Source organism: Lepisosteus oculatus, chromosome 12 (genome assembly GCF_040954835.1).
Source record: "Lepisosteus oculatus isolate fLepOcu1 chromosome 12, fLepOcu1.hap2, whole genome shotgun sequence".
NCBI lineage: Eukaryota > Metazoa > Chordata > Actinopteri > Semionotiformes > Lepisosteidae > Lepisosteus > Lepisosteus oculatus.
Window position 1 is genome coordinate 16,516,699 of NC_090707.1, and position 477,547 is coordinate 16,994,245.

The window sequence follows — 477,547 nt, forward strand, 5'->3', positions numbered from 1 at the left end:
TCATTTCAACCAGGACACTGAACTGGGGTCAAAGGTCACACATAATTCCAGGGGAATGCCATCAAAGCCTTAAATTTTCAAATTCTAACATGTGAACTGTGAAAAGTGTGGAAAAAATCAGTATCAGTATTTTGGTCAAGCAAGACCCTTAAATAGAGATTGTTAGGAGAAAATTTGATTTTTACTAACAAAGTAATGTAATAGTAATATTTTGCTATTTTAACAGATTACCTTGTGAGGCCTTGTGAAACTGCTGTTATCAGAACATATGGACTTCATCTTCAGTCTAACCATCTGTTATCAATGGTGCAGCAGTAATGTTTAAATTCTTCAGTTAACAACCGAAATCTCCAGCCTGAAAAACTAACCATCATCTTAAGCAGGGGTCGGCAAACTTTTTAGAGCAAGGGGCACTCAAAAATATTTACTAACCTTGCTGGCTGGGCCATCTGAATGAAATCCTCTCTTTAGCCAATAAACTCACCAACTGGAATAGGTCGCATTTCTCTGGGCACATTTCCTCCCCGACCTCTTGCGTAAACTACTTAATAAACTCACCGTCCGTGAAGGGTTCACCAGCTGCTGCTAGAAGCTGTGATACTTGATAACTAAAAAGTAACCCTCGAGATTCAAACAGTAGTGAGCTGTGGACCACTCAGAAAAGCTCAGCGGGCCGACTGGCCATAGTTTGGTAAAAGACATACTGTAACACATTAGACAATGCACTTAACACAACATGAACCCATTAACCAATAAGAGACATGCATGTATAACTAAAGTAAAATATACAATCAATTGTCAAAATTAAACACGCTAATAGCCATGGAAATAAAACTTTAGTTCTATTGCACTTGAATCTAGGTAGGCTAAATTGACACTCTGATGGAAGGAGCATAAATTCGCTGTGCAAGAGGTCATCATGACAGCCAGTGATTATATTGGCCTTCCATTAATTTGGCTAGCTACCTTCACTGTCCTGCTCAGTATATTTTTATTCTGATACAGTAACTGTCAGATATTGAAAAAGGACATGTATTTTAAAATACATGTCCTTTTAAATAGATAAAAGTTATGAACCTTCAGGAGATATAAAGTCAAATAACATACTGTATGGTTCAAAGGTCTGTGCTACATAATACATGATAAAGGACAGGTGAGCATTGCTGGTTGAAGTTGCAGAGATTTGCAGATGACTGAACTGATAATTCAGGCTTAGTTTTTTAGTCATTTAGAGCAGGGTACCTTTTTATTACTGTTTATAACGATAATATAATAGAGGATGAAAGGAACATAAATCCAACCAGCAAGCATTGATTTATCTCAGTAATTAACAGTTTTAACAGATATTTTTCAGATACAAATGTATTTTCAGACCTAGAGTCATGATTTTTAAAACACTAGGTACGTGAAGTAGTAATTTTGTTCATTGTTCTATTGTTGTTTTAATGTGATGAATTCTATGTGTGAAATGTGCACTTTGGTCTCCTGTTGTCTCACATGTGGTTTAGCCTCTGAGACCACTGTGGGAAAACTGTGGAGAAAAAAGGTTTCTCACTCGGCAGGCTGCATGGGCTTTTTACTAAGCTACTGGCAGAGACTCCATTTCAAATAATGCAACTGACTTCCAAGCCAGTATCTCCTGAATTAGAAAAGTAATGCAGCATCTACAATAATGATTAACCTTCTGCACAGACCACTTACTGGAACCATGTGAAAAACATGTAGTCAAAACCATATGTAAAACATCATTTTTCTGTGGGTCTTCTGAGTTTCAGGAGACTGTGTGTGACAGGATAATGGACAAATACTATATATCAGCTTGAGAACATAATGTTCATTAAATACCGATAAAATTTTGTCTAGCATTACAGTTTTCCCAAGTATCTATAGCTCATGTTTGTGTTGAAAATGATAGGAAATTTTTATGTATTTGATGAAAACCACTTTTTGTAAGCACTTGTTTTACATTTTGTATAAACTAGTCTATATATGGCTATGTATAAGCCAGTACTGAAATATTAGATTTGCAGCGATGAGTACTTGCTCAGTGCTCCTGATCAGACAGTACATGACCGCACTTCATATGCTTGTCCAGAGGCACACCCGACCCTCTTCAAATATTTATGAATAAGCTATACTGCATTTATTAGATCTCAAGTAGCACTGTCGGATTCTATCCCTCATTCATCAATTGATTTTGTTTCTCGTTACAGCTTGGATATGGTCAGATTTTCTCTGAACATATCATTCAGTGTATTGTGAGAGAACACAATGAAACTAAGGAAAAGCTTCTTGGTTTCTCATAGTGCTTATATCAAATGGCTCAGTGTAGGATGTAAACATAGGCATATACAATGTAATAAAGTTAAACTTTCTGTTTTGGAGGGAAGACATTAAAAACAGGGTAAATAGGTGCACCTTTTTAAAGTTGTAATGTAATGTGCCTGCATTTCATTGAGAATTTGTCGTAATTCATGATATCACCACAGAAGTGGAACTACACTTTTATTTAATACTGATACTGATTTTTGTGTATAATTTTATGGATTTCAATATGCATATACAGGTTAATCACAACCTCCACCAAACTCAAATACTGCAATGCAGTGTTATTTCATGTTCATCAGCACTGTTCTCTGTTGTTTATTTTTGTCCATCCCTAGTGCTGTACTTTCATCATTGTCTTAAGCCCATAAGAAAGCTTACAAACAAGGGGAGGCCATTTGGTAGTTAATTAATGCAAGGATCTCATCCAACTTCTTCATGAAAGACACCAGGCAATGGACTAGCGTTCCATCCAGGGTGTGTTGTGGCCCATGGATGGCTGGGTCAGTCTGTAGCTCAGTCCAGCCCTGTGCTGGATTAAGCACTTATTGAAAATGGATTGATGAAGTCATATAACTGGCATTATATTTAAATCACACAAAGAAAGTCTTTCTCTGACAAAGTTAATAATACATTTAAGTGACAAATAAAACTAGAGCAAAGCTTTAAATATGATTGACATTCCTGCTTGAAATCATTATTTACTTGAATTATAATATTGTGTTTGTGAGAACTGCACATACAGAAGCCACAACCTTTCAAGGGTGATATTTCAATATTGTTAAATTAAGATGTTTATGCATTTTCAGAGATGTCACCAGTATATTTCTTCACAACAACGTGTGCTGATCGCATGTTCTGTAACACAGGAGGATTATTGAAATATTGATCATCAGTAAAACAGCTGCTGTGGCAACTGTTGAAGCACCAACAAGATATAAACCTAACTATGATGCAAAGCTGGTCATTTAATATGCAGAAGTTTTCTTCTGTGAACACCATGTGTACTCCCATAAGACATTAATACCCAGCATAACTGCATGGTGTATTTCTTCCAGTTCTGTGTGGATTTTTTTCCCTTGATTTTTGCAAAGTTATAGGACAGACAATCTGTTAGTTCTTCTCCAGCTGCAATTTATATGTAAAGTAAAAGATAGCTCTAAATGAAAAGCAATGTTTTGAGAACAAGTGTTCTTTTGGTTGAATTTGAAGTCCATAGAATTGATGTATTTAAAAATTCTGGAATGAAGTAATATTTTACTGCACCACTGGAATTTCAGAATTGGCTACTGGAGAGAAGTGATTCTGTTTCTATTTAAACACTTTCTCTGGAGTGGGGCACAAACCATTTTTATCTTTTGACACCTAGTTTAATTACCGGTCCCTCTGAATTGCTAAGGCTAACTGTGTTATGGTTGCCTGCATATTTCCAAAGTGGTTTCTGGAAACCCCAAGAGATGCTGAACTATAGCTGCTGAAGTCTAAGAGCACTCAGCAGGCTGGCTGGAATACCTGTACTCAAACCTTGGGGAATTTAAATGTCAAACATTCCATTTCTAATCTTTTCTAATTGTTGGAGGTAAAATGAATTTTCCCAAAATGTATGAACACGTGCCCTTGTGCGGGAGGCTATGAATTTACTCTGAAGTGGCGCAAAATGATGTAAGCGTAGAATTTCCATTTTATTAATTAGCAAGGATGAGGGATATGCTGGCTGCTTAATGTTTCTTTTCACTCACAGAGAGTGTGTGAGCTTTCTGGGAGATTAATTGTGCTAAGACAGCTCTTTGATCATTTCTACTGCTTTATGTCAAATAATAATAAACATTACAGCAATGGCGATGACAGAACTCGGATAATGTTTCTTTTTCCTTTTATTATTAAATTACTGAGCAGTTCTTCACAAGCTTAATAAATGAAACTGTAAACTATCACATACAGTAATACAGACAGACCCAGTGAAAATCATTTATGTATTTCAAAAACGGCTAAATCCATTCTCCAAGTAGCCCATTTTAGAGGGGCTACAAAAACTTATAAATCATAACAAAGGTATTAATTCATAAAAATATATAGTTTGGCAGTTAAAGGAAATTTATAGAAAATAGATAAACCTGTTTAATGTGTGTCATTGTTACTTAGTGTGATAAATTCTTTATTATTCTAGTGTGTGGAATAACAGTTTGTATCAAGAACCTGGTTTAAGAAACACAGCATTTTGTTAATTCCAGTCATATTCTGTTTGCAGATTTTAAAATATATCTTTAAAAAAAACTAAAAAATGCATTGCGTTTTGTCTTTTCCAACATTTGGTATCCAAATCTCACAGGTCATCTCTAATTTCTTGACGAATCGTTACAACGTCTGAGACTGAAGAATGTGTACTCCTTCACCCAGATTAAAAACATAAAGAACATTTTTAAAGTTGGTCAGTAATGTTCTTGAACATAGTAACTGCAGTGCAGGTATCTTTGCAGCATTAATGGGAATTCTCATTCTGAGAGCATTTAATAGCTTGGGCTCTGGTTTTGGTCAGGGCTCTGGGAGAAGGCTTTCTATTCACTATACTGAAAAATGAGGAAGAAAACCAGAGGCAGCATGTTCCAGGACAATCTAGTTACGCTTGTCTCCTGCCTCTCACAAATGAAGTCAGCCGCCAGTCTATTAACAGGAACAAACCAGCAAGCCACTGGGTTGACGTTTCAGTGCTGAGGGATAGGAAATGAAGAGGATGTTGTCTTGCCAGGGGCACAGGAAAATACAGTCCACAAGCTCGATGAAAAAGATGAATAAAAATGCCATGGGAATATGGTCTAAAATACCCAGAACCATTACAAGTTTTATTCTATTTCAAGTTTGCAATATGCAGTATTACATTCAGTACATCTTGCATTTCATTTCAACAAACTCCATTACCTGTTTAAGAATATATACATGAGAACTGTTACAAACAAAAAGGGACAACTGTATCTGAGAATCTCTTCCAATCAGAAGTCAGGGAGTCAGCTTCAACAAAGTGATTGTGCAGTTTGTTCCAGACTCCCTCCCATACAGACTGTACTTTTACAATACAATTTGTGGTTACTGATTAGTCCAGGAGGGTCTAGCTCATCAGTGCGTGTTTGTTTTTACTTGGCAGCCTATACAGCTTTTATGAGAAAATCTAATAGAATTAGTAGTTTCATGATATGGTGTGATTTTTTATGTACAGTGTCAAATCTGCATCTAGAGTGGAGGATAATACATTTGACCAATTCATGAAAATAACTATGGAGATGTTAGGCAAAGAAAAAACAAAATGTTGTGTTTCTTTTCTTCTCTTTTCAGCCTGGAATAAACCTTGTTTGTCATATATACTGTGTTAGAACAACATATAGAATTTACAGTATATGGTTACTTACTGTATATGATAACTTTTCAATTAGGCAATCCTGCTGTGTCTCTTACTTAGCTGTCTCTCTAGAGCAAATCTCCTTCTTTGAATATACTGTACTGTCAATAATTGCAGGACAAAAAACATAGAGACAAGGGGCATGGCTTACTTCTTACAAGAGAAGTTCTGTGTTCATCCAGAATTAACCTAGGTTTTCCTCCAAGATTTGAAGATTTCAGAGTTAAAACAAAACTTTGAGTCGGGTTGATGTGTGGTGTGTATAATCCTGTAATATCACAAAACTACACAATCAGTTTAGTTACCAAAACTGAATTATTACTACGCCACTATAATGACTGATTGCTGTAGTTCAATTGTTCTTTGTGACATTAAAACAAGGATTAAGAAAGGTCACAAACCAGAGAAGTTGTTGTTTGTGTGTTTTTTTGTAGCTAATTGAATCTGAGGATCTTATCCAGTTGTTCTTTTAGTGTTATATTACTTTTGTCAGAGTAAAAAGATCTTTGTACTTGCTTGGGAAAGCACCTTGCTTGGGTACTTTCTTTGTATTTATTTCAAAACAATGACATTTTTATACTATCATGGTGACAAAGATTTTACACAATGTTCTAAGTGAGATGTTACTAGTGCGTCATGTGGCATCCCTTTATTAAAGTTCTCCAATCTTACGGAAGTATCCTAACATTCTGTTTGTTAATTGCGTCCCTATATTGTTGAGAACAGGTAAAGGAGGTGTCAACAAGAACACCAGTCATTTTCATAGGTCGCTTTTTCAAGCTTCATGTTTCAGATTTTATACTATTTATTTGTTTTAATAGTATTTTTTATACGATTTATTTTACAATCTGTCCTTTTGTCCTTCGACTTAAACTAAAAATTGAAAGCTTTACTCAAAAACATATACTTACATCATGAAATAAAATACACATCTTTAGTATTGAGCTTCAGTTATTTGTCATATCTTTAAATCCATGGGTAGGTCATGGTTTTCCTAGAGCAATATATGTCACTTACAGCAAGCAATTATCATTCCACATGTCCACAGATATATGCACCTGTTATCTCAACGGCTGAAGAGCAGCTCAGCAGAGGTATCAGTCATGAGATAATCTCAAAAGGTCCATACTCATTGCTTTACTAATTGCTTTTAAAGCCACTAAGACATTGTCATGGCCCTACACTTAAGGTGTGTGTAATGCCGATGCCTACTGTAATGTTAGAGAGGATAATCTTCTAATGTGTTGAGATTTTCTCCAGTCATATTATTACTACACTGCTTCCATCGCCACCCCAACTTTGAGCCTTTATATACCCTCTATTTCCACGAAGATGCATCTTCCTGTTTTCAAGTTAAATGAAGAATCGTTTATCAAAGGCCAGGTCACATGTCGGCCTGTATTTGAACAATTTCTCATCCTAGAGCTCGGAGGATTTGAGGTCACAGCTGCTACAGGGCTGGAAATGGCATAAATGTTTTATGAACCTTACCGGGGAGTTGACAAATCCCGACACTGGCGATTGTGACAGATGGGTCCATGTGCTGTGTGGGTCTTCAGATTGTCACAGTATCACAAGTGGTGCCACTTAACCCCCTCATTCAGGGCTGGAACGGTGAAACCTGGAGACACAAGTGGATGAATGTAACCACAATTACTGCCCACAATGCCTCGTATTTAGGCAGCATTAAATATAAAGGTTTGATTATCTTTTATTTAACACGGCACTTCACCAGTTATAACATTAGTGGCATTAATAGAGTTTTTAAGTAGCTGATATTAACACCAGATACAATTAATATTAAAGCTAAAGCTTAAGCTGGGCTTTCTAAGTGTGTGTTTTTCTGGAAACTTGGAGCGCAACCTGTAATTATATAAGCTTTACATTATCTCCTTACTCAAGGACTGGAATGCCTGCCAAAATGGAGAGTAAAGCAGTAACAAGAGCCACAATGACTATGGCTGCACTGATTAATCACCTGGGACAGAAACAACAGGAGTCTGTTGCCCCTTGTAAATGTTTTTACTTCTTTTTTATTTACCAAAGCTAAAAAGCTAGAATTACCTTGTGTAATTTCAGTTTTGTTAAACATTCTTGACTTGTGGTGGCATAATAGAAAACACAGACTCCTCACAGCTCTCGCTCAGTTCTGGGTGTGAGACATCTTCTGTGTGGCGTTTGCATGGTCAGTCTGAAACCACACTGTTCAGTTCAGTTGGCATCTCTGTTCCAGTGGTTCCTTGTGTGCATAGCCTAGTATCCCCTCCAAGGTGTAGCCTTCAGTTTCACACCTAACCTGTACTGGCCTGAGTAGTTATTGAAAACGGGTAGATACAGTGTATTCTTCCATGCCCCTGGAAAATGGGCTCGGCCTACGGAATTAGCTGAATTCTGATTATCAAATGTTTCCGGGAAAGAACAGAAAAATCCAGATGGGGCTGGAGGATTCATAATAGAAGTCTAATTCTTCCACAGGATCAATTGTGCCAGTTGTGTATTCACAGCCAGGTAAAGGGAATAGGAGTGGCTAGATACTTGACACCCACAACTCCAACCAATAATCACAAAGCTCTTCAGCATCACACAGACTGCCTTTTGTAAGACGCAGAGATTGGAGAACAGTGAGAGAAACCTTCCAAGACTGTAAAAAAATATTTCTTTGCTTCTGCTATTTTGTTTTGCACATTGTTCATTTCTTCAGTCCTTGAAGAAAATAAAGTGAAAAGAGAGTCCATAGGCCATAGGACCCTTTTATCTCTCCCTTTTTCAAAATGTAAAGCCTTTCGTCTGAATATTATATCATAAACCAAACAAAGCAGGTATTATTATTCTCATTTGAGATAAAAAATGCAACACAAGCTGCTGTTTTTCAGCCCAGTCTTTGTATGTGGCTTTACCTGTCATATTTACAGAAATGCACTCCTGCTTAATTTCTTCCTTGCCAGCTACCCTGATGTACTGCATTATTCCATTTTTTTCCTATTCAGGAGACACATCTGTTTTCAAAGGAAGTTCAATCTCAGCTATTATGACTATTATGCCCATTCTTTAGACAAAGTGCAGGAGGCTTCTGTAGACCTTCTTATGTCTCGTGACATTTACTAATGTACAGGAAATGAGCAGAGGACTTGCTAAATTGTCACTTTCACTGATGCTATCAGGAATGTAATCCTAAGTGTGCAGAACAGGATATTATTCACACTTCAAGGTACTTTTTTAAAAACTTTAATCTGTAATTTATTTCACTTTTTCTAAATCAAATTTCTAAGAAGAATCATTACATTTTACAACTTGGATCTCCACTTTAAGAGTAATTACTGTACACATATTTTTTTTTTCAGAATTGGTTTCTCATTTAATAAAGTAAACAGGACACAATGGGACCCAGTTGTATTTGGAGAATAGCTATAAGAAAAGATCACTTTATTAGCCATTTACAATTTCTTGTATTAGGAATTTGTCTTTTCACATACCCCAGCTTGCTCTCCATGAAACACACAGACACATACAGACGGGGAGAGAGAGAAGCTTGGGGCCAGAGCGCAGGGTCACCCATTTATATGGCGCCCCTGGAGCAGTTGGGGTTAAGGGCCTTGCTCAGGGGCCCAACAGAGTAGGATTCCACTGCTGGCTGCAGGTTTTGAACCAGCAACCTTCCAGCCACAGATCCTTAGCCACAGTGCCACCTCTCCAGTCCTTGCCAACGCTCCACCCAGCTTATGAAGCTGGAAAACCTGATTGATTGTCATTTCTTCTATCCATCCATTTCTAACCACTCCGTCCAATTCAGGGTCACGGTGGAGCTGGAGCCTATCTCCGCAAGCAACAGGTGCTCAGCAGAGTACAAACTGGCCGGGACACCAGCCCATCGCAGGGCACAGACACAAACGCACTCAGGGCCCAATTTCCCAGAAGCCAGTATGCCTTTGGACTGCCAGAGGAAACCCCATGCGAACATGGAAGGAACATACAAACTCCACACAGACCCTCAAGTCCAGAACTGAACCCAGGGCCCCAGGGCTGCAAGGCAGCACTACTAACCACACCAATAACCACTGTGCCCCCATGCCACCTGCTGTTGTTTCTAGTTTTGAAGACAGTATATTTTGTGCCATTGGAGTGCTTTGAAAATGACCGCATGTTTTATTGCATAGACTACGATCTTGCGCCACCCAAGTTTGAAATTGAATTCCTATGCTCTGGCCCTGCTTCTTTCCAAAAAGAAAGATCGGAATTGTAAATGTTATGACACGTTATTATTCTTGTTAGCAATGGAGGTTGTATGTACGATATTACAAGATGAAACTGATGACCTGGGAGCTATTGAAAAATGTCTTATGTTAGATTTTCATTAAAGGCCGGGTTGACTGCAATTCAAATCAAATCCAAGGGTTAAGCATGCTATGCTGCTGATATATAGTAGATAAATGAGCACTAAACTAAAGGAATAGCAATTTAGTGATTTTTTTAAAACCTCACGTGTAGGCGAGAACTGTTTTCAGAGGCTTGTGTACAAAGTCCATTCCTCTTTGTCTTCCATTTCTTTCACTACATTTATTTATTGTTTTTAACCAGTTTAGTTACTATGACAAAAGTAAAAAAGTAGTCAAATACAAAAAACGGGAGCTCACAAGTTTGTTTCTTCTTTGTCTGAAACATCATGCAATGCCATTGTTACTGGCCGAAATTATTTAACTAAGCAAAGCTTGCTCATCACTTAGAGGTTTTTGGAATACCACATTGAAATAGCACATGCGCATGAGTGGTTTAGCCCTCTTTACCTCTACAGAGCAAGTGCCGTCAAATTTTGGAAATGATTTATCAGCACGCCAAAGGGCTTGTGAGGGAAAGCCTGTGAAACATCTGTAATATTAGGTGTTATTCAGGTCAAGGACAAGAGCTGCACTTTGCCACAACTAGTGATTATTTATCACTCTGTTCATCCAACACACACTTTCGGTTTTCTGAGATACTGAAGCAATGACTGAGACGATCTCATTCACACAACTATGCTTGGCGGCGAGGTGAGATTTATTCCAGACGAGCCCTGTAAGGATACTAAAAACTGAAAAAACTCAAAAGGCGCACCTACTGTATGTTATTGTGAAGTATAAAACTATGAGGAGTAAAATATTTGGTTTACATTGTCTGTGTGGGCATTGCTTGTGAATAGATAACATTGAAATTCGGACAGGTTGAGTACTAAAGAAGAGCATGAGCTTAAAAAATGATCACATGGCTTTCATTGCATTTCGTTGTAATTCATGCTAATTCTATAAAATATCTAATTTCAAATGACAGTTTTTCTACTTTTCCCCTGAACTCAATATTGAGAACTGGAATAAGGCTTTGCTAGATTTATAGATTTTTATGTGTTTTCTAATCTAAATCATGCAATTTAATTAAATTGATCTTTGCATTCAAATTTCAAGAGAGCGGTACAGGGTGACACATGTTGGCAGTTCATAGTAAGGCAGTGCTGGAGAACTGACAGATGTCACAGGGAATACATCCATCATAGGACCTAATTTAATTTGAGAAAAGACAGTAGATCTGACAACATGCAACAGATAACTCTCACCAGTCTTCTTCCACCAGTCTGTGCCCAATGTGTTGTTAATCTGAAACATAAAACAATGTCTGTATGGTATCTTTTAGGTTTCAATGTTTTGCTTCTGTGATTCTTACAGTGCTTTGACCTGCTACATCTGCTCACACTGGGATAGCAAAGAAAAAGATGTCCATTAAAATTGTGCACAAGCTCCTAGCAAGGTGATTTCTTTGAAAAACAGAGGTCTTCGCCTATTCTCAGAAAAAGACTATAATTTGAGAGCACCTTCAGAAAACAAATAAAACATCCTTCACACGCCCGTAGAAATAAAGGGATTAGGTATAAATGAGAACGCTTCAAATATCCTGTAAAGATTAATTCTTTCACAGGGCCCAAAACAGCAACAGCATGAAAAACAACTGATTTTTTTATCAAGTGGAATTTGCATACTAAGCAAAAATATATTTGAAAGCTGGTAGTTTCATTCCGTGCATTAGTTTCTCATTTGTACACTCGGAGAAAAGCAAAACAAGCCTGGGCTGTTTTTGTTTTGTGGCAGACAAATTATCCTAGGCTGAGATTTCTGCAAGGCGTAGATCAGACTGGCACCGTGAAATGGAAACCCATAATATACCACAACAGATTTATAGGGATGCTCCTTAATTTGTTTAATCTTAAGCACTTCAACCACAGAGAAACCCTCCGTGAGTGCACGTTGGTAAGTATCAGCTCAATGGTGTCTTGGGGGAAGGGAAAACAGGCTATAAATTCTCAGTCAAGTCTTAGGAAACTCCAGGCTTAAACCACTCAGAGGGCATCATTCATCTCAGCTGACAGCCAGCCTTAAAGAACAAAGCACTGCAAAGGATACATACATGGTTCAATTAAGGTGCCTTTCTCACAAGACACTCGCTTTTGCCCAGTGGAAGGTAAAAATCCATTCTCTGAAATGCAGCAGGCATCCAGCACCAAACTGTTTCAAGAAATTAATTGTGTGGCAAGTGAATGACAAAGGTCAAAAGGTTAACATTATTCACAAATGACCCAATAAAATAGCTGGGCGACTTGAGTCAGAAGGATTTATTCAATCCCAGCATTACAGGAAGTCAATAGAATACATTAGGGACAATGAAAACCAAAGCTTGTCACAAGATAATTCTTAATTTAAAAGCTAGTTTTATGTGGACGAGTCCTGTGTTAGGGAATTTGAGGCTAAGCAGTGCAATTTGAAAAATCAGCTTCGCGGGATTACTAAATTAAAATTTAAAACTAAAAAAAATGGGAGAACATAGCAGGCAAATTAATTTGGACAAAGGATTTTGCGTTTAACAAGCGGGTATATGAAATTATTAAAATAAAGGTCAAAGAGACATGATCCAAAAAAGAATACATTTGTTTCCTTTTTGAATAAAACTAAATGTATCCTTAATTCAATTGCAAAGCCTTGTGCTTTACTGTTTTTTCTGAGCTTCTGTTAAATTGCAGTTGTGCTGTACAATAGCATGCAAGACGCTCTAACATTATACTGGCAGCTGTGGGTTTATTACTTTATTACACCAGATTTAAATGATGCCATTGTGCTTATTGTTTCTTCAGACAGCTGCAGGGACAGGTGGTCTCCCTTACTGGTTACCTGAGGTGGGCTATAAAGAAACCCGAAATTTAAGAAGCATGATACACATGGAAAATCCTCACATAACATAAGAAAGATTTCAAGTAAAAGGAGGTTATACAGCTCATCTAGTCTTTTTTGTGGTTTGGTACTTAGAAGTTATTTGAGCCAAGTACCTTATCCAGCTGTTTTTTGAAGGAAGCCAGAATAACAACAGGACTGAGTACAGTAGGTTGCCCTATACTCCCACAATCCTTTATGTAGAGATGTTCTCAGTTTAAAATACACAGTTTCTGTTTGTGTCCTCTGGTTGATGTTTCATTTATTCTGAAGACGTCCTATGAGTTTATAAGATACTCTACTTTATATCAATTGCTTTTTCCTTCAGGAAGTCAATTGACACAGAGTTAAAATTTTCTTACATGTGGATTGCACAGTGATTGCACTCTTCATCTCTCAGGCATGGTCTCAGACCAGCGATCAGTGATGTGTCTATGGAAATTATTGTTATTTTCATGAATCACATGCCATACTCTTGCATTGTACAAGCAGATAAGCTGTACAAAAGCATGATTGTATTTGTGACCACCACACTATGTTATATACATTTAAACCATCTCCTTGTTAAATATACCTTATGCAGCGCACATCAAACATAGTTAACAAAGTCATCTGATAATGATCATCTGGTGTACACTGTGTTGCTTGTGGCAGCCAAATTTCATTATCGTGGTGGAAAATTCTCAGAAAGGCTTACACGAAGCTGGTAACACTCAACTTTACCAGACATATTGTAAATAAGCAAGCATGCTTGTGGGTGTCATTTTATAATCACAATGTAATAAGTAAAAAAGACAACTGAAAGAAATCATTACTTAGCAACTACTACTGTGTAATTTCTCAAGACACAAATACATGTGCCGAATGGGCATGTAGCTAACATACCGTATCTGTGGAATTTGGCTCTGCAGGTAAGAACTACTACCAACCAAATTCTTTGCTTTATATTAGAACTCAAACAACTGTACATTATGTATAAGGTAATGACTTAATATTGTAAGACGTTTAAGCAACTGACAGCATGTATCTTGATTTATCAGCATGTAGCTTGATTTTGACATATTTTAGAAGCCAAGAAAAATGCAGCTTTGTCAGTACTGGGATGGGAGACCTTTAAGAAAAACCGGGGTTTTGGCTAGTGATGTTTGTGGAGCAGTAGTGTTGCTCTTCCCTCTGAAGTAAGGTGACCTGGGACACAGTACAGTATGAAGTGTCATCCTTCTGATGAGGTATGAAATTGAAGTCCTAACTTCTAGTTGGTTATTAAAGATCCCTTGGCACATTTATAAAAGTTAGAGGTATTAACACACATGTCCTGTCCAGAATTCTGTCTGTTGTGGGCTTCAGCAATCTATCATCCACAATGATTCCCCTACGATTTGGTGCATAGAGGAGCTATTGATGCACAGTGACTGTCACCCAGGTATTTACTGCCTTTCAATGCTGTAGGTATTTAGTTCTCTCCTATCATGTGTAAATCCCTCTGGGACTCTTCACAATGAATGTGCTTTAAAATGCAAGCAATTTTGAATAATTAATAACCTACCTATGGATCAATAGCAAATGGATTCTTGGTCCCAAGATTACGAATCTCCGTTTAAAAATCTGGGATTTTTACAGAGAAATGTTGTGACAAAGCCGGCTCCAGTGTATAGTCACCACAAACTCTAAACCTCTGGTAACAGATAAACATATAACCAAACCCAAGACTGTCTGTCTGTCAAAAACATGTGCAAAATAACAAATGCATTTATACTTACTTCCTTGAAGGACCCAAAATAAGTACCAAAATAGGTGTCTTTATTGTTCCAGAGGGAAAATATTCACCAGAGCTTGTAGAGACCAACTAATACCTAGTAAATATGATCATGCAATTTAAATTGGGTAAAATTTCACCATAGCTGCAGTGTGAAAAATTTTATATTAATAATTGTGTAAATGAATGGATACTACCTTTTTCTGACAAAATAACATTGTTGAGGAGGAGGTACAGTAAATGAATGAGACAGTTACAATAACAGCAGTTTTCTTAGAAATGCTCATAAAAATACAGTCAGTATTGTTGTAGGTTTATATACTAGGATTCTGCACAGAGGCTGCAATATAAAATACTTGTACATTTTTCAGGAGCATGAACGCTCACTTTTACCGTGTCTGTACAAACTGATAACTGCTCCTGCTTGTATCGCTATTATTTTCTTTCTTCCAGTGTTCTTTACTAACTTCAAAGTTCCGGATCGCCACGGTGATGTTCCATTGCAGAGTTCTTGTGTAGGCATGTCCCCTCACAAAAGAGTTTTACTGTGGCTCTCCAAGTCAGGCCATGATTGGGCGAGACTGGGATTCTCTCGGCCTGCAGGGTGTGTCTGTTCACTGGCGTAGTGCTTTGCTCCTGGAGGGGGATGGGCGATGGTTCTGTGGCCCATGTCTGGCTGTGTTGTTTCTGCGCTTCTGAGGAGAAGTTAGAAATGGAGGCATTTGAGGGCAAAAGCAAGCCTGGGCCACCTCTTAGGGTGACGGCTTCTGTGAGGCAAGGGGGGCGAAGGCAGTGTAACACAGGAAGTGTCTGTATGCATATTATTTACATTGTAGTGTAAATAAGGCTGGAGCAGCCCCACTGTGTGTGGTGCATTGTCCCCTCAGTGCTATGAACACTTAGACAAAGATTTCAGGGCACCAGGGCAGAATACCTGCAGTACTCCGTAAAAGTAGAAATGCTAATCTCCATGACACTATAGTTACGTTAAGACAGGGAATTTTTAAAAAGTGATTTAAATTAAGCATCTAAAGAGAGAGTGACCTTACTCTGCTTCTCACAAAGGAAAAAAAGATCTAAATGCAAATTTGTGGTGGTTTTATGTTAATGAGAGCATAAGAAAGGTTACAAATGATCTTGCTCTGCCTCCTCAGAAATTCTGTTTTTTCCTTTATTAAAGGATTCAAGGAGTCAAGGTGGTTCCAGACTTCCAGACTAACACAATCTGCCGTTTTAAAAAAAAGTCTCTCCTGTTTTTGGTTTTAAATGGCTCGAAATGCAAAAACCACTTGAGTTCCTGGGTCCCTGTGTTGCTGCTGATCTTGTAGACACCCCCTGATTTGACGCAATGCCTTTCAGGAATCTGAATATCTGAATCAAATCCCCATATAACGTTCTGTGTTCCAGAAAAAAAAGATTCAGTTCTCCTAGACTGTGCACATATGATGTTTGTTTCAACCTCGTTTTTGTACGGTTGGTGTGAACTTCAGTCTAAATTTTTCATTCCAGAAAATTTGACTTGGCTGTTATAAAACTGGAACTCGTGAAGGAAAGCAACGTGTGCAGGGGAGGAATTTATCACCACGGTAACTCTCTCGTGTTCTGTGCCTAAAGGTTGTGGTTAAAACTCAGGAGACAGGCCTAAGTATTAAACAGTCCCAAGACTTTCTGATAAAATACTGTATCATGGTCTCTCAGATGTGTCTCACAAATGTGTCTCTCAAGATTTAATGGGTCAAAACAAAAATGTTATTCCAAAATTATAAAAGTTATTGTCAGTCCATGCTGTTCATGTTGGCTGAGAAAGTTCCTGCCAAAGACAAGGGAGATAGTCTTAATTATGCTAATATTAGGGTTCATTGGGTTAGGTTTTTTTGTCTTTGTCAAAATCTGAATCTGAAATTTTAGTAATTCTGATTACGAAGAAGAGGAACATGAAGAAAGTTAATTTTATTGGAGATATATTTTTATCTTGTGTGAGAGATGAAAATGAGAAAATAATACGTTTGCTTATTGGTGAGCCATATATATTTCAGTTAAAACATGTACTGTCCCAAACACGGTGTTGTTGCAAACAGTACTGTTTGCTCATGCATAATACTCGCAAAAAAAAATAAATTTGCCTTGGACTGTAGTTTATACCAGTTGCTGTGAATGGAAATGTGTTTTTTGTGCCTAACCCAGATAAGTGAGTTAAATAATGCAATTTAATGCCAGACCCATTGTATTTGGAAGCTTCAACTGAGAAAAGAAGCTGACAAATGTTGTGATTGGAGTAGGGCAGTTAACCCCTAACTGTCTTAGTTAAATATTGGCCTGTATAATTTTTCAAAGTACTTTCTCACTTCTTTATCCCATCTACTGTAGCATTCCGTGAACAAGTGCAAGCATTAAATAGTAATAGGTTTATTCCATGCTAAAAAAAAGAAGAGAGAAAACACAACATTTCGGCCGTGGAGCCATCTTCAGGTGTCAGCATTTAATAGTTATCATAAACTACAGTAAGCGAGGCATACTGAGGTATGTTTTTGAGGAATTATGTCACACCTTGGGATAGTTAAATAGAATACTGAAAAATCTTTCTTGTCGATTCCTGTAGAGTAGGAAATCCTAGTGAGGCCTACACTTTAGTTCATTGGTTTTTATAGGAAGTGTTTTGCTTTAGTTTGCATATTTTCTATGATACCTTGGTGAAAGAAAGGGTCTTTTTATACTAATTATACTGCCTTGCCAGTGCAAAGATACAATGAAATTTACATTAATTGACATTAAGTGTGGGCAAAGTATGGACTAGTATTTGCATTTTTAAGATGATCTCCCTTGTCTTTGGGAGGAACGTTCTCAGCCAACATGAAAAGCAGGGATTGAGCTGTAGAGGAATCATACAGACAAAATCAAGAGTAGCCATGCTGTTTTTTTTTGTATGTATTTTCATCATTTTCCCATTTTTCTATGCTTATGAATGCGAATAAATTGATATCACATTGCTTGTTCAGAACCTGACAATAACTTTTATAATTTTGGAATAACATTTTTGTTTTGACCCATTCAGTCTTGAGAGACACATTTGTTTACAATATTTCAGAGGCACATTTCCAGACATTCTCAATCATTGTACATATCCTTGTGTCTAGACAAGGTACAGCTTGTGATAAACACTTCTGCAAGGCTGTGGCTTCCTTAATGTTGTCGTGGTTACGTGTGAGATAGCTGAGAATCCTTGGAATCAAGGTGAAGGATTACTCACAAACTCTATGTTAATCTGCAGAAGGAGATGTTAAATTTCTTGAAGCTTAGACTGTTTCATTAAAGAAATGTTGCTTTATGCAAAGTACCAATTTATACCAAAGCACATCTGTCACAGATGTAATGTTACTAAGAATTCATTTTTTTATAGTCATTGGAGTGTATCTCCTGTTTCTCAGATCTATCTATTGAACATAGCTCCTTCTTTCATTTTCACTTTCTCTTCATTCTGAACGTTGAAAGTAATCATTCATAGGCCAATTGTCTAACTTATCTTCAGAAAATATTAATAAAAAAATAGAGAGAACAAAGCATTACGTAGTGTTGGTATTGGTATCAACAGATGAAATCTATTCTTGTTTAAAAAACACAGCTCATGTTCATGTATGTCACTTGTCATTGTGTTGGATGCTGCAAATCAAAGCCCATTTGCACCCTCAGCCTGTTTATCTGAACTTGATATCTGCAGGTGCTTTGCTGGCAACATTCTTTAAGTGGCTGGAAACGGTGATGGTGTAAAAAAAAATTCACTAACAGAGTAGTGAATAGTCATGGATCTCAAATCAAATGCAATATTTCTTGAATGCATTAAAAAAATAAAAGTCATTATTATTAGCACCAGGATCAAATTTGTTTATTATTACTCTTACTATATCTTATCAGTGAGGGAAAGTAATATACAGTAATACAAATATACGGTATTTGACTCATTTTGTTGTAGTTTCTGTTTTTGGTGGCTAATACAATGTTTCTGGCTTGTACCTGGCATCTGTCCATCGGTTTTGGCTCTGTGTGTTTGGGCATCAGGCAGCTACATTGTTTTATGTTTTTGGGGGCAGAAAAGGAATGCAGTTCACTTCGAAGCAGAGTTTTAAACAGCAGTCCAGCAGAATGCCCTGCAGACTCTGTGCTAATCTTGTGTGGAAGACGTTCCCCATTATAGAATCTCAAACAAACTTTCTTTACAAATATAGCAAAACAGTGCAGTTTCCACACGGAGTCTCATGTGTGCTTGCAGCATTTTGACGTTTGCAGGCTGAAGAGGAAACTGAAAGAGGAAGTTGAGGCGTCAACATGAAAAAATTGAAGCAGTGGAAAAAGTTAATTATTTTGCAGAAAAAAATGAATATATTCTGAGAGAGACTTTATGGCTGGCAGTCAAAAAATACTGACATAGTGACGTACAGTAATGTTCTATGCCAGGTTACTCTAATTTAGTGCCTCGTTTTCAAATTTAGAAGTATAAATATAAAAAAATGCAAGGTTTTTCACTCAGATTTCAGAAATCCATGACATTTTACCCTGTAAAATGTACTGTAATTTCCTTGGTTGATACTGTCAGGCCCCATCGAAGCTGAATATTTAGAATATTAAAAATGCAATTATGGGAAGAGTTTAAATTATAACCATTGATCTTGTAATTAACAAAATCACTGCCTATTATACAGTATCAGGCCACACTAAACTAATGAGATGTCCTGTTGCACAATCTCTTTAAAAAAAACATGTCCAATTACCATTTACTAGAAGGAAAGTGAATTCTGGGACGCAAACCTCAATCATCTGACACTGCCAAATCTTCACATACTGTAGATGCACAGAAGCATCTAAATAGGACCAAGCCTGTGCGGTTTTTGTATTTCAGTTTTATTTTTGGAATTCAATTTTTATACAAGTTTTATACATCTTTATTTTTTGTTTTGGAAAGTATATGTATAAGATGTTGGTCATGTTTTGTTTTAGATTAGTTTAAGTAAAAAATCCAGTTACATGCATTAATTGTCTAAAACAAGTGGGTCTTCATTAGAAATTCCCTTCCCAGGAGGTTTTGTTAACCTGACGCCTGCTTCTTGTTAAATACAGGTTTATGAGCAGTATGCAAAATGTGAAAGTGTTTTAATGTTGGCTTTCTTTAATTATCGGTAGGGTAAGAGATTGGTCCAACTCTATAAAAATACCACGGATGTTTCTCAGCTACATTGTATGATTAAAAACAGAACAAGGTTGCCTGGAAGCCAAGCATATACAGTGGCTTCTGTGTTAAAGAATTTGGTCATCACATTGTGAAGATGGCTGCACTATTGTATTAAGATGCTGATTAAAGTGGTGATGGACAGTGAGCAGTAGATGTAGGGATATATGTATTTCTAACAGTGCCCCCACATCCCAGCACAGGAGAGCCAACACCTAAACCACACTAAATCCTTGAAATGCCACTTCAGTGCATTTTAATGTGATTTTGTGATACTGCTTCTTTTGTGAATATTGAGCAAAACTAATTCACAATTCAAATAAGGCAGCTAACTGATTTTTAATGGATTTATTATCTATTTATTATCAGGGTATTCAGTACTAAACAAAATTACATGTAAGATATTTTAGGGACTATCACTTTACAATCTCATTAACTGACAGGGAATTCCTAACTGTGAGAAAGAGTTCATCAAAGAATAAAGTTCCATAGGCTCTGCAGGAATCTTTGCAGCGGATACTAAACAATGCTGAATTAGCTCCGTTTAGTAAGTAATTGGCTCAAAGAAGAGATTGTGACCTCATGTCGAATGGTAACTTCGAAGTCTCTGTAGCCATTTTGAACCAAGGTGGCCCATCACCGGTGTAAATCATCATAATGAAAACAGAAAGGATTCTCCATCACCACAGGCAAACCTTACCATATGTAGCAAAGGAAGGTCCTCATACCTGTGTATGAGAATGCATTGGTAGTTTGGAAAATGAATACCCAAAGATGGCACCATTCAATGGTGACGTCTTGCATATAGCTCTTTCGTCTAGTTGTTTATTTACATGTCTCATTTTATATGCAAAATAATAAGTGTGGGACCATCACCTATGACCGGCAAACACTCCTGGACCTGAAATTTAAAGCCTCAGATCTGAACAGCTTCTATCCCACAGCAGTATGTATCCTCAACAGCTAACTGCAGTGCCTTAATACACATCTGCATGACGCACTTTTTACATAGTCTACCATTTTTTCACGACTACATATTTATTTATTTTTCTCCAACATATTTATTGTTCCTGTCGTCTACATTGCACGGGGTTGTCTTTTGTACTGTGTATGTCCCGAGAGATCAGCGCGATGAATAATTCCAATGAACGTGTGCATATGGCAATAAAGTACTCTACTAAAAGCTGGCTGAGGGTTATCACTGAGCTTTAATATTGATTCAACAATGTGTGATGATGGAATGAGGAAAAACAATAGCAAAACCTAGCATGAATTTATCTCTATGTAGAATTGTGATCCCAGTAAACCAGCACCTTTAAACAAATGGTACTTGATGAATAAGAATGTTTTTCAGTGGGAGCTCCCATACAGTAGTTGCATGCCCTTTCATGTCATAATGAATACAATAGTAGAAGCTGTCGTGTTCGGGCTGTGGTTTGATAAATCACTCCTCCTCTGACTACAAATCATGAACAGCTTTCTGGTTAATGAGTTCACAAAATCCCTCTGTGCCATATTTTAATTAAATTTACATTTAAATTTAAAATTGTTCATGTTTGGTGGGACAACAATTGGAGCAACGTTCTCCTTGTACTCAGAAATAGAAAACTTTAGTATTTTAGTTTAACTGTTAATTGATAAATTACAAAAGGAATTATGTGAGAAACAAGAGCACAGCTGGGGCCCTGGGTTCAAATCCTGACCTGAGGTGCTATCTGTGTGGAGTTTTTATGTTTTTCCCATGCTTCCCCTGGGTGCTCCAGTTTTCCCTCATAGTCCAGAAACATACTGGGAGGTTAATTGGCTTCTGGGGAAATTGGCCCTGGTGTGAGCGTGTGTGTCTGTGTTTGTGCCTGTGTGTGTCCTGTGATGAACTGGCGTCCTGTCCAGGGTGTATCCTGCCTTGTTCCCACTGCTTGCCAGAACAGGCTCTTGCTCCCCTGAAGCAGTGTACTGTATTGGATAAAGCGGTTAGAGAATGGATGAACATTAGAAATGCAATAAATAGGAAAATGTTCAATTTTGTCTCTGCTACATGATATCCTATCTTACTATTCTCTCGTTCCACGTTTATTACCTTTTTATTTTTCCCAGGGCTTTTATCTTCCCTCTTGAACACGGGCTTTGTGAAATATGGGCTCTGAAGCTGCACCATATTTGTTTTTCCGATCCTTGAAAAGAGACATTTCATGCCGCCGTGGAAAACTGGTTCATCTACGTGGTAGAATCAAAAGTTCATTTCCACTCCCTTCCCCCCCAGCCTTCTCATTCAGCTGCAACAGAATGGAAACCCCTGTCTAAAAAAAAAAAAATACTTGCTTCAGTGGTCTATGAATGCGCCTTAGTATTTGTGAGTTCCTTCTCGCCAGACGTACTTATTCACAGCTCAGTGCTCATGTGAATATCAACATAAATCTCAGTTTTTCCTTAAATTACCTCTGCTCTAAAAAATGAAGAGCCACTCTCGCTGCACTTCAGTGACAGGTTGATTCAATCAGATGTTCAAGGCCAACCTTATTATTACATGACATGACCCCTATTCTTAAAGGCCATTGTAAATGGAATCCAGTCCACTACAATTGCACTGCTTTAGAATAGTGTGACTGTGGCTTTAACCACATGTCAAAATTCTAAATTAAATTGTGTTCAATGCTTGTGCTTAATGGAGTCATATGCCTAAACCCATGATAAAATTAGTAACAGAACTGATATGTAGGAACCACTCTTCTGGTTTTACTGAGGAACTCATGTCATTTGACATTTTAATGTGATTTTCCAAGCTGAGAGATGGAATGGTTTTGTTTTCATTTATCAATGAATCTCCTAAATTCTAAAATTAATTTCCAAAAAAGAAAATAAAAGTCATTATTGCACCACTACAGTCGGGAATCCAAAATATACACTAAAGAGTTAAGTTTCTGTAGATAATCCTGGTCAACAATGCAGTTTGGAAATTTAAATGCCCTTTTTCTGAAGGGTTTTGCAGCTGGGCGTGTTACTGAAAGCTTGCTGTTGTGCCAAAGTGTTCTGGACAAACAGCTTAGTCGATGCAATCACTATCTATATAGGGCTATGTTTAAGGGCTGAAAATATGCTTCCTTAGGCTTAGTCATACACAGGCTTACTTAACTGTTGTGCTTTTTATCCAAGCAAAAAAATATTTATAAGAACATAGTTTTTTCTGCTGTGGACAACAAATGCTGGAAGGAAGTGTTTTTCATTTATATTAAAAGTGATGTGAAACATCCAAAGAAACACAACGTTTGATACACGTTTTGATACTCTCATTAGAAAGTTAATTAGCAATGCACTATTTGTATGCTGAGACACAAAACATTTCTAACTATGTGAGGTAGGGTCTTTGAAAAAGCACCATCTCCTAATACAACACAATGGGTCATTTTGGTGTGGTTTGTTTTAATTTTATTTGAAACTTCCAATGATTTGAGATCAGTCAGATGCCATTTTCTTGGCTTCAGAAATACTTTTCCCACAGTCATGTTATAATCAAAGCTGAGCTGACAGAATTTTGAAGCAGCGTCGTAATAATGTGGCCCGGGAGTTGACCTTAACATTTGACAGAGACTGCTAAGAGAAATTACCCAGAACCCCTTGCTAGACTGGACCTGTCTGAAAAGGAACGTCGTTAGGCCGTGAAGCCCTACAGCCTCGCTGTTTATGCAGAATCTTCCCCTGGCCAGGCCCATAAAAGAAAGTTGCTTTTGTAAAGCAAGAAGATCAGATTTATAGGGAAAGGCTCAACAAAGCAGCTGCCAGGCTACTGTGGCTTTCCCCTGTCACAACAGGTTCAGTTCTGGAAAAGCTGCGATTAATGCTGCTTGATTTAAAACCACTGTCCAGAGACAATCTGTTTCAGACAAAACTAACAGCTGCTTAGCCTGTTTTGGAAAAAAAATCCCCCTTACCTATCATTCTAACTCAGGCTTTGCCACATTTCAAACTGTATGAAAGAATGCTTTATTCTCCATCTAAAATGAACTTTCTGGAATTTAATGTGGTCAGTGTTACAAAGCTGCACTGTAGATCTTTGTGTGGTTCAAAGAGGTGACTCAGGCATGAAAGATACTGTGCTCTGACTTTGCCACAGTGTGGCTTAGCAAAACAGGTCTTTGTTTATTTCATTGCAAGTTGCGTTTGGCACTATAAATGTTCCTGCTTGACATGGTAAACTAAATCTTTGCAAAAAAAAAAAAACATATAAAATTAAAGAAATGCTTGGCTTGAATCTTTTTACACGGAGCTACAAATGTAGCACAGGCCTCTTGAAGTGCTGTTACAGTAAATAAAAAGGACACTGCATTTTACCAAGCAAACACTCAAGTTTTTTAATAAACTGCAGCAGGGAATTATATGGCTGAGGGCACTGTAGTACTAACAGGCGATTTTACAAGGTATACCAAGATCTGAAAAATGTGTTCAAAGTTGTAACTTCTGCCAACGAGGTTTAATTATACTGTTTTGATGAGTGTGCTCTGGGAGAAAATAACAGGTTAGTAATTGGGCAGGTTCTTCTTTCACTGTTACACACAAGTCAGCCCAAGCACTGGTCAATCACTAGGAACACGTCCATTGTGATAAAAGACAAGAGAAAGTCAGGTTGTGTAATTACGTAGTTGCTGATTGATACGGTTCTTTAAGTACCTCCCCACTTTCTCTCTTGTTGCATATCACTGCTGAGAGGTCCCATTCAAAACAGGCAAAATGAGGGTGAGCAAATGTATAGGCTCGTTATATGTTTTCAACCTATCAACTGTCAAACATGAGGCAACATCTTTTATATACACATTTCATATGGATATGCTTGTATCAGTAGAACAGTTAATTTTATAATTAAGGTGCTACGTGAAAGCCCGGGTTGCTGCGTGCTGTGTCTTGTTCTCACTACGGACAAGAGCCATTGTTATTTCACAAGCCTGCGATTGGTGTGTCGGGATCCCACCCACTGGTTGAGGGCAAAGTGGAGCAACACAAGTTGAAATGGGGGTCGAAAACATCAGCACCAGTCTTTTAAACTCAGCAGAAGGCATTGTGACATAGAGGGTGGCCGCACCTCATAATGTGTTGCTAAAGATCTGCAAACCCGTTAGGCTTTTTTCTTTTCTTAACGCTTGCCATCTCCAGTCAGGGTCGCCGTTGTCTGATATACTTAAGGACTCGGTTTCCAAACACTCGCGTTTCACTGTGAAAGCCAAAGGAATTTTGTTTTCCCAAATTTAATGGGACACTAAGTTTGAAGCCTATTGAATCTTGTCACTGGCGGCATGTACAAGCCATAAAAAGAGACTTCCAAAATCTGGCCATTAACTACTGGGCTGTCACAGTTAGTTGTGTGCGATTTGTTTTGAACACGTTTAATTTCCACATTTTATTTCTAATATTATTAGACATATGAGGTAATAATTTAGCTAACAGCTGCATATTCCCCCGAGAGTTACCTTTTCAAAGATCCTGATATGGCACTACAATATAACAGAACACATTAGAAACACAACACAGGCTTTCAGCTCTAGTCATACATTATTAGGTTGTAATATATACATTTATAAACCTATATACATTTTGCTTTTTGTAAATGTTGCACACTTGCACACAGAATGCATGCAATACCCTTTTGCCACAGCTGCACACAAGAATGACACCTTTTTTCATATCCTGTGAGAATGTCCAGTGATCAAGCAGTTCTGGTGATGTAGAGTGTACAGTAGCTGTTTTTCCTCCAACTGGGATGACTGTGCGAATGAGTCCTAGAGCCCTCCTTCTCCGTGATTCCTAAGTCACTAGCCTACAGGTGTGACGACTGTTGTAGCCACACCTAATTGCAAGGAAAGCATCTATCCTGCAGGGCTGGGTGGAGACTTAAAATACCTCAGTGTAGTACAAGGCTTCATTCATTTGTAGAGATTGACTCTCAATCAACGGCTGTGGAAAGACGTACTGCCAGACTGCAAGGTTTCACCACTCAAAGCACATCAGCTTTCACAGAAGCTTTTATTTCTTCCTGATCTATGTCTCTTTGATGAGAGCTTCTCTTTCGCTCATTCATTCTCTTTTTTCGGTGTTGGTCAGACTGCGCCCATCAGTACAGGTGTCAATGTGCTGTCTGGATCTTTCGACGCGACGTTGCCCATCCCCCATTTCCACAGCTCCAGTCCCTTCCTTCTACTTCTCAATCGCCACATGGTAAGGTTGCTGTTCAACAAGCTGGACAGAAGCATGCATCAGTGTGAACCATTGTCCAACCACATCACTAATCAGGCAGTCACTGTGGTCTGTGTGCAAAATCAATACTAAAATAGCCCATGCTTGTTTATGAGCCAGTGGTGCACACACTCAGGCATGGATCACATATATTTTATATTTCATTATATGTGGTGTACCCATGTGTGACTTCCAATTAGAAATCACATCTCTGTGAAAGCTTGGGGTCTTTATCCTGTTTGTTGTTGGTCTTGAATCTGGGGTTGTGTTCTTAAAATGTGGGAGTATAAATAAACAAATCTTAATGAACACGTTTCATCCGGGGGCTTTACCATACCGAAGGCGCAATGTCAAATATCAATACAGTGCATTGTAATGCTACTCTGTGTGTTGTGCAAGATGGTAAAATTCATTTGAGGTTATTAATGATCTCTCTCTGCAGGATTGTCTCCATTTATGACAGGAGCTCCCCAGAGGAAGGAGCTCTGAACCAGAAGTGCAACAGAACACACTTAACAATGTTGATGTAAAATGAAAATCTTTATTGCCACCTGAACACAGATGACAAAGTATAATGGATACTGGAATATATATGAGGTAATATTTTAGTTACTATTCAAACAGTTAGACATTTTCCTTATTAGGGCTCATGATGATGAAAAGGTGATAAAAAAGGTTAATTGTTTAATTCCTTTAACTTCTGGGTCCATTTAAATGTCTATTGTAGAAATAAAAATACCAACACTGAGAGTTACTTAGAAATATATATGTATTCAAATAAACTGGGGATTGGTGAGCCAGACCAGTTAAATGACGAGAGTAAAAATAATACTTTAATGCAATATTTTATGATGTACATTACAATGTATTATATGCTGATATTGTGGGAGGACTTTGAGACAGAGGCATTTGTTTAAAGTGTGTAGAAATGTATGGAAATAAATTGCTAAACTGAACTGTTATTGTTCCATTAAGCTATAACTATTTTTTGGTTAAAGTATGTTCTGTCTGGGATGATCCCTAATAAAGGTGAAACTGTTGTACATAACTACTTTGCCTTTTTATACAGTATGTTCAGCAGAACTAGAAGTCTTATGGTCCTGCTTTCTACCATTGTGAGACAGTGGTAGATTAAAATGTATATTCCCATAATTCATAGCGACTAGCTTGCTCTTATAAAACACTAACCCTGAAAGGTGCTCCTTGTAAGAGGGTAATGTAAAATTTGTTGAATGGGCACAGAGCAGACTTGTGGTTATTCTTGCATGCTTAGTAGAATCACAGCTTGCAGAGACACTGTGAACTGTGAGAAGTCCATTGTTCTCTCTTGCATTCTTTGAATTCTGAAGACAAAGGATTTCATGTGCAGAAACAGCAGCTGTTGTGGAGCTGTGACCCCTGCACTGATAAAACAGTTTTTTCTTTTATTATAAACACTTCAACACAGTAAGTGAACAATCTGTAAAGTTCTAAAGGAATGCTATCCAGCTGACACCCTGGTTTCTCTCAAGAAGTGGCTGTAAGAGATCCGCACCTCACTTTGCTAATAGTGTGTTGTTATGTTCTTAAAATGACCATGACTGTGTGAAGAATGTGCGCCATAATGGGATTTTAGAGAACTGTTGGACGGCACCATTGTGGTTTAATGGTTTAGGCTTGTAATCGATAAGACAAGAAAGCTTTTTAAAATTTTATGAAGCTGAACAAGAAGACGGACTTCATGTAGTGGTTAAAGAGCAGACGTTTGACAGCTTTTTGTAGATTAAATGCCATGATTACTGGGTAGCTCTAGATATTTTTGCAGGTAAAAAGCTGAAAGAACAGGTTCCAGATGTGTGAAACAGTGGTGAGTCCTGGAGCAGATCCCAAGAATGTTGCAGAATGTTGTTGCCAAGGCCATAAACAGGCTAGCAATGCAAGTAGGGTATCATAAGAGGCATGTGAGACTTATCTCGTCCTATCATTTTTCTGTTTATCCAGTTACAAGAAAATAATGTGTGGATTTATCAAGGAAAGGATTCGGTGGGAACCTTTGTTAGGTGTTGCTATTATAAATACCAGCTTTTGGAAATCGTCCTTACATTTGCACTGTATTTCTCCAGTGAGACAAAAATAACGAGCATATTTTTTACTCACTGAAGTTTTTCTTCTTTTCCACAAAAGGAATTGCTTCAAGCGCAGCTCTAGGTTTCTGTTTTCTGCTTTAGAGGTGGTTTAGACAGAAGGGTCAAATGAAATCCCTTACAGAAAAAAATGGAGCGTCACCGTCTGTAAAATCCAATACAGTACATGCCTCATGTTCAGACAGCACCAGCCCAGTCTGCTGGAATCATCTTTAGTAGACTCCTCCATCGTGAATTATATATTGCCATTTGAAAAATCTGAATTTCTAGCAACCTCTGTCTGCACACTTTCTGACTTTATAATATGTCTGCTTAACAACTCCTCCACCTAATGCAGAGAAATCGGGGGATTATGAGGAGTATTGCCTGTCTGAATGTCTGGGATTTACGACTCTTTGTTTGCAGGGTATGGATTTTTGATCTGCAAAGAGCTGAGAAATGAAGCTAGTGTTTCACACTCCTTTATATTGGTCTCACAGGTGTGGTGCCTAAGAATGACGATAATAGAACAACTGTCTAAAGAAAGGCCCCAACTCTGTGTCCCCTGACCTCTGCTCAGTGCATTTTTCTCTAAGGTTACTTCTCGCACCATTAAGAAACAGCTATGTGAAGGACACCTGGCCAACCTTAACTTCTCTTGTTACAAATCCAGTAGGCACCTCAGGCATTTTCTGCACAGAGTCAACATGAAAGCCAGTGAACTTCAGTCATGACATTCGTTCAGAATTAATTAGTGTGTAAAAGTCTTGTTGGGACAGTGATGGGAATTCCTGACGCGTGAGTTTCAGGACTGCTGGGGCTAAACTTGCAGCTTACAGGATACTCTTAAAGCCTACAAAGCCCTGCTGACACCCAGAGCTTCAAAAAGTAGTTTAAAGGAAAGACTGGTCACTACTTGGGTGGAAAACCGTCCCTCTGCTGAAGCAAATAAAAAACAAGAGCAAACATTTTCTAACCTTTTTTTTTTGAAGGGACAAAGTGTTTACGTAGCTTTGTGATAATGTCTAGATGAATGATCCATATAACTGCTTGAGCTTCAGCTACTGGCAAGAGAACACTATCATACCACATTTCCCCAGTGAGCTGTGAAGTGAAGGAATGGTAATGAATAATGAAAAGGCATATTTTAATTTAGAACTAAGTCTTTCAACTCCAGCATATCCCATACCAGAGTTCTCAGTCCAAAAAATGAGACCACTATAGGAAATTAATTTTGCATCTCATTGTTAAACCACCTGTATAATTAGCTATTTTTTAATCTAGCTTCTTTTTTAATTAACACCAGTGACCATCTCAATTAATCTCTCTGTTACTTTCTTTTTAGACACAGCAGACAGCTTCTGAAACCTAAGGTTTACAAGGAGACAAGCAAATGAAAAGTGCATGTACTATAACTGCTGAAATCTAAACTTTCAACTGCTATAAATCATAATTATATACCATGTCCTTCTTTTAAATTAGATGTCCTTCAGAAAAGGGAACAACTGTTCCTGAAACAAGCCATGTTGAACATTCATTAAAAACAAAGATAGTTTCAGCCCTATACATGTTATAATAATTTACCATCTTAAGTCATATCTTTGAAAAGGAATTCTTCATTTTCACCTCTACCTTATTGACTCCAACTTTTAACATAAATTCCTACATTGCAACAAATACAATTATTAAATGTTACTGCAGGGCTATTGTCAAATATATTCACAAAACAGCAATTTAATCAAAAATTAAATGCATGCCTTTTTTATTTCTGGCATAATCCAAGAAAAATGGAGCAAGCAATTTGTCTTATTTGAACAGTAAATAGCAGGGAATGTTATTAACTTGATATGTTCATTTTTAAACCATTTTGGAATTGCACAGCTTAAGAGGTGAAATCAATGCTTAATCTGCTGAGTGTGTTCCAAAGTCTTCCCGATTTTATTAAATACAACTTTTATTAGTATGTTTGTTGTGAGGATATATCTGTTTGTGTGATTCCTAGGTCAACGTTGCCCACGTATGAAGACTAAATCATGTTACTTTCTTGTTAGATCTCAATCTTCCTTGTTTGTGCCATGTATTTTGTAAAACACAGAGAGGACATACAAGTTGTAAATTCTTCATCATAACAATGTTTACACCTAAGAGTTTTCAGAAAATCTGAAAGGGCAAGTTAAGTTCTAATCATAAAGGAACACATGCATAAAGCAGACACAGTATATTGCTGGGCTTTCTCCTCAAAGAAGCTACAGAGTACCAGAATCCTCGTGGAAAAACTAACATTTCATTTTTGCTGGCACTCTGAACAATTCTGTTTCGTTTTTTAATTACCTTTGTTTACCTTTCAGAACCTTTGAAGTAAGTGGAGTAAGACGATATTATATAAACATGACCCTAAACATGGTGCAGTATAGATTGAAAGATTGAAAGTTGTCTGCTATCTAGAGAGGTGCTCTGATCCGGTGAGGGGCTCATTAAGAAGTACTGGGTATTTTGAACTAGGGAATTAAGACTGAGACTCCAAAGAGGTTTCAGGAGGCCAGCACTTTAACACAGGAGGAGCAAATGTGATTTGCTTCCTCTTTAGGAATGTAAAGGTCACGATCCCATATTTATCTTGATCCTCCAATCACTCCCTGTGGATTAGCAGGACATAGAATGGCACATTATCATAACCCCAATCAAGGCAATTCAAGCGCCATGATTCCCAGATATTGATTGTCACCAATCTGTATTGCCATACAATATCGCAGATCTGTTGTCCTAGACATTACAAGCCCTTTGCTTCTGTTCACAGTTTATTGTTGAGCAAAGCATAACTCAAGAACTTTTTAAGCACATATTCATCAGCTGAATGCAGTTCACCATTAGCACCTCAGCAGCGAAAGCCAATTTGCATGGTTAAAACTACAGAAACGCTTAATATATCGGGCCAGTTTTGAGCATGAAAAATGTAGAAATGTCTTGTCCGGGGATTTATTTTTCCTTGTTGTTTAGGAAAAGGACCATATATTCATATATATATATATATTAATATTAATGTGTCAATATATATTATACATATAAAAAAATGTGGCTGAAAGGAACATTGAAGCTGAAAAAAAGTGATCAGACATTACAGCACTGTACAGTACATGTGGTTTTGTAATGAAGACACACCCTGTATGGCGCACACATACAGTACTTATTTCATTGCTAACGCACATTAGGTGATGAATGATCCTTCCTGTAGCTTTCACAATCAAATGGTAATTATGAATAAAGACAAAAATGCTTTCTCCAAGGTAATGTTCTTAAGCAAAGGGCAAGCTTTAGCTTGGAAAGCCTGGAAAACTGGCACATTAAAGTCAAATGACTAAGTCTGTGCCTCTACCTAGGATTCACACCCATTTGACATGACATGTAAATCATAAACAGAGGGCTTGATGGGTAGTAGTGATTGAGCTCTCAACAATTGTGAATGCTCTTTTTATTTTAGGGCTATTTGAGGATTAAACCTGAAGCTTAACATTATCTATGGTAACACTATGGTACTGCATTTCATCTTGGATGAAGATTTCTACCAAATTAGTTTATTAATGCTAATAATAATACTTGTTAAAGCTGAATCCCAACTTTGTTGTGGGTGAGAGACTAATGCCTTATAAGAGCTGCGTGGTTTCAATGCTTAATTGAATTAACCTCAGTCACACAGTCATCAGATATGTAATTTCATATTTCACAAAGGTAACTTTGCAGCCTTTTGAAATCTACTGAATCAAAACGTATGGACCATATGCAAAATTGTTAAGTGAGATAGTTTAAATCTCTACCACTAGGGCATTTTTATATCCTTTTACATGTTATGGCATTTCCCAAGTAGACATCAGATTGTAAGGATGCAAGCACTTTGCTTTGAATCTACTCACAAGTAGTGAGCATGAGTTTATTGATTTACGCATGTGTTCATTAATCAAGAAAAGTAATTTCAAATTCAGTAGGGAGAGCTGAAACTTTGACCTACAAAGTCAATGACAACAGAGGAAAAGGGAGTGAGCTCATATGAACACTGTAGCCTCTCTTCCAAAGTGTTGGAGGAGGGGAGAAATGGCGGGGGTTTTAGAATCTTTCACTAATGAAAGCTGGGTTGTTAGCTGTGTTCTTTTGCTTTTTTTTTTCTTCCTGGAGCAATTTGCCTGGCTGCTTCATTTGGAAAGTGAGGGTTAAAAGCCTTTCAAAACTTAAACATCACAATCTCTTTCAGCAGATGATGAAGAAAACGGCTGACTAAGTGTCCAGCCATAAACAAAATGCCAGGCTGATTACTTTAACTATATTCCTAAATGACAGAATATGTGTGTGCAAAGATGAAAAATGGCCAGTTTAACATTTTTATTGGCAATCCATCTGATGTATTCTTTTAACAGAGGGTGATCTTTGCTGTCAAAGCCGATTAATTGTTTGGAAGCCTTCTTGTATGAATTCTCAAAAGCCTGTAATAGCTCATATTAAGCAGTGGAAAGACAGATGCCCATTTCAATGTTTTTCACGTCCGTTTGTGTGACCATCCTGTTAGATTTTGTTTTCATTTAATTTCACACAAAGGCGTTATTTGAGCCCAAAAAAGCCAAATCTGATTTTCTGAATACTTAAAAAACACATGCAAGAGAGCCATGTTACATTAGAAGCATCAAAAGACTCCAGTTGTTTGAGGATGACCACTGGTTACAGGCTATTTCAGATAATGTGATTAAGTTATGTCAGGACTTTTTTAGTTAAGGAGAGAATAGTACAAAGACATTTTTCTGACTCATCTGCAATAAATTCCTGATGAAATGGTTAGTCTGATCCTGCTGTATACTAGAAAGGGCACTAAAGTCAATCTTGGATGTCTGGGTCCTTCACAGACATCAGATTATGTGCAAGATCTGTAGCCCTAGCTAGGCCTCTCCTATTTGCCCTAAATAGTCGGATTGAGGGCAGACATTTCTGTGAGACTTCCACAATGCAGACATTGTTTGCAGTGCCCTTTTGAGAACAAGGCCTAGGTCAATGACAGCTGTAAACAGCCTTCAGTTACATTACCCAAACTTAAGGGAAAGCTTCAATTAGCATTTTATTAAGGGATTAAGGGGATTCAAATTTAGCAGTCCAAACAGAATCCAATTATATCTTCTTCCTTACAGTTAATGTTTACGTAGAAGTAAAGGACAGCAGTTTGTCGGTGAGTGCATATTTTAATAATAGCAGTATAATAATGAATTGCAATAATTTCCCCCATAGTCTCTTTAATAATTTATCAAAACGTTTATATGTTGCAGGGACAATTGTCTGGGACCTTAGCTATGTATTTAATCTTGCAATATTTCTGATCCCATAATTGGAAAAAGGTGTTTATTCATGGTAAGGGGGCCTGGAGTAAATTCGGTCAATTGCAGGATGATATGCAAAGAGGCATACCAACTAACCTAGATGCATTTAATTAGATTTACCAATTACATAGAATTGATTCGATTTAATTAACCATTAATTAATCTGGCTAAATTAATTTTAGACATTGCCTAATGCCCACACAAACACTGGGAGAACATGCAAGCTCCACCCACTGTAAATTGTGCTGCAGCTTGGACTAGAACCCAAGACCAAAGGACTGTAACAGGGATTCTACCCATAATGTTTCTTTCAACGTGATATTTGTGAAGCGCTTCAGGGCTGTAAAATACCGTCCAGATGGTAGAAATCCACCGCAGTACATTGTTGTGCTGTATACTGTACATGAAAAATGTCCATCACAGACACATCCGCGTTGTAAAATTGTGAAAAACAACCATAAGTGAACAAGCGCTGTATCCACTTGTAACCGTTTCCTCCGCTCTGGGGGTAATGTGAGTGTGAATGACACCATGTCATGTCTGTTGAATATTAACATCCAGTTACTGTGGCCCTGCTTATCCTTACACTGTAGCCCTTATCTATCTGCTTGTGAATTCAAGTGTTGTATTGTGTGTTGCACAATTCAGCACTGCATTTTATTAGAAATCTAAACCTTCATAGATATACTGTATACATTATATATTAACAGTTATACTAATCATGACGTTTTGGCATGTGTATTTTTTAATACACAGAACTTTCTTAAGCATTCCTTAACATAAGTTCAGACAATCATCAATGCATGTAAGCAAGAAAGTAAAAACACCTCACACTTTTCGTAACCCAGGTCCAGAATTGAGCTGTACTGCTGCAAGACAGCAATGCTAACCACTGCGCCACTGTGCCGCCTGGCACAGTTATTTAAGGAAAAGGCAATCAAACATCGATTGAGAGCTACTTGAGTTCCCAGTAAATACATTTCTCAAGATGTGTTGAGGATACATCCTTTGGTTTAACTTTGACATGAGCTAATTTAATTCAGTCCTTATTTCTGAGTGAAAATGATGTCTGTATGAACCTCTTATTTGATTTTACAGAATTCCACAGAAGACCTTAGGAGTGTAATAGTATGTTTCCTTTGCAAGGCTTCAAAGCAGATCTTGGAACCCACAAATCTGAATACATTTGGTAGATAGTCGATTGCTAAAAACTGTCTTAGTCTCCAAGCTGCATGGGTCAGACACAAAAGAGACATGAAATGCTGAAATGGAGGCTTAGAGATGGGGAAAGTCGATATCTTGCACCTGAATTATTAAAAATCATCAAATGTGTTCTTTACTTACATGGTACATTGCTACAAGATGAAAAGAAGCAACATCAAAGAACCCAAGAGACAAGGGGTGCAGACAAAATATGAGCCCTTGTGTTCTGTGGTCCAAAACAAGTGTTATTATTTTAGATGCGACGCGCCAGATCATTTTAATAACCCACGCAATTAGTTGACTGCCCATGTCGGTGTGCAATAACAGTGGTTCACATGATTTCAGAAATAGCATTTCAAGCACAGATTCAACCACAAAGACCAAGGAACATTTAAAACAAGTCAGAAATAAAACTGTATCAAAACAGAGATCAGGAGAAGCGGATGAAAACATTTCAAAGACCCTTGATATCTCTTTGAGTGTGGTGAAAGCTGTAATTGCTGCCAAAGGTGTTTCCACTCAATATTGAGTCCACAGGTCTGAATACGTATGCAATCAACATATAGCAGGTTTTTTCTCATTGGTTGTTGCTTAATTTAAAAATACGAGTATTCATCATTTTGTAATGTAATACAGTGGGACACCATAGGAAGGGTCCAATCATTTTTCAAGGTAATATATATATGATATTGATAATATTGAATTTCAGAATAATTTCAGCTGTGTACAGTACTGTATACTTATCATTCTTATCAATTTAAACAGTCTTACGATAATATGTATACTGTGTACAATATATACCCATACAGTACATACAGTACATACTGTATATTAAAGAGAATCATTTATCTGTAGATTGAAGTGATCTTGAATTTGTTGAGACTCATGATCTCTGTCAAATGTCCAGATGAGTAATAGTCTGGCATCTCCGATATGATTCTATAATATGAAAAATGTGGTAGATGTGTTAAATATGCTAAATATCTAAACACTTTGGCTGCTTCCCAAGGTGCATGATAATGTTTTTGATGAGTGCCTATCAACTTCTCAAGTTAAAGAAGAATGAGGAATATTGAAAGGGATTCAGCTCATGTAAGAATTAGTTTTCATATTTGTGTCCTTTACAAACATGAAAGACATGATGTCAAGACACTAGAACAAATATCAGAGCTTCTCCAGTGAGAAAAGAGTCAAAATGTATGTATTCTGAAGTTGCTGGTTCTTGAATGCAATAATTGTTTGATTCAGTATTCCCATTCTTTCAATCTGTAGCCCAGAAATACCTCTTCCCTGCTCGCAAAAGTGTCAAAGGCCTTCTTTATTAATAAAGAATGCTTTATTGTGGAAGCAGTCAGTTAGAGTCATCTTTGAGACTAAAATCTACTTGAGAATAATGGGCTCCCCAGCCCTTCATAGTACTGTAACAAGCCCTTTGTTCTGCAGAAAGGTTTGTTCTGCCTGTGCATCAGACCAAAAAAGGCTTTTCAACAAGTGTGGCATTGCTGTGTGGTGACATGGCATTGTCGAGTAAACGCTATCTACCCCTATTTCTCGGGAACTGTGCGCCTGCAAATATTCATCCAAAACGAAGTAAACAGTTCATACTCAGTGCTGAGGACGGTCTCTCCCAGACTTTGTTACATCTATTCAGGCTGCAATAATAAAGCACTTATAAAGTCCCATGAAGTGTATTGAAATGGATTTGTTCCCATTTCGATATAAATCCTTATATAGTTTTCTCCTTTTTAACCAAATACATATAATCATTCTATTATGGACTCACTTTCAATGCTATCGACACAAATAACGACCCATTGTTCTCAGAGAAAAAAAAGTGTAGTAAAAATTGACAGTGGTTTGCTTTGTACAATCAGACTGTGTGATTTGTAAAATCAAATTGTAGTACAATGTAATAAGGCATGGCTCATCCATTGGGACACCATGATGAAGGAAACTCAAAATTGTGTGAGCATGTTTCCTTTTAGTAAGCTTTTAATAGTGTATTAGAATAGGAATGTCATTAACATAACTTTATTAGCCACATACAATTTTCTTGCATTAGGAATTCATCTTTTCACATATCCCAGCTTGCTCTCCATGAGAGACAGACAGGGAGAGAAGCTTGGGGTCAGAGTGCAGGGTCAGCTATTGTACAGTGCCCCTGGAGCAAGGGTCTTGCTCAGGGGCCCAATGGAGTAGATTTCCTCTGCCAGCCACAGGAATTGAACAAGCAACCTTCCAGCCACTGGCACAGAGCCTTAGCCACAGTGCCACCACTCCACCCCAAATGTGAGAAACAGTACCAAGATATGGACTTTAAAACCATAACTATATAACTGTCTGCAACATGCCTGATATAATGGAGACTCATGTCCAGACAAACCAGTTTTAAACCTCTGGGTGTGAATTGGCCTTGCTGATGCATTGTATAGTGATTAATGTGTAAGATGTCTGTCCCTGAGGGTAAAACCCTGCCTGCTACTTTTTTGTAGCCGTGTTTTCTGTAGGTGAAATTAGCAGCCTTCAAATACCATTATAAACCTAAAAAAAGTGTTTTTTTTCCCATAAGCACTCCAAAATTGCTAGATAAATGTGTATACTGTATATACTCTATGTATTATTATTACTATTACTAGAGACCAAGAGAAAGGAGGGTCTAAAGAGTATTAAACATTTCCTTCACATACTGAAGTCCTGAAACAAAACAGGGAAAAACTAAAGCACGGATATTAACTTATTTTACAAATAGCTGGTATCATTCTATAGTATTGTTTACTATTAATTTTTGTGTGATTCACTACAAAATATGTTTTGCAGCCAGTTGTTGTTTATGATATTTTATTTAATATTGCATTTGACATATTGTATTTGACATTTTAACAGACTGTACTTTTTCTATAAGTCTTATGAACAGGTTTTCCTTTTTCCTTCTTGCTGGTGTAGAACTGAAATACTAATGATACTTCAGTTATTATTCAGTATGAGGTGACTGTAAAGCTACTGAACCTGTTTGATAAACACATTTTCCTCAATTCCACACATCTGTTTGGGAAGAAGCATGGTTTCTGAAAGATATAATATGCAGAGTCACTGTTATATTCCAAATCGATTCTTCAAAACATGTTTTAGATCAAGTTAAAAAGAAAATAGATGCCTGACTGATACTCTTAAATAACTGTAATTAATGGCTGGAGCAAAAACGGTGTCATCACCCAGGCTATGCAATGCTCTAGAGTGCATGCAAATAGCAGAATTTCAGTCTTTCTAAGGTTGTCTGCTGTACACTAGCTTGATATAGAATTGACTGTCATTAATTTACACATCCTATACATAGCAAGGCAACCTGTAAGCCAGCCTTCAAAAGTTACGTTGTGTACTGAAACACTTTGCCCAGTAGGGATGAGATTGAACCTATAGCAGTAAAACTGTCCAAAACATGCTTAAGATAGCAGAGGTTCATGTCAAGACAAAGCAATACAAAACCTTTCAATGTCAGCGATGTGATAGTGGTAGGGAACATTAGTGCACCTGAAACCAGACCTTCTTTGGACAACATGACAGCAGTTTGACATTCAGTTCTAAAAAGAATTTTCAAAAACCACATTCCTTTTATGTACTTTATGCCATTGTCTTGCGGACTTTGTTGGCCACAAAGTGAAATAAGGAGGGTCAGTTCCTGAGCCACTGCTGCAGTGCTACAGTACTTAGATCTTGTTACCATCACTGGAGTTCTCACCTCTGTGTGGTCAGCGCCTTGAAACATTAGGCAAATCCTAGAGGCAAAGGGCATTGTCCTGCAACAGGTGCATTGAGGAGCTTGGTTGTGGACTGTCACTTTGCCTCCCTTGTAGTCTGGATCTCACCCCAACTGGTTTGCATACCAAACGGTGGGCAAGGTGACTATGCTCAGAAGCACCAGGTATTTCTCCCTTTCTGTGGATCATATCCATGGGCTAATTCACAAATTTTGTGTCGCTTATTGATTTACCCTAATGGGATGAAATGAACCATGAGGCGATAGGGTGCAAAGTCAGGAAAACGGAGGTTGAGTGACGGGATTGTGAGATAGATTTGCTGCACCTCAGCCTTTTGGTTTAAAGTGCTCGTATCTGTCCCAGGCCTGGCAGCTTATTATCACAACAGAATAAAGCAGTGGCTCAGTCCGCCCTGCCCAACCCCTTTGTCTGCGTAGATTTGGGAGGTTCATTTGTCCAACTGATTAGGTTCACAGTTGACTTGCTGGCCATCCGCGTTTCAGCTCCAGCTGAGCTCCCTGGGCACAGTCAAACAACAACAGAACAGTTTGCCAGTGGGGCTGGGTTTCTCTTCCTCGCTGTGCACTGAAAAGACACTCAGTCTAAAGAGTGTCAGATAGGTGGGTGACAGACGCTGGTTCATGTGACATAAATGCAGGAATTTTAAGTGCACAAGCGCTGAACTCTTAGGAGCAATGTGTATGTTTTTCATGGCGAAATGAAATAAAACAGAATTTAAGAAAATTAATTTTGTCCGCTTACAGTTAAATCAATTTTTTTCTGATGGATGGAAACAATAATTTTTAAGAAATGTACGTATTTTTATATAATGAACAGCACAGGTGATGCACGAAAGACTGAAAGGTCTTCAACTTTGAAGGAGTCCTTTGGCTGCGTTTAATCAAAAAATGATTTATCTCCTTTCATACTAACATTACATAACATTACTTCAAAAATCAATGTACGTTATGTCATTGACTCTCAGAAGTCACTTAAGGCAGCTGCCTTTTTACATTAAAAAAGTTCAAATATAAGAAAGGAAACTAACGCCATGTGTTTCGTATTTTAAAAGCTGGCATTGGATTAATCAGTAGATACGTGCCATCTATGGTAATAAACTAATATCTGTTTAGATTTCAAAATGATATATTTAATACCAAAATGCACAACAGGACAAAGTGTATCAGAATTTCTGGTTTTCTCAAGAAAGAAAAAGTATTAAAAGCAGCAAAAAGCGGTGTAGCTTTTTCAAACCATGTGGAATTGTTGCATATTATAGCGGTAACAAATTTCCATAATTTTTATTATAATCAATACAATCATTGAACGCTCTTTAAAATAACCGCAAAAAGCACAGTGTCTGATCTAAAGAACAGCTGCTGCTATAAAGAAATTTAATGAGGGTGACACTGTGACCACACAAAGGTGTGCATGGCCTTAGGATACATAGTTCACACAGTGGCATCGATGGTATAACCCTGCATTCAAATCATGCATGGGAATTACTCAAGGTTAAAACGCCTTTGAGCAGGTAAGGTGAAGAGACTCCTGTGCCCAAGGCTGTGTTAGGTAGGTACGGAGTGTAACGGGGCGGGGGTAAGAGAGGAGGGGCGCGGTGCTGTTCGTTAAAAACCTAAGCCCCAAGAGAACAAGGGCAACATTCACTCTCTGGAACTCGAGAGTTTCTGCTCAAGCGCAGGGAACTGGGAACGGAGGATAAGGGAAGAGACATAAGTACACCGGGCAATGGCGTTTTCGGCAACGTCTTTTTTTATTTCCTTTTCGCTTATTTGTCTTCTGAAAAGGACGCACGTTTCAGCTTTCAACCTTGATACAGTCAATGTCTTGAGGAGGAACGGAGAACCCGGTAGCTTGTTTGGCTTTTCCCTCGCCTTGCATAGGCAGTTACACCCTGCTGAGAAAAGAATGTAAGTTTTGTGTTTTGTGTTTCTTTTTTTTTTTAGGTGCATCTGTTAAATGTGTTTCTTTTTTAAATACAAAAAGAGAACACAACTTTCCGTATAATTGTTAAAATACGGCGTTTGTGTGATCAACGTTTTGAGATTTGCTGACTTGGTGAAGTACAGGTTGACACTTGTTCTATATGAGGCGGCAGGTTCTTTAGTACAGAGGGATGTGCAATTCCTCTGTTACTTTACGGGTGGTACTGATTTGTAGAACAGGGTGTTTCAGGTTAATATATATATATATGTATGTATTTAATTATAACGCAGATCCGTAGGTTTTGAGACGCGTACTGTACGTTTATTTTAATAGACGTGGACGATGTAAAAAGGCGATTTGTGTTCAGTTAATGATTGCGTTGATTGATTTCCTGAGGTTAACCTTCCAGTAGTTTGTCAAACCATGCAGGAGTTGTTCTGGTTTATTTTAAACATTAAAGTTGCTCTTAAGAAGCCAATATAATTGTTCAGATTAATTTTACTGAAATTTAAGAGTACTGTATGTAAAACTCCTGAACTAAACTGCAGTGCTTATCGGAAGAGCGCACGCTAAAAGCGGAGGAATTTAAGAACATTTGAATTTCTTGTAAAAAAAAACAACAGAAGAGTGACGATGCTTTGGTATTCGGAGCTGCGGCGGCGGTGGGGGTGCAGGGGGTCCGCTATTGTGTCCGCGTGGCCTTTGACAGGGACTCCGCAGCAAGTTAACAAAGCCGAGAAAACATCGCTTTAAATGTGCTGTTTCACTGCAGAAATCTTTCGCGTATTTATTCACTGCAATTAAATTGAGATGTAAGCGGGTGTTTTTAACCCCACTTAGAGGTGCGGTCGTAAGTTGAGCTACAGACATGCAGAATTAGTGGAGGTCGCAACTGATGAAGTGTTTCTGTAGTAGGAACCCTTGTACCCATCGCCAGAGTTTAATTCCTAATATAACTAAAAACGGACGAGGTTTAAGACAAAATAACTTTCTCGGTGTAGATTTTGTTTTGAAAATGATTAATTGCGCATCATATTTACAATAAACAGATTCTATTTTTTTGGTAGAACTATTATTAGGGTTCCTTCTTGGTCAAGAATGGGGCCTTTTTTGTCTAGATGCTAAACGTCGTGGCACAGAACTTGAGCTTCGACAGGACAAAGGTGCATTGGTTCCTGTTTTGCGACCAGCTCAAAAAAAGTGAGGTTATCACCAAAAAAACAGTTTCAAAGATAACAGACGGCAATACAACTCTGACCTCTGATGCATTTCTTCTCTTATTCCACACTCCTACGGCTGACCATTTTGTTAAGAGAATGGATGAAGATTCATCGTCTTGGTTTTCCACTGCGTTTGAGGAAAGTGGTTTACAGTTAACACCTGCTGGGCCGTTAACATCTGTGTACACAGTGCTATTTGGGCAGGTGTCAGAAATGCCTAGCTGTGTTAATAGTCCGCAGTCTTCGCCGGGCTGCTTAGAGGATGTTAGAGCTGGCACACAAGTGCAATTTAAAGCTATGCATTTAAATGGGCACTTTCACCGTGGCACAGTTGAAGCCGCAGAATCCTTCGACCTTTTTACTTTTTTTATGGCCATGTTTTTTTATGTCCTTGACCCGTGCCTTTATTTATTAGCCCTGTTGTTGCAAGAGCAAGTACATACTGTACAGTATGGCGATCAGCACATCAGGGCATGGCCGCTCCTGTGATGTGTGGTCTGGACATATACCGTTGAAATCTCAGTTTTATGACTTTAAATATTTTGTTCACGTCGCAAAGTCTTAATGCGTGCTCTATACAGGCTCTAGCTTTACAACTGCAGAGCACCTTCATTAGTATGCAACCGCTTAATATAGATTTAAACCAAAACACTTGTTACATTCATAATGTTTTGTCTCCACGATGGTCTCGCCAGCAATGATTTGAATTTCACAAGATAACGTGGAGGGCTACTACACCGCGCCTTTTTTTCAGCCTGCTCGCCCTTTTCAAGATTTTCGCTATGTGGTGTTAACCTTCCTTGTACCTTTCATGTTGTTCTTTTAGAGGAAACTCTTTGACTCGAAATGTAAACGGGGTTGTAGCTGTAACTGAAACACGGCAGTTGTGGTGTAGATGATGAGATATTTCAGGAGTGAAATGTTGCTGTGCAAGACTGGGAGGAGAAGACCCTCCCGGCAGCACAGACTGTAGGCTATAATCTTGCAGACAGCTGGATGGTTCAAAATCTGTTATGAGTAAAAAAATGAATTCTGTAAGACGTTTGTTCAGACGGAGGTCTATATATTACACACGCAACTGGAAGTCTAGACATATTCAAATATGAAACATTTTTTAAAGGGGGAAATTTATAGTGGCATTTGGTGAATATGTTTTTTTCACATCTTGTCTGTTTCATGAAAGAAAATTCTGCCTTTCACCTAACGTGTTGAGCATTTGACTTTAGATCTTTAAAAAAACGAAATGTTTGGTTAAAAGTTTAAATATAATCAGCTGAATAATACGAAATATAAAACGTGTATACGGATACACAGATGGTTAACACAGAAGATAGCACGCCCTGTTTGCATAAGTAGAAAATGACTGAGCAATTACATTATTCTGTTCTTTTTAAAGAAAGGACTAAATTGTTTTACATAAATGCCCAGATTTTTTTTTTGAAGTAACAATGAAAGAGAAAAATGGACATGGCATTTTTCAGTTTTGCAGTCTGGAAGCTGAATGTTGTGCTTAATGATTTACCTACAGTTTTGCAACACTGTAATTTCCATATGTTTATTAAAGAAAAAAATTGCAGATTGATTGAAACCTGGAATGGCTGCTCCTGCCTGTTAACTTGGTTTTCCATAGCAGATTAGCTGTCCTGTCAGAAAATGTGATATATTCTTTGTTCCTTAACAAAAGGGCTTTAGATAAAAAAGGCCTCTGGTGTATTATGTATAAGCTTTCTTGTTCCCCTCCTCATTAGCAGCGAGAACAGCATGCTGTTAATTCCAGTGTTTTGCATAATAAATCTGAGTTGGAATTTTATTGAGTCCCCTATAATGACATTCCGTCCTGAACATTTTTACATATTGTACAGATGGGTGTTGGCTTTGTATAAACTGTGATTCATATCCTTAGACACACCCTAAAGCAAGGCAGCGCAGTGCTGTAATTGGATTGGAAGCCAGCTTTCAAAAAAACATGGCTTGCAGGTCTGTTCTTTGCAGGTTACTCTAAGCAAAGGAGGGGAAGTGCTTGATGCATGCCAAGACCTATCTTGGAGAGAGAGGAAGATTATTAAAGTTACAGGAGCAGAAATTTTGAAACCGGAGGCTGCCAATTCTAACATGCCTAAAGTACCTGCTTAGTACTAGCATTCTGATCTCTGCTAGGATCAAGATTGCCTAATACTATTTCTTATAAAGCATTTCATTTTTGAGTGTTTTTTTTCCTGAGTCATGTTTGGTCAAGCTTGTAAACACCATGCCAACCCTAATCAAAATCTCCTGCTAGGACATTGACCTCAAATGGCTTCCAGCAATTTTAGATATTAAACTCTCCTTTGGCCCGCGAACAAAGTGAAGTCTACATTTGTAGGCTAATTGTTGCTTTGTGCGGTATCTCTGTACCAGCTGAGTGAAAATGTTTGACAAATTGTTACAGATGGTAACTGAAGTCTGAAATATACATGGCAATTTATTTGTGCTTTGCTGAATTCCTTCCAGATATCACATACAGTATCTTATATCATATCAGTTTATTTAACCCAGAAAGGGTTAGATGAGGCAAGCTGTGGTAAATAACCAATGACACAATGTTTTTTTTGCTTTCCTGTTCCAAGCACATTTTCTTGCACTCTGAGAGCTGTATTTTAGCATGTCTTCTGTTATTGTTGCAGTCAATCCACTGTACCTACTAATGTACATTTTTCCCTCTGATCTGTAGACTGAGGAATTATTAGACCAACAAGGTTTAGGGTTTATATACACCCATCTGCGTAATGTTAAATACCTTTGCTTACTGGTTAGGGTCACCACGTGATTTCACGTGATTTGATCATTCTCCCAAACTTTGCATTCTGTAGGCCAAGTTAAAATGATAAATCGTTGCATCCCCTCTGATTTCTAAACGACTTTATCCAGTACAAGGTCGCAGGGGTGCTGGGCACAAATCAAAATGCAGCCTGAAAGGACACCAGTGCATTGCAGGGCACAGAGACACAAACACACACTCACCACACCAGAGCCAATTTCCCCAGTTGCCAATAAGCTTACCAGTATGTCTTTGGACTGTGGGAGGAAACCCATGCAAACACGGGGAGAGCATACACACTCCACACAGGAGGAATTGAACCAAGGGCCCACCCCAGTGCTGTGAGGCACCAAAGTTGAAATATGTGCCTGTCATTTTGGAGCCTAAATACACGTCCCTGTCCTGATAGCACCAACTCACATCTTCGGACGTCACCTCTTGATTTTTAGAAAGGGAACTCCTGAGGCTTTTTAGTTTCTGATCTGCTTAATAGTTAACATATTACATTCAACATTCATTAGTGCTAGCTTCAGGAGGTCCTGCAATGTTTTCATGTAACTAGGCTCCGGATAACTTGACAAATATTAGAACTATGCAATTGACACAATTCACAATATCTTTGTTTAAAAATAAGTGGTTCCTTTTACTGGGTTGTATTGTTTGTGGGATGACTTGAATTTGTGGAGCAAGAGTGAAAGATACAGTATTGGGCAGGTTGAATTGAGAATCATGTAATATGTTTAAGGAACAGAAACCAGACAAATCACAAGTGCTATTGATGTGCTAAGTCTTTGAGAGTGGAATGGCCACGCATTACATTTTTTTTCTTTCCTTTGATTTGAGAAACTATGTCAGGTAGCATTGCCAGAGGGTTGCTTGGATCATGGTTTCTATCACTGCTATAATGTGAAACGTATGGGGAGAATGTCTGTTGTTTCCCAGGTATGCTGTGGAATCTTTTATGTTCACTGCAATGCATCTTAAGAAGGCTAAAGAACTTAAAAGATGGAACCAAGATGTCTAAAACTAAAGCATTAAATCACTGTCTCACAAAGCAGGGATTTTTGCTGGCATGTGAAATTTCCTGGTTATATCAAAGGGATGCAGTACCTCAACATCCTTTTTATGTTTAAAAAATGGCATTGTCTTTCTTTTAGTTCCATATAGCTGCACTACAGCAATTACCAAGTGATAACTTAATGGAGCAGAAAACGTTGAATACCCCTCCTGATTTTTTAACTGCCTTGCGTCTTAAAAGAGACAGTACTGAAATTACCAATGTCATTCTTTGTGGGGTGCAGTCCAAATGACTAATTAAATATTGGGACTGCTGAATCCATTTCTTTTCTCTGGAGTGTCAGAGTGGCTCCAGGTTAACCAGGACACTGGTCAGGTGGTTGGGAAAGATGTAGTGAGGTATTGTTTGGGTGCATGTGATGATGAAGAAGAGGCTGATAATGAAACTCAGGTCTCAGGACAGTTCCAGATTATGTCTCGTGAATTGGTCACAGCATTGTTAGACACTTCCTACAAACCCACAAAATGTTTGTTAGGAGTTTTATATACTTTGTGTGATTAAGAACAAAATAACCTCTACCTTCTAACCTATGCAAGACTTGATGCATTCCAAAAGCCATGTTAAAAAATGAGGTTTTAAAGAGAACCATAAAATACTGTGTTGGAAGTCTAAGGCAGCTTTGTGTTAGATGCCATATGTTCTACAGGTGCGTTTCAACAGAGTTTCCCTTAACTTGAATTCCGATAGTACAGTAGTACAGTGGGCGACACATTCAGCAGAGAGCACACATAGTGTGCTCTGATGTTCACTTACATCAGCTCACAGCAAAGGAAATGTGTTTTTAGCATTTTCCGAAACATCTTACTGAACTGACTGGGGTTTTTTTTTAGATTTGGAGAGCGCTCTGTGAGAGTGAAAATGCAGAAGTAATTCCTGTAATGATAAATGTGAGATCCGTAACTGATAATGCTGATTGTTTTACCAGTCTTGAGGCCCATGGTACTATGTCATTGTGTTTTCTTTGTGTGTCAGAATAGCTGTAGCTCTCATCGCTTCAGTTTCCTTCCTTTCATTGATTCAGTTTCCTGAGCAGAAAGACGGTGAAGACGTCTGCTGAGCCTGCTAGCCTACATGATGTTCTTCTCGCCTTAGATTGTAAACTCTGAACAGGCTACATGATGTTGAATTGTTAAATTATCTGTCGTTACTGTGAATTTATTGTCAAGTAAGTTTGTCTGTGTACTTTAGCTTAGAAACCAAAAATAAAGCTGAAGCCTGAGTGTGAGGGAATCTTCACATGTACCTATTTTTTGGGCAATAAAAGTTGAAACATTATTGAAACATCTAAGCAGTCATGAAATATTGGCAGAACCATATTGGTTTCACAGCTCATCTATTTGTACTAGATTTTAGGTGTGTTAGCATGTGTATAATGGTTGGAAGTGATTAGTCGCAGTGTCAGTCAGTTTCTAATGCATTGGTCCAGGTTTTATCATATATGGAGGAGCGTGTTTTTCAACTGCTCTGAATTTGTAGGTTTCATGTCTAGATGCTCACACAGGTAACTCTAGCCATGACTCTGTGACGTACAGTATTATAGATCCGATGCTATATTCTTATTTTTCTCTTTCTCACATTATGGTCATTTTGGTTTTGCGATCGAAATGATGTCAGAGTGTTAGGAGGCTGTGTTTGTAGACTAGTGTTGTAACAGGCAGCATTCAAGAGGCCATTGATGAAAACATGGTCCAATTTTCCATGTTCACAAGCAGTATGTTTAGATTCATGCCCAGCCAAGAAGAACTGCCACCTTACGTGTGCTGTAGTCATCAAAGACCTTCTCCAGGCGGTGGCCCTTAGTTACCTTTGTGTAGGATCTGACTAACTCTATCACCCAACTATTTGACAGCTGCTGTAATGACAGTCTGACTTTGGCCAGATAGTGACCTAACTACAGTACCTCTGGTAAAAGGTCATCACAGGTATCAATTGTGTGTGGCATCAAAGTGTGCACCTGATGTTTTTACAGCTCAGGACCTTCATACTGTATGTAACCTTTGTGTTTGCATCCAAGACAGTGTGGGTAACGGACAAGTCCTTTGTTTTCTGCAAATTATTCTGCAAGAGCATGGTATAAAGTTTGCTTAACCTGGGGTATAGCAGTCCAAGAGCCATGATACAACCCCAGATACACTGCTTCTATAGTATCACAGTGAGGAAATTCATTTTCCTCAAACCTTTGGATTTGATTTCTTAGTGGAATGGCCTGGTGGCTTACCAACCACAGACCAATAAGAGAGCCTTGGTTTTGTAAGCTGACAAAGTTAAAACAGCTGTAGGTGTTCTCTGGGCTCTGAACACACAGCTGTTGGGAAAAGGACCACATCTGGAAGTACGGTTCACAGCCAACTTCCATAAGGGCTCTAATTCAGTACAAGCTACCCGGTAATTTAAACCATGTAACTTGCGCACATCGGCTAGACTATTGCTGCTCAAGATCTACTGAAAAATATTCCCTGTGAACCTGTAATGGTATTTTCTCCTTGCCAGTTGCAGGCGTTATGATTTTATGAAATTAGCGCAAATTAGTTTACCCGTTGCTGTCATTCACCAGTTGGTTTACATCTGGCGTTTTATTTTTTTGTTTAGCAAGTTGTAATTTTCTAGAGAGCTCTGTAGGCAGTTAGGCAAAGGTGGATGATTTATTGAGAAAATCGCAGATGTCTTAGCTGCGCACAACATCAGAAGATGCTGTTCTTGAACTTCTGTTGACTTGTTAAGGAAACCAGTTTGTCTCACAGCTCAGGAAATGACACTTATGGGTTACCTGATTTGATTAAACATATTAAATGTAGATGAATCATATGAACGATATGAGTGATGTTTATTACATCGTACAAATGACCATCTTTCAATGTATTGGTTTGCTAGTTGTTTTGTTACTGCGGGAAAAAAAAAGATTTTTAAGCAGAGTTTCATACTGGAAAAACAAATGAGATAGCATCTGAATTTGATTAGTCAGATGACATTTCGCTCTGAGCAGTAGAAGCCAGTTTTTATATTAGGAGATGAAATTGTCACTTGAACAAATGGACTCTTCCATAATTTCCAAAAAGATCATATTTTCCCTCATTGTACCAATATAAAGCTTGGCTTCTTGGATTGTTGGGCTACAAGTGCAGTGCATGCCATTTGTGAACTCTTCAGATTTTGCAGAGCAAAGTACACATATGATTCCTGCAAGCCTTTCCTGAGAACTGGACTTTGATATGTGTGGGCATTCTAAGAAAATTAACTTATGAGAGTTGAGGCTAATGTCTTGGAATAAACTGCTTATATAGTAATTGGTGAGTGTACGTCTGAGTTCCTGTTCTTCAGTGAAACATTCCTCTGATCTTATGCTTCCTTATCTAATAATTAGTCAGGTTGAGTCAAGCCTGGAATTTAGAGTTGATTCTCATTGGCTTTATGGGGGAGTCCTTTCTCTGAAATCAGCCCCCTCCCCTAAATACGATTCTATCCAGTACTGCGCTGCATTGTGATCTGTCTGCTGAAAAACCTCCTTCATATAATTGCAAAGAAAATTGCTTTAAAAGATTTATTTCAGAGATTAAAAAATTCTGTGGCTTTAATGCACTATTCATCTCCTATTACCTTGACGTTTAAGATCTTACCCCTTGAAGATTCTGATGAAGGTACCTTCATGAAATATTTTGGATATTTGCAATTACGCGCACACAGAGCCCAGTTATGATGCCTGAATAAAGTTAAACTGTGAAGCAGATCAAGAGCGCCTAGCTTTCAGCTGAAATGGCACATTTAATTTTCTAAATAATGGAAACCCTGTTTTCAAATGTCCTGCAGACTCTTGAATCTGAAAGCTGAACTGTTGCATGTAAACAACAATGTTATCCCTCAGGAACTTGCTAAATTCTGCAGACATCCTTGGAGTAACCCGCGGGGGATGTTGAGATGAAGATAGTCTCTGATATGCACCGTACTACATTTTTTAAGTACACTGTTCATGACTTAACTTTGAAACCGTCTAGTTTTTTTGGGGTCGTGGACACATAATTTAAAAAAAAGAGAAGCTTCAAATCCAAGTGTGATGAAGTATATCTAGGTCTTTTATTTTAGTGACCATACGATTCTTGTTCTTTATATTCCAATTCTTCTTCTTCTTCTTCTTCTTATTATTATTATTATTACTAATACAAAATATTGGTAATGTATTATTTTCTGCCAAGTAATTTTATACTTGTGTTAGCAGTAATTGTAAGATCCAGGAATGAACTCTTAAGAATACGTATATGAATATACTGTACATGTGTATCACTGTAATTTTGGAATACACAGTGAATGCTGTAATCCAGTTATTCTGAAAGGCCGTACACATCGATTTGCATTTTGGTCCGGGATTGTTCTTGTGGCGTTTTATGATTTCTGTCCTCTGAGGAGTCCTCATTTGCTAAATGAAAGGTTCTCTCAGCACGTGCCTGGGGATCAATAGCAGATCTACAGCTGAGCGATGGGTTTCATCATGTATTTGAGCGCAGTTTCTTCGAAGAACTCTCCCGTCTCCACAATGGCTGGGTATTCTCCAACTTCCCTGTGGATCTCTGTCCATTTATCCTCGATCCAGAGGGCTCTTTGCATTATTCAGGCCATTGAAATGCCATTGAATTTTTTAGGCTTTAGGAACAAGGTGTGCTTAGAGTGCTGCATCATTGAAAGTCTTTATTGACGGAGTGGGGGGTAAGAGCAGCTGTGATCTCTGATGGTTTTAGATTTTCTAATCCGATCGAGGCGTGAATTGTCTTGAATCCAAACGGTAGATAATCTTATTTCAGAATTCTAGCTATGAACCTTACAGTGTAAGGTACATGTCTCAGTCATGTCTCATGTTCAGTCATGTCTCATATTTCAATCTGTTTCATATAAAGGATAAAATCCTGTCAACGCCACAGTGCGGTTCTTAGACACTGGCCATGACATGATTCGAGCTCCTATTTTTATTTACTGTACTTGCAATAGTTTTTTTATATGTTATAGCCTAATTTAGGCTTTTCCGTGTGATGGCTGAGTTTGGTGGGTATTGTTTTTTATTTTAACTGCAAAAAAGGCAAGAAAAGTAGTGGGAATTGTACTATTTTTCATCATGTATATACTAGCGCTGTAGTAAATGGAGTTCCCTAACTTTTGTCTGTACATAAAAGAGTATAAAATGGCTACATGTACTTACTGTACAAGACCAAGATGGTTGCAAATGAATATGCATAAAACATTGATTGAGAAACTAGATTTTTAAAGGCTGTGGTACATAAACATGTTCTTTCTCAATTAAACATGGCAATATTATGTTTTACCGAAAAAACCCATTAAAAAACACTCTGCCCACAGTGTTTTCAGTGCAGATTGTTTTTTCAACCACTTTGATAAGGATATCTTATCAAATATATCACGTATTTTTTATTTACCGTTTGCCTCCCTTTAGGGAGTATTTCTTAATTCCTTCAACTAGTTTCTTTGTTTCTGCAACTTCTTTGAGAACAACTTGCAGTAACTTGCATTATTGGAGGCTCCAGCGGGGTTATCTAACTTCATCTAAATAAACCAGTTGTTTTCTACGTCATGAGATTCATCTTAAGAACAACAGGGAATTGTCACCTTTTGTACATACAGTAGGTTTCATTATTGGCCAAATGGTCACTGTAATTATCTATGCTATGCATGTCTTCCAGAGTGAAGCTTTCCATTATATTAAATTGTGTTCAAGTGTTTCTGGTTTGATTTTTTTCCGTTTCGTATTTTGTTCTCTGGAATGTTATTGCAAGCTTTTGGCTCCAATAATAGGAAATGTGAAAGTTGTGTGGCAGCTGTCCAGCAATGCTTTGCTTGTCTGCCACTTACGTATGTTTTATGGAAAGTGTCCACGATATTTTTACCTCTCAATAAATATACCTGCAGTTACCACCTGATCTTTACAGATCTCATAAGCTAAGGTTAAGCCTGGTCAGTCCTGTGGCAACCAGACGCTGGTGGATCAGTAGGTAGCACTGTTCCCTCCTGGAATTCAGCTCCACACTGATGTCTGAGTAGGATAACAGGGAGCACTGTAGGATGTGCAGTCAATCAGATGAGACATTAAACTGACATCGTACCTTGGTTATTGAAGATCCCTTAGCAATCAATGGCTTGGTACAATCTGGCCTGCCTATATTTCCCCATATTTAAATTGGTGAATCCCCACTGATTTCCTGTGCTGTGGGGGTACTAGAACAGAACAGATTTGCTGCTGTGTGCCACCCAGGTGGGTGCTCCACTTCAGTAGTAGGTGATGTGGGTCTGCTCCTTAGGGTCAAGTGCTTGAGTTCATATGGGATGAAAATCGCTCTACAAATGCAAGGGATTATAAATAAAGGACGTGAAAGAAATGGTCTAGAATAACAGGATGCTTTTAAAGGTGGCTGACTTAGTAACGTAGCTGTATTGCTGTGGAGCATGTTGTAGTTTTTTCAAAGAATGCAAACCGCCTTTCAGAGGACGGTGAACCACGAGTTCCACAGTAACATCTAGTACAGTCCAAGTTCACAGCCCATGCTCTGATTTTGCATATTATAATATTCTGAGCACCTTGTGCTTGAAGTGTGCACATTCATCAAACTGGCAGCACTCTGTTAGACCTCTGACTGTGCTTTGCTTTTTTGCAAGAGTCACGCTTGTGTCACGAAGTGTTCTTTCCGGACCCTATGCAGATGACACAATCCGGGGTAGAGTGAGGAAAACGCGGGGAAAAAAGCATGCGGGAGACGGGAATGAAAACAGGGGGCGTGTCCATGGCGCGCTGGTGTTCGGGGAAGGTGTGACCGAGGCAAACAGTCCAAAACTGAGTCCAATGGGGAATCCGAGGGAAGGCAAAAGTCCAGAGCCGGGTGGTCCATCCAAGACAAACAGAATTAAAACTGGAACCGGGTCGGAACCGGCAGGAACAGGAACTTAAAAACTTGACGGGACCAGGCGCTCCAGGTCCCGGACTCACCTGGTACAGGAACCAATGCAGAGCCCGGAACAGAGTGAGCACCTGGCTTTTATAGGACAGGGGGCAGGAACAGGAGGCAGGTGCAGGGAATGAGTACTGAACAAGGAAGGGCTGGAGAGTCCTTAAGAGGAGGGGTTTACGATCTTGACAGCTTCTGGCCTTGCTCATTTTGGCAGAAAGCGGTTCAAAATCAGTCCAGTACAAAAACCGGTATCGGAATGCTGAACCGAAAAGACTCGGTCACTGTATAATACCTGCATGTGATTCTGCAATTTCCCTCACGGGATCAATAAAGTATCTATCTATTTACATGGAGTTGCCTTCTGTGTGGAGCAGCTCTTGCGTTGAGACCTCTGACACTTGATCTGGACAAAAGGTCCACATGGAAACGGCAACATTTAACATGAAGTTTATTTTGCTGGTTGGGGGTGCGAGTAGAGTCATACAAAAGTGGTCTCAGCAATATTCCACCTTCATTTATTTATTTCAGGGTATCATTTAATACTATATAATTGCCTTTGTGTAGGTTGTTAAGTTATTCAACTGTACATCGCTTGCAGGGAGCTGCTGCTGTCTTTCAATGTAGCTCTTGTAGGTGGTCAGTGGTTTGTGTAACACTAGTGGTCATCCTACATGATATGTTTGCTTTATCTTATGTGTTCTTAATCATATTCATATCCTGAGAACACACTAAAGGTTAGAAGCTGTCAAATTGTCTGCAGTGATTACAGCATTAATCAGCATACTACGCCCATGATCTCCACATTGTGTGCATTATTTCCATGACTGCAGTACAAGTACTTCAGTACTGCTTATAAAGAACCCCATACAGTATATAACATGCAGGGGCCTGATCAGTTTTCAACTAATTAGAAGGAAAAAATGTTGGTCTTATTTTCCATTTGTGCCTTTAAGGTTCTTACAATGAGACTGTAATAGAAATTTTCAGCTAATTTCTATCTGGTTTTATAGAATGTACATCTTATGATGTTTTCTTAAATTATTATAACAGAGAAGCTAGAGAAGCTATCTGAAGACATCATTCAGATATCAGAATCAGTTGCTATCACCTGCAAACAAAGAGAAGTAAGATTTAAATCTGCACTGAAAAGTAATACAGAGATCCTACCAGCATTGGTACTCCACACAGTCACACAGATGCATATTAATTAGATTTTCTTAAACATTTAATTTCCTAAAATCTAAGTTATGTTAAATACTTAGAGAATCAGATTTACTGATAATCAACAGACAAAATATCTTAAACACAGAAGAATGTTTTTATTTTATAGAGGTTTGGGAGTTTTATAGCACAAATGGATCTGCAAAGCTTCCATCGTCTATTTTCCCAGCGATTGTCAGCAATTGAAGAGGTGGTTGAGTCCAACAGGCTGCAGGTTGCACTGGAATTTTTGACCTAGGGGACCTATCTTGCATGTCAAAAATTCATTTTCAGCCAAATGCTTAGTCAAACAGCAGCGCAACATTGCAGCAGTGTCTCCTCAGGCTTCTGAAGGGCAGCACGTGGTAACTGTATGCAGGGCCTGCCAAAGGAAAATGCTTGAGTGGCGAAATTCTTCAGTGGGTCAGAATGAATGATATCGCTGAAGCAGCCGAACGTAACCTGAGATAAGGACCTTGTATTCTAAAGAACTCGTGCAGGTCTTGCACAATGGCATCTATTTTTCTTAGGAATGTTTTCGGGGCTGAGTAATTGAACAAAATGCACAACTTTTGTCCTCAGTATTTCAATAAATGTCACTATTGTGAGGCCTGAAAGAGAAAATCCTCCAAACATAACTAAGTAGAAATTAAGTAAGACGTACACAGTCTACGTTTTGGCCGCAAAACCTTAATCGGAGCATTGAAGCTGTTTCAGCTATCAGTGTTCAAAATTCTACACCACGATGGCCCCTCCGACTAGTCAATCCACAGCTCTCCAAGATCAGTATGCCACAAACGTTAAATATAAATTATAACCCCAAGGATGTCTCAAGAGTATGTAACAAAGTAAAACAATAGTAATAAAACAGTCCAATCTTTTACTTTCCATAGTTTCTTTGGGGAAAATGTAGTAACTGAGTTTTTTTCAATGCAGTTTGTCATCTGACCAATAATTTAGTTCTGCAAGACAACTGCCTCCTTTAATAGAAAAACCCATTCATGTTTATGTTTTTGTTTTTCATGTACTGTGTCCACCTATCTATTCTTTTGAGTGCCGCCAGTACCGTCTGCCTAAGTGTATTTTGTACATCATAAATAAATGCCTTTGTCTGCACGTGGCAGGCACAATATATAAATTATTGATACCTCACAGCTTCACAACAGAAGCTGCAAGGTTTTCTTTTTCAGTTGAATGATCTCATATTTTGAAAAACAGAGAGAGGTCATGTTTACTTGCACATGTGTAATGCAACCTAAGTTTATGGTATTGAAAGGTACAGATTGTACTGTGGCATTTTCTCATGTTAAACCTAATGTTCTGGGCCTTCTGTTTTCCAAGAAATTATAGCATCCTCTGTCCTGGTGAGGATATAGTAAACTTATAGTAACCTGGTGAGGATAAGAGTTTTTAGTAAACATAAAGGTTTTCTGAGGATACTCTGTTATTTTACAGAATCAAATGACTTCAATGATATCATATTAAGTAGACATGCAATTTGAATAACTATCATTAAGTGATTCCAAAGAAATTATGTAAGTATACGTATTTAGAAATGACTATAAAAAATGAATATTAAATGCCCTAGCATTTAATTAAGTTCCCAGTAGGCCTGGTACCTATTAAATGTTTTTGTTTGCTTCAGAGGAGCCCATGAAGAAGCCACTGAGAAAACATGACTAGAATGATTCCACTGGCATCCTTAAATGGGCCCTTGTTAATGGGTAGAGCAGGCAAACAGTTTAATTTGCAGTAAAATTCCATTTAGTTTTCGCACAGAGCAAAAGTGTTTCATTCTTTATTCCTCGATAAGGTTATGCAAGGCTTTTGAACTTGCAATGATTCATGTTAAAGTCATCTGACAAGACAGCCCTGTAAATAATACACAGAATACACAATTAATTAAGCTTTCAACAAGTTCATCAATAGCTTCATTTTTAAACTTCATTGTTTAAACTTGTGAGGGTACTTTGTGTACGTTGTATGAATTCTCTGTGCGTATCTGAATACTTTTTCAGTACACACACACATACATTATCTAATAATACTTGGATAATACTTGGAGTTGGATCAAGACAACTCATCTGTATAGCAAATGCTTAATTTGCTTCTCCTTCAAACCACTAGGAAGTTACCCTTGTGTGTTATGTTTTCTTGCTCACAGTTTGAATTTATAACTTAAATAGCTGTTGTCTGGACTTAAAGGGGAACAACAAGCTGTCGCAGTCTTTGTGTCAGCTACAGTATGTGTTTTCAGAAGATCATTTCAGATTTATTTGATCTGGTCCTCCTTGGGTAAGATGTGGATATTTCTGTTTATTTACGATACCCTGCTTTTAAGAATGGCATTTGTTCTTCATAGTATCCAGTACTAAGCAGTATTCTTTCCTCAATTAAATTGACTATTGCTAAATTTAAAAAGGGATAAGGTATTTGTATAAAATGTCACTAGTCTAATATCACACCTCAGGTTTTGTGTTTTAATACCCATATTAAAGAAAGCAGGGAACGATTTTTTCTTGTTCTTAATAGGCATCTACAGTATATTCGATAGGTGGCGCCACCAAATTCCTCACAATTGCTTCAGGTAGCTCTTTTGTGTTGATTAGTAATTTATGAAACAACCCACTATCATACCCAGTCTCTAATTCTTAACAGAGCACATCTGAATTTAATGAGTAATAATATTGCTTTTGCAGCAATGGCTCTTGTGGTTCAATTCCTGGGAGTTTGTATGTTCTCCCCATGTTTGTGTGGCTTTCCTCCCACAGTCCGGAAACATGCTGATAGGTTAATTGGCTTCTGGGAAAACTGGCCCTGAAGTGAGAGTGTGTGTGTTTGTGTTTGTGTCCATACAGAATGTGCTCTGATGTGGACTGGTCCCATCCAGGGCATATCCTGCCTTGAACCTGTTGCTTGCTGGGATAGGCTCTAGCTCTCCCACCTCCCAGTATTGGATAATGCTGTTAGAAAACAGATAGATGGTGGCTTCTCCTGGATTTACCAACAATTAATGCTTGGATTGAATTAATATATGAATTTTATTAAGTAGGTTAAGTACATAAAGCCTTTAAAGTCCGAATTTGTTGAGATACAGAATAACTGAAACTAGAATTAAGTATGTGTATCTACATAGTTTATTCCCTCTTCATAAATCATTACAAACATGTGTATCTTCCTTATTTGAAATGTATATAGTTTGGTAAGAAGTAAAATAATTGTAAAATATTAAGAGAACAGATAAGAATAGACTACATTTTGATGTGTGATGTGTATTAGTAAATGTGTATTATAAAAGGATTGTTGTGTAATGTCATCTGTATTTAAAATGGTTTTATCTGTTCTCTAAAATAAAAACAATGGACGGACAAGTACATTCCTCATACATATGAAGCAAAATATACATCAGACAAATCTCCTGCCTTACTTTAGTTCTCCCTGTTGTCTTTAACAGATTGTTTTTTCCCTGTTATCAGATTGATGTTATGGTTCCTCTGTTTTATTTTTGCAGATTGCTTGTCGGATCTCCTCGGGCCAAAGCTTTGAAAAATCAGAAAGCCAACGTAACAGGAGGCTTGTACAGCTGTGAGATTTCGCCACAGCTGGGCGACTGTAAACGTATTGAGTTTGACAATGAAGGTAAGTGTTTCCTGGGCTTTTTTAGGAGAGTTGAAAAGATATTGCAATAAAGCATGCCTGTAAGATCATAGAATTGAATCAGAGAAGTGGACACCCTATTTGCAGAGATGGTTATTGGCACATAAAGTAGGGCGTGTCTGAAAGAAGAAGTTGCAGTTTATCAGACCACTGCTTGTGATTAGCCCAGACTGTAACAGGCTCCCTGCCTTATTGACTTTTTAATCAATGGAAGGTCCTACAGTTGGAACTGTGACAAAACCATACTTGGTTACAGCTGTTTGACTCCAATATTGTGAGCCTTTCCCCTTACAGTCAATGAATGGCACTGTGTTAAATGAAGGGAAGCTTAAATTGCACTGTTCTTCCCTGGTGCCTCACACGCTGGAGACAATTCCAGTCAGTTTGGGAGATTCGTTTTGTCCTTTGGATACTTATAAAAGTGTTTTGGAAGGTCCCTTCTCTTCTCTTCTCTTGAACCAGCTAAAAACTTTTAACAGTCAGCTACAGAACATTCACCTCTGAACGGTGTCATGCTTTTATAGTCAGCAATTATGTTGTTATTATGTCTGGAATAAACTCTTTGAGTCTCAGAAAGATCCTATTTTCTTATGACACAAAAGAGTCATTCACTTATCGAGATTGTTTTGTCTTCTGTGTTGTATCGATTTTGTTACTGTCTTGTGTTAGAACAGATTGTTATTACAAGCTAGACTTGTATTCAAGCTGTAATAATTTGCTATGAATTGTGAGCGTGCACATTTCACCTGCAAGTCTGCATGCACTAGAGTTTACAGTGAGTCACGTGTGACTTTTTGCTTCTTTTTCTTAAATCTTCTGCGAAACCTGTACCTGTAGCTGATTTATCAAGTGAAAGCAAGGAAAACCAGTGGATGGGGGTGACAGTCCAAAGTCAGGGACCAGGAGGCAAGATTGTGGTGAGTCCTGTCGAGACCCTGTAGGCTCAAAAGATGGTCACACTGTATCATGTTTCACTGTATCAGATGAAATAGGAGGCCCTGGTTGGCGAAGGTAGTTTCATCCTAGTCTACTGTTTAGGCAGCCTTTTTGACACTAAAGCATTTTATCTTAGTGAAGTAATTGTCACTAATATTTTGTCAAATTAAAGCTTGCCTACTATACTGTCTGTACCTATCAATGCGAACTCCAGATTAAAATAGCTATTTTAAGTTACAGTGCCAGATATTCAGTAAAAAAAATAGCTTCGAGCGGAGGGTGAACACTGACGTAATTTGACGGACCTGTATTTCTAGACCTGTGCTCATCGGTATCAGAGGCGAATGTTTGTGGGCTCGGCGCAGGAGTCCCGCGACATTACTGGCCGCTGCTACGTTCTGAGTGAAAACCTCCAAATCAATGAAGGTTCAGAGGAGGACGGGGGCAACTGGAAGTTCTGTGAGGGCCGAACACGAGGCCACGAGAGATTTGGCTCCTGCCAGCAAGGCTTGTCCGCGACCTTCACAAAGGATTATCACTATGTTGTATTTGGTGCACCTGGCGCCTACAACTGGAAGGGTAGGAGCGCCACATTATGTCTTACTGCAGGAATACACTTGTTATGAAAGAAAGGAAAGGAGAATCACACCCAAAATTTACCTGTTTTGAGTTAGTATACCATATCGGAATTTGAAATCATAAAGTGTACAAATCGGAGTATTAATATCAACACAATATCAATCAACCATCACAACCTTTAAAAATGTTGTGCAGCAAGACGACCACTTCATTGTCATTTCATTTTTTTATGTTGGACTTTGCTGACCTCTAGAGGTTGCGAGCAGTATTGTAGTAACCGCACATAATCTTTCAAGGACCGTTTTCATCTTTCCCTTTGTTTTTGTTTTTTTGGCATAGCTAATCAGTTTCAGTGTCATTTCCCTTTTGAAATTGCCTTATCAATTGATACTGAATCTTCAAAGGAATAGTTCACATTTACCTCCTTTTGATTTTCCACACATTTAGGTTTATTTCTAAGGGCTTCTCATCCACTTTTTTTTTCTTGAACTCATGTTTTCTCCAACCGCCATCTTCAACACATGATCCGTCACCTCCATCACTCCAGGGATTGTACGAGTAGAGCAAAAGAACAGTACTCTGGTGGACCTGGGGATATATGAAGATGGCCCATATGAAGTCGGTGATGAAACTCAGTTTGATGCAAACCTTGTGCCTGTACCAGATAACAGTTACTTAGGTGGGTAGTATGAATGAAAAGCAGCGGGTTGACTTCAGGGGGCAGGGTTTTGAAACTGATTGTCAGGCATGTTTGTGCACTGAACCTGGAGATTTACCCAGCATAGTTTGATTTTGACCCATTTCGGGTTTTTGAATGCGTGCGTCGAAGACGTACAACTGTTCTCCCTCCCTTGTGCCTTTTTTAATCTTCAAGGGAAAAAAAAAATGTTATTTTGTGTGTTCAGGTGTGCTTTTTATGACGGCTTTGTCTGCTGCTGATCCTGATCAGTTTGTGTATAAGTCACTTCCTTCACAGGTAAACGTGGGAAAAGCTGTAGATGTGATGGCCAATAGCTACTTAGGTTTGTGACATCTACAGTGACTAAATTGTGCTCTCCAGCCCATTGTCTTTACATCTGGTTTTCAGTGCCACAGCATCGCCATGTGTATAATTTCCATTCGAATGCAGATCTGCATGCCTTTATTTATCATGGGCTATCCATTGGTTTCATTGCCTGACACTTTTTGTGATGTATTCCCATCAATTAAAATAAACAGAGCGGATTATAATTATAATTATAAATTATAAATATTATAAATTATTATTTTTATAATATAATCCCCATCAAGGTGTGTTGCATGCACAATACCTCTGTATGTATGATCTGCACTTTGTGTATGTTTGTTTCCTGTATGTATTCATTGCCTATTAAAGGGAAAAGATTTTGTGCATGAGTCATAGACTGTCTTGAATCCATCCCTCTACATCTGGGGATGTGGGTTGTGGGGGTTGTGAAAATATCATCTGAAAAAAGAGCCTAACTTGTTTAAATTTCAATTAAGGAGGTGGGAGGTGTTAGTTTGTTAGGTGTAGTTTTATTTATGTAGAATAGTTCTTAAGGCCTCATCTTTATATTTCATCACATTAGTGCCACACCCAGGATTGAGTTTGATTTGTTTCTCTTGACGTTTGTAGGATTCTCTTTGGACTCTGGACACAACCTTATCCAAAAGGGTCAACTGACAATTGTGTCTGGCGCACCAAGAGCCAAACACAGTGGAGCTGTTGTCTTGCTGAAGACCGGTGGGACCGAATCTAGGGTCCTGAATAAAGAATTTGTTCTAGAAGGCCCAGGCTTGGCATCGTCCTTTGGCTACGATGTAGCTGTGGTTGACCTTAATTCAGATGGGTATGTTATGTGATTCTGTTTTTATTCTTGGTTGCTACTGAATTGATTGCATTCTGACAAGTATTTCTGTTCCACTGGCACTCTTTTAATTAGGATGTAGCTAAGGCCATGCATAATATAATCTGATTAATACCAAACCTTGAGGGTGATGTCCACTAAGATAAAGATTTGGAATCCATTATTGCAAACCTCATTATGAATTCCTTATTTTGTCAACCTCTTAGTGAAATGTCAGCTGGAGGAGCCAACCTGGATTTTCTGGAAGTTTGAATATGCTCATTGTGCAATGCTTTATTTTTATTTTTTTGTAATGCCTGATGTTCTGTTTTTTTAGCTGGCAAGATATTGTTGTAGGTGCCCCACAGTATTTTGTCAAAGATGGTGAAACTGGTGGAGCAGTGTACGTTTACATCAACAAGAATGGCAAATGGGACCAAATCACACCCATTCAACTCAACGGAACCAAAGATTCCATGTTTGGGCTGGCAGTTGAAAACATCGGAGATATTAACTTGGATGGGTTTCAGGGTGGGTTTTCATCTCCAGTCCTTGTCTTTCAGCATAAACATCACTTCGGTCCTTTCTGACCAGCCTCTGCAAGTGGGGAAATATTGGAAAAAGCCACAGCTTTCATGATAATCTGAATTGCTGGATCTTTTCCCCAGATATTGCTGTTGGTGCGCCTTACGATGACGCAGGTTCAGGGAAGGTTTATATTTACCACGGATCGAAGAGTGGTATCACCACCAAGCCAGCCCAGGTATGTTTTCAAAATGTCTCACTTTGGTAGTGAGGTGGTTCTTGGGTATTTTTCATTCAGTCAGCTGTAGAGAGCTGTTGCTAGGTGACTAATACTTCTGCTACATAATGGTACCTAGGATAGTTTCTCCACTTACACCAAGGGGGTGCCAAGCACATCCCTTTTTAAATACTGTATTAAGCTCAACTGTACACTGAACACACAAAAATGGCATTTTTCTTATATGGCTAAACATGTATCCAAAATAACACCCAGAAACAAAAGCTGAAATTCTCTTAATTGTAAACTCTTAGCAATCTTTTGATCTGAAAGGCGAATTTAATTAGCACACAGCACAAATGACAAATAGTGCTTCACTATTGTTTTAACTTTTGTTGCAGGATTTTAGACTGACTAAATATTTTTTGTTCTCTCATCTCTGATAACGTCTCTTTTTTTCTTCTTTACATTCTTCTCCGTTAAAACTGGCGGTTTGTGTGAACATTTCTAAATATGCACATTTTGTAATATATAGGTTTTCTTTGGTTTTAGGTCCTAGAGGGAAGAGACCATAATATCAAATTATTTGGATATTCCTTGGCTGGGAACATGGATTTAGATAGGAATTCCTATCCTGATATTGCCATTGGCTCTCTCTCAGATTCTGTATTTGTGTACAGGTAATTTGATGCATTTTTTGATAATAACTAATGTACTTTTTTCAAGTGAAAATGAGTTATCAAAGTTTTTCTTAATTTCCCTAAATTTTAGGTCAAAGCCGGTTGTAAACATTGTAAAGGAAATTACTATAACGCCTAAGGACATTGACCTAAAAAAACCTGCGCCGTGTCTTGATGGAAAAGGCTTTTGGTAAGACATTTTAGTACGGTGGAAGTCCTGCAGTCTCTCTTATCTTTGAAAAAAGCTAGTTTATAGACTGTTATTACCACTGAAAATCCTGAGGGTTCCTGATTTATAATCTGTTTCAATAAATAATCAAATTATACAACACTATGGTCAAGTTAATTATGGGTATTCTCTTGCCTTTACGTGAGCATTTTATCCATAGTAATATCCTAATGAATGGCCAGATGTTTTTAGGATGATTAAAACTATCTAGAAGCCTCTTGAGTGTTTATTTCTTTCACACTTTAATTAAGGGCACCAATTAGACTGTGTTTAACAACACTGTTTTCAGTTACAAATGTTTCAAAGTAAAATCTCATGTTGTGTGACCAGGATGATGTCTTAATCTTTTTAAGATGATGTGGTAGACAAGCACAGCAATAAGACATTACAGGCAGGCAGAAGAAAAAGTAAACAATAAAATATAATGACTAAAATGTAATTTTAGAAAGCTTAGACTCGTGCAACTGCAGTATCTTTTGCACAAGCATTTTGTTCAGTGTTGAATCTGAAACTTGTGTTGAGCTATTGTTAAGTAATAAAGACTTGTACTTCTCTCTTTCATATTTTAAATTTTAATAGCTTTGTCATTTTAAACCACTGCATTTACCAATAAAAAGCGAGGGAAAACGTTTTTTTTTGGATCGCGCAGCTTTGAAAATTATATCAAGGGTTTTATCTTCATTTTCATTGGAGAAATTCTGTATTGTTACAAACTCAATCCTTTTTTATTTTCTTTCAGCTTAACAGTTAAAGCCTGTTTTGAATATACAGCAAATCCAAAAGACTACAACCCTCGATTGAGTGAGTATGTTCTTCATTTTATAGGTTAGATTTTGTTGAACCAGCTGCCTGTGGAAACATGACAGTGTTATTTTTTCCCTGACAGCTATGGACTTTACATTTGAGGCGGATTCAGACAGAAGAAAAATTAATCTGCAACCGAGAGTATCATTTTCAGAAAGGAAGGCAACGGATCCTGACAACCAGTATAGTGGAACTCTAGAGCTAAGAGGGCAGAATCAGAAGAAGTGTATTCAAGCAGAAGGAAAGCTGCAGGTACAGCCCATTTTACCCTTTTTTTAGTGACGTCGAGCCACTCCCAGTTGAATGAATTTAACTACTGTATTACTGTTTCCTTTTGCTGACTTGAAGTAAGGTTCTAATATTCCCGCTGGTCATATTTGAATTTTGTGATGAAATCTTCTTTTTTTTCCCAAGGATACAACAGACAAGCTGAGAGGCATTCCAATAGCGGTTTCAGTCGCAATCAAAAATGCCAAACGGAGAAAAAGACAAAGCGCTCTCGCAGAGCTGGTTCCTGTCTTGAGTTCGGAACTGCCAACTCGTTCAGAGGTATGTTGTTCCAGCTATTTACATTTGAGTTGCTTTAGGCAAATGGGATAACCAACCTACTTGTTTGTGATAAAAGACTCCAGGCTGCATTTCATCAAAGTTTGATATACACAATGATGACAGTAAATTAAATCCAGACCTTTCATTCATACTAAGGAAAGGAGAGCAGTACACTAGCATGGTTCCTGTCTGTGTGTAGTTTGCATGCATTTCCACTGGATGGTCTGTTTCCCCTTGCACCCAGTGTAGACGGTGAGGTTAGCAACTCTGTGGAAAATAGAAGCTTTCTTCTAGAAGAGGTGTTGCTGGACTGGAAGGTGGCAGTCTTCTGGTTTAGAAATTCATCTCCCATTTAATTCATTTAACTCATCACCCAGTATCATTGCATTTGCTGCTGTGTTGTAGAAGTTTCTATCAAACAGTGTCCAAGCAGGATGTCAGACAATCTGTTTACCACCGAAGAGCGTTTTCTGACACCACCTTACCCTGCCGTTTTGTCTTTGAGAAAGAACTTGATCTTCACGGGGCTTCTAAGCAAAATTAAAATGGAAACAAATTATGTCAAACAGAAATAATGACATAACTACTGTGTTTCAGGTTAACTTTGTGAAGGAAGGCTGTGGGACGGATAATATCTGCCAGAGTAACTTGGATTTCAAGTATAAATTCTGTTCTAGAGAGCATAATCGCGATGTATTTCACCCACTACCTGTGTAAGTGTTTACCAGATGTATCTTCTTGTAGCGTACAAGTATGTTATGTATATACAGTATATGACATACAGTGTGGTATGGTACACATGCAAGATTTTCTGTTGTATTCACAATGCTAATGATATTCCCTTTAATGTTAGCAAAATACCTCATTTACATGCATTATTTCTTGTGGTGTATAATATGTAATGTTGCACTGTGGTATTTGATGTGTTATGCCTGGGCTGGGTGCAGCTCGCGTCCTCTCTTGTTTCCTGCTCGCTGCCTCACTACCATCTCGTTTCACCTGGGACTCCTGAAGATCGTGTTGCCCAGAAGAGGCTACTTGCAAAAACAACAATCCGTTTCTTTTTTAATTTCCAGGGAGAATGGGGTCCCAGTGATATCTCTCAGTAATCAGGAAGATATTGCTCTGGAGGTAACGGTGACTAACATGCCTTCACGTGACAGAGATGGGGATGATGCCTATGAAGCCAAGCTTGTGGCCCTGCTTCCTGACACGCTGTCCTACTCCGCTGCACGGACTCTGAATGCGCCTTCAGTGAGTGAAGTCTTTAACCCTTGAAGCTCAGTGTAATAACCGACCTGCTGCTGAGCGTGTCTTTTCCAGCAGTGCAAAAACTGCCTTTTTTCTTACAGGACAAGCAAGTGACCTGCACAGCCAATCAAAATGGATCTCGTGCAGACTGTGACTTGGGAAATCCATTCAAAAGCAAATCAGTAGTGAGTTTTAATGGCATTGTTTTTTTTGGGGGGGGCAAGATTATTTATAATAAACCCAATGCACATGTAGTAAACACAAACCTTAAAACTTGAAACTTTATTCCCTTCTATTTCTGTAAGCATTCTCTGCATTTCAGCCCTGATTACTATCTGAGAGCAATACAAGAATAGCATTTTCAGGAAAAGGGGCAACATGAAATATTATTGATGATTGTATTGTACTGTGCAATGCTAAAATTGTACATGGGAGATGTCCATTGTTTGTTAAAATGCAGCTTACGTTAGGGAGAGCATTGTGTATATACTGTCTGTAGTTTAATCTTTCTGTGTTAAATGCTGCAAATATTTTCAGGTCACTTTCTACATAATTCTGAGCACTTCGGGTATTACTTTGGACACCACACAAGTTGAAATTGACCTTCAGCTTGAAACGTAAGTTGTATAATCATCTCCTTTCCTCTGTTTTTTTATTGTAGACTTTTTTTGCTGACTTTAGCCTTTGGACTGACACTGCAAAATACATTTCATACAATTTACCTTAAGTTCTGATTCCCAGAAAGAAATTTCCCATTTCCCAGAAAGATTTTTTTTTGTTCACACCTACACTGGAATGGAATTAATGGAATTTCCTCAATGAATTATGCGATTATGCAGTAATTTATTTTTAAAAAATACAATCAGTGTGGACAGTATTATGTTTCGTAGGAGCAGGTTAAGGTGATGTAGAACACAAGACATACTATATCTATACTAAAATTACATAATTCTGTCCTTTACCCTGCAGGGCAAGTGAACAGAAGAACCTGCCTAAACTAAAAGCAAATGCTAAAGTATTAATAGCATTGCTCCTGTCAGTCTCTGGGTAAGCTCCATTCCCCGCCGATTCTATGAACTTCTTAAAACTATATTGACTTCTAATTCCTCCTTTTAAGTGTTTGTACTCAGGTATGGCTGAGCGCAAACAGCCATACAAACAGGTTTGGTGGTCTAGTGAATTGAATGCAATTCAATCTTGCATTTCCACTGCATTGCATTGGAGTTTAGCAGATTCTGGCTGGCAAGTCTTTGAAGCATAGTGAAATTTAATGGTACAAAAGAACAATACAGGACTATTTAATGACTACAACACATAAGACTTGTTATTCTACTTAATTTTTCATACTCTGTATGATCACAGGACAGTGGGTATGAATTCCATCTCTATCTGTTAAGTTACTATGTTGAATCACTGGTCCAAACCAGTTCACCTGTACAGAATGATTTGCCAGATGGTTCATGAAGTACTTGTTTTAAGAAGACCTATACTTTATCCACTAGTGTGGCACGGCCTTCCCAGGTTTACTTTGGAGGAACTGTGAAAGGAGAGAGTGCCATGAGGAAGGAAGATGATATTGGGAGTTTAGTTGATTATGAATTCAGGGTAAGTATTTAATCTAATTCACACCTTTAGCACGTATCTCTCAACGTATGCCCCATTCTGCCCCTCATTAATTCTGTGGTGACTTTAGCAAGAGCTCAAGGTGATGAAGTCTCAAGTGGCTCTTAGATGTAGAAATTCTAATGCACCCATCTTCGTATACAGTATAGGCGTTCTTGAAGATGCAATGTAAATCACAACAGAATTGCCCTCCATTAGGCTGTTAAATGATTTTAATTAGCTTGAGATTCAATATGAAATGCCGAGGCTGTGGATGGACAGTTCCTTCATGGATTCATGTTCATGTGGCTTGAATTTGTTTCTTGGGTTTTGTGCTGCAGCTACGTAATGGAGCTACAGGCTATAGTCCTATAATACTATAGTAATATCCTGGTTTTCTTCTTATATTCTTATATTTTATTCTTCTTATATTGCATCATCTGAGAAACTGAGACATAACAGCGAATTCCACACCTCAGTACTTATGAATTGGACTGATTCAAATCTGTATTCCCAATGTCCTTATTTTTTAGTTATATAGTTCATATTAATGTACTATGGATACGTGAAGCTCTTCTGCTCTTCCTTTCACTAAAATTAGCGTGATGCTTTTTGTGAATAAGGTGAATCTTTATTTGAACTGAGTAATGTTGTAACCATACTGTCTTGCATGTGAGAAGCAGAAACTGTTTTGTTGTTGCTGTTGTCAGACATCCATGAAACCTTTTTTTTTGTTCTTTAACAGGTGATCAATTTGGGAAAGCCGCTGAAATCATTTGGCAGTGCTTCTCTGAATGTTCAGTGGCCAAAAGAGGCAGCAAATCATAAATGGTTGTTATACTTGATGAAAGTTAGCGCTACTGGTACAAAGAGAATAGACTGCACTCCTCGAGGGGAGGTAAACTCTTTAAATTTGGTAAGTTAAGCTTCGGCCTTCAAATATATGAAATGTATTTTCCAGAAATTAACAACTGTATGTCTGGTTGCAGTATTGCGTAGGTCTTTGACCTTTAATGGCATGCCTCCATGAATTTGTAACCAAAATACTCCTTTTTAATATTTAAATATTACCTTCTGTAGCTTGTGTGTTTTACTAATGCACAGCTACTGATGTCCTGCTACCTGCAATAGATTATCAAGAAGGTCCCATGGCTTTATTCAAACTTTATTGTAGAAAAAATATATATTTTACAACACAGTCCGATACAGCAATAAATGAAGAAGAGAAACATACCAACAGAGAAGATGGTACACTATTGTTACAGGAGATAAGAGACTTATTTTCTTTTGAGAGAGAGATTTCAGCAGGGATGAAAAATTTCAGGAGTCTGCTACAGTACCTTAACATCTGGGGAGACGGAGGCATCTCCCCGATATAGTGCAAATTCGCAATGCAGGACTTGAGACGCACACTCCATCTCTCCAACCCTTACTTTCACTATTAGAATTAACAGTACTGATGTTGCCAAACCAAAAAGTGTGACAGTACAAGTTGACACACTTTCAAGAAATTACTTATAGATTAAATTACTTGTGATTTAGTGTTAATATAGTTAATAAGTTAAAAGGGTCTCTTCTGGTGTTTTTTATATATGGTGTCATACCATTTGACCCATCACAGTCTTTTGTCTATATCCCAAGTACTTGTAGTTACTTACAATTTATTGGAGTGTAGCAAATTACAGTAGGTTGGAGGAGTGTTGCATTTTACCTAAAATCAATGACCAGTTCTTTTATTTTCCAAACATTTAACATCAAAACAAGCTCATCACACCATTGAGTAGAATCATTTAGAATGGGCCCGTAATGATTAGAAGCTGACCAGCTCTGTGTCAACTGCACACTTTATGAGATGTCCATCTCTGTGTGTATCCCTGGCTGTGCTCTGTAGGGGAGACAAGACACAGCCCAGTGGTGATCCAGTGGAAGTGTAACAAATGCCAGATAACTATTTCCACAATATAACTTTTTTTACAGGATTTTTATTCCTTTTTTTTTTCCTTTCAGACACCTTCCAGCAGTTCTAGGAAAAAGCGTGAAACTGAACAAAGACAAACACCAGGGGAGGGAAAATTTTCCCTTTTCATGGACAAAAGAAAATATACCACTCTGGTAAAAGATTTTGTAGTTTTTTTTGTAGATTTTCTTCTTCTTTTCTTCTTGGTGTGTGTGTGGGGGGTGAGTTTTAGGTGGATAATGCCCATAGATCCTATCTGTGGAATAGAAAGATCTCTGATACACGAGCCTTTTTGGTTGCAGAGCTGTGGCAATGGAACACAATGTGTGGAGATCAGGTGCCCACTACAGGGATTGGATAACAACCCAATCATTGTTCTAAGGTCAAGACTCTGGAACAGCACCTTCCTTGAAGTAAGTAATACTACTGTGCGTACAAGGAGTATGCAAATAATACATTTTTGATGCGAAACACCTATTTGTACCCCTTCGACAAGTGATATGACCACAGTTTTAGTTTAATCATTTGACAGTGGTTAACATTAAAGACCCTTATTTTTTGTTCAGGCCAAGAGATTTTAACAATTTTTTTATCGTTTGCATTTGTAACTGGTTACTATCTACAGAAATCACGAGCTGAGTATGATTGTTCAAATTATAGCACTAAAAGATAAACGTGGTCAAACTTCACAATTAATGACTACTTGATCAAATCCTGGTGGCACGGTAGTGCAGCAGTTAGTATCGCTGCCTTGCAGTGCTGGGGCCCTGGGTTCAATTTCAGACCTGGAGTGCTGTCTGTGTGGAGTTTGTATGTTCTCGTGTGTTTGTGTGGGTTTCCTGCAGGTGCTACAGTTTCCTCCCACTGTTAAACGACATGCTGGTAGGTTAATTGACTTCAGGGAAAATTGGCCCTGGGGTGGGTGTGTGTGTCATGGACTAGTGTCCTATCCAGGGTGTACCCAGATTTCTGCCTGTGGCTTGCCAGGTTAGGCTCCAGCTCCCCTGCGACCCAGAATTTGAAGAAGCAGTTAGAAAATAATGGATGATCAAATTCCGTTATCACTTAAATGACTGTTTAATATTGAAAAAATGTAATTTCCCATGTATTCACATACACGTGTCATAAGGTGCCGTGTATAAATTAATCTGCCTGAAATGATAAAATAGATAAAATACCGGTTTGTGGACGCATGCAACATCTTCAGAGACATGCTGCATTTTTTAATGCTGTATTTTTGTCACAGTTGTGTTTAATCCAGACATTCTACAAGTGATGTAAATGTCTTCTTTCTAGGACTATTCAACCCTGAATTACCTTGACATTCTTGTCAAAGCCTCTCTCAGCCTTGACGCCTCTGCAAAGAACATTGTGCTTAAAAATGCAGAAACTCAGGTATGGCCCTCACAACTTTCCTCTTCCTCTTTAACAGTGCCCCCACATTGATTATATACAATACTCAACATAAAAAGACACTTCCACTTCTAACTGCAACACACTCCCAAAGGTATCAGAAAAATAACAATCCTTTTTGTAGCCGGAATGCTTGATCGGACAGGATATAATTCTTAATGCTGTTAAACATTTTCTCAACAGAGTTTCAGGTGTTCTCTGATGTGGCATAAAATGAATTTGCTGTGTCCCTCTTCATCCTAGCCCCTGTCAGATTAGCTCGCCTTTTGATTAAAATAAAGGAGAGTGTGTCGCTGAAGAAGCTTCTTCAGGAGCAGGGAAGCCATTCAAACCTGTTATCTTTTTTGTTGTACACGTATAGGTGAAATTGACAGTCTTCCCGGAAAAGACAGTGGCAAAGTACACAGGAGCACCCTGGTGGATTATCTTGGTTGCCATTCTTGCTGGAATCCTGATGCTGGCTCTACTGGTGTTCCTGCTTTGGAAGGTAACGAAGCTGAAATGAATCCTTATTACAAGAGTCAATCACAGTTGTTTCTGCTGAACAGTAGTTTTAGTGTAGTCTCTGTAAAGCAGCAAAGATTTGATAAAATATGTATCAAGGAACAAGGATAATCCTCTCACATATCGACAGTTTACCCTTCTAGAAAAAAAAGTTACTTAAATGTTTAAATAATTACAACAACAGTCTATTATTTCATCCTGTGTCTAAATGTCTGTAATTATGGCCAACAAAATGACATAACGCCTTGCTTCCTTTTAGTGTGGTTTCTTCAAGAGAGCCAAAAAAGACCATTATGATGCTGCATATCACAAGGCTGAGATCCATGTTCAGCCATCTGACAAAGAAAGACTTACTACTGATGCATAGTGCTCGTCTCTGCACTCAGTATTGGGTAATAAAAGCTCAGCGAATCTCTGTGGGTGTAAAGTAGACAGGGAGCGTGGGGCTTAACAAACACTAACTCACTTTTGCCGAGAGGGAAATCACTTTCTTGGAAGGATTTTTTGTGCAGTTTGGAAATTTACGTCAACCGATGCTTCTCAGAATTAATCTATTTTAAATCTTTTTTATTTTAGTGAACATTTCATTTGAGGGAGGTTACTGAAAGTGACCCTACCAAGAGGGTCAAAATGAGTTCTAAATCTCCACAAGTGACTTTCTCATAAGCATTCACCTATTCTAGCAAATTTTAACATTTAATAAGTGAATGTTTACTGTAAGTAACTCTGCCAAGAGCATCAAAATGAGCTCTAGATCTCCACAAGTGACCTCGTCAATGAATGATCCTAATTTGAAATCAGTCCAGCCAGAATAATTGATTTCTTGTTTTCTCCTTTGCCAACTTAATTACTATTGTTGGGTACATTTCTGCATTGGTAAATTTCCACCTTGCACTGAAAATCTTTCTCCCAAATATTGCAGTTACAGAATTTCTAAGCCTTATACTGTATTAAACACTTCTCTTGCACCAAAAGCACAGCACTGCCCTGGTCTTCATGCAAACGTATTCCAGATTTTTAACGCCTGTTTCTCCCAAGGTTTGTAAAGGTGCCTTTTTTCCAGGTTGCTGCTTTGCCATCCTGCTGGCTTCTTGGATTTTGTTTTGCATAATGCTTTCCATGTTTAATATTAAGCATGATTTCTGTTCTTGTCCACAAACAGACAAAAAACGCCCATTTCCCTTTTATTTCAAGCTTCTCTCCTAAGCGCTAGTAAATTGAGTTATTTTTTAAACAGTGGCTGGTGATTTTTGAAGTCCCTAACATCTCTTCTGCTTCCTCAGTGTGGATTTTTCAAGCGCTCCAAGTACGACGACAGTGTTCCCCGATACCACGCCGTTCGGATACGGAAGGAGGAGCGCCAGTTTAAAGACGGAAAGACCAAACTTGTCAAACTTGAAAAAAAACAGTGGATGACCACTTGGAATGAGAATGAAAGCTATTCCTAAGACTTGTTATCACTTTGGCGGTGTTGTGGAAATCCCAATGGATGCAAAGCTCCTCAATGACATTCCAAAAGACAGAGGTTCTTTATTTTGAATGGGCTTAATGTGATTGTATGGATTTTTTTTTAAAGGGCCATTTACATTCAATTTGCATTCAGCAATTTACCCTTCATTACAGTAACAGCTTAAAATCTGTATAGAACTACCATTAAATCACACACCTTGTCACTTAGACAGAATAAAGCTCCTTAGGTTTTGATTTTGTTTTTTCCTGTTTTAAAACTTTGCTGTAACCATCATGCTATTGTATGCATCTTGTCTGTGTAGGGTGATCATTTGGGTTGAATCCTTTCCTTATCTTTAAAGCAGAAATATCCACACGGGATGCAGTTATGTGTTTAAGATGTCCCTGGACATCCTGCAGTTCTCTATGTTCTATGGGTATATAGGTTTTTCAGCTGTAGCACCAGGTTGAAACTTCCAAGACGATTTGTTTTTTGACCTCACTGTTTTAATCTGTTAAAACAGATCTTCAAGATCTATTTTTATGTATAGGCTGGAACATTTTGTATGTTTTGTATATATTTAAATATTTTTAGCACAATCTGGTATTTATTTTGACATAGACTGTTCTTAAAATACACATAGGCCAAAGATTCCTGTTGCTCATTTTGATGAAAAGTGTTATGCAGAGATCAAATGAACCTAAGGTACCATAATGATGATTTGGGAGAAAGGTGACTGCTGCACTAGAAAATGTAACCTAGGGCTTTCGTTTGTAACCACACTACTGACAATTACATTTTTTTTCACTTTTAATGTACATAGTAAGTCAACTGTCTTTGTCTTAAGTGCCGTTTTCTTCATTTAGTTGCCTTTCCTCTCCAGTGTTCTGCACAGCCTGAAACCAGTCTGTACGTTCTGCACGACCTGAAACCAGTCTTTCAGGATTATTTCAGATTTTCACTTTGTATTACAGTATGTTGCTTCTGCTCACAATCTGCATGGTAAGATTGTAAAGGACCTTCAAAAACAAAATTAATTCAGTGCAGTCATGGCATAATATGCAATATTGGCACCGTATTTTATGCCCCCTTAGCACTCATTCCTCTACTCCAGAACAAAGGAAAATGTATTATTGAATATTCTTGACAAAAATAAATCAATGTGAACTACAATTGGGAAGTTCAGAGAAGCAATTATTTTAACTGTTTGCAAAATAACAATATAAACATGTAGAAAGAATTGGAAACCTATTAATAGGTCATGTAAATAGTTTATAATTGGCTTAAGATGTCTTTAGGAAGCTAAAAAAGCTATAGTGGGGATATAGCTTTGTTGATGTTTTTTCAGTTTGGAAATCTGTATAGTGAACAGGGCTTCACCATACAGTTACTTACACTTCAAAAACCTTTATCTGTCATCAGTGCATTAAAAAAGGCTCATCACTGACTCGTGTCTCAAATTGATCCATCTTTCCCAAACCTGGCTCCAAAAACCCTAACCTGTGGATTTGTTTTGTAATTAAAATAACAGAAATAAAACTTATTTTCATTTTTGACTGTTTTTCTGTCTTTTATTCACCTGAATTGAAAAGCATGTTACAGTATAATGTGTTTGAACATTTCCATTTTGAATTTTGAGGGAGTGCCACCTGCAGCCTTGCCAGTCAGTGTATTGCTTTTGTTGAAAATGTGTAGTTTTGTTTTTGTTGTCATGACCTCAGTCCTCTTCATCTCTCAAATTATACAGTCAAGTTATACAACAGTGAACAAGCAAAGGTTAAATCTAAAAAGTAAGAGAAAAATACTTTTCACCTCTGAAGCCTTTTTTAGGCATGGAGTATACAGTATGTTCTTTTGGAGCCACCACACTCTAATGACTTCTCAATATCTCTCTGTTATTGGACTTAAGTATTGTATGTGCCTTTCTGAAATCGCTGAGAAAGTATAATTTTAAATCTTTTACCCAAATTTAATTGGAAAAATGTTTTTTCAATGACAACCTGAAGACTACACATTTATGTGGCACTACAATTACTGGAGCAGTCTGAGTGAAATACCTTGCTCAAAGGCCCAACAGCAGAATCCCACTTGGGACTTGAACCTATGATATGGATATAAGTATGTTTATTACTTTTGAAATCCTGATATCCAGGTACAGTAGATTACTATTAACATTAATGAACAGTGCCCTCTTTATTCATATTTCCAGAGAAAAGAAAGGAACAAAAAACATGCAACAGAATGATTTATGGATTAAATAGTGCCTTTGCTTACAAAAATCTAAAACTTACTGTGGCAGGCTGGGTCAGAAAAGTGATAATTACAACTTACCTGCCACTAGAGGTCATTTTATGCCTCCTAGTGTTGTAAATAGATATCCTAGGTGAAGATTAATTAGATAGTTGTTATAAGATGGATTCTCTCATGGTTGCCATTTGTAATGTCTGGTATTTAAAGGGCTTCACTGTGTTAGTTTGTGCTCAGGCTGTGGAATATCAAGCCTTGGTATGTTCTGGAGGAAATGTATCCACAATAAAGACACTTTTCACTATAATTCTTTAAATCATCAGTTTTCATGTGCTCAGACGCTGTGAATCACCTTACTTAGTTGGACCTGTCACAGCTATGTTCTGATTACTGTATCTTTGCACAGAAGAAAATCAGATTTGTCATAACTGAAATCTAGAAAATGAGTATTATTTATTCATATTTAAGTATGTCTTAATCTGTAACGACAGTATGTTCTGAGGATTAAAGCCTCTGGACCAATTTAGAGGCCTCTGAAGGTTTTGGTTCCTTTGGGTGTGAAAGGAGGAAGCACATAGAAGACATTTAGGATCAGATCTCTGAAGACTGCAGGCAAAAGCTCATTCACCTCCGCAAATTGGGGAATAGCTATGAATCAACAAAAAGTTTAATCTACTTTCCACTGTAGTGCCCATTACAGTGTAGTTACAATTGCATTATTAAGAATTTTTAAGGAAATTGGTATAATGGCAGCTCTGTCAGAAAGGGGTCACAAGTGTATTTTGGCACCAGCAGTTAAGAGACAAGTGGGTTTTTCTAGGAAACTGAAAATCCAAAACTCAAGCAGGTTTTCCTTAGGAGTTGCCAGTACTTTACACCATCCACTTTTCCATCAATACTAACAAGGCTTTCAGTCCCTACTGGTGAGAAGAGTCCACCGTGCCACTGTTGTGATTAATATGGTGTTGCCTGATGTGCTGTGTTGGGCTTGTGAGAAATGTAGTAATATTTATTTAGACCAAAAGTTGACTTTCTGTGTCATCTGCCCATCAAATGTGACATTTCTGCAGTATTGTTTACATGTTTCTACAGTAGTAGCTGCTTTCTCGTCGCTCACCTATACATACCAGATGTATTTAGCGATTGGGATATCGATGATGATGTATAAACAGTGACTCATCTCAGATACAACTATGCAAATCTTTCACAATCGCTGCTGGATTCACGGCTACTCCATTTGGAAAGAATGTCTGCCCGGGTTTGTATGACACACATTCCATTATTTAATAATGATCGTCCATCCATTTTCTTACTGTTTCCTCCCCTTCAGGGTCGTGGGGGAGCCAGCAAGCAATGGGCTCAAGGCAGGACACTGGGACGCCAGTCCTTCGCAGGGCCCAGACAAACACCAGGGCCAGTTTTAACAGGAGCCAATCAACTTACCAGAAAGTCTTTGGTTTGTGGGAGGAAACCAGAGCACCTGGAGGAAACAGCATGAAAACATAGGGAGAATGTACAATTTCCATTCAGATGGCACCCTAGGGCCCCACCAGTTCATGGCAGCAACGCAGAACACTGCCCCACCATGCCACCATAACAATGAGCAGTGAAATTTACTTGTGCATTTCTCCTGTTTTCTGCTGCTCTACCCAATTTATCCCTGGCTTGTTTTGAAAACACCTTGGTTTTCATGGTTGGTTTGCTGTATTACTTTGTGAGATGTGCTTTGAAATTCAATGTCTAACTGAGGGCACTCACAGAGACGCATACATTCCCATACAAGTTAAACCACTTTTATTACACTTATAAATATTTTGTGACCTTTCAGATGAAGGTTTGGATTCTGGACTGCAAGATTGCTTTAGCAAAGATGTTAAATACCTATGCAAGCTCAGAATTCAAAAAAATATTTGCAGCCAGGTGATTACTTTTCAAGGCTATTTAAGGCTATATGGTTATTCAGTTCATGTTATACAAACGAATATCTGCAGGATTTCTTAAGTGTCCATTAAGAGACTTAATGAAATTTCGAACTGTTATTATTGGCGATTCAAGGACACTGCGTAGGTGAAACTGAATTAGGATTCATGCGATAGAGGGATAAAATTACAATAGTCTGTAAATACTGACAGTGCACTACAATAAATGCGTACTCGTACACGTGACACAGGTGAAAACATAATGGTAGTGATGCAATATAAACACTTCACAAACACTGATCATCAGTTTGATGGCAGGGTACAAACAGCAACTCCTGGATATTATCTTTAAATCGCCGTTGTCACGTGACAATGTCCTTCTCAGCATTCAGGCAAGTGAGCCAAGACTGTGTCGCACACAGCCAATGGGCTTTTGCAGCACACATCAAGCAATCAATAGCAGGACTTTTCTTAAAGGGCATAAGTGCACACCAAATATTACAGTAAAATCAGAGAAAGGGGTGACTTGTGTGGTAGCCTCTTTGCGGGAACAACGACTGCAACGAAATACTAATGAATAGTTTAGGAGTCCTCCAATTTCCAGTTAATTATACTGTTTGCAAAACAATCTGTGTATTTGAGTTGATTGGTAAATGCCGCAACTCCAACGCCGATTTCATATCTTTGCGGAAACCTGTTTTTTTAAAATAACAAGTTCACTTCCTCCGCTCTGTGCTGCGTGACAACGATTGGCCAACGCTTTAGTCACGTTGTTTGAGTCTTTATTGAGCGACATTAACCTACTGAGGAATAGGAACTGGTGTTTGCAAAGACCAACGGGGGTTATTTGTGTGCTGTTTGTGTTAATGCTACCATGTTAGAAAAGTTAACCTTCAAAACGCGTTATTTTACTTTATCATCTGCGCACATAACTGATCACTTTATTTCCAAACTTGGAAGTAGCAGCTCACTGAGGAACATTTAATCTATTTGACAGGACCGATGTCGTTTTAGACTGCTGAGCATTTGTATTCATTCTGCAAAGGCACAAATTAAGAAGAGGATACAAAAAAAAATACACAGGCACAGAAAACCATTCCGAGGTCTTGGTAGCTGCGTGAATGTCGTTTTTCAGCTACCCCAGTTAAACTGAAAAACGGACGAGTTTGTCTTGGTTGTTGTGCATTGATCTTAGCTATGTGATAGTGAGAGCACGGAGTTAAAATCACTCAGGTGAGAAGAACGTATCCATCAACATGAGGCTCCTAACATTTCTTTTGAAAAACGGCTCTCTCGGCAAACAAGTGGATTTCTACTCCAGATTTTCTCCTTCCCCTCTGTCCATGAAACAGTTCTTGGATTTTGGTGAGTGATTTGGACTGTTTTGCTCAATTGGTACGCAAAGATGTGCTTCTTCGCTATTCTGTAGACGAAGTATAATCAAAGCTTAAAAGTAAAAACAGCCATACACAATATGCACCGCAGGGCGATAATGACAGGCAGTCTCCAATTACATAACAGTTCTGTAGGTAGATACTGTAACTTTGTTTTTCATACCTATTCGAAATGGAAAAAGTAAAAGCTGACGGACTGTTCTCCTGTCCTGTCCTAGACGGCTGGTGCTTTTGAAAAACACTGATAACATGTATTTCTCACAGGAGAAAACAAATCTAAACCAAGTTGTCTTTTAGACCTTAGTGATACTTTAAACTCAATCGATGGTTCCCATGTAGAGTAGGCCTAGTTCCATTTTGATATGTTTATACCTCGATGTAGTTGATATTTCCCGAGACCAAACATCCCATGCATAATCAAATACAATAAGAAGAACTGTATCAAATATGTAAAACCTGTTTGTAATTCTTTAGATGGCTTTACATCCTTACAATAATACTCATGGGAAGAAATGTGTTGTACAGAGAAAAATTATTTTGAGCTCCTAGCATATTGTAATTAAGATAAACAATACTGATTAAACGATCTGATAGCAGATATCCTTGGTTTTTCGTAGTAGGTGCCTTAACCTGTACTATTTTGGATGAATCAACTATTGTACAATATCTGTAGCAAAAGGCTAGATGCTTGTTTCATTGCCCCAGTGAACTATTTGTAACCATCTTTTAGTCAGACCTCATAATATTGAGCTCCTTTTAGCAAGATAGAGCTATAGTACAGTATATATTTTTTTTACAGTTGAGCATTCTTGTCTCTTTTCAGGGTCAGAAAATGCATGTGAAAGGACATCTTTTGTGTTTCTGAGGCAAGAACTTCCTGTCAGGTTAGCGAACATCATGAAAGAAATAAACCTGCTGCCTGACAATCTGCTCAAAACTCCGTCTGTTCAATTAGTCCAGAGCTGGTAAGTTAATTCAATAGTTATAATAAATAAGTACTGCTTAATCTGATATCTTTTTAAAGTGTATGTTCCAGCTGCCATAGGCTGCTTTTTACTTGATTTTTTTTCAGTCCAACTTTTCGGCAGTGCTGTTTTCAAAGGAGGCGTTAAACACTAAGTGGTAGAGCACACAGAAAACAAGCCTTAAACGCAGACATGAAAACGCTTTATGTTTTAATTTTGTATCCATTTGTTTTCTAGCCACTTCATTTGATTCAGGGTGGCAGAGGAGCCAGATTCGACCCCGACAAGCGCCAGTCCACCGCTGGCCACACAGACACAAACACGCGCACACTCGCACCAGGGCCAGTTTTTAACAGAAGCCAATTAACCTGCCAAGGAGGAAACCCATGTGAATGTGGGGGAGAGCATGCGAACTCCACACAGACAGCACCTCAGGTCCGGGATTGAACCCAGGGCTCCAGCACCTCAAGGCAGCAATGCTAACCACTGTGTCATTACAATTAACTTGAAAAACTTCAGCACAGCAGCTCCACATCTCATTTTTAGTATGGTGTGCAGTGCTCTTCACATTTTCTTAGAGGGGGCTTCCAGAGTTCTGCACAGTGGCACCAGGAGAGATTTTAGTATTGCCCATGTAGTTAATATGATGGTTCTTTAGATCAGGATGGTGCTTGTCCCAGACTTCATTAAGCTTCCTGAACATTTTGTGTTCCATTTGAACATTTTTGTACTTTGGTAAAAAACTAAATCAATTGAAATGGAAAATTCTCTGTGTCATATTTTGCAGGTATATACAGAGCTTCCAGGAGATCCTTGACTTCAAGGAGAGAAAAGCTGAAGACGACAAAGTCATTTACGAGTGAGGGAAATGGTCTTCGTGTTTACTTTTCCTTGACCTTTGCAAGAGTTGATGGCGACAGCGGCTGAGTGATGTTCTTGCTGGCATTTCAGCTTCACGGACGCCGTAATAAAAATCCGAAATCGCCACAATGATGTCATCCCCACCCTGGCCCAGGGAGTGGTGGAGTACAAGGAGTCCTATGGCATTGATCCTGTGACGAGCCAGAATGTGCAGTACTTCCTCGATCGCTTTTTCATGAGCCGCATATCAATCCGAATGCTTCTCAATCAGCACAGTAAGTACTGTACGTAACGGGGTCAGTGGGGAAGATCAGGTCAAAGGAACTGTGCGTATGCAGAATGACAAAATAGACATTCAGCAATGGCCTTGAAGGTTGTTTACATCAGATGTAGTTGGTTTTCTTTGGGGGAGGGGGTCTGATGTAGCTTTTTTCACCTGTAAATGCATTTCTGACAACATTGTTGGACAGTCGTGTGGTAGAGATGACATGGCGCACGCAAAACACATCAACCTAAGAAAGGGGTTGCTGGAAGACTTTAATTGCATTTATGGGTTTTCCATGTCTCTTACTTGGGTTAACAGTAGTTTTTGTGGTGCTCAGGAAGTCTCTCATGTGATGGATTGCAGGGGCTTTCGGTGGTATCCCTGCTGCTGGAGTTGATGAGCAATGGGGTCAGACTCCTTAAAGTTCAGTATTCTTGCCAGCACGATTCCCAGAGCACATTCACTTTCTGTGTCAGCATTAATTTGGGACATCTGAAAACCTCCGTGCCTTCTATGCATGCAGACCTGCAGACATACTGTATTTCTTTTACTATACATCTTAAATCCATTTATATCTGGGACTCGGTACTAGGGAGTATAAAAGAAGTTACTAAATGTTTTCTGTAGGCTTATTGCAGCTACTTTAATTGATTAGTATTGAATAGTTATTAATTATGGATAAAACATGCTTTGTTTATTCAGCTTGACTATGTCCGATAGGAACGTATAGCCCCCAGGGTGTGAGCATGAATTCAGTACAAAACTGAATTAGAATTAGGCTGTGCTTGTCTGTCTTCAATTTTCTGCTTTTCCTTTCTCAGTGTGACATTGCCTTCAAAATGTGATGTGATTTTCAAGTACAGTGTCTGATCTGTACTGCGCCCCCCGCCCCCACCCCCAGTAAGGGAAGAAATGTTTGAAGTGTATTTAACTCAGGTTTTCCTCAGAAGCAGTCTGTGTCTTCTGTAGAATGGCTGCCATTTAAGCTGAGCCTGGTGCAAACGGAGCCCAGTGTTTGTCCTGCTCCCTATTCATTGTCTTGTGAAGCACATAAGGAAAAGTCATTTCAAAGAAAAGTTGTGGAGATAACAAAAATGGCACTTACAGCTTAATGAGCTTTTGGCTGCCTACCCTGCTGTTGCAGGGTTTTGATTTTAGTGTATTAATGCCTTTCAGTCCGGAAATCACTTTGTGTCCGTTGTTTTCAAGCTTTACTCTTTGGTGGAAAGGTGAAAGTAAACCCAGCTCATCCTAAGCAGATTGGGAGCATTGACCCTCATTGTCGTGTTGAAGAAGTGATCAAGGGTATGTGAACGTCTTATTCCTCTGGTTTTTATTCTTACAGTATAGTCTCCCTGTTGCCCTAGATCAAAGCATTGGCTGTACAGTCTAATGAATTCTTCTGATGTTTTTGCAGCTTTCTGTTTTAGATTATAACTAGAGGTTTATTGTTTTTTTCTTGAATGGGGGTTTAACAATTTACTTTTAAGGACCACATGAATATGACAAAAAGTTTATGAGACTCATTCTCATTGAATTTTGAATGTTGGGACTTTTCTAAAGTGTGTGTTTATCTACCGTTATCCTAATCCAGCACATACTTTGTAGAGCAAAAATGGGATCTGTTAATAAATGAATATGTGCTGACAATTTCTGTGTTGTGTGTGTATAATTAGCTTTCCCGATTTTTGTTGAGTTAAATGGCAGTACAAGGAAGTGTCTTCATAGCCTGGTGTAGAGAAAGAAGCTTCTTTTGTTGTATTTTAAAATATTCTTGGGTTATACCTCATCATAGTTTTGTCTGGTTTGTCACATAATTTTTGACAGTTGTTCATAAGGTAAGATTATACAACCTTTTTAGTAAATTAGTTATGTTAGTGTGCTGCAATAGGTTTAGATTTAGTCATTTTTAAAGATTATTTCCTCCATAAAAGCTGATAGTTTTGAAATGCTGTGTTTTGATCTTTTCATTTAGATGCATATGAAAATGCAAGAAGACTTTGTGACCTCTATTATATGAACTCACCAGAGCTGAAACTGGAAGAATTTAATGGTAAGTGGAAATGTTGTTCTGAGCTTTCTTAAATGTAATTCGCTTTATTTTACTTTTCAAATTCTCTGTTTTGATGTAATCCATTTTATTATATATATTTTGCTGCCTGCTTATAATATTGAGACAATGTTTTTAGAGGTAATTCATTGCAGGTAGGGCTGAAGAGTTCGGTCCAAATACAACATTTTCCTGGGATTTGAAAATTAATTTTGTGACTAATCCAAACCATGAAGACAGACTATGTATAGCATCTGATTTGTTGTGGTTTTACTGTCAGTACATATTGGGCAGTGTTAGTCTAGTAAGTATAACAGAGTGCTGTATGTGTTTAAGCAGCATCATCCAAATCTAGATTGCTTTCCATATGACCTGGTTTCTCTGGCTGTTTACCACATGTGGAATGTTTGCTACTGTTCAGCAGGATAAGAGAAGATTCAGATACATTATTCAGAGTGGTTGTGTGATGTTTCTGTGTGCCTGGAGTATGACTTTTAAGCTACCACTTCACTGCTGTGAATAGGAACAAAATTGCATTTAAAAAATGCACCATCAGCAGCAACAGGGATTTCAACAGCTGACTGATGCACATCTTCTCCAAAGAGCAGAATGCAAATACAAAGGATGCATTAGAGTGTTTCTGTATTCAAAAGTAATTAGAGAAAAAGAATGCTCTGTCCATGTTAGCGTGGTGAATACTGTCATTAGTTGGATGGTCTGTTGGCATCTGTAAATAATTTTTAAAAATGTAAGAAAATCTTTATGGTTTCACTGTTTCTGCAGCTAAAGAAAGAGGAAAGCCAACAACAGTGGTATATGTACCTTCCCACCTCTACCACATGGTATTTGAGCTTTTTAAGGTGTGTTTTGTGCGTTCTACAGTATTTTGGATTTCACAGAACTGTAGCCTGACCTCCAGATTCACCTGAGCACACAATACAGATGCATACTGCTTTTAAATGATCATACTGTGTAACTGATGTATTCTCCCTTTGATCTACTGATGTGATTGAATGTGGAGTAGTTCCATAGTTCCATCACATTTCTGTAGAGACTGACTTCAGTATGTACAAGAAAACTCTGAAAAACAGAACATTAAATTGTGAATAATATAACTTACTGCGTGATTTGCTTTTGTCTGAATTGTCCTATAAAATGTATTTTAAACACTTAAATCTTGAACACATCACAGAAAATCTTATTATTTGGGTTTCCACTTCACAAAAGCTATACAATATTTTTTCCCTGATCACAGGTCCTAGATGATTTTTTTTCTGATGCCTTGAGTTGATTTTGTTGATTTAAACAATTTTAGTCTGATCTCACGATTGTTACACCCATCTTATACAGAGCCCTTGGAGTAACAATACTAAATATTTTAGTCTCTTCAAAACTAGAATTGTAATAAATGAGCTTGTACGCACAGTTCTGTCCAGGTCAGTACTAGATAAATTCAGCAGTGCAGCTGTTGGTTTCTATGCAGAACCTTAACAGTCTTAAACCCATATTGTGGGCATTTCTTTTCAGAATGCCATGAGAGCAACAATGGAATATCATGGGGTCATAGCGGAGTATCCGCCAGTCAAAGTTCAGGTTGCATTGGGTCATGAAGACCTGACAGTGAAGGTAAAGATTTTTTTTTCCTCCTGGGATTTATCTTAGTTTAATACACTTGCAGTGTGATGAACGGGTGTTCATGTTCTTCCTGTGTTTGCCAGATGAGTGACCGCGGTGGAGGCGTTCCTTTAAGGAAGATTGAGAGGCTGTTCAGCTACACATACTCCACTGCCCCACTGCCTCGCATGGAAACCTCTCGGGCAACTCCTCTGGTGAGCTGCCAGTCATTCAGGTGTCCTCTGGTTTGGACCAGACAGGACGTGGTTTATCTGTCCAGTGCTCTTTCCCAGCTTCTTAAAAGGGAGTGTTAATACCGAGTTACAGCAAAGGGTGACGTGTCCTGCGAAAGACGATCACTAGGTGTCAGTATTGCTGAGCGGGAATTAAATAGTCTGACAAAAATTGAAGGTGAATATGCTCTGTGTGAGAAGAAGGAGCACTAAAGGTGGTATTGAAATGTTCAGGAAGGAGTTCAGTTTGAAAGATTCAAGAATTTTCAGTTAATATTTGGAGAGGCATACTTCTAACAAAAGCAAGAATTCTAGTTGTTTAAAGCCATTAAAAGGAGCGAAGTCATATTGCGATTTTAATGTTTAGAGTCCGACATTTCAGGAAGGAAAGACTTGGGAGCAAAAAACAACAAAAAGCCTTTGTTCAATCCTTCCATTAATCATTATCGGAATGTATTTACTTTAACAGTATCTCAATAGTAGTGTACTCAATTTTGATTGGCAACACCGTAAAATGGAAGATAAAGTTGTTTTCCTTTCAAAACTGACACAATTGAGTTCCAAAGATCAGTTATTTCTTTAACAGTTGGAAAGATAAGTGAGCCAGTGTGCTTAGGTAAATGTCTTAAATCTATCTGTGGAAGTGTACTGGTAATTGTTCAGTCCGTTATACACGAAGCATCAAAAGAAACTTATCACCAAATTCACAAAGTATCCAGAAAATGCCCATCTTTTTTATTACACGTGCACTGACATTGTATCGAACAGACATGTCACCGTTAATTTAATTATGCTGATTAACATTTGTCATCAACAGGACTGGTCAGGAAGAGCTCGGCTGTCTGAAAGTCACAGGCTAGTAGAATGTCGGTCACCACTGAAAGCGACACAAGCTGTACATCTGCATTGCATGCTTTGCAGATCTTGACTTGTGGGTTTCTGTCCCATTCCCCTCGTAGCATGTGCCTTCTAACTGTACTGTACGACTTCCCAGCTCTTCCCACACATGTTCACTTGGGAGTCAATTCTGGCAAGCAGAGCATCCACAGCATAACTGCTACACTGTCACCTGGCAAGACAGGCGCCGTTGCACAAGCAGCACGAGGACACGTGTTGTGCTGCTGGAATGTTGTCCTGTCGGAATGAGGCTGCATGGAGGACAGCACTTGATCAGTGTAGTGCCGTGCGATCAGGTTGCAATCAGTGAGGACAAGTGGATTTCTGTATCTGCTTGACACCTCACACTTGGACCTTCACTATTAATTGGCCTGTCGTGCACAGCAAGTAGTGTACCATTCCGCACCTGTGAGCTACCAGGGCTCTACGGAAAACGTGTCTCACTGCTCCACTGCTGACGAGTCCAGCTTCCGACATACCAAATGGCATGAAAGCATCGTTCTCTGGACAAGCGGTGGCCATCGGTTTCTTTTCTCGATTTTTCACCAGGCTGGACGTTGAGCAAGCGCGCCCACCCTGTTACCTGCGCCCGGTCGACTCCTACAAATTAAGTTAACGAATTGCTTGTGCAGTGCTCAAATGAGTACATCGAGGCTGGTTGTGAACGATTGACCGAAAACGTTGCCAAAAACGTTGCTTTGGATTTCTAAAATCCCACGTGTGAAAACGGTGACAAGTTTCTTTTGATGTTCAGTAATGCTTGTTTTCCATTGATCCAATCTTCTGGCACAGAAGAGGTTGAGGAATTCCGTGTTGTGATCTTTCTCTTGGGATGACCCCCTTACTTTGTCTTGTATTGGCAGGCTGGCTACGGCTATGGTCTGCCCATCTCCCGCTTGTATGCGAGATATTTCCAGGGAGACCTGAAACTCTATTCATTGGAGGGCTATGGCACCGATGCTGTAATATATATAAAGGTAAATTATCCGTGATACTAAAATCAATCTTTTGTTATATTTTCTATAAAAGGAGACTTCTCACTTGCTGTCTTGGTTTGTATTCATTCGGAATCTTGTACTGTGGACAACTTATTCTTTCTGCTGAAGACCTGTGCTGCATTAAAAAAAAAAAGAGTACCAAAGCTCAATTTGAAAAAAGGTTTTTTTTCAGTGAGGTTTTCTATTCATGTCTCTACAAATGGTGGCTCCTGGGCCAAAATGAGAAGGACGGGGCACCAGTGGGAGACCAGCATCAAGCAAAATGATTTGTGCAAACCTGCTCCTCCTTGTTGCCTGGGCCTTGTCAGGTTGTGCCAAGAGGCGGGACGAGGAGCTGGCTGTGGAGAGATGGGTATTGCCATCTGTTCAAGATGATTGTGTTTTCTTTTTTTTTTGCCGCAGGCTTTATCGACGGACTCCATAGAAAGGCTCCCTGTCTACAACCGGTCAGCCTGGAGACATTACAAGACCATCCACGAAGCTGACGATTGGTGTGTGCCCAGTAAAGAACCGAAGGACATGACCACTTTCCGCAGCTCTTAGCCGTACGAGTCAGGACTGCAATCGGCTCGACAGACCAGGGTCCAGAAGGTAGGAGGGTGGCTGTAGCGAAGGGGTGAGGTTTTCTGTAGAGTTCAGTATTAAAAGCTAGAGGGAGGAAAATTACATTCTCTTTATATTTTCCACATAAAAATGTATTCCAAACTCCATTCTGTGCATTACTGTTCGTGCAACGATTGTTTCCACCAGTGGGTATTTCTCACAGACGATTGTTATTGAACTAAAAGATAAATACGGGGGGAACTGTCCTAAGTGGTAGCACAATATGTCGGGGTTTTTTGCTTTGTTTTTGAGAGGACATAAGTAAGGCTAAATGTAAGGCTTTCTTGGTGTGCTTTTGAAATTAATAAGTTGGAGATTGTAAACCATATTTTTTTCCTGTAACAAACAGTGTGGTGAGCCATGTTTTAACTAATATACCTCATCTGTTTTGGTATTAACATCACTGATAAGTATTGAATAATAGCAATAGTTTTGATATTAAAGATATAATCCTGAAGCAGTAACCATCTTGTAAAAAAAACAACAACAGATGGCTTCTCTGTGTGATACTTAATATAAAATTTTACAAGCACATTTTGTAAGCCTTGTCAATATGTGTGCCTAAGAGTTTAAATCCGTATTTGCCATTGTATGTACACCCATAGAAACAAAGCTTCAGTTAAAAATAAATGTGACTCTGGGCTGTCAAAATTCAACTGCTCTGGGCATTTGTATAGATAAAATGTTTCATTAAAACTGTTTTCATGGTACAAAAACGTTTTCCATCCCGTTTTGGATTACTGTGTCCTCCAACATTTGTGAGCATGGGTGAAACTGGTTGTAGTCGATCTTTTGAGTGCATAATATTCCACATGTTTTTCATTAGCTAATTCACATTTTGAAGCAGTTTCTGTAACCTTGTGAAATGTGAAAAATGTGGTTCCCTTTTTACCTCATTATTATCCAATAAAAGCATTACCAAAATTCAATGGTGGATTCAGTCTTTTGGTATTATTTCACAAAAAGTACATTTTCATTTTCTAAGTTGTATTCTTATTGCCTACCCTGTATGGAAATAACTTCTAATTGGTACTGTTGTTTTATTCACAACACAAAGGGAGTAGTACCTTTCCCATTAACACTTAAATTTTCTATATTCCAGTTGCTGAGGCAAATAACTAGAAGGAGGACAAAAATACATATTCTGTCTCGCCAGCGGCCTGTCTGACACCTTGTTTAGAAGGTTACAAAGATCTGCAGGATGAAAACTGATTTTCTTTCCCAGTGTAAATCAGCTCTTCATTGTGTAACCAGCAGCCATATTTTCCCTGCTGGGAAACCTCAGTTAAATAGAAACGAAACTCCCATTCCATTACTCCATAAAAGACTTTCGGAAGACGAAGTGACAGGAACGAGAATACAATAATGAAAAGAAGCCGGCTCGAGCCCTTCAACTGCAGCTGTAGCTAAAGTTTCCAAAAACCAAACCATACCATGCTTGACAAGAGAGGTTTATTTGTCCTGTTATCACCAATGATGAGAAAATCCAGGGGCAAAAGGGTGTCGGCCTTGAAATTCAAGTGTAAGAGCTGCATTCTTCAATTTAGTTCATTATTTAATCAAGTACTACACGGATATATACATTTAAAAAAATACAAACATCTGCTTGTGTTCACCTTTGCCAAGTATAGGTCATTTATCAGCAGTACTGAAGGAATATGTCTTTATCCAATAAGTGGAATGCAATAAGTAGACATTTCCTAACCTGCAATAGTATTAACACAAGCTCAGGTACTTGTTTTTCTGTTGAGAATATGGGGGTACCAAATGCAGAATAATGCAACTGAGACAGCAGTACCATTCTAACAACAACCCAGTTGTTAACAGAAAAGAATTGGACCACAAATACCTTCTATTACCACAATATTCGTATCTTTGTGTGACAAGCAAGAAAAAGCAGCACTGACTTGTAAACTTTAATTTTATTTTTTTGCAAAAGTGGTCCCATACGTTTTGGCTATTCTACTCAGTAGAAAAGGTACACTTAAGCGTTGAACCCTATTTCAACAGTAAGAAAATTGATTTTTAAAAAAAATGTACGCAGTTTAACAGCCAAATATGTATAAAAACGCTCGGAATCTTTTATTTTTACATTTAAAACCTTGCCACCCCTTTTTGGAAGCTTAAAAGACAATATAGTGCTTTCGTCTCCTTTAACTGTACAAGTTCCTGTAAGAAAAGATCTGTACATAGCTGTTATCATTGGAAAAATACAATACAAAAATGCTTTTAAAAAGCCGAAGTCATTCCACAGTAACGTCAAGATACACATGCTCATTATGTTCATACCACTCATGTCTGGCATACCTGTGATGAGAATGAGGTATTATTGCTATGTTATTCGTTCTAGTGGTACCAGTAAATGTGACGTACACTTTGGAGGGAAAAAAAAATGGTCCGTTGGCAGTGTTCTCAAATTTGCCTGCCGTTTTATTTGGCGTGTGTATTAACCTCATTCTTGAGGAACTCTTCAAAAGTGACAGAGATACAATTTTTGTGATTGGGCGTGTGTACAAGTACTGTTTTCCAATTGCGACAGTTGCTATACTCGTACAGTAAGAGTGCCTGTTTAGGAAATCCCTTAAGTTCGAGATGTCGGGTTGCAGTGCTGATGATCACTCTTGCTGGCCTTAACAGGTAGTGGAGAGCTTGCACAGGGTACTTGTTTAAAGGCCTCTGGCTAGATTCTGCTGGACAGTGCTACAGTATGTGGTTATGAGGAGCCATTAAGGAATTGAGCAAGTATAGTATTGGAAGGCATTTTTTAAAAATAGGACAGCTGAAGGAACAAGCACTCTGCGCTGGAAGTAGACATGGATTATGAACAAAACCTGATGAGGACCCACAAAAAAAGTGCCAGATGTGCATGAGCAGTGTGACATGTACAGTACCTCATCTGAATAACTAGCTATGAGTGTCCAGGTAAGCTGGGACAGAAGAGTCAAGGGGCTTCGAAATCTCAGCAGGTGGAGTCTGCGTTCACGGGCAGCCTCCCACTGCGCCTGGCCTCCTTCTCCCTCTTCTCTCGCTGTTTCTCCAGCTTCTCCTGGGCCTTTTTCATCTCTTTCAGCTTCTTTTTAATTGTGGCTCGGTCATTTTGACTGGAAACGCCCAAGGCCTCAAAAGAGAAACACCAAACAAACAGGTTTGCGGTCTTTCACTGACATTGGGATTGAAGGCGTCCACCACAGCCCCGTCTTTCAGCCTGTTTTTTAATCAGCACTCCTACCCATCCCACACAAAATCGTGCTCCCAGTTCCATCCGAAATGATGATTAGTGATACACAAGGATCTCGCAAATTTATTGCTAGACTGTAGTGTGACCTACAACTGCAGCAGCGGAAATAGTTCAGAGCAAAACTCCCAGGGGCATTTACTTAATATTTCCAGTAGGTGGCACAGTTACAATAACGTCAGTAGATTGAAAGCATATTCTACTCTTTCACATAGGCGTCAGACAGTAAAATCTCTCTATGCATTTTAGTGATGTTTCCCCTTGAACATTTTGCTTCTAGTATTCAGTTATAATTGAGCATGTGCCAATAATTATTAGGCATGAATAGTCCAGAGAGATCCACGTTTCTCAGAAAAAAAAAACCTCTTACCTTCAGTCTGTCACTGTCTAGGAGGATCAGCTGCTGGCCATCCACAGCTTTGGCAGTGAACTCGTGGGTGTACTGCTCCATGTTCATGCCCATCAGCCAGTGGCAGACCTGTTGGGAGGTCCACTCAGAGATAGCCCTGTTCTGCCACTGGTAATCCTTCCCAACCAATACCGGGTCATCGTCCAGAGTCTGCCAGACAGCACCAGCGACAGCGTTAGACACATGGTCACAGCCCTTTTGGCCAGCAAACACCCCCACCTGAAGCAGTCGGAGGTTTCACTTTCAGATCTTTCTTTTTTTTTCTCCAAAAAATTAATCGCAGTTTGGTACTCAAACTTTATCCCTTTGAATTATTTAAACCCAAATCACAGAGGTACCAAGGTTCTGCTACAATTCCTGAATGGCTTAGCAAACCCAAGAAGAGTGTTTTATTTTTGCCCTGAAAGAACCAATCACCTGAACATTGTGGTGGTGTTACTGTATCTCGCAATCCCATCAACAGCTGTACCTTACATTGTTCATACAGTACATTGCTTGTTATTCTCTGCTATTAAAGGAGAGTATCCTCAGTATTCATTAAGTGAACAAAACATCCTGTCACATAAAAGACTAGCTAAATATTGACCTATTGTCAAAAACATTTTATGTAAAATTTGGGAGTCTGCCAATAAGAGGTTAAAAAGACATATTTAAACTAGCCTATTTTTCTCCTATAGCTGTGATAAATGAAGAGGGTATTCTAAAAAAATGTCATTTCATCCTAAAAATAGCAGAAACCACAGCTGAGGCATGTTAAAATTTGGAAAATCTACAAAGCATTTCTTCACTGAAAACTCCCTACATGCTCAGGTTCAAATTCAGAATCATTGTGGGAATAAAAATGTTGCTTCTCAAATCTTTACTCCCAACAGAGCACGGATTGTACTCAACTGATTGGCGAAAGGAATCTTGTTCAAATGTATCAAGAGGGGTTTAACGTGTAAGGCTTTGCATTTAATAGATACTACCCAAGAATAAAAATTCTAAATATTACTCATGTGAGGCAGTAAAGCAGATAGGAAAAAGGAATACACCAAATGAATATGTATGGTTATGTACATATTCACCACAGTGGATTATTCCTGCAGAAATCGTTACATCTGTTGCAAACACGACCAATAAACAAGTTCTCCGTTTTAGGATTACCATACAGAGCTTAAAATAAATCACCTGCTACACATATGTTGCACGTATTTTTAGATATACTGTATATTTCTCTAATCTTCTTAATCTGTCAGTTTAAGGAGCAATATGCTATGTTATTTTCACATCTGTGCCAAGAAAATTGAAGTTGCAGAAGGACGGAAAAGAGCTGCATTGCGCAGCGAGCTCCTTGGAAGGCACGACTGAACACAGCTGCAGGTATTCGCAGAGCTGGCAAGAAATCCCTGCTGTAGCCCACACCATGTGCGGAAAATGACATCGCTGTCCACACTGAGCAAAAAGCAGGTCAGCTTGCGAGAGGAAAGACATGACAGCATTTCTTCCTACTGAACGGTCACCTCCTCTTGCCTTGCTAGAACACCGTGCCTTAGCGCTGGGCCTTTCCTGAAGGTGAAGGCCTGTTCCCAAGGGTAAGCGCTATGCGTTGGCAAGCCACTATGCGGAGACAGCACTGTTTCCCCATGGTTACCGCATGCACGTACAAACAAGCAGGAATTCCACAGGATTGAGAAACGGCAGGAATGAGGCTATAGGAGCAGCTATACTTCTTTACTTGGGGGGGGTGAGGTTTGGGTAAAATAGCCAAGGCACAATGAAAGCCAAGATCAAGACTCATCGCCTCAACAGAAGAGGGGAAGCAGACACAGTCACTAAACAACAGGACAGCAAAGGATTCTCTCAAAAGTGGGTGGCAGGGTGCAAAATCAGCAAATCGCACCTCTGTGGTCAAGGGCAAGGCTCATGCTTTGCAGATCTCCCAGGGGAAACACCTAGAAGCATGCCAAATCTCACTCTTGCGACCACCCGCAGGAACCTCTTTCATAAGCCTTGCGCCACTTCGTCTCTCTGTAGTTCCCACCCGTGCCTTTTGCCAATTCAACAGTGGCCTCCAGCATGCTGGGGCCGTTTTCCGGTCTCTCGTGACCCTCTGCCCTGCCGCAGGTGTTTCTGGGGGTTCACAGCACGACGCGACACGCACGACCGACGGGCAGCACACACTCCGTTGCCACTCACCTCATTCGAAGAGAAGGTTAAAGTACGTGAGCGCCCTGACAGATTTGGCTCAGCTACTAGCCCTGTCAACTCAGAACTGGGACTGCCAGGGTTTGAATCATCTATGACAGACAAACTCTGGAACAAGTGGAGACAAGGAATGCATTAACCGGACACAGACACTTGGCACAGGCTGTTTCTCTTCACTCTGGGGTGGGAGGGTGGGGGAGGGGGGTGGAGGTGGCAGACAAAATTGACTAGGCAACAGTCAAAGTTGTGTTAATGTCGGTGCATCTTTCACCTGCATGTAAAGGGATGAACAAATGGCGACAATTCACACGGAAAACACACATCAGGGTAACAAAATGTCTGATCACTAGGCAGCCAAGGAAGCCTACAATACAGTTTCCACCTTTAACATTGCGAATAGATCATCTAATTGCCTGTATGTTTTTATTATAACCCTGAATGTGGTTTTTAAAGCTCATCTCTTGTGTACCTCCTTCGGTAGCCCAATCCTCACCCCTTAACTTTTCTGCTCACTGCAAATGTCTACTTACACTGACATTCCTCTCCAATTTACACTTCGATTAAATCACAGCTTTGACTTCCCCCGCCAAAAGACGGCTGATAGGTGGTGGCTATATTTTCCTTCGGGTAAGCAAAAGAATTAAACTGAAAGCCCCTATCGAGCAGCAGGTTGGGAATTTGTGACCAGTGGAAGTTTTCTCTAAGCCAGGTGTTAAGACTTCTATTACCAAACTGGAACACCATCTAGACAGGACAAGAGTTGCAAGACCTCGTTGCGGGGTAAAGATTAAACTGGGGAGCCCAGATATGTGCCTTTCTGACATTTAAAACCAAAAAGAAACCCGTTTTCACGGGCCTCATCATGTTCACTTTCATCAATTACACACACTAGTGGAAAAACAACAATCACAACTAGATTTCCACATCGGCCAGGGGAAAATTACACTTTTCTCCACAAGTCAAAAGCCATTCTCTCTACAGAAGCTATTGAAGGTGAATAAACCCAGCTTCCGCAGATAGCCTGTGAGGTGCAGTAAGTCAAGTTGCAAACAGTGTGTGTCGAATCCACACATTTGTACAAAACCATCTGGCTGAGGCTGGCTAGCTTTTCTAATGGCAATGTGGAGTTTATTATTTATTTCTAAAGAAAACAAGAATGAATGGCATACCACAGCTCAGATATTTTGACATGATAACTAAGCCGATGATGACGTCATTGTGCATCAATTAATGCTTGGTATACCGAATTAAAATCTCTGATACCTTACAGGCCTTAACAGTGGCTTCTTTTACAGAGATGACGCATTGCACAAGAGTTAGCGCCATAAATTTAAATAAGCAAATCAACAGATCTGGAAAAGGACCAAAATGTAATTCTTCGGAATAGGAATTCATTATAGGGAATATAGGTAAATTACATTTGCAGTTCATGGCCAGGGAAATTGTTAGAGCCAGGTGATTTGTAAATAATTACATGTGAAAATTATTAGCATTTAGAAGTAGCATAAACTTGATAAATATTGCACAGGAAAGTGGTTACGAATAAATGAAAACCCAAGAGCTAGGAATATGACACAAAATCAAGTTTATGCCTCATTTTTCTACAGCAGACTAACACAAATAATATTTGGTGGTCTTTCTACAATGTTAGTTGTTAGATAATTAGACATTACTAGACTAATGTGTTTAGTTAGTTGTCTATTAGCTACGGTGCCTTTACGTCTTTAAAGTGTAGAGAGGAGAAAGGAAATTCATACTGTACCAAATCTAATGAACGACTGAATAAGGAAGACCAGGAAAGGTTTGTCTGTTCAAAAAGAGGATTATTAATGTAAAAATTAGTTCAAGAAGAGCTTTTCTCTTTAAAAGCAATTATATTACTGTTTACACTAAAAGTACAGTGTCTGGCACCAGATTATTAAGTAGTTGTAAGAACACTGAGGCACAAAATAGCCTTCATCTAGGCCTCAACACCCATGCATGCCTAGTGGATTAGTGTGATAGTACGACCAGATCTATTTCATATGGATAATACTCTGGATAACAAGCTGTTGAAAACTAAGTCAATGCGCCTTTTCCCTCTGAATAATGACAGGCCTCATACTGCTTCAGAGACAAACTGGGGTTCCCAGCTCATCAGTGTCACAGAACAAACTCTTTGGCATATTAATCTCCTGACATTAACTCCAATGTACTAAATTTAACGCACAGTCTCTTCTTTTTCCAATTTCTTTGGAGAGGCCCAACAAAACGCAAACCACACTACCAAACCTCATCTGTCGTCATGTCAACACTTTGCCTGAAACCACCTACACGAGTAAGAAGGCTGCTTACAACCTTCTGCCACTCACAACAACTTGTGTAATCTGTTCCTGCAAAGGCAGTTACTGCAATTCATTAAAACACTCCCTGTGGAGTAGCTGGTTTCTGATCCTCTACGGATACAATTATCCAAAAGAAAAAGAAAAGATGGCTGTGTAATTAACATCGTTCAAAACAAAATCTAATTTCAGGAACAAAAGGAAGAGGACACCCTTGACATGAAAAATGTAGGTCTAGGTGCAGTACTATTTTTATGTAACAGCAGAGAGAAACAAGTGTGTGAATGCTTTCAACACTCTTGATAATTTGAGCACTTTGTGTACTGGATTTATCTGCAACTGTCCTTTGTACAAACTACATCTTCTTTATAGTGAGAATACATGCTTAACATTTCTGAACACTGTATTAAGCTAGGAGTGCACCAGAAGACAAAGGTCTGGCAAGATTTCTTTATAGTGGCATAACTGTTCCCCTTCCAACTCCTCCTGCATTTCACCTCTCCCCCTTTCAGTTGAGCTCAGTGCCCCCCGAGGCCAGGTGGGGACAAAGTGTCATAAAATCATACATCTCCTCACCTGTAACATGTACTGTTAACATCTACCTGAAGGCCACGGCCTTTTGTGTCTGTGTTTTTCCCCCTTTCTCCGTTTGTCAGACAAACAAAACCAACCATCCCTCCCCTGTTATCAAATCTCCTCCTGGGACCTAGATACAGGGCCTCTCTGACAAAGATGGCTCTCAGGTACCTGACGTTAACAAGCCGAATAAAAAAAATTAACTTGCCGACATCTTATATGGATACAACATCTTCCCTATAAGAAAATTGTGGAAACCCTTTCCTATCCAGTTATGAAGAAGAAATCAAAATTGAAATGAATGATTGAGTAGGACTGCAAACAGGCTCTGAAATGGTGACTGTGGCCTCTTGCCTAACTATGACAGAACATTCCCACACTAAATGAGCATCCATTTTTTGTAGTTTTATATAAAAGTTGTATTTTCTTAAGTTTGCCTTTTTTAAAGCTTTTTTTTTCTGATCATTTTTTCCTTCCTGTTGATGGCAAGCTTGTGTCCCATTTTGGAGGACGCACATCTGCACACCTAAACCTTGCTGTCACCCCAGCAATGGGTCCTGAAGAAACCAAGATGGTGGTTTTTTCCCCCCACATTTCAATTACTGAACCCTCACATGAAGTGATAAACACACTCCAATTCCATTCCTGCCTTAGTAAGGGAGACAAAAAATTATCATGAAAATAATGTGTTTGAAGAGAAAAGCAAAAAAGTACGGGGGGCTTATGTGAAATGAAATTCTTGAATGTCAACTAATCAGAGTTGTGTTGCTGTCCTCTCCTAAAACTCTGCTCCGCTCCTATAATCTCTGGGAGTTGCACCAGCCTTTACCTTATTCCTGCTCTTGTCCTGGCTGTGCTCGGAGGAGCTCTCAGGAGCAGTGTAGTGGAGACTGCTGCTGGACGATGAGGGCTCTCTGTCCCTGTCTCTGTCCCTGTCCTTGTCTCTGTCCCCAAACCAAGAGAAAGGCATGCAGGTGGGGATGGATGACATGGACTCTGAAGGAGACAGGTTTCCAGCAGAGTCTCCCAGTAAATCTCCAGACCCCCTGGGATAAAACAGAAAAACCGAGATACAGTTCTAGAAATGCCCAGCAGCCAGGTGCCTCAAACAGCAAGACTGGTGGCACGAGAATGACGTCTGCAGGCTGGAATTATCCTTCACGGCAAAGACAGCTACCGGCCACTGTTCTGCAACTTTGGAAAAAAAATAAATAACTGGCCTTATTTAAGCTCGAAGGTTTTTAACCTTTTCAGACAGCATGACCACTTTTCAAGTAAACTCTCTCAAGAAGAGACCCCTCGCGGGCTAGAAATATTACAGATCCTTACTATAAGGTAAAAAAGTAAAGTCCACACCAGAGATGCAGCTGCTCATTGGGCCCGAGCCCATCGTGGTTTCTGTAGGCTGAAGCAGACTACAGAGCACATGGCTCCCCCTGGATGGGACACAGGTCCATCACAGGTATTTCCCCCAGCAACACTGGTAAGCACTTGTATCCCCTGGGGGGACTGGAGCAGCTGGGGTAAAGTACCTCACTCCAGGTATAACAGCTATGTCCGAGGCTCGAACCCACAACCTGTCAGTCATGAGTCCAAAGGCTCACCCACTACGCTATACCACCCCCAGTCTTATTGTTTATTGCAAAATATGAGCAACTGGGTTGCATATCAGCAGACCCACTGTTTAAGGGTGTCAGTTTCAAACCACTGTGTGCTGTAAAGGCCAGCAGACTAATTCCAGCCCTACACTGACATGGCTCTGCCAGCTCTGCTCAGGGAATTTTGGTCACAGTCGGCTAGTAACATGACCCATGACCAATCAGCCACTCCCCCAGAAATATTCTGATGCTCCCACCACTCTCAGAATGATCAAATCCAACAACAACAAAAAAAAGGGTAACAGCTAACATAGAGGCTCGTTCCAAAAAAGATTTGCCTTGCCTCTGAGGCTGCTTGGAATTCGTTTTCTCAAAGCAGCTCTTACGAACCCAAGTCACAGTCGGGATTTTGCTAGGCTGCTCCCACAGAAAGGACTAGTCAGGCGACCGCGAGGGTACTGACAGTTAGAGTCCTTACCTGCTGTCCAGGGAGCCTCTCAACGCCTCCTTGTCGTGTTTCTTCCCTTTGCCACCAGACTTCCGAAGGCCGCTGTTGGTACATAAAGAGTGCAGAGTAAGCCACGTCTGGATTAGACCCTGCTGCAGGACAGCGGACAGCAGAGTCGGGCTTTGCAATGAACGAAACCAAGATCAATCCACAAGAAAGTCAGACATGAGAGTGGATGATGAGCATGATTAGAGCCATCATCCGCCAAAAAGGACTGATCAGTGGAATAACGGGGATGATCCACAAAAAACTGGTCCGGGAAGCTAATCAGCCTATACCCTGCCTTCTTTCTAGATCCTCAGACAAATGAGCTACTAACCTATCAAATAGGCTAACGATCCACAAAGCTGGTGTGATTCCAATAGTTTTAAACTGGATGCAATGGATTATACCTGTCTGATAATGTCGGTTTCTTACATGGCCTCTTGTTTCTCTTGTGGCCTTAAACAGAAACATGTACAAGCCACCAGAAATCACCTACCCAAAGTCGGGAAATCTTCTTTTCTGCTTCCCTGATGAGGAATTGTCGTTTGCTTCCGCCTTGTCATCTAGAGAAGAATCGGTTATGTGGAGGAGGCTATTCAATTTCTGTTTTGCCTGCTTATCATTCAGGTGTCGCGAAGACTGACCGCATCACACAGCAAAAGGCCAGAGTCACGAGCGCATTGTTTCTACACACTTCAAGAATTCCTCTCTGACAAACTCAGAAGTTAAAAAGTGGCCTTCTTTTAAAAAACGAGGGCGAAATGAGACCAATAGGTAAAAAACTCTTCCGTAAAATATTTCAAAGGGGGGGGGGGGGGGTCTGCCCTCAGGAAGGCCCATTCTGTGATTTTAAGAGTAAATAAAATTACAGCGAATTATAACAAAAAAAACAGTACAGTGAACGGCCTGTTTTTGGAAAGGGGGCAGGGACAGAGGCCCCAAGCCAGCGCCACTCTCCTGACTGAATGTCTATAAACCGTTTGGAGGACAGGCCTCAGTGTTCCCGCCTCTCCACCTTCAGAACGGAAGGGGAACGGCGCGTCTCGCGCTTACCTTTGGGCTCCTTGCCCTTGCTCTTCCTGACGGCCCGGAGGAAGCCCGTGGGGGAGTGGGCGGTGTTGGCGTCTTTCGACGGGGACAATCCTGGACTACTACCGCTCTCGCTGCTGATTCTGTGGACGGGAGAGGACGGGGCAGGGGGGGCGCTGGACAGCTCCACCTGGCTCTTTGTGCTTCTTGCTGTCTCCGCCTTTTCGCCCTTGGGTCCCTCTCCCGAACACGAGACGGCCAGGGGCAGCGATAAGCTCAGCTCAACGGCCTTCTCTTCATTTCCAGCCCCCCGAGACTCCGGCGGCTGTACCTCGCTGTCGTCACTCTCCTGTGCAGCAACAGAATGACATTCCTGCTGAAACTGGGCCACTGCTAATGGCTTCCACAGCCGACTCAAACCATCTCCAACTGACGCGGTAACAGGCAGGCCAAGGCAAAGACAAGTGGGTCAGAAAAGGCCTCTCGCCTCTGAAAGAAGAAGTAAAAGACAGACCTGCTCCAGACAGGGGGCAGCTCCCAGGGTTTCTCGCAGCTTGTTTCGCGACGGCGGCTGCCGTTTGGCCTTGAGGGCCAGCTGACCCTTCGCCCGGTGGGCGCTGGTGTCCAGCCTCTCCGTCTCGGGAACCACCTCATCCAGGGCTTTGTGGACTGCTGGGACAAACGACATCGCCGGACTGCTATCACATTTCCATCGGTTTGCTTCACGAACTGAAAACCCACATTTTACTGCAGTAATGCGCCAGGAAAAAAGAGGCCAAAGTCATGCCTGTAAAAAGCTGGGAAACATTAGCTGATTATACCGTATAACCAATGTATTCAATATTCTAAGGCAAGCCATGATGAGAATATTTGTGGTAGCGGTTAAAATATAAATGTGTATATTTTATTTCTCATCACATATGTATGTACAGTATGTCTATTATTGGTTCATGGGTTCACGTTGTGTTAAATGTATTATGTTATGTCTTTTACCTGCCTGCAAAGCGAATTTCCTATCTGGGATAATAAAGTAACTTTTGGATTCCCTCATAACATTTGGATAAACTCTTTCCTTGGATCCCGATCACTCACGGTAGAATTTTACAAGTTTCTGCAACAAGGCCGTCATTAACTATATTCTTTTTTGAAAGAAAAATAAATTTAATCTGTATTGAAGGCAAGTCAACGAAAAAAAAATAATCACAGGAGGTGATACAAAACGTGTGTTAAGTTTCATTGCCAGACAGCAGTGTTTCAAGATTTCCTGTGTCCCAGTAGATTCTCTACATCTGTGAGATTCGCATCAAAAGAATTATCTTCTGCCAGATGTCTTTCACATAAATACAGCTAATGGTGTGCGTCCCATCCAGATCCGCACAGTGAGATGAGATGGACTGAAGCATGCCTGTGATTACACGAATGAGGCTGGAGCCGAAGGAGAAGGGTTTGAAATAGGAAATACATTCAGTGTTACTGCAGACTTCCATTTCAATAACTGTTGTGCTTAATATCGACAAATCCCATAAGAACTCAGCTACAATATTGTAAATATTGTGTTCTGTAGGCCGGTATTGCCATACACCATAGCCAGACAAAAGACTAAGAAAATAAAACATTAACCTAGAACAACACTAACTACTAAACTCACTGACACTACATAATCTGTCAAACCTATCAGAGACGTGACGATTTTACTGGTTAATGGCGAGGCGGTGGCACTTGTCCTCTAGCTTACTGCCCGGCTGTCCCCTTTCCCAGTAGCTGTGCTGGCAGAAAATAGCGCCCTCATTGCCCCAGTGTCCTGGGAAAACACGACATGCTCTAAGGTGCCCGGAGAAGGACCCTGGGTTGGTGCGTACGCTGAAGTAACGTGTCCAGTGACTCAGGTGTCCTCAGGGCGTCCCCCGACTCTCTGGTAGAGAGCCCTTCCTCCCTCGGGCCTGCGTCATGGTGCTTGTCCTCGGCGCTCCCTGTGGACCCTCCGTGCGGCTTTTCCTCCCCAGGGACAGAGGAACTGGATGGGGCTGCCGAGTGCTCACCAGGGTGGGCTCTGGCCTCCAGTGCCTCTATCTGAAGAGATTGAGGAACGCCATCACTCTCGGAGTTCAACTGGATTATTCCGGACAGTAGCGCAGGGAGTCTCCGTTTAGCGTCAGGATTAGAAAATTGTGACGCTAATCAAAATGGCACTAATCAGGGAATCTCCTCCTGTTAAAACTAATGAGGAGGTGAGGATAGGGAAAAGGGAATCATCTTCCAATAGGGTATAAAGGAATACAGTTAGGTTTTGTTCCTGAATTTAAGCAAGTATGATATTAAACAAACATGAAATTGTTTGAATTTTAATAACAATTGAAATTGTGCTTGCATAGCATAGAGATACCATAAAAAACATGTAATAAATGTCATTTAAAACAATGACAAACACTGATCAATGATGTTTGCAAATTAAACGTATAAGGAAGGAAATTGTTGCTAAAACAATTATACTGATATTAACTTTATATTCATCTTTCTATTTCTCTTTATCACATCTAATTTATATATCAGTACCCATACTGAGACGCTTCTTTTTTGCCTTCAAGACCAGGTCTCTTACTTGTGCGTCTCCTTCCACTTCTGATTTCAAGGATTGCTACGATATTTGGAGACTGCAAAACTCAAGCTCAGAGCGAGAAAGCCGACGTCCGAACCCAGAAAAGGCCCTTTGAATGCTTGGCGGCATTGTGCCGGTTTTGTTCTGCACAAAAATTCAAATTAACCCACCATCGTTCTGGGGGAAAACTACGGTATGTACCGTAAACGGCATTAGTCGGCGGACTTTTAACGTCCTGCACCTCAATTTATCGACTAGCGCTGCCAGTGTACCCAAGGTTCCTGGGTCTGCCCCGCAAACAGACAAACTGCAAGGGGTTCCCAACTCTCATGTAGGTTATATATTTTTCTTATTGCTTGTTTTACATTCCGAGTGCTTGTCCTGTTCTTTTATATGTAATGATTTCTTGTCCTGTAACAGAGGTTGTTTTGCTTGACTTTTTGCCTGTAGCTCTTTGAGGGGCTGTCCTGCTTTATTGCTCATTTATGGGTGTTGGTCTTGTCCTTTGATATGTACTGTAAGTTGCTGGAGCTCCTGAAGCAACGCAGTTTTATTCTGCCTTAACATAACGTCTAGCGGAGGTTAAATGAACAGATCCCAACAATCCCTTCCACAATGTGGTTTATTATTATTTTGTAATGCTGGATATGTGCAATATTTTCACGTGCTACTTCAACATTGAATGAGGAGACTAACAAGCATATTAGCACTGATGTCAGTTTACCCTGTCCTGCAGTCTCTGCAGCTGTGTCTGGTACTCCTGCTCTTTGTCTTCCAGAGCTCTCTTCAGGTCCTCTTCCTTTTTAACAAAGTCTATCTCCCTGGGGTCCGAGACAGACAAGACACAAAGGAAATTGAGCAAATAATTTCAAACAACAGAAACAGTTCACCACTTTCAACGAGCACACCTAAATTTTCTAAAAAAGACCACCTAAAATGCGGCAAAAAGAGAAACATATATCAAAGATAAACAGTTCTGTCAGTGGTTTTCAGTCGATTCAAATAAGCACAGAGCATGAGGTCAACTGAAATGACAGCTCAAGAACAAAGACCTGCTCAACTGCAGCTGCAGTTTTAATATTCTAGCACAGGTTGTAAGAAGATCACTTTATCGGCCAAATACAATTTCTTGTACTAGGAATTTGTCTTTTCTTATACCCCAACGTGCTCTCCATGAGAGACACAGACAGGGAGAGAAGCTTGGGTTCAGAGCGCAGGGTCAGCCATTTATACGGCACCCCTGGAGCAGTTGGGGTTAAGGGCCTTGCTCAGGGGCCCAACGGAGGAGGATTCCTCTGCCGGCTGCAGGATACGAACCGGCAACCTTCCAGCCACAGGCGCAGATCCTTAGCCACAGAGCCACCACACTGTTAACACGTCTTTGCAGCATAACAAGAAACGGCATGTCCTGATCTTCGATCTGCTTTTTCTAAACATCTATTTCAACAGTCCAATACAGGCTTCAGACATCATTTTTAAAAATGAGGCTGTTTGTAGATAAAAAAAAAAAAGTGAATATGCTATTGCTATTGAAAACCCCCAAGCTCGCACAAGTTTGGGAGATGTTAAATATTGGAATTAAGGGATCATCGGAGAGGAATATTCATTTAAGCTTTAGCCACATTTAAACTTTAAGCACATCTAGACACAACACTAGTCACTCACTTCTGCTGATAGTCCTTGAGCAGTTTCTTGGCCTTGTTGTATTTCTTTTCCAGAGCATCGTACTGGCTCTGGGTTTCCTTCAGGTGCTCATTGACAGTTTTGCAGAGGGTCTGTGCTTCCAGCCAATACGTCTCAATCTTCTTGATTTTCTCCTTATTTTCTTCAATGCTTTGCTGCAGCTGAGCTTGCCTTGCTTCCCACACGGCTCTGTCCTCCTCGGCTGTTCTTAGCTTGAATAGTACATGTGCAAAAATGTAAAAAAAATAACACAGAACTCAAGATGCTCTGCTTCAAGAGCAACCAGGCAGTTGTTCTTCAATGTACAGGTGACAATGCATCATATTATGACAAATCTAATAAAACACAGTTATTTAGAGTGTCACTTTTCTCTACAGTGACGTGCATGTGTTCTTATTTATACAGGTGAGCTAAGAGCCTTGCTCAACTGTACAACAGCAGTCTCTCATCTGGGACCTGAACCCACAACCTTCCAGTTAAGAAATCCAGAGCCCTAACAATGACTCCACACCGCTACCTATAGCCACAAGCAAAACACACACAGCTCTTTGACAAAGGCTGAATATAAACATCTGACAATTTCAGTGACGATCTGAAAGTCTGACGTACCTTCTCCTTTGTCTGCTTGAGCTCAGCTGATGTAACTCCATGCTTTAACTGCAACTGCTCACACAGGCATACAGCAGATAAGGGAATGAGAACAAAAATAAACAGTGCTTTTTAAAAAAGAGTATTTCAAAGTAATGTGCCGCTGATCAGGTAAGTTATGAGATACACGTCCAGGAAATGAGAAAGCATCTCAATGGGAGCCTTTCATTTGTGATGTTTATGCCAGTTATTTGCATAGTCTCTGAAAGGAAAATGAACAAACCTGAATATCTGCTCTTAATCTAAGGACCTTTCAACAATAAAGCACTACAAACAATGCCCATCAAGGGCACATTACATTGCATTACAGTACCAATTATGTGAGGCTGAATCCCAGTAAGTCTGATTAAGACAAGTAGCACATGTAGTGGACTCAAAGATTATTGGCACTCTTAATAAAGCAGAACAAAAAAGGTGTATAAAATAAACAGCACAGATAATGATCTATACTACAGGCTTGTATTCCAATACAAATATTTTAAATTGCAATGTTTTAGAAAGAGCAATACTATTTGTTTCTCAAAAACATAGGTGTTAAAATGATTGGATACTGTGATTTTTTTAAAGAAATCAAATAAAATTCCCGTTTCACTAGAGCATAAAAAACAGAGGTAACACAGACGGGAAAACGTTTGTCATCCATCTCCATGGGGAAAGGCATGGAATTGATTGATCAAAACGGGCAAATGGTTGTTGATCTTCACAAATCACAAATCTCCACATGATGGATACAGAAAGTGCATCTTGTGCCCAGGCTCAGTGAGGAACATGGGCAGGGAGGCAAAAAAGAATCCGAAGGTCACAATTGGAGAACTGCAGTGTCGCACTGAATCTTGGGGTCTTCAAGTCTCCAAATCAACAATTAAAAGGTTCATCTATGCCAACAAGGCTGTATGGAAGGGTTGCCAGAAGAAATCCCTTACTAACAACAAGAGCATCGCAATGGAAGTGCCTGGAGTTTGACAGACGCCACTGGGACTTTGATTGGATCCAGGCACTATGGTCAGATGAGGCCAAAATGGAACTCTTTGGCCACTCACACCATCAGGAAGCTTGGGGTTAGAAGAGGGATGTGTACAAAGAAAAGAACCTCACACCCACTGTGAAATATGGGGGATCGTTGATGTTGTGGGACTATTTTGCTGCCCGTGGCCCTTGTTAAGATCAGTGGGCATCATGAACTCTACTACGTATCAGGGTATTCTGGCCAAAAACCTGGTTGTCTCTGCCAGAAAGATGTGACCAAGTTGCAGGTGAGCCTTCCAGCATGACGATGATCCTAAGCACACCTCAAAATCAACAGGGAAATGGATTGAAACATTGACATTTTGCAATGGCCAACTCAGTCTCTGGACTTTAACCCCATTGAAAACCTGTGGTCTGAACTGAAGAAGGCAGTCAATAAAGGTCATCAAGGATTAGGAACATTTCTGCATAGATGATGGTCCAAGATCCCTCCCAATGTGTTCTCCAATCTTATTAAAACATTACAGGAAAAGGCTTTGTGTTGTTATCCATGCCAGAGGTTACAACAAGTACTAGAAACAGAGGAGCCAATACTTTTGACACCTATGTTTTTGAGAAAAAAAAATACTATTAGCCATTTGAAAACATTTGTTTTGAAATAACTGTTTCAGAATAAAAGCCTGTAGTTTTTCCATTTTGGGAGTCATTCACTATATAGCTCATTCTCTGTGCTGTTTATTTTATACAATCTTTTTTTGTTCATCTTTACCAAGGGTGCCCATAATTCTTGAGCCCCCTGTACACTGAAATCCCTCACTGGGGAAAGAGTCAGCCAGGTGATATTTAAAATACCTCTTTGTATTTCAAACTCAGCTGCGTGGAGTCCATGTTAGAAGGCAAAAACATCTCTTCGCTCTCAGGAAGTTCAAAGACTTCAACTGACTTCCCTGCAAAGCTCGATCCCAGTACCTCCTCCTCCTCTCCCTCCTCCTCGTCGTAATGCTCTTCCTAAACAGTCATTTCAAGTGACAGCAAATGAGCACAAGCCAGGCCACAAAAATAATGACACAGAGCACATTCCGTTGCTGGATAACATGTAGCATTTGTCATGTTTAAACACGCCATTAACATCATCCCAAGAGTTCATTGATGAGCGTACAAAAGCCAATCTTACATTAAATGCACACAGAAACAGCACAGGTCAATGCAAATGTTTATTCAAACATGCCTGACCCGATGAGAAATGAGTACAGATTTATCAGGGATGCCAAACAAGCATGCCTTGTGCACTGAACTTAGCAGTGCCTCTTTAAAGATGCACACTTACTTTTTTCAGGATTTTTTCCATTAGATAGAGGTTTGAGTTTCCAAATCGACAAACCCACATGACCCAGTTTAAAGTTGCAAATCTTGCATTGGATTTTTTATTTTATTTTGAGAAAGCTTCAAGTTTCCAAATTGACAAAGTAATGTGACCCAGTTAAAAAATAACTGCAATATTAAAGAAATTAAGGTCAGATTCACCTGAGCTTAGCAGTTTTTTGCATGTCCCCTGTACAGAATGTACAGTCACACTCTGCATCCCACGCCGTGTATAGTGTACAAACCCCTCAAGGTGGTTCTTTTTACAAGACTCAAAATGAAGGATACTATAGATGGTGCAGCTTTTTTTGTATAACAAAGACACTAATGTACAGTCATTTGTGAATAGCGATGAAAATACATGCACAGCACCATTCTTCACAAAACATATTTAAAATAGAAGCAGTGGTTTGCCTGAAGCTTGCTGATACAAACATTCACACACTCAGTCATCAAGTAAACGGTCGGACATCAGCTTCTGCTGTACTGTAGTGACCAAGACGTCATCCGCATAACAGTTTGTTTTCCCGGATTCTTTGATTTTTATTCCAAGCAGCTAAATTACAGCAACGTCCCAGGAAGTCTAGACTAAATGGAAGTGACTTCACAGCTGCAGGCCAGACAAATGCTGGTTGAGTCCGGCCTGCTGGTGACTCACCTCCTCTGTGGACAGGTCATACTGGTCTTCCAGTCGCTGCTGCTGTTTCTTTTCTTGCTCGAGAGTCTCACTGATGAGCCGCGCCACTTCGCTCTGGGTTCCAGGCTTCTCTCGCCCAATCAGGAAACTGCACGAAACGACAGCGCCGCTCATCACAGGAAGTAGTAAAGGCAACCCGAGGAAAAAAATTGGTTTTTCCAGTCTCTGCTGTCCCCCACATGTACTGTTCCCAGCACGCTCAGTCTTTCAATATTTACCTCAGCACTTTAAACAAAGTTTGCTTCATGCCTGACAGGAAGTGAGGTCAGAAAACCAAATAGCGCTGGCTGGCCAGCCTCTCCTGACTGTGAGCTGTCTCATTTGCCTGAGGTAAATCATTAACACATCTCCCAGGATTTGGCATGACCTTTTCTCTCTTTTAATCTTGATGTGCCAGGTGACCCTTCCCTCATTTGCAAACTCGCTTCTGTGTTTACAAAGACAAAAGCCTCAAGCCTTGCTACCACTGATCCTAAATTTATTTCTGTCTGAATCCGAAGAGTTCTGAATGGTGTGAATTATCGCCCTGCCCTCTTTAATCTGTCAGAATTTCTGTTACGCCCATTTTCCTGAAAAACAAGCACCGAGCAGAGGAGCCAATGTTCAAAAAGCGGACTTACTTGACAGTGCCTTTAGTGTTTTTCAGTACTGTAGCAGCGAACAGCTGTGTGACGCCAACCAGACTAATTCCATCCACCTCCACTATCTGATCATTGACCTGGATCCTAGATGAATGCAAACATTGAAAGAACAAACAGGGTTGTCATGCAAATACAAATCATCCCCACTCAAGAGTGGGAAGAGGACTTGAATAGGATGAGCAGAGGAGAGAGGAACCAGTAAACACTAAACATGAGTGGGGGGAGAAAAAAAAAACACCTGAAATATATCTCAGCCCTTCCTGGTAAGGGCACTGACGACTTAATACACCAAACCAGAACATTTTCAGTGGAAAAAAACTAAGCCAGTGCCTTTAGAGAAATGGGTATTTCTGATCCTATCAGTGCTGAGTTAATTGTAATCCGAGGAAAAAAGGAAGACAGCCAGCGGTGCTTATTTAAGGGAATTATTAAAGGAATGCTCATGGCGGTGGAGGAAGATTAAAAGAATGGGACACATGAACAGTCTGTAAATTTGCAGGCAACATTATCTTTTAAAGAAGATAAGGCACACTGTCCACCAGAACACAGTGGGAGTCTCCAAAAATTAAAGATTAATCTCATGTCTACTGTCATAAGTACAGGAGGGAAAAAATGGGAAAGTTTATTTTTGCTGTGCGTTAACCTTCAACTGAGCAAAGCCACACACTGTGGTTATGGCCACTTTCGGCAATATCTTGGCACTTAAAAGCAAGCACCTCAGCGCAGAAAGTCTCCATGGCTGGAAGGCCTAATTTCCCCCAGAGGTCAGCACCAGAGGTCTTTTCTGTGTAACTGTTCTGTAACTGAGGCCCATATACTGTCAGTGGTTTAGAAATGGTATCACCAGTCCATTAGTCCAGATTCTGACATCAGATAAGACTTGGGGAAATCATATGGAAAAAAACCACAGAGGACAATCTATCCCCAACAATATAAATTCTTTGAAGAATATTCAGTGTTTTGGCTAAGATTTTGAGAGCGAACGGCTCAAATGCACACTGCACCGAAGAAAGTTTTTAAAATGGAGTTTTTAGGTGTCAAATGGAAAACCCAACAGAAAACTTGGCTCAGTCAACTCCCTTGGATGCTGATGCTGTCTGCGGCTTTTTCAAACTATCGCTGGTCAGGTTTCAGTTTTGAGGGGTTCACAAACATGGAGCATCTCTGTCAGTCGAGCAAGTTGCCACTGAGGGACGTCGGTGTTAACACTCTGATGCTTCACTTCGGCCTTGCGTTGCTGAGCAGCGAGAGCAGGAAGCCCAGAAGGTTGCCAAGACAACGCAAAACCGTAGGAAAAGTACTGGCAGCGTTACACTTGACTTGAAACAGAGGCTTTAAGATATTTGACCTTGAAGGAACAAGGAATATGTTTTCTGCTTGAGGAACTTGTGCTCCCTCTATGTATAAGTGTGAAAAATGTACAGCACCAAATATTTCTTACCGTCCGTCTCTTTCTGCTGCCCCATTCTCACTAATGGTCTTCACAAATATACCAAGCTTCTCCAAGCCTTGGTCAGCCCCTACTCCCATTCCAATGATGCTGATTCCCAATCCGTTATCTCCTGTGTTTGGAGAAAAGAGTCACGTGAGCTCGCGCATCCTTGCGCTAGGCGCGAGGTTTCGGAAGGGACGCGCAGAAAGGGAACGTTACCCTTTTCGATCTGCACGGGGAAGACGTCCATCTTCTCCACCCGCTTCTCCAGCTCGTACTCCGCCGACGCCGCCACAGGGTCCACCTCATCGTTGCGCCGGTCGTACTCCTCGTTGGAGTAGGTACTGAAAACCTGCGGCACAATCGCAGACTCAGCGTTCGGCGTCCTACTGCGGACTGTGCCAGCAGCAAGCGTCCCGCAGGTAAACGCATCTGGCCCCCCAGCGAGGAAAGTTCTAGAAAAACACCAGACTAATCCCCTTTGCATCAGTTTACACTGTGATGAGTTTTATAAAGCCTACGCACCACTACCAGAAACGAAAAACTAATCACCACTAGACCACTTAAATGAGTCTTATCACATAATTCAGAGCAAAGACAGGAGTACATGATGATTTCACAAAAAACAATTACGCAAGATCTGCTCTGTACAAAATCATCAAAGTTCCGAGGTCTGGAAATCTTGAGGTTACCCTCAACCCCATGTTGATTTGCACAGTTTTAAACTTCATCTGCTGATATTCACTACAGTCAAACAACACCGACTAAACCCAGGGATCTAACCTGCACTTTCCAGTCCCTGACCCACTGGAACATGTATCCCTGAGCAACGAATGTGCTGCTCGCTAGACTGCCTTTCTCATTTAGAGAGATCATATACCCCGATTCTGCCAGGACAGTCCCATATATAAGGCCTGTCCCAGATGTCCTATTGTTTTTCAAAAGGACTTTTCATCCCCCACTCCCCTAAAGGGGAAACAGCCAGGTGACCTGTTTTCACCCTGGGAAATTATGATCACCCTCTTTAAGAGACACACTGTGCCATTGTGGAAAACTCAGCCTTCGCCTGCTTTGAAATGTTTTGAATTATCGCAACTGCTGCTGCAAGACCTACACCAAAGTAAAGCCTCCCCCAGTTCAATTTGCTCTCCTCCTGCTGAATGGGAGCCAGCTCCAGAAAACCAATGCACTGCTTATCCTGAACTGACTATGGCAGGCCTCCATTAAAACACCCTCCAATGAAAGCCGGCTACAGCTAAGGGGAGATTTTGTGTTACACAGATCGATGCAGCAAAGTTTTCCTCCTGGCTTCCCAAGCAAAAAGGAGCGAAGCAAAGAGTCAGCCTTCCAGTCAACCTACGCTTGGCTCTGCTTTAGTTGGGATTACTTGGAATGTTTCAGGAGCTTAGGAAATGTGTCATACTCCAGAAAGTTGAAATGCTTGACTAATCTGTTTCTAAGCATGGACATCTGTTTGCCAATAATCCTCATCCTAAACATAACAAAAACTCCCCAGGAATTAATGCGGGTTTAAAGGTTGTTTTTTTTTTCTATAACAGCAGAGTCCAGGGCTGGGCCTGGAGGGCCGGTGTGTCTGCAGGTTTTCTTGGTCTTTTTAAAGCAGCAGCACCTACAGAGCTGGGAGACGCTGTCACACTGCTCCAGTGAAGCCAGGCACCAGCTGGTGTGGCTCTTTAAGAGTTTTTTTTATTTATTTTCCAAGTACGTTCTGCCCTTCCTCCTTAGTAAGTCAGGAGTCATACAGGCACGCCGAACATCTTCCGAACGTGCCAGCTTTTCAGCTAGAGCAAGACCTTTCTGTATTTCGAAAGCTCGCGAGAAAGGTTCCAGTTCACTGACGAAAAAACCCAACATGATCGTAGCGGGAGCTATATGGAATTCACACGGTTACGCCTTTAGACTAACGCTTGCCAAAGGATCCAATGAACCTTAAATGCGTGTACAGAATATTTTTTTCAAAAGATGAATTATGAAGTCAAGCCCGCCGAGCTCCTCAAGCGGATTCTGAAAACTGAGAGATTGCACCGAAACTAGACCCCTCTTTGCAGTGCCGCCATAGATAACTTAGCTGGTGGGAACCCAAGATCAGAAATTCACACTCTAGTGCCTCCTTCCCGTCGCTGGAGGTCCACAAGGAAACCCTGTAGGCTCATTTCTGGATTCCACCGATTACAATGCTGTCGCTTTGACTTCCATCCATCCAGTTTCTAGCTGCTTTGTCCAATTCAGGGTTGCGGGGTGAGCTGGAGCCCATCCTGGCAGGCAACAAGCGCAAGCCAGGGCCCACCCTGGACGGGACTCCAGTTCATCGCAGGGGCACACACCGATACGAACGCGGACATGCACCGAGCCCCAACAGGCTCCTGGAATTTTCCCAGGAGCCAATTAACCTACCAGTATATCTTGGTAGGACTGGAGGAGGAAACTGGAGCACCCGGAGGAAACCCACACAAACCGTGGGGGAGAACATGCAGACTCCACACAGACAGCACTGCAGGAATTGACTCCCGGACCCCAGAGCTGTGAGGCAGCAGGTCTAAGCATTGTGTCCATCACTTTGTCGTACAGAAGAAAATTCCCTGTGTGCACTTAACCACGCAGAGCGCACACACCTAGGCTTATTCCCATGTTGCTTGTGGTGCCCCCTGGTGGCCAAACCCAACTGATGGGGATTAGTTCAGCAATTATATAGGCTTACAAATGAAAGAATGCCACTTGATGAGAAGAGATTATTTAGTTGCTAGTGGTTACCTGACAGGGATCTCGTACACTAGACACTATTTTTACTTAATACAGAGCTATTTATAGAGTTCATAGTGTTGGTTTGCTACCTGTAGAATAGCACAAGAGTAATTCTTCAGAATTATGAGCAGTAGACTGAAGGAATTAACTTTACAGTTCCATTTACAATTTTAAACAATAATGACACAGGTTCATTGGATTTTTAGACCCGACTGCTTATTTGAATAGACCCCACTATAACCAGCGGGAACTGCTGAAATCTCCCGTTAAATATCCTTGGTCGCAGCTTCTTCACTTCACTGCACTGACTTTTTCAGGCGTGTAAGCCGAAGGTTGCAAACTAACCCCAAACTTGCACTGATCAGAAATGAATAATTAGCACTGCAGTCAAACTGCACGCCAAAGCACAGTGTGAGCAACCTGTTAAAGCGCCTTGGCTAGAAGACACTTCAGAAATAAAAACATAAATAGGTTCGCTCGTTCTCCAGACGATCCCAGCCTGCATACTGATGTAGCACTTCTAACATAGCTTGAAGTCTCCTGGTTCCTTACAGGCGAAACTCGTGGCTTTCCGAGAGATTCACGGAAATCGGAACTATTTGATTCAAGTGCTGCCCAGATGTCGAAAAATGGCATTTGGACGTTTTGGGGGAAATTAAATCCATCCTTTCGGCTCAGGGCTGCTCATGTGTTTCGTAGCACGACCGTAGGAATGGGCTGGGAGTTTGAAGAAAGGCATGACGTAATCCTGGAAATATTTCCACTCCCGAGAACAGTGAGGCCCGGCTCCTCATGCGAGTCAAGGCTTGATGAATCGGGCACATTTCCACAGGGCGCCGCACAGGCCGACGGCTGCTCTCACACAGAGGCTTCTGCGCTGCTGCCGACAAGCTCGGTTTTAAAAGCTGGAAACGGCTTTACGCATCAACTCTTCAGTCCCCCGAGCGAACACCTCCTGCCACCCTTTTAAAACAGGTTCAGCCTTTGGACCTTTGCACCACCCCAATAAATCCTCAATTAAAATGAATATTCTGAGGCAAATCTGAATTTTGGCTGAGTGTCCAGCCCTCTTTCCCGGCCCGCCTGCGCAGTGGCAGTGCTACTTCCTGGGCAACATCTGAGCGATAAGCGTACATGGAAGGATTTGTGACAACTGCTTTTCACATGTATGATACTGGTTTAATACCCTAAATCAGGCTGAAGCCCCACTGGCAGGACTTACTGACGCAAATTAATCGGGACTATCCGCATGGAAGTGGGCTTTACAAAAGATACTAAAAGATCCTGCATCCGAGGATCAAAAACACATTAGAAATGTTACCGGGCTGGTACAGCGGTAGACACTGCTGCCTCGCAGTGCTGGGCCCCTGGCTTCGATTCTGGATGTGGGGTGCTATCTCTGTGGAGTTTGTATGTTCTCCTGTCTTGTTTTGGGGTTTCCCCCAGGTGCTCTGGTCTCCTCTCACAGTCCAAAGACATACTGGTAGGTTAACTGGGTTCTGGGAAGACTGCCCCCGAGGCGAGTGTGTGTGCATTGCTGTGTGTGCCCCGCGGTGGACTGGGGTCCAGCTCCCCCATGACTCAGAACGGGATGAAGGGATTAGAAAAGGGATAGATAGGCGAGCGAGAGACAGTCACTCAGCCCATGTTTGGCAGCTAAATGAACCAAGGATCTCAGGCAGCCGTTTCGTGAAAGACGCCGTCGAGTAGCAGCTGCAAGCGAAATTACATCTTGATGTCAGTTTAAGGACGGCACGTATCAAACAATATACTGTACACGACAAGCACGACACATGTATCGAGATATCCAATTCAGATCTCATTCACATAGAGCGGCGGAGCGGTGGCTCTGTGGCTAAGGATCTGCGCCTGTGGCTGGAAGGTTGCCGGTTCAAATCCCGCAGAGGAATCCTACTGCGTTGGGCCCCTGAACCCCAACTGCTCCGGGGCGCTGTACAATGGCCGACCCTACGCTCTGACCCCAAGCTTCTCTCTCCCTGTCTGTGTGTCTCATAGAGAGGAAGCTGGGGTATGCGAAAAGATGAATTCCTAATGCAAGAAATTGTATATGGATAATAAAGCAAATATTATTATTATTATTATTATTAAAGCTGGAACGCTGGTCACAGACTCCTAGAATGATGCCTGCAAACTGTAGACCCAGTAAATTCACTGGAACATGTGCAGTAATTGTGCATTATTTATAAAGACACCTCCCCCAACCATACACTCTTGAGGGTTACTTCTCCTACCACATTTGACGTTTTTTGTGATCTTATATCACAAAACAAACTACTATGCACTAACGTTGTTTTAAGACAATATCAAATTTGTCGAGACCTAAACTATACACTGCAAAATCAAAGTATTTCTCCCAACAAGGAGAAGGAGTGTGGGGGATTGGACCTGTTCAAGACAGGAGGCCCTAATTTCGAAGTAAACAACAGCTGAGCTTGACAAGTACTATCTGTTAAACAACAAATACAAATGGAGGTTCAGTGCAAACAAACACATTCAAACGACTTTCCTAGTCCAATTTAGAAGAGACATTTCTTCCCCTCAGATAAAACCAAAAATTGAAAAGCGCTAAATCCCAAACCACAGCTGGAGTCAGAGACTCTTCCTCAGCGAAGTTTCACATTGGTTATGCTTGGCCTCTCCAAACAGTTTTTATCAGACTTCTGGTTGCTATGGAAAACTTCAGCAGTTTTGAACAATGTTCTTTTCTTCATCGAAACTCAATAGCTTAAACCCTTCCGTTCACAAAAGAGCCTCAAAATTCAGGTTCATCTCTTTCTTAACACAGAAGGCTGGGCCATCAAATTGTTCCCATCAAAGAACCTTCTCTAGTTACCAAATTGTAACTTAAAACAGTCAGTTCTCTGTGCAAAAATCCCTTGGGTGCTCAGTTCAGTAATGCAATTTATTCAGTTCCAAGACACACCTACCATAATAAGCAAGTTCTAAATCAATACATAGACCTCTTCATTTAACTGAATAGGAATTACACACTACTTTGAAAGCAGGCTATGCTGTTGTTATTTTCCTGATGTGCTGTAACTTTCTTGTTGCGTGTGCAGTTCTGTAGCAATGTTGCAGGGTCAGCTTTTTGCATTTGTCAAAATTGCCACCTCCTCCCCATTTGCCTACTGGTAGGACGTGGGATTTCAGCGTAGCACTGATACAGAACAGCCACCACGTTCTCTCCCTTTAAGAAAGAGGCCCCTGCAGCTCCTGTTATTGCTGGAGATGATTTAGAAACACACCCAGGTCAAGTGGTCCAAGCAGTTACAACAGAGACCCACACTGAGTGCAGAAATTGCAATATTATACAATCCTTTCAAGGACTGTAAATCAAAGCACACTCTGGGAACTCAGCACTGGCCTGGTACATAGCATCCAGTTTGAAGGAAAGAAGCTGATACAGCCGAGTGACCTTCGGCGGCAAACAGAAGACATTAGAAATGTACAGCATGTCAGAATGTGGCAAGCTAGGAAATACGATTATTTTTATTTTTCAGCCATCAAAAAATACAATCTATGGAGAGTAGTCCCCCCTGTGTGGATAAAAGACTTGTGGGCACAAGTGGAAGCTATGCAGAAAAGCATTTAAAACTGAGAACTAGATACACTTCTTTACACCAAGGGTTGTGGGAGTGTGGAACAAGCTATCCAGCCATGCAGTTGAAGCCGTGTCTTTCGAGAAAAGGCTGGATAAGATCCTTAGCTCAAGAAGCCATTAGCTACTGAAACAGGCCAGATGGGCCAGGTGGCCTCCTTTCATGTGTAACTGTTCTTACTCCCAGAACTCACTCCAGAACAGACGTTTCCAGCTTTTATAACAGAAGAGCAGCATTTGTTCAGCGTGTCTCTCAGGGTGACGACAGGAGTTGTTCTATTTCTTGGGGCCTTGCAATGCGCTTTCTAAAAATAAACACCTACATTCAGACTTGCAGGTATGAGACCAGAGGAATGGGGAAAAAGGTGACACCAGCCAAGCACAGAATACACACCAAGCACTAACAGTGTGGAGATGATAAAAGATAGCAATCGTGCTATGAGCAGGCCTGCTCCAATGTGTACTGAGGATAGGATGAAATCCGGCGTATGGAGTTTCAGGTTCAGCAGGTTCTGCAAAATCAGCCTTTGCTGTTAGTTAGTAACAACCCCGCCAGAATGCTTCTCTCTCCCAGCAGCCAGAACTGTGGGCAAATCCCTAAAAATTACAACCCGGAGAATAAAAATAAAAAACGTTTTCAATCGGAAAACGAAACGGCCTTCCTGGTGCCACGTTCACAATACAAGCCGTTGCAGAGCCACGCTCGTTGTTGTAAAGGGAGAGCTGTGGGAGCCTTCAGAGCGAACCCAGCACCTTTTCTCTTACTGCTCGTCTTACGCCAATCTGTGAGAGGCGACACTTCAAAGCATTCGTCTGAAAAAAGGAGACAGCAGGCGCAAAACAGCAAAACGTGAGGTAAAAAAAAATTCGCAAAGAAACGCTTTCCGAACTAAACCGAGCACTATCTTGGGCTTTCTGCTCGTCTCAAGCACACAGAACGGTTTTACAGACGGAGCCTGTAGCAGACTGCACCACTGATGACAGAATATTTACCAGCTTTGCGACAAGGGAAGTTAGTAAGTCTATCCTCCTGTAAAAAACAGCCGATGTACACAAACAAGATATGAAAAAGTACTCAGTGGTACAAAGGGTTTTGTCCTTCATAGAGAAGGATACAACAATAAAAACTCTTTGCTTTTATATACAGTGCATAAATATTTGGACAGTGACACAATGTTTGTTGTTGTGGCTCAGTACTCCAGCACATTGGATTTGAAATGAAACAACGACTATGAGGTTAAAGTGCCGAATGTCAGTTTTAATTCGAAGGTATTTATGTCTATATTGGCTGAACCATTTAGGAATCACAGCCTTTTTATACATAGTCCCCTCATTTCAGGGGACCAAAAGTAATTGGCTGCACAGTTGTTTCTTGGCCAGCTGTGTGTCGTTGCATTGTTAGTTCATGCACAAGAGAGCTAACAAAAGGTCTAGAGTGGAGTCTAGATGTGGCATCTTTCACCTTAACACAATTTACAGCGGTAACCTTAGGGAAAAACTAAGCTGTAAATTGTACGTTTTGTTAAGGTGAAAGAGGGGTCAGTCGGGGGCACACATCCTTCGATCTGTGTGGTTCCTGATACCTCAGTACAGCGACGGGGGCACTATACTATAAAAAGGCGCAGTAAAACCGAGTTCCTAACTCTCTGTGGTCATTAAAAAATCCCAGGGTGTTTCTTAAAAAAAGCACAGGCCGGCGTCCTGGACAAATTTCCCTCTGGCCTTTACCAATCATGGCCTCCTAATAATCTCCATCTCTGAACTGGCTTCATCACTCTGTTACCACTGCGGGACAAATCCCATAACAGCCTTGATCCTGAAGCTGTTGCGAATCCAGCAAATAATCATCTATGAGTGTATCGGTTCCAATTTGCGTCAATTGCAATTAAGACGCAGAGAAAGCTATAGTTTTTCCCCCACTGATCTGGCATTTTGAGATTCTACGCAATGTCGCTTGGCTTTTTTCGTTGTTTTTGCTCACTGTCGGATGTTCCTTATGATGTCACCATCGAGCAAGCCAAGAGCCAGCCAAACAAATCAAAAGCACTGCCTTTAAAAGCCTGGCTAAGAGATGCGCAACAAAGGAAAAAAAAAAAAGAGAGAGAAAGGACAAATGACTTCTCTCCCCCCCCAAACACATGCAATCCATAACTAAACTGCTCTGGACAGCACAGAACACAAAGGCTCTGAAGCTATCTGATCTAACATGCAAGGAGTGGCACTGAGCCCACAAAGGCGTGTTTTGTGTCAGAACAAGGGAGAAAACTGGACTACATTAAGAATGATATAAAGATCCGTTTTGTGTGCACTTTGAATATCAAACCGAGGTCAGATTTTAGCCTTCCAGTTATCTCTGCTTTAGATAAAAGTGCTTGTTTATTTGAAAAACTTTGGAGCTCGAAATAAAACCTGGACACATGCCGGTTATAGACGTACCCTTGTGATGCACTTTTGAACTGTTTACCACACCTTCCTGAGCAAACACTTTGCTGGCACTCAGCCTAGGAATGAGGTAAAACAAACAATGTGCACATTCATCCCTTAAAACAGCAGGCCTCTTTTTAAAACTGCCTGTATTTTACCTTAAAAGACAGTGATGGGTACAGCAGGTGCTTCCTTGTTGGGGGGTCATAATGATTAACAAATCCCGGCAAACAAAAAAAAGAAATCTTTGCACTGGATTATCAACAGAGATCGACTGCCCTGTCACACAATAAACAATGGTTGGGAACTGTCCTACGCAGGATACGGACCTGCTACAATCTGAGCAACTTTCTTCTAACACTGAATAAACACATCCAAGTACACACACCAAAACAAAAAAACTGAAAGCAAGGTGTGTTGTTATCCTGCCAACTGGGCGTTGGTCAGTATTCATTTTCCGTTTTAAAATCTTGATCTTCTGGGCAGGTTTCTCACGATGTTATACACAAGTGCACCTAAAATCGATTTTCCGTTCCGGAATGCAAACCAACAGCCATATTAATATTACACTACAAGTTAAGCAAAGCCTGATCAAATACCATTCGCAAGCCCGTTACATTGCTGGTAGAAGCTGCATCTGCCTTACTTTTGAGTTTTTCCTGCTGGACACACCTCAATGCCAGAGCCTGTTTTGTTTGGCATGATGTAAATCAACTTTTTTTTTTTGTTCTGCAAGCGTATGACTCACACTTGTCCTGTAGCCTTGCTTGACCTGATGGAACAATAAATAGCAATAACAGGGGGGCATGTTGGCACAGTGGTTAGCATTGCTCTTGCACAGAGATTCGGTTCCGGACCTGGGGTGCTATCTCCCTGGAGTTTGTACATTCTCCCCGGTTTCCCATGTTTCAGATGCATACTAGTAGGTTAATTAGCTTCTGGGGAGAACTCCCAGTGCGAGTGTGAGTGTGTCTGTCTGCCCTGTGATAGACTGCTGAGTGTTTCCCGCCTTGCACCTGAAGCTTGCTGGGATAGGCTCTGGCTCCCCTATAACCCTGTCTTGCATAAAGCGCTTAGAAATCAGACAGTTAATAACAACGGCAAATAATATTTCACTTAAATAGTGTAAGAATACAGCAGCAATGTTTATGTTTTTATAGCAAATTCTAGTTTGGAATTTCCCTCTGGCTTGATCAGATTATTATTATTAGATTACTATCTGAAGAAGTTCGAGCAGGAAGCCTACATTAATTGCACAGGAACGCGAGAAGGTTAATTCTGCACCGCAAAGTAGAAATTAAGGAGAGACAACGTTTCTGCTGTTAAACCTCCTTCAGGTGCGATTCCTTTTTTTTCTCCCCTCATTCTGCATGAAATTGACCTTCATTTGTTCCCTTGCAGTACTCATTATTTCCTCGGACAAAGGAGGCAGCTAATTAGTTGTAAAACAGCAACGGCAAAGAATTCCCAAGGCTCTTCGGAATGAGGTGTACATCTACCCCTCTTCTGTCCGGCTGTCCCGATGAGGTTCGATACTCACAATTTACGACATCGTTTCAGCTTCTGGCATGGCCAGAAGGGCTTGGGCAGGATTCGAACTGGAGCTCCCGGGCAATTCTTACCCTGAACAAAGAGCACAGTCTTGAAAGATTATTTTTCAATACAGAACAAAATACTGTGGCTTTAAAAGTTGGGTCTTCAACATGTCTGACATTCCACATTGGCAAACATTCTTTAAATTCTAGTGGTTTGAATGTTTGTAGAACTATAAGATGCTATCTCGCTTTCTAAAAGCACCCCCACCATCCTCCCCGGATGGTTTTATTCAAAACAAAGGGCAGGCAGGTACACTAGTACTGCTGTGGAGCAGAACACGAGTATCAGGACAATTGAATTCTGTCCCAGTTTCCATGAGAATATTACAAGAAAAAATCAAGTAAAATAAAAAAAAATATATACCACAGGCTTGACAATGAGTCAGTTGGCTACACTTAGCGTGGCTGTGAAGCGATTTCACCCAGGAAGAAAAAAAAAATTAAGGACCGTGCCCCTCCTGACAATGTCTTCCCGTAAAACAACAAAAGAACTGAAAGGGCTTATCCTGCACCAAAGCCCACGACACAGACAAGAGCTGGCAAGACTGCTCCTCACTCAGCTCGGGCCAGGACGCAGGAGAGCGTGTTGTGCTGCCAGCCGCCGCAGAAGAAAACTGTGGCACTGCGGAGCTTCCCAGTGACCCACTAAAACGGAGTGCTGCATTGCCGGGGGAACTCGGCGGAATGTCACCGCCGCGCCTCCTTGCAGCAGTGCCTGCCGCAGCCCCGGGAAACTACGCCCACGCGCACTGGGAGACGAGAACACCTCTTTACACAGAGGGTGGTGGGAGCGTGGAACGAGCTCCCTAGCCAGGCTGTCCAAGCCATTCCCCTGGCCTTATTTGAAGAAGAAAAAGGCTGGATGAGATCTTGAGATCAACGGAAATGGTTGAGTAAAGACCGGGAGCAATTATACATTTTTGATAATTGTTTAGATGGAAGAATTGATTAATGTCATGGTTGTTTGTTTTTTTTTCACTGCCTCTTTTATATTGGTTATTGTATATGGGTTTTGGTTTGTTTTTCAGTTTGTTTTTTTTTTACGTAGGGGTTATTTGCTTGAGTAGGTTTTGCATTCGTGTGTTGTTGTTGCTGAAGAGAAAATAAACAGTAACAAAAGGGACTGATGCCAGATGGACTTTTCTCACTGGCCACCTTTCTTAGGTTCAATCAGGGCTGTGTGTTTTTTAAACAGGAACTAGAACTAGGTAAAAAAAAACACAATGTGATTATGCAGTACACTGGAATTTAGAGGGTAACAGGTAAACAAGTGCATTTACATTTCTAAAACAGGCCCAGAGTCAAGACAAAAGGCAAGGGTTCGGCAAGCAGCAGGAAATAATACTGTTTGGGATCGCTCAAATGAAGTTCAGGGCGTACTGCTGTGTTTAATCACCACCTTCTGTAAATGCTCCTGAGTTTTGTCAGCCAGTCTCCACAGGACGACACTTTTACCTTTCTTTACCAAATGCCCCTTAAGACGCTCACCAAGAAAGAACCTTTCCTACAGCACGTTAGTGGGCGAAAAGCTCCAGTTTCACAGAGACGTAATCCTAGATGAGTGCTGCACGTGACCTGAAGCTAAACAAAAAAAAAAGACGGCCACACTTCCTGCCGAAGTCCCAGCTGGGAGTTTTCCCACAGGGAGTGGACGAGGTGGGTCCTGTTTCGCGTAGGCCTCACTCAGCCAAGGCAAAGAATCATTCCTCTGTGGTGTTCCCTACAGTACATGAGCCTGGGTTTCTAGCTTGAATTAGCTGCTGTACGCCAGGAGAACAAGGGAATTCTGAAAGACGCTGAGCAGAAGATTTCTCAAGACCAGGAATATGCTGTGAAGACTCCTCGCCCCGTGTGTTAAAATCCAAATAGACAGCTCCGTGTCTCTGTCCCTCCATGGAATTTGCAAATAAACTTCATGCTCAACGTTACCTCAACTCTGCTGTCTTGATGGACAAAAAAAAAAACTGATGACCATGAACTAATTAAGTTACACAGATACCTTTTTTAAAAAATGAAATCTGAAGACCATTTTTTCCAAAGTTAAGGTTTGACTGTACACTAGCAGCCAATAGCATGCTGATACAATACAAAGAATGGCATTTTTGGTTTTGCTTTACAGCCCACAGGTGTGGTGTATTACAACACACAGTACTTGGAGATTTCATACCAGCCATGAAAGCAATCTTGAGAAAGAGAACAGCACTATGACAGTACTTGCTACCCATAAACAGAACATTAGTCTTTTCCACATCTTCTGCGTTATTTCAAATAAAATACGTACAGTGTTTTATTCCTAAAAGTAAGAACAGAAAAATAAAACAAATTCAACGGAGGCTTAAGATTGGCTTAAAGGAATAAATGAGCCTCTATTCGCCAGACAGCAATAAACTAAGACAGGACCCCTGTGAGATGTGCTATATTATCACATAGACAGCAGAGCCGTATAGACCCTTAACTCCTGCAGCCTGGGTATAGCTGGACTTGTCGGCCCTGACAGCTGTGGGGCTAATTTAGGTGCCGTGAGCTCTGACTGCACAGGATTCCAGGCTCCACAGTCCCTTTAAAAGTCTAACTCGGGCAAAAAAAAAAAATATTTAGCCAATGACTGACCCCTAGTGCAACAGGCACACGCTTCAAAACTTGGCAACCTGCTTGTCAAAGTAGCAGTGCCTTTAACCGACATCTGTAAAACAGACAAAAAAAAACGAAACACACACGTGAACTGAACCAATTACCAGACACCTCCGGGCAGGGCACTGTTTTTACCATGCTACCTGATTTACTGCCCTCACACCCCTGCCGTACATCACAATTTCCAACAGCTGCAGACGTCGACTTGCGCGTGACAAGGAAGCTCACATCTCCCACATCAGAAGCACAATACAGCTACCCCTCGTTATACAAGGGTAATTATTTCCTTGAAAACCGCTCGTAAAGTGAAAACCTATATGATGGAAATTAAATTCCCATTTCTTGCTGTGTCATAAACTCCGATGGGTTCCAGAACTCAAACATCTTCCCTCCAAACAACTGAACCTCACCATGATACAGCACAGGTCGCAGCCAAGTATGAAACGAATACCATTCCTGGTTAATTATTTTAGTAACATGCTTAAAGACATTAGCTGATGCATAAACAACAGGTAGGAAATCAATAACACCGCTGCCCGTTTATGGCACACCACAATAGATGCGTTACAGTCGTAAGCAAATCATAAACGCTAGTTACTGTTCTGTACTACGTACACAAGCCTTTATTAAAAAGCAGTTAAAATGTAATAAAAAATAAAAAGAAAATTCCTCTAGAAGATGTGGGAAAGGACCAATCGTGGCAAAGCTTTACGAGAGTCCAACTTGCAAGAGCTTGCAAATCTGCTCGTTAAATGGAAAGTAGGAAAATGACTACATCTCGCACCAATGAAAACTCGTATAGTGAGGGATTACTGAACTTGTCATCAACAGCCCAAACTCACAATTTGAAATCAGTTACAGAACCCCACTCCCAAACTAGACAGCTACTTGAAGAGAACATCCTGAATGCCAGCTTTCAGACTGGATGAAGGAGAGATATTTCACAGTCATTTCAAAACCGCTACCAACTTGGACATCAAGTGTCCGTCATACAGCCAGAGACAGCAAGTGCTGTTCAAGCCTGTCCCTTCTCAGGGTTCAAGCCTGTCCCTTCTCTTTGCTTTCACAGGGCTTTTGGAAGTCTTGTCACAGGGCGCTTCTGCACTCATTTGCAACGTTGATCAACAAAATACCCAGTTACTGTTACAGTAACTCATGTACGGCGATTCTTTGCCCATTTTTTGGTATTTGAAAAGGTAAAAGGTTGCTTCTGCGTTTCCCCAAAGACGAAGTTCTGTGAGACTGCTCAGGAGCACAAAAGAGCTCACCGGAACCGCTCTGGAATAGAGTGGACTATTTACAGTAAGTGACCTCGACATCATTCAGGAAGGCCAAGTATACAGTACTATACTTCAAGCACTCCTGGCGATCCATTGTTCCAGCACACACTAATAAAAGAACACGTCGCCAAGTAGGTACTGAATCGCCAAACAGGGACAAAAGCCATCGAAAGAGCAGGCCCGACAAACCTCCACAAATTCAGAGCAAATAAAACCTCGAGAACACGAGTATTAATGGACCTGAGAAGACCTGTGCTGTTCCACAAGAAAGAATCACTACTGTCACAAATTTCCCCAAAACCCCAGTTACCTCTTATTTTCTCAGACTACTAATACAGGCCAGAAGTAATGCGTCAATGTTTTTCAAAATTGTTTTTTTGTGGTTCCAAGACTTACACAAAATAAACAACAACACAATAAGACAATGATTACCTGCATACACATGTTAAATCTAATACATTATGTTTTGGGGTACTGTAGAGTCAAGAAATTATAAACCAATGCATCAATATAAAACTACTCAGTATCAGAGACAAAATGGTTTGCTGGAATCCTCAAATTAAAGAATTAAATTTATTTAGAGTTAACTCTGCAGACTATCTACGATAGGTAGTATATTAAAAACATTTAAAATTAATATGCAAAAAACAACACAGGAAATAAAAAGAGACTAAAAATGTATACAAAGCTTTCATAGGATATGAATCTCATACAATACACAGGCGTCTCTGTCTCAGCAAAAACAGCCGTAGTTAACCGGTTTAAAACAAACAAATGTTGTTTGGCTACATCAAAATTGCAATCATTGAACTAGGAAAGCTGCTGCAACGTCTTGAACAGGTTATGATTCACCCGTCTTAAACCTACAGATCAGATTTCTTCATCTCTACCCAATAAGATAAATACACTGCCAGTGGGTTTACAAAAGAACGACTGGTCTAAACAGACACGAAGGACAATTTTCTCAAACTCGCATGCCAGGACAAAACCAAAATATTTCCATGGACCTCTTCCAGCCTCATCCCTCGCTTCTAGAAAGAAACCAGGGTTTTTCAAAGGACTCCAGTATTGCTTCACAATCACTTGGGAGTTTTTGTAGGTTAGAGTCCTGCGTTCAAGCACAGTCTTGTTTGGGTCTAAGACCTAGAAAAGGCGAAGGCTGAGTGCTTGTCTGCCACAGACCTGCTTGTGTCTGAACAGTGACATGATCACAGCTCTGCTGGTCATTGTGGGGATCCCACCAGCCCGACTCGTGCAAATGACTCACACGGTTCAAGCACGAACCATAAAAACTGTGAGCGGAGCAATCGAGCTTTTTTGGCTCGGTCTGTTATGCCTGGCAGCATCCATCCATTTTCCAACGGCTTCGTTTAATTCAGGGTCGCGGGGGGAGCTGGAGCCTATCCCAGCAAGCAACGGGCACATGGCAGGATACACCCTGGATGGGACACCAGTCCATACCAGTCCATGCGTTTAAGCTATGCCGGTACAGCCGATGTTCATACGGTTTCTGCCACTGACAGGACTACACAGCGTGTGCAGAAATGTCACCCAAGGTACTGAAAACTTTCAACCCGGCATCAATCAAACAGCCTGACTTTACGAGCCACGCAAGGGCACCACGGTACATTATTTCATCTACAGGATTTCCATCAGCCATCTCTCCCAGAAAAGTCCACAGGGCTCCGATGGATGCAAGGGCACCTCACGAATTGCCTGGAATCACATTGCACTTTCCAACCCAAGGTGCACCCCTTGGGTGATGTGCCAGCTGTCACATAACACAGCAAATCGGGAGAAATTGCTTCTCCGGTTGAAATAAGAGAGCAAGCCCAGTGAGGACAGATTGTGCGAACCCACAGTGGAATTGTAAATACGATCCCTGGGGGGTTAACGCCTTCTTACCAATAATGGGATCGTTTAATGATCTCTTCATTTATGGAAAAGCACGGATACGTCTACAGAAATGACCTTTTTTTCCAAACACTTCTCATGGCCAGTGTGCAGCATTGACAGGACTTTCCTCTTGGGCCAGCTGGGCCCAGGGCAGCAGGCATTGCCACTTAGGACCAATGACACAGAGGAACTGATAACTTCACACCTCTCCAGTGCCAGGCAGTGGCCGAGCTAGCTACCTCACCAACGACCCAGAAGAGCGATGGTCATTACACAGGAATGTTCAAACACAGGCATCGGCATCTCACACGGTAAAGAACGAGTAGTTAACATTAACAGGGTGAGATGAAGTCCCACTAGAAATTATGCTGCAAAATGAAGATCTAATGAGTAACAGATCCTTCTGGTCCCCAAAGAAGTTTTTCTTGCAGCACTTTGATAAAAAATATAAAAAGAGATGAACAGACTGTACAGGGCCATTTCTCTAGAAATGAACAAATAAAGTAGATAAATCCAAGACGTTCCTCTATTTCCAAGGTCAGGGCTCTCTTGTGTGCGGTGAGTTGGGAATCCAGATGAATCCTCAGACACCAGACTACAGGTACAGTACGCACACACAACCTCCTTTCATTGCTGTGACCTCATCTGCAGCCCACTTTTCTTGTTTTATTTTTTGCAGATGTCTTACATAACATAAACAAATGTTTCCACAAATATTCCTCATTACTTTTTCCACTGACTCTGCCTGAATAATCTGTTAAAAAAAAAGGCTGTGCTGGACTTACGGCACTCTGGCTCCTTCTGTCAAAGTTAGAAGAACAATTTCAGGGCAGACCAGCCTCTCCATACACCAACAACGTCCACATGACCCCAGGAGATGCTATCATTCATAATTGTACTTAAACCTCAAAATGCAAAAGCGATTTCTTTTTTTTTTTAGGCAAGGTTTTTGCTTCAAATACAAAGCATTCAAAGGGATTTTGCATGTAGAAAATAAAGTCCTGTGCTTAAAAGACCATCAGCATCTTAGACAAGGTCTTGTGGACATCTACACTTCTTTTCATAGCTGTACAGATTTCAAGACGCTCTCATTAAATCAAGCTCCCCTTTAGATTGGATTTAAAAATCTGTTCTGTGTGCAAACCCGGGGGTACATTAAAACCTCCTAATTGACATTTTCGCCTGTTTTTTTTTTTAATAACTCTCAACACACCCTGCCTCAGTGCTCGGCGAAGGCAGAGTTTGGATTTGTGTGAAGGGAGGGTGAAAAGGGTAAGACATAAATACCCGGATCGGCGAAGTCGAGAACTTAATCTTCCTCTTCGGCCCTGCGTCCTCCTCGTCCGACAGACCGGGAATCTCCTCGTACGCCTCTGCCTGGTGCTCTCCGCGCTCACTTTCCTGGTGCTCCTGGTCCGTGTCCCTGTCATCCACAAAGGCCGCGTTTTCGATGCCGTAGATGACCGGGGACACCCGCGCCCCGCCGCCCTCCTCCTGCTCCTCCATTTCGCTCTCCTCTTCCTCGGGGTAATCCTCCGTCCGGCTCGCCTCCCTGTCCTCCTCCGTCTGCCCTCTCGGTCCCTCCCCGCCGCCGCGTTCGGCCCCCCTCGCCTCCGCCTTTCCTCGCTCCTGCCGGGGAGAGGGCCCGGCGGGCGGCCCCTGGCGGCCCTCCTCCTCGGGGGGTTCCTCGAACACCTCGTTGTCGTCGGGGCCCTCGGCGTTCTCGTCGCTCTCCGACGACTCGTTCTGCACCACCACCAGCTCCGCCCTGACCACGCCCGCTCCCGCCTGCTCCGGCGGGGGGCCTCGGCCTGGGGGCCTGCTCCTGGCGGCGCCCTGGGCCCCTTGCTCGTCGCTCTTGGCAACATCCGGCGCCCCATAACTGCCACTGACCAATGACTGAGTTTGCGTCTGATCCCTTGCCGGCAGGCTGGGTGCCTTAGCGGCATCTTCAGATGGCTTACCCCACCCGTCACCCACGGGGGAGGTGGGCTGGGAGAGGTCCGAGTTCGAAGAACTGTGCCGTTTACCCTGACTTCCTGCTTCTTTCACCACAGCTCTGCTGCCGGACTCCTCGCTATCGCTATCCACCATGAAGTTCTCCAGCCTGCGGGAAATGGGGCCGGCGTTCAGGGACAGCCTGGACACGTGCTTGGCGTCTTCGCTGTCGCTCTTCTCCTCCTGCCAGCCTTTCGTCACTGAGGTAGGGCTGTGGTCGGCCTTCACGCTGCTCGCCGTACTCTCCGAAGACCCCGACGACCGCCTCGTGCCTCTCCCTTCGTCCGACGCGCTGCCCAGCGACATCCGCCCCCTTATTTTGGTGGGAGAATGTTTTTCCCCAGAGGTTTGCTCCTGGATGCCCCTCTCAAACAGTTTTCTGGTCACCGAGAACTTTTCGGCCAGCGCTACTTTGTCTATCTCCGCGTCTTCACCCTTGTGGGTCTTGTCTGAGGTCGGGGACTCTGGGCTGGCACCGCCGAAATTAGGTTTATGCACGCCGGCGGCAAAGGCCAGTTTTGGGGGAGTGACCTGAGGCACCTCGCTTTTGGTCGCCGCCTTGCCCTCCGCGACTTCCGGCTGCTGACCGTCCATCTGAAGGAAAATGTTCTTGATTTTGTTCACTCGGTTACCAAAAGGTCTCCCCCTCGTCTCCTCCCGGGTCTCGCTGGAGCCATTCGCGTACGACTTGGGAGCGCTGTCGGCTCTGGCCCCGTCAAAGGAGCATTTGATGGCATGGAAGTCCGACTTGTAAGCGTTTCTGTGAGGAGACGCGCTCCTCAGCGTCCGGTCACCTTTGCTCTCCGTCTTTATCATTTTGAAGAAGGAGATGAGACAAGGAAGTGTTCAAATATTTCTCAGAGTACAGGAAGGTAGATGGAGGGGGATATTCCACTGTGGTTGTTTTCGGGTTTTTTTTAAATCGGTTGCGTTGCCGCTTCATAAACCGCCCTTTCTATTCTTCACTTGCCATCAATCCCAACGAGCTCAACAATGTGCCAACTCCGCTGTTCTTCAGAAATCACAGATTCTGGTCATCTAGGAGAAAATATAGTTAACGATTAAGACCTTAATTAAGATTAAGAGATGGCTGTATGCTGTGCGTCTTGGCACATCCGATACTGAAAACCCGCCTTTAAAAGTTTTATATTCGGACTTGAACAACAAAAAAAAGTTTGCCAAAACAGATTCTCATTTCTCACGGGAGATCGAGTCAAAACGCCGATCCGAGAGAATTTTATCGGAATCGCGTGTCTTTTGATAAACTGTCGTCTTTACAATCTGAAGCAGACAAGATCCCATGTTTGAACCAAGAAGCAGTTCTTGAAACCCTCTTAAGAAGAAATCCACACCTACTTTACCAAGAGACTGGCTACTGCTACAAACTCCCGGCTACACAATTGATCGTGAAGAATTACGAGAGTGACAGATTATCTCACGGTTATACACCAGAAGCCGATCTGGATTCCCAACAGTTGGGAAAACACTTTTTTCGGTTGCAAATAAGACTCTCAATGAACTGCACCCGGCGATCGTTTCAACACTGCAATCAAACAAGTTTAAGAGATCGCCAATCCGCCTTAAGAACTAGATGCATTGACGAAATACTTAAAGTGCTTTACCTCGACTTTTCGTATCTGGGGGGCTCTTGGGGCGCCGGGTAAGTGCTCTTTCTTTCAATTTCCACTTTCAAACTCTTGTCACTCCTCCACCGCCATCATTCCCTCTCCTGCGTTTCTTGTTCTCCCTTCTCTGAGCGCAGACCTGTCGCCCCGCCGCGCGTACACGCTGCTCTCCTGCGCGCCACACCGAGGAAGAGGGCATATCGGGAACGCGCAAAAGCACGCATTCCAGAACTCCACAGCCTCCACCCCTTTTCCCAACTGCGCGGAGGGACAGGCTGGGAACGGCGTGGGAAACCGAATCCGTAGAAAAGCGGGGCGAGTTTATGACATCACGAGATTTCCACCTACCGCACAGCAATGAGTGATACGAACAACGCTGGTGGAAAATGGGCATATTGTGCACAGAAAAAGATGCAAGTTTGCCAACAATGTTCCCAGAATTAACTTTTTTCTGGGTTTTTTTTTATTCACAGATCAGTAACCTGAAGTGTTATTCCAGTCCTTAAATAAGTAAATCTGTATATACCAGCTGAAAGACATTTTTCTTTCACTGGATGCTAATCCATCAGGGAATAAGGTAAACAAAATGGGGAGTGACGTTCCCTCGTATTTAAGGAAACGTGTTTCGCTCATGCAATTGTTAAGCTTACAAAGGATAAGGCAAACCTGCTAACCCCAGCTGGGTGGGTGCCTCTTTTCTCCAAGAATGCACTATATAGACCACTGTATTTTCTCCTGTGCAGCCATACTGATAACCTGACATCGGTAACATTGAAATGCTTGGACTCCCATGAGTGTCTTTGCTCTGCCCCTTAGTAAATAACCTGCCAGAAAGGAACTGATTAACATTCATCAGGTGACTCGGTTGACGCATCTGTCTCTTCGGTTTCACGTTGCTTCTCTTGGCACAGCAGGAGACAGGTGATCATTACAAGGAAGCACAGTAAATTAGTTGTGTTTGTTTTGAAGGCCACGTGCACTACAGTTATTCCAAACTGAAGCTGGGATCTGGTTTAGCTACAGTATGTGGATTTTTAAGGTCCACTTAAGCATTTTGCAGACGTTAAAGGGAAACCGGTTCAAGATTAAAAGATCATTTTACAACCTGCAAGATTAGAAGGTTGCAAACTACAATCGCCAAAGCTCTTTGTTTTTTTATTCCTTTGCTTTCCAGTCCAGTTTCTGGGTTGAAGCATGTTTCCCGGTGTAATCTTTGACTAGCTAATGTTTGTCCATTCAGAGCCTCCTTACACTTCTGCTTGTTTGTGGAAAACGGAAGGGTTTGTAAAAAAAACCTTTTGGTTATCACTAATGGCATTTCTCTATTTTACCACATAATTCAACTGATAATATCATATTTATAATGACAGACAGCAGACTCATCAATACAGCAGGGTACTTGGTAGAAGTGTTTGCATGACATACATTACAGTACCTTGCTCAAAGGTACAAAAGCAGCCTGCCCACTAGGATTTGAATCAAAGATCCTTTGGTTCAGAAATGCAAAGCCCTAACCTCTGCTCTACAGGTATCGTTAAGTAATGCCTTCTTACATACAGTCCTCATATTGTATGGATTAGTAATGCCTTCTTACATAGTCATATTGTATGAACAGGCGTTGTGTCAACTGGGATAATACAACATTACAAATGGTGTGTATCTTTATTATTTGGGCTTTTCATTTTTAAATATCATATGAAACTGATACATTTTATTCAAATGAAAGCTAAAAATATACCACTTAAAATTTCACCATAATTAGATGAACGTTACTTGGGTGTTTCCAGCTTATCCTGGAAAAGCCCTTTATGAAACATCATTTGTCATTTATTAAACATTATTTCAAGTTTGATCTGACACGCCTTGTTGAAGGAAATGATTTATTGTACTGTACTCTGAAACATTAGCCAATCTTTTACTTTAGAGGACACCAAAATGGATTCCCTTAGCACTTCCAAACTGGTTGCTAGCGATTGAACGCCAATGTAGAGAGATGTGATTTATCTCACCAGCTGTCAAGTAGGTCATTAGAAATGTTCTCTGCAACGTTCAGAACAGGATGGGTACTTTGTGCAAACCTGACTTTATTGGTTTTAGGTTCTCAAAAACAGACCAAAATTAGTACAGCAAATGATTTATTACAGCAAGGTAGGTAGTTTTGCACACATGACAGCCTTGACTGAACTGGTTGTTTAAAATAGTGCCCAGAAAGATGTTAAGAGGATCAATTGTTCATGTGTTCATATAGCCTAGATGTTACAACATCCCACTCATTCACATTAAGAATCACATTAAGAAGCAGTATGAGTTTTATACATAAAGAACCATCTGTAAAAATAATCACTTGATCTGTCCTGTGTTCAACCAGCAGTCTCTTCCTTTTCAGAAGAGGAGAATATTTATGCAGTATTATTTTACAACAGCTGTGTCAGATTTAAATGTCATCTGCCATTATCCAGACAATATTGCTGCTGACCAGTGAAACATTATATTGTGGTTTCATGTCATATCTGATAATCCCATTCTCCTTACACTAAATCAGTGTAAACCGAATTACTTTTTTTTCCTGGCAACAGGTTAGCTATGCTTATGTAATCCTTTGTATCTGATAAGCCTGTATCTCAAAAACAGCAGTAGTTGTGGATAATATTTTGTCCTCTTTTGGAGCATGGAGTGTGACAACATTATGCCCTCTTCAAAAAAACACACAAAACTTTTATGCATGGTGATCAATTTTTCTGTATATACGTAAAATATTCTGTATGGCAATCACATCATTAAATAATGCAATTATTAAAATCCCATCAAAACTATGTTTTTATCAGATATAATTATCATATATTCCAATTTTATTTAATTTCTGATTAATTTTACAAAAGAAAGTATATGGCAACGTGTGAGAAATGTGATTTTATAAAGAAAATGATAACCGTGTTAGGAAAAGCAGTAACTTACCAGATTAAATGATTCCTTCCTTAGGGGTGATAATGATCAGAGGTAGAACTTAACTTAGGTTTCATCCTGAATGACAAGAATAGCTCATAACTGCTCTAATACTGTTTTGGTTTCAGATATAGGATGGTTGTTATTTCTCCTAATAGACTTGTGAAAGAATATCTCGTTTGCTTACCGTCCTTGAGATCAGCCCCAGTGTTTCTTAGAGTGAATTTAATGGCGTTTCCCAGGTGGCAGAAGGACCTAGATTTCAAAAATACTACCCAATCAATGAGTTACAGGAGAGAGGAGCTGAATGAGATTTGCACAAAAAAAAATGTTTTGTACTCCTTGTTCATTCATGTCAAGTAAAAATAGAGGGAGACCTCCAGATAGTTTTAAGATGTTTTAATGGATTAGTGGTTTTGGGTTGCAGATGGTGTGTGGAGAATAGTCTGAGCTCAAGTCTCTGGACTTGTTGAAACCTTTGTCACAGAAAGTGACAGTTAGTGTTCATTCTGGCATAGTCTCATTTAAACAGTATGACATCTCACATCAGCCACGAGATGGAAGAGACGTTCGACTGCTTTAGAAGTGCGAGGTGAGTTTTCAAAGTTAACAGTGGTTCAAGCTCATTCCGTACATTTTAACCAGACAATAAAGTTTTGTCATAATGTATGCTGTACTGAAAATACAGATCTGCAAATTGTTTTTGCTTTAAGTATTGGTTACAATTCAAGTTTTGTTGGCTGTTGTTTGGAATGTTCCAGATTGTTATAGAGAGAGAGTTGCAAATACAGCTGCACACTTAAAAATAATTCACACATTGTTGTCTGATGCTGGGTTTTTTTTTTGTCTATTTTCACTGACATCTCTTCATGTTTTCTTTCAGTTTAAATTGTTCTATTCATGTTTACAATTTAAAATAATTAATCTACTGTTATTATTTAGACAGTCTTATATACTCAGCGTACCTTATCATTTTAATATGCTTAATGTTACAACAAGGGCAAAGCCAGATTCTTGGACAGATTTATTTTCATACATATATTTTCTGTTTATATTCCTGTAATGCTAAATAAATAGTTCTTGAGGAGTGTAATGTTAGCTAAACGATTCCTAGTATTATTAGTAGCATTTACTATAATAGTCTGTCTGGGATCTTATTACAGTTTGATGTATGTATTGGTTTTCACACTACCATTTGGTTGAGAAGGGAGTTTAACTTAGCTTTGGAACAAAGGAAGATTTATAATTATAACTAAAAAATAACCAACTGTACAAAAAAAGGTAATGCTAATGTCTGGTGTACGGGAACCTAACATCTGGGCTTGTCAGAAAAGGGAAATGTTTTATTTTTTCAAAAAAGGAGTAACTTCTATCAGGGTTATTATTCAGGTTTATAACCACACTTTTCACTCTGTGTTGTGACTAGAAATAAGAGCTTTACACTGTTTATGACATTTCTGTATTACCGCCAAATTAGAGGGATCTGAAAATTGTGCTGCGCATTTCACGTGCAGGGCTAAAAACAACCTCCCATGCTGGAGGATTTTTGTTAAACTGTCCTCATTATTTCCATCATCCTCTTTGTGTGTGTGTGATAATTACAGGATAATCATACCGCGGTCAAAGTTAAATCATTGCTGCAGCCGGCCCGCTGCACCGACACGCAGGAGTAATGCAGCAAACTGTGTTATTGAGTGGGTGGGAGCGGCTGAGTTCCTCAGGCCTTGTCACGTTCTGTTTCCCTAACCTCCAGCCTCTCCAAATACGACACCCTAGGAGTTATCTGTCTTGTGGAAGGGAGTTTGTTTTGGTGGCAGGCCTGTTCTGGTGGCGGTTTGTTTGTTTGGTCGGTCTCCTGTTGTAACTATTTCATTGGCTCCACCGTGGGTAACTCTACAAACATAATCGCCACCACACCCTACACCCTTTCCCTCCCGGAATACGGTTGCTATTGATTCAGTATGTGAGATGAAATCCCCTTCCTTTTTGTCCGCATCCCAGTGCCCAGTCAATGTGTCCGTTCTTCCAATGTCTTGGACAGTTTTTGGTGCCTGGTAATGTAATACTAAACAGTGTTCAATCCCTGAAGAAGTCATATACTGTATGGGGAAAAGCTAAAATATGTGTTTTGGGTCTTTTCTATGAAAACAGCTTTCTGTGCAGGTTTGTCTGCTCATTCTGAAAGTAGATGGTGGAGAACCAGAGTGAACTTGTACTGTATTTACGTTTACAAACGCAAGACTCAATTGATCCAGTCTCACCTGACTCATTCAGGAACTCATTTCCAGTAGTTGATGCAAATACAGTAAAATCGATGAACTACAATTAGCTTGATCTTAGCTTTTTATGTTCTGAAGCAGATTTAAGCAGTCTTGAGCAGGTGCCAAAAGATGATCAGAGACTGAGTAGTTCTGATTTCTGTGGGGCAGTAATTCCACCACTGAGGAGCCAGTGTGGAGAATGAATGGGCTTGGGAAATCAGAGTGGGAGTGGGTACAGAAAGCCTGGCTGATGAGGAGGAACAGAGAAATTGGCAGGAAGTGTTTTGGGAGATTTGGCACCATTATAATCTCTCCAATTAGAATCAGAGAACCTGAGACTAGGGCTTTGAATTGGATCTGTACAGCATAAGGGAGCCATTGGACGGAGTGGAGTAATGGATTGGTTAATGAAATGTGAGGGAGAGAAACCGTAAGGTGAACCACAGAACTCTGGATGAGCTGGAGGAGACTGATTGTTTTAGCATCAAGACCATCAAGAAAGAGTTACTGTATGGTCATCTATGTTGGCAAGAAGAAGAGTAACGAGTGTGCTAAAGAAGAAATGTGTTTGGAATAGGAGAGGGACGACTCAGGAGTGATGCCCAGGGTCTTTACCACAGGAGAAGGTGAAGAGGTTGGTGGAAGCAGGATGAATATAAAGAGGCTCATAGAGGGAGAAGTAAGGAAAAGGAGGTCAGACTTTCAGGGGTTGAGCTTGAAATGGTGGCAGTTCATCCAGGAGGAGATGGCTTTGGAACAGGCAGAGATGCAGGAGGTGGCCTCAACATTCGAGGGAGGAAAAAAGAGGAAACTTTCAGCATTGTCAGAATACAGTAAATGCGATACATGGGGAGAGATGAGAAGACCTGGGGTGCAGATGTAGAGAGAGAACACTGTTGGACTAAAGACAGGAAGCCTGAGAAACACAATTGGAAGGATAGTAAAGAGCAAGAAAATCAAAAACCTGCATGAACACAAGACAACATGCAAACTCCACCCACACTGGTACCAAAAGCTAGAAACCCAGGACACCACTGCAGTGCCCAGGGTTTGAAGTGACACATGCATGTTCTATAATGATACAGAAACTTGGCTTATATTTTACAAACATATGGTCCATAAGGCCCTTGTTGTGCAGAGATTTAAAATTAATATAGATGATAACTTTGTCCTTTGTGAAAGTAGCCCTTACAACATTTATTTTGATTATGTCCCTGTTGTAAAAAAACATTTTGGATTGATCTGCAAAGTTATATAAAGAAAGAATGTAATATTGACATTACTTTTAAAGAAATAGATGTTACGTTAAATTTCAATCTCATTGGAAATGATCTGAAAATATCTTTTGTAATTAACTTAATTATTATACACACCCGTTATTATATACATACTGTAAAATGAAATGGTCTGGGAAGAGTCCTATGTTTGAACAGTTTAAAATAGATGTAAAGGAATATTTACAGACTATATCGAAATGTAAGAACATGAAAGCTGTGTGGACCTTATCTTTATTTACCTTGTTTAATCTTTTTTCATGAAGTTAAATGGTATAACAGTATGTACTCTTGACAATGTTATTGATATGTTATGTGTACTCTTGTTTGTATTGTATGTATTTTTGGTGTTACAATAAAACAGCTTAAAAAATATTAAAATTTCGTCTTCATTATAATTGAAATCTTTTCTTTTAAAATCTCTTATCAATATCACTATAATTTCTGAGAATGTCCAAAGAAGAACATAAAGATTCATTTGAGAAAGAGCCTCCTTCACTGCAACAAATAGTGCCAAAAAGTATTGAGACGGTAAATCAACTTATTTTAATATTTTAAATGTTATGTTCTGTGTAATTCTATGCGCACATTTGATCATATTAGAACAAAGACTTTGTGTTCACCCTTGTGAAGAGACCCTAGGTATTGGGGGAACATTTCAGTGTCTTAAAGTTAGTATTTGGTCGCATGTCAATTTAAGCCAAGAACTGTATGATGTGTAGAACCAAACTACAGTATGTAAAATAATTTGCGAAGCTCTGTCAAGCCTTTACGGGAGCCTCTTTTTCAGTTCTTGCGTTTTTCTGGTATTTTCAGAGTTCAGATGGATTTAAATCTGCAGGTTGATTTGGCTAATCTAAGATGTTCTTTTTTTTTTCTTTTCGGATGCATTGTTATGTTTTGGGTCTTTATAATGCAACGTTAAGCGGCAGCACGCAATAAGTATTTGCTTTTACATAAGCAGAATATACTGTACAGTGCACGTATGTGTATACAATTAAATTGTGGGCAGGATTCCTATTAATTTATTCAAACTACAGCCTATATTCTTTTAAACAATGTTTTAAAAGAATATAGACGATACTGTACCTGTTTCTATACAAAGGTACAATTCTGCAGTTAATGCATTTGACAGTACGAGAGTTGACTACAGAAGAGACTGGAACAACAGTGCTGAGAGCCTGGGGGGGTAGTATAAGGCAGATGTTCCCTAACCTGGTCCTGGAGTGCAACTCTCCAGCTGGTTTTCATTTCAGCTGAGCTTAATTACCTAACTGAAGTCTTAATTGAACTAACAAGTTGCTTGATTGGAATATTTGCAAATGTTGTTGTTTTTTTTTGCTACTCTGAACATTAGGTTTTTGTTTTGCTGCTGAAAAGTGGTAATTAAAAAGCATGTTTAGGAGTTTAAACTCTCCTATTAGTTTGGGTTCAATTGTGTAACTGGGATTTGGGCTGGAACAAAAACCAGTAGGTCCATGGGCATCAAGGTCAAGGACTGGGAATCCATGATTTAAGAGAAATCATCTGTTGCCTTTCTCCAGCTTATTAAATCTGGTAGAAATGCTAAAAGTTTAACTGTATTATGATCTTTTTAAGACAGTTGTGACCATTTTTAATAACCCAGTTTTGTACTTTGCCATTATTTTGAATACTGCTAAGCATATTATTTGCTAATCACATGCAACCTTTATTACAGCTTGTATTACTTATAAGGAATTAAGGAATCCTTATGAGCCGTGTGCGTTCAGAATAAAAAACAATACATTAAAATTCCAGCCCACTGTTTCTGTTGATGGTTATAAATTACTCTACACAAACAGAAACAGGAACATTATAACTTTTTTGTCTCTTTTGTAGAATTTCCCCATTTCTTTTCATTATGAACTATTAGCTTTATTTGGTTTCAAGTTAGGTTCTTTGGTTTGGTGTTAGTTTTTCAACACCTGTGTTATCAAACGTAAACTTAAACATCCCTTATCATTTTTAGGTAAGATAATAATTATATCAATTTTTATGTTTTAACTCTCATTTGTAAAAGAAAAAATGTTTTAATCTCAGTATCACTGTCTCATAAAATAAAGTAAAATAAAGAAGGAAATCTTTTCCAAGGGAAACCACTGCATGAAATATGTCCACAGGCATTTCCTGAAGTCATGCATTTCGTGTTTTTTAGCTTCCTTAACTCAACATTCCAGCTGCGAGATGGTTATCTGATGGGAGAGTATTTCTAAAGTCCATCCATTTTCTAACCACTTCAACCAATTTAGGGTCGGGGAGAGACTGATCCTATCTTGGCAAGCAACGGGCGGAAGGCAGGATACACCCTGGATGGGATGCCAGTCCATCGCAGCGGACACGCAGATACAGATGCACAAACTCACACCAGGTCCCCATCCTGGTAATTGCAACTCAATTATGGTTTAATTAAATTCATAAAAAAACTCTAAATTGATTATAGACTAAGTGTGGGAAGAGGCGTCAAGCACGGCTTAGTTTGAAGAATCTAGAAATCAAAAACAATTGAGAATTCCTTGTTGAAAAATCAGTTTTCATTGAATGAAAAATTGTACTCTAAATTTGCTAAGATTTAACGTTTCTTCAACTTTAGCTAACAATCCACCCTTCCCAAAATTCACATTCACAAAGATAAACAAAAAATGTGGTATTTCTTTCTTGTGAGAAGAACTAGAATGTACAGTAGGAATGGAATTCTGACAGAATTCTGGAACAGGAAAACTCTTGGCTTTAGAGTTAGTCAGGGAAACCTCTCTTTTGTGAATCGCTCTCCTTCATCTTTATCTGTTCACTTGAAAATGTTAATCCAGATGTAACTTATAATTTCCTGTGTGTTTCCCAGTATCTTCAATGATAGTGCAAGTGTGTGTTTACGGTTACAACTGCAATTCATAATCTCCTAGCAACACAGTAGGGTTACACAGGCAGGCATGCAGCTAGCTATTGGTCTAACTTTCTCAGGAGAGTTCAATACAGGGCATTGTCACGTTTACAGTTTCCATGACAACTTCTTAAAGATTTTCCTAATGATTGTCGCCTTAAAACCATGCAGGCCTGAGGAAACAAATTTGGCAAATATTTTTTAGGGCCAAAATGTAAACCTTTAGATTGAGAGGAAATCAAGTCTCTTTGCCAACAAACACTACATATATAATAATGAGACAATAAAATCTAACTCTGGAAAGTTTACCAGTTTCTCCCTTTAAAACTAATCATATTTGTTGTGATGGATTTTTTTTTGTTAGACAAGATGAAAAGTATCAGTCAGATCCTGTATCAGGTAGTCCACCAAACCCTTTGGTTAAAATCAGTAGTATATGACAATTCCTGTTAGTTTAACACAGTTGCTATGGTTTTCTTAGCACATTTATAAGAAAAGGAGTAAACACACATTGAGCAAGCTTCTCTGAAACTGCCTGGAAAAATGTCACTGGAGTACTTAGAGTTTGGGCTGTGTGATTGACAAGTTAACAAACAACTGTAATACTTGACTCACCACGGCAAATTTGCATTCCCAAAATGTCTTTGAAGACAAGTGTTTTATTTACTGCCTGAAAACAAATTATAAATGGAACCATGGTAGAAGTTCAGTTGGTGCATTTCTAAAGCATTTACTCCTCAGGAAAAAAATCAGCCTGCAGCAGACAGGACTCTGGACACAATTTGCTTGTGACTCAGGCAGGGGAAGCTGAACACGAAACCGAAGAACAATTATACTGTACCGTGTTTACACTGTATCTGAACCAGACCAATTGCATTCATAGCCCCAACAAACTCTAAAATATGGGGATATTACTTAATATACAGGACCTCATGGAAAGGAATTGTTGTCAAGCTGTATCTTATGTGATGTATTCTATTACCAGTTTCATCATAACACTTATTGTGAAATAATAAAAAAAGTTCACATAATGCTATGTCTGAGAAGGGTCTGTGTTTTTTTCTTTCTTTAGTAGTTCTTCACTGAACTTTGGGGGGTTAAAGGTAATTAGTCATTGCGTTTGCTGACATCAAATAAATTGAGCTTTTCTCTGTGTACTTGTACACACTTGACTGTTACAGTATAGGACATACAGTAGATTTGGTCCTGTATAAATAGATTTTTGTTTACTTTTTAACAATTACAGAGATTTTATCAAAGAGAATTTCCAAAATAAATGTAAGGGGAATCATGTCTGTTTCACAAACATTTGACTGAATTTGTTCCTGATTCTCTGGTGAGGCCAAGTCTTTTTCTTCTCTAGGTTCTAACCTTCTTCTAACCTGTTGTACTGTAGAGGACAGAATAAAGCACAGCTGTAGTTTAGGCTTTAAACTATTGTAAAACTGATTAGGTTAAGTGCAGATTTGTGCACTCTAATATAACCAGCAGGTGCAACAGTTTATATTTTGTCGAGTATGCAAAGGTGCTGTATTGCTCAGAGACAGGATCTATTTTTCATATGGAAATTACTTTCATCCCATTCCTGTCATCTCACAAGGGGTGCATTGTCTTAATACTCTCTTTATTTGAGACTGAAGTGAACTATTGATAGTATTTACCGTGCTTGATACTCTTGTTTTAGGAAGCAAAAGTTATTAGGGAAGTCATTATTAGGATTAAAAACGTGTTTTAAAACTGGCTGTCATAAGTAGGCACTGTATTTACATTTAATGTATCAGCAGCCAGTACAATAACACCAGTCTTATGTGAAGAGCTAATTGAATCCTTAACTGCGAAGTTTGTAGTTTTGCCAGCATTTGTGTTCAAAAGAGAGGGGAACAGGTTTCTTTACTCTGGCAGCAAAAAAAAATGTATCGGTCTCACACCATGCTCTTTTTTTCTCTTCTGCTGTTCTTCAGGTTAAGTATGCTTTAAATTAGTAAGTCTCTGACTGTGCTGTTCAGGCTTGGCTGAGCTTTGTAATGAACTGGCTCTCCAGAAGGAGGAAACAGCAGATGTGAATATTTGATTCAGCGAGTTAGAACTAAAAAAGCCTACTCATTTTACAGCATCATCTTAAAATATTTCAACAAAAGGTTATTCATATTTTTTTTGGCTTTTTCTTAGTTTCTGTTACTATGAATCTAAAAATCAGGAAAAGCCTTGGAAGAAACTAATTAGAAAGGAAATACTCTGACTTATATTCAGTGTACAGAGAGTAGAAGTAGAAAGTACAGAGTTCATTTTTTTATTATACATTTTTTTATAATACTTGCTGAGTTAGATTCATATTCTTAGATTCCTAGTTAATAAGTAAATTCTGTTACGGATTATAGAATGTTTTGGTCCTTAGACCCAGCTTGGCAACAGTGATCCTTCTGGAGATTAGAAGCTTTGAAAATTAGCTTTTTTCATCAAGAATTTGCCCAGGTTTTCTGCTTTGTCTGTGTGTCACCTGGTGTTGGTGTGGCCGCATTATGAAGAACAGAACTTAGTACAGTATAATAATGCGCTTTTAGACTTTATCTTCAAAGGCATAAAGGTGAGATTGTGAAATAAAATATGTAACACCTGCACTATCATGATTATTATCTTTTAGTTTAACATAAATATGTTCAGCTTTGGGACAGGACATTTTACAAAGTTCACAGATAAGATCAATCTGTGCATTTTTCAAGAAAATCCTGCTATTCCATTTCAGTAACTGATTAACAACATACAAGGGGGTATAGTGGTCTTTCATTTAAAAAGAAATAACCAGGTTTTGTGTGAACCTATACAAACAACCGTAACACCAAAACTGAGTGACCCAAGTCACTATAAGTGGGTGACAGTTTAGAGAAAGGGAGCATTAATGTATTATTAATGTAGAAAATATCCATTAGTCCATACTGCTCCATTTAAATGTAATTATTTTCCTTGAAATCAAACTTGAGAAGGCTTTACAGAAAACAGAGACCATTTTTCCTTGCTATGAATAAGGAAGTATCTAGTTACCACATTAGAGAATGTATATATCAAGCTGTAGGTTTTGAATATTTGTTCTCAGTCTTTCAGAATTCCACACCTGTATTTCATGAAATCTAAAAGCAGGGATCTCCCTCAAATTCAGAAACATATAACCGATATACAGTACACACTTACTGTGAAAAGAGCTTTCTTTTGACAGTTTTTTCAAGTAGAATTATTCTGACTGATGAATTGGCCCTTGTTTGCCCAGGCACAGTTTCAGACTTACTTATGCTGTGCAATAAATCAAAGGCCTTTTCCGCTTTGAAATCTGCAATGCTCTCATTACAAAACCGTCTGCCAGAGTTTATAAATATTTCCAGATTCTGATACTTAACTGTCCAAGGCTTACTACTATTATTGCATTTTTTTAATCTTTTTCTACCTTCATTTATGTGTTCATTTGACGTATTAATATTGAGCAAGGTTTATGTTCTTCTACTATGGACTGGACTGCAGTTCAGGCTGTATTCCCATCTTGTACCCATTATTTGCCAGTATAAGATCACTTTATTAGCCATATACAATTTCTTGCATTAGGAATTTGTCTTTTCACATACCCCAGCTTGCTCTCCACAAGACACACAAGCAGGGAGAGAGAAGCTTGGGGTCAGAGCGCGGGGTCAGCCAATTATACAGCACCCCTGGAGCAGTTGGGGTTAAGGGCCTTGCTCAAGGGCCCAACGGAGTAGGATTCCTCTGCCAGCCCTGGGATTTGATTGAAATTTTTCATTCTTAACGTTTTCTGCTGAAAACCCTGAGTGGCCCTTGAGTTTAACCTTCAGCCAGCTTTGGATTTGTAAGTTAATGGCCAGTCTAACCTAAACTGGTGTCATACCCACAGGCCACCTGGAATAAATGCAGAAAGGTTAAATATTAACTTCAATATCTGCTCTTGCATTCTTGAAGTTAGTTATTCATTTCCATACAGGAAAAATGCCATGGACATAAAAATCTGATACATATACAGAAGGAATAGGTCAATGCAGACTAGAGTTTGAAACAAAAATAAATATTCTTTTCTTCTGTCTCAATATTTTTCAGTTTACGGGTTATTATAGTTTCCCTCACAAATGTTTTTAATCTGATACATTTTATTGTTTTCCTTGCTCTGTTAAAATGGTTTATGGCCTTTTGCATTAATAGATTAATGCAGTCTTCTTGGTATATTTATCTACAAAGAATTATAACCATAAATGGTGCTGAATATTAGAGTATCGCTCATTGTGCTGTCATTAAATTTGTCACAGAATCAAACACTTGAATTTTGTACATTTTTATTTTGCTGAGCATTCTTAAATTTGTCTCAGGAACATATTCAGCCAACTTGACGTGGCAAATGTGGAAAGCTGAGCTGAGCATTTCCATTTGTATGTATGTTAGAAAAGATATGGAATTTATCGTACTCTTACACTACTGTATAAACAGTGAATAAGCAAATTGATTTGCAGCAACAGATTGCGTTGTGAGACAGTAGAAAAAAAGATAAATCTTCAGCATATGCAGAGACAACTCCTTATGGAAAAGGCTTTTCACTCCACCATTCCAGATTGGACGACAGGCCTTGTTTACTTTGGCACCTCCATGGTCGTGTTTTACAAATTGGCAAGGCACACGCAGTTCATTACTCATCAACGTTTTCCTTTTTCTGCAAGGATGAAAAACCGCCTTACATCTCGGTTTTAAACACTTCCTGCCTAAATCATTTTGTATTATCTTTCCAGTACTTTTTGTTGACAATGCTTACATGAACCAAGTGCTACGCTTTTGAGTCTAAACTGTTCATCTGGCTTTCATTCTGTAAAAGAAATTCTGAAGTGCTGTAACGGCACTTCCTTTTTTTGGAAGACTTTCAATAAAATTCTTCAATGAAAACGGAAAAAAAAGTGGAAAAGTAAAACTTAAAAGAAAGACCGTGCCAGAACGATATTTTGGTACAGAACTGAAAAGGCCACTTCAAAGTGAGATTTATTGAAATGGGATAAAACCTAGGATTACTGTAAGAACTTCAATGTAGAAAAAGGTGGAAACACATAACACAAAATTAAAGACACAGCAAATGCTAAAACTGTCACCTTTAACTTCTGTTATTCAAATTGTCTGTCATCATTAAAGTTACTGCAAAGGCAGATAATTGCTTGTGACTTAATCAGTTCTGCACCAAGAAGTGGAAAGTTTGTTCAGTCGTCCTTTCAAATAGTGAGCACTCATCCTTATACATTTCTGCAGAACAATCTGAGGATGAACTCCTGAATACCTTCGTTTGAATTCTAAAGTTGATCACACGCATTAAGGTGAGGGTTTGGGTTAGGGTCATTTTAGGGACTTGGAAATAGTTGAGGCTAATGCAACTCATTTGTAACTGTTCTTATGTTCTTCTAGGTACAGGGGAGCGGAGGTAGGGGCTCTGCTGTACCTTACACACATGATAAACTTCAGAACTCAGAGGCAAGGCAGAAGGCATTCAGGTGCTCACCCTTAGACTGTTAAGTAGGTATAACCATAGATAAAAGGTGATACTTTTTGACCTAATAAGTTTGCGTTGTAATTCTATCATTTCAGAATTGTATTTGATATACGCCTCATATGCACCTGAAGAAGGCTCCACGGCCGAAACGTTGTGTTTTTTCTCTCTTCTTTTTTTCAGCATGGAATAAACCTATTACTTGTTCCTTTGCAGCCTACACATGCTGACGCAGCTACCCACCTGAACTCCTACAGTATACAGTGCCTTGCGAAAGTATTCGGCCCCCTTGAACTTTTCAACCTTTTGCCACATTTCAGGCTTCAAACATAAAGATATAATTTTTTTATTTTATGTGAAGAATCACCAACAAGTGGGACACAATTGTGAAGTGGAACAAAATCTATTGGATTTTTGAAACTTTTTTAACTAATAAAAAAATGAAAAGTGGGGCGTGCAAAATTATTCGGCCCCTTTACTTTCAGTGCAGCAAACTCACTCCAGAAGTTCAGCGAGGATCTCTGAATGATCCAATGTTGTCCTAAATGACTGATGGTGATAAATAGAATCCACCTGTGTGTAATCAAGTCTCTGTATAAATGCACCTGCTCTGTGATAGTCTCAAGGTTCTGTTGAAAGCGCAGAGAGCATCATGAAGACCAAGGAACACACCAGGCAGGTCCGTAATACTGTTGTGGAGAAGTTTAAAGCCGGATTTGGATACAAAAAGATTTCCCAAGCTTCAAACATCCCAAGGAGCACTGTGCAAGCGATCATCTTGAAATGGAAGGAGTATCAGACCACTGCAAATCTACCAAGACCTGGCCGTCCCTTTAAACTTTCAGCTCAGACAAGGAGAAGACTGATCAGAGATGCAGCCAAGAGGCCCATGATCACTCTGGATGAACTGCAGAGAACTACAGCTGAGGTGGGAGAGTCTGTCCATAGGACAACAATCAGTCTTACACTGCACAAATCTGGCCTTTATGGAAGAGTGGCAAGAAGAAAGCCATTTCTCAAAGATATCCATAAAAAGTCTTGTCTAAAGTTTGCCACAAGCCACCTGGGAGACACCCCAAACATGTGGAAGAAGGTGCTCTGGTCAGATGAAACCAAAATCGAACTTTTTGGCCACAATGCAAAACGATATGTTTGGCGTAAAAGCAACACAGCTCATCACCCTCAACACACCATCCCCACTGTCAAACATGGTGGTGGCAGCATCATGGTTTGGGCCTGCTTTTCTTCAGCAGGGACAGGGAAGATGGTTAAAATTGAGGGGAAGATGGATGCAGCCAAATACAGGACCATTCTGGATGAAAACCTGTTGGAGTCTGCAAAAGACCTGAAACTGGGACGGAGATTTATCTTCCAACAAGACAATGATCCCAAACATACAGCAAAATCTACAAAGGAATGGTTCACAAATAAACGTATCCAGGTGTTTGAATGGCCAAGTCAAAGTCCAGACCTGAATCCAATCGAGAATCTGTGGAAAGAGCTGAAAACTGCTGTTCACAAACGCTCTCCATCCAACCTCACTGAGCTCGAGCTGTTTTGCAAGGAAGAATGGGCAAGAATTTCAGTCTCTCGATGTGCAAAACTGATAGAGACATACCCCAAGCGACTTGCAGCTGTAATCGCAGCAAAAGGTGGCTCTACAAAGTATTAACGCAAGGGGGCCGAATAATTTTGCACGCCCCACTTTTCATTTTTTTATTAGTTAAAAAAGTTTCAAAAATCCAATAGATTTCGTTCCACTTCACAATTGTGTCCCACTTGTTGGTGATTCTTCACATAAAATAAAAAATTTATATCTTTATGTTTGAAGCCTGAAATGTGGCAAAAGGTTGAAAAGTTCAAGGGGGCCGAATACTTTCGCAAGGCACTGTACATGTTTTTCTGCACACATTGTATTATGTGTTTAACATTTTAAAGCACACAGAGCCTACACCAACTCTGTTCTACTGCAAAGGTGTTACCTCTCTCAGTGTTTTCAACAGCCTTTGAAAATGAGCGTAACAGGTTAGTAAAGTTGTGTGAAGTGGTACGGTATATACTGTAATATTCCTGTTCTATCTGGATGATGATGAAACAGTTCAGTGCTAATATACAGTGCTTGTGGACATTGGGGTTTCCAGAGTTAGGTGACTACAGTAGATAAACCAAGTGCTGTTTAAAATACTGTCATTGTATTTCACCGGTAGTACTTCACAGTGAGAAAACCCTACACCGTGGGATCTCCAAACCTGAACACCCTGAATCCTACAACATCCCAGCAGGTTTTATAAGTCACAATTTCTAAATCCCGTTTCTAAATACTTGGAAAAAATGTACTGTATTGTGATTACAGTGATTTGTAACATCAGTAATGTAGAGTTTATCAGGGTTTATCTAATCGAGGAGATTTTTTTTTAGGTGATAATTAAATTACTGTGGTCCCCCAGATTTAGGGCGCTCTTTAAGACTAACTGGACTCGCAGACAGGATCAGCGTTGGAGTACCCTGGTCTACACGGATTTACTGTATTTTACATATATGTACAGTATATGTATATTACAAAAAATAAATATTCAGTTTCAAATTGCACCAAATTAGAAAAAGGGGTAAAGTAAGCAGTAGTAGTTCAGTTAGCTTGGGTGTAGTTTAGTACAGCGAGAGCCTTTAACATGTTTGGAAACGCAACACAAACGGAATGTATGTTGTCGTCACCCGGCGTGCCCCAACGTGATGTCAGGTCTGAATGTTGACAGCAATACTTTCCATCTGTCTCCAAATACAGCAAGTTAACTCACGATTCCAGACAGCCAGTATTTTTTTCTTCATTTCCGTTGCACATGATCATTACAGTTTCCAGTTCAAAGCATTTATTTTTAATATTTTTATTATTTAGAAGCGACAATTATTTTTTGGGAACTGTCAACCGTGTCTTTACAGTACGTCTTTGCTCGCAGCGTCAATCCCTCCACCTAAAAGCAGCCGGACTCCTCTAACCCGCCCACTCGCGTGTTTAGGAAATTATACAGTAGTTCCACACCGATTGAAGGAAGGGCGTGACCCTCACTGTTATCTCTGAAAGCCTGCAGGCGCTCGGGAAGCTGCAGGGGGCGCTCTTTTGCCAGTCAGATTTATCCCAGCCATGGTCGTCGCGCTTTTTGGGGAATGCGATCATAGTCGGCTAGTGACCTCATCCAGTCTCGAACTCAGGGCGTCTGGATTATATACTTCAGATACTCTGGAACACCACAAAGATTTACTAACAACAGCCCACATCTGCCTTTAAAGTATTTCATGTTCTGTGACAAATGTGCATTACAATGTTGCTTGGACTCACAGAACATGTGGCATATAATTTGCAGTATGCTGTTGAGCACAAAATATTGTTTCACCTGTATATATTGCTAAATCCCATTCTGGGTTGGCAGAGTCTACCCTGTCTAGATTCCCTGCTTAAAACAAAAGGTGGAAGAGTTTACTGTACTGTATGTGCCAGTTTGCTGCTGGCACATACAGTAATGGCTGTAGGTGTCATCCAAGTACAGTAGGTTCTGCACTTCAGTGGAGAAGAACGAGGGGTCCTTTCTATATGCAAAGTGTTCTGAGATTTTTCTGATGAAAAGCATTATATTAATGTAATTCGTTATTAATTTACATCATGTTGTGTCACAAGCATTACCTGGAACAGAGAACCAGAGCCAGTGCACTATGAACAGAAAATGGTTTGTCCAGTTACTGGTGTTATTCAGCATCAGATCTAACAGTTATCAGTGTCCTGTCCAATTGTGCTACTTGCTCCCTATTAAAACACCTTTAAAGTAGATAATGATTTCAATACATGCAACTCAAGTTTGCCCAATGACTTGAATGATGAAAGAGAAAACCTGTTTTCCCTCGAAATGACAAACTTAAGTGCAAAAATGAAGGAGATGTCTTTAATGGCCCATTAGATAGAGCTAATTATTATGTGCAGTGCCAGGGACAGGCAGCTAGTGTTGTTCACTGATAAAGGAACCTTACAGTACATGCCTTTACATGTTTTAAAGACAAAGTAAAAGTAGTTCTAAAGGTTTGCCTTTATGCCAGTGTTTTGCAAATGTATAAATGTTTATAGTGAATAACCTCATTACCTTAAATGTAATAGGCTAAGTTAAACATGTTTCAACAAGGCAAAAGAGCAGAGAGACCTTTAACCTCTTAAGAGGTTCAATAATACAACTGTCAACACATAGAAACCTTTACAAATATCAATGCTGCCATCTTCTGGAAATCTGTAAGTAAGGGTATATACAGTATATTACATTACATTTGAAAGACAAATGAGGCTCTCTTTATGCATTGATGTACGTATGGATTTAACATATTTATTTGCATTTCATATTGTTAGTTAACATAGTGTTTGTGGTTTAGAAATATTATGTAAAGAATCATAAAAATAGACAAAAATAATAGTATATGTACATTTACAATACCTAAGAAAAATACCATAATAGTCTGACAGTACAGAGTAATAATATTTGTTGTTTTTACAAAACTTCCAAAAAGCATGTGATATCATCTTAAAATATGTGGCATATTGTCCTGAAATCAGTTCTCAGCAATTCCAACCTGGCTGAGACTAAATTAGATGTTTAAAGGAACCCTAGTCCAAATTTTTAATTTTATTGGTTTATATATACTGTATATGTGTGTCCTTTAAAAAGTGAAGACAAGTGTGAAAGCCCTATAATAAAAAGTGCAAGCTAAGTAGTTATCTTCAAAGCAGTTGCATGAGTAAGAGCAAAGCAGATCATGTCTATTAACATCCTGCAAGGAATGGTTTAAATGTAAAAAATAAACACAATTTTTGAAAGGGTGCTTTTAAATCCACTATTGAATTCAAATGTACTGTATGTAAACTCTTGTTTCCAGAAACGTTTTACTTTGCCTTTCACCTTAATATGTAATCTGAATTATAAACTCCACAGGCCTGTATATGAAAGAAAATAAGGAAGGAAGTAGACATATTCTTCAGATTTTCTCATCTGGATTTTAATTGACTGGAATTTTAGAGTTACCATCTTCTCTCAGAGACACTAAAACAGTTTACGTGCTACTGTAATTTTCTAGCTGGGCCTCATGTAATTTTATTTTAGTGATTGTTGTAAACTGTTGACTTCAGCTTCTGGAATGGCTTTTGATCTCACATTTGCTATCAGAGAAAGTGGAATAGTGAAGGAAGTTGTACTCTAATATATAGCTATAACTCTGACATGAGTGAAATGTTGTTAATTTGTTACTTCATTTATGACCTTCTCATCTCAAGAAACGTTATCTTAGTGGCAGCCCTCTTTCAAGCTTTAATTGTGAAAGAGATACTGTTTGTGCTGCCGATTCAGTAGCTCACTTTAAAAACATGCTCTCCTTACTCAAAACTGTGACAGCATTGCTATATTGTACAGTACACTGCAAGTATGAAAAACCCTCAATAGAAATCTCATTTACAGCCATTACATTTTAGTACCATTTCTACCTATGTCTTGCACTTGTGTTAATAAGTCTCTAGCATCTGCTGGTCTGCCTCTCAAGCAAATTTCCTGTACAGTGATGTCTCCAGTAAGAGGACATTTTAATTAGGTTTCATGGTACAGCTGTTACAGGCATCTGGCATTCACTCACTGAAAGGTATACTGGCCCCATTTTGTGCAGGACCTTTTCATTTTTATTTAAATGACAATAACTTATTTTCTGGATAGAATCCCCTTTTGCCTGTTTATATGTATTAAGTATTTAAAGTTTCATCCCAATGGCAATATTCCATGCTTTCCTGAAAGTTTCCACTTTCAGCTCTTGGCAAGCCAATTGCATCATCTAAGGCAATTTCCTTTAGAGTTGTTTTCTCAGCTTCAACAGCATCCTTCCTATTAGTGTGACTTCACGATTCTTCACTATAGATAACGCCTTGATTGCAGACTGTTGAGAGTCAACAGGCATAGGCTACCCCTATAAATATAAATAATATAAGTAAAATTTTAAGACTTTAAAAAGCCATATGGGCAATAATAATCATCACTTCAGGTAGTAGATATTTTCCCCTTTCACCACCTCCTACCACAATCCTGACATGGCTGTATGATAATCTTAAAAACAACAGCACGAAACGTTGCTCAAATAAACCATGTAGAGAAAAGCTGAAAGGCTGGAACCGTGGAAAGAATTAGTAATATCTTTATGTACATTTGTTTCTTTTTTTGTGCTGTCAACAAATACTGTAAATTTGTTCTTCCAACTTTATGTACTACTGTTTGCTGAACTCTCCTGGTAACTATGGTTAAGTGGAGTACCTACAGTAGTTCAGAAATGTAAATCATATACTTTTATTGTGTGGTATATATGGTACAGCGATATTCACAGATGTATGCTGAATAAAGGCAAAAAGGAAGGAACTATGGTGCTCCAGGCTGACAGTTTACCTTTATACAGTATACTATAAAGCACTCTCTTCCATACTAAACTAAGAATGCTGTTTTTCCAAGAAAAAAATATTATGTTTACATCTTTTACCACAAATGTCTGATGTGGACTGTGCATAAAATTTCGAATATTTATTTCCCCCTAAAAAGAATGGGGTCCCTCATAGTTAAGGACGGTATGTTATTGGCATTGAGTTAAGGGCGTTTCAAACCAAAATCGGGAATCCATAATCTAAACATCTGTTGAAAACCAGTGAGAAGAATGTGCTTAATATTCTGATTACAGAATGTACAGGGTAAAGTCGCTGGGGTGTAGTTCTGAGAACTGTGCGGCTAACATATGAGTCACTACCAAGTGTCCTCCTTAGACAGCTGAGCTATTTAGAAAAGGCCTCTTGGTGCTCCCAGTGACAAGGACCTTTGCCACTTGCTTCTTCTGACAACATAGCTGTCAGGCGGCCAGCATCCACAAGTGAGCCACCACTGTAAACAACATAAAATAAATCCTGTGTTCCTCACCCTGTCTTGCACTTTCCTGGGAGGGTGGTTACACTATTTAATCGGGATTCCCTCGGCAAACCCTAGGGTGTATCTCAGCACTGACAGTCTCGTATACTCCTTGGACACTTCCCCAGAGGGTGGCTGGGCTTCACAGTTTCTCCCTCCTACGGATCTGCAGCACTTGAAGCTGCTGTGTCTTTTGCTCACAGTTTGGAAAGCTGGAGATCTCACTATGCTCTGTGCCCCCGCAACACTGATGCAAATACTGTCGGAAAGGGCTAGTCTCCATCTCTAAGTGCTGCCTGAATCAAATTACTTTTTATTGTTTAAAAGTGCTTGTCATTGGAACAAGGAAAAGAAAAAAAGGTAAGAAATGAAAGCTGCTTCAACATTCTCTCACCACTGCTTTTGTATAAATTTGTTTATGTGAGGGCCCAGTTGTTGATCTTGATGAACCGTTTGACATCTCCACCAATAAAGTCACATGCATATCTAATACTGTATACTGTGTTTATTGTAAGTTAATTTCGTAATGTATTTCTCATACCTACTATTCAAGATTGACACACACGATTGTCTAAGTATTTTAGCATTTGTCTTGAAAGGAAAGGCATTAAAGAGAGCTTATGTTTTCATTCTTATGAATTTCAATTCAAAATACATGTTTTTCTTTTGTTTGTGTATTAGCATGGAAAATAATTAATTTGTATGCTCATTTTGAATAATATAAAACCCCACCACTGTCTTTATTTCCGGTATGATCTGCTCATTTACAGTATGTTAGCTATTTTATCTAATTGGGAATCTACTCTTAATCCACAAACCATAATCCAGTTGTAAGATACCTCATGGTAACAACACTTTTCTTGCTTAGCAGATCCCCAGGATTTAGCACTGTTAATACTTGGGGTGCTTGCATAAGTCATCACCTGTGATTCTAAGTACTTGGCTCCGACACTAATTTACTTCAGCACCTCAGCAGGATCTGTTTCAAGATGGGAAACCTAGACTACGTTGTTACAGTATGTGACACTACTTAGAATCACAGTAATACTGAGAAACAATTCTCTCTCCCTTTTACCACTTTATTTTGGAAATGATGGCAATAATTCACCAATAAGCAATTATTTTTTTACAATTGCTTAGCATTAGCATTCACATCTCAATTGGACAATATCTAAAATAAACAATACAGGATTTTATTCCCTCATCCTTTGACGCTTAAATATAGGTGGAAAACAAGTTTCGAAACAAGAGCTACAGTAAACCGGTTTCCAGGGAAACAGCTCTGAAGCACCCATATGACTGAATTGAATGCAGATGGTTTATGAGTAAACCCTCGAAAATCAACAAACCTAAAAGCCTTCTGGTTTCAGTTTGCACGGTCCAGATACGAAAATCAACACAGAAAGGCACCATTAGCGCAGCGCAGCACATTTCCTGGATTAACATTTAATTATCCGAACTCAAGTTTTTAATATATTAGCCCATAAATAGTTACTACTCCGGCAATGACCCTCTTTCACTCATGAATGATTAAAAAGTCGGTTTTTAGCAACTATGATGCTCTGTAGATGTTTGCGCTGATGCCATGCGGCAAAACGCTTGATTCACCTGCCAACCGTTAACGTTTACTAATCAAGCTAATCGTGTGTAAACCATGATTTCACAAACAGGAGGGAGTAAGGAAAAGCCCACGAATAAGTGAGGGTGTTGAAGACCGTCTCACTCAGCTACGCCGGTTGGTTCCATGATATCGCCAAAGATGGTAGCGGCGCACACGTCTTCTCATTCTTCTGCATCTGCAGAATGGGTTGTCTGTCTAGATAAAAGGTGAGTTGAACGAAATTTCTTCGTAAATAATTTCTGTGCTGTTATTTTGATAGGCTTTTCAGACGTGTATCGGACGCATTGTAAGCCAGGACGTGTACCTTTAAGCCTTTCTATCATTGTGTGTACAGTACAGTATGTTTTTTTTTGCAGTTCGTTATTTTCCGCCGCTAATGTGCATTTGTTCTGTATGTATATGTTATTTTTTATTCGGCAATTTTACTTTAGAATTATTTAGCAAAACTGGCTGCACAAGACTTTAAATTAGGATATATGTTAGTACAATTAGAAATTTGAAGGGATGATGAATTTGATTTCTTCAAGAGCGGGTTATGCCTACACAGTAATCGCATTCATACGTTTTAAAAGAAAGGATTTGTACGTTCAATGAAATATGTGTCTGCTGAATACGATAACGGAAACCCTGTTATTCAAATACAGAGTGTTGATGGTAAATGTCACCTGGTGCAGCGATGATGCCTCATTATTTTTTGGCGCATACAGTATACACATGTAGTGTACTGGACTGGAGAATGTCATTTTGATCTTTTGTGCTTTTGATTTAATAAAACATTCTGGAAATATGAACTACAAATAAGGACTTCTAAATTATATCTTTTTAAAATAACCTTTAACGTAACTCGGTGTTGATGCCCTTTTGTCTCACTTCCAGTTATTTTGAAAGTATGATCGTGCTGCGGAGCGATTCACTGAAAGCCATAGAGACGATGAACAAAATTGCTTGCCAAATTTCAAAATATTCTGCAGGTTTAAACGAAAGGAACACGACTTCTTTTGAATATGTTTGCTGTTTTATTGTGCAGATATGTTAAATTAATATAAAACCGAAAGTACGTTTTGATAGGTGATACGTGCATGATAATATCTGAATTTAGTCTGTATTGTTCTCTCATATGTTTTTAATGCCATGTTATTTATATAAACAAGACACGTAAAAATCCTCTGATGACTTCGGTTGCGCTAGAGATATTAGTCTCGCTTCACCGCATGTGGTCTTAGCGTATTTCAAGGATGCACCATGCGGAGATCTCATGCCGGTTTCTGTGCATGTGTGTAAAAGGAGACCACTCAGTCAATTCATGTTGTATTTATGACCAAGAGAGGCCTTCAAAGGGTGACCTTTTATTGGGCTCAGAAACACATGCAAGCGTAGGATTAACAAAATAATCACAAGCTGTTTTGCTAATTAGCTGTTCAGACTGACATGTTCATGTTCTTTGTGAATTCTGCGGTGTTTTTAAATTAGTTTTGTTTCTCAGTTAACATTACTATTTTCAGCTGACATCAGAAATCAAATATGGCTGATGCAATTATCATATAATTTTAATTAGGAGTTTTCTAACTTGATTTGAAAGAATTGTAATAATGGATAACATTTCACAAAGATGTGTATTTCCAAGGCAACAGCGTTACCACCTCATAGCCTAATCTAATCAGGTCGTAGAACTTAAGCAAGGTTGGGCTGGTCAGTCTTGTGATTGGACACCTCTAACAGAAAACAGTTGCTAATGAAAGTAGTGCAGATGGACCAGTACGCCATATATCACCCATCATCTTCTGAAACAAAGGTGAATAAGTATCGACATCTATTGGCTGAAAAATTACGGACAATGTTGAAATCATAATGTCCATATGTGAATTCTTGTAGAATGTTACTCAAAGCACAAGTGCCAGTTATTATTTAAACAACTTATTAAGAACATATGAAATAATACACGCGTAATGAAAAACAAACATGGCACCGTGGTGCAGTACTTGGCCTTGCTACCTTGCTGCTCTGGTGCCCTGGGTTCAATTCCTGGGGTGCTGTCTGTGAGAAGTTTGTATGTTCTTCCTGTGTTCATGCATGTCTCTGGTTTCCACCTGCAGTCCAAAGACGTACTGTCACGCCCTGTACACCTAGAGGACGCCCTACTTCTGTCCAGTTCCTAGTTCCCTGTGATTATTCATGTCTTTCTGGTGTGTCTTGTTGTGTAGCCTATTTACTTCCTGTGTCGTCTCTGCTCCTGGCTCAGCATTGAGGGGACGGATGTCGTGAGACCTGCCTAGCACCAGGTCGCTCCTGTCCGTGGCCTGAGGGCCTAGGTTTCTACCCTGACATTGTCCGACCCCCTGACCATGGGATAATCCCCGTGTTGCCCCTTTTTCCGCTAAACATAGGGTCTCTACTGCTCTCTTTGTCATTCCACGGCATGCCCCTCCGACATCCGTGGCAGTACTGGTAGGTTAATTGGCTCTGGTGTGAGTGTGTGTGTGTGTGTCTGTCTGCCCTGCGATGGACTGGCATCCTGTCTAGGGTGTGTCCTTGCTTCCTGGGAAGCTCCCCTGCGACCCTAAATTAGATAAAGCGGTTAGAAAACAGATGGTTAGAAAACAGATTTTACTGCAACCAATTTGCTTTATCTTTGTAAACAGAGCAAAAGTGTGGCATCAAGGTACACTGTCCTTGTGTGGCTTATTGTTCTTGTATTGCTTTAAAAATTACAGTGATTTATATTGAAAACATGATAAGAAATAGTAATTCTATGAGATTTAACAGTGAAGAGGTATTCCTTTTGTGGACATCATTACCATCCTTCATACTGGTTGACTTCAGTCGCATGGCCCATTGGATTGAATGGGCTGTAGATTTACATGACCAAGGCCAACGATGATCATATGGTCAAAGACCACTGTAGCTGACAGATGACACAAATTATCTATTAGAAGCTGGTCCAGTGCCATTCTGAGACATGCAGGTTAAGACATTCAATTCTGAAAAATGATTGCACAGTGTTTAACAAGACCACAGGTGTAAGCCGTCCACATTGCTGCCTTTTCAGAATAGAACGACTTTGCTTTTATTGTGGTACTGCAGGAGTTAGCCTGTTCCATCTGAAACTGAATGTAATGCATCTTGTTAATCATTAACCTTACGGGCTCTGGTTGTAAAAGTCTCCCTTGAGAAAGGTGACTATTCAAACAGACATTAGGTGAGGGTAAAAGCATAGTTTCTTTCTGCTACAGAATAACCGTTGCCTGCTTGGCTAGGTTACTCTCACATACTGGAACAGTCATGCCCTGTAGGACAGGCAGTTTCTTGCCACTGAAAAGTTTTGCCTGAATGTAAAAAAAAAGACGTCTTCTGGAGAATTGTGCTCTTCTACAATAACTGAAAGCTGTGGCCTGGAGTTTATTTCTTTTAGAACACATAGACAACCCACTGGGCACTTGAGTGCCATGTGTGGAAAAGGGCTTTCAGTGTCTTCTTAGAAGTGAATTAAAAATAAAGCCTTACAGAGTGAAAGGGTTCGGCATTATGGCTGATAGCCAGCAGGTGTAAATGGTGCAGAGATGTGGCTGCCATTTCATGTTGAGGATAAAAAAAACAAGATGACAAGGTAGTACCACCTTTTTCTTATTTATGTTGGCAGTATAAAATGTAGCAAGTTCTTTTTTTTATTTTGGTTGTATAACAAAATGAATTTTTATATGTTGTGAATGTCTTAATTTAACTTAACCATAGATTTATCTTCTGCTGGTGATGCACGGTATGTGAAAAAATGACAGCATTATTGGTTTGGTGGACAGAATACTGTAAACTGGATTCTGGAAGGCAGAAGCACAGCTTCCCAAATCAGCATCAAATCTCTGCATGGCAGCCGCTCCAAGTAATCTGATACAAAATGGATAATCCTGAAAAATGCAGGCTAGAATCTTTTAAATGACTCTTTGGATTTTTGTTCTCTTTTCCATATGACCTCCCGTTCTGCAGGCATTTTTCAATCTTGGTCTTTTTACGTATGCAGTGGTGGACAATGTTTGCTGTCTTCATTTGTAGTTTGTGCATCTACATGCAAAGTGCTGCAGTGTTCTGGACACACTAAGTCACGGTGCATGCAGGCTAATATGACAGCTGAGTTGTAGCTACAGGCTGACTCTTGACACTGATGCTGATGTGAGCTGAGTAATTCCTTGCCCAGTTCATTTTCATTTTTTGAAAAGATAAAGAATTTAAATACACATGGTAGAAGAACATTTGTACTTAGCCCCGAGTACAGTCGTACCCAATTCTAAGCTGAGCAAATGTGGAAATTAACTTGAGGAATCTGTGTTTTTTCTCCCTCTGTTTGTTTCACACGCTTGTTACAGTATACTGTACAATATGTCGTAGAATGTGGAAACTAAAAACTAAGACCAGGCAGAAGATGTGACAAACAGCCTGTTAATGTTCATATCTAAGCCAGTGGTATTCTAGACAGACCCTCTATATCCTATTGAAGCCTTCCACAAGTATTTGTGTGCTCTCAAACCAATTCAGCCTGTCTGGAGTCTCAGATGGAACATACAGTACAGCATATTTTGTTCAGGGATGCCATCTGTTCAATTAGTTACCTTAAGCAACACCAACAATTCAATAGTAAAGCACTGGCTGCCTCTAGATCAACAGTTGTTGTGAAAGTGATAGAAGCTGGGGCAAGTAATTGTAAGACTCTTTTTTCACAATTTTTCATCTCTTGAATCCAGTTAAGAACACCATTCATGAAAGGTTTGATCTCCATTTAACAAGATGCAAGAAGTTATTGAATAAAAACATTATTAGGAGATCTGTGGATTTGAAAGCTGAAGCATAAAACCTCTTGTAACTTTAATAAAGATGTCACAACTACAGTATATGGAGCTGACAAATCATTTGAAACTGAGCAAAGAACAAAGTCAATTTCATATTGTTGATGCGAACTAGGTTAATTATTCATGTTATGATTGTTGTGATCAATTGCATGATAGTATCTGTTTAATCTGTTTTTTTTATTATGTTTTTCCCTGCTACTTACTATTTTATGTTCCTGGTGAGCTCTGTGACTGTCTTTGTGGGCATGGTTTCTTTCCTAACCAACATAGTTGTGTTTGTAAAGTGCAGCCCATTAATGTTTAATAATAAGAACTACAGGATATTCCATCATCAAATCAAAAAGGTAAGATTGATGGCCTGAGGCCTTCAGAAAGCAAATCATTACCCTTTAAAATATTTATAATCCTTTGGCCTCATGGTATTTCTACAGCAGTATAATGGGAATTTCAGATAGATAATACAATAAAACTCTGCTGCATAGCCAGAATTCATTGTGCTGTCCTTTCAGAATAAGGGAATACATTCTCGAAGCACATACGCCCAAAGCTTTTGTTTCTCATCTTTTTAGACAAATTGAGCTGGGAGTGGTGGTCAGTGCTCTGGAAGGTTGTGGATTCAAGTGACAGCTGGCATGGGCGCAGATGTGAGCTGCTTTGAAGAAAAATGTCAGCCACATAAATGAATTTGATTTCTTGGTTAGGTATCCTAAAATTCTTAAACCTCAAAATAAAAGACAGCAAAGAATTGAGGGCTGCCAGTTCCCAGTGTAAGAGGACTTGGTGGAGCTGAGCGTGTCACAGAAGGTGATGTCACCTCCATGAAACTTACATGTAGGCAGTGTAGAGCTCTACTGAGTCTGAGCCTGTGAGTGATCGAGATTGAAACCTGGCTGAGGCAGAACACAACTGCATTCATCACACCAGCAAGGTATCCCTGTATTAAACTCACCAGTGACAAAAGTTAAGTGGCATGGTGGTACAGTGGTTGGCATTGTTCTTCCAGCCCGGGCCCCTGGGCTCAGTTCTAGAGCTTCGGTGCTACAGTATCTTATGGAGTTTGTGTGTTTTACATCTATTTGCATGGGCTTTCTAAAAGCACGATATTAATTAATCTATAGTTAAGTTAAATTAAGACATTCATAACATATAAAAATTCATTTTGTTATACAACCAAAAAAAGAACTTGCTACATTTTATACTGCCAACATAAATACAAATTTCAAAGGTTGCTCTGGTTTCGTCCTAAGTCGAAAAACATTCTGGCAGGTTAATTGGTTCCTGGGAAAGGTGGCACTGGTGTGAGAGTGTTTGTGTTTGTACTGTATGTGCCCTGCGATGGACTGGCCTCCCATCCAGTTGGTACCCTATCTTGTGCCCATTGCCTGCTGGGATACTTGTAATATTTTCAACATGCGTAGAAAGAAGTGCACTAAACACAGAGTATTTTTTCTTACAGTAAGTACCTTACTTAGTAAATGTACTTAAATTACTAGTAAAGTGCAAACTAACACAGAGTGTCATTCTTCTGTGAGTTTTAGTGCCTCCAAGTTCTTAATTGGTCTCTTTTTTAAATGTGATATATGTTTCAGCCAGTATTAGTTTAGATTTCAAAAGAAACAGAAGTCCTGTTTCTGGCAGTGCAGGTACTGACAATACAGTGATGTGTTTAAAGGGCATTGAAGTATTCTGGTATTGTAAGGCAGTAGATGCTGGCAAAACCTGTCAGATTGGTCATTATTACTGCAGCTAACAAGTCATTTGACACATCATTTGCATCTTCTTATCTAATGTGGGAAGCAATTAAAAAGGCAAACAAAATGTTAGGGTTGTTATGTTAACATTGTTTTAGGTATGAGTAAGACCTCATTTAAAATGTGTACATTTTTTAGTCATCACATTATAGAAAAGATATTGCTTCTCTGGAATTCGTCCAGGGGAACTGCAATGCTATTTTTATATTTTGGGGTTAGAAGGTATCAGCATTGATGGGTGTACAGTATTTCAGAGCACAATAAAACTACTATGTACTCAGTAACTTGTAAAACCTCCAATTTACAGAAAATAGATGACATTTCCAGGTAATTTACAGAGATTCAGAATGAGGCAACAGTACTTTCATTGTTGTGAATGGCCCTATTGCACTGTAAATAAGCAGGCTTGTGAATCCATTTCTTTTAATCCGATAGATACAGTATATTGCTCTCGAATTTGAGCCATTTTGTCAAAAAATACTACTTACTTTTCAACTCTGCATGCAGATAATGTAAGAACATTTATGCATTGAAATATCTGTACTTATTCAATCGTACACCTCATTACATTAGTCATTACAGTGACTAGTGAGCAGGAAGGGCCGCATCATGTCACAATTCGTGCAAGCTCTCGCTTTCACCTGTGGCAAGACCAGCGGTTTGCAACAACATGGTGACTGTACAGTGCTTTCGCAAAGTTAATGATTTTGTGCTTAATTTGAATTTAATTTTCAATGCTGTCAATGAATTTATTTAATAACGAGTCTGAGCAATTAGGACTGCAGTTCTCCTTGAAGTCTTGAACAGAGAAGAGTATAAGGGGACCTGATAAAAGTACTCAAAGTGCTCAAAAAAAGTGATAAAGTGAAAAACAAGAACAGTGAAACACAAACCAGAACAAATGGAACCTTCTGTACATACAATAGAAGCGCATTCGAAACTAAGAACAGGAGATCTTTACCTAAAGGGTGGTGGGAGACTGAAACAAGCTGCTAGCAAGTCGTTTACATATACATGTAGTTGGAGCTGTGTACCCACATGTACCCTAGCTTTTCCCAAGAAATGGCTGGATTTAAGTACAAACAATCAATTGGACATAAATGGTCTAAAAGGCCTCCTCTCCTTTTTAACCTGTTTTATGTTCTTAAGTTCTAGCAGACGGCTGTGTTTTTGTGACTTTCTTGCCACTCCTACCTGTTTTCTATGCGCAGTTACACATCTTGTTTTTTGTTGGCTCTCATGACAGAATTGCAAAATTCTTCCTCTGCCTACTTATAACGCCAGTAATACTGTATTACCAAGACTACAATGTCACTGAATGGCTTGGTTGTGAAAGGAGCAAAAAAGAACTAATGAGCCCTGTTTTCGTTCCCTTAGGCCATCAGAGCGGTCCGGGGAAGATGTTGACATCATTTTTGCTCGTCTGAAAGATGTGAAGGCTTTCGAAAAGTTTCACCCCAACTTACTTCAGCAAATCTGTCTTTGCGGATTTTACGAAAATCTGGAGAAAGGGATCACTTGTAAGTAATACTTGCCAGTAAATATTTCCCAAACACATCAGGGAAACTATGTTAGCAGACATGGATTGAAATGCAGTTGCAGATTTAGCAATTGAGAATGACTGGGTAGAATAAACATTTTGACATTTTGCTGCAGACAAAAATGAACACGTACAGTATAATGGTTTGTTTAGGTTGTTAGTTAGATATGAGTCACTTGAATATTGGTCTGTGTCTAATAAAAAAAGAATTGAGATGAACAAAAGGGACATCGGGAAATTTGTTTTATACTGTCAAGCACCTTTGATGCTCCAAACTTAACAGACGATTCTGAGAAATACTGAAGGACAGTCGTCTATTCTTACAGTACTGTCTTTCTCGAAAATCTGAAAATCTGAAATAGTTATTTTTATAGCTCTGTCATATTTAACTAAAAATACATGCATACATAGCACAAAGTTATGACCAACTCAATGCCAATGGTTAACCTGTCAGTGGCTTACAGTACTTGTATATCAAGATTCCCTAAAATATTCTTTTTCAGTGTATCGTCAGGGAGATATTGGCACCAGCTGGTACGCAGTTCTGTCAGGCTCGCTTGATGTCAAAGTGTCAGAGACTGCCAACCACCAGGTAATGAACCCAAAGGATCATGCAGTACTGGAAATAAAATAACAGCCGTGACTTTCGGTGTTTGTTTGCAGAGATTAGATGAAATCTAGGTGTTTTTTAAAATCGAATCGTGTGGATGTCCATCCAGACTCTCATTTTGTGAAAAGAGAATCCAAAAGTAAAATATGTTTATTAAAGAACATGAAAAAATGCCTTAAGAATGACTAAGTACTGTAGTGTAGACAGCAACTGAAAGAGTGATTTCTCACCCTCGTAAGTGAACAGCAGGGAATCGCACGAAAAACAGACATTTTACTTATTGTTGAAGTACAGCAGCTTACATGTTTACTTGATTGAATTTGTATTCCACTGAAAACTGTTGACTGAGCTACTGTCACTGATACAAGAGCATTATTGTGGCATCTGAAATAAGTGTAGTGCTGATAGCATCTATTACATTATTCCCTACTGCTGTATTGATTAATCTTCACTAAGTGCATTATCTTTGTGGATACAGTGTCCAGCAATTGAGAAAAAAATCTTTTAAAAGTGTGCTGCCTAGTTACCTTATGTTCTTGATGAATGAAGCGACATTGAGTCTTAAAGATCTATAATAATATCCCCTTTGCCTTAAGATGGGCTTTTTACTGCATACCATGAATGCAATAAAGACTTCCAAATTGGCAAAAATAACAACGACACAAGTAATGCAAGTGAACGGGCTACTCTTCCATTTTCTATGAATTTCTCTCAGAAATAGGATTCAGAAGGGGTAATGGATGGTATAGTCTAGTCCCATGAAACTGAAAATGTACTGTATGTCTTAATGGGGGATAGTACTGTAATTGTCTTCATTCATTCCTCTTTAGATCCATAAATAAAATGGACTTTAGAATGTTATGTAATAATTGCTAAAATTATAGTTATACACCACCAATAATTCCAAGCCTTAGCACATTATACTTGCCTAAATATGATTTTTTATCCAGAAAGGCGAATGAAGGCAGGTACAGTACACTATATCTTAAAACCACCCTGTTTCTGTACTATTGTTAATGTCTTTTATTGTCTTGGAGCTATTGTTTGATATTGCCAGAAGCCCAGACAGGGAGCATGCAATTTGTTCCTTGCTGGTTCTCTGCTTTGTCCTTGAGTGAAATCACTATCAGGACACTGCCCAGCATGTGCACTCTATTGGGTTAACAGTGCAATAGAGACAGACGGTGGTCACTGTTGACTATGTACAATACTGTAAAATCCTGTATCCTACAAGGGACAGATAAATAGGGGGGAAAGAAGAGGAAGATCTTAGACTGGCCAAGTCGATCTCCAAATTTCAATCCAATTGAGCATTAATTTTTTATCTGAAGAAATAACACAACTCACAACGTCCCAGAATTAGCCAGCAGCCATATCACCCTGTAGCTCACAACTGGCAACCCACTGAAGCTAAGCAGGCGTGAGCCTGGTCAGTACCTGGATGGGGAGACATCCTGGGTAAAACTAAGGTTGGTGCTGGAAGAGGTGTTAGTGGGGCCAGCAGGGGGCGCTCACCCTGTGGTCCAGGTGGGTCCTAAAGCCCCAGTATAGTGACGGGAACAGGGACACTATACTGTAAATAAGCGCTGTCCTTCAGATGAGACGTAAAACCGAGGTCCTGACTCTCTGTGGTCATTAAAAATCCCAGGGTGTTTCTCGAAAAAATCAACCCCGGTGTCCTGGCCAAATTTCCCATTAGCCCTTACCAATCATAGCCTCCTTATAATCCCCATCTATGAATTGGCTACATTACTTTGTTCTCCTCCACCTCCCCCCCACCCCCAACTCCGACGGCAGGCGGTTGGAGTATTTCTCAGTCGCTGTTAATGGTTAACGTCAGCTCAAAGATTTGGTTCAAACCACCAAATGGAGACTGGTGTGCCGACAAGCGCACCCTGCTGATAAACAGGATAAACGCTAGGAAAGAGACTGAACAAAAGAAGTGGCTGCGACAAAACATTTCAGATTATTACAAATAGGTTATAGACTTCATGCAGTTATAACATCAATAGGATATGCAGCCAAATACTGACCTATGGCTGAAGTTTACTCTGAAGTGACTGTGTCATGGGGCAGCACAGTGGCACAGGGGTTAGCATTGCTATCTTGCAGCCCCAGGCCTGGGTTCAGTTCTGGATCGTAGCGACTATCTGTATGGAGTTTGCATGTTCTCCCAATGTCTGCGTGGGTTATCTTCGGGTGCTCTGGTTTCCTCCCACAGTCCAGCCAACATGCTGGTAGGTCAATTGGCTTCTGGTGCGAGTGGTGTTGATTCTAACTTTCTGGTGTGAGTGTGTGTGTTTGTGTAGCTGCCCTGTGATGGACAGGGGCTTACTTTGTTGTGCTCCACAATACTTTTGGAGGGCACTGCACTGTTAATGTCTCTTTCACTCGCTGCACATACAGTATGAATTCCATACACTGAAGACACTGCATATGTATAACGCATAAGAAAATGTCTGATTTGTGGTATATTTATTGTTGAAAACATATCCAGAATTTGTTACCATCATTTTGGATAAAAAAATAATAATTAGTAAAGTGCAAAAATCACAGTTAACAAATAAAAAACTTGTTAAGGCTTGGCCATATTACAGAAGCAAGTCTAATTAAAAAAAAACTAAAACTAAATTTGGACATTTTTTTTCTAGTTCCCGTCAGGTGATTTGCTGTCGAAGGGGCACAGGTTTATCTCAGTCTCGTGAAATGGTCAGTTTCCTGTTGATAATTAGCAGGTCAATGTGTGACGCACTTTGATTCTTAGGGCCGAATGCCGTCTCTACATCCTAGTGAGTGAATCAACAAAGAATTGAGCTCGTGCCATACTGTATATGGAGACAAAATCTTAATGGTGACCTTAGATTTCAGGTATTGAGGACATAGGCCCATTCAGCTTCAGCCTCTTTTGTGTTTGCGATTCTTCCCTAACCTTGGGGACTTCAAAAGCGATTTGGTGTCATTATCTAAGGCACACTTGTTCTTCTTTTGATGCTAACTGATTTGAATTATTGTAGTGGCTCTTGTACCTGCAGGTTTGAATCTAAAGTGTGAATATAATGTGCAGTGTTTTTATATTGTCTGCCCCCCCCCGGGCACTGTTTTCAACAGATTTTATTTTTCAAGAGGTTCTTGTGGATGAATATTTTTAAATGAATAAATACATTTGAATTAATTCAGCTCCTTTTAATCCCCTCAGTAGGCAAGAGCAGCTTCTAAGGTGGGAGATGAACGAAGCTGTTGTCTTCTCTCTGTTTAAAGGATGCTGTCACTATTTGTACACTGGGGATCGGAACAGCGTTTGGCGAATCCATTCTGGATAACACCCCTCGTCACGCCACCATTGTTACCAGGGAGTACAGCGAACTGCTGCGCATTGAGCAGAGGGAGTTCAAATCTCTCTGGGAGGTAAGGCATCCTGGTGTGGCTGGTGTGTCTTTTGTTGTCTCTGGATGAAATGTTCTTATTTCAGCTGCCCCTGAAACTGCAGCTGTAGCAGGAGGCTTGCTTGATTTCAGGGCTGGTTCTTCAGGTGACTCAAGACGTCCAGCTAAGTTATTCAGTGGCACAAATTTCCTTCATGTTGATTCATCAATCATGTCTAAACTAAAACTCAATCAACTTATCTCAGTGCTTAAAGTAAAAAAAACAAGGTTCATGAAATAAAACTGTCCTGCTAAATTGAAACATTAGTTGATATGTTCCTTTTATATTTAAATATAACCTTCAGTATATAACACATAGTATAGTATTGGATAATTGGATACGTCTGGCGAAGTAGCTGTACAGTATGTGGATTGTACTTCTTCACAGCTTCTAAACTGGTTTAGTTGTCCACTAATAATTAGTCCTAAAACCCTTTTCATCCCTTTGCTTACATTCAAATCTAAAATCAAAATCTGTTCAGTCAGTTTTGGTTTGGATTTTATTTGAAATGCACCAAGGTTCAGTAGTAAAAAAACAATAGCACAGTATGACGTGGAGTGACACTTTTTGTCTAAAAGTGATGTTTCGTGCTATTGTTGTTTATGAATTTATTGAATAAGGCTTTAAAGTTCTGTTTATAACTGTAGTTGAAGTCTGCAGTCTGGGAAGTGTTGATGAACATTTGAGGTTTTCTCTACACAGTGTTTCTAGTTTGAGTTAGTATGAGGATATTTGTATATTTACTGCTTAATGTTTGTCATATGTCAATTGATATATGACACAAAAAAGGAAATGTTAACTTTCTATACTGAATCTACAAATGCAGCACGTTTCTTTTTTTGGAATACTGGAAGGTACAGGATGTTCCACCTTCTGCGTTTTCATGTTGTAGTCTGCTGTGAATTCCTATTTTTATCACTAGAGGGCAGTGTTTCTTGCTCTACAACACGAACATTAAATATTACTCAGGTGAGTTGAAAGTTAACCCTGAAAAAATGTATTTAAGAGGCATATATTTTGCTTGTCTCCTTCATTTTCATTCACTTTGTGCTTTTTTTGTATACCTTATCTGACCTTGATTCTGATGATTCTGTGATTGGAACACATGACATTCAATATGGTTGAACAGGACCATTCGCTAGTGTCTTTAGCACTCTTTATGCACTAGCCTGACATTTATTTTCTTGAATGCAATTTTATAATAAAATTCTGGAGTCTGGTTACCCTTTGTGATGTTAGGAAACAAAATATTTTCAGACATGTTTTATCACCAGCATACGTAGGTGATACTGTAAACGATTTATGTAATCATATTAGACCCAGACTGTTCTCAGTGTTAGTGTGAATACTATATAGGAAATATCTGTGACTTTATTTAAATGTATGGGAGCTTTGTAAAATAAGACAAGTTTCAAAGACGTATGACAAACACCAGCTTGTTTTAGGTCTTTTTATGTCAGGGTTCCATACAACAAACTTCAGCAATGGAATTTGCCATGCTGAAGTGCCTCACAATTATGAAGGATAAACTGTAAGTATTGTATTGGTTTACTTAATGTTTCCTGGGTTTTTAATAGTACCCCTAAGGCTGTAATAAGCATCATGGCTTGTGCTTAGTTTATTGTGTAAAATGAGCTTGGATCAAGATAAGCTTGATCCACATATATATGAATGTTAAGTGAGTGCAGGCACAATACATGACAAGATTGCAGCTTGCCACTAGTTTTTGATGTTTGCTTTGATCCACAGCTTCTTTAACATTGCACACAACAGGCACCTTGATGGGTGAATTAGATGAGGTTGTTTACAGATGGCAGGGCCCTCGGAATTCAGAGCTCGTCCTAAGATCCCAAAGTCAGACCGCAGAGGGCACTGAGGTATAGTCTATCTAGTAATTTTGTGAATGTTAAAGCTAAGAAATCAGCAGTGCAGTAAATTGTGCACTGGAAGCAGGAGAGGAGGGATGTCGCTGTAATTATTTTGCCTGGCAGATGGGAGTTCTTTGAAGTGAGTACCAGTGTAGGAGGGAGGGGCTTTGATCTGCAGTAAGGCTACAGATAATGTTCCTCCTGCTCATATCCTTTCTGCTGCCCTACTGTCCCCACTCGGGCAGGAAGGGAGTAAAACTGCTTGGGAGGTGACACTTTGTCCGGACGCTCCTTTCTTCGTGGAGAAACTGTTCAGATTTCCTGAAAAGCTCGCCAATACCAGTTTCCCCTGGGGTGCCTAAAAAAAGTAATGGATTGTGTTGGCTTTCCTGAAAGCGAAGAGGGTTGACACATCTCTGGACTCTCTGCTCAATGTGGATGCTGTTACAGAGTATAACAAGGCAAGAGGAGCTGGTTTGAGAGGAAGAGCCTGGTAAGCTTGCTGTGAGATTCTCTCCCCTCTCCAATCTCCTTTCATTACAGCCGTTGAAGGAAGAGCAAGCCTGCCTCGTGTTTCACCAGCTGGTTTTTCTGTAGCCTGCAGTGATGAGTGCTTTTGGTATCGAGTTGCATTTTAGGCTTTAGAAAAGGGTAAGGAGGTGTTTGAATGAGAAAAGAAAGTTGCTGCCTTAAGCATGTGACTTTGGGATAATCAAATTAAACAGTTAAAAAGTGTCAAATATGAGTGATAGTGGGCTTTAGATTGTGAAGAACTCTTTCCTAATGCTGCTTTGAATGAGGTACTGTACTTTGCAGTTTCATGTTCAAGAGGGATCCTTACTGATTTTTTAAAAATTTGGGTTAACGCCTCTGCAATTTACTTTAAATTAGTGTGCTTTAGTAAAACAAAATCCTTGAAAACTTGAGTGCTGACTCAGCTGGAAAATATAACACAGGGATGTTATTAAGACTGGTCAAAAGGTCTGCCCTATGGTCCTTAGAGTCTGGTTGTGAATTAGATTTTTTATTTTGTTTTGAAGTGGGTAATAAGTTTATCTGCATCCAAGTGGGTAATTACAAGGTATTAGCGTAGTTAGATGTGAGATTAAAACATGTAGTTTAATGTTTTTAACCATCCAAATTTGTGAGGTCTCATTGTAGTATACCCCACATTGTAAATAATGAGTAATAAATACTGTTTATCCTGTTTGTTTTTCAAGATATTTTATTCTATAATTGCTGCATTGTCAGGGAAAATGAGCCCCTTGAAATGTCCAGAGATGCTTAGAGAAGTACTGTATTTGTATTGGCATATATAAATCAGTGATTTTCTAAAAATGTTGTTCACTCATAACGTGGAGTTGAAACTGGAGCAGGCTCACTGGAATTTTGCTACTGAGACATATTGTCTCCACTAACAAAAATCTGTATTTTAGACACTTTTAGATCAGCTCCTGTGGTCTGATCAGCTTAGAAACCGATATCTCAGTCATTTTACCATATAATGTTTATTTTCTCTGCCATTCAAAATATCACTTTTTTCCCACTGATGACTGCAACAGGAATAAATAAAAATGTAAATTCTACGTGTTTTCTAAATGTATCATCATATTATGGCTAGGCTCAAAAAACTATTTTGTCTTCTGACTTTTGTAACCTTTAGTTACAAAAGTGTGGAGCAGGGGTTAGGACTTTGGATTTGTTACTGAAGGTTTGTGGGCTCAAATTCTAAGTTGGTGCTGCTGTTGTAACCATACTTCGAGAGTGACAACATAATTTAACTTCATGCTTGAACTGTTTCTACATGAATAAAATTGACACTTAAGTGGGTGCCACTATTATAGCCCTACTTCAAGAGTGTTTTGGTGAAATTTCCAGATGTATAAATACACTGGGAATTTGCTTTGGATGAATCAAATGAATTAGCTTGATTGGATATGTAAAAAGCAAAGAAATTACAGAGTTTTTGTTTATCGAATCATGTTTTCCTTGCAGCTCCTGGTTAGTGTTTATTGCTGCCGTGTGCCTATGTGGCTCATTTGAAGATTACAGTGTGTGGCTGTGCAGACCTGCCATGATTATTCGAGTGTCTTTTGGTCCAGGGTTTATCTCTTTAAACCAATATGCCTGAAAGCCTTGGGTGGGGGTCTTGTTACTTCTGCTAATTTAATTAGTATTCTCAAATTTGTGCACCTGTTTTTTGTTTGATAATTCACTAATGTAACACATGTGGTGTATAAAATGCTTCTTGTGAGTGGCTCAATTTGTACTCTAATGCTGGGTTTCACAAAATGTCAAGAGATCTTAAAAGCTAAAAGTATGTGCAGTATTAATACAGTACAGCTTCTAGAAATGACCGTCAACCTTCCTACTTGCATTTGGTTGTAAATACTGTAGTAAATACTTAATCAGTCAAGGGTAGGCAAGGGTTGTCAATTGTAAAGGGTTAAAAAGTGTGATGTGCTTCTATATACTCACATACAGTTTTACTACACCATTGCTAATTAAGTAGCACTTTTTCTTTATTATTAAATCACCATTGGAATTTTTAAAACCCTGTTTCTGTCAGCACAGATCTCCCTTTGGGATACTTAGCCTTGCTTTATAGAAGTGGAAAGAATATTGATATATCAGTACAGGCATGGTTACTTTTGCTTTTCATTTCCTCTTTAGGCGTTCCTCATTCCTTGTGTAACCCACTTAGAACGACTACTTACTCTACCTTCTTACCTGTCTTGTCTGTGTAAATACTCCCTATGATGAAGATCCTTTTTTTTATCCCATCATTTGACTTTTAAGTTCTAAATTTAATCTAGTAAATTTACAGAAAGTGTCACAACTGTTAACTGAATTGCAGCCAACATCACTGATTCAAAGCTATACCTTGCAGATAATGGGAATAGGCACTCTAGCACGTATTGTTGATATCTGTCTCTATTTTGCCTCCATCACTTCACAGCTTATAAATGTTATTGCAGTGACATTCAGTACTCAGCAACCAGTAAAATAATTAATGTCAATTGATGTGCTCAGTATTTAGTCAATACAAATTAAAGTCATTGCTGGTAAATAATTGGAACATCAGTCAGTATTAAATGAACTCCTGCAAAACTTTTTTTTCAGTATTTAAACCACGTTCTGCTGATTGACTCTGTAATTCACACATCTGAACTCTTGTAGTAATTTTATGGATGGCAGAAGCAGTGCCCGCAGGAAACAAAAAATCAATGTAACCATGTTTTTTTTTTGTATCCTGCAGGGGATCAGTTGAAATGACTTTGAAATTGTGTTTAGAGCGTAACTGAACTGAATGCTTCAACTGTTTCTACATTAATATAATTAACAAAAACATGTAATGTGACTTCAAACTATATTTTTAAAGCCAGTAAAATTCAAAAGATGTAAACAAGCATGTGAATGTACAGTGTAATGTAATCTAAATGGGAATCTACCATCTACATCCAGTTACAAAAATATGAATGTGGAAGCAATTGCATCTTGAAATATGTATTTGAAAATATAGATAAATCTTTATGAGACCTACAAGTAGGAATAAAATCTTCATGCTACAGTTTGTCTGCACGGGAAGTGTTAAATGTCGATTAAATTGGAGGATCTTCATGTAATTGAAGCAGTGTGTCTGTCTGGTGGGTTGGGCCAGTTTTTGGACAAGTCCTATAAACTTCATATGTGTCACGTACATGAGCATTTCTCACATTTAAACATTGTGAACTGCTCAGGAAGCAAGTATAAATAATACTGTTTTAGTCAATGGGAGTGTTGTCAAAATGCACAGGATTGATGCTGTATACTGTATACAGTACAGGAGGTACGTTTCATCTAAAAATGTCAGTTTAAATTCGGTGTGTTCATTTTCATGTGTATACTTTTGGCATATCAGTTTGAAGATTTGTTCACATGATCATTCTCCAAAAATGTTGAATTCAAAATACAGTAGGTACAGAATTTGGAGAATTGCTGGTCAGCTGGCCTTGTTTTAGAAGAGGCTGTTGTGTACGTTTTCTCTTGTTCTGTATCTTATTCTCCATTACGGTCAAACCACATGAAGAATGCAGCAATCCGTACAGTTTGACAAATAACAGCCCATTGTTAATTGTGCTCGTTCTCTTCTATCTTCAGGATGCACCATGGAGAATTCCTCACTGACAGATCTATCACATCTACATTAGTGTACCTTAAAGTAATTGCTTTCTTTTACGGACCTACTAACTCATCAAAGCTGTTTTTTATGTTTAATCCCCCTACCAAAGTTATTGCATACCCCAGATAGATGTCAGATAATAGATACTTTAAATGGTGTAATGTACAGTACAAAAGAAGACATTTTAGTAATGGGCAATTTACATCATAAATTTGCAAGAGCAATTTGTCTATGTGAATACAGCTGAAGAGAAAATACTTTATACAAAGACTAAGATGTTGCATTCATGCTACATTTTGGTTCCTGTTGGTTTGGGATGTTTTATAATACAGCTAAAAAATAATAGATGAATTCCATAATTTTAGTTAACAGTAAGTGCACCCATTGCACAAACTGGATGGATTGACCATTGATTTGCTGAAGCACAAACAGCAAAAGTGCAGTTTTTAAAGTGTGCCCTAATTCATACCCATTTGTATTTTTTCAGTAAAAAATATATAGTATTATGATTTATATCAACATAATATATTTTAGTGGTGCTGCTTTATATAACATCAGTGTCGGTACACTGTATAGCTCTTCCCCAATTCAGCATTTTGTGTTACGAATTTAGGTAAAACAGCTAGCTGTTTATAGAAGTCAAGATGCAGACCTAGAATCTCTGTGACAGACATCTACTTTACATGCATGCAGCTCATTCATTTAGATCTCAAGCCCTCCAGCATGTGACTGTCTAGATGTGTAATTGTTCACACTGAGGGATTTAGAACTATTTTGGTCAAAATCGTACTATATAAAAAATAAGCTTCTATTTTTATAGTTTTTATTTTCAAGGCTATACTGTCTCAGGCAAATGATCAACATACATTTTTCATGTAGGTGAGAATGTAGGAAACATAGTCTTTTTGGATGACAGTGGACAGGCATCTGATTGTATGGTGGGCAAAGGCATTACAGAGAACAGTTCCTTCTGTTTTACAAACTCGTATAGGCTGTTTTTTTCACGTGTCAGAAGCGTATGCTGACTCACAGCTTTGTGAAGTCAGTTATCAGAACTGTCCGAGATCGCTGTAATGAGGAAAGCTTGTGAAAGATCTCTGCTGAGTTGCAACCTGTAAAAGGCAAGTGCAATAGAAATTGCAACAAATGTCTTTAATTTGCAATGCATTAATTACATGAATGTTGTCCCTTTTCAAAATTTTCAAATTCTTTGTTTCTTATAGTTTAAAGCGCAGAATCAGTGCTGTATATAGACTTTCCCCTGTTTGCAGTGGCGCAGTGATAAACATTGCTGCCTTGCAGTGCCTGGGTTCAATTCCACACCTGGGGTGCGATCTGTGTGGAGTTTGTATGTTCTCCCTGCGTTTGTGTAGATGCTCTGGTTTCCTTCCACATTCCTACACATACTCTCAGGTTAATTCATTCTGTAAATTGGCCCTGGTGTTCGTGTCTGTGTCTGTGTGTGCCCTGCAGTGGACTGGCATCCTAACCAGGCTGTATCCTGCCTTGCGCCCGTTGCTTGTCAGGTTGGGCTCTGGCTCCCCTGTGATCCTGTACTACATACTGTATAGTGGTTTAGAAAATGGTTGGATGGACATCAATAATAATAATAATAATAATAATAATAATAATAATAATAATAATAATAACCACCACCAATGTGTAGCATCCACCTGGATGATGCGACAGCAGCCATAGTGCGCCAGAACGCTAATAGTGATTATGGACTGATTACAGTGCAGTAATATCTTTATTTGTAACATGATGACTAACATTTTAAACAATAATCATAAAGAGGTCATATTAGTGCTTTATATCTGTATAATTATCCACATAAAATCCTTCATTTTCTTTTTCTCATTGACCTCAGCTTAGATCATTGAGTGAGGGAACAGTCAAGAGGCAGGCTGATAAGCCTTTTGTGAAAAAAACTGCTTGAGCTAACATACTTATTTTTTTCTAGGCCATTTATCAATTATTTAGAGAACAAAAACAATGTCAGGACTAATTTGAAATCAACACATTTTCTGTTTGTTTTAGCTCTTTGCTTTGTGGCTGTTTAACAACTATTCTTTTGCTCCAAGATCAAACATATAACTGCAGTGTATGTGAACATGAAATGCACAGCGCTGAAATGTTAAGCACAATAACAGGATTTTCAGTGAATCATCCCGAATCCTGATCAAAGAAGGAGGAATATGGCAATGAGAATGCCTTCAAAGATGCACTGGATGAATCTGTCCTTTCAGGGGAAACTGAGAGCTGGATTTGAGGATATTAACATACCTAAACTCATTAAAGTGTGAAAATCCATTATTCACTGAGTGCACTTGATAGTCAAAGTGTGTTTTTCAAGAACCGTGCATTCTCAAATCCATTTTTAGCTGGAAAAAGTAAAGTAATGAGGAAAACAATCCTCAGGGTTTAAAAGCAGCAAGTCTGCTCACTGTGAGTAGAGCAGTGGACTCATTTAGTTTCATGTTGTGCCTTTTTCTCTCTGGATTTCCTAAAACAGATGTTGTTTTTCATCAGAAACTTTTCACATATGAATATTTAAAATATACACTGTTAATATGTGCGATTATAGGTCCTTTGGATATGGCCTGATTGGAAATTATTGGAGTAATAAATTACTACTGTAGCTACCGAATGAATGAGATGGGCCAGTTTACCTCCTCTCACTTGTAACTTCCTAATATTTGCAGCTATGTAAAAAATGCGATTATTGTGCTCGACCCAGTATTCAGCAAGTATCAACTCCTCAAATCTGACTGCACTTCGAAGATATTTAAAACCAAACACTTTAGTGATCTTTCCTTTTCATGATTTCCTTCTAAAATAATGTAAGCAAATGGAGTTTTCCTTTTAAAGAAAAAAAACCCAAAAGATAAAAAAGCCCCTTGTATTCATGTAAACATCTCTGTAAAACTGAATTGAAAAGTAAACTAATGGATATGTTACTGATTGGATGATTTTTTATATTTCTGTTTTGCTCCTTTTTTGTCATCCTGTTTTCTTGTATACTATACATAGCAAGAAGGAACAAATAAAGGTTTATTACAGCTGATAAGAGAAAAGAAGAAACACAGCCTTTTGGCTGTGGAACCTTCTTCAAGTGTGAAGAAGGCTAAAGAAAGTTCAACAGCTGAAAGGTTGTGTTTCTTCTCTTCTCTTTTTCAGCTGGAATAAACCTTTACTTGTTCTTTTGCAGCCTATGCATGCATGACCTTTTACATATCATGAATCTTCATATTGAATCCTGCCCAAGTTGGCCTTAAAATGAAAATCAAAACCCTGAACTTTGGCCTTAAAGTCTCCATCTTGGTAGAGTCGGGTGGGGAGTGACATCACGTGCTGCCCTTGAGCGAAGCAAACATTCAGAAGAGCCAGACGGTTTTTACTGTAAGCAGGAAAACTGATTAACAGGAAGTAGCACCGACAGAGAAAGGCCCCAAGGAAACTGGCCAGTCTTGTCCAGACTGAACTCCAGTCGTCTTCCGAGAAAGCAAGATATACAGTATACAGTGCATATACATGATAATTAAAGATAACAATATTATTTATGACTTGTTTTTTGTTTTTGTTTAACCATTTAGCCTTGTGGACTAAAATATTATTGTGTTAAATGTAAGGTGGATTGTAATTTGAACAAGATTACGCTCAGTTTGCTTTTGATGCACTGTGCATATACAGTAGGTACTTAATCCATTGTCTATACATTAAAAGAGGTCAGAATTTACATCATTTTTTCAATAATAAATAGTTCTCTGAAAATTGGCCCTGGCGTCAGTGTGTTTGTGTCTGTTCGTCTGCCCTGTGATGGACTGTTGTCTAGTCCGAGGTGGATCCTGCCTTGTACCTGTTGTTTGCCAGGATAGACACCGGCTCCCCAGTGACACTGTATTGGAAGAAGCAGTGAGAAAATAGATGGATGGATTAGGTCTTAATGAACTTGTCACCAAGAAGTCTGCTGTGAGTAGGTTTGGAAATGAACTACAGTATGTGTTTTGTTGGCAATGTAGAACTTTCGTATAAATGCTATTTCTTTTTGTTAACAGCTAAAGAAGATGGAAGTTATACCATACAAAATATTTGTGAAAACTATCCTGACAAATATAATTTATGTCCAGAGTATAAGCTCTGGTGGAGGTAGCACAGTGGTCCAGGTGTTAGCATTGCTGACTCGCAGTAGTGGGGCCGGGGTTCAATTCTGGACCTGGGGTGCTATCTGTGTGAAGCCTGTGTTTGTGTGGTGCCCTGGTTTCCTCCCACAGTCCAAAAACAAACTGGTAGCTGGATGGATGAGCTCTGGACTACTTTGAAGAGACGTGACATATAATTTCTTTTGAAAACAGTCTATTGTCAGTTGCTTGCTTTGTCTTATCTGCCAGGCAGCTAAAATGACTCCTAGGGAAACCTAGAGTACAGCATTTTGCGGCTTCCACAAACAAAATAGAACTAGGCTGAGAGCAAGGCTGTAAGATAATAAGGTTGTCATTTCAAAAATAAAACTTGCTAATAAATGGACCATTTTATTGTCACAGATATTGAGGGTTATTATAAAGGTGTGTTCTCCTTGGTAAATGTAAATATAGCAATGAGATTTCCAAATTTATATTAGAATATTAGATAATTAAAATAATTTTAAAAGTAGACATGAAGAGTTTTTCTACATAATAATTTGGCCTTTGTTTTAAATCAAGAGGTCTCGTGTGTTGTGGTTTTATGTGTTTTTAGGTTATTTGCTGCAACAGAAGTCAAATGTCTTCAGGATATGTTTATTTCTCTGAAAGAGTGCTTCTGCTGGAACTCTACAAATGCAGAACAGTGGTAAAAACCTTACAAAGCAGAGCATTCAAATCTAGATATACTAGTCTGCTCTACACGAAACAACACACAACTTGCAAATCACCATACAATATTTGTTTCTATAGCCTACTACTACAAAAAGGGAATTCATTAAATCATAACACGATGGATTAAAGTAGTAGAATGATTTGCAAATTAGATACATATTCCAATGACACAGACACTTGTAAAGCACATTTGTAAAGCACATTTGACAGCAGAAGTTAGTGGATTTTGTTTTTTGTAAGTGGCACAAAACATATACAGTATACAGTACGTATATATATACATGGAAAGATTTTACATAATTGTTGTGATTCTTTTACTACACATGCAAAATGATTTTCAGTTGTTTTGATTTTCAAAAATAGTTAGTAAATTCCCTTCCATGAGGCACTTCAGCAAGAGACTATTATTTCAAGATAGTGTCTTTCTCTTTGTGAAGGGTTTATAGAGGTCCCGACAGCCTGAGCCTGTCAGCAATGAGCTCTTTGTGAACATGATTACATAAATGTTCAACCAACAGACATTCTACCACCTGATTCCCTACAGTCATACTTGCTCACTGGAGAAAGTGCCTCTTCAGACTTTAATGCATCTGGTTCAATGTTTTTATCAGCTTAAGGCAGTCCTCAAAAAAATATTTTTTCCTTGAAAGCCAGTGCTGCATAGAATTGATAACGTGAAAAGAGGACAAGGAATTCTGCAATATTGTTTTGCTTTGAGGTTGTCATCTACAATCTGTGGTAAAGTTCATCTTGATTTAGATGTTGTGAGGTGTCTTATTGATGGCGGAACAGGAACAAGGTAATTATCATTAATGAGCAATAACGTGGGGTGATTGCTTAGTTTAACCAGCAGTACTATTTCAGATTAAATTAGGATCAATTTTAAAACCACAGAAAGAGACCCTGTAGATGCATTTACAAAGCACACTGTGTGATAATGCAATAACTTTTGTGAAGCAGTGAAGTGCTGAAAATTAGGCCTACCCTAACCAGAGAAAGGCATGTTCATGTCGTCTTCTGGGAGTTAAACTGTATTTAACTGTTTAATAGAGCACTGTATGTCTCTATTTGTCAGAGACAATGTCCTTGAAAGATTGTTTCTATATATTAGATGTAATTCTGTGGAGATACCGGACGCCCTCTTCCAACTATTGCAGTGCAGTGTTGAACGTTGGTTTACACAAGCTGGTGGCCATTTTGAGTGTGCATCTGTGCGCGCAGTGTAAGTACCATTTAACAGTTTAAATTATTGATGGAGCTCCGTGCAGCAGTTGCCTGGCAGGACCGCCAGCAGCTCTGGCGCGTCTCTCTTCCACCCCGCCAGCGAGGTGCTGGGGAGAAGCAGCACTCGGCAGCGCGCAATGATTGGAATGCGGTCATCGCCTAGCAACTGCGAGGTGGGCTCTGGCTCCCCTGGACCGCTGGGCTTGGTTGGTGTGAAACCGATGGTCAGCTTAGCAGGGGGGGTCCAGGGAGGCGAATGGGAGTCTGCTGGGGAGAGCACTGTCGAACCCAGGCTGGGGCTTTTACGTCTGGAGTGAGAGAAATTGATGGGCTGTGCCGTCCCTCTTAGGACGGAGGCATGAGGCACGTGCCTGGAGTGTGAACGCTCTGCACAAAGATTAGAGCCCGGATAAAGCTGAACTTGACCCAGGACGGCTCTCACACATGGGTCTGTGAGGTAACTTTTCTGGGTGAGTCCGGCTTTTTCCGTCTTTTCTGTGAACAATGTAAGAGGCGTGTGCCCTCAGTGGTTTTCAGTGTGTGTTTTTTAACCTGCTTGGAATGTGATATTTGCTTATTATCTCAAGTTATTTATTTAGGATTGTGTTTAAATGCTGTGGGCGGTATTTTGTGTTGGTTTTCTCACAGCGCGCTTAGAATTAAAGGTATGCAGAGCTGGTTGAATGCTTTCACTATCAAATAATTTGTGCATTCACACAATATATATACAGTATCTCCCTGCCTCCATTGCCACCACTCTGAATATATTTATATACTGTATAAACAGATTGTTCTTTTAAGAGGGTAAATAGTGAAATAAAGAACTGTGAATAAAGGTTATCTTTTTGTTATTATAAAAATATGATGAACTGTTTTGTTAGAAGTATTTCATTCTGTGTTATACTATAGAATAACAGCAATATCTGTGAAAATACTCCCAGATTTACCACACAATTAAATAATTCTTTATTTGCTCAAATAACATGAAATGTTTTATTCTTTTGAAGAATAAGAGTCCTTTTTCTAAACAGCTACAGTGAAGGTGAGAGAGTGGTGTGGTTCTCCCACAATCGGAGAACTTGATAAAAAAGACACAAACCTCTTATTTCTTATTATTTCTGTAAAAGCGATAGAAGTTGTTTGTACCTATTTGCTATTTTACTTACAGTAGATCACTTACACGCTTTATGGTGTGTATAATGTGGAAAGGGAGAACTGAAAATTAGCAGGTGTCCTCTGGTCTGCTGACCATGGAGATGAGTCTGGCTGCTCATGAACCCAGAGGGGCTGAGTTCCTAGGTCATCACTCACACCTAGCTCTGCCTTCACTTCTGGGCTAGTGTCGAATAGACGTTGGTGCCTTTACTAGGCACTCCACCACAATGTAAGGAAACTAGACTCCAAGCACAGTTGGGTCTTTAAGGGATTGCACCAGTGCATCTGAAGCCTTTTTAATATAGATTCCAACATTTTACAACGATCTACAGTAAATGCGTGATCTACAGTAAATTGACTGCCATGACAACATTACTATTTTTGTTAACTCTTTTGTGAGATACTTATTAGATTCAGAAAACACTAATGTTTACAATATGTACATTTACTACAGATGTTTGTTTACACATTTTGGAAGCAGCCTTGTATTAAGCATGCTTACATGCTACTTTATTTTACAGCTTCCATGAGCTTTACCAATCAGCTGCCCTGTTTTTATTGCAGTGTAAGTACCATTAATTTTACTTTCTGTGCTTTTTGCACTGGTATATCACGGCACATTTAAATGAAAGAGGGGCAAGAGATGGCTGTCAAAATGTGATTAATCTCAAAGGAAACACTGGGGGATATTCTTTATAGACCTTGCAGAGTCAGTGCAAACAGGCCTCATCACAGTGAGTGTCTCAGACAGTAGCATTTCTCTCTGTGCTCTTGAGAAAGTGGAAACCTTAACATTTATTAATTGAAACCTCTTTAATAAAAGTTGACCTCTTATGTGGGTTTGTGGTGACTGCATTTGACAGTATATTCAGGATTTTAAATGCTGACAATTTGTGGTTAGATTGCAAGACCAAGGGATAACATATCTTTCTCATTGTTATCTCTAGCTACGCAATATATTATTCCAGTTCATTTTCTCTCTGTGCTGAATCTTTGTGGATACACAGTATAATACAACTCAAGACATTACAAATGCAACAAACCAATATTGGTAACATATGGTGATTTTTTAATGGCTCTCAGTATATGTAGAAAGCAATGCAAAATACCATTTGTACGTTTTAGTTAAGAAAATATCTGTTATTTGAAGACAAGCAAAGCTGTAACTGCTCATCAAAATGATAATGTTGTACTTATATTTATGTATATTAGCTATCATCATATTGAAAATCAATCATCCTTGTTAGAATATCTAGTTGTGCTTGTCAGCATTATTTTTTGACTTGCAAACATCACATTAGGTTCTTGTGACTTTCGTCAGAATGAACCTTCAAAGAGAGCTGCAAACTATGTTCCCTTTTCAAATCTTAAATCCTCAGAAGTGTTCTCCCCTTTTTATATGAGATCATGCTATTTTATGCTTTTTGCCAAGCAGAACAAAATCCACTCAACAATGTCTTAAACCATAACCTTCTAATACTACATGATGATGTTAGATAGTATTAAGAGCAAAACATTTCATTATCCCCACTCACTGCCACAGTGATGTTTGTTTAAATATTTATTTCCGACAAAATCATTAAGCATTTGCTTGGGTGATGCATTGCTCTGAGTACTTCTTATAAGTATTATGATCTTAAGGACTTAACAACATTAGATACATCAATCCAAGACTTTTTAATGTGACTAAGCTGGTATTAGCACAGAATTTCTGGAGGCTGCAGCCTGGATATACACATTAAAGTGAGCGTGATGATTGCAGGCAACCAGTGTTCTCTCTCTAGTGACGTGAATTATATACAGTACACAAAGAAGTCATTTGCAATACCAGCAGATAATTTTATTTTACATAAACAGATATAAAGTAAATATAAATATTGTCATGGTATGAAAAGGCGAGGTATTTAAAAAACAATTCTGTTTTTTATTTATCACTAGTTATAGATATAAAGAGGATCCATATTGGAGAAGAGAAGTAGGATGTAAAAGAAGGAATATTTTCTTACACTTTGAGACACCTTCCACCAATAAACTTTAGGTGAAATTGGTAATGTACAGTATATAACACGATGATTCAAACTGAGATGAACATGACAAAAATAAATGCACTAATATTCTTTCAGACTGAGTCCTGTGCTTGCAACTAGACAGTCTAAAAGGATGAAGCATCTGATCAGAATCTGAACACTTAAAAATAGAAAGCTGCAGTCATAGAGGTGATATCTGATTATGCAGTGCATTACCCTAAATTGGGGGATCGCTGATACAAATGACTTATGAGCCTGCCTTTTGACTCATGCTGTTTTAAAAATCCAATCTAATTTACTGTAATTATTGGTCTACAGTAGAATTCTCTCGAGATGTTGTTAGTGCTGCTGCCATACAGCCATGGTATAATGATGAAGACATTTCGATGATTCAGTCTAAGTGTTTGTTCCCTTTGGGAGAGCTTACAGGAATGCTGATGGCTTGTCATATTTGATTCTGGTTCCAGCAAACACTACAGTTCTTTACAAGGTTAGATCATTGATTTGTTATCTAGTGCCCACAGATGTCTCATGAGCAGCATTTGAATTAAGCTCAAGGTGGTTGTGAGAGTGTGCATGGATGTTATTAAAAATAATTAGGAACCCTTTTGGAACAGCCTTATTTGTTGAGAGTATAGTGCTATTAAGAACAACTACCTCTGTAGCAGAGCACGAACACACTTAAAAATATATTTGAATTAAATGTGTCACATATCACTTGAATTTGATCAATTAAAATATTATTATTTAGACATTATAAGAACCCAATTTTGCAACTTATTTCCATCTAACAGTTATGGGCCTCTGTAGTTTTTATACTGTAATTATGAGGTAGAATGTTAAATACACATACAGTATGCTTAATCTGAAGGAGCAGGACACTTTGGTGAGAAGATACTAATGGATTCAGTTATTGTGAAGTGTTAATTTCAGTTCTAGAATTGGGTTTGAGCGAATTGAAGATTAATTACTGAGGCGATGTGATGGATCCTAGCTTGGTTGGAGAATTTTGAAAAGAGACACCAGGAAATAATTGTCCAATAAGTGACATTTACTGTACAGATCATGATTAATCTTCTGGTGGCAATTGTGCACAATTTCTTGTATTTGTGACTAAAACACAATTATTGTGCAGAAAATAGCCCGAGTGATATAGTCTTGTCATTTGCTTTCATCTGTATGGTAAAATAAAATTGTTTTTTTTTTTACCATAGCTACAGTACCAGAAGTACTGTAAGCACTAATACAGTATGTTCATGTTTACATTTCATTTAGTCATTTAGCAGAAATAACCCTTTTTTCATTATCCCGTTTGAACATTTTGAATGTCACCTCAACAGCAGTGGTTTTCTATTTTAATTTCCAGGGAGCAGTTCTAATACTGCAGAGAATCTGGGGTCAGTCAGTGAAGAGAAGGGCTGTCTTAATTGAGTGCTTTCATGCACCTGCCACAAACCTAATAAACTTCTATTGGAGCAGCCTTTACTACTGTGATTTAGATAACACATCCCATGGGGTATCCGCCTGCCTGTAAATCCACTATTTAAATTATCCAGTCAATGGCTTTTATTGACATCTTCACAAGCTTTAGTGGCACACTTGCAGACTCTAGCTGCTCTTACACAGCTGATCTTTGAGCAAGTATTTCTAAAGTTTTTAAGTGGGAACTTTTTAAGATGCAAGCTGAGATGACTTTAGTTGTTACACAGTTGTTCTCCCGAGTTTCGTCATGTATTAATCTGCATGGTCCAATTTAATGCTGAATATTTCAACTGAAAAAAAAAAAGATCCAAATTTAAGGTTAGATACATTTCCCGTTTGGCACAGTGGCATAGTGGTTAGCATCGCTAACTTTAATGTCTTGTTTTTAAGTGATATTTAGAAAGAAGGTTTTGTGTGAGTTAATTATGATTTTATTATTCCAATGTTATCAATATGTAATTTAATATGTGGAACCCATCTTTGTTGTTTTTATCTACATTTGCAGCTAAAGCAAGTGCATTAGCAACTGGGCTTTTTAAATATGTTACTTAATTGAAAGAGAAGGCTGTTTAGCTTTAAGGGTAGTGAATTTGATTAGCAAGCTGCAGTAGGTAGAATTTAATTTTGTTATCCAACCTTTGACAACAAATTGCCATCTGGTAACAGATTGCTCTGTGGTTAGTGCTTTTATGAGGTCCACACTGTAGTGCTGACTATAGATTCCTGTTTGTATTTGATTACAGGACTCTGGGAAGATGAAAAGCAAAGGCATGTACTGTATTTCATATCACAGGGTCTAAACAGCACAGCTCTGTGAGCTGGAAAATGTCTACCTTAACATGTTATCCAGAATACAGAAAGCAGAACAGCAGGTGCAGTTGCTTTTGCTTTTCTTTTTGAGGGCCAACAGGCACGGAATGGAAATATTTGGAAAAAAAATAGATTCTGAAGGAACCAGCTGGGCAATGCGTTGTGAACTCTTGAATCATGGGATATGAGTGAATTTTGGTGGAAGCAAACAATCTGTTTCTGTTCTTGTCAGATCTGGTGCAGTTTCTCTGATCCTGCATCGATCAAATCATTATTTGTGAATGACAGGAAGAAAGCTAGCATTTTATTGAATATAATGTAGCCTGGCTCCTCGTTTCCATTTTAATCACTTTCATATCAAAAGTATGAGTAAAATCTAAATAGAAATTCAAACATTCTTTGCTCTACATTAATTTGCACAGTCCAGATAGTCCACCTGCGATTCTTCATTGCAGATAATTGCATTCCAGGGATGAGAATGCCATGTTCAAAATGTGAATGGACAGGAGATGAAAGCCATATCAAAGCACGCTCAACAAAAAGACAGAACATTAGTGTTCCAGAGATCTAAACCTACAACACATTTCACTCATTTATGGCTCTGTGCCTTCTTTGCATGATAAATGTGTTTAATTGTGTTGAATGTAGAAAGGTAATTTATGGCATTTCTTTCTAGGACTGTCTGTACTTTGATTGTATTTTTTTTAAATCAAACAGTTTTAGTAATTACATTTTCAAATTACATCTTTAACTGGGATTCATCCATAATTGAAAATTAACATATATAAAATTAATAAAAGACGGAGTTTAACCTGTTACCTTACGCAGTGCACCTTGCTTTTAACTATGAAAGGTTACAAATTGATGCAGTTTTTTGTTCTTGTTTGTGCAAAGCAGTATGAGAACTTCTCTGTCTGTATGGTTTTAGAGGTGTAATCTTGTGTAATCCCTACAATCCACAGAGATAAGAAACTCTAGATTTAGAACACTTGAGCAAATCAGGATGAATTTAACTATGTGAGTTCCACATTACAGCCTGGTGATCTGGTCATTTTTCTGTCATTCTTAAGAACTATTTTGTTTGACTTACAAATATTTAAAACACTACCATTTTTATTTAAAAGAAAGACCAGTTCATAATGTTATAACACCCATTAGTCCATGTTCATACTTGATTCTAAATGTTCTTGTATCTGAAATTTGCAGATAACTTTTGTCATAAGTGTAAATTTTATTTTAATTGAGTAAGTAGTCAAGGTACGTAGAAATTGTATCACAGATGTGCATTATTATAAAACCTTCGACAGAGTTATCTTAGTTATCAGGTCTTTACTGCACTGGATATCAATACTGCATTGCAGAGTACCTGAATAAAAATCATAAAAGTAGGACAACATGGCTAATATCATCAGCCATTAAAGCTTTACCTGATCAAAAACCCATTATACAGGAAGATTGTTTTATTCATTAGATCTTTCTAAGCATTTAAAGTATGTTATGTACTGTAAATAAGAAACACAGGTGTCTTAAAAAGGATGGAAAATTGTTTCTGTGAAAGTTGCTGCCCCGAACCGTAGTGCAACAGTAGTTATTCAACTTGTTTTAAAATCACGAGAATATGAAGTGTCTGGCTGAAATGTCCGTATCAGAGTCGCAATTCTTTTTAGATTCTGAAAATGGATTTTCCTAGGCTGCTTAAAGTTCATGATTCCCTGACGACTTTATGCGCAAAATGTTTGACTCCGGAGGTTTTGCAAAGGCTTCCTGATATCCATGCCAGAGTTCTGGCTGGGCTACCCTTGGCATCTGATATGAACCTGGGAGATTTTTACCTGTGTGGATAATACCTGAAAGATCAACTGCAGTTACTCCAGGCTAATGTGTACAATCCCGGGGATCTGTGAACTAGAAATGTATTCATTTCATCTGTCATACGTACTTCTGAGTGTATAGTGGAATTGTTTGTAGAATGGGATTGAGCTTAGGGAGGAACATGTTCTAAATAAAATCACTGGATGTTTTTAATTTACATTCTGTGACATTTGAATTTATCAGACAATTCAAAATCAGTTAGTGGTCAGTTATTCCCCTTCAGCAACCAACCTACAGTATAGATGGTAAATACTGTATGTTTAATCCATCTTGGGTGCTCATGAGTCCTGAAGCTGACCTGTGTATTCTGTAAGTTTTCAAATTATGGCTGTTTTTGCACATTTCCAGAACTTTGGATTTTTAAATGCAGTTTTATGAAGATGGTTCAGAAGAGACTTTGAACATTTTGTGGTAAGAGCCATAAGGATGCATAAGAGCCATAAGGATGCAGATCAATATCATTCAGTGCTAACTTCTCGTTAGGGTAATTAAATTTGAACCAATCCTTGAAACTGAAAAGGACTTTGACAGATGTGTAAATGCCGTTCAGTACAAAAACTGGAAAAACAGCAGGAATTTCAGCACTTAACTCATATCAACTGAATTAAATATAATTTAATACAAATTATGGGATTACTTAAATGACAGTTTAGCTATATTAACACTCTTTAGTAGACAAACATGCTCTGAAAACTATTTTCTGAAATTAATGTACTTCATCTGATATTTACTTGAAATGTTGTGATGCCTGTGCTTTGAGCTCTAGTTTACAGAAAGGCTTAATATTCCAACAAAGTGTTAAATGAGTTGGATTATAGATAACCTAATCTATGTGAAATATCAAGGTCAGAACAATAGTTTACATTTTTTTCTTCCCACAAGGAGCAGGGTGACATTCTGAAGCCGTTTGAAGTAGAATCTAAATTATATTCCAGTTATAAAGCTTTATAGTGCCAGCTGTGAAAATCAGCTGCATAAATACATAACACTGGATTGTCATTTTAATAGAGAGACAGGGAAAGAAGCCGCTAAAACAGGAGTGCTTTAAATTGCATGGTTTCAATGAAATAATCTGAAAATTAAAACCATTCAGATTTGCCCACAGAAAAAGGTGCGCTCTTGAAATAGCAGATGGTAATTTACTGTTACAGTAAAACAACACAGGATTTAAAGCCAGACTCCTTAGCAAGTGCAGACGTGAAAAGAGGCTGCTGAAAATATGTTCTTTTTAAAATGAATATCTGTTCTTCATTTTTTTAGAAATATCGACAGTATATGGCTGGACTGCTGGCCCCTCCCTATGGTGTTATGGAAACAGGGCCCAGCAGTGACAGTGAGTATTGCCTTTCTTCTGGCTATAGCTGAAGTTGGATCTAATGTGAGGATATTACTGAAATCTTTATTTTTGGAAGTGGCGAAAATGCTGACAGAGTACCTTCATAATCTCTCAGTACCTTCCACTATGCACTCGCAGAAAACACTGTGAGATGACATTCCTACTGCTTACAGAGAAGCTGAATAATAGGCTTTTTTACTTGAAGCAACCTGATCCTTACAGATTTATTCTGAAATTAAAAATAAAAGAGTACACTCTGCTCTTTATATAGTATTAATGTTAAAGGGGAAACTGCTGTCCCAATTTCTCAGACTGGTAATTGAATCTCGTTAACAGGATAAATTCATTGACCTTGTAGAAGAACAAAAGATCAATTTCAAATTAAGCACAGAATCGGAAACTTTGTGAAAGTACTGGATATTTGCCATCCCGACAGTTTGCAGGAGTTGCAAGATGATGCGGCCCTTCCTTCTCACTAGACACTGTAGTGACTAGTGTAATGAGAAGCATGAACGGATAAGTACAGGTTGTGCAGCAGACATTTCATGGCAGAAGCATTCCAACGTGATCTGCATGCAGAGTCAACAAGTAGTATTTGTAGGCAAAACCGACCAATTTTGTCTGGGAATGTCTTGAAATTGAGAGCAGTATATTTGGATTGAATTTGGATTAAAAGAGATTTATTCACAACTATGTAATAAGGCAGCAACACGTCACCGGAAGTTTGCCGCGTTCTGAATCACCCAACGTGGCACTGCACATACTTGGGAATTCAGTCTATTTGTTATGGAAATCAAAAGTTTTACAAGTAACAAGTTAGATTTCACTTTTATTGTGGTTTGAAATGCACTCATCAGTGCTATTTCTTTCTAACCCCCAAATCTTAAAATAACGTTGCTGCTCCCCTGTAATGTGTTGTTATCTTCACTTTCAATAGCATGATATTTTGTTGAAATTCGTAACTGTCACTGTACACTCCTGTTTGTTAATATTGGAAACAGGTCTAAGTTAATTTCTTTAATGGTGTAATTGGATCATGCTGAATTCTTTTGCACGCCAGTCTCTTTCTTTATTATATCTCCCTGTGTATTGCATTCCTTATCAGTGCAGAGTTTGTCTTTTTTAATTACCTTCGCCTGAACCCGCAATACAATGCTTTGTACTGCAAAAACTGGTCATACTACAGTGGTTAAAGAGACTGCAGCCCTTACGGATTTGTGGTAAAGCATGTGGGAAACAAGAACAAATCAAAACACATGGTAAAACCACAGGAAAACTCTGAAAAACTATGCCAACTCACTGTGGTAATGCATGTTTCATAAGGCAGCAATAGAAGTTGCACTGGGCTTCTGGCAAAATATAACATGCAAGGGAGCTCACAATCAAATAAACTCTTACTGTTATGCAGTTTAGATTAAAGGGTTGTGAACAAGAGAAGTTTTAACAGTACCTCTTTGGAGAAGCAGCTAGCAATATTTAATATACTGTACAAATGTGACTAGGCCGAGCACAGGTGGAGGTTTTGATGTAATATAATGTGTTCATACTGTATACCTGAACATTTTTATTTTCTTTCCTTTGAACTGAATTATGACGTGTTTTGAAATAATAATTGTACTAAAAAAAGAGCAGTTTTTTTGCCTCGACTATTACTATATTTTGAATGTGAGATACTTCAAAAAATACATTACAAATGTCCCGATTCTAATTGAAAGTAAAACAAAACTATTCTGATTAAGACATGCAGGAGAAATCATCCATCCGTGTACAAACTAATTGGCAATCTGCATCACACAAGGACTCTTATATAAGTATTAATGAAATATGTGAAATGCTTGGGTCAGCTGTAATACATTGTTATGTACTGTTTTCATTTTGTGTTCTCAAGAGATGTTTTGTTGATGCCTACATCAGCACTAGTGATCTGAAATTTGTGGGTGTTGAGGACACGTTCGTTGTGCTATATGTTATTATGTTGATATGATATATTACATAATATAATATTACAACAAAATTACTGACTAATTTATTACTGTTTATGGCTAATCATCAAACTGAAAAGTCTGCCACTTTCTACAATGATCAAAGCAATTATCTCTACATCATAATTATCATTACAGATTTCATATTTTACAAACACAATGAAGTGATGAATTTATAACAGTATGATGGATGGTGGTTTCTTATTAAATTTGACAATTCATATACTCATTTCTTCATTTCCTAATGGCTTCTTCTTACAGTTACATTTCCAGTTTATAAATCAGGCCTTATATATATACTATAAATAAATAGCTTTTAATATTTGCAGTAGAATAGCAGGGAGTATGAAGGGAGTTTTAGCACTTGTCAATATGGCCCTGTATTTATATAATGATGAAGAGACTTGCACTAAAGAAAAAATGCCATCACAGACTTTTGAATTTGCAAGTCAGTGTTCAGTAGACGGTTAAAATTTGAAAGAACTCTCTCCCCTCCACCCTCGCTCCCCTGAAAAACAAACCTGTTTTTTCCCCACTTACCCAAATTTATTCAAATATAGCCCTTATTCTGATATGAAATACTCTGAATGCCACATAGTCCTCATGCTTAAAAGATGGATAGAAGAAGCCAAAACTGAAACTTCCTTCGCTACAGGTACGATTCTTGAGAATCTTTTGTCTTTATTTTTAGGAATGCCGGACAAGGACAACATGACTAATAATGCCTTAGGATCCATCTCTAAAAATCTGAATAAGGTAGGTATACCTCTTTAAATTAATAACGTCATCTTCATAAAAATAACCCATGGCTATTAACAACAGTGCAGCAATATGACCTAACAAATATTAAGTGCAAAGTGATGTGCTGGACAGGGTTCCATTTTCCTTGAACACCTCCTGGAGATTAAGCTTGTGTAATCAGAGAGAATCTTCTTCAGGCATGCCGCAGAGTTAATGTAAGTTGATTAACTAAAAGGCGAAGGTGCATTTACAGTGGTTTATTCTTGAGAATATCAGGAAAATGCATTTGCACTTTTTATATAAAGGCCCCTTGAGAATCTGATAATTTTTTTAAATAACAGATACTTCAGAACAGTAAATGGTCCTCTCACAAGAAGTCACACCGAACGTTTTAAACCTAAGGGCTGAAATATTTAACATACTGGGATTAAAAAGCATAAATTGTAAAAAAAAAACTGTATTTATTTAACCAGTTTTCAGTTTGAATTCTGGTATCTCCCAGGCAAGAGGAACCGAAACAGACTGAATTGAATTGAAAATGGATCATTCCCAGACCTGCTTCGTTTAATTTCTCCATTACGTTCCAGGTTTTTCTCTAACTGCTCTTTTTCCATGATTTAACGTGTAAATTTATAAGTTGTGCTGTCAGCGACTTTGGCAAAACAACCTTGGAACTGAAGTCGATTTCCTGAATGGGTTTACTGGGGAGGTTTTAAGATGTTGCCGTCTCATTACAGATCTTCACAATGAGAAATACATGAGGCACAATTATTTACCTACTTTGCTTACGTGTGGACCAATGTGTCAGCATCCACTTCAGTCTCTTGGTTCCTAGAAAAAAAACGGAAAGCGGGGTTTGTTTAAAATTTCTAAATTTAAACAGAGACAGCAGTGGACATTCCATTTCGGTGTACGTAGACATTTATAGTAATTCCTGCCCCACCTCTCATTATAGACAGTTTGGAGATTTCCTTACCCGTTTACATAGATAAGAAGTCACCTTTTGCATGAGAATTTTAGAAATGACCTTTTCACAATATTTGGATTTGCGTGTTGTTTTGAAAAGAGCTACAGTATGGGCCAAGCAAGTGCCTTGTCAAAACACCACATTCTCTAAAAATAACCACAATAGTTTGTTTGGTGCTGTTTTCATGACCTAAGAAAGTATTCTTTCTGTCTTAATTTAGCATTGCAAAGATTGAAGCTCCTTCTGGATGTTTTGTTTGTGGCAAGTACAATGAGCTATAAATGTGGCTCACACATTTGAAGCTGTAAAGTGCTGAAATAATTTAATCCAAGATGAGGATCTTACTGTATGTCTAGTGTTCAGTGAACATGTAATTTCATATGCAGTATGTAAAGAGTAAAATGCTGCATCAGATATATAAAAATAAATACATTTTAAAATCTTGATTACATTATGGAATCACTTTCTTGTGTTTCAAATATGTTTTGTGTAAACTGGGCCACAGTTTACACAAGGAAACGTGTCAGTTTTCCTTGACTTGCGCCTCCATCAGCCACCAGAAATGGTCACAGATCAATTACAGTGGTGATTGATTGATGTGTTTTTTTTTAAATATTTAATAATGATCTTTTAATAGTTGCACGATGCATTGGTGGTGGGGAGTGTGTAATACATTGTTAAGTGCACAGGAAAAGACTCACCAGCTGTTGACAATTTCTGAACACAGTGTTTGTGAAAACCTTATGCAGAAACAGGACAAAAGAGATCCTTCACAGAATTGTCCGTCCGACAGTACGATGAGTTATAGCTTGTAAGCAGCACATTGCATTTATTATATAGTGCTCAGTTAGCTTTTCTGAATCAATGACTCAGAGCCTTCATGTTTTTTTGTTTCTTTTAATAAACCCAGTTCAATGTACAGTATGTGTATTATAACAAAAAGGACAAGAAATAGTACGGAGTCTTTTAGCTTCAACAATGGATTTTTGCTCCTTTCCTGACTAGTGTTTTTGATTCAGACAAGGAGGACCTTATTAACTAATTAATCTCAGACAAGGAGGAACTTCTGTTTTTATTTTAGCTTAGCATTACAGTTCCTTATACAGTATAAAAAAGTAATAATAATAGTTGCTTCACAATCTAGTTCATACAAAACTTAGGTGTTTTAAAATCTTCGGTTTCAGAATGTTGACATTTTCTTAAAAAAATAAAAAGTGACTTTTGCTGTAGAATATTTATTGTTTTAAATTAATAAATTTAAAAGACTCTGTTTCATAGTGCTTATGATGAAAACATCTTGAATTTTAAGTTGTATTTTCCCAACATTATCGCTGTCCTCAGTGCTGTTAGGGCATGATCCAGAGGTAAAATTATAATATTTGAAGTTGACATTGTGACTTATCTCTCTGAAAAATAAAGATACTCTCATAAAGCTTAATTTGGACCCACCTATTCCATTTTCCATTTCTCCTACAGCTTAACACAAAATGGGTAAGCTTATGTCACCTTTGAAACTACTAATAATTGTTTCACTTCAATATTCCTAGAGAGAACTTAGGTATGTGAAAGGAAAGAAGTAACCCACAAGGTTGTCAGTAAAACAGATAGAAAACAATGTCTGAACAAGGAACTCGCTCCTCTCTCACCTTCTGAATATTAAACATTTTGTCTTGACATCAGACATGCACACAATTACAAAATGTATTCAGTGGGAATGTATGAACAGGTTTGAAACTGTGGAGGCAGTGCAGTAATGGATTAGAAATAAGGTATTATTAGAACCAATTGCCCTTTCTCTTCCTTTCATCTCATAACCTTTCCCATGTGCAGGTATTGTTCCTATCACATAATAGGGCATTATCATTTTTCCACACATTAAAATATGACATCATTTACCTTTCAGCCTGTTTCCAGCCTGCTGTGTGCGATGGCTAATCTAGTATGAAATAATTTATTCTCACTCAATGATAAGAGTGATGGGTTTTGCTGTATTTCTCCTTTCAAATAATATTTTGTTCCGGAAACATATGGACAACACAAGAATGACACTGCTTGTTTTAATTTCTTTGATTTTAAAGGTCTTTTCCCTTTAAACTTATCTTAATTTACATTTAACACACAGAATGTGCTCATCACGTGTTCATTTTATCCTCCTGAGCAGATAATTTCTCTTTTTGATTACTCTTCTTACTTCTCAGATGTTCATCTTTCTGTGTTGTTTTCAAGGCCTCTAGTGAGACCTTTAAGCCTCTACTGAGGTGACTAAACTTAATGAAATGAAAAAAAAATGAAAAATGAGCTTTGGTCTAATGCCATCCTTAAAGAAGGACGCATTTCAAGGTTGTGCAAAACTGCAGTCATCTCTAAAATGCTGTGCTTTGGTCATTCTGCACCAGTACACTTTACAAAGGCTAAACCGCAGTGCTTGCTGAATAAGTGACTACTTGTGACTAAGGAACATCGTTATTAAATCAGGTATGAATTAGGGTATGGGGAGATACCATTATTTTACAAGAAATAAAATCTCCAGGTACAGTAGCATGTGTTCCCCTGTGGCTCAATAAAATCATCACAGAGAGTGGAAGCACAAGATGTCTGGATGTTTTAGTTGCTTCAGCTGACAAGAGTTTTGAAACAGCATCTGTTAGTCATGGTTCAGTGACTGGTCATGGCTACAATCAGGTCGAACTGATATGCTGTGAATTTCACATCTTTCGTCGGATTTGTCTGCGCTGTTCAATTCATATGGAACAGTTTACGTATGAGCTGCGCCACAGATCTAAGCCTAAACCACTCTTGTTTAAGGTATTGAGATTCAGTTTTTCCATGATGTTTCCCTGGAAACCCCACTTCACACTTCAGGCTGGGCTGATGGTTGACATTTGTGTACAGTATTGTATGTGGAATCAACAATGATCTGGAAACACAAATGCATGGTTAATTGCAACATCTATCAACAAGGAAAAACTAAGAGTAGCGGTGCACTTAATTGAGTCTTGTTGAAAAAGGCTATTAATGCAATTGCAGGAAATGTGAAAGACACATATCTTTGTGTCTGACGTCATTAAGACCACAAGGGAAGGATAGTGTCTCAGGATATTTGCAGAACACAAGTCCTAGGCTAAAAAAACACCTTAGATGAATGGTAAAAGTTTAAAAGGAGGATGGGTGTGGTTTCAACACTTAATGTAGGCTTTGAGCATACAGTATACTGAAACACTTTGTAAGCTAGGTTGAACACAACTACTGTACAGTATGTTTTGTACCTGTGATTGTTATTCTAAGTTTTTGCGTTTTGTTACTTCTTATCCTGAAAATAGAAACTAATTAATGAGCTTTTGCTCCTGTGCTAGTCAACCCTATCACTTTTCGTCACTTTCATCCACAACTGTAGTACAGAACAGATAGTGAATTTAAGCTGTTTTCTTGGTCAGAAGAACTTTTTAGTGTCATAAAAGATTTTATAATATAGACAAGGTTTCTAGCTTTTAAATTTTAATTTGTTTGAAAAACCTTTTTTCTCCAGAAGGAAAATCTACAACATCATACTGTAAAATTAATAAATGTACCCCAAGTAGTACATTGTAAACAGTCGTCTCTGCCAAATAATTTTTAAAATACTGACAACACTGATAAAAATATAAGCATGTCACATTTTATTTTATTTCAAATATCATTTGTACAGTCTTGACTGTACAGTCAAGTTAAAGCAATAATAAACATGAACAATTATGAACAAAGAACCACTACTGGTGTTTTAAGGAAATTGCGGACCAATTCGTGCCAGTCTCGCATTGTGATCTTGTTTTTAAATGTAAGCAATTTTAAATTAATGATGTTTCTTTGTGTTTCAGTTTGTGTTCATAATTTACTTTTCAGACACCACTCACTGAATGTCAAGTCAAACTTTGCCCTAGAACCATTATGCAGATTTCGGGAGCTTCATATGAAAAGCAGCTATTTTTTATGTGCGGCACTTCTTAAAAATGGAAATTTTCAGCTTCAGGGATCCTGAACACAAGCAGATACAAAGTCAGACTGCACATTTCCCACGTTTTTGTCGTTTTAGGTTCCATCTGAAAAGATCCTGAGGGCTGGAAAAATTTTACGGAACTCCATCCTTTCTCGAGCTCCCCCTATGATCAGAGATAGAAAGTATCATCTGAAGACATACAGGTTTGCATTACCAAAATATTGCATTGTTTGTTTCATTTACTAAGAAAGTTTCATAAATTAAAATGATTGAATACAATGCTGTATTCAAGGACCTTTTGAGTTTTTGTCCCCAAACACAATACAACTGTTAACCAAAACATTTAATTTTGACTATTGTAGTTCGTTATTTGAATTCTACTTGAGTTAGTAACACGGTAAATGAGGTAGTGATACTTGATACAAGTAAAAAAGAAAATTATCATCTTCAACACAATGTGTATTATTTTTAAGACTTAAATTTCTAAAAAAAAATCAGGTACAAGTAAATAATAATTATGCTGCTGCTTTAATAATCTATGGAACTTGATTCCATAGAGTATTAGAAAAAATATCCTGCATTATATAATGTGCCCACATCTGTGTCATATAACACTGCCTAAAGGGCTCTGATCCGTAAACGTTTGCAGCTTAGCACAAAGAAGGTTCAGATGCTCTGAACTAGAAGGGAGCAGTCCTTAGCATTCACATTTCAGCTGCAGTATTGCACACAGTGTAGGCATTTATAGAGCCGAGATCTAAAGATCTAGGTTTTCAGTTTTCAAGTTAATAAGGAGGTGTTCTCATTTACTCTGGTTTTTAGTGCCCTTAATACAGGCTACACGCTGATCACTCGATGTGTTTGAGCCTACGGACGGCATCACCTTTGCAGCAATCCTCTAAAGAAACAACAGTGTGGAGTAGGGTTAGGGCCCTGTACTTGTGGAAGGTCACAGGTTCAGATTCCTGTTTGGGGCACTGCTGTAAGCAAGGGCTACTTCGCTCAGACTGCTTTCAAGCAATGCCCGGGTGTATCTGCATACCTGCTGTCTGCTAGATGGCATGGACGGTCTCTGCCTACTGTATGTTGCCTGAATTGGCACTTTCTGAAGGCAGCTCTCTTGATGAGCCTGGGGTGGGAACCAACTAAGCCTGTGCTGTGTGCTGCTTGCCTCTTACAGGCAGTGCTGTGTGGGGACCGAGCTGGTGGACTGGCTGATGCAGCAGAGCCCCTGTGTCCACTCTCGCACCCAGGCTGTGGGCATGTGGCAGGTGCTGTTGGAGGAGGGAGTTCTAAACCACGGTAATACAGCTTCACTCGGGACAGAACGTCGTCTTCCCTCCATAACGTTCTGGGCCTAAAGGAATTTGTACTTGCTGTAACTGCATTGCTCTTTCAGTCAGAAGGGAGTGGGCAATAAAAAATGTTTTCATTCAAGAAAAAAGATTGACATTGATGTGATCTGCATCAACCTGCTTTAAAAAGAGTTGGACCTTTTCAGAAACTTACCCAAGAGGATATTGATTTCATTTCCAGAACATTCTACATGGGAGTTGTTTGTACACATTAATGAGACATTCATCAGCATTCTTTATATTTAGGATTATCAGATATAATCATCATGATTAGGCAAGAGTATATTTTCAAATCGATTCTATTGGGGAAAAAGAAGTTAGTTGAAGGATAAAGGAAATTTTATATTAACAGAAGGGAGTGACTTATGTTGACAGTTGGAAACTGGAAAAGGGGATCCCACTTGCACTTTTTAAATACAGAACTCTCACATATTTTATTTTGCAATATAGATGTACCCATTGCAGGGTGTGAGATTTGTTTGAGCAAGATTGTGTTGCTTTAGAGCCAAATTTTCCTTTATGTCAACCATTCACGATATCTCACTAGGAAGGGAGGTGATCATGTAAAATCACACTGTGGAGCCGATTCAGAACATGGTCATCAGAAGATGCTGTGATCACGGGTACCGTAATGTGATAGGACTGTCGGCTTTTCACCCTGCAGTGGATCAGGAACACAACTTCCAGGATAAGTACCTGTTCTACCGCTTCCTGGACGACGAGCGAGAGGATGCCCCCCTGCTGAGCGAGGAGGAGAAGAAGGAGAGTGAAGAGGAGCTGCAGGACACCCTGCTTCTCCTCTCCCAGACGGGCCCCGATGCTCACATGAGGATGATACTGAGGAAGCCGTGAGTCCTGTGTTTGATCCTGGGCTCCGTGTGCGCAGGGAGTCGGCTGATACTATAGCACTCCCTTTAACTGAAGCTATTTCCAGGAACAAGTAGCTCACGCAGGTTAATTCCTCAGGGAACACGGAAGCGAAGCTCACCAAGGAGACCCAATACTGAGCACTGAGGTTACTGCGAGTAGCCCTAAAGTATCCTGAAGCTGGGAGGTATGGTGGTGAATGGGAAAGCTGATTGGGTAATTAGCCCTAAGGTCTACGCCTTCTCAAATTGACAGATTGGAGGCTTGTCTCGGGATACAGGAGGCCGATGCAGTAACTTTGACTCTCAAGTGCATTCACATCCTCCACTTCAAGAGACCAGCCTTTTGACTTAGTGACTTTGAAGCTTGGGCTGAGCCACTCAAGATGTGGAGATATCCATCCATGTCTGCTACATTAACAGCTAAAAAGAGGGCAGTCAGACATGTTATATCCACTCCAAATATCATGATTGCGCTATTGGTGACATTATCATTGATTTCTAAAGACTTAACCTTCACATAAAGTGATTTTAGAGGCATCAAGAAATCTTTTCTTGAGCTGGAGCCCATGTCTTTATTGACACTTGTGGTTGTATCCTTGGGGTAGCATCAAAGAGTCAAGTAAAGCTTTATTCCATGCTGAAAAAAGAAGAAAAGAAACAATGTTTCGGCTGTGGAGCCTTCTTTTGGGTTTCACCGAAGAAGGCTCCATAGTCGAAACATTGTGTTTCTTTTCTTCTCTTTTCAGCATGGAATAAACCTTTGCTTGATCCTTTGCAGCCGACACATGCTGTCGTACTGTAGATACCTGCTTGAACTATCAAAGAGTCACCCATGTTTCTGTGTTCCTTAGGTTTTCCACAAATAAGTCCATTACTTTATCACCACACACTGGCTATTTTAAAGACCATTACATTTAATAAACCCTATTTGACCATTTTAAGAGTTATATAGTTTCTGTAAACAAATTAAAAATCTTTATTGAAAAATATAATCTTAAAATACTGCCTTTTTTTCTCATTCACAGGCCAGGCCAAAGAACAGTAGATGATTTAGAAATTATATATGAAGAGCTTTTACATATAAAGGCCTTATCTCATCTTTCCACAACGGTAAGCCCATATTCAGTTACATTTAATACATGTAAATTGCCCTAGTATGATTTTTCAGTCCAGTTCTGTGCTCAGATAATTTTCCTCTTTGCTCCCGGTAGGTAAAGAGGGAGTTAGCAGGGGTGCTGATCTTTGAATCGCATGCGAAGGCAGGAACAGTATGTAAGTAAATCCCTCCAATTTGTTCACCAATTTCTTTCTGAGACGGACTATTTTTGCAATAGGTCACAAGTCTTTCATGTATGCTCATTTTGCAGGAACATTCCTCGTAATTTTTTAGCACTTATTATGACGTCTTCTGTTACCTGCTTTGTTTAAAATTTTAAATATCTGTTTCTCATTACATTCTCCCTGTCATTTTCTGCAAGTTTGTATTCTTTCCTCAAAATGTTGAGGCAAACACTGAAATGTTTTAACACTGATCGCTGCATAAACGATGCAAGTATTGTACCATACGTGATGCCACACTTCAAAGTGGAGTTGTTGGCGTTAAATGGTTTTTGTCTTTAAAATGTTTAGGTGATTTAATTTACAGGAATGCAAGACCGATGACCAGAATTTCAGCACATTATGTCATTATGTCTTTAAAACCTGTGGGTCCATAAGGATCAGCATATCATGTTGTGGGACCTCTGTAGCACACGAGCTGCATATGTGTACTGCACAATAACACACACTAATTACCTTAATTTGCTATGCTGCTGTGATAGAATACTGCTCCTGTGTTTTTTTTCATAGCTCGTTCGTCTCGGCAGTTCAAGACCAGGGTGTGTACGGGCTTTCTTGACCACTGGTTTATTGGTTTTATTTAGTTTATGCTCCTGTGTTTCATTTTCAGTGTTTAACCAGGGAGAAGAAGGGACATCCTGGTATATCATTCTTAAGGGATCTGTCAATGTAGTAATTTATGGCAAGGTAAGGACTTCTCAAATGTTTAATTCCTTTTAGCTGGTTCTGATGAATCAGGTTAACATAATTCTACCCTTAAGTGTAGCATCTCCTCATTGCTGAATTAAACAAGCTATCATATGGTTTTTGAACTTTGTTTTCTTGTAAAGCGTATGAACTGTGCATGTCACCAGATAATGTATGCCATAAAACATGTTGATTCCCAATACTGTTAAACTGGATAATTAAATAATTCATAGCTCTCCAACACTGACTAATGTCTTAAGCAGGAATATGTGGGGAAAATCATCAAATGAGATTTGCATTGATCCTCTCAGTTTGGTAACTTGATAACAAGGCCTTTTTGCAGCAATGGTTTGAGTTTTTGTAGTTTATTACTTTTGAAAGGCCTTGGGTTGAATACAGAAACCTCAGCTTTTCAGCTTACATACAAGCCGTAAGGAAGAAGACAGCTAACTTATGTCACCTTATGATATATTGTGTGTGCTTGTCGTGGTATATTATCTATAATTGTACATTTAATGGCTCTGCTGTTGGCCTTTTTAGACCTATAATAAGATGAAGTAGTTATTAATGACATTTTAATGTCCGAGGCAGTTCATTAGATGTGAAACCCGTGGAGTTCTTATCGGATGAGGCTTGAATAATGCATCTGCGAGTCGAGTACAAGGTGTATTTTCTATCTTCGATTCAACTGCACACCTCTTGCGTTGTCTGGTCCTTCGTCATGTAAGATCCACAGGTGACATACTGTACATCTTTTCACCGCTAACACCCAGAGCAGGGCTGTTAAGGTTCATTAGGAAGCGCCAGAGGGCTGTAACGCAGCGTGGCTCCTGTTTCAGGGTGTGGTGTGCACGCTACACGAGGGAGATGACTTCGGTAAGCTGGCTCTGGTAAACGACGCTCCGCGAGCCGCCTCCATTGTGCTGAGGGAGGATAACTGCCACTTTCTCCGGGTGGATAAAGAGGACTTTAACAGGATTCTGAGGGTAAGTCAGCATCCATCCCTTACAGCTTCACCGAACGGTTTCAGGGACTGAGCAGCACGGAGGCGCTCTGTTTGCGCTGCTGCCCCGCAGTGTGGGGGGCCCTGGGTTCAATTGCAGGCTTTGGGTGCTATCTGTGTGGAGTTTGTATGTTCTCCCTGTGTTTGCGTGCCCAGGAAGCCTCCTGGCTTCTGGGAAAACGGCCTCTGGTGTGAGTGTCTGTTTCTGTGTGTGTGTGCCCTGTGATGGACTGGCGTCCTGTCCAGGACTCCTACTCCCCTGGGGCCCTGCTCTGGATAAAGTGGTTAGAAGATGGTTGGATGGATTTTCAGGGACTGTTATGTCCTGCTGCAAGAAATCCTTGCTGGGATTTATTAAAGCTCCAGAAAATTCTGCCTCATCTGTAGCAACAATGGAGGCTGGTCCGTTAGTAACGAATGGAGGGATGAATATAAACCTTTCTTCCAGGCCTTGAAAAAACTTAATCTCTTCCATATTGTTTAAAAAAGTTTGTTGTCAGTGGCACAAATGAGCTTATGTCGAAATAAGCTTATTTGGTTATCAGGTTATTAGAAGTCTCTGATATAAAATACAACATTAATAATTGGTTCAAAGTGCTTGTACCCTGGGAAGTGCAGGTGTGAAATTCTTTGTAGCAGTCTGAGGTTCAGTTGGTCCTTTATACAAGTTGGTATCAGTCGCCCTCTGCTGGTACAGATGGGATATTGCAACCAAGTTCTGTATCGGCTACCCAATGTGGAAGCACATAAAAACATAAAACAGGAATAATGTTGCAATATGCTTTGAGATTTCATGATTTCAAGGCATTTTAAATGTAAAATGTTCATTATTATTATTGGCTTAATGTATTCTTAATGCAACGTCACACACTGTAAATGCAGAAAAAGGTGAAAATAATGAAGAGAAAAAATTGTTTCACCTTGGAAGAAAATCAATGGGAGCTCTGAAACATCAGGCAAAGCTTAAATTCAGATTTTTTCTTTTTCTGCTATCATATGAATCATATGACTTTGGATTGACAGCACATGATTAGCATTTGATCCTCTGTGTTAAATTGGAAAAGATTGTAATCTGTGTGAGCACCTTCATCAGGTTGTTATCATGTAAATCTCCACTTCTCTTGTAAATCCCTTGGAATCTGCTTACAGGGAAGGTAGGATTTAAGTCAAATGGCTAATAAAAGCTCATCTCCAGTTTAGTGTCACCACTGAGAGCACTGTGTTGAGCTACAGTGCTCTGTACTGCATATGTATTGATATTCAGGTAAAACCCTGAAATGTGATTTTGCATTCTGTATGAGCATTTTTTAATTCTTGACTTAGTCTTTCATATCTCTAAAATTGTTCATTGAAAATATAGTAGTTATTCAAACGATTATTTCTGATATACCAGTGATATTTAATGTGAGATCCTGTATTCATTTTATAATTTCAAATTGTACAGAAAATATTGTGATGCAAAATGAAGTTAATAATAATAATAATTACTTACACTTATATAGCGCTTTTCTGGACACTCCACTCAAACTAATGGGGACTCCCCTCCACCACCACCAATGTGCAGCATCCACCTGGATGATGTGACGGCAGCCATAGTGCGCCAGTACTCTCACCGCAGCTATCAGTGGGGAGGATGCAGCAGTCTACAGGAAATCATAACCATGGCTGTAAAGGACAGGAATCCTTTCGTCTCATCTATCCCATTTGGTTGCTAGCAGCTAATTGATCAGAGGATCATGTCTGAAAGAAGTCGGGTATCAGCTTCAATAACATGGCGGGGTATCTTGTACGAGATTCCCACAATACTTTCTGTCCACTGCTTCGTGATTCACTGCTGGTATGAAGAAAAACAAAGGGTTTTTTTCAGTTCCTTTGAAGATTTTGATTTCCTGAATCAGGCAAAATGTTCCATTCATAATTTCTCTTTTCAAGACTAAAAACTCTTAAGTTAAATGGCTGAGGTGTATTGGGCACATACAGTACAGTGCCTTATAAAAGTATTCAAACTCTTGCACAGTTTTCACATTTTGTTGCTTTAATGCTAGCGGTCAGGACACATGGAAGTAGCAATTAATATGTTTTATATTTTAACCTTCTCATCACATTCCAGAGAAAAAGAAGGAAACTGATAATGAGTATGAAAGAAAAAAGGAAAAGTGATGTTAATGTAATGTATTCAACTCCTTCATTGTGTGTATAAACCTAAATTAATTTTTTACAATAATAGTAGTTCACATGATTTCATACACCTACTGTATCTCTGGAAGAAATGGCAGTGAATTTTAACCATGAAGACCAAAGAGCTTTCCAGACAATTCAAGGGTAAAGCTGTAAAACAGCGCAGATCAGGAGAAGGGTGTATCAACAGTTGTGAGACCCTTACTATGTCTTTCGGCATGGTGAAGCACATCATTACGAAGCAGAAGGAACTCAGACACTGCCTAGAGCAAGTAACGTGTGACCACAAAAGCCCAAGACAAAACTGGAACTTTTGGGAACTGAACATAGAGCATCACCTAGTAACACCACCCCTGTTAAGCTGGCAGCATTGTGTTGTAGTTCAGTACTGTATCTCATCAGACTGAGGACTGGGAAACTTGTCAAGACTGCTGGGAACAGAGACGGAGCAAAGAACTGGCAGATCTTAGAAGAAAACCTGTTTCAGACAACAAAAAAACATTTCAAAAGAACAATTATCCAAAGGACAAGGCCAAAGCTACACTGTAGTGGTTCAACAATAAAAACATTATGTCCTTGAGTGGCATAGTCAGAGTCCTGACTTGAATTCTACTGAGAATCTGTGGAAATACTTGAACACTGCTGTCCATTTGAAATCCCCAAACAACTTAAGAGAGTTTGAGCCAAGAAGAATTCTGGCAAGCAGAACCAGTAATAATTACACCAAGCTGGTGTGCAGAGTTAATAAAGACGTAAACAATATTATCTTTCGTTTTTGCTGGACCTCATCATACCCTTAGAAGTCTTCAGTCTCTGAACATTTTGGTTTTGAAATTGTCGGCATCATTTCATAATTTGGTAAAATGGGACATTATAGGAAGGGTCTGAATTCTAGAATGCAAGGCACTTTTCATGATGTCATTTACGTTTTGAATCATGAGAAGATACATTTTTGATCCTGTCATGTCCTCTCTGACATGTGACATGCTTTGATATGCACTGGGATGAAATGTGCTATATAATCACAAGGCATTATTAATGCCATTACATTTTTAATGCTAAGAAAGTTGTACCCAATACTAGCTTTGTAATGTTTTTATTTTGACAGTATGCCACAATAGTTGATTCCTCTGTGTATATAATGACACACAAGGTTTCAGTCCAGATTGAATTGAGCTCGCTTTCTGTCATCGCCTGCTCACAGTGGATGACAGAGTTTGCTTTCAGGTGTGAGGATAATAAGGGTTGTATGAGCACTGGATTGAAAACCTGAATTACATGATTTATTTTAATTTTGGCAGGATGTTGAAGCCAACACAGTCCGACTGAAAGAACATGAGCAAGATGTCTTGGTTTTGGAGAAAATTTCCACTGGCAGCCGAGTTCTAAATCATGGGAACGCATCATCACAGTACAAGTAAGATGACCCTGACCCCTGTTCCCACAATTCACAAACAGCAGCCTTTGCAAGTGATCAAATTCCTGTTGTAATGTACATATTTCCCAAAACTCAAAACTTCCCAAACTTCAGGTTCTCCAAGCCATAGGCCAAAAATAGAAATGAGATGTACTTTTGTTTCTGAAAGTTAGAAGCATTCAGAACCTAAGCTTTCCCTGCTTGTTTGGAAAGGCAGGACTTGGTGTTTGGACTGCTACAGTAATTGAAAGGTGCCAGCATTAGCTTTAGGGTACCGTTATCAGGGAACGCGGAGGGCCTCAAGCAGTTGTCAAGGCTTAATTGAAACTCTTTTCATTTACCTCACCGGCTTAGTATTAAAAGGTCACGTTAATAGTGATGATCATGAGTTTCTTGTGCAGAGGGCAAACTGGAGTTCATCAGTCCTCTGTAGGTCAGAACCAGTCTGTGAGACATGGCTGACAGGGACACTACTTAATCAACTGTAATGGTTAAAACATGAGTGTCTCCTGGGTGTCAGCTGCACTTCTCCACAGTGAAGTGCCTGCTGTTCACAGTGGGTCATTTCTCTTGCTTTCCCTGCTGTGTTCTTGTATTCTGATGCTTTTAGCCTGTCTGGATTCTACTCTGTTTCAGTATTTAGCTCTGTACAGAGTCAGTTATGATAGAACAATGAAAATGGCTTATGGTACGATCACACAATTCAAACTGTAAAGTAAGGCATTCTCTTCAGAAGTGATCATTTTTCTTCCTTCTTTTTTTTTCCAGGTGGCTTTTGTCTGTCGGTTTTTAATGTAAAGTGTTTTAGTGTAAGGAAGACGGAATGATTCCTGTGAACTGCCTTTAAAAAATGCAGTTAGATTACCTTAGAAAACACTTACAGCATGATAATTAAAATTAAACAAATGCATTGAAGCTGATTTTGTGTTGTTCAATATTATATAGAAGCCCAGTAACTTTATAAAACATGCTAGCTGCGAAAGCTTTGGAACAATTCTGTGACAGGTACACTGTCGTAAAAATTCAGTGAAAATTTAAATCTCCCTCTGTTCCTGTGCCACATGTAAATGCTCAGTTAACACTTTAATTTTGAAGACTTGTTGAATAATACTGTATGTGAAACGATCATTTTCAAAATATTGAATTCATGCGATGAGGTGATTTTGCCTCTTAACGTCCTTAAGTGACTGCAGCTTAAAATCATAATATAAGTTGTACTGTTATTTATCCTTGATTCAAAATTAAAATTAAAAGTCATTAAGCAACATTTTCTCCCAAGTCATTTTAATATGCCAGTTATAAGTCTTATGAAGGGAGAAGAAATTTTTGGCCAGTGCTGTTTAAGTTTATAAGATGGTTTTCGTGTCATGTGTTTATACTTTTCTTTGTACCTCCTCTTCCTAGGTACATGGTGATGTCTGGAACACCAGAGAAGATTCTAGAGCACTTCCTAGAAACCATGCGCTTGGATTCAAATTTCACTGAATCGGGTACAATTGACAGATTTCATTTATTTCCCCAGATACTACAGAAATTAAAATTTTAAGAGCCTTCTTTTTAGGGCATCATATTTGGAGCAGGTCTGATGAATTACAAGATTTTGGGTGAATACTTGTTCTGCAAGGAATGTAGAGTTGGCATTTTCAATTAACCTGTACAGTGGCACAAGCCTTTGTTCTTATACTGTATATTACATCTGATTCTGTACACCTCTGAAAGCCAGTGCTATCTTTCGGGACTTCTTCTCCTTTTGTGAACCTATTCACTGTTGCCTACGTAATCTATTTTTTCTAGGGGGTCATACATCATACATTCGGTCAGTTCTTTTTCAAAATCCAGAAGAGGTGGTAGACATTAATTTCCCTTTTACTCAAATTTTACAATGTTCTTTTTAAGAGGATGTTCAGTCCAGGCGTATTTAGCAGAACAGTGAGGGATACTGCGCATTCATTATACTGTATAGGATCTAAGCAAGTTTCCAGGGATTTGATTTAGTTTCATCCCAGCTTCAACAAGAACAGCCAACGAATTGAATTGGGTAATGGTGAGTCAGTGTACGCTATTAATTGTGGATTCTTTGTTTCTGCAGACCCTGCTCTTGATGACTTTGTTCTGATGCACTGTGTGTTCATACCCAACACCCAGCTGTGTCCCATACTCATGGCTCAATATCCTTTCACAGTTACTGCCACTGTCCTGGAGAGCTGCATGAAAGAGCTCCAGCTGCTAACCTTCACACGTCACTCCAGTTGAATTAATACTTTGTCTTGCTCTAACCATTCAGCCGTTTTCTCCAGCCCCAGAATATTCATTTTCCAGACGAGCATTTTAATTGCCTTTCTGTATCATTTAGATGAGTGGGAAACACATGAATTAAGTGTCTGTGCATTGTGTCACTTTGGGATCACTGCAGTGTAACGTCCCAGAATACTGCGGTTTAGGACACTCTGCAGTTAGAGGCATCAGGGATGAATGAGGTGTCTGTCATCTCTGACCTACCACAGTTATATCTGTGAAAGTCCAGCTCTAGAAAGCCCAGCTGATCATTCTGTGGCTACTGATACTAATCTGGCAAACAGGTATGAAATGAATCCCATAATGTTTGTTTTTGTTTTTTTTAAACTTACTTTAAATAGTAGATTTGTGCAAGAAAAGGGTCAGGCTTAGTTACCACAAAATAACCATTTTTAAAACAAATATTTAAATCTGTTTTAATGATCTCATGATATGAGAGGTTTTTGTTTTTGCTATAAAACATCAATTTATGTATAGCTCCTTATGTATAGTAGATATTAATGATAGCCCATATAATTCCATTTGGTGATTTGACACTGAGTATGTAAAGAAAGAAAACAAACGTTTTAAACTATTGACGTTCCGGATAAATCCATACAGGTGTCAGTGAACAATCCCCAGAGTTTTCTTATGGAAACTCTTGTCAGTCTTTTAAGATCCGCAGTGTGACGATGCGTAGTTTAGGACCCCGTACAGACGGTATGATCAGGAAGTGACTGGAAAAGGGCTACGGGAAAAACACGGTCAGGAATAGAAGGGATGGCGAACAGGGGGCAGTGCCGACAGTGATCAGGTGCAAGGGGGGAGCGCAGGCAAACAAGACTGGGGAACAGTCCAATGTAGGAAATCTGGGGCGCAGTCCAAAATCCAAAAACCAGGGAATCCATCCAAGACAGAACGATTAAAAACAGGAACAGGGACATGGAACAAGGAGATTAAAAATGGAGTGACGAGGCCAGGCGCTCCGAGCTCCAGACTCAGCTGATGGGGAGCCTGTGCCTTCAAGCCGCGGACGTAGGGAACTTGATGCTAGGCGGGCCTCCGGGTGTCCGTCTTCCAATGCAGAGACCCGAGCTTCCAGAGCACCGGGTTTAAATAAAGAACGGAACAAAGGGGCAGGTGAACGTGATAATGAACTTAACACAAAAGGGACGATCGTGACATGCAGTTCTGACAGATTTATCTTCTGAAAATAAATTGGTCAAGATGACCAAATTCTTCCCTCTTCAGCCCTTTGGCTCCGAATTGTTTTTCCTTAGCTGCGCTGCACTTACCATGCCCAGGCCTCCCAGGGCTCGGAGCAGGAGAAGCTGGATTACACTTTCAATAACAAGAGGCGAGTGATCCGGCTGGTCCTGCAGTGGGCGTCTGTGTACGGAGACCACCTCCAGGAGGAGGAGGCAGCTCTGGCTTTCCTAGAGGTCAGTCCTGAACACGGCAGCCTCCTGTTCAACAGCTGGACAGTGACATAGAACCAGGGGACACAAGCTGGAACTCCATTGGAATGCATTTAAACCTGAGAACAGGAAGCACCGCTTTACCCAAAGGGTTGTGGGAGTCTGGAACGAGATCCCCAGCCATGGTGTTGAAGTTGATACCCTGGATTGTGGAAAGAAATGGCTTTATGAGATCTTGGGATCAATTAGCTTCTGACTGCCCATGAGCCTCTTGTTTGTAACCTTTCGTATGTTTAAAATACCTCCACTTATTCTTATCCATGTGCTATTGCAAATTCATTGATTAGGTTATTAGACTGGGTTTAAATAATTGGGTTATTATTTTGTATCAGTTGTCCTTAAAACTCCAGACTCCCCATCTGAAGCTCATAGCTCTAAATGGCCAAAGCCGAAGATGCCAGTTGTGGCTCTGTAATGTGTAAAGCCTGGAAATGCAAATATGTGCATGCCATGTCCCTCCATAACTAGTCAGAACATGTCATTGAAGGCCCAAAATTGTTGGCTTTGATTGTCTTACTATTTTTTAATTTTAAGCATATGGATTTTAATAAATGCAAATGCATGTCTTTTTGTCAGTACCTTCAAGCCTGTGTTTTAGTTGCAAGGCTTGTTTAAAAATATGAATTGAGACAAATAATATAAACAAATTAACATAAAGCATGCTTATTCATTTTACCTCTGCATGCAGTGCATTTAAAAAACACATTGAAATGTGAAATGTGATTCTGCTCATTCTTTTAAAATGATTTACTGCTTTGTATTGCAGTTGTTTAGCAAAGCAGGTTTGAGCCACATCTTATAGCTGATGGCTGTGCTCTGCTTTGTAGGAATTCTATGTGTCCGTGTCAGATGATTCCAGAGTGATCCCAGCTCTGAAGGAACATCTTCCTGAACTGGAAAAGATTGTCAAACAGAAGTAAGTTGAAACACTTTGAAAAGCCAAATGTGTGTACTTCATATGTTCACTACAGTTGTTTTTCAAACTGTCACTGTAGTTTATTGATAAACTACAATTTCTTGATAAACTACAATATAAATATTTTTAAATAAGAATCATTATTCTAAGAATATTGATTATATACTGAACATATATCATATATTATACATATATTATATACTGAACATCTAAACCCTCACCTGCTAAATAAATACTTTGAAATAACGATTGACTTCTTTTGGAGATCAAGTTCAAGCAATGTAATTTCTCAAAATTTTAATTTTATTTTAATGCATTTCAATGAGCCACATTGACAAAGGAGAGTACACTACAAACAGGAACAAATGTAATATTTAACAGTATCTATCATACAAGTTTTTCTTCAGTTTAACTGATAAAATCAGATTGGAAATACGAGGGGCAAATGAAAAAAAATCTGTTATGTTTACAATTCACTTTTGCTTTTTTTAGTATTGTGATTCTGTTAAATATATTATTTATTGTATTAGAGTGTGGTAGTATAATATATACTTTAAAATATTGTACAATGAATTTAGAAGGTGACAGTCTGCATAATTACATTTCAAATAATATTATGTTTTATGGTATTTTTTATTTTAGTACTGAAGAAGCAAAATCCTCACAGAAAAAGGTACTGTATGTATTTCATGCAAATCTGGATCTGTGTCTGTATTCGATGTTTGATTTTTAAGTTGAGCCACTTGTTGATACTGTATCAGAAAATAATTCTAAGCAGTAATGTACTTTAACTTTCATTACCCTATATTAAATATATAGAAAAATCAAATATTTATGAAAATAATGTTATAAAATAGAATATAAAAAATAAAATAAACATTTGCACACCCTTTGCAAACAACAAAAAAGGATGGTTTTCTGATTTAGGAAAACACAAAATTAGATTAGAAAACTGGGAGTAGCTAAACAACAAATTCCTGTTACACAGTACAGTGTCTGAAATAGAAACATTTCTCCGCGTTCCTCTGCCCAACAAGTAAATCATGGAGGTACTGTAGTTACACACAGCAAGTGTGTTGTAAACTGAGAGGGCGGGAGGTGGTACTCTTCTACGGGCTGTCCTGTTGTGTGTGTGTCTGTCTGTGAAGGCTGTTTTCCTGAGTGTGTTCCTGTCAGTGTGTTACTGCGAGCATGCCACTAAGCAGATATGCAAAAATGGCATACAGCAACCACTACTCTGAGACGTACAGCAGGATCTGAGGGAGATTAAAACTAGTTTGTTTTTGTATGTTGTCCATGCCTCGTTGTTTGGTAAGGAACTAATTCCATTTCCGTTTCAGCACAAGGTTCTTCTGCGCCAGTTCAGTATAGGAGACGAAAGGCTTCAGAAGAGACAGCCGATTAAGAGCAATGATGAAAGTAAGCTTATCTAGGAAAATACATGTTTACAAACTTCCCTTCAAGTGTTTCTTTCTCCTGCCTAATTTGGAAAAAGGTACTCATGTTACCCCTGCAAAAAGAATCTTATGAATGGGTTTATTTTTGTTTGTATCTCAGTCCTTGACATACGCAACCACTTCCACCCCTGCACCTTCTGAAGTCTAATCACTGTTGGGTGATTGGATTGGAACCCATGTTGTCAAAGAAACTTGAATACTTGATCAATCCTTACCTTTATCCTAAACCCTAACTCAACTTTAACAAATACCAAAGTGTCATCTTAATCCTAATCCTAGTGTTCATTATAACCTCATGCATAACCTTAATCATAATACCCCTAATCACGTTTACCTTAGCCTGAACCTAGTTTTAACCATAATCCAGTCTTGACTTTACAGATTACTTCTGAATTTAATGACAACCTCTCTTTTATTAATTGTAAAATCTGAACCTAATGATAAAACCTTCACTTTACAATTGTAATCATAATCCTGAATCAAATCCTAATAATCAAATCCTAATAATCAAATCCTAATAATAACTATAGTAACTTTAAATACCCAACCCTAATCTTAACACTAATCCTAAATACTATATTTCCCAAGGGGTACCCACATCTGTAATTGGAGCCCCTAATCCTAACACTCTCTCTAACCTCAACTCGCATGTTACAGTTAACTTCAACTTAAATGCTCATTTATACAGGAGACCATAGCACTGGAGCAATCTGATTGGCCACCAGGTATTTAAACCCCCAAGTTTCCATCTGTAAATCCAGAGCCCTAATCATCTACTTCCATTAAGCCTTCACGCTCCTCTCTGAACTTTTAACAGTGATTTTTTCCATAGCCCTCCCTGTAACCCTAGTCTTACTCCTAATGCAACTGTAACTGTTGTAATGTGTACTGTATGTTTTTACCTTACGTGCGAGAAGATTGATCTGTATCCTCTGTTTGCAGTCCTGTTTAAAGTGTACTGCATTGATCACACCTACACCACTATCCGGGTGTCTGTGGCGGCGTCAGTGAAGGAGGTGATCAGTGCAGTGGCGGACAAGCTGGGCTCAGGCGAGGAGCTCATCCTAGTCCATGTCAACTCTGCAGGAGGTGAGCATGGCAAATCAACTCATATTTTCTTTACAGCAGTGAAGAGCAATGAAGGTGTCCTCTGGGTGCTCTGGTTTACTCCAGCAGTCTCAAGACATCCTGGTAGGTTAATTGGCTTCTGGGAAAACTGGCCCTGATGTGAGTGTGTGTTTGTGTCTGTGTACCGTGTGATGCACTTGCGTCCCATCCAGGTTGTACCCTGACTTGCTCCCGTTGCTTGCCAGGATAGATTCTGGCACCCCAGCAACCCTGTATTGGATAAAGCAGTTAGAAAATGGACAAATGAATCAAATAAAGAGTTATCGTACCTTCAATAAACATGGTCAATTAAGTAGAGATAGGTGTACTTCTGAACTGTTTCATTCATGTTAACGACACACTGCAGTGGGTGTCTCGCTATTAGATGGTGGAACTTTAGATGTGGTGTGACGCGCAAATGAAGATTGTCTCTTAGCATGTCTTTCATTACTGTTTTTACATTTCTTTCATTTCACTGGGAATAACAACAACCAAGAAGTAAGTGTACTGAAAGGGTCATGGAGGGTTTTAGTCACAGTGTGGCTTAACCGTTTGGTTGAGGGCCAGCCCCCTTGCCAGAGGACGAGGAGGCTGGGGACCCCCATGCAGAGTGAGGAGTGACCAAGGGGCAGCCGCAAAGGTGGAGATGGGGTGGAAGTGGGAGACAGAAAACCGTACGTGTGGGAAAGAAGGGGATCATGTACAGTTTTTATAGTGTTTGAGGAGATGAAATGACATCAGGAGTGATTACGAATTACTAACAACCGAGTCTGATTGAATTTGACCATTGTCATCCCTCCCGAATGTTCGTTATAAACTCCATTTGTAACTATAACAATCATAACTAGCACGAGACTGATCTCTCCAGATAGCAGGGGCCTCGCGATCCAGGAGCCCAGGTGTGATGATCAAGGAGTCTGTGTTTCAGGTGCCATCTTTTTGAGGAGACATTGCACTAATGTTCTGATTACTTGACCATTAAAAATCACACTTTTAAAACATGGATGTTAGCCCAGGTTTCCTGATTAAATTGCACTGGGTTTGCATAATCTGGCGTTCCTCAAGTGTCCCTTTAACCTGTCCATTTCAGTGGATTCCCACTTCTCAACCTTACTTGTTGTGGGTGGAGCTCCTGGTGCAAAATGCTGCCTCATGTCACCCAGGTGGAAACAGCAGTTCAGTGGTAGATGATGACGCTTGTCTGCACAGTGCTGTGTCTTTCACTCTATTCGCATGCAAACTTTGTCACCCAGGACACTGATGTCCTCATGCTTGCTTTTTGCTGTGATGATACAAGATGTGAAACTCAATAACTAAACCTTACTGCTGAAAAAAAGTATCATTTCATTAATAACAAAAATAAATTTTGGCACAGTCCTCAATTCCATCCACATCTGAAAATGACAGTCCTGAAGGGTATAGAAGTTGTCCATAATAAAAGTCTAGTGCTAAAAACATCTGCTATGGCAAATTTGTCTGAATCGCCTACAAGAAAGAGAGCACCATCATGGACAAGGCACAGTAACACTGCTTTTGTGAAATATGGACTCACTAATTGTGTGAACATGAACTATGATCCTGAGTTCCAGAGTGTTATTTACTGAGAGGGGCTTGGAGATGAGAGATTTAAAATTGTCAAGGATGAAAAGGCATTCAGAACACAGGGAACTCGTGAATAAGCCTCTTCAATACTTTCAAATGGAGCAATAACACTATTGGGACAAGTTTTTAGGAGGCAAAACTCTGGAAATTTAAATTCCTTGAAATACCCTGTAATAATGCTGATTCCCTTTAAGATACCCAGGAGCCCTTCTGTCTTTGAAACTGTTCATAAAATCCCCAAGGCTCATGCTGGTGATTTTGTGCAGTCCTTTTAAAAAGCTTTCATTCCTTTTACCAGCGCTAACGGGCACGCTAACATGTCGTTAAAATCTGTTTTAGTTCAAGCACCTAAACATCCACAGAGTTGTTGAGTGTGTATTGAATGTTGTTTAGCTGTATGTATTTTTATAAAAAAAAATATGAAAATGAAATGCTAATATTTCACATTAGAGGGCGATAATGTTGAAAAAAGGGGCACTATAAATGACTTTGGAACAAGTAATAGGTTTATTCCATAGTGAAAAGAGAAGAAAGGAAACACAACCTTTCGGCTGTGGAGCCTTCTTCAGGTGTTAACCTATTACTTGTTCCTTTGCAGCCTACGCATGCTGTTGCAGCTACCCACCTGAACTACTTAAGTTACTTTTTGTCTAGAAAATCATGGTAAACAAAGTTCATCAACAATTTCATTATCAATTTTAACTTCAGCGAAACTTGTGGAACCTTGTGTATGCAACTGTCCTATACTGGAGACTCTGTGGTAGATAAATCTGTACTGTATTTGCTATGTCCAAATTATTATTATTTTTAATTGTTGTCGTAGCATTAGTTGGTGATCAAATTAGTTGCATTGGTGATCTTATGGTGTGGCTTATTTTCTGTTCTTACAGACAAAGTGGTGCTGAAACCCAACGACATTTCAGTGTTTACAACCCTCAGCATCAATGGACGTCTGTTTGTCTGCCCAAGGGACCAGTTTGATTCACTGGTGTGTATCTCTGCCTTAAAGAAAAGCATCTCCCAGCTCATTCTCACTTATAAATGTGCTTTTGTATCCTCTCCGAGCTGCATTTGATGAGTGTCTCTGACAATACTGGAGAAATGGGTCCTAATTTAAACACATTTAAGGGGTTGTAAAATTATGCTAATGTTTGTTCACAGTAATTGTAATGTTTCACTTCAGGTGCTTAAACTACTCTGCCCAAAGCATTGGCCTCCAGATATTTGCACAAATAATATGGTTTTCATAAGCATGTATCATTAGAAACGTATGTTTTTCAGCTATTGTATATAGATGCAAACATGGTGTAGAAGAGAAGCTTCCTGAAACAGACTGCATTTGGAAGTGATAATGATCTATATGATAATATAATTACCTCACTGGAAAAGAGGCTTTTGGCTGTGACAAAATACCCAGATGTGGTATATCAGGAATCCCCAGCATAAGGCCTACTGATGGTCCTGAGGCTGCCACTTGGACATTTTGCAGTGTTAGACATATTCAGAAATATGTAGAAATATGTAAACCGATGCAGAAAATAAATATGTAACACACCCTGGCATTAAAGATTAAATCTGCTTTTTCCATAACTTTTCAACAGCATCATTAGTGCACAAACAAAATGCTCCACAGCCAGGGTATTCATGACAATTTCTCAAAAAGCTGATGTGAAACTAGCGTAATAGTTTTCAAGGTTTTTTTAAAAACAACTTGTGACAGTAAATGTATGCGTATTATTATCTTTATTAAGACCAAACTGCAGCATGTCCACATGTGCGCACTAACTGCTATAGCCTGCCACAAAGTGGCTTCTGGGAGGCTAGAGTCCAGTGGGCCATCTGTTTGAGACTCCTGCACCAAATCATTACTTCGTTCACAATGCATAGAAAGGAGACATGCAGTAAAACTGTGGTGCTATTGGTGAATGGGAAGTAAAGAAGTCTAATCTGCATTTAGTAAATTAGTGGCTTACAATATTTTTCTTTACTTTGTGAGTGAATTATTTTCCTCGACTGTTGTGTTGTTCTTGAATAACGACGTCAGAATATCTGTGAAGGAGCAAGTAAAGGTTTATTCCCTGCTGAAAAGAGAAGAAAAGACGCACAACGTTTCGGCTGTGGAGCCTTCTTCGGGTGTGTATTTCGACACCCAAAGAAGGCTCCACAGCCGAAACGTTGTTTTTTCTTTTCTTCTCTTTTCAGCATGGAATAAACCTATACGTGTTTCTTTGCAGCCTACATATGCTGACGCAGCTACTTAATTGAACTACTGTATGTCAGAATATCTGTTTTCTTTGGAGGAAAACAAACACATCAATTGAAATCTGTACCTTTCACTGCAGGCTCCATTACCAGAGCAGGAAGGTCCATCTACAGGATCCATTGGAACCTTTGAGCTGATGAGTTCCAAAGACCTGGCTTACCAAATGACAGTATATGACTGGGAGCTGTTCAACTGTGTGCATGAGGTACAATCGAACTGTAGCAAACACAGACTGTGCAAAACCACACAAGACTACTGGCTTTAAAGAAAAACTTACAGAACACAGAATTACATGGTTATGACAATTTCTCCAATATCAGACCTCACAAAACTAGTGATTATTATACCAGCCCTTTTTCCTCAGAAATGAATTTAAAGCAATGAAGAGAAAACTTCTTTGTCTGTTTCATTTTCTTACACAATCTTGGAATGTATCTTTTAATTTCTTAAAAGCGTTTGTTTACTTTCAAAAGCATCATGCAATACATTATATCTTACAGTTTTTAATGCATTGAGGTGTGTTCTGTTAATTACATACATAAAAAGGAAGAGGGTAACATGTTGGCGCAGAGGTTAGCCCTGCTGCCTCGCAGCGCTGGGGCCCTGGGTTCGATTCCTGGGGTGCTATCTGTAGGGAGTTTGTATGGTCTCTCCTTGTACACCTGGTTTCCTCCAGGTGATCCAGTTTCCTCCCAGAGTCTAAAGACATACTGGTAGTCCACACCCATGATACAGTACTTTCTGGAGTGCTAGATTTGCACTTTGAACTTTCACAATTTTAGGAATAGCTGCATATTAACCTCTGGAGCAAAGAGAAAGTAATCTGTTGTCCATCAGTGTTTTACAAGCTACACGCTTTTTTTTCTGCTGTTAACAAGCATGTAATACGCATATTAAAGTGTAGTTTCGTTATGCCAGTTGCATTTGTTGTTCAACAGCACGAGCTGATATATCACACATTTGGAAGACAACATTTCAAGAAGACTACGGCCAACTTGGACCTATTCCTGAGGAGATTCAATGAGCTTCAGCTGTGGGTAGTCACAGAGATCTGTCTGTGCTCCCAGCTGAGCAAGCGAGTTCAGCTGCTCAAGAAATTCATAAAGATAGCTGCTCAGTAAGTACATACTGTCCGAGCAATTGTCTGGAGGTTTCACATGCACCACTCGTTTATCTTACAGTCTGGGACTTGTGGAAATGGATACTTTGACAAACTATGGACTATACAGAAACAGACAACACAAGTTCTTGAAGCAAAACTTAAACACTATAAGAAAATTCTGTATTGCAGCTATCAACTTTATGTTTCTCAGTTCTCTTAAAGGATAACTGCAGTCCCAATTTCTAAAACTGGTTATTAAATCTCGGTTAAATCTCGGTAACAAAATAAGTTAATTGACAGCATAGAAGAATTTTACATTTTTCGAATTAAGCACAAAATCGTGAACTTTGTGAATGTACTGTAATTTGCCATGTTGTTTCACACCCCTGGTCTCGCCACGGGTGAATTGTGACGTGACGTGGCCCTTCCTGCTCACTAGTCACTGTAATGACTGATGTAATGTGATGTACGAGCGAATAAGTACAGGTTGTGCATGCAGAGTTAACGAGTAAGTTCTATATTCCAGAACAATATTTCTATTGAATTAAAGAGACGTGTTCACAAGCCTGCTTGTTTACAGTGTAACAAGGCTGCAACACGTCACTGGAAGTTTTGTTGCCTCGTTCTGAATCGCAGAACATGGTACTGCGCATACCTGGAAATTTTGTCTGTTTTGTGATGATAATTGGAAGTTTTACAAGTTACTGTGTACATTTTACTTTCATTGTGATTTGAAAAGCACTCATTAATGCTGATTTTTTCTAACCCCAAAGTATAAAAATTGTGTTGTATTTCCCCTTTAAACTCACATAAATACTTGATTTGGTTCCATTTTCTCACTTATATAAGCTGAAGTAATGTAATTTGCCATAATGACATAGTGTCCATTGCCATATAAACCAGGAACTGAAAGGTTAATTTTCTCCATTGTTTCAGCTGCAAGGAATATAGAAACTTGAACTCTTTCTTTGCCATCATCATGGGTCTGAGCAACCCAGCAGCCAGCAGACTCAGTCAGACGTGGGAGGTGGGTCTTATTTTGCTACCTGAGCTTAAGATGGACAGACGCTAATCAGTGTGAAAGACTAATATGCCTCTCATTTTCATTTGTCATTTGCAGAAACTTCCGAGCAAATTTAAAAAGTTCTACTCAGAATTCGAAAGTTTAATGGTGAGTTGAAATGTTGCATGCTCCACGACATTCATTTTTCATTATTTCACATGCAAACACAACAGACTTTCTTCATGTGTAGCAAGTAGAGTGGACAATGCTGTTTTAAATGTTCGATTTTTTCAGGGTTTGAGTGGCAAAGGACAAAATATTAATATAAGTTGGACTTTGACCTTCTCAGGATTAGACTTCTGTAGTGGTCTCCAATCTTTTTAAACACTTTTAAAATCTAAATTGAACAGAAAATCAGCCATTAAAAACCACTATTTCCTCATAAACCCTGAACTGTGTTCCAATGCATAACACTCACCTTTCAGTGTGACACCTGAAGTGCACATTATCTGAGAGTGCTTTGATGTCTGGGTGTAGTTTGAGATGGCCTATCTCATGCAGTTCATCAGGGGAGCATTTGTAAGGTAAATGCAGTATTTGGGCTTGATTTTTATTTGTGAAAAAGCTACCAGATGTGGAACCAAAGCAGACCTCCGCAATCAGTGCACAAGATGACACAGAATGGTCATTTTCTCTGTTTACAAGTCCCCAAAAGTCTTTGTAAAAAAAGTTTGCATGGTGACAATCTCCATGTCAAGCCTACGGTTTTGTGTCACCAATGTAATTATACTGTCAGGTCTCCAAATGTCGTCCTGAAGAAAAGGTTTGGAGATAAAAATGATGACTTGTTCCATCTTCTCTAACTAAATTGTCCTGTTGAATTCCCTTTCCAGTTTGTTCTGGTCACAGAATATTTTTGAATGCAACCCTTTCTGTTTGACATTTTGGGAAGTAGTGTCACGTCATTCTTTAACTGTGAAGACCACAGACTCCGTATCAGCTTGAACACTTTCACTGCTTGGTCATGTGTGACAAGTCTCTGTCCTTCCCTATACAGTATTTGCAATTGATCTCATTCATGTTTGCAATTATGTCTGGTTAGAAAAGTCTAGCACCCACGCATCTGACCACTTGTTACACAACTCATTTCTTGAGTTTTACAAGGGGACAATTTCAGGCATTAGATCTTAAAATCTCAAAACACTTTGCCTTGACATGATCACCTCATTTCTCCATGAAGGATTGGGTAGCATCAAACTCCTTGAGTAACAATTTGAATGTCACAAATTGAGTTGACGATCTTGACAACATGTCAGAAGTCAATAATCTTACTTGCAATTACTGGTTTGTTGACAGTGGTAACTGGCAAAGGAGGGGAATTCAGGATTAATTCTGCCAACTGAAATAAATTCTGCATTGACACCTAGTATTGCTGATGCACCATCAGTTGTGATTGAAATCAGTTTCTCCATTGGAAAGCTTTTCCTAGTCGCATGCATTTTAAATTTGTTGTAGATTGGATTTTGGAAATTTGTTGGATTTTGACAAGACACGTCCTCGGACAACCTTTCTACCCTTCTGGCAACTGTTGAAGAGCCAAGCAGCACGCTCTCTATAGTTGTCATGATTTCATCTTTGTTTTTTAAGTCTCTGACCTAAAAAAACATCGCTTGCTTAATAACGTCTCCATCAGTGAATGATTTCCTGTGTTTCACCAGTCCATGGCTACTGCAAAACGACACCTCTGTGTTGGGCTTGCCTTTTGACAGACGTTTAGAAAAGTGAATTTAAAATGTCCTTTAACTGCTCAACATTACTTGTCCAAATCTGTTTTTGCATGGAGTCAAGATGCAGTTCAAAATAGCTAATTTTTCTCAAGGCTACGCTCTGGTAGCAAATGCTTCTGTCTTTGAAACTGGTGAAAGGAAATTAGCTTTCCCAGTTTGGGAATAAATGTATGTTTTTACCCTCTTTTTTGATGGTCCTGGCTCCTCTTTCATTATCTTTGCTTTACAAAATGAATCCTTAAAAAATGGGAAAAAAATCAAAACCAAAATCCTAGCTAATTCCACGCGTTGGGTCATATTTTGACGACAACAGTGACCCGTATAGTGACTCCGTCACAGATGGGTAGTCGGTTAGTTTAAAATATAGCAATTTGTCATCTAAAGAAATTGTCATTTCAGACAGTTTTTTTTTAATGTTTGAAAGAAATTGTTTTAAAAATGTACAGTTTATCCACAATCCAGTCTCCATAGTAGCTTCCTTCATGATACAGGCTGTCGGTAGGATCTTGCTTGGGGTCTTGTCTGTGCTAGTTTATGATGCTATCGCCATGTCAACTGTCTTCCCAGGATCCATCCAGAAACCATAGAGCGTATAGGCTGACTGTGGCCAAGCTAGACCCTCCTATCATTCCCTTCATGCCTTTACTCATGAAAGGTAAGATGCTGGTGTCAAAGGTCACTTGCACTATAATACTACCATGCCTTGCCACACATTCATGGAATCTTATAACTTTTTTATAAGAGGAAAGGATACAGTATATAAAGAATATATAAAAGGTGTTTTGGAATGACTCTTAGCATATACAGAGACATACGTGCTTCAGAAGGATAGCAAAAATGTTCGGAGTAGTTGGCAAAAGAATGGAATTAATACTTCATGTCCGTAAAACTTGTGGCTTGTAAATTTCATGCACCCACTTAATTTGGTAATGTATTTTGCAGTTCTTAAAAACATCTGCATCTTTTTACCCAAGTATCAAATTTAAATATCACAACGTTTTTTATACTGTATATAAACCATCAGAGTACCTTATCGTCCATCTAATAGATTTTTTGGCTTAGTTCCTAACAGATCTTTCTTTTTTTGCTTTAGACATGACGTTTACACATGAAGGCAACAAGACTTTTATAGACAGCCTTGTCAATTTTGAAAAAATGGTAAGTCTTGTATGTTGCCACTGAGCATATTCAAAAGTATTCACCCCATCCATTTTAGGTAGGTCCCTTTTCAGGCCATAAAGGCCTATGGGGGGAATGGGGGACAAGGGCCAGCATTTTTCTTGACCATCTGACACTGGAGGTGGTGGTGATGTGGTCAGCATCATGCTCTGGCTGGCTATTACCCACAGAAGGATAAACCCCGGTGCTCATTTGGAAAGCAGGCTGAGTGGACCTGGGAGCTGTCTGGGAGGAATTAGAGCAAGCTCCATTGCTTGCCCCTACCTAGGATTGAACCTGGGACCTTCCAGTCAGGAGCTAGACACCCTTGCCATCTGAGCCACCACACCCTCCCCGTCTAGTGTAGTGCTATTTTACTGAATTACAAATAATGTGCAAACATTTCTCCAGTGGCTGTTTCAAATCAAAACATGAATGATCAAACTGAACACTTTTATGGGTGAAAGATTTGAAGTGGTAGCAAACACTAAGGCAAAAAATGAAGAACTGTATTGTGGTAATTGCAGAAGTATTCACCCCTTTGAGTGACTATGTACTGGCCTTTAGTATTGTCATTGTACTCGGGTACATATGACAATAAATGTGAACTTGGACAAGTTTATTGAACAAGCCCCAGAGTCTCCTGGGATGAGTTTCTGCCAACTTTGCACACCAGAATGGTTCGATTTCTACCCATTGGTCTTTGCAAACTTGCTGAAGCTCTGTTAAGTTGTTAGGAGATTGAAGATAGACAGCAGACGAACAACAGGTATGGTGCCTTAAACTGTAATTGGAGGTCATGAGAGCCTTTTAAGAATTCACTGCTGGGTTTTGTTTTGCAGCGCATGATTGCCAACACAGTGAGGATAGTGAGATACTGTCGGAGTCAGCCTTTCAGTAAGTCGCGGACAAAAACCTAAAAGCTCTCTTGAGCCTAGGGTTTCTGTTCTTAGTTATGCACGTTCTTTTATTGTCTATTGTTTTGTCAGATCTTATGGAATCCATTGCTTGCCTTACTGTATAAGTATAGTGTAAAATTATTTGTCAAAAAATAGAGTAGTAGAAGAGGAGTGTGTTGCCATCTGTACATGTCCACTGGAATTCTTATTCATGCTGACCTCTCAGGACATACACAGTACAGCAGACGATACAGTACAACACCACACAATGTAGACGGTACATTACAAACATAATAAATAACAGGTGATGGTTGCACGTGGATGTGTTACACAAAAAAAGGGACTTAATACAAAAATGAACAACATAAACGAGCGAACTACACGCCAGACGTCACCATGGAACGGGCCCATCTTGAATCATGAGACATTGTATCTGCACGTCAGGGCAGGTGGGCAACTTATTCTAACTGCACTTTTTCTGACAACATTATTTATTGGGGGCAAGCCTGAATGGACTATCCAAGAGTAATCGTTTAGTGCCTTAGGGTATTATCCATAGGTTAGTACAGTCTGTTAGCACATCTCTATTTGCAGCTTGTCTGGGGGTTAAATTTCTTCAAAGATCTATTATTAGATTTATATTTTGCTGTATGAAGCCTTTCAGGAAAGTAACTGAATGGTGTTATCAGACATAGCAGGGACGGGTTTCATTTGTCATCCTCAATTACAGCAGAACATTTCCTGGACGCCACGGTGAGGGAGTGCGTGGGACTGGTGATTCAGAAATGTCACAGCTTATTTACGGCTCTCTTTACAGTTCCCTTTGATTTAATTGTCCATTTTTGCGTTTCCACTCTCCCCAGATCCAGATGCTTCCCTAGCTAATAAGAACCACCAGGAAGTGCGGAGCTATGTCCGGCAGCTGAATGTGGTTGATAACCAGAGGACGCTGTCCCAGCTGTCTCACAGACTGGAACCCCGGAGGAACTAGTGGCGTGGCCACTCCAGGGGCTTGAGGAGAGTGCGCGTGTCTCTGCTGTACTTCCCAAAGGAATCTGTTCTTCTTGTATGATATCATTAACATCACAGAGACCTTCCCAGAGGCTCGTCCTGGGCTATCCCATGATCCCGTTCCTCAGTGTCGAAGCACTTTTTCTATTCGTCTGCTCCTTTCTTAGTGTGTTTTCAGATAATATATTTGCTTTGGGTATCCCCATGTTTTCAGTATGTGAGCTACTTCCTTTTAGGATTAAGAAACAAAACAGAAAATGTTTTCTGCCGCCTGAGCCTCTGCATCCCTAAACTGCAAACATTTCAGAAGCAAAAGTGAAACCAAGTACGTACATTTCAAACGTCCAAAGGTCCTGGGACTTCATGAACAGAAATACTTACAATGATTTCTTACAATCATTTGCCCTTAAATTTTAATTTAGATTAATAATGACCTGCTGTACTATCACTGGCATTTTGTCCAAATCCAAATTAATCTTGATCCGTATTTGTATCATTTTGTCTGTATAGCTTGAGTTTGCTTTTTACTGACTTATCACAGAACAAAGGCTTTTATTTTTTTAAATTTGAAACGCCTTCTAAGAAATCATTTTCTGCCTTCAGAACCATTGAAGTTGCTTTGTAAATATGGAGGTTATTTATAGATCTTTTAGTTTGGTGTGAACATCATATTTAACATATGGTGATAAATATATTAATTTTATTATGTGGACTTTAGCATGCAATTAATTATACTAGAAGAAAAAAGAACAGATTGCACCCCCTCTGTAGAGAATGTGTGATGTATGTGATGTCTTATAGCTTTGTACTGTATATGTATTCTGTAAATAAAATATACCTATTAAATGTATTTGCTCAAAAAATGTTTCCCTGCTTCTCATCTGATCGTGCAACATGCAGTACTTTTACATAAGCCCATTTTGTTACAGAAAAACATCATATCTCACAATATCATTTTTGCAATGTAATTTTGCCCTGCAATGAATTAGTCCCCACAAAGTCGTTTGAAATAAAAGCTGGGAATACAATTTAAACAGGGCACAGAAAATGTGACAGTGACAAATGCTATCATTTATTTCATGTAGTTTGTATTAGGATTCAGATTTTTAGTCAACTGGACCATACCAATTCAACCATACAAGTTGTGAATTGGAATCACACATTACTTAACAGTTCAATGAAGAAAGCGGTAGAGACTGTCTCCTGCACTAACACAGTTTGTAATTTAGCTCCGGAAAGGGAAGAAGTGTTTGGTTTTGACTTATGTAAGCTTCAGAGACAACAGTTTCTTTGACCCTTGACCAGCATTTATTATGTAACTGTTAGAAGCTGAAGATATGTCATAGGTGCTGGTGGTATGCTGGTGGTATGCTCACCACACATTGGCTATCTGTGGGGAGGAGAACAGAGGAATGAAGGGAATTATTAGGACATCATGATTGTATAGGCCAGGGGGGAATTTGGCCAGAATTAGGCGTTAACACCTGCTGTAGTCCAGAACAGGGACAGGGAATAAAACCAGGGTAACGAGGCCAGGCGCTCGGAGCCTCGGACTCAGATGGCCAGGACGCCGTGATGAAGCCTATGCCGTCGGGTCTCACCTGGACCCTCTGGTAGGCATGCTTCCGGGCGTCCATCTACCACTGCTGAGCCAGTAATAGCGAGAGCGACGGGCTTTAATAATGGGACACAGGACAGGTTGCAGGTGCACACAATAAACTAAAATAGAAAGGGTCGGACCGCCCGTAAGAGGAGGGATCCCGATCGTGACATATAGCGGTTTGGCAGTTGTGAGTTGCAGGGTGATACTGTATAGTGTAGACTGGTGTAAAAGTGCCAGTATGAATCAGACACCTCAAGACAATGAGAACAGTCTTTCATGAGGGGTGAGCTCATGTTCTAATTGCCCATGACTTTCTCTGTTGGGGTTACTTCTCTCACAGGTCATTTGCAAGCAGCGGGTTTTCCAAAGTGGGGAGAAAATATAAGACGTGATCCACAGTTGTTAATAATTCGTTAAAAACACTGAAAGTCTGAAATACAAAAAAACGTAACAAGTGTCGAAAGTCCTTTTCTGCATTCTAAATAATAATTGATAATAAAAACGAATGTTACTGTTGTTAAAGCATATATGTTGAGGCAGAAACTTCGCATTTTATTCTCTTAGTCGGGTAGTTTTACTTGATTTTCAAGCTTTCAGTTACTTCCTACAACTTGGTCATAGCCCAGCCCTAGAGCCCGAGTTGTTTGAACTACTTAGCACCCACGCAATTTGTAGGCGCTGCATGGAGTAACGTGATAGGTGTCTCCGGTTCAGGAACCTCTTTCCTTTCCCATTTTTGTCCGATAAGTGGAGCTGTTGCAATCAAAATGTGCGATACGTTGTGGCGGACACAAGGATAAAAGTTGTGCACTCCTGTTAAGGAAGAAGTTAAGCAAGAGCTAAAATCGTAGAAGACAAAAAAAAAAAGCTCACGTCATAGATTTCGAAAATCTCGTTTCTGCATATCGTGTTGCGAGGTGGGATAGTCAAATTTACGGATTCGGAAGCCGTGCCTCGACTCGACCTGCAGAATATTATTAACACAAGAGGTATGTGTGGTCTTGGTATTTCTTGGTAGTTCTTGGTCTTGGTTTTTCTGAGTGAGTCCGCTTCCGGTAGAAAGGGAAACCATTTTTGTCTAAGCAATCTCTTAAATAGCTTAATGAGAGAGCAAAAAGTAATTCTGCATAGTTAGCTCTCACACATACTGTACATATGAGTGATCCTGGTCGTGTCTAAGAAACACTGTAGACTTCGGTCTGGGTGCCTTGTGCACATTTTCATAGAATTGTGGGTCAGGACCTAGAATCCAATTATTCATGATGTGAAATTAAATATTTATGAATTACATTTTTTCCCGAAAGATGCATTTGTTAAAGGGTAGTCGGTGATTTAATGTTTCGTGGTCACGTGTCTACACTCGACGAGATCTGTCACTTGGTTTCACGTTGTCTTTTGACAGCTGGGAAGAAGGAAAGAGGCAGAGGGCAGTCATTTTGTAATACTATACATCGGTGTTGTAACTAAGCACACTACACCAGAACTGTATCATCTTTTAAATGTGGTTTGGGCCTGAGCCTTTGGCTGATCTGTAAACACGTGGTAAGTTGTTCATGGAAATGAAATGTCTGTCAGTGCTGGTCAGTGCTCACAAATACCGGTCTGATGACTGCCGCCTCTTCACTTACCTTAAGAAATCAAGAACTTATAACTGCATGGCCCTTAACGACAGTTATCTCAAACTTACTGGCTTCACACACGCCTGCTTTTCGGCAACAGTTGATTACAGTATAGCTTTATGAAAGCCTTTAGTATAATTAGGATTTTAGGTTCGTAAGGCAGCACACGTGAGTACGCTATTGGCCAACAGGATTGCGTGGAACAGCTGAATTGTGGAGAGAGTGCATTTGGAAAGTAAGGAACTTATCAGCATGCTTTCGATTTCTCCATTTCACTTGCATATCTCTTAAAACAAGAACCTGAGAAAGGCTACAAGCGAGAACTGGCCATTCAGACATCTAGCCCGTTCCATAGATTAATGCTAGTTGATCTGGAAATTGGCTCTTGAAAGAAACCGTTCTTTTAGCCTCAACAACATTGCTGAGTACTGTAGCTTGTTCAAAATTCCCACCGTCTTTTGTTTAAAGAAATGTCTCCTATTCTCTGTTTTAAATGCACTTTCAAGTAGTTTCCACTTGAAATTGAGGATTTTAGAATCGGGTTCCGTTATAGTCTTATCTGTTCTGTATTGACATAATATTAATAATATCATAATATTCTAAATGAGGGCTTACTCATTTGCATTGTACAATTTTAACATAACATCATATGGTTTAAATTCTCTGTATTTAACAGGATCTTAGCATTTTGTTTGCCTTTTTATTGCATCCTTACATTGTTGCTGAAGATGTGTTAACATACAGTAACTAAGTCATTTTTACAGCTTGCTTCTTCCTATTTGGTACAGCACTATATCTATATATCTCTTTTCTTTTTGCTACCCGTATGTAGTATTCGGCATTTCTTACATTAAACATGATCTCCCAGTTGTTTGCCCTGTCTTGAATTTTATCTAAATCATTTGAAACCTGATTTGCTGTTTCTAGAGTGTTTTCTTATCCTCCTGCCTTTGTATTGTCTGGAAGCCTGACAGGTTGACTAACTACAGCTGAATCTAGATAACTGATATCAATTAGGAAGAGCACAAATCTTAATCCAAAGTCCTAGCATCCTGAAGATACAACAGAAGCTTGCACCACTAGTGTTTCCACATTCTAAAACACTCATTTCCCACTCAGGTCTGTACTTTTGTGCCAGATTTTCTTCAATAGGTGTGAAAATAGCTGTGCTTGCTAACATGGGGGCAGAATAAGAAATTGTAAGGCATTTCTGTTTTCCGTAGCATTACAATTAGGTAAAAGCCAATTAGAGGCGAAGGGTGGACTTGTGCTTAGTGCTGTAGATTCTCAGCTGAAAGGTTTGGGGTTCATAGCCCACGTTGGACACTGTTTGTGTGCCCAGGTCTAAATTGCTTCAGGAATAACCTGCTGTATTAATGGTTCAGGGTGTCTCTGTAAATGAGAAATGGTATTTGATTGACCGAACTGGCAAAATGAATTTCACCTGAAAACCTAAGCATATCAATGCTGAGCCATATCGACACATCTTACATATTGTACTGTATATTGAGATAGACGAGGGTCTACTGCCTCCTCTTCTGGAGGCATGGGTTCAAAACCTACAGTACCTCACCATTCAGCACATGGGCTAGATGGCCGAAGGACCTCTTGATGTTTGTAACCTTTAATGCATTCCTGTGAATCATGTTCAGATGTTCACACTTGACCTGCTGAGAGTAACTCACAGTAACGCCGAAGTGAGATTGGCTTTTTACTGCTGTGGCGCTTCATTAAAAGACCGTACTTGTGATGAGTGAGTTGACTGGTGCTGTCAGGAGGAAGACCGTTTGGACTTCTTGTCCTCTCAAGTTTGCCAGCCCTGGTGGCATGTGTTGTATTGAAAAATGTAGTTGAGTCACAGATTGAGCAACTCAGCAAAGTCCTTCTAAGTGCAGTTACTATACAGCTTGGTATTGACTAAGGTGGAGTTCCTATCAGTCACATTCTATCAGTAGGTTTTAGTAAAATAGTTTGCACATTACAAACTGAGATTTAATTACAGGGAGAAGATAAATGATAATTTTTCACATTTTACTAGTGTTCCTCAAGCTTGTTTCATTTTTATTTGGTTGCAGTGTAAAATATAGGATACTTCTAAAAATAATACTCATTATTGCATTATTGGGGTAATTTTCTCTTAATTGGCACTACTGCATGAGACATATTCTGACGAGTGTTAAATTCGGTGGCCAGTACAAGAAAGTATTAGTATGATTTCCTCCATATCCACGTAACCCTGGAATTTGAGTACCAGTGGAAACTGTTTGTAAAATTCACTCACTACAAAGATAGCACAGTTCCCAGAGTAAATCTCAGGAGAGCTTTGGTTCCCCTGTGTGACAATGAAAGCATTTCCTGTTGGTCACAACCGAATTGAGCAGCCTGTTTAAAAGCCATAATTACCATAAAATCCATGTACCATAAATATTAGAAGTTTGATGTTGCACTTGCTGCCTCATGTGTTTTTTTAAATACACCTTCCCCTCATTATATCATGGGTGATCAGGAATCAGGGATCAAAATACAGTAAATCCATCATATACTGTACTGTACCAGGAGCTGTGATATTATTGTAGCTGGTTGTAGGGTTAAATTTTAAGCAGGAAATTTTAACCAGATGTCAAGATCCAGCATAAAACCTCATGAAGCTTTATTAGAAAAAAAAATGTTTATGTATTTATATATATTACTTATATAGTGCTTTTCTGGACACTCTACTCAAAGGCATTTACAGGTAACGGGGACTCCAATGTGTAGCCCCCACCTGGATCGTGCAACAGCAGCCGCAGTGTGCCAGAACACTCACCACACATCAGCTGTCAGTGGGGAGGAGAACAGAGTGATGAAGCCAATTCATAGATGGGGATTATTAGGAGGCCATGATTGGTAAAGGCCAGGAGGAAATTCAGCCAGGACGCCAGGGTTAACACCCCTACTCTTGGGAAATGTCCTGGGATCTGTATTTGCATTTGTAATGACCACAGAGAGTCGGGAAGTCGATTTTACGTCTCATCTGAAGGATGGAGGCATCTTCTCCAGTCCAGCGTGCAGTACATAAACTACAGTACATTTAAGACATGACACTGAAAACAAACAAATAGGTTCTACAAAGCAAAACCACCTGTCTCCTTCTTTGCTGACACTTTGAATATTGAAATGTTGTTATATCCATAACACCTGCCTTTTTTTCCTCCTGTAAAACTTGAAGGAGGGGCCTATCGATTTCAAGCTGCCGCTTTCTCTGTTGTGTCAACTGATAAAAGAGTTGGGTGGGTCAGGAAAAGCCCTGGGTCTATACAGTATGTGCCAGCTGTGGCATGAGAGCCAGGCAAGGCCAGCCCCTGTACGATCAATGGTATGACTTCCTTGTGTGTGAATCTCAACTTGATACCACGTTTTAACTCATTTGCAAAAGATCTCTTAATGACATATTGAGCTACTTTCCGCAGAACTACTACAAGTGCGTTTTACTATTATATTGATTTTTAGTTTCTGTGACTAATAGATATTTGTGTGTGAATGTTAGTCATACTTGCATTTTAAAATTATTAGGCCGGATTGTGTTTTTACAGACCTGAGAAAGGGCTGGTATTCCTCTAGGTATATAGTAAACAACCATGTCAGATTATTAGGAGTTTCCTCTTGAAATTTAACATTTTTTACATAAAATTGCATTTATTAACACTTTCCCACTTTCCATCAGAATATCAAATATACTGCATCATGACATGTTCACAATATTTTGATAGACTTAACACGGAATGACCTACTGAAAGATTTCATACCGTACAGTATATTAATGCCATTGACATGGGGAAACAATTGATCTGAGGTGCATTCAGAGACTTTGTTTTTAAACTTATTTCTAGTCTCTGAAAGACAGGGTCCAAACAGTAAGTTTTTGTTAATGCATTTCCGTTGTCTTCTCTAGTTTTACTACATCATAAAACACCTTGAAAACCAGAGCGTGCTTTACTTTTAAATTACATACTGTTTGTCCTTCTGCCAAACCTTTAAATGAAGATCAATTACTTGTTGAGACTAAAATTGTTAGTAGGAGCAGGACTGCAGTATTCACGTTTTTTTAAAAGCTCCGTCCTTTCATCCTACACCTAATCCAATATGCCATACACCTAATCCAATATGTGCCAGAATATTTAGTCTCTTCAGCCGAGTATATTTTGTGCCAAGTGATCACAGCACAGAGAGAATGCATACCTCAGATTCCAGAAGCCTTATACAGTACAAGCTCACAGCATAGCCACAACTGCTCAGTTGCTCGGAGAGCAGGAACACAGGTCCTGGAGACTCGAGTGTCCTTAGGCTGGAAGGAGCTGCTGTGTAAATCAAAGGGGTGAAATCTACAATATTACAGCCCTGGACATCAGCCGATGATTTCATGAGGTAGTAGGAGAAGGTCAAAAGGCTCTGTAAGTATTTGGATTCATGTGTAACCAGCTTCCAGCCAAGCTGTGCTTGTAGCAGAACTCGAGTCTCTTCAGCCTGGAGACAGAGATAACTGAACCCTGTGTTTGAATGAGCACGGAAAAGAGGCTTAATGTTTAACAGAGCACTCACCTACTTTCTGCTTCTTCTCTCTTTGGCCCTCCAGAACGTGAATTGGCATCGAGTGTCATTATGAGATGTCGTCTCTCAGTGCCTCGTTTGTGCAAATCAAATTCGATGACATCCTCTTTTATGAGAACTGTGGTGGAGGTAGCTTTGGCTGCGTGTATCGAGCCAAGTGGATCTCACAGGACAAAGAAGTGGCTGTGAAGAAGCTTCTCAAAATTGAAAAAGAGGTAGGAGTTATAATTGCTTGTGCTTTTTATGTATGTATTTTTTAAAAATCATGTATAATAACCATTTTAATTGCTCTGCTATTAAGCAGGTTGTAGTAACTTTTGTACCCATCGGTTGCACAGTCATTAAACACCCCCTTGCTCAGAAGCGATTGTACTGTTTCTTTGTGAGAACATTGCTTTTTATGCAAAGATATGCATATACTCTGAGGGTAGCCTCCTTTAGAAACAAAGTATGGCATAATTAAATCAAATTAAACCCTCTTAAGGCATGAGTTCCTTTAATTATTCCAAAATGATGATGGTACTGTCTTGATAAAAAGTTTTATCTAACCACCTCATTGACTCCTTCCTGTGTGTGTTGCACTCATGGGGGAATCTTGGCGTGTGTGTCGCAGTATTTCAAGGTGTTTCACAAATGTGGTAATGACAGCTTCAGATGGTGCTGGCTTTAAGGAAACTCGGGGAAAAGAAAGTTGTAAAAGTTTCTTGATTCACCTCCTGCGTCACATGCGCTAGGTCATTTAGGGCTCTTGAGGAGTAAATCTGTCAAGCGACGACAGAGGTTTGAGCTTTGTTGGCTCCTCGCCTTGGTGTTTTACCTTACAGACATTGCCCCAGGCTGAGGATTTAGATGGAATTTACCGCTCACTGGATTTTCCCTCTATCAAAAAAAAAAGATTTCCTGATCTGCTGTGAGCCAGATTGTTTGTGGGTTTCAGGTTCTTTCAATTATGTTGAGGTTTTTTTTTATCACAGAAGTAGTTGGCAGCTTTTCCTAGTGATCCTGCCACGATGTGATTATCTTCCAAGTGTGAACTGTTTGTTCACAGTCTCCTAGTGGAAGGAGAGGAAAGGGGACGGGTAAAGGAAAGAGATGCACTTTAAAACCATCTGCACCTGTGGGGAAAACTCCACTTACAGTTCCCCACTTACATTGTTGGGCCAAAACCTGACTTCTTTTGTCTGAACTTGTTTAAAGAAAGGTTTCTACTCTTCCTGTGACATTGAACAATTACAGCATTTTCCCATTTCCATATTTCTTTATCAGGCTGAAATCCTTAGTGTTCTGAGCCACAGAAACATCATCCAGTTCTATGGAGCTATTCTTGAAGCACCTAATTATGGCATAGTAACAGGTAAGGTTATATCTTCTGTTTGTCTCTGCACACTTTGGCACACGAGGCTCTGACATAGATTTATCAATAGGGGGTAAACAGCTTATTAAAAAGCAAGCATAACATTAACCAGCCTATGGCAGTTAAAATAATCAGTGGTATTTCCAGAACTGTTTTACTTCTTAATGCATTAGGTTCAAAATTGCATTGTTAAACGTTTAATATGTGTGTTACCGATACAAAATAAACAGTGATATTTCCAGAACTCTTTTACTTCTCAATGCAGTAGGTTCTAAATTGCATTGTTAAATGTTTAATATGTGTGTTACTTACAGTGTAGACTTTTTTAATCCCAACACATCTTTTTACTTGATTTTTTTGCTGTATCATTTCGCATCACAAAAACATCATTGAAGTTGAATCTTGAGCTGTTTTTCCTCCCCACAGCTTCAATTAAGTGACAAATTGCCTTTCTGCACAGTACTGCCAGCTAGATTCCAATTCTGTCAGGCTGCACACCTGTCAGCTCAGCTATTCGGTGTCTGCTTACACATGATGTGAAGCATTTATTGATTGAACTGCTTTTATGAACAAATGTCCCTGTATGAAGTTAAATAATACAATGTGTTTATCTAATGATATACAGTATGGTGCATGACCAATATTATTTTGTAAAGTGACAAATCTGGTATTATTGCCTTTAGTTGATCTTAAGATTCTTGGATACTGCACCATCTCAATGTCTGCAGCACTGAGCGTTTTGTTTTTTAGTTTTAGAGAAGTTAGTCATGAGACATCTTGCACTGGCCATAGGACCAGACGGCTATGACCCCCATGAAGAGTGAGGAGTTATCCTAGGGGTAGCTACAAAAGGGGTGATGGGAGAAATGAATGAAAAGAAGAGAGAGAAGCTTACTATGGTATTTAGAACTTGTCAGGAAGTGATGTGTAGTGAACATTTTAGCACATAATGGCTGCTGTGTCTCACTCCATGTGGATTCTCTGCCTCAGAGGTGAAAGTGATTTTCTTCCTGTATGTGAAGTGTAATGCAATCCTTTTGGATTAATATAAATGCGAGAAATTATTAGTATTCTTATTAAAGCGAGCGGCACATTAGCAGGGCATACTGTTTGGAATAGATCAGCTTTCCTTTATATCTGTATCAGTTGTGCGAGACAGAGAGAAACAGAGAAACTCTCAGCAGGACTTCAGATTCACTGTTGGAGAAATTAGGAAACAGGTGTTCCACTAAGCATATTGCAAACTCGTTTTTTTGCAAGACGTCTGAGCTGTATTTCTTCAGCATTAATAGAAGAAAGCGTTACGTCTGGAATTCTTGTATTGGTTATGAAAGAGCATTACTAAGATCTTCTTTCAGAGGTCTGTCACATCATAATTTCCTTTCATTACCTGAAGCCTTGTAACTTCATTATGAGAATCTGACGGGTTACCAGGGAACTAGATTAAATATTTAAGAAGGCAAAATCCAATTAGCACCAGGTAGACAAAAATATTTGTTCATTCACATCATAAGCAAAGCTATAAATTTTTATTTGTGGTCTGATATACAGTAGATGTCCCATTACTGCTTGCCAATAAACAGTAGTGATAAAGATATTATAAATGTTCCATTTTTACAGTCTAGTTTTCAGCTGGTAGCTTTGCTATGACATATGTTATATGTCATGACATATGTTATCTAATATATACAGCGGTTCTAGATTGATTATTGTGTAAAAATAAATTTCTCTGCCCTGCAAAAGAAAAAAACAGACATGTAACACATAAAGCTTACACGGTGAATATATACAGTATATACGTTATTAACATGCAACATATAAATCCAGGTTACCTTAATTCTGCCTAGAAGTCGACAGGAGGTCCAAAAAAACAGATATAGAAGGATTTGGCCAGTGCACATGGTTATAATATTTTAATAATTTGATTAAAATAAATAATAATATAATAAATAATTCCTAAGTGCTGGTAATTCCCATTGTGTTTCACAACATGTTATCAGGTTCCCCTCTACATTCAGCCACCGTCCTTGATCGTACAACTATAATCCACAAGCACAATCGGAATTCTGTCAGATGGAACTCAAGAACTGTGTTGAATTGTTGCCTTCACGTCCTTAACTGTGTATTATTTAGCCTTGAAGGTGCTAATTTTGGGGTACAAACTACAGTTTCAGCTGTAGCCATATCCATTTTAGGGCTCCTGTCCTTGATTACTGTTGTGCAGTAGGCTTTGAAAAATGTTAGTTATAAGTCTTGATTTAATTACCTCGTGCCCGGTTGTTGTATTCAGTAATGAACCAAAGTAAGCCTAATCATGCAAGCACAGTATACACAGTCATATATTTCTGCTGCGGGGGAGTTTGAAATTAGTAAGCCTTCTCTGCTGCAGAAGAGCACAAAGTCTTAAGCTAAAATCAGTTGAGAGGATCATAGTTATATCACAAAAGAAAAAATCTGTTCTTCGTTCTTCTCAGTTTTCGTGTAGCTACTGAGACGCGTAGGAAGATGTACAACTTTACAGATGACCATCTGATAAAGCTGGACCTGTTTGTTTTAAATAATGCCCTGTCAAAAACGGGAAGTCACAAAACCTAGGGTTTATAGAGGTTAGAATAATCATATCACTCCGTACTGGAAGAGCACACAGCACAGCTGATAAAGAATGTGAAAGAGGACAGAAGGAGGACTGACCCTAGACCATGGCTGCTGCAGCTTCCAGTTGATATACTGTAAAATGATACAAATAATAACCAATTTCTAAACCTCTTCAGATTTTATTGCAGTTATTTTAGCATCGCAGTCTGTGTTCATTTGCCCTGGTTGTTTGTAATACAACCCCAGGCATTTTTATGAGCAGATTAGGCTCATCAGTTCGCTGTGTGACCATTCAGATCATGCACTTGAAAATCAGCACGTTATTCTTAGATAGTGGTGCGTTAAGGATGACAACAAGGTTCGGTGCTGATTCATTGGGACCAGCTGTCAAGGTTTAGACTAGAGAGATCTGGATAGTTTTATAGCTTTGTATATTTGCAAAAATAATGTGATGTAGTACTTACAGTAAATAGATTCAATAGAACCTACGGAGCTATTGAAATACTCATGCAGAATGTATTCAATGCGATTATTCAGGTTAGTAGGTTTTTCAGGCTGGATGTTTGATTACATTTAAAAAAACTATGTAATTTTTTATCTGTATCACAAACGTAGACGGCTAGGTTACAGTCAAATAAGAGGGTTGGATTAGCAATATTGTTGATTTGATAGAAAACCAGACAAAAACACACTACATGTTAAACAGTCTAAGGTTTTATTTTCTAATTGTCTTGCAGTGTTAAAGCACCAATTTATTTATTTTTGTCTTATAAGGTGTTTCTTTTGCAGCTGAAAGTCTTTGCAAAAAAAAAAACACTTGTGACTTATTGTTTTTTTCCCAAGCGTCCCATCATAATAACACTTAAAGGGAGAGATTTGATAATAAAAGTTTTAACAGCAGCCATGTCACCCTGTAACTCACAACTGGCAACCCAGTAAAGCTCAGCAGGTGTGAGCCTGGTCAGTACATGGACGGGAGACCTCCTGGGAAAAACTAAGGTTGCTGCTGGAAGAGGTGTCATGGGGCCAGCAGGGGGCGCTCACCCTGCAGTCTATGTGGGTCCTAATGCCCTAGTATAGTGACGGGGACACTATTCTGTAAAAAGCAGCCATCCTTCTGATGAGACATAAAACTGAGGTCCTGACTGACTCTGGTCATTAAAAATCCCAGGGTGTTTCTCGAAAAGAGTAGGGGTGTAACACCGGCGTCCTGGCCAAATTTTCCATTGGCCCTTACCAATCATGGCCTCCTAATAATCCCCCTCTATGAAGGGGCTACATTACTTTGCTCTCCTCCCCACTGATAGCTGATGTGTGGTGAGCATTCTGGCACACTTTGGCTGCTGTCGCATCATCCAGGTGGATGCTGCACATTGGTGGTGGTGGAGGGGAGTCCCCATTTTCCTGTAAAGCGCTTTGAGTGGAGTGTCCAGAAAAGTGCTATGTAAGTGTAAGCAATTAATTAATTAAAAAGAGAATCCTCTGTGGTTAAACTAGCAAATCTGCTGTGTTGTAGCTGGTTGGCCCTTGAGGTTTGTCATTAACCGCCTGTAGTTGGGATTTTGCTGGTGCTGGTGCTGAGGTGCGCTATATGCCACGCAACATTAGATCACTTTATTATAAGATCACACAGACAGGGAGTTTGTTTGCGAGCTTGTAATCTGTCAAATGAGGAGTGCCTTAGAAACCAGAGCATGGTGGAAAAACGTGTGCACGAGTTCACATTCTCCTTTCTCCTCGTACAGTGATCCACTGTTCAAACCTGTCCCAGTCCTTCTTATTATTTGCATCGTTTTCAGTAGTTGGAAATTGAAAAATCCTGAACATTTTCCAGTTTCTTTACTGTAGAAGAGACTTTGGTAGATTATACTGCTTTTACCGTACAAGTGCTATGCAAAGGACCAATCCACAAGTGAAGAGGAACTCAGTGTTTGCTTCTCGGATGCCTGATGTGTTTGTGTTGGCACAGTCAGGCTGTTCAAACCCCATCAGCATCAGTAGCTCAGATAGCTCAGCCTGGCGAAGAGCCTCATCGCTCAAGTTCACCCAGCAAGTTTTATTTTCAAAGATTTGAAGCTCTAAAACAGGATCCCTGTGTGAAAGATCTGACGTCTCCTAAAGAGCAAATGTAAAAAACTGACAGATGAAATTTCAGATTTGACATCGATTGCCTCTAGGCACATTTAGACAGAGTGATAGGCTTGCTTCCTGTGGTAAACCTGCTGTTAGGTCTATTCAAAGTATTGTAATTTATTGTCATTTTAAATTCAAATATCTGGGGTTTCCAGCTGTGAGTAGAGGTTACCCTGCCTAATAAAAAAGTGACACTGTGGATTTGTGCTATACAGCACAATCTACCTAAACAGACTGTATAAGTTCAAGTATTAATATAGATTTTTCAAGCTCTCACTGCTATTTATTATGCTACTGGTTTTTAAGATGGTATCTGATGATGTATTGGGAGGATTCTATCTATCATTGGCTTTATGTTGAATGTTTGTATTGTACTACATTGTATTGTGTTTTAATTTACCAAACCAAATTCCATATCTAAAACTAGTTGCATTTACTGTATGCGAAAGTGCCTTTTTGTGTGTGTCAGAAAAGGCTTTTTGTCTTTTGTCACTGATATTGTCAGATGTAATGTTTCAACATTAAATTGATAAAAAGCTTAAATTCCAGGCTTAAGTATATTAGGAGCTGACTCACTGCGAGATGTAGGGGTGCAGGGAGCAGCAGAACCAACCTGGTTTCTTCTTACACATTGTTCAGGATGTGCAAGTCCTCATTGCAGCTGTCTCCAATCACGCACTGCAGTCCTCACCAAAAGCTGCTTACTTCTCTTCCTGAGATAAAGTACTTGAGGTACCCCTGCCAAGTGCAGTTCGTTCCATGGAATTTATAGACTAACAAGCACGTTGTTCTATTTCTCGAATTGGAACTTGTGAAGGCTGTGCGTTATTTTACACTGCAGAGTGAATGGTAGTACAGTGACATCTGCTTTCTTACAGAATATGCATCTGGAGGCTGTTTATATGACTACCTGTCCAGTAAAGAGAGTGAGGACATGGACATTGGACAGATCATGACTTGGGCCATGGAAATAGCCAAAGGTAGGATTCTGACTGATCCACACGGTCCCAGTGTTTAGTGGGCAGATGAGTAATTCTGTATATACTGTAGCCCTCTTTATTATTCATCACCTATTTACTATACAGTATATGTTAAATTCCAACAGCAGATGAAAGTCAGCAATTGATATAAATCAAAGGCAGTACTAGCAAAATGTCCACAACAGATCAGTGCACAATGCTGTGAAAAGCCTCTCAGACATAAAAGTTTATATTTGAGAGGCAATTCTCCTCTGAACTCATCAAGTGCCGAAAAAAAACTGTCCTTTAAAAATGAAATATGTAAAGCTAAGAACAGATGCTTATGTGCTAAGTCAACAATTGTTTGAGTTTGGGTAAAGGCTGAACGTGAAGAGTTAGCAGTGTGTGGGTAAAAAATGCAATGAACCTGGCAGATATTTCCAGAATGTCCCAGTTTGGCAAGACAGCAATCATGAAAATCAAGAGATAGCTGTCTACATGAGTACATAAGAAAGTTTGCAAATGAGAATAGACATGATAGCGTAGTTTTTTTTAGATTCATACATTCCAATTGAAAAGTAATGCTTTCCGTCTTCAATTTTAAATCTACATCCATTCGTGTTCTTTTATTTGTGTTTCACCATTGATTGAGCAGAAGTCAATCGGTTTGACTTTGTCAGTGCCTTCGAGGACTTTGAATACCTGAATCAGATTCCCTCATAGTATTCTGAATTTTTACACCCTGTAAGAATCATACTACCTGTAAGAGCAGTGGTCCGAATACAGATTCCTGTGATACTCTGCTAATTATATCACCCCTTTGCCTTTTCTTTTTCCTACCTTTTCATAGGAATGCACTATTTACACATGGAAGCTCCAGTTCGGGTAATTCACAGGGATCTGAAGTCCAGGAATGGTAAAGTCACCCTTTACTGGGCACTTTGATAAGAATTCTTCTTTTCTTTTGATTTTTGCTCGTAGTTTACGCTATATGTTTTTACTTGTACTTTATTTACTTGTACTGTAGTTTTTAAGATCTCTCCTAAAAATCTATTTCCTCTTGTAGAGAACTCCTTATTTCCTATTAACTAAACTAAGTTTAGTTCTGTTATTGAGAATGTTACACAGCACCAGAAAAGCTCTCCTTTCACACCATTCACAGTGCAGGAAGAGTCAGCTGGGAAATCCAGTACATGCCACACCAGACTGAAAGGGTTTCAGTTTCGCGGTGGGATCGTCTTTGGGCTGAGCTGTCATGATTCCTGTGACGGAAGGAGATTGTGATCTGTGCCTGTCCTTTAGCTGGCACTAAAGCTTCAGGTTCACAGAGCATAAAGATGCACAGTCTCAGGAGTGTCCCGTTTGCCTTTGTTTCCCATGAGTCAGGAAAGCAGGGCCACAGAAACACAGGGTTAAGAGGAAAGACTGCCTCTTCCATACTGGACTAAAATCATTATCAGTTAAAAAAAGCTCAGTTTTCTTAAACAAAACGTTGATTTCTGCTAACATACTGACGTATTTGATTCTTTTACCAATGACAGCAGCTGTATCTTTTAAAAATCAAGCTTCTTACATACAGTATATTTAACTGCAAATGTCTTTGTTTTTGTTGCAGTGGTTATAACTGCTGACAGAGTGCTAAAGGTATTAGTATCATTGCAGTTTCTCATAATTATTGTCCATTTCATCAATACTGAAGTGCAAGCTACAGACGGCTAAACTGCTTCTTGGTTTGTGCCAGATTTGCGACTTTGGCGCCTCGAGGTTTCACTCGCACACGACCCACATGTCTCTGGTGGGAACCTTTCCCTGGATGGCCCCAGAGGTGATCCAGAGCCTCCCGGTGTCGGAGACGTGTGACACGTATTCCTATGGTGTGGTGAGTAATGAGTGATGCCGCAGCGATTGGCCTGGAGGGGCTCCATCTCCTCCCTCCGCACGGCTTGTGCTAGGATGGGGGAAAGACAAGGCTGTTTTCATGGATCTGTGAAGAAACCTAGGTCACAACATGGGTTAAAACATCAAAGCTGATGGTCGGCAGCACCCCTAACCCTGAACAGCAGGATCAGGCCCTAAACATGCTGGTACAGAACGGAAAGCCAGGGTCTCCACCCACACGGACATGGGCCTGGCAATGGATAGCAAGTTCTCTAAGCTTGAACTCGCTACTCCAGCCTTGGAACAGCTTCCCAGTCCCTGGGTGGGGAAAAGTGGGAGCAAATAGATATTCTGGTGGTGCGGGATGTTGAGGCAGAAGGGGCTTTGTCCCAACAGCGGACCTGAGCACCCCAGACTTAGCGTCCTGAGATCAGGCACTGTTGGCAGGCAGTTAAAGATCAAGTGTGTCGATATGAGCCTTCCAACTTACAGTTCCCTCGCTCTGTACAATGTGAATAAGCTTAAAGTATGACATAGTTAGATTTTATTCACCAGGACACGTCATGCCATCTTTGCATTGAATAATGTCTTTTGTTCCTTTTTCATCTGGAATGAATCAGTAGATTTGGAGAGCACTGTAGCTCATTTAGGATTAAACCCGTTTTCAGCTCATCGTTGTAAAGCTGTCACCTTTAAAGTCAGGTCCCTGGTAGAATCTTAAAGCCCAAAAATTACCCTTTGTAACCATTATAAATTATTGATAGATAAGGAAAAAATGTTCAGTATATATTCTTATTAATTATCTGTCTAAGTATACCTGGTTTTAAGATGGATTTATGATTAAATCTGTGTGTTACATTTGCCCCTTTAACCAAACTATCCCTCTGGGAAAGGACAAGGTGGGATTCCTGTAACTATGTATACTGATTTGTAAACTGTTTCCATGCCCACATTCCATACCGCTGAGGATAGGCTCTGTAGTCCGTAGTGTGACAGACCACATGGACATTCAGTGTCCATGATCACATTTCAGAATCAGAGCCCCCCCTCACTGGCTCAGACCCTCTTAAGGATGTGATTCCTGAGTGGCAAAGTGTCAGTGGACAAACAATACAGGGATACAGGCAGCTCAGGTTATTGTAATGCTTTGTTTTGCACCGAATATTAGGTGTGTGCGTGACCTGATGTCTGGCCTGCAGTTCTGAAATTTGTGATGTCCTCCAACCATTTGCTCAAGAAGTGCTTTATCAAGGATAATGCATTTACATTCATAATAATGTTCCCTGTGGGTGGCATGGTTAGCACTGCTACAGTACCTTGTAGCACTGGGGCCCTGGGTTCAATTCCCCACCATGAACTGAATCTGCGTGGAGTTCGTACAGTATGTTCTCACTGTGTTTGTGTGGGTTTGGAAGGTTAATTGTTTTCTGGAACAAAACTGGCCCTGTTGTGAGTGTGTGCGCCTCTGTGTGTCTGCCTTGCGATGGACGGGTGTCCTTTCCAGGGCATATCCTGCCTTGCGTCCGTTGTTTTCTGGGATAGGCTCCAGCTCCCCTGCGACCCTGAATTGAATGAAGCCATTAGAAAATGGATGGATAGTTAATGTCCATCTTGTTCACATCAGCTCGTTCGAAATTGGTTCAGAAGGGCGACCGTGTTTATCAGCCTTGTTAAGTTCACTGCATACTTTTCTAAGTTACTGCTTAGAAACAAGTATTTACCATACTTTTACCTTCAAGCTGTTTTTTTGTTAGTGAGGTTGCCTAATAGTATAATGGAAATGAATAATACATAATATAGTATTGTATTATCTATATATAATATAGTATATATAGACACTATATACAATAATACTATTATATTATTAACATAAACACCCTTGCTATTGGATTTTTGGCAGCTGCAGTCTTTTTTATGTGCTCCCATGTTTATAATGAAATAAATAGTATGCCTTTGCTTCTTTAACAGGTTCTGTGGGAAATGCTTACACAGGAAGTTCCTTTTAAGGGTCTGGAAGGATTGCAAGTTGCTTGGCTTGTGGTGGAAAAAAATGAGGTACAGTAATAAGCCAATAATGTAATCATGCAGAGTACATACTGTTTTTTGAATAGTGAATTGTGCACAAATTAATTAGCAAGAAACAATTCCAACTCAAATAAATGTAACAATATGCAAACTTGTAACTGCCATTTCAAGGAGTTAAAAGCCCAACCACTGCAGTGAATTAATACCTGTTAAATAACTTTCTTTCTTTAGCGTCTGCAAAAATAGGAGTCACACATGAATTCCACAGTGATGTCAGCCTGCATATTGTAGGCAAATGAAGTCAAGTGTTGTACACTAAAACAGCCTCATGGTGCTTTTCTAGAATTTGAAAACAGTATATTTTAAACACATGATGTGTGTGTTTATGTATACAAAATATACGGTCAGGTATATCTATTGTATTTATATATATCTCTATACATGTAGTGGACAAAAATGGTACCAACGGGGTAAATGAGAAACACTAAGTCTATTGAAAGCAAGGGCTTCACACAGATGTGGCTCACGTGTTAACTAAACAAATAATATCCCAGCATGCTTAGGGTAATGTATGAATATGCTAGGGATGCCTATAATTATGGCTATCATGATTGCAAGAGGAGACCTCAGTGATTGTTGGGGCAAGTTTGGCAGGAGCTTCAATGGTGTCTAACAAGATGTCAGCTTGGAGCTCTGAGAGGAAGAGGTCATCATCAGTGGGCAGAAACGCATATTCCTATTGTGATATCTGTGTCTTAACTTGAAATGCAAGGCACAACAGGCGATTGGCAGACCAATGGACTGCAACTCCCAACCTGCAATGCAAACAAGCAGTTTGATCAAAAACAGTCCGTTGTGAACTGCACAGTGCTGGACACCATTGTCAGGCTACAGTGCACAAACCAGTCAGACCTTGCAATGTACATTTGTGAGTTATGTTCAGATGAATCATCCTTCATTTTGATCTCAACAAACAAGTGCATATGTGGCCCTAATCTACAGCCCTGGGTGATTGGTCCCATCTCCATCAAGCAGACACGCGTTGATTGTCTGCCTCTTGGAAGAATGGTGCTTCCACAGTTCGGCACAATTCCACCTGCTGATAGACTGTATGCCATAGCACATACAGGCCATTCTGGCACATCGTGGATCAATTCCCCATTAAAACTATGTTATATCTGGGTTTCCAATGTTTTTGTCCACTACCTTTATATGTGTGTCTATGGGTGTATTGAATAGACACATTTTGTTTGAGAAAATCTAGAATATTAAGATATGGTACGTACTTTAGACTAGATAATACTTTCTTGCTCACCTTTTGTATTCTGTTCTGTGGTTCAAAATCACTCCTCCAGGCAGTTCACAACCTTTCCTTAAATAGACCGGCCTTAAAAAGTAAACAGCTTGAGCCAGACAATGTTGTAAGATAGCAGTCACCATTGTCCTATCATTAAAACTTACCATAGCAGGAGGCAAACCACATAAGGGTTCAAAAATAATTTTCTTTTAGCTTAATCTTATATATTTTAACTGCAGCAGAATTAGTTTGTTGTGCAATCGATTTAACAAAATGCTTCTTTCAAGAAATAGCTATTAAAACTCAGACACACTAGATGCCTCAACCTGTAAATATTCTTATGTTTTTGGGGGTTCTTCTGTATTTTTATTTATCTATTTCATCTCAAAGAATTGCTCCATGATACTTCATTTCATATGGAGATTGAACACCCGAAATGAGAGCGATAAAGATGGAAAGCTAGAGTTAAAATCCAACATGCTGCAGTATATTGTTGTGCTCCTGCTGTTGGAGGAACATTTTGTGGAGTTACTGTGTGCCTCAGCTTATTGGGAGGCATGCATTGATGAAGAGGTTTCACGACACTGACAATAAACATCTCCTTTTTTGTTTTAGAGGTTAACCATTCCCAGCAGCTGCCCGGCCAGTTTCGCTGAATTAATGAGGCAATGCTGGGAAACTGAGCCAAAGGTAAGTGACTCTTGTTTTCAGTGTGGGGTGACAGCTACAGCTACCAGCTTTCTGATTTACAGCACACTCTTGGGGAGTAACTGAATCCATTCTGTAATCAGCAGACCCTTAATCCAAGCAGAGGCACTTTTTGGAAATAAAGTATCATGTACTGCTGGAGTTTCAGGAGAGACCTGTTTGGTGAGCTTAGTTTGTGAAGGAGACATCCCGCAATTGCTTAAAGATTAGAGATTGAATTGATTGAATTTCAGATTGTTAAAGGGTTTAATTGTAATGGTTGGAATCATATCACATTTATCACTTTATATGAACTCATAAAACAAAAACATAGTGAATTTCACTGGGCTGTTCTGAAGGCTTATGACAAGTAAACAGGTTATCTGGAGGTGACGCCAACTACAGTCTAGTGAAAAGTGGTACTACAGTACAAGATTAGACACAATAGTAGATAATTATGAATTAGTTGTGTTTGTAAATAACACTGTTTTCAAAAGAACAAAAACAGCAAAACATTTTCATATGAGAGAGATGCTCTGAGACAATGAGACATGATGTTAGCTTGTTAGGTATTTGAGACACTCTCCAGGTCTATGGTATCAACCATTGGAATATGCCTCTGTGTTAAAAAATTATAACATTGTAAGAAAATGAATATGCTCAATACTGTTGAAAATGGAATTTCCTTTTGAGCTGCGGTGTTTGTGTAGCCTCCTATTTTGTTATCATCTGTAAACTTCTGATCATTTTCATCTGGATCATTGATATAAATTAGAAAGAGCAGCAGCCCTAATGCAGATCCTTGTGGTACATCTCTCCAGTTTGAACATCCACCCCTTATCTGTACTGACTTTCTTATCCAATAACCAGTTAATCTAAATACACACATTTCTTTGAATGGCTGCTGTCTGCAATACGAGAATTAACTTTTTTTAGGGACTGTCAAAAGCCTTCTGAAAATCTGTATGTACTATATAATCTACTCTGTTTTTATTCATTTCTGCTATTGCTTAATTAACAGATTTAGATAAGTTAGTTTAGCAAAACCAGCCTTTTCCAAATCCATGCCAACTATTTCCGATTTCTATATTAGATTAATCTTTTTATTGTTTCTGTGACATTCTGTGACACAGATTTATTGGTTTTTAAATTCTTGGTTCAGTTTTATTAGTGTTACTGTATTTTGAGTGACTCAAGAGTTTGTCAACAACCTATGAATAACCTCTGTTGATTCTTCAAATAAAATTTGTAGGATTCTTATAGGCCCTGAAGATTTGGTTAAATGACCCTGAAGATTTGGTTAAATGTTTTTAGTAACTGTAACATGCCAGCTTCCTCTGCGTTAATGCTATTTAACACAGATGTTTATTTTTCTGTTCTAATACTGGAAAGACATGGATAGAATGGGCAGAATATGGATAGTTATTTATTGTTCAGCCAAATTGTAACCCATGAAGGACTGTTATAAAATAATTCTGGCAGTAATATAAGATTTATTAAACACATGATTTAATTAGTAAAGGCTAATTCCATGCTGAAAAGTAGAATGAAAAGAAAAATCGCAAACTTTCTCCTTTGCAGCCAACCCATGCTGACACAGCTCTCCACTCAAATGATTAATTAATAAGTGTCTTGTGTAGTATGCAGTATGTCAACATTACAGGACAGAAAGTTACGAGTGGTGATGTTTTTTTCACTGAATTTATAGCCAAAATATTATAGGAATATATCAACTAAGATAGTCCATTAAATATAAACTTGTAATACTAGACATAGAACTTCAGTAAGTAAGTTCAGTTAATGTTAGGATTAAGGCTTTAATCTTTAAACGTTACCAGCCAGATGAAATGCAGTGCATACTGTATACTGTATTTGTGAGAGATGTGAGAGGAGTTTCCCTACAGATGTCTATTATCTAAACAAAGCTCTGGCATTCAGAAAAGAATGTTAGCTGTATGTTTTTAGCTTATAGGGCTCTTTCTACCAGTTAACATAATTATGCCCTTGTACTGAATTCATAGATCTAAGTAATGATATTGTTTTTGTGTTCCAGAAAAGGCCAATGTTTAAACAGATCATCATGACCCTGGAGTCCATGTCCAATGACAGCCAACTTCCTGACCAGTGCAATTCCTTCTTGCACAATAAGGCAGAGTGGAGGTACCATCTTGTTAACCTCATCATGATCTGTTCCTGGTCTTGTCTTTGTAGAGATCTGTGATCTTTTTCCTGACATTCACACTAACAAACCTGTCTGCATTTGCTGCGAAGGTAGAGGGGTGAATTGTCTTTTGTTTTAATTGTAATTACAAACAGAATGCAGAGCCTGGCTGTAGAGCTCATTGGATCTAAAATAATAATTAAAAGCTATATCAGGCAATTCCCTCAAGTGCGATTTTTAGACGAGGAAGAGAAGAATGGGGTATAGAGGGGCTTGTATACCAAATGTTACCGCAGGTTTTCTCTGTGACTGCCCTTTTGTAAAGCATCTCTTCTTGAAACATAGTATTAAATGTTACTTTAATTTGTACATGCTTATTCTGCATGCTGATGTTAACTCTGGCGTCAGAAACTCAGGGGAGCAGCGCAGATCCACAGAGAGCTGGTCTGATTAGGCACGTCTGTTCCTGAAACAGACAGAGAACTGGATTGCAGGGCAGCTGAATTGGCAAATAAACATCTGTGAGGGCTGATTGTGCTCAGAGGAGATTGAAATGATGAGATCTTCGGCGTTATCTTCATCTAAAACGCTTCAGATTCCCCCACACTGACAAAATAATTTAGATTCTATTACCTGGAGTAAACAGGTGTTGCTGAGAACAGTTGCTACTACTTATTATAATCAAGAGGGAGACTTTGCAGCTGCTCTGTCCTGGGTAATAGTGCATGGCCTTAGCAAATACTGAAGCAAGATGATGAAACAATAGCCATTAATTCCACTTTGCTGTGTTTTCTGCACAGAGCTTAGGAAGTGGACTTTGACTTAATCAGTCTAGAGTTAACTGTTTGCTCTGAATTGAATAAACTGGTGTTACCATACTGAGTGCATTCAAAAAGAAAAGAGACTCCCATTTCTAGTACTGGTTTTGTACTAGCATTTGCTAGCTTAAGGTGGATTTCTGGATTATTGTGCAATTAAAATAAAGCAGATTCTTCCCCCACCAATTAGTTGTTCAATTAAATACAAGCTTCCAATCGCTTAAAATGTGGGTAATGTGTCACAGAAGGCCGTTATTTCTGAGGCCAGGGCTCCAGTCAAGTTCTTAGATTGTTTTCTCTTTTTTTTTTGACCTGCTTTAATTATAGCCAGTGTGTTCTGGCAAAGGAAAAAACAGGCTCCAGCCAAATGTTAAACCTTCAGAATGGCCCCTTTTTAAATAAACCCGCATATAACACACGTGTGGGGGAAACAGGCTGTCGAGCCTCGCTCCTTCCAGAGTGCTGGAAGTTTCTGGCTGCCGTGTCTGTGAGGGCTCTGCTGGAAGGGGTCCATGTGAGCATGACGAGGGCTTCTTCACCCCGCATTTCCATTGCAGCTGTCTGAACCAGCGAGAGAAGCAGGAGGTTGTGAGGGAGGGGTGGGCACTTGGGGGGGATGGGGGGCACACCCCTGAGATGTAAAAAGAGGACAAGAGACGGGGGGAGAGGACGAGAAATTCCTGGTCGGTAAACCGGCCCGGAAGAAAATCAATTGCATAGCTCAGACCTTGAGTGGAAAAGTTGACCATGTGTGGGGGTTTTCAGGCTGCGTCACATGCCTGTTTATAAATAGCTGTTCTGGAAGCTGACAGTAGAGCAGCTCTGACTCAGCACGGAGTGAACCTCCCTACCCTGTTTCTCACTCTGCACTAAACAGCGCCACCTTCTGGGCAAATCTGCATTGTGCCGGAGTGACCGCCTGCCTGCGGCTGTGTGGATGTGTCTCTTTACATCTTATTAACCCTTACCGGGCATAACCACTTCCTTTCAATATATAGAAGTGTCAGTATAGAGGAAACATGTTGCGGTTTTTGAGCAATAATGATTCTAGCTAGGTTTGCGTCCGAGATCTTAAACATTTCTTAGCAATTAGACATAAAAGAGGAGGAGTCTGCCCCGACACAGAACGCTAGAATGGTTCAGGTGGCGTCTAGGGCGTTCAGCCTGCCTGCCAGTCAGTAAGCTTTGGGCTGTTCTTGGCAGGTGTGAGATCGAGGCCACTCTGGAAAGGCTGAAGAAGCTGGAGCGAGACCTGAGCACGAAAGAGCAGGAGCTGAGGGAGAGGGAGCGGCGCCTCAGGATGTGGGAGCGCAAGCTGATTGAACAGTCCCACTCGCCGGTGAGTCACGCCCCAGTGTTGGCATCCCACTTAATCCTGCCCACTTAAAGATGCGACGCTCTCTCACAGTCTGTCACGGTACATGCGCATGGTAATTGTGCACCTTGTTCCCTGGTTTCGCCCATCTTGTTCTTGTTTGTGAATGCATATGCTTTGCCATGGTGTCCCACAGTTTCTAGAAGAGTTCTGTCGCCTTTTTTCAAAACATTTTCCAAGGCAAACGAACCACACGGCTGATAGGGAAATGATACACAAAACAGACCATTCTTTCCATTTATGGTACTCTAAATGAAAGGGAATGACACCTACATACAACCAGAAGGATAGTCTGGTAATTGATGTCAAAATAACGACACATTTCCAATGCACTGATCTACAACTTCCTTCACTTTTTAAGGTGTTTTCCTTGAAGTATCCCGCTTAAGTCTCTCTGCAGGCGCACAATTGGGTGAACTCACCAGAATGACACACACTTATGCTGCCCAACGTTTGGTTTTAGAGCTGTTGTGACTGAGTACAGAGAATCCCAAGAACAATTGTGTGCCGCTATCTAGCTCATTTAACATTTCACAGGGAAAAAATGACTGTGATAGTTAAATCAGTGCACTGAGGGAGTGTAAGGGAGGTGTGGACAGATTAAGATTGGGGTTTTGGCTGCTGTAATATGTCTGTTGTTTGTCACCTTGCACTGCATGGCTATCAGTCTTGGCCTGGGGTTTCACCTGGTGGATGTTTGCAAACATTGCAGTCACAAGAATACACAAGGTGTTGTCGTGAGGGGACTGAAAGCATTTAGAAGGGGATTTGTTGCTTGTAGCATCTGCATCTGCCTTGTGAAATCACTGGAATCCTTCTGCTATACCAGGATTGTAAGCAGATGCTGAATGTTTGCACAAATCTTATTACCGCATGTAGTTTTAAGGGGAGTTGCTACTTCAATACATGACCATGTCTTTTTATAAGCAGAATGCCAGAAATTGCTCAGAACCTTGTCATTCTACTGTGACGTGTCTTACAATACAAATAGTACTTCATTTGAATTATAGTGCCATACAGAAATTTCAAAGAAGCCTATAATTAATTGTACAGCTTTTATTTTGTTTTCAGACCTGTTTTTATATAACTGCAAAAAGAGAACCCAGTCTTTGGATTCTTTATAATCCCCTGCACAGAAAAGTATTCTTATCTCTTATCTGGTAAGACTGTGAAATTATAGTGAGATGTATTCAATATTCTGAGTTATTTATCCAGTCATTTCTGTAAACTTGGCCTTGGCCTATTTTTCTTTGTATCCTCTATAACTTAACTTTTATACTGAACTTCAGTCACTTCCTCTTAAATCTAGAGAATTTAAGTCTAATTTGATTTAAATAGATCTCAGTCTTCTTTTGATTGTACTAAGATCAGCACCTTACCCCTAAGAAACAACAGGTGGCCGACAGTATCTAGTTTTCCCTTTGATTTATGCGCTAATTTTAACTTCTACTTCTTTCCATCCTTTCCCTCTTTTTCTCAGCTTTTCTTACCTGTTGCTGCAAAGATTTCTGAAGAGTCTTTCTATGAGTCTAAGACAGAGGAGTCAAACAGTACCGAGATGTCCTGTCAGATCACAGCCGCCAGTAATGGGGAGGTTGATGGGCTGAGCCTGCAGGCCATGATGAAGGGCTTTGGGAATATGTTGTCAATGGACCTGACAGGACCTGTCTTGCACTCCGGCATGCAGATTAACATGCAGGCCAAACAGAACTCCTCCAAGTCCACCAGTGTGAGAGAGGGAAGAAAACTCAACATGACAGTGGGGTTGGGTCAGCTTGACTGGTCTGATGACAGCGACTAATCATGCCTGATTTTATTGTAGCCCAACTAGGGTGGGGTATGCAATTTACATCCTTCAGTTGATTTGACATGTGTTTTAACTCACAGTTAACTTGTGGTCAGTAGTTTTGTTAACTGCCTTCAGTCATTGCATGTTCAAAAATACACAGAAATTTCAGTGATGTCAGCTGTAACATCATCATGCAAGCAGGCTTAGGCATAAAATCCTACTTTTGTGAGTGATGCTGTTTAGATTCTGAGCAATATATTTGGGAAATGAGCAACTTTGCAGTATTTTCTTAACTTCAAAGGGCACACCTAGGTTTGAATCAACCAAAAAAAAATAAAGACTATAAAAAGTGCTACAGAACCTTTTTAATTTTGACATTTCACTAATATGATGCACGCTATTATTCTAGTCCTTATAAAAATTCTTATTATATATAGACACTGTAAATGTAATAATACATTGTTTTGTTAAAGAAGGAAAATCCATGTTTGCATAATTGAATACAAATTTGAACATGGGTTCTTAAAGGTTCCTACGGTATTGAAATTCGAAACTAATTATATGATTAATGTACTGTTTGGACTAAATTATACATACTGTAGAACAAATAATGGAATGGTAGACAGGACAAAGAAATACCTATGTCATTATAAAACTGGTTATATGAAGTTACAAGTAGATGTATTACTAGTTGAAATTCAAGTATATTAGCAACCTAATGCATTATATTTGTCTAATAATGCATTAGGCCACACAGCCCTGGGCATACAATGAGATAATGTCCCTGTGAGACAATGGATATTTCCATAAAACAGTGAGAACATTAAATGGCATTCAGTGTTTTTTGACAGAAGTTTACCCATATCTGGTATGATTGGAACATTTGGTATAAGAGAAGATGGTCATTCCTAAAGATCAGTGGCACATCAATATGGTGTCAGCTAAAATGTGATCCACATGCTTTGTAAGCATTTCCAAGAAACTGGAGATGTTCATACTGTATATGTTTAAGGGTTATTGGGAACTGTCAAGCACAGTAGCAGGTGATCATCAGTGTGATGCCCCTTAAGGCATTATAAAAGCATCACATGACAGCTTCAGAGTGTTTGCCTCTTGGTAGTTTTTTTTCCCAATATTGGTGAATCAGAAATTATTTTGATTTGTTGATGGTTTGTGTCCATTATACAGCAGAGCACCCCAGGGAAGAGGTTTGGGCAATAAAGCACTGCAGCTGATGTGTGTGTGTGTGTGTATGTGTGTGTGTGTGTGTGTGTGTGTGTGTTGTATTCTAGAAGAATGCAAATTAATTCATACTAGGTGGCTGCTTTTTCGAAGCCTCTTTCTGAAGCTGTTTAGCTGGTTTTTGCCCTGTGATTACATTAAAGGAGAGTCCCTAGTAATGTGTCACCTTCTCCGTTGCGAGAGGATGTTTCATTATCAGAACTCTGTGTTATACAGCTGATGAGCCAGAAGGCAGCAGTCCACTTTTGACCTTAACAGATGTGGTTGTTAATTTTTAGAATGTAATATTCAGAACCCCCTGTTCAGCTGGTTTGCTTCATACCCTTGGTTTTTTAAATGTGTCATTTTTACCAGTTTGAAGAAACTCTCAGATTACTATTTTGATGTGTGTTCAACCTAAGTATCTACTCTTACCAAATATTTCCCTGGGCTGCCACTCCGTACAGGTACATGACTGTCCGGTCCCATTTATCAATACACATCCTCCTCTTCATACATATGCTTCTATTTAACATTAGCATTACTGCCTTGCAGAGCTGGATGCATGGATTCAGTTCCTGGGGTGCTATCTGCATGGAGTCTGTGTGTTCTCCCCATATTCACATGGGTTTTCTGTCAGGTGTTCCAGTGTCCCTCTACACTGGTAGGGTTAATTTGCCCTGGTGTGAGTGTGTGTGTATCTGTGTTTGCGTCTGTGTGCCCTGCGATGGACTAGCGTCCCATCCAGGGTGTACCCTGCCTTGCGCCCGTTGCTTGCTGGGACAGGCTCCAGTTCTCCCCGCGACCATGAATTGGAAGATGTGATAAGAAAATTGATGGATTGCTGTTATATAATCGAACCCCTCCTTCCCCTCACACCCATCCAACTATTTTGTGTCCTGAGACTTTGGAGGATTCCAGAAACCTGCCAGCAACACTGGGGAAAAAAGGCAGGAAAGTTTCTGTGTCCCAAATTAACTAAAAAATAAACTGTAAAAAGGCAGAATTTCACAGAGCCAAAGACAGCCCTGTGTTGGCAGACTGCCTGGTCTCCATTTGATGCTCAGTGCAGTAAAACTGGAATTGGGAAATGTAAGACTACGTATTTTTAAGCATAGCTGTGGACACAGGCGAGATTAATTACTTCTTAGGCCCTTACAGTTCAATCCAGGTCTTCCACATGCCTGCAACCAATGGAAATGTAAATAACTATGATCTGACTATAGACATTTACTGCATTCCAGAGAGATTACTTGAGGATAATGTTGATGTTCATTAGAATCCATTTTTTTATCCCATCTACTACAGGCATTAACCATGAACTATATGTATATACACCAACAGAAGTTCAAACAACAGTATTGAACTAAAAATATCATCTTCTGTATTAAAAGACGATAATGAGGCCCAAAGGTAAATCTGTACGACAATTTAGCTGAAATAAACTACTACTGAAGAACATTTTTTTATCCATCCCCCTCAGTAGATTATGTCATGTATCAGTGTACTATATATACTGTAACAGGACAGCAGTGTTTGGCAAAAGTTGAAAGAAAGTGACTTGTGTAATCCAAGCTGGTGCCGATACTAACCCTGCAGACCAGCAGAACCTAACACTGTGAAAAGAACTGTTTCATTTCAGATGTGCAGACTGTATGCTATATGCTGTGTTGGATTTTTTTTGTATTCTTGCTTATTTAATGGCATGACGGTAATTTACCAACTTCTGAACAAACAATATGTGAAAAAATCGGGAATTTATGAGGTTTCACACAAGTATTAAAATGATAGCTGTGCAATGTCATAAGCACTGCATTGAGGCTTGACCACTTTTTTCAATGCTAAATTTTAATTTGTACAATCCTATTTATATTTCACATCTATCTAAATGTTTGTTTTGATGTGAACTCCTCTTGTGTTGCTGCTTTCTCTTCTATATACTTATTTTTCAATAAACTTTTGACATGAAATGATTTTTTTCTGTTTTCTCTGTTTCTTTTTAACTCTACCATAGTTTTAATCTTTGAATTATTTTACTGTTCCTGTGATTTTTCATGCTGTTTGGCTAAAGGGTATCTGTCCTTTTCTTGAAGATACAGCTGCTTTTACCCAACATGTGAAAACAGCCACAGATGATTTTGAGAATAGATATCATACAGTACATCACTGAATCAGCAGTAGGGTCGCACGTTGGTTAGCATCAGTTCTGGACCTGGGGTGCTATCTGTGTGGAGTCTGCATGTTCTCCCCATGTTTGTGTGGGTTTTCCCTGGGTATTCCAGTTTCCTCCCACAGTTCAAAAACATACAGATAAGTTAATTGGTTCTTGGAAAATTGGCCCTTTTCCCAGTGTGTGTCTGCAATGGACTGGCAAACCATCCAGGGTGTACCCTGCCTTGTGTTGCTTGCTGGGATTGGCTCCTGCTCTCCCGCGACCCTGACCGGGAAGAAGTGGTTAGAAAATGGATGGATGGATGAATCAGCAGTGAAAAAGGTCCATTAAGATGTCCATCTGGTTTGTTTGGATCTCCAATGACCTTCACTGAATCCATTCGAGGCTTAAGTATTCATACACACTAACCTAACTATTGTGCGATAAAGGGATGAAATGAGTAACACGATTCTGGAAGATTCTCTGAGCTTCTGCAAAGGGCATGAAGCATAAAATAACATATTCCACTCTAATATCCAATATCTTTATTGTTTGCTTGAATAGGAGACGTTCAAATTACTCCCCTCAGTCTCTGCAGTTGCATTTAGCAATTACGCAAGTCATTTACACCAAAACAAATGATCAGCTTTATCTCTGTACATTCACTCTTCTAACCATGTGAGATCTATCATCTATTATCATCCGTTAAGGTTGTGAAAAGTCTAGTTTGTTCAGGCCAAGGTGATTTAAAGCCACTGGATCAGTGGTCTTCCTTGCTTTCCAGACGGCAAACTGAATGTCAAAAGACACTAAAATCACATGCTGTAAATCTGCAAATTTATTAGAAATAAATATCGCAAAGATATCAGGAAGATGCATCTTGTTTGTATAAGGTTTACTCGCATGTTATTGAGCAGTCATGATGTAATTCAATTTATTTATTATTATTCATTTATTATTTATGTTGATTAACATTGATCACCTACTGGGCTGATCAAGAAGGGACCTACAGTGTACTGTAATAAAATCACAGGCTAGTAGCATGTGTAGCAACCTAGCAACGTGCCTGTTCATGGGTCTGTGAGCCCTAGATGCCACATGTTCGTCCTGTAGATGGTTCATCCTATAGGGGTAAAGGGGTCTCAGGTCTGTTGAGTAGATGTAAGCTGCCCAGACTATCACACTTAGACCTCCTCCGTCATTTGCTATGTTGTACTTAACAGGACCATTAGGGCGGTCCAGATTCATTGTTACACAGAACTTGGCTCTACTGCTGGTGAGTCCACATGAGGAGTTGTTCTCACCACCTCTTCTTGCTGCGTTGATGAGCCCTGGTGAACACTGGGCCATGTGGTCGCCCGACTTGCAGACAGTGGCTGTTAAACCTCCTCTTCACAGATGAGCTGTTAATGAGCGGGCACTGTACCTGCAACACCGATCTTTCTGGGGCCCTGGAACTGGCAGTGTGGAAAAAATGCTCACGTTAATGGAGCGTGATGATGTGTCAATCTCGACAAGGCACTGTGACTTGGGGTCTCCCAGATCTTGGCCTGTTGTAAGGCTAAGAAATTGCTGGCTGTGAACCCCCCCAGCCAGCGGGTGACATACTGGTGGCACTGAGGTCTTGCTTATTTCACAAACAGGACATACAGTATGGGCCATATGGGTTACCGCCTGCGTTGCTCTTTTATGACTTTCGCTACATTTGACATTCAAGTGATTTCATTACCTCAGCATCTTACCGTCAATCAACATCATGAATGATGGATTAACCAAAAGGATGTAAAAAAAAGCCTTTAATCAGTAACCAAAATGTCTGTATTTTTCTAAAATCACACACAAATAGAGTAATGTTACTCCTGAGCTCAGTTTATATATGGAAACCACACAAAGTTACTTTGATTCCAGGAAAGAATGTCACTTCCCCTTTACAGTTGAGGTTCCCTGTGGAATTACAATACTGATTGTGTTTCTGAATCCTGATTAATCACTGATGATTTTACTGCAGAGCCACCGGGGTATCCCGTGGCCAGTAGAGGAATCCTAATCCGTTGGGCCCCTGAGCAAGGCCCTTAACGCCAGCTGCTCCAGGGGCACTGTATAAATGTCTGACCCTACGCTCTGACCCCAAGCTTCTCTCCCTGTCTGTGTGTCTCATGGAGAGCAAGCTGGGGTATGCGAAAAGACAAATTCCTAATCCAAGAAATTGTATATGGCCAATAAAGTGATCTTATCTTTCTTTTGTCATCAGTGTATTAATTGTAAAATTAATAATGATATGTGTTGTTAATCCAATGGTATTATAGAACATATTTTTTAACATTTATAAGAGGAGAGAAATGCCAATGTTTTATATTAATCCAGGTGAAATATGAACAATTCTTAATGTAACTGAATGGTAAATAAATCCATTCATCCATTTTCTAACCACTTCTTCCAGTTCAGGGTCACGGGAGAGCTGGAGCCCATCTTGGCAAGCAATGGGCGCAAGGCAAGATACACCCTGGACAGGACACCAGTCCTTCACACTAGGGTGGTCCAGATTCAGGTGCAGACGCAGACACAAACATACACACAATCACACCACGGCCAATTTTCCCAGAAGCCAGTTAACCTACCAGTATGTCTTTGGACTGTGGAGCACCTGGCAGAAAACCACACAAACACAGGGAGAACATACAAACTCCACATAGAAATGATCGCACCCAGGGCCCCAGGGCTTCAAGACAGAAATGCTAGGCACCGTGCCACAGTGTCACCCTGGTCAATAAATTTAAAATTAAAATTCATTTGCCTGTAAGGTAAAACATTTATCTGATCATGAGATAAACGTCTTTTCCTAGTGTGAGTAAGAATGGCACACAGTCTATCCTCATACAGCTTGAGACTGCTAAATTAGTTTTTAGTGTTTAAGTGTTCAGTGCTGTTCTTTTGGACTCCCTCTGGAATTATAGTACTTTAGTAATTTAGTTCCCTCTCCAGGCAGTGTTCTTTCTTTTTTTTCTGGCCTCCAATAGACACAGACTGTCCTCTCAACTGATCTTATAAGCAATTTCTTCAACCTAGGGGAGTGGTTAATTCAGTGCAGAGTGTATCCGGGTATCCTCTGAATGTCAATTTCTCATTCAAATCAGCTGCTTTTCCCAATTAACAGGAGGCCAGCCATCTTGGCTCAAGGCCAGGAATCTTTCAGATTGAGCATATTTACTGTTTGGACTAATTATTCATGTGACTTGCGGTCAATTCTTTTCCAGTCTTCTGGTGATGCACTTCTTTACCAGACTTTATCCACAGTCCTCTGGTGGAACTGAAATTTATACACTGTGTAATGGAATTAAAATATGTGTTTTCCCTTAATTATGTCAAGATGGCCTATCATTAAATCATAGTGAAGGTACAGTATAAAGACATGTATTGGTTTATGAAAAAAATATTACCGTGTGGCTGGCATGATGGTGCAGGGGTTAGGGTTGCCTCCTCACAGCACTGGGTCACTGGGTTCGATTCCTGGGGTGCGGCCTGGTGTGCGTGTGTGCATGTCTGTGCCTGGGTGTGCCCTGTGATGGACTGGCGTCCTGTCCAGGGTGTATCCTGCCTTGCTCCCATTGCTTCCCATGAAAGGTCCGCTGTGTTCCTGTATTGAATAAAGCAGTTAGAAATTGGATGGATGGATGGATATTACTGTGCTTTACTGGTTTCTGTTAGCATACAGAGATGTTGTGGTCTATGCGGGGCAATATGGACACAATTAATATGGTCAATTAAAAAAAAAAGAAAATGAAAAATTCATACATTTTGAGGAAAATCCTTTTATATTTTCCATTCCCTTAAGAGATTTAGAAACACGAACATAACAAGGTAAGACATTTGAGAAATGAGAGGAGGCCATGCAGCACATCTGGTCCTTTTGGCCGCTGGTAACTAATTGATCCAAGGATCTCATCCGGCTCTTTCTTGAAATAACATGGCTGCATAACTTGATCCACGCTCCCACAAGCCTTTTGTGTAAAGAACTGCCTCATGCTCTCTGTTTTAATTGAACTTCCATGTAGTTTCCTGTTGCTTCCTCCGGTTTGTGCTCCGCTGCTCAGTCAAGGGTTTCGAATACCGTTCAGAGTGTGGCGCAGGAAGGAAATGTTTGCACTAATCTTGCCATAGATGAAAATATTATTTATTACAGCTCAGATTTTGTTTTGTATTATATCTCTTCTTTTCTTATTGTGCAGCTTCTTCCATCTCTTGATATTTATTCTTGGGCTGAGGACCACGTTGTAAGTATTTGTCACACTTTATTTACTTATGAATGAACTATGTATAAAAATGAATTAGAAAAACATTTTTTTCTTTCTTGTTGTTTTTTTATGTTGCACAGCATAAATGTGATAAATACAGTGTAAATTATAATTACGGACATATAAATTAGATAAATAGAACTTGTCTTGTGACCTTACATTTTGTAATGTTTTATTCACAGTACTTTTGGATGCAGCAGGTATTCGGGGAAGGTATGTATGTCTCCTTAAAATTATTCACTTTGTGAGTCTTCCAGACATACGTTCATGTACAGTATGTAAAAGGTTGTGATGTACTGTAGATGGTCAAGTGAAAGGAAATACAAGGATTTTGTAGTTTCTCTTCTTAACATTTCAACAATGGCAAGGCAATGGCTGGAGATTAAGAGCTCTAAAAATGATTTTGTTCATCCATCGGTTATCGTAAAGTGGACTGTTCCTGGCAAGGCTGTAGCCAGGATCTATCCCAGAAGCAAGAATGTGCTCAGGATGGGGAGCCAGTCAATTGTAGGGTGCAGGCAGACATTTAAAGACATCAATGTACCTAGCCAGCATGCCACTGAGAGGTGAAAGGAAACCCATTTGTACCCAGGGAGACCATGCAAACTCCATACACAAAGACCACTAGGTATAAAAGTGTTGGGACATATCTTAACTCTTGTTTTGGCCCTTGCCTCTTCCAGGAGAGAGTCTGTGTGACTTGCAGTGCTACGCAGACCTGTTTAAGGAGCACCACATCACGGGGAAGAGACTACTCCTCCTCACAGAGACCGACATGAAAGACATGGGCATCAAATCCAAAGGACACATTATTCATTTAAAGGTAGGAACATGGCAGGCATTTAAAATAAGCCAACCAGAAATTCACTAGTCCCTAAATCAACAACGTGCCATTGGTCAGCATACTGTAGCATTTTACTTGGCTCTTTTTGGTGTAATGTGTGAATTGATTCCGGCTGTGCTGTGGCAAACAGTCACTTAAAGACAATACAGATAATAAAACACAAAGCAGTCACCTAAAATATGGCTCGTGAAACCATTTCACCACCAGATCTACTTTATGTGACTTTGTCTAAATATCCCTAGTTAATCAAACTGCCCTCATTATTTGATTTGATGTAGGAACACTGCTGGTGTAAAACAATACTATCATACTTATAAAAAATATCTTTGACAATTCACACACGTTTTACTGTATGTATGTAAACTGCTGTATACAAGTTTTAGACAAAACATCTTAGAAATAATCAGTATTCACATTATGTGTATGTTCTCATCGTGAACAGCGGAGGCTCAAAACCTCCACTGGTGTTTCCTGCTTTTAGTGGAATTATAACAGACGTTATAACAGAAATTCGAGAGGAAGGCTGGATGCTAATTTTACACACTTCGCTTGCTTACATATATAAGTCTCGTACCCGGGACGTCCTATAGTGCATCTCTGTCTTCCTCCACCCACCGCCCCATGTACAGCCTGCTGCAGCTCCCTGGTTTAATCTTCGCAGTGCTGAGTGGGAGACTGGACAGCCTGGCTTTTCCCTCAGCCGGTCGACCTACAGTATGTCAAATACACTCTGCATATCTCCTCTCTCTCACATTTATTACGATCTAACCAAACTACTGGATAGCCGTTTACTGTTATTAACACAGTTGGGGAGAAAATAAATCAACACTATCTTTTGGCAGTTCCAGTCCGATCAGGATCTTGAAAAGCTTGATCACAACGACAAGGTGACAGTAAAGTAGGCTGTACACGAGCAGCTGGTATGAAGTGTCCTAGCTGCTGTTCCATCTCATTCACCAATCAGAAGTCATTGTTAGGTGTTAATTGTCATTAACATCATTTGTTGCTCTCAGTATATTTGTAACACTGGACATCTTTTTGTACAACAAAACAAACAAAACAAATCCGTCAGGATAATCAGTTAATTTAAAACAAACCAATTAACGGATCCTGCAGAAGATTACCATATAACTTTTTCCCCATATAGAAGTAACATATTGAGTGAAACTACCTGTGCCAACATGTTGAGAGAAACAAAATGTCTAAGACTCTTTTTTTTGCAATATTGTGTGTGTATTCAATAATCTTGAATGAAATGTAATTGATGCCATTCGTATTTTTTCCTTTCTTCCAGACTGCCATTGAGAAACTAACCAATGATTATCTGGGGCTTTTCCATTTTCCACCATTAATTAAGGTAGAACATTACACGTCTTTTGAGATCTAAAAAGTAAATAATTGTTGTTGTTTTTTAAATACTTATTCCAAAATAGTTATCTTCCTTTAGTTTTGTTTAAAGTGGGAAAACGTACATATAAACACATTTATATTTGTAGTAGATAACAAGTACTTTAAAGAGTTTTAAAAAATTAGGTACAGTAGTACCGAAAGTCTCACAGATTTTCCAGGTGTCATTTTGTTTCATTTGATTCTCTCTCTGTAGGATGCTGAATCGGATGTTGAGGAAGATGACAAAAAAATAGTGAACCTGGAACTTGTGTTTGGTTACCATTTGAAAGCTGGAAATGGCCCAGAGGTAGGAAAACCAACTCTATGTAAAATCGAAAAGAATTTACAAAGCCTAATAAACCTTACTCTAGTAATTCTAAGTATTATTATTATTTTTCCAATTCTTGCGTATACGCCGCTGTGCTAAAGAATCAGGAGTTACTGTGTAAGTGGTTTATGAAGGTAACAAATGTACTCAAAGCCTTTTTTTGATTTCCACTATAACAGCCACTCTGACTATGATTATAATACAGTCATTTAAAGTTTTAATACATCTTAACTTGGATGAGAAGAAACCAAAATTGTCATTTAGTGTAATGTTTTAATTAACATTGTTCAAAATCTCCAAAAGCCCGATTACAACATCGTCTGGCATACTATACAGTATGTGAACAGCCAATATAAAAAGGTTTCAAAAGATAAAACCTCACGTTTACCAGTCATATCTAATTGACTCCTTGTATTGTTTCTCTTTACACACTGATAAAGCTATAAGGCCTTTTTATACTACAAAATGCAGTTCTCTCTGAAATAACTTTTAGCTTGAAACAAAATGGCTAAAATCCCAGTAAAACATCGACATAGATCTGTGTTGGCAAGAACAAGAAGAATTGCGAAGAAGAATAGAGCAATGCAAAATGTCTGAGACATGGTGAAAACACAAGTTTGTTGTGCACAATGGCTGATTGAGGAAACACGTAATATTAAATTTAAGTGTAAATATTAACGAGATAGGTTTGTTGATAGCACTGTTCCTAGGTCCTAGCTGTCTCTACACAAGCAGTTCAGGCTGTGGGTTTCCCCCATCCCGATTATTGCAGTGCTTTCCTGGCTGGCCTCCAGGCCAGGCCAGGCCATCTCCCCCAGCCCGAACTCCTTCAGAGCCCTGCCGCTCGCCACAGTTCTGTCCCCTCCTCGTTTCCCCAGTCCATGATCTTAACCACCCCATCCCCACCTCCGATCCTCCTCCTCCACCACCCTCCCTGTTTCCTCTGTCTGTTCCCCCGGGCCCTGGTGCATTCATTCTTGTCCCTGGCTCCTAAGTCAAGGAATGAACCACCCCTCAAAATCAGAGCTGCTCAATCCCTGACCACCTATTAGCATTTCGGCACCCTGTTCAGAACATTTGCATTCAGCTAACCGATAACCGACTGGGACTGCATTCAACTCAATGGCATTTCCAATCACCTTCTTTGCTGTAATCAATAAATCCTTATTATCCTTCAGGTGTTTACAGTACAGTGACACACTGTTTTCACTCTGCCCTGTGGTGCAGAAATATTGCACTTCTAACATGTGTCTGCTTTGCTGGTTTTTTTTTTGTCATTTTTAGTTTTCACCAATTTTGGACTGTATTTGAGTGATTCCTTTTTATTTTTCTTGCATTCTTACGTATTTGGAAAGACACGCTGGACAAGTGCATCTGCAAATTAAAGTAATGATAATTCATGACGTTTGAACCCCAAAATAATCGAGAAACAGCATAAATAGCCTTTCAAAAAGACATAATGTTAATGAAAGCAAGAATTGCAAAAATATGACCATGATCAGATTGAAAAATTAAGATCAGCCGGTTGCCATTGGCATGATTTAAGGTGGCTTGCCTGTAAGAGAAGCTGCTCGGACTATCAGAGTAGCTCCATAGGAACCACGAATCTGGCTCTGTGAGGAACAGGCCACGTCCTAGAAAACTGCACATCACCACACCATCCCAGGATCATCTTGTCCAGCTGCAGTCGTTTTCACATTGCAATGGCTACAGCACAACAGATTCCAGCAGAAAGGCTCTACTTCACTATCTTCATGAAAATGAACTGCACAGTCAGAGGCTGTTCAGAGGACAACATTGACAGCTGAGAGACAAAACTGTCATCTTCTCTGGGCTTCTTCTTCTCTTCAATGAGAGAGAGTGGTAGAGTGGTTTGATTGCCACTGAAAGCTGCTTTGCTCTTGACTGACCACATGGAAGGCAGTTGTTATGGCGACTGTCGCGTCGTTGAAGCCCACAGTTTGGGCATTGGAATTGTAATGACGTGGGGAGGCACCTCCTTGTAGAGTGTTGAGACCAATCTTACAGCTAGGTGATACATTCATTAAATCCTTGAGCCAACAATCTTCCCGCTGTCAATCCAGAAAGTGTGGATTTTCCTGTAGGATAATGCAAGGCCACACAGGTGCTAAGATTACCATTACTATATGGTATGACTTCAAGTTCTGGAAAACAATGTTGTGGTTTTAACCTGGCCAGCATTTTATCCTGAACTGAGTCCAATAGAACATCTGTGGAACAAACTTGCCAGTATTTTCAAAGGAAGACACAACTTGCCAACCTAAGCCAGCTGGCAACAGCTGCAAGGTATAATAGGCTGAACAGCCCACAGCAGTCTGTCTAGAGGCTGATCAGGTCTTTGTGTCACCACTCCCAGGGTGGGAGGCAGGCAGGATTCTGCTTATACTTTGGAAGATAATATCAAATACTAAATTTGCAATGTTCCTAGCATTTTGTTCACATTTTCTCAGATTTTGTTTGATATCTTGATATCTGTGTCTGAATTATTAGATTAAATCCATTAGTCCTGGGTTTTGGGTTTCTGTTATGCAGCAGTTTGTATATACAGTGAATGTTATAAACAGGATGAAGGTTTCATTTTCCATGGATTTTTTTCAAAGCTCTGCTTCAGTTTATACTAGAGAATTTGATTGAGCAAAAAAAAGTGTTATAGACAAGTGAATATCTCTTGCATCACGTAACTTTATTATTTATTATTTAATATTATTTATATTATTACAGAATATCTCTGTAACTTTATTTTTTTATCTTCGTATATCATTTCCATTCCTATACCCCCCACATCTCTTCATGTATTTTTTTAAATCCATTCTATTTTTTACTTGGTGGTACCTGCTCCTTAGCTACAGCTCATGTCTGAGGAAAAATAGGGTGTTTAAAGATTACTATTATAGTGATCAACTTCCATTTGCTTTCAGTTATATTTATGAACAGGCATTGTATTGTATTAACTAGTCAGTGGTAAATAAAATATACCTCTTCCCATCATTAAAGCATGTAAATACTTTCCAGACCAAAGAAATAGACAGTTTTAATAGACATCGGTGTCTATTATTTCATCAGCTTCAAGCTAATATTGACCACTTTTGTGACCGTGTATATATTTTTTGCAGCGAGACATTTATTGCCGTTTAAAAAGATTCTTTCATCTAAAGCATCTAAAGCAATGCTTCATATTCATTCCCCCTCATTCTCGTTCTTTGTTGGGGTGTCTCGAAGGGGGGAAAAAATGCTTCTCTCGGGCTGTTTGAATATAATCAAAAATTGCCCATTTAGCCAGAAGTCATTTTCTTTTTAAAAGGCAAATGTTATTTAATCTTTCAGCTGTTCATTGTCCCATCATAAATACTCTCTTTTCAGTGCATTTGCAGGGCTGAAATGAGCCCGCTAATTGCCTCCCATTTCGACTGACATGTGGTGGTTTAGTGGGTAGAAAACACAGCGGGTAGAAGGAAATAGGAGGTTGAGAAAATGAGAGCTAATTATTTTCCCTGCCTCATGTCAGGTTCTATGTCAGCCTTGTTTTTACAAACTGGAAGGTTTAGCACTAAATAAAACAAACTGGCGTCATGTTTTTATATACTGGCGGTGTCATGGAAGCAGCTGCACTTCTCAAAGACAAAATAATGCCTGCGATTGTATGGACACCATCTGACAGCCACTGTAGGTCTCTGCTAATGAGGATATCACAGTGGTGCCAAGTGAAAGGTTCTGAATTATGTATGAATCTTCATTAGAACAGCTATAGTCCTGTACATCATTACTAGACATTGTTTCTGCCGAAGTGATTAAAAAAGCCTCAGTTCTAGACCTCAGCACAACTTGGAAAGGCTGGTTAGGGTTATTAGTGCACTTCTGTGCCAACAGCTTCCTGTGGATTTCTTTTTAGTTACATGAAAACCCTTGGGACAATGCAGGAGTGGGCCATGACACTGCACCGACAGGGCCACGGTGTATTAACAGCACTTGTGTGATCTCTGTGCAGGGCTGTTTTCTTCCTCTGTGAGCCAAACACAATAGTATACCCTAAATGGTGAACCAAACATAGCTGGGCTGTGACCTGTAGCAGACAACAATTGGGAAAACTCCAGAAATTCCACTTTTTCATTTTGTTTTCTGCTTAAAGAGTGGTGATTATAATATGGATTGTTTTTTTATCTTGGCAGCAAGTGCCTATATATTGTTACGTAGTTCCAAACAAATGTGGGAATAATAAGAAAGGAATACAGAAAGGTTTTATACTAATGGGCTCCAATAAATTACCAGCGTATCTATGTCCTTTGATCATGTGTCATTTTAAATAAATGGCGGCTAGCAGATATTTTTTTTATTGTGGAACATTTACATTATTTGCTTTAAAATGTTACAGGAAACGTACAGACATACAGTTTATTTATTGTCCTTTCTTAAGCTGCCTGAGCACACAAAAAATATAGAGATTTATCTTATTAAATGTAGCATAATGCATCGTATCGTATGGCTTTGTATGATTAAATTAATCACACTGATAGGTTTCTATTATGATGTGTAAATGAATGCTCTAGAAATATATACTATAATATCTACTAGCAACCTTTCCTTGTGAGGTTAAGTTCAAATAGTAACTCATAATACTGAGTAACATGCATATTTCACTTTGTAGAGATGTTGTTTATCTCATCCAAAACACAACACACCTGTTGTTTATATCTGTAGAACATTTCCTCTAACAAGAAAGACACTTATCTTTAGCTGCTGAAAGTCTTGGCCAGAGTCTGGGATATGGGCCACCAAGTTTAAACATCTTTATTTCAATGCTATGTTATTGATGAATCCATCCATCCATTTTCTAACCATTCTTCAAATTCAGTGTCGCAGGGGAACTGGAGCCTATCCTAGCAAGCAGTGGGCGCAAGGTGGGGGTACACCCTGGAGGGGATACCTGTCCATCACAGAGCACACACAGAGACACTTTCACAGCAGGGCTAGTCTTCCCAGCAGACAGTATGCCTTTGGACTGCTGGAAGAAATTGGGGCACCACAGCAAATCCGGGGAGAACATACAAACTCCACATAGATAGCAGCCCAGGTCTAGAAATCGAACCCAGGGCCCCAGCACTGTTCTTTGGGTAAAGAACTCTGCTTCTTTATCCATTTACCTATTTTTACCCACTTTTTACAGTTCAGTGTCAGGGAGTCGGAGCCTATACCGGTAAGGAACAGGCACAAGGCAGGCTACACCCTGGATGGGATGCTAGTCCATCACCGGGCAGGCACATAAAACACACACTCACTCACACCAGGGCCAATTGTCCCAAGAACCAATTAATCTATCACTATGTGCAAATGAAGAAAGCACATGAACATATACATTTCATGCAGATACAGTAGTACCCCAGAAACTGAACCCTGGGCCCCAGCTCCAGGAGGCAGAAATGCTAACTTCTGTGCCACCGTGCCACCCTCTTCAATGAGAATATCCTTCAGAAATTTTCTGAATCTTCACGATGATTTATTTTTCCATTACATGAATCGTGTGTATTATGAGTGAAGGTCTCAGTGACCAATTTTTTTCAATTAAATATGCAGCATCCTTTGGCAAGGAAACAACGCTTCAAACCAGTATGTGCATATTGTGATTCTTTCCAAAAAAGTAAAATAAGTTTGCCTGCACTCTCATTTCTGCAGTTTTTTATACTTGCAGAATCATGGAGAAGACATTAAACACATGCGGTTTGTTTTATGGAATCATCAATCTGAAGAAGCAAAGGAACTCTTTGTTTATTGTTTCATTGCTGATTTCATTATATGTCGTCTTTCCAATTAATCCCTAAGAGTGCATTGAGATACAGTAAATACCTATTATCTCCAACCCAGCAGGCAAATGACTCTTAAAAAACGTTGGATTCCAGCAAGCATACAAGTAGGTTCATGGAAAGCTGAAAGCATCTGGAAATTAATATTCATCTGCTATGTCTGTCTCATCCTATGGTGTTTTCTGTCTCCCCCACATCTGCCTGTATTGGGGTTGACTTTTTCTTTAAGACAAGCATCCTAAAACCACAAGGTTAAACCCACAGTCCCTGTGTGAGAATGTGTTTTCTGATAGGTCTGTTATAATCAGCAAGTACCGTAAGGTTGCTCTTCCAGCCTCTGGTCACATTCGCCGTTAGAGAAGTTGTCTGTCCTTTCAAACCAAGATTGACTGATTCCCTGGGCTGAGAGGTTGGTCTCCTTGAGCTTTCTGGCATCACACACAGGATTTTCTACACTGGTGACAGAATCGCAGCCCATCTTGATTTTGGCAAACTAGCTTACTGGTGTGTGCAGCCACAGTGTGCCAGTGAGAAGCTGTAAATGTGGAAGAGGTGAAAGATTCGGACTGGACTCGTCTTTCATTTCCTGCCAAGCCCAGCAAGCAGAGGGACAGGTCATGGAGGGGATGACAATGCATGACATCGACTGGGATCAGAGGAGCTGATTAGGCAAGAACTCTCGTCACTGTCTTCAATTCCTCCAGCATAATTAACAGCAAGCTTTCTTAAAAAGTTAAAGGGATGTCAAAGAACCAGACCCTTTGAGTGTTCTGCTAATTACGTTCCTTGCGGGTAGTCTGAATCTTTATGCCCCAAGTTGCTGGGCGTACAAAAAGGCAGCTACCAAATAAAGATCCTACGTCAAGTGAAGCACAAATGCTTAGGTCGGCGCATCAAAGAAAAACAGGAAAATACATCTTTAAAGGAAGATAAAGTTCACCTTTCAATTCTTTGAAAAGTGAAAAGCTTGCAATGTCAAACAGGCTCGTCCATTTGAAGTTAATCAGTTAATAATGTGGGCAGTTTGTTATGGATTATTCCATATTGTAACATAGTTTCTGCTTCTTGCCATGCATTGCGGATCTACCCATGTGGGAGTCTCTCTTCAGAGAGAGATGTCTCCAGCTGCTTGATACCTTGTCTCTAGGCAGGGGGTGGGGACTGTCCCAGTGGAGCTCTGATTGTTTTCTCATGTCATTTCGTTCTGGCAGGTCGAGGACAGGTCTGTCGCTCTTCTTGAGTTTCTGCGCCTGCTGCTGTCTTGTACATGACTTACAGCAGTCATTCTGGAAAATACGTTACAGGACACTAAAACAGCCTTTTGTTCCACTTAGGCTTTGCGAGGATCTAAATTAAGGCATCGTGACTTGTAATACTATGATACTTTTACAATTACTTGAAAGTTGCCCAGATAATGCTTAAATTAGGGTCAGATATTAAATATTGTACATTACAAGCAGCCTTAGCAACTGGTTTTGTCTTTCTCTCTTAACTTAAGGAATGGTCAATATAATATAACAATGAAACCCTGAAGGCCATTGGTTTAAAATGCTGACTGCTGGAAGACAAAGAGTTTCTCCACATTACAAGACATACCTTATTTTTTATAGCTACTTGCATCCGAACTTGACCCGATTAAACAGTGTCTTTCATATATAGGTCTTTTTTTTGTTTATCAGTATTTAAAGGGTCAGTACATTTGATTTACCATAGTGTCTTTAATGTTTTTTTGTTAGCCGTGTGCTTTCTTACCAGTGCAGTGTTTTAACTACTGAATAAATTGTTACCACCAGATCTAAAGATACCACTCAGACTTGAGAAATGTTGGAATAAAATCTGATACCATGTTTATTGCAGTCCCTTCAGACTAAGACATTATGTTTCATTTCTGTTCAAGGGAGGAGACATTTTATTTTAAGAAGTTTATAGAGTGTGAGATATATGAGCTGTTTCGTGACAGACCTGGAAGCAAACATAGGGAAGAACTGCAATTCCATCTCAGTAGCAATTTAAGAATCTCGGCCATTTGCTTTTCTAAAGCTCCTTGTACTGTTATTTTTTTTTTACTAAAACATTAATTCCTTTGGAATAAATAATTTTCCAGCTATTTTACTACAACAATTAAAGACAGATATCCAGTGGAATACTTTGAAGGCATCCTTCTCTCTCAGACAATAGGCAGTGTTCATTGTATTGAATACTGTAAACTATGTATTTTGTACAGAAACATGTCAAAAGTGTTCTTTTGTGCTAAAGAGTAAAAAGCAATATTATGGTGGATGGTTCCGATTTATTTTCACACCTTCGCATTACATCAGAAAGACCTCTAGGCTGTGCTGTCGGCTTACATTACAGATTCCATTTCTTAGGTGTGCATGTGACTCCTTACTGTAGGCTTGCTATGAGATCTGTTAGAGAAAGGGAAAACATTTCCTGAAGTGTGTTTGTAAGAAAGAGAGAACAGAAAAGAAACAGGAAAAAAAGGTGATAAAATCATTGCAAGCCTTCTGAATCCATCTAATAAACCGCATCCTTATTTTCTTAAGTGTGTACAAGACAGTGGTGATTTTTCACTTCTTTTTCCAGACCTGCAAGTGGAAAATGTACATGGAACTTGATGGGGATGACATTGCAATAGCCTACATAAAGGATGTTACTTTTAATGCTAACAGACCAGACGTAGATGTGACTAAGATGACCAAGGTAAATACATATTTTATAAAACATGAAATTAGATTTATTCAGAATACAATGCTCATAATTCAAGTAAACTGCTTTAGTACATAAAGATTTACAGGCAAAGAACTCATTGGGTTCTCATTTTACATGTAGAACATAGATGTTTATGCCAGGTAGCTATGTTGTTTTTAGGGCAAATAAATTTAAATGTAGAAGGACTTGTGAAAATGCCAATAAAAATGAACAGCTTTCAGGTTTTTTTTTTAATTTATATTCTGTCAAGATGCAATGGTCGCAGATATTTTAATTGTTGCCTTCCCGTTGAACGGCTCCAGCATTTAAGGCTGAGAATTAATTATTTTTTATCACATTCTATTCTATTTCAGCCTCCATTTGTAATGGACAAGTGGATCCTTGGAATAAGTGAGAACCAGGTTGTGGAATGTATTGTCAATTATGAGGTAAGCATTATTCATAACTTTAGAGATCTTTTTAGTGTTTCATACAGAGAAAAAAACATCAATTTCTGAGATCAGGATAAGTCTTTTGAAGACAGGGGGTCATCACCCTTGCTGCCAAAATGTTCTCTTATGGCTACGTGTTTTCCCTAGAGCTCTGGGCCTACCCTGCTGACACTTAGCTCTTAATTCAGATTTTGAGGAAAATCACTACAACAACAGAAACATTTCTTGGAGCTCTGTTTCCATATCTGGCCAAAAAAAAATTCTTATTTACTGAAAAACTCTGTGAGCTGCCCTACCTATCCAGGACAGGTTTGGATGCATGCTTGTTGGGTTTTTAAATAATAATTCCAAAATAGGTTTAAAAGCAAAGGTTAGAATTGTACTTTGCAATTAAAAGCAGCACCTATACATTGACCCTGTACTTTAACAGATGACATGTAAAGAAATTAAATGATTACATTTTATAATAGAAATATTATGTACTAAAACAAGTGATTATTTTAATTAACCAATTACATATTGCTTTACTCTAAACAAGAATATGTAACTGGGAGAAAAAAACAGGCACATTTCATTTAACAGAAGCTGCACATTTCATTTAACTATTACACTGTGTAATAGTGTAAAAAAAAGATATTTTTACAATTGTGGTTTCAGAATGATTAAACACTTCCTGTTTGCCGTTTGAAAGTACTCCATTTCCTACACGCTCATTTGCTTTTTGATATTTTTTTGTTTTAAAATGCACATGTTCTCCACTGGTTCAAGAGGGAACCTGTTGTACTCCTGAACGTTTTGACAAAATCCCAAAACCTGAACAAAAAGTGTGTTATTTCTCCTTGAATACACAAAAAGGCTTTAACTTCACAGTGTTGTCTCCTTCCTGATACTGTTTTGACAGAATGATGTCAGATCTCCGAAGACAACCAGGCACAACCATACAGTAGAGCTGAACCCCACAAGTAACCAAGATCACATCAAAACAGTAGAGCTGGTGATACAGACTGCTCCACCAAATGCTGAAGGAAAACCAAAAATAGGATCAAATCCTGGCAAGTTCTTTTACTACTATGAATATGTCTTTTTAAACAATAACTACATGTACCTATATTAAGGCAATTATAAATAATTAACCATTCTGAAAGCAAAGGATTATTCATGCTATACCAATCTGTGTGATCCAGAAAGCAGAGACAAAAATTAGTTTAGCTCAGAAAATGAATTCAGCTGGTTCTATCTTTTGATACCTTATATGTTTATAACTGTATGGATATTAATTATTTAATAGAGGGGCACAAGTATCCTAATTCTTAAGAGCCTAACTCTTCACATTATTAACACCACTCGGGGCAGTGCTGGGGCCCTGGGTTCAATTCGGGACCTGGGGTGCCATCTCTGGAGGAGTTTGTTCACCCTGTATTCACATGGGTTTCCAGCTTCCTCACACAGTCCACAGACATACTGACAGGTTAACTGGCTTCTGAGAAAACTGGCCCTGGTATGAGTGTATTCATGTCTGTGTGTCCTGCCTGGTGCCTGTCGCCTGCCGGGACAGGCTCTGGAACCTCGCAATCCTGAATTGGATAAAGTGGTTAGAAAATGGATGAATGCATTAACACCACTCCTCCCACCAACGAGCAGGGAAAAGTATGTTGATTTGCTTGGTCGACAATGACTTGAGGAGCGGCGATTTCAAAGACAGGCCATAAATGACCTTCTTGGTTCGGTTTTTCTTCCAATATGTAGAAAATCACAAGTATCATTAAATAAAAATGGATGGATGAACCTACAAAAAAATATCAAATGGAACCTGCAAATATCAAATTGAACACATGTGTAACTCCTTACCTGTACATTGCATGTGTTCACCACAATTGCTTTTAGGTTCCTGATGGCATTTTAGAGGTTGATTCTTGTGTGAAATACATTCTGATATTCAAAAAAAAATAACTGTAACATGAAAGCTCACTAAAGTTAGGACGTGTTCCTGTTGGAAATGTGGAACATCTCCACACCTCTGAAGTGCTTCACTTGTGGAAGGGAGCCGGCGGTTGAGGCTTTAATTTAACGCATTTTGTCTCCCCCTTCTTCAAGATGCGGATCCCCATTGGATGTATTCTCTGAGGATCCAACAGCTGCGGAGGAACGCGACAGAGCCCCACCACGCGGCTCTTTCTCCCGCCAGCGGGGCCAGCGTCAAGAGTTTACCTCAGTTCCTGACCTTCTGCGCACCGCAGGGCTCGTACGCAGCAGCGGTACGGAAGTCCCCCAGCACTCTTGCCCCCTTGGTTGACTCCCGCAGCTCGTCCCCCACGGCCGGGCTCACGAGGAAACTCTCCTCAGTCCACATGGGCTCCAAGGGCAGCAGTCCCTCCAGCACGGCTTCCGAAAGCACCTCGGAGAGGGACAGGCCCTTCGGGGGGAAGACTGCAGCCCGTCCCCACAGAAACCACTTCCCCGAGCAGGCCTTCAGGGGGACGAGAGGCCACTGGAGAGACTCGTTCTCGCCTCCAGGAGCGAAGCCAAGCCGGCATCACCAGGCGGGAAGGCCCAAACCACAGAGCTACGCCACGGCAACACACCCTCCCCGGGGCATTCCTGGCTTGCAGCCGGCGGAGGGCGACAGCAGGGGCTCGGAGGAGGCCAGGGCCGGCGAGGCAGGCTGGATCAAAGTGGAGCGGCAGAAAAAGCCACACAGGCAGGACGCGAAGCCGCTGAAAGGCAGGCCCAGAAGAGGAGGCCGGGGGAGCGGGCGAAGCTGAGGCCGCGCGCCACTTGAGAAACTGAACCTCTCTGCCATTGTTTACACACTCGAGCCCCTCTCCAGCGGGGCTGTCGCGCGGCATGGCTCCTTCGCGGGCACAAGCGCTTACGCAGGCCGTAGTGTACGGCGCATCTTTTTGACAATACAATGAACTTCCCACACCTCAGAAAGCGGGCTGTGACTTTCTGTGACGTGCTGTTAACATGCACTGGGCAATGTGAAAAATGTTAAGTCAAACTAAACCAGGCAATTATGCTATCAAGCGCACTACAGAAAGAAAAATCTTGTTTTCAGCAGAACTATTTTAAAAGGTTATCGCAAACCTATTATTAATAACCGAATTAATTTCTAATATGTAATAATATGAATGTCTTAGCACAAATCCTCAGAACCAGATTCAGGACCTGGGGCACTTTTTTTTAAGAACTGTCCGGTTTCATGTTTTCTACCTCGGATGTGCGTGGTTATCCATACATTAGATGGGGTATACATACTGTATACTTCACGTCGCAAATCATTAGCTTTATAAACTGTGATGTGGTCATGAGATTAAAACGATTCGTAGGGGCAAGAATAAAGATAGCATGGCTGTCAAATTTGATGATTTAGAGAGAATTCGTTACTACTGTTAATTGTACAGTCAGTAAGGTTGATTGCTAAAAATGCTTTTATAATTAGTCAATGCAGTTATTAATATCGATTTGATATAATACTAGTAAGATTTTTATTTTTAATAGCATATATTTTTAAAAGAAGTTTTATTTGTAATAGCATAAAACATAGTATGTTTAAACGGATTTTGACATGTAAAATGTTTAGCGGAAACCAACATGAGAACACGCAAGGTACTCCCGAGTGCTGTTTCTATTTTTACTGACGGTAGAATATTAATACAGTACGTTTTTCACCTAACGTTGTTTTGCTTTTCCGTGATGTTCAGATTCGTAAACTTATTTGGTAAAACGTGTCTCCTGCGCTTTTCAAAACATAGCATTTTTTGTATCTTAATTTAAGATAAAGATATTGTATTGTGTACAATATCTGTACAATATGCTGTAATGCTGTATCGCATTTGACCATTTACAAAACGCACAAACTACCATTAAAATATTTAATGTACATTGAAGAACATGTACAACATTTGTTGTTTTTGTATGTAGTACGTTTTAGTTACAAACCCATGGTAGCTCCATCATACAGTCTACTCTGAATGCGAATCGTGAATTTTTTAAACACGAGTATAAAAGGGCTAATCGTAGGAGCCCAAGGGAAACTCGACGGGTATTACAGTTAAAAACATCTTGAAACCGCATCGCACCTGGCAGTAAGCTATTTATCTGTAAACACTTCTTTGAAAGAGGATCTTTGTCATTCATAACAAGGACTGCACCACATACAGTATCACTCCTAAATATGGAGTGCATAAACAATCCATGAGCAATATTTATATAACCTCTTGTACGAACTAAGCAGCCAAAACATTAATACTGTAACTGCGATCCCCGCCGTTTTAGCCATACATACTTCTTTCTTCATATTACAGTACCTACAGTAGCTGGGTGTGTGAGAGTAAGCGCACGTTTTTTTTTTGTTGCGGTGACCCGCATGCCTCCCATGCAAATGAGCTACACGTTTTCAGCCAGAACCCCTTGGCGCCATCACGCAGGACCTGGCTTTCTGTAAAAAAAAGTTGGCCTCCACAAAGTTTCAAGCTGGACAGAAAAGGTGACCGATAGCCCCCTTTTCTCCGTCCGACCCAATTTTGCCACGGTCTCTGGCGCACAAACGGAGCTTTACCGAGGTATGTCAAACCGAGTGGCCTGAAGTAAAGTTCAGCTCTGCTTATCTGTCAGGACCTGAAGCAGACGCGGGAAATCGAAGCGTGAATCCGTCCCTCTGAGTGGGGCTGGGGGGGAGTCCTGCAGACTTTGCCGTGTAGCTGTTTGCAGCAGAGGCACTAAGGGAGCAGACGGTCATTAATCAGAATTTTCCATCAACCCCACTTTTAAAAGTGCAAACATGCGTCCTACTCGTAGAAAGGTAAGAGCGCAGTTTCCCCGTTTTTTTTTTCCTGTTGCTCTCAAGATGTACAACTTTTTCCGAAAGTTAGTCGTTGGAGCAATACAAGTTTTTTTTTCTTCCAAATCTGGCGTGGTTTAGTAATGGTTTACAGGGGACGGCTTTGTGTGGCTGGATTCTCTGATCAGCACTGGTTTCGTACCCTGTATTTTCCTTCATAGTGTTAAAAAAGAACTTTCTCCTGTTTTTCCAACGAGTTTATCATGTAATGGTCTCTTTTTTTCCCCCCAACTTTTCGTTAATTTGTGACTGCAAACGTGCTGTGAAGGTCTTGATTTGAAGAACCTTGCCGGCGTGCAATCGCCCACTTTTGGGATTTAAATGCTCGGCCACGTCTGAACCGCTCCCGACTGTCGCTCGGTCTTCCTGTGCACCCGAAGCCGACATTAGGAGCGGTACGGTGTTAAATTAGTACTTTCATGTTTCACTGCTAGATAGGTGAGGGCGGTGACTAGATGGAGGCGCGAATTTACGCTGAGGGCGAGGACGGGGTTGGTTTGTAGCCAGAGGCTTTTTAACAGTGCCCATTATTGTGCCCCAGCGGTGTTCCGGCTTCCCAAACCAATTTTTTAAATGACCCTGATTAGCGAGGTTTTGAAATCGACGCCAGTGAAAATGAGGAGGTCCGGTTGACGTCTTCGGGCGTCCTCGTGCTCACAATTGATAGTTTCCGAGAACTTTGATTTTTTTTTTTTAAATATACTGGTCAACGAGCAGGTAATATTCTACCGGATGCGGGTTTTGTAGAAATAAATATAATCGAGCGGCTGGAAACTATCTAAAAGAATGGGATGGAGAAATGCCCTGTATTTTTTGTAGCAGTGTGCAGGACAATTGTCAGGCCTTGAGCCAAGGTTAGTCACGCAAATCTCGGTGTGTGATCAGAGATCTCTCTGCAATCGAGGACGAGAAGGCGAGTTTGCCTGAACTTGGCAAGAGATCTCATTTATCGGAAGTAGTTGTATAGCCTATTAAGCTGTACAGCACTGCCGTTCAGTTTCTGGGACACTGTAAGCTATCAGGGTTCAGCGATAAAGAAACGGTTTCATCTTTTGTAATGTATCAAGAGAAAAGAATCGGGTATATTAAAACGCATGCCGTTTTAGGGTGTTGGCGCAATCTGCGTACCCCCAAAGTATTAGTGAAAATCTGACTGGTTAACAAACCCAATGACATTTCCGTATTCATGGGTTTTATTGTGATCTAACCCGAACTGTGCTTCAAAAGAGTTTCCTCGTAAATCTGCCATATGAACAGGCTTTGAGGGGGGATTTAGAGGTCGCCTGTGGCGAGAGAAGTATTTTTGGTATATGTCAAATTTGAGCCATACCAAAGACAAACATGAATCTAGTGTGGTTGTATTTACATCATTTTGGAGCTCCGTTTAAATCAGTTTGAAGCTTTTGATCTACGCACTTCAGATTTGAATCCTTTCATTCAATCCATCATTTCCCCTTACCTAGAATTTGCAGCCTTCGATCAGGATGAATCTAAGAAGCTTCCGAAACACACCCTTGGTACCGATGGAAACCTCCTCCTCTTCAGATGACAGCTGTGACAGTTTCGGTTCTGATAATTTTGCAAACACAGTGAGTAGAAATCCCAAACCGCTTGAGATGAACACTCCCAGATTGTGAAGTGACAGCTGTCTGTTTTCATCCAGTTCCAGCTTTCAAAGTTACTTACAGACTAATCCTATTGTGAAATGTTGGCATGGTGAAATATTTAAAAATTTATATGGCACTAGTATTAAAACAAGACACTTATGTTTATAGTGTTCATAATGCAACTTGAGCACTAGACATTTACAACCATACAAGAATGTTCATGTATGCTTTTTCCATCCGCAGAAGAAAAGTTTGAAACCTGGCAGTGTCCCAGTGAAGGTGTCTAAAATTCTTAACACGGACTCAGATGAGGAGTCTTTCCGTGGGTTTGAAGAGACTGAATTCAGTGATGTTATGGGCGCTATGGTGAGTCCTGTACTGTCGGGGAAAGTAGAGAGGAAACGATTGAAGATGTTAAACTGTGTTCTCCTGTGCTTTTCTTTTTCTGCAATTGAAATTGACACTATTGGCTTGAGTATGGTATGCCGCCTTAAATAGGACAATCATTGTTTCCCCAGACAAACTGGGGCTGTGAAGCTGGAAGTATCATCTGTTGTAAGGTGAACTATTCCAAAGACAGCTAATGTACTTACTGTATTTCATTATGTAAGACTGTGACAGAAGAGGTGACATTTAGCCTTTTTAAATTTCATATAAAAAAGCATTTTAAAAGGGTGCTTGTAAATGGCAAATCTGAGTAATAGAATGCCATTAATAAAAGGTTAACCTGAGCCCGACTGTTTTGTTTAATAAAGGCTGTTGTCTTTGAGTACTTCACTTTAAAGGCATTTTCCAGGCACACTGCATTACTACAAATATCTTTGACTTTTCAGTTAGATGGGCCTTTTAAATTCTGAGCTTTTGTCTTGAATGTCAAAAGATTTTTTTTTTTCCCGGAGCATGTTTATATACATAATTTTTTAAAGATGGAAAGTTAAATTGTTTTTAGCAGTGTACAAGCTTGCTCTAACATTTGGATCTTCAAGGAAAGTTCTTTCATTTCAATCTCATCTTAGATGCATAGTAATTAAGCTCTGATCCTGCATAAAAGCTTCTGCTTTTCTTCACCAGTTTTTAATAAAAGTGATGTATCCTTGTTTCGCTTTGCTTTTCCTTGTAGCTATATCTTGATATAAGTTGTGGTTGTGCTGGTAAAGGTTTTCAGAGAAGTGCTAGTAAAGTTAATTCATTATGTGCTTCTCAAGTCTGATCTCCTGCGTTGCTAATTTCAGAAAGTGGACTCTGAAGAAGAACCCTCAGCACAGTCAAAGAGGCGGAGAGGATCAAAACCTCTGAAAGTGGCCATGAAATTTCCCACAAGGAATTTACGAAAGAATGGACCTGCAAAACCCATCCCTCCACAACGAGAGGATTCTCTTTCCGACTCCGACTCGGATGAGGAGAAAGGCCCGAATTTAATGGAAAAGAGAGCGATCAATATCAAGGAGAACAAAGCTATGGTAGGTTGATTTCCCCCAGAAAGAACACAGTGGTTCTGCACCTTTTGCATTCATTGTCTGCGTTTTACTGAAATTGTTTTGTCTCATTTGCCCACAGCTTGCGAAGTTAATGTCTGAGCTGAAGACGGTGTCGGGCATTTTCCCCAAGAGGATGTTGCTGCCTTCAGCAAACTCCGTAAGTGCAGAGTTGCTCTTTTAAAATGTTTTGAAACAGCTGGTGCAAGAGTTGGAATGCCGCTGTGGGAGATCAGCTTTACCTACACAAATATTCCTTAAAAGCTGTTAAGCAGAAATTCATTAAATGAAAATACATTTCCCAATTACAATTAGTAATTATGTGACTTAATATAATACATGTATATGCATAATAGTAAAGGAAGGTAAGCATGGAGTATATTATTAGTAAAATAAGTATTACAGTAGTCCTGATTGAAATAAATGCCAAATGTGAAAAATAAAGCATTATGCTCTTATTCAACATAGTGGGCAATTGGGTGGTGATTCACTTGCTTGTAGAAGCTAGTGCTGAGGTTTGGGGACAGATGACTAAAGTTACGATTGAGGTTTTTTTTTGTATTTTGTGACTTTTATCCAGTGTAATATTCTGACAAGCCTGTAGTCTGTACCAAGCAGCACAGCACAAAGAAGGCGACTGGCTTTTGTTGTATAGAAATTTCACTAGGATCCAAAGAGTGCCTATTGATTTGTCCGATGCACCGGTGCAAACGTCTGTAAACATTCTGTAATGAATACTGTAATTCAGAGTCTTATCGCAGCCATAGTCCCAAGCTCATTACTTGAGAATCTAGCTCGCATTCAGGCGCAGGGGATTTAGTTCTAGCTCGAAGCTGTGAAGAGCCATTTTTGTCCCGTCTTTCCCCAGCCCAGACGGCTGTCCCGCCGACTGGTCCCCAAGTCCTTCCCCGAGCGCAGGTCTCCACCACACACCCGCTCGCGCTCCCTGGTCGACGGCCCACCCAGCCCCGCTCCGGAGGACGACCTGGAGGATAAGTACTACCTGGCCCGCAGGAGGAGGGCGGAGGATGACGATGAGGAGGTGAGAGAGCACATCTCCGTGCTGTAAAGTGGGCTTTGCTCTGCGCCTGCTTTGGCCCAACAGTGAGGGAGTTTCATGTGAAAACAAAATTCTCGCATTTCATACAGGCACATAATCAGAGAGCCTTAATAAGATCTGAGTGTTCAATTAATGCTTTTACAGGAAGGCTGTATATGATGGGCCACATGGCTTTTCTGTCCCCTCACATCCATGCGAATAGTTGGTTTCTAGCCTGGTATTTTAATCTTAAACTTGAGTGACTCCTGCCTATTCTGTACCTCTTGGTTGTGTCTTGTTGGAATTAAGTTACTTCTCTGTCCTGCAGAGGGCGCCTCGTCGTAGAAGCTACAGTGGGGCCATGACAATTCCCCACCATGTGCGGCCTGTAGAGGAAATCACAGACAGCGAGCTGAACAACATCTGTTATAATGTCCGTGAAAAAGTGTATAACAGGGTTTCGGTAAGTGTCGTTTTGAGCCTGTTCTTTAAATACCGTGAGAATACAGTGGTGTGAAAAAGCGTTTGCCCCCTTTCTGATTTCTTTTTTTTTTGCATGTTTGTCACACTGAAATGTTTCAGATCATCAAACAAATTTAAATATTAGACAAAGATCACACAAGTAAACGCAAAATGCAGTTTTTGAATGAAGGTTTTTATTAAGGGGGAAAAAATCCAAACCTACATGGCCCTGTTTGAAAAAGTGATTGCCCCCCCTTTTAAAACATAAATCAACTGTGGTTTATCACAGCTTTGGAAAGCTGAGTTCAATTTCTCTAGCCACACCCAGGCCTGATTACTGCCACACCTGTTCTCAATCAAGAAATCACTTCAATAGGACCTGCCTGACAAAGTGAAGTAGACCAAAAGATCCTCAAAAGCTGGACATCATGCTGCGATCCAATGAAATTCAGGAACAAATGAGAAACAGAGTAATTGAGATTTATCAGTCTGGAAAAGGTTATAAAGCCATTTCTAAAGCTTTGGTACTCCAGCGAACCACAGTGAGAGCCATTATCCACAAATGGCCAAAACATGGAACAGTGGGGAACCTTCCCAGGAGTGGCCGGTCGACCAAAATGACCCCAAGAGCGCAACGACGACTCATCCAAGAGGTCCGAAAAAAACCCACAACAACATCCAAAGAACTGCAGGCTTCACTTGCCTCAGTTAAGGTCAGTGTTCATGACTCCACCATAAGAAAGGGGCTGGGCAAAAATGGCCTGCATGGCAGAGTTCCAAGACGAAAACCACTGCTGAGCAAAAAGAACATAAAGGCTTGTCTCAGTTTTGCCAGAAAACATCAAGTCCCCAAGACTTTTGGGAAAATACTCTGTGGACTGACGAGACAAAAGTTGAACTTTTTGGAAGGTGTGTGTCCCATTACATCTGGCGTAAAAGTAACACAGCATTTCAGAAAAGGAACATCATACCAACAGTAAAATATGGTGGTGGTAGTGTGGTGGTCTGGGGCTGTTTTGCTGCTTCAGGACCTGGAAGACTTGCTGTGGTAAATGGAACCATGAATTCTGCTGTCTACCAAAAAATCCTGAAGGAGAATGTCCGGCCATCTGTTCGTGACCTCAAGCTGAAGCGCACTTGGGTTCTGCAGCAGGACAATGATCCAAAACACACCAGCAAGTCCACCTGAATGGCTTAAAAAAAACAAAATGAAGACTTTGGAGTGGCCTAGTTAAAGTCCTGACCTGAATCCGATTGAGATGTTGTGGCATGACCTTATAGCAGTTAAGGCTGGAAAACCCTCCAATGTGGCTGAATTACAATAATTCTGCAAAGATGAGTGGGCCAAAATTCCTCCACAGTGCTGTAAAAGACTCATTGCCAGTTATCGCAAACGCTTGATTGCAGTTGTTGCTGCTAAGGGTGGCCCAACCAAGCAGTTATTCGGTTTAGGGGGCAATCACTAAGGGCAATGTAGGTTTGGATTTTGTTTTTCCCTTAATAATAAAAACCTTCATTTAAAAACTGCATTTTGTGTTTACTTGTGTTATCTTTGTCTAATATTTCAATTTGTTTGATGATCTGAAACATTTCAGTGTGACAAACATGCAAAAAAAATAAGAAATCAGGAAGGGGGCAAACACTTTTTCACACCACTGTATATAAGACATTTTCCAAGAATTGAAAAACAAAGTTTGAAATTGGCCTGACTTTTTGAGATCTCTTTCAGAGACCGAAAGCTCAAAGTGTTTGAATGGTTTTGGGGGGAAAAAACAACTTTTTTTTAAAATAACTTTTCAGCACACAAAATAACATTTTAGGATGAAATATGAGATTTGAATGAACATTTTTTATTTCGATAGGGATCAACTTGCCACCAGTGTCGACAGAAAACCGCAGACACAAAAACTAACTGCCGCAATCCGGATTGTGTGGGGGTGAGGGGGCAGTTCTGTGGGCCGTGTCTTCGCAACCGCTACGGAGAAGAGGTTCGACAAGCCCTGCTGGATCCAGTGAGTGACATCTGTCCCCATGGTTGTTTTATAATTGCGGAACAAGTCATTAGTTTCACATTGCGAGACCGTATAGTCCTGTCTGAGTTCTGATCAGTTTTCTGATTCATTCTGGGTTCATGCTAGGGAAGTGTTTAAATTTGCATCTAAACTGGGACTAAAATTAACGACGCAGAACCACACACTTTGACGGAGCTTGTAACTAAAGAATGACATTAAAATTTGTTAAAAACATGCATTTTGATTATTCATACGGGTGATCAAGTAACATGCAGAATGAGCGAAGAAACAAGTGACTGACTTGACTATATTTGCATTGACGTGGTATGATTTTAAAAGGGACAGCAAATTCCAACCAGTTACAGAAAAGGAATTCCTCACAGGTGTTAGGCTGCTTCCATTTAATCAGAGGCATTTAGCATTAACAGCTGTACAAGCTGAATGACATTGGTGTCTCTCACTTACTGTTACTGCTCGTTTCTTACTAGTTCAACAGTAGCTTCCAACACCAAATCCTTCTGGAACTGGGTTGAAATAAGCATGCAAAATTCCAGCAGGATTAACAGTATCTGACATTCAGCATGTGAAATTATTTTCAGAGATATATATATATAGCTTTTAATAAGCCTTTCAGTGTTTTTTGTTCTTCCTAGCGGTTTTGCCTGAGGGATGCATTGCCCTAAATTTAGTTCAGGCATTTACAACAACAGCCTGCACGTCCTGTACAGGTGTCTGTGTCTTGGTCATCCAAAGGCATTTGCTCAGAATTGTAGAAATGTAATGAAGACATATGGGGATATCTTTAGTTTTTAAAGCCAGTCCCTTGTTGTAACCTGTTTATTGAATAACCCCCTTCTAAATCTTTGCCTTTGGCCTTATTACCATGTTGGGAGGGTCAGAAAGAAGCTTGGGCAAAAAGAAAGAGCTTAGATTGAAGTGAGAGCAGCTGGAAGTGAATGTGATTCTAATTTTGAGCGAATGTCCGTTACAGACCTGGTTTTGCCCTCCTTGCCGAGGAATCTGTAACTGCAGTTTCTGCCGACAGCGAGAAGGGCGATGTGCCACTGGAGTGCTCGTCTACTTGGCAAAATACCACGGCTATGACAATGTGCATGCCTACTTGAAAAGGTAATTACATCCTTGATTATTTTTAAACTGTCAGTCCCCCCTAAGTAAACAGTTTTCTATTGTTGAGATTAAGATTTACTCTGCACGATGTCGCATTCGGTTTGACACTTTTTCTTTTTCTTCAGTGTCAAATTAAGCAGATGAAGGTTGCTTGCTACTGCCGCGTGTAGCTTTCCCTAAAAGCAAAGCGTTTTAAATGTGAGCGGAGGGAGGGTGTTAACCACGAGGTCGAAAAAATGTAATGTGCTACAGTGAAGTTATTGTTCTTTTTGTAGCCTTAAACAAGAACTGGAGGCGAAGGAAAACTGAACAGTGGCAGCTGCAGTCTGGCTCTGGAAAGTGTCTCCCTGGAGTTTTAATTCTGTTGGGGATTTGGCAGATTTCACCTTGGAAGTAAATGGTCTGGAAATGCTAAGACCCATTTACAGCGTAAAACTGCCATTGCTTTGGAGTACAGGTGCAATTTGGATTGTGTGATTGGCATCCTTCCTAGTCTCTGTAAAATGTGATGCACTATTTTGGTGCCTAAAATGTTGAACAGTAAAAGTGTATAGCTGTAAGAAACATGAATGTTTGTAAGGCTGGTGCCATATTACCACTCAGTGGTATTGGTCAGGTGATGGTACAGACCATGGAAAAGCAGTAGCCAACAGATCCCCCTGGTTGCCAATATTTGCTAATGAAAAGAACCAAAATTAACCCCAATTAAACCCAAGTCTTAAGTGACTTAATGTTATTTCATGGAAGACCTGTATCTCCCTATGTGCTCTGATGAACAAACCATCCTATCTGATTCTGAATATTGATTGTAATAAAATTGCTATGCAGTGTCCATTGTTAGATTACATTGTTCTAAATGTATAAAGTTCTTTTTACTGATCAGCTGTGAGATTTCGGCATGGCATTTTTTTAGATTGTATAAATCTCTTATGTGACTTACAACAGATTACAAGAAATGATGACCAAACTTTTGTTAGGATGCGCTTTAAAGTGTCTCTGTTCTTGATTTATCAGATTCTTGGGTAAACCAGATATTTCAAAAGGGCTCACTTATCATTTTCAAGCCTGTTTCATACTCTTTACCTGTTAAAATTGCGCTAAATGTTGTTTTTTATTAAATAAAGCCAAATTGAAGTTGGCTGGCACAGAGATGATTCCAGTGACTATCCTCCTCACCTTTTCATTTCTGTCACCTGTGAAATACAGTTTCCTGTTGCTCATGGTTTCTGCTAGTTTTGAAAAGTTAAAATACAAGTAATAGAAGGCAAAAAAGTGTTGAACTTCAATATTTTTAATCATTCACGCGACTCAACACCTAGCTTCTTATAAATCAGAATTTAATTATTTTCAAGCCTGTTTCATACTCTGTTAAAATTGTTGTGCTCTGTTTTCAAAAATAAAGCAACGCCTTGCTTAATGTATAGCAGAATTTTGCTGAATGACTTCCACCACAAATCATCATATCCACGCAGAGCCACGCCACTCAAAAAACCGCAGCAGGTGCCTGTTCAGTGAAGCACTTTTGAGGGCAGGGCTGTCCTAGGAGGTCTCTACACACCCAGGAGCAGAGCCACGCCCGCAAGGACCCACTTGGCGGGCCGCTCTCTGGTTTTCAAGTGGAAGGTCCACACGTAGGTGTTGCCCCGCAGTTTGGTCTTGTAAACGGGGCACTCGTAGATGTTCCTCGTCTCCTGCCTGTCGTTCGGGATGGCCCTCACGAAGATCACGGGCACGCCGGGCGTGAGCTCTTTGAGCCGGGCCTCGGCCAGGTACCCTCCCTGCGTGTCCCACCGGGCACCTGAGAGGAAAGGGTGGAAAGGGCAGGAGGTATCAGGGCCATTACCTTCACTATAGCCGTGAGAGAATCCATATGATATACGGCACTGCCTGCTGAAATCCTTTCATTAGATAACTGCTACTAATGGTGTGGAAACAATTAGCAGGCTCTAATGGGAATTTTATACCTGTAAATCATTCCAAGTTTTAAAGCATTTTTTCTCCTGTCCCAGCTACTGCTTTAAAGCTCTTTATACAAACCGTTCCTTTGTGTGTCCATTTTGCAGCTATTTCCAAACCCTTTCTGCTGAGCGTTTCTCAGTGCTTCTGGGCAGAACGTTCGGTTTGATGCTAAAAACCACAAAATGTGAAGTGCTGGAGGGGGTGTTTTTCTTCAACTCAAAATTTCAATGAATTGCGTGAGAATTTGAGACGTTTTTAATTCAAGTTTGATGAGGAGATCGTTCCGTTAACACCACCGTGTTATGTGGACATCTCATACCTTCATAGAAGTAGGGAAATAGCCTTCAACATCCAAATTGCAACGTGCTTTTTTACCTTCCATGTACAAGCCGTAGATGTAGGCACCTTCTCGGGCGGGTTGATTGAATTCTTCCTTGAACTTCTTCGTTACGTCCACAGTGAGGTGCATCTTATCTAATGGCCATTCGTTTTTTCGTGCTAAACTTTGCATTACAGCTGGAAGTAAAAAGATATCCATTGTAATGTCCCTGCTTGTTCATGGATGAATCCTCAAAAGGAAAATCCAGTCAGGACACTTTTCTATTCAGTTGCGGTGTTTATTTGTTTTTCTTTTAATAACCTCCCTGCTATAAAATACATGAGCAACCATTATATTGAACAACTGTCTATTTTCATGTCAAGTAATTTCATTGTAATAAAACTTTTCGAATGCCTTATTAGCTACAGGAACTTGTTAACCTCTTTTTGTACATGCGTCTGTGTGGTGCATTTCAGTGTTAAAAGAAGTCAAGGGTTCGTCTTTCCATCACTTTGATTCTGGGCAAGAAAAGAAAAATCTGAAAACTGTCCGTGTTGTTTGCTATGGTTGAGAAGAAAGGTCTTGATTGTCAATTCTGTTTTAGCTTTGAAATTTTCAATGTATAATGTTAACTTTTAAAATACATGTGCATATAATGCAAAAAATGATATCCTTGAGGCATTCTAGGGACACAGATACATGTGTAATGAATACTTCTATCACAAAACTATCTTGAACTACTGTAAAAATGACAACAATACTGTAGTAATTTTAGTAATGCTTGAAAGGAAGCTTTAATTTTCTATCTGTTGATGTTGGAGGGTATTTTAGAAAATATCCTGTTTAAGGACTGACATTAAAAAATAAAAGTATTCTTTAAGCACAGTTAGGCTACCTCTTGTTTGTCTGACTATGCGGTTCATATTTCTAATGTAATACATTTTTAGTTTTGATACATTTGCCATTTTTATTTTTAGATGTTTGTCAAAGTGCATTTGTGCTCTTCTTCAAAACATAACTGCTTCAGAAAACTATTAGCATAATAAAGATGCACTTGAAAATACCAGTATTAAACACCAATGATCATCCACTCTGAGGTGATGAATATTTAGGGAAATAATTGTTTATGACATTCAAGCACTGAGCTGATCTGGTAATCAAGCTATGAAATACAATATTTATTCATTAGAGCAAATTTAATGAGGCCTCCTGGCAGTAATTATAAAAACTACTGTAGCAGTAAATTACTAATGAGTTGTGCCAGCCGGCTGCTTACCTGTGAGGAAGGACTGAGGATTGAAGAGGCCGGAGAGCCAGACGACGCTGGGTAAAGCCAGGTCTTGCGTCCAGCTGTCCAACTCTCGACAGCGCATTAGAACATCATTGTACCTGTGGAGAGCACATCACCGTGCTGCTTTTATCATCGCAATCACTGCTTTCTGTCAGTACTGCAAACACAATTACCGTGTTTGCATGTAGACTCGGGGTAACTGCGGTTTGGAACGATCCTCGCCGATACGCTTATCTGTCGCGCCTTGCCTAAGACCGTTCTGCACATATCTCGCTTCTGTGTTTATTAATTCAATCCACAGTAACAATTAGGATGATAATCGTGGCATGGCATCCTATTATTCACCTCTTTATTGACTGAAAAAATGTGTGTTGGGGTTTATAGCGTCAAAGTAATAAGTATGAAGTTGTTTTAGTCAACTAAACAACGGGGTCTCGAGTAATGGGATAAGAAATGTATACCGAGAGCATGGAGAAAGTATTCAGATACATTTTTCACCAGAATGACGCAACAGTTTATGTAGAACATATTTAATTTTGTTGAATTTTTTATATATTTTTCCTTCTCACTCCCACCTCCAAACATGCACATAAGTTACATTGTTAACAGTTAAGGTATGACTATGGTGCATTTAAAACAAAAAACCGAGTGTGGGATAATTCTGAATACACTCACAAGGCAGTGCAACATCCAGTCTATGTACAAAAAAAAAGACTTTTCTTTCATTGTGACCTCTGTAACCTTAAATAGGAATTCTAAAGTGTTTTTGCAATTGATGTTGCCTTTTGATGCACACCAAGTAATACAGATGCAGTTTGGTTTATGACATGTTACTTACCACTGTGCTAGACTGTATGTTGATGGATATGCTAGCTTGGTCCAGGTGTCAGGAACATTATCAAAGAAAAGAGCTGTCTGTAGTCGCTCCATCTCTGAGGAAATTGCCAACTCACCCTAACAAAAGAAAGCATAAGTGCACTCGTTGTGGCTTTAAAAGAGACTGTGATAAGATGACATGATAAATAGTGAATTCCTTGCAGGGAAAACACATCAAGTAGCTGAACTTGACAATTCTGTTATTTCATCAGCTGCTACATTAAAGCTCCATTTGTTCTGTTTCATGTGTAGGTTAATTTAAGAGAATGCGCTTAATGTTATGAATAATTTAAAATGCGAGAGCTCTGCATTGACATGTATACTGGGTGAAATTCATTGACTATTGCTCGTAATTGCCCAGTTACCTAGTCAAAACAGTTTGAAGTTTTAGACAAGATGGGAGACGTGTCGGTTTTTTTATGGCCAATAATGCATACAAAATATTCCCAGGCTTGTTTTATGCATTTGCAGTTTCTCTAAATAGATGTGACACATGGAAACACTTTTGTATACAGAAAAAGATGCGAAAAAATGTCTGTGCGGTGCATCTGAAAACTGTGGAAGATGGCGAACGACATTTATACAGACCTTGAGTCCTAAATCCAGCTCCTTCAGCGAGCGTCGTATTTCATATATAAGGATATTCATTCGTTCACACTCCTGAAAGCATACTAATATATAAGGAGAGCGGTCTGCTGTTTTGGAGGTGATGTCTGACATATTGTACTCCTCTGGCAGTTTTTCCAAAATATCATCAAGGATAGTTTTCACCTAAAAATATATTAAACATATTTTAAAAAGGGTCTTATTTTTAAATTATTTTTCATTACCGTTTAGAATCAATTGCTCGATATTAACTATATTATACATAAAAGAAAAGAATTACTATAACTTCTATACAATATTGTGGGATTTCTCTATCCAGAATAAGTAAATGTTGTTAACAGGTAACGGGTTCCTAACGTGATACAAAAGGATTCAAGTACACAAACTCGAGTGTCAGATAAATATTAAGAAAGACATCATAAATATATCTTTTGGCGTGGTTATATTAACACCACATTGTTTCGGTCGTTTTGAAATTCATTAACTCTGAACACTCCTCTTGATTACACTTCATATTCTACTGTCATTTCAGATACAAAAGGCCGTGATGTGAAACATATTTTACAATCAATTCTGCGTGATCTCTTATAACATGGGGGGGGGGGGGGTCTTCATACAACTTCATACAACACAGCAAGAACGACACATCGAACTTATTTATTGTAAGGTTGTATTATTAAGTTGGAAAATACAAACACCGTTTCCAAAAACAAATAAGACTTCATCAATGACTTTGCAAGGCATTAGCAGTGACATTTTCTAAGAATGAGACGTTGCTTGTGTGACCACTGGTGCTTGTGTTGCACATGTCGCTTCCTTTCTGCCAGTACTGACCTTCTCCTCCACTGTCTGGGAGGATCCCTCCCCGATAACAGAGTCTCTGGGCTGCAGCTCCAGCAGTGTGTGGAAGAGATTGTCGGAGGTGACGGTGAGGAATTCTATCTCTGCGTTAGGATGTAATCCATAATGCACCGGGCTTTCATGAGGCAGCATCTCGTCGATGTACCGATGGTAGCCCTGGTAATCCAAGTTTGAAGGAACGGCAAACCCCGGAGCTAAAGCCAACTTTCTATCGAACTGAAACGCACACAGACGTAATTGGAACTCAGTCACAATAAATTAAACCTGTACGCACATATCCACAGGTTTTGTTGTTGTTGTTGCTGTTTTGACGTTGCCAGTTTTTAAAAAATGTTTCTGCGTCGAGAGTAAGTCAATTATGTGTATTGCCAGTCCTTAGAAGTTAAATGTATTTTTAATTTGAGATCAAATTACAGAGATTGTCATATTTAGAATGTGGAGATGGGGGAAAAAAGATCAAACGGTAAACCTTATTTAGCTACCATTTAAAATACGTAGCTAACATGCACATACATACACGTTCTTTGTTGCAAAACAAACGTTAGTTTTGTAATTAGTTTCAAACGTAAGAATTGAGCTTTACAAGCATGCGTGCAGAAACTAATAAAAAAAGAAGACGCACAGCATAAAAAGAAGGAAAAGAAGCGAGCAGCTCTATTTTTCATTGCATAGTGCTGATGTTCCTTCGGATTCCATAAGGGGGAGCTCAAATACAGGCAACACTGAACGCTTCGCGACATCAAGGCGCAGCAGCTTATACTGGGTGGCTTTAAAGATATTTAATCATTAGCAAAAGGCGTCTTTAACGCAACATTGAGATGAAGACCACCATTTCAAACAGAACGCTCCTCCTTATAACGGGGTAGCTGTGAGGCTAAGGTTGGAGTGAAAGCTCTCCTACCTGGTTAGGTTGCATGTACTCTTCCAGGTAGGTGCGACACAGGCGTCTGTCCCAGTCATCGGTAATATGGCCCCCGTACATGATCTCTCCAAACAAATAGCGAAGGTCCTCCCATGGCACCTTTCAAAATGCAAGAATTATTATTTTTTTATTATTTTTTGTCAGTCATTTCAAGCCAATAAACATATCACCCCTTTTCTGTCACTAGCACTTCTACCCCTTTGGTAGTTAGTAGCTAATTGATCTATGGATCTCATTTAGTCGTTTCTTGAAATAAGCCAGGGTATGGGCTTCAACAACATTGCTTGGTAGGTTGTTCCACACTCCCACAGCCTTTTGAGTAACAAAAAGCCTCTTGTTCTCAGTTTTATATGCCCCTTTCTTGTAGTTTCCACATATAGCCACTGCTTCGCATTTCATTGTGCATTCTGAAAAATTCTTCTGGGTTGACTTTGTCATTTCACCTTGATATTTATGAATACTTGTGTCAGGTCTCATCGCAGTCTTCTCCGCACAGCTTCAGGTCCTGAAGCCTGTGAGTGTAAGACTTTCCCTTAAGCCCTGGGACATATGAGGTTACTCCTAACACACTGGAGCAGACTTTCAATAAGACAGTTCTTTCAGTCTGTGTCAGGGCTTGTGTAGCAAACATTAGAATCCCCTTGTAAATATTATGATTTACAAAGGAGGAAAATCCAAAATAATATGTAAATCCTGACCTTAGTAAAGAAATCATCCCGTGTATAATGTTCCATATATTATACTACTAAATGTAAAGGTTTTATTAATACTTTATTTTCAATTCTGAATTTAAGTTATGTGGCACATACAGTAAGCCGTAATCCTTAGAAGGTCAAAACTAAGTTGTATCAGACTTTTTTCAGTTAAAATACTAGACATTTTTAGAACAACACTAACCTAAAACCAATAGGACTTGATGACAAAGCAGTACTCAAAACCAAGGTACTAAAAAGCTTAAAAAGGAAACTTCCAAGCCAAAAAATATCAACTCAAACCTATGTCTACTGTAATCAGTAATGCTTCAACTGCACCACAGGTGAACATTTCTGTAGGGCAAATTTTCATTTACATGTCATGCAGACACTGAATAGCTATGTTTAGCAGTGACAAAGTAAAAGACAGCTCCGATTAGTTACCTGTGAGTTGGCTTCTAAGTAGTTGTACAGAACATTGACAGAGATGGTCAGGTCTCCGGTGTTAAAGGGGTACTTGCGATTCCAACCTTGAGGTCCAAATTTGCGCCGTTCGGCAACGCAGGCGTGAAAGTAGCAGAGGGAAAAAAGAATGGTCTTAAATTCCTGCTCCCGGGAGCATTGGTCTAGAATATCCTGCCAAAAAACAGAGTGAAATTAGACATTGTAACACTTTTCTAGCAGTGACCTCAATCCATATTCACTTTAATTCTCAATGTCAATAAGCCGAGGCTAAAAAAGGGCCATTTTCATTCTATCATGACTAGGTATTGATGTGGCTGTTTTTGTTTCTCTTCAATAACTTGAACTCTGACTGGAATCCATCCATCCATCCCTTTTCTGACCTCTTTATCCAACTCAGGGTCGTGGGGGAGCCGGAGCGTATCTCAGACAGTAACCGGATACACCCTAGACAGGACACCAGTCCATCACAGGACACAAACACACACAGACATGCACACACTCACACCAGGGCCACATTTTCTCAGATTAACTGAGAAAGTAACCTACCCGCATGTCTGGACCATGTGAGGAAACCAGAGCACCTGGAGGAAACTAAAGCGAACACTGAACGAACATGCAAACTCCACACAGATGGCAGACCAGAAATTGAATCCAGGGTCTCAGCGCAGTGAGGCAGCAATGCTAACTAGTGTGCCAACCAGCTGTCCTTTGATTTTTCTTTCAAAGAGCACAATCATCTTCTTCTCCTGACACACTGCTCTCTCATGAAATGCCAACTTTTTTTATTAAGTACACATGTGTTTTTTGATATATTGATGGGCATAGTTATTTTTTCTCAGAGGTTCGGACAGCCAGAAGGTGCTCGTTACCTGGTCGAAGTTGTCAAGCGCAGAGTGCAGATTAGCCAGCATACCCGTGGGTGGCTCATTGGTGATCTTGATGGAATTCTCCAGGATTCCCTGGGGGATAATGTGCTCCTGCCGGGTGGGAGCTGGCTCCGCGCTCATGAATACACGGTAGTCGGGGTGACTCCCTTCACTGTACTTCTCCAGCAGCTTTTCCAAGCTCCCCAACCACTTGGCCACCAGGTGAATATTCTGGCAAAAACATTCAAAACCACAGTCTGCGCTTACCTCTCGTGAAGACTGGGGGAAACAAACGAACAGGCAGACGAATATCTCTTTTCAGATGCGACTCGTTTCTCCAAAAATAATATACTGCTTTGAAAAAGCACTGCCTTATTTAAACCTTCCCTGTCAGGAATGGCCAGTTTGCTTCAGTTAAAGCTAAATACAATCACTTCACTGTGATCTGTCAGCGGCAACATCAACATTTCAGCATGAGACACATTTCACACTACAGTGGTGATGTTATGGCATAATCAATATAAGCATTTTAAGCAAAAAATATTGTGCTTAATCAAGTGCAGTACATCTAGGCTTGTATCCCATGTACTTAAAAGAAGCTCTTTACAAGCACATTAAAGACAGGGTAATAATATCACACTGTTGAGATGAAGAAGCTAAGATACTGTCTGTTGGGCATTATGTTTTGCAAGCCTATAAAAGTGATCTTCCTCAAAATCACTGAAACAGTTTTAAATATTCCTGGCACTGTAAGCTGTGTATGCATTCTCTTTAAATTATACACCACCTATTTTTAAATGTAACAGAAGAAAAAGTTTTATCCAGAAAAAAAACAGAGATCAACCAGTATCTATGGTGTAGTGGGTGGGGGGGTTAAACCTAGTTCCTCAAGGGAATACTGATCTCCTGGTCTTTTGGTGCACCTCCGTACTTTAACTGTTCTGATATCTTGATTTGTTTGCCAGTTTTTTTTCTATTGTTTCACCTTTTTCATAGGCCTGGTGCCTTTGAATGCCCTCTAAATTTAAAAATCAACCAAGAGAAAGCAGACAATTTTGCAGTTGAAGGGAACAATTAAGTAAAAGAAAGATTAAACCAAAGGCCGACAAAGCCCATGTGGCCCCATTTGACCCCCCCAGGGCAGCGGTGCCCCCTGACCTGCAGGATAACCCAGTGGCCCTCTTTTGAAGCCTTCTTCAGAGCCACTTCAGCCACAGCCTCCTGGCCTTGCCCCAGGGACACATTGTGCAGCTTCCCCAGGTCTATGGTGAACGCCATCTTTTTTCCTGTATTTCAAAGGAGATATATTTTCAGATACCTTGAAAATGGGCAGGTGTTTTGGTTGACTGTTAGCCTCCTTTGTGTTATTTTTCATGTGGCTAGCTGCCGATGCTTTCTTATACTGTAGATGTATGCCTTACATATAGTACCTCTTTTCCCTTACAGAAGGATCAGTAGTGTGCAAGGCTTTTGTTAGTTCATGCGGTTCGGGTCAACAGAATGTCAAACAGGCAGGCTTATGAATTAAAACCACTAATCAGACTAATAAAAAGCCTAGTCTTGTCCAGTGTTGACGATTGCTATGCTCAGCTGGCAGAGTTCTCAAATAACACCTCCTAAAATCTCCAGAATGTTTAACTAGATCTCCCTCTCGTGAATATATAACCCCCTGGCCCGAAACCCTGCACTGGCTTCCTGCTGAATTTCATCTGGACTTCAAAGTGTTGCTCTTGACCTCTAAGGCTATGAAGAAATCTCAGAAATCTCTTTTATATTTCTGAACTTCTGAGAAATTACACCCCTTGCCCTAGCCTTTGTAGTATTCTGACACCAGTCTGTTGTTGGTCTCTTCAGCAAGAAAGACTGCTGTGGGTGACAGATTGGACTTTCTACTGTTATTTCAAATCTTTCTCCTGCCTGTTTTCAAATCTTAAAACAATTGGTTCATAGTGGAATTCCAGTTGGTGTAATGAGATATATATATAGACTATATACATTATAATAAATAATACATTTTTGTTAATATGCACTATTTTCATGTTGTACAAAAGACGCTTGAATAGAGTTAGTCATTATTATAATATTGGAAGCATAAAGGCTACTTTCCAGGCAATATTTTATTTTCTGCTGAAGGCGTGTACATTTCCATAGCTCTTTCCAAAATAATAATAATAATAATCTACCCTGTATTGTTATAAGGCTCCTTGGCAGTTCATAAAGGCAAGAAGTTACAGAGTATTTGCTTTGAATTAAAGAAATATTTTCATTATTACCCAGGGATTCAACATCTTTCAGAGGATCGACTCCAGGGGAAAGGATGAAAAAGACCGGAGAAGCTGGGCCGCTTTCTTTGAACGACTTTGCAAACTCAGTTTTACGCACTTCAGTATATTTTGTTCCAAGCTTCTCTTCCACAAAATTTCTGCCGAGAAAAGAGTTGTTAACATTTAGGTCAGGAAACTTTCTGTACATTACATCTTGGAGCGTGCCACAGAGAAAATGACAGTCACCTCCAAATTCCCAAAGAAAACGCCAAGCATGCGCTCATCTATCATTAGCTGTGTGGCATCTATTCCCAACATCAAGCACTGGATGACACTTCAAACAGGCCACACTGTGTCAGTCTACCTCACTGCGTACGTCATCCTATCTGGGCGCAGGGCACGCATCATTATTAACTTCTGGAGGGAGCTTTTAGCTTTCCATTCCTGCGGAAACCTTTCTTTTTCTGGACACTCCGATTCAACCACTTTTTTCCAGCGTTTCGGGGATCCTTCAATATCCCTATCCAGTCCTCGAAATTCGTCTGTGAAACTCATTGTCTGCCGTGTTGTGATGGAGAGGGGAAAGGCGACAGAGTTTAGAGTCATTAACCTTCTGCTACCAACGCACACCAACATAGAGTAAGAGTCAAAATCAAAATGTGCGCTTCCAATGGAAAAAAAGGATTGTTGAATCTGTGTTATTGAGAGCACTTTGGACCATTTTAAAATTGAAAACCTTTTGCAAGATTGCAAATGGTTGAATAAAAAACGAGAGCGTTATCTTTCAGAACGTTCTAGAACCTCTCAGGGCCCATGTGTTCCTTTTTGCTTCTACAACCTTTATAAACACACATTTTATTTTAAAAAATAAATTGCTTTTTATAATAACTTATTGATTATACGGATTATAAAGTCATTAAAACATACCTTGATGGCACTCCACGCCGAGTTTGACAGAAAGTCTACAGGACTGATATAGTTATGGTCGATGTTGAACCTGAGCAGGAAATCCAGTTCTCGGACACTCATTTCTTTACTCATTAATAAAAGCTGCAAGCCGGGGGAAAAAAAAAATCCTCAGCAATTCAACTCCAAAAAAAAACACAACCTTTGTGTCAAACTTACAGTACAAGTGTTATGAAAGTGAGACACTGTGGGGTTACCTATAAATGTGAATGAACAGGTCGAGCAAACCTGAAATCATAGATGATAGAAATCATACCTGAAAGGCCAGCTGGGCTGTAAAAGTAAGTTTGTCTCTTTCAAACAAGCCTCGACTAATGTAATTGAAGCTGGAGAAGGTAATGCAGTCAATGAGGGTATTTACCCTCCTCCTGACATCATCAGAAGGTTCTGCTTGATGCACAGCCTTGTGAAACACAACATTAAATGCCTAAAGAGGAAGAAGAAAATGACTAGCAATATAGATATTCAATGGAAATAAATATGTATTTGAAGACCACAGGCAGTAATGTGTAAATTAAATTTTACCTTAAGTGAGAACTGGTACATTGGATTTATTTTATTGAGATCATTCATTATGAAGTAGAGCAGAGAGGCTCTTACTGCCACAGGACGATAGTGTTCACGAGCTTCATTAATTTTTACTTCATTAACTTTCGCTTCCAGAACCTGCAACACAGAATGCGTTGTAGTTTGCTAGACAGAAAGACTGGGTGCTGGCAATGACCAAAAGCAACACAAGTTGAAATGACGTGAAAGCTATGAAATCATCCAAAAACTGAACATGTGTGTCTGATAGAAAAACCTGTCAAGTAATAATCATACAGAAAGCACACACATACCTAAAAATATTACTTTTCCATTAGACTCCATTGAAAATTGATCTTAGTTTTCATGCATTTTTGCAAGTGCTTAAAACCGAGTCTGAAAAACAGTCTTTCACTTAGAAACTGTTGTAGATTTTAATGCTAACTACAGCCAGAGCTTACAATATAATGAAATATTCATACGCCACAATCCTAATAAATAAATTGATATTCTTTAAAAAGAAACTGAAGTTAAAAATCATTATCTGTGCAACGGGAAAAACATCAGTCTATATATTTTTCAAAGGGCTTAAGTTCCAAATAAAGTGTGGTCTGGCACAAAATAAATCATTTTGTGTCTTGTGGTATTTTTTTGCCAAATTGACATTAAACTAACCATAATCTATATATAGGCAGAAAAATGTATTTCAGCATTCCAAACAGTCTTGAGGCAGACAGCATTACTCTTCTCACTGTTTTACAGTAAAAGTTTAACAGCTTCGTGTTACAAACAGCTTACTTTCTGGTGTTGTCTGGGAAGTCAGAGTGGAAAGACTTAAACAATGAAAGTTTTTTCATTTTACTAATCTTTAAACAAGACATTGTACAGTATCAGGCTGTTGTAAATCACATTCTGCTTTCTACTCTCGTCTTCTCTCTCTGCTGTCATTCTGACTTCCTGTCAAGGAAAGCTGAACTTATTTTTCATCTGTACTGTAGTTCTAAGTTTGCTCTCCAAAAGGATTTTGAAGAACGGCTAAATCACAAACAGTTTCCAGCATTAAAAAAGTAATTTTTTGTTTGGGTTCAATCTTGGGCACACAAAAGATAACAAGAGATTATTATTATGGAAAATGTGCATTGTGGAATATGGAAAGCTAGCCTCATAACATTAACAGTTCAGTCAATGCAAAGGATAAAAATAATTATCCAAAGGTTTCTCTGCTCCTAGAGTCATGTTGCAACTGGTGAGTTGTAACGTAATTAAATTTCCCCAACCAGATTACAGAAAAATATGATGAACAAGCTGTTCTCATGAAGTTACAAATAAAAACATAAATATTACTGCCAAAATGTGAACTCTTTCATGTCAGTTCGGCCAACAGAAAGCTGATGTTATCTGGTTTCTGGTTGGTGTGTAAACTTTACATCTTAACAAAACCGAAAAATGTCCAGCCCAAGACAGAAGTGAGATCCAGTTTGTAAAAATGTGTAAAGGGTTCACAAAAGCAAATTAACTATCATAGGGCTCTAAAGTATGAATGTCCACTTTTTAAAAATAAAAGTAAAAAGGGGAACAAATTTGGCAGCACTTGTAAAACTAAATATTTTTTGCTTAACATTGTAAGCTGTAACTACAGTTTTTGACAGTGACTAAAGGCACCTTGAGCCACAGTTTGGAAGTAAGAGATTCTGGCAAAGGAGACAGCTTAAATTTTGTGATACTAGTGGTCCAAGGTCTCCTAGCCAGCTCTACCTTCATCTCGATTTCGGCAGCTGTGTGCTTGGTTGTTTCCAGCTTCTCCACTAGCAGGTTATCCCCGAGGAAGTTACTCTCTGCGGCAGACAGGCGGGTCAGCAGCTCATCTTCCAGCAGCTTCAGTTCAATTTTAAAGTAATTCTGCTGTTTGGTCAAATCAGACTGCAGGCCGCGTGTGAGGGAAAAAAAACAAAACCCAACAACAATAGACATTTCCAAGGCAAATCGTGAAGAAAACAGGTTCTTGCTTTTTAAGCATTTCAAGAGAGTTACTAAAGCAGACAAGCCAATGAAAAGTAGCTGAGGGGGAGAAAGGTTGTCACCAGACACAGAATTGTCTGCATATTTTTTCGCAAAGGAACAAATGAAGGTTAATTCCATGCTGAAAAATACAAAGAAGAAACACCTTGAAGGAGAAAAACACTCAACAGCAAAAACCTTGTTTCTTCAATGTTTTTATGGAATAAGTCTTTACTCATGCCTTTGTGGCACACTTAAAGTGACACAGCTCCCCATTCGACAATATTATTTTTGTACATGATAAATAATGTTGAGCTACATGATCAGAGACACAACTCCATGCCTCATAGCTATGAGAATACTTCAGCAATCTACTCCCCCCCTTCTCCCAACTTTTTTGCATGCATCAGCCTTGATCACCTCCATGGCCCATTTGTTTGGTATTATAGTCTCTAACCCAACAATATCAATCAGTCAGGAGCCCATTTGACCATGCTCCCCTTCACACAAGTGTTCCCTGTATTTATTAACCCTGAAAAGGCTAAGTCAGCTGGGCTTTTCCTTGGGACTTGTCCTTTTTTCTCAGCAGGAAAAGGCACCCAACCTTTAAGTGTTCCAGATCAGGCCTCTCCAAGTTGACCACCTCAGCTAACAGCTGGTCCTCCAGTCCATCCCTGGTTACCGTGAAGTTTATTAGGGTGGTCTGAGCCTGTATTTCAGGCTTGTAGTGAGGGTTAGCCAGTTTAGTGTGCAGTATCAGACGAAACCCAGGATGGAATCTGCATTCCTTATCTCCAACCTTTATATACCTTCAAGACATGATCAGAGTGTCTAATAAGTAAAAAATCCTGACATCATCCACATAATATATGAATAATTCAGTCTTACATTATACAGTGCTTTTGGTTTTTACCTTCCTTTTTTAATGGTATGCCTCCCTAAAAGTGGATCTATGACTGGATCAATAGTTTCTTCTAAATTTTCTATTAAAACAGGATCCCCATCGACAACAGCTTGCTCAATGATGTCGACATACCTACAGAAACGATGCAGAAAATAAGTATCTGACATTTTTTGTGCGTGGGAACTACAGTACATCTCTGCAGAAAAAAAAAGAACAATTATCAAACATAGTCATTGTGAAAGTGAACTGCCTTGGAACTGTGGGGTGTCCATTACTGATTATTTCGACTCTTACACAATTAAGCAGAGTAACGTTTATTAAGCCACAGGCACAAAAACAGAATGAGAGGAATGGGGTGGAGGTGGGGGGGAGAGGTCTTTTTCTAAGGCGCTGAAGAATGAACTGTGTCACTTCTGCTCTGCAGGAGTTTTGTGCCTCCATTGGACCTCACTGGGTACAGCCGGCCAGCTTGTCCTGTTTCGAGACCGAGGTCATTACACAGCTAAAGTATGACCGCCGGGTCTCGCCCTCCTTGCGCAGCTTTAAGGGCTGCGCCGACAAGACATTTTCACACTCGTGGGACTGGCACGTCAACGGCTGACTCTTCTTTACCCTTTCTGACCCAGGCTGATGACTTTGAGATCACGGCCACAGTGGTTTTTTATCCACTTGACGCCTTGCAGCTGAGGGTCAATCAGGAGAGGCCAGCGCTCGCAGTTTGCGAGAATGGTGGCATTCTGGGTGGACATTTTGTCACTCGGCAGCCCCTCGTTGTTCCACCGCGCAACGGTGGCGTCGTCTGTGAGCATGCTAACTGGATCGAGCCCTTCGGTCATCGGAACAGGCACCTGGGAGAGGACAAAGAGAGGCATGTTAGCTTTTGAAAAGGCAAAAAAAAAAATGCTCAGCTTCACAGTTTATTACAAATACAGATGGCACCAAAAATGACCGTTTTACCGTTAATCTTGATGCGGCTGGCTGAAGCGGAGAACAAATATCATAGGATCCTTAAATATAGACATCCATCTTCAAGAACCGACGCATTGTTGAGAAAACATCACAGGACTCAATAGAATATCCCCAAAACATTTAAGCAATTACTTTAGAAAAGAATAAAAGAAACTGTTTGAAAGCAGCTCTTAGACAATTAGAATTGGAGTACACTCTGTAATTTAAAAGATTATGCTATCCACTTAAAAGCTGTACCCATCTTATAATAGGCTGCATGATTGTAGGCCAACAAAATGTAGCCTTTAATACTTTTAATTTCCACTCCTTAATCTAAATTTCCTTTTACATGAGTGTCTTGCTTGTTTGTTCTCTGTTTCCAGCTCTCTGAAATACCAGCGCCAACTCTCAGAGACAAGGCATATTAAACGTATTTGAATGCTGTTATTATAATTACAACACTGCTGTAGTCATTTCCTATTTACTACTTCAAGGCAAAATGTTTTTTTTAACAAAACTGTTGACAGTTTTCCATGCATTAACATTTATGTTTAATATGCCTTTAGATGGAAAAGAGTGCAGTAATCCTAGTCAATCACTCTGAAACATCCTGAAATTGTTGACTCTTTTCTATGGGTAAAGAACTGTTTTTCTTCATCCATTCTCCCATTTTATAACCATTTTCCAATTCAGAGTTGAGGGAGAGCTGGAGCCTACCCTGGCAAGGGAAGGGTGCAAGGCAAGACACACCCTGTTGTGTGTGCCAGTCCATCACAGGGCAGATGGACTATCACATCACAGCCATGCACACATTCACACTAGGGCCTACTTACCAGTATGTTTTTGGAGTGCAGGAGGACACTGCAGCACCAACCCACAAGGACAGGGAGAACATACAAACTCCACACATATAGCACCCCAGGAATTGAATGTGGAGGCCCCAATGCTAACCACTTTGCCACCATGCTTCCTGTGTTTTGCATTTCTAAAAAATTATAAAACACTTCAAAGTAAGACCCAATAGGAGTACTACAGATTAGAAACGGGTATGAAGGTGATCGGTTGTGTTCAAGTAATTTTGAATCAGATATCCGAGTACCTTCTGGCACCTCAAATACGGCATCCACAAGTTCTCCACCAGCTCGTGGCGGTATCGTTTGGAGAAGGAGCCAGCGTAGGAGATGAAGGCAGCGGTCAAGAGCAAATCCCCGCACAACGTCTTTTCCTGCTCATGGTACTGAGCCACTGAATGAGCCCAGCGCACATTCTCTGACTGGAGACGCCAGCACACAGACAAAGAAAAGCCATTAGATCAGACCCATCATCACAGCTAAGGGAACCATTCAAAATACAAGGACAAATTAAAACAGCGAGCTAAAGAGACAGGTGTGGAACCCAAATTGAAACATAACAGCAAGAACTTGTAGTCTATATTCTACTGCTTTATGGATACCATTTTCTGCTGAAAGACCATAACAGACACCCTAACCAATAGTAAACGGTGATCAAAGACACCAGCATTTTGTGTGAATCTAATGCTAACTGTTAAACACTGGATTTATTCAACTACTGCTCCCAATTCCTAATCAGGACAGCTTTTCATTTAATCATCTCGTAGGCATCTTCCCAGTGCACTTGGTGGGTAGTACTTCGGTATTAATATGCAGCAGTTTTGATTTTCACATTCTGTTTTAACCGATGAGAACGGAAAAGGTCAAGAAACGTTTCGGCGATCATGGTATAAATGAATAGTAATCTGTTTTCGCAGCTCATCAGCTTCTTTGATAAGTGCTTGAGATATTGTCAGATCAGCAGAGTCTAACAAAGGAGGGCATGCAGCAGACTGCTTCATTAGACTGTCCTCGAGGGCCTCACCTCCAGACCTTTCACTAATCTGTTGGCCAGCTCGATGGTCTTGTTAGTTCTATTCACTTCATCTTGACAGCGCAGTTTCTCAGCTGTCGCCTTTTCAAAGGCCGCTGTTAAGGTGGCCAGGTTCATGTCTAGTTCCTTTAAAGACATAAACGAGCATTTGTTATAGTGTCATCATTATGAATCATGGGAAGGTAAGACAAGCATTGCTTTGGTTATCCCACGTGAACTATAGAAACGACATGTTACTTTAACCCCCTGGAAACTAATTACCGCTGTCTTATTTATTAATAAAGTGGATTAAATGTAGTACAGGTTAGGGCAGCACAGTAGCACAGAGGTAAGCATTGCTGCCTTGGAGCTTTGAAGCCCTGGGTTTGGTTCCAGGCTCGGGATGCTATCTGTGTGAAAATAGTATCTTAATGTGTATTTCCCCTGGCTAGTTTTCTCCTGCAGTCCAAGAACATACTAGTAGGTTAATTGACCCTGGGGTGGATATGTGTGTGTGTGACCACCCTGTGATGGACTGGTGTCTAAGGTGCACCACACCTTGTGCCCTTTGCTTGCACTGATGAGATCTGACTCCCACCGAATTGGAAGGAGTGGTTAAAACACAGATGCAGGGCTGTTACAACTTAGAGACAAACCACTCACTCGCATTGCATAATCAACTACCAAATGCAAAAGACTTAAAAGTTGTATGGGGCTTTTCACAGAAAAATAATACAAAAACTTCCAGCTTGGTTTCAGATACCCTCTCTCATCTGGTTAGTCTGAAGAATAGAAGACTGTAGCATGCCGATTAAATTCTTTCTCACTTGAGTCAGACTATAGCAAGGAAACAATTAGGCAGCATTAACGGTTTCTTCTGTGCACCACTTGACTCTGTTTTTAACATCAGAAAAGAACTTGTCTGCATAAGAGTCTGAATCAAGGTAATTATTTGCTAAGCAACAATAGGAATCCATTGTCAATTTTGTGTGATTTGAAACATTTCAATTACGTCTACAATGATAATAATAAATATAATCATATGTGACTTTAATTGTTTTCATTTCCCCTTTCATGTGACTGTCAGAGTCCTGATTGCAGAGAGACCATGGTGGTGAACTCTCTGGGGAACTCTGGGGCACGTTTATTTAAAATCCCAAAAGGCGAAGCTTCAGTCTCTGAAATCTCTCACTTTCATTTGCAGCAGTGGCCTTTTCAAAACAAGGTGAAGTTGAGTAAAGTTTCTGTGCCACAATGATCAAACAGTGTCACATCACTATGGCGATGTCTGGCAAGGCCAGGAATACAGATCAGCTTTAATTGTACAAGGCCTTGTTGCCACTGTATGTCAATCAGAGCCTCTGAATTGAGGAAAATTTGCTCTGTTCATTCTGTTAAATGATGTATCCAATTAAACCTGTTAGAATTCATGATCTTCAGTCAAGGTTAAATGAAAGTAGTTACTCCTGTCAGCTAGGTGATTAAATGCTGCCTACATCAGGCACATTTATGTGCGAAATTAAATTTTTGGTATAAAGCATGAATCTTTATGCATGTCAGTTAATTATCTTGCAGTCCTGCTACATAAATGCCCAGTACATTTGTTCTTAATCACCAGCCTCATTTTAAAACTTACTTTATTTCCCATATTAAAGTACACTTCGATGTTCAAAAAACATTCTTTTGCATATTGAAAAAAAAAATCAAAGTACTACAAACTACTGACTGGGGCCAAGTTCTCAGGAACATTTTTTTTAATTGAAGATACCTTTAAAGAAAGAAAAAAAATGATCTCCAGTAGCTTTTATTAATTACAAAACATTGATTTCCCAAAGTTTACAATTTTCAAAATCTGTTTGTGGGACAGAACAAAGCCTTAGGGCAAGCTTGAGATAAACTCTATAAACCGCTACATTAACTAACAAAATACAGGAGGAGAGCTGTATTTTTGAAACAAAAAGGGACAACACTTAAAGAAACACACGCAAAGGAAGTTGGATCAAAACTGGGAAAATTATCCGTTTGCAATTAAAACATTCTACTTGGTCCATATTAATTTGGGGGAGACTTTTTAATTTTTTGTTCTGACAGTAAAACAGTGTCTGAACAATGTTTCTCCTCGCGGCAGAAGGACGCGCAAGTACAATTTTAACTACCGTCTGTGTTACACAATTCACAGGCGTATCTGTAGCGCTTTCCCAGAAACGTTTTGAAAACTCACGGCGAGCTTCTTCCGAATGACCTCCAGTTTCTCGGCAGCCTCAGCCAGGTCGGTATTGGCCTGGGAAAGGGCTTTGCGCTTCAGTTCCACTTCGCAAAACACCTGACGCAGAACAGAAATACAGACCTCAGACGCCCACGCTGGACATCCTCATTCACATAGCTTAAACAATACAAAAAGCATAACAAAGACGTTTCCCCTTCTTCTGAGGTACGTAAATTTAAATCTGAACAATAAAAAAAACTAATGAAGTGTGCAATGTGCTTAAAGGATGCAGCGCAGAAGGGTCTAAGTTAACTGTTTGAGGCATCCAGGTGCTCGTTTAATGGAGTTTATTTAATGAAAGTTCGAGAGGGATGACAACATCCACGCTCAATCATTCCCAACCGTCAGTAATTAGCAATCACTCCCTTCGTCCTTCCTCCACCGAATGCTATAAATACCAAATGTGATATCTCTCTTCCTCACGTGCGACTTTTGCATCCCACCTCCACCTCTGCAACTGCCCCTTGGTTACCTTGCTGGGGGTCTTGGCCTCATTACGCTTTGATTTTGGCCATAGTCATTCCTCATGAATTACCTTTTTGTCCTTCTATATTTTTCTGAAAGTGTGGAAAAAGCCGCCCAAGGCCAAGCTGTTGAAACCAAACCCCTGAGTTCTTCCAAGAAATGGATGGATGAGATAATTGATCCTTTCATCCATTATCTAATAACTCTCAAATTCCCTAGCTGGGCTGATTGCACCCTCTTGTGCAGGGGTTGTGTTCATGAAAATGGCTGAGTGTTTTGGGGGTCCTCTTCCATACCATCTCCTGTGCTAAACAGTTCAGGAGTTTCCTCCTTTACAAATGTCTTCAGGGCCTCCTATAACAAGTAATGCCCATTATCAAAAATGGTTGGAGTGTGTGTGTGTGTGGAGAGGGGTGTAAACACATAATTTAGGTTCTTTTTCCATTAAGGTCTATGTTACATTACCCACCACCTACGTCCCCACCCACTGCTTGTCTATTCGGCTATTTATACTGAATGTATGGTGAATGTTAAAAAAAAGGTCTTGACAAGTTTAACATTGTGTGATGTAAGGAAGATACAGGCCCTATATGAATAATCTGCTCAACTGCATTTTTTTGGAAAAGGATTGATCCCTTTTTGTAATAATTATTACATTGATAATTATGAAAATTAGCAGAAGTAAGCAGTTTTCTACATATTGTCACACATTATAAAGATTAATAACAGAATAAGTAACATCACTGATCATAATTTTTTACAGTTCTTGTATAGAAAAGCCCTTAATTATGCACTTGATTGATACAATTTGAATGACACAAGCACTAGAACAAGTGGAAATGCAATTCTATTGACACAATTAAACTCTTAGCCATGTTGAATTGCTTATGCAAATCTTAACATTCAAGAACACTTTCACCTAAGAAATTGTGAAATCAATCTATTATTTGTTTCTCCTTTATTGTGAGCATAGAAATATTTTTTCAGTCTGGTAATGCTTATTGCTACTTGTAACTCAAACTTTTGAGAAAGCATCAAACCTCTCAAGCATTAAATTAGAGCAATACTTACATACATCTTTTGGCGATGTCAGCGTGATAGGCATGCAGATTATCGGGAGAAATGAAAACCAGTAATATGCATTGTGACAAAAATGAACAATTACGCAATGTCACTGAAATTAATTATGCTGCACTAAGATGAATCATGCGTCATGTTATTAATGAGCATGTGCACTTTTGAAGAAGTTTTCTATTTACCTGTGATAAATGCGATAATGCTTGTGAAACACACAATGAAAAATGAGCTCATCCAAAGGATTAAATCATGATACTTCTAACGTGATTCTTTATTAATCTTCTACATTTTGGCATCAAAGTGTCTATCGGGACCTTTACTTTGAAATACAATTACAGTTGTGCACACAAGAACTTCATTGCATGTGTTCATTGCACGAGTGCAGCAAATGGAAAAATATATAATGTACTGAATAATGTGCTGTTAAAAGGAGGGGACAGCACACATCAGGTATAAAGTAGCATGTGTTAAAGAAGACAATAGCAACGATCTAGTATTGATGGGCATCTTGATATTGATATGTTAATTTACTTTCAAGGAACAGTAAAACAAAAGATCTCAGATGTTCAGTTTTCAGTCATTAGCGGGAATTTAGTTTTAGGGTAGATATGCACACAGTATGGTGTGGAATGCTGAGGGTTAACCTATAGTCAAGTCACAGTGCTATATACCTCATGGAAGCGGATAATGTTAATAACCCATGCGCAGAGCCCAGCTGCTGCTGACGATTTTAAGCGAACAAACTCAGGGTTAAACTCAGGATCGCTGAGGTACTCATCCTTCACTGCTCTGACAGTGGCTTCAGGGATGTGCTCCTTGTCAAAATTCATCAGCGCTTGCAAGAAATCATCCACCTGTCAAACACAAGGGACAAAGCACCTTCTGAAACTCAAAAATTACATTTCTAACCAACAAGGGCTCAAGGAGTTTATGATGGGCGTTTTTGAGCACCAATAATATTTTCTGATGTTTTTCAAAAATATTGAATAATTACTGTTCCTTCTAAACTGGATTTACAAAACAGAGGGAGAGAGAAGAGAAGCAGGGATATACTGTAAAGCACAGTAAAATGAAAGAGAGGGTGAGAAACAGTATCCAAATGAAGGAAGATTTGGGAGAGAGGTGTGAAAAACTGGAATCTATAATGGAGGGGTTTTAAAAAACGTCACTGAGAGAGGAGGGAAGGTGTCACCCATGTTTTAGAATAATATTGGTTTCTGATGTTTTTCTCAAGTCCCGAAATTCCTGTAAAAAGATGCAAACAGAAAAGTCAGTGTAATCTTGGTCAGGAGAGGTGAAATGGGGAGATACTAGCTTGGAAAGATCTTTAATACTGCTCTGACATGTACAATCGGCCATCTTCCTGCTCTGTCCTTAGGTCTCCTGTTATTTCTACCCCTGCTACCTTCCTCTCTCTCCCTAAAACCTGTAGAAGGCTCAACAACCAAACAGCTGCTTTTTCCTTTCTACTTTTCAGCGTGGAATGAACCTTTACTTGGGCATTGGACACTGATGCAGCTTCTTTCTCACGTTTGCATCAGAATCAAACATCACTCATATCAGGAAGAGCACGTTGAAATGACAAATCCAGTGTATGTGTACTGTATGTATTTAATGGGATATGTTCAACAGAAAATATCCTGTAAAAAGTATTTTCTTATTCAAAATCATTTTGCGCAGCATAAAATGTAGCATTGTAGCACACCAGGCAATTGTCATATTTTGTTTGCCTTTACGATATTTATGTATATTTTCAGAGAACAAATGACAGTGTCCTTTTGAAAAGATATTATAGGTGGTTACTGTGTAGTTGATTGTGTTATTTTTTTATAGTGTGGACAGCCTTTCAACTAATCTTTTTTAGTAAATAAGCCACTAACATAAGTACACCCCAAAAATGTACGACAGGGGTATCACTGTCTTAAATGAGACTCTTCCCCAGTTGCTTAAACCTGAGGTCTTCACCCTATTCAGCCCATAGGAATCTCTGATTGGGATTTATCGGCTCAACCCTCCTTATTTAAATAACAGCTGCCATGTAAGCTGTCTCACCTTGCTCATATACATTTTAGCTGCCTTCCAACTTCGATCCTTTGGGATTCGGCCGTGAGGGGCCAGGAGCACCAGAACAGCCGCTGCCACATTGGTAACAACAGCAGGTGGAGTAGGAAATGTCCTCAGCTCAGTCAGGTTTAACTGAAATGTAAAAGGCAAAAAATGCTCAGCGCTTACAAATATTATACTGTATTAACAGTATGTGCGGTATCGGAGCTAAACGCAACATGTATTGAAGAGCAAAGTGAAATCAAAGAGAGCTGAACTCATAGATTTTCAGGATTTCATTAACTTTTTTCAGTACCTTAATAAAATATGAGGCCGCTGGAAAAGATGATAAAAGCAGCTCTGAGATTTCACTTTCCTTTGAGATACATAAAATACATGTGTACTGCCAGGCATTAAAACAGCAGTAAATGAGAATCGTGACCAATAGCTTTTTTCGTATTTTTAACGTCTGTGCAAAAAGAGGAGTTAGATTAGTTTAATTTACCCTGTTTAAGGTATTAAGAGCTGCATTGGCAGCATTAAGGGCAGGCTCTGCTTTGGCCAGGTCATCTTCTGACTCCTGCTGCTGCTTAGTAACTTCTGCTTGGATGGCCGCAACCTGGAGGGCACAAAGCCACATGCTTTACTGCCTGTTTCTGAATGTTTCTCTGCGAAAATAACATCTCAACCTACCCTCCGAGTCTGAGACACTTGTGTGAAACATATTTTTAAGGCTCGAGGAGAAAAGGCTATGGAAAAAGTCTGTGAAAACACAATATTTAACCTCCTCCTCCCAAACGGTGAACACAAAGCTAAAGGTTTCAAAGATTCGAGAAAATAGCTAATTAAACAGTACGCATATTATGTTGCACCTTTTAATTTTACTTTCTGTGTTATAACAGCACCAGGTCCTAATAACAACATTTTGCTTTAAAGCAAGTGCTGGGTGTGCCCTGTTCTTTGTATTAAATGCAGTTTTTCCTGAGCTGTTTGTTCTATGTAATCCTAAAAAAAACAACAGCTGTACTAGATCATTTTAAAACTTGCTGGGCCCAGCCTACTGCATATTGACATTTTTTCCCAGTGTCATTCGTGACTTGGATGCTACTGTTCACTCCCATTTGAGTTTAAAATTGTGTGTTTTCGACCAGCAAGACCAAAGACTAGTAAAAGATACCCTCTGTTCTTCAGCGTCAGCAACAGCTTTCTCTTGATTCAGCTTTTCGGTCTGCTGGCCTATTTTAGCAATGAGAGCCTCGGTGTCCCTGTTCCTCTGGTGAAGTTCCACTTCCTGAGTCGCCAGCTTCGCCTTCAAATCCTCCACCTGAGTAGTCATAATAGCGCAATCAAATTGAACACCAGCGGTGGTTTAATTTAAACAAGTGTCAGGAAGTTGAAAATAAATAAAGCCCCGGGCCTCCTCTTTAATGTATTCAATTAATTTGGGTCCTCTGGAGATGCACGTTCACACTCATATAAATAAAGAATAATGCCTCGAGATGAATACTGTGAATGCGCTCATTCTCAACAAGATGATTGGAAATTTTTCTCAACAGGTCCTCGTTTAATTAAACCTGCTCGTTTCCCGCGTTCGCTGTTGTTGGCGTTGTTGGCAAGACAATCGGAGCCTGAATACCACTAAAAAAAAATATAATTCTAAAAACATAATTCAGTATCTTTTTTTTTTGCCATGTAAATGTGACGTTCGTGCGGCCAGAAAGAAGTCTTTTGAGAAAAAAAATCATAAATAGCATACATTCCTTGAACATCATATCAAGATTCACGCCCGCGATTATGTTATCTTTTGGGATGTCTGTCCTGGCTGAGGAAATGGCAGAATGGCTTTAACATCAAACTGTCGAGGCTGAAAAGACCCTTCGCCCCACCCCCAGTTTCATTTTGCAAGGAATAAGGTGTGGAGCCGCTGCAAGGGTGAAAAGGGGTGCGAGAAAAGTTGTGTAAATGGCTCAGGAGGTGAGATATTGATTCACCAGAAGTGTGTGAGATTAGAGGGTGACCTGCTCCCCAACATCGGTTTAAAACTCCCATTAAATATTCACCTCTATTTAAATATGTAGTCACTTTTCTGACCTACTGTATGTCTGATTGGAATGGATTTTTAATACCCAAATATTGTCACAATGTAAGCTTCCCCACATGCCCATGTCTGGAAAAGTAGATTCTGAGGGAAATGAATGGGTATAATGTCTCAAAAAAGATCACACTTAAGGGATCATACTGTAAATATTCATGAATGTTGTACCTGATATCAATAAAAAACTACTAGCCAATTAATGCATTCTTAAATAACTGCAAACATAAATGACCTGATCACTGATCGCTTGACTAAAAAAAGTAAGAAAAATTAGGTGCAGAAGTATATCACTGGCAAGGTTAAATATATCATCAAAACCCAGTCTTTATGGAGCTACAGGACGTGGGTTAATTGGCACCTTAAGCTTTCACTTTTTACACAATCCAGAAACAGAATGAAATGTTAACCTGGGAAGCTGTTGTCTGCAGTTTTTGAAGTCCATTTTCAAGTCTCTCCATCTTCTGGGTTAACTCTTTCCTCTTCTTATCGAGTAGATTGCCATAGAGTTTCATAAACTCCAGGAAGCTCTTGGGTGTGGTGTAATTATAATGTTTCTCATTCTGCTGGTATTTGACACTCACTTCATTTACACTGGTGTGGGCATAAGAGATGAACTCACTTATGGAAACTTTGACTTCAGGCTAAAAAGAAAATAGACAAGAAAAATGAGAGAAAAGAAAATCTTTCAAGAACAGTTCAAATTGTCTAAATGTGGTTAAACATAAGCAATGTCTGCTTTTATCTTGAGAAATACCAAAGGCATTGTAAAACTTCAAATATTTCTGGCAAATGGATACAATATTTTAATTTCCCCAAGAATTCTTTAATTTATTAAAACAATATTGACATAAAAAGAGTTTATAAAAATTATATATAAAGGCAGACGAGATCTGGTGTTGGAAAAAAAGAGAAGTACATCTTTTCATGTAATTATCTAAAGATGCCTGTTAAGAATTAATTTTGCATTCCTTTGTAATTGTTCTTTAGAATTTCGTGTTAGTCCCAATTGTGTTTTAAAACCCTACAGCATTTCAATTCTATTAAAATTAATCTCTTATTATATCGCCTACATTCACCCTTTGCTACTTAATTTTTCATAACAAATCAACTTAATCAAGCTCATTAAGTGTCATTATTAGCCATTTATTGTTATCTTTCCCAGTGCTCTTCTGAATGGCAGCCTCTCACGCCCACCAGTGTTCTATTGACACTGTGGGATTAGCTACTTTTCAGCTCCGTGTACATATGAATCGCACAATGTAAGCGGGAGAAATGTTTTAATTGCATTTTTATGGTCATTTATGGTCACCGAGGATAAAAATAACAGCTCTGTAAAAAAAAACGCCAATGGAAACTGTTTTGCTTGAGTCTTTTTCACAGAAGTTTACAGAACTCTAAAAAAAAACCGAAGCCTATATGATCCCCTTCCACTTGTAGGTTGCTCTTTCTGACTTTTTATATGTATCTCATGATGAATTTCCGGGCCTCAGAGACTGTGATTGTGCTCCAGGAGCTATTTATCAGAAAAGACCCCTAACAAAAATCTTGGACTTGAAGGGGTACTAAACAAAGGCCTTGTGATTTATTCCCTACTTTGCATGGAAAATGTATTTTCACAGCTGTCAGAATGATGGACAGGAAGAGAATGATATGACTATGGTTGTTTGCTTGTACCTGCACATAATAGCCCAGCAGCAGCCTTGGTATGTTTGTGAGACTAAGTTTGTCCCATTTTGGAAGATATTAAGTTTGTCTCTGGGACACACATGACTTCACCAGGGTGCCTACCCTCATTCATAATAGATGCTAATCTTTTCAGGGCTGACTGATGACAGCACTTCCTGCCCTTCACGGAATTAGACCTCAGTTTTATCAAAGGACTTGAACTGCCTGCTAATTAGAGTAATTTCCTTCATCATGAATTATTTATTTCTATTGTAACCGATCACGGCAGCATTAATGGATTCTGCCGTACCTAGTTTTCACACAGATGCACAAGCTACAAAAAGTTTCCAAACTCCTCATGGATGCCTTTCTGTTAACTGTGCTTGCAGAAGCAAAAATAAGTTTTAGGAAAATAAGAATATGATGCCAGCTCTCCCTGCTTGTGTGGATTGGCATGAATATTTTCTTATGGAGTAAAAAATAACTGTTTTACAGGTCTCTAGGGAAGATTTCTGCTGAAACCTAGCTACTGGCTGGTGGAATGGCACTGAGTAAATACTTTTAGAGTTTGACTTCATACTTCCATTGTCACAATGTGCTCAGATTATGTATTGAAAGGTTTTGAAAGACCAGTGTTTTTCCTTCGAAGTTAGGTGATTTGTGAACTCAGTATTGCCCATTCCCCACTTTAAGCAAACAAATGCACACGATTCTTGCTCTGTCCACCTGCACATCAAGCAACTACTGTAGGTGATTCTCTCAATGGAAGAACTGCAGGGTTTGCCAACATCAGGCACCGATTGGTTTAAGCTTACATCCAGTCCGTCTATCTTCTCGATGAAAGTGCTGCTGACAGACTGCAGGGCTGCTTGAGGCCAAGCGTGAAACCAGTCGATGGCGGTGCAGTTCACCAGAGCTGGAAACTTCCTTGCTCTGGTTCTCAGAGTGAAGCCGACGGGAGAGAAACACAGGACAACCTGGGGAGCATATGCTTGCACGTAAATTACAGAGTGGCAAGACAAATTAGTTTTAGCCAAACATTGTGGCTGGGGAGGGTGGGGGGGAGACCCAGCAGAGACACCACACACAATGAATTGGTCAGCAAGAAAGCGTACTGCACGGAGGTCGACTTCATTGAAGTGTCACTCCATCACGTCATAACCGTCGTCACAGCTGAAGTTAAACCAGACAGCCAACATTTAATAACACGCTAGGCAGAGACTGCATGAAGTCAGTTAGGCATTTGTGGGCTAAGCTAACAGGTATCGTTTTCACTGAGATTACAGAGTGGTTCTGTTATGCAAAATGTCTGACTCTAGTTCAGAGGTGGCGTTGGCAGCGATTTCTGTTTTACCCAACTGAGCGCTGCACACAGAACAGCTCCTAATTAAAAGCATGCGAACGTAAATATGAAGTTGCCATACTGTCTCCTTAGCAATCACTTCACACAAACGTTGTGTCTGGAAATGCTCTGAGAAAATCCAACATGTGTTTTCCAGAATAAATACCACCATTGACATATTCCATCCAAGGGCCTTAACCTTAGAGCAGCAAGCCTCCTCAGTAGTACTTATTTCAGGAGGTAAAAAAACAATAATTTCTATATACGACAGTGCTCATAGTTACACATTATCAACTCAAGAAACTTTCCACTTTCTAATTATACTTACTTAAGCAATTTTACAAAAAAAATGTTTTGCTTAATTGCATTACTATCTGGGAAAGCAAAGTACGCAGAGCGCAAATGTATAAACAGCGTGAGGGAATTACTAATTAGTCAGAAAGATATTTTCTTTTGAATATTAAATAAGTAAATGCAATCTGCCAGAGCAGGACTGATGGATTACTTCGGGATTTAACCTTATTTGCTTTATTAATATTTTTACAAAAGTCGAACAAACCCAGAAATGAAAGAAACAGATACCAATCTTCAGATATTTCATCACAGGAGGAAACCAGGAAATACAATTTTTAGCAGTACAAAACAGAGCTGAGCCTCACATTTTCCACATTGGACAATCTGCAGTAATTGGTATAAATATAGAACTGACCTTCAGCTGCCTGCGAATCCTGTCGATGAAGAATTGCCAGCAGTTCTCTCTGGTGTCCAGCAGCCCCAATCCTCTCAGCTCCATCCGAATGGAGGAGATGACAGTGTCCACCTCCTCCTCGCTGAACAGGTCTGGAATATCCCCTGAAATACACATCGTTGCTCAGTACACACAGACTGACCCAGGACTGCCTGCACCTGACCACAGTGCTTCTGTTGACCACCTGGTACTGCTGAAAGGAAGAGGTACAGTAAATGTGCAAAAGATTATGGCTGCTTTTGGCATCTTAGAATGTCAAACATAAATTAAACACTTTATAAACAATGAACAAATACATAATAATTAAATTTGCATACTTTAAGACACGCAGGGTAAAAAAGCAATAAATCAGCGATCAAACGAGGACAAATTTAATTGTCCAGTTATATTCCATATTATGAATTATTGTCTCTGTCTCTTTATCTCTGTCAGGAAGCAAACCCTATTCTTTCATTGATTTTGCTTTATACTTCACTATTTCTGTTAGAATTCATAAATAATTTTGCTTTAAAACGTAGAATAAAGCATTTACAATAAAACCTATTTTCCAACAATGTACAAAAAGACGCCCTAAAAAAGCACAGTCATTTTAAGGTTACAAGGTGAAACTTTAACTGGTCAGTTGATTAGAACAAAAGGCCGTTTCTCTGTAGATCTTTACCTTTAAAAGGTTAATCAGCCTTTCATGTTCAGCAGGAGGAAGGTTTTTCAAACAGAAAGCACACTTTCTAAAATAACACTTAAACTGTGTTCTTTTGTATGGCTTTTTCATGCGAACAATACAGAATTATATTTAAAAAAAAGCCTTTATAATGAACTCTACATTTACTGATTGCAAATAATTATGTTAAGCAGCTTATTTTACTTAGGTTATGGAAGGTGACTTGATATCTCCAGTATAACTAATATCCAAGGTTGATCCCTAACCCCTGCTGATGAAGCCTATTCAAAACTCAAGTGACCTACGCTCATTTAAAATGCTTTATGTCTGAAGTGTTTTGATGATGAGCATGTTTGTCAAAGTTTTAAAGCATAGATCTCTGCTGCTATTATTACAATGCCCTAACCTACATCATTCAGCTAAATTGCACAGTACCTGATGCCAGCATGTCATTAATTAGTACTAGAAAGCGCTCATCTGGTATCTGAGCATCTGTATGAAGGAAGACAGTCCCGATGTTTTTCACCCCAACCTTCATATATAGGGCAGCAATGTCACTCTGTGTAAAAGAAAAGGCAATCACAACCTCAGGAAGTGAACTTTCCCAGTACAGTGAGCTTCACATGAACTTAAAATCACACAGGAGAAGTGGGAGTTTCATCTGTTCACAGAGACAACTTTGATCCAAAAGCGATCGCTTTGAGGGTGCTCTTGAACAGAACGATCGCTTCATGAACAGGGGATGAAGACAGAAGACATGAATGCGATATTATGAGTCTGGGACTGGATGTGTTTCAGGGACAGGGTGCTGTTGGCTATGCATCATTTCTTTTGTTTTTCAGACTGCTTGACCTTATGTCACTTCCGTCCACCGCTGAAGACATAACCCGTGGAAAGGCAAATGAAACACAAGCCCCGAAGGCTGAAATTAACAAAGGTGGCTATAACTTTAACAAATACCCCCGTGATACCCCGTTGCATTGGTCCATGCATATCAGCATCATTTGTACTGTATATACAGCCTGTATATAATTTTCTCTGAGTAAAGGGAGATTAACAAGTTGAAAGCAGCACCTACAGGTGTGCATTAGGATTGACAAGCGATGCCATCACAGAGCATTTTTTTGCTATATACAGTATAAATAATAAAAAAGCTCAAGTGAGGAAAAAACATAGCAGATGGATATAACATAAAAATTTAGAAAGCATTAGATAATGAAAGGAGAAGAAGTGAGACCCACTAACTAGTAGTATATATTATCAATGTCATAGATAAAGAGAAACCTAATTTCCCTCTGTTTTGGTGTCTTTATATGTTTTAAAGACGTCTGTATTTCTCACCCTTAAATCGTGGATCCCGTAGCCTTTGCGAAGAGTGATTTGAAATACTTCCAACACACTAAGAAACGCTGCCAGACGGCACAAGCTTTGCTTTCCACTTCCACCAACCCCTATCAAAAGGGCATTCCCATGCGGCGCCTCCAGAATCCGGCTGATTCGGCATCTACAAGAACAGAACCATAGGAGTCACGGGCGCTACATATATTCTGAGGTTTGGGTACCCTTGGAGTATGCCCATTCGTATTTCGCGAACACCTAAACCAGCATCGAAAACAAAAAATCCTCCATAATATTATATCCAGAGAACAGGACAAAGCGCAGTTGAAAATGTTCCAATCTGATTGTTGGGATATTGGAGGGAATGTTTGTCAAACTATTTGCTGCTCAAGTTAGTGGGGTTCAAATCCTATTTTTTGTACACGTGAAAATATTAGCAACCTGTACCAATTCCCTAGCTATATTTTAACTCAAGCTACATTCAGTAACTTTTTTCATAAACATAGTAGCGGTATAACTGACAAATTAACACTGACTCGCAAACAGCATTTATGAAGGACAGACGGCTCAGAGAAGTACAATCCACACACAAACCTAGAGGAGCATCATCCTGAATCTTATACTGGTGTCTGTAGTGTTAAGTGGAGTGACAGTACATGATTCGCCCTCGAGTGGGATCCCTTGCACAGTTGCACTGCAAGGGATGTAGGTACTCATTTGTACAGATTACAGATGGGGGAGGGGAGCAGCTGGGGTAAAGTACATCAAGGGTACACCAGTGTGTGCAGCAGAAACTTGGCCCCACAACTTTACAGCTGTTGGTGCAAGTTTGTTTGGTTCCACTTCATAAATGAATGAATTGCCGGGTATACACATTCACAGGGTGGGGTGTTTGTTCTTATGTTACATATTGCACACTGCTCAAGTTACTCATGTAGTCTCTAACCACTAATACAAAGCAGAGGACGTACATGTGCTGTATTGCTTCTTCAAACAGAACAAGGTTCATGACAGCGTGTAGCTCATTGTAATGCTCCAGGGCCTCAGTCAAAGTCTTATGCAGTTTCTCCCAGTCAGAAACAGGGAAATATCGAGGCTCCCCGACTCCCTGGGCAAAGTGACAGTAGATAAGATGCTGGTGGATAAACATGTGTTCGTCAACTCCCTAAAAACAAAAAAAGTCACATATTTGATTTGATGTATGCAAGCAAAATTAATTACAGTTCAAACTAATATCTGTAAAGTCTTAACCAATTCCAATTGATATTGATATATTACCCAGTAATACCTTGTAGACATTTGTCTGTGTTCTACAGCATTTCATTTTTAATTTAACCCTGCTCACGCAACAATTCTGCACTTCCAATAATTCTAAGATCAGTCAAAGGTAAAAAGCAAATACAGTAAATGTTTTCTACTCAGATGTGTTGGAGAGATCTGTTTATACAGCATGACTGCAGTGATGCAGTGGTAGAAGTATTATGATTGTGTTTACCTTATATTGATTAGAACTTTATTATTAATACAGTTGACTAAAATAACAGCAGCGACAAGTATAATTTCGTTAAATAGGCAACATGAAGTTTAAAACAGCTGGCACTTGTCTCTAGGTATTCACAGAAGATGTACCATGATGGCAAGTGGGTGCATAATTGAAGAAAATCATGTTGGTAGCATCCTACCTCAAAGTATCTTTTCCCTGTGTCGATCAGAATTTTGTTGAAAAGCTCGACATCTTTTTCCTCCATTAGTTTGTCAGAATAAACCCTAGATGATTCATGAAGCCATAAGTTCACTAAATCAGTTGGGTATCTGACACATTCTGGGGAAGCAAACAGGATTCCCTGAAAATATAATTCCAGGAGACTTTTAGAAAGTGACTATGAACCACATACAGTATTTTGAGCATAAAATGAATTCTTTCTTTGCTTTGAACCTTATGAACACAAACAGAAAACCCATCTTTAGCTCTTACCACAAAGTGAATGTTTTATCAGTAGTACTGTTAACTGTAGGTCAACACACGCATTTAATGAGAAAGACAAGAAATGTACGTACTGAAATACACAATCTAAAAACAATCAATTTTATGTGAAGCATAGAAAGGATAAAGTTCTGAGTTATCAACTTCTACTTCTTACAGATACAATAGAAATGTGTTATACTCTCAACACTTGTTGAGACAACAATGCTGCAATGCACTGTATAAAAATCTCAACCACTTGTGACTTCTCACCTTGAGTTTTTGAAGATATAACCTTATTCACCAAGGTATTACGTGATTAAAAAAAAAATGCCCGCTCACAGTTGCAGCAAGAGACAGGAATCACGAATCCAAAATTTAGCCATGGAGGAAACTGACAGACAGCCTCGGCAAATCTGAAATTCACCAAACAGACTGAAGCTCCTAGCAACCCATTCCAAAAAAAATATAGTACCTGAAAAATGTTGGACAAATCCCTCAAATTAAAGATGTAATGAAACCGAATGGCCGTGGGCAGGAAGTTCTGGGTCATTTTCTGATGCAGGCAGATGGCGGCCTGGATCAGAGTACTGACGGATTTAGTGACTCCATAACTGAAGCCCCCTTGCTGGAAGTGGGTGCTCAGGATACTGCTGTAGATGGTGACCAAGGCATCAGTCCCAGGGAAATGCACAGCAAACACGGAGAAATGTCTCTGGAAACACAACAGGACGGGAGAAAAAGGAATGAGTCTGTTTTCCGATTTCACTTTCCACCCCTTCTTCCTTGTTGGCGGTGCGTTACTGTCTTAAGGCCGGCTAGATCTTGAGTGCACACTTTTTGATGTTGCTTCAAGCGAGCAGGACTTGTTTGTTCCTAGTTCTCAACAGGGTTTTTTTTTTCAGAAATCTAATTGCTAAAACCTCTCTGAAATGGTTATAAACGAACCATCCACTAATGTGTAAAATGTAACAGCTTCACCACCCTTGTGGTTTTGACCTGACAGGTTTATTTGAGTTGTCGCCTTCACACATAAAGAAATGTTAGGTTAGTGTAATGACCTGGGATTGCAATGGCACATTTTCTGTGGGGGAAAAAATCTTCAAATAAAAAACAAGGAAGTTTTAAAACAGTAAGAACAGTAAGGTACTATGCTACGGGCTCTGCCTTTGCACTCTGGCTCCTGGATAGTCTTTTCTGCAGTGCTCTTCAGGATTAACAGTCTATTTACTCCGATAGAGGACAAATGGAACCCATTTACCTGGAGTCTTGGATTCACTGAAAAGCTCCCGGCTGCAGGATTCATGCAGGTGATATACTGGCAATTGTGTATTTCTTTCAGAACTAACTTTTGCCTGTCATACCTAGACAGAGGAAAGAGCACTCATTTACGATCCAGTCCTGGGCAGTTAAGAGACTATTTTTTTTTATTTTAATTCAACTCTGTATTTATTAGGTTATGAGTCTAAGATCTATGAGTCACAGCACAAAACTGCCACATTTTCAAGGATACTGAGATTTTATTGGTAAGGCCATCCGGCATGAAAAACATTAATTTTACTAAATACACATTATCTCTGTCAGTTTTCCTTCACCACACCACCTCCCTGTCCGTGCCTTGAAGCCTGACCTCGTCCTGTCTCCCACTTGCCTTTTTTTCCCCTTAATTTATTGATTGACTTTGGGGAGACGGGTGGAAGATAAGTAACACTGCAAGCTGCAGTAAAGAAGGTAACGTGCAGGTAGATCTTATTTGTGCATAAGGATATCTGTATTTTACGGAAAACAAACAAATATAAAAATAATTCTGTTCAGGACTATGGAGGGCAGAAACGTGGGAAAATATTTTATTTTTTACAGGCAGAAAAAAAACAGAAATTACCTTTGTAATATGCACAGGCCTTGGCTGTTGTTCAATCTAGTTAAATGAGAACTTCTGTCTTACTGTCAGAGGCTAAGTGGCTTAGTTTGTTTTTGTCAGAAATGACTGGGGGAGCACAGGAGTGATTGGATGGCCCGCTCTCTTATTTGTAACCTTTCTTATGTTCATAAATTCTTGTACTGCTGTCGGGAAAACAGACTCTTTCCTCTATCATGTAAAGAATTGTGCAAACACACTTACCAGTGGCTGTAGTCTAAATGCTGTCTAATGAGAGTGTGTGGTTGGACAGTGCCATAGATGTCTACCTCTGGCATGTTTAGATCATCAATGAAATAAATTAGCCTCTTGGTGCCTGGCGGAGCAAAATTTCTTCCAGCTTTTTTCTCAAGTGGTTTTTCAAGAACACCTACAACAAAGCGTTTTTATAGTCACTTAAGAATCATAACATTTACATGAAACACTAAATACAAATCAGCTGAGACCCAAAACCTGCTAAACACCAATGCCTGAAAAACAATTATTTACCACAAACTACCATAAGTGTACATGAAGTTGCATCAATTAATAATAATTCTGAAATCAAGCAATTAAAAATTATTTTTAAACCATTTAACATAAACTTAACTGAATAATTTTTTAATTCATATTTATTGTTTTTTTTTTTTAAACAACAAAATCTTAAATACCAGCTTATTATTCAGATCCGGTAGGTTCCAATTTAAAAAAAAAATTTGAGCAGATTTAAAACAACAACAGAAAAAAAGTTTTCAATTTATATGCACATATTCAACTAAAATCATTAACTAGAAATGCTCCTTATTAGAATCTAGGATTCATACTCTGCAAGGCATGCAATTAAATGTTTTCACGCAGAATTAACTTTCAGATCAGGTATAATGAGCACATTACTAATAAAGGTTAAAACACAAGGGGGGCATCCTGCAGCAGGCGACAAGCTCAGTGGCCTGTGTTGTATTCTCAGACGGACAGCGTCACTTACGCTGCAGCATAGCTGAGGTGGTGTAGTAATTGAAGGGAACTTTGGCCACCATATAATCTTCGCACAGCTTGGAAACCTTATCTGAAACCAAGATCGTTTTCCCCACTCCCGCGTTCCCGACTAACATGACTGGTTTGCCTTTCTTCACTAGTAAATCCACAAAATACGTCAGGCAAATGGTTTCTGCCGAGTGCACCAGAACCGTCTGTCGAAGAAGAAAAAACAAACCTCCGAGTGAATTTACAGGTCATTCACAAGAAAGCGCTCCCGTCGAGTAGCTTCAGGAAGCTGTTTAGCGGAATGTGCGCAGTAGAGACACATTTTAAATAAAATCTCACATTCTACCCTGTACTCGAGGATGTGTGTATGTATACATACACAAATCTAATTTATACAGATGTCTTTACACATCTTTTGGAAAAGTCCAGATCTTAAACTGACTCCCATTTGCAAGAATAAAATAAGTATATGTTAAATGGGATGGCTGCATTGCATTATCATTTTGTAATGCTACAATCGGAGTTTAAAACAACCTTTTACTCCATTCAGTCATTCTCCAAGGGAATGATGCTTTCCCCAGCCATTATTTGTACCTACTTCAATAATCCACATCTAAAAAGTACTATTTATGAGGACAGAATAAAACTATTTATTATAATGCAAAAAATGGCATGCTCATAAAAGCATTTTATCATACAGAAAAAGGCTATGAACTATATAGATCCACACCTAAATTTATATTATTCTAATTAGAAAAAAAATAACAACATGCAAAGTGACATACAGTAGGTAGTTTTAATTTTAATGTTATAAACACTGGTCAATCTTCTGTCTGCGGTTTATCCCAATACAGAAATCTGGAAACACTGAAATGGTATTTATAAAAGGAGTATAGATTAGGTAAAATTGTCCTATATTCACTGTAGCACCTTAGATTAATCGAAAAACGTATTTGTATTCATTAAAAAGAAACAATCATGGAACAATCTGGGGTGTTTTTCTAAATGAAATAAAAACAAAAATAAAAAAAATGGATAGCCAGTCAGGGGTGAGTGAATGGGTGAGAAAGATGGCCATAAAGAAGTAAATCAAATTTAAAGTGAATGAGCATAAAGTAAGCAAAAGGGTTACAATAGACATACCTGTACAGTATAAGAAAACAGACAAGCTGAACTACAGAATATGCACTTGGGTTTCTTTAATTTGAGCAACCATGTGACCAATTTTTTAGGTATTCTGGAGTAAAATGAATTTTCCTTGTAAGGTTATTGTAAAGAACGGCTTTTCTAAAGCAAATGGAGAGCAATCTGCACAAAGATCACTCTGTAAACTTTTGATAAGCCTGAACTGCAATTTTTTGCATTTAAACTTCGCAAAACTGCTGTCCCCCCACTTTCCAGGTAAAGTGTTAGTTCCTGGTTATTGTATGATGAAAGAATCTACATTTTTTCCTCAAAGGCGTGATCCAGTCAACAAAGCAACCTATTTTCACTTCTCTCACAATGTTTCACTTCGTTTTTCTGCGATAAGTCTGACAATGTTAAGCAGACCCCTCTACATCTCAGAAAGGTTGTCATGAATAATGTGATATAGGTGGGCATAGACCAAGAAAAGCTAAATCGTAACTGGAGGCTGACATTTTTTGATTTTTAACCATTACAGAGTTTTTATAAAGCTGCAGTCAATTTATTTTATTTATTCTAATGAAGAGCATTAGGACTGCTGTACTGCTCTGTGGCAATGCATTGATCACATCATTAATCACACTTTGCAGACAGTCACAAATCAAGTTCTAACAGCAAGTACTGAATCAAGGCCAATGAAGCATAAACTCCTTCACAATTTATGATCTTTCAAATTGCATCTTTTCAACCATTAAATTGCAAGATACCATAAATTTTTATCTTCTTCACTTCAGTCACATTATTGATTCTGCTGTGTGAAATATAGAAAAGCAGTAAATTCGGGCAGTTAGACAAAATTTAAGCCTTGTCTTCAGAAAAGAAACTGAATGGCACTAGGAAGGCTGTTAATTTGCCATTGAGAACAAATACCAGGAACAATAAAATTTAAATGCCCAACAGGGATTTAAAAGAACAGAATCATTCTGAGCTGTAGTCCTTTGCAACCTTGAATTCTTGTCAAGTGTTCATTTGAGTCTTCTGAACTGCTTTAGAATCTTGAACCTTTCTAAATGCAATGTCTGGAGGTAAAGTGCTGTGCTATAATACAGCTGTATACAAGAGAAATTTGTTTTAAATGAAAAATGCAAAAAACAAATTGAGAGAAGCTGAAAACAAATGTAATCAAAACACGTGTGATTAATACCTAATGTATAAATGTCAAATATAATTTAGAAATTATGTATATTATTCTGCAATATATTCATATTTTTATTTTCTGTTCCATCATAAATAAAAACAAAGGTGATTCTCTTTAATTTCATTAAATATAAATCGCAGTAAAGTTTGAGAAGCACAGCTTGTTGCATTAATGTCAAGTGTACAAATTAATGCTTTTTAAGAAAGCAGTTTTTTTGTTGTTTGTTTTTTCCTTTTTCTGTCCCTCACTGATGTAGTAATTGATCATATTTTTGTTGTGTGTTTGTTACACTATATATTGAATTTGCACCTACATTATGACCTGTTGTATTTATGCAACTTAATCTGCTGTGCAAAACTCTCAGACATCTTTAGCTCCATCAGATGTTACAATGTGTTTAAGTTTCAGCATCAGAAATGTCCTCAAAACCTTCAGTGCTATGTTCTACTTTTTGTAACATGGTTAGTGATTATTAATTCAGCTTGGTTTGGGTGAGAAGAGAATTTCTTGTTTGTCTTCAAGATTGAGAAGAAGTCAGTTTTGCCATCTAGCAATCTTTAACTCACATTCACAAGGTAAACTGTACATGAGCATCCAATATAGAGTGCTCTAGAAGTTGACCCATCACGTTTGCCAATCAAATCTAAGTGACACATTGTCAGGTGGTCCTTGTCATTAATGTCAGTTTCCATTATAACCACAGTATAGAAATGTGTTTCTGTATAAAGAAGAAAACACACGAGAGTGACAGAGTGGAGGAATGGAAAATGTCAAAGACTTAACAGCAGTGCATGTTAGGCTGCCTGCTAGCAGACGCTGCTGATGGAAGAATATTGCAAGTAACCAAACAAGCTAAGACAATCAATGATCTCCACTTACTGTTCTGAGAAATTACAGTACCTGTAGAGAAACATCAGGCTCAAGTTCAAATGGAGGGATCTTGTCAGCCCAGGGTGCAAATTTCTTGGTATGGGGGTCAATGAAGTAATCAAACACAGTGCCTTGAGAGGGAAACTTTACTGCTCTCATCTCTTTTGTCCACCAGCGGCTGAATTCTGAACGATAATCGAGAAGCTAGGGGAAACACAAAAACTTCCTGTGACGATGCAGTACAAGCAGCAACAAAAACATGTAGGTTCCCACATATGCATTCCATGCGGTTTGGGCAAACTTTTAAAATGAACGGAAGCAAGAGAAGAGCCTTGTGCCTTGCTTTTGTAGAGTTTAAGGCATCTCGACGGATCTTCACCATCTGGACAGATCTTCACTTCAAACGACATGATCACCTATACTGACAGGGAATCACCCTGCTTCATCTTCAGCTAGATTTATCAGAAGAGGTGACAGTTTTAATCCAAGGTGAAGCAATCTGCTGGTCTTTTTCTCTTACTTAGGAAGTCTGGCCATGCATAACCAAACCACATACAGTATAGTTGAAAGTCGCTGTCATGGACACCGCTGATCACCCAACGTACACGACAGAGACATATGCCAAACCTGTTAAGAAAGGTCCCTGCAGCAATCACAGGAGAGCATGTTCACTGTTCCGCAGGCTGAGGAATCTTGAGCTTCCCAAGCAGTGATGTCACTAAAGCCTCATGTGACCCTATGAAACCTGTTTCATATGGGCACTCTCTATCAAACCAAAAAAGTGTAGCATGGTCATCTTGACTCAGATCAACAAAACATGCTGTACTTTAAACACAGCATTACCGCTTAAGCTTACAAAAATAAATGCTACAAAACTGAAGGGGCAGTCAGGTGGGGGTCATAAATCAAAACCACATTCTAGCATTGCAGGCAAGTGCATCAATATATTTCCAAAAGAACTGGACCTGGTAACAAATGTGGCAAACTGGTGTGATGTGCACCACAGACAGAGGGCTTGCACATCGATGACTTTGATGGGCTTAATCCTTATATTTCTGCTGATCTGAGCAAATGATTACACAAGTGCGAGTGCTGTAGGAGAACATACTCACGTGGTCCTGGAAGAGAGCACCACCGAAAGCCCAGACGCAGGCAAAGACAAAGTAAATTTCATAGACCTCCCGTGGTGAATCTGGAGGAGTGTTCTCAGGGGTCAGCAGACAGTCCAGCAGAGAGCACAGTGTCTGACAAGGAGAAAAGACCCATACATCTCTCCATGAATCCACAGTAGACGGAATACTTCAGTGTTCGGAAGGCACAAAGTGTTAGTGATTATGCTTCTATTTTTACAATTCAAATGGACGATGAAAATCATCTCTCCCAGTGTAGTGTTCAGATAGACCAGACCATTCACTGGATCAATAATGATTATTACAGCGGTAGCGTTGCTGCCTCACAGCCCTGGGCCCTGCTTGCCTGGATAGGCTCTGGCTCTCCCGTGACCCAGAATTGGATGGAGTGGTTAGAAAATGGGCGGATGGATTATTCCTGCTATAATTAGTAATCTATTTACCATCATTCAAAATGACTTACAGTATAACAAGAAAGAAAGAGCAATAACAGTTTCGTATCTTTTTACAGCTAAGGAGACATAATATACTAAGTAGCTATGGCTTTGTGCAGTGTCTAATTTTACGTTAAAACATGCTAAGCATTTCCAGGTTCATTTACTGGATAGAAATGTATCATTACAACAATATCTAGAGATTGCAACAACTAATAGACAAAAAGTAGAACTAAATCTCCAGGTTTTGTGAGTAAAACAAGAGTAGCAAATGAAGGATTAACAAATGATTCTTGAGAGGGAAAGGGAAAGAGCTGCAAAGTGTTGCCATCCTAAATCCATTTTTAATATCGTAGCAGCCTAGTGCGTTATCATGCAATTAAGGCATAAAAAATGAGAAACTCGGAAACAGTTTATTTTTAGTGTCATTTTAAATAAAAGTTCTACTCAGTCATCTTCTTGTAGTGTTAATGGGGAAATGGGTAATACGTTCATAAAGAACATGTAGTGCCATACTGTAACAACAATTTGGAGAGTGAATTTGAGAAAGTATAGTAATTCTCCATACTGTAGCATAACAACATTGATGTGAGAAGTGCAAAACTAATTGAAGAGTCTGAGTAACGAGAACCATCATCTTAAGTGAGACCTTCAACTCTAGGAGGTAGCCACAAAAGAGAGACAAAATCCAGGAAATTAAACTTGATGAATGCCAGAGATGGGATTGGAGCTACTTACCTGCACCATACTGTTTTCAGGAATTGGTGTAATTGTTTTCAGATTACATCTCACTTGCTCCAAGCAGTAAGGAACGTACTTGTCAAACAATATAGTCAGATTAGCTCTTTCTGATTGAGCCTGTCGAGTATCAATCCAGCTAGTTACATACCTAAAAAAGAAACAAAAGCAATCTGAAAAAGACCCAATTACGGGAATAATACAGCATGTGTCAAATCTAGTCAGCAGGTACTCTTAGAGGATTAGCTTTAACCCCTTTTCAACCCCTGGTATCTTCTTGCATTTATATTGCTGTGAAAAGTTTAGACTCGCTCAAGGTGGCTACAGTAGTTGGGATTTGAATTGTGTTTTGTTTTTGCAATTACAAATGAAGGTGTATCAGTGGATATGTTAGCAGTTGCCTTTGTTTTCAGTTTAAGTGTATATCCAACCCATTGGACTATCTAAAAAAAGTCCTCTGTCCTTTGCTGTTGTGTGTCATTGTTCCTCTCGATACAATACAGTAATAATCTATTTCTTTAGGCTTTTATTTATTTGTGATGGTGTCCATTACTTCAGACACAGGATCATTGAGAGGATGAGCAAGAGTTTTGGCTCAATTAAGCTGCTAGAAACCAAACATCAAAGATTGTTAGAACAGCCTATACTTTATAATCCTGTTTATTCTCTATGTTCTTAATTATCTATATTCCGATATTAATTTCATTTCTACAAGACAGCTTTAAAGAAGATTGCAGATGGGGATGATTTTGTGAAGACATTTGGCAGAATTAATAATGCAGCTTTGAGAATTAACCTTCAGTAGCCTGGCTTTGGGAAAACAAGTCACATTTTCTCTGGTTTCAGAATGTCTACTAGAAAAAGTAAGAACTACTCCATTCAAATGACCTGCTACAACTGCTCATAATGTGATTGTTAAGCACACTTACGAGCTCCAACCCAGGTCCTGAGGGTTGACATACAGGATGCCTGCTCTGGAGACAGTGGCTGGGGTGGCTGCCCTCAAGTGGCTGATTTCAAATACTAATCTCATAGAGGACGTCAGGGATATCCTCTCATTGCTAGCCAGAGTAAGGACCTAAAAGAAGTGAAAGAATCATAAGTATCATAAACATTAGATTAAATGAATGTGTATTCATCATTTCTGCTAGTGGAAACCTGTTTTATCCCCGCACTGCCACTGACAATCCTAGCTCATGTTGGCACTGCTGAGGGTTTAAATTAAACATGGTTACAATATTACTCAAATATGCCACCACTGTAACAACTGGAACAGTTACGTAACGTTGTTTATAAGTCCTTCCAAGGAATATGTTGGAACAGTTCGCAGCTACCATGCTTTGATTAATAAAGATTTCAAACAACACTGCACAAGAACAATATAATCTCTGGGAAGAAAGAAACCATCCCTGCAGATTGACATATTTTAACAGAGGAGGCGGCGTAGAAAAAGAAGAAAGAAAAACAGGAACAGTCTAAAATAACAAGTCTGCATTTCTGGTAATGCGAACATCTGGGAAACTATTAGGCCCTATCTACACTCAAAAGAAATCCTGATTATATTCTGCTTCCCCACACTTGACTCGTTTTATCATAATCAACTAGTTGGTTTGACGGTATTTTGTCACCTGGAAGGAATAGTTGTGCTAACCTTGTTATCATCCATCACAGTGTTTAGAGACTCTATCCACATGGGGTCAATGTCTCCGTCCAACACGATCCACTTGGGTCCATCATGAGAGATACGGGACAGTTCTCTCATTGTTGAAGAAAACAAACCTACAATATCAATTGCATTTCTGTAGGTGTGATTGTCTTATTTGTCTTACAAATATGTACGTCCTTACAAAAAAGAGTTGCTTCTTGTTCTAAAAACACAATAAACAATACTTTTTTTCACATTCACAGATCCCAGAGACCTGGAAGATAGTATATTTCAGTTTTAGCAGGCTGCATTCTGTATGAAATGCGTTGGCGCACATTAAAAAAACAACTACAGAAAATCAATCATAAAACCTGAGCATCCATTTAGATCATTCAGAAAAACAACATTTTGTGCAAACTTAATCCATGCTAGAGTGAATGCTCAATCACGTTTCTAACACACACACAGATATCTGGCACAAAATAGTATTCTATTCCTTGATTCTCCGAAAGTGAACATCGGGCAAAATGAAATCCACTGTGACAGCATACAAAATAAAAAAAAACAAGCCATACGTGTTGTGATGTGACCTGTCTTACCATCTTTCCACTCCCTGGTGGAAGGATGGAGAAAACCAAACAGCTCGTCTGTTGTCACAGCTTTCGGGTTGATGTCGTTCCAGACTGGTTTTATTTTGATGTTGGCATACGTCTTGTGGAGAGTCTTTAGAATCTATAAAAAAAAAACACACTTTTCTCTACAAACAGCTGAGGCTAGAGTTAAGCAAAGAATATCCTCAAAATGTCTCATTTTACATTCATGAAACACTTGTTGTGTTTGAAATCTACATTGCACTACAACTATAAAAGAAGAAATATCAAGTTAAAAATCAAAATATGAATGACATCTTTCACTATTTCTCTCTATATAAGTAGGCAGATTCTTACTAACACCATATTTTGTACACAGTAAATCCCCAGCACGATGACAACAGAACTTAAATTCAGCACAGATGGGGACAGTGTACAAGTGGAGAAAGGTGTGCAAAAATGGCTTTGGTATTCCAGAACATTCAATGTTTTTCAGGCTAATGTCCATTTCCAGGCAATTCACAGTACCTGACTTTTGCCAGTTCCTGCACCTCCCACAACAAAGACTGAATGCCTCACTTGCAACAGCTCTTCCAGCTGTGTCACCTGCACGTTAGGAGACAGGTAGGGAATACATTACATTCTTAGGGGACAGAGCAGGTTGAAGTCCAAGAGCTTCATCAGGATGACATTCTCATTTTTAGTTCAAAACAATGTTTCAAACCCGCGTTTCGGAAGGACCGGTTTTTAAGGAGCTCTATGCTACGGTATAGGCCCTGACTAGCTCTGTTGGTAGAGCATAAGACTCATAATCTCAGGGTAGTGGGTTCGTGTCCCACGTCGGGCGCAAGGTTCTTTAATAACTCATACTGGGCTGCAGACAAGGATCATGTTTCCGTGACAACAGCAACAGCACCCGCACTATCTGCGCGGAAGAAAGACCTGGCAATCTGCTTCCGTATCTTGCCCTGAAAACTCTGTGGATAGTGACGGGGGAGCTATCCATAGGGTTGCCATGAGTCGGTACCGACTTGATGGCACTCCCCATCCATCCATCCATGCAGTATAGCACTCTGTCAGAGCAGGGGGGAGAGCAGGACTCTGAACAGGCTTTTGTTTGGGCAATGCATTGTGGAGCTATCCTCTTCTTATTGGAACTCCAAACCTAGCATTGCCAACAGCAGGGTAAGTACTACTCGGAGGAGTGATCGGGCTCTGTAGCGAGGCATATCTAGCTGAACGAATTCCACAAGACCGGGTGCAAGGGGGCCAGCTGTGCACCGCATGTTCTGGAAGATCAATCACAAGTGCCTAACAGCACACCCCAAACCCGCACAGGCTATGCCCAATCTGAAAGGCCTGCAGAAGGAAAAAGCACTACACCCGGTAGATACTCTGCTTAATGTTAATGTTCCCACAATCAGCAAAAAGAACGAACGCACCTACAAAAGGACAGAAACAGGTCTGAAGAAAATATGATTATAGCACAACACAAGGGTTTTATTTAGAGAGATCAAGTCCTAGGTGATTGCAACTTTACATGAGGCAGAGTTGGTTCTTTAATTTTGAAGTGCTTGCATCTGTTTCTGCGTGCAACTTCACTGATAAAGGCTAAAACTTGAACCACTTTATGTTTATAGCTAAGGGCTGGAAAGACATTAGCCATATGTTGGTGCTGATGGCATCAAACAGCGAATGTTAAAGCCTCAATCCGATTCACAACAAACTAAGCAGAAAGCCGTTATGCCCACCTTCAGGGTGAAGTTTTCCTCTGGCTGCAGGTGGAGCTCAGCAATGGACTGGCGCACCATCTGTTCCAGAGCCAGGTCTCTCTTTCGGGGCACATTCAGCAGAGGAAACAGGTCACTTATTAGGCCCAGGAAGATGGGCACGTCGTTCGTGACTATTTTGGGCAGGTTGAAATCCCGCAGGGCACGCATCAGAACCTGAGAATGGGAGGGAAGTTAATGTTAGAAAAACAAACCATAACTAAAGGCATAAAATGAACAAACATTATGAATTTATCATACTCCAACAATTACAACCCATATGGCTTGTTAAGCTCAATCTGCTACCTCCATCTCCATGGGATAACAAATCAAGGGTTTTTTATGCACAACAGATTTGCTGTAGGTCTACCACTGAGTGTATATGTCTGGGTTTGGCAACAGAATTTTAGTTTGACTGTGCTCTCAGCTACTACAAGACACTATGTGGAAAAAAAAACAATGTATGAGGAAAATAGACAACAGGTATGAAATGTTTAAGACACTTCACTAGTGCAGGGCTAAGTTGACACACGATAAAATGAAACTTGCTTTAAAAATACTTTTTTTTTACTGTTGTTTGCAAATGCGACACAGTATTTAAGTACAGGAATATTTTCCATTTTCCAGTAATTCTTTAATGTAATGATTCATTTCCTAAGAAAACTGTGGTTGAAAGTAAAATCCTTAATCCAATAAAATAAAAAAAATAAGAGGCGTTTTTTACTCCAGGCGTTTTAAATCAAAAAGATATATATTTCTACTCTCTCCTGGGAAAAAAAAAATGTTGATTTCTAATATTATGCTTCAACACGGTGTAAAAACAGGTCCTTATATTAATAATTGAGAAAATTAAACAATACTTTTGAAGTCTAAACTGTGATTTTTCTTTATTTGACAATACTATTCCATTTACCTGATCTTCAGGCCTGCTTCTGTCTTCCCTCTTCAGGGAACCAGCCACTACTAACACTGACTTTACAGCCCTCAAGCCCCAGTCATAATGATCCTGGAATAGAGTACATTAATTCAATCCACTGGAGAGAACACATACACTACTGGGAAATCTCTGTATGTCAATGCACGTATCTGCCCCATACCTGCTTAGACAGGAGCTCTCGACAGAGTGTGTACAGGCTGATGAACTTCCGGGCTAGCAAGCGAGCGTCAATGAAACCTTCAGCAACTAACATTATTTCACAGATGAGCTCAAAGTCTGGAATCACCATTGCACAAGGCCTGAATAACAAAATGTCATGTCATTTGCCGAACCGCTTTATACCATACAATGTCGCAGGAAGCCGGAGCCTACCCGGCAAGCAATGAGCACAAGGCAGGGTGCACCCTGGACTGGTCCATCACAGGGCAAGTGCAAGCCAGTCATACATGGGGACAATTTGGAGGCCACGGTAAAGGCTGGGGGGGGGAATTTGGCCCAGACTCCGGGATAACTCCCTACTCTTATCGAGAAATGCCCGGAGATCTTTAATGACCACTGAGAGTCAGGTCCTCAGTTTAACGTCTCATTCGAAAAATAGAAAGACTAAATATAAACAGTATTTATGAATAGATACAGTATGGAAGATAGTAAATAATATATTTCGTTTTGGTTCTCAGGTCTTGGTCCAAGGCCATAAAAAAACCTACATCCTTCAGTGTGTAAGGAATGTAAATCTTCATATTATGTGTCAGGCTTTCTCCTTTTTTTTCCAGGTGAAATTGCAGTATCTTGGAGAAATTCTTGTCAAATCCCCACCTGAATAGTGCTTTGAGATTCTCCGGTAGCTCAGTTCTTCCAGCATATCCAGGATTGAGTGTTATAAATATCCCAACCGTGGGTTTTAATTCTATTTCTTCCCCAAGGAAATGAAACCTAAATGACAAAAATCACAAAGAGGAACAGGCACAGATCAACTGAACTGTGCAATTTACACAAAAAAACATCTAATGTGTGAGTAGGAGAGCCACTAATGTTAGCAGACCTTTGTCTCTTGTTTCGAATGGCATCTTGGATGGTCTTTACTTGTACAGCAACAACAGACAGGACTTCCACAGATATTCGATTAAACTCATCAAAACACCCCCACACTCCCGTCTGGGCCAGGCCTTTATAGATGTTTCCAATTGACTAAAAAAGGAAGAAGAAACAAATACTTTAAACTGGAAATGCTTCAGTATTTAAACTTAAACGACTGCTTAAACAGCCACAACCAATTTTATGTGAACCACTGGTCCTATGTCACCTATAAAACTATGAACCTATAAAAATGTGCAAACAACTCCATGTCTGATTGAATCACAGAAGTAATTAAAAGTTGTAAGCAGGCTCACTTTGTTAAAAATGTGGGTGCGAAACAAACAATAAAAACACCACAGAAACCATACTCCCTCATGTACAAAACATAAACTGAGCACAGAAAAGAAACTCAAAAGAAACGAATTGCTTTATTTACACGTTTGTTTTTTGAAAAATGGAGAATACAGATTTAGGACATTGATTGAACATTTGTGGCATAATTTTGATTAATGTGCTCAATGTCTTACCCAATGAGAATCAAGAAAGAAAAATATAGACAGTATGCTCAGATTATCAGAAAAACACTACCTTCTTGTCATCAGTATGTTGGAGGCTGGGATAAGTCAACACACTGTCGCTCACAGCCAGCGATTTCTGAACTGGCAAGATGTTACAGGGAGGAACAGCCCGAAATTGATAGGATACAATCTCGGAAACCACAAGTCACAATACAGTACCTTCCCCTGATCATTAACTTTCATCTTTCACGCTGCCAGTTCCACTGCATCAGAAATGCCAGGTCACATCAACATCTGTGATCAGCTGTGAGCAGTGGAATCAAGTCCTCTTCAGCAACGAGAGCACCAAGAGCATCTTAATGTTGTATGTGAGAGAATATGGTGCAGATATCCTAAATGTTAGAATAAATATAAATAAAATAATGGGGCGGTAGTTCTGTGACTAAGGATCTGCGCCTGTGGCTGGAAGGTTGCAGGTTCGTATCCTGCAGCCAGCAGAGGAATCCTACTCCGTTGGGCCCCTGAGCAAGGCCCTTAACCCCAACTGCTCCAGGGGTGTTGTATAAATGGCTGACCCTGCACTCTGACCCCAGGCTTCTCTCCCTGTCTGTGTGTCTCATGGAGAGCAAGTTGGGGTATGTAAAAAGACATATTCCCAATACAAGACATTGTATATGGCCAATAAAGTTATTTCTTAAATTGTTGTGCATAGCAGACGCATCAATGAGGATGTCCAAGTGTGATGATCTTGGTAGGAGGGTCTAGGCAATACAGAACCCCACTTATAGTGATTGATAGCAACCTAGCAGCATGTCATTACACTGATCAAGTTCTGGGATCAAGGTCATGATATGGATACCCTTTTCTTCATACTTGATTCCCTTTTCAATATATGCAGAATGAGCTGGGGTGACCTTAGAGCAGAGAACAACTGCTTCCACAAGACAACATCTGCAACCTTGTGATTAGCATGTTTCCCAGTTACAAAGCTTGTGTTTTTTACAATGACAGAAGTGTTTTTAATTCACAGTACAGCCTCTGCTGTGGACAAAAATCAGTATCGTACATTAACCTCTCTCATGGGTCTTGAGTTTACACCACAGCATATGCTGCCTTTTCCTCAAAACTTCGTATATGTGTTCCTGCTATAAATGAAAAGTGTCTTTTGATGCTCACTATATACAGTATACAAGGGTTTCAGAGGATTTTGAAATGAAGAGCAAAAAATTAAAAAAGATAGGAACAGAAGAGAATTGTGTTGTACAAATGAATGAAAACTTATTTTACAGAAAATCTTTAAAAGTTATACAGTTACTGTATTCTATTATTCCTATCCTTTGTCTATTCTTGTAGATATTTCTTGCTAGCAGCTAAATGATCCAAGAATTCCATTTATCCTTTACTCTAAGGATCCCCCTGTGTCAGCTTTAACAATGTGATTATGTATTGTAGCTTGTTCCAGATGGCACAGATTCTCTTAGTGAATGAGTGCACGTTCACGATTTGCTACCTTGTAGTCCATCTGCTCAGAGCAGTTGAAAACGTAGACCATGATGCCCAGAGACCGGCCCAGGTCCTTGGTGGTCTCAGTCTTGCCAGTACCAGCAGGGCCCGAGGGAGCTCCACTCATAGTCAGGTGGAGTGACTGAGTCAGGGTAATGTAGCACCTTCAAAGACAACATGAACACTTACTGATCAGCAGAACAGTCCAACCAAGTCATCCCCCTGCACTTCAGATATCACAACATCTCTTCTACAGTCTTAATAGCAAGTATAGAACGTTCAGTTGACAATAAAAACAGTTTCCAAACCAAGATAGGATAATGATTTGATAATGACAGGATAAAGACTCAAAACAAAGATAGGATAATGACTCTAACATGTCTGCTGGCACCATCCATAACAACCTCTATGTAATGTTCAAGAATCAGTGTTCGTGACTTTCAGATTGTTACCACCAATCCAAATAAGTTTGTTTAGCTAGAATAGTGGACGTGTCAACCAATCTAAGCAGAAAGAACAGAGTTGTGCAGAAAAATAAGGATGTGTTAGCTACAAGCAGCTGCTTGAAGAGCCTAAAGCATTTGTTTACATTGCATGTGATAGTGGTGGGGGGGAACAGTGTACTGTTGGGACAAAGTAACCTTACTGTAGGTGTAAAAGTTGCCTACAAGAGAGATGTTCATTAGTTGTGATACTAATGATATAACCAAACTGTTGCCACTAAGAGACATTTTTGATTCTGAAACAAGTGAACACTGTATAAGGGGGGAAACAAATGAAAGTATAAAGAATAATACTGACATAACACCTCTTCGGGTTTCTTCAAGGTTTTGAAAAGGGTGATTCTCTGTTTTGCAGCAAAAGTCTCGGTCTGTTTTTTTTCCCCCTCATACCAGCCCTCCTCTCTTGGTATAATTTAAATTTGTCATTCTGGACATAATTTTAATGTTACCTGATTAATTTTACCGTAATCAGTGAGCTGTATCAGAGGGCAATGGAATACCAATCATCACTGGAAATAACTAATTTATAAAAACACTTTTGATTTGTGAAGTGAAATTTTAGTGACCATTGGACCTTTTTAACGATTTATGATATTTTAAATTAATGATATTTTAAAACATATATAAAGCAGTGTATAAAGTAACTATAAGTATTGTGACTGGATAATATAAAAAAAAGAAAAAAAAGAAAAAATGTTTTTTTAATACAAAAGTATTTTTTCACACTTATTTTATGTATTGAATAAGACTTAAAATGTCTTGCCCCTGCTTGAGTACAAAATGCACTGCTTTCAACAAAAACCTATGAATGTAATGTAAATTTCCAGTTAATTTGGTTCAATCTTAACTCTGTTATTACCTTTGAAATTTTACTTTCAGGTGGATTCAAAACTGTTAATCGTGGTGATCCTGTTTAAAATAAATTACTAGTTAATAAAATTCATAATTTAAGGTCGCAGCCTTGCATAGCTTGTGTCCTTGGGTTCAATTCCAGACTCGGGCTGCTAGCTGTTTGGAGTTTGTATGTTCTCACCCTGTTAACATGGGTTTTTGCTGGGTCCCAGCCCATAAAACATACTGGCGGGTTAACTGGTTTCTAGAAAATTGGCCCTGGTGTGAATATGGACATACTGTATCTATGTTGTATCGTGTATCCTGCCTTATGCCCATTGCTTGCCGGGATGGGATGAATTAGATGAAGCAGTTCAGAAATGGATGGACAGATTATTTTTTGTTTTTAATTTTTTAAATTCCATACTCCTGGTTCTAAAATATCTTGAAATAAATATCTGTATTTCAGAGATCACATGCATCGTCCCTTGTGTACTGTATCTAAAAGTAATCCTGTTAAAAAATATGCATTACAGGATGTTTTTAATCCAGACTACACAGTGCTGGATCGTTAACATTATTTTTGACGAGTCTAAGTATTGCAGTCTTACCTGTCTGTTAGAGGAGTAATGACAAGCCTCAGGGTGTTTCCCAGGTACTCATAAGAGTATTGAAATTGAGCATCACAAATATTTACGTAACAATGCCTTGGGTCCTCATCCCAGCGGTGTCGTAGTTGGGACAGCCAGGCGAACGCCTGTCCATTAGTCACCTAATAAAAAGACATCGTCAAAATCTCAGGAGCCTGCTGGGTCACATCACTGAAGAAAATAATACTCTGTCTGTGCCAACTCTAACAATCAATCCTCATTTCTGACCAGAAAGGCCTTAGCAGATCTGAATTACAAAATAAGCATTTAATGCAAGTATGATGAATATAGTGCCAAGTGTGTGGGATCATGTGCAGTCTTCCAGGGCTGACTGATATGGCTCCTGGGATTCCCTCAGTCTTAGTTTCACTCCAAGTACATCTCTCTCACTCCCCCAGTCTGAACAGACTCCCTGCTGGGCTCTTCCCTCTCTCACTCCAAACTCACTTCTTGGCGCACGAGATTCACACAGATAGCAGTCAATCACAGAAACAGACCCCGGAGTGTATTTTTATTCTAACTATTCAGCCATTAAAACCTTTATATGACGAGGTTTCTTGACAGAAAACACTGTATTTTTGTCTCAGCTTTTATCCTCAACAGTAAGTCATATTAACTAGAATATTTTTGCTGTTAAAACTACAAATAAAATATATGTTGTGAGAGACTAGTGTTTTATTCTAGAAAATTAAAAATGAAAGGTATTTTTTGTTGAATTATCAAACCAGATTTTTATGTGATGAAGGTCAAAAGAAATGAAAATGAAAGGTCCAATAATGTCAAGGGAGGAAATGTGGAGGCTCCCATTGCAGTCTCAAGTTCTTTAAACTGTTGTCGGGCCAACAAACCAGATCCATGTCAACAGCTGCACAAGGCCAAGTTTGATGTAATCTTTCAACAAAAACACTAACCGAAAGCAGGAAATATCTTTATCTGAAATTGTAGACAAAGAATCTTGTTCCCAAAACATAAGACCCTTGAGACGCAATCAAAATATGTCCGTAAAGGTAGACACCTATAGACACTCTACAGTCCTGTGTGCCTAGCATAGACACAGGAGTAGGAACAAGTTCGTACAAATTGAATCAAGTTCTGTAAACCATATTTTTTTGTCCTCCCCACCCCTTGCCTCATGGGACACTCTAGGAAAGCTTGGCAAAATTCAGACATAAAAAAAAAACAAAAAAGAGCCAGGAAGCTGATGCTGAGATTTCAAGTCCTGTACCATTGTCACTAAAATATCAGCTAGAATGTGAATCCTTTTATTTCTTCAAAGTAGAGAGAAAGGGAAATTACCTGTGAGGTGTTATAGGAGAAATTGAAGAAAGCGCATGAATCTGATGCAGCTAAAGTCCATGCCTGAGCCATAGAAGCTTATAGGGCCAGAGCTCATCCCAGTTTCTTGAGCATTAAAAAGGACTGGATTACATGTGATTCCTCCCTGGATAGGACACTGGTTAATAACTGAAATTATTCTGTGCTAGTTCGAGTCCCCACTCACACAGCTGGGAGAACTGGTGCTGCTGGGGTATGGTACCTTGCTTAAAAGTAACAGCAGTGTCTCCTGCAGGGACTTGAACCCATAATCAGTTAAGAGCCCAAAGGCTTACGCACGACACTACACTAGGGGCATATCAGTACAAATTAAACTTTGAAGTCTATATGGACAAATTAAGTATTCTTCAAGTACAAGATTAAGATTTGTAATAGTTAAATTGAACAAATAGTGATGGCACAACAAAGGAGGAGAAATAGAAAAGGTCAAATTCAGCAGAACTAAACCCACACAAATTGTTCACATTGCAGAGTGGAGTGTTTAACATGCAGTCTCTTCCTTTTCCAAACGGCTTTAGAAATCTCTAAGAAATCAAGCAATCTTAAAGGAATCCTATTACATTATCAAGTAAGTGCTGATAAATAAACAGTTAGCAGCCATGAAAGCAACCTCCATAAATTCTAACTGTCCTCTCCATCGCCTGGTCCCACAGTGCCAGATTTGGAGAGGGATTGTATTTATCAAGAACCTGGCTGAATTGCCTCAATCACATCTCTCTGGCAAACCCACTATACAGGCTTTGTCTCAACAGGGCTTTTCCTGCAGCTAAGAGGCCTAACCAAACGTTCAAGGCACTCCAACTATAATACATGAGTATACAGTGTCTTTTGTTTTTTTCTCATTGTTTATCCAAGAGCAGTTCCATTTTAAGATAAATTACTGAATAATCGACATTTGGGCTTTGAAATCTGGAACTCCATTTGTGCAGCAATTTGTGAATTAATCACTGTCATCTCAATTTTTACAAACTGCATGTGGTGTCATTCATCCCATTTCAAATGGATCACAGACAGGAATGAAATGAGAGGAATATCCAAAACAAACACAATGGGACTGCTGGAAAAAGAAACTGGAGCTCAAATTCAACAAACTGGACAAACCAGTCACATGAGGTCTACAGCATATTTCATTCTTTAAGCTGCTCTATGTGTGATTGTATTGATTTTGTGGCACTGATGGCCAACTTGAGAGCATTGTGATCATCACTGGAAAATCTTCTTAAAATGTGTCTACTATATAATAAAGAACACTTTTTATGTACTGTATATATTCTTCTTTCTATCAGATGCACGGCTTTCTCATTAAAGAAGGTCATAACACATCACATTATTGCCCTTTAACAAGCGTAATCCTTACGATATAATACGGCACACTTTTCTTCAATAAAATCCTGAACCAGAGAACTGTTGTGTGGAAGGCAGTTGGTAAGTGCAGCTTAAACAGAAATGGTACTACTTCATGTGCAATTTAATTGATATGAAAGGTGAAAATGAATACAAATCAAAACATGCTGTCATCCTCTTATATGAGCAGCAGAAAATGTCTTAAGAAGGAAATTATGCTTTGTTTAATGCTTTTATGCTTTAAATGCATTAAGGAAACTGCTACAATACCTTCTGTGCTATGAGCTTGGCTACAACGTCTCTAGCATGTACATCAATTGTGCATATTGTCATGATCTTCTGACGATCGCCAGGGGTGAGGTCTCCGAGCAACATGTTGATAAGAGCATTCAACTGAGCAATCTGCAAAAATAATTAGACTTCAATACAGATGTAAGGCAATTAAAAAAGTAAACACAGTTTCAATAACCCCTTCCACTGAACTGCAATAAATCCATTGTGAAACAGAGAGCCTTATTGGACTCAAATAAGGATATATTAAACCTGACAGCTGTGTTGTTTTGAATTCTTCAGGTTTATGAAGGAGAATCTGAAACGTTTTGATTTTCCCTGATAAATCTATAGCAAATAATGTTTTTCAGGGCATTTCTCAGCTGTCTCAGATGTGGACGTTCATTAACAAAGTGAAATTTGGAGATCCTGGTTAAACATTTATTATAACCAATTGATTTTTTTTTATCCATAGTGAGCAGAATTTGTACCCGTTCACACAGCTGTGCAGTTCACCTCACTCAGGGGTACTACAGCAGTGTCCTGCCTGAGATTTAAACCAACAGCTTTGGAGTCCGGAGTCCAAAGCCCTCGCCACCCCACCCCACTTCCTAGAAAAAGAAACGCACCTGTTTCCGATTGTAGTCTTTCAAGGCCGTCTCAAACCCTTCTTCGACACGATCAAAGGCTATTCCCACATCGGTTGCCCACCAGATCTGGCTGCCAGTAAGGGCAACCTGGGCAGGGTAGTCAAAGAGCCACTGATCCCGAGGCTTGTCTTCATAGGCAGCCACAGCCTCCATGATCTCCTGCTGGACTGTGCAGCGCATAGTCTCCTCTAAGTGACTCAACCAGCGCTCTGCCTGAGGAGAGAGATACAGTGCCTTGCGAAAGTATTCGGCCCCCTTGAACTTTTCAACCTTTTGCCACATTTCAGGCTTCAAACATAAAGATATAAATTTTTTATTTTATGTGAAGAATCACCAACAAGTGGGACACAATTGTGAAGTGGAACGAAATCTATTGGATTTTTGAAACTTTTTTAACTAATAAAAAAATGAAAAGTGGGGCGTGCAAAATTATTCGGCCCCCTTGCGTTAATACTTTGTAGAGCCACCTTTTGCTGCGATTACAGCTGCAAGTCGCTTGGGGTATGTCTCTATCAGTTTTGCACATCGAGAGACTGAAATTCTTGCCCATTCTTCCTTGCAAAACAGCTCGAGCTCAGTGAGGTTGGATGGAGAGCGTTTGTGAACAGCAGTTTTCAGCTCTTTCCACAGATTCTCGATTGGATTCAGGTCTGGACTTTGACTTGGCCATTCAAACACCTGGATACGTTTATTTGTGAACCATTCCTTTGTAGATTTTGCTGTATGTTTGGGATCATTGTCTTGTTGGAAGATAAATCTCCGTCCCAGTTTCAGGTCTTTTGCAGACTCCAACAGGTTTTCATCCAGAATGGTCCTGTATTTGGCTGCATCCATCTTCCCCTCAATTTTAACCATCTTCCCTGTCCCTGCTGAAGAAAAGCAGGCCCAAACCATGATGCTGCCACCACCATGTTTGACAGTGGGGATGGTGTGTTGAGGGTGATGAGCTGTGTTGCTTTTACACCAAACATATCGTTTTGCATTGTGGCCAAAAAGTTCGATTTTGGTTTCATCTGACCAGAGCACCTTCTTCCACATGTTTGGGGTGTCTCCCAGGTGGCTTGTGGCAAACCTTAGATGAGACTTTTTATGGATATCTTTGAGAAATGGCTTTCTTCTTGCCACTCTTCCATAAAGGCCAGATTTGTGCAGTGTAAGACTGATTGTTGTCCTATGGACAGACTCTCCCACCTCAGCTGTAGTTCTCTGCAGTTCATCCAGAGTGATCATGGGCCTCTTGGCTGCATCTCTGATCAGTCTTCTCCTTGTCTGAGCTGAAAGTTTAGAGGGACGGCCAGGTCTTGGTAGATTTGCAGTGGTCTGATACTCCTTCCATTTCAAGATGATCGCTTGCACAGTGCTCCTTGGGATGTTTGAAGCTTGGGAAATCTTTTTGTATCCAAATCCGGCTTTAAACTTCTCCACAACAGTATTACAGACCTGCCTGGTGTGTTCCTTGGTCTTCATGATGCTCTCTGCGCTTTCAACAGAACCTTGAGACTATCACAGAGCAGGTGCATTTATACAGAGACTTGATTACACAGAGGTGGATTCTATTTATCACCATCAGTCATTTAGGACAACATTGGATCATTCAGAGATCCTCGCTGAACTTCTGGAGTGAGTTTGCTGCACTGAAAGTAAAGGGGCCGAATAATTTTGCACGCCCCACTTTTCATTTTTTTATTAGTTAAAAAAGTTTCAAAAATCCAATAGATTTCGTTCCACTTCACAATTGTGTCCCACTTGTTGGTGATTCTTCACATAAAATAAAAAATTTATATCTTTATGTTTGAAGCCTGAAATGTGGCAAAAGGTTGAAAAGTTCAAGGGGGCCGAATACTTTCGCAAGGCACTGTATATGCCTGCTTGGCGAACTCTTAAGAGATTATATTGCTGTTCGGATCCGGTTCCTACCATACAGGCACTGTGATGAATGGTAAGCTAGAGCTCCAAGCGCAGGGGCTCAGAGAGACTCAGAGGAATTCGGGTGAGGTGAAGGTTTGCCTTAACTTGCGAGGTTGTCTAGCTGAGGTGCTCAGAAAGAGTACTCAGTGATAGTGTGGCTCAAGGGGGAAGGTGGCATTGAAGAAAAGAAAAAATCCCTGTGCAGTCAGTGCCCTGCAGCGAAGGAAGAAGTAGCACTTCATTTCAGAGAAGAGAAACAGAGTGTATCTCAATGTCAGAGCACTGGGCAGGATCTTAAATAAGGAGCTCAATTGGATGATGAGGGAGCCCCAGCCAGGGTGTAACAATTATTCCTTTTTTTTCCAACACACAGATGTCTGGGATGGGCTTTGTTTCATTGTGCATGATATCATATGAGCCAAGAAAGAACCCAGGCTCTATTTCATCCTGGTTTTCAAACCTGACCCAATAACCCCATATACAGCCATCAAAGTATGAGGGTACATAGTACAAAATTGGGCAGTTAACAGTAATTGCGCAATCTCTAAAACAGAAGAAGTCAAACTCTTATGTTATTGTTTCATCGGTCATGACAAAAATGCCAATTTGTTGTGGGTGATATATTAGTCTATGGGCATTAGTCACGGGTCTCTCAATATAAGATGAGACCGGACTGTCATGATGGCATTACTGCCAGGACTCCCAAGAGTGTTCAGCTTTTAATCTTTTGGCATAGTGGGTTTGTTTGTTATGTTGATTGAGTGTTTGGACATACAGAGACATTCTGATTCCTGGGTCCAGCAGCACACATTACACAGATATGATTGATGTCTATCTCATTCTCGCAGGACGGACAGAATCAAAACCTTCTAACCTTTTTTTGCAGGTTTAAAAGGCTTACCTGGCCTTCACACACACAGGGCTCCGAGAAAGGCACATACTCCCCTTCTCTGCTGAACATCCCCACCGCCACCGTTCTTCCTCCTTCGTCCTCGCTCTCTTTAAACTTCAGATCGGCAAGGTTGTCGAAAAGTTTCAACAAATGTCTTGTCACCTGATTAACGACAACAAGACAGGTCAGCTCCCGGGAATTCATTCCTATCAAACACATGAAACAAGGCGAGTGTTTTTAATCCTGCCTGTGTTGGCTGTGTTCCCTTGGAAACGATTTCCAGTAGGTCCGATGCCGATACAAAGTAAAACCGGGGGAAAGTGAGCCTTTTGGTCTCCAGATACTCCGCCAGGGCCTTTTCACACACTGATAGCCTGCAAAACATAATTACCAGGGATTAATTACCATAATTAAGATGGCCTTACCCGAACCAAACTTCATATCAACCTAAACACATCCTTAATCCTTACCGAGGCATCCCTTCCTCTTGGTTACCAGCAGTGGGAGAAGTGGGTAAGCTGGCTACCGCTGAATAATGGTATTTCTGTACAGGATCTGGAGACCCAGACCCAGCACCCACCCCATCGAACAGTTTCAGAAATTTCTCAGGTCAAAGAAATCTGGACCGGATTTCACTTAAGTCCATGAAATTGAGCTGCAAGTACTTTATGGTTTCTTAGGAGTGGATGTATGATGCATGATAACAATGTCCCATTGCATCTGTTTTAATTACAAGCAAGGTGGAATTCACTCTACGGCAAAAGTACCTCATTAAGACACGTACTATGGCAGCAGTATTGTACAGCAAGCCTCAATGTTAAGTAGTCCACAAAAATCACCACAGCTCTTATAATAAGATGAACCTGAAGATGAGGTGTGTCTTAAAGAAGGGACCCCAAACAGGCTATTAAGGAAGAAGCAGATACATAGGACATTTGGGGAACTGTTGGCTAAACACCATTTAGCAGCATTTCTTCTGTTCTGAGAATTCTGTTCTGATTTCTGGCATATTAAATTGCTAAATGAGTGTATCTTGAAATATATTATTTATAAGATACATGTGTTGTTTATTAAAAGAAACAAAGTTTCTCTTAATTACAGAAATTAAGTTATCTCAAGAAAATCTGGTGAGGTTTCACAGGCTTAAAAAAACTATGTGCCTGTCTAATGAAGAACATCTTTCAAGCTCATGGTGCATTTAAAGAGGACATAGTTGCTATAAATTAATTATGGGAATGCATCTTAATGACCTCTGAGAAGGATGGAATTGGCTACTGATTCTTCTAATTTCACCTTTTGCGTATACAGTATTCAATGTTAGCAGTCACTGACAGCTGTTTCACCCTTTTTAGGATTCATCAGTGTGCCATACAGTAGCTGTAGAATACAGTTAAACCTAATTCCTTCATGTTCAAAAAGCAGGTCGCCTGTTGTCTGATTATGTGGACGTGAATAGTGTTTTTGCAGGCTACTCCTAAGGAATGCCTAAGCACAGATGGACAGATTTGTGGAAATTAGTGTTAATGTTTAAATATAAAGAAATGAATGAGATCACGTTGATACACCACTGACCATTGCTGTTATGTCTTTCACCTTTACATACAGCTAGTTTTAACCAGCGCAGCTTCCAGCATATAAAGAGTCAAGCTGTCTTGTCTAGCTATTTTTGAACTTTCAAAATTTGTATCACAATCAAATGGACTCTTTATGTGTGCCAGAGAGACGAAAACCTACTCCATAGAGCTACTGAACAGTATCGTCAGTAGTTGTACAGCTCAGATACTGTAGGTCTTTACGCCCAAAGTTTTTATCTACATTTCTCATACAGAGCATCACTATTGAACAGTCCAAGGAGCTCACAGCAAAGCAGTGATGGTCATATTGTGCTACAAATACAGTTACTTAGATTAGTCTTCACATACAATCTAACATCTTGGTTACTGAATTGTTATAGATAAGTTTCTTTGGCATGCTGATCATCTTACATAATTCAGCACACTATTAAATTGTCAAAAACTCAGGGGGTGAAGTCTTCAGCTACTGTGAGAGGAAGTCATTTTGATGTTTCACATTTTACACGTAGATAAAGCTTTTAAAATAAAGTGGCTCAAGACCTCATCACATCAAATTGTGGATGACACAACAACAGGCAACAAAGAGTAACTCTTGGTCAGCTGTTTCTAACTTTTCTAGCAGGAATGGCTTACCTTTTGAGAATTCATATTTTGTCAATCCAGGTGACTTGGCATGAGACCTTCATACATTCATTATTCAAGCCTCACCTTAAAGATTCAACGTCAAGTGCGCCTGCAATGTAGCTGCATACAGCCGTACCTTTGTTGAAGTGCTTCTAAGTTTTCCAAAAATCCCGTCTGATTTGTAACATCAATGACGTTTTTGGTTTGAACGACTGCGGCCATGAGGTTCTTATTGGGAAACAAATAAGTGCGATAAGTAAACGTGTCTGCACAATGTTCAAGCAGACTTCGCATATGAACAAACCGATGAACGGAATTTGGGAGCACCTGGAAATCGAGGTCAATACCCTCAAACCTCTTGGCATCGTGGGCCAGCTGATTGCGTATGTCCTCGGAGTTGGTAAAGATGCTCTGCAGGTGGGCCCAAGTCCGTTGCACTGCCATCCAGATAGAAATGACCTGATCGGCCACCATCAGCTTCTTCTGCCAGGTGGTCACCTGGACCAGGAAGTACTCCACGTACTTACTCATTAGGATATTCTGCAGCTGAACCTATTTAGAGAACAACATACGCTAATTGTTGCGGAATATATTTCATTTCAAAGAAAAAAAATGCATGTGCTTAAAAAGTCACAAAGTCTAAAACAAGAGATCTAAAATAAGATATATATATATCAAAAGACCAGGGGAGTGCTGAAAAATGGCTGAAATCATTTAATTAAAGTAAATTCCATGCAACAATTAATAAGATGGGTTTCTATAAGTCACAACTTTACAGTTAAAGGGGGGAAACCTAGAGATCAATATGATTTTAAGAAAAAGGTTGTTTGGAAAAGATCTTCAAATTTTACTCCTGTGCTAGCAATGGCTGGAAAATCCAAGGGTAAACCCAGAGCAAAAGAAAAAGCTTGTCCCAGACAGCATTTCCAAATGTGTAAGGTCATTAGCTCAAAATTAGCCACCATCAAATTCTATAAAATAGCTAACAGTTTGTGTATCCTGTGTAATAAATCATTAAACACTTCACTAAAATTAGCTTTTAAAACAACACCAATAGATGTTCATTGTTCACTACTTCAATTATTTTATTTGCAACTCCTAGATAGTTTGGGAAGTATCCATCTAATTTGGCCATTTTTGACACTGGTAGGGGAAACCTACCAATCTGGTGCTTCTTAGAGCACGTTCCTATTGCATTCTGGATGCTGCAGGTTCTTCATGTTTTATACTGGAGTAAAGCGGAGATTCTATGTTTTCCCAAGATAATACCCAATTAGAATCTACTTATAGAGTGACAGTAACAGAATTGTAGCGATTTTGAGGCATACAAGTTCTGTCATAAGAGGGGGGGGGCTACTTGTAGTTCTGGCCAGAAATAGTTTTCAGGTGCCTTGAACTCTACCTGCTTTTTAACAAAGAAACATCATGAACATCACACATGAGCTATCAATCAGTACAAACTTCAAATTCACACCTACCACACCTCCTGGTGCAAAGTCGGGGTTGTGAGAAAGGGAGGGTATTCTTTTGATTTTTAACAATACTGTGTCAACCATTCAGGAAACTTTGTGGTGCCATTTTCCTGTGATCAGTTAGGCATACCACATGTCAACAATGGAGACATCATTGGAAAACTCCAGATCTGTGTTTTGCCAATTTCCATGAACCACATAGTAGTCTTTCACCCCATCTGAGTTATATCAATTTCAGATTTAACAGGCTAAAGGTGTTATCCTGTGGATTTTGAGTGTATCCACAGGTGTCGAACAAAACAGCTTTTGAGGTTGGCATTATTGCCAGGTCTCTTAAACAAATGTACTGTATAAGTTAAAAGTGTGATATTTCTAGCATTTCTCTAGCATTCAGAAACCTGGGAACTTCAAATACATATCTTTTTCGTTTACCTTATGTTTATGTAGAGCCTCAGACCCACAGCGTTCACTTATAATCTGCTGCACAAATCATTTTGACTGAGTTCACAACGAAAAAGAATACCATCAAGCAGACAATCAACAAAAAACACAAACTTACTTATGCCCTTTTCAATGACCAGTATATTTCTTCATTGAAAAGACAGCCATACAGAAAGAAACAGACAGATCGATCAACAAATCAATACCTGATTGTCTTCCAGGGTTTCTATCAAGTTTTCATCAGATTTTAACAAAGGTATGCCTGTGTTGTGGTGCTTTTCATAAGAAAAGTTCATCATACTCCAGGTTTGGTTTATCTCTGTAAGCACCTGCAGCATAAGTTATGCCATAAGTACAGTTCTTCCTTTAACAATAAAATAACATAATAGAAGTAATCAACTAAAATTTCTAGCTCCATTATATTTGAGAATTTAATGTTTAATTTTCTTTTTATCATACATAATGCAGTAGCTTGACAGTTTGACATTTCAAAGCCCAAGACAGAATATCACACATTACTGCTGAGTAATATGAACCTGATTTGAATATGTTTGATCATCAAGAACCTTCTGAGCAAAATAGTTGTTGTATTTTTTGGAACCTCCGGAGGGCGCTGTTTGTGTCTTTGAGGAGCACATAAGGCTGGAATACAGGCTGCCCACCACTCTCTTAATAGATAGGGCGCAACAACCCCATCATCAGAAAGTACAGTTCTTATGTGATATAGCGGACACACAGGCAAAAGAATTACGGATATATACACTGCATTTTTGTGCAAGTCTCACAACATAGATGTGTCCAATTCATCTTTTTGCTTAGTTCATTTGGACTGGCCTATAAGTGACTTTTCCCTTTTACTAGTGAAATGTTATGAACATTTCGTAATGGTGACATTCTGAAATGTCATACAGTACACATCACTGAAAAATCAGACAAAAAAACTGAGGCAAAACTCATTTTGTTGCCCTGACCCAGCCACATAGAACAAACGTGCTTGCTAGTTTGTATGAGCACCGTGAAAAAGAAAACCAACATTTACAGTATTTTCACCTAGAAAAAAAAAGAACAGAAAAGAAAATGCACAGAAACGCATGCTATCCAATAAAATAGAGTAACAGATAACATTTAACAAAGCCATTACCTTCTCAATTGCCATTTCTTTTACTGATTTATCCACAATATTCTTCACTTCGTCTTCCACCCTGTGCAGCTGTAGTTCTAACAGATCTCCCAGAATTGTTGTGTCGTCCATTACGAAACAAACCTTCAGGATAACAATTTGAAAGTAACTCCATGGATCCTGTAAGGTATGCAAATATCCCAAAACTGGAGCACATAAAGGCCATGAAAAGGCCAGAATCTTACCCCAGTGGCATTCATTAGCTGTTGCCAATGTCTTTCCCTGACAGTGGGGTTCTGCAGTTCATTGACAGCCCGAAGCGAAGTGAGCAGATTCTTCACTGTTGATTCCAGTCCAGTATAAACCGACCAAGCACGGACCTCTTTGTCAAGAGTTTTCATCTCCTACAATTAGAAATCAGTCTACATTGAAATATATTAGGAACACTTCTAAAATACATCGTTCTAAACGGAAAATGTATTTGAATATATTGTATCCTTCACACCAGAATCATAAAATGGCTTTTCTGTCTATTTACCTAGTTTCTAAGAAGAAAAAGCAATGTCAACTTATTAAATGAAGGGATTTGAATTGCACAAATTCTTCCAACATTAATTAAAAATGCAGTTATTATTCAACAACGACACAGGTATAATATAACAAAATGTCATTTTTTTTCAATATCAAATGTCAGTTAAAATGCTTGGGCATTTTATTCATAGCAAGTTTAAAAAGAAACACCTTGGCAAATCGTCTCAAGTCCATATCCATTTGCTCAACGTTAATCTCCTTCCAGGGGGTTTTTGTCCAGTCTTCAATACTTGTCTTTGAAAATAATTATATAATAGGAATAACAGTGTTAGAAAATAAAACAAATCCAATAAAAACTTTTATGTGGATAACAACCACCCAACAAGCAACATAACATAACATAAGAACATATGTTACCACATTATGTATGTACACACATTTTCAATGGGAAAAACTTATGGAATTGTTTAAAGACTGGATCCTACTGTGAGAGAATGAGAAACACAGACACACTCCTCCCAAACGCCCACCTGCAGAGCAACTTGCCATTTGATACACTGGAAACACCACAATACCCTGTCAGGCAACGCCTGGAGGAACAGTGCATCTCTCATTGATCTTACTGTTATCCAGTAGGTTTCAGGAGTTACCCTTTGCCGTAAAGACCCTTGCAGACTAGTCCCACCCTACTCTGGCAGTGCTGAGCCAATCGTGTGCTGCAGCAAGGAGATACCCGTCACAGTCACAGTCGGCTAGTGATATGAATCAGGCTTGAACTAGTGATGTCTGGGCCATAAAGCTCATCCTGCATTCCCAGCTCCTTCACTGCCTCTCAGGAGCCCCTTGTGTTATACAGTACATGTAATGCCTCTTCTTACCTTCACAAAGATCACCATGTCCCACACAGACTTCACCAGGATGATATCCGATCGGCACTGCTTCAGCTGTTTGTAATCAGGAACATTGACCTCAAAAAGGTCAGCTGTCTCCTGCAACTTTCTCATTTCCCTTTCCAGTTCAGACACACTCCTATTACTCTGAAAATGGACAGGTAACACAATGCTCTCAAGTCTGAGATTTTTGTCAGTTTATACAGTATATAACACAATATCTTCAGCCACAACAAATAAGGGAATTTATTTATTCACCAACTGTAGGCATTCCTAACCTGATGGATGACTGTGTTTGCTAATTTTTGTTCCAGCTGAGCTCTTCAATTGCTTAACTGAACCTTAAATTGAATTAATGACTTGCTTATTTTGACTTCTGTTTTCTCTTAAACTGGTGGAGATAGCTCTCTCGGATAACTGACAACTCAGTTGGAACAAAAACAAGGACATTAAAAATGCACTACATCAAAATCAACATAGCCAGTTATGTGCCTTGGGCAACAGCTATAACAGAATTCAGATTCACAGGGGTATCACTGAAAAATCAACTTGGAAAAAATAAAATCTCATGTCTACATAAAGATCTTTCCCCAATGCACTTGTTGGGAGGAAAGCCTGTATCCGGCATGTTTCTATTAAAAATAACGTTTATTCTCTCTCTATATATTTAATGTTAAAGAAATCGAAAATTAAACTCACACCCCTTGTTAAATTTAAGATGTAACCCAAACCAGAAATGAAGTCCAGGTTTATCACGAACTCTAACCTTAGTTCAAGTCTATAGTTTACTACAACTAGGCAAACTATTTGTCAACAGAAACTCAACTGTAAGAAAATAAATATTATAAGTTTTACTGTCCATTAAACCTCGCCGAACCACAATGGTGTATTTTCATTAATAAAGATCACATTCGCCTTTCTTAAGGCAGACATTCCAAATCTTTTCACATCAGATCTGTGAGGTAAGAAGTTTTTCAATGATAGAACTCCATTTGAATTGACCAAAGAACTGAACACAAGACAGGTTAAAGACAAAGAAGAGGCCATTTGTCACATCTTGTTCAGTTAGTTATAGTCACTAACTGATCTGATTGTGCCTGTATTTCAATTCCCCTGACAGACATAACAAATAAATATACAGAGACAAGTTTCACAATGTCATTTTATAGAATACAGAAAAGTACAAGTCAGTTCAGAAAAGAGCCCAATTGACACATCTCAGGCTGTGCATACTGTGCAAAGCAACAATGGATGAGATTAATCTGGAGCTAGATGCTTACCTTGTCTATAAGCTTATAAGGATCATCTACATCAATCCTGAAGATGATTTCATTCCGAAACTGTTCCCTGAACTCATGCTGTTTGATCTGAAAGAACATTTTTACCAGAACGTTAACAAACATATAATTTACATAAACACATGCTATAATTGACAGCTTGATTCAGCCCTTGTGAAAAACTGACAGACTCTATGCTGTTTTAATCGAAATAACACCACTGCACGTCCACACAGGGCATAATGAGCTTCAGACGGCTTTACAGGGATTAAAAGACAGACCTCATTGTTGGAAATAGGATCTTCCAAAAGTTGTTGACAATAAGCTTTATTTTATTGGAGAGAACCATCTGTAACATTAATAAGTTTAGTGACGGCAAGCAGGCGGTTGAACGGAATTCTTTTCTTCTTGAACAAATCAAAAACCTTCTTACCAACAACCTGTCTCAGATGCATTCATAAAGAGACGTCTCTCAAGAAGGTTCCTTCAAAAACCTTTATAATATTCCATGTTTTCAGAAAAGAGGTCAACCAATAATTACTCATTTAACTGTCCTTTGTATCTGAGCCAAAACATTTTAAGCTTTTAAGCATGGGGAAGGTATATGGTTAATTTCATTAGAAATCAATTTTGGTTTGAAATATTTCATATACTTCAGAGAGTAATGGCCTGTGTGTATATTGCATTGTTATAGTGCATGAAATTATAAATACATTTCCTCGCCGTTTCATTTTGAATCTTTCCATGTAATAAAATATAATAAACAAAAGCAATTTGCTGCCTACCAGCCAACTGCGGGTGTCATATTGCTTTATAAATAATGAAAGGAGGGATTCAGTTTGCTCACAGACATTATAAGCTCCATGGAACCAGAGGACAAAAATGGTGGACAAGAAATAAATCCCCTTTAATAAAGCTGAAATGAATGGTATATGAAGAAAGCAAATACATATTTATGGTGACAGAAGTATTTGCAAGTGAATATCAAGCTACAGGATTAAACATAACTCCCCACACAAGGGGAGGAAACTTCACTCCCATTTTGAAGTAGGCTTTGCTTTATCAGATCTATCCAAAATGCATTACCAACAAACACTGAATTGTTATCTTTAGACAGCCCTTTTTTTAGAGTTTACAATTTCTCGCTTCGCTGAAGCCTACCTCCAGCTTGTTACCAGGACAAAAAGAATGAAATGGCTTGGTTCAAAGCACAAAGCTCATCTTACCTCAAAATGTACACATTTCCTTCTGATAACAGACACTTCATTGGACTGCAGAGGTGCAACTTCATGCTTTACTGTAAAGGCAACCTTTTTAAGATTCTTCCATTTTTCTGGGAGCTCCTTCACAGAGCAAAGAGAAAAAATAAAGCACATTTTAATTCACTGACTAAATAAATTGTTAATGGGGGGAGTTCGTTTCTGAGGGAATGTTGAACTCGGGTTTGCATTTCATGCATGCAGACCTGTTACGGCCTGCTTTGCTTATTGATAAACGGCTTCATTATCTCACTCATTTCATTCATTTAATCTTTTTCGTGCCCCGAATAGCACATAAGGTTCTTGAGAGTTGAGAGCCAGTTCATGACATCAACATAGACCAGATCTTCCATACTGGCAATAGGGGTCCATCCGATTCCCCTTTAATGTTTTCTTTAATGAGTATATCCATGGCAACGCTAAAAGGAAATTGTGAGAGGATACAGCCTGGTTTGAGGATGTATTCAATTGCATTCAATTTCAAGCAGTAGTTACCCTCTTCTTGGGTATACAAACTATTTTTCGGTGGGACTTACTGTGAAGCCCAACAACATTCTTGTGGGTCAAACAAAATTCTATTTAAAGTGTAAGAAGTTGAAGTAAAGAATGTTGTAAATGTAAATGGTGTGAGTAAGGTTACTATCTACAGTATAGCTTCAGTTCTTCTGAGGATGATTCTGCTGAACACCTTGAGATGCAGCAATATTGCTACAGTATCTGTGCGAGAAACGTTTGTGCTTGTTTTCATTCAGCTTTCAGCAGCTCTCAGACGATCCCAATGTCACGAGGTGCTTTGGCTTTGTTGAGTGACACGGTGGAATCTGCAACTTCAGTCTTGCAGTGGCAGGTTGATCTCAAGATCATTTTCCTCTTCTTGAAAACGAGATGTTTTTGCTGGTTCTTTTCTTCCTGAAATCCTCTGTGTCTCATCCCGTCATATGGTTTGCTCTACAGTTGCCCCAGAGGAATTTGGTTATTTTATACAGGTTTTTCATGTCATGTCAAACATCTGCTCAGTTTCAGAGGCCAGACAAGTGCCTCTTTTGGCTCTTTTTCTCACTTCCTTGTCTTGTTCTGAATACTCCCTCTTCTGGGGAATACCATTGGAATCTGTCATGCATTTCTTTATCTGTTTCCTGTCTTTGGATGCCTGTCCTTCTGTATTGTCCAACACGCAAGAACAGTTACTGTATTTCCAGCATTCCTTGACTGAAAGCATGTCTAATAAGTTTAGTTTGCTACTGCAGTTTTTTGAGGGCTGTCTTGGGTCTTCTTTCTGATGTCTTGGTTAACCAGTTTTGTAATGTCAAAGCAGCATAGGATGTTTCGGTGTCACAATTGTCACAGATTGGTGTTACCAGTAACTAAAGTTTTTCAACCTTAAGCAGACCATTATGATTCTGTAATGTCAAGGAGGCTAACCTCATATGTTTGCAGCTCATGTGGGACTCACATGAAAGGTAGACTTCTTCCAAGCAGAATACACTTGATAATGTAACAGGACAGATTCTATCCAGATGCTCACTGTACACAGCCTCAGACTTCATAAAACAATGACATTTCAGAAAGTAATCTCAGTGCATCAATGAATGAAAATGGAAAATTATGTGATTCATAAAAATGGATTCGTTTTTTCTAAATCATCAGTATTTTTCTCTGAAAAATTGAATGCAGTTTTTATATTTTGTTGTGAATGTACAGATCTTTTTTCTGTATACCTCTAAAGCCGTATCACCATAAAGAGAAAGGAGTCCTGCAATGCTGAGCCTTACCTCAAGCTCTGTGTACACGTGATCAGGCAGCTGCTGTCCATAGGATCTAAGAAGGTCAGCTGTTGCCTTTAAAGGTTTAAAATGTTTGTCGGTGGATATTTGCCTGTCCCTGATTGCCATCAGGTGACCCATTATGTCTACAAGGCCTGCATAGTCTCCTTCAGTAACCCTCTTGGCCAGACCCTTCTCAGTCTCTTGGACAAACATATCCAACTCTTGGACACTACATAGAATAAAAACAACAAATAAATACAGATTTAAAGATCTTTTCAAACAAGGGAGGATTGTCAGCTTCACAAAATTGACAGCAAATAGTAAGTCTTCACTGAATTTCCTTCTTGTCATTACATAAAGGGATTTAAGGTGTCCTTCTGTGACAAAATTGTATGTTTTTCAATAGCCCCCTCTGGCAATTTCAATTAGAAATGGAAAATCAGATCCTTCAAGCAACCATATAGCAATTGATCATTTTCTGAGAAGGTTTGTGTTTAAGGTAAAATGTCTAAGGAGTCTAAAATTATCATATTGGAAAGTTCAGTGGAAAGCAGATCACATATCTTAGAAGATTTAGAAATACATGTTAGACAAATCTGAAAGAATAATGAAAATGGGTGTGGTGCTGTCAGCAGCCAATGGCTTCGTGAAATACAGTATTTCCCCTACCTGTTATTAACATGATTGAGAAGATGCTCCTTGAACATCCAGCTCCATTTCTTTATTACATTCATCAGGGAAACTTTAAAAGGCTTGATGTCCACCTGCAACCAGCTACTGAAAACTTTTTTGTCTTCCAACTTTTTGACTTTCAGGTACAGAGATTCAAACAGGTTGATCTGACAAAGTGATTGATACAGAAGGCGTATTAAAAACAACATTAAGACCGCAACAGGAACACAAACAGTATGTACCCAAACCTAAGTGATAATAAGAACGTAAAAGAAAGACTACGAATGAGTGGAAACCTCTTGGCCCATATAGATTGTTTGGTTGCTTGTAGCTAATAGATTCAAAGTATGGTGCTGGATGCTGAATGCATTGCTTCTTTTAATAAAGCTCTGCCCACAGTGCATCTGTCAGTGGGTGTTGTTTTACTGAGATGTGAAACCCAGTGGCAGAAACTTCAGTAAGTGTGGGGTTAATGTATAAGGGTGACTATGCTCTAGCCCCACACATACAGTGCCTTGCGAAAGTATTCGGCCCCCTTGAACTTTTCAACCTTTTGCCACATTTCAGGCTTCAAACATAAAGATATAAATTTTTTATTTTATGTGAAGAATCACCAACAAGTGGGACACAATTGTGAAGTGGAATGAAATCTATTGGATTTTTGAAACTTTTTTAACTAATAAAAAAATGAAAAGTGGGGCGTGCAAAATTATTCGGCCCCTTTACTTTCAGTGCAGCAAACTCACTCCAGAAGTTCAGCGAGGATCTCTGAATGATCCAATGTTGTCCTAAATGACTGATGGTGATAAATAGAATCCACCTGTGTGTAATCAAGTCTCTGTATAAATGCACCTGCTCTGTGATAGTCTCAAGGTTCTGTTGAAAGCGCAGAGAGCATCATGAAGACCAAGGAACACACCAGGCAGGTCCGTAATACTGTTGTGGAGAAGTTTAAAGCCGGATTTGGATACAAAAAGATTTCCCAAGCTTCAAACATCCCAAGGAGCACTGTGCAAGCGATCATCTTGAAATGGAAGGAGTATCAGACCACTGCAAATCTACCAAGACCTGGCCGTCCCTCTAAACTTTCAGCTCAGACAAGGAGAAGACTGATCAGAGATGCAGCCAAGAGGCCCATGATCACTCTGGATGAACTGCAGAGAACTACAGCTGAGGTGGGAGAGTCTGTCCATAGGACAACAATCAGTCTTACACTGCACAAATCTGGCCTTTATGGAAGAGTGGCAAGAAGAAAGCCATTTCTCAAAGATATCCATAAAAAGTCTCGTCTAAAGTTTGCCACAAGCCACCTGGGAGACACCCCAAACATGTGGAAGAAGGTGCTCTGGTCAGATGAAACCAAAATCGAACTTTTTGGCCACAATGCAAAACGATATGTTTGCCGTAAAAGCAACACAGCTCATCACCCTCAACACACCATCCCCACTGTCAAACATGGTGGTGGCAGCATCATGGTTTGGGCCTGCTTTTCTTCAGCAGGGACAGGGAAGATGGTTAAAATTGAGGGGAAGATGGATGCAGCCAAATACAGGACCATTCTGGATGAAAACCTGTTGGAGTCTGCAAAAGACCTGAAACTGGGACGGAGATTTATCTTCCAACAAGACAATGATCCCAAACATACAGCAAAATCTACAAAGGAATGGTTCACAAATAAACGTATCCAGGTGTTTGAATGGCCAAGACAAAGTCCAGACCTGAATCCAATCGAGAATCTGTGGAAAGAGCTGAAAACTGCTGTTCACAAACGCTCTCCATCCAACCTCACTGAGCTCGAGCTGTTTTGCAAGGAAGAATGGGCAAGAATTTCAGTCTCTCGATGTGCAAAACTGATAGAGACATACCCCAAGCGACTTGCAGCTGTAATCGCAGCAAAAGGTGGCTCTACAAAGTATTAACGCAAGGGGGCCGAATAATTTTGCACGCCCCACTTTTCATTTTTTTATTAGTTAAAAAAGTTTCAAAAATCCAATAGATTTCGTTCCACTTCACAATTGTGTCCCACTTGTTGGTGATTCTTCACATAAAATAAAAAATTTATATCTTTATGTTTGAAGCCTGAAATGTGGCAAAAGGTTGAAAAGTTCAAGGGGGCCGAATACTTTCGCAAGGCACTGTACTGCAGTTGCAGGTGCAAGGGGTGTGAGAAGGACAGCCTGGCTTGTTACCTGCTCTTTGAATTGCTCCAGTTGTGGCGGGCACTTGGAGAGCTCATAGTCAGCGTAGAGCTCCAGCTCCTCTGCGCTCAGACCATGGCCATACAAGAGGAACTGCCTCATGAACTCACCGCGGTCGTCCGTCCACAAATACCTGTAGCCCTTAAAAGTGCTCTGGTATTCCTTCGCTTTTGTTATGACTCCTCGCACTCGACTCTTTATGATCTGAGAGAGCTCAGCTAAATCTGCCATCTGGTCTATTTCAGCCTGGAAAAAAGAAATGAGATGTCATTAAACATTAATGGAGTTGTCCCTCCATATGCCTCCTGCGTAGGTCTAGTAGGAGTTATTTGGATTCCTGATACATGTTAGTAATTAAGGAAGTCACTGTGTAAGAACATTATTAGAATGATTACTTCTGCAGCTAATAATGTCCCTCTGAATACTGCCAACCTCCCTGGATGAAAACGTTCCCCTAGCATATTACCAGTCTTTTTTCTTGAATGGTGCTGCTTTTTGGTATCGTTGCCCCCTTTTTCTGTTGCCCCAGTTATAACCCACCCTCCATCTTAGTTGCAAGTTGCAATTCTTGTCCAGAACACATTCTCTCTATGCACAAAAACCACAAGCACACACACAGAGACACACTTATATAAATTAATATACTGTTTCCAATAATTACACACATTGTTCATAGAAATAAAGAAAACAAAGAATGTGAATATGTCCTGGTCAATCGGAATCTGTCAGTTAAACTGAATTTGGTACACATGTAAGCAGCTTGCCAGCTTTTAATAATAATGCTGTTTGCTTGGAACAATTTCCCCTCTAAATAGCTCATCAGCAGCAGATAGAGTCTGTCACCTTAGGCTCTAAATGACACTTATTCTGTATCTTCAGCTGTTATTAACATGTCTCCTTAAGACAAGCCCAATTATCCAAACACCGGCCCTAATTTCCATTCTTTTTTGCGCCATGAAAAGTTTCCCTCTGTTATTTATTTATATATTTATTTTTCGCGAGGCGAGAAACACAATGTTAATGACATAAAAGGAGAAAGTACAAACTTAAAATGAAAACTTAATGAAAGTGGCAGTGATTTCTTTCTCTGTTATTTTTATAACCCTGCCAGTATTTTCTGATCTGGTTTTGCCAGCAGTGCCAGAACAACCCAACCTAGATAAAATGAGCTTAGCTAGTGGGAAATTTGAGTCCTTCCTGTAGTCAACCAATAATTTTGTGAATGCTTTGTATGTATGCATCTATAGTTAATTTATAGTTAGAACATTGGATAAATTTACTTACCTGATATGTATCAATTCCATTGTGTTTGCTAACTCGTTGTATAAAAGAGGCCATTTTGAATATATCATTCAGCATCTTACTTATGATGTCATTAAAATTGTCTTTTTTTCCAAAGTCTAAAGGGGGATTAAAAGTCATGTCCCTTCCATTAAGTAAGAGTTGTACTTCAAACAAGGGAGAACTTTTCAAAGAAGCATCTGTGTTCTCTATAAAATACTGAAGGGAGCTTCTTACAGCACTAACAAATCCCTCTAAAACCATGCAGTCTATGTATTCAGTGTATGCTTCCCATTCAACAGTTCCTGGGGTAGCACCAAGAAGCTTCTTGTTGTCCTGTGACAGAAGAATGAAAATAATGTTAATTTAAAATATTATTCATAATAGTTCTATTATAATTATTCAAAACCCCAAATCACTGACCCATTTTGAAGATTACATTAAAAAATGAAAGTGTCTAGCCTCTAACTCTGAATATTCAAGTTTCCCTTTATTATCCCAAAGTCCAAATATTTTCATTATTGCTTTCCGTTTGTACAGAAGACAGATACTAAGTGTTAAAAATGAACTTCAAAGCAAACTAAAATATTCCTCGAAGTGACAACCACAAAACAATCCGACTGCAATTCAAAATATGAACTTGGAACTGAGATTCAGAATCAGGTTTGGAAGCCAGCATGACCTCTGGGGGAAAAGTATTTGACGTTTGTTTAAAATAAACACAAACAAATAATTGAAATAAAAAAAAAACATCTGTCTGAAGAAGCTTCACCTCAAGCAACTGATGGATCTTTGTGCCAGTGGTTTGGATCACAGTATAGAGTTTGCGGATGCTCTCATTGATGTCCGCAATGCTCAGAAGGTTGCTTCTACTGTGCTTCCCAGAAACAAAGGGAGTGTCGCTGAAACTGTGCATGAGCTCTTGGATGGCTTCTACGTTGGTCTTGGCTTTCTGAACCCTGAGGTCTATGCCCTGGACGAGATCTCGTGTCTGCTTGATGTACTCCCATAAGTCATCATGCTGCCAGGTCAGTGTTTCCAGGGCTGGTTTAAGCTGCATTTGAATCTTTTGCATTTCTCCATGTATGAGCTGGGCTTCCACATCCAGAACAGTGCTGTGTAGCCTGTTGTACCACTTGGTAATGTTCGATAGGGTTCCAGTGTACTACAGCCGCAGGAATGAAAAACAAAAAGCACACCCAAGAATGACATGACATAACTCACTTGTTATTGTGAATTATCTTAAACGGCAAACAGTTCTGTTAAAACAGCAGTAGCATTTTCAATGGAAGCTGAAACCTTCACAAAAAGGTAGCACAAAAAGTCTTTTCTCAAAAAGCTCAAACATACCATCTCTAAATGTCTGATAAAAAAAAATCATGCATTGGTCTTCAGTCCATGTAGGGTGAACAACCTGTACTAGAATACAGTACCTTGAATTCAAAGGGATTTTGACATTTAAAGAATCTATTTCTTGGGACATATTTTATATCTTTGATTTTCTGAGTCCATGTTTCACTAGTAATTTTTTAACAAAAAAAAGCCATTACTAAACTTACATTCTGTTATTAACTTTTAGAATAAAGAAACATACAGTATTCTTTTGTTCACATCTGATGATGATAGCTATCTGACAAAAATGTACCAAAAAAGTAAAACACCTTTGTGATATCATACTTTCTATGAGCGCTGAATATACTGTGTTAATGGTCACAGAAGGTCTTGAAGGCTTTGTATCTGAATGTAGAGGGCAGAAAAAAGTGAAAACAGAATTTTTATTTTTTTCTAGTCCACAGATCACTCTTGTCCCAGCCGAGACACAATTTTTAATTTGCCCAGGGGGATTATGGTTAAATTTGACAATTCTCTGATAAATTTTGTGAAATGCACTGATTAGACCTTAATGAGAATTCTGATTTTGGTTTGCCTACCTTGACATAAGAATAATATCAATACTTCAGAGAAGGAAAACTAGACTTATTACTGGGCAGAAAGGCAAAAGTTATGATGACAGACTGAAAGGGCTGAACCTGTTGAGCTTTCACAGGAAATGGCTGTCTTGGAGATTAAGACAGGAATAAGGTTGCTTTTTTAAAGCTGCTAATTTAGGCTCCATTCATGTAGTCAGATGCCAGTAAAATGAAGAAAAAACAAGCAGGAGAATGCTTAAAAAGGAATAAAGGAAATGTTTTCAATTTTCCAAGTCATGTCATTGAATCTAACACCAGCGCCACTTCAAAAACCAGCCAGGTGCTGTATTACACCCACTTATATGAGTGGTGAGGAGTCCTAGTCCTGCAAGCCCACAAACCACACAACATTACCAATGCCCCCTCACTGGAACACCGGCCATGTGAAAATTTACCATGTGAAATGTGTCCTTTTTAGAATACAGGAGAAGAGCTGCCTTTGGTAGATTCTGGTATTTCAGCATCCCAAAATATTTCACCTCACGGAGCACAGCGGAGAGCTGTTGAAGAAATTAATTAATACAGCTAGTTCTAAATAGAAATCTGTTTTCTAATGGTAAGATGATGACAATGATGATTATTATTATTATTTTTTTTAAAAATAATAATAATAATAAAATAATAATAATAATAATAATAATAATAATAATAATAATAATAATAATAATAATTATTATTATTATTATTATTATTATTATTATTATTATTATTATTATTATTATTATATACTTGTAACAGTTCACAATTCTTTTAGATTTACTTTCATGATCAACATGTAAAAATACACTAGTCACCATTCCGAGAAATTAGACTTCCTTTTGTAAGACTAAAACCAGCAGTTTTCATGCCAGCTTTGGTTACTCACCGCAGGGCTGAAGTTCACCTCATACAGTCCAGTTTCCTCACTGTGTGACAACAGGGGCTCTTGAAGGTGTGAGCTGCACAACTCGTCCAGATTCTCTGTCCAGGATGTGTAAACCTCTTCATCGAGCTGGTCCAATTGTTCCAGAACTTTCTCACATTTCTTAAGAATCTGATCTGCTTCAATACTCTGCAATGGCCTGGAAATAATTGGGAAAAAATGCACTTGCTAGGCTGCATTCATTTATTAAGACAAAGTAGTCACAGCTTAAGTGAATTATCTATCCATTTTCTAACTGTGTCATCCAATTCAGGGTCATGGGGGAGCTGGAGCATATCCCAGCAAGCAACGGGAGCAAGGCAGGGCATACTCACATCAGGGCCAATTTTCCCAGAAGCCAATGAACCTACCATTTATGTTTATGTGGACTATGGGAACATGGGGAGTATATACAAACTCCACACAGATAGTAACCAGGTCCAGAACTAAACCCAGAGGCAAGGTAGCAAAGCTAACCAGTGCAGCACCCTGCCTGTAAGGAAACTAAAGCTGGAATTTTCATCTCCTATTTATGTATTCCTATAACAGTTTTGACTTACCTTGTAACATATCTGACTACAGTGGCTACAGTGTGCTTCCATATCTAATCGACCATGTACTGAGCTACACCCATCACTGGAGCCACCCAGGCTGCCGAAGCAACCTCAAATGAAACCTCCGGAGAAAGGACTCCTTATGCTTCAGATACTACCTTCTGTGTGGACTCTGAAGGTTCCACGCTCATGACAAGCTGCCATGCTGTTAAGAAGGCCCATTTTGGAGAGGACTACTTACAAGTGAGTCAAGTGATTCAGATTGCTTCGGTCGCTCAGGAGTCTCTCTCGCAGCTGCTGTGACCATTTCAAGCTGCCCGCGACAGGCGGCATGTTTTTGCTCAGGACAGCACAACCGTCTCGGACCTGAAATGGTAAAATAACTTGGTAGAACACAAATTAAATAAAGCCCCGGCTCCTATTATTTATACCTTCACCAAAGTTCCTTGCTCTATATGTATTCACTACAATCCCAAAGAGGAAGAAGTGTGTTATTTGCTACTAAGGAGAAAAAATACAGAGACCTTGCTTCTTCACTTATCTATCAAGAAAACTAATCAAATGTCTACAGACTACAGAAGTAAAAGGAATTCAGCCTTAAGCCCAATCCCTTAGGTAAGGGTTATGGTCAATTTAAATTTTCAGATCTCCCAAGGGAACTCACTTTGGTCAAAAAAGGGAGAACTTTTTTTGTGCCTCTTTCTCTTGTTGTCTTTTGTTTAAAATGATAAAGCTTCAAGACCTGAAAGCATGCAAGAAAGTCTCTTTGAGAACTCTGAAAAGGGTAACTTCTCCATCTCTCATCACTTAAAAAGTGGAGATCTAGTTCAACCAGTTGTCAACGCTAGCAGGTAACCCAGCGCTTCAGTAACAACAAATCCATTTTCTACAGCTGTCGATGCAATCTTAGAATAGATTGACTGTGGCAGATTTTTGGTCATTTTAAAATGTACCAATGTTCTTTTCTACTGAAAAGCTCTAAAGTATGGATCAAGGGCCATATAGCTACAGCAATTTATCATATGACAATATGGTAACTACATGGCAAAGGTCTCTGAGAGATTATATCATGTATCAGCTTACTTTTGCTCTCTGAGTGTCGAGGGTTTGCTGGCAGTAGTTCATTTCCATCTCAAACATATTAAGCAAGACGGTGTAGTTTGGAGCGAAAAGCTTGTTGATTCTCGGCCTCTCCAAAAGTGTTCCGAATATTTGCAGGAGCTATCAAAACAATCAAGGCTTTGAATAGGTTTGAGACACAACAGTTTTAGCAGTACAGGAAAAAAAAGCAACGGAAACCAATTTCCAGGAGGTTTGCAGTCAAGTCTGTGGTTAAGAATATGATTGTGGATATACTGTATGTAATTGTCATAAAAGCTGCACGTAATTATTCGCACCACATTTTAACAGCATGCATGCCAAGTAGATGAAAAATGAATGACCTTGAAAGTCAAACAAATACATGTGTTTTGTCATCTCTGGAATGACTGTGTGTCTGACAACTGTCCACTCCGCACACTCCATCTCCAGCTAGTAATGATACTGCAAATGGAAAGAAAATTGTCTTCACCTTAAAGGCAGATTCCAGTCCTCTTGAGTGTTGAAAAGCGAGGTTAAGCACAGTTCCCAGTCGCTGATCAAAATCCTTGTTTTGTTCAATGAAACGGGTGTAATCAGAAAGAAAATCCTGGACAGATTACAGTTTTTAGTCAGTAACTGTGGAAAATGATATGTACATCATTGTCAAAGCCATACATTTCAGAAGAAAGAGTGCTTGCATGCATATTACCTGAAACAAACCTGGCAGAGAGTATCCAACTCTTACTGAAAACGCTATTGCTATAGAGAGCACTCCTTGTGTTTTTTAAAGGTTTGTTTCATGAACACAGAGAAAGGTGACACAATAGTTATCCTTCCTGTAGACTAGCCATAAAGGTTATATGTTTAACCAAACATTTATACAGATATTCCTCTTTTAACAAATAATTCATTTGTAGCGCTGTAAAGAGTTTCCAAATGGTAATAAATAATAGTTTTACTTCTCATAAACACCCACAATTTTTTTATTTGTGCCACGGCCCCTGATATTCTAAAGTTAAAAAGAAGTTTTAAAAGTCATGAAAAGTGTTAAGAAATTTTAAGTTGACCCAGAATTACCAAAAAACACACTGCACTAAACAAAAACATACTCCTTCAAAATCACTCAAGAGCAAATTTCAAGTTAGGCATTTAAAGTGAACATCAGTTTTAATTTGATATTGCGTTGACCAATTAAACAATATTTAGCAATATTATGACAAACAAGAGGAACAGTTCACCATGTAAGAGAGGCGGGAAGGCTTTTAAAATTGCTTCAGACGTTTCATTTAACAATTCACAAAAAGGCATTTAAATTCCATCCTCTGCGAGCATCCATGCAATGAAAACCAACAATTTTGTAGAAAAGGGGGAATGGGCTTAATTACACACTCTGAAAAACATTCCCGATGCTGGAGAGCGAAAACAGAGGAAACAATTGCAACTTATATATTTTTGTCTGATGATTTGTATCTTTCAAGCAAACTTCCATCCAGTCAGCTGGATGGCAAAAAATGACAGCAAACATGACAAGAAAATCCAGAGCACAGAACCGCAACCTGCCAATAACAAGTTTGCATAATAGCCAGTTTCCAACTCTACAGATAATAGTTCACCTTGACTAACAAAGCCTGTTCCTCAATGTCAACACACCTGCTCAGTTTGGTTCGCTCTCATAGCCTGCTGGGAAGCTGGAGGGAGGTCACAAAATTGTCTGAAGATGTTTTGTGGAAACAAAAATCACTGACCTACCCCAAAATTGGCCATATTATGTAGACAGAGAATATCAGGGTATTGAGCTAATGCATGCTGTGCCTTTTGTTCTGCGAATTATAAGTCTATTGTTTGTTTTGAACAATTGATTAAGGGTAAATGACACTTTACAGGAGCTATGGGGAAAAGTTTTAAACATTTTTGTTTTACTTCTCAAGGGTTTCAAACCTGCAAATATAAAGTAGTCAAGGTGGCTAACACTGGGAAGGCAATGCACGTCCATGTGAAGATTTTAAAGATTAGGGTTGAAAAGTCATGAAGACACCGACCTTAAAATGTATTTATAGAACTGGAAAACTGAATTTTTACGGCTATAGAATCTCATCGAGACAATGATAAAACACAATTTCTAACTTCAGCAAACATTTACCAAGAATGATTAATAATAATTTGTTAATATTGAAAAACTACAAAAATGCAACATTACAATAACTGTCCTGTACTAAATGACTGCGGTACACCTGTTTTGAAATAAGAATATAAGTGATGTGCGTGTGTCTTGATCATCACACTTCACTCTGACATCAATATGCTTTCAGATTGCAGTTGTTTTGACTAAAGGACCGTTATTAGATTTTGGGCCTTCACTTATAGAAATTCCAATGACAACAGTGTTTATGTGCTGTCAAAAAGGAGAAAAAAGTAAAATCGTATCATTTTTCCAGGTATTTTGTTCCTTTAAGGAAAACAAAATAATAAAAGAAATCACAGCGAATTGTTATCATTATCAGACTGCAGAAAAAGATCCATAATCCCTACGGTGTTTTCAAATTGTATCAGAAATGTTGTAAAGAACACGTTTATGTTATTATAGTGTGTGTTACTGACAAGTCTGTTGTTAGTTTATGGTTATTTTATTTAAGTATTTTGCACATAAATTGGAACAAAGAAGCTAGAATGCTAAGTGCAATTACATTTCAATTCAAGTACAGAAGACAAAGTGAAAACACTATCAAAAAAGCTGTCAGCCAAATGGTAAATAAATAGCTATCAAGGCAGGAGTTTGGGGATCATGTCTTTCCATCATGGATCACAGATTAAATTGTAACCGCTAAAGACTGACCAGGACCATCCCTTTAATTTAAAATGTAACCATAACTTCATCCGGAAAGCTAACTGTCATTTCTAGAGCACGACAGGTCATTGTTTTGGTGGGGGGAAGTCTAAATACATTTATTATTAATTTAGTAAACTGATGTTGATGCATTTATTACGCCTAATGCAGAAATGTACATTGTGATTTAAAATCTTATCTGACAGAGATCTGTTTGGTCTGTCCAGGTTATTTGAATCTATGGTAAAACTGTACCTTAACGGTAAGAATTCTGAATTTACACATTTAATGGGCATAGCTATTGACATGGCAGATAAAGAATGAAATCTGTGCAACATTACCAGTTTTTCATAATCCAAAGGATCATATTTGCTTTCTCGTAGGACTCTCCAGCTGTCATGGAATTCCTCATTCATACTGTATACCATTTCACTAAGAATCTTCCCCCTGGATCCTCCAATCTCAATCTTCTCCAGTTTAAGGAAATCCAGTGCGGATGTAAATAACTCCTAAAAAGTGTGAAATTCAATAATCTAGGCTGGAGGAGGGCAGGATATATTTTAATTTTATAAGCTAAAATCACATCTGCATGTGTAGCTGTACCCTGTCAAGGAAGAACAGCACACCAAGAGGGACTACGCTCTTGATTGGACTACAGATCATCACAAGACACACACACACACACACACACACACACACACACACACACACACACACACACATTGACCCTTCATGGAGTAAAATCACACGGACACAGAGAGACGAACGCTGTGAGGGCGGTGAGGTAACAATGTTAACAACCACAATGTTGTGCCATTGAACTGTTACCAATTCAAAATAATTGTCAGTGTTCTGTTTTAAAAACTCTCAGGAAAAATATCAATTATCCATCCATTTTCGAACTTCTTCTTTCAGTTCAGGCTTGCAGGAAACCAGAGTTTATCTCAGCAAACAACTGGAGAAAGGCAAGAAAATCCCTGGACAGGAGCCCAGTCCATCACCGGGCACACACTCACACTCACACCAGGGTCAGTTCTCCCAGAGGCCAACTAACCTAACAGCATGTTTTTGGACTGTGGGAGGAAACCCTCATGAAAAAGGAGAGAACATATATATATATAGACTGTATAAAGTATATGTTTTTTAAATCCTAGCATATATAAAAAGCTAAAGTAACCTTAACCTTTTATCTTCATATCTTCATGATCAGGTTTTCATTCCTAAATAAAAAAATAATGTTGACGAGATCACAGAAGCACAAGCCACTTTTACCTCGATCATCAGCAGTCTCTCCAAAATTCTGTCCATTCGCACAAATACAAGATGTGATGGAAAATCCCAGGGCCTCACATCATGTTGCTCTCTGTAATACTGCTTGATCTTGTCTCTGTGCTGATTGTAGCACCTCTTAAAGCTTTTGATGATGTTGATGGTGCGTTGCACTCTCTCCACTCCTTCCTCAAGTTCCATTTTAAAAAGTTCCTCAGGAATGAGGTAGGCAAAAGCCTTGAAAATTAGAGAACCGTCAGAATGAGAAAATGTTTTCTTTGAAGTACAGTACAAGCTCCAAGCTATTTGTAAAATGAAGTGATACAAAAAAACTATTAAGATTAAAACTAGGAAGCAGTTAATGGGATATAATGTCTTTGAAGACATTAGCAATGTTCAAATTACCTTTTGCTAACTGTAAAGTTCCTTATAATGCAGGCAACTAATTAATAGTGTAGTCTTCTCAAAATGTATCCTAGTCTCTGAGATTTATCAATGAATATTATTACAGATTAAAGGGCAGTGCAGGAGAAGAAAGATTCAAAGCAAATTTAAATTACCTACCCTTTCAATCAGCAAATTACAGAACTCCTGCAGCAGAATGACTATTCTGGGAGGAACACAGTAATATCTGGAATGGCTCCAAATCAAGCAGAGGGTGTGAAAGAGAGGGGGTATGAGAATTTCAATATCACTGAAGCTGCACTCCTCAAAATAGGCTATGTGTCTCTTCAGAGGTCTAAGGTGTAGCTCTATGTCTTCAGCCTCCAAGACAGCTTCAGAAAAAAGAATGCAAGTGTCACTAGATGGGTCCATCGCATTTTACTGTACACACCAAACAGCAACTGTAACAAAGATCAACTTGTGTCACCATTATACCCATCCATCCATTTTCTAGTCACTTCATCCAGTTCAGGGTCTCGGGGAAGCTGAAGCCTGTCTTGGCAAGCAACGGGCGCAAGGCAGAGTACACTGTGCATGGGAAGCCAGTCCATCACAGGGCACACAGACACAAACACACACTCACACTCACACCAGGGGCAGTTTTCTCAGAACCCAATTAACCTGCCAGTGTGTTTTTGGACTGTGGGAGGAAACAGGTGCACCAGTTACACAATCAAACTCTTCATTATATTACTACCACTGATAATAATTCCTTATGCTTCTACAGTATAGTGCTTTTCTAGACACTCTATTCAAAGCCCTTTACAGGTAATGGGGCTCTCCTCCACCACCAATGCATAGCCCCCACCTGGATGATATGACGGCAGCCATAGTGCGCCAGTAGGCTCACCACACATCAGCTATCAGTGGGGAGGAGAACAGAGTGATGAAGCCAATTCATAGAGGGGGATTATTAGGAGGCTATGATTGGTAAAGGTCAATGGGAAATTTGACCATGATGCCAGGGTATCACCCCTGCTCTTTTCGAGAATCGTCCCGGGATTTTTAATGACCACACAGAGTCAGGACCTTGCTTTTACATCTCATCCGAAGAACAGCGCCTTTTTACAGTATAGCGTCCCCATCACTATACTGGGGCACTAGGACCCACACAGACCGCAGGGTGAGCACCCCCTGCTGACCCCACTAACACCTCTTCCAGCAGCAACCTTAGCTTTCCCAGGAAGTCTCCCATCCAGGTACTGACCAGGCTCACACCTGCTGAGCTCCAGTGGGTTGTCAGCTGTGAGTTGCAGGGTGATAAGCCGTTCATTGATTTAATAATAAGATTAAACTGTTTGTTCCCAGCTCTTGAACATTTTGGGTCATTAACCATTGTAGTTTGTAAGCTAAATAAAATTTCAAATGCAAATATTCCAGTGAAGCACCTTCTGTAATGGACAACCTTGTTAAGACAGTCAGCTGTATTGATACAACATTACTGAATGCACCTCATAGTCCCTCTTGTCTGGGTTTACACCCAGCCAAGGATTCAGCCCAAAGACTCACTCTCTTCAGAACAGAGGAGAAATACTTATGTATGTGTGTGTGTCTAATAGCTCCAGCACAGAGGAGAGCCTGGCTCATTCCAGCAAGACTGAAATAGGCAGCTCTAGGCTAGGCTTTGTCTGAGCAGGGAAAAATGTAATGGACGTGCCTTAAAAAACACAACTGAAACCTTGCCAAGAGAGTAGGCTTTTTTGGCAAAGTGGTAATCTGTGCACCTTGTACTCCTTGGTCAGTCTCTATCTGAAATGATGCAAACAGCCTGGGCCTGTGGCTGGGTGTGATAGCCAGATGTGGACACATACAGCAAAATAGCCAGCTCACGGGCCAGAGATGCCCCTACTTTAGACCGCATTCTTTAGATAACCTTGCAGATAAATACTTCCAAATGTAGTATTTCACTAAAATGAACAATAAATAACATTTTGTTCATAAAATTGCTCTCATGGGTTTGAAGAGTAAAAGTGGTGGTCTAGGCAGTTACTCATTAATAGCTACCTTCGTTAACGTTTAAGACTGTCTCTCTGAAGGATGAGTAGTAGCTACTTTTAATCCTCTTGAGAATTTCCATGATCTTATCCACTTTTGGACTCTGTATCTGGAACAAAAAAGAAACAGAAAGTACAGATACATGTGCATTTATTATTGTTAAATATAAACAGGGTGCTTAAAAACTTGTGGGTCAATGAAATCAACCACACATCATCAAATGGTGGAATTTGCCACATATTCATTGGGACAAAAGGGGAGTACAATCCTATGAACCATGGCTGTGGACAGTCTACACAGCTCCACGTACTGGTGTACCATGTTCATCCACACAAGCAAGATCACAGACACAGATCTTGTCATTGATAATGTGTGTAATATGGTTGTCATGGGAATCATAATTCCTTCATTCCATTTGTACCAGACTCCACTTTTCTAGTCTTTATGTAACTTTGAATATAATGTCTCTGCTTTGTTTCAGAGGCAAGCTATGTAACGTCATGTCCACAGAGGGTTTTGTGTAGTATATGTCCTCTTTCCTGGATATAAGCTACTAATCGATTTGTAAAAAAAAACTGTAATTTCCTATTGTACACCTGCCTTCAACTCTCAGTCCCAAAGTGGAACTCGAGTGTGCTACATTACCTATCCAGTTTGGGAGCTTCAACTACTATGTATCACTGAGGTTATTGTTGTTTTGCATGGTAATTCCAAATGGCTGGATAGCTTGTTCCATACACCTACCACTCTTTGCATAAAGAAAACTAGCCACCCACCATGGGTATGAAGCATCTGTGAAGCTGTAATGCGTGCAGTTTATTAACCTATTTGATTTTCTTCTAGTGGCACAAAACTTAACTAACATGCTTGTACAAGAATGCGTTTCAATCAATCAGCAGACAGTGGCTATAACCAAGGAACAGAATGTCCAGGGACAGCGGTGTAGGCACCTGCTTCTGAATCCCCAGGAGGTTTTCTTTTTGCTGCACCCAGAAATCTATTTCGACAGAGGGCCCGGGATGCTCTTCCTGCAGCAGGGCCTGGCTGGAGTCTTTCCTCAGAACCTCTGAGATCTGGTGTGTCCACTGAATCACCATGGTTTCAATAGAGTATAGACGCGCTCTGTCGATTTGCCATCCTGTAGAACTGAGGGGGTGGAAACGTTTTGACAGCTTTTTTTCAGCTTTTAAAAAAAAATAGTTTTGGGATATCAAAAAGGAACTGGTGAATGAAGCAAATACACATGGTCAATATAAAAACTGAGGGCGACACAGTGGTGCAGTGGTTAGCAGGGCTGCCACACAGTGCTGGGTGCCTGGGTTCAATTTCAGGACGTGGGGTGTTTTCTGTGAGGAAATTGTATGCTAGTGTGGGTTTCCTCTGGGTCCTCCACTTTTCTCCCACAGTCCAAATACTGGTAGATTAATTGGCTTCTGGGGAAGCCAGTTTTGTTGTGAGTGGGTTTGTGTCAGTGTGTCTTCCCTGCAATGGACTGTTAGGGTGTATTAATCCTTGTGCCTGTTGCTGGTAATTGGTAAAGCAATTAGAAAATGGATGGATGTTAAAAATGATTAATAGTGCTGAGGACGCAGTGTTAATTAAAGATTAGAATTTGTGCTAGACATATATATATCGAGATCATTACATTCATTCAATGGGGGTGTGAAGATGTATAAACTGATTAGATTTAGAATATACTGACAATCAGATTTAAGGTGCATACAATTGAGAGTGCTGACAGAACTGTTGGTTTTGAGGCTTAAGAGTAGGTTTAGGATCTTACAAGGTATAAATTGTAAATGTTGGAGTAGTTATAGTAAACATTTTTCGTGTTAGGTTTAGGATTTTTAGATTTAATTTAATCAATGTAGACTTACCTGTGAGATGTATCTTCTTCATCAGATCTTTCCACACAGAGAGGAAGAGGCAGCAGAGTTCTTCCCTCCACTGTGCCCCGCAGGATGGTAACTTGGTTTGTGACTTTCTCAATGTGTTTCCTCACATCTTCAGACACCACCCTGGGCCAACCAGCATGATTCTTTGTGTTGGCAAGAGTGGGGACCAAGACCTGCACACAGATGAGTTACCTGACATCTGTGCTTCTTATTAATGCAACAGACAGGATTCTCTTCAATATCGAAAGAAGTGCCATAAATTTAGATTACACATCATTATACATTACCACAGAGTTTATCCTTAAAGGGCTTGATGTTGGTTATTACATAGAAAAAAAAATAATTGGTGATTAATTTGTGAAGACTGAAACACAATTTTTATTTCTTTAATATCCAGTTCTCCATAGATTTACCTCAGCGATGAGAACTGGTAACTGATCCAAAGGCTGACAGGATACTTCTCCAAACCCAAGCTCTCGTTTGAAATTGGTCTTGGGCACTTTCCTGTTGCTTTTCCTTAAGACACACAACAGTTTTGTTTTCGAGGAAAGAGGGGTCTTTAAAGGAGAAATAAAAAGGCAATATAGGATGAGGAAGGTGGTATTCAAAGTTTAAAAAAATATTTTGCTAATAAAGTGGTGGAGATTTCTTCATGCAGAACTGTTTCTATTTCTAAAACCTGTAAACATTTAAGTAACTAGCTTAGAGAACTGGAATAACTCATAAACACCTTGATAGATCATAGATCAGATTTCTGATTCAGCATGACTAGGGAGGAAACACAAGTGCACTGAAAAAAAACCTCTCCAAGTCCAATAGCAAAGTGCAAAATTCAAAAATGAAATGGTCAGTATTTTCTGAAATTGACAGAGCATCTTGTCGTGACTGCAGGCATTTTTATCACACTCACCTCTCCATTACTAACATAGAGTGTTCCCCCTGGGCCGGTGAAGAGAATCAGCCTGTTATAGCAGGCTTTATCTAGAAAGTCCAGTAAATATTTCTGGTTTTCCTCTGCGGCAATGAACCGATTCCATTTATCAGTTTTGAGACGCAGAGAAGTGAACGCCTGCTCTCTCAGAAAATCAATCCTGTCGTCGGTCGCTGCACTTGTCTTGAGAGGCTCCAGCGGAGTTCTGATGCTACTTTCAGCCATATCAGAAATCCTTTCTTGTACAGACAACTTAGGTTATTAAAAGGAAAAAGAATAAAAAGGAAATTAGCGTTTGCTTACACAGCCATAGAAACAGAAAAATCTGTATACCTGAAACAGTGGAAAGGGCTCTCTTTTGTCATCAGCAGACCTGGGCTTACTCCCACATGAATACTGCAAGTAATATTAAATAACCTGTCCAAACATTTTCTTCATGGTTCAGTAAAATTCTTATCATGAAGAAGGGAACAAAATCATACAAAGTTTGTTCTTTCCTTTAAAACCTGACTTCACCCGCTCACTTTTCAGAGACAAACCACTTTATCTCTTCTCTAGGGCAGACTCCAAGCAAATGATACCTCAGTGGAGTGTCAGGTGGCCTGGCACCGGAGTGACACAGACAATGGGCCACAGCATCTCTCTCCTGACACAGTCCCATCTCGGTGTGCGGCCTGCTGTTATGTCACTGTCACATGAGCATGCTGCACACCTGTTTCTGCTGCAACTTGATCACCGACAGGCTCCCTAGAGCGCCTCACAAGCTCTCTCACTGCTCAGCACATCCACTCCACCGCACCTGTGCCTCTGAATTGTTAACCTTCTACAACACTGGTAAATGAACTCTTGAAGGTTTGGTGAAAATTGTGGGAAATTCGTGACAAGGAAAGTCATAACTGCACTTGCTAACATAGGGTCAAATGGCTGGCTTGCTGTGGTGGGTTGAAGCAGAACGCTTCAAAGACTAATCAGGAGTCAATATTTATGCCAATGAGCAAAATTACCGTGATACCAGACATTCAAAGTTTGTTTTACAATGTTAACAGATGGCGGAGGGAAGGATTACCTGGGCAGGTTTAACAAGCAGTCACAAAGATGCAGGAAGAAAATGAACAAAGAGCTCAAATCACCCCTAGTCCTAAAAGCTTAGTGATGTGTGAATTTTGCATATCAAACACTGACCTTGACAAAGGTTTGGTCTTATAATTCACCATAATATTGTCCCCAATCCTTTTATCAATCTGAATATTATGTGGTCTCATAACAAACTGCAGGCTGGTAGAATTATGATTATTGGAAAAACATGGCCCAGAATTAGAAACAATATTTTAGCAGCTCTGAAGATGAAAAATCTACTATACTGTATGTAGAAGCAATGCCCTGGAAACCTAAGTGACTCACTTCAGTGAATGGGTATAGAGTTCAAGAACTTGAGTTCATATATATATACAGTATATAAATGTGTTGATTCATGTCTTTAGGAAAAAGCTCTCGTCGGCTGGAGCAAACCCGTCTTGGCCAATCGATTTCTTTGCCATCTGTGGCTCAGTTTGCTGCCTACATCTGCACTTCAGTTTGAAACGCACTCGAAAGAACTCACCAGACATATGCTGTGGAGGAGCATGGAAATGAATTATACAACTCTTTCATTCCTTGTTTCTAAAAAATAGGGCTCCTGTATCTCGGGCTCCCCCAATCCTCCACTCCATCACGCAATTTTCTTGCAACAGGCTCCTTTATTATTTAATTTATGATTGTCAAGGTCAGTTTAACAATTAAGGAGCTGGTCGCATCAAAGTACTGCACTGGAGTGGACTGGAAGGGCTCCAAGTTAAGTTGCACAGTCCTGAAGCACCCACTTGCTAATTTAAAACATAAGAACATATTTCCAGAGGTGAAAAGAGATTGCATTAACTGTAAAAGTACTTCATCCTAAAGGAAAGTCTGACTTTCCTCCTACCAACTATTATGAATTTGGTAAAATGGCAGTTAAACTATTACAATGTGCTGATTTGCATAACGAAGAAATTAATCGGACTAATTAGCATACAAGCAAATGATGATTCCGTTAACACATTTCATTAACTCAAACTGTCATTCCATGTTCGTTGTGCCATTAGGTGTTGCATTACACTGAATTGAATTAATTAAGTTATGCAAATGAGTTATTACAGGAAATTTACTTGTTCTTACTTTTACAGGCAGCGTTTTAGGAACTGCTGCTGCTTTTCTCCAATAACTAAGCAGATCTAAACCCAGAATCACAATTGTCAAATTATTTTGAAAGTACACTGCAATGTGTACACTATGTTGTCTTCCATGCAGAGCCCATAAATAATTGAACATTGTTGCATTACCATAAAACAATTCATACAACGTGAACATGAGCTAAATATCCACAGTAAAAAAAGCAACATTCTTGCTGGAGGAATATTGCGTTCTGGGAAATAAACCTAATTTACTTCAACAAGCTGCTTTAGTAGTGTACAAATACCCAACATTGTCAGAGAGGAGCACAAAAATCTACACTGAAGGGGTGATGCTAAGAATTATAAAGTGTGAAAATCCAGCATTATGGCACAGAAATACTACCCAGTATGTTTTGAGTTCTGATTTCAATATAAAAGGTTGGTTGATATAGATACCATATAACACATCCAGATCTAATAAAAGGCCTTTTTTCTACTTCTACTCCAAACTCTGCTAGAAAACACCTATAAACCAACTAACAGTCTCCACATCATTCCACTGATGCCATGGCTGTGGTTTGCTGTGTGACTTTAGGAAGTTTTGTGCTCTTTCCATTTAATACCCGAAAACACAGCACTTCAGAAGCAGGCACTGCCAGCGACTGCATTAGTTAACATTAAGGCCGTATTACTCATCCAAAAATGTTTTTGCTGAGAAATGCCTTGTGTGAACATGCAGGTCCCACTTGACTCACCTCTCTGCTGCTCCAGTCAATGTGTTCCATCAGCCACTTCAGTCACGGTGGGAGTTCTCCCGGGCATAAACCTTGCTCCCAAATCCCTTGTGCATTCTCAGTGCTATAGAAACAACCTGAAGGCAACTGGCTTCTTGGGAAACAATGCTACCATGGCACACGGAACAGTGCTCCAACACTGCTCCCATGTCCCTGTTGTACGACTGGTATAAAGCTGTTCTAGGTTAGAGGGGCAAGACTGAAATCCAGTTTCAGCTTTTTACTTAAAATGATTTTCCACAGCCATTGGAACCACATTGTTAGACCACACAAACATCTTTCAAAAAAAGTACTCAAAATGGGCTGTCCATATAGTCCTGAAGGCCTTCTGCCAACTAGACCATTTTCCTATAACAGTTGGTTGACCATATTCTCTTTACTGAAAAATACACTTCTAGTCCGAATACCAGTGAGGTGTCTCAGCACAATATGGGTGTTAGAACTGGGGCTTCTTATTTGGCTAAAAGTGCCAGATCTTCTCTGAATTTAATTGAAAACACAGTACTGCAGACTCGAGCTATGTTCAATAACTATCCACAAAATAGTATCAAATGAAAAGTCAAAATAGTGTTTTATTAGTGACCACTTGGGTATAATATATTTCAAATACATCAAGGTAGATTCTGAATTTCAGGTGGCCTTAACAAGTACAATATTTTAAAATATTGTCAATATTTCTTTATACAAGTTAATCTATTGAAATTCTAGTCACTGGATTAATTACCTCCAGTGACAAGACTATAGCACTCATTTTCCATCTACTTTAATCTCACATTACACAACCTGCATAATGAAAGTCAGAAACATTGCTATATATAAAAATGATATAGGAATATTTTGAGAGAAAAAAAAGACAGGTACATATTTGAACAGAGCAAGAAGAGAGTGCATAGCCTACACACTTTCCAGGGCAGTATAAAAAAAAAACCAAGACAATGCTCATACAAAAAAAGAAATTAAACTGCAGTCGATTAGAAAATGTACAGTACTTAAACGTACAGTACTAGCAGAAGGTTTTCTCTCGAGACTATCTTGAATGATTTAGATCTCTGTGTTTTTACCTGAAATTATAGGAGTGTGGTCACAAATGAGACCAGCTCCTATCACCCAGCAGTGGGAAGATGGAGATGGGAGGGGGGTTCACAAGAAATTTAGCAAAAAGTAATTTTAAGACCCTGACATATACATTATTTTGACACAGCATGTAAGAAATAGTGGCTGCATAATTTTCTTCTTCTTTTGGTCCATCGTCACATGATAAATCTATATTGTCTACAATAATCAACACATATCAATGAAATGTGGTTGTGCTACTTTTTCCATCCAATATTATTGCAAGTTGTTAGGAAAATAAAATTTGGCAAATCAACCTTTTAACATGGCTTTTTTATAGAAAGGATTCAGACTTTAATTGAGTTCCATTTGAAAATGAAGTTTTACAAAAGTAACACATTTGAATATTATACATATTTAAAAAGTAATTAAAATAACGAGGTTTCGATACAACAAAACCGGTTTACTAAGTAAAGCCTACTATAAATAGCTTTCGCTCAAAAAACAATTTGCAAGTTATGCATATTAAACATCAGATCAACGGACGTACAAGGAGGGAAAAAATACAAAATTTTAATTACACGATTGTTTTCTTTTGCTCTCTGCAAAATACCTCAAAGGCGAAACAAAAACAAAAGGTGGTGAAACTCCAAATGCTGACAGTTCAGGCAGACTCCACTTTTTGAGTCCGTTTAAAATGACACAATTTCAGAAACGACATTTTAGAAGAAGCTGTGACACACCTGGACTGCTCCTGGTGGACACTGTGCCTAGACGTATGATGAGTGAGTGGACTTGATTCTGGAATTGGAGGCAGAACTCTTCCTTAATTACCCGCCTTTAAAGTATTCACATCCACAATTTCCCATTTAATATATATTTAGGTTAACAAAGCTCCCATACTCTTAATTCTCATCTGTACCATTCTTTTCATATTACAGAAACTTTTTTTTCAGATCTATTACACAATGAACAGTAGCTAAAACCACATGCAACTCCACCATTATACTACAGAGTATGATACAAAATAAGGCATTTCAGTGTGTGTATTGTAACCACATTAATTTCATTTTTTGCCCCATCAGTAAAAAGACTGCTAATGAACATAAACTGATATTTCTTTAAAATATAATATATATATATAAAAATGAAAAAAAAAAAAACACGACCAAATAAGTTCAGTTTGTGAGTGTGGTTACTCCATCACCTCGCTGGCAGATACCGTGACCAGCTGTAAAGGAATTTCAGAGTTGGAGAGAATCTCTTGAGCACTGGCGTTTGTCGAGTTCACCGTTCCAATGCTCTGTACGGACCCCTGTTGAATGTTGGTTAGGATAAGGGTTGTCCCTCCTGCTGTAATAATGTTATCGGACGACGATGTTGTTTCCACCGCTGCCATCATTGTACTGCTTGAGTTAATGCCTTTTTTGTTCTGGTGAGTTTTAATATGCTTGGCAAGGTGATCGCTTCGCATAAAACGCTTGGAACATTCCGGGCAGACAAACTTCTTCTCACCTGTCACGGAAATAAGACAACTGTTTTTAGAACAAGGTCTTGAAAGAAAAAGAAAGAAACCCCTAAAAAAAAAAAACAACACTTCTCTCCATCAAGAAGCTAGAGCTATCCAAATCCTTTATATAGCCACCTACAGGCTACAAATTCTCAAAGCAAGACAGAACATCTTCGATCCATGCACAAGGCGGAAGGGTGATGTTGTGGGTAGCGGTGCTGCGTCACAGCTTCAGGGTCCCGGGTTTGAATCCGACTCCGTTCGCCTGTTCTGCTACGCTTGAGTGGGTTTCCTCCAGGTCCTCCAGTTTCCTCCCACTGCCCAAAGACATGCTGTCCCAGTGACCTGCCATCTCTAAAATGCCCCCCTCATCTGCACTCATGTGCGTCTCCCGCGATAGACTGGTGTCCTGCCAGACTAGACTCCAGTTCAACGGATGGCCAGATGGATGGATAGTACTGCTTCATCACATTAAATATAACATTTTTCCTCCCAAACGATCTGCAAGAACTTTTCATATAACAGGGGATCTACTTCATCCACCACTGAAGTGTAGCAGCCATCTAGATAACATGCAGCAGCCTTTACATGCCACACATGCACAACTGAAAAAGAGATTTTCCTGATTATTAACACTAGAGTATCACTTTACTAAGAATAACTCATCTACAACCCTCTATTTTGTGTGTTCCAGTGTGGAGTGTTTAAAACACACTGAATTTCCTCTGGACATACACTCCATGTCCAGGCTAAGGACAATTACTACTCTGAAAGAAAAAATTACAATCAGAACTCTTCTTTGTCTAGCAGCTGGGGAGCAATAGTGTTGACCAATAAGTAACTATTCCTATGCTGCTGCAAGCACGGCAAAGAACTACAGGAAAACCTTCAGCCTGCATCCCGGACAGCACAGGTAAAGTGAATTGTTGGGTGAACCAGCCTGTTAAACGGGGGGAAGGTTTTCTAAAAGGACTAGATGGTAATTTGCATTGATTTCATTAATCAGGCCAACCCTATATATTTCCCAGGATGGAGTTAAGCACCTAACACAGAAGATTTGCATTTCTAGTATGCTCTCAAAAATACTATCTAAGGAGAATGAGGACTGATGACAAAACGATCCAGCTTTCTGAAAAAAGCTGAAAACGTTTTTGAAAAGCATACACTCATACACCAGCCTGGTGCTTAAAAATAGCCTGGGGCTTTGGGACATAAATATAAAAACTTTCTGAATATCTGTGATCAGAGCAACTGGTTGATCTAGTCTTCTATATATGGTTGCCTAAAGTCAGTTCAAAATGCTACGTTTTAATACAGACTGTTTTATGGAAGGGACAAACTTAGGAACACATGGAGCTGTTTTAAGAGGATAGCAATTGCAGATATGAAACCATTGTTCAAAAATATACTGGTGCCAGTACACTAGAGGTAAAAGATAATGCACTGCCAGCTCCTCAGTGGCTCAACCAGTACAGATGCTCACTTGGACAGCAGGAGGAGCCCATTAACCAAACACTGGATGAGGGAGCAAGGGATCTCAGTGGTCAACTGTGACTCTTTGAAAGGTGACACACAACGGCAAAGCACCATGCAAATGAGGCTGGCACCATTAGTACTGGGGGCATGGCGACAACAAAAATGGTTAAACTGGGAACATGCGGAACAGATGGTCACTTTAACTTAAAATATTGATAACTGATGAGAATTAATCACTGGTTCTTCCAGCAGAACAGCTGTCTGGTTATTATATTATTATAGTTAGGCATCCGCCCACTATCAAGAAACCACCATGAAAATGGCACCAGCAAGCTGAAGACCATTCCAAACGAGTAGGGCAAAGGGATTAAACCCTGGGTGGGACACCAGTCCATCACAAGACGCACACGCAGACAGGGACAATTTAGACACATCAATAAACCCCACTAGCACGTCTTTGGTAAATAGGAGGAAACCACAATGCCTAGAGAAAAGTAGGTGCAGGGAGAACATGCAGACTTCAGTATAAGGAATTTCTTCCCTCTTGCACCAGGTAAAACCTATAAAGCAGTTTCTGACTTTTACTTCCACATCCCTTACATACAGTGCCACTGTCAAATAAAGATGATCGCGATTCCCTTATGTGAAACATAGCAGCAGCAGCTTCTGCTGGAAACATGAAGGCATTACTGAACACCAGCCCCTCTTTCGCGATGACTCGGGCACTGCTCATTGTTTCATTTTGTTCCTTTGACGTGTGTTTCTTTGCTGTGCCCTCTTGTCACCTTCTACCCGCTGAAACTGACAACACAGTTATAGAAAACATTCCAAGCCTTTTCACTGTTTATTCACACAGCATGACCTGATAAACTTTAGCCCCTTTCTGTACCTTCCCATGAATTCGCTACTAACCCAAAGGGCCAGGGTGGGTTGAATGGCCTACTCTCGTTTAAGACCCTTTTAATATCCTAATGGAATATATATAAAGGGGGGAAAAGGCACACATGGAAGATATCAGATAGGAATTCTGAGGTGTGCAGGGTGAGATAAAGATCTGATTGTGCACACGTTCAGTTGTTTTGGATAACTGTTTACCAATAAAATGAGAACGTTAAAAAAAACATTTTACAGAATTGTCGTGAAAAATAATGTCGTCTGTTTGCTATTTGAGAAAACAACCTGAAATCATAAGCATCGCTACTGCCATTAGAGGTTTTGGGGTGTAGCCCTGGATCTCTAAAACACCTGTCAGTGGTGTATGTCTCTGATTTTACATGACATTAAGGATGCATGTATGAACGATTTCTATACAGTAGTTCCACAGACCAGGGAATCCTAATCCAGGTACACACCTAATAGTTTTAATTCTTGCTCGTCCCAATTAGCGAACTAAAGGGTTAATTGAACAGCGGCTTGAACTGGAAAATTTGATTTTTCTTCTATTCACAAGCCTAGGATTTTGTTTTCCTTATGAAATGCAGCCCTCCCTTTCCATTGACTGTTGATGGCAATTATTAGAAATTGTCACAAGATACAAATAGCATAGTATTTTTTCTCATAATAGTGTGTCGTTTGGCTGAACAAATGTTATTCATGATTAAATGGACATTCAGCAGAAATGGACACACTTCCTCCCTTATTAGTACATTAAACCTAGGGTTTACTGTAGTTAAAAGGCAACCCCCAACAGGTTTAAGAGCTGCAAACAGTCAAACAGTTGAAATTAATCCTATTATTAAAATAATTAAGGGTTCAATTGTGTAACTGAGAGCTTGGCTGGAGCAAAAACCAGCAGGCGACTGGTCCTCCAAGAACCCCTTTCATTGCCCTTACAAAAAAACAACCTAGGTCATCGAAACTCCCGCGTGAAATAATAATTATAAAATATGCAAGAATAACAATTGCAATCAACAAGTGTGAAGAAACACAAAGCAGCATATGCTGAGCTAAACTCAAAAACACAAATGGATATTTCAATGGCAGGGATGCTGGTAGGCAGCTCACAGGTACGCATCCCAGCGGCAGGGATTTCAAGTGGACAAGACCGGTGCGTGTTGCTAGAAGCACTACGCCTGTTTGGTTCAGCAGGCTATCTCAAGGGAAATTCTGTTGCCACAGTGCTGAGACAGGTTTGTTTGTTGTAAAAACAAGCACACGGTCGCTCACTGTGTTCTAAACTGAATCTCAGAACTTCAAAAGCCTGTTGGCAACTTCTTTTGCTGCAGAGCAAAGCCTTCCAAAAAAATGACTGCAAGGCTGGCAAAATGCTCTGAATAATGGTTACTGTATTAAAACCTAGAGAAACCACACACAAAAAAATGTTTTCTGCTTTCCTTTGTCATTTCACGTGCACGGGTATGTATTTGTGTGCTAGATCTCCTTGTGTATTGTGCATGTCTAGTGCATGTCTGTCCGCGAACCCAACGGAATGCCGTTCTCTACCAAGCTAATACGGCAAAGGGCTGCTCTCTGGCCTTTTATTCACCCGAAAGCTTCAATACCTGCCATTTTCTCCATAAACCAATAAAAATCGGCCTTTACCATCTAGGAAAATTTCTGGTTCGGCCTGGCTTGCAGCCTTTGCCACCGCGATCTCTCGTTCGCTAGGGTTCTCTAACCAACCCCATCGCGCAGACAGTGTATAATCTTGGCCTGGTTTCATCTTGAAACTCTTACGTCACCCGACGTCCTACGTGTGGTCTCGGTTCTTGTTCCGCACGGTCTCTTATGCGCGCGCTGTCTGGAATAGTTTTCTCCTGGTTTGCAGCGTTACCCTTTCCGGTTGTGGCCGAAAAGCATTCTAGTGACGTGAAAAGGGAGCCAGCACAAGAAATCTGAAGTTCCATGCTCGCATTGTTTCGCAATGCTGTTTGCTTAAATTACAGCTGTATTCTTACTGTACAGAAACAAGTAAAGGTTTATCCCATGCTGAAAAGAGAAGAAAAGAAACACAACGTTTCGGCTGTGGAGAGGAGGCCTTTTCACTTCACACCTCTCTCAACATCATACCACCCGAGTGTCCACTCTGCATTTCTCCTGCTCCCGCCTCCTCTCCACTCCCAGCTTTTGTCCTCCCATGCTATATCAGTTGCCAACTTTCCTCTCTTTCTCACAACGGAAGAAGGCTCCACAGCCAAAACTTTGTTTCTTTTCTTCTCTTTTCAGCATGGAACAAACCTTTGCCTGTTCCTTTGCAGCCTACGTATGCTGATGCAGCTACCTAAATGAAATACTTCTTACTGTATAGTATAGAGTAATATTTTAGTAATGTAAATTTGTTTATCCATTACGTCCATTTCTCCACAGATTTCAGTATGTAGCAAAGACAGCAAAGCTTGTACTGCAATGTCTGATGAATCCTCTTACACTTGTGAAGTCTGCTGCCCTCTATGCCAGTGCCCTGGTTTTACGGTCTGATTTACCAGTAAGGGTTTACCTGTGTGCGTCCTTCTGTGCCGCTGTAATTCGTCGCTGCGCGTGAACCTTTTCCCGCAGAACATCCAAGTACACACAAAGGGCCTCTCGCCGGAATGCCAGCGCAGATGGGCTCTCAGGTGCGACGTCTTCCCATAAACCTTTCCACAGCCAGGAATGTGGCAGATGTGCTGCTTCTTTTTCCCCAAACTAGAACCTCTGAAAGACAGGAAGACCGACACACAATGACACAACCCATCACGGCGGGCACATAAGGTACACCTCTTTTGAATCTGCCCGACCAATACCCTTGTATTCGCCCATTCTTCAAGAAAATGGATCGTGCTAAAACACCACCAAGAACCAATGACCTCAACATGCTGAACCATTGATATTTTAGTCAAAGTACACCACCGACACAGGAGGATTGTGAGGTGTTACAATCCAGGGCGCTTTAAGAAGTCTTCCTGATCTGATTTTACTTTTCTTACAAACCCGAAAGACTGTGCACGTCGTTCATAAGCCTTTATTTATTATGTCGACCACAACGTACAAAACCACATACAAGAAGGCTCTGTAAAGAGCATCTTTGTAGAGGATAAACATTTCATTCTGAAAAATTTCATAAAAATGAAATACTGCTGCCCACAACACTAGCCATAAACAGCAAATTTCGACAAAAAGTGTTGTTTCATTATATCACGTGGTTCAACATATGTTCATTGCTCACTCTTTAATAAGCAATATAACTGAATGTTAAGAGGGCGATCCTGCAGAAACTCCGTTTCTAAACCTGCGAGTGAACATTCACAGTAGGACTCGGCTTCTCCTCCTCTCCACTGACTAACTTTACCATCTGTATCCTCCTTTCCTCCCATTCTTGTCAGCACTAATCCAGCCTCTCTCTCCTCTTTCTCCTCGCACTCATCCTCTCTTTTATCCTGCCGTGCTCTTTGATGCCCTCTGGATCTGCCAGTCTGCGACAAACAAAACAGACTGCATTTCTGCCCATGTTCGGCATTGCCCCTCAACCCTTTCACTCTCTTGGAACGCTGGATCTCCTCCTTATTACACCTAATATATCTCCACTGTCGGCTTTTTCATCATTTTATTGACTAAAAAGTCCCATATTTATGGGTAATGTTGCCATTCTGTCAACAGACAGCACTTTCGGTGCTATTCGGTGGCGTATTTCTGTAGATTAAAAAGTATGATTTTCTTTTCAGAACTGGGCTGCCTTGCCAGTTTTATTTGCTGTTAAAGGGGAGCAGCAACACTATTTCTGTATTCCGGGGTTAGAAACAATTGGCATCGATAAGTGCATTTCAAACCACAATGAAAGTAAAATGGGCACAGTCATATGTAAAACCTCCAATTTACATCACAATATACACAAAATTCCCAGGTATGTGCAGCTCATATTGCGGTCATTGTCTCCGATTCAAAATGAGTCAACAAAACTTCCAGTGACGTGACACAGCCTTATTACATTGTAAACAAACAGGCTTGTGAATACATCTCTCTTCACACAATAGAAAAATGTATCGCGACTTCCAGAAGGTTTTGCCAACAAACACTGCTTTCTTATGAACTCTGCACATGGATCACAATGGAACATTTCTGTGGTGAAATCACATTCGTACTCGTACATCACATTACATTAGTCATTACGGTGACTAGTGAGCAGGAAGGGCCTCTTCATGTCACAATTCGTGCCAACTTTCACTCTTGCCTTTGGCGAGACCAGCAGCTTGCAGCAACATGGCAACCATACAGTACTTCCACAAGGTTAACAATTTTGTGCTTAATTTGGAATTTGTCAAATTTAGCAATTCCGTCAATTAATTTAAGATTTAACAGCCAGTCTCAGAAACTGGCACTGCAGTTCCCCCAGTTCCTCCTTCCACTTCACCTTCACCATCTCCCCTGCTTCTGTCCTCACCAGGAGAGCTACCGTGCCCGTTTCTGCCATTTTGTTTCTCATTTTGGAAAGCAGCGTGGAAACAGCTCACCTCCCGCCCGCCTCCTTGCAGTTGGGGCAGGTGCAGGCGACCCGCCTGAGCCGCTTGCCCTCCTGGTTCTGCTGGTCCGTCTCCTCATCCACCAGCCGGACCCGCAAGTGAGACAGGTCGCTGGTGTTCAGGGTGGAGTCGCTGCCCAGCTGCCACTCCTCCGAGTCTGGCTCCTCCTTGATCTGGATATCTGAGAAGGCAAAAGGATCTCCTGTTCACGACGGTCACGCCATCCCCACTAGGCTATAGCTCTGACTTTTTCCCTTTATAACCTTGAAGATCACATTTAAATAGAAAATCCTAAAGGCACGCAGACTTGTGTCCACCATAAAAAGAATCACTCAGGATGCTAGAAACTAATCATACGTACTGTGCTTTGCAAAGACATTCAGGCCCTGAACAATTTCATATTCAGACATGTTACAAATACCCCGTGCCTTGCAAAAATATTAATATTTGATTCAGAGCCTCAATGATCAATCTAAAGACTTGAAACAGAAAGATAGTTACAGTAAATTTCAGCAAAAACAGCAAAATGCTCGGAGATCGCTTACAGACTGAAGTTATCCTGTGACAGGTGTTTCTCTAGCATTGCTTACACTTTGTTCCATCCATTTTCCGTTCAATCCAAACCAGCCTTCTAGTCCCTGCTGAGGAGAAGTATCCCTATAGCACAATTTACGACCCCTACTGTTAACGCAACAAAATGTGGAAATATAACAAGGTTCAGAACCCTAGCAAGACGCTACATACATTTTTTAATAAACTGCTCTTATTCAAAATGAAACGATCAAATCGAGCACTGTTACATGCAAAAGAGGCTGAATGTCAGGTTTTTGACTTGGCCTTTCAAGGAAATTAACTCTCTTCTTGACGAACTACCCAGCTGGCTTTGCCTTTTGCCTTGTATGCTTGTTTCGCTGTTGCATACATTTTGCACCTTGTTTTTGACTTTTGGGCGATTTGAGGAGCAACACCACTAGGCCTGGCATGGGCTTTGCTCAGTTCTAGATACTCCTCGCCACTCATTCCCTGCTGACATGACGGCGCTTTCACAAACTTGATGGCATAAATAACCTTCTCCTGGTCTGTTCCACTCTACTACTACAGCACTGGTGTTTCAGAAGCTCCTCATCTTCACGGTTGATTTGTCACATTGATACATGAACTTGGATCACTAATTTGGTGAACTTTCAAACTGTTCTTCTACTCCAGAACTGATTTAAGGTTCTGGTAACAAGGGGGTTAAACGCTGAGGAACACCTTCTTTTCTTTAAACATCTAATTTCTAGATTTGAATCATTTTAAACATGCAAATGCATAAACTAGAAATTTACACATCAGCACCTTTGATCTCTGACTTTGGACTAGTCTAGACTGTGACAATTTTGATGTCCCATTTGAAAGTAATTTTAAGCTCAAGTGGCATTAAAAGATCCAAACTTCCCAGGGGGAAATAGTCATGCAGTGCACTGTATATGCAAGCTATCACAGATATGTATTATTTAGATTGTGCTTGTACTGCTTTTCGGTGAATAGCGGTTTTAACTAAAACATTGTATTGTAATATAACCATTTAAGTCAAATTCTAAGTGAAATACCTGAGACACTGAACTTAGAATTTACAGTAGGAAGACAGAGCAAAGCTGTTGGCTTAAAGATCCCACCAAAGAATCACAAGCTCATCTACATTACACCCAAAACATCCTACTGGCCCACAGCACTGTGGGAAAGCTTCTACAGGGCTGGCAGTGCTGCAACACAGCACTGCACTGAATACATGATGCACAAGATGTTAGAAAACAGGTGTTACAGAAGCAAAGATAAGTTCTGTTGACACATCACCAAAGAATACAGAACACCAACATTCAGAACAATGAACAGCACCCCACCATTCCAGCCTGAACCAACCAGAAGATTCTGGCAAACTAAAAATCAAATGTATTTTTTTTTATTCTGTCCGAGACAAAATTGAAACAAGTGATTACTTTTTGCTCCATTTGAAATGCAAGTTAGTTTAATTCCAAATGAGAGGAATTCCTCTAAAAAAAAGACTTCTCTCCAATAAAAAAAAAAAGATAAGGCATGCAAATCTCTATATTCAAATTTCTGTCTGGAATGCATTCCAATCCTTCAAAAGCTTAAAACATGAGGGTGTTACAACCCTGCCTGTGACATGTAAGATGCATTGATGCACTAAAGCCATTCAAAAAGTATGTTGCCCAACAAAGACTGACTTTCTAATGTGACCTGATACAGTACTGACCTCTGGAAAAAATGGTGTCCACTTACCCTGAAACTTTTTTAAAAGATCTTAAAAGCTATGCAGCTATGCATAAAACATACTGGAAACCTATGGGCATAAAATGCACTGTATGGAGGTAGTCTTGAACCGTTTCTGTCAAAACGACAAGGTACAAACAGTACTATAGTTATAGCAAATTCTCAGCAAAGATGCGACAAAATCCTCTTGTAGAAACAACGGTCAGGAAAACATCCAAATTTGTCATAAAATAGATGTGAGCTCCTGAAATTCAAAAACATCACAATGCACATGATATATGAAGAGGCACTGTAGAAACTGACCACATAAAGACATGATTGACTTGCACTGTATTGTATTTTTACTTCTCAGCTTGTTTGACAAGTTTGCCCAGAATCATCCTGACCTATTCAAATATCAGTCTTGATACTTCCATGGGGCTAACATAAACACGCTCCAGGCAAGTGCTAATCTGACTTAAAGAAACACTACAATTATTCTTTCCCACAATGAACTGTCCAGAGTTGGTCTAAAGTTCAAACCTTTTCTTCCTTCTGTGCAGATCTGGATCTGGACACACTGGGAGACAATGCCATCAAGCATCAATTACTCACCAGTATCTCGCCTTAGTTTTTTACTTTATTTTAATCAACTGAATATCATTATGAGTGATACCACTTCCATTGCTAATGTAAATGCACAATACATCACAGGTTAGTGTCTCGGTTTACTTTGAGCCTGAAACAAACTCTTATCAGAGAAGTGGGAAGCTGCATTGTAGAAAATAAGGGTACAAACTGACACAGGGTTTGGTTAAACCAGTAAAGTCCTGGTGTACCAAAAGGTGGCTAAATATTTATGAAAACAGTTGTGCGTTAAGAAACTAGAAAAATCAGGAATAATAACAATGAATATTTCTACTGGCAAGTCACACTCTAGATAGGTGTGTAAAGACACATACTGGACACAAACATGACAAATGTGTTCAAATATGTCATCGCGTAATAATAATAATAATAATAATAAACTTTATTTTATATAGCGCCTTTAAAGGTGGCTTCTCAAAGCGCTTTACAGGATGACAATAACAATAACTAAGAAGACTACAACAATAAATAAGAAAATTTCACAAGACAGGACACAATTATAATTACAACAATACAACAATAACAATAGAGGAGACCGTGGAAGATGGTATTAAGAAGAGCAGAGGGGTGAAGAATGGAACCAGTTAAGTAAAGGCTTTTCTGAAAAGGAGGGTTTTGAGTCTGGATTTGAAGGAGTTTAGAGAAGGTGACTCTCTAATATCCTTGGGCAAGGAGTTCCAGAGCTTGGGGGCAAAGCAGGAGAAGGCCCTGTCGCCCATACAATGTAGACGGGCTTGGGGGACAGTAAGGAGGGCAGAATTTGAAGAGCGGAGGTTGCGAGGTGGGGAGTAGGGCGATAAAAGTTCAGACAGGTATTGAGGTGCCAAGCCATGTAAAGCCTTGTAGGTGAGCATGAGGATTTTAAAGTCTACGCGGAATTTGACCGGAAGCCAGTGCAAGGACTCCAGGATAGGAGTAATGTGAACACTTGCACTAGATCTGGTCAGGATTCTGGCTGCTGAATTTTGGACATACTGCAGCTTGTTCAGAGTAGATTTAGATACCCCAGGGAGCAGAGCATTGCAGTAGTCAATTCGAGAGAATACAAATATGTTGATCAGCTTTTCAGCCACAGTTAATGATAGCATAGGGCGTAGTCTTGCGATATTTCTAAGGTGAAAGAAAGATGTTTTGACAGTATGCTGTACATGTGGGTCGAATGTTAAGCCAGAATCGAATATAACCCCAAGGTTTTTCAATTTTGATTGGAGCTCAAGTACAGAGCCATCTACAGACAGGGTTACAGGACTGGCTTTACGAAGTTGATGGGGGGTACCAATAAGCATGACCTGCTTTCTCAAAATATGAAGTTTCACATTGCTAAGCAAAGAAGACTTTACAATTTAACAGTTATAAACCTATAGGAAATAAAAAAGGTGCCTCTGCAAATTTCCTTAACAACTACGTGGCTGTTCAAAATAACAGACCTGAGAGGTAAAAAGTACAAGGGCTACTAGTAATTGAAAGAAAACAGCAGGACTCACCTGCAGGACTGCTGGTGTCCTCTGGCTGCTGGAACTGTATTCCGGGCGAGGTTATAGAGTTGACGGTCACTGTCTGCAGGTTGGGGATCTGGCTGGTACTGATGCTAACAGGTGTGGACCCCAGGGTCCCTCCCTGCCCCAGAGAGAGGGTCTGCACAGGGGCCAGGGTGATCTGCTGGGCAGGTGCGTTGGGCAGCTGGAGGTTCTGCAAGTTCTGAACTCCCTGCACCTGGAAAGTCTGCCACTGGATCTGCCCAGAGGGGGTCACTGTCTGGGCCTGTATCAAAAAAGTCCCTGGATTGAGCAGCTGCAAGTTCTGCAGGGCTTGAGGAGAGATGGTCTGCCCTGTGGCCTGAACCTGCTGCTGGGAGAGTCCCTGGATGACCTGGGCTTCACTGGTGCTCTGCGCCTGGACCTGCTGCAGCTGGATGATGGGCTGCGCCGTGGAGACCTGGATATTCTGCACCTGGTTCTGGTCCGACAGAGCCGTCTGGATGTAGTTTTCCTGAAGGCTGGAGGGATCCACCTGCTCGCTGGCCGAGGAGGAGGACGTAGCTTGATGAAGCACACCTGTACCGTCTATCGTTTCGTGCAGCTGGGAAGAGGAGGTGGTTGGCACGTACATGTCTTGGTTAGTGTTGGAATTGTTTGCAGATAGTGTTTGGGAAAGGTGCTCACCAGTCTTTTCGGAGCTGTCCGAGTTGTCCATAGCTTGGCCAGTCATGATCAACTGGCCGTCAGAGGTCACCCCTGTAGCTATGGCCTGAGCAGCACCTGAAAGCCCTAGGGAGTCCAGATCAACACTGTTGATCGGTACAAAAGTAATATTTCCAGGCAACCCCACAGGCACATTAGTAACAACCTGACCCTGGCTGTTATATGTGGAGCTGCCGAGAGAAACTCCTTGAATCTGGACAGGCCCACCAGGATGATGAACGTGCCCAGCCTGCGATATGAGGTTCTGGCTGTTAGTAAGGATGTCTGCAGAAGATGTCCCGGCAACGGTTATGCTTTGATTCCCATCAGGCATGATCTGGATCTGCCCTGTGGCATCCTGGCCCAGAGTTGCCCCATCTACCGCAGAAGTTGAAAAGCCCAGCTGTACCTGCTGGCCATCTGCAGTCTGAATCTGTGGAATCACCTGGTACTGTATATTAGGCACTGCGCTGGCAGAGGTGTCTGTTCCTGAAGTTACAAAAATCTGTTGGTTTTGCAGATTCTGAATTGGAAGAACATACTGTCCATTTGATGTTACTATCCCTGTATTCGGAATCTGGACTAAGCCTGGTTCCTCCTTTATCGTTGCTGTAGGTGCCAAGACTTCCCATCTATTAGCTGTCCCTGTTAACTGTATGGAAGTGAGATCTGCAGGCTAAAACACAGACAAAAAAAAAGGTGACCGGAGTTAATTTTCTGCCAGAAATTCCTAGTAAATGCATCAGTTGTTGTTGTTTTTTTTGTGAACTGTAGAGCAAAAAGCACTTGGCCAAATGAAAGTCATTTTTACACTAGCATTTTACTAAATGTGTTACTAAGTGGAAATCAATAAGCCGCCAGCGATAAGATAAAAAGCTACACTTTTCATGGGAAAGTCGACAGCTGGAGGGGATTTGTAAGACATCACTGATTTATTAAAGGAGTGTAGCCTATTTGCAAAAGATCTGGGTGAAAATATAGATTTCTCCTGCTCTTTCACTGCAGGAGTGAAATTATTGTGGTACTGGTTCTCTATGCCACAAGGCTTCAGCTCAAACCTATCGATACCCTGCAGAGCACTTTCAAGTCTGTGGTACTATTAGAAATGAAGGCAAGCCAAGATTTTTCTTATAAGCTGAAGGCAGGTTTATATATTGTACATAGTAGGCATAATCGAGAAATGTAACTGATCTGAAATGGTGTAGTGTCACAAAAAAAGACGAATAAGTGTAAGGGGGCAGAGAAAACGAAAGGCTGGCAGCCTTTTCAAACATAATTAAATCACGTCAGTAATAAAAGGCACATTTAAAAAAAAACGTTTCTTTTACACTGCTTAACAAGCGATTTAACAGACCTCATCACCCACTGATCGATGAATAATTGGAGGAATTAAATTCATCTCTTGAAAGAGGAAAAAAAAGCAGCATCCGGACACCAACAGGCACTTTGAACCCACGGCCATTACACACTGCTTTTAATTTCAAACCTCAGCTCGTCGCTTTATTTGTCAAGGATCAGCGTGTCGTGATCATAATGCATGGTTGGATGTTACTCTGAACACCGGGTTTGCTTCAGCACTGGGGCTGACTTAGCGCTCTGCCGGCCGTGGCTGTTTTTGTGTTTACAGTCCACGCTGCAGTGCATTTGCACAGGGCGGGCTGCTGGTTTCGGTTCGGCTACGGTTCTAGCAGCGGGGGTGACTTACCACGCCAGCGACAGCACAGCCATCCTCCTCTGGCGATGGCGACCCGATCTTGCTGCAGGTAGCTGCTAGCAGAGCGAGCGGTGACGGCTGAGTGTCCTACCCACAATGGGCGGGTTTAAAAAGAAGAAAGTGGGTGGCCGTTAGTCCGGAGCTACACAGGAAGTACGACTTTTTTTTTTACAACATCAAATTTTAAAACGTGTGAACTTCACAAAAAACACCATGCATTTACAACAAACCTGGCAGAAGAGCAAGCGAGGGGCAGCTAGGAGAAAAAATTACCTGGTTTCCTCCGCCGCCGCCGTGCTGCAGATAGTCGCTCTGACTGCTGTCCACGTCTAAGGCAGCCATTTCCTCTTGTTTCACTGGCTTTTCAGGGGCTACAGAAAGGCACAGAGAAGAGGGAAACAGAGCAAAACAAATCATTCCTCTCCACTTTCCGCTCGCCAAAACCACACTAAACAGCATCCAAACTCCACACGGACGCACAAAACTCCCAGATTGACTCCCGACAGGATCGTTTCTGTTAGGATTTCGATGCAAATTCTTTAAAGCTTTAACTTTAGCGTTTAAATCGCAACTGCTGGCTTGTGCCGCTGCTGAAAAAAGATTAAAGACTTAAGGGTTACACAAACTCACCGGTGATGGTGTGCTTGAATCAGTTTAAATGTTACGTACCAGTCATAGCGTAAATGGTTTAAATCGTGAGATTCTCGATTTATTTAAACGCCAAACATGATTATTTTAATCAAAGGCGGGCTGCGATCGGTGATTCGAGTCGATTTTTTTTCTATTTTGATTGACGGTGCGGGAAACACAAAAGGTGGGGCTTCCAGGCTTGACGGTAAAGTTTGCGTCACGCACAGGAAGTTCCGCCTTTCTTCTTTAAAGTGATTGGTTGGTGCGGATGGTTTCCTCGGTTGGCAGTAGACAGAGGGTCCGTCGCTCATTTTTTGTAGCTCGAGTGTTTCCTGTTTGTTATTCATGGAGCTGTAGGCAAATGCCAGGAAGTTGTTCAAAGAACGAATCGGCCATTAAAGTTGTTATATTGTCACGGAATGCCGAATGTTTACGTTTTCGCTTTTTATAGAGCCTAACTACTGTACAGTGATTGTGTTATCGTTACAAAATAGAAACGAGGCGTTTGTTTCTAAACTCACACTTGAACGTCTGTGAGAAAAGATTAGGCGAATTCGTCTATTTTAACTGGGCTACAGTTTAAACTACAGTTTTCAACATTGAATTCTTTTTGTTCTAATATTTTGCTAACGATTCTTTAAAATAAGAAAGCTATGCCGAATTGGTGTACCCGGTGACAGCAAATTGCTTTCTAAAATGCACATATCCTAAAAATAATATGTACACAGGATAACTGAAGCGTAAAATGTGAAAACCTGTAATACTTTAGGGTTCAATTCAGCTATGTGCGATCACGAAATCACGCTATAAGAAAGTGGTTTATGGACGTGTTGCACACCACATATGAGCTCTGCGAAGCTGCCACAGTTCTTTGGAGTCATAAGGATAGAGCTTACTCACCGAATGATACAGGCTGTCCGCTTATGTTAAATGTATAGCACACACTGGACGTTATATTACTGTATATCCTTTTGCCAACTATTTTGAAAAAATGCCTTTGAAGTTGGATATATGAAATACACGAAGTCACAGTGTTTTAGTTCAATAAATAATGCCTTACAGTCCTCCCGAATTCCACGTGCAATGTATGTTCCACCCATCAACAAAACCTCTACCACAGAGAAACAGAAGTTCAGAGAACCTGACAGTAATATACAGTTATTCCAGGCTACTCAAAATAACGTATAATAATTATTTTCAGTGCTCATTCTAGCAAACTCACTTAAGCTTACTAACCAGATATTATCTGAACAGTAGGTTCGTTTTAACTGCCAAACATATGTGGTGTGGCGACACTCAGAATATCATAGCTGCCAGTTTAATTTACATCCAAACAGAAACTGTTGTGTGTGAAAGAAAATTGAAACTAATGGTTAAACAATTCAGATATATATACGCTGGTAAGTGGAATCCATATTGGTTCTTTATCTGATGAAAAAAGAAAAACATTCCAGGCAGATTACATGAAAAGCCTTCCTTTTTTAATGGAGAACACTTTAGGCTTACTCTTTATTTTAAAAAAATGCTGTCTAGGCATTACTCTTTCTTTTAACCACATATTTGTGTCGTCTTCTTTTTTTTGTCTTCACATAAGTACCCTGTGTTGCACCCATTGCTTTCTGGGATAGGCTCTGACTCCCCCATGACCCTGAATTAGAAGAAGCAGTTAGAAGGTGGATGTCTAGATCATATGTGCTTTTACCTTTACACCTAATACTGGATCTCCCCCTATTAAGCCAGTTTCCAAATAAGTGTGTTAAGGCCATACCACGCTTACTCTCTGTAGTAATATACTGTATATTACTATATTGTACTGTGTTGAATTACCCCCCTAATCCATGTGTTGTTATTACTCCACTGCCAAATACATGCACTTATCTCTTCCTGCATGGTAAATATTTTTAAAGTATTTTGCATTATCATATCTAGTATTGCATTATTTTGCTGTCTGTTTTATATATAAGTTTATGATATTGATCTATGCAACTATAAGTTCACTTGCATAAGGGCTTCTGTTAACAACAAGACATCATCAATGGTATCCTCGTCACCGATGGACAACAGTATACTTCACTGGCAAATTTGACAAATATTATGATTTCTGTTTTGACCGTAGTAGCCAGCACGTCAGGGGTGTGATGACAGTTTGGTGAATGTATACTTCCAAATCATGTAGAGGAACACATTAAGTGCTGCATGAGGAAACAGACTTTATGATATCCAGGTTGTCACCCTAGTCATTAGACTGTGATACCATGGAATAGGACATTTGGCCTAAACTTTATTTGGACTGATTCTGTGACCCATCACAGAAGGATCAGCAATTTCTTACAGCTTATCCCGAACAGGAAAAATGAGGATTCACACTGAGATCTGATTCTGAACGCATTGAAGCAATGTGAGATACTGTCTAGGCAACACCAGAACTCTGCAGGAGCTGTAGGACAACATTGTCTGGGACGGAGCTCTAACAGCAAGATCAGCCTCACACTTGTGGGATGTGGTTGCTTCCTGAGTGACTCCCCAAAAGATGGCGCACAACTGACTGAGCGTGACTAAAGGTGGTATGTGAGATTAGTCAGCATGGGTTCTCTCTCAGCTCTCAGTGACACAGAGCCCCCCCTCCTCCGCCTCTTTTGCAGGCATGGGGTTCTGCTGCTCGGGTATGTGCCTCATCTCCAATCGGTGCTGAACCTCCAGTACAGGATTGTGTTGCTCACGTTGTGTTAAAAGACAAATCCTAAAGATGGATGTGTCTGAGGAATCTACCTACAACTGTGTGCAGCCAAACAATTTGCACTTGCGATTCAGACTTGTTAAATAAATGTTTGTCTTTGTATGTGCTCTGCCAGTTTTGTGTTGGTATAACATAATTGGCATTTCTACATGTATGAAGTAGGTTTGTAAGGGTTTCATCAGGTGGTACGGTGGCTCTGTGGCTAAGGATCTGCGCCTGTGGCTGGAAGGTTGCCGGCTCGTATCGCGTAGCTGGCAGAGGAATCCTACTCCGTTGGGCCCCTGAGCAAGGCCCTTAACCCCAACTGCTCCAGGGGTGCTGTACAATGGCAGACCCTGCGCTCTGACCCCAAGCTTCTCTCCCTGTCTGTGTGTCTCATGAAGAGCATGCTAGGGTCTGTGGAAAGACTAATTCCTAATACAAGAAATTGTATATGGCCAATAAAGTGATCTTAGGTGTTTCAAACTGTTTTCACTACATCCTGAACGTATACAAATACATAGGAAGTGAGACAGCCTAAAAAATGTGCTCATGACCAAACATGGAAGTGAAATTTCACATGCATGGAGGATGTAGTGCCATCAATTGTTCTCAAAGTCTCTTCTCTTTGTTTTGCACTGAAGGTTAAACTGCATATCAAGAGCATGTGCCATTCAATAAATTCACACAGTATTCATGAAAATCCTGATCCCCAGCAAATGCTTATTAGCAGATATTTCATCAACACTTCTTTACTCTAGCCACAACGCTTTTATATTATCAAAGGGTAACTGAGCCCTCAAGCATCTATATACAGCTACTGTATGTTAGTGTGGAAAATACCTCATTTCATTTTAATAAGCGGACCTTGAACTAAATGAACCCAATGGTATACAACGCCATACTTCACTATAAAAACTATAAAAAAATACAACCCAATTTGCCTCAAGTATCCTGCATATAATAGACTATACATTTGGAGTTTTACTGAGTGGAAACATATGCCTTAATTCAGATGCAGGATTATACAAAACACTGTGTTGGAGTTAATCAACAGGCCTGTTGATGATACTCAGTGGCTAGTTGGTATCCTGAATGGCTTTCTCCAAGACTTCATTGGTAGATCGGGTTGTTTAAAAATGACAAACCAAATAAGCAGTTCTGCATTTCAAAATCATCAATATTCCCTACAACAAGCTTTTTTTGTTCCTAAACAGAACGTTTGACATATTTACATGTATTTGGCATTATTGGAGTGACGCATGCAATTATAGTTGCAATTGTTTTTTAGTTTCTTCTATTGTAGTAAGCAAGATGAGGGAAATTGTGCTTAGTATTGCAATTATCTTGTGTCTTACCACATAGCAAATATGCAGAAATAATAGATAAATAGAAAAAAAAACATGCCTGCATCTCCATTTTGTGGAAACCTTAGACACAAATGCCCTGTTTTCATCTGTTACCAACAGGGAGTCTGATTTCAAGTTACTATGTGGACATATTGTCTCAGCCACAATTCCCATCAGCAGGGCGTAAATTTAAATTTTTTCCAACAAAGACTATGGGGCATCTGGTATTGATTTACATATTGTTATATGTCCTTATATATTTCTGTATGTACACAGGATGAGTTCCCATGCATATACAGTATGCGTTCCTTTAAAGTAAACTACGAGTAACTGATGTTCTTTGGAAAAACAGACCTCTTTTTAACAAACCCCAAGATTCAAAATAAGCACTACTGAGCATCCTTCATGCTGTGTCATTTCCTCTGATATTGTGATGGGAACAGAGTGATTTCATCAACCTGCAATTCAGGCTCTGACCATTAGAGTCGGACTACAAAGCACTTCCCTTGCGCTCAGGGGCTCGTGGAAACAAATGACGGATACTTCTAATCACTTTCCTGTCACTCCTGGTGGCAGGTGAAATCGGGGTTGGGAGGAAGGCCTTAGAAAATCTGTTTCACTGTGTCTAAATGCATGTGTCAGGGCAACTCATCCACAGTTCTTTCTACAAAGAAACTGGGTAAAAAAAGTCTAATTTCCACAACCTTTTATGAGGCTGGAAAAAAGGACAAATATCTCATCTCCAGTCTTCACTAACAAAAAGAGATCTCAGTTAAGAAAAGTAGTGTTTGAGAGCTTTGTGCATGAGATTGGGAATTTAAAGAACTGCAAATCTACACAGTGCAAGTGTGTATCATTTCCTCGAATGTATTAGGTGGCAGGCCACTGCACACACCACAGAGAACTCAACCATTTGAGAAGCAGAGCAGAAACACTGTATGCCAGAATGTAGTGGTGCTATCGATTGATTCAATTCCAATAATTGCACTAGCAGAGAACACTGTGTATTGACTTTTATTGCATGAAAGATGGCAGATGTCTTTTACATCAAGTGACTGTCTACGCTAACATAGGAGGAGGTTTGATAAGTTTTTTGAATTTGTAAAACCAAGATGTCTTGAATGATCCTAAAGGCAAGGCTCTTCTGACAACGCTACACAGGCAATGTTGGTTTCTATATGCATATGCCTGTATCTAGCATATACTATGCAAGATCAACAGATCTCTTATCACTGTTGAACACTTAAAATATGAAAGAAGTCATGCAGTCAGGGCAATGAAAAAAAAATCTAAACTGTACAAATGATCTCAATCTAAAAAAGGAATCTGGAGGATGTGGCTGGCATTATTTCTGTGTGATTTGTGTGAAGAAAAGACACTGTCACACTGCCAGACCATAGAATTCTACATTCCCAAGTGTAAGCAGTACTCTTCATTTCTTGAGTTCAGTTAGAAACAATCGCACCAATAAGGGTAGGTTTACATCTGCTCCTAATTCAAATCCAGGTGCTTTTTTTTTCATTTATTATGATGTTCAGCAGTAAACATGGCCTGTGCGTGTATGGTATTGCCTAATAGAAATTCTGTGCGTTTTTGATGAAAGGTGCTTGATGGATACCATTGGGTATAACAATGTAAATCGTTTCACAAAGAGTAAACCCTGTGGACAGCAAAGTCTCATCTTCCTTCTGTTCTGTCAGTATGCCCTGGACTGTCAAATAACTTGAGGAAATAAACAGCAGTCTTCATGTTGATATAAAATGTCCAGACAAATTAGGTAAATTTGTTAAGCCAAAGTCAAAGGTTTGTAGAACATCGAATGTTCTTTACAAAAATAAATACAGCATCCTGAACATTTCTTCCAACACCCAAAAAAAGCTTCTTTCTATCAGTCTGTTTTGAAACTTCCCTCTTATCAGTAAATGCTGTCACATTACAGTAGAGATGGAAATGAGATTCCAGTTACTTAGCCCCACCTTTTATTTGGGTTTTCATCAAAAAGACATTATCTCAAAATCAAAAGGACAAAATTAGCCTGTCATTGTCAGTTTACTTCATGTCTGTATCATGTATTATTGGCAAATTCATATCATCTACATAATTTAGGAGCAATGTGCATGGATAATATTAGTATTGTGCTTGAATAGTGCATGTTACACTCTAATCAGAAATCGTTGTACAGTAATAAGCAAAGAAAATTGAGATAATGCTTCCATTTCTTCTGGCAGACTGAACGTAGCTGCTGTTGCTTGTATAAGCAAAGGTTCTGAAGGGGTTGTGTTGCATTAACATATTGACAGTTTTGCTCATAAAGACTGTTCTAAGGAAGAAGTGACCCTGTGGAGCAAAACTGCCACACAGGAGACACCTTGTAGGACATGATAAATGGGGCCTCAGAGGGATGCTTCAAAATGGTGCAGTGGGGAGGAATGTGGGCAGAATATTTAATGTGTCTCAATGACAAATGAGCGAAGGGCCAGGAACAAGGACAAAGACTAAGCCAGAGATCAATGCGGAAGGGTCCGAAGGTTAGGCCCTGCAGGGGATGTCAAGTTTTTCTGAGGGTATAACCTCCAGTATTATAGAGAAAGAGCCACAGAGAAGGAAAGGTGAAGTACTGGATCTCTCCTAGTTCAGTGCCAAATTCGTTCTGGAATCAGATGCTGGAAAGCAGGGATAGCCCCCCAAAAAACGAAACAAATACCCACAGCCTGCATGTAGCCTGCCTGCAGACAACAGTTTAATAATAATAATAATAATTGCTTACACTTATATAGCGCTTTTCTGGACACTCCACTCAAAGCGCTTTACAGGTAATGGGGAATCCCCTCCACCACCACCAATGTGCAGCATCCACCTGGATGATGCGACGGCAGCCATAGTGCGCCAGAACGCTCACCACACATCAGCTATCAGTGGGGAGGAGAGCAGAATAATGAAGCCAATTCATAGAGGAGGATTATTAGGAGGCCATGATTGGTAAGGGACAATGGGAAATTTGGCCAGGACGGCGGGGTTACACCCCTACTCTTTTCAAGAAACGCCCTGGGATTTGTAATGACCACAGAGAGTCAAGACCTCGGTTTTACGTCTCATCCGAAGGACAGCGCCTGTTTACAGTACAGTGTCCCTGTCACTATACTGGGGCACTATAATGGGCCCCCTGCTGGCCCCACTAACACCTCTTCCAGCAGCAACCTTAGTTTTTCCCAGTGTCTCCCATCCAGGTACTGACCAGGCTCACACCTGCTTAGCTTCAATGGGTTGCCAGTTGTGAGTTGCAGGGTGATATGGCTGCTGGCCATATCTGCTGGCCAGTTTATCACTGAGAGTTTATAGGGAAGGTTGAACAAACGTCTGAAGCTGCAAAATGGCAAATCAAGTTTTGACGGTTCCAGATGGCTGCTGCGCTACTGCAGTTAGCGACTTGAGAAGTGTCTCTTCTCAGAGGATTGGTGTAACTAGAGCGATCACTGAAGCGGTGCTTTGTTTTCTTATTTCTCACCATGCATGCCTTTAAATCCATTGAAGCGAGAGGAATAAAAACAGGTCCTTGTTTGCTTTTAGCAAAGACGTCCTCTAGCTTTTTTATGTGCTTTTAAAACAAAACTTATTTTGGGCCCCATGTGTTCTAACAGTCATTCAGGCAGAGTCTGTGTATACTGCTCAGGGGGCAGCCTAAACAGTATAAATATAATGGCAGAGATTCTGTAGCTAACTACCAGAGATAAGCCCTTTGTTACTGCTGTGAGCAATGAGAAAATATACATTTTTGCTACATTTTTGCCTCCTCAGCCGTAAGCCGTAAGCATTCAGCAAAGTAATTTGACCAGATTTCTTCTTGGGCCCAGATGATGAATTATGGTATGGCAATAATGCACCACACAAAACTGAAGATGAGTGTCTGTAGCATGAAACATGGCAAACGTGTGGTAGTTTCTGGTGCTGGAGATCTTTGATACATCAAAGGAAAAATAGTACAGGGCAGCTAGGAAATACAAAACAAGCACGTTTCTGTTTCAACAAGACTGGGGTCACAAATATACACTTTAACATCTGTTTCTGCCTGAAAAACAGTTTCAGGATTAAAAATACAGTGTAAAACTGCAGAGGCCGTGCAATTCCTGCCTTACTCTATGCCTCACATATGTTTTCACTTGACTTGTGTATTGGTTTTTCTGTTTTGTATTTACCCTGTGTATTATTGAGTACTGTGTAAATCCACATTAGTCAGAGGTTGTGCGCTGTTCCTGAGTATTGCACTGTTCCTGAGCAGTTTAAACAGTAAAGTCATCAATTCAGAGTACAAATCAGGCCTAGTAGTCCAGACCTTACTGTTTCTTATCTGAGCTATCAGTGGATGTGAAGCATCCAGGGGCGTCATCGGTGCTATCGACGTTTTCGCCACTGAGGGCTATGAATACAGTACCTTTCTTTCTTGTGCAAGTACCAGCGATTGACAGCAACTGATCAGGTATCCTAGATCCAAGATTGCAGACCCAAGAAACCTCGGCTACTTCACTCAGGTAACCCTGAAGACAGACCCAGAACAGTATGATCCAAATCAGATTGCGCATGATTTATAGTTTAAAAAACTGGGGTTTTTTGTTTTCCTCTGCTTTGTGCCCATGGTTTACTGTTACTATACTGTCCACAAGCAAGTTTCTGTTCAGCAAGACTGGAGTCACAAATATACACTTAAACATCAGTTTCTATCTGAAGGGTTCTGGACTGATTGATTGGTTGATTGGTTGGTTGGTTGGTTGACCAATCGATTGATCGATGAGTCTGTACAAGCTAAAAGGCCAAATGAAATAGAAGAATTCGGAATCCATAAATGAAATGCATTCATTTTTCCATTAAAGCCATTACTTTGACGAAGTGACTGAACTTTTATGAAACACCAGGAATATAAAGAGATTTCAAGTATGGATGAAGTGCAATAGCAACATGTTACTGTTGTTAGGAATGAAAGAAATGTGAAAACCCACTGTGGAGAGAATGATGCCCAGTTTTTCTTTATTTAATGTACAATCTTTAATTTCAGCTGCAGATCACACACGCAAACGCAGACCGGACTGAACCAGACCAGATTTGCTGGAAACATCTGAGCATCAGTAGGGGGGCGCAAAAAGCACCTTTCTCTTAATTACAGGACAATGACAAACCGCAAGGGTCACAAATAATCAGCCTTTAAAACAAACCCCCTGCATCACGTGAGAGAATACAGCTGCAGTAATTATGCAATCAAGTATGCGAGTCTTGGTGAAACAGTGGCTGCTGCTCTCAGATGGGTGTGCTCCAAAAGGGTTAATTCCAAGATAAAGTCTCGTAAAAAGTGTTACATTACATAAAGGAAGAGAGAGAGAGAGAGACCATCAATCTAATCACTTGAGTGTGGTTACATCACCGTTCTTCAACCTGTGTTTTGACAGCAATGCTAGTCAATGCTATGCATGTTGTTCGCAGTGGTGCCTGCATTATTTTGTACCTACTACCTCCATAATATGTGAAAGTGTCTTGTCAAAAGTCGGCTTCACAATACTCCCTCCCCCACATCCTATTCTTCAGCTACAAGATTTCAGATTAGATGGCTGTTGCCTGAATTTTTATGTTTTTGTAAAATACAGGATATTTAGGCCAACAAGAGAAAACATATTGTTCGTCAGCAAATAGTAACTAAGACTGTTCTGAGAACACTTGGCCAGATTTTTTCTTCTAAGTCCAACTAATGCTTAAGGATTTTTTTCTTCAGTAACTTAATTACCACATCTCTCCGAGAGCAATCCTTTATTTTTGAAGACCTGAACGAATCTCTAGGGTGTTTTGCGAGTATCTGAAAAATACCACCATATGCAGGGAGTGATTATTTCTTCTGTTGGCAGTTTTCTGCATTCCTACTTGTTCTTTCTTGAAGTTCTATAAAGCCAATGATTTTTTTTTATTATTCAGAGAAAACAACCTCAAACATATTTGTGCTGTAATTCACCTTGATGTGGTATTTTAAAATGGCAAAGTGAAATATTTCTGTAAACATGTACATCAACAAGGAATAATCTTTCTTGTTTGGTGGACTAATACATCCTAACCAGACATTTATTAAAATGCACCAACACAAGAAATCATACCAGTATGATGCATGACTGAAAATATGCCCTCTGAATGCGTTTAAAAAAAGTTTAGCTAACCACACAAAAGCAATATATTCACTGTACATTTAATAATGTTTTATATCTAATGATCTGTTGTTTCACTTATGGATTTAATCTTTTTATGTTGTTGCATATTTCATTTCCAATGTATAGATTAACATAAACAGCCGTGAATTAAAAAAAAGAAGAGCATAAACCAACAATTCAGACAGCTAAGCACTCAGGATGGAAGGAGGTTCCACTGTGTGTTTGTTTTTAAATATTATTCCCTTTTATCGGTACTCTTCCCCATTCCATCTCTACTGGGTAAATATTCTATAAAACCTTTAAAATTATAGTATAATAAATTAATAGAATCAAACTTGGGAGGAAAAAGCTTACACTGCAAATACACTTAATTGATATTTCTTTATCACTGCGGGAAACAGTTCTTGAATTTGACTGCTGCAGAACTTGATCATTTCAAATGGGACTCTTTAATTGATTTTATTCTGTAGGCTTGATTTCTGAAGCTGGAGCGCAGCAGAGCTATTTAAAGGTAGCACTGAATTTCTTTAGACGTCTTTGAAACACATCACTTCAGACCGAATAGGACTGTAAAAGAGGCCAAGTGTTTAATTTAGCCAAGCTTATAGGCATGTACTAAAGAATCATATCATTTCTGAGCAGGGTTCTCATGTGGTATTACCTTGATAGACTTTTAGAAATATAAAGCTTCTGGGTTTACTGCATACAGGTTATAACCAGAGTATTGTTTATCTGCTTGTTTGTGCTTTACTGATATGTGAAGTTGGGTCTTGTCAAAGCAGTTATTTACAAACAGAATAATGGCCTCCGACTTGTTGCACCTCCCTCTTTATTCTTACAAATGATAAGTGAGACGTGGATTTAGGTCAACTAAAATGTGAGTGCTCTAGTATGCCTGCATCTAAATGATTTTTGGTTTGCGCTATCATGACTGAATCGTGCCAACACAAAGAAAGTATTCTAATTTTTGCACAAGCACACAAATTCAGCATAGAGCCATTTCTCAATGTTGGAACAGATACAAAGGACACTTTTCCATTCTGCTTGAGAAGTTTGCTGTCTGGAGAAAAACAATAAAAAAAACATGCGATACACTGGCATCAAAAGAGAAACTAATACACCTGTGAGAAATGTAGGTCACAGGAAACAGTCACTCGCATCAGATCATGATGAGCTGAAAGCAGTTGAAAGACACTTGGGCACTAGTGCTATTATTTTCACAATCTACAGTAACTGTGCAGGAGGTACTGCAGGAAGACTTTTTAAATAAACTGTTAGTCAATATGAAACAAAGACGTTGTTTTTCTGTGCTTTGTTCATTCCGAGGACCATTGAAATCTTGTATAGTTTGTATGTTTTTCTAAAACAAGGGGGGCAAACATAGGAATAATAGTATTTCCTAACATACAATTGTATTTACAAGCACTTAAAAAAAACTCAGAACCAGATCATAATTGTTTATTTGATTTAGAATGTATAAACAGTAGAACTAATCTGGACACACAATTCTGAATACAATGCATACAAAATGTAATAGTGCATATTCAAATAACTCCATTATAACCTCTGTTAGTCTCATGCCTTTATACTACACATACTTTCTGAAATTCATAATATCATTTAATAAAAATGTTTATTAAATTCAAATTGAATACAATGAAAATATTACATTTGTCCATTATGATAAAAACACTAGGCAAAGAAATACACTTCTGGGGAAAGGGATTCCTCATATTTCACTGGAAAATTATGTACGTGTCCTTTTCGAAAACGCAATAAATTATTTCCATAAGCCCTTCATTAACAGTTTTTTTATTTAAAAAAAAAAGATAGAGAAAATGATTTTTAAATGATCCATTTATCATTTTTGGAAATAAAAATATTTCTTTAGATTTTTTAGTAATTATATCCATAAATGATTTTGGGGCTGTTTTTTTCTTCCCATACCTGGGATATAATATGCTATAATAATAGACACGAATTAAGATAAACTGAAAATTCTCCGTATAAACAGTATTCGAATTAACAACAAGAATAATATGTTGAGGGAAATGTGTCTGAGGGCGAGTTTCAAAGGAATTGGGAGAAGTTAATTACTTGCCGAAAAGTAAAAAGAAATGAGACAAACACTACATTTTGTTTATTTCACGTGTGAAGTTTTTTTTTCCAAAAGCCTGAATAAGGTTCAACAGTCGAAACTTTGATTTTTCTTCTTTTCACATTTAATTTTTACATCGCTTGGCATTTTCTTCGTTTAACTTCAGATAGTTCCCTATTAATAATCGTTTATTTCAAGCGTCTCGCAATGCTTTTTTAGAGAAACACAACACTGAGCCCCCTGGTGGTCGAGTTCTTTATGAAATGGGATTGACAATATACCCCCAAAACACCGGGATACAATACCGGTAAATAATTTGGAAACGCGTCTCATTATTTCCCCATAAACCATTCATTCGGACTGTAGAAGATACTGGTTTTCAAACACTCCTATATTCTCTATCAGGACTGCACGATGGGGTGCAATTATTACTTTAAAGTTTCCAAAAACATCCCAGGGAATTCGTGAAGCAACATGTTGGCAAGTTTTTTTTTCAATCGCGTAAATTTTCTTTTTCTCTTTTCAAGACAATAGTGAAAATTCCACTTATCTGCTGGGTTTTAGTAAATGTCTCCTGAATTTTACTAAACGTGAAGATCCATTTCCCCACTTTCGGACGTTCTGCTCACTGTTGGCTGTAACTGAAAGCCCTAAAACCGAGGACCGATCAACAGCTTGGAGCAAGTGTCTCAACAAGACACGGACACACTCCTCCCATTAAGGATGTTTTCACAGGAATGAATCAAAAATGACATTTTCTATTGCATGTTTATTTAGCCTCAAGGCGAAAGCAGTAAATCACAGCACTGGATTTCTGCTTTTCCTGTTCCAACAGCTACAGTCGCCAGTCTTGAACAAAACCCAAACACGTGACCTTTTGGAGTGCACGGTGTTCACCAGGGTTAATACCGTCTGAATAACACATTACACGCACATAATGTTGCTTAACAGTATTCCTAATTCAGGTTTGCGAACACCATTTAAACAATGTTTTACATCTTGCAGATATGACAAAACCGCGACTGCCCTCTTGCAGCACCTTCTTAAGGCGTGAGCTACTGTCACGAATTCCTCCTCGAGACATTAAGCAAATGTAGTGGTTTTGAAAAATCTGTGGAAGCTCCCAAAACGTCTACAGTAGCATATTTGTACATTGTTCTTAAAACTCAGAGGCCTCAAAGTTTAAGAGCCAACATACAGTTCCATTCATCCATTTTCTAACCGTTGTTTTCAATACAGGTTTGTGGTAGGGCAGAACCTACCCCATGAAACAAAGGGCACAAGGCAGGATACACCCTTGTCTTTTGCAATGCAGACACACAGACCCCAGACAGAGACACACTCACACCAGGGTCATTTTTCCCATAAGCCAATTAACCCAACAGCCAGGGTCTTTGGACTGTGGGAGGAAATTGGAGCACCTGGTGAAAACCTACATGAATATTAGAGAGAACATACAAGCTCCACATAGACAGCTCCCCAGGAACTGAACCCAGGACCAGAGCACTGCGAGGCAGCAATGCCAAGGACTGCACCACCCAGTTCCTTCCAATCCACTGCACAAAACAGCTCTTTTGGCATTTACACAGCACAGCTTGGATTCTGTCATAAGTAAAACAAATGTTTGCAATGCGTGTTTGCCCTTCGTTAAAGTTACAACAGTCTTCTTTAGCGAAATAATTTATATGTATTTATTTGCTTTCCTGTTATACTAAAATGCTTTATGAAAGCAAGATTCAGTTCTTTCTTGTTAGCACTGACTTACATGATTTATAATAGCAGGCTTTGCCTTTCATGTGTTTAGTTCATTGAGTTCTCTTTATGCTCTGCCAGTCGTGGGTTGGTGCCTCTGTGGTTTTGCCTCTGGGCAGAATGGCACCATCTGACTGATGATTCTGACAGCGGGTATTCGAACCGGGAGACAGAGAGAAAAGTCATAGCAGCTACCGGTCACAGTGCCCTTTGATTTCCATTAAACTTGCGTCATCTGTGATCCCCCACAACTTAAAATAATGAAAATCTCCATGAAAACCTAATCGGAATCGGTCAAAGTTTACCAAGTCCCATCACATTCTTCCCCGGGCTGATCTGTTAGTGCTATTCAATCACATCAATTATTATTGGAAGAAGCGATATCAGTGCTATACATTACATCCAAAGGTATGGACTAATGAGTGAAAAAAACCTGCACTGAAGAGATTTAATCACAAAGTTCCATTCATGCGTTACAGATTGCTGTTTGTTTCCCAAATTATTATGCCACAGAATCTGACAAGCAGCTCATCGAAGAGCTGTATTTTTATAAGTCAACCTCCTCTCATTAATAATACAGCCAGAACGGAAATTAATCAAACGATTTCAAACCTCGGTACAATGGTGTACAAATCTGTCAGAGGCAGTATTTAAAAAGATTTAAACAGATGTGTAACCAGCACAAGCATATATATATATACATTACAATTTTTTTAGAATAAATGTTGGGTTTTCTTCTGAGTTTGTTTTGCTCCAGTTCTTTGGAAGCCAGCATGTCAGTATTAAGACGCTCATACAATGGCCTACTTGTGAGATGATTAAAGAGCAAAAGATTTCATGGTATTCTGACTGAGAGGGTGCCTCTGCATAAATTCTAAATAACTTTATTACCGTTTGTAAAATTTTACTGTCATTGTATAAAAACAAAACAGTACAACTAAACCACAGCAAACAACTCATAAATCCCCGAACTTATTAAATTTGAAAAATTGCTCAAATGTTGGTTTTTAGTATTGGCCAACACTATCACCGCTCCCAAACAGGGGAAACCGCATGGTTTGAATCAGGGAGTCTATGAAGAGGAATATAAAGTATTATCCCAACTGCCAAAGGCCCTTATGAATTCATGGAATGCTCAGAAAGGGTAAACCAGCCAGCATTCACATGTGCTGGGCTTACAAATCCCATATAGGAAAAAAGCATCTCTACTCATGACTTATTTCCTGTCAACTGGAGGACACTGTCATCGGTCAGAGATCCCAAATCCTGGCCCTCACTGGCCAGTCCACGAGATGCTTATTCTTTTTAAAGGACTCGTGCCTTCCGGCCTTTCAAGGCTTGCTGAACTGGCCCAGTGAAACCTTCTGTACTCAACATATCCTGAAGCCTTAATCTGATGATTCGTTTGTGCTTCAAAGGCAGCAAAACGTTGACTGGCCTGGATTTTGCAACACAGCCTTGCTGCTTTCATAGGAGAACAGGGCCGCCCCACTCCCAGCATGCACTTCCACTTTGCAGTGTTCACAAAATTCATAACTGTTTACGTGAGAACATTTTGGCTGACAAAGGTAATTAGCACCTTGTGTGCCCCTTTTAATACCTGTGTGTGCATGAGGTAACATATGGCTGTTAAAAGTAGATAGAGACGTTCAACACTACCTTCCTCATGACAGTTACATTGAGATTACCCACCGGTGGAGTCTCCTTTTTCTTGAACCTATGTTAGTCAATAATTGAACAGTATAAGCAGATGAACAATAGGTTTATTCCATGCTGAAAAGAGAAGAAAGAAAACACAACGTTTCTACCGTGGAGCCTTCTTCAGGTGTGAGGCTCCACGGCCAAAATGTTTTTTTTCTCTTTTCAGCATGGAATAAACCTATTACTTGTTCCTTTGCAGCCTATGCATGCTGACGCAGCTACCCACCTGAACTACTCTAGTATAAGCAGATGCCTCTGCCCAATCAATATACCCTTTCAGCAAACAATAAAAATCTGTTTAATAGAGACGAGGAGAAAACTAAAACTTATGAATACATTACTATTTATGTGCTTAAGCTGCTAGTCATCATTTGAGCCAACATTAGGGTGTGTATCACATGCCTAAAAGTGAAGACAAAATTCTACAGATCCTTCCATATTAATTGTAAACATGAAACAAAAAATACTGATTGCATTAGCATTCACCCCCCCGAGTCAATATTTTGTAGAAGCACCTTGGGCAGAAATTACTTCTAATGGGGGGATAAGTCTCTACCCTCTTTGCACATCTGGACAATGCAATATTCTTCCTTTTTTCTTTGCAGAATTGCTCAAGGTCCCTCACGTCGGATGGTGAACATCAATTTTCAGTTCCTGACGTAGATTTTCGAATTGACTGGGCCACTCCAGAACATTGCCATTTTTGTTTTGAAGCTACTCCCGTGTGGCTTTGGCTTCATGTTTTGGGTCATCGTCCTGTTGGAAGTCAGCAGCAGGTTTTCTTTCTTCGTACTTTGCTGCATCAATTTCCCTTCTATTAACACACGTCTTCCAGGCCATGATGCTGCGAAGCATCCCAAGAGCATAAAGCTGCCACCATCATGCTTCACAGCAGGGACGGTGTTCTTAAGATGATGTGCAGTGTTACTCTTGCACCCACACAGCCCTTAGTGTTGAGGCCAAAAAGGTTAATTCTGGTCTCCTCAGACCATAGAACCATCTTCCACTTGGTCTCACACTCTCTCAATGCCTGCCAGCAAATTGTAGTTGAGATTTGATATTTGTTTTCAACAATGCCTTTTGTTCTGTCACTCTCCCATGAAGCCATGAAGTTGAGAAGCACCAGGGCAACTGCCATTGTATGAAGTTTCTTCCATCTCAGCCGTGAAAGACTATAATTCATTTGGAGCTGTCGTAGGCCTCTTGGTGTTCTAACGAGTGCCCTTCTTGCCCTGATACTCTACTTTTTAAAGATGCCCTGCTCTACAGATTCACAGCTGTGCCATATTTTCTCCACTTCTTTAGAATGATTTTACTGTACTTTGGGGATATTCAATGCCTTGAAAATGTTCTTATACCCTTCCTCTGCTTTGTGCTTTTGAATGACCCTATCCCAGACTTGCTTTGAATGTTCCTTATCTTCATGATGTAATGTTTGTTGGGAGCCGTACTAATTAACCGTTAAGCCATGTGCATTTAAACAGAACAGAACAGCATATAGTTGGACTCCATTCAAATGTGACATAAAACAAAAATTGGTTGTACCAGAGCCTGTTTAGGAGTGACATAGGAAAGGGGGTGAATACTTACAGAGTGAGTTTTTTTCTGTTTTAAATTTCACTTAGGAGGATCTGTAGAATTGTTTTCACTTTGACATCCTACAGTGTTTTGTGTCTGTCAATAGCAAACAAAATTCCCAATTAAAAACAGGATTCCATATTGTAAAACAAAATGTGAAAAAGTCCAATGGGGTTGAATATTTGTGATAGCCTCTGTACATATGTGAACACACCTCACCTCCACGTTGACCACAGTGACCTCAAATTAGCAAGGTATGAGAAAAGCACTTCACAGGTTTTGCCCTCATTCTGTCTTTTCTTTCACAGACAATATACACACAGCATTCAATCCCAGGTAGGCATTGAGAAGTAGTGTTCTGTAGTATGTGGCATTTTTAGCGAGTATCCCTGCAGCTGACATTTGACGGACTTCTAAAATTTGTCTCTCTCAAACATCCTGTCAATCTTGGGAAACACAGTGGAGATTCACTGTAGGCTCAACTGGATTTCTCCATTAACAAGACACATGCAAATGCTGGTAACACTAAAAAAAGCTATCCCATTGTGCCTACAGAGAAAGGACTTATAATGCTTCATGGTTAGTTTGCTAAGTGGATATAACATTACATGTTTGCCATATTGGAACTCTTGTTTGTATGCACAATATGGGCAATGCTCTGTCGTGTAAGACTTGCACAACCCTCGCAATGCACAAAGCAGGCCTTGGAAGAACAACAGCATGCTTCTTCATTCACAAGCACAGACTTCTCACATTTTTGCAAGAGAATGACAAACGTACATTTTCTCATCATCCCAATATGAATGTCAACATTGAGCAACCTTTTCCTTTGGCACAATCGCATTTCTCTGCGCCCACTTTTTTTTACGAAGAGCAACACCAGAATCTGAAAGCTAAACACCACCCTCAAAAAATGATTTACATGCTTTATTTTGTAAATGCATACGTTTGCTGCAAATTCTTGCATTCAGCATCATTCCTCCAAAATGACCATTTTTATTCAATCGTTGTGCCTCCATCGATGCAACATTTTATTCTCCGTTCAAAGTGGGTTATTTATGTTTGAAAAATATTCGTGTGAGAGGGTTGATTTGTGCTGTGTTCTCACTCCTGTGGTGTCGGCAATCTTGCTTTGCAGTTGTACAGCAGTCCTACAATTCCATTAGCATAAATGCTTCATGTAAGCTTTACAAATAAAGTGACGAGAGGGGAATAAAATTAAATCTGTGGCCTGGGAATGATATGAAAGATTTTTTTTTTTGGCACAAATGTATAACACACTCCCTTTGAAGCCAAAAACAGATGTAAAGTGTTATGAATTACTGGCTCACACTTCCAGGGGATAAGTATCTTTAAAATGCAAGAGGACTTTTTAAAGTACCTATAAAAATCAAACTAATTTAAAAACATTAAAGAAGAAATGGGAAGCCATTGCCTTTCAATTATTAGCTGACCATCTTCAAAATTCACTGCTTTTCCTTCAGCTATAACTAGAACTTGCACTTACCTGTAACACACAACATGTGAATGGAAGTTGAATATCTTAATTTTTTCAGAGTAAATAACATACTAGCGCTGAAAAAGTATACAGCATGTATGTTTTGTCATTTTCTTAAAAACAGAAAAATGGCAGAAAGGGAGACAGAAAATTGAGTTTTCTTGCAGCAGAATGCACAATAATAGTTACATTGTCCTTGATCAAATCTCTAAAGCACCTCTAGAATGGAAGCATTCTAGCTCATTTAAGCTTCTCCATTAAGTAGCTAGGTTTGCTATAAATATGAATCTGTGGTTTGTATCCCCCTTCCAAAAAGCCTTAATAACCTCAAGTGCATTAAAAATGAACTGCTCAAACTCTTTTTGAAAAATGGTTCATTCACATTTTATTTTACCTGACCAATGAACGGAAACTAGCAGCCCCCCCTCCCTTCTCCTAGTATAAAATCATCAGTATCCTACCCTTTCGAATCCAATAAAAGAATCACTTTAAAGATACAATTACGGCTGCCCCATGCTGCCAGTTTCTCCATCACCCTCGTCTTTTAATTCTGTAATCAGCTTACACCAGGTGCCATATCACATTCAGCACACCACAGTCAGTCAATACAGACATCCCCAAACACACAGAGGCTGGTTTTGTCAAATGTTTTATTGAGTGTAGACATCTGGGGTACTGTAAAACATGCATTATCTGTAGATTCAGAAAGGAGCAAGTTGCATTGTCGCAGCTGTCAAATGTGTCAAGTTTGGCTTACATGATGGAGATTAATGAAGTATCATGAGAGTAATGTGGTTCTTCAAATGCTTCTACAATTTGGAGTGGGGTCCTAATCTTAAATAGCAAAGCTGTCAACATTTAGTGGACCTGTGCTTTCGGGGAGCTGTATTATCGAAGCCAAAAAACAAACACAGATAATGGGGCTGGGCAGAGGCACTGCTGATCCTTGGCAGGTACCAATCACTCCTTCCAGCTAATTCTGTCTAAAACAATGAACAGCCTTCCCTCACCACACAGTTCATTTACTGGGGAAAAACGCTTCCAGATCACTTCTTCTTAGGCTGATTTGGCGTATTAAATTTAAAAAAGATAATATCTCCATCTTCCACAGTGTAGTTTCTACCCTGTTGTCTGTATTTTCCAGCCGCCTGTGAATTAAACAGAAATATATACATTTTGAATAAGAGAAAGCATACAATAGGATTATTGTACATCCCCGTGCTGTAAAACAGTACTCTTAAAGTATATCAGGCTCAAACAATGGTGTAGAAATTCCATTTATCAGTCTGAGGTTAGTACAAAAATTGCATGTGAAATTTTACAATGCATTTAAATCAGGCATATTACTATTTTAAAGAAAAAAGTTTCAAGGTTTTCTTTATATACATCAGCTTTGCCTTTTTCCTTCTATCAAACTTCATATAATTTACTTGATGTGCTAATATGCAATAGCTTATGCATTCTGGTTGAACAGAGTGTACAATTAATTAAAAGAATCAATGTTCCTTTTAAATGCTCTGGAGACCATTTAATCCATTCTCAATACCACCAGAAAACACTGGTTGAAGGAGGGGGGAAAAAAATCAATGGCTATTTGTGATTCCTGAGTATGTATTAAACTAGACACGTCTAACCAGTTCATTTGCACTTGAAAGCAGCCATCTGGAGGAGCAAGCTTTGCCTAAGCAGATATGATTACTAATAATGTGATATCCCTATACACTATAAAGCCCACACAGAGCTATTCAATGTCTAGTTCATACCACTGACATTAAATGGTATTAGCTATGCTGTACTTGGGCTCAACACTGAAATACACTTAAAAAAAGGATTAAGCAGATAACATGCAGTGAAAACCTAGGCTGTGATCTATCTTAGCCGAATTTTCAAGACCTTCAGAATTAACCTGGGGAATTTCACTAGTGCGCCAATTTATGTTGCTTGCTCTGTGTTTTTTTTTTTTTAAGAGTACTACAGCACCCAGCTAAATTAGCTAGACTTGTCAAAGAAGCTTTAAAAGATCTAATTAGCACTATCAGCTGTTTATGGAAATCTTAAAAAACAAGGAGCTCCTCCCAGTCCCTCATCAAACCATGATATATAAGCACTTGGCACAGCTGAAAGCCCCATTCTTAAACTCCAAAAATAAACTGGCTCTTTGTCCAGCACGTGCCCTTTTTGATTTTTACAGAACCGAATCACCACAACCCAAGAATGAATAACCTTGCTATCTGATTTGACCAGAATTTGACCCTTTATTGGACTAGAACATAACCCTGGGGGGACAGTCGAGGCTGAGCCTGAACTGTAAAGGTTTCACTTTGACGTGTGAAGAATCTGAGAGGTTCTTGTTCATTTACACTGTAATGACAGGAAAGCCAATGGAAATCACAATGTTTTGATTATTACAATTTTAATAGTTTAGTCTATATTATAAAGCTCAATGTAAAAATAACCTTCCACATTCAGAAATAAAATTCTGAAGTATATATTTGTATGTATTTTTTCCAACGGCAATTCTAAGGCTAATGTCTGAGTAACGAATTGATAAAACATGCATTTAAATTGTTTCTAGTAAAAAAGTCTAATCAATTAGGAAAAAATTAGATGTTCTTAAAGCAAACAAACTTCATTAAGGTACACTTAAGCAGTATCTTAAGTACAAATTAATGGAGATGTGGATGCTAATATGTAAAAATGGTACATAGTATGTTGGATAGCCAGGGAAAATACTGCTTATTTGACTAATAGTGATGAATAAAAAGAGTTGTTTAGACTTCATAAAAACTCACACAAAAACATACAAAACAAATGGCTTCAGCAAAAAAAAAACATCAGCAAAATAAAATTAATATGCAATTTAAGCATAACATTTCTTCTGTAACATCAGTGACTGAAAATTTGTATTTATATGTCTACCATTCTACCATTCTGTGCTCTGTCACTGCCCAGCACTGAAAAGCTGACACTGATCATCTGGGTTAAAGAGAAGGTTCAATTAAGCCTTGCTCAAAAGGTATTTACAAGATTTACCATTCAACAGTAATTAATAAGTCACAAACTAGTCTACAACCTCTCGTTATTCCTGATTCCTGCAGGTGTCTGTTCCTAATCAAAAGGAGATCTACAGTATATATTTTACAAAGAAGTACAAATACTTCAAAAGATTTTTAATAGCTGTATAAAGAGAATGGATTTTATAGTGTGAACTCAGATCCAACGTGTAAATGAAAATGACATTCATCTAGCTGTTTTTCCCACGAGTATTGTATTATATGAAATACGTGTGCAATTTAAACAAATAAAAAAAATCTAAATTGCTCCAAAATGAAATATGCTGCAAAAGCATACACATTATTATATTCTATATAACTAAATTATATTACCACAGCAATGGAGAGCACTAAGGCAGAACAATCTCACATCTTGTTTGCAAGTTGCGTGGTCAGACAAAACAGCACATTGCCAACAAGCCCCACAGTATTTACTGCCTGCATAACTGGAAACTAAAAAGACATTCCCATATTTCTAGAAGACAGAGGTATGGCTACCAACACTTTTCCAATGTGCAGAGGAACTGCAGTAATACACCATATTCCTCCAGGATACCGGCCACAGAAGCTGACCTCTAGCACTGTGTGGGAGCTGTACTGTAATGTGGTGCCAGTTCCCAGACTGTCTCGCACTTGTAAGTAAGCCAGAGTCACATTCATCTGATGAAATATCATCTACGTGGGGATGGAATCTGCATGCATGCAGACGACGAATCAGGCAAGAGAAACAGAGGTCTTCCAGGCTCCACCCCTGTGTGGCAGCAATTTGAGGTTTTCATTCTTCTAGATGAGCAAGAGAAAAATATTTCTTTTTCCTTAACATAATATTGTGTAAATTTGTTTTTTTTTTCAAACTTGGAAAAAAATCTACGTCATGTTATTTGAAATATAATGGAATATAACTAAAATATAACTTTTTTTTGGCTACTTAATAAAAGATAAAATGTTTTTTGAAGTGTTTTCCTAGATATTCAGGTATACCGGGTCTTAATGTGGTACGGCCAGTTCCCCATACCTGAGGGATGGTGTTCCTGATTATCTGCTCAGTGGACAACCTTGTCCAGGCTGACTTACAATACCTCTGTGAAATATACTTAACATTTTTGAATATACAGTAACCATCGTGTATATACAAGCTAACTATTTAAGTAGGTAGCTGCGTCAGCATGCGTAGGCTGCAAAGGAACAGGTAAAGTTTTCTTCACACCCGAAGAAGGCTCAAAAGCCGGAACTTTGTCTCTTTTCCTTTCAGCATGAAATAAACATTTACCTGTTCCCTTACAATTATTAGGCCTTGTCTCAAGCCTTGTTACAATAGCTCCTTTATTTAGCTTCATCTTCTCAAATAAAGTTCAAGCACTTAATCCAATCAGTGTATTTTCTAGATATAACTATATGAATGATATATTAATGAATTATTATAACAGCTTCCTTAGCATAGGCCAGTTAACCACAAAGTTTCCATATTTAAATTTTGTTTTTTTAAGGGAATTAATATGCAAAACCAATAACATTGACCAAGCTAAACCACACTCTCATCCTAATTAGCCATAGCCACTAAGGTACTGTATTTTTATGTGGAACTGTATTCGTTCCCTTCAGTAAAAGGGAAACAATCACAACGTTACCTCTCCAGGTAGATTTGAATTCACCATATTTAATACAACCATAAAAACACTCTTCATCAAACAAAACTGAAAATTAAAAGGTACTCATATTTAAGGACATAAAATGAACCAACACAATATTCACCTGGCATATTTGTTGCACAGGTATTCATTTTTGAAAATTCAGTCTTAAATCCATTGCTGGCATTGACTCTTTCAATTTTGGCCACATTGTTTAAAAACAACATGGGCCAGTAAAAAGGTCAAAACACATTACCAGCTATAAAAGAAGATAATATAAGCCACTTTTATGTGGTATTCATCCGTGAAACAGTTCTTATGTTAAGAATTACACACTTTATTTAACTTGCCTTTTCATATCACAATCACTGAGCTACAGTAGCTTGGGATCTGACAGCAAATATTCAGAGAGATAACTTGACATTCCGTACACCATTCTTTCCTTAGACAGCCCAGTTTTGAATTAGGAGAAAAAAAATGGATGAAGTCTGTTTAATATTATTCTGATTAGGACGGATCCTACATATGTGTGGGAAATGAAGGCATTTAGTCATGGAGTCTGTTAACTTGTCATGTCTGGAGTGGGAGCGCGTGGTAATTTCTTCCCCTGTGTAAAGGTGAAGTACATTTGTATTGGCTGCCTAGCCAAAAACCCAAAGTGAGTGTCAGGTCCACTGATCACAAGAGACTTCTCTCATCTGAAAGTAATGTCTAAGCAGCTCCAAAAGAAATGTCTCACCTTGACAGCAGACTCGCTGCCTTCTTCTTTAAAATCCTGGAATTTCATTACTTCAGCCATAATGAAGCCCTTTTCAAAATCCGAATGGATCTTCCCTGCAGCCTGTGGTGCCTTCGTTCCTTTCTGTCAGGGAAAAAAAAAAACAAGGACAATTAATTGTTTTTAAGAAGATGGATTACAGCACAGATTGTCACCTCTTTTGATATCAAATCAGGACTCAATGAAACATTGCTTCATATCGCTGGGCATGCCAGGAGTACAATCATTTCACTCCCGATATTGGAATACTGTTCAGATGCTGCTCACAGAGGCTGCGTTCACTCAAGATAAGGGCATACTGCTGCTATCAATGCAAGGCAGCAATTTTTGATACAGATTTCGAGGTAGTATTGATTTCAGCTGAGGCAATCTTGTTTCATTGTGGGTTTCAGCTCAGCCTCTGATCATCTCTGGTGTCCAAGGTGATGTTTTGGTTACAGAAACTGAGATTATAATTGAATTTATTGACCTCCACAGATCAAACCTAGCAGTTTTCAAATATACAGTAACGTGGTATTTTATAGATATATGTCCGGAGTCCTTGTATCACAAATGTACTCAAAATATAAAAATCAATGCATCATCTCCATGTTAACCCTCTCCTTTCTGGGGTTCCTAAACTTTTCATGCACAACCTGATGATCGCCAACATACAGGGTTACTGGGATGTAAAAAGGTCTGTAGCAGCTTCTGTGGTTTTATCGTAGACTTCATCAAGGTACCTGATTTGAATGCACAAAACAAATCGCAAATCCACAAAGAAAGAATGTACATGTACCAGGTTTCAATAAAATAATCGTCAAGCATTGGACTAAACAATTTAGTCTAGCAAATTCCACCTGCATTTTAGGAAATTTAATTTATATTTAGTGTACAGCTATTTATGCAGACTCCATTACCCTTCGTCACAAATAGTGTATAATCATTAGAGAATTAAAAATTCTACTCATCGAAGTGGGAGCAGAAAACTTAAAAATAAGAAAGGAAAAAACATCCTCTTCCACTTTTTATGACTTCTGTCTGTCAGTACACCATCAACCCAACCCTGTGTTCAGGAAACTGTTAAGCAATTTTTAATTATGTATATAATAAGGTCAGGGTCAACATATTTCATGCCAAAGAATGATGTGTATTTAATGACTCCAATATATTACCATCCCCATGTAATTTCATTGACAGAGCACTTACAAGTATAACTACCATTAATCAGCATCAGGGTTTGTCTAGGTGGAGAAAAATACATTAGACTGTGATTTTTCCATATGGTGAATTACAAGGGTATACATTCTGTGCACATATAACCATGCAGAGCTGGCTGATAGATAATGGTGACCTCAAGGCTGCCTAATAAACCATGTTAAAGTGCTGAAGAGCCTGACATTACAGAATGCAGTTTTTATAATAAAAGATGTATTGGGTTAATATAGTTACTCAGTGATGCTTACCTGACTAAATGCCCCTCACATAAAATCAAGGCTACCTACAATCAGTTAAACTAAAATGAAAACCAGCATCCATTTATTGAAGACACTATGATACGGATTTTAATTATAAGATTAATTATAAGAGATTATCTTTGAATGTGGAGACCATTAGGTTTTCAAGATCTGTGGCCTGTATGTGATTGTACCAAAATACACAGATTTTATAGAAAAAAAAAAGATAACCATAGCCCAGGAATGAGCATTGGAATGAACAGAAATATGTTCTTATAGTAAGATGATGATATTTCAGACATTTACTGAAAAGTTTTATGTTGTATCACCAGTTTCACATCTTAGTTTGCATCCAATATTCAAGAAATCCCCAGTCACCTCTTGAATTTAAAGCAAGTCAATGCTGTGGTGCAAATGTAACAGGATGTAAGAGATGCCACTGAGTAAATAAAAAATATTTGCACAATTTGTCTGTTACACAAATTCAACATCTGTATTACGATGAGTCTTCCATTTGAAATGCAGACGGTGAACAGTAACTAAGATACAAGAGGAAAAAGCCACCCAGCAACCCCAACAAACACAAAATGAAAAGCGACATCAATTTCATTGGAGACAAACCCAGTCACACAGATTAAGCAAGCACAATACCAAGGCTCCTTATCTCTGGCCACAGGAGGAGGGAAGGCAGATTCTACAGGATGAAAAAATTCAGAGTATGTAATAGGCAGAATCAATTGTTACCCTCCTCAATCAACGCAGCCCCACTTTCACTGTTCAACAGCTCACAAATAATTAAAGTTATCCTGGACAATAACCTCATCTGTAATGACTAGCTAACCGCTACCATGACAAACTTCAAATTCCGTGATATCAATCTGTATTCAATAGTGTGGAACTGGATAGAGCCTGTGAATAGCTATGAAACATACCCTGATGGTCCAAGCGCGCACTTCATCTGGTCCAGCAGTGAAAAAGTATTCCAGCTGAAGAGCTGCATACCCGCTCTTAATGATCTTGGTGAGCACACTGAGAAGGGGAAAAAAAGATCAACTATTTTAGACCATGCACACACACATTCTGGTTTAATAAGAGAGTTGAAAAAATTCCAACTTCAATTTTCATTTCAGGCACTGGTAGACAACCTTTAACTTTCTGCTTTTTAACTGAAATGTTTGAGGTTTAGTGTGGAAAAATACCTCTGATCCAAAATATACTCAAACATACAAAAATAAGGGTTTATTTTTTTCTCTACCTGTCTTCAAATAGATGAGACGCTTTTAGTACCTTTCATAAATCTGCAGGACGCTACATTCCATGTACTGCAGAAGTCTTTAACCGTATTATTAGGCAATATTTTTTATATTCTGAGAAAAATGCATGCAAAATGTCCAAGTTATAATTATCCAGAGATGACAGATGACAGTTAAAAACTTAATTTAACATAAATCCTTTCACTGTGTCTTACCGTAAAAAGAAGGATTCCTGCTTTATAATGGTAATTACTCTGTCATTTATTATTCTATCAGCACAAGCAATTAAATTACTGCAAGGAAATAGTTGATAATAAAGTGTAGGGAAAATGAATGCTAATTAACCTTTGTGTCTTATGCTCCTCTGTGTACTTCTCCTTTTCCTCATCGCTCATGTCTTGGAGCTTGAGTTCCAGTCCGCCGCTGAAGGGGATGACCATAGCCCCTGGGTCATGACTGTCCACCCACTCTTTAATTTTGACCAACCTGTAGACAGAAAGGGCAATGGCATTAACATGGAACTGGCATGTCAGTGCTTCAGTCATTACCATCTAGCACATCCATATTCATCACAACATGGCGTGTTAATGCTGCCCCTCTTGTCTGTGGGTCTCCCAGGTCAGAGGGTATCAGTAATACTGCTTTATATTTTTAATGCATGTGTTTGAAACTTTACAGGTCGAGATGCACATGTTTGTGTGTATATACACCGCAATGAATAACACTGTACCCGGGTAGATTTCTCCTTCCTCGTTTCTCAAAAAGCAATTTTCAGAGGTCTCTGTGCACGTCCCTTCTCACGAATGTGCTCACCTAACTTAAGGATACCGGGGAATTCGGCCTTCTGAAGTTCTTTCCTTTTCAGCCATTTTAAAGCCCTTCTGGTTTTCGCAACTCAAGACAAAATAATTGTTCTGGCCAATAGGCAGTAACAGCAGGACACCTGACATTATGGGACAAAGATAGCCTTGCAGTTAATCACGATTTTCTTTCTGAACAAAGTGGAAGGAGATGGGAACAATTATGAGATTAGGCACACACCCATTCAGCAGGGGTTTGGACTCATCCCAAAAAATAGGTTCACAACCCAATTTTCACACTTCAGTTTGTTAGCGCTCACATGTAAGATTGCTTAAGAAATATCCTGTCATTACCTTTAATCCCCATTTCCGTTTTAAACCTGTTAAAGTACTAAGAGAAAAAAAAAGCCAAGACCATACTAAATGCCAGTGCTATTTCCCCAAACACAACCAGTTTGTCATCTCTTCAAACTAAAAAAAATCCATCCGAAAAGCTTGCTGCACTGGTTCGCACTTACAAAGTAATCGCTTTTCATTTTTCGCCAAACAAAATTAAACCCTAGTTTATTACTGTATACTGGTGGAGGAGTTTAAATAGCTCAGCTATAAGTAAACATCGCAGACCCACAGACAGCACTAAGGACAACCGAGAAAGGTAAAGATATATTAATGGCTGAATACATGTAATTTACAGTTTAAGCACGTGCAATAGGTGTACAAATCTTATAAGGATCTTTATGCCTAAACTATATGTATAATAAACTACTTACTTTTCACATCCATAACTATCTAATACTTCAGGAACTGTAGTTGTGCAGCACACCTGGTGATTTTGTTGGAGCTCTGATTTACAGTGATTTAACATAAGACGGCAGACATTTATTGTAAAGAACAGTGCATGGTGTGACTGGTAAATCACAAACTTATCAAAACGGGATGCAAGGAAGAGAACTTTGCTCCTTGCTAAAAATCCCATCTTCGATAATAACAGTTGTGGTTTGTCATTTTAAGAGCTTTGTGATCCGCTCTTACTGGGATTATTTGCATTCCTCAGGTATTCCGTTCGACAACACGGTTGAATAACGATTCACAAATCATTCTCCCAACTCTAGTCAGAGGCTTTGATCCAGTGAATAGACCCCTGTACCTGAAACTATAATTGGTGCAAACCTGACAGTGCTGAGCATCACAAGCTAAATAACAAAGAGACTCTTTTTAAAGTGTTGACAGATGATTTTCATAATGTAAAAGCAGAAAGGGTAAGAGCGAACGGTAAATGAGCACAGGGGTTTGAAGGTCTTTAAATTGAGTGACATGGGACCTGACAAAATCCTGTGAGAACAAAGTAATCAAATTCTCCAGGCTCCACTGCTCTGCTCCGTTGCTTTACAGATTAAAGTTTACTAAAAGGCAACACTTTAAACCAACTTAAAATTTTCCATCGACAGCTATATTTTAAAACAAAATGCCTGGCGCGATCTGATGATCTGCACAAGCAGCAGTGCATATGTAGGCTGCCTTTTGCTACTGTCAAAACATGCTTGTGATATACCATACCGAGCTCTGCCTTCATTTGCAAAATAATATTGCTACAAGCGTGCCTTTTTCTTGTATCGTCCTAAGGCAAACCAATCTGATGATGAAAAATGGCAGCGAAAGATGGCTTTCCGTAATACATTGACTAAAACAGGCCTCTACAGAAACACACAAAAAAGTAAATGTGAAAACAAAAGGCGCAACCTGACAAATGAATTGTGAATTCAATTGTTTTCATGGTCTGTACACATCCAACCTGCTCGAGAGCTGTAAGATTTGACTAAATCTGCTCATCCTTCCTACTTTCACACTGATGGTAGCCATGATCCACGGCACTTACTGTCATTTCCCACTGGATGGTATTTTAAGGTACTTTTATTAGTTGTTACCTAATAGGAGCTGAGACAATTTCATTATCAAAGAACAGTGTGGAAATCTTACACAGGGATGGTATGGTGAGTGAAGGGGGGAAGCTCAAAAACAAGACAAGGTGAAATTACTCATGTTACCAAAAAAAACCTGGGGTTTACCTTCACATTTCTAGCACAAAAAGCATATGAACTAAATAATGAACCAAATTAATTTAAAAATGGGATTCTCTCATAGCTCCCCCTCACTGGAAGATGTTATATGGTACAAGTCAACTTCTTTACTTCATTTTTAAAGTAACAAACTGACTGGATTAAATGATATACATTTCTGTCAACTATAAATTCAATTCAAATCATGTTATTTTTTCAACAACTATATTTTAAAGTTGGAAAGGACTCTCTGGACCTCTTGCAGCTGTCAAAACCTCACTTCTGAAGATTTAAAAGAAATACAACAGATTTTTCAACTTCCTGAGAGAGTGTGAGGTCAAATTTTCCTTTTATTTTACCTATACTCAATAGGTATGTTCCTATTAGCTACCTAAGTACATTTTTTACCTTTGCACTGAATATGTTGTGTTTGATTTAAAGTATTAACAGTTCAGTATGGCACAATAACATGTTTCCAGAGTAAAATAACTTTTTTTTATTTAAAAAATAAAAACATTACCTTACTACTGACCTATAGTTACATGCCCAGCGCGGCAATATGTGAATCTCTGTGCAGTTCCATCATTCACAGTTCCACTAATAGAAAGATTCAGCAGTTTCTAGTCCAGACCTCCTCCTCCTCTGAACAAATGATGCCTGAATTTTTTATTCTTCTTATAATGGAATTTCAATGGCCTTCACTGCAAATCTAGTGGAAATTTTTGCATATTAAGTGGAAAAAATTAAATGTTAACCACGTTTTAATGTGATTAAGGCTGACAGGGTCATTATTTCTGCTAATCATTCATCTGCTTAAAAAGCTCAAACAAGTCTGAGGAACAGACAATGTTTGTGCCATTTTTTGTATGTCCCAATCAAAAAACAAGTGATTTACAGTGCTGTTTTTTAAAATAGTTTTCCTAAATTTATTTCAACACACTTGCAATTACAGATATTTATCAGTCATCATAAAAATACACATAACTAAACCACATTCTTCACCTTTTGTGGATAAGTCACACAGTACACGTTGATGTACAGTGCCAGGAGATCAGCATCATACACAGAATGGATAGAAAATGTAATTGCATTCTCTCCACACTGGTTGTATTCTCTGTATAAGCAAAAAGAGCATAAAGAAACACAAAATATAGTTTCTGTCTCGCCTATTGGCCAGAAGACCAGAATGTTAAATAAGGATCACAATCATTTGAAGACCACAATATTAGTTAAAATCATTTAAAAGGAAAAAAAGTTTTAAAAAAAAAAGGGTCAACACGCTGGCTCCAAGTGGGGATATATATAATAGACCAAATCAACATTAATAAACTTATGCCTATGAAATTAATTTAGAACATGAAAAACCCTTTTGACACTTAAACTGCGGAGTTTGAATTGAGCACACCGTAAATTGTTACCAGAGAAACACTACTCATGTTTGTTTCAGAACTTCAAAAACAAAGGGCCAAAAACAAATTTACTGGTACTTCTATTGCCGTTTTGCCATCACTGCCAAGAATCGCTTTAGCAAATAAAGTGTGAATAAAAGAGAAATTCAACCCTTCTTCGACAGCTGAAGGTCTGCTGAAGAGAGTTTGAGCAAAAAAAACCCTCAATCATGGCCCTTTTTGCCAGGGGAATAATTCAAGAATTTTCACATGCCTGTGGTTGCCTCAAGCTGTGTAAAACCTTTGATCTGGAGAAATTACTCAAGGGGAAAACAATTAACTCTCCAAAGTACAGGTGCAGCTACCTGATCCAGTGGCTTGGACCTCTCCTTTATTTCTTGTGGTGTTTTACCTGCTTGCATACAAATGGGTTTATCACCACAATTAAGACAGGTAAACCCATAAAAAGGGATGGGACAAAGGAGCCTGACACCTGGGCATAAACGAGCCTTTTCAAATGCAATTCACCACTTACAAAAGGGGGGAATAATCTTCTTAGAGCTGTAAAACTCCTGACATCCCTGGGAGAAGAGATTCTCACTCCATAGCCTCACTGCTATCACCATCTCAGGGTGGTGTGCTAAACACACAATCAACTTAGTATTAATATCAGTCTTAGAAATATCTGACCAGTATTGCACATCTCCGCGGACATTCCTATTTCTCTGTGATGCTATGCACTGATGCTTCAACTAATAACCTCCTGATTTTTTTTTGTGCTCCTCTTCCTTTTTTATTCTCATCTAAACGAGTCCCTGCTGAATGTTCTAACACATGCTATTGTGTTCCACAACCCCTCCCCACCCAGAAAAAAGCACATATGAGCTCATGATGTAATTTGCAGCTAGAAAGTCATAGACTCGGTGGGAAGCTTTTCATCCTCCCAGCAGTAAATTCTTTTGAGGACATCAGTGTAGCCACTGTCGTTACCTGCAGATTACTTGTATTTCCTTAGCCTGTGTCCTGCAATCTTAGGAATGATGAAGGGTCATTAGAGGACTGAGTAGGGAATGGAATGAACTGCATAAGTTCTTTTATTTTCCCCCATGAGCTGTGTGTGGGGAGGTTTCAATTCATTTCTGTTAAACAACAGCGATTCTGCTATGAAGATTCTTGACCGTGCAGTAGTTGTGCACCATATGCAAAACTATTACAGCACACATTAATTTAAAATTATATGGTAGGAAGTGTTTGGCTAACAAGAAACGTACTGTGCAATACAGAATTAAACTAATTGGATTAAACGCACAATTTGTAAATATGGTCCAATGTATTTAAAAAATCCTCCCAATGAATCGGTGGCATTCTTTGCCGAAATATAACTTTCCCTTGAAATATCCCTAAATAAACTGAATTAATCCGTCACGATTCATAAAACAGCCGTTTTTTTCCCCAGTTCCCATTGTGAATTGTTCATTTACAAGATATTTTTTAAAGCGAACAATAAGCAATGTTGAGCACACCTCTTACAATATTCAGAGAAGCAAATGCGCTGCCATTCATTGCTGTTGACAGTAAAAAAAAAGTCCAAATCTGACATTGTGACAAGAGCTGGAAAACTGTAACACGGCAGAATTTCTTGCGAATTTTTCTAGCTACTTCTTATAAACGCTGTCTTAGATGACAGCTTAATGTGTACCACATGAAATATTTATTCTCAACCCGTGTCAGACTGTCTAGCCATCCAAGGGAGTACAAAGAATGTCACTTATTAGAATAAAAGCAGAAGGAAGGTAATCAAGGACATATGTAACATCAGCCAATCATGCCCTGTTTCAACATCCCATTCCATTCATAACAGTTCAACAATCGTTCTGATAACAAGCTTTCACAAGCCGTATGTGGCAACACAAAATTCATTTATTTAGCTCATTAAACTGGCTCACTACAGGACACTTGCTGTGACATATGAATTTTTGTTGCAACCTTATCTCAAAGATAATAAATAACAATGTGTCTCTGGAATAATAATCAAAATATATCATTACTCAGCCTTTTAAAAACACATTTTCCATATACTATCAATAGCAAATTAAAACTAAGCCTTTGAATCATAATGCTAGGTTAATGTGTGAAACCTGCCTTGTATTTTAATTCAGACATAACAGCCACGGCTAAACTAGATCTGTAATATTTTCAAGGTGATCCTCTTCACTTCATTTTACTAGTAGATTGAAACGGATATTCATCTGAAGAGAGTCTATTAGAAGACTTTTTAAAGTTGCCACTGTGGAATGATTGGATATCCCCTTATCTGGCCTTCTTGATGGAAATACCAAAAGAACAAAGGTTAAATATCACCGAACAATTCTGTACTGTAATGTCAAACTAAACACAGATCTCCCTGTAGTTACTGTATGTAGTGAAAAAGAGGTAACTATTTCAGATGACAAATTAACACAGAAGTACATCAAACTCCACAGAACAGAAGAAAGCTTCACCTAAAAGATAAATATACACCTACTTAATGAATGAAGCACAGTAAAAAATCTTTTAAACCTGCCTCTATGCAATTTTTTAAGATCGAAGGGAAAAATGGTAGTCTTATATAGCATTAGCGAGAGTGCATTCGAGCATTTTTTAATTTAATTTGAATTTTCAGTCAATAATGGAAGGCAAAAAAACAAATCTGCTGCCAAGTAATCTTGTATTTTTAAAAGCAATATTTCAGTTCCTCACCCTCAGTATTCTCTTAACACCATGTATGCAACACAGTTTTTTTTTACATGTAAGTATAAAATTAGACATATCCACCTTTACTGGAAAGTTTTGCTTGAAAAAAAAGCCCTTAAGAGAGTCTGCAAAGAGACTCCACGCTGCACAGTGCTTAATAAAGACTAAACATGTCAGTGTTTTCTTGCAGACTCAGGCAAACACAGCACGTTAAGATCCCATTAGTGATAAAAACAGATCTCTAATAGTACTCCCAAGTAACAACAAAGGATATTGGTGTCCTCCTTTAACCTAACAAAGTGAAAATTAGAAACTAGTAAGAGGCAGACTTATGTTACCTGAACCCCAAGACACTTGAAAACAAACAACCAGTTCCAAGAGCACTTTATTAGGACCATCTGTTCCTGTTTTACTGTGCACCCTTTCCAGTCATTTTCGCTCATTACAAACTAGGCTGTGGAAGGGGATTACATTACAATTTACAATGCACTGCTCCGTCTGTACCTCATGGTGGAAAAGGTTTCTACCGGCACCTCAGAAGAACAAAAGGGGCTCACAGGAGAACTATTCTTGTCACCCCAAACTGCTGCCATGATTTTACAGGGGAGCAACCCTTCTGAGTCGTATTTAGAATTAAATTACTTTCAAAGAACACAAGACTAATTCTGAAAGAAAAATGAAAGTAACAACACACCAGAGAAGACTGCTGTTTTTTTTTTTTGCACCTAACAAATGTTCAATTACAATCTTATGGCTTGAGAGTCAGTGAGCGTTTCTTGTTGCCGGAGAGAAAAAATACCCACTCTCCCATAGTTTGTAGCAGACATTTCTGATGTTTCTCTTTCCCACTGTTTCATTGTTCTATCAACTCTTAAACAAAACATGCTTTCTTACAGGAATAGCACAGAGCACAGGGAAGACACCTGCAACAGAGGTCACCTATTCTGCCTGAATGACTTGTTCTTGGACTTGGACTTTAAATCTCTTTTTATTCTGTAGCTCACCCTGAATAGTGGTGTCTGCAAATCAAGGAGAAAACAACTACTACCTTTGCCTAACATGAAACATGAGGATCATCTCGCGTAGACACATTAATGACAAATGTGTGGCAACATTTGCACCCTCTTTGCTATAAACAACATGAATGCCATTCCAATTTGTTTCACTTTGATTTATTACCAAGTACTCTCCCAAATTCAAAACACAGACGTCAGCGTTTTTTTTCCTTTTTGGATCATAGTTATTAGCAAGTCAAAATTCTATTATCGGTAAACACCTGTGGATCAATGGGCTCTCACGCACAATTTCCAAGTATGGACTTGTGTGTGGTATTCCACCTTCTCTTTGGTCTGGAAAACCAAACTTGGGCTGACAGCTGTTGGGCCTGACTGAGCTGACTGAAAGTAGTGGTCTTTGCAAATCTTTCCTCACCTTGAGTGCCAGTTTCAAGCCACACTGTACCAGCACCACCTTCAGGCCAGGCTGGGAGGAGACTACCGATTCAGCCACCCCTCCCCCCCACAGCCCGACCCCCAGATTTCACCATCTGAGCAGACAGGCCCAGCGCCTGGCACAGCTACACTGTCAGCTTCGCCTCGCAGGCTAATTGTAAGTCGGGTGAGGGGCTTACTTGGAACATGTCCAGTCCTCACATTCTGAACTTTTTAAAGCTGAAAGCCGCCCTCTTCCAATTTCCCTCAAAAATGTCATTTGAAAGGATGAAAATTGCTTGCTTGAAGCTCACTGGAAATGAAAAAGGAGAGCTTGCTACATTCAACTGAGGGCTCCTACAAAACCAAACACACTTGGCTCACCTTTTGCCAAGGAAAGACAGGTCACGTGACGGTTAATCATGGCGAAAATCTTTTCAAAGACAATAAACGCAACTATGAACCGACTGCTAATGTTCCTCTAAATGGATGGATATGATGGGAACTCTTCTGTTTTCCAAACGTTAGACTGACCCTCTGTGATGTTGCATGAACTGCTGCCACTGTTTGCTCTCTTAATGATGAACTCATCTGCTTCATACTCTCTAATACGAGCACTGCGGCACACAGAGAACTGGAGCCATGGCAAAGCAACCGAATAAAAAAGAAAACAGCAATCTCTTTTCGGCTCTTCAAGATGCCATTCTCTATCACGCAATGCTTCCCACTCATAAAGACATGACAAATACTTCCTCAATCATTTTTTACGAGCAGGGATGTGCAGGGGGTAGTCAATGGCTAGCTTGAGGGAAAATAGGAACAGCAGGCGGCAGAAACTGTGCAGAAAAAATGGCTATGTGGTAAATTCTCCTCTGGAACATCACTCGACTAGCCTGGCTTTGATCTCCTGACTGCAATTACACTAAAATCCAAACGAGCAAGGAGTCGCCTTTTCATTTTTTTTAATGTATTTACAACATATGCACACAAAAATGTTTCTTTACATGACCCCTGGATTACGAATACCTTTGCACTCTTGAACAAACAACAGCTTCCTTCTTACAAGAAAAACAGACGCTGATGTAGCGGACACGCAAATTCAGGAGCATTTCTGGTAGCCTAACAAGTCTTAATTTTTCTAGGAAAGCTGTACACCTTCAAGTGTTCAAGTAGTCTACCTTCAGCACTCATGCATTTTTGGTATAGCTATGCAGTGAAAACCAAAACTAAGAATATTGATTACTTAATAAAAATGCTTACAGTCTAAATACATTTCCACAAAATGATTAACTCACTTGTTTGTCATATTTCAAATTCCTTTTTGCTCCTTAAAGCTGAGATAGCAATTTGTCTGATGGCTTGCTTTGAATAAGCTATAACCATGTCATCATCACAACTGGTCTGTAGAAAAACTCAGGGAGCCTGGCGACAGCAAGATCGCAGACTGGCGTCTCAAGAGCAGACTGCCTACCATTAGGCTCTGAAAATAGCATTTATTGTGCAATTAGAGCCCGTGAGATCTACCTGTAATCATCTCTGTACAGGTGTGAGGAGCTTTTCGGACAAGGGAAGTGACTCATCAAATGTCAAATAAATAAACTTTGAATCCCGCCATGTGGCAGTGAGCCTCAGGAAAGCTCAGCATACAGTATGCGTTGTCAAAAAGTCAAAAGATTTATCACATTTGGGTTAGGCAAAAACAGAAAAAAATCCTTCCTGTCGTTGACAGATATTTTACAAGGCACGAATTCCTTGATTTATTAAGGTTAAACTAAAATGCGCAACCTACTGGAAGGAATCAGTCTGATATATTGTTAGACTCTGCTGTTCGCAAGAACACAAGCAAGGAACTGCAACATGTAGAACTATTTGGTCATATATTTTCTAGTCTTGACTTAAGTAAACAGACACACCCTGAGATTCAAACAGGGAGCTTGAGTCACAAAACGAGCACGACTGCCTGCGGAAAGCGGGCCAGGCGGGACCTGAGCACCCAGACAGAAATGCCGTGAAACGAGACATGGAAAAATTCCGAGGTTTCAGAAGGGGAGTAGAGGTGGGTCAATGACACAGCACTGGACAGTCCCATGCTGGCGATCAGCTAAGTGATTGCTCATGTTAAGAGAAGATGACCACTGTGTTTATGGGTGTCCTGGATGACCAAAGCAAGGTGATGTGAAGAGCAGGCAAACCCTGCTGAAAAACAGGAGAACAAGAGAAAGAGCTGATGAGAACACTTCAGACGTTATCTCCACAGCATGGGGTATAATGGAAAAGCAGTAAGACCAGACTCACAGGTCAGTTGTAATTAAAATTACAGCAGTCTTGTTAGCTGAAATTACAACTGCAGGGATATTTTGATTATACACAAATACAGCCAATTACAGCGTAATAAACACAACTACACTAAGAATGCAGTATTGACAAATGTAGAAGATAACACAACTATAATTGCAATTCAGACATCCTGACAGAGATTAGATCATGCATTTTTCTAACGATGTTCTAAAAAAGGTAAGTGTATAACTGGAGTAAAATTGATTATTATGATGAATTACATGTGTACCTTCACTTACACGTCAAGGTCCAACAACCTTAAAAAATAAATTGCACATTGCCCTATAAAAACCGTAAGTGGTCCTTTCCTGAGATCAAGCCTTTCCACACTGCACAATGTGGAACTCTGTCCGCAATCGGCAACCCAGGTGCTGTGACTCCTGCCCTTTGGAACACTTCCTGTACGGGGCTAGAACAGGAACTGTCACTGAGCAATTTGCATCCTGCAACAAACAGAATGGTGTGCCTGTCATGGAGCAGGGTGAGATCTAGGGCACTGGACTGTCTAAGGAGGTGGTTATCCAGTATTGACTTATGCTTGCCAACACCAGTGGCAACCTGCATAGATACAGAAGTGCTATTAATATCAGCTCACCCTGGCCAAACAATTCCCATACAGAAAAAGAGTGAGGGCATCCCAGGCCTGTCACGGTCAAGTCAAACACCGGACAGGAATCGAACTAACCTCTGGGAGATATTTTTGATCCATCCTTGCAAACATATCTAAGAACCTTTACAACACGTAATTTGCATTAGACAAGTGATTTCCAATACTAGCCCTGGAGGAACAGGCTATTTGATTTGTATTCCCAGCATATTCATCAATTTCCTTTCAGCACCAAAAGTGTATTTGAAATGGTATTTGAAACTGACATGAACCCTGTACCAATTTCTAAGTTTCAGAACAGCAATCATTCAGTCGTGGGGTCTGAAATCAAACCCACTGGACATTTGAAGAAAGAAAAATCAAACTGATCAGCAAGTAAAAGCAGCATAAGTGAGAATTAATGGCAACCAAATTGAGGAGAAGCTGTTTAAAGTTCTATGTGCTGAAACTGATGGAAGGTGTCCCCTTGCAGAATGGTATTTGAGACCCTTAGGGGTCTACACAGGCAAGCAGAACAATTAAGTCATTAATTAACTTGTGAGATTTAGAGCTTGTGTGGAATGACAAAGCAGGTACTGAGTTCCTCCCAGCACAGAGTTGGGAACCATTGCATTTGGCAAAAAAGACGCATTAATCCATATATACTGTACCAGTGTAATGCATTGCTCCACAATTGTTTTGGGGCCATTTTCTAATAAATCAAATGGTACTGGACAACAGAAGCCATTATTTATTAATATTATATGGACAGTACCGCAACATCTGAAAAAAGTAGACTGCCTTCAAATGGGGAAAACAACCTAAGCCTTAAGAGGGACAATTCTGGACAGCATGATATTCAATGAAATAATTCTTATGATTTATTAAAGATACCCACATGACATTAATTATTGCTTTGGCTTCTAGTCTATGAATGTTTATTTTTTAGTTTAAAGCTTTTTGACTCTTTGATATCATATGGAAATGAGAAATTTTTTAATGGTAAATTGAAACCATGTGCTTTTAAGTACTTAATGAACTACAGAGAGCAGTGGCCATGTACTTTCAGAGCGTTGTTTTGTGTCAGATCAGGTTAGGTTTTAATCCAAAGCATATCTTGCCTGATGGAACCTTACCTTCATTTGTATGTGAGTATCTAAGAAAAGGGAGAGCTCGCTGGCCACATTAGAATGGCATCAGCGCACACTGATCCCAAAGCTTGTTCACTTATGAGCTGGAAGTTATGGCAGTTCTTTCACAAAGACGCAGAAGTAATACTGATCTGAATTTCATCGAGGTAAACAGGCAGGCAAAAACATTTAAACTATACAATGGCTTTTCACACCACTTAAGTTTTAAGTGAAGGACCATCATTCAGGCTTTCTTCAACATACTTTCCAAAGTGACAAGACACCTGAACAAACAGAAATGTTATGTTTTTAAAGCCCAAATAAAACAGTTTCTCAGTGGTCTTTTTAAATAGTCTTGAAACAGGAATATGAACTCGCAGCCTTGTTCATCAGATAAAAACAACAACAACAACAACAAATTAACGTTTATTTTGCCAAACTTACCATTTGTTCTTCTTTCTAATGTAGTCTTTTTCAGACAGGTTGACGAGATAAATCATTGGCTTGGAAGTCAAAAACAAGTATTTGTTCAATACTTCAATCTGTGGCAGAAAAAAAACACAATTGAAACAATGACAGAAGGAACACAAGAGCTCAAAAATTTGTTCACAACTACACAGGAGATGAATTTAAAGAAAGAAAATGAAAAGATGACTGAATTCAAATCTAGGTTAGACGCAACAGGCAACATCTCCAAAGCTTGCTTGCATTCCGGACAGATGTCATTAGTCCCATAAAAATAAAATTAAATAAAAAGAATAAAAGAAACATGCACATTAAGTCACAATTTGCATAACAGACCTTTGTACTAAAAGAAGGAATCCAACATGCAGCACAGATTAAAAGATTCCAAGAAAAGGCATATTAATAAATCTGAGTGTACATCAAAGACCTACCTCCTTGTCGTTCCATTCGTGACAGTAACGGACATGTTTCTTTTCATCCTCTACCCAGTTCTTGATTTTGCACATTATGTCCTGTTCAGGATTAAAAAGGAATGAAAAAGAAGTCATTAAAGTAGATGAAAAAGAATATAAACCCAGCAGGATACTGGGTAATTATTTCCTAAATGCATGGCATCCTGATGCCAAAATGAACAATGCATGCTCATATTCAAACAGGAAAGGCTGAATTTTGACAAGGACAGGATGCACAAAGGATTTTTTTTTTTAAATTCCAAATCAGAAGCAAATGCCTTATAGAGCACTCGATTCGAAACGTTTATCATAAAAGGGAACGCACGATAAATCTTATTTTAACGCAAGAAGCAGAGTGGTTCGAGGCACGGAAATCTGTTAAACGTACACATTCACGGGGGAAAAGTTCGCGAGAGTGGCGGTTTATGTCCCCTTTTCGCACTCTGCTTTCCACAACGCCGATTTAGTGTGCGGTATACAAAAGGAAGGTACCAATTAATTTCAGCTTATCCAGCAGGAAAAAAAAATCAAGCTTTTCCTAACTGCATTTGCCACATTCATTACTTCAGCCATTGTGGGTTAAGACCACAGGCAAGATAACTCTGCTATTAAAGAAGCTGGAAGTGGAAATGGGTGGGAAAATGGGAGGGAGGGAGTTATAAAATTTGTAATAAAGAAATTGAGCCTATTATTGTTGATCCAGCCCCACAGAAATTAGCGGAACAAGTCAAAGCGCTTTTTTCCCCTTTAATATATTGCATTAATTTTTTTTGTCAACTTCACCACCTCCTTCACGCTCCCCTCCCCCCAATCACTCCACAATCGCACTCCCCTCAAAGGGGAAAAAAAAAAAAAACAGAGAAAGAAGAAGCCTGCCAAAGCCTCAATTACACAATGGCAAAAACCTCAAGCTGATGACCTCCAACCAGCTGCATTCACTTTCAGAACATCTTTCTCCACAGGAATTCTAAAGGCCTTTTAGTTAGTGAGCTAGTGTGCATTGAGCAGAAGCAACTGCAGGACGAGCCCAGTGCACTTTGTTTCTCTGGCCTTTCCTCACAGAAAGATTAATCATCTGTGAAATGGAAACAGCAAACGGCAAGTGACACAAACTGAACCCTTTCGAGGTTTTCCTCATCAGTTTCGCAGCCATGAAACTGCTAGCCGCATGTGTCGAGCCTCTCCTAACAGGCAGGTGTTAATAAAAGGCCCGCGGGTCCAAGGAGGTCAAACAGATTCTCTGGCAGAAAGAGACCGTTGAAGGGTCATCTATTTTTTTTTTGGTTAAGGACTGTCTAGGCACCTTCCATCAAATGAGAGACACGTAAAGCCACCATCTTTGTTAATTAACGTAGCTCCCCCCCCCAAAGAGATTGTGAAAATTAACTTTGCGTGAACAGAGAGCTCACAGCTCAGGGATAAACTTCCTTCCAGTATAAAATAGATTTAAAAAGAAAGCAATTTATTTAAAATAGAAATATATTTAAAAATAAAGACAATAGCTTTTAACTGCACATGGCTGCTCCAGAAAATGTTTTTAATAAAAAATATCTGAGAAAGCTAAGAACTGTCTTCAGAACAGCCTTAAAGAACATGAAGCAATATTTTTAAAATTTTTAACACCTTATTGAAAGGGTCAGAAAAAATCATGAACAACTCCTGGTTTAAGGTGTTAGCAAGCCAATTCACGTAAGAAAACTCTGCCTTTCCGGTAGGCCATTCTGAAAGGGGCTACAGAACAGCACATTTGACAATTTCATGTCCATACATTACGATCGTAACAAAGCCTCTTCAAAAATGTTTCATTTCAGTCAACCGGACATCTTAACATTTCAAGCTATAGTCAAGGCAAAGCAGGAAGGAGGAAAAAGTAAATATAGATAAAAGCAACTTCCAATCAAACTGAAAGCCATATTAACAACCCCTTTTATTTTCATTAAAATAAAACTCAGCTGAACATGTCAAATACCAAAATTGGTTTATTCTGAAATTCATTATTTCTCCCAAGCTCTGTGCAACCCTTGATAAGAACCATTCTTTAAACTCTAAAAAGGCTTCCCATAGATTTCACTTGGCACCGCATATACAACCTTTGACAAGTAATGTAGATCATTTTTATTCATTGCCTAAAATTGTCAGCAATTATGTGCGTCAGTAGCCACCTGCAAACACTGAATGGCTTCTCCAGCAGCCAGTGTGAAACCCGGTGTTGGAGGGGATTATACTGAGGGAACAGAGTTCTAATAGATCCAGCAGGTGAAATAGCCCAGCTTGTTAATTTAATGAGTGGCCAAAGCTTACATACAGCAGACCAACAATTGGGCACATAGTGAAAGCTGACAACTCCGTTTACCTCCCTCGCTGGATAATTCGCTGCTGAGACTGAATCAAATTCACCTTTAGCACTGATAGAGGAGCGTAAGCGATCTTGCGCAAAACACAGGTTGCCGAAACGCTCCCCCCCAAAAATAAAATGCCACATTTCTAAGACTCCCTCTGCAACTTAACAAAGAGACTGAAAGTAAAGCGAGGGGAGACGGCCTATGTCCACAAAGCCAAGAACAGGCAGTAAATTAGCTATGTTCAAGCTTCAGCCTAAGTCCTCATTCATAAAGTCCTTATCTTGAAGAGACCAAGGAAAAAGCACTTGTTCTGAAGTGAGATCCTACATATATTAAGCAATATAAATCTGCCTTTATTGTTTGTAATAAAAAACATGCAAAACTGTTAGCAAAGCAGCAGACCGAATGTGATTTTAGAATTTCGGAAGCATGCAGACAAGCTGGACAAACTGGATAAAAGAGCCTAAATAGAGCAGAGCTCCACCTAGTTAAGTGACCCATTCTTGGAAGGTTCTGGGTCAGCTCCATTCAGATCCAGTGGACACACACACCTGTTACAGGCAGATGCCAAAGCCAGGCTCTTTGCACACTGCCTGGGAGCTGTTTAAAAAAGCGCTTGATTATAATCAAGTTTTGAGAATGGAAAGCCCTAAGTACAGCTTCAGCATCCTCAGTCACTTTTGTTGTGAATGGAGATGAGCAGAACACACAGTCACGTAGCAAACAAAGCATGTTTTCAGCTTCTGCCTGTGGTAGCAGGGCAATCTGTGGACGCACCTAGGCATTAACCAAGAGCCTGACTTCAGTATCTGCTCATAACATATACATATACACGGTATAGAAATGTATTCCCAGGGACAGAAAAAGTAAAAGGACAAACACAGACCCATTGAACCAAAATTCCTATCTGCTTAGGACTGAATTGCACAACAAGCAACACAACAAAAAAAGAAACAAAATGGATGTAAATGCCCCTAGGAATTCCCATAAGATGCACATATAGAATCGATCAGCCACAGTTGTTGTCTTAAAATGTTCATTTTGAGACACTAAGTTAGTTAAAAGACGTAGTAAAATAACAGGGAAGAAGCTACAACAGTGTAATGCATTCTGTTGTATACTGCAACACTGAAATGCACCGTCAAAACAGATGCTAAACATTTCTACATTATCTTACATGAAGGATTCTAGGTTGTCGCTGTTTTGCATTAGTAAATTCACAGCAAGACGGAACCGTCAAGTGATTTGAGTATTACGCTAGATGAAAAGAAGCTTGCAGAAGCACTTTCATTAGCCCAGCACTGCGACCCTAGGTTAGCAGCTGAATAAGTAACTCACTATTAATGATTTCTACTGCAGCTGCCCTCTGACCCCTTATCACTTTCAATCTCTGAAAACAAAAGGGGGAAGACGGGGAGATTCAAAAATGAAAACTGCACATATGTTTGTACACCGAGCACCGCGAGATGATATGATTTCTACTGCAGCTCCAGGACTCGTGGGAGCTTGTACAGTGAGAGACGGCGGATTATGACTCACGTATTCCGGCTTCAGCTTCTTGTCTCCTCCCCTTACGGCCACTTTCTCCAGTTTGTCAATTATCGGTCCGATGAGCTCTTCGTCCTTTAGCCTCAGCTCCTCGTGAATGATTTCAATGTCCCGGACCGGATCGACGTTCCCTTCCACGTGGATGATGTCTTCGTCTTCAAACGCTCCTGTGACGAGCACAGTTGAGAATGAGCCATCTGGGCCCAAACTACTCAAACTCAAGAACTTAACGCCCCATCTCTATTCACCAGGAGAGCGCAAACCACATATTGCTTTATCTGCCCGAATGTTAACCAAAAGAATGCTTCTTAAAAGGCGGTAATTGTATAATACAGTCTTACGGTTTACAACTCACACCCGGATTCAACAAATTTAGATCTGGTTTTCAGGAAGTACAGTCACTTTTAGTGGTTCAAGAGAATAGCTTCACTTGCTGTCTCGCTACACAAACCTATTTAAAGCATAATAATTGCAACAGTACAGTAAATTCTACACATTTCGATATTCGTATATATATGAGATAAAAAGATAGAGATCGACTTTAACGAGTTACACAGCATTATCATAAATGCTGTGCTGTGATGCGAGACACCAGTAAACAAATAACACATATTGCAATTTCAACTGAAAGAAAAACAAGGACTATAGTCTTCATTAAAGTTGACTCTTAGTCAAGCCTGGAAAGATATGGAAAGCAAGTGTGTAATAGCTTCAGTCTTCTTAAAGAGCTAAATTCCTTGTTTTTAAACACACTTAACAACCTAGCGCATGAGTACACAACTCCAGTCCGTGAGACTGAGAATCCAGCAGGTTTTTTTCAAGTCTCTTGAAATCATCAAAATTGTTAAACTGGTTAAATGAATATGATGATCAGCTTACTCAGGTCATCACTGCTCTAGCACAAAAATCTCCACATTCTGAAAACAGGAAGGGCTTGAATTTCATTGTACTTCAGCATTAAACTCATTCATGAATGGAAAGTATCTCCCTTGAATTCAGACAAATAGCCGAGACGCCCTCGATAAAGAACATTACCAGAACATCCTAAGTGAAATGCAATTCTGAATTAATTATACAGCCACAATAAGCAATGCACATGTCAATGTGCTTGTCCCCAAGCAAGGGATGGAATATTTTGTTCACTGCTCAGAGTGCTCTATAGAAATCAGAAAGTACGGAAAACAAATGAAAATGTTTACAGAGGATATATCTTGAAGATGAGACATAACATGCAGTTTCCATGAAACACGAACTTCAAAAATGGGCTGAAATCAGTCCCTCCTCTCCAAATCAATCTGCTTTGTTGCTGTGGTCCTGATGGTGATTAGATAATGAACCACTTAGAGACACAATTTACACAGCGGCTAATTTTATCGCCCTGATTCCAGGGTATGGGTTTGAAGGCCATCCACGGAGCAGAAGAAGGTGCATTTGTCACATATGAGTGACAAGTATTCACACAAACCTAACAAAATTGTGCTGGCCCTTATTAGAAGCACATGCTATTATCACATATTCAAAGAGCAGTAAGGCCCATAATTTAAAACTGCCAACAGGAAACAACAGGGTAAAACAACCAGATATCACTTAAGTATGCTCTCTGACCCCCGCCCTTTCAGAACATGTGGCAAGATAATGCAACCTACCTTTACTGTTAATTTACCATAGGTAAAACATCACCTTATTTAAAACAGAGTGCTTTTTGACAGCTGAAGGTTAAATCAAGGTCAAGCCTATTTATAGCATTAAGGTTTAACATGCATCAGTGGAAGCTTTCTTAATGTTTTATTGTGATCAGCAGATAAGATTCTCACATTATTCAACACTATCAAAAGCAGTATGTTACCTAACAATTTTAAACAAGAACTGTGTTACATATATTCCATGAAAAATAAACTTTGAATTACTTATTCTGTTCCATCTACTGAGTGTTTAACACATGGCGCTCGAGTTGAAATTGACTGACTCAATCTATCATCAAAGATACCTATGCTTTTCTGGCAGTGTTGTCAAACTTCTCAATGACTGAAAAGATACCTGCAATGATGTGCATGTAGTACTGCAACAGTTATTTTTCTAGCATTTGATGTGCGCATGAAGCATGTGGGCATGTCTCGACAACCCCCTTACTTAAAATTTTTTAAAACGGAGCTAGAAGCAGCATGAGCCAAATCACTCCTGTTGTACAAGAGATCATTTCACCAATTAATCACAAGTGACACAAAACAAATTCATATTTTACTATGTATTTTTGACAATATGCATTAAAGTGCCAAACCCACTGGGTTCAACATACAGGTATTTCTCAATTTAATTGCTCTTGATGTACGCATTTCTGGTTTAACGAGCCTCAAAAATATACACCATTTCCTAATTCAGGACAGGTTAGCTCTCACTTTAACACACTTGGCAGCAGTAGACAACAGGCAACCTGACAGAGGTTTTGAGACAAGATACACTGAGCGTGCCCAGTTGTGCACCAGGATGAATAGCGTCATTCTGGTGACACACAAGCAGCTGTGAAATCTCTGACTCAGTGTTCTCCCAGCCACTGTTCATCTCCCGTTATCTCAGCCTCTTGGAAAATTTCCAGCAAATGTCTCCATCTTACAGGATATTTATTTTGCGGAAAAGCAAAAATAAAGACAACACCACCCTGAAGAAAGGTTACGGTGTGAAAGAAAATCTTGAAAATGAAAAGGAATTCAAAGAATTTGTAAATAAAACATTGTTCTTTAAAGTTATTGAAAAAAAGAAACATTGATATATTTCACCATGAAAGAGGTTTTGAAAACCTGAAGACTCACGTGGAAGTTTCTAGTGAAATAATGTCCAATGACACGCAAAATGTGGGGAACAATTAGTTCCGCTAACAAAAACAAAATACAATTCAGTGCCCCATAGCCACTGAATAGACATAGAGATTCTGTCTCACTGGATATTAAAAATGCCATAAAAAACATGAAGGAACTTACCTTAATGTGTTCTTAGGTTTAATGAGACTTTCATTAATAATACGAGATGCTTTATTTTTAGTGTTAAGGTGCGAGACGGCCAGAAAAATCCTTTGTTAATGTGAGTATGTTAAAAGAGGAACATACCCAATTATTTTCCAAAGGGGGGGGGTGCTTATGCAGAACATTGAATAAATAAAATGACTAAAAAACAATTATCAATTAATAATTAGCTAATGCCATCAGAAAAGATTTTTTAATAATAACTGCAAGCCTTTATATTAAATGGCATTTAAAGCTTGGACTGAGACTAAAAGACAGTTGTGCAGTTCCAATGCATGTATGGACACTATTACATTTCCTAACAACACTTACAAGTCTTCCCTTCATGTTTTATAAGAAACTGCTAAACAAACATTTAGTTAAAAATTACTTTGGGTCAACTACATAGGAATTTTATGCGCATAAGCGCATGTAATTGTTTTTATTGACGGCTTCAAATCTTTGACTGGGAGTGGATCCTAGAATGCACCCCCTCAATTACATTCATTGTAATGGGGAATTAGATTATTAACCTAGAGGTGTTTGAATTATAGCTAATTGTTCAGGAAAAACACCCCAATCAAGAACAACCTGTATTTATTGCAATAATATAAGTTATACCAATGTGTCACCTTATACATCTCTGAAAAATACATTGAAGGAATGTTCATCAATAAACCGTTTTAATACTTCTGTACGACTTTGCAATTTAAAGCCAGTATACCTAATTATACAAACGTCTCAGTGTGTTACTGGGGGTTTACAGCTTGGCTTTCAGATGTCCCAGGGACAGCTCCTCTGCCCGGGCCTGGTTAATTTAATTTCCACGTTCCCTGCAGTTCGGAGGAATCTCCCTCTGTGGCTGTTGTGAAGGTATTGCCTTGGAGAGATAATCAGAGTGGGTTACAGCCTTCCAGTCAGAGGAAGATGATCCCTGCTCTCCTGCTTGGTCCCTAGCAGTCCCTGTTCTACTCCACCCCAGCGCTATGGAGACAACAGATGCATTATAACACCCCCTGTCCAGAGAAGGTAACACGCTCACACATCACAGACTCCTGGCCCCTCTCAGGCACAGTGATGAGCCCAGGTCGATCAAACCTGCCTGCTTGTATTAGGAGCAGGAAATAAGATTCCCACTGTCAGTCCTCCTTAGGATATAATAATATTCTTCAAAAACAACAGCACATTATATCACTCACATTCTTTAGAGAATAACAAAACTGTTACTAATTATTATTATTGCAACTATTAATACTACTGGTGCTATTACCCCTTTTCTTTCCTGAGGAAACAAGATTATCATATTGTTATGATTGTTATGTTATTGTTATGCAATTGAACCAGAACTGCCACCAAACTAAACAATTATACTTTGATTTTGAAACAGTATGACTTATTAAATACCATATTGCCAATAAGATTATAGTGTTATACAAAATACAAAATTATCGTTACTAAAAAGTTGCAATAATGGGCACATTATCCATTCAACTCGACAGAACCACTACACTTGGGTGTAAGCTGTTATCAAGCAATTCTTCCTCCTGGTGAAATGAAGTTATCCAATTACTCTTTGACTAATCAGGCTGTTTTGGCTTTTCTTCTTTTCCAGAGGTGCTTAACAGTATAAACAGTTCACTTACAAGAAATGGAAAGGGGCTAATCAGTGGAATTATTGTTTTGCTGCTCCAATTTACAGACTGAGATTTATGCACTGATTGGAATGAAAATTTGCTATTGTATGTTGTGTTCGCGTTCAAACTATTAGCTCCTAGAATAATCTCCTGCGTGAATCTTTCTAACAATTTTTAAACAACCAAAATCTTAACAAAAACAGAATGCATGAAGAAGAAACTTTTTTTATATCATGAGCTAATGCATGCGTTTAAATTTAATGGGAAAGGTGGCGGTGACAATGAGAAACGGGAAGATACTTAAAGGATGTTTAAAAGAGGCATTTTATCAAGAGAGAACTGTTTACATTTGTTTACGCACAGATGTATTTAAAACTAAAACTTTCACACAAACTTAAGAAAATCTCACACAAAGAAGAAACACCGGACAAGGACAGTTGCAAAAAGGATTAAATGGAACTTAATTCTTTTCATACTAAAAAAGTATATACTGTAGTTAACATGTATAACAAAGAAAAACTGGCTAGGATTTCAGATTTAACTTAAATACTTGTACAGTATATTAGCAATAAGCTTTGCCAATGTAGCTCAGGGCAAAGGAATAATCATCTGAACTGACCAAGTTTCCACCCCTTTACCAATTAATGCACAAAATCTGAGTGGAAATAAAAAAACAAAGTGTGTGTCTTCTTCTTGTCCTTGCCATATTTGGTTTAGAGCAGCTGATCATCAACTATTCAGTGACAGAGTCTATTTTCTGGGTTCAACATTCCAAAGTAATTTGCTTTAATTTCACCCAATTTAACCCATACTTCACACCAGCTCCATTCAGCCTTAATAGCAGTGCTCTATGCAAGAGAAAAAAAAAAGGGAAGAAAATCTCCACAATTAGACCTTGCGACTGCATCCAGTTAGGCTTCTGTGAAGACGGCACTCACAAGACTGCGGCGCCACACAAAGCCACAAGGAAGACTGTAAAAAAAAAAAAACCACTGGCTCCAGAAGTCAAGTCTATCGTAGCGTTTAACATTTTACCACTTAATTTCGGTTTCTGTATGTTTTGCAAAGCCCATTAGCAGGTGTGCCTTTATTGACTGAACAAAGACCTTCATCTTCAAAAGGATCTCGAGCTCCTTGTCTGTGAGGCCCTAGACTTGCACTGAGCAGCCCACTTGCCAAAGTCTCACAAGGAGGGATCCATACATCTGCACACACTTTATGTTTACATTAATATGAATGAGACTATAATGCCTGCGCAAGTTACCGAAACACAAAGCAGGGTATTTACTTTGAATTCCCCTTCCTTTCTGTCTTGTTGACGGTTAACAAAACGAGCGCTCCCTCCCATGCCATCTTCAACAAATTCAATTTCCCCAGGTATTTATATGGTGTGACACACTGCTTGAAATGTGAGAGAATTTACAAAATCATTTGTGCCAAGGCTTCTCTGAAAGAATATACATGTCAGGGAAGGTCTAGCGTGTCTAGAAGTTCTAGACGATGGATGCAACTTGAAGATCTTCATTACGGTTTTCAATGCACAGTAAACAAAAGAGATTGGTAGGGTGACTGACATTCTGGGGACGCAGCCCACACTAGGAATGGTCTACACCAGTCTGCACCAGCTGACACAAGCAGGGGCTTATCTTTTTTTGTAAATTAAATAGAATGGGAGAATAGGATTGCCCCCAGATCTGACACTAGCCCATCACAGGGTGTACTCCAGCAGTGCAAGTCCACATTTTTAGAGCAATAAGCAAGCACCTCGAGCATACAACAGTGACAGCAAGGACCCAAACGCCCTGACCACAATTCTATACCACCCCCAATACTGAGGGCAAAATATATCACCTTTTATACATAAATATAACAGCATGACCATGGACAGGCTGAGAACAGGTTGCCCTAGAAATATTCCCGGGCCTTGTCGGGAAAGGAGAGCAGTTCTTTCGATGACGTTGGTGATATTCTAAACCACTCCAAGTCCTAAGAAGCATGTGATCTATCCGCAACAAAAGGCACCATTTCACAAGACTAAAAATATCAGTGCTTTAAGAGTGTTGTTTGTTCTATACTGTTACGTAAACTTAAGTATTGAACATATAACTTCAGAAACAAAATCAAACATAGCACTTATCACATCATTTCTTTTGTTATGGTTTTCTTAAAAACAACTCACAGTCCTCGGTACCTACAAAAGTCTAGACATTTTTTAGAACAACTTTCTTTCATTAACTGAGCTATAGACATAAAATTTGAAAACATGTTAAGGGTAATCGAAAAAGGTTCTGATTTCTTATGCACATACTTGTGTTAATGGGGCTCTATACATATGAATATTTCCTATCCTTGTGAACATTGGCTTACTAAATCGAACAGCTCAAAGTGCTCAAGCAACATACTTGAAACATACAGAGTGCACATGAAGATCCACTGCTACATTTGTTTTGTGTAGATGATCGACAAACTTCTAGAGAGTCTCACTTGTAGCTGTTTGGCACACTCTCCCAACCTTAACTATTTTATAAGAACATACTGGGTAGAACAAAGCTCATCAGCATACTGACAGTTCAATTCTTTATCAGTTATGACAGCTTTCCAGGATTGTGAACTACAGTGGGTCGAGTTCATATACGCAGCAAATAAACTACAAAAGCACAGGACTGCTGTGGGAAATTTCAACACTGCTTTAGGCCTCTATCGTTCAGCTGACCACAATGCTCAGCATGTGTACGTGCACAAAGTTGTAAAGTAAGGGGTTCCCCTCCAGCCTTTTAATTGGAATGTTCACTTAATATTTCTACATTTCTCCAAACAGTGTAAAGCACAATGACCAGTTTGTATCTTTTCAGATTTTTGTAAGCATACTTCTTTTTTTGCTATTTAGTTTCAGTTTAATGGACTGTTTAGTTTTTTAATTAATTTATCAACACACTATTTTAAAACTATCTGTTGTAGAACTAGAAACATTTCTCCCTCTTTAATGCCAAGCACAGTTTCCAGCTTTGAGTAATGTCCAGCGCTTGGCCCTCAACATTATAAATCAAAGGGCTCCTGCTCTCTGTTTCTCTTCATGTCTGTAATTTGCAGGGATCAGAGCTTTACACAAGACCCAGTAACAACTGTTTGAGAGACAGCAGAAGCTGGTTTTAAAGTTGAGAAATAAAATGCTTTCAAATCTGCTGTCCGTTTGAAGTGCAAGAGTCACTTACCATATAATGAGTACAGACCACACAAACATTCCATATCAATATTGATCATGCTTAAACTGGTTGCAGTAATATTCAAGTTTCAGAGGACATGTCACTGATATAATTGTCAAATTATAGTGCTGGCTAGCTTTTAACTTCCTTTACGTGTACTCACATGTAAGCTTACGAAACAGCACTTGTAACACATTTACAATACATTCCTCTCCCAGATTTTAAGATGCATCACACAAGCGACCAGCAGCAATTTTTCTGGTAATCAATATAAAGGCTAGCCTAGTTAAACGAGTTTATCTCTAAGGAAAGTCAGATTAACCCAGATAAAGAAACAAAAGCCAAAAATGCAGACAAACAGGTCCTAAATCTAAACAGAGCTCTTCCTGTCAAAAAATGCACTAGTTCATTCTCATCCAGGACCCCATCACTGTAAGCAGAAACTAAGTTGACTGTAAAGGTCCACTTCAGAGCCATTGAGGTGCCAAACCCAGACACGAATAACATTTAACATTTATAGGGAGTATAAGGAACATTTTAAGTTTGTTTTATTGATAAGCTCAGCAGTAAAGTTATTACAGGAACATTATACACACATATTGAGAAGTAATGAAGCAATGAAACTCAAATGCTATCTTATCCATAGTCACAAATTCCTACAGCAGGCAGCATTTATTAATATTTCTTTAGATACAAACACAAAAAAGGTACAGTCAATTAATCTCGGAGTGCAGAGACCCTTTCACTTTTACTCAAGCTTTATGTGTGAAGAATTAATGTACTAGGGTAGCTTAAAATTTCATTAATCTTTGGCAAAAAAATGAAGGTGTTCATTTCCTTTTCATTTTCTTTTCACTGTATTTTTACAAGAGCGGGGCTGAGAAGGGTATGATTGAAAGAAGCTATCTTATGCACATCACTGTTGTCCCACATCATTCGGAGAACAAACCTTTTTAGATCTTTAACTACCATAGGAGTGCTGATTGCACAGGCACCAGCAATTTCCTAACCAATGGCCACCTGAACAATGATGTGTTCAGCTTTCAGCCCCTCAAGCCTTTCAAAGGTGAATCATTTCACAGTTTGGAACTGGATCTCCATAGCAACTTCTCTTTGAGGGGTTTAGAATCACCATCCAGTAATTCTATGATCATCAAGCTCAGCCATTCCCAATGGTTCTTTTCACAGCAGATGGGAAAGGAAGCCTTGAAATTTTACAGTCTATTTCAGGCAATTCATCTGGCAGCCTATTAGAATTCAAAATATTTCGACCTTCAATCACGAAGCATGTTATCTGAAGCTGCGGTGATCTCAAGTCAAGACAAGCAGACATTTTAGTCTAATCATCCATGATGAGAAGAGACTGACAAAAACTCTTAATTCAACCAGCATCAAAATGCTTATTTTAACTGCATGAAAGTCTTTCAACAGGCAATGAAAACACACCATGTATGATTTTTATCCGAATTTCCTTCCTAAGGCAAATATAATCTAAAACACTGGAGAACAGCTCAGCGCCTTGTAATAATCTTATTAGTTATTTAAAGAAAGGAAAAATCTGCACAAGCTCCATGACTCCCATTTTAACAGTACTGCTTCCAGTAATTACTACAGTTTTAAAGCAACAGATGCAAAGCCGGCATTCGATACACGTCTGCTTTGGTTAATAAAAATCATAATAAACCACAAGTTAACATCACAATGCCACTAGCAGAACTCTGCTCTGTTCAGTATGATTAATTGCAGTCTTCTGCTTTCTCCTTACAGATTTCTTTCTGTAACCGTAGATTGGACACATTCTTATACAGCAGTACCCTTTAAGTATCATTAAAAACAGCCCAGTCCTTTTAGTGGTTAACTACATTTATAGTGCAGTGATTCGTCTATTCGGTTATGCAGTCATCCAAAGTTGATTAGCAGTCAGTGAGACAAAGCTGTAACTCCCCAAGAAAACCCTAAATTAGACATCATACACTGCGCTTGACAACTCTGAACCACACCATATTATTTTGTATTAATAACAGTACACTGTATTAAGTTGTTAACCTATGTAGCAAATGTTTGTCTTCATGGCTTGCCTCCTCCATTAACAGAATACAGCAGCTGGCCAAGTAGTTTATAAGATCTAGAAGACCGAACAATCTGTCTGGTGGTGCAATTCTCCCAAATACCAGGCTTAAGTGCAATCATTCTGGTTACGTTTCTGGCCAGAATACCATGAAGGAAGCTGATGCTGGAGACACTACCACTACTGCAAAGTTTAAATGTTTTCTGGAAAATTCAAGCAATGCTTAAGCATTCCTTCAGGGCCTGGAAATCTGCAATCATAAGGGTGAGAGGACACAGAACCCACCGCCACCGACAACAACAAAAATATTTGTTCATATGCAGTGAATTCACACCTTCTGGTACTTGAGGTTTGTCTCTACTGGAATCAATTTACAGATGCCAAAGGATCTTTTCTCCTGCTTAAGGCACAAAGCATAAAGCTGTTTCCACATGTGTTTATAGTAAATAAGTAGATTAGATTTTTTTATACATTATTTAATCGGTTTTTTAAGGAAGTAATGAAACCCTAGAGATCAGCATTATTTAAAAGCAAAATAAGTTTAAGATTATTATTGCTCCCACAGAAAAACAAGTCTAGAAATATATACCGTACTGTATGAGAAGTTACAAAGACTTCAGAATGTACACGTTCAGATTTGCAGTGGTTGTCATCATGTCAAACACGAATTACAACAATTGCTCTTAAAATCAAACGTATCTGGATAATGTACATGTAATGCTAAAAATGAGACTGTTCTTTTAGAACATCTTACCAGGCATCTCATGAAAAAATATCAGTATCTCACAAATCTGGACAATGTTACTGATAGAAAAACAAACTGGTGTTTGTGGTTTTGAAGAACAGTTAGGGCACTCATATTGCAGAATAAATTGATGGTCTAACAAAACGTTTTGAGTGCTTAAACACAGAACAAAGTCATAGGGAAGACAGAACTTCAGCACAAGATGGGGCTTTTTTCCACATGAACAGGAGCAGCTCAGAACACACGGCCTCCAGTTTTACTAAATGAATATCAAAGACACATCAGCTAATTAAACTGGACTTAATACACAAACCAGCATTCAATCTTTAAAGAGTCAGTTTAACCTCTAAAAATGAAAAATCCTGAAGCACAAAGAGAAATTTTCCAAAACTACATTTTCCATTCCTTCTGGAAATTCTGGCATTAACAGTCACAACCGTTCTACTACGACTAGTATCAAACAATTTTCACATCAAAGCAATAAAACTATGCAAATACAACCACAGTATTTAACTAAGGAAAAGGACAGGATTTGAGATACTACACAGCAAATGAAAAAGTCATGGGTAAGCATTAACTGTATGCGTTCAATTTCTGCATGCATTTGATTGCTAAAATAAAACCACCAGGAACGGAGCCAGGGAGACCAACAAAAACTGGGGTAGCTCATCCATCCCCTGCAGAGAAAGGAGAAGAGTGTTCCCTAGCAAAGCCACTAACTTCCCCGACTGTTTTCAGTCAATGGCCCCCTGGAACATTTGTGCTGGAAACTATTCCTTCTGTGATCACTTCTTTTTAGCAAGGTATTTAAGGAATCATTTTTCAGGATGCCATAATACTCCTAAATAGCTTTTGGAAGCTTTAGTTGTAAGTAAATCCATTATTTACATAAGCTTTTCAAAGCCATTAGGGTTAATGTCATGTATGGCCATATACTACTGACATGATTGAGCAAGTGGTTATACTTTAAAAGACTTACTCAAAGCAGAAAATCCAGTTTTATCACTGTTGGCTTCAGTGAATAGTTTGTGAAGGCATGCAACTGAAATTCTGTACGTGTAGGTACACTTTACTGCAACTAAAGCCAGGAATTCTGAGTTAGCCCTGTAAATTCAACTTTTAAAGAAAAATAATCATATCGCCTTTATTACTTTAATAAAAGCAGGAAAAATTTGAAAATGAAAACTAGACATGATCGTTTAGTATAGTTTTGTATCAACAGTGAATCTGAAAATAGTCCATTTTGAAATCTGTTGGTTGTTGGAAAACATCTAGCCACGTTAGGCCATTACAATAACTGTGTAAAATTCAATAAAAAGAGAGAATGTTAAATATAAAGAGGAAAATATGGGTTAACGCCGATGATAGAATAGGAAACAAAAACTACTTATTTTGACTTAAGAGCCCGAGGAATGTCTATTACTCTCAAGTCCTTAGTCTTTAATTATGACCTTACAGGATTTATCATAGCAGTTCACAGTGTGATGTTAAGGTTCAAAAACTTAGACTACAAACAGGAACTGTAATTATACTGAAGATTTTGTACTATGACACTAAATATGGGTATCAAATTCCACAACATGGCTGGGGCAGAGAGTTTGCGACAAAGCCCACTGCCTTAGGAGAAACAATGCAAGAACTTGTGGAATTTGAGCCTTGGGTTTGCTGGACTTCCTTTTGGGGATCAACAGGGAAAGACCACACTACATTAAAAAAGATTACACTAAAAGCTGTTAAAAGACACTACATTAAAGAAGCAGACATTTTTGAGCAATTAAGTGTTTACAAAACCTTGCACGCACAGTGATCATGGAGGCACAAACAGCATAGTCATGCAGATGTGAACAGATGTGTATGATTGAATCTGTGTTATTCTCAGACTTCAAACAAAAGACTAACCCTTAATCTGAAAATAGGACAAAAAAGAGCTACCATGACAAACAGCACTGCTGGGTTATTGCTTTATTTCCCAACGACCCAAACCTGCATAAATCTCAAAAATCATGACATCATCAGTTTGACCAGTTCACTTTGTTTCACTGGAATCTAAACCCAAATAGTTTGATTCTTTTACACAAACCAGTCTAGCATTTTTATAGTACTAACAAGCACTATAAAAAGGCTTCTAAAACGTCCCTGCATTTTTAAGAGGGGAAAAAGTAAAATCAATTGGTAATGTCACTTGATGAAAAGGTTTGCAAAAGAACTACAAACCTTTTGTACATGTTTCACTGCTTTGGAAATATGCACAAACGATTGATGAAGACTTTTTAATGAGCACTATTATGTTAACTGTTAAACTACTCAGTCTCTTACAATGTAGGCCATGCTTCGGACAAGCACTTCCAACAATACTAATAAAAAGGAATAGTTTAAGCCCATTTGGACAGATGATCAGCAGGGATGTGGAATTTATAACATGTTAAAGTTTTAATAATACTGAGAACTGCTGAAGGAATTCAGTACATACAAGCAGGTACAAAGTATGAACAGGTAAACTGTTTCCTCTCTTCTCTGATGGAAGTATGATGTGTTATTTTGGAGCCGGTGTTATAATTTAAAGCATGTTAGGAACACATCCATAATGCAGCTCAGTTTTAGACCCTTGTTTTGCATATCTGATGCTGAAACATTGACCATATCATAAAGTCACATAGTTACCAAAGATTAACTACTATAACACCTACCTGGGGAGCTTCCTAAGGCACTCAATGGGTTACAGTATGTCATATATTTCAGTCTGGCTCATATGCTAGGAATTCTGTTCTGTAATTTGTTGGATCCTAGTAAAAGTTACAGTGTTTTTCAAGTTACTAAAAGCCAACAATGAAGGTGGTTCCTGGATAGATTTGTTCCAGAAATGAAAAATTGAGAGGAGCAAATTCTAAGATTGAGTTTTTCTTCTTGTAGACAATGCTGTTGCAAGTAAATTGATTATGAATATATCTCACAAATTAAATCTGAGTTTTTACCAGCTTGCACCATGTGATCCAAACATTAGATCGAGTGTGTGGAAAAAGAATCTACTCTGAAACCGTGAATGACTTTGTTGGTTTCAATTCCATTTCTATTTTTTTATGGGTTATAGCTACAGTACATGTACTGTAAATACATGTGTTTGAACTGTATTGAGAAAGTATCTGATGCACATTATTTCTTATGGATATTCCCCTTTATCATGGGCAAGAGTTCTGCTCTTACAGTCCCTAACCCCTTACTTCTATTCTTCTTATGGAAAAATATCATCTATATACTATTTGTATATACATATTTTGTTTTGCTAGAAATCATGACGTTCTGATCCCTAACCTTGACACATAGTGGGGACATTTTAGCATGTGTAAATGTGGCCATGACTGGATTTAAAATAAAAAGCCTTTTCTGAGAGTGATCCACAAAAAGTATTAACTCAAATTTGCCAAAGTGCATCTTAATGACAACTAGTACCATGTCTTATGACCAGATGTGGATGAAATTTAAACTTGAGCTTTATCAGCATAATGTCTAACATAAAAAGCTGAAGCTTATGTATGTTGAGGAAACACTCTTAACAGTGTATAATAAGGTCCCCCCTCATCTACTATGTTTTGGGATTGTTTTCCGTCTGTGAGTCCTGTGACCCTAGTTAAGATTGGGGGATCATAAATACCAAAATCCAAGATATGTTGGTCAAAGACCTTGTTCTTTCTGCCATGAAGCTCAAGACTGGCAGAAAATGAACATTCCAGCGTGATAATGATTAAAACCGTACAGCCAAATTAACAAAGAAATGGTCACCAGGGACAATTTGGCAGTTGTGTTTATTGAGGTACTTTTCTGTTAGGGACCAAAGAGTGTCTTGTTTTTGCAACAGTTTAGAGCACCAGTTGTACACTGTTGTGAAGTGAGGCTGGAGGGGCATGACTGCCACCAATCAACTACTGTATATGGATGCTGCACTTCAGTTCTGGATGAAGTAGGTCCCTTCCAATATGTATTGTACTCAGGAATTATTTGGGAATTGAAGGAAAAATCAGGCGTGATAATATCTTAATTTTGTTTTTCACTGTCATACGAATCTTAAAAAACTGAGATTTCAGCATTTTTTGCAGAGCCAAGGATCACTTGCTTATTTCCTGAGCAAGATCTGCAGAAAACGGGAAAGAATTATATACAAGCTATCATTTGAGCAATTCAAATTCCTGTAGACAGATGATAGAGCTATTGAACATCGATGACAGCTCCCACAAAGACACTTGCTTTCGCGCAATTTTTTTCTTGTGGTTCCTTACAGCACTTTTCAGAAAGGAGGCTGTGTCTTTCAATCTAAATGATCCACTGCGTAACGCACTATGAAATTATTCTTTTACTGAAAAATGATCACTCAGCTTCAGTTGGATAACTACACTTCAGGCAGGAGAAAGAACACAAAAAGGTTCTTCCTGCAAACAGTGACCATCAAACTGGAATTCACATTTAGATAAAGAAGATGTCTTAACCCAGGAGCACCCTCCTTAACCAAACAAAGAAAATCGCATATTCATAATTTACTGTGACTATCTAGCAAAACATACTAAAAAAAGTAGGACGCAAATAATTTTTACATGGGTCTAAACCCACCTAGTTTAAATAAGGGAGCCTGCTGTACCAGGTTTAAAAAGTACTCTCATCACTAAAATGACATGCTTATTATATTGTCCACAGACTAATCCTAGCCTCGTCTGAAGACAATAACAGAAAATATACTGTATTATAACACTGTCCATTTGCCTACCACTACCAGGGCTAAGAAATTGTCTGACTAATCAGAGCCTTTTCACATAATGGAAAAGTCAATAGCTGCACACAATCAGTAAACAAATTCAGCTATTTTTAAAAGGACCCAATCTCCATTTAGCACTGGCAATTTAAATTATTCTAGCGTGTAACACTTTAATTGTGTAAGACAAAGACGATGTCGGAGACACAAAAGAACTTGTAGCAAAGGGAGAACTACAAGTAATTTTTATGCTGCCACTGTGAGATGACAAGTGATAAGCATTTTGTAAGAATTAGTTTGCTTATGTATCTGAAGGCGGCACTGGGCTGTTAGTGGGAGTAACCAAAAAAATCAAAATCCTGGTTTAACTATTTTGTTACAAAAACTCCCTTTTTACAATTACAGTACTAAATCAGAGAGACAAAGGTACTATTTCAGCTGAGAAACTGCATGTGGGTTTTTTTTCTGAAGGCATGGAAAATTCTTCAAATATAAACATGATAATGAAGAGAGAAATGGAAGTTTTTAACGTAATGAATCTTAGAAAAGTAACATGTATAGACCTACTTCTCACATAAGGTAGGTAATTTTATTTCCAGATTATGAAACAAAAGATAAAAAAGTGATGCTGTTGTAAGCTGACAGTAAACACACACAGAGATCTGTATTTATTTTACATTAACATGTTATGTATTAAAGACATAAACATTTGGCTGCTAAAGCAGGGTTGTGCTCCCATCTTCACAAAATTGCATTTGCAGTGACAAGCCATACCATGCATAAGTGGGTTAACAAACGTCTGGATGCAGGACATAATTGTGCAATTTGTGCCATGGCATACAACACTGAAGTTGTTCCACAGTGGTAGACACAACAAATATCTCATGGGCAAGACACTTCCACTTCTGAATGGGACAAACCAGAAAAATCACAAATTGACCTCACATTTCAAAGAAACCAACTAGTCACAAGCTTGACAAGGTGCCTGACAATTTTGCAGGAATTAAAGATTGCTAGCGTTCTTTTGGGTCAAATAAATCTGATATGGAAGCACGGCCATGTCATATTTTCCGGAAATTGAGCATGTATATTTGTTGCAAGGATGAAAGATAGTGGCAAAATCTCACATCAATCTCTCATATCCCTTTTGAGAGACGTTTATGGGCATTTAAATTGGTCATTTTTCAAAATGGCCTTGTTTTTATTTTTCAGTAGAACATTCCACTCCATTTACAGAGTGAGACCTCTGCTAGATTAAGTCTCATGACTAAACAAACTTAAAATTTCTGCAACTGTCAAAAGTTGGTGTCCAAACACAAGTCTTAACACTGTCAATCAGGACATAAGAATGAGTGAGCGGGTCTAGATGGGGGGAGATGTTCACTTTCAATGAAGATGTGTGGTGAAAATCCTCCAGCGCCAGGCTACCATATCCCATCAAATTTTGACAAAGCCCCTGATGACTTCAAAAGTTGGCCTCTTTCAGCCAACAAAAGCAAAGTTAAATTCCTAGCTATCTGATTATACTTTCACATGCAGGTTAGTTTTTGATAATGGGACATTATCAAAATGGGACTTCAGAGCACATTAGAGTATCTTAACCTCACTGGCTCTGTCATTTATCTCGTCACCTCTCAATCTTCTCACTCTTTCACTGTGTAACGCATGATCATGCCAGCTGTACTCTCTTTTCCAAAAGCAGAAGCTGTCTTAGTGCCATGGTTTGGTGGCAGTTAAGTTACTGAAGGCTTTTTTCCCCCAACAGTTCTCTTTATAGGTCCCCTATCACATTCACATACATTTGTTTCAAAGAAATGTGGCAAATAAATACCATTCTGACTGGATTGCAAAACAAACTTTACATGGGACGGCTTGACAAGGTTTTTACAGTTGTTATAATGTGATGCTGCCCCATCTGATCAAACAAACAATTCCTTGGTTGGATGTTCGCATTAATGACAAAGGCACATCTTTTGAAAGAGGTGCCCTGCCACACTGTCGTAATGCCTGCAGTCAGAAATCACAGTGACACTATCATATCCAAGATGACTGCCGCTGTTATAGTGACAGACACATGTATGGAATGCTCCTTGAATGTTCTAATGAAAATCTGGCGCATCATAATGAAGAGCACAACAGTAATACTCAGACAAATAAGCAACATATTCACCTGGTTTAAGGTATTTTACCTGTTTGGAAAATTTTGCAAATTAAATAATGACTGATAAAAGGTGCAGATTGGTCTGAAAAATCATCTCAGAATTCATCACTACTCTTGACCAACTTCTGCGATATTTCTCTGTCGGTCGACACTCACTGCTCATTGGATCCAAACTGATTATATGAAGGTACAAACTGCTTTGAAGAGTATCTTTCATGGTGGACAGTTTGTCTGCGTCTATCTATACTCTCCAAGATAACAGTATGAAAGACCAGTATTGAAAAAACAGCAGCTAGGCAGGGGTAGTAAGTGACAGCAGTTACCTCCTGTAGCTGCTGAATTATTAATCATTTTGATTTTGTGGTGCTTGGTGCAAACTTGTATATATTGGGTGGCACTTTCTCCAGCAAGCACTTATTCTGCAAACTGTAAGAAAACGTATCTTTACCACTCGTGGACACCTAAATTCACGTTCACGAGCCATTTCTGGACATGTTCATTTCCCTGGCATTGCTCTTCCAACATTTCTGCATCAGTTTTCCAGTGCTTTCTTTGAATCAGATAAGAATCCACTAGACCTTGGTTTCGGAATAGATAGCATCCCTTCTTCCCCAAGCAGCATTTTAGTTTTTTTTAAGCATGAAATTACAGGCTCTAAGCTCTTTGTATTTCCTCAGAGGTGCAGCTTTTAGGGAGATTATTCAAATATTAATGTTTCTTTTCTTTTTACACGATAGGAATTTCTCTTTAACCTGAGCAATCATACCTGTGCCACAATCATTCTACAACTCAAATGGTGATAGCTCAGCTATTTGCTTCTTATTGCATTTTCAGCAGCTTCTTTTGCCTGTATCAAACAGATCTTTCTAAAAGTCTGTGCTGTACTGGATATCGCCCAATGAGAGACAAGCATTCACTGAGTTTTTTAATCTCTTGGCCAGCCATTTGGAAAAATCTGTATTTTAGTGAGCAGCCCATAAAATGTCCAGCTACATCTTCCACATTACATACGTTTGCAGAAAGCAAATCTGAAGCGTTAGATTGTGAAAGCTCCACCAATACGCTGCCCAGCTACTTGAGGAGATAATCGAAATTTAGAATTAATGTTGATGATATTGCTCTCAAACCTTTAATAACTCTTGACATGTACTTAAAAGGAGTCAAACCAGCAGTATGTATACTTCAGCCTTTGGAAATATTTTTACATTGGAGCTTTTAATGTTCTCAAACTCGTTTCACCTCAGCACCTTTCAAAAGCTCTAACTGTTCCCCCTCACCTTTCCGAGCACTCCTAACCTCAAGGGTAATTAGGCAACAGAGTACAAAAACATTTAAGATGACAAACAAAACTGTGACTGTAGCATGTGTAGATCAGAGGAGACAATGCCTTCAAGGTAGCCTGGGTAGGTATAAAAATGCCACCCTTTAATGACCATATATAAGAGATATTAACATCACATCTAGCCTCAATTGAAGTGAAATTTGAGGAACTATTTGAGATGGTCATGCCAAAATTAGTTGATTTCACACAGAATGGCCGTACTAGTACCAAGCTAGTAATAACTTATAGCCCCCTGCTGATGCTGGTTTGGACAAGACAGTGCTAGACAACTTCCAAGTGTTTTCAGAATATAAGAAGAAAATCAGATAGCTTACAAATGCAAGAAGCCATTCTGCTCATCTAGCTCATTTGGTAGTTAATAACTAACTGATCTGAGGATCTTGTCCAGCCATTTATTGAAATGAGCCAGGTTATCACCTTCACGAGCATGGCTGGGATACTTGTTCAGACTGCCCCACACTTTGGCGTAAAAAGTGCCTCATTTTGAGTTCCAGATGCACTTCTCCCAAGTTTCACCTGTTCTCTGGTTCAGGTTTTACTTTCATTCTAAAGACGGCCGCAGGAATGAGTTTGCCAATGTTTTTGAGCATTTACCCACCACAGTTTCTTCCTGCATAAAACCGCACAAACCGCACTATGGAATGGTGTCGCTTAGTCATCATATACCACACTTGAAATTTCAAATCTACCGCATTATCTCAGTAAATCCTACTTATTACTGCCCTCTAAGCATTCTCTTGCATAGTAACGGTAACCGAGTGGACACTGTTGGGTGGCTCAGCGTTTATACACCTATTACAGTAATAACTTGGCCTTTGAACAGGACCCACAAGCATGAACTCAGTTCTAATGTTCAGAAAACTGTAAAAAAAAAAAAAAAAAAGACCAGAAATTGAATGTCCTCATACAGAAAATTACAAGTGGCTGACCATCTTGTTCGCGGTGAAACTGGAAGCTGTGACTTTGGTAGGGAGGCTCATGGCAGTTAACGAGTCTGTTATAAGGACAACACAGAAGAGCACAACTGCGGTTCCCCCTTACTCTGATTTCCACAAGGCCATATGGTTAACAACTCATTTTTTTCTGACCACTTTCCATTTCAAGAATGGAACACCCGCAGATGTTGGTGGAATGGTATACTGGAATCAGGTCCCCTCACAGTCATCCCTCTTCAATATGACAGAGTCAGTTCTTCCCCGGATCGTCTATTTTATTAGTGTACCAAAACAATCAAATTGCACAAATTTTCTAAATGAGGTACTCCTAGTGCAGTATATTATAGAATTCTTTACGCCTTGAGTAAATTTAATTCAGATTTTTGTGGTTTGGTTTGTTGGAGTGAGTGAACATGCTTTTCTGTGAGAAGAATGCTACAGTAGGCAGCTTTACATTGGACGTTTTATTCGTTTTTATTTCTGAAATAAAACCGGAAGCAAAATGCTACTCATTTGAGATGCACCTCTGTGGCAGTTTGGGGTTATGACGCAAAAAGTGTCAGTAACGAAGAATATCTAAAGACTGGAAATCTCTCCGCATTCCTCTTAACATCTTCCACGCTTACCCTCATCTGGACCCCTCAGTGCATTCCTTGAGTTTTTTTTTCAAAGGCGCAAATTATATTCTCCCCTGCTTTCTTCATTTAGCATATGACAAGGGCTAATCCAAAGAAAATGTCAACCGGAGTGTTTCTGTAAGCTTCAGTACTACTGCACTGTCTTTTACTGTAAAAGACCCATAGGACATTCCCTGAATCACACACGATCACATAAAATGGACTGATCACAAAACTGCCTGCAATATCTTCACAAAATAATAGCCTATTAAGTGAATTTACATTTAGTTTCAAACAATCAATCACAGTATTCTTATTTCATTTATGCAGAACAACTCTGAATGAAATTTAAACATTTTCCTAAAGCAAAGACGCATGGAACAGCATTTCTGGAACCAAATCACAGGAGCTTAAGAGCTGCTAATACGCAAGGTGATATCATCCTTTCATTACACTGGCAGTTTATGACAATGGACACCGGCAATGATGAAATATAATTTAACATTATTTGAACTCTGACAATGAGGGCTTAGGGCTTTGGAAATAAAGCCTCTGCAAAAATGAAATCACCTTACATCAAAAGGTAATTTCACTTTTTTTAAAGTTACTAAATTATATGAACATAAATCCTCAAAGATTCATGTTTGAAAGGTTCCCTTTTTACCCCACAAATATGGTCTTATACACTGCTTAAATGTCTTGATTAAAACCTCATTTTCCAACCAGTTTCCATTTGAAATGTAGTTTCAAGAAATATGGAAATACAATAGGTCTCTTTTTACTTTTTGACAAACTTGGAACTGATCATCTTCTGTTCTATAACTTTTAAAATAGGCATCTTATGTGCTCTCATTAGCTGTTAGGCCTTTTAAGCAGATCAGAGACTATAACCAGCACCATTATGAGAAGGAATATTTGATCGATTGGGTTATTACCTATATAACCACACTTTTAAAAAATAAAATGTATACCGACATCAAGGATACAAACAGAGAATCAGAATCAACACGCCATGGATAGGTAAACAGTATTGTTTAAGAACAAACATACAATATGCAAACTGAAGTTCACTTTCATCCCAGCAGAGCTTTCCTTAGCAGCGGTTTGACACAAATAAAAGGCAGCTGGTTGCAGAATTCTAAAAGCTTGTGGTGGCTAGTGAATGACGAATGATGTGGTTCATTAAAACGGAAACTTTGGTATATGTTTTACATAGCCTGTATTGAATATCGATACAGACCGTCACCTGACGGCTTAACCAAACTCCGACTGGGATTTCCGAAGCGATTTTTAAAAACACACACGCACTCAATAAAAAAACACTCGACGCAGAGGCGGAGGAGCAGGGGTGCACTCACGTGTCATGTGGAAAATGGCATCGCAGGCATTGATGTGAGACAGGAAAGCATTCCCAAGGCCCTGCCCAGCATGGGCTCCCTTCACCAGACCAGCAATGTCCACTACGTTCAGAAATGCGGGAACTTTGCTTTATAAGAAAAAAAGACAAAAGACCTGAATCTGAATTTCTAGTACAAAGGCTTTCCTTTTACTGCAACTGTATACCAAACATACGCAATAGGAACTGGCAAATCAACTTTGGTGGTAAAGTGTCATGCTAAAAATGTCAACTAGAATATTAGAAATCTTTTAAAGGGGATTTTAAAATGCTGCAGAACAAAAAAACAAAACGCACTGGAAGGATTTGAGCAAAACATATTTATGGGTTCAATGCACAGTCCATTCTGTTCCAGGCACACCAGCCTCTGAGTTACTTCATTGTTTAGTTTATTTTAATTAATAATAAACTGATAACATTTAATTGATAAGAAATTCAAACTAACAGACAATGCTTCAGCAGCATCTCCTCCAAGACATTCAAGTTACAAAACAGACTCCTGCTGTCATTTCCTTTGTTTTACTGGAGACCAACTGTGTTCCAATGTGGAAAAAAAACTGCTTGTTTGGAGACTGCTGGAACAATAACTGACGAGGAATCACCATCAGTTACACTGTGTCCAGCTTGGCATTACAGTTTCCAAGGAAAACATAACAATCTCCACACTTCTCAGGTGACCCAGAGAAAGCAATGAGTCAGAAACATTCAAAAGGTGTTGTTGACAGAGAGACAAAAATTCCAAAAGGTTCAAGTTAAGCATGCAAGCAAGCTTCTTCAGTTCTCCAGTTGACAGACTTTCTTGTCATCAGTTTCTACAAATTGCCCAATTTTTTAACTTTTTTAATATGAACTAGCTTCCCTTGAAAATCATGGTCTTGAAATACTGGAGCCTAACCCAGTTCAATGCAATGTAATTAGTTAAAAGACTGCGGCAAGAACTTATTTTCTTGAAAGATATTCACTCTACCTGGCAGGTTTGTGGAACTGGCAGAGGTAATCAAAGCGTTCATCGGGGATAGGCACTCTGCTCTCATTTGGGTCAATAGTACAGAAGGGGAAATTCTCTGCTGCAGCCTGACTCTTAGTCAGAACGTTGAAGAAAGTTGATTTCCTATAAAAAAAAAAGTAAAACATGGTCACTCCATAATGGAAACATTTGTGTATTAGTTTAGCTATGGTCTATGGATATAACAATGTCAGGGGGTACTTTAAAATATTACAAGTACAAAACTCAGCCAAATACTTTGGATTCAAGAAATGTTTTTTTTTTTCTCAGCAATACAAAATGAGATAAACAACAATAACTGTACTACATTGTAGAAAGTGATCACCCTGAACTATGACCTTCCATTATTTAGGGCAAAACCTAGCAGAAAGAGAAACCCTAACCTAAATTTGTGTCAAAATAACCTGCTATTACTGACATTCAGGATGCAGACCAGGGTCTTTTAATCACAAAATCTAGAAGCAGGACCTCAACAGTTCTGCGCAGTAGGCTGTGCAGACTGCATGGCTCAAAGATAAGGTGCAAATTGCAAGAAGGTAAACACGTCCCCGGGGAGGACTCATTGAAAGATTACTTGTGTTGTCTAGGCTCAAAATGAAGGATTAAAATCGCACAGCGAGAGTTCTTGGGGACGATATAAAAATGAAAGATTCAGAGATCTCTAAATTCACAAATCTCATGTTCCCTTTCATTCGGGGGTGGTTTGTCTGCAATACGGTCTTTTCATCTCTTTATCACTGCAGTTTGTAGATTAATACTTCATAATGGGCTCCAAATTTAGGCATACACTTGATATAATGCAAATGAAAGTTGGCTTTAGGAAATAACCCTCCATGTGTGCGTTTAGTACTGTTGCACATACATAAGGATGATTTACCGTACATAGACACAAGCAAAGAAAACTGTTTAGGACATCAGAACTGGACAGGGAGAAACCTGTCCAAATTAACTGCAAGTTTTCTTTTTGTATTGCAAATGTTCAAAATTAGCCATACTCTAACAACCAGTATTTTCTTGACACTCTAATGGTTTTGATAACAAAGGAGTTTCCTGCAACTTTTTGAGGTTCAGGAACGCAAGATATATGGCCACTCCTTCATGCTGAACTTCTTTAGCTCCTTCAGACTGCAGTTTGTGCTTGTGAACTACTTTCTTCAGGTCATGCTGCATCTGTTCTGTTGGTGTGAGGCCTGGAGACTGCGAAGGTCTACTGATCTCATCCAACCTTAAACATGTGGCAACGGATCTGAAAGTTTGGTTCAGGTTGTGAATTAATTTCAGACCAATTTCAGTTCCAAGATTCGGCATTGCAGCAGAAGGAACCTGGATTGTGCCTAAAATATCCTGGTAGACTTTGGACTCAAAACTTCAAAACACATCCATCCCTTCATTCAAACTAATGTATCACCACTAGATGATACAAAACAATCTTACACAGATCCCACTTCTATTCTTCACAGAAGGAATGGCATTGTTTTTCAACATGAGCTTCAACATGGACGCCAACTTTGAAATTTGAAATATTTTTTAATACTTCACTAGAGAAGTTGATTTTGATAATCCTTTACCTTACGCCTTTTTTAAGGCGCGAAGTGTTTTGCTCCTGTTTTCAGCCTTTCATACCCAGTGGAAATCAAGGAGACTACCAGAAGCTTGTTGTGAAACTACCAGATTACTAAAAAAAACATCGAAGGCTTCAGGTTCAGTTTATTTACAGAATAATAATGAAAATGGGCCATTCTGAAGTAGAGTATTAGTTGTAACAGTTAAGCTACTGGCCTATTCAAGCCATACATGCGTATCATATTTTAATTTAGAAATGTTTAATAATCCAGATATGCACCTACATTTTCTGTGCTAAATCAACTTTTAGTAACTTCCTTCAAAGTCTGAATAAACTTGAACACTACCAAAAGGAGTGCTTTTTATACCTATAAAAATTGTAAGGTGTTGCCTACTGTACATTTCCTTGTGAATTTGAGTGTGCAAAGACTGAGTGTTTCGCCAGCTACTTCAAAACACTAGCCCAAACATTTTTCAATAAAGAAATCTAAAAAATTAAGCCCATAATCTATAATCTTAGAAATCTAAAATAATTAAGATTACATTATTAGCTAAAAACTAATATCATGATTCCAGCCCTTAGAAAAATAACATCTTTTTTTGTCCAGGTCAGAGACTAATTTGTACCAGAGGGACAAATGAATAGATTTGGTGGTTTAAACTGATATCTACACAACTACAGACCTGAATGTTTTGTTTCCAAAATGAAAGTTTAACTAATTGCTCCATTAAAGAAAACTAATACTGGAGCTGTTTGCAGGACTGTCAACCTTTGCTGGCTATGACTTGCAGTGATTTCTGAGCTCTGTGATCATGGGTTTGAGCCTGGGTTATGACACTACCTCACTGTGACCATGGGTCTCTTAAATCAGGGCACACAATTGGCTGAGCATCACAAAGGGCAAATAGGAGTAGTCAACTAGGGGTCTCTCAGCTCTTAAAAATCCAGGTGATATTCTAGGCTCTTGCAGATATACGGGTCTCTGTCAGTGTTCTCCAGCTGGACCCAAACTCAGCTTACAGCGCTCTGTAGCTTGTTTTGTGTTAAATGACAAGTGGCTTGAATGTCACTGTGTTGGAGACGTCTTCAGGCATGTTCTCACCATCATGTATCCAAACTGTCACAGTTGTGGGGTTCATAGTTGTGAGATGCCAAACACCAAACTGGCTACTCCAAATTGGGTGGGTATAATAAATATAATAGGCAATGTTCCAATTTTATTTTTTCAACCAATTACCATTAACTCTCAGAGTTATTTCTACACCAATATATTTTTGAACGATTACACTGGTTGAAAGCAGGCTGCGTTCCATTGAGCACGCATCACAATAATTTCAAGTTCAGTCGACATTTCTGCAGCTGCCGGGGAAAACCTCTCTCCGACACTCGCCAACACAGACGAGCCTCTGGAATGATAAATCCCAGCTTTGGCGCCGCAGCCCTGAATCTCCAGATCGTCCACTGGCACTGGGCAGGGAAAGTGCTCTCCTCGGGGGCCAGGTCAGAGGCAGCTGTTTTCGGGGAGAGAGCACAACTGCCATCCCTGCCAAATCCAGCCCTAACAGCGGCAATGCATGCAGGTGCAAAGCAGTTATCACTGGTGGGCACTGGGTACATCATCAGCCTCAGGCTATTCAAACCCATTCCTCCCTGGCAGAAATTACTGCAAAGTGATGCGCCATTTAACACATGAACTGAGGAGGCTGGGCTGGCTGAGGAATTTGAAGCTGTGGACCTGTGGACACGTGTGTTTATCTGGCTGGGATCTGAGTTGAGCCTTGTATAGACTGTATCAATGTCTATGAAAGGGATTTAGAGACATTCAGACTCCATGTTCCTCCCTAACAATTAAGTCATGAAGCGCACTCTGAAATACAGTACAACAGTGCCCAATTCACAGCAAAACTGGTGGGATTGTGAGAACACAAGAATACACAGCGTCAGTGAAGTTTGATACTGCATTAATTTTTAACCATTTTGTTGCTTTTAGAATGCTGCACCATAGACTTTTATTTCAGACTAAAGAGCACTGCTTCAGCCATGACCATTTCAAGACTAAATACTCCCCCAAGACACAATATCATTTCTTTTGCATTCTAAAACAATCTTACACCAACGATAACAATCTAAGTAACTTGCTTTCAAAGCCAGCCATCCTATATATTTCTTAAAGATAAAGCTGCCCATTAGTCTTACTTTAAACTCCATAACTATACTTGCTTGACATTAATGGGATTCATCTAAAAATGTAATGTATCATCACTCTCCGATTACCGACAGGAGCCTTGCATATGCTGGTACATTATGTTTCATTTTTATAACCTACCATGCTTAAAAACGTGATATGTCGTATATTCTGTAAGGCTGCATTGAAAATCTATCAAATTGCAATATAGTGGCAGACGTTTATAACTGCGTGGCATACCCAACATTTGGTAATCCAACAATTCCAATCTTCAGGGATGTTCCAAACCTTCCAATCAGAGGCGGCTGCTTGGGTGCCTCACCGCCCTTCTTCGGAGGCATCTGAAACAGCAAAAACCACCGTAAATATTTCTGTTAATATAGTGACAATTACCCGTTTCCAACCGCCTCTGACGCACCTTCTTCGGGGCCATGGCCGCATATTAACCCCAGTACATTTTCAGCCAGCAAGTTAGAAAGCCACTGCTTGCACCATTCTTTTTCCAAGACTCCCAGGTAGTCTGGTTGTACCGCCGACACAGATCCCTGATATCCACACAAGCCAACTAAGCCCACTCGGTCTTAAAAATAGAACACGCAAGTGAATGCCGTGCCAGATGTAACCCATGGCAAATGCTGACCCCACCGCTTTCTATATTTACACACATTGAGGAATCACGTAATTATAACCGGCACAGTAACGACCAAAACATGGACTTCAATTCTGACAGCAGGCACGTCACCTTTTACATTTCTATGAAATACCATTAAATACCCTGCTCAGAGTTATTTCATGTTACTTCTCTTTCCAGTTCAAACCCCATGTGGCATTACTGACACACGTTTGTATGAGGCCCGTCTTAACGTTAAACATACGGTCCGCCGACAAGCGGCTGTGGGATTCTGTTCACCACAAGCGCTCCAAAAACAGAGGCATGTACTTTTAAACACATTTCCAAAAACACAAAGTGTGCAAATTCACCTCGAAATCTAGTTTGCTCCGGGGTTACACGCGAAACTGAAACACGGTGCCACAGTACACACGGCACTTGCTTTGCAGAGAGCAAGGGGAAAGGGGGAAGCCCGTCACACACACCGGAACATCCTCATTGCACAGCTCCCCATTGGGCCAAACTCCAGTAGCGCAGGAGGGTATGCGACTGCGTACTGCCTGTCAGACAGAGCGCTGTAAATTACACAGGAAGCTTTCTTACGGAAAATACTGTGTGTAACGCCAAGTTAAATCGTTCAGATAACGTGTGGGGGGAAAGTGGTGTCACCGATTCGTGTATGTTTAGAAGAAGTATGTGTTATTTTACCTACATTTTCTGTGATGTATGTGAAGATCAAACTTCATGCAAACACTACACACAACGTCAGGGAAAAGGACACTAGAACTTTTGGATAGTACCAGAAACTATTTTAATATCCGTACCCAGGTTGTCGAGTTCCTGTGTCAGAAAAGGATGGCATAAGTCAGATAGCTACCACCATCTTCAGTTACTAGCCTGTTCGCGGGATTTGGCCTTTTTTTTTCAAAAAAAGGTCTGCAGGCCTGTAGTAGTGTGTTTCAAACAAATACGTCGATATTGCGAAATGCACGTGGAACCTCAAACCATGTTATAGACAGGAAATTTAAATGCTTTTAATGGCAATTAATAGAGATCCACGGGCATGTGTGAAAATTACAAGAGAAATCCCTTCCTAATTGTGCATGCAATTAACAGAACATTTCCTAAACTGGCTCAGAAATTTACAGTAAATGTTCATCCCCCATTATATATGAATTCATATTTCATCTACTGCAATGCATATGGAGGGCAACTATAAAAACTCTACTAACAACAACAGCAACTATTGTAGGAAAAAGAAATCCATATAAGTTTTTGTAACTAATGGATGTCTGGGGAATGTTTTGATTCATGCAGTTTTCATCACTATTACCAACTTCCACTGCATGTTGGTACTAGTCCACAAACAATTTGAAAAAGCTTACTTAATGGTGTTATTATTATTCAATGAGCTCAGCAAAATTTCCACCCACTATAGGCATGTACATACTCTTCTACAAGTGGAAACAACCAATTTAGAACTCACCATTAAATCATTTTTGTACTGTTCTTAGGATGTTGTCAGTAATGCCTGAAATATGAAATAATGCCAGCAGCCAAATCACCCTGCAACTTACACCTGGCAGCCCCACTGAAGCTCAGCAGGTGTGAGCCTGGCCAGTACCTGGATGGGAGACCTGGGATAAACTAAGGTTGTGGCTGGAAGAGATGTTAGGTGGGGTCAGTAGGGGGTGCTCACCCTGTGGTCTGTGTGGGTCTTAATGTCCAGGTATAGTGATGGGGTCACCATACTGTAAAATGTAAAATGGTGCTGTCCTTTGGCTGAGATGTGTGGTCATTAACAATCCTGGGGCATTTCTCGAAAAGAGTAGTGGTGTTACCCCGGCGTCCTGGCCAAATTTCCCATTGGCCTTTACCAATCATGGCCTAATAATAATCCCCATCTATGAATTGACTTAGTCACTTTGTTCTCATTCCCACCAAAAGCTGATGTGGGGTGAGTGTTCTAGTGCACTATGGCTCCCGTTGCATCATCCAGGTGGGGGCTACACATTGGTGGTGGTGGAGGGGAGTCCCCATTACCTGTAAAGTGCTTTGAGTGGAGTGTCCAGAAAAGTGCTATATAAGTGTAAGCAGTTATTATTATTGAAATCTGCTAATGATAAAATAAACAAAGTGTGGTTATTTTCCTTCGGTAGTGACAGAAACATTCAAGGTGATTATTACAGGTTAAAATATCTCTTTTTCACCCTGCATGCAAACATGAACATTAAATTAGTCGATTGGTTTAACACCTGTTATGTCCTCTATTTAAAAGTGCTGTTAAAGACATAGCAACATTGAAATGAGCAATAGCAGGCCTTCTATCACTTGCAAAGTCTAAGAGTTGTTTTCCCAAAGATTAAACAGATACATAACATAACAAAACATAACAAAGAAAGGACAAATGTGTGGGAAGCAAATAGTTTCTTCCTGGTTTTACCATGCTAATGATGCCTTCCTGTCAGCACACCAGAGATGGAGAAAAATCTCTTTCCCCTGCTCCAGCCAAACTGAACACTGGGTACGTTCTCAGACTGCAGTTTCATGGAATGGAGTCAACATACCTCATTATATTGTAAGAGGGAAGGAAAATAATGAAGTCGCTTCATCTTGTTAGAAGTGACAGGCGTTGTCTTTTGGTTGGCTAAGGGTATGTTAAGTGTAACATCCCTACATGTGTACCAGAACACAAAATGCTTGGAGGCTTGAAGGCTGAATACCACCAAGACTGGACCACAGATTTAAAACCAGAGTAAAGCTCAATAAAGACACTTTTAAGATGACAGACAGTGCATTTAAGCAAATATAAAGTCCTGTATACTGCAGCCATATTTTTTTCTTATAGAATCTCATTAACCTCAAAAAGTCTGTAAACATTTCTTCTGTCTGTAATTACACATTGTAGCTTCCAAGGAATGATTTGGATTTACTTTAACTCGGAATATTATAAAGTCATGAGGCTTTGTATTTCCTTATCTTTGGATGGCATTAAAAAGAAACATTAACAAAGTTTACTTTCCAAAGGGAAGAAATACAAGCATAAATCGAGGCCTCTTTATATTAACTGTATGTAAACTGTACATAAACTGTAGCTTACATAAATTTGGAGTTGAATTGTAAACTACCTTTTTGGCTTGTCAGATCTCTACAGAGCTAAACAATGGGTATATTAGAAACGGACTTTGTTGAGAGAAAGTGGCACCTTTGCTGTTCCCATGGTGTTACCTATGGCCCTCATGCAGAAACAAATTCAGTAGGCGTTATTGAAATCATTAATAGACAAAAAACGATTTTACTTGGCATAATTGCCTGAACTCGTATTATATTTGTAAATTGTAAGAAAGGGCAACCCACTATTACAGCTCAGTATATTTCAGCGTGGAGGACAGACTATCCATTGCAAAAGATATAATTGTGTTATCGACAATAAAAAACACATTTTTACATATAATAATACAAACAGTAGCAAATGTTAATGTTGTAATAAACATGAATAAGGAAAAAATACCAGAGGAACTCGAAACCAATCCCACAAAACACATGTTGTCACACGCCCTAAATCCAATGAAAGACAATATATTCAAATCTTTATTAAAGGGGAAATATCCGTTTGAAAAACAATATGCGCACCTATGAACATATACGCTAAAGAGGTTCTTCTGAATTACAGAGACGTGACATTTTTTTACACATTATTTTCATATGTAAATGAGGGTATAATTAACCCATTTCTTTAATGTATTCTGGATTTTAATCACCAGATTAAAGAATGAAACTTTAACCTTTCTTTTTTTAGAAATTATTATTGTACCACGAATCTCAAAGAGTATACTGTCAACCTACTGTTACATTAAGTGATGTGTATTAAAACGTCCGTGGATTCTGAGGCCTGTCTAGTCAGTACAGTATTTTAAAAAGGGATAAAAAAAAATAAAAATACCTAAACAATGTCTGTTTAGCTATAACAAGGTGATAGCTTTTAAAGGGCATCAATATGGACAAAATATTCAAGCTATGAATATTCAAGCTTTTCTAGTTTCAGACATACATACACTGTATGTGACCCGTTTTCTAAAAAATAAGCTCTTCGAGGTCTGTTCTCAGTGTTATTTGTTATCGAAGATTTTGCACCTGAGAAAATTAAGTATACTTATATAATCACTACAATCTCTTTAACATTAAAATATTCAGTCAAAAACTAAGAATTAAGGTAGTGGAAGGGATTGATGGTAATATCTACGAAGGCAAAATAATAAGGTAACAATATTTCCGTACCTCACATTTAAGTACTTGATATATGACTGTTCTAACATTAAAAAAAAAGTTTTTGCCATTTCAAAACTAGGATCCACAAAGGCACTAGATCTGTCGTGGCACTGAACTTCTAATACTCAAAGTGCGACGTTCAAAGAGAGTAAATTAACTCAATGTATAAAAAATTAAATATACAACACGTTATGAGCAGACTACACAATTACAAATGGCAAGTTTGTTGTGGCTTTCAGGCCTGTGTTACAATATGTTACCACGATTCTAATTAATGGAGTCTAGCACTAGCAATTTTTTCATTACAAGGAAATGCAAATCGCTAAACTATTCTCTCGTACCTTTATAACCTAGTATTTTCAAAGTAATACAGAGGGGAACAGAGTCATTTTCTCTATTGTTGGATACATTTACACTTGCATGCAATCCGCAACTTCATGCTGCAATAGATCAGTAATAATGTGGCGTTATGTGAAATGTATTGCTCTACTTAGCCAGATTAAGTATAATAGTTTCCAAGGCAAACATTTACCATTTGATTTCCGTACTGAATATATATCTCGACAGACATAACATGCGAAATGGTCAAATTATGTATGTTAATAAAGACGATTGTCGGTTTGAGACTCAAAAGCTAAAAAATACAGTACACTTAACAGTAAAATCTTGGTTTATATGCTGCGAACACATCGATCACTTCTGTGTAGAAGGTAAGAAGGTTTGTTTCAAAAACTGAAATAACAGATAGGACACCATGAGGAAATGCACTCAGAAGGCAAGAAAGAAAACAAGCATTCTCCAAATGCAAAATGACAAATGTGTAGCCTACATTTTTACGTTGAAGTTAGCATCCAGTATTTTGCACTTCTGCATCGCTACATTTAAGACAAAGGGGACAAAGCACTTACATGCATAATCACAGAGAAATAGTAAGCTACATCCAAATTAATACTTAGTATTGTAATCTGCACAACATTGTGACTACACTAATTGAAAATATAACAAAACATGTTATTGTGTTCTTCATATAATATTGAATACAAAGCGGAGCTAAACTCTGATCTAACATTTTTGAAGATAAAATAAGATATTTGAACACACCTTGCGACAAAGGTATTTCAGTACTACACCACCCTTTGGCTGCAGGTGAATAGTGAAGAATACAAAAGGCTGATATGTGAAGGGACGTTCACAGAAATAGTAATCATTTAAAAAAAGATAAGATCGTAGTGCGGTGATCAGTTCTGGGCAGCTGACTCTATGTTGATAACAACTAGGTTATTTTAATCGGGGTACCCTTATGACTCCGTCCTGGAGCGAGAGACCGAGCCATCCATGTGCAGTCAACACAGAAGGGTTAAACCTGGCGAATTCATACTTTACCGAAAACCAGAAAAAAAATGTGGAAATAAGCGCATTACTACAGATTCCAGCTTCTTCCTCTCCACCGAAAAGATGAGTGCTAAGAGAGATATAGGTTGTTCTTGTAAATCTGATTAGGCACCCTGTCAGGTGAAAACGCACAATATGGAGAACACTGCTGTACACTAGCGCACTTCTTTTCATTAGATTGAAGTACAGATTTCCAGGAAAAAAAAAACATTTGAACGTAATTTACTGACTGTTCCAATTTACTGTTCCAACAACAGAAGATAAACGCTATTTTTATACGTTTGATACTTTACAATTTAAGGTTTATTCATATTTTTCATATGATTCACGATTTGATTTCTCTGTCGTGACATCTTGTTTATTTTATGCCCTCTGTTTAATTTAGTTGTCATATCATTATTTTAATTCCGTACTATTTTTTTTTAAACTTCGATCAAAACAGGTTCTTCAAATAAACAGATTGCGCTCACGGGGCTTTTTAAGATTAGGCAGAAAAGATTAGGTGTTTAATTGTTTACAAATAAGGTTTTCACCTCAAGGCAAATGTTGAATTAATCCATTCGGCAACCAGTAGAGTATTCCTCTCAGATGTTTCTTAAATCTAGCACCCTGGGTCGTTTAACATACTGAAAACGAGACTATAATAATCTAGAAATTAAGGAAGTCGAAATGCCTTTGTATGAAGTATTATAATAAATAGGCCAGGATTAATCATTTATCTTTTGTTGTTTATCGCCGTGATGGATGTTCTTTCAGTCAGCTTCACTACAATAGATGCAGAACGTTTTGTTCCAACCAAATAAATCATTCGCATTGTTTAAGGTACATTGATCAATCTAATGGCTTGTAATGGGTTCCTAATTGCCACCAGAAAAAGGCACTCTCTCGTATTTGAACGTGAAGTGTTACGTCCTCACCTATATCTTTGCGTCCTGCGTGACTGTTCCTATCATATCTTTATTAGCAAATTAAATAAAACCCACGAATTAATAAGCAGTCTTGGTCATTTCAAACAAATGTATAAATGTATATCTGACATTATTTTCCAGTGACTGTTTAATTCATAATACACATGAAGATGAACATCGAGTGTAAACAACAGTGAGAAGAAGAAAAAAACTATATGACCTATTAAAATAGTTCGAGAGAGTGAGAGAAAAGTAGTTTGTATAACATTATCATAATCAGTACCAGATTATCAGAAAAATACTAAATCAGGAGCGTTTACTAAATTCTAGTATTTTTGTTGTCGCCACTTGTAGCAGATGTAAAGTAAATTCTGTGGAATTATATATAGAAATGGAAACGATCAAGAAATGATACAGGTGAAATAACTGACAACTTTAGTGTTCGATTATAATAACGCTTGCAACATATTCTCTGAGGTATGTTTTTAAATAATGTGAAAACTGAAAACATTAAAAAGCAAACAGGACCAATTTAGATATATCTTTATATAAAATTAAAAATCCAAACGGCAATTATCTTTTATTTTTCTAGTTTCAGACATAGAGATGTTCATTAAAATAGTCTTTTTTCTGTGAAATGCATTTCAAAGCCGACTGAATAGCCAGTAGTATGTTGAATAATCTCAGAATAATCACTCTAATTAAAACCCCACACTCTGCTAGAACATTCATCTTCCTCTCTTTGACAAACGATCTCCTTTTAATTTGCAGGCTCTTTTAACCTTAGAAGAAATGCAAAGGTTTAAGATCATTTACCATGATACACTATGGCGCACATAGGTAAATATCTGATAATGCATTCGTGTATATACACCATATATGTGATGTGTAACATTAAATACACTTACATAGATTAAATTCCTGTAATAAAGGAAAACCTTACAATAATAGGTAATTGTAAATGTTGTAATGCTTTTCTTAAAATAAGTAGACTTGTAGTTATCTCACGTTTATCATGTTCGTGGGTTAAGAGGCATAACAATTACTAAAAGGCATGAGAGACTGAATAATGTGACTATGGAGATATTAAAATATTTCTGATGTAGTTATTAATGATCGCTTTAAGAATCTATCGAAGTGTGACTGTATATACAGATACATGATATTTTTTTTTCACGAGGTCCTCTGCACTTTTGCATTTCAATCGAATTTGTTTATGCAGAATCGACATTTAATAGTGCTAATTGCTCTCCAGTCAAATTGCCATGATTGCAGAAATGAAGCAATTTTCTGAGCTCCGTGCCTGGGATTTGAAGAAATTGTTTTATATTCACCTCTCCATAGGTGGGGATTTAAGGCACTGAGCCTTTGCACAAATTGCACTTGGACTGACTGGCAGCATTCAGGCGCTATAATAGAGCATTATTTGGCCGTTTTGAATACTGTAATGTACAGCTTTTCGCTGAAAGCCATTCTCCCGAAAATTGCTTTAACTTTTAAAAGGATGATGATTCACTCCAAACCGGGCCATTGTTACATTGTCATTACCCCTAAATGTTTTAACAGCCTGTGAAACACATTGGCATAATGCATTGATCTTTATAAAAAAAAGTCTTAAGTGGAAAACACATAACCATTGATAGAATGCAGATGACTCTTGAAAGGCTTGCGCAGAATATTTGTTCAAAATTTCAATTAATCGTAACTCCTTCTTGTTTCACGCAGGCGATTCGTATCTCCTTCGCCAAAGATCTTAAAAAGGCGTTGGGCAAATATGTTTTTACGGGATTATTAAGTACGTCACCGACCAGGCTGATCCATACCTATATAGCAAGCAGCCCATGAACAAAATGAAGCGTGCGTGCAATTGAAATAATAAGGATCTAGATTATTCATCATTTATTGTAAACATGCCCAGCACACGGAGACACTGGAGTCGGGTTAAACCTATTTAACACTACACGTGCTGTCGCTTTACTTTTGTCTTTCACAAAAAATCGTTTCACTCCTCCCTCTCCTGCCTCTGGGCTGGTCAGAACACCTCACAGTCATTTCTATTTCTACATATATATGACACCTCTAAATCGCATAAATAACCTGGACCTTAAGTTAAATCACGGGAGAAAAAAAAAGGATTCACCTGTTGTGAGTGATCCTGTAGTGCTCGTGGGATTGACACGCGTCTTCTGTTTTTCTTCCGACGAATTATCCAGCGGCGACGAGAAATCCGTATGACCGAGATTACTGGCACCGTAGGTAAGACCCAGTTTGTTTCATGCTTGAAGTAGAGTTCAGGTTGGTAATTCAATTTGCGATTCACTGATGGGAACTGGGCGCGTGTGCAATTTCTTTATAAAGAACCGCTTAGCGTGCTACAATCCATGGAATCGGTCCAACTGGCACGCTTTGAAGGCGCAGAGTTTTTACAAAAGTGCCCGAATTAAAGTGTCGTCTTCGATTATGGACACAATTGTGTGGATGCACGAGCGAAAATAATTGTGTATAGCCTTTTAGACATGCCCCCAGTTCAACACGATCAGTGTTTTAAAAGTCAACTGCTAATAAAAGAAGTTTGAGCAAGTAAACTCTCTCCCTGCTCGCCAAAGGAAAATTACGTCATAGAGTAGAATCTAGAAGCTACCACATTGAAACGTAGTGCATATCTCAAGATTGTCATTTTCCCCCTAAACGCTGTACGGTATATGTCCTGTTAATCTGTAGTCAAGCACGTCAAACACTCTTAAATATCCGAACAGACTTGCAGAAACCTTGCAGGTTTGACATTTCTTTAAAAAAAAAAGACCTAGACACTATGTGCAGTCTGTGCACATAAAGCTTAATTCTCAAACAGCAATGGTAAATTATTACCTACATACGCACAAACATAAATAGGCTCTCTAAATCTACAGTCGGAAACGAAATGAGAAAATATGTCCCTCCAAGCGCTACAGATTCCAGATACTTCAGCATAGCACGGCTTACCCATTTAGAGAAACGGTGTCTATTGAAATATATCGAAGTGAAATCTATGATGGGCCAATACATATGTGTATAAAAGAAACGTATAAAAATACAATGGTCTGGGCGCTAAGGAGAAAGCTCCGTGCAACAGTTATTGATTGACGTGGAGCTGTGCTACTTCTGTCATTTCTGAATCTCTTATTGGCCGAGCTGTACTCCTGGCGGCGCATTGCAGCGCTTAGATTGGCTGGGTGCTCTGGCCAGCTGTACTTCAAAGCACGCGCTCTCTACAACTAGGTAGAGTTAGGAGCTCGGAGCCAAGAGTGTAGTTAGTCACTTGTGTAAGTTGAGTAAAACGTCGTGGAAGTCTGATCAAACTCTGTCATATAGCGCAGTTGCCTCTTGTAGCTCTTAATTCAGAGTAACGCAGGCCCTGGCTATGGCTACGTCTATACTTGGGGTAAGTCACAAAAAGAACTGTTTTCGCTTTTGCTTATTTACATTTAAAAAAAAAAATGTTTCACTTACTTTGCACGGAAGACAACTGATGCGCTCATACAAACCTTTTCTTTGTTTTGGAACATCTCACCGACGGTAAAGATTTCCTATAGACATTGTATTTCTTTTTCTGTCTGTGAACGCGGTTGTCTGGCTTTTCTGCCGAACAAGACTGATTTATTCATGTTGACTTCCGACATCGAGATTCTTTTCCATTACTTTAGATGTTAGAAGATCATTTCAATTTTTGAATAGTCGAACGTATTTAAAGCACGGTTAAGGTTTTCACCATCAGAAAATAATGCAGCATAGTTATAGAATAAAATAGAATTTTCTTTATTATTATTATTATTATTATTATTATTATTATTATTATTATTATTATTATTATTATTATTATTATTATTATTATAACAACTTATACTAAGACTGAAACAGGACTGCCTGTGTGTGTTGCGATTTGCTAAAGATTAGTATATTTTAGTTGCTTATGAGATTTTACATGCTAATCGATTTTCGCGCTGAACACCGCACGCACCTGCGGACACAAAGGAACATCTTTTGAGAAATTCGTCCCCAGATCCAGCCCGTGTGAGAGATTCGCGTAACCGTCTCAAACTTTCCCTTTGCCAGGAAGAACCACGATTTGGAACTACGCCTTTAGCCATGCTCGCTGCAACCTGCAACAAAATTGGTAACACGAGTCCTCTGACCACTCTGCCTGATTCAAGCGCTTTCGCAAAGGGCGGATTTCATCCCTGGAAGAGGTCTTCCTCGAGCTGCAACTTGGGATCCAGCCTCTCTGGGTTCGCCGTAGCGACCAGCAGGGGATCCACGGGACTAACTACAAGTACCGGCACAGGCAACAGCGCATTCTGCTTGGCGTCCACCTCCCCGACCTCTTCGGCGTTTACTACCGAGTACAGCAGCCTCTTCTCGAACTCGGCCGGCGTCTCGTCGCAAGAGCCGGGACAGTCCGCTTTCATCTCGAAAGTTCACACCTCGGCAGAAACGCTGTACCCCCGGGTAGGCATGGCCCATCCGTACGAGTCCTGGTACAAATCGGGCTTCCACTCGACCATCTCCGGCGAGGTCGCCAACGGCGCTTCCTCCTGGTGGGATGTTCACACCAACCCCAGTTCGTGGCTGGAGGTTCAGAACCCGACGAGCACTCTTCAGACCTCTTTACACTCGGGCAGCCCCCAAGCCACCCTGCACTCCCAGCTAAGCGGGTACAACCCCGACTTCTCCACGTTGACGCACTCCGCCTTCAGCTCCACCGGGATAAGCCCCACAGCGTCTCACCTCCTGTCCACCAGCCAGCACCTGTTGACACAGGAAGGTTTCAAAACCGTGATTCCCTCCTACACGGACTCCACCACAGCCAATGCCATGATTTCGGGAGCCAGCACGGGCATAGGGGGCTCGGCCAGGTCTGCCAGGAGGTACTCGGGCAGGGCAACGTGCGACTGTCCCAACTGCCAAGAGGCGGAAAGGCTGGGTCCAGCTGGAGCCAGTCTCAGAAGGAAGGGTCTTCACAGCTGCCACATACCCGGGTGCGGCAAAGTATACGGCAAAACGTCCCACCTCAAAGCCCACCTGAGATGGCACACCGGAGAGAGGCCGTTTGTCTGCAACTGGCTTTTTTGTGGGAAAAGATTCACGCGGTCCGATGAACTGCAGAGGCACCTCCGCACTCACACGGGCGAGAAGCGGTTCGCCTGCCCGGTGTGCAACAAACGCTTCATGAGAAGCGACCACCTTAGCAAGCATATAAAAACCCACAACGGCGGCGGAGGAGGCAAAAAGGGAAGCGACAGTGACACCGACACCAGTAACCTGGAAACTCCCAGATCCGAGTCACCGGAACTCATTCTGGAGGGGGTGAACTCTGGCAGAGTGCCGGGCAAAGACTCCACTCCACAGAACAACGAGTCGTAAACACGCCGAGAAAGCGGAATCCGGATTTAACCTGACATTCTGAAAAAGTAATTCGTTCTCACCTAACACGACACCTTTTATTTAAAAAGAATTAAAAAAAAAACGGGTCTGGAAGTTGCGAAACAAGTAGTCCTCTCAACACAAGGTGGTCAATAAGAAGATTTCTTTTTTAAAAAAAATAAATAAAAACGAATCGTTTTTATATATATATAGTGAAAGCGACTTCGCACTACGCAGTAATCCGAACGTTTTTAAAACTTTTACGGATGCCGAACATCTCATGAGATAAAACGCAATTAAAACACAATTGTGTAAGAATAGACTTTTCGTCTTTCAGACATTTTCAAGACAAGCTGTGTTGTAAAGAGCTTAAACGAATGACTTTTTTTTTTGTATGGATCATTGCACAAAAGGTGAGCAAAAATGATGAACTTGGTGGGACTATCAGTGTGTAACGTTGACATTCACTGTACAGATAACGATATTAATAAGGAAACATGTTATTTTTTCTTGTAAATGTTAATTATAATAGTTTTGTCCGTGGTTGGGGTCCTGAAATTCAGGGAATTTCCTTTACTTTCGATGCACTTTGTGGATATCAGTATGTATGTAAACGGCTATTTAAATGAGTTAATCATTTCTTTACTTCGAGTAATTGAGCCTCTCATATTTTAAAGAGATTATAAACATTTACTTGTATAAAATTTCTCAAGTATAAGCTTTTCATTTTCTTATCATTAAAGGGATCTAATCATCACGTCTAGAGCTTTTGGTATTTTATTAAAACTAATTTGTGGTTATATACAGTATACTGTCTAGATGTGGTGTTTTTCAAACACCTCTTTTTGGAAGAGGCGCAAAAAACATTTTTCATTTTGGTTACTTGAACACTTTAGTTGCATGACAGTACGTTTTGTTTTGCAATATTGAAAATGCAAACAGAGACGCGGAAATGGGAAATCTAGCAAAACAGCAGTTAGACACTTACAAAATCAATCATATCACACACATGCGGCTGCTAAAAAGCTCATACAAGCGCACGGATTGACGTTTAGCTTTTTCCTCTGTGGAATATATCAGTAGTTAATACCCCGGAACAGACATTTCATGCCTAAATGAAAATCTTGTTAAATGTTATTAATTTTGACTTAGAGCACACAGCAGCCTCTTGTGTCTTGTATTCCCTATTAGGGATTCATGTCTTATCAAATATCTAATTAATCTGCTAGACATCATTTGTTCTGCCCAACTTTATCTGAGCTTGTCCGAAGGGAAAACCGCGATGACAAAGCTCCCTTGAATATCTATTTTAATTGTCCAAATTAACTGCTGCCATTTGCATGTCAAACGCAGAAATGGCAATCCAAGAATAAACGTGAAGCGGTTTAAAGCCAAAAAAAAAAACCCCGCAACACTTGATTTGATGTTATGGGAAGGCAACTGTTCCATTTCTTTTGAAAAGAAAAAAGATATATGCAAATGGTGAATTTGAAATGCTTATGTCGCTGCGCAGTCAAATGGTGCTTGCATGTTATTTGAATATCAGTAGCTCCGCATTGAAAAGGTTCAAGGATGCTCTCTGACTTCTTTGTGATTACCCAGTGCAGCGTCCGATTCTAAAGAAAAAATCCAAGGAATAATTAGAGTCTGAGCCCAGGCCTGGGAACACGTTAGGGACAGGAATCTCATTTAGAAAATCTCTTTCAAAACGGCACTGTTAAATTGACCAGAAGGCAATTATTTAGACGAAAATTATTTTCATTTCCCTTTGTGTTCTGACGGCCGGCTTTATTGCTAAGATAAGGAAAACCTGTATACGACAAGTCATCACCAATAATTATACTGCCATTCTCTGGGCTTCAGATGTGTGTCAATCTGAACAAATTTAAGTTTCTTAAATGTTAAAAAGGTTTGTATACAACATTATTAAAACGTATTATGATTGATCAGCTCGATTTAGTAAACAAAACGTTTAAATGGCGTTCTACGCCGGCCTTAGGAACAGCTGTTAAATTCTGCACATATAAAAAATGCAAATGTATATCGGAAATACACAAGAATCCTCCAACTCACATTTTCAAAAATGCGTCGTTTAGTAGCTTTTAGAGAAGGATGGTGATATTTTTAACGTTATCTGTCGATAAAGGAAAAAAAGTTAATTGAACGACATAAGTGACACACACTTAGCAATTATATGGTGCCATTAAGTTTTACAAACGGGGACTGAATTCGACATGATCTAAGTGAGGTGAAATCTTTGGGAGAAGAGTCGCCTGGGGTTGCGGACAGTGACTGTTGTCAGTTATTGCTTTTGTTAAGTTTCTCTGGAATGCGCTCTTGCTGGGTGTTGGGCAGAAGTCGGTTTTGTTTTCAAGCAACAATGAAAAAGAGATCAAAGGGAAGAGTCCGGGTCCTGTCTGACAGGGCGCAAGGTTACACTACCCCAGCTCAGTGATCAAGGAGCTAGCGAGGATGTCTTCGCCTTCCCCGGGTCAGAAAATGTCCATCACGTCACACTCTTCCAGGGAAAATATTTGCGAACAGTTGAAAACGCTTCACATTTGTCTCTAGTTGTACCTGGTTGTATTGGGAAACTTAAGTGACAATGTATGAAATGAAGGAAAGAACAAATAGCTCAATCGAAAAAAAATACTGAATGTTATTGGAAAAGATACAGTTGCCATGCTATGTGATTTTCAAGTATACATGAGATACAATACAAATGCATTCAAGAAAATGATAACACTAATAGCGGACTTTATGGCATATAACAAAAGAACACCTATTTTAAAAAATGACAGTTTAACGCAAGATTGTATGTAAGTACTGAACGGTTTATGTGGGAAAAACATACATATGTAAAGAAGAGAACTTTTTGTGAAATCGGTTCAACATTATAAATTAAAAGCAATTATCATTTTACTTTTCGTAGTATCCGTATCACAACTAATAAAGATCTTTGGCGTTGCATGCCTTCCGTTTCTATAATTTTCGAAAAAAATGTTTATGATTATGATTCTGTTTGCGCGACGACACGTTAGTTTTCATTTTTTCTCGAGGCAAAAATGTATTTTCAACATATTAGCGACACCTACAGGTATAATGAGGCCATTGACCTATCTCTTCTGAATCGATTTTTTAAACGTTCTCAAATTACTCACAACAAAGAAAAATTGTGCTTGTTTCATCGGAAGATACTCAATTTAAATTGACAAATATTTTACAGTTATGGAATGACGGTATTATTTACAAGTATACATTGTGTATGTTTAGTTTTGTATCACATCATTGGGAAAAAATAAACCGCAACATTAACTTCTTTTCATTTACATATTTCCTAAAAATAATGTATTTTGGTTCTCGCCATCGTCTTCGGTAACGATTACAAATATGAATTAAAAAAGGCTCTTGGGTTCTGATATTCCGAACTCTGGACAACATTCATTGTGAGCTAGTGTTTTATATTGCGATAGAGACGCCTGTTTTTTTACACCTGGGAAACCTGTTCATCACGTTTTTAGAGTACGCATACAGTTTAATTTTTGAGAAAGTTGGGCATTTTCGCCACAAAAATGCACACATGCTTCCAAATAGACAGCGTCGTCAAGGAGAAAACCAATTGGAGCTTGAAGCTAACCTTTTAGCACAAACCGGGTTACCTGAGTGTTGTAATTACAGTAATTATGTACATCAGAATTACATACTAATTACATTAACATCAAATCATTCTTAATCGAAATCTAATGAGCTAGAGAGGAAGAATTAATCAATGACAACATAAATACAAGACCTAATAAATATTAATTTAAATTTCAAGTGCGGTGTACCATAGACCTCAGAATTTGGTGAAAATGCTCAGAAAAAAAAATATGCGAAATCGGATTTTGCGTTCTCGTAGCAAACCTATTTTGGAAATCACGTATTATTTGACCCCAGATGTATTTAAACAGAAAAAATAAAGTGTTATCCACCCCACCAAATCGATGGACTCGATTCTTAAAAGAAAAGCAATCGAATTCAACCAACTGAGAAACATAAAGACATTAATATCAAAATAAAATGTCAGCAAATATTAGCGTTCAGGTGAGCCTCATTATATTGAAGAGAAACCTACAGTATTTCTAAATGTTAGACGTTATTTATTTCCTCTTAATGGCTGGATTATTCAATTGTTGTTTGTTAGCTGAAGAGATGGAAATAGACAATATATATCAGCATCTGCACGTACTGATTCACCTTAAATTCCTGATGTAGATGTATTTGCGCTGCGAAGTGAAATTGAAGGGAAACCTTGATGCGATGACCAGGTGGACCTGGTGTGTAATGTGTCTTTTACATTAACAAAGTAAGCAGATTATGTTAATTTTTTAACCTCTCGGTTAAATTAAATTGTTCTTATACTCTGTTTGTGAATGCGTCGGATTTAACGGGTGAGTCTTGTTGGAAACCTGTATTGACTGTGTTACAGCGTCAATTCAGTTGTAAATGTTTTGTTTTCGACTCCCTTGCTCATCTTAGCTATTACTTTACATTAGTTCGGGAGAGCGGAAAACTAACATTTTCGTGGTAATCCCTCCAACAAAAAAAAGAGCAAAATGTATAATAAATTCTCCATCAGTACTGCAGCAAGCCTTGTCAAGTTCATTTGCCTGAACGTCTCCAACTGCATGACTGCACCTTGTTTTTAGCAGGAATGAGCGATATAGACCTCGAGGGCGCAATAAATTGTACATAAATACCGACTTTACTTCTGAACTGGGTCTCTGTCAGAAGCGTCTATTCACGAAATGACTCTTCGTTATTCATTAGCGGTGAAGCCAAAAATCACATTGCGAGTATCATTTCTACATGACCAGTTTTTGAGCACATTATATCGAAAATCTGCGATTTACCAATTTATAGCATTTCATCTCTTAATTACATCTGTAAATGTATAAAGGTAAGTGGTACGGTAAATACATTTTAAGGCACACCGATCTAATTTATAATTTCAACGAGTTCATATGGATTCTGTTAAACACCCCACTCAAAAACAATAAAAGGGTCAGAGGAAGTGTCTCTTTTCCTTATTTATAGTCAGACAATTTATCATAAATAAATAGACTTGGTTTAGAGGGGTTTTGTCTTTCTTTAAAAAATGCAGTTTGGAAATTTGCGAAGCGTGGCATCAATAACAATCAATAGACATAAAAAGCGATCTACAGGTTTTTCCAATTCGAATCAATAAAATTCACATTTGAATTTCAATTGTGATCAGAACACGGCCAAGTTTTGATTCACATAATGTCATCACAAAAATGCCACAAATCTGTAAGAAAAAAATAAATGCGTTTTCCATATCGAATGACATCAAATACATTTTTCATTAAACCGAAAACCAATTTAATAATTTTGATGTGACTGGTTTTAAGTCTTTTGAACGTAAAGGTCTAATTGATCATATTAAAATACACACGAAGGAATGCAATTGGTGATACGTGTAAAATGAATGAAATTTCTGTAAGGTGGTATTATAAAAACCCAGTAAGTAATGACCATTACATGTAAAAGGCTTTACGATAATACGTGTCAGAAATAAGTGGGAAGTCAAAACAATTGTCAATAGATTTCTAAATCAATGTAGTTCAGCGGGATCCCATATTTACATTCCGCTGTAGTTCAGGTAATCGGGTGTTAGAGTCAGGAGAGGCTATTGAACAGATAATAAATCTGAAGACAAAGCTTTTATCACGACGGAATTTCAAGTAATACTATATTATTAATGGATCTTCTAGATTAGCGTTGAAGAAATTGGAAGAGATTTATAGCTAAAACTAACGCAACTATCATTTAAATAACGACAAGCAAGTTGGATTTATAATTTAGCCTCCACATTTTTCATGTTTTATTTGTATTTCCTTCTGCTTCATATGCTAGGACGAATAACTGAACTTGCTTGACTTGAACTTAAATTAAACTTACGCTTTCAGAATTTAAAGGGCCTCGTATATAACACCGAATACCAGAACAGCGAGTATTAAATGGCAAATAAATTGTAAAAACTGTCGGCATTGTTGTGTTTTGAACTTTCCATTTATCAGTACTACCAATACAGCGACATGTACGATTAATTGAAAGAAACAGAAAATGTTATTCAGTTTCGTTTTAAGCGGTATGACGCCGATGAAGCCTGTATCTTGTCTGTGTATAATACACACACCGGGATTGTTACTAAATATTGGCACACAATTTAAATGATTTAAAACTCTGAAGTTGCAATTTACCGGCAATTTGCGGCATTTTTTATAAAACCCTTGCCTGAATATTTGCAATTTAACGACGAAAGGAAAAGAGATGAATCGTCAAATCTTCAACTCGACTTCAGTTAAATTAAAAATACAAATGTACGTCTCGATGAAAAAATTGGCGGGATATACATTATACATCTTTTTGAAAATGCATCATCTTTAAAGAGAAAAATATGTTTAAATGTCTAAACACTACGAAAACAAAACAAACTTTAAGTATTCTCTACATGATGAATGTACTAGCTCCCTCTGCTGGAAACATCATAACTGAGCCATCCATTTTCAAACCAGGCAAGAGCTGCAGCGAAAAATATTTCAAGCTTATTAAAATTAATGTGGACTTGCTGAACTCGCAAAAACACAGTGATTACCGATATTCTGTTTTTATTTTTGTGCTGTTTTGATGAAGCTTGTTTCATTATGAATTTAATGTTTTAAAACAGCTTCATATGCAAATGCTGGAATTAAGATGATATCAGCTTTGTATCGGAGTTGCAATTGAAATGGTCTCTTCTGAATATTTGTGAATCTTTAAATAATTTACACTCTGCAGAGAAACCCCACGTAAGAGTAGGAATGGGTACAATAACATACAACAAGTCAATACAATCGTGAATATATTTTTACACTTAATCCTACTTAGGAAGTGTGGGTATGTACGTTACAATGTACGCAAACCCCTCTCAACTTCGACAGTTCTCGAATTTAATCGATTTTTCGGAAAATATTTAAATGTAAAATTCCTAAAAGAAATGCAGTATAAAAATTGAAATTGACTATTATTATAGAAATATATTGTCATTAAAGACTACCGACACTTGTACCTTTTCAGGATTTTCCACCCTGACTTTACATTAATTTTACAAAATAAGACATTTCCCAAGCTGTGTGAATTAAATCGACACGTGCAAAATGTCGTTCCCACTTAATTGTGCTCGAATCATTCGTATATCTCTCTGCCAAGTAAAGGCAAACACAATTAAGAATTGATTAAAATGTAGTTTTAACACAGTGGCTTTTTACCATAGCACAACAGTAGTTCTGAAGAATACAGACAGCCTGGAATATTGTTTATGAAATGGTTTCTATTTTGGGGAAAGCAAAACAATTAAACACAAAACCCCCATCTTCTCCCTCAAACCCCCCACCCCATCACTTCCTCCCAGGTGGTAACCCCATTCCTTCCCGATGAAAGAGAACCCCAAGAATCTCCCTCACATAGGATTATTAAGGGGCAAGGTCAACAAGTCTTCACATCCCACTGTCAGAGAGTCCTCTTCCCGGACAACGTGGGCCAGAAGAAGGAGAAAACCCACTGTCCCAAGACCTTTCTTTCAGCACAGTAACACCAGCCACCCACAATTTCCTCTGCAGCACTGATGAGCCCAGTGATGAATCACAAATCAACAAAAAAGAAACAGTGGTGAATGAGCGATATCCACAAAAGCAGAAATGGAAGAGTCTTTTCACACCACATCTCTGAGTAGTCAAAAAAGGAATAAAATTAAAATGGCTATCCCGATGGCCAGGGTTTTCAAAGGCCTAGGTTTTCTAGAATCCCAAGAAATGTCTTCACCTACCTGAGATGTGTCTGTACCAGATTGCAGTGATCCTGCTGGCGTGTTTACAGGTTTTCCTTCCAGCTTGGATCTTAATGACCTAAATCAAATTATTGACTTAAGGAGATCAATTTAATAACTTCTCTTACCTCTTTTGACACCTGGTTATTTGGAGAAATACAGAAAACCTGCAGATACAGCAGCTCTGCAAGACCAGTAATTCCCATTCCTGGTGAAGTGTGAAGAGACCAGATCTGTTGTCCTGCCTTTTACACTCAGTTTTCCCTGCAATGTGTGAAACACAAGCTCTGGGGACCAGGGAACCCCACAGACACGCTTTGTTGAAGATGTAGATTAAAAAATGTATTCACATGCATGACAAATTATAATAAACAATCCTTAATAATACTTACACTTATATAACACATACATAGGACACTCTATTCAAAGCACTTTACAGGTAATGGGGACTGCCCTCCACTGCCACCAATGTGTAGCCCCCACCTGGATGATGTGACGGCAGCCAAAGTGCACCAGTATGCTCACCACACATCAGCTCTCAGTGGGGAGGAGAACAGAGTGATGAAGCCAGTTCATAGATGGGATTAGGAGGCCATGATTGGTAAGGGCCATTGGAAATTTGCCAGGATATGAGGGTTACACCCCTACTTTTGTTTTTGGAGAAATTCTCTGGGATTTCTAACGACTACGGACAGTCAGGACCTCAGTTTTACATCTCAGTTATATTAAGTTATAGGACGAAAATGTGAAATTCTGGAATGGGAGATAATGGTGGTCTTTCATGACCCCATGCCAGAGAGTGAAAGCGAAGGAACCACAATTATATAGAATGGCTGAATTTAAAAAAAATCACAGCACACGAATACGACTTAACCTAATATTTTTACTAATCGCTGAACTGTGATCAGGTGAGAAAAACTTTGAGCTAAACCTACGATCATATTCAACCAAATAAATCTTGTGGTCTGTTAAGAAAGAATACATTTCCTTCCAGCCGGGTTGTCCCACCTGGCTCAAGAAGTACCACTGCCTTTTGATCCTGAGTCCTGATGCTAAACCAAAATGCATTCTTCAAGAAGAGGTGCAAAATTTGCTCAGTCCCACCGAGAACAGGGTGGAATGTGTGGACAAGGGGTCTCTCTGCAACACACAGACCCTAGCACACTCCAAGACACCTGCAAGCATACTGGGCTGTATAAGAAAAGTGTGCACATCTCCTCAAATCAGCACAGATCCTCCTGCACGTGGCTGTGCTGCATATGATGAGTTCAAAGACCAGCGGCTCAGAGGAGTCAGT

The 477,547-nt window shown here is 39.3% G+C and overlaps 10 protein-coding genes across 34 annotated transcripts; 6 read left to right on the forward strand and 4 right to left on the reverse strand.

Annotated features, from left to right (window-relative positions):
• Nucleotides 1-40,181: 40,181 nt before the first annotated feature.
• Nucleotides 40,182-73,476, forward strand: itga6a (integrin, alpha 6a). 4 transcript variants are annotated; one of them, XM_015359008.2, is made up of 26 exons: nt 40,182-40,471; nt 57,235-57,362; nt 58,218-58,297; nt 58,634-58,895; nt 59,443-59,574; nt 60,532-60,745; nt 61,080-61,273; nt 61,411-61,505; nt 62,037-62,164; nt 62,256-62,354; nt 63,133-63,194; nt 63,280-63,449; nt 63,612-63,746; nt 64,344-64,459; nt 64,823-65,000; nt 65,099-65,182; nt 65,535-65,614; nt 65,967-66,044; nt 66,500-66,602; nt 67,345-67,515; nt 68,607-68,711; nt 68,859-68,969; nt 69,853-69,951; nt 70,331-70,456; nt 70,733-70,865; nt 71,757-71,846. In XM_015359008.2, exons 1-25 carry the CDS (start codon nt 40,290-40,292, stop codon nt 70,838-70,840), a joined length of 3,240 nt encoding a protein of 1,079 aa, XP_015214494.1. In that variant the 5' UTR covers nt 40,182-40,289; the 3' UTR covers nt 70,841-70,865; nt 71,757-71,846. The 4 variants fall into 4 exon arrangements, with proteins under 4 accessions (XP_015214494.1, XP_006636569.2, XP_015214495.1 ...); XM_006636506.3 differs by lacking the exon at nt 70,733-70,865 and having other exon boundaries at nt 71,757-73,476; XM_069196405.1 differs by lacking the exons at nt 40,182-40,471; nt 57,235-57,362; nt 58,218-58,297; nt 58,634-58,895; nt 59,443-59,574 and adding an exon at nt 59,609-59,917.
• Nucleotides 73,477-76,534: 3,058 nt separating this feature from the next.
• Nucleotides 76,535-86,898, forward strand: pdk1 (pyruvate dehydrogenase kinase, isozyme 1). 2 transcript variants are annotated; one of them, XM_006636505.3, is made up of 11 exons: nt 76,620-77,454; nt 78,307-78,448; nt 79,236-79,307; nt 79,400-79,584; nt 80,784-80,879; nt 81,550-81,627; nt 82,408-82,484; nt 83,152-83,250; nt 83,343-83,453; nt 85,232-85,345; nt 85,769-86,898. In XM_006636505.3, exons 1-11 carry the CDS (start codon nt 77,346-77,348, stop codon nt 85,907-85,909), a joined length of 1,224 nt encoding a protein of 407 aa, XP_006636568.1. In that variant the 5' UTR covers nt 76,620-77,345; the 3' UTR covers nt 85,910-86,898. The 2 variants fall into 2 exon arrangements, with proteins under 2 accessions (XP_015214561.2, XP_006636568.1); XM_015359075.2 differs by lacking the exons at nt 85,232-85,345; nt 85,769-86,898 and adding an exon at nt 84,289-85,224 and having other exon boundaries at nt 76,535-77,454.
• Nucleotides 86,899-87,404: 506 nt separating this feature from the next.
• On the reverse strand, nt 87,405-127,911 carry ppp1r9ala (protein phosphatase 1 regulatory subunit 9A-like A). 2 transcript variants are annotated; one of them, XM_015358936.2, is made up of 20 exons: nt 127,671-127,911; nt 125,338-127,086; nt 108,062-108,194; nt 107,852-107,972; nt 106,390-106,494; nt 105,731-105,857; nt 104,563-104,718; nt 102,706-102,759; nt 102,079-102,308; nt 101,138-101,234; nt 99,677-99,887; nt 98,332-98,489; nt 97,842-98,166; nt 97,285-97,351; nt 96,774-96,845; nt 95,527-95,743; nt 93,563-93,607; nt 91,792-91,908; nt 89,575-89,763; nt 87,405-89,087 (listed from the first exon to the last, which is right to left on the reverse strand). In XM_015358936.2, exons 2-20 carry the CDS (start codon nt 126,862-126,864, stop codon nt 88,929-88,931), a joined length of 4,110 nt encoding a protein of 1,369 aa, XP_015214422.2. In that variant the 5' UTR covers nt 126,865-127,086; nt 127,671-127,911; the 3' UTR covers nt 87,405-88,928. The 2 variants fall into 2 exon arrangements, with proteins under 2 accessions (XP_015214422.2, XP_015214423.2); XM_015358937.2 differs by lacking the exon at nt 93,563-93,607 and having other exon boundaries at nt 127,671-127,910.
• A 22,985-nt stretch (nt 127,912-150,896) lies between these two features.
• Nucleotides 150,897-219,510, forward strand: rapgef4a (Rap guanine nucleotide exchange factor 4a). Of its 7 annotated transcripts, XM_006636589.3 has the most exons (30): nt 150,897-151,348; nt 159,106-159,248; nt 159,772-159,860; nt 163,137-163,283; nt 184,018-184,090; nt 186,767-186,831; nt 191,853-191,959; nt 192,937-193,058; nt 193,776-193,959; nt 195,006-195,090; nt 195,192-195,252; nt 195,929-196,005; nt 196,845-196,991; nt 200,488-200,603; nt 202,008-202,093; nt 202,693-202,771; nt 204,169-204,319; nt 205,183-205,271; nt 205,914-205,944; nt 206,612-206,690; nt 207,671-207,817; nt 210,328-210,425; nt 211,780-211,905; nt 212,639-212,817; nt 213,739-213,829; nt 213,923-213,973; nt 216,160-216,247; nt 216,686-216,750; nt 217,593-217,647; nt 218,513-219,510. In XM_006636589.3, exons 1-30 carry the CDS (start codon nt 151,266-151,268, stop codon nt 218,638-218,640), a joined length of 3,042 nt encoding a protein of 1,013 aa, XP_006636652.2. In that variant the 5' UTR covers nt 150,897-151,265; the 3' UTR covers nt 218,641-219,510. The 7 variants fall into 7 exon arrangements, with proteins under 7 accessions (XP_006636652.2, XP_015214554.1, XP_015214550.1 ...); XM_015359064.2 differs by lacking the exons at nt 150,897-151,348; nt 159,106-159,248; nt 159,772-159,860; nt 163,137-163,283 and adding an exon at nt 165,338-165,662; XM_015359065.2 differs by lacking the exons at nt 150,897-151,348; nt 159,106-159,248; nt 159,772-159,860; nt 163,137-163,283 and adding an exon at nt 175,381-175,881.
• A 1,504-nt stretch (nt 219,511-221,014) lies between these two features.
• On the forward strand, nt 221,015-268,610 carry map3k20a (mitogen-activated protein kinase kinase kinase 20a). Of its 4 annotated transcripts, none has more exons than XM_069196793.1 (20): nt 221,015-221,252; nt 226,495-226,684; nt 227,736-227,823; nt 233,430-233,531; nt 234,361-234,426; nt 235,126-235,154; nt 235,252-235,389; nt 237,357-237,443; nt 239,326-239,400; nt 241,451-241,557; nt 243,580-243,715; nt 253,140-253,184; nt 253,388-253,418; nt 253,889-254,028; nt 255,344-255,406; nt 255,653-255,745; nt 264,169-264,285; nt 264,648-264,722; nt 265,627-265,777; nt 266,820-268,610. In XM_069196793.1, the coding sequence occupies exons 2-20, from the start codon at nt 226,526-226,528 to the stop codon at nt 267,485-267,487; spliced, it is 2,370 nt and encodes a 789-aa protein (XP_069052894.1). In that variant the 5' UTR covers nt 221,015-221,252; nt 226,495-226,525; the 3' UTR covers nt 267,488-268,610. The 4 variants fall into 4 exon arrangements, with proteins under 4 accessions (XP_069052894.1, XP_069052895.1, XP_069052893.1 ...); XM_069196794.1 differs by lacking the exon at nt 221,015-221,252 and adding an exon at nt 221,850-222,117; XM_069196792.1 differs by lacking the exon at nt 221,015-221,252 and adding an exon at nt 226,137-226,312.
• A 527-nt stretch (nt 268,611-269,137) lies between these two features.
• On the forward strand, nt 269,138-278,712 carry cdca7a (cell division cycle associated 7a). 4 transcript variants are annotated; one of them, XM_069196795.1, is made up of 10 exons: nt 269,138-269,529; nt 271,032-271,157; nt 271,419-271,541; nt 272,408-272,635; nt 272,733-272,810; nt 273,519-273,692; nt 274,018-274,152; nt 276,014-276,163; nt 277,155-277,291; nt 277,567-278,712. In XM_069196795.1, the coding sequence occupies exons 1-10, from the start codon at nt 269,509-269,511 to the stop codon at nt 277,598-277,600; spliced, it is 1,206 nt and encodes a 401-aa protein (XP_069052896.1). In that variant the 5' UTR covers nt 269,138-269,508; the 3' UTR covers nt 277,601-278,712. The 4 variants fall into 4 exon arrangements, with proteins under 4 accessions (XP_069052896.1, XP_069052899.1, XP_069052898.1 ...); XM_069196798.1 differs by lacking the exon at nt 269,138-269,529 and adding an exon at nt 269,877-269,963; XM_069196797.1 differs by lacking the exon at nt 269,138-269,529 and adding an exon at nt 270,066-270,285.
• Nucleotides 278,713-278,802: 90 nt separating this feature from the next.
• Nucleotides 278,803-363,343, reverse strand: dnah9l (dynein, axonemal, heavy polypeptide 9 like). The gene is made up of 79 exons (XM_069196791.1): nt 363,170-363,343; nt 362,229-362,328; nt 360,345-360,556; nt 359,784-360,017; nt 358,853-359,020; nt 356,178-356,294; nt 355,691-355,828; nt 354,849-354,973; nt 354,018-354,213; nt 353,548-353,652; nt 351,955-352,347; nt 351,186-351,518; nt 349,893-350,147; nt 347,701-347,870; nt 347,038-347,260; nt 345,233-345,349; nt 344,010-344,096; nt 342,718-342,876; nt 342,050-342,133; nt 341,554-341,712; nt 341,330-341,452; nt 340,395-340,517; nt 338,603-338,827; nt 338,412-338,503; nt 336,325-336,451; nt 336,087-336,239; nt 333,257-333,490; nt 332,628-332,759; nt 329,640-329,800; nt 327,702-327,858; nt 325,639-325,784; nt 325,413-325,529; nt 324,757-324,895; nt 324,573-324,665; nt 323,642-323,836; nt 322,419-322,496; nt 321,900-322,032; nt 321,307-321,434; nt 320,585-320,733; nt 319,656-319,806; nt 318,466-318,597; nt 317,384-317,557; nt 314,162-314,366; nt 313,402-313,567; nt 312,541-312,643; nt 311,755-311,994; nt 310,999-311,160; nt 310,288-310,481; nt 309,320-309,482; nt 308,414-308,537; nt 307,279-307,421; nt 306,043-306,204; nt 303,970-304,203; nt 302,645-302,791; nt 301,973-302,086; nt 301,477-301,620; nt 300,096-300,278; nt 297,838-297,939; nt 295,629-295,763; nt 294,853-295,026; nt 293,418-293,653; nt 292,815-292,937; nt 292,506-292,710; nt 291,659-291,823; nt 289,904-290,044; nt 289,635-289,805; nt 289,340-289,462; nt 288,777-288,970; nt 288,422-288,570; nt 287,307-287,434; nt 286,152-286,379; nt 285,262-285,453; nt 284,105-284,224; nt 283,177-283,419; nt 282,325-282,507; nt 281,699-281,814; nt 280,846-280,958; nt 279,626-279,766; nt 278,803-279,089 (listed from the first exon to the last, which is right to left on the reverse strand). Exons 1-79 carry the CDS (start codon nt 363,314-363,316, stop codon nt 278,842-278,844), a joined length of 12,798 nt encoding a protein of 4,265 aa, XP_069052892.1. The 5' UTR covers nt 363,317-363,343; the 3' UTR covers nt 278,803-278,841.
• Nucleotides 363,344-368,582: 5,239 nt separating this feature from the next.
• On the reverse strand, nt 368,583-385,112 carry LOC102687291 (transcription factor Sp3). 4 transcript variants are annotated; one of them, XM_015359024.2, is made up of 7 exons: nt 384,967-385,111; nt 384,571-384,668; nt 384,289-384,375; nt 381,888-383,259; nt 377,494-377,683; nt 375,504-375,700; nt 368,583-370,596 (listed from the first exon to the last, which is right to left on the reverse strand). In XM_015359024.2, the coding sequence occupies exons 1-7, from the start codon at nt 384,971-384,973 to the stop codon at nt 370,277-370,279; spliced, it is 2,271 nt and encodes a 756-aa protein (XP_015214510.1). In that variant the 5' UTR covers nt 384,974-385,111; the 3' UTR covers nt 368,583-370,276. The 4 variants fall into 4 exon arrangements, with proteins under 4 accessions (XP_015214510.1, XP_006636648.1, XP_015214511.1 ...); XM_006636585.3 differs by having other exon boundaries at nt 384,289-384,384; XM_015359025.2 differs by having other exon boundaries at nt 384,289-384,384; nt 384,928-385,111.
• A 19,319-nt stretch (nt 385,113-404,431) lies between these two features.
• Nucleotides 404,432-465,208, reverse strand: ola1 (Obg-like ATPase 1). 4 transcript variants are annotated; one of them, XM_015358964.2, is made up of 11 exons: nt 465,124-465,208; nt 456,045-456,145; nt 452,017-452,160; nt 451,012-451,139; nt 429,206-429,381; nt 425,304-425,384; nt 424,852-424,949; nt 412,292-412,432; nt 411,626-411,722; nt 409,219-409,341; nt 404,432-404,946 (listed from the first exon to the last, which is right to left on the reverse strand). In XM_015358964.2, the coding sequence occupies exons 2-11, from the start codon at nt 456,143-456,145 to the stop codon at nt 404,845-404,847; spliced, it is 1,191 nt and encodes a 396-aa protein (XP_015214450.1). In that variant the 5' UTR covers nt 465,124-465,208; the 3' UTR covers nt 404,432-404,844. The 4 variants fall into 4 exon arrangements, with proteins under 4 accessions (XP_015214450.1, XP_015214449.1, XP_006636566.1 ...); XM_015358963.2 differs by lacking the exon at nt 465,124-465,208 and adding an exon at nt 456,786-456,895; XM_006636503.3 differs by lacking the exon at nt 465,124-465,208 and adding an exon at nt 456,223-456,374.
• On the forward strand, nt 465,146-469,140 carry sp9 (sp9 transcription factor). 2 transcript variants are annotated; one of them, XM_015358962.2, is made up of 2 exons: nt 465,146-465,239; nt 467,076-469,140. In XM_015358962.2, exon 2 carries the CDS (start codon nt 467,109-467,111, stop codon nt 468,381-468,383), a length of 1,275 nt encoding a protein of 424 aa, XP_015214448.2. In that variant the 5' UTR covers nt 465,146-465,239; nt 467,076-467,108; the 3' UTR covers nt 468,384-469,140. The 2 variants fall into 2 exon arrangements, with proteins under 2 accessions (XP_015214448.2, XP_006636647.2); XM_006636584.3 differs by lacking the exon at nt 465,146-465,239 and adding an exon at nt 466,233-466,404.
• Nucleotides 469,141-477,547: the final 8,407 nt, after the last annotated feature.

Coding starts and splice junctions, on each gene's coding strand:
- itga6a (XM_006636506.3), top strand. CDS start 40,290: ATGGCGTTTTCGGCAACGTCTTTTTTTATTTCCTTTTCGCTTATTTGT. Junction 66,603..67,344: donor TAGTTGATTATGAATTCAGG/GTAAGTATTTAA, acceptor GTTCTTTAACAG/GTGATCAATTTGGGAAAGCC. Junction 68,712..68,858: donor AAAGAAAATATACCACTCTG/GTAAAAGATTTT, acceptor TTTTGGTTGCAG/AGCTGTGGCAATGGAACACA.
- pdk1 (XM_006636505.3), top strand. CDS start 77,346: ATGAGGCTCCTAACATTTCTTTTGAAAAACGGCTCTCTCGGCAAACAA. Junction 79,585..80,783: donor AATGCTTCTCAATCAGCACA/GTAAGTACTGTA, acceptor GTTGTTTTCAAG/CTTTACTCTTTGGTGGAAAG. Junction 83,251..83,342: donor ATGAAGACCTGACAGTGAAG/GTAAAGATTTTT, acceptor TGTGTTTGCCAG/ATGAGTGACCGCGGTGGAGG.
- ppp1r9ala (XM_015358936.2), bottom strand. CDS start 126,864: ATGATAAAGACGGAGAGCAAAGGTGACCGGACGCTGAGGAGCGCGTCT. Junction 102,760..104,562: donor TGAGTTTGAAATACAAAGAG/GTATTTTAAATA, acceptor CTGTGTGAGCAG/TTGCAGTTAAAGCATGGAGT. Junction 91,909..93,562: donor TCAGTCGTTCATTAGATTTG/GTACAGTATGAA, acceptor CACTTGTTCCAG/AGTTTGTCTGTCATAGATGA.
- rapgef4a (XM_006636589.3), top strand. CDS start 151,266: ATGATATCGCCAAAGATGGTAGCGGCGCACACGTCTTCTCATTCTTCT. Junction 202,772..204,168: donor TGTCCCATACTCATGGCTCA/ATATCCTTTCAC, acceptor GCTGCGCTGCAC/TTACCATGCCCAGGCCTCCC. Junction 205,945..206,611: donor CAAAATCCTCACAGAAAAAG/GTACTGTATGTA, acceptor TTTCCGTTTCAG/CACAAGGTTCTTCTGCGCCA.
- map3k20a (XM_069196793.1), top strand. CDS start 226,526: ATGTCGTCTCTCAGTGCCTCGTTTGTGCAAATCAAATTCGATGACATC. Junction 235,155..235,251: donor CTGCTGACAGAGTGCTAAAG/GTATTAGTATCA, acceptor GGTTTGTGCCAG/ATTTGCGACTTTGGCGCCTC. Junction 235,390..237,356: donor ACACGTATTCCTATGGTGTG/GTGAGTAATGAG, acceptor CTTCTTTAACAG/GTTCTGTGGGAAATGCTTAC.
- cdca7a (XM_069196795.1), top strand. CDS start 269,509: ATGCGTCCTACTCGTAGAAAG. Junction 274,153..276,013: donor AAGTGTATAACAGGGTTTCG/GTAAGTGTCGTT, acceptor TTATTTCGATAG/GGATCAACTTGCCACCAGTG. Junction 277,292..277,566: donor GTGCATGCCTACTTGAAAAG/GTAATTACATCC, acceptor TTCTTTTTGTAG/CCTTAAACAAGAACTGGAGG.
- dnah9l (XM_069196791.1), bottom strand. CDS start 363,316: ATGGTGATTCAGTGGACACACCAGATCTCAGAGGTTCTGAGGAAAGAC. Junction 327,859..329,639: donor ATTACTCCTCTAACAGACAG/GTAAGACTGCAA, acceptor TTGTCTTTGAAG/GTGCTACATTACCCTGACTC. Junction 317,558..318,465: donor GTGCTCTCTTCCAGGACCAC/GTGAGTATGTTC, acceptor TGTTTCCCCTAG/CTTCTCGATTATCGTTCAGA.
- LOC102687291 (XM_006636585.3), bottom strand. Junction 377,684..381,887: donor GGACACCAGCAGTCCTGCAG/GTGAGTCCTGCT, acceptor TTGCCTTCTCAG/ATATCCAGATCAAGGAGGAG. Junction 370,597..375,503: donor GCACAGAAGGACGCACACAG/GTAAACCCTTAC, acceptor TTTCCGTGACAG/GTGAGAAGAAGTTTGTCTGC.
- ola1 (XM_069196318.1), bottom strand. Junction 425,385..429,205: donor AGAAGCTGAAGCCGGAATAC/GTGAGTCATAAT, acceptor AATCCTGAACAG/GACATAATGTGCAAAATCAA. Junction 404,947..409,218: donor GCAGCGAGTCTGCTGTCAAG/GTGAGACATTTC, acceptor TTTAATTCACAG/GCGGCTGGAAAATACAGACA.
- sp9 (XM_006636584.3), top strand. CDS start 466,384: ATGGCTACGTCTATACTTGGG. Junction 466,405..467,075: donor TGGCTACGTCTATACTTGGG/GTAAGTCACAAA, acceptor TCCCTTTGCCAG/GAAGAACCACGATTTGGAAC.